The sequence below is a fragment of the Thermobia domestica genome, chromosome 12, assembly GCF_964235325.1.
Source record: "Thermobia domestica chromosome 12, izTheDome1.hap1.1, whole genome shotgun sequence".
NCBI lineage: Eukaryota > Metazoa > Arthropoda > Insecta > Zygentoma > Lepismatidae > Thermobia > Thermobia domestica.
In genome coordinates, this window is record NC_137465.1 from 54,656,913 (window position 1) to 55,233,628 (window position 576,716).

General features: G+C 35.9%; 6 protein-coding genes across 12 annotated transcripts; 3 read left to right on the plus strand and 3 right to left on the minus strand.

The window, feature by feature from the left end:
* The first annotated feature begins 11,325 nt into the window (after positions 1–11,325).
* Positions 11,326–78,141, plus strand: LOC145666455 (uncharacterized). The gene is made up of 12 exons (XM_081733687.1): positions 11,326–11,479; positions 18,320–18,428; positions 20,856–20,906; positions 28,547–29,931; positions 31,280–31,419; positions 34,403–34,661; positions 44,775–44,973; positions 47,256–47,437; positions 51,862–52,044; positions 56,584–56,716; positions 64,270–64,461; positions 75,000–78,141. The coding sequence occupies exons 2-12, from the start codon at positions 18,401–18,403 to the stop codon at positions 75,776–75,778; spliced, it is 3,531 nt and encodes a 1,176-aa protein (XP_081589813.1). The 5' UTR covers positions 11,326–11,479; positions 18,320–18,400; the 3' UTR covers positions 75,779–78,141.
* Positions 78,142–102,069: 23,928 nt separating this feature from the next.
* Positions 102,070–120,295, plus strand: LOC145666456 (uncharacterized). Of its 4 annotated transcripts, none has more exons than XM_081733690.1 (7): positions 102,090–102,290; positions 107,193–107,444; positions 109,915–110,166; positions 112,346–112,480; positions 113,973–114,166; positions 116,035–116,194; positions 117,656–120,295. In XM_081733690.1, exons 2-7 carry the CDS (start codon positions 107,234–107,236, stop codon positions 117,835–117,837), a joined length of 1,134 nt encoding a protein of 377 aa, XP_081589816.1. In that variant the 5' UTR covers positions 102,090–102,290; positions 107,193–107,233; the 3' UTR covers positions 117,838–120,295. The 4 variants fall into 4 exon arrangements, with proteins under 4 accessions (XP_081589817.1, XP_081589816.1, XP_081589814.1 ...); XM_081733688.1 differs by having other exon boundaries at positions 102,099–102,290; positions 113,973–114,190; XM_081733689.1 differs by having other exon boundaries at positions 102,100–102,290; positions 112,349–112,480; positions 113,973–114,190.
* Positions 120,296–123,966: 3,671 nt separating this feature from the next.
* On the minus strand, positions 123,967–125,160 carry LOC145665960 (uncharacterized). The gene has a single exon (XM_081733065.1). It carries the CDS (start codon positions 125,158–125,160, stop codon positions 123,967–123,969), a length of 1,194 nt encoding a protein of 397 aa, XP_081589191.1.
* A 1,546-nt stretch (positions 125,161–126,706) lies between these two features.
* On the minus strand, positions 126,707–440,874 carry LOC145666457 (uncharacterized). Of its 4 annotated transcripts, XM_081733695.1 has the most exons (8): positions 360,463–360,854; positions 345,469–345,591; positions 344,923–344,969; positions 344,231–344,291; positions 342,096–342,158; positions 341,010–341,072; positions 190,554–190,653; positions 126,707–126,878 (listed from the first exon to the last, which is right to left on the minus strand). In XM_081733695.1, exons 1-8 carry the CDS (start codon positions 360,485–360,487, stop codon positions 126,842–126,844), a joined length of 519 nt encoding a protein of 172 aa, XP_081589821.1. In that variant the 5' UTR covers positions 360,488–360,854; the 3' UTR covers positions 126,707–126,841. The 4 variants fall into 4 exon arrangements, with proteins under 4 accessions (XP_081589821.1, XP_081589820.1, XP_081589818.1 ...); XM_081733692.1 differs by lacking the exons at positions 126,707–126,878; positions 190,554–190,653 and adding an exon at positions 307,107–308,838 and having other exon boundaries at positions 360,463–360,840; XM_081733693.1 differs by lacking the exons at positions 126,707–126,878; positions 190,554–190,653; positions 360,463–360,854 and adding exons at positions 307,109–308,838; positions 440,518–440,874.
* LOC145665710 (uncharacterized) lies at positions 220,513–233,421 on the plus strand. Its single transcript, XM_081732860.1, has 2 exons — positions 220,513–220,570; positions 231,574–233,421. Exon 2 carries the CDS (start codon positions 231,606–231,608, stop codon positions 233,295–233,297), a length of 1,692 nt encoding a protein of 563 aa, XP_081588986.1. The 5' UTR covers positions 220,513–220,570; positions 231,574–231,605; the 3' UTR covers positions 233,298–233,421.
* A 10,956-nt stretch (positions 440,875–451,830) lies between the features above and the next one.
* On the minus strand, positions 451,831–452,469 carry LOC145665961 (uncharacterized). Its single transcript, XM_081733066.1, has one exon. It carries the CDS (start codon positions 452,467–452,469, stop codon positions 451,831–451,833), a length of 639 nt encoding a protein of 212 aa, XP_081589192.1.
* Positions 452,470–576,716: the final 124,247 nt, after the last annotated feature.

Here is a 576,716-nt window from a genome sequence, read left to right on the forward strand (position 1 = left end):
TATATTCGAAAACTAGATACATCCAAATCACGATGCTACGAGCTACATATTCGCAATGTTTCAAATGTGGTTTTTGAAATCAATGAACAAGATTGGTTTTGTGTCCTTTAGTCAAAGATGTGGTACAGAGTGTTTTGTGTAAAGTCTGGATACATGAGTCTTGTGCGGGCGTTTCAGGAGGTGAACGTGCATTCCAATGTGATTTTTGTGCATATAAGGTATAGCTGTCTGTTTTCCATAAATATAGATACTTTACGTTTCATAGGATGATGAACAATATTGATCATTGGATCAACAATATGGATATCTTTTTCTTTAATGTGATGTTCTTCCTCGTATTAAAAACACTGAGATAAAAGAGTATGATATATCATAAAAATATTAATTTGTTTTACTTGTACGTTGCATTTCTACTTAGCTTCTTTTATTAATAAGGTGTTATTTCTGTGCTCGCTTATTTACATGACAGTATTTTTCTCTTTAAAGATGTATTATATCTCATCTTAATATAACATAAATAAAATAATGCGATATTCCATGGAAATGATAATTTGTTTTTACCATATGCATTACTATAAAATTTGCATATATTCAAATGGCGGTGCGATTTTGGCTTTACATAGCGCGATTTGGGAAACCTGTTGCGTAAATTGCACCAATCACAAGCTTCTAAAATATCATCATTTTTATCATGATAATGATAAGATATCGTTATGAAATCATTGTAAAAGAATTGGAAAACTATAAAGTTCAATACGATCAAAAAATCATTTTAAATTTCTTCAAAAGTTTCGAATTAAAACCATTTATGTGAAAAGTGGTGAGATTTTGGCTACTCTCCCCTATCTTTACAGTTATTTTTGTAAGTGTTTATACTCTTTACCTGGCCTCCACCAATAACAACTGTATGAATTTATATAATGCAAAACTGGTATCCAGAAGAACAAATTTAAAAAAAAATATATGTATATAATGTGATAATGCACAGGGCACCTTATGTAAAGGGCGCCTTGTACCCTTCACAAGTTCTTTATTAACAGGCACTATTTTAATTTATTATACAAACCTGGTATACAGAACAACTAAAAACACTTATCTATAATGTGATGTTTTGTAGGGCGCCTTATGTAAAGGGCGCACTGTATCTTTCACGGGGTCTTTACCAATAGTAACAGTATATATATGTATTGTACAGGACTGTAATATACAGAAGAGTGAATAAAATCGTCCATTTTTGATGTGGTCTCTCAAGAGCGTCTAATGTAAAGGGCGCACTGTGCCTTTCACGGGTTCTTTACCAAAAAAACTTAAGAATTTATTACTAAAAACTTGTACTTTTATTTATACTGTGATGTTTCGGAGGGCGCACTGGGACGTCCCGGTGTCCCGGTGGGCCAGTACGGGCCTGCCCCTGCAGATCACCTAATACATTTCTGTCAAAATACAGTAGGAAAGCTGAGGGAATGTTTCATATTGTTGGTCATAATTTATTTTATGATGATGATTGTGCCTTCATGATTGTTTTTAGATAGCCAATTGAGATTTCGATCAGAGTGGAGGCCCCTGTCCACCTGGAGGCCCGGAGCTATAGCCCCACTAAGCCCTCCTTAATCCGGCCCTGACTGAGGGGTTTTCCAGACTTCCGAAAGGCAGTCCCTAATCCATATATGCTCAAAATACGACAATTATTTGCATTAAGACAAGAAGATACACACATATAAGAAAGAAACAATTGTATATCAGATCACACTAAAAAATATAAAATGCTTAATATAAAATAATAAGCAAGCAAAACAACAGATAAAATAAAACACTTCAGCAAAACAAAAGATTTTTTGGTTGCATAAATTATATTTTTTCTCGTAAATACCGGCGAACTCATAACAGTACTTTCCGATTTCAGTTTAAACGAGTCGTATCTTCAATCATGGGCGGCGATTAGGGGGGCAAAGGGGGGCAGTTCCCCTTCACTTTTTTGAAGTAACCCATTAATGGATATAATTTCATTTGAAAATGAAAAGTTTGTGTATGTATTACTGTTGCTATATAATATGGTGCTATATAATATTTGCCGTTGCGTGAGTAGGTATTGGTTGTCTTCCCGTGAAGTTAAGAAAGCTACAGAAATTGCGTTTTAATTGCCACGGAAAAAAAAACAAAAATTAACCTATTGGAGCACAACAATTCCAGTATTCTTTCAATTCAGGGTATAGAAGCAAAACCTGATAAATCCATTTTCCAATTTTGTCGGGAAACGAAGAACAATTGACGCCCTTTTGTTTCAAAACTGTTGAACAATTTTTTGCTTAGTGGCCACTACTTAATACAAATGAGTGAAATGAACCACTAAACAAAAAAAGTTGTTCAACAATTCTGAGAACATGAGGGCGTCACTTTTTCTTCGTTCCCAGACAAAATTCAAAAATAGATTTAGCAGGTTTTTTCTTCTATACCCTCCTCTTACAAGAGCGCGATATGTTAGTCAGCCGCTTTAAAACTAATTGAGAGAACATTTCGGGAAAAAAATCACAAGGTATTCTTTAATTGCACAAAAATTGACAGTTCCTAAAATATCTTTTCTTCTTTCTAAGGTAAGGAATATTGATTAAAATGAGCATAATAAGAAAAAAACTTCCGCCTTTTCCATTGTTTTGTAGTGTAATATACGGGTGAACTGGCGTGTTTAGGGATGTACGAGTGTATACAATTAAATTTAGTGAATTCAACATAATTCTAGGTTTTAGGATTATTTTGTATAACTGGAGTGATTCTAAGTATTGTGTTTTGATGTGTTGCAAGAAAGTGAAAACTGCACCTAATGGCTACAAACATGTTTCGGGAAGTTGCAAAAGCAAATATTGCTTTAAATGTCGTAGCATATGCTTGTAGTTTTTACTGTCTTTCATTTTCTAAGAGTAATAATATACATTTAATATCATGTGGGGGAATTAAAAATTAAGTTTTTCACTAATCCCCAGTTTCAATATACTTCTACAAAACAAGACTCGTTTTTCTTTACTATCTATCTTTAATATTATTCTTTCTGTTTATTTGTTTTGTAAATTTGTTATTAAATAATCTGATGACACAATTTTCCAGGCAAAATTTTAAGATATTCATGAGCAAGGAATCAAATTTCTTCTTACACTTTCGTTGTTTAAGAGTACAAAGGGCTAGTACCTACTTGCGTTGCTCTTGTCAATTTACCTAATAAAATATGAAATACGATGTACGGTATTTTAAACGAAAAAGATGTATCCTATTAGTTATACAAACCTTTCGTCAAAGTGTTAGAAAGAACCGGGGAAACTAAGATTTATATACAAATATTCAGATCATGTCTTTCCCCTCCACTTTCAACGTCCATCGCCGCCACTGTCTTTAGTACCCTGCCTTTTGTTTGGATTGGGTCCATGACTCATTCCTTGCTGTTATGTGATCATTATCTACAACAAACACGAGTTCTTGAATAGGAGCAGTTCACCTCTGATGCTTGGGGTCCCGGGTTCGATTCCAGCCCCCGCCAAGTGAACTTTGTGGTGGACAAACACCGTGTGCGTGGGTTTTCTCGGGGTTCTCCCGTTTCCTCCCACTTTCTTCATTCCACCATTTTATTCATTACTCATCATCACCGTTTCCATTAGCCTAACCGGCATAACCGTGGGACGTAAAACTCAAAGATTTCATTTCATTTGAATAGGAGCAAGTAATGAAATTTTTTAGACACCTCATTTTATAAAGAAGAGACAGAAAAAGATAAAAATGTTGGTATTGACAACAACAAATCTTTGACGTGCAAAGCATTCATCAATTACTGCGTATAAAAATGGATTTATTAAAGGCATATTTGCACCAATTTCCAGTGACGGTATATCTTGGTCACCGAAAATCCAGAGGTGGTATGTCTTCATCACAGGAAAACCAGAGGCGGTATGGCATACCGTCTCACTTCGACCACTCGCTACAGTTAGGCAAACTAAAAAATATTATACGTAAAAATTATAACTTTTAATTAAGAACAATATCAATGTACTACTATGAGCAAAATAAATGACGCGTCTCTTTATTTTGAAGTTTTCTCAAAATATCTCCGTTTTCTTTATATGTTCGAAATTTTGGAAGGTTTCCCCAGCAGGAGACGTTAATAACAAACTCGTTTTTAATATTTGTGTTAGATATTAGCTTAAAATAAATAAATTAGAAGCGAAAAACATTAAATCGACCGAAATTACGGGAATTACCAACTCTGCTAAAGTGGGAACTTTCAAGAACGCGAGGGAATTCTGCAGTTCAACACGAAGCAACGACATCTATGTCATTGAGAGAAATGTGGATTAGATTTACAAACGAAACTTTTAAAGAAACATTTCTAATATGTCTTATTACGTGCATTATCTGCAAACTCCAAATATATGAATCTATACTAAGTATTAACGTATAGATAGAGCATATAGTGGAAATTGCCTATGGAAAAGGATGAATTGGTAGCACGATCGTAATGAAAAATCATCTTTACCGTAGAACATGTTCAGTTTACGTAAGGAAACGAATAGCTCTCCCGGGTTCGATTCCCGGTGGGAGAGCCTTTGTGATTTTAACTCTCCTCGATATTTCTGTGTTCGTGTCCCTGTCGCTCTAGGTAATTGGAGAAACCAAGTTCAAAATGAGTAAAGCAAGTAAAATTAGATCTAAGTAGTTTAAGTAAGTTACTGGAACACGTTCGGTGAGTCAGTTGACTTAAAAAAAAATAGCTCAGTTAGTTAAAACAACGAGTCTGTATGTCGGGGGTAGCTGGTTCGAACCCCACGGAGGTGCAGATGTCATTTTTATCACTGTGGTTATTTTATTTATTTTTTATGTGGGAAAGAATCAAATTGTAACATAAGTGTAACACTCATGACGATACCAAAAAAAAAGAAAAAAATGTTGTCGCACTTGCATTAGTGTCACTAATTTTGTTTGCAAACAGTTTCGTAATTATTTTCCCTGTGCTCACTGCTCACAATATGCTCGCTGGTGCATAATGAATGTTTCCCAGTAAACGCTAATTCTAATTTGGAGATTTTTATAAAGTTTCACAATGTTTATCATTAAATCACAATGTTTATGGACGCTTCTATCTACTTTTTTGGACACTTTGATGCCAGGTTTTCTTTATTAAATGTTTAATTTTCTGTAGATGTTTCATTACGGAAAAGTTTTACAGTGTATTTGTCTTGAATTGAAATTGTTTTGAACCCATGAGGTAATTAGCCCGAAGGAGGAGAACTGAAGTAACTGATATTCTACGTAAAAGCAACCAATTTTAGATTGATGACGCTTCTTACCTTCAGCATATAATCTTTACGTTAGAGAGTCAGAGAGAAACATCCTTTTTTCCCCTCCCCTTTGACCACTCATCTTAATTCTCTACATGTAATGAATCGTGTCACGTAATTTTGTCTCTCCAAAGACATTCATATAATAATAATAATAATAATAATAATTATTATTATTATTATAATTATTATTATTATTATTATTATTATTATATTATTATTATTATTATTATTATTATTATTATTATTATTATTATTATTATTATTATTATTATTATTATTATTATTATTATTATTATTATTATTGAATATGCCACCCTTACATAATGTAGTAACCTTAGACATCTTAGTTTAAAGTGCTTTCTTTAGTAATAATTTGAGCAACCACGTAACAAAATTTAAACTGTAGGAGGGGCACGACGTTTTGTTTTGCCCCTCTATTTTCAGCACTCCCCCAAAAGAAAGTATTTAATTTCTGACAAGCAGGGCAGACAAAATGCATAAGAAATATATTTAGAGCATCCTTTCCTCCGTGAGTGGAATATCACGTAGCATTTTTTATTCTACCGAAGATGACTCTAGGCAGTTATGATTAGGTAACAAAAGAAATACGTAATATATTTATAGCGCCCTTTGGCTGTAATATTACCGCTTCTTTATTTGTTCGAAGACGCCCTACACAACCAAGGGTGACAAAAAGAATAGGAAAAGTGTCTAAAGATTATAAAACACTTTATATTTTGTCAGAAGCATGGCAGTGTATGCACAGCATTGCTTTCGTTAACAAGTGTTTCACCCTTGAGTCGCTTATAAAATTAGCCAGAATAAACTTTTGCCGATCGTTGCTCTAGAGGGATTTGTCCAGGATGGTTTGGTGTCGGGCTAATAACAATGAGTATGTTTATTTACAACACCGTTAAAGAAATATCAAACTTTCTGAAAGGAACTTACTTAGGAAATATCAAATCCTCCTTATACTTAGCCAGAGCCCATTCTGAAATATTGCATCTGGTGTTCTGGGTGAAAGTTCTATGGGACTATTAGAAAAATATATGTTCCCGTTTCCACGCTGACGGTACAATTTCTGAAACAGTTATTGAATTACGTTCGAAGCATTGGCGTAAATAGCGCTCCCACAACCCTGTGGCGTGGGGACCGCACAAGCTGCAAAGCCAAATAATATATAGAAAGTACGCAGGGACGGACCAGGCCAGATTTTGACCTGGGCAAAGTGACTTTATGGCGCCCTCCCCCCTAGTATCAGCCTATATTTTACATTTTATCCTAGTATTTTTAATAGTTTAAACCCATTTTTCAAAAAGACATTCATTACCTAGGAAAACTTCACAAAGAATATGGCCTGCTATAAGCAATACGAACACCGCCCCCCTTCCAGCTTGGTCTAGTGGCTAGCACGCCTGCCTTCTGTGGTCCCGGGTCCAATTCCCGGTGGGTTACTGTTGAACGATAAACGTGGTTCGGAGTTCACTATAATCAGTATCCACATCTCCTTTGGCCATTAAGGCATAATCGTGGAACGCTAAACTCAAGCAAAGAAACAAACAATACTTACTCCCCCTCCACTCTTTATTCTACATGTCATCTCTCCATTTGTCGATACAGTCCCCTTAGTGCTATGAAACTCTCTTCTTCCATGGTGAAATGGAAAAAGATTATGTAATTGCCGCTACTTTACAAGAATATAAACCAAAAAGTCAGTAGGAAACACGTTATAAAATTTACTTTTTGAGGCTCGTTTTGACGTCCCTCTGACTCTGGCGCCCCGGGCAGTCGCCCGGGTTGCCCGGCCCAAGGTCCGACCTTCAAAGTATGGACGCATAACTAAGGGCTGCGGACGTGAGGTTAACCTTCATGTTATGACACTGGTGTTTGAAATGTTCAGTAACTGATCGGTTAGTGAAATAATTTCGACGGTTACTGATATTTAAAGTTTAGCTAAGACAAAGTTACCTAACCAAATACATTTGATATCGCGATGTTACAATTTGATTTCTCCTCACATAAAAAAGAGAAAAACAATAGTAATAAAAGCTTTTACTCCTATTAGGCTCGAACTAACAACTTAATTCGTACAGACTAGTTGCTCTGACCAACTGAGTTTCGATTTCTTACGCGAAAGAAGTCTGTTATATAACGAGGCATGCTTTTCATTATGATCGTGCTGTTAATTTATTCTTTCGATAGGTAATTTCCACTCTTTGCTTTACCTACATAAATAAATGTATGGATTCATATATTAAGTGTCTTTGGGTAATGTGTGTAATAATTTCGCGACAAATATACTTGCTTAAATTCATTGTATGCTATGATTTGCCCTGATTGTCTGTTCATATGGTGGTTGGAAAACACACGTCAAAACTGTTCGAAGTAATACAAACACAGCTTAAGAACAGGGACTGAACTGAATCATCACTCGATTGATCTTGAGGGCAAAAAACACCAAAGGGTAGGTATAAACGAAAGTCAGCATGCATTTCTGTGGAGCTCTGTTCAGTATCACGGTTCTCTGGCAAACACGTTTGTTCTTAGGAGTATATATTACAAACCTAACCTTTCGATAGAGCGCATTGGCAGAGAACCAAAGTAAAGAAATTCTTGCCCTGGTTAAGTTGGGGTACCACCATGTGCACTAAAAAATATCGCGTCTCCTTGAAGTGATACTTTAACGAAAATAACTCGTTTTCCTTTATATATTCGAAGTTTCTGAGGGTTTCAAAATGAGGAAACATTACTGACAAACAAGGACGCATTTAGGGGTGGGTTCAGGGGGTCCGGACCCCTCTGAAATCCCGACTTTTCTGTAAATTTAACATAATTTTGGGGGTTATTTTTTAAAAAATATTATAATTTATCCTAATATTGAAGTCGGACCCCCCATATAACTTTGGACCCCTCTCGAAATAAATTCCTGCATACGTTTTTGCTGACAAATATATTTTCAATATATTCGTTAAATAATAAAGTAAAATAACTAAATTAGGAGCAAAAAGCTTCAACACGGTCCAACTTTTGTCCACTGCCAATATTGTTAGAAGGGATATTAATAGCAAAAACTCCTAGTCAATGCTGAACCTTGGAACTTCATCCCGAACACAAGCATATTTTCGAAACACACTAAGGCCTAGCCAGAAAGCATTGTAAGCGAGTTACGTTTGGCAACATCGCACGGATACAAATGAATACTGAATTGCATTGTAACCCGTTCCTACTACTACTATTTTTACTACTAACTTTGCTATGGATCTGTATAGTACAAGGGCAATCTTATTTTAATGAAAGAAGTTTAATGAAAATTTTAAAAAAATAATTGTTAAATCACTTTTTGAATATTATTTTAAATCTTTTTTTAACGAAAGAAGTGTTATAATTTTTTTAAAAAATAATAAAAATAATTCTCCTTAGGAAGGATTTGAACCCACGCCAAAACCAATCTTTCTTACTAGCATGCTGCGCTAGCTCACTCAGCTACGAGAGCCGACAGCATTTATCGTTTACTTTGTGCTATATTTACGTCATGACTCGTGATGTCACCAATAGGATCAAGATATAGACGTCATTATTTTTCCTACATTGCAGAGTCTTCCGAGATTTGATCATTGTCTACTCGGACTGGAATTGTCATTTGGAACAAACACTTGAATATGAAGCCAAAAATTCCTTTAAAATAGACGAAAACTTCGAAAGTTTTAAGAATTTTAATATTTTTGCCTTTTCCCATAAGGGGGTCACAGCCTCTACACCGAAAAGCCCCCCGAGATTTGATCATTGACCACTCGGACTGAAATTCCCATTTGAAACCAAAACTTTAATATGAAGTAAAAAATTAAACTTTTACATCAATTTGAACTGACTGGGTTCCGGTTAACCACACTATTATGTTTAGTTTAGTTAAGTGGTAATTTGTGACAGCTTCACATCATCAAAAGAATCCTTCACTTCACCGCTTCCCCCCCCCTCTCAGGAATCCGTGCTGGATCAGCCACTAGAATCAATAGACACTTTTCCTATTCTTTTTGTCACCCTTGGTTGTGTAGGAGCTCCCTCGAACAAATAAAGAAGCGGTAATATTACAATCAAGGGGAGCTATGTATTAGGTATCTCTTTAGTTACCTACCCCTAACCGCACAGGGTTATCTTCGGCAGAATTAAAAATGCTACGTGATATTCCAATCATGAAGGGGGAGAGGGTGATATAAATATATTTCTTATTCATTTTGTCTGCCCTGCTTATCAGAAATTACGTAACGTTGTCTCTGTTTGTCAGTAACGTTGTCCTTGTCTGTTGGGAGGGTACTGAAATGAGAGGGGCAAAAAAACATCGTTCCGCCTCCCACATGGTTGCTCAGATTATTACAAAAGAAAGCATTTTAAACTAAGATGTCTAAGGTTACTAAATTAGGTAAGTATGGCATATTCAGGATTATTATGATTATTATTATTACTATTACTATTATTATTATTATTATTATTATTATTATTATTATTATTATATGAATGTCTTTGGAGCACCGAAATTGTGTAAGACGAACCATGGTATGTAAAGGTTTAAGATGGGTGGTCATAGGGGAGGAAAAAACAGGATTTTTCTCCATCTGACTCTAACGTAAAGATTATGTGCTGAAGGTAAGAAGCATCATCATTCTACAATAGGTTGCTTTTACGTAGAATATCAGCTACTTCAGTTCTCCTCCTTCGGGCTACTTACCTCATGTGCTAAATTCAAAACAACTTCAATTTAAAACAAATACATTGTAAAACTTTTCCGTAATTAAACATCTAGGGAAAATTAAACATTTAATAGGGAAATCTGTTATCAAATTTCCAAACAAGTAGATAGAAGACTATTTAATGATAAACATTGTGAAACTTTATAAAAGTCTCCAAATTACAATTAACGTTTTCTGGAAAACATTCGTTATACACCAGCGAGCATATTGTGAGCAGTGAGCACAGGGAAAATAATTACGAAACTATTTGCAAACAAAAATGAGGAACACTAATGCAAATGCGACTTTTTTTTGGTATTGTCATGAGTTTTACACATATGTTACAATTTGATTCTTTCCCACATAAAAAATGAATAAAATAACCATAATAAAAAAAGTGACAATTGCATTTCTATGGGGTTCGAACAGCCACCTTCGGCGTACACACTCGTTGTTTTAACTAACTGAGCTATTTGTTTCCTTACAACTGAATCTGTTCTACGGTAAAAATGATTTTTCATTACGATCGTGCTACCAATTCGTCCTTTTCCATAGGTAATTTCAACTATTTGCTCTATCTATACGTTAATACTTGGCATAGATTCATATATTTGAAGTTTGCAGATAATGCACGTAATAGGACATATTAGAAATGTTTCGTTTGTAGATCTAATCCACATTTCTCTCATTGCTTCGTGTTGAACTGCAGAATTCCCTCACGTTCTTGAAAAATTCCCACTTTAGCAGAGTTGGTAATTCTCGTAATTTCGGTCGATTTAATGTTTTTTGCTTCTAATTTATTTATTTTAAGCTAATATCTAACACAAATATTTAAAACGGGCTTGTTATTAACGTTTCCTGCTTGGGAAACCTTCCGAAATTTCGAACATATAGAGAAAACGGAGACATTTTCAAAAAAACTTCAAAATAAAGAGACGCGTCATTTAGTTTGCTCATAGTAGTACAGTGTACAGCAAGCCGAAGGCTTGAGAAAAATGAATAATAGTAAAAGTAATAATAAAAGCCCTTCTGACACGGGTTAATTCCCGCGGTTAGAATCGAACAAACTTGTTGACATACTGTATATTAGCAGCCAGCTGGAATATGTACCAACAAAGTCAATTGAGTTCATTATTTGCGAGTGAACTTGCATTTAAAAATGTACATGTTCTTCAAACACCAAAAAATCGATGAAAGAAGTGTATGTTTACCTAAAACCAGTGCGTATTTATAATAGAATAAGATAACTACATTTAAAAGTAGTTTGAACGAAAAAGAGTCACAAGTACTAAACGTTGTCGGTACACATGTTTCTACCAATGACGATGAAACTTCTTCGCGCGCTGGAAATTTGCGATTGTCATATGTTTCCTGGCGCGCAAAGTGTTCTTGGGGGTAGAGGGTTGTGTACGTGTAAATAGATTTAGTTTATGGGTAAGTATGTTTTTTTACGTATTTAGTTGTCTTTAGTGATGGTGAATGAATATTGACATTAGAAATGTTTTTAAAGATTAGTTGCATCTGCAGATGCGAGTTTGTGATGAAAATTACAAGATTTCTGCTCATTTAGTGTCTTCTCGTACAAGCAAAAGTATTAAAAAGCAGGGTAATAGTATACAACAGGACCTCATTATGTCCAGTGCACGTGCATACTTCCTACTGTTGCACTACGTATGAAAATGATTTTATTACATGTAGAAGTGGTAATAGAACACGCAAGAGACCCAGATCATGTTGTATTCACACTCCAATATGAAGTGTGAATACAACATGATCTGGGTCTCTTCCGTGTTCTATTACTACTTCTACATGTAATAAAATCATTTTTATACATAGTGCAACAGTAAGAAGCATCCACGTGCACGTGACATGCGATATGTGTTTCAAATGCCCCACATATACTCATACAAAATGTACAAGGGCACATTATTATTCTTCGCATACCATATAAAAAAAACACATTCTTAGAAGAACACCTGTAAGTACAAGGGCCATTTTAAGAATGCAATAAAAATTAGGGAGGGAGTACCAAGCGAAAAAGCGCACATATAGCCCGAAGTACAAGGGCTATATTATTGTTAATCACGAAATATAAAGGTGTGGAAAAGTTAATGCCTACAATGACCTACTCAGCAACATAGAAGTACTTACCGCCAACGTGCTGAAATTTTAATACATTAAACTATCAATCAACAGAAAAAATCACTTATTATCTCCAATACAAGATCTGCAATACAAGATTTTAAAGCACAAATATAAAAAAAGATTAAGATCGCACATTTACTTCACGATCCACGCACTTTACTTACTTAAACGTACAAATATCACCATTTTCATCTTCTTCCTACCGTACTGCCACCTGCAGAACACAAAGCACAAGCTCCGTCAATATACGCAGAACCAAAACAAAAAAAAAATAAAATAAAAAAAATGGCACCCCCATGTAGGCGGAACCTCTATGTAGAACTGCAGGACGTTATACGGCCCGCAAGAAAATCCCGAAAATGCAAATTACCAATAACATAAGCGAAAGTAAAAAAAAAAAAAAAAAAAAAAAAAAAAAAAAAAAAAAAAAAAAAAAAAAAAAAAACGCGAGCTCAGAAAAACCTCTACGGAATGAGCCCAAACCTTCACGAAACAACCCTTGAAAACAACCCTTCAAAAATCGGTAATCAATCACGGTAGACCTGCTACTACTGCATACAACTCTCAAACAGTTGAAGAGAGTTCACCGAGCATCAAAATAAACAAGTTGTACGATCCCAAAAGTGAAATACATACGTTCTTCTTTATATTCGTACCACCACAAAAGTGAACGACACTCGCTTTTTTACCCCATTTTTAAGTTCCTAGATGTTCAGTGAATAATCTGTAAAAGACTGCACTTCGTGCGTCCTCGGGAAGTAACGAGGCACTGTCGTATACTATATCCAAAAGCAGTCACAGTACGAACCTCTCCTGCTTGATTCACGGCAGTAAATGACCATAAGAAAGATTCCAGTTTTGAGCTTATCTTTACCACAAAAGTTCTGTACCTGAGGTACGCAACGTTTAGTGAAATAAAAACAGAACCCAGTTAATGCTTTGATTTTAAGTATTTTTGGGTTGATTTCTGCTTTTAATTTAATATGAAAGTAAATGTTGATAATTTTTTTTCGGTGAATTGGCAACTATATACTTAAGCCAATTGAGTTACAAGAATCGATTTATCAGCAACAGTCTCACAAAGTAATTCAAATTGAAGATGATCAATAAAATGTAATGAGAGTACCTTTATTACGGAAATTTTTCGTACATCTAAGCTTCCTTAGTGGTTAAGCTGAGCGTTGTCTCGTCGAGTGCTGTAAACCAGAATACGATATCCAGATTAAGGGTCAAATGAGTAATACCATTAAAAAAAAATATGCAGATTTACGGTAGGGATCTATACATGAATTCATTGCATATTTACTTTTTTCATTAACGGGGCTTCTAACCCCCTTCGCTCTCTCACCTATATTTTGTGAAGTCACTCAGAGGGTAGAGCAGGCGCGTTAGTGACAGTGGGTGCATGCTTAAACGAGAATGGTACATAACACTTCATTTGTGATAAAAATATGTCTTAGTTGTCTTCAGTTATAGCTTCACTTAGAAATGAAAAGAAATGTACATGTAAATTTGTAACCATTTCATAATGGATTTCGTATTCCCTGTAAATTTTAAGAATTGATAGATTCCTATTTTAAATCTTTTGCTGTAATTTACTCTACACCTGTACGAATTAATACGACGGGGAACGACTGTTGCTGTGAAAGTTTAACTTGCATGATAGTGCGTACATAGCCAACTCACTGGATTGAAGAATCCAGGTTTATAGTAGGTCCCGTCTGTCATTACACCAGAGTTTCATAAGAATGTGAAGTTCAGACACGTTTCGAGCGTTCGCGTAATAAAGAAGTATTATTTCTTCCTTTAAGAAGCCTGCTGAGTAAGGTGTGGGTTGTACTGAACTGTAGGATGTGACCAACGGTGATTATAGTCAAATATTTGTAAGAGATGGAACAACGTATAATCATGTATTCGACTAAACTGCCGGATAAAACCCATATGAATCTGTGGCTGAAGTTTAGAGTTGCCCCTCCAGTCCAGATTGCCCTTGGACTTTGCAACATACAAAAAACAGTGCTTAAAGTATTAAAAATTGTTACATTTTACTTAACTTCAGTACTCCGTGGGCTTCACAAAAATTTAAAAGGTTTTCTTCATTATTTTTGAACATTTGTTACACCTGTTCGCCATATTCGCCATATTTTACAACTACCATGCTGCTGAAACCTTCCACGAATGCTTCCGCATCCGGCAAATAGTACTAACTTCCATATATCTTTTCTCGTATTAAACATAACTATCCTGCCGAATTTACATTCCTAAACATCAAATAAAAACTTCAAATTATCATTTCTTACCTCATTTCTCCTGTAAATTTTCCTGATTTTTATAAAAAGCGGAGGGGTAACACTAAACTTAACCCGGATCTGTTTTCAACGTTGTGTTACAACTTATCTGTTCTTACTTTCGTATATTTTATCGACTCCTGTTTTATTTTTGGCCTTCACTATTCACTATTAATCACAAATATTTCTTATTTTCATGCTTATTTTGCTCTTTCCTACACCAGTATAGTAATAATGCGCAAATTAGTACCTGGAACTGCCAAGTGTTGCAAACTACACAGTATTCTTTAATGACTGAAACAATGCGGCCGATTAAATATCATGTCTGCCCAATGGGTGAGGTTAAATTTACATTGAAGTTACGCCACCCGAGCGTGACCTAATTTCACGTGGTGTTGAGTCCACTTTGCACATTGTGGTGGACAAACTTCGTGCTCGGGATTTTCCCGTTTCCTCCCACTTTCTCATTCCACAATTTCATTCAATTCTCATCATCACCGTGTCCTTTAGCCTAACCAGCATATTCGTGGGACGTAAAACTTAAAGATTTCAGTTAATTTTTTTTTACAACTTTATTGATTAGAAAAAGTGATTTAGACCTACTTACGTTACGAAAGGTTAAAAGCCCCACAGGGCTCGTTTTGTTCCACCTCGACTCCCATGATAATACAGCAGCATACATATCCTAAGTTAGTTAATAACACGGTGGGTTTGAAACACTTAGATTATGCTCTACTGCCATCAATCCGCGAACACGTACAGTCCACAATTTAACATACGTTTTTCCCCTTATTAATCACCCTATAGTGATGACCTTTCTAACGTTTTGTTACTCTCATTATCACATTTAGTCTGATTCTGTCCATTTTTCCGTAAATTCTGTATTTCGAGGCCACCATCTGTGGCAGTTAACCCTTATATTTACGATGAAGAAGCTTACTTGATGTGCTCCACTTTTAAGTAATATTTGGATTACAGTACCAGAACATGGAGTAATGTTAATTTGAACAAACCTATACATAAATATCTGTGTGTAATGAACGAAAATTAAATGGGAGAACCAACGGACACGATGTCCGCAAACCCTTTGGTCTGGGCTCAGACCAGGATTCACTCGCTCAAGAGATGATTGCTCTATTGCTAAGCCACCGTACTCCATATAATTTATTTTAATTTACACGTTCCAATATATAGAATTTATAGTGATAACAGTTCTTCGGTTCAAAAAAAAAAAAATTGAGATAGGGTGGGATCTGAAGTTTACCATGGGTGGGAATAGGTCAGGATACAGAGGAGGGACGTAGAATATGCAAGCACGAAGATTCTCGATTCGAGAATGGCTACAGTTGCACTTGAAATAATAATCAAAATGTTATTCAGAAGTTTAACGCATTAGTTAAACAACTTCATTGTAATTATAATATGCGTCAGTTGCGAACTCAACTTATCACTGTGGACTAAAATTAAAATGGAAATATATATATTAACTTTATTAATCCTCATGATTTAATTCACGCGCATGGATTTGTTGATTTTTTTTTCTTTATCCGCTTGTTGAATTGTCGAGAGAAGCCGGCAGCAAAATTGCGTTATGTTTACATAGGCCTATGTAAATTATGTTGTTTGTTTTCATTGTATAACTTCGGTGTTATATATACGTGTGAATGTAAGAAATTGTAACACTTACATTGTGCTAAAAAAAAAGTTATATTTCTCGAATTGACATTTCTTTGTACACATGGAGATTTTGGATTTAAAATATCACAGGTAGTACTTTCTCACGTTTCAGTACTATCTATTCCGCGGTACATAAACTAAAGATTTCAGTTTCATTCATTTGGCCTCTTAAGAGTCTTCATCCCGGCGAAATTAAAATACCGCTAATTTTGCAGTAATTATGTGATATCTTCAAATAGATAAAAAGATAAACGAAATGTGGAACAATGTGTAAAAATCTAAATTTACCAATACGAAATCGGTAAATTACGCGTGTCTTTATAGCAGTAAGTATTGTAATATTTAAGCTCTTATCTTCATCCATATAATAGTGCCATTAAGGCATACCAGCATGTCAAAAATTGTGTAAAAATTGAAGTTGTGTAATGTTTCAGTTGCTTGATGAATACGGTGTATGTCGTATCTTTCCTTATCGGTGAACATGATGTAGAAGGGTATCTTTCATATATTTACTGATAGATCTTTTATAACCTAGACTATGACACCCAATCGTGTTAATTCAACTCTTTATCTTACTTTGTTTTCTGTAATTTAAATACAGAGGCTTCTGCGTATGTGACTGAGTTGTATTTAGCAAGTAAGGAAAATCCATGGCACCAGATACGGCAGTGCTCGATTTTCGTCCCTTGGTTTCGCACTCGGGTATCGAGCTAACCGTTGTAAATAAATTTTGTGGCGCAACTGTTAATAAGGTTGATATGATTCTCGATATACTCCCAGGCATTGGTAGCCCTCCCTACTGGTCTAGCGATTAGCACGTCCCTCTTGATGCTCAGAGTCCTATTTTCAATTCCCAGTAAGAGTATCTTGAAATTAGAACGCATTGTGGTGAGTTGGATTCCACGTCTCATATAACCTCGGTCGTGAAGAGACCCTAAATTCCAATTACCCAGGTAATAGTGTATGTATAATTTAAATTAGTTAAATAATATTTTGCATTTTCTATAATCAACAGTTTATGCTTGCCAGATAGCCTTGTTACCTAACTATTCATTACGAAGTTAAACTAGGTGGTTTAGTTAAAGCAGCGTTTCCCAACCTTTTTCAACTTGCGGCACACTACGGATGTAACTTGAAATCTCGGTGCACACTCATAGATATTATTATTATTATTATTATTATTATTATTATTATTATTATTATTATTATTATTTGCAAATATAAAATACCATGGTATTTTTTCTGTGATTACTGATCTCCTCCTCACAGAGATGAAAGCTCGATCACTGGTTTTCTCCTATGCTAATTCATTGTGCTTATTTTTTTATTCTAATTTTAAAATAGAAAACAATTGCAATGAAATATAGGACTCAGATTTTTAAAAATACGCTTTCTTTTTCGAAAACTGTATCCAACCTTTCACTAAGAACGGAGATCACTAAATAACGAACGAACAAACAAATGTCTTGTAGTTTTAACTTTGCTGTTTTAGCCAAAACCGCTGCATATTATTGCAATCACACAGCTTGCGATGCGTCGAAGTCAAAAACCGCTGTTGAACAAATTGTTGTTCTGTCATTCACGTGCGAAAGAGTGTTCTACTAACGTTCACTTGTTGCGTATCGTACAAGTGCTTCCATTTCTCGGTGTTAGTATGAGTCTCAATTGAAGCGCAACATAGCGGCTAACCGTGGAAATGTGTATGAGCTGAAATACTATCTGCTACACAGTAATAGATGTAGAATAATATATTACAATTACTGTATTTTTTCCATGGTAGAAATTCATAGTAATGTGAAATACAAAAATATACATTTTTCCTATGTCTTGCAATTTGGTTGCTATAGAATTAATAATTTTGTTTCGATTTCCTCGCGGCACACCGGTTGGGAAACGCTGAGTTAAAGCATGCTTAATAAGTACCGTAAGATGTTAAAATTACTATAAATTTTTATTAGAATATACAAATATCTTAACTGTTAAAGACAAAAGGTATAACTAAAAAAAAAGCAGTTCAGAAAAGATTAGAAAAATAAGTATATGTTAATAAAACATATTGTGCTAGCTACCTTGTTTGCATTAGTTGAAGATTCTACAGTCGAGTTTTAGTCTCCATAACTATCATTGGAAAGTGAGGTTGCTAATTTGTGTTACTACTTTACAGGCTTTTTACTGACATAAACAATAATCCACTGATTATAAGGCCACAAATCATCTGAAGCAGTGATTACATGTTAATACAATCATGAAAGGTGTAGATAACGCTGTGAAAGGTGCGTAAACTTATGACTTTATTCTTTTATTGCATAAAAAACAATATGTGCATGATATTTATCGATCGTGAAATACATGGAAAACTTTGAGTTACTTTTGTAAGTGGAAGTCTAATTAACGTAAGTTAAAGGATTTTTTTCTCCTTTAATGGTTCATAAAGAGTTTCTGACAAGGCCATTAAGAAGTGATGGCTTTAAGATCCCGAACTTATATTTACAGACAGAGGTTAAATAACTAATTTAACTTATGTAGTTCATTCGTAGAATGTATTTGTTTATTAAATTTAAATGAATATAATTTCATATCTTGATTATAAACCTCGAAGTGGAATAATACAGGGCTAGCATAAATGATTCATTTATTTTGAAAAGACTATATTTTCAAAAGTATTACACGTAGACATATGAAAGATATATGAAAAGAACCCTAAACTCACCGAGTTCATACACCCTCTACAAATGTTCAATATGCCCCGTTGGTGACACGACATATGTCCGAACGATACTCGAGCTCATTCCATACATTTTGTAGCATAGTCCTGTTAATTGTCTGCACTGCAGCACTGATGCATTGTTTGAGCTCGATTAAGGATTGCTGTAGTGGGGGTACGTAAACAAAGTCCTTAACGTACCCTCATAGGAAGAAGTCGCTTGGCGTTAAATCAAAAGTTCTGGGAGGCCAGGTGCTTTTCCCTTTACACATGCAACTAGTGTCCTTGAATTGCCGATACTACTGCAAAATGGTTTATTTATATGGCAGATCTTTTCCATGCTCTCTTCTGAAAGCGCGTTCTACAGCTATAACAGACGAACATATGGTATATTCAAGCGCACACAAAATTTTTTCTTGCTTTCTCTCCATTTTTGAGAAGTACTAACCTCGTGCTGCCACATAGTACAAATTTGGTGAGTTTGTGGTTCTTTTCATATATATCTTTCATGTGTGTACGTATAATACTTTTGAAAATATAGCATTTTCAAAACGAATGAATCATTTATGCTAACCTTGTATTTTCAACAGTCGTACTGCAGATGCTATTGTTATCGGGGGAAAAGTAAGATGAATAACATCTGATCAACATAAAAATATATCACCACATAAAACATTTGTACGCTGCAGGTATTTATATCATAAAGTCAGTTTCATACATATGTACTGTGATGTTTTTTTAATACTTTTTTTTTCATAGAAATAGTTACGTAATGCGTAGATCCGGAAGGTTTGGTGTATCCGTCAATAACTTTAATCCAGTTTCTGTCGAAATTGCTAATATATGTTTTTAATTTGTTCAAGAATTTGTCAAGTTATTAGTGCATACACTAGAAATTTCACCTTCAATGATTAAGTGATTATTTTCCCGAGAAACAAAAAAGGACGTGAAAACGATTGATTATTATAGTGCTTCTTTAAATATGGAACCGAATTCAAGATATAACTAAGGTATAAACACTTTTGCATGCCGTTTTCCTTTTGTCCTGTTACCGTTGTGTTCATCTTCCTTTCATATCTACACTTGCATAACTGATGAAAATACTAGTTATGAGAAGGATTTCCAATTAATCTATCTAGCAGATTAACTTAAATATGTATAATTTATATTGTGTTAATTCTCTGCATAGCAACTTCGTAAAAAGTAATACACTTATATTTTCAAGTACAAAATCTAATAACTGGAGAAAATACTTATGAAGTTAATTCTTTGAAATCTTAGGATGGCAGGGCAAATAGTACTTACCTAGATTCTGAAAATAATATGAACTTAATATTACGCTGCACTCTAGTTAGCTTGATTAGGAGCAGGTTATAAGGAAACTACTTAAACATAAAACTAAATATAAGTCGTTGCTAATAGTCCAAAAGTGAACATTATTTTAACTTTTAATAAATTGGTCCTTTATTTCTGATTAAGTACACCATGTTTAGTGAAATATACATATTTTGTCCATGGTGGTATGGTAAATACGCAGTCGTTTTAAGTGTGGCTTCTACAAGCCTTAAATTAAAAAAAAACTATATGTTTAAAAAAACTGTGTTTAGGAAGGGGACGAGTTACTTTATGAGAAATCAAGTATCACTGTAATTTCTTCAATTTAAAGTTATTTATGAAGAAGTAAATGTTGCTTAGATTTGATGTTTCATGTATATAATAAATATAATCGATTTGCTCTTGTGCAAGCCAGCAGGAGTAAGTTAACGATATTTTCTGCCAGGCTGTTTGAACAACATAAGATTTTTTTTTTCTTTCCGCTAGTGAGCAATTCAAATTTGCTGACTTATCAAGGAAAAAGATAATGTATAATTCCTTGCAGTGAAAAATGGCATTTTTTTTTTTTTTACACGTAGTTTCTTTAAATATGTGAAAATAGATTATAGGGAAGTATTTTATTTATTAATTACGAATTATATGATATATTTGTTTATTTCAGGAGAAAGAAGCTCAGATTTGAAGTCCCCGCCTGCGAAGAAACTGAAGCAAGGTAAGATTTTTTGTAGCTTTAAATGCTCTATGTACTATAGAAATACGTTTTTCTGACGCCCAACGTTATTTCCTCTTCACTTGACCTAGAAGCAAGGTGTTGCAGAATAGAATACTCAACTTTAATGAATGTTTATGAAATGAAATGAAATCTTTGAGTTTTACGTCCCACGGTTATGCCGGTTAGGCTAAAGGAGACGGTGATGATGAGTAATGAATGAAATGGTGGAATGAAGAAAGTGGGAGGAAACGGGAGAACCCCGAGAAAACCCACGCACACGGTGTTTGTCCACCACAAAGTTCACTTGGCGGGGGCTGGGATCGAACCCGGGACCCCAAGCACCAGAGGTGAACGCTCTACCACTGAGCCACCGCGGCCCCATGAATGTTTATGCCAGAGCATTTCAGTTTTTGCGTTATCGAAGTAATGTATGGCAGAGCCGCGAGATATTGAAGGCCAAAAGAAAACGGTAAGTGAATTCTAGAGAAAATGTAAAGATCGTAATTTTTTCACGACCTTGAAAAGATTGAAAATCTCTAATGCACAACCATACTTAAAAATTGTCTATTCAGTTCTATTTGATAAATGGGATTAAATCAAACTAATTCAAATTTTTGTTTGCGATTAAGTTTTAAAATGGGATATGAAACACAAAATATACACTGCAAAAAGAGGCTTCACTGAAATATATTTATATATTTTCGTTCTACCCATCCCCTTCAATCCGATGCTTAGACCTTCCCAAAATAGTTAACTATTTTAGAATTGAGTGAATACCTCTCGTATCGCCGTCAACTACGCACGTGGTTCTTACCTGCTACAACGGCTTCACAAATTGTAGCTTATTTCCTTCATGTACAGACTTCTGTAATAATTACTTGCGAAATAGCAGCAAGGTCGTGCAGAGCGGAGTTCCGCCATACGATTCGCTACTGTTGCAGTTGTAGAAGTTCGACTGGTAGCAGATTCGAAATTATATCAAAGTAAACATTACAAAAGCATAAAACAAGATACTAACTCTTTAATTTCAATATGAAAACCTTTGAGATATTCTGAACTGAAATTCCGCGAAATAAATTCTGAACCGAAGTAAGGAAAAGTCACTACATTCATGAATTATGTTGTATATGTTTTTATATTATTCATTGTTCTAGTTAATTAAAGGAAAAATATTCATGCATCATGTTTTCTTGGTCTTATTTTTCCATGAATATAGAAAAGTCTGTCTGGATAATTGCATATAAGAGAGAGCTAAAAAAAAAAGTTTGGGAAAGTAAATCAAACTAGGAAGTTCTTTCCCGTAATTTTTGTCGTCACCCTGAACGTGGACTCTGAACCATTACCAGGGCTTGAATTCAGTGCAGTAGGCGCGTGTGCAGATCATACAAGGTCAGTTCTTACTGTGGAAGCTACACACATTCGTTGATAATATTTAATCGCAATATATATATATATATATATAATATTAGTACTTATTAAGCATTACTGAATTGCGACCACCTACCTAATATTTTGTTGGTCCATCTTTTGCATAGAGGACGGCCTGGACATAGCATGACATGGGTTTTAGCATTTGCTTATATGTTTCCACGTAAATCTGACACATATATTCCTGATGGCTTCCCACAATGAGACCATCCTCGTTCTACAACATCCTATAAATAGAGCTCCTTCGTGGCTAAGTGGTTAGCGTACGCGCCTTTGGCGTGGGAGACCCGGGTTCGTTTCCCGGCGGGAGCTCGTGTGGTTCGGATTCCACGTTAATCAGTAGGTCCACGTCTCATATAGCCTCGTTGCTGAACGGGACGTTAAACTCAAAATCAACTCAACTCAACATCCTATAAATGTTCTATAGGTTTAAGATCCTGTGAGTTACGGGGCCAATTCATATGTTGCAACTCCGTGGAATGTTCCTTAAGCCAAGCAAGTATAGTCCTGGCTTGTGGCATCTTGCATTGTCGTACTGGAAAATGCCGTCTTCGTGTGGGTAGGGTGTACGTGATCCTGTAACATCTGCAGGTGCACAATAGATGTCTCGCTGTGGTCCGTGCACACCAAAGTCCCAGTCCATGTCAACAGAAGCGTCTCCAAACCATACCTGTACAGTACGCACCATGCACGAGTGGTCCATAGCTCCGCGCTTTTGTCGCCGCACATGCACATGCCGGTCCGAGAGGAGTAGCACAAACTGTGATTTATCGGACCAACACACCCTTTCCAATCATCCACTGTCCAATTAGCGTGTCCCTGTGCCCAAGCGTGACGAAGGCGGCAGTGACAAGTCGTAAGGAGTGAGTGACGAGTGTGTCGTCTGCTGTGGAACTTCGTGTGTGGCAGTGGGATATGGGTGTTGTGCATTCACCATTGTATTGGTCACGTAATTCCCGTTCGTTTGGCGAATTCAATTATGCCTTATGCTACACAAAATTTCAGATCACTGGTTGTTAGTGTTACATATTTTTTTCTTTTTAATTTATCTTTCCATTAAAAAAATCCAAGAATATGTACTAGAAGTTCTCTTCCCAGCCTCCGTCAAGTGAACTTTGTGGTGGACAAACACTGTGCTCGTGGGTTTTCTCGGGGTTCTCCCGTTTCCTCCCACTTTCTTCATTCCACAATTTCATTCATTAATCACCATCACCGTCTCCTTTAGCCTAACCGACATAACCGTGGGACATATAGGTAGACACGAATCAGCCGAGCACGCGCAGAAACGCTATTACTTGACAGATTGCGCAAACGAGTGAACTGTTACTTAGCGGTAGGCAGAAGAATTGCCTGGCCATATCTCTCAGCGCAAGATAGGAATTAACAATTTTTTAAACCCCATTCTTCTGTTAAATTCATTCACTTATTTTTGTGTAAGTGATTTTGTTTTTTTGTTTATACTTTTATGCAGAGCCGTAGCTAGAGATTTCGGCGCCCCCTATACTCACCTTACCGATCATTACATATAAATAAGAAAAGCAGCTTTTGGTATGCTACGCTGAATTTTTATGAATCTTGGAAAGACCATTGCAAAAACCAAAAACGATCATTATGTATCCTTTTTCAAATAAGATCTGCTTTCAAGAGTCTTATTTTGGACTTTTTGTTAAACTTGATAAAACTATCTTTGGTTGTATACAAATTCACTAGAAGAACAGTTATGGAAAATTACTACTATTTACAACGTTTCATACTATCGATAAGAAATGAAATTTCAATACATTAAAAGCTATGTGCTTTTAAATTGTTCGAAATGGGTGACAGCATTAATTTCTAGTAATAATTGTAAACTTTTGAAATGTTATTCTGTATGTGACCACATCAATAGCATTTTAATTTCGATCTTTCTACGGTATTTTGTGAAATGTAATGGCAATTCAGAAGAAGCCTTCTTTGTGAATTTCTAAATATTGATCGATGGAGTGAAAAATATGTTCAATGTTTGTACTTAAAATCCAAAATATACTTTGGCTACTACATATGCCTGAAATTATAGTAATTAATTCTTAATGAATGAAAGTTCCGAATTTAAGGTACTTATTATTATTTAACATATTAAAATACACTAACACATACATATATAAAGAATGTGTATACTTACGAGTATGTTTTGTATGTATGTAGATAGATAAAAAACATCACACAGCTAGACACGTATGCACAAAATATGCTGACGATACAAAAAGTTGATGAAAAAATGACCCCAATAAATTCCCCCAAATTGGAAGCATTTGATATGTCAATGGAATTTAAAAATAAATCATTGGTAGTGATTAGTGTCTGAAAAAGTCGAACTTTGTTGGGCTAAGTTCTGATCCCTTAAGCCCCTATTCTACAACTGCTTGAAGTTCTAAAATGTTATTGTTTCTCTCGGTTACCTTTATTTTTAATATTCCCACGCAAACAGCAGCTTGAATGTGTGTCTTTACTTTTCTCACTTTCATTCTCATCGTCGCACAGTGGGGCCAAACCAGGCAATTCTTAGCAAAAACTCGAAAAATGAAGTAAACGATTGACTCGATATAATTTGTTATAATGAAACCTTAATAGTGTGCAGGAAAAGAAGTGATAGCAGTTTACAATGAACTCATGGGACGTGTAAATTTGGTTATCCGCCGAAGCCGGAGAGGCGCTGCTTAGGGACAGAAGATAGATATTCAGTGGCTAGTAAACATGGTGACACGACCGATATGTACAATGTTAAAGTGATGTGTAGTCAATAATCATATTAGCAATGATGCTTATATCATTATCATATCCCTATGATAATCTCCTACTTAATATCATATTTGGAAAATGCTGTGGTACTGAAAGCATATAAACTATCGTCAAACGATAGAATGCCATTTTAATAGAAAATATGGCATAATATGTCGTAGCGGAAACATTGTTTTTACTGTATGCAAAGAGAAAACCTGCACATATCTGCACTTTTGGGAAATACAGCGCATGAAAATGTTAGAGGAAAACCGCATTCTAGATGCAATGCTGCTTTTGGATTGAGCTGGGATGAATGTGAGAGCAAATGTTAGGTTATTAAACGTGTGACCCACTTGCACGCAGTGCCAAAGTTGAATATAGGTCAATTCTGGGAATTTTGCCCTCAGACCTCGTTGGGGGCTTCGCTCCCAGTACCCCTATCTTGTTTCCAACATCTAGTCATACATCTCTGGCATTCACCAACAGAACTAAACTCTAGTCAAACATATTTGATTAATGGTGGCGACATTTTGAAACGCCAATGCTAAACAATCTATGGACCATAAGGTAGAACCATATTAAAAATGGTGTTGATCAATTCAGTTTTGTGTTTTTTGTGATACGTGCACAGAAGTGACATTGGAATCAACTGTAATGAGCCTCCGCTCGCTCCAGCTCAGAGTGGTCCAATAAAGCCCTGAAATGAGCTCACGTAATGCACGATGCAATATATAAAACAACCTGAACACGTTACTGATGCTTGTAGATCATAATATGTTTAATATATCTGATAATATATTCATATCGAGAACTTGTGATGAGAATTTTTATGTATTGAAGAGTCCTTGCATCTTCATTGTCATAACGAATCCAACACAACTTTGAAATAATTTTGAGAAGCAAAAACTTTCTTCAATTTTATTAGACCCTATTCTTCAGTTGTAAAATGAATAAGTACACTTTTTCCTTTCATGTGTAAGAATGTAAGCCAATCGTAAATTGCCAAATCAAAGCATATTGCCCACGCGTTTATGTCAATCATATAATCTGTTATCTAAATTTAGGCGCGAATATAAGGAATATTTCCTTTTATGATGTAAAACTCTATGCTTTTGATGAAATAATGTCGAAATAATATTATTGTAGTCACTGCACACACCGAACTAATTGGTCTTGTTTCAATTTTCTGCTTTATATTGCGAATTCTTATTTTTGCCAGGAATTCAGTGCTTTGGCCTCACTGTGCGTCGTGATTAATCTGAATGGGTAGATAAGAAAAACGTTTTGAACTAAGAAAACTCGTCACTGTTGAAACGCCGAACACGACTTTGCTCGTTTCTGATTTTGAAAATGCTCCTGCGTACACTATAAGTCATTACTCGGCACCTTGTATTCCACATGTCATTAAGAAATAATCTATAATAACTCTTTAAGTAATAAGGAAAAACTTGTGACTTATTTAAACTCTTGGATTGCGAGCGAAGCGAGCAAAAAATTTTTTTAAGAAATTGCGTATTTCATTGATAACCGACAGCAACATTAATCTTAATAGGGCGCCAATACTTTGTGAAGGCGACTCGTCTTTTACTCATGTCCAACACCATTTTTTCCTTCTCCTTGCTATCAGCGCCCGGAGCGGGCGCCCCGCTGCCCCCCTTCCTAGCTGCGGCTCTGCTTTATGTGTCGAGTTTTTCGGTGTAATCTTGTTATTTCTCACTTATCAAAATATTTTATAAACGTCTGCTACGAAATTATCATGTAATCGGTTTCGTATTTCGACTGAGAAAGAGAGCCATTTAGCTGTTGAAATTTTATCGAAAACAAGATGTTTTAAGTGTTGATTTTAATAAATGCACTCTTGCGTACTTAGCAATGATTAACATTTACGGTTTGATGTGGGAGGTCCGGGTTCGATGCCCAGTGAAAATGTTTCAGATCCCATGTTAACTTGTAGATTACGTTTATATGGACTCGATGATGAAATTGAGCGTTAAAAATCCTAATGTATGCAATTTCATTGTAGCTTTAAAATAGAATTTTGTGTATCAAGAAGGGAAGAGTTTTGCTAAGCCTATATTCATTTAGTCGAATCACATCAAAAACTTTTTCAATAAGTTTCACATTTTAGAAGGTGGAACTTCATTTCGTTCGTTTTCGACAATTTGGAGTATTTGTAGTCTGTCCTTAAAATGTATTCCGAATAAATTAAAGCTGTTTTATCGCCTTTTAAAATTTTTGGGAAGTGGCATACAAAAATAAAATTTGGAGAACGTAAGTTCTACAATTTAATTAAACTTCTTTTTCTCTCCTTTTCCCGCTTGCATGTGGTCGACATGTTTGCTGGTTCGCTTCCATCTTGCTCGGTCTCAAACATATAAATCATCATCATTTTTTTTTTTTTTAAATCAAAATTTTAATTTTAATTTGTTGCTTTGTAGTGCTGTCTAGCTCTGAAGATGCAGTGCTTTGAATTTTAATTCTGTCTTTTACTTTATCCTCTATTCACAGAAGTTGTCTTCCCCAGTATTTGTGCTATATTTGGCAATTAAGTTTAAAAGATGTGGAAATGTATTAGAATCAAATTTTTCAATTATCTCATTCACATATAATTTCAACTCTTGAAAAATCCTTGCATTTTAGTGTCCTCAGCTTTCTTCTGAGGCTGAAATCAAGGAGAGTAAGAGCTCATGTTTACTGTGACCAAACCTCGAGGGGATAGTTGAAAGTTTGAAAGTGCAAAGATGACTCAATAATCGAAGTTAGGAGCGGATAAAATGATCTATAATGTTCCTGGCATTTCTCCCATACCGACTGAAGTTTAAGATTTACATTTTAGCTCTAATACAGTTCTTATGAGAGTTGAAATATAAACACTCCTAAGATATAAACGTTCTTACCTTATATCTGAGGCTTTATTTTATTTTTCAAATCATTTCAATGCTTTCTGGAATCTTTCTCAATGTCTTGTACTCGTTGCTAAACTGGTAACATGTGGGTAGGTTCTTATTGTCTTGTGGAACCCTTAATGGGGGAGAAAAACTAAATGAAATCCTCTATTCACAAAAAGTGTGTTTTTTAAAGTACATTACAAAGTGGATAGACTTTTCACTATTTAAGGGTTGATGTGTATCTTTCCTGTTCATAAAGTAAGTCTGTAACTTCCCCAGAGAAAAGGTGAGAATGTTTATATCGTAGTTTTTCAGTATATATCCTAGCGACAATCAGCAATTACGACTGTTAGCTATTTTGTATCCAAAGGCAGTGGTTATTTCCATTGTATATTCATATTTTATTTAAATATTCTTGTGCAGAATATTAAAGAAGGGATTTCTACGGAAATAAGATTAATTTAATTTGAAAATGATAAAACATCTCAAGTTTTGTATGGAGTGACTCTAATTGTATTGACATATTTGTTTTCAGTATTATTATTTTCAATATTTTAATTACAGCTCGTTTGTCATTCCAAACCATTCCACTTGGAGGAGATAGCCCAGGAAGCACCGAATCCAAGAAACGGAAATTAAATGACAGTGACGATGATATAGTGGTTTTAAAAGTAGCTCGAACTAATGAACCGGTACAAAAGGGTGACACGAAGGAAAATCTTTGTGCGTCATTGAAGAAGGAAATCGTGAAAGAGGAAACAGAGCTAGAAGTTAAAGGATCGGAGAAGCCTGCTTCACCTCATAAGAAACCAGTGAATAAAGTCTTACGAGAACACCAAGTAGTGTCTTCCTCCAAGGATAGCCATGTTAATGCAGACTCTGCAGCACAAGAGAATAAAGTATCTCCTGAGCTTATTGTTATAGATTCCGAGGAAAGTAGTGATCAAGATGTATTTAAAAATGTTAAGAAAAGTGCATCTTCATCAGCGTATTTTAGTAAAAGTAATTTACCAGTCAAAAATAGTAAACTATTAGAAACTTTTAGAAATACGGTTAAAAAGGAAACACCTAAAGGTGAAAATAAACCACAAACTTCCGTCGCAAACAACGATGCAGCATCATCGAAAAACGCACCTAGCCTCTCTGAAAAGGAAAATAAAGTACACTGTGAACTAGTTAAAGATAAATCAACAGATAAGAAAACTGAAGACGCGAAGTTGTCAGAAGAGTCTGTTAATGACGCTGACAAATGTTCCGAAAATGTTGAACAAGTCCAAAAAGTTCTTAGTAGTCCGGAACCAAGAAAAAGTAGCCATGAGAAAAGCGAGAAGAAAGAGAGTTCTGCGAAAAAGGCGAAGAAGGAAATTAATTCTAAGCCCGAAAATCGCAAGGATTCTACAATTTCCAACAGTTCGAAAACTGAACGTGACAAGGAGGAGGACAAAGTAAAAGACACAAGTGCCAACGCATCTTCTGTACAAAATGGACGTTCACTAGATACAGATGCTTTGAAAGAGCGCGTGAAAAGTAAATTGGCCGCATTCATGCCTGTGAAGAGAACATCAGAAAGTCCGACTTCAAAAAGTAACTCCGATGAAGATAACACTCCTCAGAAAGAGAAGGTGATGAAAGACAGTTTCCGAACACCTGACAGATCTTCTCGTGAACTTCTCAATGATAGTGAGTTGAGTGAGAACAAAGGGGATAGCTCTTCACCATCCGTCTCCAATACTTCAGCGTTATCAAATGAGTCTACTTCTTCTATTCAAGACAGTGGGGCTTCAACGTCCAGTACACCTGTACAAGGTAGTTCAGCATCAGGGACACCCGATGAAGCCACACCAAAGACAAAATTATCATCACCAAAACCAAAGAAATTAACTCCGAAACAATTGCAGAGGTTCCTAGAAAAATGCAGAAAACAACAACAAAAAGAGAAGGAAAGAAAGGTAATTTACTAAGATATATATGTATATTTCTGTTAAGGATTTAAATATTAATTCATACCTATTTAATAATTTTATGTTATGCGGTCCTGTTTTCTTTTAGCTTTGTGTTCCTTCGTTACCAAGTGGCTAACATCTCCTGTTATGCTCTTAGTTCTGCTTTCGATCTTACTTGGTTCCGTCTGAATTAATTAGTTGATCTATTAAATCTGTTGAATTCATTAATTATTCCTTAAATCTAGTGTGTGTTTATAAGTTCTTGTGTGAGCACTTCGTTTCAATCACTATGTGAGGTGTGAGAACTTCGGATAAATTGTCACCAATTACAGCTTATGAACTTTGTTTCAGTAATAATATTTACGTGTTGAACTGGATTGGTTAATGATGTAACAGATGGATTTTGTATCGATCTACACGAAAAATTAGTGAAGTGATTAGTTAGGAATCCGTCAAGTTCAGGCAAAAATTAATTCTCAGTTGTATATATACTTGAAATCTCATTGTAGCCTTCTGGAAAATAAAGTATACATTGCGAGCAGGGCATTGAAGTTTTGAAACTATATTTACTAACTATTGTTGTAAATGAAAGAAGCTTTGCCAATAAAACTAGTCAGTACATACATAGATTACTCTAATGTTTGAAATGTTACACTGGGTCTTGATAGGGTTCATTCACAATCTTGTTAACAGTTAAGCTGAAAGGAAAGGTTGTTTAGAAATCAATATTCAATCTACAAATGAAGAATTAAAAAAAACACGCTAAAGTTAGACGTAAACAAGTAGCATTTTGTGGAAAACTTAGCCTGTAGAATATTATGACAGAGTTGTAACAATATTAGTAGCGTATATACTTAATTGTTTTTCAATACTGTAAACGTAATGATACTGGCCTTTTAGGTAGCATGAAACTTCCTTTCTGTTAGATTTTATGAGAAAATTACATTTGATTTTAGATATTTTATTAGTTATTAGCCAGTAAAATATTTTAGCACTTTCCTGTGGAAAAAGGAAATTTCGTGTTTTGGCTTTAAAAAAATTGAAGCACAATCAGGAAAAGAATCATGTTAAACCACAAAATGACAATTGATATTCAAGGGTCAAAATGTGATTTATAATATACTTTATAATTTTAATATTCTTAATATTAGACATCAAATTAAATCTATAGTATTGGCCGACTAGGATACGTTATTACATCAAGTATGACTTGAAGTTATTAAAAAATCAGACGAGCAATAAATCTGTGTTAGGAGAACTTGGCAAAGTGAGAGATTTTATCTTTGTCTGTATGCATGATAAAGATTTATTTATTGAGTGGTAAGTATTTTTAATTTGTTCGTATACTTTTCAGGAACGCGAGAGGAAGCGAGCAGAAGAAAAAGCAGAAAAGGAGAGACAAAGAAAAGAGAAGGAAGAGCAGAGGAAGAAGGAAAAAGAGGAAAAGGAGAAACAGAAAATGGAAAAACAGAAGAAGAAGCAAGCAGAATTAGAGTGAGTCTTTAAGCATTAGTATATTCATATACCAGTTTTTCTTTTACAATAACTTCATAAGGCCTGTGTGATGGATGTTCCGTAAAGTTTTGCTGCGAAAACAGAAGTATGCAGTTAACAAATAATATGTGGTAAATTCAATTTGTTGACTGATGTCAAATTACTATTATGTACTGATTGCAGGGATGTAGTTTAGTTGTCTGGGCTAATTTAATTCAAATAGCATACTGAGCTTTACTGTCCTTGCATGCAGTTTAAAGAACGTGATGTAGGTTTAAATGTACAATCCTTAATCACATTCAATCTAAAACATGTTCCCTAATCTCTTATTTTCCCCGACGATGATAGCTGAATTTACAAACTATCTGTTCGGAAATAGTATATTTCATTCCACACACTTTGCTGGGTTTTGAAATGTAGAAACCGTACATGTTTCATTCCAAATAGTCTCCGTTTACGGCAATATATCTCTGCCAACGATTGACAAGGCTCAAAGTGGTTCCAAAGAAATATGACTCTTGTGAAGTATTGTGGTCATTGAGAGCACTTTTGGCATTTCCCTGTTTTTGAATACCATGCCTTTCAAGAAATGATATAGATGCGTAAGCATATTGTAGTATCCTACACGTGGACTGTATTTGTAAACACCAACATGTACATTCTTGTAAACAACAACACATGTTTATCTACTAATCTACAAGTTACTAAATGAAGCAGACGACAGGAATCCTCGTCACCACTTAGTCAGGTGCTAGAAGAGGAACACCAGGGCCAGCGCTGCTCAGAAAAGGTATAAAACTCCATGTATCACCTTAATCGACATCAGTTTCGGCTGGTCAACTCGCCTCTCTTAGCTTGCCTGGAGTTTTAAGGCCTCCTGCTCACTCAGCTTGCCTGGAGTTTTGTGGGAACTCAACCCCTCTTAGCGTACGTTTAGCTCAGAGATTCCTAACCGCAACCACCTACCTTATGTGGAACTTTGTTTTTCCTTCCCGTCTAGCTTGCCTGGAGGTTTGCGAGACTCCAACTTCTCTTTGCTTGCTTGGAGCACAGAGAATCCTACCCGCCTTCACTCAGCTTGACTGGAGCTTTATCGGAATCCTTCCTTTGGCTGCCTGGGCTTTGGGTCTCCTATTTGCCATTATTACTTAGTGGATTTTATCGGCTTATAGTGCTTCTGTGTTACGTTGTTTTATAACAGAAACTTACAATAAAAAAAAGTTGTGGGAGAAAACTGAATCCCGTGTGTAATTTGCTCTAACTTCTACCCTAACAAGCTAATTTTTCAGTATGGTAGTCTGTTGGTGCTAAGTTAAGGAATACGGAAAAGACGGGAGTACTACTTGGTACTTCCAGTCGCCCAGCTTTGAAAATAAGATGAAGCTGTTTTAGTGGTTGTATCCTTTAGGTAAAGGAGACGGGTAATTAATGAAAGTGAATGACTGTGAAATTAAATTTTTGTGCTCTCCCACCGACATTCGAACCCGGGATCATATACACCAGAAGCATACGCGCTAGCCAATAGATCAGCGGGGGGGGGTTGCTCAGCTTCGGTTTGTTCTTTACGCCGTATCTGATTTAGCATTGTCTTGCAAGATCTGATGGCTGCTCCTACTGACCAAAGACGGCTACATTTTTGCACAATTGCCAGTATATTTTGTTCATTTCTGCGTATGTATAATAGTAGTAGTTGTTTTACCAGAAGAAATGAAGTTCTAATGGGTGAGATTCAATGCTAAACCCATATGTGACTGTGATTATCGCACAAAATACACGTACTGTCACATAATACGATCGAATAAGGTCTGAAGACGAACGGACAGGTTATTGTAGATATTCATTCTGTGTTTGTGATGGTGCTTAGTTAGTGCATGCTTTCTTCTCTTTTCTCTCTTTTATTTGCTGTACGTCGTTGAAATGGGGTTGTTGAACTGTCGGACAATTTCGTGAGAGTAGTAGGGTGCTATTTCCTCAATACATACTTTTATATCGTCATTAACTACCCTTGTGTATTTTCTGCCTTCATTATCTTGAAAACTTGAGTTCGACAATGTTTTTAAAAGTAGCAATGCAATACGTATATCTGAAGTTGTTTACTCCCCAAGTTCCACCATATTACGGTAGGTTTCTACCGTATTCTACCCCCAGTTTGGACTCGTACAGCAAAGCTACTTGTAAATAAATCTGGCATAACATTTGTATATATAATCCTAATACGTCGTATAACACCTGTATTTACACTTGTGGTGCAACGACTGCCCGTCGAGGTGTAACCCTCAACAGATATTAGGTTTCGTCATTCCAGTGTTTGAGTGCAGAGAAGAGAGTTGTATTAAGATATTGATCATTTCAGTCACTTATTTCTGATCAATTGATAATAGAAGAAAAAGAGTAACGTGGAAAATGCTAATCTCAAAATAGTTCATCGTTTTCCCGAGAGCCAATATATGTGCTGTCATTTAGTAATTAAGTAATTCATTATATTGTGTGAAATGCTGTTATTTGTGTAATTATTAACGTAAGCTGCGTAACATTTTATTGCCCAAGATGAGACCTATTTTGTATTTTGCATATTATGGAAAATAACAAAATACACTACAATACATATTTCAAATATAATATACAAAATAGTTTTTGAATAGTTATTTAAAATATAAAATACAAAATGTTATTTTGTATTTTAACCCCTTTCACTACGATTTATTTTCTGAATTCTGATAATTGAAGTATAAGTTATAAAAGTGTATTAAAGATCGTTTATCATTATATAACTTCCAAAACATCAATATCGTAACCCTACGTGATGTTACAATAGTTTAAATTTTATGACGAGTGTAGATTGTTGTGCGATTTGCCACCGGGAGGGCATGACGAGCTAGACTCGTCATTTCAGTGCAAGGGGTTAAATAGGTATTTGAAATACATTCATTTGAAATAGGTACCAGCACTGCTAATAGTATTCGTTTTGGTGTTTGTTTTTTAGTATGAAAATGGAAGAGAAGCGGCAGAAGGACGAAGAGAAGCGAAAGAAAGAGGAAGAAAGGAAGAAAAAGGAGGAAGAAAAGAAAAAGAAGGAAGAAGAGAGAGTCCGAAAGGAAGAGGAGAAAAAGAAAGCTGAGGAAGAAGAAAAACGGAAGAAAGAGAAGGTAGCCGCTCAGTTTGCTAGTTTCTTTCTTCAGAAAAAAGTGGACGCAAAATTCGATGAACAGAACAATGAAGAACATGCTTTTATGCCATTTGAGGTAAGTGACATCGTTTTTCTTCGTGTAATTTTCCTATTGAACAATACACTGACTTGTTATTTAACAAGAGTATAGGACAGCAGTAGCATGCTCTATTCGTAACCAAAACTTCTGATTCACAACTTTTGTTTTCAGTGAAAGTACAGAATAGCTGTAACATGTTTCTTCGTAACCAGATTTCTCTGCTTTAGTCTACGGATAACTGTCTTCATTTTCATTGATCTCCTTTAATTATCTTACAGACAAGTGCTAATATGACACATTACAAAAACTGAGATCCGACACTGTCGTTTCATTCTTTTTTCCTTTCTTTTTATGTTGGTTAATTTATTTAAAACATATTTCTTTAACATTTCTCCTCTCTTCTGAGAACCCCTGAAATGTTAAATAGTTACTGTTTTGGCTTTCAATGCGGAAGATCGGGATTTGAATCTGGTAGAGAGTATATTGTTAAAGTCCCCTATTGAACTTGAGTCGTCATCTCATACAGAAGGTTGCCTACGCCAAAAATAGTTGACTTTTACTGGACGTCCCGAAGAACGCGTTTAATCGCTATTTATGCCCTGATACATTTCTGGCTGCACTGGGGAATGTACAAGATAACAGTATCAGTCATCCGTAGAAGGGTTCTGAGAGAGGTTCAACTTTCCGCAGCCAATTATAACTACTCAGCAATAGTTAAACGGTTCAAAGAAGGTTTAATCCTCAGCAAAGTTGGTATGGATCTCATCCGACGATATTCCCAACAGGCGCATGCAGTACGTAATCGGCCAGAAATTGTAAGAATACGCCCCCAGCCCACTCGAATCTCCAATAAAGTGTGCGCCATTAGGAAAACAATGACTTGAGGACAGTTTACCCATACGACATGAAAAGGCAGTTTCGAACGTCATCCTAAGAATCTCGCATTGGAAGTACGTCAGAGCGCGGGAAAACTGGCTTATAGTGTGTTCTATCCAGTACTGGTTCACAAACACCACAAAATTGTATGAAACATATCTCACAGGGATCAGTGGAAATGGGTAGGAACCCTGGGTAGAAAGGAACCCTCTATCTAAATGAGACCAACAGAATTCGATCCATTTTTTAGTGTCAAACAAACCACAAGAGATTGGTTCTGACTGTACAGGAATACCAGGAAAAGTTTTCCAAAGTATTTCTGGTTGTGGCGGAATATTACAGTCAGGGAACGCTGCCACTCATCGAAATTCCTTTCTACACTAAATTCAATGCAACTTACTGCTAGCTTACCGTCTTCTACGACACGCACTCATCCTCCACCTTGATGGTGATGAGACCACAAACGTATGAATTCACATGGACAAGACCCCTAGGCATACTGTCCTGTCATCCCAGGCATTCTTTGCAAGGCAAGCAGAAGACATGGGAATTCGAGTGATTTTATTTTCGTACATCCCTGTGAAATCCTCGGATGCTTCACCAATGAACTGCTGTCGGTTCGGTTCTCTCTCTTCGGGCACTTGATAAATGCTCACTTGCAAGATCTTCGGAAAGTTGCCAAAGCGGTATAGCGAGGCCGGATTTGCTGCAATGGTAACTACGCTGTCGGTGGTGGAAGGATTTACCAGCCAGGTAAGTGGTTGAAAATCTACTATTTTTAACTTGGGCATCCTTCAGTAGTATAAGCATCTTCTGAGAAAGGACGTTAAAATCCAAACAAAGATGATTCATGACTAGAACTGGAATTATAATGCAAAATTTTGGAAACATTAGCTTTCAAATTTCAAACTACTAAATCTAGTTACAAATAAATATATCAAAATTAATGATATGTTAAAAAGTCTGACTAAAACAAGTTCAGAATACAATATTGTTAAAAATTTTCCAATTTCCAGTAGCTTAGAACAAAACTTAATGTTGGCGCTAGATTTACAATCCTCAGTCTTCCGCCTCTGAAAACGAACTAATATATCTCAACTCTTTCAAACTTGACATTGACTGTACGAAAGGTTTAGGCTACCGAGCTTACTAGTTGAAATGGATACAACATCGTTAGATGGCACTGCGTAACTACATTCACCGTACTTTTTGATCATACCTTGTATTTGTATGTATTAAAGCACTCAACAATACCAGTTTGTGATAGCTATGATTAGTCAGTTTGATGCTGCCTTCTACCTTTACTTTCTGTTCAGAAGCTTCCGCCTAACGGGACCTCACTGAAGGAAACTAATGTGATAACGCACACACTTGGTGTTCCTCGTTTAATTGCGTATTATAAGAATAAAATGAATAAAAGATATAAAAGATACCGCTACCACACGAAACTTTCTCGCTCTTACGTCTTATATTGAATCATATCGTGCTGTAGTTATTAAGGAAACACTTATTTACGAAATACGGACAAAATTATAATAGGTGCTTTCGGAAAACTCGAAGAAAACACCTTCAAGAGCAAACTATCCTTTGTGGATTTTTTCACGAGAAATTATTCATGCTATAGTGTAACCTTAATGCAACATTTATTTATGAAATATGTATATAATTCCTTAAGTTGTTTCTCAGAAAGTTTGTGAAAGCTTCACCCCCAAGAGAACTATCCCTTGTGAATGTTTTAATCTAAAACAGTTTATACCACGTTGTAAGTTTCTTAATGGAACATTTATTTATGAAATATATATGAACAAAATTACCTGAGTCGGTTTCAAGAAAATCATTCGGGAAAAACTCGCCCCAAGAGTAAACTATCCCTCGTGAATTTTTTAATGAAAAATGATTGATACCATTTTGTGGGTTTCTTAATAGAACATTTATCTATGATTTATGAACAAATTTCGCTGAGTTACATTTGTGCGTGAGAAACTCGCCCGAAGAGTAAACTACACCATATGAATTTTTTACTGAAAAATTATTGATATTATATTATAGATTTCTTAATGGTTATGAAATATGAACGAAGTTGTGTGAATCGTTTTTGAGAAAATCATTTTTTTTAAAAGTAAAATACCCCTTCAGGATTTTTCTCAGAAACTATTTACGCAGTAATATAGCAGAGTTTCCACAGACCTGGAAAGTCAGAGAATTTGATTTTGTCAGGGGAAATCAGGAAAATTATTAAAAAGTTCATTAATGTCAGGGAAGTTATTGTAGAGTTCTTTAATGTTAGGGAAAGGAAGTAGCCTTGATCCTGGAGACAGGTTTGAAGTAGTCAGAATATTTGGGATTTAGAGATCTTGCAACACAGCAATACAGAATAATTGGGTACAGTGCATTAAGATATCAAAGTGCCATGATTTGTGGTTAGATTCTTAACCCTGAAATCAATTGAATTACACCATCTTGAATACCTTAATGTAGATAGTGCGTGCGTCTCTAATCGCATTGAGGTGAGATACATAACGTCTTCTTTACGAGTGTAAAAGAAGTAATAGTTTCTCAATTTGACCCATTATATACCTAGGTATATATATAATATAAATAATATGTTCACGCATAAATTCGACTTAGGTTCACCGTTTTTGATTTGTTAGTTTGAAAGAGCATACCACCCCAGTGGGCCCATGTAACTTTTAAGATATAATGATAATCTTCGGAGCTGGACCATGAAACATTTCAACGGGTACGATGTGAAAATCTTAACTAACCGGCTTTAATATGCGTATGTGCATCGATTTTAAGACTTTTATGCCAGTGATTCCTCATAAATTTCACCAGGATCTAACAATAATCTTCGGAGCTAGACAATGAAAGCCCTCAACGGCATGATTTTGTGTATGATCACGCATAATCTCGATAGGTGCACCAATTTTGTAGATTACTTTTTGTTTGAAAAAGTATGTTGTCGCATTGATTTCGTGTAAATTTCATTAGGATATGATTATAAGTCACGGGCTAGACCATGAAACTCGTCAACGGCTGATAGTGTGCAACTTTACCGTGTGCATGCTCACGCAAAACTTCAACACAGATGTATCAATTTTGATTATTCTTTATTGGTTTCAAAGAGTATACTTTCTCGCAAGTTGTGCTTAAACTTTATCAAAATCATTTAATGACAGTCTTTGGGGTTAGACTATGTAACTCTTCAACAGAATAGGTCTTAATACCGTGTATATGTTCACTTATAATCCATATCACGTAGGCCGATGATATATTTGGTCATGCATGTTTCCTGGGACGACCTATTTTATAGGAAGTTAGGGTCCTTCCTTTAGTATAGGTGTCTAAGTAAACTACTGTGGTTACGAGAAAGTGGCAAGATTAAACTTTTGTCATGGAAATAGGTAAACCTTCGTCAAGGAAGATCAGGAAAAGTGGTTTACAAAAAATCTGTGGGAACGCTGTACAGGGTTGTTAATGAATTATTGATTTATGGAGAAGCAAAATCGTTAGAGCCATTTTTAAGAAAATTGCATTGTTCTCATCTTTCAGTAAACTACCCTTATTTTTGAGGGTGGAAGAAAATTCGAACCTTCTCCTGGAGAATGGCGTAGAAACCTTAAGTTCAAAATTTGATTTCGATAGGTTAATAGGTATGACCTCCAGGAGAGTGTACATTAGGACGAACAGACACCGAAAAATCACCCTTTTGGTATGTAGGTGCTATGAAGTGTGTAAATCTCGAATTTGATTTTTTTTTCATGATCATCATACTCTCTTCTGCCCTATCGTCTCTCAGAAATAAAAAGGAGCTAAAAAAAAGAAGTTTTATAAAGTGCAAAGGGGTGCAACCTAAAGACAGTTAGGAGTGTTTTGTTGTTTTTTAAATATTAGTTAATTCGGGCATTTTAATAGGGGAAAAAAAACTATGGTACGACATCTAGAATTCCTAGCTCTATTCACGACTAGTGATTTTTATGCATTTTTAGCCATTAAACTATGTATTCTAATCAAATGGGAGTATTTCAAAGTCTGGATTATTCGTTGATGATTATTGAAGTTTATCTTCCCTTTTCAGCGCCAAAGCCATATGACACATAGACCTACAGTTTAAGATGCAATTTGAACCACCATAATGTGTTCATATTTTTTTTCAAATTTAATGATTTTCCACCGAGTATCGAACCCGGGACTACGTGTACCAAAGGTTCACGCACTAGCCTCTAAAGAAGTTGGGAGGGAGCTTGATTATTCATGTTAGAACGAGCGCGGTCAGTGAAAACTTAGTGCTTTGCATTACTTTCAAATTTTCGACGTCTCAAAATGAAAATATTAGAGAAACAAGTACCTACAGAAAATGTAATTATAGTCTTGCCTGCGTAAGCGAGTGAACCAAAGACTTGTAATTCACAACTGAGTTTATGTTTAGTTGAAGTAACAGTAAGATAGGTAGAAATTTACGGAGTGTAAATCGACGGTACTTTGCAGCTACCTCGTATCTCAAAAAATCAGAACTTGACAAAAAGAAGAAATAAAACGTTTGAAAAAATTGGAGTTTAGTTAAAAGTCAGCGACCCTTTTTGATGGAGAGGTCAGTTTGTTATCGTACTTGGCTTCTGTATCAGAAGTCACTGACTTTTAATTAATTTCCAACTTTTTCAAACTTTTCTTTCTTCTATAAAGTAGTGTTTTGTTTTTGAGATATGATGTAGCTGCAAAGTACCGTCGAAATATATTTCTAGTCGATAGTGTATTTTTAAATGAGATAATGTTTAAATGATAAATTAAGATATGTTTAAATGAATCCCAAAGTAAAGTCCGGGTAGGAAAATTTTTGTCCACGAGCTTTCACGTCGAAAATGGCCTGAAACAAGGAGATGCGTTGTCACCATTATTATTTAACTTTGTTCTGAAATACGCTATAAGAAAAATCAAAGATAGCAACCAGGGCCTAGAGTTGAACGGTATTCACCAGGTTATGGCATATGCTGATGATGTAAATTTAATAGGGAATGATAGGAGAACAATAGAAAGAAATGCAGAGATTTTATTAAACGCTTGCAGGGACATGGGCTTAGAAGTAAATGCAGAGAAAACTAAATACATGAAAGTGCGTCGGGACCGTACTACGGCAAATTGTGGATGTGTTAAATTATTAAATAATACATTTGATAAAGTGGATACTTTCAAATATCTAGGATCAATATTAACAGACGAAAATCATATTCACGAAGAAATTAAATGTCGACTAAAAGCAGGGAATTCGTGTTACTATTCGGTTCAAAATCTCTTGTCGCGAATTCTGTCGAGAAATTTGAAGCTTAAAATATACAAAACGATAATCATGTTTGTTGTTCTGTATGGGTACGAAACATGGTCGCGTACTCTGAGGGAAGAACATAGACAAAGTATTTGAGAACAAGATTCTTAGACGAATATTCGGACCCAAGAGGAACGGGAATGGGAAATGGCGGAAACTTCATAACGAGGAACTACACAATTTATACGGTTTACCCAACATTGTTAGGGTCGTCAAGTCTAGGAGGCTTAGGTGGGCAGGTCATGTAGCTAGAGTGGAAGAAAGTAGAAACGCTTTCAAAGTCTTGACTGGAAGACCAATCGGAAAACGACCATTAGGAAGACCTAGGCGCAGATGGGAGGATAATATTAAGATGGATCTCGCAGAGATAGGAATACAAAGTAGAAACTGGATCCAATTGGCTAAGGATAGACATCAGTGGAGAGCTTCTGTGAACGCGGCATTGAACCTCCGGGTTCCGTAGGCCTAGTTTTATTAAATTCTAATATTTTCCCTCATTGTTTGGAGCCTACATGCGATACCGGATACCATAATTGATTTCGAAATTGACACTGGAAACGATTTTTTTTTTTAAAACATTCCAAACTATGCTATGCATAAGTGCCAGAAGTCTTACAGAACTGCTATATCCGTCGACAGGTATCTAAGGAAAAATGATAAGAGACCGAGATGCGGTTCTCTGCAATCGAATTATTGTCCCAAGAGGAGGTTCTATGTTCTTCTTTAACCTTCTATTCAGACCGAAAGTAGTTTAATTAGCCATTTCCGGTTTTAGGACTTACTGCCATAGAACAAAAATTGGTAATACACAACGACAGGCTGTTTTCTGCAATCGATTCAGGGTGTCAAAAGAGCGTACCATCATAATCCACAACACCCCAACAACCGGAAGTAGTTGAACGTTATAACTACTCGCCGGTCACAATACTGATTTCCGTAGAGCAAAAACTGAAAGAAACATCGAGATTCATTTTTTTTTTCAACGGAGTCACGTACTGCAATCAAGTTTTGTTAAATGCGATCGTACACGTACAGAATGTGCATAACGCGTATGGAAACTAATTATCGCTAGTTGTCACCAGTTTTCTTATGGCTTCTCCTCCCCCACAAAAAAAAGTTAGTTCTTGAACACGCCTGATTTGGCCTCAGCGGATTTCATACTTTTCCCTCAGCTCAAATCTGCCCTCTAGAGGGAGCGTTTTGAGAATTTTGCGTCGATTCAAGCGAATGTAACGGCAATACTGAGTAGCATTCTAGTGGATTATTTTCGTAGGGCGTCCTAGCGTCTCTATGGCCAGTCTAACGATGTGTAGCGCAGGAAGGGGCAGTAAACTATCCTTTTTCTCACATCATTACTTCGAGAAAGTCCCGCAACTTATTGAATGCACTGTGTATTGTGTTGTATTCTTGGTTCTGCGTCTAGTTCTACCCTATAGGTGAGAAAAGAGGATGAAAAGTGAAATAAAATAATGGAATGAAAAGTGAAACATTGATATCTAAAATCCATGTCCTGAGCCGGATTCGAACCCGTGAGGCAGATTTCGTGATTGCTAGACTAATGACTTAGACCACTGTTTACTATACTAGCCTACTGACCACACATTAATGTAAAACAAATATGTGTAATGTTAAATAAGTTTATTAATTTATTCATTAGGAAAACAAATTTTGAGATTAACATAGGTCTGCAATATGTGTTAAACCTTTTAATCAATTGTTTAAAAAATATATACAAACCTTACTCTGCAATATCTACAAATGTAAATGTGAATATCTGCCGAACCTCTTAACTGAATGTGTTGAAAGCTGAGCAGGATAGATGCTAATCAGGGAAGAATTTTGAAAAGTTCTGCTGTTCAAAAGAAGTTGGAGAAAACTATTCTATTTACTATTTATTTATACATAAGGTTATTAGGAAATTAACCATGAACCATTTATATAGCAACCTCTGGAGCGTTTCAAGAGATAAAGCTCTTAAAAGAAACCTCTTGTGCTATTACTGAAACGCCGCAAGATTGCGTAAGCGATTCTGTTAATGTTTTGCATGATTATAGATCTGGGTCTGCATGTTTTAATTTTATTGTAACGAGTTATGGGAAATTCTTTATAAAAGAATAGAAGCGGTTAGGAGTTAACATTTCATATTTGCACACATTTGTAGGCAGATATAAAGGCACGAAATTTAATGAAACAGAGTGAAAAAGTGCATGATTGAACTGGAATTTGAATCTTGGACTTTCATTGTACCATGCTGATGCGTTAACCACTACGCTACCCATCATCCTGAACTGCCATACATTCTCACTCTTGAAGTTGGTATTTTTTCACTGAGACCACATGGTTTGTACCACAACTTCTTGCTGTGCTTGGACAATACACATTCAGAACACTTGGCAGTTGTATTATCATTATACATGTGTTAATGAATAGAGGTAACACCCGATTTTTAACACACCAATATCTCTAGGTGCGAATTGTGAAAAAGTACATGACTGCTTGTTTCCTCCATACGTTGATATATTGATAATACAACCATGAGAGGCGTTCTGAATGTGAACAGTGTATTGTTCAACCACAACAGGAAGTTGTGTTATATGCTATGTGATCTGAGCGAAAGAACATAGTCTTCAAGAATGAGAGAGTGTATGACTGTTCCAGGGAGTGAACTGGATAGCGTAATGGTTAATGCATTGGCACGGTACTCAGAAGTCCCGAGTTCAAATCCCAATCCAGTCATGCACTTTTTCAATCATTGAATTAGCACCTAGAAAAAAATTGGTGTGTTAAAAATTGGTTGTTTCCTTCATTTGTTAATAATACGAAATTAAGCTTTTTAGTTGGAGTAAAATGAAACAGTTTGCCTCTCACACTACACATACAAGGGAAGTGTTAGCTCCTATTCGGTGAAAAACATGCTAGTTAGAAAGATTGCAATTCGATGGAATGTACTATTACGACTACAATATTTATTTAGTTCAATTTTAATGCCTTTAGTATAATTTTGATGTGAATCTACAGTTTTTCAGAAATAACTAACTGTATACAATTTAATAATATACTAAATTTACCTCTGTTATAATATAAATATTATTATCCATATATTTTGTAGACCTGTCTACTATCGTTGCGACGTGTGTTGAGAGAGAAAGCAGAGGTTTAAGTGTAGTAAAGATAGGATTGTCAGGATTTAGGAAACCTGATTTAGTTTGAGGTAGAACGGGAAATAATTCACACTTAAAAAATTTGATATTTTAAAAACAAATTCAAATTGATAACTCTATCCTTATCAAAGGGAACTTTCAAACATCTTCCTAAAAGTACAATTCTGACAGTATCTATCAAATAAAAGGGAATAAGTTTTCTCGTATCAAAACTCGATATTTTTTTAAAACTTGACGTTTGTTTTTCCTCCATACAATAGATCAGTGATACTTTGAATGAAATGAAAAAAAAAATAATAAATAAATAAATAAAAAAATAAAAAATAAAAAATCTTTGTATCCAAGGAGTTAAAAATCCTTTCAAACGGTTTTCATGTTCACTGATTTTTAATGAACAGGACGAGTATGTATCAATGTATCAGTCTTCAAACAGGAAAAGCCTATCTAGTTTTTCAACACAGTTTAAGAAGTGAGGATTTCATTTACTTTTTCTTCTCATAAAAGTTCCACAGAAAGGCAGGAACCCACCATACGTTACCATTTATCAGCTAATAGAAGTGACTGATAGATGTCAGCGAACGCTGAAACAGTTTGATGAAAGAATTTATAAGTCCCCAGATACAAGATAACTTTTTTTTTTTTTTTTTTTTAAGTATATTCAGTACATATCCCATAGCAGCTATGAGTAATTTTAATTATTTGAATGAAAAAGGTAAAATTGTGGGAAATTTTAAGCGGATTGAACGTGATAATTCCATTGCTTTTTAAACAGTGTTGCTGTTTTCATTCTAGGTGAAGGCGGATATGAGGTTAGCGCCTCCTGTTCGCGTGGAAGTGACAGAAGAGCTAAAAGAGACCTTAGATAAAGCGATTGCCAGGCAAGACACATCAGAGCATTACTTACAAGAATTGAAATCTCAAAAAATTGAACCAAGAAAATCTAATAAAACTTGGCCTCTAAGTGATCTGAAGGATGATGTCATGATTATCGGTACGTATTTAAATGTTTCTGTTGCTTGAAAACAATTATATTTCAATTCTAAGAGAAAATCAGAAAGAAAAGTGTAAAAGAATACTATCCTCGGTTACAGATAAACTAATAATACCCTTGTTAATATTATCGTAGGCAAAATAATGCAGCATATCTTTTTCGTAATAGCCATTCTGATAAAAAGAAAAAAAATCTCTTGCAGCTGAGACCTATCAGTAGCGCGTTCTTTGAACTTCATTCGAATAGTTCGAACTACCGAAATACACGAGTAGTACTTATGATACAGATGCTTCATGTTTATAATAAATTCTAAGAATAGTTATATAATCCTGCCCATAAGTGCATTGTAGTCTAGAATTCCGCCTGTACAACTGGGGCTCATCCATTGGTTAAGAAAAATTCACGAAAGTTAAGAAAATTTATTTTAACATCTAACATATGGTATAACTTAAAACTTAACGAATATTCTCAAAAGTTAATTTAATTCAGAGTACATTATGAAAATTTACGTAGATTTTTTTTTTTAATTTATTTATGAACTTGAAAGTACATTGATCCTAACCCTACTCCAAATATTGATATTAATATCCTCTGTGCTTTTACCTTCTACTTCAGTGCAAATATTATTTGCTGCTGTTCTCGTATACGATGGTCGTTAAATAATTACCAGAAGGATACGGGAGACAACCGTAACTCTTTCCACATTGTGTTCTCTTTTCTGTATACTTTCGGGTCATCGGGATGTGAAAAGTATAACATGCTGCGTGTACCTGTTGGAAAAATTTCTGGTGTTTATTTTCCGTATATGCAGTGGTAGTTCTGGAATGCCTATAGAGGTGTCCAATAATATCAGTTAGTAATACGTTTAGGAAAAAAACACGTTAAATTCCAATTGTAAAATCGTGATGTGAAATCTAAAGTAAATTGCTGAAGTTCATTAATAAGTGTTGTAGGAATTTTCATGTTCAGAACGGTGAATTTTGGTTTACCCATACGCAATAGCATTAAGAGTTAACCATCCACAACTGTTCACAATACTTAACACGTTTTATAATGGTAACTGCATTCTGTGCATTACATGAGAGTAATTCTTAGATACTTGAAAGCAATAACGTCCATTACATTGCCAGTACAGACTTGTCCTTAACGAGTAAATTAACTGGTTTTACGTGGACCAACCCTCATTTACAAAATAATACGAAGTAAGCTAACGGTTTTTGAGCTTTTTTGTTTAAAATAAGTGAAATTCTAATTGAGGAAGACAAATCTTAGACAATAAATAATATTTTAGTTCCTAATTTTGTTCATTTAGTGATGGAAAGGCTTTTCTAGTGTTATTTTGGTTACGATAAAGCCTACTCAGTTGGCCACTTCTGTCGAATGAGCATCTACTTAATTCGACAGTATAATTGTGAAACAGTGGAGATATACGTACATTTTTGTACGATATGCAGACTATTAATATTTACTGCTGCCTTGTAATCTTAATCAACGAAATGGTTTTATCAAATTTTTCAGAATATTTTCATCTGACAAACTATAGGCTGAAGTAAAACTAACACATGTCTTTAATTCGTACAGGAATACGTCGCATTGCTCCATTTTATAGGCTGAGTCACTGTACGAATTTAGTTTCGTGAAATTAGCTATACATTGGATTTATATAAGGTTCTCTTTTAATTTCAACTTCAATTTTACTTTTCTTTCCTTATTTATTCTTTCAAAAAATTGATAATTGTGTACATACGGAAAAGAAAGTATTCTTCAGTTGACAAATTTTCTTTTCCCAATAACTCGGGAACAAATGAATTAATCTGGATCTTTCTGTCGTTATCCTTAGAATAGTTATAATTTGATAACTTGCCAAAATCGGTACTCTAAAAGATTAATTTATTCTTGAGTTATTAGTAAAAGAAATTTTGTCAACTATAGAATGCTTCCTTTCGTGACTGTACTATAAGTTTGAAAATTTTGAACATTATAGGGGTTTGAACAGTACCTGTTGCTATTTGTAGAGAGGCATGAATGGTACACGCAAAGATAATTCTGCAGATAATGAAACTCTATTTTTACATAATGTAATAATCAAAACAGCCCACAGTAGTTCAATAATTAATGTCCAGGTCAGATAACTGATTGCACGCGCGGAACACAAATGTTAAACACTCCATTAGCAGTTTTAAGTCCTGTGTTGTTGTAATACTAGATATCGCTTTTAGATTACGATATGAAATATTGTCTTCGTAACGTAAATTTGTGACAAAAACTTGTGTATGTTTCAGATGACGATGATGATGATGATATACCTAGCTGCAGGGATGGTGTAATCGTGGATCGAAGCCAAGATAAGATTCCACGACCGAAACTGTTGCAGTTCCATGAAAACCGTAGGCCTCCCTATTGGGGAACTTGGCAAAAGAAAAGTTCGATTGTTCGGTCGAAACAACCTTTCGGAAAGGATGAGGTATCTTTTATATTATTTTTTATACTGAAGTTTTATTAAACCAATGTGTATTAAATAAATACCATGTGAGGATGCGCATTTGCATTGAAATAAAATTACAGAAACTCAAGTCAGATCAAGTGCCAACTATGTTCAAAGATTCATTTTAAATGGTTCAACTGTTTCGTCCTCGTCGCAATTTTATTGAATACAAATGGGCAAATTAAAATATAGAAATCTCCTGTCTTAAAAGCGAAGTTTTCAGAAGCGCAGGGTGCAACAGATAACAAAGTTGCGAGGAACTCGGTTTGGCCGAAAAGGAAACTCGTACGGCAATTGATAAGGATTTTTTTTTTTAAGTAAACTTAAAATTTGTGTTTCGTAATCGTAATTTCCACCTCAGATTACTTCGGTTTAAGAAAACGGAGGAGTAGGGGGGAGGCTCATTTTACTATTTCAGAGATCCTTTTTGATCAAAATAATAATAATAATAAAAAAAAATAGTCAGAAAAGAGCTTTTGTTCCTTATTTAATAAATGTGAACTACAAACATCATCAAATCGTTGCGCTTTTACTGTTTCCAGTGTTGCTAACTGTAACATCAAAATTAACGAAATTTCGCTAACTTCAAAAGTCTGTAATTAAATCATGAAGCATTTGTTGAGAATGGTATTTGGTGTGTTTATTATTCATGTAAAGTTGAACCATCTGACAAAATTTCTGAATTTTAAAGTATGGTGTTTTCGAGAAAATGGCGCCCAAAAATGGCGATTTTTGAAAACGACAATTTCTCGAATTTTTTTGCGACGAAATGGTTGCACACAGAAGCGATACAATTTTTTTCAGAGAGCGGGTAACTAGGTTCTACCAACCGTGAAAACAGAATTTTAAAATTCGAACCGGAAGTGCTCGAAAAAAATTCACAAACTTCGACTTTTCAGATAAACTGACGTTCATTTGTTGATTTCTGTACTAAAAGATACGCATGCGCAAACCAAACTATAATAAAATATAGTTTATTGATATCCCTATGTACATACCACAACAAGAATTATAACTCTACCTGTCTACGTGGCTGAATGGACCATTTTCCATGTTTCCTACAATTCATGAATTGTACTCCCCGTGTTTGATTACCCATTACTTTGCGGGAAAAATTTTTCGACAAAACAAAAAATATGGGTCTCTTTAGAAACATGTCTAGTTGCTATATATATATATATATATATATATAAAGTTTCAACAATATCTGAGATGGGGGCGGTACATGCTCTGCCTTAATTGAAATGGAAGTCACCTATAGCACTAGAAATATTGGCCTGAAATCAACTGCAACTAAATACATGGCACAATATAAATTTAATGAAGGATTAATTTCACTCAGCTTAATAATTACACGGCACGAACTTCTCAGAATTCATCCAATCATAGACACAATCTTCCCTTTTCAACCTATGGCTGTCCAATCTTCCGACAGAAACAAAACAGGTTTGTTTCGTTTTCTTTGTCCAAATAATTTGCCCATCTTCAGAATGAAACCAGTCATTAATTGCACATAATCCAATTAAGTTGTTAAATTTACACAGGTCAACAAGTCGAGAAGAATAAATTTTCAACCACAAAGTTCCAAATTTAATATCCAATTATGTTTCGATGATCCAACTTGTGGTCAATCCCTGTGTGAACTGGCGATATCCCCCGTTTCCTATGATCTTTACAGGAATCCCGAACGAGGACAGCACCTGCAAGATAAACCCTGGAATGAGCCGTAAGACAGCAACACAAACGACAGGCAAGGAAATTTCTAACAATATACTATCGCGAGTTGTCACAAACATGATTACATATGATCGAAAAGAAACATGCGAACTAAAACAAGAATTTAACCATGCAACAATTTAAACTTTAATAAATTAACATGTTTGTTTCAATTTTCCTTTTTTTTTTTTTTTTTTTTTTAATTCATTTTATAACGAAGCAACTTTGTATCGTCACAAGGGACACGTATCAAATTACTTTTGATAAGAATTTCATGTACTGAGTTTTATCTTCGTAACTTCAGGGGCTTCTGAGATTCTGTATGTTTGACATAAATTTTGAACCCCGTCTCCCCTTCTTAGGATACGCATTTTAATCAAAGTGATATAATAAAAAGCCCAGTTCAAGTTCGATACTAACTATATAGAAAAGATTATTTCAAACGGTTGAACTGTTTTCTCGTGGTGCAATCACAAACAAGATCACCTTCATTTTTTTTATATGATTTTGCTTAATTATTTAGTAAAGAAATGGAAGTACGTTATTTAGTATATAAAATCTTGTATTGGAGCAAAAATACATAAGCTGTTAATTATTCAGTAAAGGAATGGAAATACGTTATTTAGCATATAAAATCTTGTATTGGAACAGAAGCTGTAAAATGGCAGCAGCAAAGCATAAGTCGAAGTTTGCAGGTCAAAAACTCAACCTGGACTATCCTTATTATAATAGGAAAACGCCTCAGTATGTATGTAACACTCCTGATAGTTCAGTCGACTTAATAGATGTTGCTACATGCGCTGCCTGATATTGTTTTTGAAGAATGAAGACATCGTCATTACCTGTAGCGGTTTACTTCGACTTTCCGAACTACACTGGACCTCGACGTTATAATAACCCCATAGCGATTTCGTCAATAACTAGAACGTGGAGCAAAGACGGAGACGGATACCGATCACTCTTTGTTACGATATGACTGTTCATTCATCCCAGAGCAAGACGTTGCCGAAACTTCTCATTGATCTCAGTGACAAGAGATGCCTCATGGAATAGTAGTCCGAACATTTGAAGACCTTATTCCAATCAATGTTCTTTTACAAAAAGATCTCATTCAGATATTTCAGAATGTTTAAACGTCGCGAGAGATATTACAACACATTCACAAACACTGTTGGCGACTTGAGCGGTTCCGTCTTCTGATTCGAGGTATCAGAAAATAAATCTTCTGATTCTGAGCATAACAGTAAGCATGACTGGACTTTGACGTTAGCTGACGGAGGAGATTTGTAATTGGGACTATTCCGTCAAATCTCCACCTTTGAAAGCTGCTCATGCAACCAGTTACATTATGTCAACTTTACCGTGAGTTTTAAGTTCGTGAATGAACGAACGAAGACATTGTTGCGTGACTGAATTCTACAACAACGGTCTATTCATTTGAAAATATTACTGGGCACATTGATGTGACTTCTTTCCATTTGCACGAATCGACGACTGTTGGCACATTCACTGAGAACCCAGTTGTTGACTGTTGTGTTACAAATGACAGTTTCCGTCAACTTTTATGCTTTATAATGGTGTACATCTACTTCCCAGGGTTACTTGGTTAACAATGACTAGAGTTACCAAAACCTTGACGAAATACTGAACTGTGATGTCATACTCTATCCACACTGTAAGGGCGGGATGCAAGGTACTTTGTCACCTGGAACAAAAGAACGAATACGTACACTAAGCTGTATTGAATCAAGATAGGCAAGATCATTCTACAAAGAAAAAAATGTTGTGGTTGATTTCCGTAATTTCATGAGAAATGGCGATGGAAAGAGAACACAGCAACGTATGTCTTGTTTAATCTTATTTTCGATAACTGTAGCACACCACAGTTACAATCTTGACTGTGATGTTTTACTTTACTTACGTCGTTCTGTAAAAAAATCTCAGAACTTGCCTATTTACAGAAATGTAGTTGTGGTTGAAGACATCCCTGAATTTCGTGCTATGTTAACTTACGAAATAATATATGTAAATCATCGATCGTAAGGAATTAATTCGCACTGAATGATGTTCCTCTTATCACGCAGAAGCTCATTGTTCCCAAGTTCGTGTCCCACTCACCTATCATTATGCTCACAAACTGTGTGATTAAATGAGCGCTTTTTGAACGTACTGGCAGGGACTTGCGTCATGAAAACACAGCCCAATCTCAGCTGACGGAACACGTCCCGGTCACGTATTTCTCGATTCTAGTTTATTTATTTGTTCACCAAAGCTAATTAACTGCGAATAAAGTTGCGATGTATGTGAAAATATCCATCAGTATCATTAGCTTTGATCAAAAGTGTAATAGATGGATTGTATTCGAGGCTACTCGAACGTCAGAAAATTTCTGATGTGTTTAGAGGTAGCATAGTAGTTTTCTGTGGTGTAAGTATTTGATTCGAAATACATGAGCTCGTGATGGACCATAATGTGTATGTATTCTCAGGTTTTCATACTTTTTTTTTTCTTTCTTTACGAGTATCATTCTACCAATTTTAGCGTTACTCGCTTCCTTTTAATAACCATTTTCTTTAGTTTATAGAACGTAAATTCCGTATTATTTCATTTTGATCCTTGAACCTGAGATTAGAACTTGAATACATACTGTAGGAATTAGCTAACACTCCCTTTTCCTTTCTTTTAAGAAATTTTTTGATTACGAAGTGGACTCCGATGAAGAATGGGAAGAAGAAGAACCAGGTGAATCGTTGCATGGATCAGATGATGAGAAGGAATCGGAGGATGAGTATGAAGTGGATAACGAATTCTTTGTACCTCACGGTTATCTCAGTGACGAGGAAGCCAGGGAAGATGAAGATGAAGTTATGGTACGTAAGCACCTTCGAGTTTTGTTCATGATTTCAGTTATCTATTTTATTGATTTACTAACATAATAGCAAACACAGCTGAACGCCAGTTTGCACTGGAAAATCTATCAAACAATGGAATAGTAACATAATGCAATAATAATGTATAAGATAATAAACGTTAACAATAGCGGACTAAAATTTACCCACTAAAATGACGTCGTAGTGCAGTTATGTGCAGCTTTAGAATTAAATAAATCGTCAGGTGTAAGTGACTGCTTGGTTTACTTATTGGTTTAATGGTGTTTATTGTTTACATTTGATATTTCGATATTTCAGTAGTAATACGAGGCATATCCGGCAAGTAAGTACCGTTTTTTTTAAAAGTACTAAAACAGGTTTGTTCAAGCCAAATTTATTTTTACATGAAAGAGCACACGTTAAACTATTTTCAACATAGTGTAATAAACTTATTTGTGCATTATTTTTGGTGTACCCGGCTTAGACAAGTTAATTTCTTTTTCTTTTAAAAGGCTGCAACATTTAAACAAACACTGTATCTAAGCGTTGTGCATTCTCGCACGGAATAGCAACATCAAGCAGACGAAGCAGGCAGCGGCCTTGGCAGCCAATCACAGTCCTACCTGTGCTTACGTCATTTTGGTAGGTGGGACTCGCGTGAACCGCGAGAACAAGAGAGAAATTGCGTGACGTGGCTTTCATTCGGCGCCAAACAAATTTTCAAGAACTGACTCATCTTAACATCGCTGCAGAAATAATTATTAAAATGTAGGATATAAACGCATCCATTTATATTTTAGTCATCTAAATATATCAACATTTATATTGTTCTTAATATTACCTTGTATTTTCGAAGGAATGTAAGTATAGTGCTTATATTAAATATAACTTCCAAATTTGTGAGTGTCATTGACGTTACTGCGACCTATAGTTAGTCGTCACATGTGTTTTCATTTTGTTGTGCATGGTGCAATATATTGATATAATCGAATTCTTGGAGTGCCTAGTTGATTTTCAGGTTATTTAATTTTCGCCTATGTGTAGTTAGCGGTGAAAGAAGCTATTGCTTTGTCATAACTTGTTTCGTCGTTAACGCTCGGGTGAGAAGTTCAATTAATGACTATCTATTGCAGGGTTGGCTGGTTTAAACAAAACAAAACAAAACAAAACAAAAAAAAAAAAAAAAAAAAAAAAAAACTGGTTTAAACCAAAAAACAAGAAAGGTTTGTAAAAGTGTAACTATTCATAAAATCTTGACGAACACACATTTGTGGGTTATCACGTTTCATCCCATATATTACTCGTACTATATTCAGACCTAAATTCCACATTCATTACTCAAAGAGATCATATTACAAAAGCAATCTTTTTTTTATGTAACTTTATGGATGTTTCTTTTGTGATTTTTTTATAGTTTGTTATTATTGTTATGCAACCAAAGGAAAATTCTAAACATTGTTTCGTTTTAATAATGTTTGCTATTGATAAAATACATCGAAATGTCGTTTTTTTGGGAGGGGGGTCATACAAACCCCACGAGAGGCAATTATTGAAATCATAAGAATCTTTGGTAACTATTTATGTATAAATGGGTCAGAGCCAAAGTGGACTCAAATAATTCGTATCTTTATTCATTTTTCTTACTGATATGCAAAGGAAGTCGTTATATTTCTTTAACCTGGACTAATAAAAGTCGTAGTGAACTGACTTGGACTAAATTAGTTCTTCTGTACTCTGTAGTACTTTGAAATTGTCCATATGTAATTCTGTATAATGGTTCCACTTGTGCAATTGTTTATCTTTTTGTCCTTCTGAAATGCCTGTTGACGATTATATTAAGAAATATGTAAAGATTAGTCCAATGTATTTTTATCAGGAATCCTTCGTGAGTGAGTCAGCAGACGTATCGCATTTGTAGCCAATTAGTCCCGGTTTCGAGTTCAAATGGAGGACAATTTCTCTTGGATGTAAGTCGAGAAGCGATTTGGATTCCGCTTTAAGCTTATGTGACCCCTTCCAGCTTAACCCGGTTGTTGCATACTAACATCAAGGCGAAATAAGCTTATTTCTGTCCATATGTGATATAAATACTTAAAGCAGATTATTTAAACCAAAAAAACCGGGTTTAAACTATAAAAACCTGTTTTTTTTTTTTTTTTTTTTTTTAATAAAAACCATGGTTTTTGCCAACCCTGATCTATTGTAATGTTTGCTCTACTTGGAATACCATCCTATGGAGTAAACATTACAATAGTTTCCACCAATGTTCAAACACTTGTCAGAGCGAGTGATCAACTTGTCCAAACCTTCCTCAACGAAACATCCCGTCAGTGTCCAGCAAGTACGTACCCAGGGGTAAAACCATCAATGCGGAACGATACTGTGAGACTCTGAGAAAACTTCGGTGTGCAATCCAAATCAAAAAGAGAGTAATACTCAATAAATGAGTTGTGTTGTTCCATGACAATGCTCGTTCCATACCGCTGATGCCACCCAAACGGTAATCCGACAGTTCGATTGAGAGCAGTTTGACCACCAGTCGTACAGCCCCGACTTGTCACCGTCAGACTACCACTTGTTCCTGCCACTGAAGCGCGAGCTCGACAGTAAACGCTTTGAAAGTAATGACGACGTATAAACGGTTGTCTTCACTGGCAGGATGTTTCTTTGAAGAAGGGTTGGACAAGTTGATCACCCGCTCTGATAGGTGTTTGAATATTGATGGATACTATGTCGAAAAATAGTTTAAGATGTGTTCTTTCATCTAAAAATAAATTTGGCTTGAAGAAACCTGTTTTAGTATATATTTTTTTTCAAAACTACTTACTTTCCGGATATGCCTCGTACGTCGACCATCGTCAGGAATATTAAAGATTTGGAAAACGATAAATGTAGTAATAGAAAGTTTTTCTTTATCTTTTTTTTTTTCCCAAGATGAAAACATTAAACGAATATTGTCGGTTAAACATATATTGCTAAATTACTGTTGATAAAGTTAAAGTTTTGACGTATCGTAGATATCCTTCCTTAGGTCTTTAACATGTTTTTCTAAGAGGTTAGAATGGCTCAGCGGTAGTACGCTTATCCCTAGTGAGAAGGTTCCGTGATAAGACCCTCAGCAACGTGTATTTGTGGAAAACAGTAGTATGTCCGTGGGTTTTCTCGGTAGTCCTCCGTTTCCTCCCACATTCTTATTCCACCAATATTGTACTAATCACTCATTTTCATTAATCTCGGTCTCGTTTAACTTGAAAGTTATAACGGTCGAACATAGAACTAGAAATTTCATTCCATTGCATTTATTTCTATACATTTAATTTATCTTTATTGGTGAAAGAAGTTTCTTTTATTGAAGAGCCTTTACATACGCTTTTATATCACGTTTTTACACCGCAAACTTACTAACTTTTCTGTACCCTATACAGGGTGTTTCAAAACAACACCGACGTTTGGGAGGTGATTCCTGACACTAAGATGAGACAAAAAGTATAGACCAACCTCTGTGCACAAATGCTTCCTTTCGGAGTTATAGGCTGCCGAAAACATGATAAAATGAATTTTAAAGATCCATAGCCCTAAAACTATGGGATCTACCGTAGTCGGGTCAAGACTTCACTTAGGAACTAGTATGTGCCCTATCCAAATATCCACGTTTCAGAATCCTGGGGTACTTCCGCAACAATTTTTGTAGAGGTAGTTGGAGAGTACTTCAAATTATATGCTTGTAACGAAACTCCCTCTATAAAAATTGCTTCGTGAGGGCCTTAGGATTCTGAAACATGTATTTTTGGATAGTGCACATACTAGTTCTTAAGTGAAGTCTTGACCCGACTACGATAGGTCCCATAGTTTTTGAGCTATGGATGTTTAAAGTTAATTTTTTCATGTTTTCGGCAGCCTATAACTCCGAAAGGAAGCATTTGTGCACCCAGGTTGGTCTATAGTTTTTGTCTTACCTTGGTCAGGAATCACCTCCCAAACGTTGTCGGTGTTGTTTTGAAACACCCTGTATAAATGTTCTATATGTGCCCTTTTGGTCACAGACACACTTCCAGATGGTAGTTGACATCGTCCCTAACCTAACCTTAATACACAAAAACTCTTTCCTTCCTTCACCGCCATTTTGGACAGATACCAAACTCGTGCATGGACTACACAATACAAACTTGGTGAGTTTGCGGTTATTTTCATATATCTTTCATATTTGTACGTGTAATACTTCTATAAATACAGCATTTTGAAAACGAGTGAATCATTTATAATAGCCCAGTATTTTTGTTGTTGCTTTTTCTACTGGATGCTCTAGACGGTTTGAGTTCAAGAGCAGAAAAGAATAATTTATTACCAAAGGAAAACTAACTTCATCTTCTCGTAATATCTTACTTTTGTGTATTCATTCTGAAGGTTTTCATCTTATTTTTTTTATAGAAAAATGAATAAATATGTTAAAAGTATATGGATTAGTGGCTTAGTTGTGTCAATTTATTAAAAACACAAATATTTCCGAAAGAACAATTTATAATGTAATCTTCCTTTCAGTCTCCTGAAACCCACAAAGCAAAGCTAAAACTGCTTGAACTGGAGTTTGAAGAAGAAAGAAAAAAGAAAACTGAACAAATTAAACCTTCTCTTTTGGGCTGCTTTTGGTTGGATGATAATAATAATAATTCAGGTGAGTACATGTAAACGTTGGTATTTTCCAGGGTTCTGTGTTCGAATATCAGCTTTATTGGCATTTCTTACTATGGTAGCAACTTTATATAAATTAAATAAGTACCATAACATATTTCTCTTAGATCGTATGTAATCTTGAAAAATAAAATAAGTAAGCAAGACTTATTTTTTTCTCCAGACGAACGGCCTTATGAAAAAGAACAAGACAAATAAAGTTGGAAAGGTATTAACAATGCTAACACGGTCGCAAACAAGTACTCGACAAAGATAACATCAGTATGTGCTGTGTTCAATTCCACACACACACACACCAGGGTTCCCACATTCTGGAAAATCAGGGAAAGTCAGGGAAATGGAAACATGTCAGGGAAAGTCATGGAAATTTTGCATTTCGTGTAAAATATTATGGAAAGTCAGGGAACGTAAATGTGTAAGGATGGAGTACTGTATGTAAATGTGGACATGTGAAGAGAAAGGCAATGATACATCATTCCCAGTGATGATAGTGATAGTACAGTGTTGCTATTTCATGCTAAGGGAATGAGGTAGTGTGTGTGTGTGTGTGTGTGTATATATATGTGTGTGTATGAGACGGAGAAGGGCGAGGGGATAATAATTGATAATTTGAAAGTAGAAGTCGAAGTATGACTTGTCATTTAGAATTTTTCCTTATTGAAAGCATAAGGTTCTAAAGTCGCACAGGTTCTGAAAAATACTACCTCTATTGTTGAACGTGTACGCCTACATAAAGCTACCATGCTTACATATCTTAAAGGATGCATGTATTTAAACTTACGCCGGTGCTACACTGAGTGAAAATTCTTTTCATTCCTTTTCTCTCTTTCTACTCCACAACTCCTCCTAAAGGGTTGGAATGATTTTAAACTTGTCAGATGAATATGATTGTGAGATACTTTAATTGCAGTACAAATAGAGTGGCAAATCAGTATTACAATCAGAGTTTGCCCAAGTGGGCCCAGCCCGAAAAAACCCAGTGGTTTTTTTCGGGTTGGACTCACCTGAAAAAACCCACCTGGGTTTTTGACCTGTTTGTTAGTATATTATTGATCCAACTAAGGTGATTACATTGTAAGTGATTTTTATCAGACTAGACTTTCCTTGGGCGAATTAGAGGCTTTCATGTTAAGGTATACAACAACATTCAACATAAGACCTTTATAAAGTTCTGAATGCACTAAATGAATTAAAAAAAAAAAAAAAAAAAAAAAAAAACCTTTGCTTGAGATAGTTATAGAACAAATTAATGTATGGATTATGCTTATAGCCTATTTGAAGTAAAATAAGCTATTTTGTACTTTAGAAAATATTTTCCGTGAATAGGATGCTCGTCGATTTGGCGACACCGAGGGACATAATCACTCATACGTTTGACGGGTTTAAGGTCATAGGTGCCGGTACTAATAGTACATATGTAAATGCATTAGTAAAACTATTAGTAGTATTTCTTACCTTTGATGTAAAACACAAGGTTCTTCAACTAAAATTTGGTTTTCCAACAATAACAGTTTAATTCAGTCATTCGTTGCTACTCTTCAAATAAGCATTCTGTAGAATCAACACCAGCAATAGCGTAAAAATTCTTGTCAAATTTAAGAATCTTAATGCTCGGGGTTTTGAAGACTATGTAACGCTTACTATTTCAAGTGCTGAGTTCAAATTTCCGTACTAGTGAAAGTTTTGATGTACACGCCGTGAAAGAAATGCTCGGGAAATTCCCGAATTAAACGCAGAAGGATCGGAAATGAATACTTCAACAATAAAACTAGTTATTTTACCCTTAAGCCTGCCATACGTCCCGTAAAAAACGGGAGTGTCTTGTTTTTGGTCCCGAGTGTCCCGCGTCCCTGTAAATTTAGTCGGGACAGGGAAATGTCCCGTATTTTAACTCCGTTCCATTTCTGCTATCAATATCAGCTTATTCGAAAAGTGAAAAACAAAAAATTCTGACATTGGCTGGGAATCCTGTAATTAGTGAATGAACAGTACGCTGTTGCATGTAACAGTTTCGAGGAAGTTATAACACCACCCTGTTCGAGTTGATAGCGAGCGAAATTTGCAATGCTACTTTTCCTATTGCACTTGATGGAAACTCGGCTACTCTCCGGAACATACATATATATATATATATATATATATAAAGCTGTTTTTTTTTTCTACATTTACAAACACAGGGAAGATGACTAACCTTTTCTTCAGCAACACATTAGATAAGTTAACAAGAATTATAATATTTTTCAGAGGCACAGAATTGTGCTTTGGTCCAGGTCTTAGAAAAATGTAAATCTGGTCCTGACAATTACACACGACACAAGGAGAAAAATCAGCTTTTCATCAGATTAAACTGACGAACGTAATTTTGGCAGATACAGCCATCTAAATAAATGTTGCTAAACGCGCGAAAAATATTGAAAGTAGATTGTACCACTGATTTAAATAATTTGCATATTGTTTTCCTGTAAAGCATTTTTATAGCACATCTTAAGTTTTTAGGCATCTTCAGTCTATACAATTAATTGCAGGGTACGAACAGAGAAAAGCAGCTGCTGCTTAGTGAACTTTCGCCTATTATATTATTGGAAAAAAAATAAATAAATAAAAAATGAAATCTTTTAGTTTTAGTCTCACGGTTATGCCTGCTAAGCTCAAGGTGACGGTGATGATGAGAAATGAATGAAGAAAATGGGAGGAAACGTGACAATCTCGAGAAAACCCACGCACAAGGTGTTTGTCCACCACAAAGCTCACTTGGCGCGAGCTAGGATCGAACTAGGAACCCCATGCACTAGAGGTGAACGCTCTGCCACTGAACCACCGTGGCCTATTATACTTTTGTTCATAACCACACTACAGTTCATTATATTGTGTTGGAAAGTTCAGGAAGGGGGGATCTGAGATGTCCCATATTCTCATGGAGAAAACATGGCAGGTTTATTTACGCTGGAAGATGTTAATTTCATATAAGACATTTTAAAACATTTATTTCATACAACATAAATTGCATCTTTGTTTTAAATTAATAGACACCTTTTGGTATTCATATTTGACGAACGTCAGTCAGGCTTCTGGATGACTTGATCTACATTTGTTCGTTTGTCTGCCGAGCAACTTCATGGCTATGCGGTTAGTGTACGCGTCTTCGGCGTGGGACCCGGGTTTGCTTCCCGGATGGAGCTCATGTGGTTCGGATTCCACGTTAATCAGTAGGTCCCGTCTCATATAGCCTCGCTGCTGAAAGGGACGTTAAACACAAAATCAACTCAACTCGTTTGTCTGCCTCTACCACACACACTACTGGGTACAACTTTTGGCCTTTTAAGTTAAAGTTTTCAGAATACAAGCACGAGACACTCTAAATTTCCTGTATAGATTTTGGCGGCATACCAACGTACAATATCAAAATGGCGGCCATTTTTTTCAAAACAGTGAGTATCCACGCTACGAAGCGCAATTTTCAGTCTTAAGTTGAAATTTTGACGGTGGAAGCACGAGATATGCTAAATTTGCTGTATAGATTTTCTCGGCGATCAAATGTAAAATTTCAAAATGGCGGCCATTTTTTTCAAAACAGCAGTAAGTAGAAAATTGTTGCAAGTTGTGACAATGACAATCTTGAAGTATAAAGCACAAATATAAATCGCATTTTAACACTTTTACCCCAAAGACATTGAAATATTTCGAAAAAAAACCGATTAAACCCGAAAAAACCCAATTAAACCCAAAAATACTCGAAAAAACCCATATGGGCCCAGGTGGGTTGGGCTTTTTCAAAAAAGCCCGGGTTTTTTCAAGCCCTGATTACAATAGTGTGTTCGATCATGCAACATCAACAGTTCTACTGCAATCTTTTCTCAGCGGACTGTGTCCTCTTCCGCCAAACAACTTGTTGCAGATGTCAATGGATGGGCCCAATGTTAGTCATTGCTTCCTGAAGAACTTGAAAGAAAAACTGAATGAAGATTTCCCAAATAAATAAATAAATAAAAAAAAAAAAAAAAGAGGACATTGGTGTGTGTGGTTTACATGTTATCAATGGTTCAATTAAAAGTGGTATCCAGTCTGCTGGATGGGACTTGCACAGTTTTCTTCTTGACATATACTATTTGTTTTGTAATTCTCCAGCTCGTCGTGCAGATTACACTGCTTCCACTGGTAGCAAGATGTTTCCTTTCAAACACTGTGCAATAAGATGGGTAGAGAACGTAGCGTGTGTGGAACATGCTTTACTTATTTTTGATGACCTAGAGCAGTTTGTACGAACAAATAGAGATCAAGAGTAAACCATTTAAAATTGTTGTGGAAGGTACAGGTGATGCTTTCATGAAGTGTAAATTATGTTTCTTCAAGACTGTCTCAGCAGAGTGTGAACCAATTTTAAGAAAATTCCAGAGGCCTAAGCCATTTGTTTGTTTCCTGTACTCAGAACTTCTAAGTCTTTTAAGGAATCTAATGACTCGTTGTGTCAAACAAAGCAGTATGAAACTTGCTAACAGTGCAGTGAAGCTTCTTGCATTAGATTTGACATCCAATGAAAATTTGTTGGAAGCAAGAAAGGTAGACATTGGTTTTAAGACAGAAAAACTACTGAAAGAACTTAAAGCATCAGATAAAGAAAAACTATCTTTCAGGCTTGAGTGTCGAAACTTTTTTGCTGGGCACAATCAAGAAGATTGTGGAAAGAAGCCCTCTGAAGTACAAACTGGTGCGTGCTGTCAGTTTTGGATCCCAGTCTACAAAAGAACAATCCAGAACTTGCTCAGACTAGGATGAAATGCATACTGCAAACTCTGCATGAGCATAGCAGGATATCTGATTCTATAGCTGAGAAAGCAAGGAGTCAGTTTATGTCTTTCTATACTGAAATCCAAGGATCCCTTGCAGTTGACTTCAGAGAATATGAAGAGAAAATGTGCAGCACTAGGTTAGATGACTTCTTTGCAAAGGTATTGTCCAAGAAACAAGAGTATGTTGATTTGTAGTATATTGTGAAAATATGTTTATCTCACGGCAATGCCTCAGTGGAGGGCGGGTTCTCAGTCAATAAGACACTTATTGTAGAAAACCAAATAGAAGACTCTCTAGTTGCACAAAGGCGGGTGCATGATGCAATTATGTACTATGGAGGTGCAGAATCTCTTCCCATTGATCGAAGAATGCTTCTCAGTTCGTTCAGCTCGAAGACGCTATGATGAATACCTTCAGCAGAAACGAATCCAGAGTGCAGAAGAAAGTAAAGTCAAAGCTGAAAAAAGAAAAGTGCTGAAGTCAAGAAATTAGAAGCAAAGAAGAAACAATTGGAATTATGTTATAAACAAGAACAGGACGTTCTCGTACAACAAATTGAAGAATTGAAAGCAAAACAAAGTTCTGTTTAAAATGTTTGTAATATATCTCAGAGCTGTCACTGTTAGGATTTTCTTGATTGCATATTTTGTTGTTTTGTCAAGCCAAAAAATAACTAATTTCCAATGTCAAGGTATGTGGTATTGTATCATACATATATAATATTGTTATATACTTAAATATTAAATTTTGTCTAAATTGTTGAATATAAAAAAATACATAAATGGTAATTAAAGGAGTGTGATGGACGACTATGAGGATGGAGGAGGCGTTAAAAAAAAGTGTATGAAAGGACTTACCACATATCTTCCCATTGATATTCAAGAATTCAAGTCAGGGAAAACAAGAATTTGAGTCAGGGAATGTCAGGGAAAAGGATCTTCACTTTTCTGTGGGAACCCTGCACACACTTCTAGATATGAATTTACTCACTTACCAAACTTCGCCTTTGGGCGAAACGTAATAGCGTCCTGTATAGAAAAATTCAGTATAAGTTGCACCAATTAAACAGTTCACATTTGGCATAATCTCTTTAATAAACACTTTATAATTACTACATTTGCTTCATGAACGGAAAATACAAGGATGTAATGTATGTGTAGATGTAATCTAATGTTTTTTACATAACAATATTACGTTAACACAATTTTCTTTTTTAAAAGAAATGTACGTTTTTCGATTACTACCGCTTTTTATCACCTATGTCTTCTAACTTCATTTTACCCTGTAACTCGTCCTCTTCGCGCCTTCTTTTTCTTTGTCACGTATTAGCCTTTCGCACAGGCCCTTGATAACTCAGTCTTCAAATGTGGATAGATAAAAAGAAGTGCGCAAATAAGATGATCGGATGGAAAAATTGCATTACAAAATGCTCCAGATACGTCCCGGCAGATTAGCACGACAAAAGGACGTGGTATGACGCAGTTGAAAGTTACAAGTTAGTAACCTCCTTTACGCGGTTTACTTCTAAATTTTTCCCATAATAAAGTACTGTGAAAATTGAAATCATCATAATCTCACATTACGCTATCTAATTACCTTTTAAACCTTCAGTTTCAGTTTGAACCATGAAACTAGAAAGATTCAGATTGTAACTCGTAAAGTTTCCCGTATAAATGTTAATGATAATTGTAGACTAAAAATGAAATCCGTGCTAATTGTCAAAAATGTAAAAGTTCGGTTTAATGTCAAAATATGGGCTATGTGCCTAACACTGTTCAGTTAAAATCGGGCTATCTAATATTCACTGTGGAAGTAGTTTAAATAATCGCCAGAAGAATGCGTGTGGGCTTATGTGCCACCAGTTCCGAAGTAAAATGTTTATCCATAAGTTGGCTTTAGTCTGCCATGAGTGCTCTGAATTCTTTTTTACGAATATATTGCTTGCTAATGATTTCTTGTATACTTTAGATTGGAATTTATTGAATTTTCTGAAAAAGTAATATCTATCTATCTATCTATCTATCTATCTATCTATCTATATATATATATATATATATATATATATATATATGTACATACATACATTATTGCCAGTACTTGCTAATATAGTATTAAACTATTCTGAAACTATTATTTTAGAAACTTCTGAACTAAAATACATTAAGAATTTTCGTTTCGTAGATAATGAAGATAGCTTAGTGATCTAGGCAAATTAGAGAGTATTGACACTAGGATAAATTTTGTGATGAAAAAGGAAAGTAACAATTCTATTAATGTTTTGTTCTCGTAGTTATTAGCTCTAAAAGGTGTATGGGACTTTAACGACTTCAATAATTAATAATGTTTATAATAATCCGGAAATTCTTGTATTTTATTGAATATTCGCAGTTTTATCTGCCATCCGCTCAAAAAGTAAATATATCCGCAAAAATGTATGTGGATGCAGACACCTACTGTATATCCCCACAAACTTCTACCTATGAAAATCAAAATAAGATACTTATATGCTAACTTTGTAGCTCTTACATGTAAACACAATAAAGTAAATGCAACTTCTGTACAGACAGAAGAGTAGGGATTAAAAAGAGAAAATGCAAATAAGGTAAAGTTGAACTCTTAAGTCTATCCAGCCATACTGAATGGCGCTACGGAAGCATCAGTATACTTTTGTATGTGTATATCATATTAACTATGTGAAATGTGATGTATCTTTGACCTCATATATACGCCATTATTATTATTTTACAGTGTATCATCAAATGCTGAAGATCTTTACACCGTACAAGGCCGTTACGTGTGTAAATCCGATCCCTACATCATTTACTGTTCCAAAGCCTGCAGTGGATAGTAGTCCAAGTACAAGTGCGCAGACGGATACTCCAGCAAGCAACAAAGGAAACAGTTCAACAGGACCGAAATTATCACGATTTCCACAGGAAGGTATGAGATTTATTTTTAGAACTTAGGTTCAGTTTATAAAATAGTGAGTGCATACATGTATATACGTTTACCTAGCAATGAAAAACGCAATTTTGAAACGAACCAATCAACTTCTCCCACTTAGATGCTGCAAATTAAAAATATTTATTTTTGGCAATTTTTCTGTGGGTTAATTTCGGAAAGCTACAAACATGCCAAATTTCATCATTGTAGTCCTACCAGAATTGCCTAATAATTAGGGGGCGTAGAAGGTGTCCCATTTATATAACATGGGGAAGATTTTTCAGTTCCCCATAAAACCTCAGTGAAATTAGAAATTTTTGTTTTCCACGATTTAATTAAATAACGCTATCAAAACTCTATGAGCATACCAAATATCCAAGTTTTTATTCCAACCACGATTACTTAAAATATGAGATTTAACGTCCAAAAAATAAATGTCCATTTAAATAATGTGGGGGGATATATTTCATCCCCTTTTTATGTGCTGGAAACGTAAAAGATATACTTTCAGCAATTTTTCTCTTGATTCCTCTTCTAAAGCTATAAGCATGTCAAATTTTAACTTCCCTCAACCGACAGAACTCGCGATTTTACAATGCCATTGAGTCAGAGCATGTAGCTTTACACATTAGAGAAGATACATGTGAAAGTTTGGTCTTGTCAAGAGTTCGCATGAATTAATGTATCCTGCTCTTTTTAATTCACGTAGTCTACTCTTTTAAGATCTCAAAGAAATGAAAAAATGTTTCTTGAGCGTGAAGCATTTATTATTATTTCTTCTTTGATTTGAATTTGAGACGAGTGAACTGATTATATTGAATCCCATTAGAAGATAAACCATGCTCACTCAATACAGTTTAGTTCTTGGTGATGTGGCATGAACAGTGTGAGGTCTACTAATATATTTTCTTGTCTGTTGTATTTCCCTGCAGCAGTTGACCAGTATCAGTCCTATTTTCGTCTCAAAACAACATAATTTTGGAAGGTGACTTGGATTGTTTCGTTGGTGAGGGGATGGTTTGTGCTACGATTATGTTGTGACTTGTTAAGTATGCCTGTTGGAATATCCCATCTAAAATAATAGTGAAGTAGGGGTAGTATGGTCAGCTTATTATATCTCGTGGTTCAAAAGTGTATATGGAGAACTGAAGATTAAAGAGTTGAAATGAATTAATAGACTGAGATTAGGGATATTGTGAAGCTGAGGTGACTCGTGACTAAGTAAAGAGGTGAGGCAAAGAAAACGGGTCGTAGTACTCAGTGAAGATAAACTCTCCCCTCTCTCTCCCTTATACAGAATCCCCCTTCCGACTTTTGGGGCCTTCAGTACCCCAATGAGCATAATATGAAATCAATCACTTCCGACTTTTGGGGCCTTCAGTACCCTAATGAGCATAATATGAAATCAATCACTTCCGACTTTTGGGGCCTTCAGTACCCCAATGAGCATAGTACGAAATCAATCACTTGAAAAAGGGAACAAAGCTCTCCTCTCCTTTGTTTTTTAATTTAGTTCATGTTTTAATACAGTCGCAGCTTAGCCGTTAATTTGTTTCAAACCAATAATATTGATGTGATCTTTAGATATAGAACGTGCTTCCAAACTCTGAGCCAAGTTCTTGAAATCAAAATGGTCTTCGGAAGATCATAAATTCTTCTTCTCGGTTATGAACAATTACGGCCAACAAAACAATCTACCGAGTACAAGATTGCTAGATAGCCACTTGAGAATGTCATACTCGTATCAGTGTTCCTTGAAAGTTCTAGGTTTCTTACCGATCACCGGAATCAATGACAAATCGGAATTCACCTGAAAAATGATAATTCAATAGCGAAACACTCAGTTCACCCGTACCAGTCTTCTATGTACCCTTAAATTTAACTTTACATGAAAATCAGATAAACGGATAGTACCTCTTTGATAAAGCGTACAGAAAATCACTATGTTATAACTAGAGACCGGATGTTTAGGCATTAAGAACCTGGTAAATAGGCACTTAAAATTTAAAAAATAGGCATTAAAATGTAACTCGAAGTAATGAAGATAAATACTCAATACAGTTAAAAAATACATTCAAGTCATAGATAATGTTCAAAGAATATAGAAACATACTTGTTTGTTAAAATCTTATTTTACTGTATATATAAAAACGAAGCTTAACATGTATTCCATGTATATTTGGTAAATACATTCTATACAGCACTTTATCACTATACTTAACAGTCCAAATTTTATACGCTTTATCAGCACACACAACAGTCCAAAGTTTTACGGCATCTTATCGCTACAAACAGCACTTATATTTCTCGGGAGAGGCAGAATTCTGTCTTGAAATACTAAATTATATATTTTTCCCAATAAAGTCTTATTTTGAAGAAAATACATAGAATAGGCAACATTAGGCACTAAAGCAATTATTTAGGCAGGAAGGGGCGATATAGGCAAAATAAAATTGGCTTCAATTGAAACTGTAACCCCCCATATAAATTTCAAAACGTTATTTTTCATCATATTTTTAATATTAAAGAATAAGCATTTTGCCTAACATCCAGTCTAGTTATAACCCTTTTCGTAGGTTCCCGCTGTTGCTACTGCAAATGACGCTTCGAGTTATTTGTTGGATTTTTTTGTGATAAGTGTATATATATATATATATATATAAAATATACTTTTCTCTCATCCATGTATACAGGGTGTCTCAAAAGTCCCCTGACAGGATAATTCTGTCATTATCAGAGTTACAACAAAATGTAGGAAACTGTCTCCAAAAATGTTTTCAATCTAAAGTGAAGGATTTTTTTTTTTTAAAACCGGACGATCCGTTTGGGCTGTACACTCATTTTGTGCGGCCAGTGTTAAATAAAAATGCAACGTTGCCATTAATATCGGGTTTGGGGAGAGGGGAGGGGAGGACGAGAGGTGGCTAAATTTTGTAAGATTATCGAGAATGGAAGCATGTTTGAAATGGGAGCTTACCATCGACCCGTTAGTGTAAAGACAGTACCTTCATTCACTTATGTTGTGGATCCAGGTAAATGACAACGTTGAATTTTCCTTTAACATGGGCGCATAAAGAGTGTACAGCCCAAATGGCTTGTTTAATTTTAAAAATTCCTTCACTTTAAAATGAAAACATCATATTTGGAGACAGTTTCCCCTCTTACATTTTATTGTAACTGATAATAACAGTTACCCTATGTCAGTGAACTTTCGAGACACCCTATACAGGGTGCATTCACATAGTTTTAAGACTTAATGCTACCTGAGTAGGGGCGCACGCGCAGATCAATTTCACCGACAGAGTGCGGTAATGGGAAGTGTCAGCTAACCGACCACAGGAGCGTCAGTTGCTTCCGAAACGCGCGAGTGAGTAGATCGCTAGTGACATGAGTGCGTGTCAGTGACCCCGTCGAAACCCGAATGAGTGGAAAAGTGCAGTGGCATTTGAAACAGCATTATGCTGTAAAGTTCTGTGCGAAATTGAAGAAAACAGCTAGAGAGTCTTTTCGTATGATTCAAGAGGCCTACGAAGAAGATACGATGTCCCATTCAATGGTTTCCATGTGGCACAAGAAGTTCAAAGAGGGCCGCGAGGACGTTGAAGACGATGACCGTTCTGGGAGACCTGTAACAAGCTAAACTGAGGAAAATTTGGTGCAAGTGTGCACTCTTAAACACTAATCGTAGTCTTAGTGTTAGATTAATTGCCGTTGAACTGGGATTGAGTCCGACTACAGTGATCAAGTTAATGTCGATCACACGTCGCTCGCCGCCGCTGTGGCGCAGTTCAACATATCAACACTGCATTACCCACCCTACAGCCCCGACCTCACTCCCAGCGACTTTTTTATTTCCCCAAATACCTGAAAGGGAAGCGGTTCGACAAGATTCCAGCGGTCCAGGCGGCTTCGACGAGGTCTCTTCACAGCCTTGCGCGCGAAGACTTTTCAAGGAGCCTATGAATGATGGAAAGCATGCTGGTAGCGGCGTGTTAATGCCCAAGGGTCATATTTCGAAGACTTTTAGTTCGCTGTACAAAAATGTGTAATACATTTGTTATTCTGAGACCAGTCTTGAAACTTTGTGAACGCAATTTAACTTTGCATTTATTTTTTATAGTCAACTCTTATTAATCAAAATTGTTCTATTTTACCTCAAAATAGCTAGAGCCTGTCTATTTCACCTGTCCCCTCGGAAAATACGTGAAACATACTTCAGCCCCACCTCCGCCACCCTCTGATGAATGAAACCCTCCCTTTGCTTAGGGAAAAGAAGTGAATGACCTCAGCTGTGTTGCCAGTTTGTCATACAGTCATTTGGTCTTGACGAGTGAAGATCGTAGGCTACTTAGAGTGGCTAACAATGCAGAGCACAGCGAAGTCCGTGAAATAATTCATTGTGGCAACGCTTCCGCATCCAACAATTGAAAGATCTTGGCCGAAGCAACTTGTCCCTCCTCTTTCAAGGGAAGTACAGGAAATCACATATCGACAGGAGCGCCAGAACGGGCACAGTTGAACTAGAAAGGCTCTAGTCAGTGAGTAACATGGTTTCGAGTAAGTGTGTCCAATGCTTGATATATATAGGGCGCAAAATTTCCGGTCGCCACTGGCGACTAGAAATTTAGAGCTGTCGACCAATGTTTAGTAGGAATGGTTTCTGCCTAAACTCATAGGGCTCCGCAGTTTCTGTTTAGCATGAAACTAATTGTCACTGAGTGAAAGAAAACACGGAATGTGAAGTCTTCACAACGGACATAGAAAGTGAAATCTTCACAAGGTTGTAATTCGCCCCTATCTTGCCACCATCCATCGAAATGGTTTGCCTCCTGGCGCGTCAACGAGAAAGAGATGGAACTTCTTTCTTTGTCAAATCAAATTCTAAGGGGGAGGGGAGATTTTTCATAATCTGTACGTGAGAGATACTGGCGACCATCATTTTTTGATTGGCGAGTGCGTCTGACTGAAATTTTGCGCCCTGACCGTATATATACTCGAGTGATTTTCGCTCGTGAGGGGATATTTTGGCTCGACGCTCGAAGACTATGTTAGGTCTTGTAGGTGAAGAGAGATTGGAGAGTCTTCTTTTCATTCTGAATCGTGCAGTTAGTTAGGACTCTTACCTTTAGAATAAGGAATTGGGTAAGGACTCCCTGCTTGCTAGGTAAAATAGGGTACCGAGATGATTATCCTAAGTCGCTTTTGGTCTAGGACGGATTTTGTTATATATAAAGAGAGTATATAAACTTTCTCTGGTTCGACTAGTGAGCAATATAGTACGTTGTTTGATCACGAATCCAATGTACTGAGTTCGATCCTCCGGAAGTAGATTCATTCAAGAGACTACTGATAGCTTGTTGTATAGAATTTATCACCTATATAAAGGAGTATTAGTTCATGTTAATCTCTATAAGGATCCTTCACTATTCAAGGCGAAACCTTTTTCCTGACCTAACCTATCCTATGTTCTTAGCTAGATTTTCATTATAAGTTCTTCCAATGTAAGAGAGACATTGAATAGGATTTGACCAGGATTTTCATATAGTGAGTCAAATCCTTTAGAAATTTAAGGATGATGGAGAGCTCCCTTAATGAGAGCTAGCTCTTCTATTTTCCACAGGCCATTTTGCTTAGATAATTTTTTTTAGAAAACCTTAGAGTATCAAAAACAGTCAATCCAACGAGAATACCCAGTTGATACTTCTCAAAGACATTTTTCTAAAGGAGCATTACATTAGATTCTCAATTTATTCGAATAATTTAATTTAAGAGGTAAATAACCGTTGTTATGATTTTATATATTGATATGAACCTGAAGTTTTCACAAAACCTATAGATTTAGGCATTTGTGTTGATAAGATAATAAGAATTACCCTAGATATTACTTATTTGTAGGCGAATAATCAATACAAGCTTGAATATATAATTATTGTATATTCATATTTTATCAAATGCTAGTCAAATCATTTGTTGTTGTGTATCAGATCATTTAAACACACAGACTGAGAGTTTCTCATTTACGACAAAAAACTAGAGAAAATAATACATCCAAAAATATAATTTTTACTTTTTCATTTTGCCATAATGGTTTTATTATTTACTTTTACTCAATGTTTTTAGCGTGTTTACTATAAATAGTCTTCGATAAAGCGTTGTACGAATTTAAACGTTGATTTTTGTGATATTATACAGACAGAAAGAATTAATAATAATAAAAAAAAATCATGTTTAAATTTTAGATTTTTGCTACACTGCGTGTCGTTTTCTAGGCAACAACAGACGTAATGACAAATTTCGCTCTCTGGTGCATGCATGCGCAGTTTGTGTCAGGCACATTTTCAACTGGACTCAGTTGAGGCACAAAACATTGCAATAAATCCTAATCCAAGACTATTGTGCTGAAGCAACATCTATGTATCTGCTTTCGGGCTATAGGAGGGGTGTTTGCTCTGTCACATTTATTGCTACTGATGAGTCAGAACCCTTTTCAGGCCTCATTATAGGGTTAGAAATTTAAAAACTGAAATTATGATACTAAAGACTGTAAATTTTTCGCTTTCACTGTAACAACCTATATCATATTTTGTGATATTATACAGACGTTTTCTACACCTGAGTAAACGAATTCTGGACATCCTGTTGGTGCTTTGTATTACATAGTTTCAAATAAATGTTGTGCCTAAATGTACACAGAAATGTCCTTCGTGTGAAATGTATTGCAAAATATTTCTTCAGTTTTGCCGAAACCTGACGAACCGCTAAAGCCATTTATACCAAAACAGCTATAATTTTAATTTGTATTAATATTCTAATATAAGGCACCCTGACGATGTATAGCTATTAAGAAGCTAGGTCCTTAACAGAAGTATTGTTTCATATCAGATCGTAGAAATAGACCCATTTCACTACGTATAACCACACCAATAAAAAGTGATATGAGTACCACAGCATTATTTTAGCAGTTTCAGAAGAAACTCAATCACAGACGCTAGTTCTAAAAAACTTCTTGTTAACTGACCATGCTTGATAAACTGAATCAACTTTTTACAAAAAGTTAAATTAAATTTTAATGCTAGTTTCTAAAGAAAGGTCCCATCTACAGCATAAGTTTGATTTTAAATAATTAGCACGGGTTACACGTTCGATTTTGAAATAATCAGCACGGGTTACATATTGCCGAAACTTTCTCTTTACCACCTTAAACAATTTACATTACATAATTTTCCAGACATTTCCCTTTTTCTAGCAATGGCAATTCTCTGACGGTATCTTCTGAAGCACAACTTAAAATTAATTAATTGTGCGTACAAAGCATCATTTCGGAAGTTGCAAACCTTTCTGAAAACTTCTCGACATTTTCTCTTATATTTAAAGATTAATTTTCTTGTTTTCTGTGTCTATTAAATTTCCAGAATTTTCGATTGATGCTTTTTTTAAACCTCTTCGGATAGTTTAATTAAAAATGGATTAGGAGTTGGTGAGTTTTAGCGTTGGTATATGAGAAAGCTATAAACTCTTTTTAAGATCAATACCTGTATGTGTTGATAATTGAAGTAGTAGTTGTCTTGTGTGTATTTCAGTTCTTTATAATTGTGAATTTTTAGCCTTAAACCCCCTTCATTTTAAGTGTTACAGATATTGTTTGCTTGTATCTATTTAACAAAAACTAATTTCTTAAACTCAAAACCATTGGTTTAGTGTGTCATACTACTTTTCTCCATTTCGTCTGTGAAAATTATATGTTGCCAGGTGTTGGTAATTTTCAATTTTCTGCAACGTAACTGCTTTCACTTTTAAACTAACTTCATTTATAATTGGCCAGTGTTTAAAATCTTTAGTTTGTAGTTCAGCTCCCCTTCCGATGTGTTCAAAATTAATACAGCATACATTTTGATTTGTATTTATTTATTTATTTTGTAAATGACTTTTAAAAAGTCTTAAATAGAATACTGATACCAAACGTTCATACATTTCTACCTATGAGTAAGAGACTGAGATTTCTGGGGAAGGAAGGAAACCATTTAAACAATTCGTGTATAAACTTAAGAGTATCTGTAGTGTCTATATGTATAGAGGGGTGCAAAAGTACATATACAATTATAAGAATTCTTGTTTTCTTTATTAGAAGTTATGTATTACATAATGAGTTCTGGATAATGAAAAAACAATAACTTTGTGGTCACAATGAGAATTATATAGAAATTATAATTAAGTACTATCTCTAAGGTTCTCAAAATGGCGATCTTCAGCATTTACACATTCTAGTTTCTACACTTAAGCACAGTTTGGAACAGAGTTTTTTTTTTTTTTTTTTTTTATTGTTATTAATTTCTTGGCACGCTTCTTTTATGAAATTATGATGGCAATATTGCGTAATTTCCTCGAGATACTTTATCTTTGACAATACCCCAAAAGAAAAAATCCATTGAGGTGAGGTCTGGTGATCGTAGTGGCCATTCAACTAGCCTTCGTCTATCTGTCCAACGATTGGGTAATTCGTTGTCAAAAAACTCGCATACTGTTACAGCATAGTTGGAAGGAGCTCCATTTTCCTGTAAAAAGAAGTCATTATCATGTCGCTGTAATTGTGGAATAACAGTGTCCCGTAATATGTTTAGATACGTAATAGTTTTGTTAAAAAAAATAGCTTAGACCCCTTTACATGAAAGATTCACCCAAATCGTAACCTCTAGATTGATTCAATTGTTAATAAAGTGTTACATGGAGGTCTTCTGTTACATAATAGACAGTTACGTGTATTATCGGCGCCTGAAAGTTTAAAATTCGCTTCGTTTGACCAATACACTTTTCGAATAATGCCTAAATATTGTGTTTCTTCATTCAACATTACCTTTCAGAATTGTAATCTACGGTCTTAGAGAATCCTCTAATAATCCATGAAGTAACCTTGACTGATACATTTTCAAATCTGAAGGTTACATCACACGCCCCAAAGATCTACGGGAAATGTGTAACTCACGAGAAGTTTCTCTTCGTTTTTTTTTTTTTGGGGGGGGGGGACAAATGGCTGCGCAACTAACATTTAATTGTTCTAGGAAATAACACACTGGTCGAGCACCCTGATGCATTACAGATGGATCCAGTTTCATCAAATTTATTGCATAATCTGTAAATTTTTAGTCTGCTTGGAGGTCTATCAAATTTTGTAATCCATATCCGTCGAATCTTTTCAGCACTTTGTCTTCTAGTATTCAGGGTTCCCACTCGTCCTGGAAATCCTGGAAAACCTAGAAATGTCCTTGAATTGATTTTGTTCTGAAAACATCCTGGAAATGTTCTTGAATTGATTTTGCCCTGGAAACATCCTGGAAATGTCCTTGAAAATGCATTTCTGTCCTTGAAATTTACGGAAATACTGAAATTTCATAATTATAATAAACGGATTTTTCAGATTTTTCATAATTATAATAAACGTTGTTAATTGATTGCTATTTTTGTTTGCTATTCCGGTTTTTGTGCTAAATAATAATTTTGTCATGATCCTGCATGTGTGAGTGGTGGTTGGTGGGCTTTCTTTTTTCCAACAGGATGGTTGGCTGGGAGAACTTCTCTCTTCTTCATCCACTAGTCTGTCAACCCATTCATGGACGCTGTCTTCACTAGCACTATCCACCAGAAACTCTACTTTGTACAGACCGCAGCAAAAAACCTGCAACATGAGCATGTAAGTTTATTGTGAAACTACGCCTAACAGCGCAGGGAATCAACATAACGTCTAAGTGGCACGAATCACGCCAGGTTAAACCTCGGCGTCCTCCCCTGCACACTTATTTTGGAGCAAAAGACTTCGTCGTTTCACAATAAACTTACATGCTTATGTTGCAGGTTTTTTGCTGCGGACTTTACCAGTACCAATCCTCCATAATCAGTCTATTTTCGCAACAGTACATACTCTGCAGTAAAATTTCATATGCGATTATGTCTATAGATGAGGAAATCATACAACTCAATACTCATTTAAAAAACTTGTAATATAATTCCTTCATTTACCCTCATTATATCTGTCAGACTGTCACGCAATGAAAATGCCATGTACGAAAAATAGATTTTTGTTGTTAGTAAATTTGTTCGATGCACAATTAAAATGTCATGTAGAAAGAATGAAAATACATGTGCTGGATGTGGGTGAATCGGGTGGCTAAAGGGGAGTTGGGAGGGGGAAAAAAAAGCAAATTACGCTCCGCTTTGTGTATTTAATTATTGTGTATTAATACTATACTTGCTTTAATATTCACTGCATAAGCTACTGTACTTTTCATTTCACTGTTGTGAGTTTTGAACCTACAGTTACAATCCTCTTATACCTTCCTGTGTCGAAGTCCTGGAAAAATTGGTGATTTTTGGGGGAAAGAGTGGAAACCCTGAGTATTGTTTGATTATCCATTTCCGTTAGTCAGTTGGTTAAATTACCAGCCATGATTACCAGAAAAATTTTAAACATTAAAAATTAATAATCTGTGTACCTACTTTTGCACCTCCCTATATATATACATGTATTTTTTCTTTCTTTACAGCTGTTCCCACATTATTGAAGCTTGTGCATGGGAACCTCAACGGAAGAGAATTCCTTGTGAAGGAATTCCTGGCGTATTGGAAGAAGCAGCACAATATGGATGAAGACGACAACGTGCGATCACATGCTGATAATGATTTAACGACAGATGAAAACAGACATCCACAGAAACCAAAGTGCTCAATATCTAAGTTAAGTGTATCTCGCAAAATCAAGGAGGTAGCCAATTGGATACAATGCCCGGAGGAAGGTACCTTGCATAAGAAAATGTGTTGGTATGTTTCCAAAGAGCTTCGGGAAGAACATGGTCTTTCAGATTTACCTTTGCCTAACCAGTGGAACTACATTTTGACACCAAAAGTTGTTGCCCCATTGCCCCTTCCGACAGGATCAGTGGAAGCAAGCCCTAAGGTGTCAAAGATTTCCATCAAAAAGTTCACGAAGCACTTATCTGCTGAGGAGAGAAGACTCCAGTTAGAGAGCGTAGCTGCAAGCTCATCTACTTCTCTTCCAGTAGTAACAGGTGCTTCGTCTCCTAGTATTTTCCCTCCTAGAGGACAATTAAAGCAGTCTCCGGAGGTACGAAAAGGCCCACGAAAAAGAATCGCGCCTTTGATATCAGTTCCCCGTGGGCAAGAAATACCCAAAGGAGGCAAAATTTCTTGCTTCTTTGACAAATCTCAATCTCAATCTAAAGATGAGAGTGTTAGTGCCGATAGATCAACAAAACCGTCAGAAAAGACTGACAAAGTGGATGATAGTTGTATTGTGGTGGAATAAAAAAAAAAAGAAAAAAGAAACTATTAGTTTATTATATTCAGTGGAGAGTTGTAGTCAATTTTTATATACAATATTTTAATACAAAATTGTGTATACAGAAGATATATTTTATTATTATTGTTATTAGAACCATCTTAATTTGATTTCTGAAGATAAGTTATTTACAAATGGGTTAGGAAAAGGTCTGTTTTTGGAAAGAATTATTTATGAATGTATAAAATAAATATGAAAACACTGTACGTACTCATCATTCGTTTTTATTATTAAAAGAATCCACCTCAGTTGCAAAGAATCCATTTACTAGGACATCAGTTTGGAGAAAGAGAGAGGTAGATGGATAGATTAAATTGTTTACATTTCTGAACAAGGTTACATCCTCTGAAACAAACTAAAATGTGAAAGTTTTTGACAACAGTCTAAAAATAGTTGTTTGTTTTACTCGAATAACGAGGCCCATTTGATGTGGCATATGAGGCATTGCGTGTATATAAACATAAACGTTGAATGCAGGTTCCATAATCAAATTGACATTTATTCGAAGGTGATTTAAAAGAATTCAGTGAGATTCCATACGAGATTAATAAGGTTCAAATCCAGCTTGTACTAAAGAAGTACCTAGAATTAGTAACGCTCGCTGAATTCGTTTAGGATGAACCACGGTTCCTCCTCTAATAAACAGATTTTTCCGTCTGTTAAGGCTAATAGAAGGAAAAATTCAAACGGTGAATATTCGAAGTCGAACCACTTTTTCAGGTACCGCAGTTTCTAGTTTAAGATTACTTGAAAAGTGATGATGGTGCTGACCACTGTGTTAGATGGCTAACTTAGAGTGCAAGTGATTCACAATGAGATATGTGTAGCTCATCTTGTAAGGACAGACTCCTATTTCATTAGTAGTCCGTGCTTACTCCAGTACATTTCATACGATCTGAGACCCCACAAGCTATTGTATTTGGTGAAAAATGAATCCGTTCTCGCTTCATATGGCTGAAAATTCGTCATACTAAATATGGCGTCAATCATCATAGTTATTTTGATTTTCTTTCATTCAGGCGGATAGACATTCTGGAATATCGACAGCGATATACGTATTGACCGGCAACGATCATACCCCAGTATAGTACGTTGATGTGAAATTATAACTGGACGAAATGTTTTCATTCGTTGGATGTTAGTAATCTTCGTTAGTGACCAGAAGATATTAATAAGTTAAATTGTCAATTTGAAATGCACGTACATTACTGTAAAATTGAGTAGACTGCACGCCATTTAAAGCCGCGTCGATCTGCCAACTGGGCTGATCGGGTTCGATGCTTGGCGAGGTCAGGAAAATTTTTCCTATCTTTGTTCCAATGCACCTCTGAAGTTCATCAAGCCTCTTCAAAATGCGTGCCTGGGGCAACCTAGGGAAGAAAAGGGGCCGGAGCGTGGTGCTACTAACTACATCACTTCCATGATTGTCAAAATGAAGAAAGTGTGGAGCCTGCACTTTTACACACAGCCCTTGGGCCTTCATTACCTGCCCGCAAGAGGGATGGAGGGGTGGAAGGAACTTTTTTTACGTTTTTACCGCACATTATTATTGGAATGATATTCTGGTAACTATGGTTCTGATCGACGTAGATCTGTATGAACTACCTAAAACTCTAGACTTTTATATTTCAGTGACTGTTAAAGTAATTTTTATAGTGTAAAGAACACATACAAAAATGAAATATTTATACTAGTATTTACGGTAACAAATGTGTAAATATAAGTTACTAAACTATGGCATTACAGCCCACAAAATCCTGTGGTCGACCTTAGGTCTTTTTTGTCACTGTAATTCAAGATTATCTTTCTGAATCAGATTTTGTGATACTGCCGGAAATCGGACTCAGCCTTTATGATTTATCCATAAAATGAAATTTTCGTTCTATCTACAAGAACTTAAGTTGCCTTAAATTGTGTGAAACTATAACTCCTCTTTCTCTTCTTATGGCTACGTATTCTGTTAAGATTATGCTTATAAATTTGATCTTATTTTCAAAGATGTAGAGCATAGCAAAGGTAAATTAATTACTACTCATATATTGAAAATATTTTTATCTAAGCAGAAGAATGTTATCAATGCTTTAAAATTATTTTCTTTAGTGTCGCAAAAATATACCTTGGCATCATTCTGGAAAATGTTAAAGTCGTGCCATTATTGTAAAATATACGTACTGAATGTGTTCAGAAATAATCCCTGTATATTAAATATAATTGTACACATGGAGCAGTGTTTCAGTACATTGCAACTATTTTTCAAGAAATTTTAACATCTTCCCAGTATACTGTTGTAAATTAAAAGAAAAATAATAATTTTTAAGAAGTTGACAACATTTATGCGTTTTATTTCCTGTAGTACAAAATGTAGCAGAAAGTATACTATTGCATGCTGTTAATATCTAATGAAATTAATAAACGTCTTAATCAGAAGTAGCGTTTTAAGATTCGTGAAATTGTGTGATTGTGTGCGTGAACTGTTGTCAATGATAATAGAATCTGCGGGAATGAATGACAATTAAATACCTATTCTGAAATTCAACAATGAAGTTTATGATGCACGAGGGTATTTGCTAATCTTCCTATCTTTATTTTCGAAGTGTACTTAACATACGTATGAAATGCTGTGCCACCGTCACTGGTTATGTTTTATCAGACCACCAGCATTATGGATAAAACGAACTGCATTACAGCATAGCTATAGGAATTCCATGTAGGCTTTCCATAGGGTAAGTTATAGACGTCGTTTTAACAGTCCAAATGAGTAGAAATCAATTCGGTTGGCATCAGGACCTTTTACAGAAATGTTATGAAAAGAAATAGCACGGAGTCATTTCCTGACCCGTCATGGTAAAACCGAGGGAATAACCTGGCGGTGTGACTAGAGGCTTTGTCAATGTTGAACCGTACCTGGTTCTTGTTGATTCTGTACAAAGGAAGGATAGATTATGGTTAAGATTGATTTCTGAAAGTAGACATCATTCACATTTGTATCCACCTTACATACCTCCAATTGCCCCTCATAACCGTATCCGCCTACAATTACAATTTTCTGCGTGGAACTTTTCAGCATTGGCGTTAAAACTTGTACATCCCTTACGAGTGGTGTCACGTTATGCAATTGCCCCAGTGTTATACCAATACGCGTGAGATAAATGTAGGCCTCATCCAGCGTATCAACCGCCTTCAATTTTGACCCCTCCGATTGACTTTCGGACAGTTTGTCTTACGTTCAGCCATGTGGCGCGAGAGAAGGTTATTGGAGTCAAGTCATAGATTGGGCTCTAAGGGCGTCTAGCTGTCTGACTACTACACCCTGTGGAAAAGTGGAATGGAGCCCAGTGGAGCTATCTAAATCCTATCTTTTAAAAGAAGCATGTTCATTAAGTAAGTTTAATTAATAAACTACTACTAATCCTACCCTATAACCTCATTGTCCTATTTTATATAAATGAAATCAATAACTTTTCATTTATTTCTGCACTGTTGAACTCTAACTCCATTTTGACAACTTAGTATGATTCCTTACAGCTGAATCCTCTTTATGTTGGTTTTTACACCTATATGTTTTTTCTTCATTGTGCATATGTTTCTCTCCTGTGATATGGTTTCCTCTGTATGGTTAATAACTACTATGTTCACTACAATTAACACTAAACACTACACTTACACAAAACCACTATAATTCACCTGTGTGTCTTTCACATCACTTCATTCACTAATTGCTGTTTGCAATTATAATTGTACGTATTTATGTCGCTGTATTAATCAGTGTTCTCGGTTGGGTTTAAAGCACATCAACCGTACCGTGATGTATCGGCTTGAAGTCCATTGCCTGGTCAGTTTTGCCCTACTGCCGCGTACACCCACACCGGAAGTCGCACGCTACCGTAGTCGAATCGTGAAACGGCTTCGAGATGATTTACTTTTCCCGAATCTTTCTTGTCACAATTGGGATATTACTTTGTTTTGATTAATTTTGCTACGTAGTAGCATATGTTTTTTTAGCCCAGTAAATAAAGGACCGCGAGCTAAAATCCCGTGTGCGCTTCATCCTTAAAATGGCGGCGTCCGGAATGCGAATGTCTCCCGATTTAAGCTTGTAATTCTGAGACTATTTAAGATATTCCAATTCTGTAAAATCACTTTTGTTCTAGAAGCTCTGATCTATAACTTTTCTTAATACTTCTTTCTCGTAAAATTTGACACAAAGCCACAATTTTCCATTTTAATATAAAGTAATACATATTGAAAACACTGTTCTTGAATTGGTTGTAGAAAATCTCCAAAACCGTTAGGAATTCGTAATCAGTGCTTAAAATATTTTAGATTGAACATTTAATTAGCTTTGTTTTTAAAAAAGAAACATCCAAATCGGAATACAATTACTCGAGAAATTCGACGTTTTTGAAAAATATAGTGGGACAGAGTTGCTTTCTCGTGACCCAATTGTGCACACTGCGTTCATTTAATTTTTTTTTTCTTTTTTAGTAGCGAGAAATAAAGTGTGCATATATATCCAGTATACTCACTATTAACATCATTGGCATAACTTGCTACTAGTCTATATACAGGTAATTTTCATTCTAAACATACATAAATTTTAAGCTAGTGCGGTTCATAGTGGTATGAAAGTAAACAGAGAATACCCTTGCCTTCTTATCTCAAAGAATAAAGCGACCAGAAAAAAAAAAACAATGTCTAAAAATAGAAGCATTAAGAATGCATTCGTATCGCGTCTGCCTAGAAAGCGGCTATTCCTTCACTCGAAAAAGTCACATTTGTTTGGTTCGCGAGAGGCGGATCTAGTCTGGGGCCGGGAGGGTCTAGGGCCCCAGTTTGTTGGGTGACAAATATAATTGAAGCTATTACTTATTAGTAAACTCATGATATACCTATCATATAGGTTTCTGGTCCCCCTCCCCCCAGCTTGTACTTTCTAGACCCGCCTCTGGTTCGCGATGTTTTCCTTTTCCAGCTAATTTGAATGTATGCGCAAAATACTGTGATACACATATTAAATGGAACTGTATATGCAAGAGCACTGAGAGCCCACTTTTTGACTTACGTTACGAGCACTCTATCAACAGATTTGAGAGGACTGCAGTTTAGTTGAGGACGCTGAAGAGAGTAATATGCGTTTCAGTTTCGATAAGTTGATCACAGGTACAAAAACCGTAAACGACTTAAAAGGATAATCCAGACATTAAAATACTAATGACTTATTTAGCTAAGGTACATGTGAGAGATAATGGTCGAATAGCTGAACTGGCTTCAATATTTGGAACAAGTTACATTATTATGCTTTGTATTCGAGCGGAGCGTACTAGAGACTGGGACCTGCATATTTATGTACCTACGGTACTGCTAAACTCATGCTTCCCAGTGGCGGATCTAGAAGGTAAAAACGGAGGGGGGGCAGCCAGTACCCAGACTGATAGGTATATATAAACTTTAAAAAATGTATAAATAATAGCATAAATTTATCACTGAAAAAACTGGGGGGCCTAGGCCTCCCGGCCCTGGCCTAGATACGCCACTGATGCTTCCATACTTTCACGCAGCAGGACATTTGAATTGTGCGAAATCTGCACAGTTTTATCTGCAACAGATGGAAGAATTGGAAAATAAACTGAAGCCAGAACTTGAAAGATACTTTGTTGTGCGAAGGAAAGATTGCTTTTGGAGTGGAACTGCAACAGATATGGTAATTAACAGAGTTTGATGAGGGCAATGAAAGTTCTCGGAGGCTTGAGCCATGGCCGAGGACTCAGATTTTCCATTAGGTCGGGGGGGGGGGGGGGGGAGGGGTCTTGTCTTACAATGGAAGTGAGTGAAGCCTTAGGAAGTTTCTGCGGAAAATGGTCGTCAATGTTATAGAAATCAGACCTTCCCGTCAGGAGAGAGATGATCAAGACATCAGAAAGCTTTCTTGTTTGCTTAGTCTTCACAACCCGTTTGAACAGTCCAACCAAAAAGGAGAAAGAAAACAATTACCTATTCATTGAATTCGGTTAGGAAATCGGTATTGTTATCATAAGAGCAAGTTTATGAAAATGAAATGTATAATAATGGTTGTATATAAAATATAGTTTGCGTAATGTTGTAATGCCCAACTAGGGTTGCAATAGTGGACAGTTCAAACTGTCAATCCCATCATTCTAATTATTTCACTTCAATGTTCATGTTCCAAAGTTGTGCCCGAAATGCATTGATATACCAGCAAAAGCAAGCAAATAGTCGCTGTTCAGACGGTGAAGTCATGGTCTCGGTGTACGAATCTCGCTGCGGTCATAATTGTTTATAGTCGGGATTCAATTGCTACGAATACGAAGCATATTTTTACTTTGCTGAAGCATTTAAATCTCTTATATTTCTATCAGTATCTGCAGTTGGCTGCTCCAACAGCTCATAAAAAATGGTTTTTATTTGCTAACAGCCAGGATCTACTCCTTATTTCGATATATGTTGTTTGGCTTAAAGTGAGCACTGCACAACTGTTTAGGATTTTGTTCCACTTTCCTTCAGGCGATTTTTACACGTTAAGAGACAATATTGTACTGATCTTGTAAATGCCTCTAGGCATAAGACAAAATCAAAATGTTAACACACTGTTCTGTGAGTGTTAGCTCAGCAGAGGTTTCGATTTATGTTTACTTGCTATGTTTCTGCTCTCTTTAGAAACGACAGCTTGCTATGTTACAGCTTTGTCTTATAAAGAAATTAATTCGTTCCATTACTTTTTTAACGTTCATCCACTAAAGCTAAACAATAATCTGTTTTACAGAAAAACAATATGTAAAGCTTTACTTTCCGGTTTAAAATTTAATCCTTTTCCAGTGCTATATGCTAATCAGTGCTTTATTTGTAGAGTGGAAGAGGAATTTACGTAATTACTGCTTTCCCAAGGTGGGAAGGGTAGATCCACCCCTGTAGAAACCTAACAATTCTCATAAGTATTATCAGTTAGGCAGTATTCCTTCTACAATACTGCAACTATAGTTTGCATCTCAAGTAATACGTAAAATAATAATAATAATAATATTTTAGTATCAGACTTGAAGAGATTTCTATATGATACACGTATTCATGAAAATAGTCACTACTTGTTACGTACTCAGTTGGTCTCCCATTCCCGGCGAGAGCTCATTTGGTTCGGATTCCGCGTTAAGCAGTAGGTTTTGTCTCATATAGCCTCGCTTCTGAAAGGGACGTTAAACTTTACAATAATATGAAATCTTTGAGCTTTACGTCCCACGGATATGTTAGATAGGCTAAAAGCGATGATGATGATGAGAAATAGATGAAAGGATGGAATGAAAAAACTGAGAACCCCGAGAAAACCCACGCACACGGTGTTTGTCAACCACAAAGTTCACTTGGCGCGAGCTGAGATCGAATGCACCATAAGTAAACGCTCTACCACTGAGCCACTGCGGCCTGGTTTAAACTCTACATGTCTAACATGTAATACTTCCCAAGTGTAACACTCCGATTTTGATAAAAATTTAGCAGGTAGATACTACACATAAACGAATACGTGTTTTTTTTTTAATTATTTTCTGCGGAAAAACTGTTTTAGGGGGCAAAAGCTCCCACCGAAAATTTTGAAAGTTGACGTCCGAAACGCAAGAAGAAGTGGACCGAAGTGAATGAAATTGTGTGGAGATATTATACATGTAAAATAAGGCCTTTCGTGTTCAACATGTGTCCTCATCCGATTTCTTCAAATTTGGTACATCAACATAAGCACAAACAGTATAGCGTATTTTATAGTATTTCGGGAGGCGCCTTTAACCCTTACAATGTTTTTCCGCACAAACAGAAAGACGTGTCGGTTTATTTCCTATTTACTGTTGGTGTGCCAAATTTGAAGCAAATCGGATGCGGACACTTGGGAAATACGAGAGACCTTATTTAACATATACAATACCTACACAATTTAATTTGCTTCGGTCCACTCCTTCCTGCGCTACTACGGTAAAATTTACTTCTTTCGGATGGGGCCTTGGCCCCCAAAAGAATATTAGGGCCAAGGCCCCTCCGAATTGCACTTTTGATATTTCGTAATCACGGCTTAGAAGGTCTGTGTGCCGCCCCACTCTTTTTTAAAAGGAAAATTCGAAACAGTATTCCCGCATTTCACGTCTACAATATCTGTGCACAGTTTCATTGACTTCGGTCCACTTCTTATTGCCTTTTGGGCGTCAAATTTCAAAATTTTGGGTGAGGGCTTTTGCCCCGTAAAACCGTTGTTCCGCAGAAAATAAAAAAATCGTATTCGTTAAATTTTTTGCGTATTGTCACTACAACAAAGTTTCGTTCCAGTTCTCCATGTCCTTTAAGCATTTCTGACATACTATTATTAGCATTTCTGATATTTCATGATCAAATTTTTGGAGGGGTCCGTGCCCCACCCAACCGTTTTCTAGGTGAATACGAAACACATATTCCCTCATTTTAGGTCTACAATATCTGTGCACAATTTCACCCACTTCGGTGTACTTCTTGATTTTCGAGCGTGAACTCCCAAAATTTTGGGTAGGGGCTTTTGCCCCTAAAACCGTTTTTCTGCAAAAAATAAAAAAAAAAAAACATATATTCGTTTATTTCATGTTTAGTATCTACCTGGCAAATTTTATCAAAATCAGAGTGTTACACTTGGGAAGTGTTACTTGTTAGACAAAACTAGTCACCTGTCGTATTTTCTCCGCTCCTACTTCTATATTTGACACCGGTCACTTCGTTCCAATCAACATGCATTTTGTCTTTCTAACATTTATTTTCATCCTATATTCTTCACAAACTCTCCTCAGGTTTTCAACATCTTATTGACTTTATTTTTATATTCTGCAACAACAGCCATATCATCCCCAAACCGTATACACCTAATCATTTTACCTCCTACCGAAATAATATTTCCATTATGTAGACTCCTCTTCGCTATCTCTTCTAGATACATATTAAATAATGGCGAAAGATATCATCCCTGTCGAACTCTCCTTCCAATTGCATTCTTTGTCTACTGTGCATTCACCTGTGACATTTCCATGACAAATCATGAATAATTCTTATACTTTATACACTGAATGAGCAAAACTCATGGGATACCCACCTAATATCTGGTCGGGCCCCCTCTGGCCCTGCGGAGTGCAGCGATACGGCGTGGCAGTGAGTCAGCAAGGCCCTGGAACACGTCCGGAGGCAGTTGGCACCACACATCCTGCAGAGCGGCAGCCAATTGGGTCCTGTTCGTGGGTTGAGGATTCAATGCCCTGAGCCTGACCTCGAGGGCATCCCAGATATGTTCAATGGGGTTCATATCCGGACTGCGAGGTGGCCAATTCAGTCGTTGGATCTCACCTGCATGCTCGTCGAACCAGGCACGGACGATATTGGCGCGATGTGGGGCTGCGTTGTCATCTTGTTACACAGCAATGTCGTCAGGGTGTTGAAACATTACAAAAGGGTGGAGATGGTCTCCAAGCAGCTGACGATACCGCTGACCAGTCAATGTGGCATCCAGAACGACCAGGGGGCCCATTCCATGCCACGAAAATGCACCCCACACCATGACAGATAGGCCACCGGCCTGGACTGTGCCCACTTGGCACGCTGGATCCATCGCTTCGTGCGGTGTGCGCCACACACGGTGCCTCCCATCTGCATGGAACAGTTGAAAACGTGATTCGTCAGACCAGATCACGTTACGCCACTGATGCAGTGTCCATCCGTGGTGATTGTTGGCAAATGCACGCCGAATTGTCCGATGACGCCGGGTTAGCAGTGGCACACGTGTGGGGCGACGGCTCCCATACCCGAGAACACGCATGTTCCGACGGATTGTCCACTGGGAAACGTCTCTATCTCGGCCAGTGTTGAATTCAGCCGTGATTCGTTGCACATTTGCTCCCCTATCTCGAATTACCACTCGTCTCAGGTTTCGCCTGTCTCCGTTATTTAGGGCCTGTGGACGCCCGGTATGGTGTCCGTTGTGGACTGTGACACCCTCATTCACCCATTCTCGGTAAACTCTCGACACTGTTGACCTTGGGAAGCCGAATTCCTGAACCACTTCCGAAATGGAATGCCCAATGCGTCGGGCACCCACAACCATGCCCCATTCGAATGCCGTCAACTCGCGACGACATTGCATTTTACCAGCGCACTCACACAGCCACTTCCAGCACTGTCTATCACACAACTGAGACCGTCGCTGAGGCTACCAGGTGGCGTTGGGCACACGTGCTGTCCATCCACAAATCAGAGCCCTGCTATCCCATGTGTTTTGCTCATTCAGTGTATAAATTTATGGACGAATATGTAATAGAATCTATATCAATAACACATCATTCCTCAAAGTAACAAATACGGTGGAACATAAACATACGATCAATAGATATATTACGTCAGCGTGAAATAGGCTTACTTCAGACACTACAAAATACATTTCACTTGCTCTCCCTGCCGGTCTAATGGCTAGCACGTGTGCCTTTGGTGTACGGCGTCCCGGGTTCGATTCCCGCTCAGAATTTTAACTGTCTTTAATGTTTTTGTGTTTGTGTCCCTGTCGTTCATAGTTATTGAAAATAACTGTAAAATGTGTATACCGAGTAGAAAATAGAGACAAGTTACTGAGATACGTTCGGTGAATCAGTTAACTTAAAGAAAAGAAAAAAAATGGTCTAAAGCGCTTGCGTGTAGATCACTCTTAAAGGTTAGTTCGAGTCCCATCTAAATAAAATTTGTCTTTTACCTGTTCTCGAAGTTTCTCTTTGTGTTTCTATCGGATTCGATTAAATAGAACTTCGAATAGAGACGTCATGGAATTCATTTATTGACTAAGCCAGAAATTCTGATAAAGATAACGACTATGATTTTATTATTAATAAGACAACTATTATTATTATTATTATTATTAAAATGAAATGAAATCGTTGAGTTTTACGTCCCACGGTTATGCCGGTTAGGCTAAAGGAGACGATGATGATGAGTAATGAATGAAATGGTGGAATGAAGAAAGTGGGAGGAAACGGGAGAACCCCGAGAAAACCCATGCACACGGTGTTTGTCCACCACAAAGTTTACTTGGCGGGGGATGGGATCGAATTCGGGACCCCAAGCACCAGAGGTGAACGCTCTACCACTGAGCCACAGCGGCATGAGTGAAAACAGTTTAAAGAAACCATCTAACTACAATTGGCGAACATTTATTACATCTATTAGGAAATTAAACACAGAATTGTATGAACATGCAATAAACAGACAAATTAATATATCAATCTACATGCAAAATTAAACAATAGCGATGTAATGATATATATATATATATATATATATATATATATATATATATATATATATTGGAAGAAAAAAAGAAAATAAGAATCCTATTCTTATCTCTTAATCTTCCAAGTATGAATTTCAATTCCGTACAATTAGCGATAACAATTAACAGCTCTCTAAATATTCATAATTTCCTATCTACGTCCTTACAATAGTACTTGCTCGTAATGTCTGGGGTATTAGGCTCATATCAAAGAATATTAAATGAAATTTCGAGAAATTAAATAGGAGATTAATCGTTTATTTACAAATAGAATACTCTAATTAAAAGGTAGGGTACTAACTTTAACTCAGGACGCCACTCCGCCCTATATGGTCTCTATCTTCCTTCTTACCCTTCCCCAATAACTAATGGAGAAAGGAAGTATTTTAATCTAAACTCTAGAAATCCTAATTTCCTTAATAATCAAATTACTCTCTATTATAGTAGGGACCTGTGGAAAATACGGTTTACAGAATTCAGTTACTCCTGGACCGTACTCCTTGCTTTTAAAGACGGGACCTTGACTCAAAGGTCACTGTCTGGCCTAAACCTGTCTCTGGGACTCCAAGTTAAGTCCACAAAAGGATTCTATCTAGCTTAAGCAAATAATTATATAGGATAGGTTGGTATTAGGGTTAGGATGTCAGCCTTTATTCTTGGCTCTAAATTTCCTTACACTCAAAGAAATAAAGGAATTTGGTTAAATACTCACTCTAACACTCTCTTAAATGAAAGTTGCAGTGAGAAAATCTCTAATATCTTACAGCACCTAAAGACGCTATAATTACACAAGTAAGGGGACGAACCCAAACGCATTTGGATTTCTATTAAATGTTCCTCCACCACTAGGACGGAACCAAAACCTCGAGTCTATACGTGCGTCACTCACCTCCGCCATAGACCCTTAGGAAGCTTAAATACTCCCATTCTAAACAAGCAATAGTAATCCAATAGCCTCTGTTATAGGCGTAGGATTAAACATCTAAAATAACTTATTTCCTAACTCCCTATCATTTGTATATCCTATCTCACGGCCAAAGCTCAATTGTTTAAGCGGGCATCTGTAATGTAGTAGAATCACTATTCTGTCTAATCTGATTTTCACGAAGCTTTGCACCTCTTGTAAACAATGCAGACTGCAGTGCAGAAATGTTGCCAACTAATTAAACAAAAAATGTTATATGCAATTTTGTGCTAAGAAATGAATAAACAAACTGAATGGGGAAAAACAATGAGATTAAAAATAAAATGGCATGGGCTTGTGATAAGAGAATCAGGAACCATTTTCTCTCGTTTGCAATGGCGTAGCACTGCTCTCCTGAATCTTCTGAATCTGCTCCGCATTACTATGTAAACGCATACACGCATCAGGAGGAAGGAGGGCAAAACGTTGAATTTGTTCTACCAGTGTAAATTACAACTAAAACTTACTATCCTCACTCCTAACGTTTCCTCTAGCTGTGAATCTACCTAAAATGTTTGGATTCAGAGCCACTATTACATGATGACTTAGTGTTCCTACTAGCAGATCTATGGTTGGATGGATGGATTAAAGTTTATCATCCCCTTCAACAACAAGGTTCTATAAGATTTGGACCTACAGCCGAACGAGTGATCCGAACTACATGAACTTCCTCCGGAAATCGAACGCGGGTCTCCCGCCCGACGGCGAGTACGCGGATCATATAGCCACAAAGGAGTTAATTATCAGATCTAGAAACGACTTCTATTCAAAATTGAGCTCTTGGGGGGCCGCGGTGGCTCAGTGGTAGAGCGTTCACCTCTGGCACATGGGGTTCCTGGTTCGATCCCAGTTCGCGCCAAGTGAACCTTGTGGTAGACAAACACCGTGTGCGTGGGTTTTCTCTGGTCCTTCAGTTTCCTCCCACTTTCTTCATTCCAACATTTCATTCATGTTTTCATCATCACCGTCTTCTTTAGCCTAGCCTGCATAATCGTGGGACGTAAAACTCGAAAAATTTCATTTCCTTTCATTTCATTTCAAAATTGAGCTTCTTGTACATTTCCATTATAGGCGAGCGAGTGTTTGGAACAAGCAATTGTTCATTCTGCAAGAACTTGAAAACTACTGAGTTTACTTATTTATTGAATAGAGAATTTATTATTTTATTTTCTTTGTTATATGTAATAAAATACCTATAAAATATATTCTAAATCCTCGTGACTTATCCTTTCATTTGATATCTAACAGAAAAGTTACGCCTAATATCAGTGATGAGAGTATGAAGATTCTATCGACATATTATTCAACAAATTCCAAAAAACTTTTTAGATTCTACATAGGAATAAAGACACATTATTTAACATGCACATAGTACCTCCACTTAATTTTACTGCAGCCAGAAAAAAATAAGACTCAAAAGTTATGAACATTCCTATCCAATATTATAAAAATTCTTAAATGTTGAAGATTCCTTTGTACATTATTTCATTTCTGGCACCGAATATTCGGTTTTTGCATCTTTTAAATGGTCATTTATTCTGATCGCATTTTAAAAAAGGCGATATACAAATTATAACTGAAAAAATTAGCCTTATATTACTTCGTAATGAATCACTAAAAAGAGGTTTTATCCTCTTTAACTTCTCTATATTCCCTCACTCTCTCTCTCTCTCTCTCTCTCTCTCTTTTTATTGACTATTTCCTCATTTCCAATGAAAGGTCAAACAAAGATCTGAAATACTATAAGGAACTTATTATCTTCAATAAGAACAGCGAATTCACTTGATTTCTCTTTTCCAGTTTCTTAGCCCATTTTCATGAAATGACACAACTGTTTAACAACCATTCTTTGTGAAAAACTGAAAAATAGCTATAAGTTAGCAACACTGAAAATGAGACTAATAACAGTTTATTCTTCCATGAGCAAATAGTACGCAACAAATGCAATGTATTATGGTAATTAATGTATTGTTAAGGCACAGTAAGAACATTTAGGTTTCGACTCAAAGTATGTATCTATATGGGATCGAAATCTTGAACCAAAATCGAATTTGTAAGGGAAAACTGTTACAACAAATGACAAAACACAAGAAGTGAGCGCCACAATTTAAAGATGTCGCCCAAGGAAGCCAGCAGGTTACCTGCTGCTCCGAGTTATTCTGTTAAACATAAACAACGCAAACCCGTAAGTGCAGAAGAAAAGCAAATACTTGATCAAACGATATTAACGTTGTTCAATTCACTTGAAGAAAATTAAGACTTATAATAGCTAATTATCATGTTCTCATAGAATATTTATTTACTTTGGAGTACTGAAGTTAGTATTTGTACATTCGCATGCTATACAATGTAAGAAAGCACATCAATAAATTGAACTTTAGGTGGAAAAGTACCACCTGTTTTTCACGGATATGCATAATGATTTAGGTAATAGATGACAAAGAAATAATCTCCCATAATGATAAATATGCTTGCTGTTACATACCAGCGCCATCTCTTTATCGTTCAGTTGAAAATTTGACATAACTCATTGTAATTTCATCTATAATTACAGTTTGGAGAAAAATAACAATGTTCAGTTGCTCTTAAAGGAGGGGGGATTATATAGTATTGGGTATTTTGCCCTATATCACGGCAATGGTATGAGAGTGAGACGAGTAATGCACATCCCAGTAGCAGAAATACATACACGTGCTGCAGCGGAAATATTGCGGGAAACAGACGAAACAATTTCCTCTTCACCAATCAGCAAATAGTCGTGTACGCAGTGATACAACATCAAGTTACGCGGTTTGTTTTTGAAAGGTGCAAAGGACTGGGAAAAACGCTTTACATACAGTAACTAACTAGAGGGGACTCTCTCCAAACTGCACTATTCACTTCCAGTGCAGCGGACTGGCTGGCCAAGATCCTACATTCAGGAATCCTCAAAACGCACAGCGACGAAGATAGGGGAGGCAGCTTTTTTATACGTTTTGACCTAAAAAAATAGCAACAAAAAATTCTTTAGAAACTTTTTTTAGCGCCAAATTCTCAAATGGAAAATTCCCAGTAAGGGAGACTGAAATACAATGGATTTCGCAGCTAGCCTCCTCGACAGGATTCTAAAAGAAAAAGTTAGCACGGAAAAAACAACGATAGCACTAGCTAAACTGTAAATAATAATATGGTTAATTCTTAAATAATAGGGGATGATGCTCTAATATATATATAGCCTACATATATATACAACATAAATTGAATAAATATTTCCTTACACTAATAATAATAAATTAAATGAATAGATATATATACCAATAAATTAATATATTCCAGGCCTGGATTTCTAACTTATAAATAAACACAATTATTAAATAGAGCAATATTTAAATTATATCATTTATATTTGAATCTAACATCAGCAAGGTCGCAAGACGTACCTTGCAATATATATATATATATATATATATATATATATATATATATATATATATATAATAAACCGGTTACAACGACTCCGAAGGGACCGCAAATTTACTGTCTTTATAGCTGATAGTCACACAAACCGGGTTTTCATTTTCTTGTTCAAAATTTCGTATCTAACAATAAATTTTAGGCTATTCACTTGTTGAGCATGTTTTAAACTTACTGTATGTGTTGCATAGTATAAGTCATGAATGACATACAGTATTCTCGTTCCAGATACTGTATTACAAAAATTAATTTATTACCGTACAAAAATGAAAATACAGTACTCTCTATATAAATTACTGTATGTACTCTCGTACAATAAAAGCAATGCTGTTCTTTTTTTTAAATATTGTACAAATGTTATGTACTGTACCTTACACATTAGAAAAATCCAACACTTATAACCACAAAACATCAAAAAGAAATACACACACTATTATTCCACGTCTTTACTTTGAAAACGCTTTAATTTTAGTAAGCAACTCAGTAACGCATATACTGTACTACTTAAGGTAATCAGTTATCTTTGTTTGCTTCTTGCACTTAAGATGTGCATACGCATTTTGCATTTGACGATGCATTCGTTTCAACGTCTCACTATTGATCTTTGTATTAAATTCTTCTTTGAAGATAACAAATTTTTATAAAGTTTTCACTACACTCAGAGCTTTGTTAAGTGATGTTACAACAAATTGTTCTTCTTCTTGTTCATTTTCATTTTCGTCAATTACCTGTTGGCTTTGGATGTCAGCTACAATTTCTTCTTTACTCGCTGAGGCGCACACTGCAAGATGGTTGTCTAGCTCGGCAAAGTCTTCTATTTCACAAGTTGACAAAGATGGACCAAGCTCTTACACTACTCGGGCAACAATAATATCATCCTCCACATCTTCATCATCAGCTGTTGCTGAAAACGTGTCGTCCTCACCGTGGGATGGTAAAGACAGGTCTCTGAAATCTGCATGTTTAAAGCAATTATCAATGGTCCTTTGAGTGACATTTTCCACGCTTCAGATATCATTAAAATTGCATCAAGAAAGTTGAAAACTGGTTCTTTATCTTGTTCGATTTTTTGTAACATGTTCATCACCTGAAGCTTCCTGTACTGCATCTTAAGAGATTTTATAACTGGTCCATAGGTTGTAAAACTGAAGTGACATTTGGAGGTAAAAACACAAGCTTTATGTATTGCAGATTATCAACTACAGGATGAGCCGGGCAGTTATCGACCAGGAGAAGAATTTTTCGTTTCTTTGATTTCAGTTGAGTCCCCAACCACTTTTCAAAAATGTCCGATGTCATCCAAGACTTTGCATTGTTTTCAGAAACTACAAGTAGGGAGTGAATATTTTAAAAACATCTTGGTTTTCTGGATTTGCCAATTACCAAAAGCTTTTCTTTACAAAATCCCGTCATATTTGCAGCAACCATAACTGTGATTCTTGCTTTAGACATTTTGCCACCCGAACACTGTTCACCTTTAAATTTCAGAGTCTTATCTGGCGTCATATTGTAAAACAATCCAGTTTCATCTGCATTGAATAATCATCTGCAGTGTTGCCAGATCTACTGATTTTGCAGGAGATCTCCTGCTTTTTCTACGTTCTACTGATCTACTGCGAAAGAAAACGAAAAGTGAACAATCTCCTGCTTTTTCCTTTCTTCGAGAAGTTGAAGATTATTAATATTGAATTTTCAATGTTTCCTCACATGAAAAGATGAAATTTCTCTGTTATAATACACAAAGCTTTGTAGAGCGTATAGTTATGGAGTTTTACTATATATAATATGAATGCAAAGAATACAACTGTACGTCATCTTCTATAAGATTCGTCTATATTCTGACTTTCTGTAAGATTTACAAGTAAGTGTTGTCTAGATTGGGACTTGGGTTGGAAGAGTGGCTTAGATCATTTCTCCACGATCGTCAGCAAGAAATAGTCTTACGCCACGATCACGTGTGACTGCACCATATAGCTACGTTATCGCTACGTGCATGAAAAGACATCTTCCCACTCCACTTTGCTCTTTCCCTACGTTTTACTTCACATACGTGTGTATCAAATAATATTAATATAAATCGGAAATTTCCCTTTTATTTGCTCAACGTAGTTCATCGGAAATGAATTCTGGACTGCTTGTTTTGACGACTGCCCCCTTACTAATGGCAAATTTTATTACCTCCTCCGGATTTACACTCAAACGCCACCACTGTATGTGTCTACTGCTTTCTTCTGTTTTTTATCTTCGAATCTCCTGCTTTTCCAACTGATTGATCTGGCAACGCTGATCATCTGGCTTGTAACCTTCACACAAAACAGGCCACTTCTTAGCCACTCGTCTGTTACGCCATCAGGTACACTCGCAGCTTCGCCACCAGTTTTCCCAGCAATAATATCATGACGAGTTCGGAAACGTTGTATCCAAGAGGAAGAACAATTGAAGTTCGGATTGCCCAACCGACGAGCAAATTCATTGGCTTTCGCTTGAAGAATAGGTCCATTGATCGGCACATTCAGGAGCGGATCCAGGACCGACTTCTGGAGGGGGGCGGTGGGTTGTCATACTGCTACTTTTAAGGGCTCCAAACTTTGGGATGGGTTTTATTTATATATATAAAATAAGAAAGTTTCCTCTTCTGAAGGGGGGGGGCAATTGCCCCCATCGCCCCCTCTGGATCCGCTCCTGGGCACATTATTTGTTCTTTGCTGCTTAAACCATTTATGTAAAGCTTCTTCAATCTCTTTGAGGTTGGATGATCTGGCCCGCTTGATTTTTAAAGAATTTCTTTTTTTCGAAAAGAGACTGTATTTTCTCTCTGTCCTTACAAATTGTAGAAATCGTCGAGTGTGATAGACCCAATTCCCTCGCGATGCTGACGTTTGTTTGTCCGTTTTCTAATCGCCATATTATGTGTGACTTGCGACATCTTCAGAGCAATGCTTGCCTTGACTATTTAACAAACAGACTGATTGGATATCTATAATACTGTGTACTGAAAACAAGAGTTTGAAAATAAACCTTACATTGTTGCCAGCAAGAGTTTGAAAATACGTAAACCTTACATTGTTGTCAGCAATCTCCAAACACGTAACAAGCAAAAATCAACATTGAACGTTATAGCCGATATATTTATCTGATAATGTGATAAAAATAAGTCGTTTTATACGATATGTCGTTATAAGCAATGTCGTACTAAGCGATTTCTTAAATACAGTTTTTATATAGGGTTTAGACGGGACCGTTAGATTTCGTCGTTATGCCCAATACGTCGTTAAAAGCGATGTTGTTATAAAGGGTTTCGACTGTATATTTTCCTACAATTACAGACTTATTTTTAATAGCTTAATAGAGTAAATGTGCCAATAGTCGGCCATTTAAGGAGATTTTCAACTTTGTTAAGTATAAAAAATTCATTTTTTACTAATAACTTTTACTGCATATGTTATTACAAAGAGCAGAGTTTAAATTTTACGTTTGTGTAGCTCACATAGGAAATCTTTTATAAATAATTACACTGGTAAAAGAAAATACCAGAAACTCTAAAATAACCAGTAGTCAGCCTATGAAAACCAAAGGTCAGCCATTACTTTAACCAGTACTCAGCCACACAATAGAATCGACTTTTAAAATGGAATTTATGACTAATTCCCCTGTTATCAAATTAAGGGACAATTATATTGCACTCAGAGTTCCTACAGAGAAAAACTACGTGGAAAATGTACTGCGATATAGAAAAAAAAAAGACTTCTTGTACTTACTATTAAACTAAGAAAATGTGCCTCGGCCTAGACTGGCCTATTTAAAACTAATATATAGTTCTATTTATATTTACATTGATATTTATACTTAGCTATGACATTAATCCTAAGCACATTCAGGACACACAAACAGTTATTTAGTAGCTTCTCCGTACGATAATTCACTGAGGCACGTGCATTTCAAGTGGCAGCAGTGATCCCAAAAATCACACTCCATATATTTGTGTGTCGCCCTCAATGTACTTATGAATTCTTCTTAGGCCTTACACTTAACACGGTCTTCAACAACTTCTTGCATCTCGTTTTCCGAACTGTGCTACCTGGCTTGACAGTCTTTTCTTTCTGTTTGATTTTTTGCAGATTTTCCTTTCTTTTTTATTCTCTCCCTTTTTCGTTTTAGATGTATCTCTTCTAGTTTTATTTTCTTTTCATTCTTTATCATCTGATACTTTCTCCACTCTTGGTAGGATATCGCACTTGGAACTTTTTCTCTGGGCACATTTTTGATAGTTTTGCTTTTGATTGGAGCTGGCCAGAAAAGATACTGATCAAAGGCAGATGATATGGATGTGTTGGTTTCCTGGTTTGAGTCAGACGTAACATCTATTTCTGATATCGGAGAGGTATTTGTAGGCTCTAGAAGTCCAATTGCGGAAATCTGGTATGTTCTAGGACTAAGATTATCGAACATCTCACTAGCAAGTACTAATGTAGCAGATCGATCCTCTTTGGACAAAAGAATAGTCCTATCTGTGTTCATTAGTGTATTATACAGTATCTTTGGATACAGTATCCTCAACGTACCTGGTTGCAAAATCATCTGACACTGAGTCTATTCCAGTAGAAGATGTCTTTGGACTAATTGAAAGAAACGCTGAATCACGCGTTCTTAAACTGTTAGACATATTTTCCTCGCTTTCAGCAGTCCTCTTAATTTCTTGAAGAAGACTTTCAACATTATTTGCTTTTTCATGAAGATTCGATTTCAAGTATTCAATAACTTTCACAGCTGCCAGGTAGTACTCTTTGGTTAAAATGCTTGAAATGACTCTATGACTCTTTGATTTCCGTTGTCTCTCTTCAAGATAGGCTAACAGGCATCTGTGCTTGAATTTACTTTTAAAATGATAAACCACGTTTCAATTAGGTTTCGATAGAAAGCAAGTGTGTTACTATGAGAAAGTGTAGCTAGGCTATGAGGTACTGAATGAGAAGCATGAGTTAGAATGTAAATATTTATGATTACTGTGTATTGTTTTGGCAATGAGGTAACTCTAGGAACGGAACAGATAATAATAATAATAATAATAATAATAATAATAATAATAATAATAATAATAATAATAATAATAATAATAATAATCGTTAAAGAGCAGTTCAATGTTGCCAGATCTACTCATTTTGCAGGAGATCTCCTGCTTTTTCTACGTTCTACTGATCTACTGCGAAAGAAAATTAAAAGTGAACAATCTCCTGCTTTTTCCTTACTTCGAGAAGTTGAAGAAATATTATTATTATTAAATTTTCAATGTTTCCTCACATAAAAAGACAAAATTTCTCTGTTATAATACACAAAGCTCTGTAGAGCATATAGTTATAGAGCTTTACTGTGTATAATATGAATCCAAAGAATACAACTGTACGTCATTCTCTATATGCATTATGGTTAGCGTTTTTATGACTTTCTGTAAGATTTACAAGTAAGTGTTGTTTAAATTGGGACTTGGGCTGGAAGAGTGGCTTAGAACGTTTCTCCGCGATCGTCAGCAAGACATCGTATTACGCCACGGTCACGTCTAACTGCACAATATAGCTACGTTATCGCTACGTGCATGAAAAGACATTTTCCCACTCCACTTTGCTCTTTCACTACGTTTTACTTCACACATGTTTGTATCAAATAATATTAACATAAATCGGGACTTTTCACTTTCATTTGCTCAACCTAGTTCATCGGAAATGAATTCTGGATTGCTTGTTTTGACTACTGCCCTCTTAATAATGTCAAATTTTATCCCTCTCCCCCGGATTTACATTCAAACGCCACCACTGTATGTGTCTACTGCTTTCTCCTGTTTTTTATCTTCGAATCTCCTGCTTTTCCAACTGTCTGGTCTGGCAACACTGGAGCAGTTGAACCTTGGAATTAAAAACGTGCAGAAACGCGACATTGTGCGGGGTAATTTAAATTATCAAATCAATTAGATATTGATATCCTTGATTTCCTCATACTTGCTTTAGATTAAGACTAACCTAGGCCTATGATCAAGGTAAAAAAAATACTCATTACCTGTCTTAAATTTTAGAGAGAGAATGCAGACCAGCCTTAAATTTTTAATCTTTTTTCCCTCAGTTCCAGGAAAATATAAGAATTGAAATGGCTGGTATTATAACTGTATTATGCTTGCATGATGCAATTAGTGACTTTATAATAGCTACTTTTTTCATTAAATCGTTAGGAAAGTCTTCTACGTATTAGTTAAGTGTCTCAGTTGTAAAAATGTGCATTTAAATTGAATGAATGATAAGTAGCTGACTACTAGAGTATATGTATCCAGTAGTCATCCGTTGAAAATAATGGGGGATAACCACTAGAAAATGAAGTCAAGGGTCATTTCCAGTAGTCAGCCCCTAATGGCTGACTACCGGAAAACGTTATCAAAAATGCAACCTGTAGTCAGCCCCCCTTATTTTTACGCAATATCTTGTTTTGTATCAAAAACCACGAATTTTTTTACAAACTACATACATTCATGCATCGAAGAAAGCAATAACTCGTACTTTTTTTACAATAATAAGTTTTAATTTAACTTTAAAGTAAAGCTTCTTCCTTATTTTTTAATTAACAAAATGCTCACCATTCTCACTTGCATCAGCAGACCTCAAATAATCATTTTTCTTTTCTGCTACGAGAAGTCACACCAGGCCAGAACAAATGAGGTTGACTACTGGAGCTCTGATTTAGGTTTTAGTTGACTATTTGTTTGATAACAGGTAACCGCATGCTTATTTAATTGCTTGTTACTGAAAAAATGGCTGACTACTAGAGGAAAATATATAAATGATTAAACGTTATTTCAATGAATTAAAGAATTACAGATAAAAGTTTAGAATACATTACAAATGAATTTTAAAATTCAAACTATTTTATTAGGGTGACTACAGACACACCCCATAGCTAAACCTATGCTTCAGGCAAAGAATTCCGAAAACGCTTTTTGCTATTGCTCGTATTGTATATACAGTAGATTTAGGGGTGTCTTGTCTCGAAAAGGTATAGCGAAAGTTGTTTCTTGAGTCGGGAAGGTACTTTTGCTTCTGTCAGACTCTTGTCTCGTTTCGTATCTTATGATGAAAATTCTGTCTCGTCTCTTTCTCTCTCGGCAACATTACTGTAAAGCTTTGGAGATTTGAGCCAGAAGCTTCTAATAACTGTCAATTTTATAAAAGATTGACGTTTCATTTTAATAATACGCCAGAATTATGTCAATCACGTAATTAGATAATTCTTATACAAATATTTAACTATTTTTTTTCTTGAATCCTTCGTGGTTGAATGGGTAACGTTCACACACTTAAGGCGGATTTTCATGCCCGCGTTAGAACGGAAGCATCACATGTAGCGTATTCATCGTAAATTATTTTCGTTTTCATACATCCGTGCGTGTATTGCGCCAAATTACTACTCTCTAGCTAATGCGCATGCGTAAAATAGAAAGTTTGCGACTTTAGTTTGTGGTAATGGATTCCCGAAGGAGAGCTATCGTTTTAGCTGGAATGTATTATATTTCAAAACGCCGCCGTCAGAAGTATGTTAGGAAAATGTGGTGGGTTCACCCCATTTTCCAGCTTCGACGAGAATACGGAATATACAGGAACCTTTTCTTTGAATTAAAATCCGATCCGGATAAATTTTATAAAACAAATAAAAATATTTATAAATCATACTAAAGCATGTTTCAAATTACATTGCTTTTATTTTATATAGGGATAATTTGTACATACCAGTTATTGTATGAACTATCTATTGTTCCTGGTAATACAACTAATTAATTACACAAATATAAAAGTACTAACCATCGATACCAATATTTTCAGCAATTTGATGGCATGTTTTTGTCCTTAATACTGAATCCTTGTATTTCGGATACTTAAGGTTGTCCAAATTTTGTTTTCTCTTACTTGTTCTACGAGCAGTTCTTCAAACGTTGTTCTTACCTCCGCCATGTTAGTCAGTGAATACAATAGTGTACGCGCGCTACTTCCGTCAGAATTGAACAAATTTCTACACTGACGCGAGTGTAGCGCGCCATCTCCGATGCGTGATTTCATTGGCTGTTTAGCACAATCGCTCGCAACTCACGGAGGTAAAGGACACATGAAAATCCGCCTTTATGCTGGCAGCACGGCTCTGATTTGGTTGATTCATTGGAGTTTAATGTCCCTTGTCGCGTGGGACCTAATGCTTAAACTTGAATCCAAATTACTTTATAGATTTGTAACCGAGGCAAACACTCCTACTGAGGATTGAATCAGAGACCATGTGCATAGAAAGCTAGCACGTTAACCACTTGCGAGAAAAGTCACTGGATTCCTACTGGCAGTTGATGTAGTTCAGACCTCATGTTATTCTGTGGATGCCTAGGCTTAGTTAACGTGTATTGCGTGCTGAGTAAAGATATTAAAATACACACACACACACACACAAATGTTAATTAACTAAACTATATAAAAGTTCATTTTCGGTACGAAAGAATAGAAGCCATTCAATAAAAGCGTTTATTTTTACGTTGAAACACATGAATGAGAATCAGTGTGGCTACCCGTCCCCCATAATTAGACATGGTACTATCACATATTGTTTAAACATTTACAATATTTAATATAACATCTGAATGAAATAAAATATTGCTGCTTCTACCAAACTAAATTATTGACGAACATTTGGGTAGAGCATAAGAATACTAAAATTAGTTTTAAAAAGAAATATTTGTGTTCACCATGTCTGATTATGTATTACCTACTCGATGGTAGGGGTTTCACGCTTGCCAAAGGCGCTCTATGTAGCGGGCTTGTTTGGGAAGCGTTCAGGCAAAATGATGGTTCCAGAAATTTCATCGGAGAACTTTCAACACGCGGAGAATGAAATAAGCACTACAAATATACTAACGACCAAAGTCGAGCATTATCGGAGCGAATTTGATAACTTCCGGGATGAATTTTCCACCCTCTGAAATCGTCACTGCAATTTTGCATTTTGAAAGAATAGCGTTCAATCCTAGATACATAAAATGTATCTACTGTAGTCATTACTGTTTTCATGTGTATTTACTAGCGTTATAATAAAGTAAACTTATTACATTGATTTTCTATTACTATAGTTAGAATTCTAACTTTAGATACGTAATACAATATTTAGTTAAGATTCTAAATTTCTCACTTCTGTAAACGAAATAATCGTTGAACAGAATAGAGCCTTCCACCTTCCTGCACTTTTCTGCTACCGGCTTATAGTGAGATACATAAAGAAGTTTGCAATCTGTAGGTCTCTCTCAATTGCAACAAAGCTACTAGATGTCAGCTGAGATTTGCAAACATATTCATAACTATTTTTATTACAAGTTGCATCTAAATTAAAGTAATTTGACCTAACTATACTTTATCTAAAACTTGGTTTTAAGTTTAAGCTATAAAAACGTAGGTGATAATTTATATTACAGAATCCAGATATTGATATAAAACGAACTTATAGAAATGTTGAATCTTAATACGTTAAGCAAGAAAGTTTTACATCAATTTGTACGTACGTTTCCCATTGTAGAGCTTATTTCTTTTTGGAAGGCAGACAGGGTGATTTATGCCCTGCCCTGCCTACATAGTGGAACATAAAAGAAACTTTTTTTTTTTTTTTTTTAATGAGTTGACTCGCGTAAGTGGAAGGGATAATACTACATACATTTGTTTACTTGGCAGGTATTTGTTTACTTGACACACTCGAATAATTCCTCTCGCCTCTTTTTTTCTTCGCCTTCTGCCAATTCAATCATGGGACTTCCTTTTGCAACTCTATTTACAGTTAAACAAGAACGGGACTTTAGGGGGACAGCATAGTGGGAGATCAAACCATGATATTGGCATTCCAATTTCAAATAAACAGACCAGAGTTTGAAAAATGCTCACAATACGCCAATATCTTCTAAGTTCTTTGTTAGTTGATGTCTCTTTTCGGTAGGCCTAAACATAAATGCCAGCTCCAATAACGGATTTTAGAGAAAACTTTTTTTTTTTTTTTTTTTTTTTTTTTTTTAAGGAAAACATGTATTTTGAACTCATTAATCTTAGTTTCGGGAGGTTTATGTTCTAGTGAATATATATAGCCTAGGCCTATATTTACTTTAATGTTCCATGGTTATGCAGCGAGGCTATTGAAAACGGGAATGGTAAGGTGGATAGTAATGGTTTAATGAAGAAAGTAGGAGACGGAAGAATCCCAAGAAAACCTATGCGCACGGTGTTTCCCAAGTAACCAAAATGGCTGGGCCAACGTTAAAATATGGTTGCGTTGATTTTTGGTGACAAAAGCAACGTTGGTCCAGTGTTGTTTACGCCGTTATTTGCAACCAACCAAGTCCCACTGTTGGCCCAACATCATTTTACGTTGAAATAATAGTTGAATTCAACAAACCTTTTTGCAACAGTGGGCCATTGTTGATTTTTAGGTGTATTTTTTATATATATAAAATATGTATTAATGGAAAGTAAAACAAATATTAAAACAGAAGAAAACACAATTACGTAATTTAGATATGATATTTTTCATGTTGAAATTACCAGATTTTCACGTCTAGTTCATACTGTGGACGGTAGGAGGCAGGAGTGATTCCTACCCAGAGTGCATCAGGCGAACCGCCAGAAGTCCGCCATAGTGTGTAGTGTATGTACGAAGATTGCGCCCAGCAGGATTCCGTTTGCTGGATTTCGGTAAGTTTTCATGCAATTTTGTAATTATTTCATGTCATTGTAGATATGTTCAGTAGCATGCCTAACTTATATATAATAAGTGGTTGTAGTTCAATACGCAATCAAAACTTTCGGCGTACATAAAATCCCGTGTTGTGTTCGCTAGGATTATAAACAAAGCGGCAGGTAATTCTATTGATATATGATTGCCCATAATAGGTGTACGTAAATTTAAAAACGGGTAGAGCAATGTGGGAAGCGTTGCGTTAGCTGGTCCTCCTTCCTCATAGGTTCGTTAAATTTATGTGAGTTTGTTTCAGAAGTGGTAAAATAAACACAAATGGTGTCAGTAAAACTTTACCGTGAGCTGCACACGATATACGCCGTTAACGCGATTGTACCAAGTAATTTCGGAACAGGTTTGGTTTTTTGAGTACGGTATCTTTAAAAAAAATGCGATAATAGGTCAGATTAGCTCCTGTCGCGCATCGTCTGCTATGGTGCAAATCATCGTTATTTCATTGCTAGTGATATGCATAGTGCTAAAAAGGGTGGTATGCAGTGTGTGTATGTATGAGTACAAGGGCACACCTAATTTCGGCAATGTGTCCTTGCGCGCAAAAGACAGCGTTGGCTATTGTGCAAATTATCGTTATTTCGTTGCTAGCAACGTCTACAGTTAAAAAAGGAGATAGTGTGTGGAGTTTTTAGTGCAAGGTCACATTGCCAAAAACGTTTATGTACCCTTGTACTCAAACACACACCCTCTTCATCACCCTTTTTAGCATTGCGGACATTACTATCAACATAATAACGATGATTTGTACCATAGCAATGCTGTATGACGGAAGGAGCAATTCTGGTAATATTTTACATTAGCCACTTCTCTCATATATGTAGCTTATGATACAAATCAGTGTTATTTTGGTTGCTAATAAATGTGCAGAACAGAAAACCCAAAGAACAAACCTTAAAAAGGCTGGGGGGAGGTACCCCCGTGTTACGAGCGCGCTATACACAGTCCCGCTACTCCCAAATAGCGCTATTTCGTTATTAATTATGTCCACAACCGTGCAAGCATCAGTGACTACCAATTTGGTGTTAGTTTACATTAGCCTCTTCTCACCCTTGTACAACGCTAGTTGGCGTGAGGCTTTTCAGCGATTGGAGTTGCCAGTTAAAATGATCTACCTTTATTTGATTACCACAGCCAACTCTGTGAACGAGAGAAGATGATTAAGTGTCTTATAAGGGTAGGTCCTTAGAGGGCGGAGACGCGGCAAGGTGACGGACGTGTTTGTGCGCTTTTAACACATTCCTTTCCTTCCACAATGAAATTATGGATCTTTGTAGGATTATGGACATAAGTAATAACCAAATAACACTGTTTGGAAGTACCGGTATCGGTACCGCGTATATGTCATGCTCTTAACCCCCTCCCCCCACAGGTGCCTTTATTGAGGTTTGTTCTTCGGGTTTTCTGATCTTAACATTATTAGTAACCAAAATAACATTGATTTGTACCATAAGTAACACTGTATGAGAGAAGTGGTAGCAATTGTGCACAAGTTGTGGGCCAGTTTTTACGACGACAATTGTGTTATTTTCTTTACATATTTTGTCATTTCCTTTCAAAGTTATGTTAGGATAGGTTAGGTTAGGTTTTGGTTCTTTTACTATTTCCTACTTACCTTCATGATTTGTACAATCCGCGGCAAAAAACCTGCAACATGAGGATGTAAGTTTATTGTGAAACTACGCCTAACAGCACAGGGAATAAACATAACGTCTAAGTGGAACGAATCACGCCAGGATACACCTCGGCCTCCTCCTGTGCACACTTATTTTGGAGCATAAAACTTCGTCATTTCACAATAAACTTATATGCTCATGTTGCAGGTTTTTTGCCGCGGATTGTACAACTGCTCAGTCTCTCTTCCCACATACGTAAGCACGAAATTTAATATTGAAATATCGCACGATATGCAAGATTAGGCCATTTAGGTACTTATTCACGGCTATATCGCGATTCACTTTCATTTGTTTCTCTTATTTCTCGCTAAATTCGTTTAAATTTTTCTCACAATTCACTGACAGTTGAATTACGATTCAGTGCTATTAACACATTTCTCCTGTAAATCTTTCTATTTTTGCTAAAGTTGGCCCCCAACTTTTGCACGAACTCCGAAGCGGCTCACGTCAAATATTACCCAATCGGCTACATTCTAATAATATACCAACCCTGTGAGACAAAAAACAAAGTTTCTTGTAGGGAGTGATTGGGCATGCAATGCGCGCTCTTAACACGGGGGTGATTTTTCCTCCAAGTGCATTTATTGATTTTTTTTTTTATTCTAGTCATAATTAGTAATCAAAAGAGAGAGAGAACTAATAGCAGCATAAGCAACACTGTGTAAGTTACTAATCGTAACAATTATCGCTGATTGTTAACGGCCCATTTTCAAGTACATTGGCAGCATTGAGTAGCTACTAAGCGTGTCGTACGATAGAACTAATGAAGATTGCAATGTACACAATTGCCGTAAATTCGGCAGTTACGTTATCTGGTTCTCGATACAGACTTCATGTTAGATAAAGTTAGGTTATATTGCATAAAAATTGTATAATGATGATATGAGGAATGGTTATAGTAACGTTTTGGGCCTTGCGCTAAATGAAATACCATATTTAATGTCACACACAGGGGGGGGGGGGAGTTTTGACAGGGGTATTCCAGGTTACAAAACCTTAAATTGGTCAGGGAATTTCAGAAACATCTCCCGCTCGCCACCCTGTGCTGTATTATCACGTGAGATACATGATGTATTAAATTCACTACAGCACCAGTACTACAGTTCACTTTGATATTTGTCAACAATCCACATACCAAATGAGCTGAACATGTGCGTCGATAAGGACGAGGTTCGCGTGTTAGAAAATTGAGATACGTGAGTACGCCAGAAATGGGATGATAGGAAGTATGTAAGATTAGCAATCTCCACATTAGAGAATAATAATGTTCGTATTTCACACAGTTATAAATTAATTTAAAAAATAATTGTTTTGCAAGAACAATTTTTAATTAAATGGACATGCTGCAAAATATAGAATTATTTTCTTATCTAAATTCTCCACAAACATAACTGTGAGATACGTATGAATTAGAAATGAACTTTTACACAACAGCTCACTAAATAAAAAGGTTTAAAAATTTGTTTGGTTAATCCATCTTAAAATTTGAGAAAGCTTGGTTGGTTTGTATCAAAAACGTTTGAGCCTATTTCTATGCAAGAAATGCTTTTTTTTTTTTTTTTTTTTTTTTTTTTTAAATTTTACCTTTGTCTAGGTTTTGAAGAGGGTTTGGGCATTCTTAGAAAATCTCACTTCTTCCCGAAAAAGAAAACATTAGAAATGGGATTCAGTGTCCTCAAAATTGAATATATCTCCTATAGAATACTAGTAACCTGAAACTCACAATTTGCTCCACGACTGTAAGCTTAATGAGTAATAAGAAAAGTACTGTAGGGTTGCTGGGGAATATATATATATATATATATATATATATATATATATATATATATATATATATTAGAAAAATCCCCGTTTTTGCGTACACCTTAAGTTCATGAAAACAGAAATAAAGACCATGCTAGTTAGCTCTGTTGAATTCCTATTCGGGAGATCATGAGTTCGATTCCTACGGCCGGCGATCCTAACCGGGTTTTCCAGAGTTTCTCTGTCCTAGCAGGCAAATGGTGAGATGGTACCTGACAAATAGCACTGGTCGGCCCCTTTTTGTAGTTAATGTAGTAATGTATCTAGTGTGTAAAATGGCATTAAGACATATCTCGTGTTTGTTAAATTAATTAAATCAGGTGGTATGATTTTTCATTATATTTCTTCCTAACCACCCATAACACTAATGGACTCACATATTTAGACCCTATTATAGCCTCTATCTTGTTTAAATGTGTAAATAAAGTTCAGGTATGCATGAAAATATCCCCGCCCCTGTTTCGTCCTCCATAAAAAGTTCAATCAGCGTTCCCACTGATATGGGAAATTCGCGCAATTTGAAGTACGGATTTATATTACTCAAACCGTTTGTATAGCATTATTTTGCTACAGCAGGTTTTTTTATTATTATTATTATTATTATTATTCGTCTTGCGACGAGCCACAGGTTTCATATTTCCACTTTAAATTAGATGTAACGGCATTTTAACGCCGAGTACACATGTGCAGATACAACTGTACTTGTATAATCAACTTCTGCTCGGAAAAATAGAACTTTTTTTTTTTTTAAAGTCCTGGAATTGTGCAAATAGTGACCTGGAAAAGTCGGGGCATTCGCGGTCGACAAATCAAATAACTGGGAACGCTGACTATTATATACACTGATATTTTAATTATCGTCTGTTTTTCATTAAATATCGAAGTTTGGGATTTAAAATTGAAATATATATATATATATATATATATATATATATATATATATATATATATATATATATATATATATATATATAAACAAAGCAATAAATATATATATGAGCATGTAAAGACGTATTTTTGTACTTTTCAGTGTATACATTTCTAATTTTTGGTGCAAATCCGGGGTCTAGTTATCACAACCTTGAAGTGATTGTCTAAATATGTCATTATTAGATCAGTCCGTTTGAGCAATTGAAGTTGTAGCACCTGGCGATTAGATATATGATGTGGCTCGTGCCATATTATGATAGGTTTAATAGCACTAGTTTGGCCATCACTGGGATAGATGTATTTTTTCAGTTTGGTTAGGTTCTGAAGCTAGATCCCGGTTTGAACTCTTTCCCTTCGAACTGATGATAAATTGATCGAAGGTGATTTCAGATTTACTGGAATGATAATGACAATCATTAACGTATTTGATTGTTTCAGTGTATTAAGTAGGTTCCAGATCAACACCTTTAAAGAGGAAAATGGAATTGTCATATCATGTTGTTGAGTTTAAAGAAGACAGTGGCGGAGGTGTTGGGATCGTACATGAGTCTTGGCTGACTCCCAGGAAAAGAGAGACGTATTGGCCACCTCGCACGTTAATGTTTAAATATAATAAACTCTTAGCAGAGAATAGTACGCCTACGGAAGATTGGCCTCTACACACCATAAAGAGGTTTTTTTATCACACAGGTTTGTTTGTCAGCGATATGGAATGACAAAATGTAGATGTTATTGAAAAAAAAAATTGTTAGTTTGTTTAATAAGATAATATTAACGCGGTAATCTTAGTAGCTGATCTTGTGTCGAGTCGGCCCTATGCCCCTCTTTTGTGCCCGAAGTTTAATCTTCAGTTGATATTCAAATTTGTAGAGAATGAAACGTAATAGCCCATTACCGGGTTCTGTTCGTGCGTGTTTGCTATTTTCTTTATGATTGAAAGAGTTTTATTGTTAAATGTATAAGGAGGCATTTCATACGAATTCACCAGAGGCATGTTGCTTCATAGTCACAGATTTGGCTGATATTTATTTTACTGAAAGCTAGTGTTATATAGGTAACAGAAATGCAATATGAAATTATTCTAACAGATACTGCAGAAAACACAGGATGTTCAAAGAGTGATTTCCCAAAAAGAAACGACCAATTTGGGAAGATTCATCATTTTTTTGAACACCCTGTATTTTCTGCAGTATCTGTTAGAATAATTTCATATTGCATTTCTGTTACCTATATAACACTAGCGTTCAGTAATATAAATATCAATCAAATCTGTGACTATGAAGCAACATGCCTCTGGTGAATTCGTATGGAATGCCTCCTATACATTTAACAATAAAACTCTTTCAATACTCTGTGATTACTATAGATATTCAAGGTATAAGTGAAGTGATTTCCACGAAGCAGGAAAAAATCGTAACGGATACAATTGTTTAAAGTGTTATGGAGTTGAAATCTCTTGCTGGATGGAAAAGTGAATGTATATTGACTCAGCTAATACTTAGAGTAAAAGCATATTCCTATAAGTCACATTAAATAGGCTACTTTTCGATTTTAATTAGTTTCCAGTCGAGTGTAATAGGGAATTATACCAGTTTCAATTAATCGTTTTGCGTTCAAATTCGTTTAGTCAGGATGAGCGAACAAAATGCAGATATAACAAGTCTCATCGAGTTGTCTCCTTGTATGTCTTGGAAACTTACGTTAGTGTGTGTTTCTTCTTTATGTTATATATATGAATTGTTGCTTTCTTTGTTTTTTTTACTTTTCCTTTCTATCGAAGTTTCTGGTCTCCCGTTTCAAAACGTCCACGACTTTCTGTAGCCGTAAACTCTGTTTGAAAAGTGTCAATGTTCTTCCTCATGAACAAAGCCTTAAATTCACAATCACCGTGTATGTGTGTGTGTGTGTGGAGGGGAGTTTCGCCTAAGAATGATATCACTCGCCGTATTGACTTGTCTGTGAGATACCATCCTTCGGCGAACCTTCCCCTACACACGATGATTGTGAAAGATCATTGAAAATTTTCAAAAAGAGTCTACGGCTGCAGAAAGTCGTGGACGTGTTTTAAAACGGGACACTAGAAAGTCGATAGAAAGGAAAAGTACAAAGCAAAGAAAGCAAGATGTGTGTGAAGGAACAGCCGCAATGTTAGATGGCTGCACTAGTCTCGTATACAACTAATGTGTTTTGGGTTTTCTGGTGCTTCCACAAAAGTGCACACCCCTTATGTAGCAGTGGCTTCCGCTTAAATTGTCTGATTTTCACATACGTTGCAGCCCATGACGACTACATCAAAAGTTGTCATGGGCGCAAGCTCTGGAAAATTCATATGCGCGCGTTCCAGCGCCTCAAGTTTACATATGGCCGAAATATGGTTTAGGTCAAATCGCTTTGTTTTTATAGGCCTTCGCCGGCCAGGTTGGCTTTCTTGTTAAATGATTTTTAAACTCGACAAGCTCTACAACATATGTGAAAACAATCTTATTCCAACTGAAGTTTACATGAACTCGAGCGCGATGTAGCGCGCACATATGAGTTTTCAGAGCTTGCGCCAGTGACTTTTAATGTACTCGTCATTGTCTACAACATTTGTAAAAATGAAGCGATTTGACCGATGCCACATTTCGGCCATGTTTAAGCTTTAAGCGCACTGTAGTGCTCGCAGGTCATGTGTAAACTTGAGCGCAAATGAGAGTTTTTCAGAGCTTGCGCCCATGACAACTGTTAATGTACTCGTCATGGACACCAACATATGGGAAAAGCAGCAAATATAACCAAAAGCCAGTGCTCCACAGAGGGTGTGCGGACTACTGGCTGATTTCAAACATTCAACAAAACCATTTCAAGGTGTCAATTTGTGCCGAATGTTTACTTTATTTTTGATTCACAAGTAAAATTGCTTTATTGTTATACAGAGAAGCTCCAGCTTGTTATCAAACTTAATCTAACCTTTTAAAGACGTCGAATATCCAAATTCGGCAGCGATCGACACCTGAATTTAGTCCCCAGCTCTGAAAATATGAACACTGTAGTATCATATTTGTTCTGATAACGAAACACTTGAAAGTATTTCAAACGTTTTTCACACCTCTGAATTTCATTACCGTCTTCATACCGTTTTGGGTGTTTTTACATAAAGTGACTCAAATTTATTTTTCAGATGACCTACTCAAGGCAAGAAGAAAGCTGGTACAAGCCCAGGATGAATCTAATCTAGAAACTGATAACGAAATTACAGGGCGACCTCAGAGGAAGAAAAAGCGTCCGAGTAGATTAATTAGTGATGATGATGATGATAGTGAGGATGAATTTTATGTAAGAGGGCAATGTCGTACGAATTACAGGAATTCATCACTAAGTTTACCTTCACCGCCTCGTTCATTACCATCAGAACCAGCTTCATGTGATGCAGGTGTGTATTCTTTATATTCTCTTAATTAGTGCCGGCCATTGTGTTGTTTGTGTGTTCTGCCGAATGCATAAACTGATTCGAATGAAATTTTTACAGATTGTTTATTGTTCAAAGTACAGGTCAGGCTCGTTGGGGAGGTAAATCGGACAGCAGGGTAAAACCCTGGTCTGAAAGGACAAAAATGTATGAAAAACAATAATTTTTTTTATTAAACACAAATTTAATGCACTGTCTTCTGTTAGAACAACCTTAGAAATGTGCACACACACTTTGGAGATTCCAGGCTATCTGTGTGGACGGGAGGGAGGCTAAATCAAAGAAGGGGAGGGGGTGGGGGTGGAGGGTGCAAAGGAATACTCGAAAAATGAATCCGAATAACATTTTTACAGATTTATCGCGAGGTCTAATGTTAAAATAACCTTCATACTAGTTAAATTTGAGCACAGTTGCAGACAGGGTGCAGTTTCCTGCCGTTTGTGATCAAATATTCAATTTTGACGATAAGTCTTTCCTTTTTTACCTGTGCAGCATGACTGATTTGTGCAGTTGGAAGTGCATTGTAAGGGTATCTAAAATGTACCAGGGTTTATCCCCGGTCCTGTCACATAGTTTTCACTCTTTAAAATAAATATCTGCACCATACAGAGTATTGGCACAAAAAAAAAAAGACCAAAGCAATGCTATTTAAAAAACGCACACCCTTACGTGACAAGTCAGTGCGTCTGAGGAAGGTCTTGTTACAAATTGCATCTTGTCAAGTAAGGTATTTTTGGGAATAAATAAAATTGCTTTCGTCATATATGTTTGCTTTTAGTGAATAATATTCCAAAGTGGTATACAAGTTCACTCAGAGTCGTTCCGTGCAGAGTCCACACTTTATTACAGGGTGTCTATCGGTCACGAAAGTCACGAACTTTAGTTTTTGGGTCACGATTTTTTTAAAACTGCAAATGTAAGTACAGATTGGAAAATTTTGTTTTATAAAACGTCAAAATTCATCACCGAAAATGTCTATGGTCGGCTTTAGATGCTACCAAATTGCTAGTAAAGTACCTTTCTATCGCATGGATGAAAATTCAGCCTAATTTGTACCCAAATTTGCTCTTGAGAATGTTAGGAAATTGTGATTTGGTCTGAAAGGTCATGGAATTTCATTTTGGAATTTTAGTAGACACCCTGTATTATTGTTAAAATTGAGTTTGTTTCCCTATATGCATACATTGACGAAACGAATCTTCGTGTCATTTCAAGCTGCGTTAACGTAGATACAACTATAGAAAAGCAGAGTGGAACTGAAATTTAAAGCTGCTGAAATTGTAAACATTATTCATTGTATGCCAATAGGCAGATTTCTTCAGGAATATACCTATTGCAGATACTTTCATGTCTGAAATTCCGGAAAATTTCTAGACAGTTTCTTTGATCACATCCGGACACAAAAACTTTGCTTGTGAACGACATAGCTGCCACAATTTTGAAACGGGTTAAAACCAAACTTGGCTCAAAAGTCGGTTTGTAAAATATTTTAGATAATATAATTAGTATACTCATACTTTGTGTCCAACACTTTTAATCCGGATAAGTTCATTAGCCAGAATGATCGGATGGCAAATTTTAAAATGGCGGGCATTCAAACAAAAAAAAAAAAAAAATACTAATTTCCACGATTATTACCCAGACAGAACCAAATTTGGCTGGGGTGTTTGTAATATGTGAGTTAACCAAGATAATCACAATGATCCATCAAAAAAAGTCCAAAATAGTTGGCATTTAATTGTCTAAAAAAAACATGAGTGCCGCAATTACGAACGTTTCGGAACCAAATTTTGCCCAAAAATTGATAGTTGCAGTACAATATGTTGGTTGAGTGTGAAACTTAGAATAATTCTTTAAAAAAATGGCTGCCACGTGTACTTGTAGGAACTGATTGGGACCAGAGTTCGTACAAAAAATTAGATATTTACGATATCTGAGTTGAATGTGAAAATCGGCATAATTCAACAAACTGCTTTGAAAGTAGAGATCGTTTGAAATGTTAAAAGAATCTACCTGTTCTTTGCGGCCCTGTTCCAAAAAGCGTATTTTTTAATGTATGACGGTGAATATGATCTTAATATTTTGAATAATCTGCGAAAGTTTTCATTTGAGTTTATTTTTTTTATTTATTTTTTTTTCTCAGCAGAAGTTACAGAAGGTCGACCAAGTTCAGATGGAAATACATCACCTGACAATCAGCTGTTAGAAGGCGGAACATCAAGAATAATTTCGAACTCGACCTATCCACAGTCGTCCACAGTTTCAGAATGCTCGTGCAGTAAGTTACTTTGATTGATTTTAATATTGCATTTTTGCCAAAATTTTATTTTTTTCATGTTGTTTACATAATATTAAAATTTCGAGTTATACGTTCGTTTTAACCATCGCAGCTATGCAACGCAGGACCGAATGAATAACTTTGGATTCCAACCACCCTCAGAACTTTAATGAAGTAACAGTTCATGAAGTGACAGATTTGTTCTCACGTTTCTCCACCATTTTATTTTGCCTGAACAGAAGCTGAATTACAAAGCATTCCCATTATTCATGGCAATGAAATTGCAATTATGTGCCCACGCCTCCAAAAGAGCATATCCATCTCATTCTGCACATGATCTAACATCAGACAACCAACTATGAGTGAATGATATGAGGTTTAAGAATTACAAAGGCTTTAGAAGATATTTTGTAATTCTGAAACCCTGAAACCGCCCACTATGGTTTGTTGTCTAATATTAAAGAATGTGCAGAATAAGGATGCATTTGCTCTTCTGGAAGTCTGGGTACAAACTCAATTATATTGGCTGGCACAATGACACGCTGGTGACTCCATGTAAATAGTCCGTTTCCTTTAATCTTAATTTAGTTTTCCCTGAGTTTCTTTTGCTTCATGCCTGATGAAAGGCATAGCTCTGTTCGAAAAATCCCTTCTAAAGTTTTAATTGTTAAAAGTAGTTGTGGTACATGCCAGTTCAGGCAAATTAACACGTATCTACATTAGGTAGGCATTTTCGTGTTTTTTCAGCTTGATCTGAATATAGGCTGACCTAGTTGGTAGGTATTACAAGAATGTAATAGTGTAATTAAAACAAAGAGACACACTTGATAAGTATATAAACACTGGAGGATAATAAAAATCACTTAAATATCTGGAGAAATAAAACTTCCCGTAGCTATCTTTTTTTCTTCTACTTTCGACTTTTAGAGAATAGTCGTGTAGTACAAAGTAACGTAGTACAATTTTAACATATATGAATACTGTACTATATGTTATTTTACATTAAATATTTACAATGTTAAAATATATGTTATTAACTTCTCAGTACCTTTGTTTAAGAAAACATTTTCTGGGGTTGGACGTAGGGCCAACATATTCACATGATTTTGGACGTAACTTAATGTCAAGGGTTTCAGTAAAAATCAAGTATTTACCAAGATGTGAGTGAGAGTAAATTAAAAATTACTTATTTCTTTTGTACTCAAGGTTTATTTTATTTATTTACTATCTCTTTTTCTTTTTATTTTAAAATACAACAACCCTAGATATACTTAGGTCACTTATTCCCAATTTAAACAGCAAATGGTGTGTTTATGGTATTCTGGCGCTTCGGCCTACTGTCCCTTCCCACCGCCTATCTTTTCTAACAAGTATTTTCTTTCATCCAAAAATTCATACACGTCATGTTTGAACACAACAAGAACATAATATTTGAGAGTAATTATTACAAAAATTTGAGTATTAATTTTCTCCCATTTTGTTTTCATTCTAGGTTTTGCAGTAGTTGCAAGACACCTTGCAGAAATGAAAAATATGCTAATAGATTTAAGCAATGATGTTTGTTTACTGAAGGACCAATTAAAAACGGCAAATTCTACATCGCCTGCAAAAGTGAACTTACCGGAAAACTGCGCAATTCCATGTACATCAGTAGTTGACGTGTTAAACTTGGAAGAATGGCTTCAAGTACGTGACAATGCAACGACGCTGGTAAGCTTGTGTTCTAAATAATAGTATATTTGCATTTTTACGCTAATTTTGTTTCCGTACATCAATATTTAAAAATTGAATTAAGGAGACAAATTAAATATCATTCAAGCTGTTTACTTTAATGAACATCTTGCCAATTTTAGATACTTTATTCATTCCGGAATATCGTAAATTGTTTATGTAGGAAGATATTTCTAGTTTTCCCTTGGGAGGGGGGCTCACAGAATCCAGAGTCAAAATTTATTTTTGGATTTTAGGCAATTGTGGATGAAGGGAAGAAGTCATAATAAGACGTACTCATGTAAGGTAACAGTGCAGTAGGCAGAAACAGACCTGCAACTAAACTGCCCGTCATTTTTATCTTACACCCTTCCTTGTCCCGTGTTAACCCAAAGTTGATTAAAAAGAAAGAATGAAAATCGAATGTGGATTCTTCAAGGGATCCTACCGGCGAAAGGAGCCCCCACCCTTCAATGAAGAGAGGCCAATTCAGTACGTTTGAAATACTGAAGAGGACTTCATTTAATTAATTAGTAGAGTGAATTTAAGAATAAGTTAAAGTAAATCGGGGGCTGGGTGGAAGGATACCTAAAAGATTTGAAACCAAGGGGATAGGGCCTCAAATTTCTTTTATTAAAATAAAATCCCATTAGAATGACGGAGAATTTGGCAAATTAAAAATAATACCTAGAGATGAATTTAATGTGTAAACGTGTCTAGGACTTTAACCTTTCGTTGTGCTACGTTCATGAATTGTTGAATTAAGTTTACCGAACCCCATTATTTATTGTTTACGCGTCTTAAAAACACGTCAACTTTCAAAGTTCGTTCAAGGCAATACATTTTAATTTTTAACATTTTTCTTTGAAAACACTGAAGTACCAAATTGTGTAAACTCGTACCCACAAAGTAGATCACACTATTGTAGTTTATTTGTGGCAGCCCTGCTTCTAAACAATTATACGTTGAGATAATAAAGATGTTGCTCGGTAAGTTTGGTTAGAAACTTAAAAAAAAAAAAAAAAAAAAAAAAAAAAAAAAAAATCAATGGTCCACTTAACGAAGAACAAACCCCGGTAATATTTAACCGGATGGAATGCCTAGAGGAGGCTTTTTCCTTCATATTCGAAACTCTATCACGGACACGTATTCATGGTTCAAAATATTCAACATGAACCACACCGTCGTCTCTTACGTTACAACTTCGACCTTAAGTACAACGGCGATGTGTGTGTGAGATGTTCTTTGAGCACTCCCTGTTCATAAGTAGTTCCCACAAAGTATTAGAGCTTTAGAGCAGTTGCCAATGGGCAATCCCGTGTGTCGAACTACCCTAAACATGGGAGATCAACTGATTCGTGTGCTGTGTGCTTTCAAATTCAATGCATGAGCCGTACATCATCATGATTGTATCGGTACGCAAGAATGGGATCGAAATAATCCTTTATTCATCTGTGAACAGTTATTCTCCGTGAATAATGTTTTATCTTTTCAAAAATACGAAGTTATTTGATTACTAAACAGTTCATTCTGAAAAATTGCATCTTAGTTATCGACTAAACACCTCCAAACAGTAACTAGATTACTTGGGCTTTCAAGCGACGGCTGAACCGTCTCATTCCTTAAATGATGTCTTTGCAACAAAAATTGCACTTTTAAACAATCCTCATCCTAGTCAGTGCGTAAGTAATGTTATAGAAATCCACCCTTAGATGTTAAATAGCTATTGCAATTGACGTGAGGCCATTGGTCTGTAGACCCACTAGTGGTATATTGTAATTGCTTGACTTACAACGTGAAGGAAGTGTTTCATTTCTTTTCTTATTTTCATAATTGTGTTTCAGGAAACGTACCTTGGCACTTTTGGTGGGAGAAATCTTGGCCACGTCGTGAGAAACATATTAAGAAGAGTTTTTACTGACGAAGTAGCGGTCTTGTACAATTGGACTGGGAAATGTAAAAAGAGATCCCTGGAGAAGTTGACCATTTCAAGAATAATAATAGGTAGGATATTACCTTATCTCGATACTTCTCGTAAATTTGATGCAGTGGCACTAGTCGACTTGTGTTGACGCCTTTCATTTCACTGAAGGAAATTCAATGATACTACTATGTAAGGAGCAGAGGTTGATGAAATATATTTGAATTATTTCATGTTAAAAGGGCATATCTGCAAAATCAATGAAGCTCATTTTCGCATTTCATCACCCTCTTCTAGCCTGGGCCGCCAGAAGGAACAAGAGTAGCGAGACCGGCCTTCACTGCTGGGAGTTCTGTACATTTTCAATAATTTTCTTCAATGCGGAAGAGAGCAATGTTGTGAAATGAGAACTGACAGTTGTATTGTATTTGGAGATGGAAGATTCGGTTTGGGGATATTCACGTAGCCCTATGCGATATTCACTGTACAGAAGATTGTGTGTAAGCAAACCTGGTGTAAAAGGAAATGTGTTTTCAAGAAGAAGCGGGCAGATGATATATACGACTTAACAAATTTTAAAAAAAAGGTTAATAGCGTTTTGGACGCCGAAATTAAATTGCCGCAAATTTTAAACGTTTCCCTAAATATTTCATAAACTTATAAAGAGGAGAAAAATTGCAAGTTGTTGTTCTTTTAACAATGTGATTTTCCAAATGATAGCGTAGTTACAACTCCTCTGAATGTTTTGGTTATGTAAAAAGCGAGGAATGAGTTGTTTTTTCGCGTTAAAAAGTTTATTTCCTAACTTTCAAACAACGGAAAATATTCAGAGAAGTTTTAACTACGCTATCATTTGTAAAATCATGCGTGCAATTTAATTTCGGCGTCGAGAGCCCTCTTAAAACCCACCACTTAAAAGAAAGAAAGAAAACTCGATGACCTATCATCAATTTTTATGTTGTAAAGAATTAAAACTTGATACAGAGTTTGGGAATAAAAATTAACTGTTATCAACGTTGAACGTAGTTAACTTTTTTTTTTTTTTTTTTTGACACGAATTTCCTTCAGTTTGCCAATATCTGAGAAGAAAGCATAGCAGTGATTCTTGCAGTTGTTTACGTAGACTGTGACTTATCTCTGGTATTCGTGCATAGCTTATACAATGTTCTGACTTAAAGTGTTTGAAATTTCCTTCATGATTTTTACCCATTTTTGTTTTTGACCTCTCTTCTTTACTTAATTACAACCAAATATTATGATGTGAGGCTGTTAAAATTACTATTTCTGTGTGGTGAATGCTCAGATTTTATTTCATTGTGTAGAATCGTATTTTTTTAAAATCAACTATCATTAAGACAATGGTTTTGTTTTCAGTCACGCCAGTCTGTTACATAGAACATTGTAGTAAGTTTGCGTGCTCATATTTCAAGTGTTTTAAAACCGTTACTGAAGTACGGATAATAAAGAATTGATGTAATCTATTGGCTCTATTTGTAGTATATCTAGTATTGTTCTGTTGACTTCACAAATTATTTTCATTTCAGGGGCTGTGCGTCTTAATGGAGTAGCCAGGAAAGCAACAGACCAGGAAATAAAAGAAAGGATTCAGAACTGGTTCCGCTGGGGAAGAGATAGAAATGGAGGAAGGGAACGAAGGCGTACGTCATCTAATTTCCAAGAGACACAAGAGGAGACTAATCGAGAAGGAGGAATGGACCATTCTTGAGGCATTGCGTTCATCTGGGAAACAGGTTGCAGGATGTTCTACTAATTTTGTGAACTTTCACTCAGGTACAAGTGTTGCTAGTAATGTAAATATTTACAGTCCTTGTATAACAAGCGCTGATCTGAACTTTAGGCTTAGCACCAAAATTAATGACGTTGCAAAATGCCTCTTTCTGTATGTTAAAAAAAAAAAAAAAAAAAAAAAGCTTTTGTTTTCGTTGTGAAATTATGACTAAGGCTTTTCACTTCGATGAGACACGTTTGGTTTTGGAGCTATACAGCTGCTGTCTGTTTTTCAGAATCTGGTTTTAACGGTATTCCAAGAGACAAAAAATTGTGAGCAGAGAAGACCACTGAATTCTTTTAGAAAGGACGCTAATAATGAGTGTCCCAAACTTCACGCAAGAATTAATTTTGACATAAAATACATATTTATACTTAAAACTTGATTGTATTTATTTATTTATTCATTCATAAACTATACAGTATACGGTTATGCATGGAACAACACATCGGGTAAATAGCTTCCACATACTCACACTGTTGAAATTTTCCATGACCTTTTTAAATGAATCTGGCTGACTTTCGTTCATATAGCGTTCATTTTCCTTGTAGTTCTACGCTTGTTGGCATTCCAAGGCGTTAATTCGATTTTCTGAACTACGAATGCAACGATTTTGTTGATTAACGAAGCCCTCAAAGTGTAATCGGCGATAAGGCTCATTTTCAGTTCAAGTCAAAATGTAACAAGTACTTTTTGCGTGAATTTTGGGACACTTTCGTATCAAGCATACAGGAGACATATTTTGATCCAAGCCTGTACTACAGTATTAATTAGGGATGGGAAATTTCGGAAATTTTACTTTCTAGATTCCGGAAAATAAAATAGAAAATTTCGAATGTCGGAAAATCTTAATTTAAAAAAAAAAAAAAAAAAAAAACGGATGTTTAGAAAATAATCCAGTTTTTTTTTCTCCCAAGGTCAAGAGTCAACACGTTGAGTGAATGTGTTTAACCAACCTCCAGTTTTTTTGGTGTGTGTGTGTTAAGGCAATGGAAAACCAGCTTTTGTAAAGTATGGCAATTCCCCACGCGACCAATTGAATAAATAGACATAAGAAATTATATTAAAAAAAAAAAAAGCTTTCAGTTCGTAAATACTGCTCAAAGTTTTGGTCCAACTTGAATCCGCGTGTTGTGGGCTTGTTGCTCTTTAGCTTAAACCGCCGCAGTCGGATAGGGACAAGCCATTTTACTGAACAGGAAATATTGGGGCGCGTCACCTGGCCAATTACATCATTGTTGTCGCCTTCCGTCTTCTGCTACTCAAGGCAACCCGAATGAAACAAGTGGCTGCCCGACACTGTCAAAAGCTCTGTCGCTGATTTAAGCAAAACGCGGAAATTTTCTATTTTGTATTTCGATCGCATCTGCTTCTACTTTCCGTATGTTGGATATATCACCGATGGGATACACGGATGCGTCGGGCGGCCCGAAATACATTGTTAGGTAACTTGTTTCATGTGAATGGCCTTGCGTAGCAGAAGCCGAAGGTGCATGCAATGATGCCATTGGCTATATGGCCCGCGCCATAATATCCCTCTACAACATGGCTTCTTCCCCCCCCCCCCCCTTCCTGGCTGTGACAGTGAGCTCAAGAGCACCACGCGGCTTAAAACAAAAATCAGAATCTCGAAACGCAGACTGCTTGTTTCATCTAAGTACGGATTTTTTTGAAAGCCAGATTTCGGAAATTTTTGGCCTAGTATTAATGCCTTCAATGCGGTTTTTTTTTTTTTTTTTTTTTTTCAGTTTTGTGATGTATCATTCTTGTCTAAATCGTATCAGTATTTAATAAGAAATGAAAAGTATTTAATATTTTCTTGGTATGCCATAGCAGAGTTCTGTGCCCTCTTGCATAATTGTGGAACGTTTCATGTATCTATACAGGTAGTTTCTATGAGTGTAATATAAGATTATTTTTCAAATAAGACTCTTTTTATTCCTTGTTTGCACGAATTGTTTTCACGTTGTTTCAATACTTATCAGGAAACCTTTCTCGCATTTGAGAATTTAAAAAATAAAAATGAGACCATCCGTATAATCTTTTCAAATATTGTAAAATGACATACAAAATATCACACTGTTATTTGTAGTAAAGTTATTTCCTATACAATTATCGTAAAACATTATAGTTTTAGGACATCTGAGTAATAAGCAAAATGTATATAGTTATCACTAAAACGAAAATGTAAATGGTTATCAATGAAAGAAACAAATGTTTTCATTGGTTATCCGAATAAGCGTAATGGCCTTCAAAGCATAACTATAGCTTTTAAAGGTTTGTTTAACATGTTATAAATACTAATTGTACGATAATTTGACATCATGTATAAATTACATTGTGTGTATGTGTATGTTTTTTTTTTTCCTTCAAATTTTTGAATAAAAACTGTCCGCTCAAATATACCTCTTTGATTTTCTTCTGGTCCTTGAAGTCCTTTCACCAGTCATGTGTGAAATATGACTTTTTTTTTTTTTTTTTTTTTTTTTTTTTTTACAAACTGCCGAGGATGGTAGCTCCCTTGGTCGCAACAGGAGAATGACGGCATTGTATCTTGTGCAGGACCAGACAATAGTGACGCAGCCAGTGGTGTACGGGTAGCAAGCCTGCTTGCCAAGAGGCATTCGGCTAGGTCGAGCGTAACCACGAACCCTTCTCCGGCAGGGCTTTCTCTGGGTTTCCTCACTCCCACCTGGGGAATACCCGGATGCTGAGTTGTGCAAATCCAGAGCCGCGCTACCTTCCCACATTCTTCTCCCTCCCATATCGGCCTAAGCATTGATATCTAAAGGTTATAAATAAAGTTCAACTTTTCTTTTCTAGTGAAATTGAACTTCATTTATAACCTTTAGATATCAATGCTTAGGCCGATATAGGAGGGACAAGAATGTGGGAAGGTAGCGCGGCTCTGGATTTGCACATCTCAGCATCCGGGTATTCCCCAGGTGGGACTGAGGAAACCCAGAGAAAGCCCTGCCGGAGAAGGGTTCGTAGTTACGCTCGATCTAGCCGAATGCCACTTGGCAAGCAGGCTTGCTACCCGTACACCATTGGCTGCGTCAGTATTGTCTGGTTCTGTACAAGGTACAATACCGTTATTCTCCTGCTGCGACAAAGGAAGCTACCATCCCCGCCATCCAGTCCATGTTGGTTGAAATATCGTTGTTACCTATCGTTGGCCCAACGTGGGACCAACGTTGATAACTGGTTGGAAGTTGAATAATGGTTGTGTCATCATTTGTATTGTCGTTGGCCCAACGTCGATCTATAGTTGATAAATGGTTGACATTCATTAACGGTTGAGTTGTCATGTGTCCTGTCGTTGGCCCAATGTCGATATATGGTTGAAGTGCATTAACGGTTGTGTTATTGTTTCTATTGTCGTTGGCCCAACGTCGATATATAGTTGATATGTGTATAAAGTTGAATAATGGTTGTAATTACGGTTGACTTTTTGTTGGGCCAACGTTGTAAAATGCTAACCGTTGTCAAACGGTTGCGGTAACGGTTGATCTTTTGTTGGCCCAACGTTGACATAAACATTAACGGGTGAAACATGGTTGAACAAATGGTTGACGCGACATCAACGGTTGGGAGATTGTTGAAAAACTGTTGTTTTCTTTGTGGCACCAACGTTGAGAAATGGTGAGTTGGCCCAACAAACGCAAAGCGGACATGCCCAACCATCGTTTCAACGGTTGATAATTGGTGATGTCAACTAAAAATCAATATTGGGCCAACCATTTTTGGTAACATGGGGTCCACTAAAATGCTGAATGTCAGCTAATTAGTGTTGAGATCACTACAAGGCATACACAATGGAATTAACTTTCAATAATGAGTACATAATTAAAATTCTATAATATGTGTACAATTGTTGTGAATAATACATAGTGAGTAAGATAAAGTATATTGCCGTTACGAGTCACTCTTGAACAGGATACTTAATTAGAAAGTTGAGTCCCACTGCAGCCTTCTCACATAGAAAATTTTATGAAGCCTCGTCATAATGTTGAATTTGACAATGGACCCATAGTATATAGTAATCTAAGATGAGAGTTGTACATTCTTCGTATAGAAAATACATGTAGATTACATGAAATTCAAATAAATAACGACTGAGAAAAACGCAACGAATGAAACGGAAAAGATGGCTTATTAGTAAAATGGCAATAACTGGCTTCCATAACTTAAAAGAAATTAGCGAGAATATGTTTCTGAGACGACTAACATTTGGAATTCTTAAATCATAAGATGAGGTAAGCAAATATACAATCACTCCTTTTCTGGAGATTCCAATGATACTTGAATGATATGGAGCTAAAGCTCCAGTTGTTCTTGAATCATTCTTGCCAACCATAAGATAATTTATCGTAATATACACGATAATGTCCTTACAATAATAGTTGAATATACGATCATTTTAGAATGCATACGTTTTTGCAGTTTTTGAATGTACAAGAGAGTTGTAGTTGTATATTAAATAACTATAAAACACACACACTGAAGTTTTTAACAGTTATTCCCGCAATAATAAATCAATAACGATTTGAGAATTAGTAAATATTAACTTTGCATCCATTCTTTAAATTCAATTACGTTTACGAAAGTGGAAAAATATTGTTGTTCCATGTAGTGTTAATAGGGATTTCTTTTAAAATGGTGAGAACAGCGAGTTGGAGTTCGAAACTGAAGATTACTAGATAAATTTATTGTATATTATTGCTATTATTACCAGTATTATACTTGATTCTACAATTATCACGTGCATAACGAATATACGATAATTTTAAAGACGAATATAGATAATTTTGTTCTCTGGGGTTGGCAACTCCGTCTGCAACTGATACACACTCTAAGGCGATGTCACCAGCACGCTCTAGTGCCTTCTCCTCCCAGTTTAACTAATATTCAATTAACAGCCAATAGGTGAACCTCTGAGTGCAATGACGGTAAAGTGATAAATAAAGTTGTCCCCACAGCGAGTATTGAATCCCCGCTGTCCCATGGTAAAGTCCTCACCGACTAGGGGAATTGTGCCTAAAATGGCATACCACTTTTTGTTATTGATATTTCTGAGAGTCCGTTATTCAATGGAGCCCGAATTTAAAACAAAATTATGTGTTGGTCTTTGAACTTTTTACAGGCCATGTTTGAAGACATAAAAGTAAACATAAATAAAGATGTGGACAAATAACTGATTTTGTACGCAGTGTGCCATTTTAGGCATGTACTTGGGTAAAATGGCATACTAATAATTGTTACGGTTACAGATATAAAATGTTCTTTAATGTGAAATACAAAACTTAGTGAACAATATATGCAACATACGATACTCTACTGAACATCACTCCTGAGCAATATAAGCTCTAAATGTTGTATATTAAGAAGTACAATGTTGTATTTAACGTAGATAAAGATTTTATAATCATAAACATAATAACAATGAACCTTGTCTAATTAAATAAACTGCTTGAATGGAGTTTTACATATTGGACACATAAAAATTACACATTGGACTTAACCTAATTACATACAGAGTTCACAAACATAAATCTTTGTCTTTTTTGATATTCCTGCACATTCTGCGTGAGCCCATCTCCGGCAGGTCATACACTGCAACCACTCTTCTCCTGAACGAGACAATGAATAAAGTTCATTACAATAGAGGCAGGGACAGTCATCGTTTTCATCATCATCATCATCACTAGGTATAATTACTTCAGATTCATTTACCGTATCAAAATTTATATTCTTTTTCACTTTCCTGGCAGACGTTTTCCGGAGATTTAACTTCCTTTGGTCGACTTTCTTCTTTTTTTCATTTACATATGGGCTTGCGGTAAGAACTGAGCACTTGTCTGTTCCTCTTCTCTTCCTTTTGGTTGTGTCATGAGAAACGACTGGAAGTGGTGAGATTTGTTCTACACTGACGCACTTAGGAGGTAGCAAAGTTTGTGTTTCCGTAGAAGAAAAGTTGGTTTTTCCTGCACTTCCTTGAACTGCATTAGGTAATCCTTGAGAAGAGGTTCCCTCGTGGTTCCTGGACGTAGATTCTACAGCGGTTTAAGCTTCTCCATTTGAAGCGGGACCAGATTCCATAGTTTCAGAAGGGATAAATAGATGTTCTTGAAATACTCCAGGATTAATAGGCCACAAACCACTGTCGCGGAAACCATTTTGAGCATTTTGTGCAGTAGCTGATTTTCCATATGCCGAACAAAATATTGATGCCAACTGATAGTCTGTTAGAGGCCTTCCAGGATGAGACTTAAGCCAGTAGTTGATTTCTTGATGGTAGAAAGTTTTCAAGGGACCGAAGAAACACACATCAAGCGGCTGCATACGATGGGTACAATGAGGGGGTAGACACACCATTATAATTCCATTTTCTTTTGCGAAAGTAAGAACGTCCAGTGATTTATGACTAGAATGTCCGTCAACAACTAGAAGCACCTTTTCATCAACGCTAGGTTTCACGAACGAAGCAAAATGTTTTAGGACTTTGAGAAATCCCTTACTTGTCATCCACCCGCTTTCTTCTGCGAGTCCTAAAGTCCCCGGAGGAGCACCATCAATCAATTCATTCTTCCAGTTCTTTCGTGGGAAAATAATGACTGGAGGAACAAAACCATGTGGATTCATGATGGCTACCACAGTGACATTTTTTCCACGCTCTGCACTTGTTATAGATCCCACTTGCTTTTTTCCCTTGGTGGCTAAAACTTTCGGCGGTTTCTGTACTGTAGACAGACCAGATTCATCAATGTTCCATAATCTCGCTGGAGTTATGTTATTGTCCTCAACAATTTTCAGGTACACATCAAAAAATGATTTAACAGCCTCCTTGTTAAAACCTTCAGCTCGTGCGATGGATATCGGTTCTGGACATCTCAACGCTATATCAGGGTTTCGCTTCCTAAAACCTTTCAGCCAATCCCATTCAGCAATTCTGTCCTCCCTGTTGAATCGATGACTTATACCATTACTTTCAGCTAGTTCAAAGGCAAGCTTTCTTACCTCTGTAGTTGTCATGCCAAATAACCTTGACTCAAGGAGCTTCAAATGAGCGACTAATTCACGCTCCATTTCCCGACTGAAAGTTGTCTGATAATGTCCTAGTCCTTTCATAATACCTGTAATATTCTTGTTCTTACCTTGAGCTCTCCGTCTTAAAGTTGTAGCAGGTACATTAAAAGTCTGGGATGCTTTCAACCAACCCATTGATCCTGATATGACAGCTTTAATTGCTTCTGACATGTTTGTAGGATCCCACTTCTGTCTATCAGTTGACCTTACGTATTTTCCGACCATCTGAAAAGATACAAAACAATAAATATTGATTAGTAAATGCAAATTTAAGATTCAATCACAAAATTAGATACAGTAGGGCATTTCATGTGGGCTACCTTTAAAACTTAGGTCCAGGTATTGCATAATTAGATACAAAAAAAAAAGCCTTCTGTCGCAACAGCAAGAAAGGGCCAGGCCCTGCTTCGCAAGTAGCAAGATACCATGATTTAATTAAAATACACTACAAAGTACTTATAATATCAAAGTTATCTCAACAATAAACATATATTTAGCAATCACATTATTTAATTTGTCCTACAAATATTATAGGCTCGTATATTAAATTCGAAGCTAATTTTAATAATTTTGCAAGTATTAGGGCAAAACGGCATAGTATGCCATTTTGCCCGAAGCAGAGATATGCCGTTTTACCCTTGACGCTATATTTGCTTTCAATTGATTGACAATAGCTACCAAAAAATCCTTTGGAAGTTTGACCTTCACCAATCGTTTCTGTATATGTATCTTTATACGTAAAAAATATTGACATGTTCCTAAAACACGAGCTCTTCAATAAACAAGATACTTTATCAACAATAAAAAAAATTGCAACTACCTGCCTTTCTGAAAATATTTTTTCTCTCTTCAATGAGGACTCCGTTCGCGCCACCATTCACGCTGTTTCACTGGCGCCTTACTGGCTTCCACCACAAATGTGCTCAACGTTGCCAGATCTACAGCTCGGCAAGAAACCATGCTATGCCGTTTTATCCGAGTATGCCATTATAGGCACAATTCCCCTACGTCACAGCAACTCTTCAGGATTACTCAGTAAATGATTACAATTCTCGAAAATTAAATAAATTCTTCCTTTTCTCTATAGGCAGGTAATAAATCATTCCTTCATGCCTTCCAACATGAAAGGTTGAGAGCTAATTCAGCCATATCCTCTCTTTTATGAGAAGAGAAAACTGCAACAAGTGGAAATTCTAGTATTTAATGGTCTTTAATATATCAACAAAAAATAACCACTTTAATACAACACTTCTAGAAATGATAAAAATGTCAGAATGCACTAACGAATTAAAATTATCGTAGTTTCCGTCGCGAGTTGAGATGGTCACCTCACTCAACCCTTCATATAATATAGCACATTCTTGTGCTAATATTTTGATAAAAACTAGGTTAAATGCAGACAGGGTGTTTTTTTTATACCTATCAAAAAGTAAATCTAGATTTTTCTATTTTCATAAAAACTAGGCTAGAGGCAGACAGGGTATTTTTATATCTATCAAACAGTAACCCTAGATTATTTCTATGTATTACTAGTTATTATTGCTAATATTTTCATAAAAACTAGGCTAGAGGCAGACAGTTTTTTTAATGCCTATGAAAAAGGAATATATTGCTAGTTTCTAGATCATTGCTAGTTAAAAATATGAAGACTAAATGAAAGGGACTCAGCTTATATTTTAAAATTAAATTTCCTGGCACAGAACTACGAAGGTCTCAAGCTAACCAGTCCCCGACTTGAAGTTGTGAACACATCACTGGCAACACCATCTGTTTTTTCGCCCTATGGTCTCTCGTTAAAGCAGTAGATGCACACCATAATGTTGGACGTTCTCATTTCACTAGATCAGGTTAATCAACGGCTTGAGTGTTGGTAAGAGTACATCTTCAACCTACAAATAAAAAATGAAATCTTTCAATTTTATGTCCCATGCTTATGCTGGCTAGGCTAAAGGAGACGGTGATGATGAGAAATGAATGAAATGGTGGAATGAAGAAAGTGGGAGGAATCGGGAGAACCCCCCCCAAAAAAAACACTCATACGGTGTTTGTCCACCACAAAGTTCACTTAGCGTGAGTGAACCAGAAACTCCCGCGCACGCCAGAGGTGAACGCTCTATCACTGAGCCACCCCTTTCCCAACCTACAAATAAATACACATGAAATATTAATATATCCGAGAAGGCTCCGAGGTAAATGTTTAGCCGTAAAAATTGTTTGTACACCTTTAATTAGCGTAACATTATTTTGGAAAATGTTTAATTGTTTCAAGGCTTTTTTCAACTGTTAATTGACTAAGAATTTTCTTTTAAAAACAAACATTTGGACCTGTAATTGTTTACCGAAAGAATTACATATAAATAAGTATTTGAATAATTTAATCATTTACCAAAGTGTTTAATTTATTAACCGTTTCTAAATTGTCATTTAAAACTTAACACTAAATGAATAAAACTAAAAATGTATCTAATGTTCAGCCTTCTCATATAAGTGTTAGTAATGAATGGATTGTAAATTTGTGTACTTATTTGAAAAGTGTGCATTCATTTCTCAGTCACTATGATGTTAGTAAATACGTTTTGCTTGTTATTTCATATTGATACATTTCTCATTTTCGTAAACATGAAGCTTTAAAATCCGGTGTAATTCCAGAAAAGCCTGTATTTGGTGTCGTGCTCTCCCGTTCCATATTTGCTGTCTGTGTACATATTTGAACCCAACTCATTTCAGACTACAACGTCTGGATCAGGAACTACCGTGACGTAGTAAATAAACGCTTCCAAGGTAACACTATTTCGTGAATACACCGAATGAATGTGAACGTCGAAGGTAGTAATGTACGCGCTCCTTCTACACTAAAGGTAAGCGAGCTTTCCACTAGAAGAACGACGAGGGACTGAACGATCTACGAATCTAAAGCCTGTGACAAACATCTTGGCATTTCAGCTAAACGAATAAAACGCAAGCTCTGACGCGACGTTGCCAAGTGGTAAAGGTGTGTGGCTATGGCTAAGGAGACAAACTACAGCGCGATCAGAAGAGAGGGAATAGACGTGGATGTGTGCAAAATAAACGTGGCAATACCGCTGGCCTCTCATTTGCTAGCAGCATTTAAAGGGAACTTGAAGGGCCGCCTTCAAATGCCAAGATGTTTGTCACGTCGTTTAATGCTATCCATTGTAATCGTGTCGCTGTATGAATCTTCCTCCAATCACGTAGCACTACCATTTAAACCAGAATCTGTCTTGCCTGCTGATGAGTTCATGTCCTTGAGAACACTCAGCTGTTCCCACATTTAGTTAAGAAAGAAATACGAATAATGTTTCCCCAGCTGTTCAACTGCATACCAGTACTCTTTTTTTAAGTATTAAGTTTTGTAGAACGATGAAAGGTAGCTCGAGTATTTGAGCCTAAACAATAATAACAATACACTAAGACTAACAATGACAAAATTTCGGTTTTATTCATGCATAAACAAAAGTCGTACAGCCGATGGATTGGGGAAGTTCAGAAAAGTGCGTCAAATCACAACATTAAGTCGAAGTGCTTCTAACTCAGACCGGGTAAACAAGTGGGTCACGATCAAGGTCATATTGACAAGTTTTGCTACGGTGTTCCGAGGATAAACATTCCCCTGCCTTCTTTTTGTTTTAAAAAATAATGGAATGCGTAAATTTCAATGCATAGGGTATCGTAAGTGTCGCGGCTCTGGAATAACAGCATGGCTAGATGAACTCCTATAACAAATGAAGCAGGAACACGAACGCTGGGTTCAAATTGTCGATGGCTGGTTGGTTGACCCGTGACACATATAGTGTTATGATTAGTAGTAGGTTAAAGCCAAAGGCACCGATCCTGGGGGCTGGGGGCTCAGCATCCCCAAAGCTCTTGTAGACCCCCATGTATTTTTATGAATATGTATAATATTTTATTGTTATATGTACGTATTGTTATATGTACTTTTTATGAATACACAATATTTGGCATATAATTTGTCTTAAAAACGTCATACATGCCTTCTTAGACCTTTGTCTGCAACCAAACACACATCTGAATGAGTATCCCCAAAGTTACAGAGAAATCGGGGCCCTTGGTTGAAGCTGCTGTTGATGTTCCGAATTAGGCACTGCTTGACCTGAAGTTGTATTCAAGTTGAGGGAAAATAATCTGTCCCACCGTCGAGAATATCGACCATTATTTCAATGCAGAGCATAAGTTTGACCATGGGGTCTTGTTCCCGAAGATCTGTTGGATCTTACAGATTCGGTCAGGGAGGAGCCCATATAGGAACATGCTCCTGATTGACGTCTTTTGTGAGGTACTCAGAGGTGGTTGAGTGGAATTAGGTAACTATGTAGCAACTATATAGTTAGATGATTGACGTACAGTGAGAGCAGCGTCGTACGTTACGTTACTTATTGCATTCCAAGTGTCTTTGAAGCTTGGTGATCTGCCCACCGAAACGTCTCTACTGTCTCACTTTCTTTTTCAATCTAACAATGCACGGCCAGACACAACAGCGAAAACTTTGGAGTTTCTACAGGAGAGCGGAGTCCGTATTGTACCGCACCCGGCTTATCCTTCAGATATATTTCCATGTGACTTTGTCTTCTTCCCAAAACAAGGCTTCGAGGACGCCGCTTTCAAACAAATGATTGCAAAAGAATGAATTTTTAAAAATATTTGACTCATATTTTTAAAGAATGCAATAATGTATCGATGTTTGTGGGGATTATTTTGAGAAATTTTAAAATGTATTATGTAAACAAATTGATTTTTCGAAGAATATCCTAAAACTTTCCACATATGTACAAAAATCACATAACCCCTCGTGACGAAATTCCGCGTACGCTACCAATAAAAATCATTAGTTATCTTTAAAAGATTGGTCTCAGTTAATGCAGAAATACATTTAATGTTTCCTGAAAATCTGAAATCCTGGAATAACTACAATGAATTTATATAATTTTAAATTCGAAATGACCATATATCACAATCAGATCAATCCATAGCAAAGAGACTTGTTATTACAAAATTCTCATTAGTGCTCACTCTAGTTTCAATATTGTATCTATGTGATAAATGTATGAGAAACCAAGCAATATCATTTGATAGGACATTTCCATTAATCCATAAGAGAATTTTCTTTATACATAGGCAGTAAAACCTACAATTAAAACATATGAACATAATTTCAAAACATAATATGATGGAATTTTTTCAAAGAGAATCCTGCCCAACTATTTATTTTTTAAATTATATATCAGGGGTGCCCATAAAGGGGGGCTATGACGCAAACTGCGTCATTGAAATATTTGGGGGGTTAAAAATCTATATAAATATGTTTGAGGAGGTGTAAAAATTAATCGAAAAGATTTTTTTTATGGAACAACACCTACGGATAGACAATTAAAGGGGGGTGCGTCATGGACATAAGGGGATTGGGCACCACTGTATATATTGTATATATATATTGTTTAGTGTCCTTCGATTTACCACCAATGCCGAAGGAGACGGTGTGGATGATAATGAACGAAATAATGGGATGAAAAGAGTGTAAAGAAACGAAAAAAGATAAAACTTATAAACAGGATGTTTGTCCATAACAAAGCCTAATGACAGCCTAGAATTGGATCAGGACCCCCACGCACCAGAGGTGAGCCGCTCTACCACTGAGTCATCGCTGATTCAGTCACCTTTTCCTATGAAGCCTTCTAATTTTGTCCATGACAAATTTAAATTGAAATACGTAAATGATGATTTATTTGCCTATTTACTATATTTATTTCAAGCGTAAACATTTATTTGTCCCTCGAATATTTGTAAGAATATAATCTCTGAAAGAAAGATGGCTACCCAGATGTTTCGAATACGACTAAACACTACAGAGCCTTAGCTATTAAGTTATAATTACGCTATCAGGACCTAATATTATGGAAAAGTTAAAATGATATCAAACCAGAAAACTACATATAATAAGCTAAATTTATAAATTAGGAAAGGATAATACCTGATTATAGTTTCCTAATGTCAGCTAAAAAATTATATTCCTAAAACTTGTGTGTTGTTCAACAATATTCACATTTCTGGTTGTCTGACAACAACATTATTTTAAATCTCAAACAATATACTAAAAAAATAATGGAATATTGTTCCTATTGTTAAAGTCTAACTTCTTTCTATATTTACTTGGCAGATAGTATCTTGTAGATGTTTCAAATGTGTAAGTTTGAATCCATGATTAACTATTTTTTTTTTTTCGATCTGAGTTGCATTGAGAAGTGGAGAAGGAAAGTGAGATCAAATGTAGAAAGCTGTATCTTACATTATCTTTTATGTGTCTTTTATTTGTTTATTTGTTGTGTGTGTGTGTGTGTGATAGAAATTTATTGACTAAATAATGTGGAATTCAATTGACTTGATGAACTTTAAAAATATTAAGTTTCTACAGTTGTGTGCTTACGGGAAGAGGGAGAGAGTAGCCTTTTTAAAGCGTCTTGTAATATTTTGTTATTCCGATTATGTGCAGAGCAGAGTTAATGACATTGGTATATATGGACTATTTAAGAATATAGAAAGGATAAAATAAATTATTTAAACAATGGAGTTCCTCCGATAGAACTTTGCTCGATTTTCTGTTATTTTTTATTAATTATAATCTCTTGGTTTCCCTCTGTTTACTTCCACCCAATCTACCATTATGACTCCCAGGCATAGTTTCTATACAGCTAATGTCCCAACCAGTTTCTTTGACTCTTTCCAATTTCATCTACCATTATTCATTATTTTATATTCCTAATACTTCATCGTTACTTTCCGTAAAACCCGGCTTATTTTCCCCATTTTTCTGCCCGCTCTCTTTGACTTTGACCTATTTCTAAAGTTGAAAAAGCCCCTCCGATGTCCCGGTAAGTCTCCAGATATTTTGTCCTCGCTACGAAAATTTGGGAAGTTTATCTGAAAAATCATTAAAAACGACATTACAAACCACATACGACAGCTGCTACGGTTTTGCGAAACAGCATAGAACAAAGAAGGAGGATATATCAAAGGCCTGCAGTGTGATTCTCAATGTACACTCTTGCTTAAAAAATGGCCATCTAGGTTCAATATTCTAGGTTCAATAACAAGACTCTAGGTTCAGTAACAGGTTTCTACTACGTATCTTACTGTTTAATAGATTAGATATTTATTATTACCTTTTCACTACTTTGCTTTTATTGTCATGCTTATTATTATTATTATATATCCCTTGGTGCCGAATGTGCAAAGCTTGTAAATTCCTATACGAACTTAATTTTATTTACAAAAAAAAAAAAAAAAAAAAGTTGCTATACCCCAAACAAGATGTAGTACGTACAGGAAACTTATGAGAATCTCAAGTCTTAGAGGAAAAGCAACTTTGAGTAAATGGTATATGTCACGTGACAAAAGCTCACGTGCATCTAGTATGTTGGTATATGTGCATGAAAAGTGCAAAGTATTCTCAGCAATTCATCATGCGAGTTAATTTTAAAAGAGAAAGGCAATACAATGCATAGTTTTGTTATCTTTATACATCACAATTTCTTCCTTCTCTTTGGTAGCATTACAGGTATGGTACAAGAGTCTATCTATATCAAGTACTAGAGCTCCTTCGTGGTTAAGCGGTTAGCGTACGCATCTTTGGCGTGAGAGACCCGGGTTCGATTCCGGCGAGAGCTCATGTGGTTCGGATTCCACGTTAATCAGTAGGTTCCGTCTCATATAGCCTCGCTGTTGGAAGGGGCGTTAAACTCCAAATCACCTCACCTCACCATATCAAGGATTAAATGTAGAGTATATATATATATATATATATATATATATATATAGGGCGTTACAAAAGCTTGTCACTATGTTTTGGGAATAGATTCCTCACATCAAAAAAAAAAAAAGTATGTGGACCTGTGGTCGGAAGTGCACAGTTTCGTAGTTATAGGGTGCCGAAAACGTGAAAAAAATTAACTTTAAAAGTCCACAGTTCCACTACTATAGAACCGATCGTATTCGGGTCATGACATCACTGAGGAAATAGTATGTAAACTATTCAAACATCCATCTTTCAGAATCTCTGGTACTTGCACAATCATTTTTAGAGAGTCTATTTGGAAGTACTTGACCACTGTCTACCTATCTCTCTAAAAATTGCACTGAACGCAACTTATAATCAAGTAATGCAGCACAGATATTTGCATGTTTGTTTTTCTTATCGTTAAATTTAAGACAATAATTGACGCTTCGTTACGCATAATGGAAAATCATACAGTTGTTAGAAAAGTTTAACCTATGTTAAATGAGGTGAAACTGGCTATTAGCATTAATATAGTAACCAAAGTTTCATACAAAGCAAATCACTGTACAATTTGGGAATATGATATATAAGAACTGTAAGAATATTTTCTGCTTACTATCATGCATAACGGAGCGTCAATCTTCTTGCTCAATTTAGTTATTTTATTTGTATAAACAGCTCTGATGCGACTTCACATAGAGTTGTAAGTGAATGGTAGCAACTAGTGTTGCCCAGGAAACAAGAAGTACATTTTCACATTCGAAATGACAGGAGAAAATTGTCGAGTCTCATGAGCAGCACTAGTTCATCCAAGTGTTAGATCTCAAACACTGTTTAAGTGTTACATGATTCATAATATAGAAAGCATAAGTTGGTAATGTTGTTGTATCAACATAATGCAGAGCATTTACCAATCACTGTTTAAGTGTTACATGATTCATAATATAGAAAGCATAAGTTGGTAATGTTGTTGTATCAACATAATGAAGAGCATTTACCAATCACTGTTTAAGTGTTACATGATTCATGATATAGAAAGCATAAGTTGGTAATGTTGTTGTATCAACATAATGAAGAGCATTTACCAATCACTGTTTAAGTGTTCCATGATTCATGACATAGAAAGCATAAGTTGGTAATGTTGTATCAACATAATGAACAGCATTACCAATCACTGTTTAAGTGTTACATGATTCATAATATAGAAAGCATAAGTTGGTAATGTTGTTGTATCAACATAATGAAGAGCATTTACCAATCACTGTTTAAGTGTTACATGATTCATAATATAGAAAGCATAAGTTGGTAATGTTGTTGTATCAACATAATGCAGAGCATTTACCAATCACTGTTTAAGTGTTACATGATTCGTGATATAGAAAGCATAAGTTGGTAATGTTGTTGTATCAACATAATGCAGAGCATTTACCAATCACTGTTTAAGTGTTACATGATTCATGATATAGAAAGCATAAGTTGGTAATGTTGTTGTATCAACATAATGAAGAGCATTTACCAATCACTGTTTAAGTGTCACATGATTCATGATACAGAAAGCATAAGTTGGTAATGTTGTTGTATGAACATAATGCAGAGCATTTACCAATGTTTAAAGAGACGCAAGTCATTACACAATAATAAATATGGTTTAAGTGTTGTCATATTACAATTATCGTGGACTTCTCGTTACCTGGAAGGATTCTGGTAACTTGTAGATGAAATGAAGAGATAATCAGGGCATAAATTTTGTACATAAATTTACTAAATGAGAAAAGAAAAATTTCTGGGAGAGATGAAAAAATTAACTTTCCCAGAATAGACACAATATCAGAAAATTCTTCTAGAATCAAGACGAGTCAAGAATTCGACAAAAGAGTCGATAAGGCATGCGTTTTTGTGCCATATGAAATGTTTTGCCACTATTGTCGTTTATCCACATACCCACCGTCCCTGACGTGCCTGCCTCCTATATAAGCATCCCGTGCTACCATTGTTCCTACCAGATGCTCTCCTGCCCTGACTCGGTCAGGTAGTGTTTGTGCCTTTTAGTAGCTACTTATCACAAGTTTATTATTATTATTATTATTATTATTATTATTATTATTATTATTATTATTATTATTTTAAAGTTGAATCGTGTTTTGTGCACTGTAGTTTTTATGCCAGATATTCACCCGCTGCATTTATACTCAGCCCTTTTAAATTCAATATGGACCCACTAATGTAGCTTCTGCCTTATGAAACACTCTGTCAGGCAGTAAGAGTGCATTTCCTGTTAAGAGAAGGAAATATTTCATGAACGTAAGATGGGTCTAAAATAGGATAGTATGATATATATGTATATGTAACTTATAGATAGGTGCAGTCAGTTATGTATTAGATGTACTAAAATCAGGGGCGTCATTTCAGACTTCGCTTGAGAGGGGCAAGATCTCGACCGACATAAGATTTTCACGTTTTGTACTAATATATTAGTAGACAATCTATTAAAGTATATGTATTCCTCAAACTCTTGGGGGGGCAATTGCCCCCTCCTGCCTCCCCTAAATGACGCCCCTGACTAAAATGTTCCACTTTGTTTTACGGAGTTGAACAATACGTAGATAGTATGGTTCATACCTTAGTGCTGTAGAATTTTTGTGACATTTGCGGTTTTCGGTTTTTGAGAAAAACGGTTTTCTGAAAACTGCGGTTTTCAAAACCGAAATCGCAAAAGCGGTTTTCAAAACCGAAACCACAAAAGCTCTTTTCGAACACGAAAACCACCCGAAACCGTGCTTGCAGTTTTATAAGCGAAACAATGTTCGTCCTTTTCAAAGCGGAAAGAGTTTGCTGTTTTTAATTACACCTTTTAACAATTGTGAAAGCATCTACCAATCGGAACAATTTCGTTGATTTGTATGTGTGTTTTAACTTTTTTTTCTTTCATTTGCTCCAAGACTATTATGGTAATATGTGCAGCACTGTGCGAAAGGGATAGTTCGATGGCTGTACAAGTAACACCTAAATTAGGGTTGCCATATTTTAAAATCAGAAAGTGGGGGTGTTTCTAAACCGTAAGTACTGATGTGAACTTGTGTCTTACAAATACTGACCTGGGATCCTTTGCACTTTTTTTTTAGTTATTTCTTTGATGACAATTCCAATGTACTTTTCTTTTCGGCTGCAGGGAAGCAAACTGGACCCCACCTGATTTTTATATATTTTGTAAAGTAGAACACGAGGAACACGAATCTGAAAGAATTTTGACATTCCGAATTTCCGAACTCAAGATATTCGAACATAAAGTGACCACGGAAGCATAAACGACCCCATTTGATTTTAATATATTTTTTTAAACTAGACCAAAATGAGCAATAATCCGAAGGAATTTTGACATTCCGACTTCCCGAACTCGAGATACTAGAACTTATACAGTACTTTTATATAGTATGTATAAAAGTAACGAAGAAAGTTCTGTCGCTCTACTGATGGTGTAATGTTTCAAGAATAGAATTCGACCCGTCCAGACTATCTATGTCATTCTTTGCTAGTTTCTAATCAATTTATATCTTGTACGAACATTACTTTGTAGGATTTTGGCGTCTACCTACTGGACCTTGACTGACACCCCACTCTGCTAATCTCTTTAGACTTTTCGGTAAAAAAAAATCCCATATTATCTGGGACGTTTCCTAGTCGTAATGGTTTTCGTGTAACCACTATAGGGTTTCATCATCGCATTACCTATTTTTCGATATATTGGCTATCGAAGATGTCACGATGCCGTGAGAAATTTGACACATTTTGAAATGTGTGTGTGCGTTTTACAACGATCGCAATCACCTTTATCTTCTTCATTGTCAGGGTCATCGTCTTTTGCCTGCAACAAGAGACATGGTGTCAACATTTAGGTCTAAATAAGACATGAACGGTTAAAGTTATCAACAAACTTAATTACAGCGTTACATTTATGTAAACTCTTTAGGGTTGATCAATACTCTACAGACCTCAGGGTCATTTACAAAATGAGATGTTGATCTAATATGGCCAATTTTAAGATAGCGACGAAAACCGAGACCTAACCACCCTTAAACAAGGCTTCATATTCCGGCTGAGAAGAATAAAGTAGAATCTGCCTAAATCACATCCATTTCGGAGAGAAAAGGATGTCAAAAACTTTTGCACTACTCTGTATTTTTAAAAGAGACGGAGATTGTTTATAATAGAACTGGACCACAAAATACGACCCTAAATCAAAATTTTATTTTATGCCAATTCCGATGACTGAACGTTTTCCTATTAGCCATGAATAATTTCTAAATTCTTCAATATTGAATTGTTTTAATCTAAGTTATGTGGTATCGGGTTTCCAAAGATAACATGCTTTAGTTAATTATCTTTGTTTATTCCAATGTTCACAAAACAAACATTCTTATAACCTGATTGAGTCAATGAGAATTTTTGTCTTACTGTCGTTTATATCTCCATTTTAAGTACGACCTTTAGGTGAATTTAACATAAAAAATATGAAAAACTGAAATTACAAGAAGTTCAGGACAAGCATTTGTAATGAAACGATAACGGTTTCTTTCGCAGATGTTTTGTACCAGAACATTATGGAAGCATGGATAACGACGGATCAGACGTCCTGAAAGCAATGCAAGTGAAAGTAAGTCCATTTTAGATTTACTCACAGTTGGGTGAATAAATTTCGTTGCTTTTTTAATTTTTAATTAGTAATATTCATACTAATTAATAATAATGATTGCAATTACTAACAATCTTTAAAATTTCAATAGCAGTCATGTCCTAAACAACTGAAAAAGTGCTTTGTATAGCGTTATAGCTTGTTTGCTATCTGTGCGTCTACACGTATCTGTATATTCAAATTTAAACCTTTCTGAGATTATCAAAACATTGAGTATAAAACCCAGAACACTGTTTCTAATCTCACTTTCACTTTAGGTTCTGAGATACTGAGGTTTGCTAGAAAGAACTTCAGGCACTTTTGGATATTGATATTTTTAATAGTAATAATAGCAATAGGACTTACACTACTACTTGGCTTTCGAGACCTGTGACTTTTTAGAGCTAACTACTGGAAAAAATACATTTTTGAATCACTGTAATATATAAATTATTATATAAAAAATTGAATGTAACTATGTGTGCCTGATCATCACGGTCAAATTGTAAAGTCAAGTGAAATTACTTTTGGTATATAGTTAGGCCTTAATCCAAATTGGGATGTTATATTGCTTTTATTATAATGCATAATATCCTAAGGAGGTAGTGAGGATCCAAATTTTTGCGAAAAAAAAAATGAGTATCTCGCAAGCCGTTAAACTTACGAAGCTAAAATTCAGTGTATTAACTCTATATTGAAAATAAACAGAATGTGTCCTAGCATTTTTTAAAATTCTCCTTTATGTGGGGGGGGGGAGTGCACTTTCTATATATGGAAAATTAGTAGTGAGTTGGTTTGTAAAAATGATCGAAAACGATCGATGTTATTTAAGAAAAAAATCAGAAACAAAAAAAATACAGTGCTTGGCTTCATATATCCATTGCTTTCTGCTATAATAATTGCTGAAGCTTATGTTTATTATATGGAACGCTTACAGCACAGGGCAATCAACCCATAAAGTTGTGAGAAAAACAGGCATAAAATTTGTACTGTAAGCTTAATTGCACGGAAATTTGAAGTTTGGATTGTACGCATAATTGTATGGAAAAATTTTACACTTTTTTCCTTTAAGTTGGTCTACTTACTTTGATTTGGAACTTTGAAATGTCATCCTTTTTTCCACTGAAAAGTATTGATAATTCAACAAGGAAATAATTATACTATGATAATTTAATTGAAATTCATCGTAATTTGGCACATGACAATCAGCAGTGTGGTAATTGAAGTTGAAGAAGGAGGGAAATTCCCATTCACCTCTGAACACTTTCCAGGAACCTCGTTCCCTTTCGCTTTCTAGACGGGGGAGAGAACTTGGTAATGGTATCAAACCTTCATGTGTAATTACAAAAATTAAATTTATAAACAAATAAGAAATCATCAGTTTATCAGGCTTTAATTGATAATTTATTCACAAGATTCCCTATCAAAGGCGTGGTAGATGAAGTTTCTGTTCTACATAGGTCGACATTGCCAACTGACATGGTCGATATGGAAAAGATGTTGTATGGTGATAGAGAAATGATACTTCTTGCTGAGTATTTCAAACCTGACCAAATAAAATCGTTATCAGACTTAAGTCTAACAAGTAGATTGTCGATGAGAAGTTGCAGAAATCGGGTAGAAGTATTATCATTTTCCACGACAGACGAACGGGGATTTCCCCTTATGAATTTAGAGATTACTGATATTAGAAATAGACTAAGTGCTCAAACATTGTCTAACTTGTTGCTCATCAATGTTAATGGCCCACCGCTAGACATACTCAAAGTAGACGAGCTAGTTATTTCTTGGCTCAAGGATGGACATCATTCCACTGCGGATGATTTACCGCCCAAAAGTATACTTGTATTACTAATGGCTTATTTGTGTTATTCAACTTTGTACCTAATTTTTAGTAAGTCTCTTCTTTGCTTTAGGGAAACTACTTTGAATAAATATTCATAATAATTGCAATTATGCATATTTGTGACCTAAATTTAACGTGATGTTTTAGTGATTACACAAATTACAATTATGAGCATACTTTATGGAGATGCTCTCACATAGGGTACCCGAGCACCTTTATACCTTATGAACAACTGATTTTTCAAGTCTTTTGTGAGAAAAATACTGTGAACTGAGAAACCATAACCTTTTCCATATTGTACAGGAGTATTTTCCTTGCGAATAGAAGTTTCTTGTGGAATGCGTTCAGAAATTAACACTTGCAAGAATACTCTCTTAGTACAAGTATATTTTAAACACACACTAATTTCCCCCCACCTTGAACTGTTTCAATTTCCTCACTGACAAACACTTTACCATTTTATATCGTAAAGGTCAGATCCACCGTTATTGTAACAGAGTGGTGCTTGAGCGATTGACTAGACGGTCTTGTTTTATTACAAGTGTAAACTCTTTAGTCAGTTCAGAAGAGGCCGTGGATCGTGTTCAGAGTTGATGACGATGGATTTTCGTGAGTGAGAGTAGGTCACAGTGGATGAGAGTGGTTCATGGTGGGTCACGATGGGTGGTGGGTCAGAGTGGGTCAACGTGGGTGGTGGGTCACAGTGGGTCACCGTGGGTGGTGGGTCATGGTGGGTGGTGGGTCACGGTAGGTGGTGGGTCATGGTGGGTCGTGGGTCAGAGTGGATCATGGTGGGTGGTGGTCAGTGGGTCGTGGGTCACGGTGGGTGGTGGGTCAGTGGGCCGTGGGTCAAGTTTTCATTGACCCACGCCAACTCTGATACGGATACCTGTAACTGTTTTCACATTACTTTTCAGCATGCGCTGGTATTAATACAAACTTAACGTGATCATAAATAGCCAAGCAGAAGCTCAGGACGCATGTTAGGTGGAGGTAATATAGGGTAGATGGTTTGTAATCAGAATATTTCAGCTCCTTGTATTTGTTTATTTTAGATGTGGTGGGGTACGAATGAAAATAGGTTAACTGTTGTGGGTTTGCATAAGGCACTTAAGGGGATCTTATACCTTTTACCACTGGTTTTTCAGTCTCCATAAGATAACATGTAAATTTTACTTCATGAATATCTAACGAAATATGGTACGTAACAACTTAAAATTTTGCATATGTATACAGAAAAGCAATAGAAATTACATGGTTATTTCAATTTCACGCTTAATGACGTAGATCAAGAATAATGAACTTTTTAAAGTAACATTGTAAGGAACTATATATTGTTAGTTTGTGTGTTCCAATTTGATCTTCGCGAACAGATGTCCTGCTGACAGGGAAATAGGGTCATTTGCCCAAGTGTCTATTTCCTCAAGTCTCTAAACTAGAGTCATTTCCTAAAGTGGTTATCTTTTTTCTTAATCTGATGATCATCAACCGAAACAGAAGGGACACCTGCTGCATTCTTAGCAAATACCAGAAAGGGGATGGATGGTTTCGCTGCAGGCTATTATGAAATATCTCCGATAGACAGGGTTGCAGTGTGTCACATAAAATTGTGTTGCTTTTAAAAATATGGTAAACTAAGCATAGTTGAAACTAGTTCAACTGAAAAAGAAGCATAAACTAAGACTTTACAATATAAAATGTCTGTTTTACAATAAATTAACTGAACTTTTCTTTAAAAACATATCACAACCTAAAAGTACTGACTAAATTATCTCAATGTGAAAGCGAAGCAAAAATAAGAAGTTATGTTGATTAAGTATCGAATTTCTATTGACGCCGTTATTTTATTTTTAGCCTAACGTCTTATGATTATGCACCGAGGCTAAAGGACACAAGCATGAGACGGATCACAATGCTGGAGTAAAGGAAGTTGGAGAAAACGGTAGGATCCGAGAAAACCAACGCACACGGTGCTCACAACAAAGCCTACTTTGCTCGGGCTGGAATTGAACCAGGAACCCCACGAACCAGAGGGTTGACGCCATTAGGACCAAGTTTTCAAATATATGCTGAATAAGTCAGTTTTATTATTATTATTATTATTATTATTATTATTATTATTGTTTCGAAAGAGATGTTCAATTTTAATTTAAAGTTACGTTCTTTGGTCAAATGTTTTATTATTATCCTACGTACTAGGCATAACTCTTACTAGTAGTTCTATCAAAATTTCCTTCAATCTTAATTAAGAAGAAAAGACAATATTAAAATAGTATCTGGTACATAGTTTGTGCTGCACTTACTAATCGTAAGATTCCGAGTTCAAATCCCGAGTCCGTACATCCTGGTTAGGCCATCCAGGCAAGCGTGGATCCAAGGTGGGGGAGGGATCGGGCGACTTGGATTAAACTTTAATTACTACTTAAATAGAATGGATTTCAGATTACTTAAATTTTGGAAAAGTGACAATCTTAATGTGTGGAGGAGGGTTAATTTATAGGCATTACGTTACATCGCTTCCAAATGTTCAGAAAATTTTTAACAGGCTACAGTATATACTTATCCAAATAAAGGGATATTTTAACCAAACCGTGAAGGAAATGTAGAGACGATTACTTCAAGCACCACACCATAACTGCATTGGACAGGAGATTTGGATGAGATCCCCGATTGTATTTTATACATTCCCAATGTTTTCCAGAGTGGGGTATTGTATTGCATAGTGTACCTCAAGAACTTTTGAATGGGGGAGATAAGATAAAATTCCAAATATTTTATTATTTGTAAATAAAGAAGGAAAATCAAATTTACTTATTTTAGTTAAATAAACAAATAATGGGGAGAGAGAATATCGGGATTTGGTATTTGGAACCTGAATATCAGGGAGTGGAGAAAAAGTATGAAGAGTAGGCGAGAAGAACGATGAAAATCAATTTGCAATTTAAAACAGTTAAAAAAAAGTATCTCAGAAATGTGAAAATATGATTTTTATCGTTCGTCCCACATACTCTTCATATTTATGTGGAGAGGGGGAGTATCAGGAAGAGAAGTGAACATGCGCTCTACAAAACACAATAGGAAGATATTATTATTATCACAGTTATTACATATCCTCTCCCATCGAATATTTCTGCCAAAGCCTATGTAATATATAGACCTATAGTCAAATTTAACTTCTCTCAATTACGCTCAAAGGCTATAGGAGACATTGATGAATGAAAGAATGAAAGAAACATGCCATAATTTGAATTTATATATAAAAAATATGGTACATTTGAAAATAATAGGGTATTATGCGAAAATTTCTATAAACTTATTTAGCAAATAGTCCGAAGAGAAAACGTTATTTAAGCAAAATTCAGTTTTTTATAAACTATAAAAGTATCTATAGTACATAAAAGACACATAAATTAACCAATCTCTGGTAAGGTGCACTGCTGGGACATAAGCGATACAGTTGAGTTGGATCAGACCCACTGCTGCTTCAAATGGAAAATGTTGAAACGACGAGTTTTAAGCAGAGCGTTTCTATTTTAGTAATTTAGGTTTCATGTAATAAACTCTGCTTCTTTCAGAACAGGAAAGTTACCTATTACTCTGAAAAATTAAAAAGAAAGAAGGAACTTCGAAAGATTCATAAAAGTAACGTATAATTCGAGGGTAGTTCAACACTAATATTACGCCAACATGTCTGAATAAAACGCCGACATGTACAATCTCGAAGATTACTAACATAATAGTTGGATTAAGTACATGAGAGTGGATTAAGTACATTACACTTGCAATACACAAGCTTCAGAAAAAGAAAAAAGTTTGGTGCTGGTGTGTCCAAACAAGTAATTGAGTATATTCTTCATTTACTCCTCCGATCTACAATCAATTGCTGGAATATCTTGCTCTAGTGAAGTTTTCTCCTGATGGTACACCTTCAATACGTGTCGTCTGCTCAAACTCGCTCTTATAGGTAAAAACTGAGAAATGGGTGACTGGTGTGAAATAAATCTTCTGTATAAGAAATATAGATACAAAGCCAGTGCGTTTTCATCATACGATGCACAAAAGTGTAATTGGAAATGTTATTTCGGATTCGAAGTACATTTGTTGAATATACTCACAACTTATTGCAATTAACTATTTCCCAAGTAATTTCTAACAAGTCTTGTTCTCTTTCTGGAACAGAGACAAAGTCGTGTCACTTCCTGAAAATTAATGTGAAAACAGTATTACATCACCCATACTTCCTCCTGTAATTTCATGTATTTATACATTTTGACTGGTTGATGAAATCTGCCTTCTTTATGAAAGAGTTTTAAAAAATCAGAAAACTACTCTTGAAAGAAACAGACACAAGCCTACTCTATCATTTGTAACTTCATATCTACCTAACCTACAAAAATGTATTATATATCAAACGAAATGAAATTTTACTTCGAAAATATTTTGTTATAACTTTCATGACCGTAGAATTGAACGTAAAGTAAGAAATCAAGGAAAGCATCATTCTTCTATAGACAAAGGCGGCCAAATTAGGTATGGCAGCCATATTTGCTGAAGCTTAAAGCGCACTTCCAGGATATGCCTATACTTGATGGAAAGAAGCTGCCCTGCAAGTTTAATTAAGTTACTTTTCTTTTTTTTTAGTTCAGACTGGACTAAAAAGTTTGCACTTAATTAAACTTCTCAAATATATATCAACCCACAGACCAAACTGCTCAAACTATAAACTTGAAATTTGGACAATATGTAAGATTTATGACATAGGGTACTACTAAAAAAGAATTTTTGGAAATTCGACGGGGAAGGGGGAGAAATAGGAATGGAAATTAACTTAATAAGATGGCCATATCTCCGAATTCCTTGAAGTGACAGATTTGAAATTTGGTATTGAGATTTCTCATTTAAAATAATGTGATACTTTTTTTTTCAGCGTTTTCTGATATTTTACTAAAAGGGTAAGAAAAGAAATGGAAAGTGGAAAAGAAGTGGGGGTTTGCAATTATTATATATCGATATTTCGAATCTCTGAAGGTTAGAAACATCTGATATTTTAATAAAAAGAGGAAGAAAAATGGTGGGGAAAAGGTAGGGAATGCAATTATTATGATAAGATGTCACTATACGTATTTTTTACATCTGGCCTAGAAGAAAAGAAAAAGGTGAGGATCACAATTACAATAAGATGTTCATATTTTTGGATCCCTGAAGATTAGAGGCATGAAACTTGGTATTTGAACTGAAATTCGGTACTCTATAGGTTCATGGGATGTAAACCCGTGGGCCGGCCGAACGCAAGTTTGGGGGCAAAGTCGCCTGGTACTTGAAATTATCAGTGTATTTCGGCATTCAGGATGGTTAGAGAAATGAAAGTTAGTATTTGAACTGAAATTCGGTGTGCTTGTACGTTTATGAGCTGCGAGACAGTAGGCTGAACATATGCAAGAGTCTGAGGGCGAAACACCTAGCTAGTCGAAGTATTACTATTATTAGGATCACGTAGTGGTACTTATAAGATTACAATGTTAGTACATACGTCCGTTACTCCACAGATAACTTTTGAACGAATGCGAATTTTTAAATTCTGTTTTTTGCCATAGATAGATAGAGTGATTATCTCGAGGGAGTTCGTTGATGGAGGTGATTTGCCTACCGGAAGTAGTAGAAATGAGCCATTTCCGGTTTCCACATTTATCAGAGGAAAAACGGAAATAGACAGAGATAAACGGTTTTCGGAAATCAATTACAAATTTCAAGGACAACTTTCATCTTCATCCTTAACACCCTAGTGAAATCGCAAGTTGTAGAAATAAGACACATCTTCTTTTATCGTTGATCACTATATAGCAAAAACAGTAATATATAGCGAAAACCTGTTTTCGTAATCGATTAAACGTTTCAAGGACAACATTCATCTTCATCCTTAACATTCTAGAATAACCGGAAGTATAAGTTACTCTCTTCCGGTTATAATGCTGATCACTGTAAATTAAAAATGGTAATAGATAGCGAGAAGCAATTTTCTTTAATCAATTAAGTGTCCCAAGAATAGCCTATATTCCATTTCAACACTAATCTTTCTACTCAAACCGGAATTGAAAGAACCATACTACAACTTCCAAATTCAATATTAAATGATAAAATATTACGTAATCCTCTTTACGGATTATAATAATACATTCATATCTAGGGATCCCGAAAGTTAGAAACATGAAACTTGATGTTTGAACTGAAAATCGGTATGCTTGCAGGTGTATGAGATGTGAGGCCGTAGGCTGAGGAAACACGGCGGTTTCTGGGCGAAGTCCCCAGACAACCGAAGGCTAGTTATTAAATACATATTTTATCGTATTCTGATTATACATACAGTAGCAGAAGTTTCTGTTTTCCTTACAGGAAGATAAAGTGTAATAAATACAATACCGGAAATTTAAATTGTCACACTCGGCACTTTATGTATAAATAAAAGGAATTTTCAATATAATAAATATGACCTTCTTTTTGCTCTTGAAACATGTGTTCCCTTATTTTTAACTAAAAATCTATGTACTGAATTCCACGTCTCCAACTTAAGCGAATCTTCACATTCGACAGTCTCTGAAGAAAGGAAGAGAAGTTTGAATATTATAGAAATGTCTCCGCTAGAAACGGCATTTTTGAAAGCGCTAAAAAAAAGTATTCTCTTATTATAAAGAAGAGTTTATATGCTGAGTTTCATCTCTCTAATTTCATGAATGTGTGAGATACTGAATTCTTTTTTTAAAAAAGAAAAAAAACTTTAAAAACCTCTTTATTTCCCTTGGAATACGTGCTCCAAAAATCCTTTCTTATCTCTTGCTTCCGTAATAAAAGGGATAGGCCGTAGGCCGGGAGTGCTCAAATAAAGGCCTCTGTGCGATCATGACACAAATAAGAAACCTCGAGTGCACAAAATATGATGCAAAGATACTCCATTGTGTAAAACAGTTTTTGGCAAGTGATTTTTTTTTTTTTTCAAAATCACCATCCTCCACCCTCGAAACAAATATTGCATTATCACTGAACACAAGATTAGTTAATTTATTTCGCTCTGGAGAAGAAAACAGAATTTGGAGATAGGTCAACATATTACGTGTCACGTCTTTATACTTTCATATTGTCAGCATATTCTTTAAAAAAGTAAACTGCTGTTCTCTATTAACATATGGTATCATTTTCAAAGTAAACAGCAAGAATAATTGTGCATAAATGAAATTCAAGAATCCTATTTTAAATTGTCTAAAACTGGTACACAAACAAACTTAAATTTTCCCCTTCACGAAAGTTACACATTTAGCGGCACTTATACTGTGGTGCTAGCCGGTGATGTTCACTATTCTCTTTTTTATAGGTGCTAACTAAAAATGGGTAAACGTCAATTAAAGACATATCGTGGATATAAAATTTACTATATAATAATATTACGTATATGTTATACTTCTTGCTATTTACCTTTTCATACAAAACATCTTCCCGTATTTTTCACAAATCAAAATGTTTCAATTAATCGTGTTATAATAAACGTCTATTATATTTCTTGATATTTGCCTCTCTATGTAACAGGAACAATCTCTTATATAGCCATAATTTGTAAAACAAATCTAACCATGACAACGCAATATCGAATATTGTGTGCTCGCAATACCATAAGCACTTTATTTCATTTCTTTGTGCGCTAGTGGAGTACACCCGAGGAATATTCTGTCAAAAATTTCAGTTTATTTTTACCTAAAGAAGCATGATCTAGGCGATGATAAGAGAATCACTTCCATTCTTGTATATAATAGTACTATATAGATTATGGAATTAGTGTTACCCAACATAATGTCGAGAGAGAATTTTTGAGATGACACCGAACTCTTCCAAAAACTCATTTTTAAAGACAACACTTTCAAGCCTCCTTTTTAAGACGAAACAGCCTTAAATCTCTTCTCTTTGCTAATAGGCCTACTATTCTTAATCGTTGTTATACTCTACGCATAAAACATTTTGTTTCAAACAATGGAACATTTAATATAATCTCCTTCAATACAGCTCATTTGAATTATACTGTACATAACCTGAGAAATTAATGTTATTTATTTAAGAATTCGTACATACTGTGTATCGTTTGTAATTAATTATTCTCTTTTTCTTAAATCTTTTAAGCAATAAAAGAAATCCAGTTTGTACCTTGAATTGCTCAGATACAATGTTTTGCCTTCGTAATATGGAAAATATGATATCTAACTTGTGGCAACCCTGCACATATTTTATCATATATGAAAATCTCAACCCCCGTTCTGGCCATTAGCCAATATTTTCGCACCTGTGATGGATTTCCAGTTCATGATCAATAGCAAGATAAGACACTTGAGCAAATGTCCCACATTTTAATAGTTGAGCAAAACACACTTGAGCATCTGACCTGATACCGCTGACAGGCAGGGATTTCCCTCCCCCTCTTAAGTCCTTTTCCAATGGGTGTGGTGGAACGCCACGGGGTGCCACCCTCATCCCATTTCTTTCCTTCGTTTCTGCAGAGCGGATAGAAGGGTTTCTGTAAACGTCACAAAGGAAGAATATTTGCTTTCAACACAATTTGAAATATTTGCTTCTTGCGATTTCCTGCTGTATGATGTATACTGCGAAAGCAAAAATCTGCTAGAGAACGCCAATTTCTTCATTAATAATAACTCCAGTTGGATAATTATTGATAGCCACTAATTTCATATTAGTAAGTTCCAACTCTTTGTAATAACACTGCCTCAACAGTAGAAAATAGGGGAAGAGTATATACTTTGAAGAACAGGATCAACAATTTGATACAGACCATGGTTGAAATTTAGCTTTCCTTCGCAGCACTAAGTTTATATGAGACGTTTGCATGGATACAAACTACCATCTCTAGTAATTGGGATTTGAAATTCCTGGCTGGTAGTTACTTCTACTTTCTGACATTAGCTATTTAAATAATTTTCTGGAAGTAATAAAAAAAATCAACTTTACTTCAAGACCCATTCAACAGAAACGATGGATTGAACCCGATGAACCAACTTTCACGTGAATAAACATACGTAAATAACATCCAAAAAAATACAACAGCCCTTCCCGTTCGTCTGTCTAGTGCAGCGTTTCCCAACCTTTTTCAACTTGCGGCACACTACAGGTGTAACTTGAATTCTCGCGGTACACTCATAGATGTATTATTATTATTATTATTATTATTATTATTATTATTATTATTTTATTCGTAGTACAAGGTGACCAGAGCTTTTACTTTCAAAAACGGGACGCATACGAATCGGTGACGGGGGATGAGGGGTGACTTCTACATTGCATTTTGGGACTCAGCAGTGTTTTCAATTTACAAAATACATAAGTAAGAATGATAACACAGTGTTTCTAACTTAAGTACTACCCAACAATACTTTTAACTACTTCAACACTCAGAATTCCCACTCAATTCCCACTTGAATCACAGAACACTCAATTCTCATTTAAATATTCAGGAGTTCTAGGCACGGCTGAACCTTCCCAATGAGTGTTGCTACGGAAGAGTGTAGAATTGGCATTGACCATTTATATTTTAATAATAATTACGGGACACCTGGGTCATGTTTGCTTAAAAACGGGACATTTAGGCGTCCCGTTTGAGAATAAGAAAAAACGGGACATTTAGGCGTCCCGTTTGAGAATCAGAAAAATCGGGACAACGGTTGAAAATAAGGGACTGTCCCGGCTAAAACGGGACGTCTGGTCACCTTGTCGTAGTATAAAATACCGTGGTTCTGATCTGATTGCTGATCTTCTCACAGGGAAGAAAGCTCGATCGCTGGTTTTTCCCCCATAGTAAATTATTATGCTTATTTTTCATTCTAATTTAAAAATAGAGAACAATTGCACTGAAATATAGGACTCAGGTTTTTAAAAATGCACTTTCTTTTTCGAAAACTGTATCCAACCATTCACTAAGAAGGATGATCACTAAATAACGAACAAACTAATACCTTGTACTTTAATAACACAAATGTAGATAATTTGTATACATGTTTGGTTTACCGAAAGGAATGAATGGTATTTTAATATTTCAGGTTACAAAATATTCTGCAACAATAAAGAAGCAATAATGGTCATAACAATGATAACAAATACTTTTTTCAATGTTAAAAATGTACAGAAAAGTAACACAATATGAAGATTATAATTTATTAACATCATTGATCTACGTTACAATTTTTGAATATTTTATGAAGGTTAGAATTGTTCAATAATATTAATAATGTAACATTATTTCAATAATATCTATTGAAGGTTGCAATTGTTTGATATTAATATATGAAGCTTACAGTTTTTCAAAAATAAGTGAAACAAGTTGGTGCACGAAGTAAAATTAATGTGCCACTTGAGCTTGATGTTCTTTCATAATATTCTTCAATTGTGGACTGATAGTTGTTAAACACACCCTCATGTCGTGTTCCAGAGTTAAAAGTTGTGACCCGTTCTTACACTTGTGTTCATTGCAGAAAATCCTGCTTTACTTAAGTAGGATGAAGAAAAGGGAATATGAACTTTGTAGAAATAGCTGGATATTCTCTCCGGAGAGAAATCAGAATGATGCCTTGTCTTCTTGTGAGTGCTGGAGCTTCAAACCTTGGTCATTCCTCACATGGGCCAATTCATTTTTTCTTGTATATTTAATTCTGCTGACTGTAGGGCAGAAGGCGCAAAAGAGTCCCTCACCCAGTTAAATAAATTAAACTGAAGCCTAGGAAAATACTTCTCTGGTACACAACAAAGACAATGTGTCTGAAATGAGTAGAGGTCTGCGCGGATGCTGGTACCCGCGGATATCCGCATCAAAACGGGTATCTGCGGACATATATTTCGTTTCTGTGCGGATAGCGGATAAAGTTGCGGATATGGTTTCCTACTTCTTTTCCCACCTAAAAAAATCGCTATGAAATTTGTGATGATGGTGAAAAGAGCACTAAGAAACGCTTGTTTTGAATTAGAAGTTTTAAAACCGATTGAAAAATACCTAAAATCAAAATAAGTGTGTTTGAAGCTTGTGACTCAGTGACAGCGAAAGGAGAAGAAATGACACGAGAGAGTTGTTCTTTTATTGCTCTTTTCAATAGCTATTTAAAATGTTTTAAAAAAATTTCGAAATCATGACTATGTATAGAATATGTAAGTTGTATATATTTGCTACCTCATTATCTGCGGATGTGGGTGCGGATAGAGATGCTGCGGATGCGATATTTTATATCCGTGCAGACCTCTAGAAATGAGTGTTGAGAGGTTTGTGTCAATTTTACAGCACTTTGTAATCTCAAATGTGACATTAGTTTTGTTTTCTAATTCTGACCTCCCAAAATGAGAGTTTCTCCCTAAATGAGCAAATTTTGTCACTTAAGGTTAGGATATTTTCCTTTTTTTTTCTGCATGCATTTGTTCAGCGTATTCAATGTTTGGAATATGTCGGTAAGAAAAGTAACTCTATTGCACCAAGAATCATCACTAAGGAAATCGACATTTTCACTTTCTTCTGACAGAAAGAATAGAAGAAGTTCTTTAAGTGCATACAATCTTGACAATACACGACTACGAGTCAACTACTTCGATTTCGTCGCGGCACACCGGTTGGGAAACGCTGGTCTAGTGGCTAGCTCGCGCACGTTTAGATCACGGATCTCTGTTTCGATACCCGGTAGAAGAGCCTTAAAATTTCAACACGTCACCAAGGATTCGGATTCCACTTAAGGTCTCGTCTCTTATAACATCGGTGCAGAAAGGGACACTAAACTCTAAACCCACCAAACCAAGTAAGCTAATAAAGAATGGACGTAGTAATGTCACAATAATTTAGACTATGTGAGAGATTTTCTAAAGTTTTCAGATTATGGTAATAAATGTAAGTGGAACTAGGGCCTCGTACATTTCTAGTTCTGGTTACTCGAAAATAAGCAAGTATAATATATACACATGATATCAGGAAATAATTTCGGGAAGTGAATCTTCGGGAAAAAAACATGAAAAAAGCCTATAGACCAATCTTGGTGCACAATTGCGTTATTTCAGAGATATTGCCCACAGGAAATTGGTCGTAACGGTATAAGAAAGCAATAACTCGAGTAGGGATGGGCACGAGCAAGTTTTCTTTGAAACTCAACTCGACTCGACTCGAAACAGACATCTTTGAGTTCACTCGAGAACTCGACTCGAAGAATTTCCTCCAACTCGACTCGAATTCGGGTCGAGTTTCCAGTCGAGTCGAGCCAAAACAAGCCAATTCGAGCTAAATCCTGTGTGTAGTTCCAAGTACTCTCTTCAAGTGTCCTGCGTAGATATATAATTATCAACGATACAAATGTTAATACTACAATTTATTATTATTATTATTATTATTATTATTATTATTATTATTATTATTATTATTATTATTATTATTATTATTATTATTATTATTATTACACCGTGTATAATCATGAAAGATAGGCGATTTGTATCTGAATACTAAAAACTGGTTGACTACCCACCTCGGTCTTCGAGGAGTCTTCAGGAGGCAAGGACATCGTTCACGAGGTTTTGGGTTTGATTTCCGAAGGAACAAGTTTTCGGGCTCGAGCCAAAAATTGTTAAAAGTTATAGGGCGCCAGCCAATCATGTTCAAAACTACTCGGCCTGGGTTTGGGGTTGTCAACGGCTCGAGCGGCTCGGTTCACAGCTCATTCATCATCGAGCCAAACTGAGCAGTGAGCCGAGCCAACATCTGACCCAACTGAACCGAACCGAACCGAGCTGATTGCTCACTCCAACCGAGCTGGTTCGAACCATCTGCTTAGTTGATGGTTGGGTTGGGCTTCAGCTTGAGCTCAAAAATTCGACCGTGCAGGTTTCAGCCTTGACGGGAAGAACTACAGTATATACTTATCCTATATTGGTGCTCACGACGTTTGAGGCTGTCTAAAAGTACGAAACGAGATGCACCCCTGTCGTGAGCAACACTAAAAGTATTCCTCATTAGGGCTTACATTTCTCTTAGCTTTCGCTTTCCAGTCTAATCAGGCCACGATTTCAAAACGAGCTAAAACGAGCTGAACGAGCGATCCATTTATTAAACTCGACTCTTGAAACTCGACCTCAAAAACAGTGATTCGGCTCGGAACTCGCCTCGAGAAAATTACCTTTGACTCGACTCGTAACTTGAGCTCAATTCATGTCAAAGTTCGAATCGAGTCGAGTTGTAGCTAGACTCGTGCCCATCCCTAAACTCGAGCAATATTTTGGAGTTTCCCAAAAACGCCTTAAAGTTTTGTTGTAGCATAATATGATTTAGTTCAAGAAATTTGAGCGAAAATCTTTTAGTGCGGTGACCCGTAACTTTAATTTTATGTTCTCGTGTAAGGATTAATTTCCCTAAGTTGTTTGATGTCGTTTCCGAACACCCTGTGAACATACATAGTGAGATCTCGGGCCACGAACCTCACACCTATTCCCCTGTGTGAACCAAAATCATTTTCCCATTGAAGTTCAAATAAATACTTAGAATTTGTATGTGTGTGTTAAACAAACAATTGATTTAAACCAATATAATAATATAAATGGCTCAGAACTAGAGTGAACTCAAATGATTCATATCTTTATTCACTTCTTATATTTATATGCAAATTAAATTAGGTCCCTAAATTTTTGACTCTGTGAACTAACTTGGAGGAATGAAGTATATTTTCTGTACTTTGTACTGATTTCACTTGTGCAGGTTTTTTTTTTTTTTCTGGTAAAGTGACTTAAAATATTCACAAGTACAGTACATGCAAGATCAGTACAATATATCTTTATCAGGTGTTCTTCGTGGATGAGTCTGTAGAATCGTCACTTTTGTACTCATGGGGTCCCAGGTTTGAGCCCAGCTGGAGGACAATTTCTCTCGGATTCAAACCGAGTAGTGGTTTGTAACCCATTTTAAACTGTAGGTTCCGTCCTTCATAACCCCACTGTCACATAAGAATGGGCTAAGAAACTTATTTCTATTTATATGTAATCTAAATAAAGTTAAAGTGTTGTAGCCATGCCCCCTACTTTTTAAAATAGATAACTGCAATTTGAGGACGGTAAATCGACTGAGCTCAGTCTCAATCTGAGGAAGTGATCGCAAATCGATCTAACTCGAGATCAAAGGTCAACTAGTTCTTATCCCTCAGAATCAAGACTTTCATTACAAAGTGTAAAAGCGCTTACGAATTTTATTGGAGATTACGTAACCTAATTGGTTGTCACAAAATAGTATGATGGAAGGTTTTATGCTTCCCGCTTTATCCTAACTTAGGCGCTAACCCAATCTATCTTATTCTCTTATCTATTTCTTAACTGTAACTGTGTGAACTAAATAACCTCTTGTTATTTACTTGGAATGTATGTATGGGGGTGTTGTCGTATACTCTCGTCTTGGGCGCTGATTTTCCACGGCACGGCATCGATTTTATGCAAATAATCTTATATATTAGTTTTTCATAACTCAATCCCTTGTTCAGACGCGCTACTCGGTTTGGCTTGTTCAATCTTGAACAGTGCTGAATGGGCAGACTAGTAAATAATTTGTGCTCTACTGGTAAATCATTTGTGAAATTAGTTTACGTATGATCTCAAGTTTGACTTATTTTATTGTTTAAAAAAATAGGGGCCATGATTATCCACAAAATAAAGAAAATGGTTCAAAAAAGTAGCAGTGCCACCTGTACACCACGCAAAGAAGTTTGGTTTCTATGGTACGATAATTTAACAATTAATATTGAAACTGGATATTGTAGTAAGCTTCCGGTTTTTAGTAGAGATTAAACTAAAGACGAAATATATTCTTGGGACACCTAATTGATTGCAGAAAACAGGTTTGTTGTTATCTATTACGGTTTTTGTTCTATAGCCATCAACGTTAAAACCGGAAGTAGTTGCTTACCACCTCTTTTGGTTTCAATAGAGGCTTAAGATAGAAGATAGTAGTTATTTTTAAAACGCTGAATAGAAAGCCAAATAGTGCTTCTCGGTTTTACCATTCCTGTTCTATAGAGATCACTATTGAAACCGAAAGTTATTAATTTCTACGACTTCAGGTTTCAATTGAAGATCAAAAGAGGAGAGACGCTTGAGAGCTGCTCGATTGGAGGAAACCGCTTTCATCTATTTTTCTAACCGTTTTTGCTCTATGGGTGATCAATATTTATTGAAACCAGAAATTAGGGGTATATAGTTGATTTGAACCATTTTCGGTTTTAGTAGAGAGTTAATAATAGAGATTAAATATACTCTTACGCTTCTTTCACATTGAGGCGGCGATTTGCCGTCGCCGCTAGCCGCAGTTTGCCGCGTGAGAAGTGTACCCTTTTATATTACGCGGTTTTTTGCCGCGAATGAAAAATGTGCGAGCAGGGTTGCTATGCAACTGAAGGAACAAAACCCCTTGTGACTCTTGTCGTGTTGTGGTGGTTGCAATGGAGAGACGCAAAAAGTGTCTTCTACTCGCTTTGTTAAGACAGACAGAAAGAAAAAAAAAAAAAAAAAAAACGTTTACCCTTTTTTAGAGAAGTGATATCTTAAAGGAGATTTTTTAATACTGTTTTCACAATTGATAGACTTGAGCAAAATAGCGGCCAGGTCTGGATATTTAAAACACCATCCCGATATTCAACTATTGTGACTGGGAAAACCAGGATAAAGTGTAAGAACAGTCGGTGATTGAGATCTATCCCAGAATCCCAAGTCAACACTCAACCACTGAACCCAAGGCTGGATGTAGGTATTATTATTATTATTATTGGGGCCGCGGTGGCTCAGTGGTAGAGCGTTCACCTCTGGTGCTTGGGGTCCCGGGTTCGATCCCAGCCCCCGCTAAGTGAACTTTGTGGTGGACGAACACCGTGTGCATGGGTTTTCTCGGGGTTCTCCCGTTTCCTCCCACTTTCTTCATTCCACCATTTCATTCATTTCTCATAATCACCGTCTCCTTTAGCCTAACCGGCATAATCGTGGGACGTAAAACTCAAAGATTTCATTTTATTATTATTATTATTATTATTATTATTATTATTATTATTATTATTATTATTATTATTATTATAGCTATAGTATTTCGGATTTATTCGTTTATTTTAAGCGTTCCGACTATTGACTCGAGTATCTTTAAAGCACTGCTCTAGTCCTTGAATTCAAGGGACTATTCAAGGAATTACACCCATAGAAGTGTTAAAAGTTATAAAATATATAAAATACGGTATATTTATCAAATATCACATAATCAAAGTGCTGCTAAGGTACAGTATTATTACTAAAATCCGGATTACGAATTTTATGTAACAAAATATATATAGCAAAATAGTACATAAATATATAGCAAAAGACTATAAAATATGCAATATTGTTGAAATATTTGATAGTATATATTTCAATTTTGGAGCACAAGAAATTTATAGAACTACAAGCTCATTTGCCCAGCGCTGCCCGTATGTACGTATATCCCACTCTATTAAATTATATATATATATATATATATATATATATATATATATATACAGGGTGGGCCATTTTAATCAATCCACGGATATATCTGAAAAATTATAAAACATAGAAGAAATGTTTGAAGTACACGTGGGAAAAGCATCCTTTTTGACATCGTTAAGGGGAAAAACAATTCCGCCAAAAGTACCCCTCCCCGCCCCCCGTAAATGGGGGTAACGGGGGTAACTTTGAAATGTCAAATAGGAACATGGGTCGAGTAATACCTCGTTCGAAAGGTCTTGGAAAACTAAGTAACGCTGTACCAAAAGATGTTTCATATGGAGCACCAGTTTCAAAATGGCCGCCATGATATGGTTCCGAAACTCCAGTACCCGTAGTATGAAAACCATGAAAGGTAAATGAATGGAACAAAATTGAAATACGTAAATATCATAGGGCATACCGAATGCTGTGGTCCCTATGATCCCAGTTGCCTCCCTGAAGGGGTATTGTGGGGTAACTTCAAAATTTCAAATAGTAACATGAGTCGAGTGGTACCTCGTTGGATAAATCTTGCAAAATCAAACATCTTGCAGGAGAAAACGATTGAGGTGAAATGGCAGTGTTCTCAAAAGGCCGTCGAAACATAGTATCCGTGCCAGAGAAAAGGTTTCGTACCCGTAGTATGAAAGCGATTGGAGATAAATCAACAGAAGAAAAACTGGAGTAGTTAACTGACGTAAGACACATCGAGAGGTGTTGTCGGGGTGACTCCTAGGGCCAACTGAAAGGTATTCAGGTCCAACTTGATGATTTCAAATAGCAACTTGAAGGGAGTAACATCATGTTACATAGACAAATGAATATTAAACAGCTTCTGTAAGAATATCTTCGACATGAGACGTCGTTTTCAAAATGATCACCAAGACATGGTGACTGTGTCCAAGAAAACGTCTAGTGCCCATAGTATGAATACGGTTAGAGGTAAATGCAAATAACGGAAATTAAATAGGAAAACCATGGAGGCGTTCCATGGCTCGAGAATGATACAACAGAGATAAAAATGTTAGAGTAAATTTGCCATAATGTATAGAGAGAAATCCAAGTCTTGCAAAATAATCTCTCCCTGCGCTCTCTATGTGAGTAGGGTGGAAAGTAACTGTGAAAGTTCAAATGAGAATTCTACTTTAATTCGCAAATTAAGGCTACGCTACAAATAGGTATGGTGTGGTTGAAACATTTGTTTCTAAGGATGACGTTGTAGTGACTTAAAAAAGGTGAAATTTTATTTGAATGGTAACGCATATCTATATGGCTGAGTGTGATTTGATGCGAAAACAGAAGGAACGGTATACGAAAGAAGTTGTGTATAATGCAGTTGCTGGAACTTACAAACGTGTGAATTTGCTAATCTCCGTCGTCACAGAAACTTTTATGCAATGCGTGCTGGTTATTCGGAAAGCATTTCGGGGATATACGTACACACCGTTTCGTCCGTCAAGCTCACAATATGACATGAGTGCTAATAGTTAATCAAAATGTAAATGTGGCTATCCGCATTAAATCAGTGCACCAATTCTCTATCCATGAAGTCTGCCTTCCAATCAGCATTGGGTAGGTCAAGCGTACGCCCGAACCGTTGTCCGGTCGGACATTGAAATTTTGAAGTTAGCCCACAAGACCCCTTCAGAAAGGCCACTGGGATCACAGGGATTATATCATTCGATATGCCCTATGATATTTACGTATTTCAATTTTGTTCCATTCATTTCCCTTCCATGGTTTTCATACTACGGGTACTGGAGTTTCCGAACCAGATCATGGCGGCCATTTTGAAACTGGTGCACAATATGAAACATCTCTTGGTACAGCGTTACTTAGTTTTCAAAGACCTTTCGAACGAGGTATTACTCGACCCATGTTCCCATTTGACATTTCAAAGTTACCCCCCGTTACTCCCATTTACGGGGGGCGGGGAGAGGTACTTTTGGCTGAATTGGTTTTCCCCCTTAGCAATATATAATGTGTACTTCAAAAATTTCTTCTATGTTTTATCATTTTTCAGATATTTCCGTGGATTAATTAAAATGGCCCACCCTGTATATATATATATATATATATATATATATATATATATATATATATATATATATATATATATATATATATATATATATATATATAGTATTGATTTGGACTCTTTTTAATCAACGACCTATGGATTCGACACTTCGGTAGTATCGGTCGTTTTCGATTATTTTACATATTATCTTTTCCCATATATTGTATGTAACAAGTTTGGTTAAAAGCACTCCAGGTGTTCTAAGCTAGAACATAACCACATACACAAACACACTCCACACACACACATATATATATATACGTAAAACACACACACATCCATATGATCGCAACCACTCTCTACTCTTTCCTGGCAAGACTTGCTACCTCCCCCAACAGCCAAGTGGCAATTCGCCGCCTATATGTAAAGAGCTCCATTGCTTGCAATGTCTCGCTTGGCTGTACGCGGCAATCTGCCGCGCCGCTTTCTAGCAGGGAGAGGCGGCTGTTTTTCCTCGCCGCGAAAATTTGCGGCGACCACCGCGCATATATGAAAAGCTCCATTGCTTGCAATGTCTTTCTACCCTGCGCGGCAATTCTCCACCGCCGCGCGCGGCAGTTCGCCGCCAAATGGGAAAGGGCTGTTACGAAGTAGAAAATCGGATCTCACTACATATTACCGTTTTCGATTTATGATGATCAAAGATCAAACCAGAAATGGTTTATTTAAACCACTTCCGGTTTGAGTGGGTGGCTTTAATAACAAATTCCTAACTCTCGACTATATTTTGACCAAATTTGGTGATGATCCATCAAGCAGGTTTTTAGTTTTTTCTTTTTCTTTCTTTTTTTCCCCACACATGTACACACGGGTATGGTAAATATATAAAAAGGAATAGGTAAAACAAATTCTAGTTATTTAAAAGCCAAACAAGGAAAACTTGGTTTTTGCCACCCCTGCATACAATTAATCCGTTCTAACCACAGAAACATCGCACTATCTGTTTTCTATGAATAATAATATTAAATGAAATGAAACATATCCTTCAAGAAAAAAAAAAAAAAAAAAAAAAATGAAACATTTAGACTCTTCTTGGTTGTATAGTTGTGAGTCGCAGAGGTGAAAACTACTGCTTGGAAGAAGAATCCGTCCGTTTCAAGCAACAAAAGATGTAGAAAAGCAATCGGAAACGTATGTTTGATACTGAGGTTTCAAAGATCACTATCTTTGTTCTAACGCAACGGTCAGATATTTAATCCAGAATCTCTACATTACTTACAAAACTGAAAGAAAAATTCAAAGTTCAACGCCGCGGAAAATGAAAAGAAAGGAATTCTGTTCCTTCAGAAGAATACACCTGTCCATCAAGCCCCATGCAAACACAACTGACATTGCATAAGTTTGGATTTCAATGTCTAGATCATCATTCTTATTCCGCAGATTTCGCTCCGACTAAGTATTACGTTTACTTATTTCCCAAACGTAAATAACACTTGAAACGACGCCATTTTAGATCTGATAGGGTTAAAGCTACGAACAGTGGTGCGAGGAAATCTTCAGATTTTTTAACTTTTCTGCAAAAACTGAAGCATTGTGCAAGGTATACAAGGTATATTGACTCTCGGGGGAAGTGTAGAAGAAGTAAAACTTCACCATTCCACGTGCACCCCTTCTGGGTTGAGCTGCGAATTTTTCAACAGTTCCTAGTTAATATGGTAGACGTCACGTCAGTACTTTGAAACAACAATTACTAACTAAAGATTAGCACTCTGACAATACGTTTTATTGGGAATCAATTTAATTCCATAAATTTATTATTATCATTTGCAGGAACTCTTTTTATCCCCTTCAAAAATTTAAGCCCTGGTAGTTGCAAACTAAGCTGTTATAAGCACATCCTCTGAATATTGAATGCCGAGAATAATGTTTCACAAAAAAGAAGTATAGAACCTTTAAATAAAACAAAATATGAAACTAAATCTTCAAACCTGGATAAATACAAACAAGTTGCGTAACTGGTTTTACCTTTCTTTTGTTTCCAATCGAAGTTAATCCAATGAGAAGAAAACAAGTCGACCAAATCTACTATTGTTCGCTAGGCACAATAATTAAAAATCATAAGAAAGAAGTATAACTAAAATTTACCTCAAAAGGCGGTAAATTAGAAAACAGAAATATGCGTGCATACCCAGACGCTCAAAGAAGAAAGCTTGAGAACTAGTCTGCCGCATAGTAAATGCATGGAAAGAAGACTAGAATTTGACAATGAGATTGGTTATGATACTGATATAAAATACTACATGTAGAATGTTTAAAGATTGTAGGAGTCTGGGGGGGGGGGGCAGTTTAGGTGGCAGTCAGGGGGGCAGAAGTAGCTACTAGGGGGCGCTCGCCCCCTTGCCCCCCTCTGGCGTAGTCACTGCTGCTAAATCGACATATTTTATAATGTTTTCAGAATTTGAAACATATTTACACTCGAGTGTATAATTATAATTTCGTGTTCTGATCTCGTGAGAAGAGCCATATGAAGAACAACACTGAACACTTGATATTCTGTTGTTTCCATAGTGTTTTTTTAAAATTCATTCTGAAGTTCACAAATCACAATTTTAATATTTTCCGTGAAGAGGTCTTGATCTGAAACGAATTCGTGTTACTTTCTCCGACCGTCTCTTGCCAATGTTTGTAAGAGCAGATTTTTACGAATTTCTGTAGCACTATAGGTACGACTTGAGATGTGTGGGTTGTATCTTTTGGGCATCTGGACGCAGTTGATTGGCATAACGCTGGAGCTATATAATGACTCAAGTTTGGAAAAGGCAGTCTGACGTTTTTGCAATAGGGTAAAGCCACTTCACCAAATGAGTGGATATTTTTCACAATTCGCAGAAAGTGAGAAGTGGGATAACGAAGTCCTCCTCTATCCTGAGTGCAGTGCATTTCACATCTATTAATCGGTGTTCTAGTTGGTGGCACCGAAATATTTTCGACACATGTAGTGCAGCCTATTTTTTCCTCAGCTACGTGCACCAAATATTCTTAAACCAATGCCTGCGCTGCAGTTTCGAGACTTACCTAAAGGGGCGTTCTTGGCTCTTGAATTTCCTCTAAGATTACCAGAAACGAACCTAGTAGTTCATATATTGGCGGCATTATATTATTCGAATTCAGATTGATGGATTCTGAGGTAGAATCACAGTCTGTTTGGCATGCAATATTTGCATCTTTTGATACCAGAATAAATCCAGATCTTACAATTCTTTTTATGGCATTTTGGGCTGTTCTGGCATCAGTCATGTCATTGCTTCTACTCCCCATTCTTACAGCACTAAACAACGCTTGATATTGCTTTCAACCACTTCTGCCTCAGTTCAGTTTCTGAAGGTATATCACGAAAAGATACACCACGAAACCCCGGGTTTCATTGTTTTGATTTACAAAAAGAAACACAGCAGTATATCATTTTTCAAAATATATCTAGCAAGTAGCAACACATTGTAAAACAACGACAGAAATATATATCACTCTGTATGGTGATATATGCTGTGAAGTTTGGAGTAGGGTGTGCTTGTGCTGCGCCCTAGCGTCAAACTTCGAAAAACATTTTTCGGGGAAAACAATAGGAAAAAAGGTCTTTGAGCAGGCAGTGAATGACAGCAACGAGCGAACTTTCCGTCCAGTGGCGGTGTTTCGAATAGCGTTATTGTTGTTCACATTTCCCTTTCCTTCCAGAGGGTCTTCCACAAACTTCCGCCCCTCCCATTTTCTCTCCCTTCGGGGCACAGAGTGACCATTTTTTACAACTCACTCCTACTGTCAAACAGAGGCACCGTCTTCCTCCTTGACACATTTTTTCCTTTTGTTCATCTTCCACATGTTTGGGGTGACTTTCTAACGTAATAATTCCACGCCACCCTTTCATGGTGCATGGTGGTAACAGTTGTTCCATACAAAATTGCGTGAATTTTGGTGTCAATAAGTCCTCCTTTTAACGGTAACCCGTTTACAAGGAAAAAAAAAAAAACTTTCATTCATGGTTTTTCCAGGAACATCTTCCGGTCCTACCGATGTTGCTAGTTTCTACATTTCACGTTACTATATTTTTATCCTTTGCCCTTACAGTATTTCGTGTTGGCTTACCTATTTTTTGTCCTTCGCCATGACTATTTTGGTATTCATAACGTCCATCCATATTGCAAGGCCAATGTGTTCGCTTCCTAACAGGTTCTTAGCTTCACTCTAACCCCCTACCACGAAAGCCAAGATTTTCTGTCAGGAGTACTTTCGTTAGTCTTTGTAGAACCCTCTACTAAATGCAAGGGAGCAGTGCTGAGTTGGTCCGCCCCGGATTCTTCCAGTACCCACCATATCTGATGGGTGTTCCTCTAGCCGCTACCTGGAGAGACGCCTAGTGTGAGCCCAGCTTCTTCCCCATGTCATGAATGTAGTGTCTAGTGAATATCCTTGTATTTGTTCTTCGATTTAACTGGTGTGTTTGGTGACAATCTTGAAATGTTTACACTGACTAATTTGTCTTTCTTTTGTTTGCAGAAAAATACAGAGCTTGCCATCTACGAAGTTATTCATACAATGATCCATGAGAAGAAATTCAACATCGAATGCAGAAAGGGGTGCCTGAAGAAAGTTTTCTAGGGGCCATCTCCATGGTTGCTATATTATGTCTGGTATTTAATATATGTGGTTTGCTATATTACGTACATATTTTCGTGACCCAGGGGGGCCCGGACCCCATCCTGCCCTCCCCTTCCGGCGCCCATGAATGCAGAGCTAGATGCCGTATCGTCTTGTTTGAAAATCTTTTGTTGGAATCTTAATCTGTAATTGCAGAATGACATTTTTATCTGTATGTTTTTATAGCTTTCTTAAAAAAAAAAAAAAAAAAACTTACAAACTGCGTTATTTTATTGGTTTACACATCACAGTCAAGAACAATCTTTTAGCGATCAAGAAGTACACATATTTTATCGTGGGATTAAATAAATCAATGGCACCTCTTTAGTACAAAAACACACCTTATTTCCTAATTCTTATACCGTAAAGAATTATGTTAAATTTCAGAATGTTTGATTATGAATTTGACAGTGCTGTAAACATTGAATAATTGAATTCTGATTTATAAGATTGATGAACTTTTATATTAAGCAAAAAGTGATCATGGTAACTAGCCAACTTTTCTACTCTTGAAAAGGCTTGGTCGCGAGAAAACAGCAGTGTAAAACTTTAGTGATTAATATTCAAATAAAGTAATTCTAGTTTTTAGATGAAAAATTTGAAAACACTCATTCGGCTAGCTGTTTGCGTTGATCGCTAGCTCAAATTTTCTCTCTCCTTGATTTTATAAGGATGTTTAAAAACTTAGGGTATATAGACTCTCTACCAACTGTATTTAGCAGCATTAAACTTTTCTCATTCAATCTTAAAGAAAAAATACACCTTGTATGGAAAGATCCTGATTAGCATCAATATCACTGGAAAGGGTACATCATGGGTTTCTAATGACTTAGGCAAGATCTCTGTCCTATTGCAACAACAGCCCAATAGAGAAACGCAACAATTGTGGCCAAATTTTCATTGAATTGAACTCTAAACTATTTTGTTTAGGTTAAAAGTGATTAGAGAAGTTTAGGATTAGAGAAAATCAATAATAGAGAGATACCTATTATCTATTAAACGTCCCCAAAAATACATTACATCTCCATTGTTAACTTTCTATTAAAACCGGAAGTGGTTAGAATTTACTACAGGAAAGGTGCCGAATATCGGATACTGTTTGGAAAAAAAGGAATAGAAACTTTACCAACAGAATTTCATTGATATATCTACACTGTAAAAAGTGGTTGTGGTGTTTCAATGACATGCCTATGTGTTAACACGATTCTGTTAAAATATAACACAAACAAGAGGTTTGAACAACTCACTCTCAATTTGAAGTTGTGTGTCAAATGCCGGTAGTTGAAATGACACACAGCCTGTGTGTTAAATTAACACAAGTGTAGAATCTTCGGTGCTGTTTTCTGCGTGATTGCCAAATATGTTGGGCATCTAATTATGAAGGCTTATGAACTGAAGCTACAGACAAACACAGTAGAAAGAAATATTTAAACAAATCCAGATATACGCAACATTTCAAAATGCAAACCGCGCGATGTGTTTTCAATTGTTTTACATAATTTTTCGGAAGAAACCCAAACAGCACAAGATGTGCTAGGCGTGTGCCATTTAGGTGTTCTAAATTCATCTCCCACATTGGCTCCGTTTATTGCTTCTTCTAAGCGATTGTGTACTGGAAGCAACAAACGCATGAACTTTATTAGATGGCAAGTGTTGCCGATCATTTGAAAGTGAATATGGAAGAACCATGAAATAAAGTAAATAGACACTCGTCATTTTGTTATAAAATTAGGTCTACATGGCGAGTAAATTTTATCTTATCCCGAACGGTTATCGTCGAAAATACGCGGCTTAAAGGAGCACTCTCATTAGCCAAATTCAGAAGACCTCAACAATTTATCCCTCTACAAGCGACTTTCTCCTCATCGCCTCTGTAGCCAAGTCGGAAGAGCACGCGGGTAGTAATTGAAAAGTTGATGGTTCGTGCCCCGCCCCGCGCCACTGGAGTACGTTTTTTTTTACTTGTTGAAGTGTTTTTTTAAGACTCAGCATAATGTAAACACATTACGCATATAGGCGATTTAACATATTTTGGTTGAGTAATTTTGTGGTTCATTAACGCTTACGGCACGGCTCAACACCGGTTGTATGTTAAAGACGTAACACACCCCCTGTGTTAAACGCCAACATCGCGGGGTATGTGTTGAACCAACACCGCATAGTGGTAGTCTCGCTGGAACCACTGCCCTGTGTTAAAATTGAGTTGAATTAACACAACCATTTTTTACTGTGCAGGTAGCCTCTTGTAAATATTCTGTTATCTTTGTAGATTATAATTTGAAAGTTTCAAAGCAATAAAGAAATATTAAAGGAAAGATACATACACTTTGGTACAAAGTGGCATTTTTCTCAGTTCGAAGAAAGATTACTCAATATCGTATAGTAAGGGGTCCTAATATCGGACGGAAATTAAATGAGAAGGATTTAAGGAAAACCTCAATTGGAGAAGACTGTGCATTATATTTATTATATTACATGGTGTAAACATAGGCTATAGAAAACGTAGTTACAAAACATGTAGATTTAACTAAAACTTGTTCTACAAAATAGACTACTTTCTAAACATCTACATATGTAAATCTACTTTTACTAAACATTGTTTGACAAAGTTGTAAACGTTTTCAACATATAGATTTACTTTTAACTTAACATTGTTCAACAAAAAAGGCTACTTTCTAATAATGTAACTAAACGTTGTTCTACTCATCTGTAATAGAATCTACCATTAAGTTAAATTACTGGCAAAAATCACAAAGGATTTCCACGTTTTTGGATCAGTGCCTGTACATAGCTCGTGTGACCATTTAAGACATTGGATACATCGTATCCATCGTTCACCACCTTTGTCATGTTTATATGTCTGTGAAAAAAAACACACATTCGTCATCTGCACAATCTTCCGCATCGGTTGAGAGAAGATAACTTAATGAATCGTCTGAAGATGTTTCATCTATCATTTTTTTTCTTTTTTGGAAGAACGCTCGCTCATAGGATGTGCGTTGCAGCAACAGCCTGGAGCATAGCCTCAGGATCCCACTTCTTCCCTTGAGCGACTTTTGTTATCTGTAATAATCGAAGAATGACATTAGCAATACCGTTCTCTTGTATCTGACATCAGATATTTAGAACCTATGTACTATCCGATATTTGGCAACGTAGTTCGTGTCAACTTTCAACTATATACGTCACGTAAACAGAAATGAACCACCAAAACATCATGTAATTTAAAACTACTCTTCTTAGCCTACATTATAATTATAGTATGAGTATGATTAGGTTACCTTTGTGGACGAGATAATGCAATCAATTGCAGTATTAGAAATATTTCACAAGGTCAAAATCACAAAACATTTCACCACATAAATAAACATGTTGCGAGAGATATCGTAACTCAGGCGCCTAATAGCCCACCGATTGGTGTACAGTTATGATAACGGCCGCTAGGCTGCAGCACCTTACATGGAATATTTCTCGGTATCCGATATTGGGAAACCATCCGATATTCGGCATCTTGACCCTACAACTTACAGTTTCAATATTGATCTACATAGAACAAAAACGCTAACAGATAGCGAGAAGCGGTTCTTTGGAATTATGTAGCTTTCTAACAGTAGGTACCATGTTCCAACCGGACGTAACACAATCATTTCCGCTTTTAACATTGATCGCAATAGAACAAAAATCGTAATAGATAGCAAGAAGCTTTTTATTCTGTGGTCAGTAAATTATTATTTCTGTGCATCCCCAAAATATATTCCATCTCTACACCAATCTGCCCACTAAAATAGACAGAAATAAACCACTGAATATTGATTGCTATGGAGTGAAAACGATGACAGATAGAAACTGTTTTCTGAAATTTCTTAAATGTCTCAAGAATACATTTCATTTTCAATCTTAAATTTCTATTAAAACCAAAAGTAATACTAAATATCAGTCAAGAATTAGAGATAGAATTTAGCTCTCTCTCCAAAATGTTCGATTTATTTTAAAGCATGGTAACTTTCGCAACAATTGTTGGATTTTTATACAATGGTGTATATTGAGTCCTTATTATTCTGGATCTTATCATCAGTTTTCATACTTTTCATTAAAGATTATACGTAAAACTTGATAAACATCTTATAAATACGTACATTATCTGTTCGTAAGACAAATTCAACGGCAGTCAAATCATTTTATATCTTTATCTATTTCTAGGATATGTGCAATCATGCTGAAATTACGGCACTTTAAAAGTTTACCATAATTTCTGCCTGATACATAAAGCTTACTGTCAAATATTATAATCACCTATGAAAATTTTACGGTTTTGAAAATAATTCTCCTTCTTTCCCTAATGTCATGTTGTTTATTACTAAAAACGGTTTAGAATGGTTTATGTTAAATCATGTGCATAACAATTTTTCGGAAAATTTTAAAATGAAACCGAGATAATTATAGATAAGAGAAAATTTCAAATTCTTTGAAATCTTCGGTCATGTTCATCATATAATTCTTTGAATGAGAAACTTTATGTAAAACATTCTATGCAAAATTCATCTTTCTGAAAATTTTAATTCAAAAAAGTCAAATTTTTACGTTTTTTTTTTTCGAAAAACGGTTATACTTATCAAGGAAAAGTTTAATAGCCAGTTTCACATATCAATTTCGTAATATTTTTTCTTGTCTTATAAGAGATTTGATAAGAATTTTCCAATTTCTGCTATAAAAATATCATAGAAAATACCCTTCTTGCTTGTAAAGATATTTTCTGTAAACAAATTCAATAAACAAAATTCTTTTCAATAGGTGCATTTTAACTCTTTGCGGCACGGAGAAATATTTTCTTCATACCCCCCATGTTGCACGCGAAAAATAATTCTTTAGTAAATATAAACCACATGTATTTTTGAATATATTAAATCCTATAAAATTGAGCGATAATACATTTTATCGTAGTTTATAATTATTGGCGCCAAAATGGGGTGATGTATTTATTGCATCACTGTGCAATAACACTAATGCCTTTCTATAAATATGATGCACTTTATCTAAAACTAAATTATGTATTGTGTATTATGAAATTATGTATTATGTAATATTATGTATTATGAAATAAATAGAACGCATATGACGTCACGCCGTTCCCCATGGGCTATCTTTGTTCATTATAATTTCTTTTTGGTAGTGGAAGAACGCCAAAATTAATTTTTCGAAGTGTGAGGACGGCATTTCTCCGCAATCACCCTCATTTTACCGCTGTACGTATGTATGAAATACATGTAAAAATATTTTCTCTGAAAACTTAAGACTTTTGTTAGAAACGAAATTTTCTGAGGTAGGACTGCGCCCTCAGAGCTTACATTATTGGTGTTATTGTATTCTATCATTTTCTTAATACCATCAATGAAATTATTACACGTAACTTGCGACGTATGAGAAACACACGTTCAAATAAAAAATATAGTTTTTATCGGTTTGTTGCACAGTGATGCAACTTTTGCATCACAACAAATAACATAAAAAATCCCTAATTTAACTCGGGTGACCTCTACATCACCTGCACTACATTCCAAGAATCTAAAATATAATAACTCATAGACAAAATACATAAATTTGCATGATTACCAATAACATTATCTATTTAACTACCACCGCATTCACTACGTTCAAACATAACATTAACAGAACCACAAAACGCTAGAACTAGAATATGACAATTGACTGAAAATAATACTACGGGCCACCTAGTAACACTAGAACAAGTGATTCAAAATCTGCAGCACTGTGCAAGTGTTAGCTGAGCGTTCACTAAAGTGATGCAATAAGTGCATCACTATGCAACATCGTTTAATAAATCGGTGATGCAAAAAATGCATCACTATGCCGCAAAGAGTTAAGCATGCAATTAACTAACTTACCTATACCATACACCAATCTAATTAAATATTGAATTAGAAGTTTTTCTTTAGAATTGGACGAATTAAATAGAAGCGGGGACTTAGCCTCCACGGACATTGAAAAATAGTAATTCTTATTCAAACATTTTTCCATTAACAGTAGGATATTTCCGGAAAATATACTGAATTACTTTCTGGTTTACAAAAAGTAAAAGTTACTTTCTGTTTTAAAGAATTTCTATAGGTAAAAGATGAATTATGCTTATGCCTTAAAAAATATGCACTTTTAAAAACAAAATTCTAATGGAATCTGAACAATTACAATTAAAAGTAACATGCATTAATTATCTCAGCTCAATAGTTTTATACCTGTTTATTTATATTTATTAATATTAATTATCTATGTTCGGTATGCCTAACTTTATACACTGGACTGATATCATACTGGCATTACATACACATATCACTGTTACTATCTTTTAATACGTTTTATAAGTATCTGTTGTTGAAGTTTGGCATTGATGTTTCTCAGCTTTGTCAGATATGGATCTACAGTTGGAGATTAAATTCGAACCAACGCAATTCATTCAAATTTTAATTCTTTCCAATCGGGGATCGTAATCGGGACCCCGAGCATCAAAGGCATGCGCACTGGCCAGTGGACCAGCAGGAAGAGCTATTTCTATCAGTAGCAATTGATAAAATTGTTTCATAATTTTTTGAACTTTCATTTTATTTTTGTTACCAGTTTTGTTTGAAAGTCCCAACTCTTCATAACAATCGATTAATTTTCCCCTGTATATAATATTATGCACTAAATTCTACATTAAATTTAACATTTCGACATTAATTTTTAATTTAATTCATTATTTTTACAGTGTTTGAACTTGTAATTTTAAGCCGCTAAAATTTGCATTAATTTTTCTAACAATGGATGGTTATTTGTTATTTAAGACACAAAAATAATAGTCTTTTTTCTTCTCTTTGAAGAGGTACGACTGTGAATATAGGTAGTAGCGCTGATGGAAACTGTATGTTTATTATTATTATTATTATTATTATTATTATTATTATTATTATTATTATTATTATTATTATTAAGAAATTAATTCGTAAATGAGCGTTATTGTTAAAACTTATGTAAATGTGCGATCACAATTAAATACTATACTTCCTTCCGTGTAAAACCCATTGAATAGGAAGTTGTTAACCACAGTAAGCACTTTCGTCATCCTTATTCTTTAGCCTTTTGATTTACTGGATTCTTATTCGGGGAATTATTTTTTAATTTTATTTCAGAAGTTTTAGTGGATGTGATTTTACGATTTCTTCTTCAAGTCTAGTGAAAGATCCATATGCTCTTTCAAATTGAATTTGCATTCAAATATTACTCAAATTAAATTTGATAATTAACTATTTAAATCTTAAATCTTAAATTGCAAAATGTAATGTTCAAAAAGCAACATTCAAGTAAATTTCAAGAAGCAATAAAGTCAAACTACTAAAATTCCTGTTCATTTCAAGGAAAACAAATACAAAATCCCCCCCAAAATCAATAGACTGAAAAGAGATCAATAGACTGGTATTCAATATTTATTTATTTCTATTTGTACCCTCAACAGAGTATAAAACTCCAGTTACAGTAGGGTATAACATTAGTGTTTAGGTCCAGTTAACCAGTAAGAGTAATGATGATAAGTTTAAATACATCACTGAATAAGAAACATATTGACGAAATTAAAAGAAACCCATTGAATTAAAAGCAAAGACATTTATTTGTAAAATATAAGTAGGTATATATATTTCAGCATAGGTGATGTTTGTAAGATCCAAAGTTTGACTTTGTTCATTCTATTGACGAAACAGCTTTCCATTCACCAGCAACTGATATTCTTCCCTCTCTTTGGATACCATTTAACTTTGACATTAAATTATGAATCTCTTCCAGCATGACATCTTCATAGATGGGTATTTTCTGTCTTCGGCATTGATTCTTTTCTTCCTTCCATTGCTTTTGTCAGTATTCCTCCATTTTCTTCTTCTTATTATTATTATTTCCAGTATTCCTTTTTATTAGGCCAACTTTAGAACAGCTTTCCTCCTTCAGCTTCAATGGGATGGCTGAAAGAATGGCTAGATAGGGGGAAGACAGACAGGGGAGCACGAAAACTTCAGGAGAGACATCTGGGCCATAGGACATCGGGTCAGATGAAAATGTAGGCATCAGACCAAGTGTTAGGGCGCTGATAAAAATGCCATAAGCTATGTAGAAATATACATAACATATGGAGAGCCAGGTAAGGTATGGTGTCGTGTAAGTGTAATTATTCATATAACTATCACTGATAGGAGAGGGTACACAAAACCGGAATTACAACACAGTATGGATACGTTTTGTAACTACAGAATGTGCCACTGGACATTGTAGCTTGTAGTTCCCTAGCCAATGTCAGGAGTGGCGTCAGCCTGCAAGTGGTTCCTGCTTAGTGCTGCATTGTGTGTCTTCCTACTCGTGGTGTCCTGTGATTATTGTGATGTATGACCACAAGGAATAAGGGGATGTCTGAAATAGTTTTTGTTGGTAATAATTTACGGCCGAGACTACAGTTATCCGTCAGTAAGGACTTAAGAATAATTCTTTGTGTAAATCACACTTTTAGGATGCTTTTCCCCTTTCGAAAATGGCAATATATCAATTGAATACATGTTTCCTTCGAAAAGTATCTGATTTCTTTTTTCGTTAAGAAATATATAAGGAGCAGTCAATAAATAATGAGGCAGAAGATATTGTATAAAAAGTATGATATTTAGAAATATGGGGACAAGCCAGAAAAGTGGTTACGGTGTTAGGAAACTATTCTCCCGTTTCACTCATTGAAAGGCGTTACGTGTCCAGCAAGGACTAAGAAACGATGATAACCGAGCAGGAGCCGTGTCGTCATTTCTTGTTTAAAGCTAGGTGTAATGGAGGCATCGAAAGAAGAGCAGCAGGATGTTGTGTGCTTTTAGATAGCGGAATGTGTCTTATGTGAAATCCATCGTCGAATGGAAAGAATGATCAAGTCAACAATTAGAGGTGCAAGCCAGCACACTTTAGTGCCCGTCCAAAGTCCGGATAAATGGCGAGGGTTAGTGTCAGGAAGGGCTTCCGCTAAAATAATAATAATAATAATAATTATAGCATACTTTAATCTTGCTTCGGAAAATGCTAGGGCATTTCCCGTAAAGGACACGTAATGGCCCGTTGTGAGAAATGAGCGAAAGATACCGAGTAATCGGCGATCTCTATTAAAGAAGATAGTTCAGATATCATTCGGAATCTTAAATGTGGGGACAATTACTGGAAAAGAAAACAAATAGTATACATCTAATGCCAAGAAAAATGGCTAAATAGAACCATTATGTTCGAAAATAAAGTGGAGAGAAAATAAAGCGAAGAACTTAGGAAATGGTATAGTGAAATAAATCAACAAGGTAGAAATGGGATACGAATCGTCCTGAGTAGTGAATTAAGTCGATATGTAGTTAGTGTAAATAGGAGGAGTGATAGAACAATAGATGTCAAATTGTATCTTGAAGAAATGTTTAACTCCCGCAAGTTGGATGCGAAGAGAAAGAAAAGGACGCTCTCTCGGATGATTTGGAAAGAAAATTAATTAGTATATCAACAGAAGAAAGAGAATTCTGGGTGGATGCCTGAACGTGCATATTCATAATAGAGTAGGAGTTATATATTCAAGGTTCCAGAAAGGTTGGACTGTCGGAGAAAATAATAGAAAATTGAGGGAATATTAAATTCTGTAGTGGCATCTGATTATGCTATATGTAACTCGTTTCTCTAAACGAATACAAAGCAGTTAGTTACATATAAATTGGAACAAGGAAGAACTAAATAGATTTTCTCCCCTGCAGAAGGCAACACTCGAAAGATATTTTAAAAATGCAAAAATGAGAAAAAACTTTTACGGATAATCAGGGCATGGCACAAACAATAAAATATTTCTCTCAACACTATGCCAACAAGATACGAAAAAGGAGAAGTACTACATAAATAACATAAAACAAAAAGATGTTTGGAAAACTACTATAGAAAGCTGTTAAATGAAAAAAAAAAGTTTTAGAGAAATCATGGAGAACGGTGTATCAAAGCAAGGTGTTACAAGTAACATAAAGAAAGAAGTAATATTAAGGGTAGCATAATGAAAAATAGGCAAACAACTGGGCTGGATGAAACACATGTGGAGTATGGAAATGCTTCAGCGAAGAAGGAATAGATCTATTGTTAAATCTGATGCAAGTTATTTGCCGAAGAAAGAATATCCAGAAAATGGAGAAATAATATAATAATACTAATTTTAAGAAAGATGATATCCAAGATAGCAATAATTATAGAGCTAATGTCCCATACAATGAAGATTTGGGAAAAAATCATTGAGAGACGGTTTCGCAAGGAGTCATCAATAGGGGAGGAACAATTCGAATTTCGGATTCTTGCCAGGTCAGGAAACAACAGATGCCATTTTCGCAATTAGATAAGCGATGGAAAAATATGATTAAAAAGTAGTAAATATATATGTAGTGCTTATCTACCTAGAGAAAATTTATGACAAAGTACCATGTTAAAAGATTTGAAGATGCATGAGATGTAGCGTACTAGGAAAATGTGTTCGTCTCGCCCTTGATAGATATAAAGAAGCTAGGAAAAGGATCAAGAGTAGCATAATCTACACGGACTATTTACCGTACCTGTCAGTCGAATTATATCAAGAATCTTCCTTTACCCCATACATATTCAATCTGGTTACTGATGTCCTATGTGAAAAGTATTAAGGACACACCACATTAGTGTATGCTGTTTCTAGTAGACGATATTGTTTTGTATAATACCAAGAGAAAAGAATTAGAAGAGAAACTAGAAAAGTGGAGAAGACTTTGAGGAACAGGATTAGAAATTAGTAGGAAGAAAACTCAATATATGAACTTTGGAGGAGATAGAGAAGATACCGTACTGATGGAAGGACAGAGCATAAAGGAAGTAAAACATTTAAATACTTAGGTTCCATGGTGAATAAGCACGGGAATTTAGATGCGGAAATAGAGCACAGAATTAAGGTGGGATGCTTAAAATGGCAGATCTTTGGTTTCTTTGTGGTCACAGAGTAACTGCCAAAGGAAAAGGAAGAGCCTACAAGACCGTAATGAAATCTGCATGCTGTACGGAGTACAAACTTGGGAAATCAAGAACACATAAGAGAAGAAACTAGACGTGGACAAAATTAAAATGCTCAGATGGATGTATGATGTTACCAGATTGGATCAGAGACGAAAGAATATAAGAGAACGTTAAATTGAACGATGTGTCGAAGGAAGCGTGAGAGAAGATTAAAGTAGAATGGTCATACTATGAGAAAAAATGGTAATTATTTCGCAAGAGTGTGGGTAATATGGAAGTTGAAGGCAAAAGAGGAAGAGGAAGACGAAAAATGAAGAAACTATGTGACTATATATTTGGAAGAAAAGAAGTTAATAGTGCATATGTTTGGGACCGATCAAGATGGTTGCGAATCATAAAAAATGTCAACCCCGTATAAGTGGGAAAATAGATTAAAAGAAGAAAGAAGGCTATATGTATGTCACTGTTAAGAGAAGATGCGACGGACAACCTTCCCGTAATCCCGGAAAAGGCGTTACAACGCTGCTCCCAATAATTTAAGATCCGTTGGGAGAAATATTTGGCAGCCCAAGGAGAACTACGCTGAATACACAATGAATAAGAGTCGGATATTTTTCAACAAACCTCGTACCTGCCACTACTTAGTAATCTTGAAATAAAAAGGCATTGAAAACAATTCAACAGGCTATTAATGACGATAGTCAAAAGCTGCTGAGTGCCTGCCAGCAAACTTTATAAGATGTTGGAATAGGACGGGAGTCAGTCACAGTTGGGTCCTGATGCTCATACAGGCACAGAAAGAGCTCAATTTGTGGGAAATTTTCAGTTGAACCGGGAAATACTTGCAAACTTGTGATTTATTCAAAGAATTCTGCTTACTGGATAACAAAGCTCAGCTGCAGTTTTCTCCAACAAAAAGCAAAATTTTAGTCACTCGCTTCTCTCCTCGCAATTATACATCATAATAATTACTGGACGCTATAAGCAGGAACACATACAAAGCAGCACCAAAAATAAACAATTCCAGCCCCACACAGAGATGACGCGACTCGGCTAGTGACGTGCGTTCCATAACTATAAAACGCGTACATGTTATGTTGCAATTCTGGATAGTTTGGGTATTCCCTCTTACTTGCGATCTAAAGAGTTAGAGTGCACGTAGTTGGAAATATCAGTGTAATGTACTTGTGTAAATGTATGTTAAAAAAGACCGCTGTGGCTCAGTGGTAGGGAGCCTCACCTCAGGCGCAGGGGTACCTAGTTCAATTCCAAATCACGCCATATAAGCGTTGTGGTAGACAAACAAAGTGCGCATGGATTTCTCGAGTTGTTCCCGTTTTCTATCATTTTCGTGATTCCACCATTATCTTCCTTCTCATTATCACCTTCTCCCTTAACCTCGGTGCATAGTTTTGAGACGTTAAACTAAAAAAATAATTATAATAAATTAAATAAATAAATAAATTGTAGAAAACGTGTCTCTGTATGAATAATATTTTCGCGTGTTTGGTGCGAGAGACTCCGGTTCTGTTATCGGAGGGAGATCATGTGGTTTTGGATTGTTTGTTAAGCTATAGATCCACATTTCTTATAGTGTCAGTCATTTAAAGAAAGAAAAGAAAAAATGAGAACAACAAAATGCTTCTATATGCATATAACACAAACGTTTGTTCATGGAAGATGTGTCAACATGCGTAGTACACAAGTAGATGTGTAGAAACATATGAAGTCAAAATTATGATATATGAGATGCTTGAGGCATTGATCGACTTGGGGCGGTGTGAATCAGTACAGCATATTGGTAAAAGAATAATAAAAATAAAAATAAAAATAAATAAAAGAAAAAGAAAAAGAAATCATAGTAGCTATAAAAATTTAAAAATAAGCTCCACAATGTTGAAGCATATTAAAGATATATTTATGCATTTTATCTAATCGGCAGTACTTTATTTCCAATACGACTACTGAATTATGGTGAATGTTGGAATAAAGGAAACGAATAAAACATTCGGAGTGAATGAAGATCGGGAAAGAAAAGTATAGTGGAAATTTGAGGATAAAAAGAACTGGGAAATAAATTATAGAAGAGCAATTATAGAGGAAGTGAAACAATAGGAGACAACACCAAGCAGCGAATTCTTTAGGAGTGAAAGTTGTAGAGAAAGGAGAGTGAAGAAAATAATTATAGGTATAATAGAGTATATGATTAAAATAGGGGGAGAAATGAACATTAAAAATATAAGAATAACACAGCAAGTTTGGTGACGAGTGGAATTACGGTTGTCACTATGTTTCCGAAGTTCAAATTAGGGTCAAAATGGGTTACGAATGAAATCATGGTTTGTGGGATTTGGTGGGTGGAAATGAACAATAATTTATAATTTACACCATTTCTGTCTGTTATGTAAATTGATTGATGTCGTTGTACGCTTTTAGGAATGTTAGAAGTCGAGTGGAAAAAGAAATGCGGAGATAATAAAGTAGATTTTCTTAATAATAATATTAACTATTTGTAGATACGATTGAAATGATATTTATGTTCGACAATTGTTGTCAAAAAATGTAAGGTACACTCTTGGAAAAAATCAAGATATTTTATTTGCAAGTTCTTAGAAATCAGTTAACAAGTATCTTCTAACAATTTTGATTTTTATCAGTGAATGTAGTTATCTACGTGTGACATAATGGACGTTTCTATCGCAGTGTCAAATGTGTGTGAGTGTGTTGGATTCCTTTTTTTATTTTTTGAGTTAAGCGTCCCTTTCAGCAACGAGGCTATATGAGGTGTGGATCTACAGCTTAACAAGGGAGTCGAACCACATATGCTCTAGCCGAGTATTGGACTCAGTTTTCCCGCTCCAAAATGTGTATTTGTCAATATACATACATACATACATACATATATATATATATATATATATATATATATATATATACATATATATATATATATATATATATATATATATATATATATATGAGTGTGTGTGTGAGAGAGTTTGTATGGGTGTCTGGAGTCCTAGCAGTGTAGATGGGGTGCGTGTAGTTTAATATATTTATACGTATGTACTTGTGTATACGTGAATGGAAGTGTTGTCGTACGTGTATATGTCTACGTATAGATGTGTGTGTGTTCAGAGTAAAACCTTTCTGCCTCTTAATTGGGATATCTCTAGACTTGACTGGCATTGCCTCTGTAAGACATCCCACGCACCCAATCCAATGCCACCCAAGAAAAAAAAAGATCAATATGTAAAGCGCAGATTTAAAAAAAAAAAGTCGTAACTACATCCGACCGTCTGCCCAGCGGCCCAAACGCCTTCCTTCCACTGCCTGTTTCCCTGTCTGTCAATCCAGAAACCATCAATCTTCACCTTTGACCCTTTGAAGTGTCTGAAGATTGATGGTTCACTATCCCCACCCACCCATTGATCCAACCACCCCATTTAATTGAAGCTACGTACCATAAAATCTATCCTGCATACCCTTTGTTATCTGAAAATTGAAAACAAGGAGATTTAGTGCAAATAGATTAACTGCTTACAAACTACCATCAGAAGGGTCAAAAAATGAACGCAGATGTAGTAGTTGAAACGTACTGGAGAAAACTAAAACTTGTTGAAAGAAAAGTGAGGGTGAAATATAAGTTTATTTTTTATTTTTTTTTAACAAACAAATCTTTTCATATTAGAATAGTAAATGACTAGATGTTTTAAATCATTTGTAGTTTCAATGTACTGACAATCTACTAGAGTCACTAGACTTTTCTTCCTATGATTATTGCCTACTTAGTAACATAAATGATGAAATACTGATATTTTTAAAGAACCCAAACATTGTAATTACAAAGAGCAGTTTTAAGTAGGCCAGATCAATTCTGGAAGAATTGTTAAGTAACCATATCCAAAACATGTTTAACTTTGGAATGAATATGTAGAATAAATAAATTAATAAAAATTCGAGTTTGAAGATTATTCTCTTTACCACTCCTCGACCTCTTTCGTACTCTCTAATAGGTCTAACTCTTTTGCTTTGACATTTGTTTTAAAGTTTGAAGAATATATAATTTTTTGAAGCATTTAGTTTAGTTAAAAACTAAAAATTCAGAAAATTAATTACATATTGAGGTGTTGAATCCAGACTTTTCACGGGAAGGCTTCCTAAATGTAGGAGCAACGGGACCTATTTCAAAAGTCAGAGGCAGTAGCAATTCAATATTATGAATCTATTTATCTTTTTGAATTCTTCATTTGACGTTTATAACCTTAAAAGCAAAGATGATAGGAAGATGATAGCAGAGAATAAGATGAGAAATTATGATTATGATGATAAAATTGAACTCATGACTTCTACCACAGTACACAAAAGTATGCTAGGAAGTATTCAGTAATATTAGCTAACACTTGAACTTACATGCAATGTACACTCTTGTCCAAAATTGTCGCATGTCTATAAATATGTTGTTGTAGGAATATAATTTGATAGAGAATTCGCCCGGTATTTCTTATAATGTTAGAATGTGTATAATCGGCGAAGACATGTATGTGGCAAATTTCATGTCAAAAGTGCAGTAAATAAGAACAATAAAATGAAAATAAATCTTTCTTGTCCATTTATCAACATTTTGTTTTACTCATTCTAATTTTCGTATTTATAATTCTTTTCCTATGAAATTTACCACAAATATACATTTCCCAATTATACACATAATATCAGTATTAAAAGTACTCTGCAAAATCGTTATCAAATTATATTCTTACAAGAAGACAATTATAGATATGCGACAATCATTTTGGACATGAGTGTACATTGACAAAAGTATATTAAACTAAAGGAAAAAAAGAAAATCGGAAAGAGCGTCAGCTCAGAAATAATTTTCAGCACTGAATAAATGTTTTATACAAAGAAAACTTTGTTTCCGACTTGAGTGACTCTGTTCTAAACTGTTTATTCAAAGGAAACAGTAGTCAAAAAACAATTTCTGCTCCTAATGTTGGTAACGTTCCGCAGAATTTATCAATTCCTCACATTCTCAAATATGTAAATAGCTGTTTCGCCTGGTGAAAGGGGTGTATGAGATAGCACAAATTCTGGATGACTTTAAAAAGTATGTTACGCAAAAGAAAAAAAATCAGCCATCTAATTTGAACATATAGAACTCCGATCTCAGTAAGTCAGGCAATCGTTCTACGGAAAATCGAAGAAAAAGTAGAATCTATCCTTTCATATGATCAATTCGGATTCAGAAGAGGAAGAGTTAGCTAAAGCTGAGCAAGAGATGGAAGCTGCGCTATGTATCTACTTTCACGTACCTTGGTTGTAAGATAACACTGCATGGAAGATTTAAGGAGAGATTGCTATCGAATAAACCAAGCTAATGCCACCTTCAACAGAAAATTGAACATACTTATTCCTATAATATTGATACGAAGATTTGCAAGCGCTTGCTAACTACCTTTGTCTAGAAGCGAGAACTGGATGTCTGGCGAAACAAATAAGAAACGCATAACTGCCTTTGAAATCTGATGGTAGAAACGTGTTTTGAAAATTTCAAAGATGGACATACTAACAAACCAAGAAATACTAAGAAGAATGGGGGGAAAAGACCTTTCCTGTTAAAAGTGTTGTGAAAAAAATAGAGTTCTGGAGTGATAATATCTTACGCCATGATGGACTAATTGAAAAGTTGATAGACCAACTTAAACAAGGAAAGAATGCTAGAAGAAGACCTAGGTTACAGTATATACACTAGATAATGGAGGATGCCAGTTGCGATATTACTTGACACCAATCATTTGATTGGATACCGAAATGTAATGATTCATTTAATATATTACCCAAGATGTTTTCCATGAAATGAGCTGTATTTCAGAAAGAAAATGGAATAAAAATTTTTTGTTGATAGATGCTAGTGAGTAAGTTCGGAAAGAGATGGTGAGAAAGTAGAAGAAAATGTGAGAATTCACTCTCATAATGTCATCAACGTGCACACACATGAAGTGCGACGCTTCCAATCAGGAAAGAGCACTATACGACCAAGATACTACCCTTACAATTATATAAAAGAAACTAGAACTTAAAATATAAAGCAAAATTAATTACTGACTAAAACGAGAAAATGCATAATATTTCTTTTGTTTCTCCACAGCTAAATCTGTTAAGACATGAAACCTATTTTACGATTAACCAATAAATTTCAAACAAGGTTAGTTCTTTGCAATGTTATAAATCATATGTAACCACTTAAATATGGAAACAACACTAATATACTGTTTTGAAGATGATACAAATAAAATTTTACAATTTAAATACTTCATTCTTGCTAGATATCATAAGAGACATATACATACTTACATACATATACATATTTGTAGTGGGTTGGTGCGAAAGAAACATCCGAATAACGTGTAACTTTCAAAGATGAAGAAATGATACCTTGTTAGAGCTGTTTTCAGCTACAGCAACACATTCATGATGAAACAAGTCTGGAGTGTGCAATGCACGTTGCACTGCCGGTGATCAGGAAATGTTCCCTGCCAAGAAGTGATCGAGATGCCGGAAGAGGTGGTAGTCGATAGGAGAAATGTCAGTAGAATATGGTTGGTGAGGAATGGTTTCACACTGCAACTTATGGAGAGTCTGCACCGTCCTTCGAGTGGCATATGGAAGTTCATTTTTGTGAAACAAGAGGATATGTCTCTCAGCTATTGCTGGATGCTTGCGGATAAGTTTTCGATGCATTTCATGGAGTTCGCTGTAACATTCTGAAATGATGCTCTTCTCGATAAAGAAAAACAATATATATCACTCTTACCATAGACCGCCATTCCAGCACATTCCAGCAACAAAATCTGCGTTTGAAGAAGTCAGTTTGGGCGTTGATCATGATTCAACCAGTTCTTACCCTGTATGATTATCGTAGCAGATTCATTTTTCATCCAATCAACAATCCGATGCAGGAAGCCTTCCCAGTTATTCAGTACACTCAGAGTATTGCACATCTCTAGATGAGGATCCTCATATGGCACCCATGAGTCCAACTTTTTCACCTTACCGATTGCTGGAAGCTGACGAATGACAGTGGTAGGGAGTATGTCGAATTCGTCTGCAATGGCACTAATACTTTTCCGAGAGCCCACTTTCACGATATTGCTGAGGAACTCATCAGAACATCTCGTTGGTGGGTTGCGTAGGGCTCATTTTTCACTGCTGAGTCACCGGCACGAAAATTCACTGTTGATGTTTCTCCACGGCTAGATGGATAGAATGTTTAAACTCTGAATGGATAAGCACTCGCAATTGTGTTTTATCTATGATTTACTTCACGCGACCCTGTTCAACACATTTCCATATGATTGATTGCGTATTTCAGTCTGGATAATTCATTGGTTAGATTACAGAAAGTCTGTAATCTAACATAAAAACCGACATTCCGATCGTATCAATAAAATATTTAACACTTTTTCTATTTTATGCACTCTTTTTCTTAAGTGTTTTCTGTCTTTCTTGATAACTGTCTAAATTATTTGCAAACTCTTATAGGCCTACTATGCATAATCAGTAATGTTAATAATGGGACTGAGATCCATCATGGCTATATGATTAGTATAGCCGCGTCTTCGGCGCGAAAGGCCTGGGGATTCCCGGCGGGAGATCATAGAGATCGGATTCCAAGTGAAGTTGTAGACCCACGTCTCATATAGCCTCGATGCTGGTAGAAACGCCGAACTCCAATACAATGGACGGATTTTAGTTGGTGTATGGTTAGCTCTTCGCATCCCTTGGTCATTGTGTAATTCTGTATGGGATGGAGTTCGTTACCTCTTAATCGAATGAGCTCAACTGCTTCACAATGGTGGGCCAACATCAGAATTCTATGCATTCCAGAAGTTGAAACCGAGACCACATTTTATGAAAGACATGCGAGATGGCCCTTTGGTTAGAAGTGAACATGACAAATTATCAAATTGCTAATAGAAATATATTTATATAGCACTGAGATCCTTGAGAATATAATTTCGAAAACATACGCAAAATCGTACCTCTTATAACTCAAATCGAAACTTGATATTTAACGGAACTAGAAGGAATCTCTACAATTAAGCAAAGATAAAGAAAAAAAAACTTACTTTCTTGAGAGGGAAGAGATACTTCTTACTCTTCTTTATGTTGAATTTCAAAGTAATTGTCAAGATTAAGATGATTTAACCGTAGTTAGTGACATCGAAGATTCTAAAACCTGAAAAGAATGAAGGATAATAACTAATAGATGTAAACCGTAAAAATAATTAATAGGCAAACTCCAAATAACAAAATATGTGTAGTTAGCTTAGACACAGGTGTACACTATAAGTTGAAAAGAATTTTGGAAAATCTGTTGCATTCACTTGTAAAATTGAGAATTTAAGTACTGTAGATTTCAAATAACAGTGCGATATTATCTACAGTAATGACTTCCACTCTTATTTAATATATGCCTATAATATTATATACGCGTAAATGACAATATATGTATATATACAGGGTGGCCCTCAATAATGTAAGTGACATTTGACTACCTGCAGTATTTGTAATTCTGGACTAAAAGTTTTGATATGGCAACACTGTGTAGTCTGAGAGTTGGTATAACGGTCACTGGACATAGAACCGTCTCTATGTCGTACGAGAGAACTGCGTGCGAGAGTAGCTGAACGAAACATTCCTGAACCGCTGCATCGATCGATGTGGCGAGCTTGATCTCCCATTTTGACACTACCTGACTCTTTCTTATGAGGTGTTTTAAAGGACAAAGTGTATCAACATCAAATAAGCAATTTGGCCGAGCTGCGGGGCGCTATCACAGAAGAGTTTCACAGGATACTAATACGGATCTGTCAAGCTGCTTATGACCATGTTGCTATTTGTCTCTAGGCATGTATCGATTTGGATGGTGCATTGGTGGACCATACTATGGAGAACTAATGTTAAATTTTTTGTAAGAAAAGGTATGGGAGTAATGTGTGTATGTGCAAATTCATGTTCAAGTTTTGTTGCTAGTTTCTTTACCGCAGTTTTTGAAATATCATATACATAATTATGGGCTACTTTGTACATTTATGTCTTTAACTTTAAACTTAACTTTTGGCACGAAGTCCCGAAGAGTTTCAGCTGGCTAAGCGTCGTCGGATAAGGGAATGTGTTATCAACATATGCGAATTCCATAGTTGTTGTTGCCTCTTTCTTTGACCTGAGTTCGCATCTTCCACTCTAGTAGAGAAAGCTGATCCTTTTTTCTATTCGAACAACTTGAAGACAGTAATACCTGTCAAACTGGGTTTACAGACCAACGAAACTGTACGGACACGAGTAACAGTCTCTCACTTGTGCAGCAAAATGAAGGTATTGCAATGGGCAAAATGCTGATGAGAAAAATCGCTTTTGAGGAGAGTACGTCATGACTCCTTCCCATGGAAACTTTAGCTTTTCCCTCATAATAGTACAGTATAATAATAGAACAATGGCTTTGTAATGGGGCAAGCCACTGTCAGTGGTTTAATTAAACGTTATATAGAGCATACTTTCTAGCAACTCATAATCAACGAAATTGCATCCAAAGAGGACATCAGTGGAACTCACAAAATCTGTGCTAAAGAAGACCAAGAACATGACTGCCTGTAAGAGTTCATTACCTTAGCATGTTACGGTCAAACGATGATTACATGTGGCTCAATCATACTGAGTCGTATGATCCACATTAAATTGAAACTGCAAACTATCCGCAAGGCCAGTATGAATGCAATCTACATTACTGAGCGAAAAAATAAGCGCCACCTATCTGGTACTGCTGGAAGTTTGTGGTGACATGCAGGAAGCATAGATTTACCTAAAGGACTGTAAAAGGGGTTGACCATCATCTACCGAGGCGTTCGTTAGAAAGACCAATGTAACTTTGTGCGTCAATGCGAATAAAGTTTCTCGAAAGGTTTTTTTGATTGTTACTTTCATTACTATAGGGTGAAGGTCGAAACAAAACTCAAAATCAATGCCCTCATTTACACTGAGAAGTACTAGCATTGTGTGGCGACGACGTCCATCGTGAGAAACTGTACCACTATGGTCCCCCTCAGTGGAAGGTAACTGTTAAGTAAAAGCAACATTGCGAACACTATTTGCTTACCCATCCATCTCATTTAAATACTGGCTAAGTCTAGGGATGACCACACAGAAATCAGTGAAGGAGAAAAGTTGGTCTGTGCTATTGTGTACACATTTTACGGAAACTTTTACTGATGAATACAAGATATGTACGGAGTAATAACTTTTAATTCGTTTCTTCTAAATTCTTTCTTTTGGTTGCCTGACAGTTTCCACCAAATAGGATGAATTCATAAAGACAAACAGATTTACCAAAATCTTAACTTCTGGAAAAGTCACTTTGGATGAATTTGGTAAGAGTTGGGAACTGAAGTTTCCTGAGCCACAAGTCAAATAGTTATATAAAGGTAACCAAGAAAGTTCTGTCGCTTTTTCACCCACCTCCTTCGAACATTGATATGTCACCTAAGACGTACCTGGAATTCAAAAATAGTCCCCATCAGCTTCGACGACCTTCTGCCAACGTTCTGGAAGGCCATGGTTTCCATCGCTGTAGAACTTGGTGGGTCGTGAAACGAAGAAAATATCAAGTGCATTTTGCACCTCTACTAGAGATTTGAACTGTCATGCTCTAAGGTGATTGTGCAAGGAATGAACCAATTGATAATCGGACGATGCAATGTCCGGGGAGTATGGCGTATGCAATAGTTTCCCATCCAAGGCGTAGAATGGTATCCAAGGTCATCCTAGCCACGTGGGGCTTAGCGTTGTCCTGTAACAGGAGGAACCCTTTAAAATTCAGAAGTGTTGGCTCCAGAGTTTTGAGTTTATCTTGAACGCGACTCAACTGCTAACAGTACATGGTTGCATTGACCAGTTGGAAGCAGTTCCCGATGCACGATGTCACGAACAGTTCACCAAACACATAGGATGACCTTCTTCCGGTGTAGTGCTGGTTTCAGCTGTTTTGGAACTGGTTCATTGGATGCTAACCAATGATTATGGCGCCGTGGAATTTCGTACAGGAATCACTTCTCATCATATGTCAACACCCTGTACAGAAATCACTCCTTCCTCAGACGAGACAGCAAAGAAACACAGATGTCTTCTCGTGTTGTCTTCTGGCCTGGAGTCAAATCATATGGGATCCATCGACCCAACTTGTAGCTTCCCAATTTGATGGAGGTGCTGCCGAATGGTTTCTCCATTCACACTGAATTGTAGTCCCAGTTCCTCATATGTCTGGCCACTGTTCGCCTCAATTGTTGCTTGATTGAAGATCTTCATTTTGTACATGTATTTGTCTTCCAGCATATGGTGCTTCTTCGAGTGTTTCGTCACCGTCCTTAAGCATGATAAACCACCGCTGCACTGTCCGCGTAGTCACGACACCCTCACGAAAGGCCTGGTATAACACCATCCCGCTACAGTGGCGTTTGACCCCAGTTTGAACTCGTGCAGCATATAGGCCTTTATGACGTTCTGTTGAGGTCCCATGTCCACTTTGTCCTCAAGCGAGTTCACGATGTAACTGAACTGCCACAACCAGGTAGTATGTTGGACAACTGACCTTAGCTCTATCTCCATTCGCATTCAGCTTACTGTGTGAGGGCCAATCGAACAAAGACCTCCACAAAAGCGACAGAAATTTCTTGGTTACCTTTATATATAATGTTCAACTCTTGAAAGCGCTTGTTTGTTGTTCTGAAAGAAAGCGAAATATACTACAGCATATTAATGTTTAGATCTGACATTAAACATACTAACCTCCATTGGATTTTAAACAGACATGAGCAACATTTCCAACGTAGAAGGTGGGTACAAAATCGACAATCAGTAACTCCAAGACTGCAGTCATAGACAGCGGTTCCGACGTAGAAGCTAGGTGCAAAGTCGACAACTAATACGTAACGTCAAGAATTGGATGTTTCAGCTCGTTGAAGATTTAGTATATGTTTCTTAATTCACAGTAATATTGAATGTAATAATTTCAGAAGCACTATAAAGAGTAACAAAATCTTGAAGAAGTTAAACAGCGTTGAACAATCTATCATAAACCCTGAAACCTTACAGCTTCTTACTTCAAATAATTGGAGTTGTTCGATCTCCCTAGGCATTGAGTAAGAAACGTACTGTAAACTCTTCTTTGGAAGAACATTGATTGTTAGGTAAAAGTTGAATCTTGTTGTTTCTTCTCAATTTAAAACTCAATAACTTTTGAGTCTTCGTGTACAGATCACATTTGACTAGTCATAAAATATTTTGCACAAAATGTTGTGACTTGGCGTGAGTGCGTTCTGAACTTTTCCAAGTATTGTGAACATATCTCGAAATTTGTTCCACGCTGTCCATGGGCTTTATAATTTGTCATCATCAACAACGCATGACCCTAGAAGAACCAAGAAAAATATTTGGTTTGACGAAGAATGTATCAATCGTGTATTTTTTTCAATTTCATATTTTGTGTATTCTTCTGGTCGTTTACACAAATTATTTTTTTTCCCATTTTACACAGACATTTATTGACAAACTTGTTTTCGCCAAAATTTGTCTTAGGTATGATAGAATCAATTTACAAAGTTTTAATGTCTTTGATGCTGAAAACCTGATAAATTTCTTTGAAAATAGAAGTACAACTGTTTTTGCGAATAATACTTTTATAATAAATGTTTCTTCTGCAAAATTTAGTTCCATTGTAATCTTCTGATGAACAAAACACATGTTATAAACTTCGTCTTAAAGTGAACCAAGATTTAAAAGAAATATTAGAAGTACGTAAGATCCCAAGGATAAGATCATAAGATCATAAGATATATTCTAGAAGCAAGGAATTATTGCATCTATTTCACAGATATGTCTATTGTATTATTCATGATCATGTCGAAGCTATCTGCTTTATCAAACTATATTTTTCAATGTATCTTAATAAATTCTTCCAATAACTTGAAGTTAGGCTGTATATTAATCCCTTAATCATCCAACCGAAGAATTTCTTGAAGACATGATTAAGGACTATACGTACACAGTTTCCCTTTGCATCACAAGTCACTTCCTATGGTTTGGTACTCATGGCACAAAGAATATTTTTCTTTCATTCCATAATATCAAGAATGTAACCAAGGTAAGTTTAGATCCACTACTCCATAAAAACACATGCTTCTTCTTCTTCCATCCGTCTTGATTCCTTAAGGATTTTAAATCTGTTTCTGGATCCAAACAAAGACCTTTGACTGGTAGATCTGACGAATGAGAATCTGCCTGGAAAAACAGAACGCTTTAAAGAACCTACACGTCTTAAAATAGATATTTCAGTTTTATTGTCTATCAATTAATGGTACCATCACTGCTATGGTATCATTAATGGTATCATTTAATGGTAATGTAACTGACTTACTAGCTGGGGATTGTTTTTTTTCATCAATAAATAAAATATATCAACGCGGTTTTATCGATGACTGTGCAACTTTGCTAGTCAAGAAAATCTCTTGACAAAACAACATACTTGCTGCTAATATTTAAGCAAGTCTTTATAAATTACAGTTCTTAAAATTTATTAACATTTGGATTAATTATTTTGTATATTCATAATTTCAACCTAAGAATCTAATGAAAACGAACAACACCAATAATTTACATTTAACAGTTAATATTGTGCGAAATCTCTGATAGCAAGAGAGAAAGCACGAATCGCCCATAATAAACGCACTAATCACCCATAATCTCAAATCAAATAATATCAAAGTTTTACCAATTCTTAAATACTGTCTTTTGCATAGTTGGTTGGAAGTATATTGAAAATAACCCAAGTACATTAACTAATTGTAAACAAATATTAGTGACATAATTTTAGAGACTAAAACCTTTGTTTGTCGGAAAAAGATTCTTTTAGTTACGACACCCAATGTTGTAGTTGGGCTAGTACGCAGTACGGAAAAAATAGAAAACAAGCGTATTCCTTCTGTCGGCTTTGGCGTTCCCTCTGGATTTTACAAAAGGGTTCGGTTCTTCGTGATACATGTAAAAAGTACATTTAGTTCAGTTCAGTATTTAATATATTTACTCCAGTTAATAAAGCTATGTAATGCGTCAATAATAATTGTTTTACATAAAGTAACATATGCATCAAAGTGTTTATATTGGAGACTTCGCTTGTGTCAGTCTCCTGCCTCCCCCTTGGAAAGAATCCTGCAGATACTCTTGTCTTCTATATACATCTCCGTTCCCTAGCAATTTTGTACTACATACTAAAGATAAATATGTTGATTCCCAAGTCGGAACGAAATCTAAGCAGAGAATTCGATTATGGAAGGTTGTCATTAGTGAACAAATCTTGAACGTCAAGTTGCAACATATCTCTTTGCTTATGATTTGCCATTTTGTTTTAGTTTTCCAAAAGGAGTTTGACGATGTAATTGGAACATAAGGCACCGAGAGAAGGAAATAATAAAATAATACAATGAAAACGTTATTGATATTCCCAGATTAGGCTCAGATGAAACAATGTTTCGGCGAAGTTGCTCATTCCAGGGACAATATGTATCAAGGAGATGCTGCATCTCCAGTTCTACTGAAATACCTAGACAATTCTTTCTTCTTCCAGTGAAGTCATTTTCCCAAAAGTGGTTTGCATGAAATAATTGTGTACAGCAACAAAATAAGTTAACGGGAAGGTCATTTAAATTTTTCGTACCTAAGAGTAATTTCTGTATTCGACATTTGGAACTTTTTTCTTGCTGCACAAAAATGAAAGTAATAAGCAAATATCTAGATATTTAAGACTATCTAGAGCCAGTCCGATTTTGTTCGAGGTGGCAGAAGTGAACACTGAAGGGCCAATGGCAAAGATATCAAGGAACCACTGTTGCCAACCTCGGAAAACAACATTATCGATTTTTGCGTTTAAAATTATCATATATTACAAAATATTATCGTATATTCGTTATGCACGTGATACTTGTAGAAACAAGCATAATACTGCTAATAATAGCAATAAAATATAATAAACTTACCAAGTAATCTCCAGTTTCGAACTCCAAATCGGTGTTTGCAAGCCTTTGCTTGCAAACAGATGCAATGTATGACATATACACTTTTGTACAAAGTTAAGTCCTTGCGTAGCCTACTTGTAACAGAATTATCTTTTCCTATCATTATGTTGCACTCATCGGATGTGAAGCCTATTACATTTTCGAATGGGATATTACTATTTGTAAAAGCATTTTATAGGAAGTCATAGAGACGATTTGCAGTGGCACCTTCATGTGCAGCTTTCACATTTTTATCACAATAAGTTTGCAATAGCTGCCGAAATTTTTTGTTTGTATTTATTTCCCTACTATTTTGATCAAAACATCACGTATAAATATACATTTTTGGAGTCGAAATATCTGTAAATTCATCGATTATTAAACTGAATTCTGTTTCTGTAACATATCATTCAATTCCTTCAAATGCATTGACTAATGACATGTTTTATCACACCTGTTGTCTTAGTTCTACATAATCGAATCTTTTTTAGAAATTTTAGAATCAAGGAACGCACTTTTAATTACATCTGTTAAATGAACTGCCATGTTCATAGAAAAAGTATGTTTGGTTAAAAAAGAAAAAACAGCATTATTTCAGCTCGCTTACCTTGTGTCTTCCAGGTGTAAGAAGTAGACGTGGATGATGAAAAATCGAGTGGTCTTTAGGCAAATCTTACTCGTTTCACTAACAAGGGAATGGAGGGAGAATTGATATCAAGTTGGAACGTTGTGCATACATCAATCGAAAGCACTAATGATGCTGATTAAGAATCTGTAATAAAAAGTTTCCACATAAATGTATTGAAGGAGTTATGTCGATTTCTCACTTTCACAGTTTTCGCGTTTTTTCACGTTATTTCAATTCCAATCGCTACCAAACTCATACAAACGACTAATTCACGCACTAGAAATTGTTTGGAAATGTTTTCGTTACTTTTATTTGAGGAAACATAACGTTTGGAGCATAACAGAATCAAATGTATTAGTTGACATAAGATGTGCAGTAATGATATTTCAGCACATACTCAGGGTTATCTCAGTGGTAGAGCGTTCACCTCTGGTGCTTGGGGTTACGGGTTCGATCCCAGCCCCCGCCAAGTGGACTTTGTGGTGGACAAACACCGTGTGCGTGTGTTTCCTCGGGGTTCTCCCGTTTCCTCCCCCTTTCTTCATTTCACCATTTCATTCATTACTCATCATCACCGTCTCCTTTAGCCTAACCGGCATAATCAAGGGACGTAAAACTCAAAGATTTCATTCCATTTTTTTGGGATGACATTAGCTTGGTTTTCCGTACCGTAAACCCATGATTCATCCTTATGTTGATACTGGCCAGACTTGTTGAATTATTGGCGATTGTTTTCTTGGGTGGCGATTGCTAATGTTGACACGAATGTCCTGGTTCTATGTGACAATTTGGCACGAATTTTGCCAATACACGTCTAGGTCTTGTAAGATTTGGTAAAATTTGAGTGGATGTAAATATTGAATTCCCTCGCAGTTTCACGGATAGTCAGTCTATGATCAAATCTTCTGCACCGAAAGCGCGTACACTAACCGTATAACCACGGACCTCTGCACTGATTCGAGCCCCATCGAACTCTTTACATGATTTATAGACTCAATGCTGGAAAGAGACATTAAACTAAAATGTAAATTCTTCTGTGGATAATCAATTGGAATTTTGTATTTATGTTTTCGATATGCTAATGCGGACAAGATGTTTTCAACATATTTTCTCTAATGACATCGTCACTGTCATACGAACCTGCAAATAAAGACCCTTTAATCAAGAGGTCAATAGAAGAAATACATTTGTTTATTCTACTTGATAAGGAGCTTACCAAAGCTGCCTAAGTAGCACACGTAACCCACTCGGGTCAAGACAGAGTCGTTCGCCAGTTGAAGGAATTACATTCCTTAAATGTTTCAACGAAGTATAATCTGAAAATAAAATAAATTAATATTAACTGACATGCAATTCAAAGCAATTTAATTACTATTATAAAAGTTCAGAATAACACATGTTCGAATTTTGACAGTTTTTAAGTAGTCATTACACATTTCCACAAACAAATTTTTTGGTTAGCAAAGTATTGCAAAAGCCGTAGTGAATTTGGTGCTGGCGGTACTAGTGTAGCTTTAAAAAATGCTTTAATTCAGGAAAGCGTACAATGTGTGTGGTAGTACATGGCTGTGAAAATCCAGTGAAATTTTCACCATGTATTTCACAAGGAATTTTCGTCAAGTAGTACTATCAAGACACGGACGGGAATATTTTTATCGACAGGAAGTGAGGTAAAACGTTTCGTATAATGGTAAACCCCGAGTATGAGATGAACCTGTAGAGTGTATAAGGGTCTGTTTCACACGTAATCAATGGAAATCAATATCCACATTACCTCTTTGGACTTTTTCCTTTTGGAGTACATCAAAGACACACTGTTTTTAGCGAAGTGCTAGATCTACAAGAACTGAAGGACCGTATTGAGAATACTATTATTTCTGTAGCTCCTCAGATACCCCAGAAGACGTGGGGTGAGCCTGAATACAAGATGAACACTCTCCATATAACACAGGGAACTCAGTGGAGCTATACTGAGCTATGGTATAACTGCTTCCAATAAAACTTGGTGACTTTGTATCACAAATGTATGTTTTTCTTTCTGGCTACTCTTCACTATATTAAAATAAGTTTCCAATCTCAAACTGTGTACAAGAGTCGCGGATTCGCTTTCAGGTATAAGCTCACGGAGTTCGAATCCCCATTAAACTAAATTCCCGAGTTATATAGTTTCGGTGCTCTAACTGGACGTTAAATTACCGATTAGCACATATGACACAAATTCATGCGCACGCTGGTGAAAGGAAACCAATTTGAATCAATTTTTAATAAATTGCAAGAATGATCATTTCTATATGTAAATACAATTGTACTACATTCTGTCGGATGTTGATAAAAGAATAGTGAAGGGTAATTTGCTAGCAACAGTATTTCCGCAATAAGTTATGTCCCTTCACCAGCAAAAGAATTTTTTAAAAAATTAAAAAATCAGTATATTGTCCACTGGCAGGTTAAGTCCACTTTTTTAATATCTACAAAAGTTAAATGTTATCATGATTCTGTAATATACGTAGAGTTTGGTGCAAGAAACAGACATTTCTTTTCTAAAATAAACGTTTTAACAGCAACATAAACTTCTTTGAGTCCTTTCTTACCAAAATGCTCTAACATTAATGAAAAAATTCGGTTTCATTTTACATTCTGAAACTACACTATAGTCCCGTTTAAGCGAATTTGATGGGGCTGATGGTGCTACGGTTGAACGAGAATTTACTTAAGGGGGAGACTACTAAGTATTTTTCAAAAGCTAACAATTTTTCTTTTGCTCCTTTTTCGTAAGTGAAAAGAGATAATGAAATGTAGCTTACCACAATAATAGATAATGTTATTCTACACCTGCAAACAAATCGGAAGAATTTTTACTGTTGGTATCCGTAGAAATTACAGTGTGACCAGTGTGACATAAATTATTATAAAATAAATAAGTTATTACAAAATAAATACAAATATTATATAAAAAGTAGTTAACAAGGAACAAAGACAGCATAATAAGTCATCGATTACCGCTGAGTTCATTTTTCTAGTCGCTGCATTAACCTAGATTTTTGGGTAATTCAAATTCTGGTCACACTGTAATTTCTACGGATGGCAACACTGAAAATTCTTCCGATTCATATTTTCGGGTGTAGAATAACATTATCTGTTATTGTGGTAAGCTACATTTCATTATCTCTTTTCACTTACCAAAAACGGGCAAAAGAAAAATTGTTAGTTTTTCAAAAATATTTAGTACTCTGACCCCTTAAACCAGAAAATATTTTTTTTGATATACAGTACTTTATACTGTAGGCTATACAAATCTCAATCAACCGAGGTATCTTCTCCTTTACAGCACAGCACAGTGCATGTGCTAAGAATAGATGGTGACTTTGGTAAATAACTGTTGGACCAAAACAAATACTGTACTCATTGTTGGTGTTTCTAGATAAAAGTCGGGCACAGATAAGGTCTTTTCTTAAGAAATTTGCTTCAACGGAACTGTAATATATTATTAGTTTCCAAGCTATGCTGGATCCAATATTGAAATCGGAAGAACTACCATTTCTGCTTCCAGCATAGGATAAGAGCGTTGTTTGTATCAATAGAGGGATAAGGCTAGAGATGAAGCCTATTCTTGTGAAATCCATCTCAAAATCACTTTTCGCTGGTTATTGTTTCTGTTCCGACACCTCTAACAGAGAGAACACAGTGTCCTTATATATGACTAATGTAACCACCGCTAGTATTTTCGTACTAGATCTAGTACCTTTTATAATATTTTAATGTTCTAGTACGTTAACCAACAAATCTAGTACTTTTGCCTCCTCTTCTTTTCTCATAAATACATTTTGGGTTGGGAGACGAGAAAAAAAAGGGAATTTCATGAAAATTTTACAATGTATACGAAAATTTTACTACTTCTTGTAACGGATGACATCTAGTATCTCCCCGAACTCGTTTCATGGCTCCAGAACCGAGTACCTTATTTTAGTTTAAATTGTGATAAAGGTAGAAAAAAACGGGCCCTACAGGACTTCTAACCCCGTTCGCTCGCTGTCACTCGCTCAGCTATATTTTGTGAACTAAGTAACACTGGAGACCTATGTGCAAGAATGGGGGATATACTAAATATCAGCCCTGATAACTTTCTTCTGTCTGTTTTTTTTAATTATTATTATTTTAATAGTGTTATTTACAAGAGCAGAAGTGGGACATACTTGCCGTCCGGTCGCCTACTCCAACGAGAAGGAATTCTGGCAGTGGTTAGTTGTCCCTCGCTTGACAATTCATAGAGCTCGGGAAACTGGATGATAAATCCAGTGCTTCTTTTTGAATCGCTAAAAATATTATACAACGATACATATGCACCAAAAAAAAAAAAAAAATCCTGGTGATACAAGTAGTTGATGGAGAAATGATCCCAACAAATTCCTTCAAATGGGAAGTATTTCATATGTCAATGAAGTTCTAAAATATCCTGGTAGTAACCAGTCTTTGAAAATGACGAAATTCGTTATGTTAACTTCTGAGTGTGACCCCTTTAAGCTAATATTCTACAACTGCTTCAAGTTTGAAAATGTTATTATTTCTCTTGTTTACCTTTATTTTTAACATTCCCGCGCAAACAGCAGCTTGTAAGTGACTCTTCACTCCTCTAATTTTCATACTTTCTTCATTCTCACCGTTGTGATTTCTCCGATTGGGTAGAAAAGCGTAATTAACTAAGCAAACTCATCACCATTAAAACGCCGAACACGTATTTCAGATTTTCACCGTTTCTGATTTTTACTCAGCGCATTGTATACCACATCGTAATTAAAAATAACATATAATAACTTTCTTTAAATAATAAGTAAAAAGTTATTATGATTCGTAATGAGACGTTTGGGTTGCGAGCGAAGCGAGAACAAAATTTTTAACAAATCCATTTCTTTGCAAACCGAAATATTATTGATTCAATAGGGCGCCAATACTTTTTCTGAGCGATGCATCGTTTACTCATTTCCAACACTTTTCCTTTCTTATTCGGCGTCCTCTTGCTACCAGCGCCCGGGACAACCGCCCCTCGAGCAACTGCTCTGATAGGGATTGTGGAATTATCTCAAAATAAGATGCCTTATTTGTGTTTTTCCCTCGCAGAATTTCTCTGTCATCAAATATGTGCCAACAACTTTGAAATCAAAAACAATTAGTCGTACAAAGACTTGTTCGTGAACTCTGAATGCCATGTTGTATAATTTGTGAAATGATACGATATTTGTAGATTATTGGTTATCATACAATAACTATTTCAAACAAAATTAATCAACACATTTATCGTTTGTTTCAGATTAACTTCGCCCCCGTTCTCACTTAATGCAATGATTTCGGAGAAAGAGGAAATTTATTTTCCTGACGTGGAAGAATTACCAGCATTTAAAATTTTGAAAATATTGTGATCTTTTTAAACATAAATTATCTATCAATATTTTATAATTCAGATAGCAAGAAATTTTCTAATAATATATTAATACCGTAAAATGCCATAAATAGGATGAAAAGGGAGCAGATAAAATTTTATTACCGGTACATTTCCCCAGATCTAATACTTGTTTTCTGCATAGGTTAGTACGAAATATTTTTGTTGGCTGGTCACACTGTACCTAGGTATATGACTCTTCGTAGTTTACATAGCATAGTTCCGAACTTGAAAGACATTCATCTGCAAAAAAGAATTAACCGAATGTTTCTACCGGATGCAGGCTTTTAACTTAAGATCTGAGTCATTCTGTATTACTACTAGACAAAAATTAAATGAAACGCCAATTTTAACATTCGGTGAACCTTGTAGGAAATTAATAAGTGGTGCATGGCCGTCCGCAGAAAATTTTTCAGGGGAGGACAACGGTTTGTATTATGTTTCACAGTACTTTCATATTTGCAAGGGTTATATTTAGTGGATGCCTTGCACGGAACTAAACCCCAACAATTCCTGTAATCTTTACTGCAAACATAGTGTTTGTCTGTATTAGTTTGAGCTCTGTTAGTGGTGTATTGTATGGGAACTCACAGGGGCCTATTAGGTGAACGTGCGTGGTCTCCAAAGAACAATAGTCAGGAAATCGGGAAGGAAATGTATTTTACATAATGAGATAAGAATGCAAACAAATTCATTTGAGAATGTCTCCATGTTACAATATCTTTATATATTCTTCCATATACCTTTAGAGCAACAAACGAAACAAAGTTTGAAGAAAATAACCTTAGGTACTGCGGCTGACACACCCTGTGTGCAAGTTTATATGCGAAACGCAAAGAAGTTGATTAATAATTTCGATATATTTAAAAAGCCCTTAAATGTGTCGAAGAAAGTTGACTCGACTAATATATGATGGGATCGGTGGAAAAACACGATAACTGACATTTTCGGTATTTTGAAATTGTTAGATCTCTGTGTTCTTCATCATACGAACAGTCGATTGATGGCGAAAATTCGTCAATCCTCCAATAGCTGGCAGAGTAATACGCGTTAAAAGTGTTTACTCTTACTATTTCCTGCAAGTAAATTACGGTAAATAGCAAAGATAGCAGCAAGAAGGTGGCAAACATGATTTTGTCAGTTATCGTCTTTTCCCCCCGAGCCTTTCATATTAATGCCGTTCCTTATTGACAGATATTGTTTGTCAGATATGTCAAAAATCACATTTAGGTTCCGAAAGTCAGAGGGGGCCAAATACCATCCCTTGCACACCTCTGAGGGCACCCAGGGAATGGTGAAATAAAATAGTAGAAGACGGGAAAAACCCTGACAAAACTCATACAAACCATGTTTTTAACCACAGATCAGTTACTCTCCTTTTGTAAATCATACGGTATTTTATAACTCAATTGGCCTGTGATCAACCAAGATACACTTGACAACAGAACTGAGCAAAACCACTGATCAACCATTCACTCTCAATAAAAAAAATGGTTGCATGTCAAGAAGGCAGGGGCGTCGTTAAGGGGGTAAGGGAGGAGCTTCTCCCCAAAGTGACCGATTTCTTAACAAGTTGACAATTAAAATACCTAGTTGGCAATTTGCAGAACACCGTTTTGTTCAATTGACTTAAACCTTTATTTGGCAGTGTTGCTCTCAAGCAACATCACATTCTATTGCGTTATCCGCACGAATTATAACTTCAGTGATCATTTAATTGGCATTATTGCTTTCATACAATATTCATATACATAATTTGCGGGTCTCTTGTTTAGATATTTCTATTCTTCATCAAGAAACTTTATTTCCTACGTTCCGCGAAAGTTCTTTTTTATTATTTTTTTTTTAAATTTGTGGTTACTTGCTCTGTAGAAAGATATTTCAATGAAACTGCTGCCAATTACTGAAAATATTCTTGATATTTTACCATAATAGGACAATGCTGCTCAGTAGCAACACATAAGACTTATTTTGTGGCAATATTGGTTTGAAATAAACATCCTGTATTTTGTAACCAAAGTATAAAAATACTTTTAAATTTACGAAATTATGATCAGGAAGACACGGTTCAACCATAAAAGCAAACTAAATATTTTAATGGTAATGCTATCAATGCTTGCCAATTAAAGGGTTAATTGGTGTAATATTTTCTTAGGTACCCAGTTGCTGTAAATTATTATCAGTTCTTTTATAGACTTGGCATAAATTTTATGTAGTTTCCTGTCTTGAAATAAATTGATATATTCCTTTAAAGCTTATTTACTTGTTGGAAGTGATCATACTTCACTTGTTATCTCACACAGATTGTGGAGATTAATGAGAGTACAATAAGAATTAATACGAGTGACTGGTCAGTATAAACTTTTTACTGTACTGTACATACTGTATAGTATGTAATGTAAATTTCAGAGAGTTAAGAGTTTTTTCTAATAGTAAAATGTCATAGGGAAGTAGGTTTTGATACCAGAGTGAACATATTGTGTAATCATGTCTGCTTTGTGTGTGAATAGACCTTTCGCTTTAAAACAAAAGGTGATCATATTAATACAGAAGATAACAATAGCTGATTTCAGTTCTGTTTTGCAGTAAGACTTCCAATTTACAGGGCTTTTCGAATAGGAAGAACTGAACAAAATGTGTTTTGGGAATGGTATCACAGTAGGTTTCTGAGAATGTTCGTTGGGGGCAAAGTTACAATGGATGAGTCAAGCAGTGCCCTGCCGTGAGGGGAGAGCGGGGCAACGGCCCCGGGCGCCGATGTAAGGGGGCGCAAAATTCGGGAGGAAAATGCATGTGCACACGTATAAAATTAAAGGAAAAAAAGTAATTAAATGGGCTCAAAATCAAGGAAAACCAGAGTTTAATTTTGAAAATGTTCTTACTTTCGCGCCAACAATGGTGGCGCTTCGTGGCTGGTTTGTCGACCTCACTCATATGTACAGGGTCGCCGTCCTATACTCTCGCCCCGGGCGCTGAGTTACTACGGCACGGCATTGGAGTCAAGTCATTTCTGCTATGAACGTAAGTACAAGATTCCAAAAGTCACAATTTTTGGGGGGCAAACAATACGTCTGCTAGGTGAAAGCATAGACCGGTGTGTATTTCGCTTCATTTTCATCCAAATGTATTGCCTTTCCTACTTTTTTTTTTAACTCCTAGTTGCTTCTTTCGGAAAGTTAAACAAAAATTACAATTCTTCCTTTCTTTATAGTATTTGTAAGTCAAAGCATTGCGTAACCATTGTATTTTACTTATGTAGCTCACAGGGCCGCAACTAGGGGGAAGAAAACGAAGCAGTGCCTCGGGCGCATGGTTGGAGGGGTGCATAAAAGGGAAGTTAGATATTAGTATTTTTCCTGCCGGTATTTAATACATTTAATCAGAGTGCGAAATCATGAAATCGAAGTAGGAGGAATTATTTTGCAAGCTTCTGACATTATTTCACCGTATTATCCACCAGCAAGGATTTAGTGGGGGAATTTTGTCAAAAAATATTTAATGGAGGATTTCCCCGTTCCCCAAGGATTTCGCACCCTGCTTTTCATCATAAATTTCACTATTTCAATTCGATAATAAATAATGAATTTAATGTAAAATAAACTCTCATACATTAAAATATGTATTATAGTGTATTTTTTCTCTTCTCTAACCACGTACATTATTAATTTTGGTAGAAAATCATTCTACAAAAACATTCTCTCAGGCTTTCTCCCACTTCTCTGCCAGAGCCTTTTTTCGCACCCTACCCAACAAGATACGGCGTTTTACCAAACGTCCTTAAAATATGAAGTAGATGAGCTAAGGAGGTATTTGTGTGCAGGTTAGCCTGATCTCTCACTGAACCACTCAATTGAATGTTTATGTAAATTAGATCCCTACATCACAAGCAGTAAATACAGCCTATCTTATTCTACGTTTTTTTAAATGCATTTCTACAACAGATTGTAGCTTTAGAGGTTCTCGTGAGAATTGGCTGGCGGGGATTACCTAACTCAGCCATAAGTTGTCATATTATCAGTTGTGCATCGTGGGTGATGATAATGATCCTGAGTTGAGGTGTAAAATTGGACACGATAGCGGAACAATGGCTGTTCGTATTCGTATCTCGGACGGGGCATAGAATGGGACGGATATAAAAATAAGGTTGCTGTAATTTTTCACAGGGTTGGTAAAAGTGAGATTAAGATTTTCGAAACACTTGGCAATTTTTTTTTTTTATCAAGACTTGGCAGTTTCAAGTTTCATCCACCCTCCACCCTCCAATCTTGTAATGCTCGCTACGCCGCTGCAAGAAGGTATGTTAACAATGTTAAATACAAGTAGCTACTACCTAGCATGTTATCGTATCAAATAAATGAACTGCCCTCGTGATATTCTTAGTAACTAAAAACTTTTTCCATATCATCCGTATCCGTATCAACCGTAATCCGAAATATATATGACAGATAATATTCACAAGATTCGCCCTTTATCATTGGTCAACATTGCACAAGACATTACATATTAATACTTTGAAACAAAAGCGATCAGTACATTCAATGTGCACCTTTTATTCCAAAATATACATTATATTCCTACAAGAATCTGAACACTATGGTAAATTTTACAAATGAATTAACCAAAACATTAAAATAAGAAATTATGAACTCACCTTACGTCCATCTTCTATTTCTTCTAGAATTAATTTAATCATGTGTGTAGGCATAGTAACAATTATTAAATTATTACAACAAATAAGTTCAAAATTTTATAATTTAAACGAACTTCTATTTTGCTTTCTATTGTTCACACAATACTCTGACACCAACCAGTACAAATTATTTAAATTTTCTTTTCTTTTTCTTTCTTTCTTTCTTTTTTCTAGATTAACGTCCAACGTTATGCATCGAGACTCAGAGAGAACGTTATAATGAGGTAGATAATAATGATGGTGGTGGAATGAAGGAAGTGGGAAGAAAATGGGAAAACCCCAAGAAAACCCACGTACACGGTCGAACCAGGGACAACACCCACCAGAAGTGAGCCACCGCAGTTCAGTATTTTCTATACTAAGAATATTATCCCAAAATGCTAAACAGAGTGGAGAAGGACTTTCGCAAATCTTTGTTAAATGTATATTAGTACAGCATAGGTCTCTGTGGCCTATTAAAATTGACAGTGGCGCACCCTGTGGAACGTAGGCAGAATTTTATCACGGAGGTTCAAGCACTCAGTCTTGAATCTTTTCAGGATACGCGTATATATAGGGTGTACTTGATAACAAAAGCCGGGAGGTGATTCCTAACACTGAGATAAGGGGAAAAGTATATAGACCACCCAGGGTGTAGAAATGCTTCCTTTTGGTGCTATGCCACATGTAATTGTTTTCGTAAAATGCAAAAACAGCCGCAACTCCAGATGTCGGATCGAAGTCTGTAAAAGGGAATGTCCATTATTTTTAGTCGTAGATTCCATTAATATACAATTGGATGTACGTGCAGGGGCAGCGCAAAGGTGATCCCCAAGAGGACTGGAATATTCATTCAAGTATTTTATCATAAGTAGAATGAGAAAAGTGAACAATAATCAAGTACAAGATTACAACAATCAAAACTAATAGTACATCATTCAAATACACCAAAAGAAGACGACTTAAAAAAAAAGCAAGTTGAAATCTTTTCTAAAATGATTATGATACTCTATTCAGCAACTCAAAGAAAATTCAAAAAATCCCGTGTCGGGTTTAGTCACTATGACCACCATGTTGATAGCCTATTTCCAACGCCAAAAAGTTTCATGGAAACCATGTCATTTACTTTAACCGACTATAATAAAGGGGACAGCTTAACAAGATCAGTGACTGTCCGTTAGGGTGGAGCGTTTTGCACTTTTGTTGGAAATTCGATGTCGGCTAGTGTGGAAAAGGTGCCATTAGTGGCACCGACCTTACTGAATTTTTAAATTTTTTTTGGACAACCCCTTACCCTGCCCCAACGGACTTGAAGTTTTTAAGTGTTTGGTTAGGCAACACGCACAGCACAAATGACAGAGAAATTACTTGTGGTCGTTTTTAGAGTTACCTGATGGCTATAATACAACTATTTTATTAAAAGAAACTTGTAGCAATGCCAGTAAATAATTTTAAAATGTTTAAGAGTCAAAGTACAGCCATATTAGCTCAGTTGTTGGGATTAATGTCCAGATTTTGTTTGGAGTGCCACGTTAACGATGATTATAGGCATAGCTCTTGATATAACACGATTTGTTTTTGGCAACTCTTCGCTTGTTATGTACACCGACAGCAAATGCCATCTAGCGGCAGGCTACACAGCTTCGTGGTTGCTTACTTTGGCGACGCTCGTCGAGCGTCGTCGCAACGTCTGGCTGCGTCCAGAAGATTCGCGCACCTCCCGCTCGCTTCGTTGGCTCCAGAATCTACTCCGACGTTTCTAGAATATTCTCGCTCGAAGTTCGGCGGTGCTATAAATATTGCGTACTTCGGCCAACCAATCCAACAGACCAATTTATTGCAGCTTAAGCTTTAACGGTTTTAGTTCGCTACTGTTTCTGTTAAGACAGAGAGTTTGTGCATTGTACCTAAGTCTCTTTTTGATATTGAATCTTGCAAATGTAAAACCGCCGAAGGTTGCAACTGTGAGAGGACACGCAAGATTCCAAAACGAGAATTCAAGTTTCTTTTGGACCAGAGAACATCACAGAAAATGAGCATTGGTAACATTGACGTCCAAACAAGCAAATCTCTGCCAAAGATGTTTTCCCGTAGTGAGCAGATTTAAGGGGCAGACAACCAAGAAAGACGCTGGAAATGTTGAAATAAGTCCATCAACTAGTGGGATTAGGCATAGGCACAGGTCAAAGATACTGGCGTCGTCAGGGAAATGCAGCGAAGCTGTTGAATTGGGAAGCACGTCGGGATCTGACTTCGAGGCGCGACCACGAAAGAAACATAGCCTAAAACGCATTTGTCTTCAGAATACAGTGGAGGCAGCGTTTAGAACTGGAGCTTCAGACAGACGGGTTGCTTTGATTGCTTCTGGCGTACTTTAGGACGCGAGACTCATAACGCCAGAGGACAAAAATCATGTTCTTGACAGATCTAAGGTACGAAGAGGAAAACATAAACTGGGCGAGAAGATCCAGAAAGAAAAGGCTCAACTAGGCCGGCCGATTACAAGTATCTATTTCGACGTAAAAATGATGCAACTCTTGTGCAAGAAAAAATTAAGGGCAAACTACGAAGACGAGAGGTTACAGAAAAGCATATCACAGTTCTGAACGGAGCCCGGTTCAGAATACTTGGGTCATGCCACACCTAAGTCAGGCACTGGCAAATATATTGCCGACTCTATATTGGAGCTTTTAGAGAAGAACCAGTACGACGTGTCAAGTTTTGAGGCAGTCGGCAGCGTTGGTGAAGCCACAAACACGGGATGGGATAACGGCGTGACAAGTCAGATACAAAGATTCTAGGAAAGGAACTGCAGCATCTCATTTCCCTTCTTCATATCAACAAGTTGCCATTTCGACATCTGGTTACCGAATTGGATGGTGGGACGACCGGACCCAACGCTCTTTCCGGCCCCATCGGAAAGATATTAAAGGATTGTGAACGTTCACCGATCGTCTCCTTTACACCTATTCCCGTTGAATGGATGTTTGAAATGAAAAAAAACAGATGGTTTAAGCAGCGACCATAATTATCTCTTTGAAATTTGTAAGGCTGTTACTACAAGAACGTGTACTACCGATCTAGCAAACAGAAAACCCGGATCATTATCACATTCACGATGGCTTACATTGGCCTGTAGGATGCTTCGCCACTACATCAGTACTGATAAACTTAGTTCAAGTTTGTGTCTACTTTGCCAGTAGATTGTTAAAGTATACGCTCCCGTCTGGTACTCAATACGGCGAAATCTTTCGTGCGAAATGGGCGCCATGCATCTGTTTATCATAGTTAACCTATCACGTTTTCTGCCAGAAAATCTACAACACATAGTTCATTCTGTTCTACAAACAAACGGATACTATGCTCATCATGAAAACCCGCTTATAGCGATGACAGCAGATGAAAATTCGCATATTCGAACGTTAGGCTGGAGAAGAATAAAAAAAGTGCCGCAGCCAGAAGACTCCGAGATCAAGCCGCCCACGTGATTTCATTGTTCCGAAATTAAACTTTACAGCTGAAAATTACTACGACATGATTAATTGGCCTAAATGTCAAACAGAGCCACCAATCACACGAAACGTAACGGATCAGCAGCTTGAAGAAAACATCCGAACTTCAGCTACTCTAACAACAACATTCTCTTGCCATAGTCAAGCTGTGGAACGCACAGTGAAGCAGATGTCCGAGGCAGCATCGAAAAAGTGCGGCCAGACGCAAGAGATATCTACGTTAGAGCCAAGCTGATGTCTAGAACAAGAATTTCCTGCTTCGAGACCAAGAAGAACTACGTGACCTAAGGTCAAATGTCAACGTATATCTACTGGATGCATGGGTGGACGAAACTCGATGTGCAACCACCTCCCCGTGATGAGTTCTGGGTTATTTTGCGTATAGAGCAAAATAAGCGAAGAGTTGCACAAAGAAAATCGTGTTATATCAAGGGCTATGCCTATAATCATCGTTAACGTGGCATTCCAAACAAAATATGGACATTAATTCCAACAACTGAGCTAATATGGCTGTACTTTGACTCATAAACATTTTAAAATTTTTTACTGGCATTGCTACAAGTTTCTTTTAATAAAATAGTTGTATTATAGCCATCAGGTAACTCTAAAAACGACCACAAGTAGCTTCTCTGTCATTGGTGTTGTGCGTGTTGCCTAATCAAACACTTAAAAACTTTAAGTCCGTTGGGGCAGGGTAAGGGGTTGTCCAAAAAATAAAAAAAATCAGTAAGGTCGGTGCCACTAATGGCACCTTTTCCACACTAGCCGTCATCGAATTTCCAACAAAAGTGCAAAAACGCTCCACCCTACTGTCCGTAATGGATCAGCCTATGTAAACCCAAACCATGCACCGCATGACATGCACAGTTAAGTCAGAATAGAAGTTATCTTAGATCTTCAAATATGAACTATCTGCGTATCCTTCCTTCTTGTTTGCTGAAGGAGGTTTAATTAGGAAAGGTACCAAATCATAAATAATATCCGTTTCGTCCTCAATTTGAACCCAGAAAACAAGTAGTGCCTCAAAATAGGGTGTATCCTGTATAGTTGATTCAGATATCCTGCATCTTGTATGGCAGTATCCAGCTACGTTCAAAGAAATATGTCAGTAATCTACTACATACTTTGGTACACATTACGAGAAAGCTCTTGCCGTTTTGATGGGTATGGTGAAGGTCCTAGCACAAAAGATGTGGAACATCCGGGACGTGCAGGAAAGACTTGTCACGTAGACATACAAGTAGATTATAATATTATTGATACTGTAGGACAGACTGAATTTCTCCTAAATGACAGTAACAAAATTAGATTCATCCATCTTTTAAGTAAGCATCTCCAGAAATCAGGGTGCAAGTTACTCCAGGCCAAGGCAAATGCTGATGTGCTGATTGCAACCATGGCTATTACAGGGGTCAACAGAGGCCTTCTAGTTATTTTGAGTGGTGAAGACACAGATTTGTTGGTTCTTTTAGTTGCTCTTGCTCGATCAGACACATCCTTGAAAATGATGAAGCTAGGGACGAAGACTCGCCCAGCCCAGATTAACCACATTAGTGCTATTCAAGATGATACAGGTGTTATGAAGGACTTTCTTATAATTGTATACGACTTCACATGATGCGATTCAGTTTCGTCAATTTACCGAAAAATCAAAATCTCTGCTTGCAAAAAGTTGCGGAGAATAAGGAACTGAAAAAGAAACTAAGTACTTTCAATAATACTCGAGCATCACCTGATGCTGTGGCTAAAGCTGGTGAATCTTTCTTTCTGTAACTGCATGGGTCAAAAGAGATTATACATATGTTTCGTCACCAACTATAAACAGCCTGTATATTTGCAGTTTAACTTAGCTGTACTTCGGATTACAACAGCAGCAGCTCGTGTGCATTAACTCCTGTTCCTCCTGTTCCTGCACGGATGACTGTGAAGGAAGTTATGATTGCCGGGGAGGTATGTTAAAATGCTCAATCATGTACTATGTAGGGCATGGATGTTCCAAAAGGGACATAGAAGATGAAGTAGAAGTGAATGGAGATTTGGTAGTTCCCGAGAAGGAAGATATCAGTGATATCGAAGGAAGAGACATTTCAAGATGTCAAACATCCTTGTCTGGAACAGACCAAAATTCAAACAAAAGTAAGCTAATTTTAAATTAGGCTAGGCCTCAAAACATCCCTCAAAGGCGTACCAACATCTTATTAAATACAAATTATGGTTTTCTACCAGGTGTTTCAGTTTAAATGTCCACAACCTGTACTTCTACTATTACTATTTCCTATGGTGTTATACCTAGGTATTTTACGTTCCCCGAACAATAACAATGGAATCGAAATTATTATTTTGGATATAAGAAGAGCGATAAGCGAATAAGATATTCTCATTTTCCGTACACATTCTTCGCTCTAGACTCGAAGCTACCCAACCACTTAAAATCATAAATACAAGGAAACCTAAGTAAGTTCTTCCGTTTTTGATGTCCCATTTATCATGCGCTCACAGAGAGGAAACGAAATGATGCACGTGCCTGCCAAGCGATCGGGAGTTGGTATGGCAATGGACCTTCAGCAATACAGGCACGTTGTGCATCCACAGTAGTTATAGCTTGTCTCTCGAAGAGAAATGGAGGTATCGAAGCTGTTTGTTCGCTTGTTGTGTAACTGTCAGTGGGCCTGTCAGCTGCCGCATCAAGTCGCCTCATACTATGTCTGGCATTTGGGAAGACTGTTATGAACAAACGCACCACCAGACATTGGTTGCAGAAATTCCATTCGGGAGATGTAAGTATTTCGGATGAACCTTGCAGTGGACGATCATGTGTTGGATGACAAGGCACTGAAAGCATAGTGGTCAAACGTGTGATGAACTTACAGAAAGATTCCATGTTTCCAGTGAACTGAACCAGAATAATGGAGCAGTACTTACACGGGAAGGTTACGAACCGGCTCCGCTGAGATCCGAACGAGGCAATTGATTTTGCATTTGATATGGTATAACTAGACAATCCCAAAGTTATACGTGCCACCGGTCAGTATATTGTGAGTTAGAACATATTTTGTAATGTAACAGCTACTAGCTGGCAGAATAGTTTGAATCGAGTCATTTGTTCGGAAACGGTTGGGTAGATGGAAATTTCGGCAAACACGTATCCCATTATTTTGAAAGGCACACATTTTGGGGTAAAAAAAAGTTTGTTCCAGGGTCCCCCGCAGGGTTCCAGACGGGGTTCAACTCAGGAGTTTTAAATGGCAAGCGGGTTAAGTAGCACATCGTTTGAAAGTTGTTGTGAAATGAAAGAAGATGGAGCAAGTCTCCAATCTCTACGCTAACCCTATTCAAAATGGCGGCTGGTCAAAATGTAAACAAAAGCTTACTTGAAAACTTCATGGCCAAACCTATAAATCGGAAATGGTGAGACAAATGTGAAACAGAAAAGCACGTGTAGTATTATTTTCAATGTGCAACGATTTAAAGTAAATACGTCTCGTTCCAGGACCCCCGCAGGTCCCAGGTGAGGTCCAACTCAAAAGTTCCTAAGACAAGGGGTTAAGTAGTACATCGTTTGAAAGATGTGAAATGAAAGAAGATGGGTTCACAATGACGGGCTAATTTATGTATGATACAAACAGGATAGAAAATGAAAGTGAGAATAACATAAAATAAGAAATAATCGAAATGGCAAATAAATAAAAACAGAAAAGAAGGTAATCTCCGTTCTATGATGCTTCCAATCGTCTGCTGCGGCGGTTATAGCTACCGCCTGGTCGCAACAACTTCTGTACTTCGGTCGGGTCACTCGTAAATCTCTTTATTTCAACAAGTCGAATGAATGAAGATGTAACATAATTATCTGTTGTGATTGTCAGATGCAACATAATTGTCAGCATTTATATACAAACTCATTTTTCACTAGGGCAGCCATACGTAAATACCGCATTTCTGTTCTCCAGCTCCAGTGGTTACAGCTGGACATGCGTGGGATACATAGTGCGGCATTTTGAATTCAAACGCAGTTTTGAACTTTTCATATGTTTTCATCACGTACGCTTACTAACCAACATTGATGCCAACTTTGGTTTTCCTAGCTTGAAGAGTTTAGAGTGCCTAATCTTTCGACACAGGTTTTAAGCGGCTATCTTGGATTCAAGGTGGGCATAGACTTAAGTTTTTGTTTACATTTTGACCTTCTGTCATTTTGCACAGGGTTATCGTAGAAAGTAGAGACTTGTTCTACGTTCTTTCATTTAACAACAATTCTCAACTGATGTGCCACTTAACTCCCCTTGCCATTTAAAAACTTTCAGTTGCGAACCTGCGGGGGCCCAGGGACAATACTATTTTACTTTAAGTCTTTGTGCTTTGAAAATAATATCACAAGTGCTTTCTTGTTTTCACATTTGTCTCACCATTTCCGATTTGTAGAGTTGGCCTTGGACTTTTCAATTAAGATTTTGTTTACATTTTGACCCGCCACCATTTCGCATAGGGTTGGCGTAGAGAGTCGAGACTTGCTCCACCTTCTTTCATTTCGCAAGAGCTTTCAAACGATGTGCTACTTAACCCCCTTGCCGTTTGAAACTTTTCAGTTGGACTCTGTCTGGGACCCTGCCTTTAATTCTGGTGCACACTTTTATATCTCAAATTGTGTGCCCTTGAAAATGATGGGATACGTGTTCGTCGAGTTTTCCATCTACCCAACCGTTTCCAAACAAATGACCCGATTCAAACTATTCTGTCAGCTAGTAGCTTTCACATTACAAAATATGTTCTAACTCACGATATCTCGATCGGTGGCAAGTATGACTTTCGGATTCGTCTAGTTATAACATATCAAATGCAAACACAATTGTTTCATTCGGATCTCAGCGGAGCCAGTTCATGACCTTTCCTTGTTAGTTTTTGCTAACTTTCTCAAACTCAATTGTATGAAGCTAGAAACTGAACAAAAGGTTATAAATACCCTCTCTAAAATATATACTATTTCCAGCGCTGTTGTTTCGCTCGAATATTTATATGGGCTATACATTCGATAGTAATGACACGTTTCAGTCTCTTTTTTTAAGATCAAACCAACACACTGTATGGCGCTTGTTGACTAGCGTTGTACCATTGGTCCTGGATTCGATTCCCTGTGAGAGAGCATTAAATTTTAACGTACCACGATTGTCCGGATTCTACCTTACACTGTAGGTCCATTCTCGCATAACGTTTGTGCTGAAAAGGGACGTTAAACTAAAAGAAACAAACAAGAAACAACAATCTAACAAAATCATTACCGTTTGCAGCCCTATGAAGTATGGCGATATTTACATTGGGAATCACTAGCAAATACAGGAAAATAATCACATGGATCAAAAAGATGAGGACAGTGGCGGATATTGTAATGAAAATAAGGAGACATTGCAGTGACAGTTGGATGACCATATCTCAAGAAGAAATAATAATAGGTGGACAAAAGCATCCTTGATTAGATATCAAGGCACTATGGGAGAACGTGAGAAACATCCTTATACGAGGTGGTGTGTTGAAATAAAGAAGCGCTGGAGTAGCCAAAGAGTTGCCAAAGTTAGATGATTGTGGAGAAGAGTTCAATATACATCCATCTAGTAATGCATTAATAGTGATTCACATAGTAGATATAATTTGTTTTCAGAATATAATGATATGGTTTAATTCGCTGTATAAATTGCAATATTTGTCAATTGCAATCAGTCTATTCGGGATTATTACCATTTTGATTAGCTAACTCTTTGCTGTACTTAACGTATCATGTTTAGAGAATAAATACATTGTTCAGTTGGTTTGAAATTTTACATACCTTCGAGCAGTGACGCTATATGAGACGTGGACCTACAGTTTAATGTCAGATCCGAACCACATGAGTTCCCAGGAAATCGAACCGTCCCCCGTGCTAATCATATAGCCATCTGTAAGATTATTATACAAATATCTCTTCCTTAGTAAGTTAAGCTTTTCGTGCGTGCCTTCGGCGAGGGAGAACCGGGTTAGATTTCCGGTGGGGTTTGGATTCCCGTTAATCTGTAGGTCCTCATCTCATATAATCTCGCTGCTGAAAAGGACACTACACTTAAATCAATCAACCAAATAAACAACAAAAATAAAACCTAGCACTCAGAAGTCTCACTCAAGATTTTGTCTTGCGTTCGCTGTTCATCGTTTGATAAACTTAAGTAAGTAGGTTGCAGGTTGTGAAAGTAGAGAAAATAATGCATCAAAATAATGACTCAAGAAAATAGAAATGAAATGAAATCTTTAAGTTCAACGTACCACAAATATGCGCTTAAGGCTAAGGAAGGCAGATGATTAAGGCAAGTGAATAATGACAAAAGAGCCGGTGGAATGATAATGAGGGAGGAAACAGGAGTATCCCGAGAAAACCCACGGACATGATGTTGTCTACCACAATCTTACTTAGCCAGAAATCAAACCAGAACCCCATGCAAAGGATATAAGCGCTCTACCGCTGCACCACAGTATTCCCCTATGTGACTTAAGAAACACCAGAAAGTATTCATTGAGCAGTCTTTGCTTAATACATAAAGTTTGAGATTATTTTGACACAATTCCCCCATTTGTTGGTAACACTTTTTGTTTAATCTCATACCAGATTCTCCTGACAGCTGAATGCTCTGACTAAACTGCAAAGCTTCCTCGGAGTTAAAAGTGTGTATTGATTATGTCACAAGTCACTTCCCTGAGGTTCTCACCTACAGGAATACTATAGGATGAATTGAAGGCCGACAGAAATAACTAACACTAGACATTTAGATGGAGGGAATAATTGGAATACTTTTATTCATGGTGCATATGTTCTCCAGATGGGCTACTTACAGAACTGTAATCGGTTTGACTATTCGGGATTTTTTACGCTTCAGAATTTTGTTAAATGACGTGATCCGTTGTCCATAAATGTTATGAAAAATCGGACTTATTACTCAGAAGTCTGGTGCCCTTCCATATGCAGACCCTGGGCACTTCTCCCATGTAAAGGCAGCCACTACCTCTCGAGTAAAGCTTCCAAGCATGTAGGTGCTATTTTTAATGATTTGTTATGCTATATAACGTATGTTTTCATACAGCGCATTCGGAAATTACTTGGAACGGTTTAAATTTGGTTTTCGTGTTAAGCGAAAACAGTACGTGCTGTTACGTCGTGGATTAAGGCCCTTCGCAGACTACGACACTTCATGTGTCGAAAACGTGCGACAGGCTGTATTGTCGCGTCGCTGATATTCGACACACACCCGCGACGCGACAGACGCTAGATCTTACTTCACGTGTCGCGCGAATGTGACACTTTATTTTAGCCAGAACAAGGGGACAATCCAATTTACATAGTTTGTATGCAATTTTTAAATTGTAATACTAAATAATCTGTTATATTCTTTAACAACAAAGTGCAAACACATCCATAAGGAATACGTATGTAGCCTGGAGTCGGCGGTCCTCCTTGAGCCACGGAATAAATTCAGGGCCTAGTCAGTGTATTGCTAAATCCGCCACTGACTACATGAGGTATTCCCTTCATGCTTTGCGGCCTCTGCTTATAAATTTCATTATGGAGCACCACGAGGTATCAGTGTTATGCCTAAGTGCTTATAAAACACTATTTTTTATATTTTCGTACAGTATACGTATTAAATGCACATAACATATAAAAATAACGAAATGTTATAAAATTACATATTGGCCTGGGGGATCGAAGTTTGTAAATGTGTACAATATATTTGGGAATATCTGGTCATTTGTGCTATTTTTAAAAGTCTAATTTGAAATAGTAATGTGAAGCGATAAACAATGTAGTTTTATGTTACAATTTCCACCAAATAGTTCATTGGTTTGGTACCGAATTTTGGAAAATGTAAGAAAACAACAAAATGACAACGTCAGTGTACTTTCCGATACGATTATTCTCTTTCGATGGCATATCATTGAATCCACTATAGAATGCACAACACACTTTTCCCCGTGCTTTCGTCTTTTCAATTATGTTGCTATAGGAATCACTGTCGGAGTTCCGTATACTAGGCTGTGCCTGAATTTCTACAATGAAAGCGTCTGTACCGAAAGCTTTTATTGAGCTCATCTTTCAGAATGAGTATGTGGTTGCTAAAAAGATAAATTGTAGCGCTGTCGCGATCTTTGACGCACGAAGTCGTGCAGTGTGCAAAGGTCTTAGCTTGTGTCACGTAGCACGTTCCGGCGACAAGCCTGCTACAGTGTCACGCTTGGCGTGTATTGTGCGAAGGGCCTGCGCCACATCCATTTTAACAAATGGGAATTCATTACCCCGCGACAAGCCTGCGACAGAAAAAAAATGTAGCGCGTTTTCAACACACGAAGTGTCGTAGTGTGCGAAGGGCTTAAAAATTAAGGACGACATAAAAAATACTGTTTCAAAACCGATTATTGTACAAAGTACTTTTTAACACATAAATAAATATATTTTTAACAACCTTAGGCTGAATTCGGAATTAAGTCAAAATTTTTATTCTTCCACCAGTTCGGGCTGAGAGTTGGTTATTCAGAACTAGAAACGATTGGACATTCTTTACCTCAGCTATCAGGTGGCTTGAATACCACAATTTGAGATAAATTGGGTTTTGGACTAGATGTGTTCTCCACAATACGCGTTCAGTATAGTTGATATGCATTATAGCTGACTCTCCTTAGCTGGAAGCATAAGTTACAGTTTGGAATAGCAGTAAAAAATATTCAAGCAGATGTATAGTCCATCTCATTATTTTTTCGTTGGATGGAATTTAATTATTAGTGCATTTCATTTACTTCTGTATAGTGTGAATTACAACTACAATACTGATTATTGCGAAGTGGAGTATAATAGTTTTTTAGAGGCCACACCAAAGAATAGTTTTATTATTTTTTAAAGAGATTTCAAAGCCACAAATATGACTCTGATGCTATAAAAGTAACCAACAAAGTTCTATTGCTTTTCCAGCCATCATCTTCGAACATCAATATGTCAGCCAAGACGTACCTGACAGATCACAAATAGTCCCCATCAGCATCAACGGACTTCTGCCAACGTTCTGGATGACCATGGATTCCATCACGGTAGAACTTGGTGGGTCGTGAAGCGAAGAAAGTATCAAGTGCATTTTGCACCTCTACTAGGGATGTGAACTGGCGTCCTTTCAGGTGATTGTCCAAGAAATGAAACAGGTGATAATCTGACAGCGCAATGTCCGGGGAGTATGAAGGATACAATAGTGTTTCCCATCCAAGGCGTAGAATGGTGTCCCGGGTCATCCTAGCGACATGGGACTTTGCGTTGTCCTGTAAGAAGAGGACCCCTTTGCGATTCACAAGTTCTCCAGAGCTTTGAATTTTTCTCGAACACGGCTCAACTGCTGACAGTACACAGTTGCATTCATGCTCTGACCAGTTGGTAGCAGTTCCCGATTCATGATGTTGCGAGCAGTCCTCCAAACACACAGGAGGACCTTCTTCTGGTGCAGTGCTGGTTTCGGCTGTTTTGGGACCGGTTCATGGTACGCTAGCCAATGACGACGGCGTCGTAGAGCTTAGTACAGGACCCATTTCTCATCACGTGTCAACACCGTGTACAGAAATGGTTCCTTCCTCAGCCGAGACAGCAAAGAAAGACAGGTCTCTGCTCGCGTTGTCTTCTGGCTCGTAGTCAAACCATCTGTGACCCATCGACCCAACTTGTAGTGCTTCCCAAGTTGATGGAGGTGCTGCCGAATGGTTTCTTCACTCTCACTGAATTGTAGTCCCACTTCCTCACAGGTCTAGCCACTGTTCGCCTCAATTGCTGCCTGAAGACTTCAGTTTGTACATGTGTTGTTCTTCAGACACGTGGTGCGTCTTCGAGTTTTTGGTTATCGTCTTTAAACTTGTTAAACCACCGCTGTACTGTCCGCGTAGTCATGACACTCTCGCCAAAGGCCTGGCGTATCTTCCGCCCCGCTGCAGCTTCGTTTGACCCGAGTTTCAGCTCGTACAGTATAGACGCCCTTGTGACGCTTTGTGGAGATCCCATGTTCACTCTGTCCGTACGCAAGTTCACGGTGTATCTGAACTGCCACAACCAGGTTGTATGCTGGATATACCCACACCAACAATTGACCTTTGCCTTATTTCCATTCGCATTCAACTCACGGTGAGGGCTAATGGAAGACCTTCATAAAACCTCCATAAAAATCGATAGAACTTTCTTGGTTACCTTTATATGTCCTTTATCCGGCACGTAACGTGTTTACAAGTATATATCTGTAAAGTATCGTCTATGCTTTCAGACTGACTTCATGACTGTGATGAAGTAATTCTATGCCGTTTGCTCACTCTTCTATATGTGCCTACTATAGAGGTCTGCACGGGCCGGAATTTTTAGCCCGGGCCCGGCCTGGCCCGTGAATTTGTAATATGAGGCCCGACCCGAGTCCGAAATATGTTTTATCCTTTAGGCCCGAGCCCGGTCCGAGCTCGTGTAATAATCAAATGAGCCCGAAATAAGCCCGAATTTCAGAAACTTAATAATTAACGCAAAATTATATTTTTATTTACAGCAATTAGAGGTTTAATTTTGCAGTTGTGCTTTAAATGTCCTCCAGAAAGAACGGTGCATTATATATTGTTGTACAGTATATTTACAAATTTAAGCCCGAAAAGGCCCGAGAAATACGGTTATTTATCTAAAAATTTACGGCCCGTGCCCGGCCCAGACCCGAAGTTATATATGCTTTGTAGGCCCAAGCCCGAGTCCTTGTAGACCTCTAACCTACTATATCATTACGATATAAAATTATTACATACGTTACTTCTGCACTTGCGTGCTATAACATGTACCATATGCATATTTCATCCATATGTAATGGGTATGCAAGGGATTCCCTACAGGGTATAACACCCAGACATGCTTTTAACAGAAATTTCAGATATGCTCTTGATTACAATTCCATCGTGTTTTCCACTTTTATCTCAATCCAATTTTAAACACTTCTATCAAAACTATTTTGCACCAGCGATGTAACTAGGCGTGGAAGTACTATACCGTTGTTATGTATTCTTGAAATACACTGTAGATTCTAAATTTGCACTGTTTTCAGACATATTACTCACGTAATGAATTTATAAAAATTCATGCAAATGGTGAGTATTTTATTTGCAAGGGTTGCGGTGCATAGAATGGAATGGAAATGTCTCGCTTTACCGCTTTGGTAACTTTTTGAAGACCCCGCAAATGCCTGTTTGAAGAGTCCAAACCCACAGTAACCAATTAATGTGGCATCCCAGGATTTCATTGAGATGTATTAAAACAAGATCACTGATATTCTTGTTTCTTCTACCTTCCTTAAGTAAAACACCTGGGATGATAGAGTGGCATGGCTGGAAGTCTTGTCCATGTAAATCCATACATCTGTGATTTTGTCATCGTACAGGTGGAGAAGTGTCTGTTATACAGGGGGTCCATGACGTTCTTGTGGAACTAAGCTGCGCTTACTTTGCTGTTGGAAGGCATTTCAACGAATGGTACCTTTTCCCGACTGTAATATCAATTGTACAGGTGGAGATGTGTCTGTTATACAGAGGTCTTTGACGTTTTCATGGAACTAAGTTGCGTTTACTTTGGTATTGGGAGGCACTTCGACGAGTGACAGCTTTTTGTGATTGCAATGTCCTACCACCAACAGAAATCCATTCAAAAACTTTTCCTAGCACTGCACACACGATCGGAACGGCAATTTTGGTCTTGTTTGACTGTAGATAATGGATCGATCTCTGTTGGTATCATTGTGTGTGTGTGGCGGTCTGCGAGATGGTACCCGCGCGGTTTTTTTCAGTGTTCGAAACTGTGTCTTTTGATATACAGTGTCGTATACTTTGATGGAATAATTTAATGTTAAAAAAAAAAATGTTTGAAATTTCAAATTGTCAAGCAGGAAGCTAAAACATTAAGTTTTTATTACCGTTGTTAGATAGTAGCACCTTCTGTAGTGAGGTTTACTGCAGAGCGAAACAACAAATGGCGCTAGCTATGTTATCAGCTAATTGCATAGCCTGTGTTGATCTTCTTTGGAATTGACTGATCATTCTATAGGATAGTGTACGTGAGTTAAGGTGGGAGAATAAGTAACATTGTGGTTTGTGGGAAAATGGCATCTACGAAATTAAGTTTTGGAAAGTGAAATTTTATTCAACTTCAATATTTATTGTGACTTCAGAAAACTGGAACAAGTAGCAGTGTTACGTGTACATTACGTGAAGGAGTTTGGTTTATATGGAATGGTTGAAATGCACCTACTCACACACTGGTACATGTTCCTTTATAAAAGATTGGAGGTTCGGTGCGCTGATGAGAAACTCCCACAGTGAAATAGAGGGTTATACCACTGCAACTAAACGGCGTGACAAACATCTTGGCATTTGAAGGCGGCGCTCCAAATTCTCTTTAAATGCTGCTAGCAAATGAGAGGCCAGCGGTATTGCCACGTTTATTTTGCACACATTCACGTCTATTCCCTGTCACCTGATCGCGCAGTAGTTTGTCTGCTTACTCATAGCCACACCCCTTTTCCACTTGGCAACGTCACGCCAGAGATTGCGTTTTATTCGTTTAGCTAAAATGCCAAGATGTTTGTCACAGGCCTTACATACGGATAACTTTCAAATAGATTAGAAAGCTGTGCTTGAAAATTACATGAATTTTCAATGCGATTCTGCAGTAAAGATGCATACAAAACAACATATGAATGATTATTTTACGTTAATCGAGTTTCTTCTAACCTTTTGAACAGCTTTTTCTAAATTGTATTTTACATTAAAATATTCATTAAGTATTACTATTTATTATTATTATTATTATTATTATTATTATTATTATTATTATTATTATTATTATTATTCATTATACACTCATAATTGTCGAATACTTTTCATTACATTAAAATAATTTATATTCCATTAACATTAGATTCCATAGACTAGCTGTTTTAAAGCTAGTATTACACGTTTCGATACAGCCATAATTAAAATCATAAACTATTCTTTCTCACCTATCTTCTTGAACTGTGAGACAAGGAATATTAATACTGTTTCCTCAGCTCAATATATATATATATATATATATATATATATATATATATATATATATATATATATATATATATATATATATATATATATATATATATATATATATATATATATATCGATTTCCAAATCCACATGCACATTACGTATCAATTATTTCAAATGCAGTTAACCATAAAATACTGTTACAGTTGGATTTTTATTTCATAAATGTCATTCCAAGGCTTTGATTAATTTATATCCTCATATTTCATAACTAAATCACCGATCACATACAAACTTATGTTGTCCCTATATAATAATTTGTAAACCATTTTTGAAATCTATCCGGTTGTTTTTTAATAAAATTTCGAAAAAAGCTTTCTTAAATTTTATTTATTTATTTATTTATGACTTCTTTTACGTGGCGAAGTTAAGGCTCTGCAGCCTTCTCCGAGCACTTAACCACGTGCATACATTTTTTTTTTAAAAAAAAAAAGCACCAATATATAGAAAATATTAACAATTACAAAAGAAAAGTATTGAACCACATAAAAAAAATATACCACTGAAGTAAAGAAATAGTTAAACACTTCAAAAGCAAAAATTGAAAATAATATACAATATAGGAAACAAAATAACATGGAGAAACTTAAAATGCATATATCATGTAGCGGTACCAGAACTATGAATATATAAGCTGTACAAATTAGCATAGGTTACCTATTGGTTGTGTGTTCATATGTGGGTTATTTATAATCTCGTAAAACGAAGATGACTCATGAGCTACCAGTATCCTTATCTTTACTTAAGAGAAGGGAATTTACAGATTTTTAAAATTTGGCAACTGTGGAAACGTTGTGTATTAATTGAGGTAAACTGTTCCAGAGGCGTGTAGTACTTACTGTGAAGGATTTTGAGCATGAATCAGAATTGTGACTGGGTATGGAGAGTAAGAAATTATCTTGTGATCTTGTGCTTCTAGTATGAAAGTCTGATAAATATAAAAATCTACGGGCAAGATACGATGGTTCTGACGTAGTAAGTATTTTGTACAATAGGGTAAGATTATGTAAATTTCTTCTTCCAACTAACGTCAGCCATGACAGTTTTTTATAAAAGGATGTGAGATGTTCCCTGTAAGTTATATTGAAAATAAATCTAACGCATGCATTTTGCACTCTTTGCAAACGCTTTGATTGATTTTCTGTTAGATCAGAATAGACCGAGTCGCAATAGTCAAGATGTGGAAACACCAGTACCTTGACAAGTTTGATCTTCAGAGATATTGGTAAGAAATTTCTTAGTCGATTTAACGTATGCAGGGCACCAAATGCTCTCTTACAAACTCCATTTATTTGATCTGACCAGGAGAGATTATGATTTAGTATGACTCCCAAATTTTTGACAGTTGTGGAGAATGGAATAACAGTATTGGACAATTTTATATTCGGGAGCTGATAGATATTAATACAAGAGAGAATTCTTGGAGAGCCAATTAAGATGCACTGCGATTTTGTTGCATTTAATTTTAACCCATGAGCCGTAGACCAGTCGCTGATTTTGTTTAACTCAGTATTTATTTTTTCAATCGCATTATTAATATCTTGTGGGGGAAAAGAAGCATATAACTGAAAATCATCAGCGTAAATATGGTATTTACAATAGGTGAGAATTTTAGGGAGATCATTAATGTAAAGGGCAAAGAGAAGGGGACCTAGTACGCTACCCTGCGGCACTCCACTGTTGATACAATGCCATGTCGATATGTGATCCTGATTGATCACTACTCTTTGTTTACGTTCATGAAGGTAAGAATGAAACCATTTAACCACTGGTTCAGAAAAATTAAACAATAATGATAATTTCTGAAGTAATATGTCAAAATCAATCGTTTGAAATGCTTTACTATAGTCAAGTAGAGTCAGAAGCGTTAGTTTTCTATTATCAATAGCCCATCTTATATCCTCAGTTATGTTTACTAGTGCAGTGCATGTGTTGTGATTACTTCGAAAACCAGATTGAAATGTATCCAATAAATTATTTGTTGTTAAGTATTCCCGAATTTGATCATTTACAATATATTCAAAAACTTTTGAAAGCACGGGAAGGACACTCGGGTACAAACCGAAATTCAAATTGTCACTTGTTCAAATTCCATGTAATGCGCAAAAGTTCAGGTCTATTTTAGCGGCACATTACATGGCCTTCTCAATTGTTATTGAAATCGGAAGTGGAAGTAGAATATATTTATACCCAGTGCCGGATTTACGTATAAGCTAAACAAGCTATAACTTAGAGCCCCACTGTCTTGGGGGCCCCGAAAACCTGAAGAAAACTGGATATCCATTTCTATTGTATAAGAAAATCAATCAATAAAATAAAATTTACATATACGTAGGACGTAGCAACAGTGCTTCCTGTTGTGTAGGCTACTATAATGTAAATAATGGTTACCCTTCCGCTAGCCTGCTTCCTAAAATATCATTAGTTTTACAATTTCTGTATATAGTGTGCCTACGTTCCACTGGACACGTAAAGGGCCCAATTGCCTTTAACAGCTTAGGGCCCCATTGAACCTAAATCCGACTTTGTTTATACCACTTCTGGTTTGAATAGGGGATTAAGTAAGAGAGAAGGTGATACATATTGTTAGAACACTAAATCAATTCCACAAGGGGCCGCGGTCGCTCAGTGGTAGAGTGTTCATTTCTGGTCCATGGGGTCCTTGGTTCGATCCAGCCCTCGCCAAGTGAGCTTTTTGGTGGACAAACACCGCGTGTACGGGTTTTCTCCGGGTTCTCCCGTTTCCTCCCACTTTCTTCATTCCACCATTACATTCACTGCTCATCATCACCGTCTCCTTTAGCACAGCCGGCATATACCTACGGGGGACGTAAAACTTACAGATTTCATTTCATTTTTCGAATCAACAAAACCGCTTCTCGCTATCTCTTTCGGCTTTTACTCTATGTAGATCCATACTGAAACCGGAAGTCGTAGTAGATTTCCGCATTTCTCAATCTATTACTATTATTACTCTGTAACACTCAACGATAAAACTGGAAGTGGTTATTTTCTATCACTTCCGGATTTGATAGAGAGATTAGAGTAGGTAAGTAAGTATGGAATATGTTCTTGAGATGCTTAATTGATTGCAGAAAAATCACTTGTCGCTATCTGTTACCGTTTTCACTCTATAACGACCAACATTAAAACCAGAAGTTGTGATTTCTGTTACTTCCGGCTTCACTAGAAAGATTATAGTGGAAATGGAATATATTTTTGAGACACTTAACTGAATACAGGAAACAGTTTCTCGGTATCTATTATAGATTTTATTCTATGGCGATGCACATTAAAACTACAGGTAGTTAAATTCGGACATTCCTGGTTTCAATAGAGGGTGATACCTATTCTTAGAACACTAGATCGGTTCCAAAAGAACACTTCTTGCTATCCGTTATCATTTTTTTATCTCTGTAGACCAATATTGGCAAATTCCTCAGCCAAAATGCATCTTGATCAGCACACTGGTTATAACTATGAATTAGCGAGATCAAAAACTTGTCTTGAGAAATATTATAAATATGGCCAAAATATAAATTTCATCAAGTCTTTCTTACACAAATCTATATCGTAAAATCTTTCTTAAACGAGACTATAAACAGTAATTCTGCTCTCAAGATTTTGTCTTGAGATACATTTTCATTAAGACGCATCTATGAATATGACCCTATATAATCTATTAGAAAATAGGAACTTATTGAACAAAATCATTTCTTTATCATGGCAGCAATGCTGCCGTAAATGTGAGTGCGGCTCCAACACCGGATTCAACCACCAGTTCCAAACTGAACTGGCACCTTTGAACGACTCTCGTATCGGTGCAGGAGTGAAGGAACTAGCTCCAGCAAAGAGACTGATTTATCAGATCACTATTATTCACACTAGGCAAATGGTGGGATGGTACCTAATATACAGGTTCCAGGCCGCTTCCTTCCTTTACCATTCATTCCTTAATTCCCCGGATAATGGGACCGCAAAGGGACGCATCCATCATAAGTGACGAGCTTAAGGCCATAGGTGCCGGTAATGGCCAGAAATACATAGGTATAAATAAATACATCTAGGTTACTCCAAAGGCGTTTAAAAAAGGTTTTATGAAATTTATATTCTTCACTACATACATAAACTTTAGTCTTACATATAATGTATAATTGAAAATTCTCAAAAGTGTTGTTTATTGAAGTTTTGCGTGCCTTTCCAGCATTGAGGCTACATGAGACGTGGACCTACAGTTTAATGTGGAATACAAACCACAGTAATGCATTCAATATTTCTCTTATACCGGGAATCGAATCTAGGACTATATGCACCGAAGGCTGAGAAAACAGTATTGAATTTTTAAATTAATAAACAGTTAATAATAAAAACAAATCAATAAACAATTAATTCTTGTATTTATAACAATTAACTTCCTTAGTTACGATAATATTTGTAAAATATGTAGAAGAACAAGAACAACTTTAACGGCAAAGTTCCATGTAAGAAAATCTAAGTTTATACGAGTTACTACCATACGTAGACGAAGTAGTTTAGTGATTACATACATATAGATAGATCACTTACTACCTTCCATATTACCTGGTATAAGCTATATATAGACTAAGTACTTTCGATGGTTACATGCAGTGGTGCCCACCCCCCCTCATGTCCATGACGCACCCCCCTCAATTTTCTATCCGTAGGTGTTCCATGAAAAAAAAATCTTTTTGATTAATTTTTACACCCCCTCAAACATATTTATATAGATTTTTAACCCCCCAAATATTTCAATGACGCAGTTTGCGTCATAGCCCCCCTTGTGGGCCCCTGATTTAAGTATCCCTAATTTCGCATCACCCTTAACTTTGTAGTGTCTCATAAAATGAAGTAATAATACAAACTTGTGGAAGGTTGTGGGAGTAGTTATTGTCACTGATAAATGACACATTTCCTTACATGAAGCAATATTTTTCTTCTTTATCATCTAAGAAACCATATTAAATGTAACAAGGGGCGTGATTTTTCTGCAGTGTGAAGATCCAAAGTGCTTCCCCCATTTCACGAGGTACTTATAGCATAGATTTTTTAGTATTGCAGTTATGCTATGAGTTATCTATGATTAACATGGTTTAGGGACGTATGCAAGAGATGTAGTTTTAGCAGTACCCAACTTTTCTTAGAAATCTTTCTTTCCTCAGCCACAGGTTGGTGAACAACATCGAAAATTTTAAAACTTTTCTCTCCCTTGGGAGAGCTGTTTTATACTTTGATAAAGCCTTTCTCGTAACTGCATCTAAATATTGTATCCTTGCTCTTCCTCTTCCTGGTTTTCCTTCTGGTTTTCCCTTTATCAGCACGATGATCCAATCGGAGTGCCGAATAAGATGATCAAGCATGCTGTTTCTTCTTTTTCCTATTATTTTCATGATCTGTCGTCCTTCATTAGCTTCTTTTACTATGTATTCATTCCTTTTCCTTTCGGTCCATGATATGCGCAGCATTCTGCGCCAACACTACATTTCAAATCCTTCCAGTTTGGATATTTCATCTTCTCTCAATGTCTACGTCTCTGATCCGTAAAGCGCCATGGCTCCATACCAGGGTCTTAATAAATGAAAGATGTGAGGCAAGAACATGGTAACCCACAATGTTACTATTTTAAGAAATTAGGGGTTTTCTGCTGCACAATTCATCTTCAAAGTCGGAAAGCTGATTTTTCACATAAGACTATGCATGAAGGATTAAAATAATTGTATCAAATGAAAATAACGAATTTCTAATTTTGAATGCTGCTGTGTCGGTTACCATGTTTGATCATTTAACCCCTTTGGGATCCTATGGTACAATTTGTACCATACGCGTTTTTCATGGTACATTGCGTTATTTCTCTTCTATTTGAGCTTTTTCGTCCGGGTTTTTCTTGTTTTCCAAGTCCAGAGGCATTGTAGAAGACATTACGTATGGTTTCAGACCGTCCTGCGTCCAGACATAGGAGGTGATGACGTCATAAGTCAAAAATTTATTTTCTCATTTTCTAAGCCTATGTTCAATATTTTTTGGCGAGCTTATTTTTCTACGTAGAAGATTGAAATTTTGCACAAACATTCAGTCTACCGAGTAGTATTTACCAGATTTTTTTCCGATGTCAGTGCTAAAACAGGGGGGAACCAGAGGGGCAAAGGGCTAAAAAAGGGATTTTTTAACCCCCAAAATCCCGTTTTTAGTCCTTTTCCCGCCTCACATACATGATAGGACCACGTGAGTCATACCGTCTGAAAAGCAGTTCCATTCTGAAGAGAACGACGGTCGAATTATTATTCTAGGGTAATTAGGGCCGTCTCAGTGAATTTTTATCCAAATATACTTCTGTATAGGGTAAAAGTGGGGCATGGTAGGGAAATTTTTTCTGGCGGGCCTATTTTTTCACGTAGAAAATTGAAATTTTGCACAAACATTCAGTCCGCCAAGTAGTATTTACCAGAAGTTTTTTCTGATTTCTGCGTAAAAACAGGGGGGTCCAGAGGGGCAAAAGTTGAAAAAAGGGAAATTTTGCCCCAAAAATCTCCTTTTTTCAGGACTTTCCCGCCTTAGATACATGATGGAGACATGTGAATGGCACCGCCTGAAAGACAGTTCTATTCTGAAGAGAATGATTGGCGGATTATAGTCCTAGGGTAATTAGGGATGTCTCAGGAATTTTTTTCCCTGAGATCATAGTGTTTTATGGTAATTTGGGGCATTGTGGGAATTTTTGGTACAAATTCTCCCGCCCTTACTATTCAAGATAGAAACTTGAAATTTGGCACACACATTCAGTATACCAAGTACTATTTATCAGATTTTTTAGATGGCTACGATCACACAGGGGGAGTCCAGGGGGGGCCAAAGTTCGAGAAAAAATTTTTCCCTCCGAAATTTTCACTTTTACATTTTTTCCCGCTTCTGGTATATGGTATGGGCATGCAAGTGATACCATTTGAAAGCCAGCTCTATTCTGAAGAGAACGAGGTATGAACCATGATCTTAGGATAAATAGTGACGATGCAGTAGGTGCTTGACTGAAAGTCTAAAAAAATAGCCCAAAATGCCAGGACCCTAAAAGGGTTAAGCTATAATTGATACAAACATTGTTTTCTGAAGCATGTGTATTTACTTTGCGTCATAGCTTACTTTTGTGTTGGTTTCTCATATCAGGAAACAATATTGGTTGACTCATTAACACAAAACATGTGTATTGCAGAAATGTATCTAAAGACATAAAGACTACTCGCACGAATGAAGTTTTAATTCGGACAATGCAAATATTACAAGCTTTGTGAGAAACCTTATTATTTAAAGAAATCGATTCTAAATTAAGAAGAAAATCTAACATAAAAACAAATTGTTTTCACAATATCCAAACAGAAGTATAGACAAATTGAATCTTGTAGTATATTGCTTTTACTCCATGACGTGTTGGCCTTCCTCTGTATCATCAAGTTCTACAATGTCAATTTGATACACACGTTAGAATATTAATATGGGCGCTATTTCCGTTTTTCACTCCAGAGAGCCATTTCTAACCTAATCCAACCCTCACAGTAATCCAGTTCCACTCTGCCAGCCTTGAGTATGCCATAATTAGGTTTGTTTCCTACATAAAACGAAAACTATAGTTACTTACAAGTAAGGGACCATATGGTTGTCGCGCAAATCAGATGCAGACATACGCCATCTGATTGAGCATGAAAAGATATGGAGAATACAGAAATTTAAGGTGCTAAGGGCCATAGGGAGCGGAGCAAGGAAAGAGGAAACATTGAATGTCGGCAAAATTGGAGAAAGTCAGGAATGTCGGGAAAAGTTAATTTCTTGCAAACAGGAAAAGAAACTCAACCAAAAGAAAGAAACTAAACATAACAAGGGCATCAAGGACGAAGAAAGATAATAATCAGGGTTGCCATCCGGACCGCAGTGTTGCCAGCCCTGCATAACATTGATATGGAAGATATAGCACAGTATAGCAATTCATGCACAAGGAAAAATATTAGTAACACAAAAGACAATTGAAAAGACTCTGTACACGTGCGTAAAAAGGTTCAACGATAGTCGTGAGTGAATAATGTACATGAGGGAGGACAAATATAGACATGAAAGTGAAGGGGGTACACATGATAACACAGAAACGAAAGTGTTTGGGAGCATCGTTCCATGATGATGATGATGATCGTTCATCACAGATACATTAGTGTTCCCCAGTATTAATGTGTGGCAACGTGAGAACTTTCTCCGCGTTCAGTCATTTGTTCATTACCAGTTTTCCTCTAGGCGATTCCAAAAGATGATACGCTTTGCGTTTTTCAAATTTGGCTACTCCAATGAACATCCTGGATAGTTAGAAACACCTTCCGTATATTGCTTTGAAAAAGGACTCACAGAGGAATGCTGCAGAGACGCGTATGACCAGCTCGCTTTTATCCGCTGTGCTCACTGCGAGAAATGTTTGTGTGTTGACCACGCATTCATTCGTGAAATTCACGTCAACTGCAATTAAACTACAAATGGTGCGTACTGTTCTCTATTTTCCTCCATTTGTATTCACGCGGGTGTAATATTCACTCACGACTACGTTAAACCTTTTTACGCACGTGTACAGAGTCTTTTCATTTGTCTTTTGTGTTACTAATATTTTTCCTTGTGCATGAATTGCTATACTGTGCTATATCTTCCATATCAATGTTATGCAGGGCTGGCAACACTGCGGTCCGGATGGCAACCCTGATTATTATCTTTCTTCGTCCTTGATGCCCTTGTTATGTTTAGTTTCTTTCTTTTGGTTGAGTTTCTTTTCCTGTTTGCAAGAAATTAACTTTTCCCGACATTCCTGACTTTCTCCAATTTTGCCGACATTCAATGTTTCCTCTTTCCTTGCTCCGCTCCCTATGGCCCTTAGCACCTTAAATTTCTGTGTTCTCCATATCTTTTCATGCTCAATCAGATGGCGTATGTTTGCATCTGATTTGCGCGACAACCATATGGTCCCTTACTTGTTAGAATTCGAAAAATGGGATGTAGACCCTTGTACTTCACAAAAGGAAAGTACAATTAATAAAAGAATAACAAGTCAGGCGACATAACAATAATAGTTCTTCCGGTTACTGAAGTACAAGGGACACGTGTTCACTTGTTTGCCCAAGTTACAAAATCTTGCTGGACCAGGCACAATCCGGCATGAATTTCCAGCAACGCAGTGCGCATTCCGGAAGAATATTTGTGAATACATACTGTGCTAATGGAAGCTTGCTGGTGCGAAAAATTGCTTTCCTGTATTTTTATTGGACCAGCAACGTATATTAAAAAGACACACAATGTTGCTGGGAATACATACTGGATTCTTTGTGGTCCAGCAGAAAATGTCTGGGTAAGATGTACTGAAATTGCTAAAATGCAATAATTGATATCCGATAGCAACTAGTACAATGCAAAACTTGATATCAAACATTAACCACTTGTTGTTGAAAATACAGCATGATTTACTCAACACAATTGCACCAGTTGGTAATCTTCATCCGAAAACAATAATGGATTAATCAAAAGCGAACGGAAAATACCCAGATGAAAATCTGCAAAATCATGAAAACAGAACATGGTAAGCAAAATACAGGTCGTGACAGAAAACAGTGTAACTTACCTCATTATTTCCCTACGACGACACAGTTGTGTCATCTTCGAGACAATATTCACTTCCTGAGCCGCTATACAATAAATCATCTTCATTGAATTGGCTGTAACTAATATCTAATGTGCAAATTCTTTTCTGTTTACATGGAAAGGTGGTACACGGCTCCTCATTGCCCGCCATCTTAACTTGGCTTACTATCTTCTGCTTTCCAAAAAGTTACAAAGAGGCTTATCAAAAGGGAATATTACTTCAATCCATAGAGCACAATTTTTGAACTCGGACAAGATTAAAAGAAGCGGTATGCTTTGCCCTCTATCGGGTGCTGCATGACTCAGAAATTGAAAATCTGTTGGTTACCATGTACTTGCCTCATACCTTTCAAGTCGTTTTCGAACGTCCAACGACACATTTCTTGTTGTTAGCTTTCCCCTTTTCCTTTTGAATGCTTGTTTAGCCTGCGCTATTCTGAGACTTATGTAAGTCTTTTTCCTTCTTCCATCCGAGGATATTAGACTTCCTAAATAGGAGAACGTCTTAACGTCTTGGATTTTCTCTCCCTTTAGCCATACTTTTACCTTTTCCTGTCCAGCTCTTGTGTACTTTATTACTTTGGTTTTCTTCTTATTTATCTTCATTTTGCATGTTTTTGTTTTCAGTTGGTCGTTCAAGTTTAGAAATACTTCCTACAAGTCCTTTTCGTTCTCCGCTATCAGTGCTTTGTTATCAGCAAATTTGATTGTGCTGAAAACCTGTTCATTTACTTTTACGCCTTTCTCGTTTTTATCCAAGAATTCTTTCATAGCCTCTTCTATATAGACGTTGAGCAGGAGAGGTAAAAGATAGATTGAAAAGCTCTTACACAAGTACCATTGTAGGGTCTTGTACAAATACAAAATCTATAAAAGCTTCTGAATATATGTTCAGAATTAGTGTTATTAGAGCATTTTTACAATTTTGCTGTGTGGAGAAGAATATCAGTGATTGCTCACTTTGTCACACTTATTTTTTATTTTTAATTATTTAAAAGAAAAATAATTCACGAATTTTACAGGTTATTTACAGTAGCCCTTTATCACTTTGATATATATATATATATATATATATATATATATATATATATATATATATATATAAGATTATAATTGAGACATTGTGAATGCTTTTCTCACACCATTGACGCACTTGGGAGATTAGAACTGGGGGAATTGTCGCCGGGATAATCCCTCGTAGTAATCTAGTTGCTACTCCAAACAGTTTTGAAGAGTCAACACGAGTCTTCAGCAAAATTAGATAGTCTCCAAAGTGGAATGCTAATGTTGGAGGGCGCGTTTATAATTTTATCGCACTATGTCTATGAACCTGGGACTTACTGATTGGGGCTAGCCGTAAGAAAATGTCCTTCACCAATAGCTTATGCCCCTTAGTACAATATTATACTTAATGCTCGACGTGACGTGCGTGGTTGCTGCCTCGAAACATGGAGTCACACTTCCCGAACCAAGAGGTTCGAGATACGAACTGCATTGGTGCATTAATTAATGTTGGCAGTTAAATCTTAAAAGCACTCAGGTTAAATCATCTGTATGTACATGCAAATAGATCATAAAAAAAGAGTTGACGACAATTTTAGTCCACTGGCCACGACGCACGAGACATAGCGATAACTCGGGGTGTAAAAGAACAGATAACGAACTGGAAAAGCGATGTGGGTGGCCTCGCTCTGGTGTACAAACATCTGGTCTACTCTGATCTGCTCTAATCTACTGTAATATTTCCATAAACGATTAAAGAAAGCACTTAATTCAGTTCCAAATAACTGTAGAATATATACTGTGCATATTAATAAGTCAGGGAGAAACACTGAGAAGCTTCGTCGCTTACTGAAATACTCTCACCACAAAGCAATGTTTTAAATATATATATGAAAAAAAACAATGAAAGAATTCTTTGTTCAATTGCATGGGAAAAGCAATTCCCACCGAAGAAAGAACTTATTTGCGTCGCAGAATAAAGTATAAATCGAAAAAATAATTACTGTCTTTACGAAATAAACAGAGCGTCCACAAAAAATACTTCTATAACCTGGTGACGGTTATAAGGCCTACTAAAGAATTTGAGCTATTACATTCGAGAAGAGGCTAATTTAAAAAATGATAAAAATTACGTAAAAATGTGATTTTTTCCAAATTTTGGCAATCTTTAGAGCATATACTCGAGCGGAAATTGTATTCTGATTGTGTTTCGTTTTTTACTTCTTTCTAGCTATCCCAATTCGCAACTCTTTCCCGGTAATACGACTTGAAAAAAAAATACGACTTTTTAGAGCTACTTTGTTTTGCATGTCTCTTTTCATGTTGATTGCACAAAATTTTCAAGCAGCTTTCATATTAATACACTGCGTACTGTTTCCACCACTTAATCGAACTTTCCTTTTTAATTAAACTTTCTCCAATAACTTTTCTCTGCTTGAATTATAAATAATATGATTAAATTATTTTGAGGAAAGTACCTAAGGTGTTTACAAAACTGCAATGAGGGCCATCAAGTTTTTCTATCACACCTTTTATTTATAAAACAGTGTAATTTGAAATGAATAATACACAAAGCAAATTAACATGTGAATTGCGATAAAAGGAATACCTGACAATTGCGTCTTATGAGAAAATTTCGATTATGCGAAAACCCGAGACAATTGCGATTACTTTCTTTGTTTAAGGTTATTCAAAAATATGAGTTAAGACCATTGCAACAATATTGTTAATCATCTTATAAATCTGCATCAAATTTAGCATTAATACTTGATATTGAGGCTAAGTAGTAGCCGAAAAATATTGAGTTAGAAAATTACTCCCGTAAAAGTATATGAAAAGCTGATACTTAGCTAAGATTATGACAACATAATATTTTTGCCTTTTACTTACAATACTAAATGAGTACATCTTGGAAAAGATGCCAATCGGTAGTCAATGGGATCGTCAAACGGTTTGCAATGCATTTAAGAGCTCAAGTAAGCAATTTATACTGATTTCAAGAGCTCCAAAGATAAAACGATTGTGTCTGCAAGATCAAGCCAGGCTTTTCATTCATAGTGAAGCTCCTGATAATGGAAACTTAGAATTCTTGTATTACCTTCTACACGAGTAGCTGGAAATGAAGATATTACTGTGAAGAAGTGGACTTGGTACCAGCAAAGGCACAGGAATAATAAAATGAAATCTTTGAGTTTTAAGTCCCACAGTTATGACGGATAGGCTAAAGGAGATGGTGATGAAGAGAAATGAAGGACATAGTAGAATGAACCCCGAGAGAACCCATGCACGCGCTGTTTGTCCACCATAAACTTCACTTGGCGCGAGCTGAAATCGAACCCAGGAACCCCAAAAACCACCACTGAGCCACCAAGGCCTTCCACAGGACTAATAGTCCGGTAGAAGGATGAAATAATAAGATAGATGCATTGTTCGGTAGATCCCGTCTGATGGTCCAATATTTTATTTCCTGCCTCAACTTGAGAGAAGAACGCACGAATTTATGAAAATAGGATGTAATCTAAATGGCATCAAAAGAAAGAAACGATACACGCAGATAGTTGAGAGAATTCAGAAGACACACAAGTACAAATTATTATTAATTTTACAAAATGTCTTTGAGCTTTGGATCACGTTAATAAGTTGGATTAATCCATAATATCCTATGAAACTGACGACATATGATGAAGTTGATGCCTCATTGTTCATACTTTCTATATGATAATACAAGGTGTCCCACATAAACCCGGTGCACCTCACGTTCCAGTTAATCATCTCTAGTTAAATTGCTTGTGGGGTGTGTAACGTTATATATATATATATATATATATATATATATATATATATTCACTTTCAACATATATAATGTTTGTCACATTAAAAATATTATACATTCAGTCTTTTCAAGATGGCTCTTCGTTCTATCTATCTTTTTTAGTCACCATAACAACGACATGAAACAGATAAACAAGTTGTCTTAGCAACGAAATTAAGAAATATATTAATTTGATACAAACATTTAAATTATTTCTTTATATTTTTATTCTTCTTCTTTTTCTTCTTAATTGCTTGTGCCTTTAAAATAACACTTTTGCCCGTAAATATTTTATAAACAATACTTAGAAAGTACATACAAAATATACATTATCGTTGTAGGTGACAACACTGTCTCGAAAGTTGGCTACACTGCATTTTATCGGAAAGTATTCCAACAAGATTAAGCAAGCGCCTACATATCCAACCAAAATATGGCCCACATCAGCAACGTGTTCCCTGAAGACAGACTTGTCAGTAGAGTACCTTGGTCCCCATGGTTCCCGGACTTAACATTGTGTGATTTTTATTTACACACTGAAAAGAAAAATGTATACTGACAACACACAAAACAGACTTTTTTTTTTATTGCTCAGACGCGCCTCTTCGGTTTCGGCACCTGAAGATTTGAACCGAAACGGGCTATCATCATTGCAATATCATTCTTCAACCTTTATTTCATTATTCATATTTATTTCAGGAACGGGGATAAGGACAAGGACGAGGCAAGGTTGGATTTGACAAATCACAACGTTGAACAAGAAAACAAGAAAACAAACAAAAGAAAACAAACAATAAAACTTGAAAAAGAAAACAAGATTCTAACTACTATTTATTATCTAATAATGATTAGTCTTCCTTTATATAATCTAGCTAATCTAGTTTGATTCTGACTCGAGTTGAACTTGGCGTCAGTCCTATCATTTTCATCATTCATTGCTTCTGATCTACACAGCCTTTCCTGCACTATTTCCTCTTCTTCTTTTTTTCCGTTTTGTTCAAGTTTTTCCCTGTATGATTTGTTTTGGTTTCACCTGTATGTGTAATTTGACTCTCTCCTGTGCGAGAATTTACCACATTCTCCAATTATAACACTAATCACACACATCGCTTAACACTATTTAGCACTATCCACACTGAATTTTTGTAGTTTGAACACTAGCACACTATCTCACTCCTGTGTGAGAAACACAACTTGACATTATTTCACTACACTCATTACACTCACTACATTCCCCTGTCGTGTATTCCCTTCTAATCCCTTGTTTATCTCCTGTTTGATGATTTTGTTTCTAATTTATGTTCCTCGGTTGTTTTGTACGTCCTCGATCCCTGGCGCAACGGCTTGGGGCCCAGAACCCACTCAGAGCACTTAGTGTGGGCCCTGGTCAGACAATCTTAAACGGAACATTACTAAAGAAATTAACATCACGCCTGTAGAATTACAGCTGTTGCTGGTAACATCATCAAACGAGGTCAGCGATGCCTGGATGTCCATGGTCACCACATCCAGCATCTCTTAGGGAATAAACACCTAACTGTTTAACGTTACTATTACCTATTCATTGTTGCTGTTAAAGTGTTACTTGAGTCTCATGCGTGAGGCATACCGGTTTTATGTGGGACACCACTAGCACAATATAAACAACTGTTTAAAAACGTGGTGGCGTGGTGAAGATCAACAACGCTAATTTTAAACACACCATAATAGTTGTACATTAGAACAGAATTCTCGTTATTTTGGCAGTCTCAGGCTTGGAAAAGTGTGAGAAATCGATATTTAATTATTAATGCTGGCATCATAAATAATAATAATAATAATAATAATAATAATAATAATAATAATAATAATAATAATAATAATAATAATAATAATAATTTTAATAATAATAATATCTGAATAAATACAAGGATTTTGACACTTTCCATTCATCGCAATTGTCGGGACAACGTGGTTAGTTAATTATAAATGTGCGTTACTTCATTTTTTGATTTCCAGGTTCCTCAAAAGCACAGCTGATTGGAATAAAAATGGCATGGATCAGAAACCCTCTACCTCTGCAGAAAATTCTTTACGGCGTTATACGACAGACAATCCTGTCCAATTGTCCGAAGACATCAAACCAAGTGTCTAATTTTTACAAAGGAAGACAGGCTATTCGAGATTATTATGCTTTGCTGCCTGAAACTGTATTTTTGGAACTAGTGGAGGTTGTCTTGGAGAAAGATAAATTTTATAGTGTCAGAGAATATTCTGAGGTTTACCCAAGACATTTGTATTTACTGGAAATATTTCTTCAAAAGCCTGTTCGTAGCGTTTACCAGCATTTTCAAATTTTCGGAAAATTTTGTTTCTGTACAAGAACACTGGAATTATTGAGCGAAAACTGCAGTAGCTTAGCTGGTATACATATGACAAGTAGTTCTGAACGACAAGATCATTTTATAGACGAAATTGAAAGGTATATGAAGAAAGTGCTATCATCAGCTGTAAATCTGGTTCGATTAAGTTTAGGCAGCTGTTGCACAGATAACATTCTCGCTATTATTGGAAGAGAGTGTTGCCATCTCAAGGAGCTGGATGTTTCATACAAAAATATTACAGATGTAGGTCTTAATTATTTAACACAAAACATCACGGAAATGGAAGATACGAATGAAATATGTGGTGATAATTATAGCGAATGGGAGAGTACTTTCTGGAAACTTCCAAATTTGTTTCCACCAGTCTCCGAACTTATTTTTCTACGAGATCCGATGATTCAAGAATTTACATTTAAGCGATATTCAAGAACTAAGAATCGTATATGTTCTACGTTACGTTCTTTAACAATAGGCGTATATATGGAGTGTCTTTCCGTTAAAATTATGCTACTATTACTGGAATTGTTGGAGAACCTAGAGGAATTAAATACTGATTTGAAACCTCTATTTTCATATTTATTGAAAAAAGAGTGGCACCCTCAGGATGCCCAAAGTCAAGTATTAAAGTTAAATAAATTAAGACTAAGTTCCGTGACCACCAACATGTTTAATTTGATTAAGAAACTTTGTCCAAGATTGGTGGACGTACAAATACAGAGTGGGTTTGTGAGTCTGGATGTTAACAGTATACCACCTTTGGAGTCATTGAGTATCGGTCATTCTAGATGGATTGATGGTGATTTTGTCGAGATTAATGGTAATTTTGGCGATAAAGTATTCAAATATCTCACTAACAATGGAGAAAATCTCAAGAACTTAAGTCTAGACGTGAAGGATGACAATGCCATACTTCAAGAAATGTCAGATATAACTCCTATGCTAAATTCTTGCTCAAATTTACATTTGTTCATCATTTGGTACTTTTGGAGCATTATTCAAATAAACTATTCATCTAAACAAAACACCTTTCTAACAATTGTAAAATTAAATACAGACATTTCTGAAGATAGTCTGATTAATCTTCTACACAGAGTGCCCAATATTGAGGAACTTAAGATTGGCACTTTGTTGGATAAATCTGGAAACTTTATTCAGAAGATTTGTAACGTACCTCCACGACCACATTGGAAGGTATTTTATCTAAGTTCTTGTAATATTGTAGAAACGGAAGAGGAGTTACTTCTTTTTGTTGCATATTTCCAACAAATCAAAATTTTGAACCGTCTTCCAGAAAAATTGTGGAAATTTAATTTAGAAAATTTCGAAGACGAAACACAATATCGCCGTTTTCTCGCTTAATGTTTCGCGAAACACTAATTACTATTAATGTTTCATTTCGATTCGCGAAAACAAAATTCTAAGATGTGATGAATAACGTATATATTTTTTATTATATGAATGTAAGAAAATAAAAGTTTATGAATTTTAATAACAGCATTATTATATGTAGATATATTATTGGCACACACAGTAGAAGTTAGCAAAATAAGATTTTAGATTCTAAGTAGGAATGCGCCCGAGACGAGATAAATCTGAAATTTAGTCTCGTCTCGTTTCGTAAACGAGACGAAATTGGAGTTAATTCATGCTTTCTGGAATTCGAGTCAAGACATGCTTTGTATAATAATGGCGACAACGCATCTCTTTGTTATAGGCCATTCTCTACGTAAAAGCTCGTGGACAGGTGCTCGGATTTTATGACTTAATGTAACTAACATTTCCGAATTTCTAATTCTGTAAGAATGTCAAGCAGCGTTTCCCTCCTTATCGAGTCGTAGGGCTTCCTAGCGAATCAATAAATAATTGATAAAGTGGGATATTATATTAACATTTCCTTTCGCGTATTTGTCAAATGGTAAATATATGATCGATACTTGATCGATTTCGCCTAAATCCGAACTCGCAATCTCCAATAATTTCATCTCTGTTAATTAGATACTATTGTGGAGTATGTCAAACGATATCCCCTACCGATATTTCCATATTTCAGAATTTCATCGAATTTTGTCTATTAGCTCAAAAGTTATAAATGGTACACTCTGTATAACTGAAACAAGTTCCAAAGAGAGATATTAAATTTTATCTTATTATATCATTTGTAATATAATGATCAGTTAATACAAATCACATAGCAGTACAAGTTAGACAATATCGTACGTTATAAATATCGTACGTTATCGTACCGGTAAGCTATTAAGTGTTAACAACAGTTCCTCGTATCTAGGTAAGTATAAGGGACTCTGCACACATATCGACGAAACTATCGGTTGCTAAATATCAAATTTCACCAGACCCCTATAAACTAATACCCATTCTCATGGGTTACATCAGGGTTGCCAGGCAATCTTTTCTTAAATTATTACAGATATTTTCTCTTGTACGAGAGTAGTGCCCACAGTTAATCGGTTGAATGTCATTTCAAGCAGGGAAGAGGTTGAGAAACATATATTTTTTAAAAAATGTATATTAAAATGACTACTAATAAAAACGTGAAACTCTAATGCCGGTGGGCAATATTGCCCCCACCCCCTAAAACCTCAAATGACGCCACTTTCAATATAGCACGACAATCGGAAATAAAAATTTACACCATAAACAAGGTGACATGTTTGTTATGATTAACATTATGATAAGATCAAATACAAATTATTAGGTAAAAATAGAATTTTCAAATATTAAATGCACACCTCATAACTACACAGAAGTTATGAGAGCACAGAAGCTGTGGGCAGGTAATATTTTTAGAATAACATGTATTAGTACCTGCTATATTATTTTCATTATTATCATTACTAAGCATCTAAACATTGTAGTTTGAAGTAGGGAGACCGTAATTTTATTACAATCATAACTTTGAACCGCTCAACATTATTTCTGCCACTCTAGATCAGATACTCCTACATTTCAATTCAAATAGTTAGTGTATTTGTGGTGTAGTTAAAACCAGAAAGAGAAGCAGATCTTTCTGCCCCGAAACCCTGAAGGGCTTAATCCATCAGAGGAAGATTTTAAATTCTTTTGCGTTATTGCTGTTTTTCTCATTTTTTCTTTGTTTTCATCCAAGAAGAATCAATTCTTCGCATGCGAGGAAAGAGTATTTAAGTTAGTATATGCTAAATCATAAAATGCACTAAAAAAAAATTGTTCAAATACTTTCCAAAAATCTATTCTTTCCGTGCGAGGAAAGACTATTTCACCTAGTATATGATAAACCATAAAATGCACTAAAAACTGGAAATTTATTTTATTCAAATATTTTCCACAAAAAATCTATTCTTCCCGTGCGACGAAAGAGTATTTCAGCTAGTATATGGTAAATCATAAAATGCACTAAAAACTGGAAATTTCTTTTATTCAAATATTTTCCACAAAAAATGTATTCTTTCCGTGCGAGGAAAGACTATTTCACCTAGTACATGATAAATCATAAAAAGCACTAAAAACTGGAAATTTATTTTATTCAAATATTTTCCACAAAAAATCTATTCTTCCCGTGCGACGAAAGAGTATTTCGCCTAGTATATCATAAATCATAAAATGCACTAAAAACTGAAAATTTCTTTTATTCAAATATTTTCCACAAAAAATCTATTCTTCCCGTGCGACGAAAGAATATTTCACCTAGTATATGATAAATCATAAAATGCACTAAAAACTGGAAATTTCTTTTATTCAAATATTTTCCACAAAAAAATCTATTCTTTCCGTGCGAGGAAAGACTATTTCACCTAGTATATGATAAACCATAAAATGCACTAAAAACTGGAAATTTATTTTATTCAAATATTTTTCACAAAAAAATTTATTCTTCCCGTGCGACGAAAGAGTATTTCAGCTAGTATATGGTAAAACATAAAATGCACTAAAAACTGGAAATTTCTTTTATTCAAATATTTTCCACAAAAAATGTATTCTTCCCGTGCGAGGAAAGACTATTTCACCTAGTATATGATAAACCATAAAATGCACTAAAAACTGGAAATTTATTTTATTCAAATATTTTCCACAAAAAATCTATTCTTCCCGTGCGAGGAAAGAGTATTTCGCCTTGTAGATGATAAATCATAAAATGCACTAAAAACTGGAAATTTCATTTATTCAAATATATTCCACAAAAAATCTATTCTTCTCTTGCGACGAAAGAGTATTTCGCCTAGTATATGATAAATCATAAAATGCACTAAAAACTGGAAATTTCTTTTATTCAAAATATTTTCCACAAAAAATCTATTCTTCCCATGCGACGAAAGAGTATTTCGCCTAGTATATGATAAATCATAAAATACACTAAAAACTGGAAATTTCTTTTGTTCAAATATTTTCCACAAAAAATCTATTCTTCCCGTGCGAGGAAAGAGTATTTCGCCTAGTATATGATAAATCATAAAATGCACTAAAAACTGGAAATTTCATTTATTCAAATATTTTCCACAAAAAATCTATTCTTCCCCTGCGACGAAAGAGTATTTCGCCTAGTATATGATAAATCATAAAATGCACTAAAAACTGGAAATTTCATTTATTCAAATATTTTCCACAAAAAATCTATTCTTCCCGTGCGAGGAAAGAGTATTTCGTTTAGTATATGATAAATCATAAAATGCACAAAAAACTAAAAATTTCATTTATTCAAATATTTTCCACAAAAAATCTATTCTTCCCGTGCGAGGAAAGAGTATTTCGCCTAGAATATGATAAATCATAAAATACACTAAAAACTGGAAATTTCTTTTATTCAAGTATTTTCCATAAAAAGCTATTCTTCCTGTGCAAGGAAAGAGTATTTCAGCCAGTGTATGATAAATGATAAAATGCACTAAAAACGGGAAATTTCATTTATTCAAATATTTTCCAAAAAAAAATCTATTCTTCCCGTGCGAGGAAAGAATATTGCACCTAGTATATGATAAATCATAAAAAGCACTAAAAACTGGAAATTTCTTTTATTCAAATATTTTCCACAAAAAATCTATTCTTCCCGTGCGACGAAAGAGTATTCCGCGTAGTATATGATAAATCATAAAATGCATTAAAAACTGGAAATTTCTTTTATTCAAATATTTTCCACAATAAATCTATTCTTCCCGTGCGACGAAAGAATATTTCACCTAGTATATGATAAATCATAAAATGCACTAAAAACTGGAAATTTCTTTTATTCAAATATTTTCCACAAAAAATCTATTCTTTCCGTGCGAGGAAAGACTATTTCACCTAGTATATGATAAACCATAAAATGCACTAAAAACTGGAAATTTATATTTATTCAAATATTTTCCACAAAAAAATCTATTCTTCCCGTGCGACGAAAGAGTATTTCAGCTAGTATATGGTAAATCATAAAATGCACTAAAAACTGGAAATTTCTTTTATTCAAATATTTTCCACAAAAAATTATTCTTCCCGTGCGAGGAAAGAGTATTTCAGCTAGTATATGATAAACCATAAAATGTACTAAAAACTGGAAACTTATTTTATTCAAATATTTTCCACAGAAAATCTATTCTTCCCGTGCGACGAAAGAGTATTCCGCGTAGTATATGATAAATGATAAAATGTACTAAAAACTGGAAATTTCTTTTATTCAAATCTTTTCCAAAAAAAAATTATTCTTCCCGTGCGAGGAAAGAGTATTTCAGCAAGTATATGAAAAATCATAAAATGCACTAAAAACTGGAAATTTCATTTATTCAAATATTTTCCCCCAAAAATTATTGTTTCCGTGCGAGAAAACAGCATTTCAGCTAGTATATGATAAATCATAAAATGCAACAAAAACTGGAAATTTCATTTATTCAAATATTTTCCACAAAAAATCTATTCTTCCCCTGCGAGGAAAGAGTATTCCGCGTAGTATATGATAAATGATAAAATGTACTAAAAACTGGAAATTTCTTTTATTCAAATCTTTTCCAAAAAAAAAAAATATTCTTCCCGTGCGAGGAAAGAGTATTTCAGCTAGTATATGATAAATCATAAAATGCACTAAAAACTGGAAATTTCATTTATTCAAATATTTTCCCCCAAAAATTATTGTTTCCGTGCGAGAAAACAGCATTTCAGCTAGTATATGCTAAATCATAAAATGCACTAAAAAAAATTGTTCAAATACTTTCCAAAAATCTATTCTTTCCGTGCGAGGAAAGACTATTTCACCTAGTATATGATAAACCATAAAATGCACTAAAAACTGGAAATTTATTTTATTCAAATATTTTCCACAAAAAAATCTATTCTTCCCGTGCGACGAAAGAGTATTTCAGCTAGTATATGGTAAATCATAAAATGCACTAAAAACTGGAAATTTCTTTTATTCAAATATTTTCCACAAAAAATGTATTCTTTCCGTGCGAGGAAAGACTATTTCACCTAGTACATGATAAATCATAAAAAGCACTAAAAACTGGAAATTTATTTTATTCAAATATTTTCCACAAAAAATCTATTCTTCCCGTGCGACGAAAGAGTATTTCGCCTAGTATATCATAAATCATAAAATGCACTAAAAACTGAAAATTTCTTTTATTCGAATATTTTCCACAAAAAATCTATTCTTCCCGTGCGACGAAAGAATATTTCACCTAGTATATGATAAATCATAAAATGCACTAAAAACTGGAAATTTCTTCTATTCAAATATTTTCCACAAAAAAATCTATTCTTTCCGTGCGAGGAAAGACTATTTCACCTAGTATATGATAAACCATAAAATGCACTAAAAACTGGAAATTTATTTTATTCAAATATTTTCCACAAAAAAAATCTATTCTTCCCGTGCGACGAAAGAGTATTTCGCCTAGTATATGGTAAATCATAAAATGCACTAAAAACTGGAAATTTCTTTTATTCAAAATATTTTCCACAAAAAATCTATTCTTCCCATGCGACGAAAGACTATTTCGCCTAGTATATGATAAATCATAAAATACACTAAAAACTGGAAATTTCTTTTGTTCAAATATTTTCCACAAAAAATCTATTCTTCCCGTGCGAGGAAAGAGTATTTCGCCTAGTATATGATAAATCATAAAATGCACTAAAAACTGGAAATTTCATTTATTCAAATATTTTCCACAAAAAATCTATTCTTCCCCTGCGACGAAAGAGTATTTCGCCTAGTATATGATAAATCATAAAATGCACTAAAAACTGGAAATTTCATTTATTCAAATATTTTCCAAAAAGAAATCTATTCTTCCCCTGCGAGGAAAGAATATTGCACCTAGTATATGATAAATCATAAAAAGCACTAAAAACTGGAAATTTCTTTTATTCAAATATTTTCCACAAAAAATCTATTCTTCCCGTGCGACGAAAGAGTATTCCGCGTAGTATATGATAAATCATAAAATGCACTAAAAACTGGAAATTTCTTTTATTCAAATATTTTCCACAAAAAATCTATTCTTCCCGTGCGACGAAAGAATATTTCACCTAGTATATGATAAATCATAAAATGCACTAAAAACTGGAAATTTCTTTTATTCAAATATTTTCCACAAAAAAATATATTCTTTCCGTGCGAGGAAAGACTATTTCACCTAGTATATGATAAACCATAAAATGCACTAAAAACTGGAAATTTATATTTATTCAAATATTTTCCACAAAAAATCTATTCTTCCCGTGCGACGAAAGAGTATTTCAGCTAGTATATGGTAAATCATAAAATGCACTAAAAACTGGAAATTTCTTTTATTCAAATATTTTCCACAAAAAATTATTCTTCCCGTGCGAGGAAACAGTATTTCAGCTAGTATATGATAAATCATAAAATGTACTAAAAACTGGAAATTTATTTTATTCAAATATTTTCCACAGAAAATCTATTCTTCCCGTGCGACGAAAGAGTATTCCGCGTAGTATATGATAAATGATAAAATGTACTAAAAACTGGAAATTTCTTTTATTCAAATCTTTTCCAAAAAAAAAAAAAAAAAAAATATTCTTCCCGTGCGAGGAAAGAGTATTTCAGCAAGTATATGATAAATCATAAAATGCACTAAAAACTGGAAATTTCATTTATTCAAATATTTTCCCCCAAAAATTATTGTTTCCGTGCGAGAAAACAGCATTTCAGCTAGTATATGATAAATCATAAAATGCAATAAAAACTGGAAATTTCATTTATTCAAATATTTTCCACAAAAAATCTATTCTTCCCCTGCGAGGAAAGAGTATTCCGCGTAGTATATGATAAATGATAAAATGTACTAAAAACTATAAATTTCTTTTATTCAAATCTTTTCCAAAAAAAAAAAAAATTATTCTTCCCGTGCGAGAAAAGATTATTTCAGCAAGTATATGATAAATCATAAAATGCACTAAAAACTGGAAATTTCATTTATTCAAATATTTTCCCCCAAAAATTATTGTTTCCGTGCGAGAAAACAGCATTTCAGCTAGTATATGATAAATCATAAAATGCAATAAAAACTGGAAATTTCATTTATTCAAATATTTTCCACAAAAAATCTATTCTTCCCCTGCGAGGAAAGAGTATTTCGCCTAGTATATGATAAATCATACAATGCACTAAAAACGGGAAATTTCTTTTATTCAAATATTTTCCACAAAAAATCTATTCTTCCCGTGCGAGGAAAGACTATTCCACCTAGTACATGATAAATCATAAAATGCACTAAAAACTGGAAATTTCATTTATTCAAATATTTTCCACAAAAAATCTATTCTTCCCGTGCGACGAAAGAGTATTTCGCCTAGTATATGATAAATCATAAAATGCACTAAAAACTGGAAATTTCCTTTATTCAAATCTTTTCCACAAAAAAATATTCTTCCCGTGCGAAGAAAGAGTATTTCAGCTAGTATATGATAAATCATAAAATGCACTAAAAACTGGAAATTTCATTTATTCAAATATTTTCCCCCAAAAATTATTGTTTCCGTGCGAGAAAACAGCATTTCAGCTAGTATATGATAAATCATAAAATGCAATAAAAACTGGAAATTTCATTTATTCAAATATTTTCCACAAAAAATCTATTCTTCTCCTGCGAGGAAAGAGTATTTCGCCGAGTATATGAGAAATCATACAATGCACTAAAAACGGGAAATTTCTTTTATTCAAATATTTTCCACAAAAAATCTATTCTTCCCGTGCGAGGAAAGACTATTCCACCTAGTACATGATAAATCATAAAATGCACTAAAAACTGGAAATTTCATTTATTCAAATATTTTCCACAAAAAATTATTGTGTCCGTGCGACGAAAGAGTATTTCGCCTAGTATATGATAAATCATAAAATGCACTAAAAACTGGAAATTTCCTTTATTCAAATCTTTTCCACAAAAAAATATTCTTCCCGTGCGAAGAAAGAGTATTTCAGCTGGTATATGATAAATCATAAAATGCACTAAAAACTGGAAATTTATTTTATTCAAATATTTTCCACAAAAAATCTATTCTTCCTATGCAAGGAAAGAGTATTTCACCTAGTGTATAATAAATCATAAAATGCACTAAAAGCTGGAAATTTCATTTATTCAAATATTTTCCACAAAAATCTATTCTTCCCGTGCGAGGAAAGAGTATTTCGCCTAGTATATGATAAATCATAAAATGCACTAAAAACTGGAAATTTCATTTATTCAAATATCTTCCACAAAAAATCTATTCTTCCCGTGCGAGGAAGGAGTATTTCGCCTAGAATATGGTAAATCATAAAATACACTAAAAACTGGAAATTTCTTTTATTCAAGTATTTTCCACAAAAAACTATTCTTCCTGTGCAAGGAAAGAGTATTTCAGCTAGTGTATGATAAATGATAAAATGCACTAAAAACTGGAAATTTCATTTATTCAAATATTTTCAAAAAAAATCTATTTTTCCCATGCGAGGAAAGAATATTGCACCTAGTATATGATAAATCATAAAATGCACTAAAAACTGGAAATTTCATTTATTCAAATATCTTCCACAAAAAATCTATTCTTCCCGTGCGAGGAAAGAGTATTTCGCCTAGAATATGGTAAATCATAAAATACACTAAAAACTGGAAATTTCTTTTATTCAAATGTTTTCCACAAAAAACTATTCTTCCTGTGCAAGGAAAGAGTATTTCAGCTAGTGTATGATAAATGATAAAATGCACTAAAAACTGGAAATTTCATTTATTCAAATATTTTCCAAAAAAATCTATTTTTCCTGTGCGAGGAAAAAATATTGCACCTAGTATATGATAAATCATAAAATGCACTAAAAACTGGAAATTTCTTTTATTCAAATATTTTCCACAAAAAATCTATTCTTCCCGTGCGAGGAAAGAGTATTTCAGCTAGTATATGATAAATCATAAAATGCACTAAAAACTGGAAATTTCTTCTACAACAAATACCAATTCTACTACAAATAATAAAATAATGTATATAATAAGAATGTTTAGTCACATTTTCAGTGATTAAATGTTTCCGGAAGTATATCTGGTTTCTGATTATTATAGTTTAATTTATTTTATGTTACAAAACCAGGATTCTTAATTCTGGATTACTAGTATTCGTTTTCTATTGTATTTCTATAAACTCAAGTGACTTCAATCATTTCCAGCACTGTGATTGCTCCGATTTTCGCTCTCTATCATCAGCAAAAAGACAGCAACTCAGAGTTCCATTCCTGGATACATCTCCAAAATATTTCTGAACTTAGGGTTCCATTCCGAACGGATTTGTCCTAAAGTAGTCAAGGTAATCATTACTGTAGAGGAGTTCATGACATGAACATAATAGAAGAAGCTGTACAAGGAATCCACTTTCAACGGATTTTAGTGAAATTTGAAAATGAGAAGTACCAGCTACTCATTGATCAATTCAAAATTCTGGAAACTTTTTGAAAGAACTAGGATCGTATTAATGCGGTGAAAGAAAACTGAAGATGGTCTTCTACAGGACTTCCATGCTGATTTTCTTACCTTTATCAAACTAGGTGAAGAAAAGTCCAAACCTTTTCGTTATTGGAACGTTTTTCTAATCATGTTATTCTCACTATTGAGAGACATCATTAGAGCTAATAGAGAGGGAAACTGAGATATCCATTTCTCTGCATTCGGCAGAGCCTTACCTTTGGTAAATTCAATTGCGCATTACTCAGTTTACTATGAAGACTATTTGAAATTTCCTGATATAGTTAACAGAGTCCTTAAAAAGAGACAAAGTTGTTGTTCAGCATGAAGAAAGGAAGTTCAGCAATCTAGGTATGGATCAGGGCTTGGATATGTTCTAAAAAAAAAGCAGCTATAGGGCAGGGTGGTATTATAGGAATTTCCCGGAGGAAAGAGGCTGTAGTATTACAAGACACAATAAGCAAACTGTACTACCATGAGCAAAATAAATGACGCGTCTCTTTATTTTGAAGTTTTTTGAAAATATCTCCGTTTTCTTTATATGTTCGAAATTTCGGAAGGTTTCCCCAGCAGGACAGGTTAATAACAAACCCGTTTTTAATATTTGTGTTAGATATTAGCTTAAAATAAAGAAATTAGAAGCAAAAAACATTAAATCGACCGAAATCTCGAGAATTACCAACTCTGCTAAAGTGGGAAATTTTCAAGAACGCGAGGGAATTCTGCAGTTCAACACGAAGCAGCGACATCTATGTCATTGAGAGAAGCGTGGATTAGATCTACAAACGAAAATTTTAACGAAATATTTCTAGTATGTCTTATTATATGCATTATCAGCGAACTCCAAATATATGAATCTATGCTAAGTATTAACGTATAGATAGTGCAAATAGTGGAAATTACCTATGGAAAAAGACGAATTATTAGCCCAATCGTAATGAAAAATCGTCTTTACTGTAGAACAGGTTCAGCTTACGTAAGAGAGTAAATAGCTCAGTTAGGTAAAGCAACGAGTTTATATACCGAAGGTAGACGGTTCAAATCCCGTGGAAGTACTGTTGTCATTTTTATCACTAAGGTTATTTTATTTATTTTTTATTTGGGAAAGAATCAAATTGTAACATATGTGTAAAACTCATGACGATACCAAAAAAAAAAAAAAAAAAAAAAAAAAAAAAGAGAGAGAGAGAGAGAAAATATCGTTGCATTTGCATTAGTGTGTCTAATTTTTGTTTGCAAACAGATTCGTAATTATTTCCCCTGTCCTCACTGATGCATAACGAATGTTTTCCAGTAAATGTTAATTCTAATTTGGAGAATTTTATAGTTTCACAATGTTTCTCACTACATAGTCTTCTATCTACGTGTTTGGATATTTTGATAACAGATTTCCCTATTAAATGTTTAATTTTCTCTATAAATATTTGTCTTAAATTGAAATTGTTTTGAATTTACTACATAAGCAAAGTTGCCCGAAGGAGGGGAGCTCAAGTAATAGATATTCTACGTAAAAGCAACCTATTGTAGAATGATGATGCTTCTTACCTTCAGCACATAATCTTAACGTTAGAGAGTCAGAGAGGGAAAAATCCTGGTTTTTTCTCCTCTATGACCACCCATCTTAAACCTCTACATATCATTGTTCGTCTCACATAATTTCGGCTCTCCAAAGATATTCATATTTATTATTATTATTATTATTATTATTATTATTATTATTATTATTATTATTATTATTATTATTATTATTAATGAATATGCCACCCTTACATAATGTTGTAACTTTACACATCTTAGTTTAAAGTGCTTTCTTTAGTAATAATTTGAGCAACCACGTCACAAAATTTAAAATGTATGAGGGGGCACGACATTTTATTTCCCCTCCTCTCTTTTCAGCACCCTCCAACAGAAGGTATATAATTTCTGAGAAGCAGGGCAGACAAAATGAATAAGAAATATATTTAGAGCATCCTTTCCTCCTTCGTGAATGTAATATCACGTAGCATTTTTTATTCTACTGAAGACGACCCTAAGCCGTTATGGTTAGGTAACAAAAGAAATACCTAATATATTTATAGCGCCCCTTATCTGTAATATTACCTCTTCTTTATTTGTTCGAGGCTTCCTTACACAACCAAGGGTGACAAAAAGAATAGGAAAAGTGTCTAAAGATTACAAAAGACTTTATATTTTGTCAGAAACAAGGCAGTATATACACAACATTGCTTTCGTTAACAAGTGTTTCACCCTTGAGTCGCTTATAAAATTATGCAGAATAACTTTTGCCGATCATTGTTCTAAAGGAATTTGTCCAGGATGGTTTGGTGTCGAGCTAATAACGATAAGTATATTTATTTACATCACTGTTAAAGAAATAGCAAACTTTCTGAAAGGAACTTACTTAGGAAACAGATCTTCCTTCTACTTAGCCAGAGCCCACTCTGAAAAATTGCATCTGGCATTCTGACTGAAAGTTCTATGGGACTATTAGAAAAATATATTCCTGTTTTCACGCTGATGGTAGAATTTCTTAAACAGTTATTGAATTACGTTCGAAGGGTAGGCGTAAATAGCGCCCCCGCAACAATGTGGCGTGGGGACCGCACAAGCTGCAAGGCCAAAAAATATACAGAAAGTAAGCAGGGGCGGAGCAGGCCAAATTTTCACACGGGCAAAGTGACTTTTTGGCGCCCTTCCCCTAGTAGTAGCCTATATTTTACATTTTATCATAGTGTTTTTAATAGTTTAAACCAGGAGCGTCATTTCAGATTTTGCTTTGTGGGGGGGGGCAAGACCTCTTGATATAAGTAAAATTTCGCGTTTTTCACTGATTTACTACTATTCTAATGACAAAATCTATATACATCTCAAACTCACGGGGGGCAAATGCCCCTCCCTGCCCTCCCTAAATGACGCCCCTGTTTTAAACCCATTTTCAAAAAGAAATCCATTACCTAGGAAAAGTTCACAAAGAATATGGCCCGCTATAAACAATACCAACTCCACCCCCTGGTCTAGTGGCTAGCACGCCTGCCTTCTGTGGTACCGGGTCCAATTCCCGGTGGATTACTGTTGAACGATAAAAGTGGTTCGGATTCCACTATAATTAGTATCCACATCTCCCTTGCCCATTAAGGCATAACCGTGAAACGCTAAACTCAAGCAAACAAACAAACAATACTTAATTCCCGGCACTCTTTATTCTACATGCCATCTCTCAATTTTTCGATACAGCCCCCTTAGTACTATGAAACTCTCTTCTTCCATAGTGAAATGGAAAAAGATCATATAATTGTCACTACTTTACAAGAATATAAACCAAAAACGTCAGTAGAAAGCACATTATAAAATTTACTTTTTGAGGCTCGTTTTGGTGCCCCTCTTTCTCTGGCGCCCCGGGCAGTCGCCCGGCCCTTAGTCCGCCCTTGAAAGTACGGACGCATAACTAAGGACTGCGGAGGAGAGGTTAACCTTCATGTTATGTCACTGGTTTGACGTGTTTGAAATGTTCAGTAAGTGATCAGTTGGTGAAATAATTTCGACGGTTACTAATGTTTAAAGTTTAGCTAAGACAAAGCTACCTAATCAAATACATTTGATATCGCGATGTCACAATTTGATTTTTCCTCACATAAAAAAGATAAAAACAATAGTAATAAAAACCCTTACTCGTACTGGGCTCCTAACTAACTAACAACCTAATTCTTACAGACTAGTTGCTCTGACCAACTGAGTTTCGATTTCTTACGCGAAAGAAGTCTGTTATATTAAGAGGCATGCTTTTCATTATCAAAACTGTTAGAAGTAATACGAACATGACTTAAGAACAGAGACGAAACTGAATGACCACTCGATTGACCTTGAGGGCAAATCACCAAAGCGTAGCTATAAACGTAGTTCAGCATGCATTTCTCTGGAGTTGTGTTCAGTATTCCTATCTGCCAGTCATGCTTGTTCGTAGGAGTAATATGTTACAAACCTAACCTTTCGATAGAGCACAATGACAGAGAATCAAAATTAATGAATTCTTGCCCTTGTGAACTTGGGATACCACCATGTGCAATAAAACTGTCGCGTCTTCTGAAGTGATATTTTATCGAAAATAACTCGTTTTCCTTTATATATCCGAAGCTTTTGAGGGTTTCAAAATGAGGAAACGTTACTGACAAACAAGGACGCATTTAGGGGTGGGTCCAGGTGGTCCGGACTCCCCTCTGAAATCCCAACTTCTCTGTAAATTTAGCCTAAATTTAAGGATTATCTTTTAAATTTTATTATAATTTATCCTAATATTGAAGTCGGACTTCTCCCGAAATAAATTACTGCATACGTGCCTGCTGACAATTTTCAATATATTCCTTAAGTAAAATAACTAAATTAGGAGCAAAAAGCTTCAACACGGGCTAACTTTTGTCCACTGCCAATATTGTTAGAAGGGATATTAATAGCAAAAACTGCTAGGCAATGCTGAACCTTGGAACTTCACTCCGAACAGCAAGCTTATTATTGAGAACTACATATGAAACATTTTATCAAAACTTATCTAGCTTTTACCTGGCATGAAATTATTATATACACCAAAATTCACTCTCCTAAAATGTGTATCTAAACATTGCTCTACGTATCTACGAACCAATGAAAATTATTTATCGAAATATGTGAGCAGGGAATTCTAACAGCCAGCCATTTTATTTAAATCGTAGTAAACCCTGTAACCGGGCGTTAACGTGAAGACAAAGCTTGGTCCATTGGTAAAGTGTTGGAAGAATATAAACTCAATGTTCGTAGGTTCGAATCTATCCACTCACCATAACATTTTGTTCTTATGTGTAACGATGAAATAAGAAAGAAAAAATGTATAACCGTTAAGACAAAACTTCAACCAAGTCTGAAGAGAACAATACTAAAATAGTAATACAATGACGTCAACCAAAAATTATTTCATGTAGCGTTTGGACGAAATTACAGCTGTCAACAATTGCAGAAATAAAAACAGGCTGTAATGCAGTCTAGACTTCTGAATGCATTTACTTCCTGAAAACTTCCGTCTCGTCATTGGTATGCCGTTAATCATTGTAAAACCTTTCAATTGGAAGTGAAATGACACAAACTAAAACAGTTTTAAATCAATAAATGTCTATGTGTAAAAGTAGGTGTCTTTTATCTGTAGTTCTGAGTTCCTTTTACTTTGAAGTGACAAATGAGAGAAGAAAGTATGGTGTTCGAAAAAAAAATCAAATTTGAGATTTCAACGAATTTACACGTATTATAGCCCCTAACACCGAAAAAGTTATTTTTCGATACATGTCCATCAGTTCGTCCGTCCGTTCGCTACACTTTTCTGTGCACTCGCCTAGAAGCCATACCTGAAGCCATGCCTCGCCTAGAAGCCATACTTGAACATACCGTAAATTAGTTGAAAAATTTACGGTATGTTCAACTTATCTGCACCAAATTTTAGTTTAAGATTTTCATAGTATTCCCTATAGTTTTTTTTATTTCCCTCCTACTCCCAAAACAAGGGTAGTTTCCTGTACGATGAAAATAAAAAAAAGATATTTTCTCATAACTGGCTCTAACGATCTTGTTTTCTTTCTTTTTTTTATAAATCAATATTTAATTAGCAACTCTATTTTGTGGTATAAGGCATTTATCTGAGAAAAAATCTACAAGGGGTAGTTTATACTAAAGGGGTGAGTTTTTTCTCAGTGATTTTCTCAAAATGGACTCAAATGTTTTCGTTCATATTTCATAAATAAAGATTTCATTAATAACTTATCAATATGGCATAACTCGTTTGTCCTAAAAAAAAATGCGAGGGGTAGTTTATTCTTGGTGGAGTGTTGTCTGGGCGATTTTTTCAAAAACGACTCAAAAGAGTTTATTCATATTTCAAAAATAAATATTTCGTTAATAACCGAACAATATGGCAAAACTCGTTTGTCCTGAAAAAATATGCGAGGGGTAGTTTACTCTTGGGGGTGTTTTTCCTCCACGGTTTTCTCAAAAATGAGTCAAGCAATTTTGTTCGTACTCAGAAATAAATATTTCATTAAAAACCTAGTAATATGGAATAACTCGCTTACCCTGAAAGAATCCTCAAGAGATAGTTTATTCGGGGAGGTATTTTTCCCTCACGATTTTCTCAAAAATTACTCGGACAATTTTATTGATAATTCATAAATAAGTATTTCATTAATAACCCTATATTTTAGTATAAGTCATTTCTATGAAAAACAATTACAACGGATAGTTTATTTTTGGGGTCAAGGTTTTTTCCCCGACAATTTTCTCGAACGACAGGCGATTTTGTTCAAATTTAGCAAATAAATATTTCATTAATAACCAAAAGTATATCTTAACTCATTGTTCGAAACAATTCACAAGAGGTAGGTTACTCCTGACGTGTTCTTTTTGAACGACTTTCCCAAAGTGACTCATTTGATTTTTTTCATATTTCATAAACAATGATTGCATTAATTGCTCTATTATATGTCTAATAAAAATGTGCTCAAAGTGTGAGTTAGTTTTGTAGTATGGATTTTCTTCAATCGAAGTTTTTTATTCGATAATCTGACATTCGATGTATTTGAATAATACGATAATTTTATTCGTATTATCCAAATACACACTTCAGTAACAACTGCGGCCTAACACAGTTAAGAAATTGAATTGAAAAGGTTTAGTGCGGTGGCCCTGTAATTGAATATTTTTTGAGAAACTCCCTAGCTTTTTGTGGTAAACTCAGGCTTTTCTTTTTCGAGCGACAAAAGAGAGAAGAAAATATACTGATTGTGAAAATAATATCAAATTCAGATTTCAACGGATTTACATGTTTCATGGCGTCTACATACCGAAAATGTGACTTTTCGACACCCGTCCTTCCGGTCCGTCCGTTCGGCACACTTTTATATGCACTCGCCTAGAGACCATACCGTTCAACTTATCTACACCAAATTTTAAACTTAGGGTTTACTTAGTATTCTTACAGGAGCTTTTCCATTTTTTCCTACCACCTAAAATAAGTGTGGTTTACAAACAGCCGAAAATCGAAAAACGCTATTTTCTCAAAAATAGTTTTAACAATTTTGTTTATTTTTCATTAATCAATATTTAATTAACAACCCTATATTGCAGTATCAGATATTTCTCTTAGAAAAATTTACGAGGGGTAGTTTATTCTTGGAGGTGACTTTTTCTCGACGATTTTCTCAGAAAAGACCCTGGCGAATTTTGTACACACTTCATAAATAAATATTTGACCTTACAACATGGTATAAGTCAATTGACCTGAAAAATATATGAGTAGTAATTTATTCTTGGACTTGAATTTATTCCCAGTGAGTTTCACAAACACGACCAGTTGGCAACCCTGTATCTCGACAACGAAGCTGAATTCGAAAACTGCAAGAGGACCATTTGTCTCCTTTTGATGTCACGAATCACCTCCCGAAGTTTGTGGACATCTTTCAGGTTCACCCTTAATGAAGCTTCTTTTCGAAAAGTTAACTATTAACTTTAGGCATTGTTTATCTTTTTTTAAATCACAAATGTCGTTATTAATTTTAAGGCAGAGAACTACTTCTGAGAGAATAGATCTTGAAAAATAATTTTAAAACTTAGACTTTTGTTTTCGAGACATTCCAGACAAGACGAGACATTTTACAAGCTATCTCGTGTCCAAAACATTTGCCTCGTATTATCTTGGATGTCACAAAGCGCGTCTTGTCTCTTTCTCGAGACATGTCTTATCTCGTGCGCATTCGTTAACACTTGGAAAGGATTATCTTTCTACTCAAAGCATTATTTTTATAATGGTTGCATATTTATGATAATTGCTGTCCACATAAATTACAGTCCTTTCAGTTGAATTAATTTTTATTATTATTATTATTATTATTGAAATTGCAATATCTAGTTTAACGTTGGACGATTATGCACCTACGCTAAGGGAGAATGATGATGAATGAAATGGTGAAATGAAGAAAGAGGGAGGAAAATGGAAAATCTCAAGAAAACACATACCCATGCACACGGTATTTGTTCACCTCAAATTTCACTTGGCACGAAGTGGAATCGAGCCACGGACCCCCTGCACCAAAGGTCCCTGCAATGCTTTATTATTATTATTATTATTATTATTATTATTATTATTATTATTATTATTAATAATAATAATAATAATAATAATAATAATAATAATAATAATAATTGAAGCGAGCTTAACGAGTTTCAACCGTACGACTCAACCGACGTTTGGGTGCCTGTTCGTTCGTCTGCTCCTCTCATAAAAGACATTTCATTTTAATGAAACTAGTAAGTGCCTTCTTTTAGCTCTGCGAAGTAACTATTGCTTGGAATATGAATCTGCAAAACACAAGAGTTAAAATTAACCAAATGGTGCAAGTTTCCACTTATATATACAAAACAATTTTGCAATATCAACTACGTGAATCTTGTCCCATAAAGAAGCCGAAACCCCTACACCGAAGAGCCCTCCGAGATTTGATCATTGTCCACACGGACTGAAATTGTCATTTGAAGCCAAGACTTTAATATGAAGCCAATAATTTCTTTAAAATAGACGGAAAATTCGGAAGTTATAAGCATTTTCATATTTTTGCCTTTTCCCATAAGGGAGCCCTATACTGAAGACCCCCCCCGGAGATTTGATCATTGTCCACTCGGACTGAGTTTGTCATTTGGAACCAACACTTTAATACGAAGCAAAATATTTCTTTAAAATAGACGAAAAATTCGAAAGTTATAAATATGTTAATAATTTTGCCTTTTCTCATAAGGGGGCCGTATTAGCCTACACTGAAGAACCCCACGAGATTTGATCATTGACCACTTGGACTGAAATTCTCATTTGAAACCAAAACTTTAATATGAATCCAAAAATTAAACTTTTACATCAATTTAAACTGACTGGGTTCCAGTTCCCCCCACTATTGTTTAGTTTAGTTAACTGGTAATTTGTGACAGCTTCACATCATCAAAAGAATGTTTCACTTCCCCTCCCCTCCCCCAAGAGTTCGTGCTGGATCCACCACTGGAATCAATAGACACTCTTCCTATTCTTTTTGTCACCCTTGATTGTGTAGGGGCTCCCTCGTACAAATAAAGAAGCGGTAATATTACAATCAAGGGGCGCTATATATTAGGTATTTTTTTAGTTACCTACCCCTAACCGCACAGGGCCATCTTTCGTAGAATAAAAAATATTACGTGATATTCCAATCATGAAAGGGGAGAGGATGCTGTAAATATATTTCTTATTCATTTTGTCTGTCCTGCTTATCAAAAATTACTTTCTGTTGAAAGGCTACTGAAATGAGAGGGGCAAAATAAAAAGTCGTACCCCCTCCTACATGGTTGCTCAAATAAGTACTAAAGAAAGCATTTTAAACTAAGATATTTAAGATTTAAACTAGGAAACTAAGATATCCTACATTATGTAAGGATGGCATATTCAGGATTATTATTATTATTATTATTATTATTTGAATGTTTTTGGAGCACCGAAATTTTGTGAGACGAACAATGATATGTAGGGGTTTAAGATGGGTGGTCATAGAGAAGGAAAAACCAGGATTTTTCTCTCTCTGACTCTCTAACGTAAAGATTATGTGCTGAAGGTTAGAAGCATCATCATTCTACAATAGGTTGCTTTTACGTAGAATATCAATTACTTGAGTTCTCCTCCTTCGGTCTACTTACCTTATGTAGTAAATTCAAAACAATTTCAATTCAATACAAATACATTGTAAAACTTTTCCGTAATTAAACATCTAGGGAAAATTAAACATTTAATAGGGAAATCTGTTATCAAAATATCCAAACACGTAGATAGAAGACTATCTAGTGAGAAATATTGTGAAACTTTATAAAATTCTCCAAATTAGAATTAACATTTACTGGGAAACATTCGTTATGCGCCAGCGAGCATATGGTGAGCAGTGAGCACAGGGGAAATAATTACGAAACTGTTTGCAAACAAAATTAGGGACGCTAATGCAAGTGCGACAACATAAAACTGGCTTATGGGGCCGTTGCCACAGCAACCACTGTTGCCATAACAACGAATCCTGTCACCGCTCGTCCATCTAAAACTGATTGAGGAAAAAGGAAGCGGCAACAAATGTGATGCACAGAATAAGTCGTGAGTGGGAACCCCTCACCCCTGGTGGGGATGTTCATGAAGCTATCAGCTTATGCCTAATTACATTAGAATATAATTTCCACTTCTTAATTTCGAACATACTAGGTTCGATCGAAACGAGAAAACTTTTTTTTTTCGGACTTCTAAAGAAAATAAAGTAAAATAAATAAATACATGACCGTGTTTATTACATATAGAATTCCCAGTCACGACCCCCCTTCCAGTTTTATTAAAAAATAGAAGAAGAAGATGAAGAAAAGAAAAGAAGATAGAAGAGGAAAGATGTAAAGTAAGAAGGTGATAAAGGGGAAACTGTTACTAGATATTTTAAGGAATATGGTAAAGGAAAGCGAATAATTATCTAATTGTGATCATTTCCAATAGCTATTAGTTGAATATCTGGTATTAACGTGATCAACGGTAGACACATGTTAACTCATACATCCCCGACCTAGATCCATTTGACCCCAACTACCAAATTATCCCAATCTAGCTCGGAGATAGGTGAGAAAGTTTAATTTTACCGTTTTTTCAATATTTCCAGAAGTTCTAGACTAATATTCAATATTTGAAAAATGAACGACGAAGTTGATGGCATGTTAGAAACGACCACAGAAAGAAAAAAAAAAATCAGAGTATCACATATGTGACGAAGATTTTGACTTTCACAGTTCTCTCATGATGATCATTCGTTCAGGCTACTTCAGTCCTTTTTACCTCCTTCATAGAGCCAACTTAAGTTAGTATTAACATTCAATGAGTTCAATTGATAACTACCAATAATTATAATAAGTCACATATGTATGACAAGATAATTGGTGCACTTAATACTAAACCTACATTTCACTCACACACACATTCATACAGGACAATGTATACTTCGGGTTGTATTTGGTTGAATTAAACTAACCTAACTACAATGCTATAGACATTTATTACATTTCAATAGAAGGAGATGTAGTTTGACATAACAGAGAAAAAAAAAAATTTAATACATGAAAAGAATGTTTCATAAACATGCACAGAAATTCGCTACTTTCAACAAGATCAAATAACACATTTCTCTTTATATATATATTTTAAAAGTTGGATTACATGAAAAAGAATTAAACCAAAGACGAGACAAGAAAAAAAATTCAAGGGTCAATATATATTTAAAACTCAGTGCAATGAATACATATCATTGCAGGAAAAGAAAAAAAATAATTGGTTAATCATTAAAAAAAAAACTTTAGTAATATTTTATTGAGTCTTTGTCTCAATAGGAGACGTATCGACTGTTTTATGAGTCTTTGTTCTCACGTCGATAATAGCTCCTTTTTTTTTTCTTTCTTTTCAACTCTCTTTATGCACTGTGGTTTGTGTCCGTGAGAGTATTCAATTGTTTTTGTCTTAACTATAGACAACTAATTGCTTCATATCACATATATGTATATCTATATTTCTCATTTCGTCACTCGACGCACTTTATCTAAAATTTCAAAGTTTGTCAATATTAAGGAAAACTTATCAAATCCAGTCACAGATATTGGGAACATATTTCCATATTCCGGTATTCGCATTAACTTATTAAACAGATTTCAGTTCGTTGAATTTAAGATCACTAAATTTTTCCCTAGTATAGATCTTGTAGTCAAAAATTCTAGATACTGAATAGTTTGGTGTCCGATCGTAGGGGAAGGATTTGTTTCATGTTTTACTGATGGAAAAAGTCGTTGGAGGGGCGCACTGTTTCGTAGGTTGCTAATTTCACTCGCAAAGTAAATTTGGGTAAGGATTAGGGTTATTCTTATTTATCTTACGACCCGCTACTTGTTTTATTCACATGCAGTAGTTAACATTATATTCCACTTTAATAGTTACAAAAATTAATAACAACTCAACAAAAAGTAATTTATGACAATTTACGCGGGAATACTATATATCACAAATAGTTAATTAATACCGAGTGTCAAAAATCTATGGCAACCTAACAAGACCAGGGTAAATATCGAGCCCATTACATACATACTCGCATATATATATATGTATTCATATTAATCAATACAATAAATTTCACTTTAATATCTATCTTAATATTTCGTCGACGTTTAACTTCTACATAACCATTCATATTCGACAAGTATTCATATTTTATAAATATTTATATTTATTTGGCTCAAAGACAAAACAAAAACCCTGACTATCAAAATTCACCTTTTTCCTTCATAAGGTTGCAACATTATATTTTATATGTATAAACCCGATAATCAATAATCATTTTCAATTTACTAAAGATCCGCGTATATGAGAAAAAAAAAATGTTGGTGTTATTTAATAAGTTGACATAAGAAGTGGAAAATGCAACAAATAGAGCAGGCACGTAACTTTTAAAACTATGTAAGTACATATATATAGATGTATATACAACAAAAAAAAATCAATGTTATTCGAAACTAGTGGGCCCAAACTATTAATACATACACACTATATGACCAATCAATAGAAATAAAAACCAGAAATCAGTAATCCATTTGATATAAGTTGTATGATCAATGAATAACAAAGGTCTCTAGGAATCTAAAAGCATAGTGTACCTTCCCATCAATTTCTCCAGTGGTGGATTGAATATCGCGAAAATGGTCCCGAGATGTGCTGCAATACCTCCACGAATTGCATCCCTCGATGTCTCAGTTAGTACATACGATCGAAATAAGTGATATGGAATATTGTACATTTTTATGAGTTTCAGAAATCGGGGGGGGGGGGGCAAGGTTGAAAAATTAAAAAAAAAAAATCTCGAAGTAATGAAGACAGAGAGAGATAGAGAAGAAGGAAGACGAAGAATAGGGGCGCCAAAGACTTAAGTGAGAAATAACTAACGCTACAAAGACAAAAGTCGAATTTCTATCTCAACAAATCCATAGCCAAAATATTCTTAACATGCCAAAAGGGTGGTCTACTCAAATACGTAGACTCAAGGAACGCCCTGCTGCCAAGGATGCAAGTTCTGTGTCCATCAGATCCCAATCCCACAAGAATTTGGTTGTAAGATTGAAATCCGATCCCCGTATCCGGCCCAAACCAGCAGGTTCCCGGAAATCGTCCGGAAGGTTAGAGAAGGCGCTAATTTAGAATTTCAAGAAAAAAAAAATCATCCGACCTCTTGGAAACTAGAAGATTCCAGAATAGGGATGAAATTAGAGTAATAGCTAAGGTATCCCTAATTAGTGATTTGCCAAAATTAAAAAAAAATTAAATAAACAAACTGAATTTTGGATCGGTGATTTCAATTACCGAAACATCACCGATGGCTACCCAGCGCAGACATGCCACCGTCTGGGACGTCATTAATTTCCCTCATCTAATTAAACTAAGAAAAGACATGAAAATACTTAAGGGGACTAGGGGTCGACGTCCGGGTACGCTAAATTTAGTAGCAGTTAATTTAATCGGATAGTCCGAACTGAGTTATATGAACACTGCACCATAAATAAATAAGGTAAGCAACGAAAAAAAAAAATCTCGGAGAGGCTATGAATGTTAAAGGTACAACTGACCGAAACCTGTACTTTTCGATGATCACAGGAAATAGCAGTTGGTTTTCTTAATTATCATTTCTGTCAACCTTTAGAAGTAATTCCCATATGATACTACTCTATCTATTGAAAGGCTTAAGATCTGGGGCTGTTATTATGAGGTACATAAATGCAAAGTAACACACAATTCCCAACTATAATTTACTATCCAAGTAGCAAACTCGGTTGGATGAATGCACCGGTGTAGAAGTCTAAACGCGAGAGATATTTTCTTTTCTTCGTAAACATATTCCTATTTTCACTATATAAAATTTACTAGGCCTATCCATTTAACTATAGGGGTCATCATCTTATTCATATTATATATCATATTATTAACATTTCATTACATTCATTCATTATCTACTAATTTCCGCACGAAATAATATTTTATAAACACCCTATTTCGTACATTTTCACGCAGGCCATACACATATTTACATTACGCAGTAATAAATATATATATATATAACTATCACAATCTATCACGCTCAAACCACCACACGATCACATTCATCGAACCACGTACTCTTTATTTCGAAGCACCCAAATTGTATTTACCTTGCAGGTTTAAAAAAAAAAAATCATACATGTATTTACGGAAAGTTAAATTGACAATGATTAATCTATTTCTGATTTGTTGATAAAACTGAAGCAACAATGGAATTTTCTCCAGCCACGGGAAAAGAGAATTTAATACTACATTTTGAAACAAACAGTAACAGCATATGGGCTTTACTTCTATTAAGAAAATAGGCATTCTTTATTTTAATGGATATTTCGGGTTCTAAACGACATAGCAAGCTGTAATTTTCCAAATAGTAAGATCTCATGCTATCTTATAGGAAGGTATACTCATCCGAACCGAAAACCATGTCCACGGGAAGTAATTTTTGAATAAATGACTAAAATCCAACAACCTAGATCACTAAGTTATGCGATGTCGTATTGTCAACAAACAATTGAGTACCGAAACCGGACGCTGTGGCGCTGTAGTGGAGGCATAATTTACCGTGTACTGAAATGTATACTTGTACTCATTAATCAGAAATTTAATATTTACTCTGGTTTATTTCTGTTAGGAAAATGGTACTAAATTAACACATATTTATACACTGTCCTAACCAAAAATTCACACACTCACACAAGACTACTAACTACATACACCACTGCTAATACTATACATAAAAACAACTAACTAAACCAAACATGCACCATTTAGTTACATGCATGTTGACAAAATAAATACTCCCTTCTGATATATACCGTCGGCTCTATTTAATTTAGAGGGGGCAAAATGAGAAAGATAACCACTAGGTCCAATTGACCTGACCAATTGTTTACATAATGACTACCAAAAGTTGATGCCCGGGGGGCACCTTAAGGAAGTTTATGGAGGGACCCTTCCCCTGAAAGGGGAAAAGGCCCTAAAACGAACAATAACTAACCCATTCCCCCGCTAGAAACTGGTTCAATTTGGAAAAGGGGATAGGAGCCCTTTTAAGCTAACTTAAGCTGCCATTATTATTATTCACTTTACAACCATCAAACCTACGTACATGCGATTACTGAATAAATAATAGAAAGTCACATTTAATTAATACACGAACAACATGCACCAAACAGGTCGTAATTTCCCTAATCCCTACTTGAGTTTGAAATAAAAAAAAAAGTAAAGTCACTCTTTCACTGTTGTCTATTCTCGATAGGCAGCAAACATGGCTTCCTAGTAAACAGAACTGGAATTTGTTATTTCACTGAATTGCAGCTTCTTTACCAAAATTTGCGGATTTTTCGGGCTCCTATTCTGTTGTAAATCTTTAACTATTGGATTACATTATATGTTACCTTAGTTGTCCTTGTAAATTGGAATTCTTCCCGAAAAATATGTAGCACAAAATTCACAAGCTGCTTCTTGTAGGGTGTCGTCGATTGTTCTGATAACATTGCGCCGAAAAAGCCAGAGGTAAGAGAATTCCTCCAATCAGAAAGAAAACTTTAGCCGCGGAAATTACAAAGCGAATGGAAATTTGGCAAATCCAGATATAACCGGATCTGAAAGTGACTATGGACTAGTGAGAGGGGGTGAGGGAAAGATTAGGTACCTGGCCAAAATCTACATTGGTCTGAAATTAAGGAAATTTATATCCAATAACGGAACTATGTTCCGGTATGACGTCAGAATGGTAAACCTTGTAACTATTCAAGTTATATATCCGTAAATGGGATTTACACTCAATCAAAATATAAATAAATATATTATACAGTGGGAATATGGTTACTAACAAAACCTTTGGGTTTATTATATTTAATTCGAAGTAAAGAGAGTAAGTAAATTGTGTAACTAAACCGAAATTGAATTAAAAAAAAAATTGCTAGGTACAGGGTGCGTAAAAAAAAATTGCCATTACTTTCAACTGTAATGGTATATTACAGTTTTCCCCGGCCCATTAACAAAATTTTGTTAGAATAACAAAATTTTGCTAATTGGGAATACCAACTAATGATGCTTGTTAAGTTAACACACTCATTCATCCCATTCAAACGTTACCAGTCACTCTAGGACAGTATATTATATCTACTTGGGGTATTGCGCAAGTAATTCACTACGTTTATATTCTGTACAATTGAAAATCTTTAAATTTCGGAAATTGTGAGTTCCGATACTTTCACCTTTGAGATTATACAAAACAGCGCAGTTTTTTAATAATTTTTTCACGATAAACGGGCCAGTGAAAATTTTCATCCATTTGGCGGATTCCTGCTTTATTATTGACGATAAGTTGTGTAATTTCAGCATTACTAATTGACCTTCTTCCAGAGTAACAGAATGTGTTGACCGTTTACTAGAATTTCGTGAATTTATATCTATCTCCGTAAATTTAAACCTATTTTCAACGGAATCTAATTGTTTTGGCCATGGGAACACCTTCCGGTAGTTGTCAACAGCAGAGTAACTCAGAAAGCGTTCCGCCGGCGTGCAACCAATACTTGAGCAATAAGAATTATTAAGAAGGTCCTGTATTTTTACAAGATATCTATACCAGGTGGTTTGATCTTCATTACACCATAACCGAACTAACCTATTGAGCTCTTTATGGCTGCGCTCTGTTATGCTGTTACCCTGAGGAGAATAGCTAGCTGTTTTCTTGTGTTTAATTTTATACTTAGCACAGAAATCCTGCCACAGTTTGGACTGGAACTGTGGGCCCCTGTCGCTTAAGAATTCTTGAGGATATGGTAAAAGGTGAAAATATCTTCTCTCTAGTACCGTTATTATTTCTTTAGTATGTGCTTTTCTGAGCGGAAGAAAAGTAACAAAACGAGAGTAAATATCTATTAGTGACAAAATATAATAGTATCCCTGGCTAGGTGGTAATTTCCCAATAAGGTCCACCCCCAGAGTCTCATGGGGTACATTTGCTCTTATGTGATATTCTTGCTGAGCTATGGTTCGGTTTGCGAACTTTGTTTCCGCACATTGGATACAGTTTCGGATGAAATTTTTTATGGTAGCCTTTTGATTTTTCCAATAAAAGATTGCGCGACAAAAGCGATAACATTTTTGAACTCCAAAATGACCTGTGGAGTGAACAATACTGATAATTTGGTGAATACAAGCCTGAGGTATTACTAAAAGCCATTTTTGAACTCGCAACGGTTTTATGTACATTAACCCACAATGCATTGCGATTCTATTCTGATTACCACTATTTTCAAATTGCCTTAAGAACGTTTGACATAATTCATCCGTTTCTTGATTTTTCTTGATATGATTTAAATCAATGTCAGCATATTGTGTTTTCGTTAGGAAATGCACATAATGGGTTTCGGGTTCAAGCAATACCTCGGGCGGATACCTACTAAGTGTATCGGCGATATTGTTCTCGCGGCCTGGACAGTGCTGAAATGTTAAGTCAAATTTTTGTAATTTAAGTAGGATCCTGGTGGTTCTTGGTTCAAGGTTCTTCTGAGTGAAAGCATGAGTAACTGCTGCATTGTCGGTATGAACATACGTGATACGACCCATAATATATTGTTCAAAGTGCTCACATAGGAACAGAACGGACAGTAGTTCCAACTGAGAGATCGACAGAGACAATTCGTAAGGCTTTACCCGTCGACTAGCATATCCGATGACATTAGGATCTTCTTGACCTGGGGGATATTGTGCAAGATAGCCAGCCAGATTTTCCATACACGCATCACTGTGTATGTGAAATGGCAAGGAGAAATCTGGCTGACTTAGAGCAGGCGGATTGCTAATAAGCTCTTTTAACTTATGGAAAGTTTCCAATGTTTCATCGTTCCATGTGAATTTTTGATCCTTTTTTAGTAGTTGATATAATTTAGCGGTAAGTCCAGAAAAGTTTGGTACGAACTTTCTCCTCCACCCTATGAGGCCTAGGAACTTTTGTAATGCCTTCTTTGATTTCGGAACCGGGAAACAACGAATGGGTTCGTTTAATTTAGGGTCGACCCTTATCGTTTTGCCACTAATAATATGACCTAAAAATTTTATCTCCCGTGCGAAGAACTTACATTTTTGAAAATTTAAGGAAAAATTTGCCCTCTTGAAAATTTCAAAGGTTCTTTCTAAATGAGATAAGTGTTCTTCTTCCGTGACCGATTTTACCATAACATCATCAAGGTATAAAACTACAAAAGAACGAGTTGAGTCGTTGAAAAAATTAGTCATAACGGATTGAAAAACAGCAGGACTACTCTTCAATCCCTGTGGCAAAACGGTAAGGCAATATTGCCTTCCTTTATACACGAAGCTAGTACATTGATATGATTCTTTGTGTAAACTGATCCCATAATAGGCACTAGACGCATCAAAAGATGAGAACCAAGTGGCTTGTGAAACACGATGTAATAAATCGTCTATCGGTTCAACCTGTGCTTGTGGAGAAATAATTTTTGAGTTGGTAGCCCTGAGGTCCAAAACGGGACGTACGCCCCCAGAGGCCTTTCTGACAACATGAATAGGATTTCTGTATGGGGACATCTGTTCTATAGCAATTCCTAACCGTAACCATTTATTTAATTCGGCCTCAAACTCGGGTTGCATTGCTTGTGGGACAGAATAGCAAGGTCCGACAACTGGTTCGTTATCTTTTAGTTGAATTTTGTATGGAGGCGCATTAACACGACGTGGGTACTCGGAGAAGAGAGATCTGTACTGTAATAATAGTTTACGGAGACCTGATCTAATTGGTGGTGGTAAGTCATCCCGAGTAGTAATGTAAGTGTCGATGTCTTGTGGAGAGACATTGCATTCGGCATTCAGGAATGGATCCAGCTGATCGTCCCTGTTAACCTCTCCCCCATTGAGAGGTGTCGCTACACAGGCAGCTTGACAGATAAACCTAGGGTCAAGCATGGGCTGATCCATCACTGGCCGCCCTGACTCACCGATTGCAATCTCTCTTTCCTGTATTCCCACTAACATTACATTTGGTTTATTAGTTGAAACAGTAACTGCATTCCCGAGACTATCTTTCATACGAATTTCTTTCTTTTCACGGTCGATGATACAATGGAACTTATCTAAGAATGGGCAACCCAAGATTAAATCCGTTCGCAAGTACTTAATAACAAAAATAGCTATTTCAAAAATATGGTCTTGAATATTAAGATTGAAATTTTGAACCCCTTGAACTGAAAAACTTTCCTTCCCAGCAAATGCACCCAGTGTAAGACCCGTGTACGGCCTTAATTTTGCAGAAGGGAAGCGCTGTTTCAATCTTCTCCACACCTCCCAGTCCATTAGGCAGAGCTCTGAACCACTATCAATGGTAGCAACAAGTTCAACGCCACCGATACTTCCTTTTAGGCTGGGAGATGCCGAGAAATAACGTTCTTCCCCCACCGCAAATGGCTCTTCATCGATTACGAATTTTATTATAAATTCTAAGGAATTCGATGAGGGGTATTCTTGTATCTGAAACTCGGATTTATTATTATTAGGATATTGCGTTTTGTAGTTAATGGGGTGTATGTACCCGCAGTTATCCTCCCCCATTTCATCAGGTAACTGCGGCGTTAGTTTGTCGACTTTACCGCCGTTTCGCGACTATCACTCCCATTTAATATTGTTCTAGGCTCACCGTTACCACGCACTTGCGAAGGGACTGAATTCTGGGGTCGATTTACATTATTGTTACTATTATTCTGACTATTACCGTTCTCCCTTCTTCCGTACGCCCTGTTAAAATTCCTCCTGGTGTTATCGCCCCTACCCGGGTTCGATTCCATGTTGGTACGGTCATAGGGACGATAACTCCGGCGATTGTTGAACATGGGCCGATTCCTAAATAGTCGCCGGCCATTATTGTTGTTTTCTGAGCCATACCCACTAGGATAACGAGATCCAGCTTGGGTATAACTCAGGAAATCTGTCTGGCAACTTGCCGTTACCTTCGTCTTCATCGGTTTTAGAATTTTTGCCTGTCGGGCGAAGTATCGTTTTGGTGGACCACCAACTTCCTTGCCGCACAAGGCAGCTAAACGTGAGGTGACTTCTCGCACCGTTTGGCACAAGTGGGACGCTATGGCCCGGGACTCATCGGGTGGAAGAGCGTTAACTATAATATCTACAAGTTCAGCCTGAGAGGGATGTTCAGCTATCTGATAATATAGTTCGATAATTTTCCAAGCATAGTCCAAGAGGGACCCATACTTGGAGCGATCATACCGGAGTGATTGTAAGTTTCTCTTTTGGAGCCGTTCGATGTGCTCATTACAATATTCTTCTTTAAAAAGAATCAAAAAATCACTAAACGTTCGGATTTGGTATTTAACCGAAGCAAACCATGCGCCCGAAGCGGCGATCAAACATTTTTCAACTATCTGCAGGCGTTCCCCATCAGTAAGTTTATACATGTCTAAATATTGCTGCAGTCTCCGCAGGAAAACTCGAGGTAACCCGTTAGTAATGTTCCCATCGAAAGTGGGAAAACGTTCAATATCCCGGAGGGAAACTTTAGAGCTCATACTATACGGGGCAGGAAAATAATCCAGTGGAATCAACGCGTTATCCTGAGCAGTTGGGGTTGTCACCGGATTTGCCACCGACGGAGTGGTTACTGAACTGAACGCTCCCATATGACCAAGAGAGGTTTTGTAATTTGTGTTGACCATGTAAGGTTCAAACTTAGGACCCACCACGGTAGTAACCGACGGTCCGGCACATCTCCTTTCCCCTCCTGGCAGCACGCTGTACGATTGTACCATTCCAAAGGTAGAGTGAGCATTTACGCTAGTGACTGTTGTAGTCACAACACTCGACTGCATCGGTACATCAAAATTACTCAACCATGATTTCGAGGTTGGCTGATGCGGGGGGCAATACATTGCTGTGTCCCGTGCATCAGGCAACACTTGACTCTTACCCGGGAGGACGTTACTTGTTTCTGGGAAAATTTTCCCTGGAGAATCGCCATCAGGAAAAGGATAGGAGATATCAGACTTGGCGATTTGCAATTTAGTAATATTCCCCTTAATACTGTCTACTTCGGTTTGAATTCGACTAATTCTTTGGTCAACCGACTCTAGTTTAGATTCTATTGATAGGTCGGATATTACAACATTCAATTTACTTATTTCAGCCTGCTGCTGTTCAACCTTTCGTTCGATGTCACCAAATCTTTTGTTTGTACCCTCAAACCTTACATCTATTTCGTTTAGTTTCTCATTTGTTTCGTCTCTGAGCTGCTCGGTAGACTGTTGGGCCTGGTATCTAACCTGCTCCAGTTCAGTAGACGTTTGTTCTTTCAATTTACTAATCGAAGAAGCAAAGTCTAAACAAATCTGGTCAAATTTGTTGTTTAATACCTCGAATCGAGCGTCGGTCTCTCGTTTCGAGGTATCAAACTTCTCATTTATCTCACGCCTTAAGTTTTCACTATTCTGATTTATCTCACGCCTCATTTCTGTATTATTTTGTTCCATGTTAGAAAATTTTTCATGCATCATTTCCATCATCTGGCGAATTAATGCAGACGTGTCAGACCCTCCAGATGACATTCCTTCCTTCGGGTTTGCCGTCTGATCCCGAGAATCACTGTGATTTTCATTTTTTTCCTCATCGTCGAGGTCAGATATCTCCGCTGGAGATATTTGGCCTCGGTCCTTTTCACAGTCCTCACAATATTTTTCTATTTCGCCGGTTTGCACCTTTTCTGCATTTTCAGCAGTGTCATCTAAATTGGAACAAGCAAAGTGGATCCATTTTAGTCCACAACCGGTGCATCTAATTAATCTTCGCGGGGCGCGAGATCTTTTCTCTCTTTCATCTAATGTGCATTGAGTGCACGTGACTTCACACTCGCCCTGTGACACCACAACCTTTTTTGTTGCCATAGTTTTGAGACACTTTACACTTTACAAAAGACAAGATATATATAGCAAAAATACACATATACTATAAAATACTTATTTGCTATCCAGACAAGTATTATTCATGACTTAAAGGACTCCCATTCTCTTTCCTTCCTTGAAACCCTTCTAGCGTTTAATTCTAATTTTAGAAAAAATTTTGACACTCCTTCTCTTTTTCCCCCTTAGAAAAGGAAACAAAAATGACAAAGTAGCCAACGACTCTACTTATTTCATTTGACTATAAAATTTCTCTTATTAATTTCAATGTTGTAATCAATTCAACATGCCTTCAACCTCACTCTTTGACATTCTTAAAAAATTTCAAATCTATCGGTTGCCATTCAAACTGAGATCCGTTGCCATGGAAACAAACGTTGCCATAACAACCATTCTTATCGCGGTTCACCAACTCAAACTGATTGGCATGATAACTGGTATTATTCAATAAGCATTTTCAGATCCGTTACCGTTAATGAAGACAGAGAATTTGGTTGTAAGATTGAAATCCGATCCCCGTATCCGGCCCAAACCAGCAGGTTCCCGGAAATCGTCCGGAAGGTTAGAGAAGGCGCTAATTTAGAATTTCAAGAAAAAAAAATCATCCGACCTCTTGGAAACTAGAAGATTCCAGAATAGGGATGAAATTAGAGTAATAGCTAAGGTATCCCTAATTAGTGATTTGCCAAAATTAAAAAAAATTAAATAAACAAACTGAATTTTGGATCGGTGATTTCAATTACCGAAACATCACCGATGGCTACCCAGCGCAGACATGCCACCGTCTGGGACGTCATTAATTTCCCTCATCTAATTAAACTAAGAAAAGACATGAAAATACTTAAGGGGACTAGGGGTCGACGTCCGGGTACGCTAAATTTAGTAGCAGTTAATTTAATCGGATAGTCCGAACTGAGTTATATGAACACTGCACCATAAATAAATAAGGTAAGCAACGAAAAAAAAAAAAATCTCGGAGAGGCTATGAATGTTAAAGGTACAACTGACCGAAACCTGTACTTTTCGATGATCACAGGAAATAGCAGTTGGTTTTCTTAATTATCATTTCTGTCAACCTTTAGAAGTAATTCCCATATGATACTACTCTATCTATTGAAAGGCTTAAGATCTGGGGCTGTTATTATGAGGTACATAAATGCAAAGTAACACACAATTCCCAACTATAATTTACTATCCAAGTAGCAAACTCGGTTGGATGAATGCACCGGTGTAGAAGTCTAAACGCGAGAGATATTTTCTTTTCTTCGTAAACATATTCCTATTTTCACTATATAAAATTTACTAGGCCTATCCATTTAACTATAGGGGTCATCATCTTATTCATATTATATATCATATTATTAACATTTCATTACATTCATTCATTATCTACTAATTTCCGCACGAAATAATATTTTATAAACACCCTATTTCGTACATTTTCACGCAGGCCATACACATATTTACATTACGCAGTAATAAATATATATATATATAACTATCACAATCTATCACGCTCAAACCACCACACGATCACATTCATCGAACCACGTACTCTTTATTTCGAAGCACCCAAATTGTATTTACCTTGCAGGTTTAAAAAAAAAAAATCATACATGTATTTACGGAAAGTTAAATTGACAATGATTAATCTATTTCTGATTTGTTGATAAAACTGAAGCAACAATGGAATTTTCTCCAGCCACGGGAAAAGAGAATTTAATACTACATTTTGAAACAAACAGTAACAGCATATGGGCTTTACTTCTATTAAGAAAATAGGCATTCTTTATTTTAATGGATATTTCGGGTTCTAAACGACATAGCAAGCTGTAATTTTCCAAATAGTAAGATCTCATGCTATCTTATAGGAAGGTATACTCATCCGAACCGAAAACCATGTCCACGGGAAGTAATTTTTGAATAAATGACTAAAATCCAACAACCTAGATCACTAAGTTATGCGATGTCGTATTGTCAACAAACAATTGAGTACCGAAACCGGACGCTGTGGCGCTGTAGTGGAGGCATAATTTACCGTGTACTGAAATGTATACTTGTACTCATTAATCAGAAATTTAATATTTACTCTGGTTTATTTCTGTTAGGAAAATGGTACTAAATTAACACATATTTATACACTGTCCTAACCAAAAATTCACACACTCACACAAGACTACTAACTACATACACCACTGCTAATACTATACATAAAAACAACTAACTAAACCAAACATGCACCATTTAGTTACATGCATGTTGACAAAATAAATACTCCCTTCTGATATATACCGTCGGCTCTATTTAATTTAGAGGGGGCAAAATGAGAAAGATAACCACTAGGTCCAATTGACCTGACCAATTGTTTACATAATGACTACCAAAAGTTGATGCCCGGGGGGCACCTTAAGGAAGTTTATGGAGGGACCCTTCCCCTGAAAGGGGAAAAGGCCCTAAAACGAACAATAACTAACCCATTCCCCCGCTAGAAACTGGTTCAATTTGGAAAAGGGGATAGGAGCCCTTTTAAGCTAACTTAAGCTGCCATTATTATTATTCACTTTACAACCATCAAACCTACGTACATGCGATTACTGAATAAATAATAGAAAGTCACATTTAATTAATACACGAACAACATGCACCAAACAGGTCGTAATTTCCCTAATCCCTACTTGAGTTTGAAATAAAAAAAAAAGTAAAGTCACTCTTTCACTGTTGTCTATTCTCGATAGGCAGCAAACATGGCTTCCTAGTAAACAGAACTGGAATTTGTTATTTCACTGAATTGCAGCTTCTTTACCAAAATTTGCGGATTTTTCGGGCTCCTATTCTGTTGTAAATCTTTAACTATTGGATTACATTATATGTTACCTTAGTTGTCCTTGTAAATTGGAATTCTTCCCGAAAAATATGTAGCACAAAATTCACAAGCTGCTTCTTGTAGGGTGTCGTCGATTGTTCTGATAACATTGCGCCGAAAAAGCCAGAGGTAAGAGAATTCCTCCAATCAGAAAGAAAACTTTAGCCGCGGAAATTACAAAGCGAATGGAAATTTGGCAAATCCAGATATAACCGGATCTGAAAGTGACTATGGACTAGTGAGAGGGGGTGAGGGAAAGATTAGGTACCTGGCCAAAATCTACATTGGTCTGAAATTAAGGAAATTTATATCCAATAACGGAACTATGTTCCGGTATGACGTCAGAATGGTAAACCTTGTAACTATTCAAGTTATATATCCGTAAATGGGATTTACACTCAATCAAAATATAAATAAATATATTATACAGTGGGAATATGGTTACTAACAAAACCTTTGGGTTTATTATATTTAATTCGAAGTAAAGAGAGTAAGTAAATTGTGTAACTAAACCGAAATTGAATTAAAAAAAAAAATTGCTAGGTACAGGGTGCGTAAAAAAAATTGCCATTACTTTCAACTGTAATGGTATATTACAAACAGCATTTTTTCTTTTTTTTTGGTATCGTCATGAGTTTTACACATACGTTACAATTTGATTGTTTCCCAAATAAAAAAATAAAAAAATAACCGTAGTGTAGTGATAAAAATGATAACGGCACTTCCACGGGATCGAACCCGCTACCTTCAGCATACAGACTCGTTGCTTTAACTAACTGAGCTATTTGTTTTTTTACGTAAACTGAGCCTGTTCCGGTAAAGACGATATTTCATTACGATCGTCCTACCAATTCGTCCTTTTCCATAGATAATTTCCATTATTTGCTCTATCTTTATGTTAATACTTAGCATATATTTATATATTTGGAGTTTGCAGGTAATGCATATAATAAGATATACTAGAAATATTCGTTAAAAGTTTAGTTTGTAGATTTAATCCACATTTCTCTCAATGACATAGATGTCGCTGCTTCGTGTTGAACTGCAGAATTCCCTCGTGTTCTTGAAAATTTCCCACTTTAGCAGAGTTGGTAATTCTCGAGATTTCTGTCGATTTAATGTTTTTTGCTTCTAATTTCTTTATTTTAAGCTAATATCTAACGCAAATATTAAAAACGGGTTTGTTATTAATCTGTCCTGCTGCGGAAACCTTCCGAAATTTCGAACATATAAAGAAAACGGAGATATTTTCAAAAAACTTCAAAATAAAGAGACGCGTCATTTAATTTGCTCATGGTAGTACAATCGAATAAAAGTAGTGATGGGCACGAGACAAGGTTTGAGGCTGTCTCGTCTCGAAAATGTTCATTAAAAATGATGTCTCGACTCGAAAAGTGTATATCTCTCTATTGGAAGAGCTGTGTCTCGACTCGAATTTTGTCCGGAAAATTCTGTCTCGACTCGACTCGTGCGCATCCCTAAATAAAAGCTTTAAACCTCACAAAGCTTCCACCAATCACCTGGCACGATACTACGTATCAAGAGGCATATTTACAAGCTAACCGATCTTAGTGAATATGGATTAGTAGAACTTGTAATAGGGTGGATTCCTCTAATGCTCGCAGAACAACTTTCTCCTGACTTCCCTCAAATTTGTACTTTTCAGACTTGTGCACGGCCAAACACTTGTATATGTAGAAAGAACGTAATAGTCTGTTCCAGAGTCTGTATTTGAAAACTTTCAAAGTGCCACAACTTTTGGAATCAGCCTGTATTATATAGAGGTTAGTCCTCACAAATAACCATTTATTGCTTTAATACAACGTTTAATATTGTGTAAGTTATCAAAACGTATATATTTTCTTAGTAATGTTGTAAGGGATAAAGTGTTTTCGTTAATAAAGCTTTAATAAACTTTAAAACTAGTATTTTTTAAAACTGCTTGTACATTACCCAAAAATATATACTGATCAATTTTGGACCTTTGAAATTTTGAGCTAAAAGCGATAGTTTCGGAGATAGATTTTCCACCAACGTTGCACTTTGGGTGATCGGCTATATTGGAAAAAACCTCCCCATACCAGAAACGCATACCCAAGCTAAAAACTATTGTTAGACATGTAGCAAACAAGTTTTGAAGAGAAATTCTCTATACACCTCCGTGCAACAGTCGTCAATAGTATGGCTCCTAGACTATATCTAGTTTCCGCGATTGCGGACAGAGGGCTTTGAACAGAAAATTCACCGTTACGCAATAGTTGGCACCTCCAGTCTAATCTAATGTCACATGTTAGTCAACGGTAATGGTGCTTCGGGACTGCAGACCTGGACGTCGAAGCCAGTGCGTACATGACTGGCATTACGGGTAGTGGGATAGGACAAACGAACAATAACTCCACTCAGTCAATTAGGAATTATAAATTATACACCTTACAGAGTTAGGAAATTTTAGTGGAACTAATTTGTTGTTAGCAATGTACATGCACGTGGAGACGCGTTATAATACTAGTACAGTGACTACTTGTTCTATTTATACAAGTTTAATTAAAATCATGTTATGCCTTAAACAAATAACTGTTCATGATTTGATTGAACTTACCTTAATTGTGCTTACTATTTCGTATTATCATTTCTTTCACCTAAACCATAAAATCTTTGTAGGCCTGAAGTAACTGTTTAATATCAACTTAAGCTGTTGAGTTCTATATTTTAATTCCACTTTGACAAGGCGTTAAATGAAGAGCCTGATTCATTTCTCTCATTTTCAAGGATGTAAAATATCATTTAGCTTTGGTACTGCTAAAATGCTTGTTAATTTTGGGGGGTATTTACTTTAGTAGGTTAACCAACTACAAAATTGCATCGATTTAATAATCTATAATAATTTACTGTTTACTATTTTTGATAATAGAAGGAAGTTTTGTTTCTTAGGTACACTCCGCATCAAAAAAATTGCGACACCTAACGCCCTGCAGTTAGGCCACCCAATATACACCTTCTTATCCCATAATCGTGTCAGGTAAAGAGACCCCCTCTCTCTCCTCCTTTCTTCTCTCCTATACTAAAATTAGCTAACAACATGAGCGCAATTCTTATTTCAAACTACACATGTATTAGTTTCGGTAAAAGAAATAACAAAACCGAGACGAAACAAGATTCATAGGTTGATGTAGGGGGAAACTGAAACACACACAATGAAAAATTGAAACCAATGCATGTCTATTACACAGAGATTCATAAATGAGGCAGAGAGAGAAAAGAGGAGAGAAGAAGAAAAAGAAAAGGGAGAACAGATAAAACTGTGGAATTCAAACGAAGTAAGAAAAGAACCTAACATTATAAAGTTCCGTTTCCAGAAATCCAACAGTAATATAAAAATAACGTTTGTTTTTACATATTTGTTCAGATCTATTCGAATATATAGAGGATGCTTTAAACATTCATTATGCCACTTTAGTAGATGTCCCGGCGTATAGACGGCCGAGTCAGCAAAAAATTATCTTGTTTTCCTAGAAATCGATATCATTTCCTGGAATTGGGAGGCAAGTTTCGACTAGTCTTTAGTTGTTATGTTCATAGCCTTTTACGGCTACCACAGGAGCGCGTGGGAAAATGTTGATTTGTGAGAACAGCCTGTTGCTATGCTCATAGTCTTGGACGCCTACCAGATGTAAAAAACAAGATAAAACATGCCTTTTCGTGTTCTTGTCGTTTATTGGCTAATAATTTGAATCCCAAACCCCCCACCCCTCCTGCGAAGAGCGTAAGCGGAACGTATGTGCTAGTGTAGATCATTCTGTTAGCAGCTGTTGCAAAAGAAGAAAGTCAAAATTTAAAGATGTCATCGTCAATGAGTTTATTAGCTAAGCTTAATAAGCCATCAATGGTACCCTTTACAAAAATGTGAGATTTGGAGCTTGGAGTACCATTTTGTATTGTAAACTGTGAGATAATTACAACGGTATATGGTAGGAAGGCATGTGTGACATTTGAAGGAGGCGAAAAAGTGATTTTACCAGGACGTTGTACTGAAAAATTGGAAGCAGATAATGGTGCATTATTAACGTATTTACAAAGTGGGAATGTCTCTTTAATACATAAAGGAATGAAGATTAATGTATCTGGACGTAACATGCACGATCTTGAATTTACTGAACTGGTTTACTCATCGTAAGTGTATGGTGGCATGTTCAAACAAGATGAAACATGAATTTTCCTCTTCGACTCTCCTCTTCATGCATACACAGCCATCTGTATGCATAGTGTCGTTATTCTGTGCTGGGCAGCGACTGAAGTAACATGTCTTTGAGTGCTTCTGCATCAACTATGGATACCAAGAAAGAGTAATTGTTAAATTTTGAATATGGACTTAATTCAATGAAAACGAAATTAATTTGTATTGGACTGGATAGTGATACATTTGAGCCAGTGATTCGTGTTGCCAAAGGACTTGTGTTTGAAGTGGAGTTAAATGTGGCAGAGTGGGAGAAACTTGTACATTTGACCCCATTTGTTACGGACTATTTAAATTCTCAAGTGGAAATTACATTTATAAAATCTCTTGGTCGAAAAAACGAACTGGTGGTGCGAAAACTAATGGGTGAAAAATTAGTGATGTTAGAGAAGAAAGGAACACTTCATGCTCCTCGAAACACTGTGTACTTAACTTCAAGTGATTGGCTTTATTTCTTGGAAATATTACCATGTATTGAACATGCTGTGAGAAACAGTAAAGTTTGTAGTGTTGTGCTACGTGAATATTTTGACTTGTGTACAGATACTATTCGTAATCATGTACAATTGCAGTGTCTTACATGCAGAGGACTTGCCGGAATACATACCTGTGTGGATGAACAGAGTATTATTAATGGTATGAACATCAGTTTTCCAAGTGTCTCTCTTGATAAGAACAGTGATGTGAACATTGATGGTGAACGATTAAAATTGGAAATGAAAGTATTTTGCGAAAAAAAACTCATAAATTCAATTATGGCTGATTTATTTGATAGTGTATCGACACAGCCATGGTGGGGAGAAACCGATACTCAGCCTTCGGAGGGTATCAATGAAGTGAACGTCTCTTCATAAAGAAGAAGAAAAAAATTGATTTGTTTTTTCATGTATACTAAACAACGTAATATCAAATGTAATATATATATATATATATATATAGTGAAAGTGAAATGTTTTATTTGTGTGTTTTGTGTTCGTTTCATACACCTCAATATGATAGGATTTTTAATTTTTTATAAGAAAGACATATCTTTTTCCTCGTATATTACAAGTGATACGTATAATAATAATAATAATAATAATAATAATAATAATAATAATAATAATAATAATAATAATAGTGAATTCAAGTTCTTGAAATGAATGTTAAAATAAAAATTAGTATTTGAAATTATTATTATTATTATTATACAACTTTGTCTTAAGTATGATAGGACTTTTTTATTTTTTTTTAAAAAAAGGAACTAAAATAACTAATATTAAATTTTTAAAAACAAAAGTCCTATCATAATAATAATATTGAATTCACATACTTGGTTTAATTTACGAAAGAATAACTGGTTAAGTATTTGAATTCATTATTATTACGTAGTTATGTGATTACATCATTGAATTAAAAAAATCAGTTTTAGAATCTTTTTAAAAAACCACTAAGAAATTCTTTAATTCAATGACTTAAAAATATGTTTTATGATATGTGTATTTAATTACATAATTCATCATAAAACATATTTATTTATTAGGAAACGGAGAAAATAAGAAATAAAACATTTGTTTGCAAAGAGAAAAAAGAATACAAAGTATTTATTGCTGATGAAACTATTTACACAATTAAAACGACGGTGAGTATAGAACATTTAAAAAAAACGTTAGATTTTTTTCATTGTTCAGATGATGATAACTTCACAGCTGCCATATACTGTTCACTGATGCTATCTATATACAGTTCAATTAATGATACTACTGCTGTTGATGATGGTGATGAAACGTAGATAGAAGTCATACTGTACAATCATGATGTCCATACACACGATGACGATCTTTTACTCTCTGAAATGAAAAAATTGAAAAACATAACTTAAAATTTATTTTATCTATAATCATGAACAAATAAAACAACAAATGATAATATATACAAACACATTATAATAAAGAAGAAGAAGAAATGACTTTCTGCAATAATATGAAAAAAGTAATCAAAACAAACGAAGAAGAAGAATGAAGACATGATTACCTGTAAAAGTAAATACAGCAAGCGACGATCATTTTTTTCTGGAGTTGATGAGAAAGTGTAATGAAATTCATTTAAGGACTTTCCTTTAGCTTTAAAGAATAGGAAAAGATATGAATAATGCCCACATAGGGACGATTTCACACTTTGAATTTGTTTATTATTAAATGTATAAGAAATGGAATTTCTACGTAGAAATTGAATATGTTGTATTACATATGGAGGAAATCCAAATGTATCGAAGTAGTGGGCACGTCCATCAGTATGAATATATACGGAAATCCAGTGTGTACCAAGTTTGTTCGAGGGATCTGTATTTATGATGATAGCTGCAGGTAGTGGAACATGTGTTGGTAATTCATTGGCTGCATATACGCCAACGAAATTATTGTGAAATAAAGAATTTGTTTGCAAAGCATTCAATAAATCTAGTGTAGAGGACATCATGTATAAAAATGCAGACATGTACATATATGGTATGATATTTAAATAACGTACCTTTAAAAATCCATGATGATGTTCCTCTGATGATCCACTTCTAAGAGAGATTGGAATTCTCCATACGTTATGCAGGAGATAGGTGCTGGTAAAGGTTTCGTAAAATGAACTTCCAGACGAGCACAGCCGTGACGTATAAGGTTCCAATGCTGCACAGCGCTGGCTTCTCCATCTTGAGTAATGTCGAAAACAAAGATAGTGTATCCTTGAGGAAAGTCAAGGCGAGGAATATTGTTGCCATGATTGGAAAAGTGAATACCTGATCCACAGAATAAGGTATGATATGAGGAAACATAGAGGTTGTTTTCGAAATTTGGTTGTAATGGTTTTGAAGGTACAGGTTTTCCATCAATGTATAGAGAGAAGAAATTGATGTCAAAATGTTTGAAATGAAATGGATTTGAAGTTATTGTTCCCGTATAGGCATCATTTTGTGTAAACGCTACAATCACTCGAGGTGGTAATACTCCCATAAATAAATTATCAATTGTTTTTGATTGAAGATCCTTTGGAATGACGAATGACTTCATTTGCACTCTTGTGAGAGGATATTTGGCTGTTGTTGATTGTAGAAGCTTGTTATGTGCTAGTTTTATTGTAGGACTAACATTAATCTTTTTAATATGTAAAGCAGCGTCTAAAATATTCACTTTAGCCTCAACAGACGAATCACTAGCGATGAGACAAAAGTTTGGCTTTGCAGGAATTAACTTGAGATGTAATTCTACTCCTTGGATTAAAAATTTATCTTGATTAAAAATATCACAATGAAGATGTCCAAGCATGTCGAATTTTGCGCTTTTTTTGTTAATTCATAACGTTGTTGAAATCCTTTATTACCACTAGATGTTGCATCCATATGTCCAGCAGTATCTTGAAACCAGAATGCACATTGAAGATGAGTATTTTTAGCAGAATCATCATAATTTAACAGTTTTTTAATGTATGATCGATATGGATGATTATGAGATGGAAATGAAATCAGTTTGTTATTTAAATACACTTCCACTTCACTGAACATAGAATTTAAAAAGTCATTAATAGGAGCCAAAGCTTTATCACTTTCAACAAATGCTGATCCATCAGGCTTAACGATTTGAGCTTCGATGTAAAGAAGAGTATGTGGTAGATCTATGTATTCATCACTTGTTCCTGGGATGACAAACTCTATAGGAGCATTATCAGCTAGTGAACTGATTGGTTTGTATGTAACAACATGATTATCCAATGTACTGGTTTGCGTTGGTTTTGTAGAAAAAATATCTAGTTCACTTTTTACACACTCGCAGGATTGATGATGTAAGAAAGCCATGATGGTGATGATTTAATCAAAGATATCGTGTGATAACTTCCTATTCTTATAAGACTGATTTTTCTTAGTTTTCTGTGTACTTTTCCTCTTGCCCTTCTTCTTCTTGCGCTTGATGATGTGTAATGATGAAGGGTTAAAGATGGAATGATGTGTAATTCTTCTTTTCCTTCCTTGATATCCAGATCCTAGTATAGATTTCAGTTTATTTTTTGCTTTGTCTTGCAAGACGGATCTCGCTTCACCCATTCGTTGATGAAAGGATTCGTTAATAGGTTGATTATCGATGATGACATCAGTAATAACGTTTTCTCCAGATTTTAATAATTCCGTTCCTACTGTTTTAGCTCCTTGTTTTACTAGTGGCATGACAGAACGAAATAATCCTCCAAGGAAACTTCCAATACCATGTCCAACTTGATAAGGGGATCCAACATAAACGTTTCCAGTTCCAGAAAGAGTTTGTTTTTGATAATATTGTAAATATGGATTGTTCATATTTGTCGATGTTGACGCACTGGTCGAAAATGTAGTTTAACGTATACAGTTCCGAAAGTGAATGCAAGTGGAGAGCCTGTACTATCTCTTATATCTATTTTGATGTGTTCAAAATGCATCTTCTCTATAGGCACATAATGTGGAGGATTAAAAATTTCTATAACACTACTTCCAAATGTATGATTCACAGGATTCATATTTATGATACGTAATAATGGTGCTACTGTATCTCCAACAAATACAGATTGAATTATATCACAATACACATATATTGTAGATGGAAGTCCTAAACGTAAATTTGGAATGCTTTGGCCTTGTTGCATATCCTTTAAATCAACGCTTGGATCAAACCCCAACATCACACTAACACTTGGTGATAATGCAACGTCTACATCTATGTCTTTATGAAGACGTCGTATAAAACAGGTATTACTCTCACGAATATAAGAAATATGTAAATTTGTGAATCTGTTGTACGTATTTATTATCTTTATCAATTCTGATATATCAGTGTAATAACGTACAGGAATAGTTATAAATTTCCATTCATCACTTTTTGCAATTTTGTAAAAAAATTTATTATTTTCTTCATTAATATTTAATATTGAATGAGGATAATGAATTTCAACAATAGCCACTTCCCACTTTTCATGGAATTCCATTCTTTGATGAAGTTTCGTAGTGTATGATATTAAGGTGTTGTCAGGAAAATATTCCATAGAACTATTACTGGGAAGCGTAACGTGAAAATCTCCATCAGGTTCCATTGTATTTCTCGATCTTCTTTACGGATGATGCAGGTATCCAGGAATCGAAAGAAGAAGGATATCCTTTCCAATGAACAAGATATTCTTTTCTGCTCATAGCATGACTGGCCATAAAATTCTCGATTACAATCATTGCATGTAATATGGGTTTCTTTAAAGTCACATGGTGGCTTCTGATGACAACGAAAACATACAGCTGTACAATGTTTCAAATGTTCATGCTTTTTTTCATAATTCTTATGACAGCTTTCGCAATAAAAATTACAGCTAAAACATGCTGTCAAGCTTTCAATGACGTTGTAATGGTTATCTACAAAGAGTAAGTTTAAAGGTGTTCTTTCATTATCACTTGGTGGTGCTTCAAACATGACATCACTTCCTGAAAAGCCCCTATATACTGTAATTTTATAATCCTTTAAATAATCCTGAAATTTACGTATTTCAGGAATTCCACCACCATGACTAAGATCTACATCGGCAGCTTCACACAGTTCTTCTGCCTTTTTTCTATGATATATTTACTTTGATGTTTTACATATCTAATGTATTCAGTTTGATTTCTTCCCTTGTATTCTTTCAGTCCTATGGCAACGACGATTGCATGTGCTAAACATCTTGTGCCTTTATTCTTAATTGTGATAATACCACGTTTTGCCTTCACATATTCCTAAGTATTCATAACATATTGTTTCAAAGGACCTTGTCCTCTTGGCACACGTACGTTATGAAAATTTACGATGCAATCTTCATTTATAAGAAAAGCCGCGTTACTTTGCAGTACTTTTTCATAACTTGTCCATAGAACTTCTGATGAGAGATTTCTTGCTTCTCTGAACGATAACCAAAAGGAGCGATGCCCTTCTCTTTCATTTGTGATTGTTATTCCTACGTAATCATGCTGGTCCACATTACGTAGCAAATAATCTATTAAAGCCTGTAGACTTGTTTCAATTGCAGTAAAAGGATTTTCACCTGCACGCACGGGCGCTATACGGAATCTTAACATTGTACCCTCCATATTGTATCTTCTGTATTGTCTTCTGCGTTCTTCTATTATATGAAATCTATTGTTTTCATCATTACGGCTGTTATTTCCAAATCCTACTTGTACATTTAAGTTTCGTTCTGCTTCAAATACGGATAACAACTCGTCTATTCTTTTTTCTATTTCGTCTAAATCGATCTGTCTTTCTGTATGTTCTGTATTAGCCTCAGCTAATATTTCCATAATTGATGGATATATTACTTCTTGTTGTTCTTCTTCTTTTTCAGGATTAGGAAATAAATTGGTAATCTATTTTTCTAGTTCAGTTTCGTAGAACTCATCTCTTCTGTCTTCTCTTCCTCATTGTAAGTCTCTCCTATTATTTGGGAGAACGTTAGATTTAGCAATTCTTCTTCTTTTGTTCTTTCTTCGACGTTTTCTTCTTCTTTTGCTTCTTCTTGTAACCATTTTTTAATTTGGGCAATACGGTCGGATGCTTCCTCTTCTTCTTATTCTGTTATCATTCTATTACCTGCACTTTCCAATATTTCTAATAGTTCTTCTTCTTCTTCTTCTTCTTCATATTCTTCTTTTTCTTCTGCAATTTGAATTTCACTAGCTGCATCTCTTTCTTCTTCTTTTTCTTCGGTATTGATGATCATCTCTTCTTTTTTCTTCTTTTTCTTCTATGAGTTCTTCCTCCTTTTGTGTACCTTTCTTCATTTCATGATCATCTTCTTCCTTCCTTTCATGATGATCTTCTTCTATTCCGATTACGGCATCTATTTCTCTTAGAAGAACTTGCGTCTCTAAATTTACTTCGATCACCTCTTCTTCTTCTTCTTCTATGTCTTTAATAAATGCGGTGATCTCTTTTAATAATTCTTGCGTACACTTGTTTTCCATTTTTACTCCTCGGATGTATATACGTAATGCAAAACAAAAATTTTCCAATATGTATATGTAAATAGTGGATATATAAGTATTATTTCCAATCTATTATATAAAAGAGAACGCACAAATCCTTTGTTAGCTCATCACGCTAATACGGCTGAACCAATTTCTTTCATTTTTGGGGGGTTATTAGGATTTGGACCCTAGATGGTTTTTATCATATCACTTTAATTTTTAATTACCAGTGTCTTGAGATAATTGACCATTCAAGTGTCCATAACGTACAAATCCTTTGTTAGTTCATCATAGGTATAAAAATAAACGTATTTATATGCAACCCGCATGACCGTGTCACTCGGCGGGTTAACATAAATGACAGGCGCTATAATGTTAACATTTACTGCAATTTGAAAGCGAAAAAGTAAAAATTATCTAAGTAACAAAGTTTATTGCGTTCCGGGGTGACCGCAGCGAAGCGGGGCGGGTTAACATAAATGACAGGCGATATAATGTTAACATTTACTGCAATCTTCTATGGTTTTTATCATATCACTTGAAAGCGAAAAAGTAAAAATTATCTAAGTAACAAAGTTTATTGCGTTCCGGGGTGACCGCAGCGAAGCGGGGTGAACGCTGCTAGTAGAATATAAATAAAAGCGCTTTAAAAGAATATATGAATAAATAAAAAAGGGCTATATATATACGTTATTAACAATGGAATAATAATATCGGTAAGGATAAGGAAAGTCTGATACACTTATCTTTATTTGTATTCAACCTAAAATAAAAAGAGAAATGAACTGGTTACTTATAACCATATTCCAAATAAATATAAACTGTATATATACACATAAATTTCAATTCATTATACGAAAAAAGCAGAAATTTCAAGGGAAAAAATAGCATACCTTTTAAGTAGTTAAAATGAATTGAAAGTTTTTTCGTATTCCATGGGGAGTGAAACAAATGTATGTTAACAGTTTGCTTCAAGTGTATTATCTAATGTATAAACAGTCTGTAGGTGAATTTTATACTTATTCCCCTGGAGACCCCCCAACTTTAACCCCCTTAGATGATGTGTTATTGAGTTCAGAGTATCATCATTGAACACAGCGACCCCGAAAACTATGTATTTGACACTAATATTGTTCATTTTAAATTATTTTTACGTGTCTCGATATCAACCCTGGAGACTCCCTCAACTTTAACCCCTTAGATGATGTGATATTCAGTTCAGAGTATCATCATTGAACACAGCGACCCCGAAAACTATGTATTTGACACTAGTATCGTTCATTTTAAATTATTTTTACGTGTCTCGATATCAACCCTGGAGACCCCCCAACTTTAACCCCCTTAGATGATGTGTTATTGAGTTCGGAGTATCATCATTGAACACAGCGACCCCGAAAACTATGTATTTGACACTAATATTGTTCATTTTAAATTATTTTTACATGTCTCGATATCAACCCTGGAGACTCCCTCAACTTTAACCCCTTAGATGATGTGATATTCAGTTCAGAGTATCATCATTGAACACAGCGACCCCGAAAACTATGTATTTGACACTAGTATCGTTCATTTTAAATTATTTTTACGTGTCTCGATATCAACCCTGGAGACTCCCCCAACAACTTTAACCCTCTTAGATGATGTGTTATTGAGTTCAGAGTATCATCATTGAACACAGCGACCCCGAAAACTATGTATTTGACACTAATATTGTTCATTTTAAATTATTTTTACGTGTCTCGATATCAACCCTGGAGACTCCCCCAAAATTAACCCCTTAGATGATGTGTTATTCAGTTCAGAGTATCATCATTGAACACAGCAACCCCGAAAACTATGTATTTGACACTAGTATCGTTCATTTTAAATTATTTTTACATGTCTTGATATCAACCCTGGAGACTCCCCCCACAACTTTAACCCTCTTAGATGATGTGTTATTGAGTTCAGAGTATCATCATTGAACACAGCGACCCCGAAAACTATGTATTTGACACTAATATTGTTCATTTTAAATTATTTTTACGTGTCTCGATATCAACCCTGGAGACTCCCCCAACTTTAACCCCTTAGATGATGTGTTATTGAGTTCAGAGTATCATCATTGAACACAGCGACCCCGAAAACTATGTATTTGACACTAGTATCGTTCATTTTAAATTATTTTTACGTGTCTCGATATCAACCCTGGAGACTCCCCCAACAACTTTAACCCTCTTAGATGATGTGTTATTGAGTTCAGAGTATCATCATTGAACACAGCGACCCCGAAAACTATGTATTTGACACTAATATTGTTCATTTTAAATTATTTTTACGTGTCTCGATATCAACCCTGGAGACTCCTCCAAAATTAACCCCTTAGATGATGTGTTATTAAGTTCAGAGTATTATTATTCAACACAGCGACCGCGAAAACTATGGGGACAAACATCGTGTACGTGAAATTCCTCCCACTATCTCCTTTCCAACATTTCATTCATTTCTCATTATCACCGTCTCCATGAGCATAGCCGACATAACTGTGAGACGTAAAACTTAAAGATTTCCCATTACCCTAATCGTCATAAGAGTGGGACGTAAAACTCAGATTTCATTGTTTCTCTCGTTAGATCTTAGCTCGGGGGGTTTGGGGGTGACGGTGGTTCACTGGTAGAGCGTTCACCTCTGGTGTATGGGGTCACAGGTTCAATATCCTGTTCCCATCAAGTGAACTTTGTGGTGCACAAACACCGTATACATGAAAGATCGCAGGTTCAAAATCCTGTTCCAATCAAATGAATTTTCTGGTGGACAAACACCGTGTACATGAATTTCCTTCCATTTTCTCCGTTCCAACATTTCATTCATTCATTTCTCATCATCACCGTCTCCATTAGCATAACTGACATAATTGTGGGACGTAAAACTCAAAGATTTCCAACCGTGGAACGTAAAACTCAAAGATTTTCAAAGATTTCATTTACAGACAGAAAGACAGACAGGTATGCATCATATTATCAAAATTAAAACACCAAGTCTACAGACATATCTTGCGTCAGCTGATATCTAATTGCAATGCGAATCAGAAAACATTCAAGAATTCCATCTTATCATTTTCTTAGAAATCAACGTACAGCGAACAGAAGCATCATACAAACTCGCTTAAATGTATGTGTTTTTAACGTTAGAATTTCATCTCTATGAAACACGGAAACGCAGAGTAAATACACTGTCTGGAGTGCATCTTAGCTCGGTGGACGTGTTTCTTACCATATTTTTATACTTTTTTTTTCATCAGGGTCCTCCGTGGCTCACTGATAAAGCGTTCACTTCTGGTGCATGGGGGGTCCCAGGTTCAATATCCTGTTCCCAACAGATGAACTTTATGATGGACAAACACAGTGTACGTGGATTTCCTCTGGGTTCTCCCGGAGCGTTCACCTGTGATGCGTGAGGCACCGTGTTCAAAATCTGCTCCAGACAAATGAACTTTATGGTGGACAAACACCGTATGAATGAATTTCCTTGGGAGTTCTCCCGTTTCCTCCCACTTTCTTCACTTCATCATTTCTCATCATCACTTTCCCTCTCCACTAGTCTAGTAGTCAACTATAGGACTAAAACTCATAGATTTCATTTCTTGTTTTCTCTCGTTCCACATTTTTTATTCTATTATCATTACTTGAAGGTGAAGTGATTTGATGTTCCAGGAGGCTCCACCAAGCACATACTACAGACACATATAATATTTTAAGACATAATATGATTTAACATACAATTAAATGTACTGTACCTTTTATCATTCGTTTAGCAGGGCTGTAGGTCAGTCTGTTAACTACTTGCAATACGAATCATCAAAACATTTGACAATGTTATCTTATCTGTTGCTCTTGAAACTAAACCATTTTAAGATGGAGTTCAATGTGCTAGCAAACAGAGAGAGAAAGAGACTAGCAAAACAGACATTCAGATATATGTATGTATGTGTCTGTGTTTTTTTTCTTAATGTTAGAACCTGAACGGAACTATGAATAAATACACTTGTTCTTTCAACTGCCTTTATAACTAAATGAAGAAAGAACATATATATATTTTTACTTACCTATTTTAATAAGAACGACCGGTATCACAAAACACACACTACAGTTTTAGGCTGAAAACACAATCAATTGGTAGGCTTCAATCATGATAACTGAAAGCACAAAACACACACTACAGTTTTAGGCTGAAAACAATCAATTGGTAGGCTTCAATCGTGATAACTGAAAGGACTCTGATGAAGATCCGGTAGCCGTCCAAGAGTCTTTGTGGGAGGGGGCGGGGCTTGGGAATCCAAATTAGCTAACCAATACAAGACGAATAGAAAAGGCATGTTTTTTCATGAACCTATAGCTGATGGTAACCCTAAAAGGCCGAAAAAGGCATGTTTCATCTTGTTTCTAGCAACAGGCTGTTCTCACAAATCAACATTTTCCCACGCGCTCCTGTGGTATAACCGTAAAAGGCTATGAACATAACAACTAAAGGCTTGTCGAAACTTGCCTCCCAATTCCAGGAAATGATATCGATTTACTTGTCATAACAGACATCATGTGAATATCCATATAACACATTTCACATCCTACGCTTTTAAACAATATGATATGCTATGAGAAGCTTCCGCTATTAGAATATGCTCAATCATTGGAATCCATTCGCAGGAGGTCTGGGGGAGGAGTATATAGGTATGTGTTTCGTTATGAGACTCATATATTGTTTCTTGTCCCACGTCTTAAAAAAATCGTGAAATACAATATTTACCTTAGCAACTAAGTCAACTTCGTGAGAAGCTTTGTTTGATCATTTGAATATCACGTCTTCGGTTCATAATCTACAGACACTTTGTGGGAATAGGACCAAGGGGCTAAGCAACACGATTTTGCATGGGTATGTGTTTCGTTGTGAGACTCATATATTGTTTCTAATCACACGTTTTAAAAAAAATCATGAAATATAATATTTACCTTAGCAACTAAGATCCATTTCATACAATCTGCTGAGAAGCTTCGATCATTTGAATATCATGCTTTCAGTTCATAACCTACAGACATTTCGTGGGAATAGGTCCAAGGGGCTAAATCGCTTATGCTCTTTGGCTTTCCAGGAGGAGTAGGGGTGACGGGGCTTCAAATAACTAGACAATATAAAATGAGAACACTTATATTAGGCGTCCAAGACTATGAGCATATCAACAGCGGGTTCCCATCACCAAAATTTTCGTAGCCGTAAAAGGCCATGAACATAACAACTAAAGGCTTGTCGAAACTTGCCTCCCAATTCCAGGAAATGATATCGATTTCTAGGAAAACAAGATAATTTTTTGCTGACTCGGCCGTCTATACGCCGGGACATCTACTACTTTCATAATGGATAGCATACTCAATTTCAAGTAGAACTGTATATCTCCGAGATAGATCTGGGATAATGTCAAAAGTATAACACACATACTTTGTTTACGCGTGGTTCGATTGCAATTTCGGTGTGTTCATTAGACGTACTGTTCCAAAATACATTCTAATATACCCTGTATATAGCATTGATCATATCCTCCATTTCAGACTACTAATCCAAACAGAACAAAACAGCAAAAAAAGAAAAAAACGAAACGAAAAGAAAAGAAGAGAAAGAAAGAAAGAATGAAAGAGAAAATATAAGACAGTTCTTTTTTACTATTAAATTTTTATCAGAAATACCCTATATTAAAAGTACAAACTGTATCGTAACGAAAAGTTACAAATGTTGGAAAGGAAAAGTTTATATTCCTCATAGATGTAGCATGTTTCAAATTTTAACGTGAAAAAAACACATTGAATTATAGGATAAAAACAAATTTTGTGTCGAATTAGTATAAATAAAATTTGTTTTCCAGTCTTTTCCGAAGATTTATCTATTCGGAACATCCAGCTTTGATTTCATCTCTTCCGGATATAACGAAATTTCCACAAATAGAATGAACATCCTAATGCTCAAACGGATGATCGTGTCAGTCGAATGATGTTGGTTAGGTTATAGGCCACCACTGGGTCGAGGATTCTAATCCGTAGTGACCCGGTAATTCGACTGAGACTCAGTAACCTAGGGGATAGAAAGAGATTTAACTTATTCCCTTGAGTCTAAACAGTATTTCTGTCAGAGATGACCAGGACTGGAGAAGTTATCCCCAGAGCACGAAAAACACGACGCCGAAGTTAACAGGTAATTAGATTATCCAGAACAGGAATATAGGGCTCTTGCTCCGTTTTAACTTTGAAACATGCACACGCACAAGATGTGCGTGAGAGAATGAGAGAGGTGGAGAAGTGAAAGATGCAAAGACAGGATAGGGAAACGTCAAGACAGAGAGGGGGACGAATATAAATATGAAACATGCTTATCATTACAGTGTATCATATATAATACACACATTGTTTATTTGAATTATCACCAGTGATGCCTTGTAATTTCTCTATCAGAAGATAAATCTCTGCAGCCATTATTTTATGCGAAAAAATCATACTACCTGATGGGGAATCGAACCTAGACTTTCCATTTGGAAATCTGGCACGTTACCACTACACTACCGATAGCTGAAGCCAAACTTTGTTTAACAAATGGTGTAGTGTTTCTTTCTGAGAACGATAACACGAAGAGTGTATACTGCAGATCAATGATGTCTTTGGAATGTCCTGGTAATTCCCTTGAGCTTTCCCAACCAGCATTCGTAAATCGTCTCAATCATAATATAGGTTTTTGCTTCCACATTCTTATGTATTGCTTGTCCAGTATGATAAGTCGATTCTTCACAATCACTTTGTAAAAATTTTAACTTTGGCGTGAACAGGATTTGAACTTACGTTCGATAGCTCTAATATTCATAAGGCCATTACGTTACCTCTACACTATAATTATTTGTAAAAGTAATCCAATGTATGGTACAACAGGAAGTTTGGAAGTGCGATATTTTCATTATTGATTGATATATTAATTTTTTTTGGTTTCTTCGTTTCAAATTGTTTATATTAAAAGTTGAATTGTTAAAATGTTCAATCTGGCTCCGAAGTGTTGAATTATTGTTATTAGTTTGTGAGTTATTGGAAATATTGACAATAGTTTTGAATTTGCGTGAGGTTCTCTGAAAGATCAGTACTTTCTCCAAAAGTTATCTGAAGTCCTTTCGTACATTGGTATAGACATTTATTGAAATGACGTGAACTTTTAAAGCAAATATTTCTATATTCATCTATTTGTTAAGGAGAATACCAAGGATAGCAGATGAATAGCAAAGCAACTCATATTACTGTTTAGTGAACTATTCTAAAGTAAGATTGGTTATTATTTACATTTTACTAGTGATAGTGAACATTAATTAATCTTATCAGGATCAAGTCACCAGTCTATTTTCCAAAACAGGAAATATATTATTGAATACTAGATTTCTGATTTTTATAAAATCAAGTATTTCTCTACGTTCTTTTGCAATGAATTATTTTTTCAGTAATTGAAGGAAAGTTTATCTTCTTCGTTAGTTTGTCATATATTTATTCGAGAAATTTTCTTAGAAGTTCAGTTAAATGCATTTTTTTCTAATGGATGGTTGCAACGCCACTAAAATTCTCCCTCTCAATTGCATCACTTCTCAACTCTGAACTAGAAGACCTGATCTGAAGTGAGTGGATTCTATTGGCTTCAGTTTCAAAATTCTTCGATAGTCGTTGCCAATTGACACGCCTACTGTAACGCATCAAGATACTAGGTTTCGATTTCGTCATGGTTATACGTTGACAACTACAATTACTTCAAGTGCGAAACCTCAGATGATACAGATCTCTGTTGAAAGGTTGGATTGACATGACGTTAAAACGCGTAGGCTTAATAAGGAGTTTTAGAGTATAACAATTGCATCACACTATCATCACAATTGTAACATCGTGATAGGTGCCACAATCCAGCTCGTGGTCGCCCATAGAGTCAAACCGTAAAAAGTATAAACACAACGCTGATAGAAAGCAATCCAGATGAGTGAGAAAAGGAAACTTTGCCGCCGAGTAGAACTCCCCCCCCCCAAAAAAAAAACCATTTAAATATAGCCGTATAATGAATGGGGCAGTTTTTCAACATACATAAAATATTAAGAAACATCAACGTAAAAGAGACTTTAGAACACGATATACAATATGAACATATCTTATTCCTACAAAGGATTATATAACACAGGATAACAAGTAATATATATACAATAATGCTATAGTTATCAACATACCTGTATTCATAGTATTACATTACGAATAGTTTTGGTTATTTTCAGGCTACTTCAGGAGTTTCAGAAGATTGCAGAAGAAGAAATCCCAGAAAAGTTTCACAAAACCACAGAATAAAACGTCCCAGAGAAGTTACAGATTATAGAGAAAATAAGGTGAGTATTGAGTTATTTCGTTTCGTATTGCATGCATAATTTTGTTTGTTAGGTTAAAAAAATGAAATAAAATCTTCTATGTCCCACAGTTATGTCAGCTAGGCTAAAGGAGACAGTGATGATGAGAAATGAATGAAATAGCGGAATGAAGAAAGTGGAAGGAAACTGGGGAACCCCGAAAAATCCCATGTACACGGTGTTTGTCCACCATAAAGATCATTTAGCGCGATCTGGAATCGAACCAAGGACCCCATACACCACAGGTGAGCTCTCGCCCACTGAGCTTAGGTTAGTATCGGTAAATAGTCAGATAAACAAGAAGGATTAAGTCAAGAGCGAGTTGTGTTCATGTTAGTAGCTTTTAGTTTTAGAATCTCAACTTCTAATAAAACTTCTTAACGTTGATACATAATACATTTACTTTATGGTCAAATTCAAAATTGCGCAAGTATTTCATATCAAGTGGAAATAGGTTCCTCCTAATTATGCACTATGAACTCACGTTAATTCATTTCGCGTTATATTATGTATTTACTTCACTATTCACATATTACTTCGATACAGAGTCGTAGCTAGGGAAGGGTGAGCGGTGCGGTTGCCCCGGGCGCTGATACCAATGGGGCGCCGAACGAGCAAGAAGAAAGAAAAGGTTTATTTATTTATTTATTTGTAAAAGGCATACAGGATTACAACACTACAATAGCCTTATTAACATAATATTTTAATACGATACCATTATTCTAAAATAAAATAGACAAGAAAGTAAAATAAAATAAGCAAGCTACAGACAAAACGAGACAAGATAAAAAATACAAAATACAAATAAAGTAAAGATACAACAAACAAAAAATAAATGTAAGTATAAGCTCTTTCCTGCAACTTGTACATATATTAGAAATGCACTACAAATATTAATTTGAATTTATTATTTCAATTTCAATTCACAAATATTAATTTCAATTCAATACTATCGCTTATAACAGGACATGCCAATATTGTTTTAGTTAATGTTATCTTTTGAGTGTATACATTACGAGCAAAATCCATTTCAAAACATTAAGCCAGAGAGCTCCAAATCCATGTGATTCAGTATCAAAATATATATCACAATATTTCGACACAAAATTATACAGTTTTAAAGTTCTAGCAATCGATGAATTTTTGTGTTGAGTAGTTCTTGAAACACAAAAGAAGAGATCGTATCTAGGCCTAAGGCCTGGTACGTATAAAGAAACCTGAGAGAGTAAAGAAGGACAATCTATTCTATTGTTGAATAGTTTTTTTCAGAAAAACCAAGGACAGTACTGATCGGCGAACTCTGAGTGAAGTTAGTCTAAAGTATTCTCTTAGTATAGTATTGGATAAATAATATGGGCAATATCTATTATTAACCGTGTAGTACAGAAACCTTAAAAATGTATTTTGTATATGTTCTATATCATGTATATGTTCTTTATAATATGGATTCCAAATAACAGCTGCATAATTCAATTTACTCCTAATTAAACTATTATAGAGAATTATAGGAATTTCTGGTTTCTTAAAATACTTAGTATTTCTAATTATAAATCCTAGCAACTTGTTTGCATTACTTACTAACTTCTTATAGTGAGTTGTAGAAGATAATTTTGTATCAAAATAAATTCCAAGATCTTTAATTAAATTAACTTCCTCGAGTTGATAATTATCAATTGAGTAATTTACTGTCGATTTTTTCTTTCTTGTGTAAGACATAACTTTACATTTGTTTATATTTACAGTAAATGAATTCCTAGCACACCAGGCAAATATGTTATTAATGTCTGACTGTAATATTATTTGGTCATTTTCATTGTTAATTGCTCTATACAATTTTAAATCATCGGCAAAAAGAAGACACTCAGAATGCTTGACTACGTCTGGCAAATCGTTAATCATAATTAAAAATAACAACGGACCAAGATTAAATCCCTGTGGGATTCCTGAGGTAGCAACGAATTCTTGAGAAACTCTATTACTGACAGATACAAATGTATTTTGTTTAAGTAGGAGCAGAAGAGCTTCAGTAATTTTTTTTTTTGAGAAACCAAAATTGTACATCTTTTTATTAGAATCTCGTGATCTACTCTATCAAATGCTTTTGCAATATCCATATATATCACATCCACACGTCTATTTACATCTAACTGATCATAAATACATTTTACAAAACTTAATAAATTTGTTACTGTTGATCTTCCAGATACAAAACCATGTTGTAGCTGCGATATTCCCAATTTAATGTGTTCATAAATTCTGCCATACAGAATATACTCAAATACTTTAGCTAATGAATTAATAATAGAAACCGATCTGTAATTCGAAATTACGGATGAATTTCCTGATTTTAAAATAGGAGTAACGGTAGATATCTTCCATCTACTTGGGAACTCATATGTTTTCAAAGCCAGATTAGAAATAAAATAAACGTTAACGCAAAACCATTAGTAGCTTCCGCATTGGAATATGACAGATCTTCTAAAGTATAAAATGTATGTAAGTTACGAGAAGTTTCCAAACTTTTAACATAATTCCAAAATTGCTTGATATCTTGTTTTATCCCATTTTCTAAATTATTATGATAGGCGCGAAACGCTTTTGGAGTACGTATCTTAATGTCTGACCGCAACTCTCTAAACCTCTTATCATGATATTTAGAATATTTGCGCTTTCTCGCACATTTATCCTTTATTCTTGTGTCTTTAATTAAATCTTTGGTAAACCATGCCGGATATTTTGATTGATACATATTTGCATTTTGGAGTACATTGGTCGAAACAATTATACAGAGATCTATATAAATAATCCACAGCTTTATCTACATTATTGAACTTATATAGATGTCCCCAATCGCAGTCTCGTATCAGTCTATAAAGTGAAAGGAAATCGGCTCTTTTATAATTGTACTATTCTTTTTTGAATTCATCTTCGACTCTACGTTCAGTGTTTAAGGAAAACACAAGATTCAGACAAGGGTGGTGAATATCCTCAATAACCAAAGGAAAGCTATCTCCTTCAATTACCATCCTAATATTACTAAGTACTAAGTCTAATGAGCTCCATTAACTTGGAACGCCACCATCCTAAAATTAATTGTTTTATATCTCATCGTTTTGCACCCATTTTGCACCGTTTTGCACCTTGCTTTAAAAATTTTGTATCCTCACCATTACTGAGAAATTCAAAATTCAAAATGGTGTTCCAAGTTAATGGTATTTCAGCCACTAACTCATTTCCAAGATTAAACAATACCATCATCATCTAGTAGTTTTGCACCGTTTTGCACCCTCTTTCAAAAATTTTGTACCATCACCCTAACCGAGAAAATAATATTTCAAAATTCAAAATTCAAAATTCGAAATTTGCCACAAAAGCAAAATTTAAGTTTCAACCTACCATAAGATAGAGTACGTTTTGCACCTTCCGAAAATATCAATATTTCATTTTGTACCCCCACAGTTACCGAGAAATTTAAAATTCAAAATGCCGAATTACCATTAACTTGGAACGCCACTATTTTATACTGAAGAATTAAGAACACCAGCGTCTTCTACGAGTTTTGCACCCTCAGAAAATGTCAATATTTCATTTTGTACCTTCACCGTTAATGAGAAATTCTGAATTCAAAATGCCGAATTACCATTAACTTGGAACACCACTGTTTTGTACTGAAGAATTACGAACACCAGCGTCTTCTATGAGTTTTGCACCCTTAGAAAATGTCGATATTTCATTTTGTACCCTCACCGTTAATGAGAAATTCCGAATTCAAAATGCCGAATTTCCATTAACTTGGAACGCCACTATTTTCTACTGAAGAATTAAGAACACCAGCGTCTTCTACGAGTTTTGCACCCTCAGAAAATGTCAGTATTTCATTTTGTACCCTCACCGTTAATGAGAAATTCTGAATTCAAAATGCCGAATTACCATTAACTTGGAACACCACTGTTTTGTACTGAAGAATTAAGAACACCAGCGTTCTCTACGAGTTTTGCACCCTCAGAAAATGTCAGTATTTCATTTTGTACCCTCACCGTTAATGAGAAATTCCGAATTCAAAATGCCGAATTTCCATTAACTTGGAACGCCACTATTTTGTACTGAAGCATTAAGAACACCAGTGTCTTCTACGAGTTTTGCACCCTCAGAAAATGTCAATATTTTGTTTTGTACCCTCCCAGTTCATGAGAAATTCGAAATTCAAAATGCGGAATTACCATTAACTTAGAACTGTCCCAACTCATATTGAAGAATTAACATCAGCGTGTTATATGATTTTTACACCCTTAGAAGATGTCGATATTTCACTTTATACCCTCACAGAAAGTCAAAATTGAAAAAATGTCGAATTATCATTAACTTGGAATGTCACGAACACATTTTGAAGAAATAATAACAGCGGCGTTTCCAATGATTTCTGCTCCGTCAGAATATGCTGACATTTTGTTTGGTACCCTCACAGTTAACAACTAATCATAATTCAACATGCCAAAAGTAATGGTGATTCTACAGTAAAATCTCATATTACAAAAATGGGATAGTTTAGTAGTGAATAATAAATTAAAGTGTGCTAATAGGTAGTGCTTGGAGTCCCTGATTCGACCCCACCTCGCTCCAAGTGAACTTTGTGGTGGACAAACACCGTGTGCGTGGATTTCCTTGGGGTTCTCCCGTTTCTTCCCACTTTCTTCATTTCACCATTTCATTCATTATTTCATCATCATTGTCTCCTTTAACCTAACCGACATAGCGTGGGACGCAAAGCTCAAATATTTCATTTCTTTTTTTTTTTGCTAATAGATAATCGTAGACACCTCCGAAAATATTTAATAATATGATACTTGAATATAATCTGTTAAAATGTGACTAAGTATACTGATGATGTACATTATTTCTATATTAGGAGTAAATAGTTGACATTAATGTGGAAATTTTGTAGTCAGAAATGGGAGGGGTAAAGTAATGAAACGATATAGGAAACACAATCAAAATGCTGATAATATATTATTATTTGTGTGCAAATACATTACATTAACAATCTATACTCAGCAATAGTAAATAAAATAATGCACAACAACTTTGTTTTGGGTAACATTTGAACAAATTGCGAACAACATTCAATAGTTGTTGCAGATAGTAAAACAAGGAATTTTAGCCTCTATTCAAGAATGAAAACAGTTTTATCGAGTTCCTACTTCCTTTGTAAAATAAGATAAAAAGGGTGAGGAGAAAATTGCTGGAGAATTAAAAAATGGAAATGATGCTAAAAAAATAAAAATTATTGAAAAGGGAGCTAATGTGTTAACCTGACTAAAAAGTATGCAAAAGTGCAATACTATGTATTCATTTTGCTTCACTTTCAGACACAAAACGCATACCTTGAAATCTTGCTATGGAAATATGCATACCCTTTGGGAAGGTTTGCATCTTAAAATAACTCTTATCACTTTGTGTTAATATTTTTATTGAGACAATAACCCCTGTTTATTGCATGGGTATATGGAAACCATAGCCCATAACATCACTGACAAAATCAAAATTACACTCAAAGCTCTTAGCGCCCTTAATACACATCGAATAGAGGTTAGGGTGAGTAGTATGTAATAAATTTGCTTCTAAAAGCTATTTTTTATAACCGAAAAAATAAAGAAAAGTAAACTTTTTGTTCACAGCCATGCACTGTTGCATTTACTGTAATTATTTGCTTCTCCTTACCAGCCTAATAGTTAGTTCTAATAACTGTGAGGGTACAAAATTGAATATATAAATTAATTGAGGGTGCAAAACTCGTAGAAGACGCTGGTGTTCTTAATCCTTCAGTACGAAATAGTGGAGTTCCAAGTTAATGGGAATTCGGCATTTTGAATTAAAAATTTATCATTAACATCGAGGGTATAAAATAAAATAACGACATTTTCTGAGGTTGCAAAACTCGTATTAGATGCTGGTGTTCTTAATCCTTCAGTACAAAACACTGACGTTCCAAGTTAATGGAAATTCCACATTTTGAATTAGGAATTTCTCATTAATGGCGGGAGCACAAAATAAAATATCAATATTATCTGCGGGTACAAAACTCGTAGAAGACGCTGGTGTTATTAATTCTTCAGTACAAAATAGTGGCGTTCCAAGTTAATGGTAATTCGGCATTTTGAGTTCGGAATTTCTCATTAACGGTGAGGGTACAAAATGAAATATTGACATTTTCTGAGGGTGCAAAATTCGTAGAAGACGCTGGTGTTCTTAATTCTTCACTACAAAATAGTGGCGTTCCAAGTTAACGGTAATTCGGCATTTTGAATTCGGAATTTCTCATTAACGGTGAGGGTACAAAATGAAATATTGACATTTTCTGAGGGTGCAAAACTCGTAGAAGACGCTGGTGTTCTTAATTCTTCAGTACAAAATAGTGGCGTTCCAAGTTAATGGTAATTAGGCATTTTGAGTTCGGAATTTCTTATTAACGGTGAGGTTACAAAATAAAATATCGACTTTTTCTGAGGGTGCAAAACTCGTAGAAGACCCTGGTGTTCCTAATTCTTCACTACAAAATAGTGGCGTTCCAAGTTAATGGTAATTCGGCATTTTGAATTCGAAATTTCTCATTAACGGTGAGGGTACAAAATGAAATATTGACATTTTCTGAGGTCGCAAAACTCGTAGAAGACGCTGGTGTTATTAATTCTTCAGTACAAAACAATGGCGTTCCAAGTTAATGGTAAACCGGCATTTTGAATTCGGAATTTCTCATTAACGGTGAGGGTACAAAATGAAATATTGACATTTTCTGAGGGTGCAAAACTCGTAGAAGACGCTGGTGTTCTTAATTCTTCAGTACAAAATAGTGGCGTTCCAAGTTAATGGAAATTCGGCATTTTGAATTCGGAATTTCTCATTAACGGTGAGGGTACAAAATGAAATATTGACATTTTCTGAGGGTGCAAAACTCGTAGAAGACGCTGGTGTTCTTAATTCTTCAGTACAAAATAGTGGCGTTCCAAGTTAATGGTAATTCGGCATTTTGAATTTGGAATTTCTCATTAACGGTGAGGGTACAAAATGAAATATTGACATTTTCTGAGGGTGCAAAACTCGTAGAAGACGCTGATGTTCTTAAATCTTCAGTACAAAACAGTGGCGTTCCAAGTTAATGGTAATTCGGCATTTTGAATTTTAAATTTCTCGGTAACTGTGGGAGTACAAAATGAAATATTGGTATTTTCGGAAGGTGCAAAACGTACTCTATCTTATAGCAGGTTGAAACTTAAATTTTGCTTTTGTGGCAAATTTCGAATTTTGAATTTTGAATTTTGAAATGATATTTTCTCGGTTAGGGTGATGGTACAAAATTTTTGAAAGAGGGTGCAAAACGGTGCAAAACTACTAGATGATGATGGTATTGTTTAATCTTGGAAATGAGTTAGTGGCTGAAATACCATTAACTTGGAACACCATTTTGAATTTTGAATTTCTCAGTAATGGTGAGGATACAAAATTTTTAAAGCAAGGTGCAAAACGGTGCAAAATGGGTGCAAAACGATGAGATATAAAACAATTAATTTTAGGATGGTGGCGTTCCAAGTTAATGGAGCTAGTCTAATGTTCTATTGCTATCATTCGTCACATTATTGTATGATGTTAAATTTAGCAAACTTGCAAGATTAGCTATTGAGCGACATGAAGTAGAGCCATTCATGAAATTATAATTTGTTCCATTTATTTCACTTAAATTAAAGTCCCTAAGATAATACAGTCTGATGATACGATATCTATATCACTTTCTAAATTATTAATATAATCCGTATAAATGGTTAACGGACTGGAAGGAGTAATATAAACAACATTTATAAATATAGCTCCTGTTTGAGTGAACAATTTAATAGTCAAAGTTTCACAATTTGATGAATTATAAATAGAGTGAAGTTGAACTCTATAACAAGTTTTTACAGCTATCAATGTACCACCTCCTCTAACCTTATTTGTTAAAGTAAGAATTCTATCGTTTCGGAATACTTTATATCGCTCATCAAATAATTCACCATCTTTAATGTCTTGCGACATAGTTAGTACTATGAGATCATGTGAACAACCCAGCAAATTCTGAAGAAAATCTGAGGTATTGGTTCTAAGTCCATTTACATTTTGATAATACAACTTAATTCATTATTACCTATGTTTGTCATTAACATTCTTACAATTTGTCAATATCTTGTTCACAGCTTAAAACAATTACAGGTGAATTTTCATTCTTTCTAATTTTTATGCGGCTCATTTTGTCAACCCATAGAAATTTATTATTCTTATCACGTTGAATAACTTAAGCTTTGTCGAATATAATCCGTCTTGCTGCGGTCAGTGATTGGTTTATGTATATTGGGTTATTCTCAGTCAAACCTAAATGAATGGTAGAAAGATTTCTTTTAACACGCCTTCTTTGTAATAAGGACTCTTTATCAGGTCTGCGCACAAATTTGATTATTATACCCTGAGTTGCTCTATTATTTACTTTCGGTAATCTATGACATGCGTCAATCATACTCTCATTAATTTCAAAATCCAAAGCTTTGCCTACATCAATTACTTTTTGTACCACATTCTCGTTTGGTGTTACTGGAACACCGTAAATTTCTAACGTATTAGACCTAGAATACTGTTAATTTCGTCATTTTTCAAAGTACACTAATTTCTTTCTTAAGTCGAGCATTTTCACTTATTAGGTTATCAATTTGAATTTGTTGGTTTTGAATGATCAGTTGTTGATTCAAAATTAATTTATTATTGTCTGCGAGCTTTTCATGACAGTTTTCAAGAGATTTACCCAAATCATCATTTATTTTCTTTAAACTTTATAGTATATCTTCCTTAAAATGATTGAACAAGATTGTTAAGTCTTCTTTTGATAATACATCCATCTTAGTCTTTTCAGTATTCACCTCGCTATCAGACATTTCACGACTTGGTCTTTGTTTTGACATACAAACATTACACAACCACGGTTTTCCACTTTTATGCAAATTCACACAACCAGTATGAAAGGAGGTATGACACTCTGTACAATTTTATTTTTAGCAGTTCTTGAGATGTGGGAGGAACACTTTTCACAAACACTCATAATGAATTTAGAGATATTTAAGTCCTTATTTCCGTTCGATTTGCGTCAACGCAAAACAAAATTCACAAATTATATCGCAGTAGACCGCATAATAGCTATAAGTTGATCTTATATTTTGCGTCGCATTACCATATATAAAATCTATGGAAACTGCTATATAAGTAGTTTTGAATAGGTCTTTTAGTTCAGTTAGTACTGGTATCACTGTTTTTAACCGATAATGTTTTGTTTCCTTTGATAAGTTTCATTGAAACAGATTCCAACTCTGTCACATTTTTCCTTGTAAAAGAACATAGATGAAGCAAAATATAGTAGTTTTGAACCAGCGTTGCCAGATCTAGCATAATGATGCTAGATCTAGCATAATTTGCATGGGCGGTATTCAGAGAGAATTCGTTAATAGAAGGTTAGTCTCAGACTAGTTAGTAAGCATACTAAGTCTTTACTAAGGAAGGGGCACTTTTTGGCATTCAGAGTCTAATTTTAGTGCAACTAAAATGATGATTTGGGTATGATTAACTTATAGAACCCCAATGCATCCGTGAGTAAAATAAATGTGGCAACTACGGTAAAGTAGATGATGCGTAGTCTGTAAAAATGAAATTACATGAATTACGAAATATGAAATGTTGTGTCGCACGCTAAATCGTGGGTAAAATATTAGACTCTGCACTAGATTAATTAGTCACATGTGATTAACTTCGTCAAATATTACGTTCTAATTAGTCCAGTAAAGATAGCCTATTTTTCTGCCAAGAAAGGAACAAATTAGTAACAAGCTGAAAATTGGTATAGAAGTAGGGGGATGTGTCAGGAATAACATACTAAAAGTCCCCTAAAATCCCACTGTAGCTTTTCCCGCAATTTTGAAAAATGTCCGCCATCTTTAGACGACGACAAGGAATTTATGGAAATCGTCACCCTTTATGTTTATTCCTCTAGCCACCGTTCTAATTATCACAAAGTTATGAATCATATATGGTTGGAAAGCTTGAAAAACAGAAAATCTAAGTAAATAACATATACGGCCATCGTGCTAAATTTCCAGAAGAAGAGGAAGAAGAAAACAGCTTTTTTTATTTGAAAAAGATATATTTTCAGAAATCATGAGAAGTTTGCAACACTGACAGTTATTGAACACCAACGAAACACCACCAACAGATGTCCTTGATATTTATCTTAATCATAGCCAACAATGACACAAATCGGTGCAATACAATCCGAGAAAAAAATATAACTTATGTTACTTTCTGACCTCTTTTTACAAAAGTGCATAAGGTGACATACACTTTCACGGTTCTAATCACCTTCTTTTATCACATAAGACCAAGAGTTATATCTCATTGGAAATCTTAAGAAACGTAAATTCGAACGAGGTAACACTTATACTAATCAAGCCCAATTTGTGGAAGAAGCGCAAAACTCAAAATTTCGGGACAAAACGTGATTTTCGCAATAAATTCTTTAAAACTTGCAACACTGACAATTATAGTATGTTAACAAAATTCAGTTACCGTTTTCACTATCATCATTATTAATTTACTCTTAAAATGGCCAACGTTTTTCCCAATGGAGTAAGCTTTTATGATACATAGTTTTACATCACTTAAATATAGCACAAAAATCATTTATTGGCAGCATTAGAAAGTAGCAGAAATTGGTAGTCTGCTATTCATAGGAAAATCGTAATTCACAAACTAAAAATAATTCTCAACTACAATAGTCATTTGAATGTAATTTTTTTAAAAACTGTCTTGTTTATAACTAGAATGCAATTTTCCTCCTAGTATTCTTCAAATCAACTTAATATTTACATTACACGTTAGTATGCACTTTAAGAACATTCGAACTTATTTTATTAGAAGTCGATGAGGTTATCATTATCTCATTCATCTCTATGGTCTTCATCATTTGGTTTTGCATTCATGCATCAAATTCCTCGACACTGACATAAATTAGAGCACACAATTTCCTGCTTTTCGACAACCGTACATGCTTTCACAGCCCTATTTACAGTTACAGGATATTACACGGAGCGGGTTCCTTGGTCATTCTTGCTGGTACGAGGATACCTCCTAATGCTGTCTATCCATATTCAGTCGCTCGCAAATCATTTCCACGGTACAATTGAACCTGATGATATGGTGTTTCGCAGCATCACTGGTGGGTGGCAATTTTGCCAATTGTATTTCGTTCTGAATGGGGAGCGACTTACTGGAAGGATGTATGAATGATACTGGAATTCATCCAGTAAGGTTACTATTGCTGGTGAATCGTAGTGTGTTAGTAGAAATAATGTGCCAGCTTCATAGATTGTACACTAGCATTATCATGGTTCAAAACTTCAAGCTCTCGTTCAGCGGCTTTTGTACAGTTTTCAGTCCAATACCCATAAAAAAAATAATAATAATTGTTGCTTTCGTTCCTGAGTTTGTGAGTATATAGGACACATACGAGTTGTGCACGTCAAGGTATGTTCCATATTGTGACCAAATAACATGATGTAGAAGCCAGCCTCCATCTATAACGTACACACTGTTTTCAAATTGAGATTTAAAATTTGTCCGATATTCAAACATGTCGTACAAAGCGGACTTTTTCGTTTTTCTCATGGACATTTCTGTGAAAAAAGAAAGTGAATAGGGTGCAAGTTCTTTTTCGGACTTCTACTCATATGATTCAGTTGAAGTATGGTGTTTACAGCCAGTGGCTCACCACGGATACGCATCTTTTTTGTTTAAGTTTCACATTTCCAAAAGTCCGTCCAAACATTCCTTCCATAGCAGCCAATCCGATTTCCTTAGATTTATCAATTGACCATTTCATTACCTACCATGCCAGTGCTTAGGGACGCGAGCTCCGGATATCAAGGGAATGGAGAATGCTGGCAAAACCAACGCAAGAATTTCTTTAGATGAAATATATAACGCGATTGACTGCTTTAGTACAGGTCCACATACCGACCAGTGTGAAGTTCTTGCCTATCTTTGTTTCATAATTTTTCAAGACATTCTCGTAAGTGGCACGCTGCTGGCATACTTGACACACACAGGTGAGTCCACCGCTGCTCTTCATTGCTCTCGCTAAAACCTGCTCAATCGTCATATCAGACCATGTGCCACACCAAAATATATCTTTTCTACGAATAGTGAAGTAACCGTCTCCTGTAAATAGCTGGAACTCATGAAGATCCATTTCATCCTCCAACCGCAACATTTTTTGTAAGTACAGATGTGCGTACTTGGCATACAAAAGATGCTCAGCTGGATAGAAGTATGGTAACATTTCTCACATGCAGTGAAGATGAAGATTCAAGTCTCCAGTTCTTTCGAACTAAAAGACGCATAATTTCTACAAGCTGCAAGTACAGAGCGAATAACTTAGAGATACGGCTTGTTTCTGCAGCAGCGTCAATGAATAACTTCAGGTCATTTGCAATCTTGATTGACTATGTTTGAATGTTGAACCACTACATCAGTATCGATATCTTCATCAGTCATCAGTGGAATACAAACATCTCGCAATTGACGCTCAAACTCCTCAGTGGCGTCTGATTCATTAAATAAACAGTATATATTGCAATTGCTAACTGTGTTTAAAAAAATTAGCTGGCAAAGCACGAGCAATAAGAATGGCCTGGCTTTATCTGTGGCATGGAGTTACTAGCATACACACAAGACCAAAGTTCTTCAATGCCACTACCTTTCATTATATATGCAACTGTTTCCATAAATGACATTATAGTGTGGAAAACCCTCAAGTCTAACAATCACTGACGGTAATTCACCAAAATTTCTACATGTTGCTACAATGTCACATGCTTTAGACTACAAAGGTTGATCCAACGTAACTAAGCACGCTTTTTTTGCTTCTTTTCTGCACATTCTTTGCTGGTAAACATAAGTGCCGAGTATACAGCATCCATGCTTATTGGCTGAAGATTGATGAGAGGTTGAATATGCTTGGTACATATGGTTGTTGCTTGTCACCAGCTGCATAAATCCATTCAAATTCGGGCAAGTTGGTGTCTTCAACCAATTGAGAATCATTCATGTTACATCGTACAGAAGGTGGATTTCAGTTTGGATATTCGGAACACGAAGGGATCTTATATCTTCAATGATTAAAACCGAAAGACCATTACCTTTGCGTGTGTACGTTAAAAGTGGTTTATTTCATTCATTCTTGGACAGTGTACAGTTTTTGAGCCCAGGCATTGCTCAATGATATGCGAGCGACTGAATATGAATGAACAACATTAGGAGGTATCTTCGTACCAGCAAGAATGTCCAAGGAACCCGCTCCGTGTAATATCCTGTAACTGTAAAAAGGGCTGTGAAAGCATGTACGGTTGTCGAAAAGCAGGAAATTGTGTGCTCTAATTTATGTCAGTGTCGAGGAATTTGATGCATGAATGCAAAACCAAATGATGAAGACCATAGAGATGAATGAGATAATGATAACCTCATCGACTTCTAATAAAATAAGTTCGAATGTTCTTAAAGTGCATACTAACGTGTAATGTAAATATTAAGTTGATTTGAAGAATACTACGAGGAAAATTGCATTCTAGTTATAAACAAGACATTTTTTAAAAATTACATTCAAATGACTAATGTAGTTGAGAGTTATTTTTAGTGTGTGAATTACGATTTTCCTATGAATAGGAGACTACCAATTTCTGCTACTTTCTAATGCTGCCAATAAATGATTTTTGTGCTATATTTAAGTGATGTAAAACTATGTATCATAAAAGCTTACTCCATTGGGAAAAACGTTGGCCATTTTAAGAGTAAATTAATAATGATGATAGTGAAAACGGTAACTGAGTTTTGTTAACATACTATAATTGTCAGTGTTGCAAGTTTTAAAGAATTTATTGCGAAAATCACGTTTTGTCCCGAAATTTTGAGTTTTGCGCTTCTTCCACAAATTGGGCTTGATTAGTATAAGTGTTACCTCGTTCGAATTTACGTTTCTTAAGATTTCCAATGAGATATAACTCTTGGTCCTATGTGATAAAAGAAGGTGACTAGAACGGCGAAAGTGTGTGTCACCTTATGTACTTTTGTAAAAAGAGGTCAGAAAGTAACATAAGTTATATTTTTTTCTCGGATTGTATTGCACCGATTTGTGTCATTGTTGGCTATGATTAAGATAAATATCAAGGACATCTGTTGGTGGTGTTTCGTTGGTGTTCAATAACTGTCAGTTTTGCAAACTTCTCATGATTTCTGAAAACATATCTTTTTTAAATAAAAAAGCTGTTTTCTTCTTCCTCTTCTTCTAGAAATTTAGCACGATGGCCGTATATGTTATTTACTTAGATTTTCTGTTTTTCAAGCTTTCCAACCATATATGACTCATGGCTTTGTGATAATTAGAACGGTGGCTAGAGGAATAAACATAAAGGGTGACGATTTCCATAAATTCCTTGTCGTCGTCTAAAGATGGCGGACATTTTTCAAAATTGCGGGAAAAGCTACAGTGGGATTTTAGGGGACTTTTAGTATGTTATTCCTGACACATCCCCCTACTCCCATACCAGTTTTCAGCTTGTTACTAATTTGTTCCTTTCTCAATCCTATCTTTACTGGACTAAATCAGAGACTCTGAATACAATTTTGATAACCATCCGTTAGTCAATCCCGTAGTAAGGTGTTAATCAGACGTCAAAACGACTCTGCATAATGCCCCATGTCTTTGGCATCTAGCATCTTGCTTTTAGCATCCTGCCCAAATCTAGCATAATTTCAGTAAGTTTATCAAAAAGCCGTAAAACCTAGAGATGAGAAAGAAGTTGGTCGCGGGAAGGAAAAGAACGGCAGAAATGTGTCCTCTCCCATTGATTCATACAGTCGGTAAACCATACATGCAGTCTTATTTTCCGAAGTAGGTTAGAAACGGCTTTCCGCTTTTTTTTTTTTTTTTTGTGGTTCCACCCAGGGTTTTCTAATCCTTTAACTGCGAGGCGAGCTATGGGGGTCATTCTCCCCCCAACTTTTTGACAACTTCACTATCTTTATTTCTGACTTAATGACCATCTTTATTCCTGAAATGAAAGGTCCGAGACCGATCAAAAATTTGCCCCCCAGCAGACAATTCCCATCTCCGCTTATGCTGCGAGGTAACTTTCTTTCAAAATATGTAAACAAACATTTTGCATTCATTTATACGATATATACGCCATTGAGTCTGGCAACGACTGCACTAGTTTAGTTGAGTTAAAGCTTTGGTGAGTGAAGTATTGAGTTCTATCCACGCATTCTTGCGCTCTGCGTATTTTAAGTTACGTTATCGTATCTCAGCTTCGTTTTTTCTTTTAAAACTCCTGAATTAGTAATTATGAGGATCTAGCATAATTGGACCGAATCTAGCATAATTTCCATCAGGTTTAGGATTAATTCCGAGCTGTGAGTCTGGGAACGCTGGCTGAACATTGTAACACTGTATTCGTTGAGATATTAACTCAGATGCATTACACATGCATTTAAATTGTCTGATATATGCGACTTGAGTATATGCATGCCTTAAATTCTTGTGACTTACATGAAATAGCAGGAAAGTATTCCTAGGTTGTTAACACTCAATCCAGGGTTGGAAGAGAAACGAACCGGTGTCGGAAAAGAATAAATGACGCGGCGCCCCGTAAAAGAATTGGCGCCCTATTAAATCACTATTGTTGTCGGTTTACAAAGAAATACAGTTGTTAAAATTTTCTTGCTCGCTCCGCTCCCAACCCAGATTTTCAACAAATTTTTACTTATTACTTAAAGAAAGTTATTATATACGGTTTGTTAATGACGATGTAATATACAACGTGTCGAGTAATGACTGATAGTGTACGCAGGAGCACTTTCAAAAGTCGGAAACTGTCCAAGTCTGAAATACATGTTCGGCGTTGTGATGGTGATGAGTTTGTTAAGTAAATCACGCTTTTCTACCCAATCGGATGAATCACGATGGTGAGAATGAAAATATGAAAATGAGAAGAGTATAGAGACACGCGCAAGCTGCTGTTTGCGTGGGAATATTAAAAATGAAGGTAAACAAGGTGAATAATAACATATTAGGAATCATAGAGTACGGGATAAGAGGTCAGAATTTAACCCAACGAATTTCGTCTTTTTCAAAGACTAATCACCACCAGTGTTTTTTTCCCTATTAGATTGACATATGATGTGTTTCCAATTTGAAGGAATTCATTAGGATCATTCTCCATCAACTAGTTGGATCTCCAGGATATATTTTCTGTGCATACGTATCAGTTGTGCTCTGTTTTATCTATCTAGATACAGACAAAACATAACCTTTTGAATTTCCGTTATATTTCACCTCTACAATGACCTCTGTTCTTACCCAACTGAATCCAGTTTCTACTTTGTATTCCTATTTCTGGGAGATCCATCTTCATTTTGTCCTCCCATCTGCGCCTAGGTCTTCCTTTTAGACGTTTTCCGATTGGATTTCCATTCAAAACTTTGAAAGTGTTCCTACTTTCTTCCATTTTGGCTACATGACCTTCCCACCTGAGCCTCCTAGGCTTGATGAACCTAACAAGGTTTGGTAAACTGTATAAACTATGCAGTTCCTCGTTATGAAGTTTCCGCCATTCCCGATTGCCGTCCCTCTTAGGTCCGAATATTCGTTTCAGGATTTTATTCTCAAATACTTTCAGTTTGTGTTCTTTCCTTGAAGTAAGCGACTACGTTTCGCAACAATACAGAACAGGCACGATTATCATTCTATATATTTTGAGCTTAAAACTCCTCGATAGAATTCGCGACTACAAAAGATTTTGAACTGAATAATACGTAACATAAAATCCCTGCTTTCAGTCGACATTTTATTTCTTCGTGGATATGAGTTTGGTTTGTTAATATTGATCCCGGATACTTGAAAATATCCAGTTTATCGAAAATATTATTTGATATTTTGACGCATCCTTAATTTGCAGTTTTACGATCCCAGCGAACTTCCATATATTTAATTCTTTCTACGTTTACTTCTAAACCTGCAGCCCTTTAATATTGTCTCTGTATTTCTTTCTATTGTTCTATAATCTCCTACCAGATTCACACCATCAGCATACGACACAACCCGATGAATAAAATTCAGCTCTAGGCCCTGATTACTATCTTTGATTTTCCTTATAGCGTATTCCGGAATAAAGTTGAATAATAATGTTGACAACGCATCTCCTTATTTTAGGTCATTCTCGACGAGAAAGCTCGTGGACAAGACTTTTCCTACTCGAACTTTACTCTGGGATTCATTTAAACCCATCTTAATTAATCTAACTAGCTTTTTTGGTATTCCAAATTTGCAAAAATGTTGTATAATATTTAACTCAGAATCGTAAGCCTTTCTAAAATCAATAAATAATTCATGTATCGGGGTACTGTATTAACAATTCTTTTCGAGTATTTGTCGAATGGTAAATATCTGCTCCATAGTTGATTGATTTCATCTCAATCCATGCTGATAATCTCCAATAATTTTATCGGGGTATGGGATCAATCTTGCTAATAAAATGTTTTAGAGGATTTTATAAATACTGGTAATTATTATTGTAATAATTCCCAGTAACTATTACAATCCGCTTTGTTGCCTTTCTTCTGAATTGGGAATTCATTCTTTCCACTCTTTGTGATAATTCCTCCTTATTTCAGATAAGGAGAATGAGTTTGTGTACTTTGCTCCACAATTTTCCCCTCTAGCTAAAATTAACTTTCGGAATTTCGTATACACCGTAAGATTTGTGTTTCTTTAATTTCTTTATGGCAATTTCTACTTCTGTTTGGCTAGGCTCTGAAATTTCTGGTTCTGCTGTGCATTTTCCTTTCCCCCACGAACATTAGTTTTTAGCTGCGTGTTAAGCAAATCGTCAAAGAAATCTTTCCATCTATTCAATATGCTATTTGTATCAGTAAGATTTGCTTCGTCGTCTCTCTTTAATATAGAAGCGCGAGGTTGATACCCTTTCGTTGATGCCCCTGAACATGTCTTGATTTTTTTTATTTTACTATTATCTTCAAGTTCATTAATTTAAGCTTAAAAATCGAATTTCTTTCTTCTAAACATTTTGGAAGTTTCCCGTCTGATGTAAACGAAATTTAGTGTAGTTATATCGTTCAGATTTTGTAGCCAACGCAGTTTGGCCTATTTTCCCTTCTTTAGTTCGGTGCATTCCTGGTCGAACCATGATTTGTTCCTTCGTATTTCCGCGTGACCCAATTTTTCTCGTGCTGAAATTTTAATAGTATCCCTAATTGAATCCAAGTATCCTCAACATTAGCGCTCTCAAAACCTTCTAAAACGAGAATGTATTACACTTCAGTCTGGTGTTCCCCTCTCGCTTGGTTCATCTCTAATTTCTTTAAACTAAACCTACCCATTTTCAGATGTAGAATATTCTCTTTATTCAACGATTATCTCTTTCTCCCCCTTGTCATCGCTGCTACCAGATAGTGATCAGTGTCACAGTCGGGTCCTCTGAACGAGCGAACATCAACTTTGCTAGACTGTCTTCTATCTACTAAAACGTGATCAATTTCCTTGTGCTTTCTTCCATCTGGCGAGGTCCATGTGTATTTATGAACGTTGCGATGTGGGAATTTTGCACTCTTCACTATAAGGTTTTTAGATGTTCCAAAGTTCATGAAACTAACGCCGTTGTCATTACTTTCCTTATACACTTTCTATTCCTATAACCGGTTTGAAAATATATTGTCGCCTTACCTTCACATTGAAAACCTCTAATAGAATTTTCATATGGTATCGCGGGACTTGGTGGAATATCCGTGATACTTCTTAAAAAGTGTCTTTTATATCGTCATCCTTATTTTCTGTTGCGGCATGTAACTACATTTAAAACAATAATATCACACCACCGACCTTTAAGAGTAGTAAAAGAAAGTCTATCATTAACAAATTCAACCAGTTTAATTGCTGATATTAAAAGAATCGAAATTAAAATGCTATTTGTGTGATCACACGCAGAATATAATTACAGAAGTTTACCATTATTACTGAAAATTAATGTTGTCACCCATTTCGAACAATTTAAAACCACATTGTTTCTAATGTATTGAAATTTCATTTCTTACCGATAGTATGAAACGTTACAAATAGTTGTACTATAAATTTCCCTAACTGATCTCCAAGTGGATCTGTATACCAACCAAAGATAGTTTTGTCAAGTTTAACAAAAAGTCCAAAATATGGCTCTTGAAAACCGCTCTTATTTGTACAGTCACGAACAGTGATAAATGGAGGTTGGAGCCATAAAAAATAATGGCTTCAGCCTCCATTTATTAATGTTCATGACTGTACATGAATACATAATGATTGCTTTGGGCTGTTGCAATGGTCTGTACAAGTAACTTGATAAAAAAAAAAAATAATCAACATAGCATAACAACAAAAGCTGCTTCTCTTATATGCAAAAAAAAAAAAAAAAAAAAAAAAGGAAGGAAGGAAGGAAAAGCTTGGTGTGGTAAATGTAGGGGGCGCCGAATTCTACTTCGCCCCGGGCGCCGAAATCTCTAGCTACGGCTCTGCTTATATACATTTAATTATTTTCTTAATTACTTTTACTTTTTCATTACCAATTACTTCATAGTTCATTAAAAAGTATAAATAGTTTGCCCATAGTGAACGAGCCTGAAGCGCAAGAAAATAGACACAAAATCTAGAAGTAATGTTTAGGGTACGGACATGAAGATCGCGGTCGCTACCTCGATGTCTAGGTCGCGATGGATGAAGGGCGCACACAGCGAGGAGGTCGCACCCTCGCTGTTAAGTTCTCAGTTTGAGGAGAAACATCGCTGTAACGCGTGTGAAATTATTCCGTGCGTGTTTTGTTGTTCAGTTGATTTTGTAAATTGAAGCGTTGCTAAACCATGTACTCCAGTGACAGTGAAGATTATGATTCTATGTCTACAATTACAAAATGGTGGTTACTTTCAAATATTCAGAGTAGACGTTACAGTGCTCATCCTATTAATAAGAGGAGACTAGATTTGGGCGAATATCATCATTTATTTCCGGAACTGAAACAGCATGCAGATAAGTTTCATGAATATATGAGAATGTCTATTGAAACTTCCGACTACATTTTAAGTAAAATTAAGCAAAACATAGAAAAAGAGAACTACAATAATTACCACACGGATCCAATCCTGGCCGAAGAAAGACTTGTTTTAACAATCAGGTAAGTAGATTTCTTATAAATAAATTTAACATAAAATTCGTATCTCTTTCTAAGGAAAAGAAAAAAAGACTGCAGCCTGGAAATGGTTGACAGAACGTTTCTATAGCTAGAAGAAAATACATAAAATAATCTGCACGTGGGCGGTAATGACAACAATAAAATTTTTAAAAAAGATTCCCTCATCGTAAAGTAAAACACACTGCAAAAGTAGTTCGGGGAAATCTTTATCCTTAGTTGCTCGCGGTAAGTAACCTTTTTCTTTATTTGATTATACTGCAAAAATTGTTGTTGGTGGGTCTCCATATTGATAGGAGATCCACCAGTAAACGCATTCCTGTCGTAAATAGTACATATTGAATGTTGATTACCAGATGAGCCAGAAGAGGGGACAATTTCTGTATTAATTGGTTGTTGATTGGCTCTAACCGTAACCGTAGTTCCTTGATTAGTATCTCATGGAAATGAAAGTTCATACAATGTTTGCTGAACCTTCATTCGAAACAACATGTTGTCTCTTGGAGATAACTTTTTAACTTGAGGAAGAAGAGACTTTAAAAAGTTCAGATCGTCATCTTCGTGTTCACTGGTCGACAACTTTTGCCGCCTAAATTCATAATTTTCCCTCTCCAACTGAAGAAGCTGTCTACCTATCTCCGCCTGAGGTGTCAAGCGTCTCTTGTATCCAGTTTTTGTAATTTGTATGTTTGATGATGTGATAGGGGAGTGGGGATCACTATCTTGTGAGGATACATCGCTGTCCGAAAAGCTAGTTACACTGACAGGACGCTGAGTAGAGTTGTCTTTTTCGCCTTGCGTAGATCGATTGTCCTCTGATTCAGTACCAGGAATACGAGATGCAACATCAGCAGGAGACAAATTGTCAGTAGTTTCACGTGGTGTAAACTGATCGATCTTTTGAAAGGAAGGCCTTTGGAAATCAGTTTCCTGTGGTGCAGGATCTCCAGATTGACCACGAAGCTTCTTTATTTGTTTGCCGAACTCCTGCCTAAGATTCTTACAACTATTTCGCACCTCAGACTCTGAAGGAAAATATGGTAAATAAATGCAGAAATAAATAAAAGTAAACACAGAATATTAATTATTATTGATAGACTGAATATAAAATCAGCGCTAAGTGCCAAAACGAATATAATTAAGTAAACAGTCTAGATGTTACTTCAGAACTGATGGGACACATAGGCAAGCGCTTTCTTCTGGGCATTATTTGAACTACTTCCACACTGAATACTAGATAGCCAGTTTTTCACTGAGTACTGTTAGGCACAAGGTTACATTTTAAACTTAAACCGAACTTTTCCATTTTTGGCACCTAGCACGGATTTTATATTCAGTCTACATTTAATTAATTATTAATTGGCGGGTGGGTATGTAAAGTGCGTTAAGTCAAAAATGAGTGTTTTAGAGAAATCGCATTTGAAAATTCAGGCATAAATCCAAAGTCCGGTTTTGGGAAAATGATTAGCTGTTGTAGCTCTTTATGTTAATAGGACTGTTTTTTGGATTTATGCCTGAAACCCAAAACCGGATTTTTGGGTTTATATTTGAACTTTCAAAAGCGACTTGTCTAAAACACTAACTTTTGACTTACTGCACTTTACCCACCCACCCGCCAATTAGTACAGGAAATGCGTAAATGTTACTCATGACAATAATGGTTCACCTGTGGTAGCACTAGCAAATTATTGTTATTATTATTATTATTATTATTATTATTATTATTATTATTATTATTATTATTATTATTATTATTATTATTATTATTATTATTAAAGGAGTAACTATACCAGAATTAATTTTAAATAAAATAAATTTTAAAAATACTATATTAAGCAAAGAAAAATCAGCTTATAAGTGTGGATGTTATTGCTAACCTTATCATAATATCTAAACTACCTATATTAATATTTAAACTGATCCTGTTCTACTTTATTTACAATAGTTTGTAAGTACACGTTTGTTTATATTTTCAGATACTTGGCCACAGGACCCAGTTTCAACACTCTGGCATTTTCTTTTCGAATGGGAGCATAGACAGTTGGAAAAATTGTCAAGGGTGTGTGTGAAGTTCTTTGGGTAACTTTTCAACCAATCCATATGAAAAAACCCACGACTTCCGACTTTATAAGAAGTGCCGAACAATATAACAAAATATGGATCTTTCCGAACTCGATTGTGCGCACGTGAGAATTAAGTGTCCAACACACTCAGGATCCATGTATTACAATTACAAGAAGTATTTCTCCATAATTTTACAAGGACTGGTTGATGATCACTACAGATTCATTTCTGTTAATATTGGAGAATATGGAAAACAAAGTGACGGAGGCACTTTTCAGGCTTCCAAGCTTTGCAAACTACTGGAAGAAAATGTAAATTAGGTATTCCAGAGGAGAAAAAATTGCCTAACACTGACTGTAAAATACCATATGTATTTACTGCTGATGAAGCTTACCCATTGTAGAAAAATCTAATGAAGCCATATTCGGAAAAATCATTGAGTGAATCAAAGGAAACCTTCAATAAAAGATTGCCCCGGGCCAGAAAAACAGTGGAGTGCGCATTTGGTATATTATTTGCTAAATGGAGAATTTTGTCTGGTACAATCGAAATTAATGAAAGAGCTGTTGATAGTGTTATAAAACCAATTTGCATTCTGCATAGTTTGATAATAGACAAAGAAAAATACATGCCGGATCCCAATGATGTTCCCCCTACTCCAGAGAATTGCTATTTACAAAGCAGAAGGTCTAGTAACCCCTCAACAAATTGAGCATAAGAAATTCGAGATAAATTGAAGGACTTCTTTGTTGCTAATCCATTAAACAGCCATTGAATTTTCCGAGTTTTTTTTTTTTGACACACTGAAGTGTGTTCAAGTGATGTATGTAATAATATGAGAATTATGCCATTGTAAATAATGATGATATTTTTCTCTCTCTTTACAAATATATTCTCATAATAATCAATTCACTTAACAATTTGCATGAATTATTACATTATTCCTTATTTCTTAGCATAATTCATATAAGTGATATAGTTTAGTCTTCAGACGACCGAAGACGCCGATCGACGTTGAAATTGTATATACCAAGGTAGCGAGGATGTGGATTGACGTCTTAGCACATGGTTACTGAATAATCCTCGATTCTTCGTTTCAGAACCGCTAATTTCGGTTAGTTTCACAGAGAAACTGTTCTTCATGCATTAAAGCATCTCCACTACAAAATAAGTGTAATATTCGTATTTCCATCTGCAGAAAATCAACAAAACTGTGAAAATGAAAGGGTAAATTGTTTCGCATGTAATCTTATCACACGAAGCTTGAGTTATTTTTTTCTTTCATTTCCTTTGAGGATCTAGACAACACACACACACAATACACAACCAGTTACCCTCCTTCCTCCCCACACTCTCACAAACACATATAAATATAAATCAGAAGGAGCAAATGCGTGTTCAATGTTTCCTATTTTTACACGCAGAAACCACATGACTTTTTGTTTTGTCCTATAGATATGTGCCTGTACAGCTATATATTTACCTTATACCAGTAATGAATTTGAAAAAAAAAAAAAAATTTTTTATTAATTTCGGAATTTTAGGGGGAGGTTCTTGAAGTTTCTAACAAGCAACGTACAGAACAAGGCAGGATCAGATCCGACTCAAACTTCACCCAGAGGACACATAATAGAAAAGAAGAAAAAATGCCAAATTTTAGCTGCCCATATCCAGAAACACCGGAGATATGTTCCGCAACATAATGCACCACGCGACAATATGATATAAGGTAAATGTCGCAAGATACCCATTTATGTCGCAAAAGAAAAGGATGGGCAGCACAAAAATGATAATAAGATATTTGATATGCTATAACACTGACTTGGCAGCCATCTTAAATACCGCGATCTTGGATATAGCATAAGGTATTGAAATGAAAAGCTGGATGTGTGATATATCAATGTAAGGTAAAATGCAAAAAGAAAACCAATGATGTAACCGCGAAAAACATATGTATAATGGTGTGGACGGGACGAAGTGTGGAAGACTCGAGCAAAACAAACGTGTATTCGAAGGACAGAATAATAGGGAAAGACCCCACGACAATGGTACGCGACAAGTAACTGCAAGTGTCTGTGCATGAAAGTGCATCCGCCTTGACAGATTATGCCTTTCGAGGATATTGGGATTCGCTTTGGAACAGTGGAAACCACTGTTATAACCCGCGATACGAGCGCTCGTTTGGCGACTACTTAAACTACAAAGGATTCTCTCTTATGAAACAGCAATTCGGTAGTTCGCTCCGGAGTGTAGGAAATATCATCTTGGATGGGTGATCGAAAGCACGACTTACCTGGGATTGAAGCCCACTCCTGGACAACGTTTTGTATGTTTTTTGTTCAAGTTTCTTGCTGTTTCGTGTAAACAAAGGACATTTCGGCCCACGTTTGTTTAAACAACACTATCTGAAGAAAGTGTACGGATAAGAAAGCCCAGCCATGTTCTAGCTTACATTTCTTTACGAATATTTTTTTTCCTTTGCGCGGTTTGCTACACTATTTTGCGACGGTTCCAAACTGTTACAATATCAGGGAAAGGCAGCGTTCTGCATTGACTCGATGAGTTCTATGATTTGTTGCAGTCTCCCACTAGAAGGTTAGTTTACCACAAAATGAAACGACTCGAATTGTGTCAGCTGGTTTCGAGAGTCTCATTTACATTCACATTTGTTACATCGTGGTTGTTCAAAATCTCCAGCATGTGTTCAGTTGTTTGTCGTCCGTCCACTGTCGGTTCTGTCGACTGGACGTACGCTTGTTTTGGAAGTACACTTTGCATCAGTAACACCAGATTGAGAGGGTTCACCATTGCAGCTCTACATTGGTGTTTGTAGATGAACGATGCTGCGGACATTCAGTACAAAAAATATTGCGCGTTTTGGTTTGCGTATGCCACAAACACACTATCACTTTTCACTGACCGGCCCTGCTATCACGTTCACTTCGTTGCAGATGTGCAAGTGAAACCAGTAGACACAATTCGAGTCGTCTTATTGTGTGGTAAACTAGCCTTCTAGTGGGAGACTGCAGCAACTCACGGAACCGCGAACAGCAAACCGCGCAAAGAAAAAAGAAATATTCATAAAGAAATGTAAGGTAGAACATAGCTGGGCTTTCTCATTCGTACGCACTTTGCTTCAGATAGTATTGTTTAAACATATGTGGGCCGAAATGTCCTTTGTTTACACGAAACAGCAAGAAAATTGAACAAGAAAAGTACAAAACGTTGTCTAGGAGTGGGCTTCAATCCCAGGTAGGTCGTGCTTTTGATCACCAATCCAAGATAATATATTCTACACTCTGGAGCGAGCTGCCGAATTACTGTTCCATAAGAGATAGTGCTTTGTAGTTTATGTTGTCTCCAAACGAGCGCTCGTATCGCGGGTTGTAACTGTGGTTTTCAATGTCCCAAACCGAATCCCAATATCCTCGAAAGGCATAATCTGTCAAGGCGGATGCACTTTCATGCACAGACACTTGCAGTTACTTGTCGCGTACCATTGTCGTGGGGTCTTTCCCTATTATTCTGTCCTTCGAATACACGTTTGTTTTGCCCGAGTCTTCCACTTCGTCCCGTCCACACAATTACACATATGTTTTTCGCGGTTACATCATTGGTTTTCCTTTTGCATTTACCTTACATTGACATATCACACATTCCGCTTCTCATTTCAATACCTTATGCTATATCCAAGATCGCGGTATTCAAGATGGCTGCCAAGTCAGTGTTATAGCATATCAAATATCTTAATATCATTTTTGTGCTGCCCATCCTTTTCTTTTGCGACATAAATGGGTATCTTGCGACGTTTACCTTATATCATATTGTCGCGTGGTGCGTTATGTTGCGGAGCATATCTCCAGTGTTTCTGGATATGGGCAGCTAAAATTTGGCATTTTTTCTTTTTTATTATGTGTCCTCTGGGCGAAGTTTGAGTCGGATCTGATCCTGCCTTGTTCTGTACGTTGCTTGTAAGCATAGATATGATTAACACTACCTACTTGTTCTTTACAAATTCCGGAATTTGGGGTATTCAGCCCGAAATCATCCCTTCAGTTCCCGCCACCGCCTTATATAATAATAAGCTACAGTATAATTATCACATAAATATGAATAGCTTACTTGACATTCCCATTTGAGTTGCTATTTTCTTCCATTCTCTGTTTAAAACGTGGCTATTATGATGTTTTTTTATGGTTTTTATCCCATATTGCTGAAACATTCCTCACTAGTTCTATTAAAGTATCTTTCATGATGAAATTTAACAGTGCATCAAAACCTCTCAGGCATAGACACACACAATCCTCTGCAGACGAAATTCTAAACAAATGAAGACTTTATTCCGTGCAGCACTTCAGGAAGAGCCAATGAGAACACGAGCCACAGCGATGCTTCCGCTGAACATCGATGTAAAAACAAACTCAGTTGTTCATCATCGCGACAACTAATTCACCCTCGCGGTCGACCTCTAGGTCGCGATGTAGCATGCATCTTCGGCATGCGCTTACCCATTTGAAACCGTGTGTTTGTGCCAGTACCAAGCATGCAATCGCGACAAACCTCGACCTCGATCGCGACGTATCTTCGGCATGTCCCTACCCTAACTTGCACTTATCGTTGGCTGGATGTATTTGTATGCACATTTTTGTTTTAGAAAAGTGAAGATAAAAGTAAAAATAATAACAGCAGAAACTAAATGAATAAAACAAATGTAGTTCTCACTTCGTTTAATATAGCTCAGGGTCGTCGCGTGAGCGGGGCGACCGGGGCGATTGCCCCGGGCGCCGCGACTAGTGAAGCGCCGGGACGACAAATCAACAAAAGGACCCCGCACTTTTCTTATGGAAAGTGGCTTTCGGCTAATGTTGTTGAAACTTCGCTGGTTGATAGTTCTTAACATGTGGATCAAAAGTCTCAATGGGCACAAAGACCGAAATCCACTCCTTCCCCCCAAAAAACCGCCTCCAATTAGCTGGGGGGGGGGATTGAACTGATTTCAGCATGTAAAACAATTTGTTGTTTTAATCAACTCAACAAGGAGCCCAAACAACCACATGTTAGACTATCAAGCTACCCCACTTGACACCGCCCTTTGCCCCCCACATATCCCCCGCCGCGAATTACCTTACGGATGTTCCATATTACTGTAGTTTATAGTTGCGCGTATGTGTTGAAATACCTACAGTTTTGGTCTCACCGACGATATAATGGGTTTCACGTATCGCTGATTACGAATCTGAGGTGAGAATTCTAGAATTCAAGATGGAGGATCAATATGGCGGATCAAAAACACGAAACTCCTGAATGTAGCCACAAATAGCTGTTTACTAGGGTATTTTGGGTCGTTGGTTACGAATCTGAGGTCAAAATTCTTGAATTTAAGATTGCAGATCCAATATGGTGAATAAAAACGTCGAAGCCACAAACCGTAGTAGACTAGAGTGGTTTTAGATCGCTGTTTAGGTAGGCAACATTCCTTGATACTTCAGCCACCATGTAGAATTATTCTGCACCCTTGCCCTTTACCAAAACCCACCACAGATATCTTAATGCTGAACGGTGTTAAAATAATTCATCAATTATCTGTTCATTATTTTCATCATTTCGGTTTGCATGTAATGTAGTACTTAGCAATGAGTCATCGGGATATCTAATATTCTGTAAATGTCGTGCATGGCCTAAATACCACAAGACACTTGCAACGTGCGCACATGTACCTAATGTACGAGCATCGCTTTGACATGTACAGTAGTAACCTTGAATAACATTTTGATCATAATCCTGGTCATCTTCATCATTGGCTACATATGCTATAAAAACTTGATGCTTAGTTGCATTGCGGAACCTTGAGCAGAGACGTATGCGCAGGAATTCCGGTTCAGTTACGTTTTCGTCAAGCTGGAATTGCTCATCCTTATCTCGTATTAGTTTATCTTGGACGTAAGAGGATGAGAGATCTACTTGATATGTGCCTACAGTGAAATCTCGTAAGTAGTTTAAGTTAAGTACAGAGAAATCAATTAGGCCTTGATCATTCAGCGGTACCCATTGACCGTTCCTTCTAATAAGATTATCTACCTCCACTCTTGCTTTAACAACGTTCGGCATGATTGACCTATTTCTCATTTCTCTAGCTAATTCAATGGTTGCATCTTGCATGAAAATAACGGGATGGTATCTGTTCAAAATAGCTCCAGCTATGCGATAGAAACTATTCAGTTTCTTTGCATGTTGCAGATTCAACGTTTGTACTAGAAACTTAAAAACAGATCTTAGATGCCCGTTTCTTGCCTCGACTATCCATCGACTTTTAGTAACTAGTCGAGAAGTATTCGCATCTTCTGTTGATAGTTGTCTTTCACGTGGTAGTAGGAGTGCGGGCATTCTATGATCAATTCCTAAATATTCCAGTAAAGGAATTGCATCGCGGTATCCTCTGTCTACCAACACAATGACCAGGATTATGATCAAAATGTTATTCAAGGTTACTACTGTATATGTCAAAGCGGTGCTCGTACATTAGGTACATATGCGCATGTTGCAAGTGTCTTGTGGTATTTAGGCCATGCACGACATTTACAGAATATTAGATATCCCGATGACTCATTGCTAAGTACCACATTACATGCTGCAAACCGAAATGATGAAAATAATGAACAGATAATTGATGAATTATTTTAACACCGTTCAGCATTAAGATATCTGTGGTGGGTTTTGGTAAAGGGCAAGGGTGCAGAATAATTCTACATGGTGCCTGAAGTATCAAGGAATTTTGCGTACTTAAACAGCGATCTAAAAACACTCTAGTCTACTACGATTTGTGGCTTCGACGTTTTTATCCACCATATTGGATCTGAAATCTTGAATTCAAGAATTTTGACCTCAGATTCGTAACCAACGACCCAAAATACCCTAGTAAACAGCTATTTGTGGCTACATTCAGGAGTTTCGTGTTTTTGATCCGCCATATTGATCCTCCATCTTGAATTCTAGAATTCTCACCTCAGATTCGTAATCAGCGATACGTGAATCTCATTATATCGTCGGTGAGACCAAAACTGTAGGTATTTCAACACATACGCGCAACTATAAACTACAGTAATATGGAACATCCGTAAGGTAATTCGCGGCGGGGGGTATGTGGGGGGCAAAGGGCGGTGTCAAGTGGGGTAGTTTGATAGTCTAACATGTGGTTGTTTGGGCTCCTTGTTGAGTTGATTAAAACAACAAATTGTTTTACATGCTGAAATCAGTTCTTCCCCCCAGCTACTTGGAGGCGGTTTTTGGGGGGAAGGAGTGGATTTCGGTCTTTGTGCCCATTGAGACTTTTGATCCACATGTTAAGAACTATCAACCAGCGAAGTTTCAACAACATTAGCCGAAAGCCACTTTCCATAAGAAAAGTGCGGGGTCCTTTAAGGAATTCAGATTATGTTGGTATATAAATATTAACCCTTAACTGGAAGCATGTCTGACAGACACAAATGATTTTTTCTTTTGCTGTGCTGGCAACCCTGTTTGTTTCAGTGAAGCGAGTTCTTCAATACCTTCACAAAATATATTTCTTAGTTTGGTGGTGTGATTCACTGTTGGTCGCGCTTGTATGTTAGCTGATAACAGCTCTTTTTGTAACCTACCGTGTCTGATAGGCACATACATCCAATAACGTCACTTTTTTTGCGTGTCCCGTGGACACATACTTCCAGTAGTGTAGTTTTCTTGCACACAAGTGTTACTGATGTTGATGATTTGAATTTAGTATCAATGGTGGAAGGACCTTCTACATCTAGGAAAAGGAAACCAGGCGATGTAACGAAAGTGTGTGAATTCCTTGTTCATACATGAGACATTTGGTTCTTCCACTGATGATGAAGATTGTCGTAATATCGAAGAAGGTATTTCGTATGTAAGTTGCACGACAAATAATGAAAAAGACGTTCCGGCTTTCTTTCAACGTAAGAAAGGATATCCTTGGGAATCTAAAGAACCAATAAGGACTAGACGTGTTCCTCGTCAAAATATAATACGAGGAATGCCAGGCTTGCCAAATATTGGTAGAAATTTAGGTGAGAATCCTAAAATGGATGATATTTGGTCTCTAATTTTTGATAACGACATTAATTTCACGTTAGTAAATATAAGTACGGTAAATAGCTGCATTCTGTACTTATATTTTAAAAACAGCCCAAGTATTTCCAGATACACATTTGTGAAGGAACTAGCCATGAATCTCATGAGACCTCATTTTCAAAGGAGATTGAAGATTCATAATTTGAGGAGAGACCTGACAACAACAATCGAGAATGTTCTCGGGAAGACAACACCGAACAAGGAAGACGAGCAACAGATGGCGAAAAGTGACAAAACGGAAAGCAAAAGAAAATGTAGCCTTTGTCCTTATCAGAAGAATAGGAACACAACACATACGTGCGTCAACTGTGAAAAGCCAGTGCGACTCGAATGTTCCAGGAAAGAGTGCGTGATGTGTTTGGTTGAGAGAAGCACCTAATTTTGAAACTTACTGTCCTTTCAAGAAAACTTTTGTTTACAGAAAAAAAAGTGTATTACAAAATGTCATTTTAATGAAAAACGAGAAGTTTTTCTCAATAATAGTTCATTTTTTCTTACGTAGCACTTGTATTATGTATGTATTTTGAAACAAATTTTATATTATTAGGTGATAAGAATAAATTTATGAAATACTTTGCCAAGGGAACCAAGGTTTCGGCGTTCTATGTCTATCAGACACACACTTCCAATTATGTAATAAAAATCTTCCTTCCAGTTAAGGGTTAAAATATGTTAAATCAGATATTTTAATAATGATCAGGACACGGCTAAGTAAAATTTATTTATTTATTTCATAAGGACAACACAACAGGCTTAACGTCCAGTTAAAAATAGCGTCGTGTAGATAATTATCATACACTATTATACATACACAAATATACGTCGTTTAAATATGCAGAAGTCAATTGTCAGAAGTCAGAAGGCAATTATATTTTTACCTGACAATCGTTTTGAACTTGTTTTCGGACATACTAAATACATCTACTACATGGAATCTATTTCGTTATATGAAGCACACATTCTCCACAGAGGAGACATGTAATATGTTAGTTCTTCCTTTTCTACAATAGAATGTCGCAGTGTTTGCTGTTCTGGCCTTATCTGTTGGTACAGTTTATAACACTTCTGAAACTAATTCTGGACAGTCAAGTTTGCTGTTTAATACGGTAATTTATGTAAGAACAACAGATCAAACACCCATCTTTTTTTTCTAATGTTCGAAAACTAAAATTCGTTACTAAGTCTTCTGAGGGGACATAGTTTGGGTAGAAACCGGTTTTCTTGTAAGCAAGCATTTAAAAAAAAAAATTAAACTGTATATTTTCTATTGCATCAGAGTATTTAGTGACATTTGATGTCCAAATAGTACAACAGTATCCTAATTTTGACCTCACATACGAAAAATATAACCTTATAAATGTTGATTCTTTGTAGAAATCCTGCCCTATTCTATAAATTAAACGTAGGTTTCTATATGCACTATTCGTTATTTCGTCAACGTGTTGAGCGAAGGTTAATTTGCTATAAAATTTAACTCCTAGATCGTTGATAGCACTTGGGGTAGACAAGGAAGTACCAGTTATTGAATAGGTAAAGTTAATTGGATTTTCTTTCCTCGTGAAAGATACAGATTTACATTTGGACACATTAGAGACTGGTTTGTTCTTATTACACCATATTTGAACTCTTTGTAGATCCTATTGAACTTTCCCGCAGTCATCTATTGAACTTACTTTGGAGTTTAATTTGAGACTGTCGGCAAAAAAGAACATGAGAAGTTTTAATACACAGAGGATCATCATTAATAACAAGAAGAAACAAAAGGGAACCTAGATTAGATCCTTGAGGTACTCCCGATAAAGTATTGAACTTGAAAATTAACAGTAATGTAAAACATCGTCTAGGATTATAAAACTGGAACTTTCTCCAGCCCTCTATGAAAGGAGTTTTCTTTTTTTAAATCAATCTTGGAATTTAATATTTGTATCGTCATTTATATATTCTATGCAATTACTATGGTGATGTCAGTTCAAAATAAACAAGAATAACAATCGATTTGGATAATTCAAAACCATGTTTTCATTAACTCTTATGTTTTAACTACAATCAAAATAGCAGGACATAGGCAAACTGGGATGAGATAAGATCTGTGCCTTAAATCTAAACTCCTCGAAAGAGGATAAGACAAGACACAAAAGCCATTCACTTTAAAAAATCGACATAATACTAACTTCTTTTATCTTACATTATGATTTTATGTTTCATATTTAAATCTAGAAGTACAGAATAAATTCTGATCGTTTCTTATAACACACTGGGCCAAGGGGCGCCTTGAATTCTCGCCCTGGGCGCTTACAGCCCACGCGACGACCCTGATATAGCTAAGTTTAGTCTTATCACACATTATTACTATCTTATCTCTTAGATTTGTTAGATATTCTAGATGTAAATTGATGTTCAGCTATATCTGGAATTATGTATGAGAGTCAAACTGGCCCGCACAAATTGCAAATTAGAATGAAAACGGTATCAAATATTTGTACCCAATATGTACCAACTTGTACCACCAAAATTAGAATTTGTACCCCTACCAATTTCGACAAATTTGAATTTTTGATGGCGGGCCAGCTTGACATCAAGCTTTCCCGCACAACTTATTTTTTTTCCAATTCGAATCAAAATGGTACCAAAAATTTGTACCCAATATGTACCAATTTGTACCACCAAAACTAGAATTTGTACTCCTATCAATTTCGAAAAATATGGTTTTTTGATGGCGGGCCAGTTTGACGTTTTTTTGGCGAGCCGGCTTTATTATTTATCTTTCTAATTCGAACCAAACTTAGAATTTTCACCCCTACCACTTTCGGAAAATTAATAATTTTGATGGTGGGCCTGGTTGATGTTAAGCTGACCTTCACAACTTATTGTCTTTCATTCGAATAAAATTCGTACCAAAAATTTGCACTCAATATGTACCAATTTTTACCACCAAAATTAAAATGTGTACCAATACTAATTTCGAAAAATTTGAATGTTTATTAGCTGGTAAAGCTGGCCCGCACAACTTACTTTTTATTCCAATTCGAATTAAAATATTGCCAAAAGTTTGTACCCAATATGCACCAATTTGTACAACGAAAATTAGAATTTGTACCTCCACCAATTTCCAGAAATTTGAATTTTTGTTGGCGGGTCAAGCTTGCACGTCCAACTTATTTTTTTCTAATTCGAATCAAAACGGTTACTAAAATTTGTACTCAATATGTACTAACATGAACAACCAGAATTAGAATTTGTATCCCCACCAATTTCGACAAATTTGAATTTTTCGTGGCGGGTCAAGATATCCCGCAAACTTATTTTTCATTCCAATTAGAATCAAAACATTACCAAAAATTTATACCCAATATGCACCAATTTTTACAGTCAAAATTAGAATTTGTACCTCCACTAATTTCGAGAACTTTTAATGTTTGATGGCGGGTCAAGCTTGCCTGTCCGACTTATTTTTCTTTCCAATTCGAATCGAAACGGTACAAAAAATTTGGAACCAATATGTACCAATTTGTACCACCAAAATAAGAATGTGTAACCCCACCAATTCCCACCAATTTCGAGAAATTTGATTATTTTATGGAGGATCAAGTTGGCTGACGTTTGTAATCTTTCGAGAGTGCTAGAAAGAATAAAGGAAACCATTATCACTAAACAATTCGTAGATTAAATGGATAGCATTGGGTTTTGTACAACATGGTTGGGGGAGAGAGGGTCAAATATCTACACATATTTAGGAATCCAAAATATTTTATGGGTGGGTGATTCCTTTCCCCAACCGTCTGTGATCATGGAGAATACTAAGTTTCATTATAGAACTCGTTCAAGATAGATTTCAGAGGATCAGTTTGCTGTGAAGTTGTCACCATCCACTCATACCTCCGTTTCGATAACAGTCTAAATTCAAATTTTGCTGATAGAAATTGGTACAAGTTCAGTCGTCATCAATAATAAGCACCAGAGTAAAAATCTGAATGGAACCAGTCAAACATTCGTTTGCACAGGGCCGGCGCGAGGGGGTTCGAGCCTTGCCACCGTCCAGGGCGGCAAAAATTGGAAGAGAAAAGACTTTATTCACATTCAGGAAAATACTCACTGAGGAAATTCAGAACATTTTCCCTCATTTTCAATTATCAAACTACTTGCCACAAGCATCTCCTTCATTTCCCTTGCAGCGGCGTAGATAAGATTTTCAGCTAGGGTGGGTAAGATTATCAAGATGTCTTTATATATATATATTTTTATTCAGCAATGTTCTAACGCTCCACTCAAAGTATGCAAAAGGTACATTCCCAATTGAGAGCCATGGGAGGACAAAATAAACACCACCATTACTTAGGAAAAGATGTCCAAAATTAAATTATTCAGATTCTTAGTGAACAAATAAAAAGTAACATATTGTCTATTTTTAGAGCTGCAAAATATTGTAGTATAATACTAGATTGCACACCAGATGTTTCTGGTACAGACAAATGACAATAATCGTTCGTTTTGTACAAATTACATACAGTAATAGCGAATGCCTTGTAAAAAAATTGCAAACACTTTCTTGGTTTTGTAACGGTATCAGACAACCCTAGTCTAGGACTGACAGAAGTAATAAATAAACAGGTAAAGGAAATGAACATAAGGGGTCAAGGATATGACAATGGTTCCAATATGAAAGGCAAACAGTCAGGTATTCAGAAGAGAATTTTAGAAATAAATTCCCGAGCCTTCTATGTTCCTTGCAGTAGCCATTCACTAAACCTTATCGTTAACGATGCAGCTAGAGCATTGCAGTACGCCGTTTCATTTCTTTCTTTCTTTTCTTATTCTTTTTTCTTTTTTGTATAGTTAAAAAAGTTTGACTTCTTTCTGCATCGGTTCAACATTAGGCCATACTAAAGAAACATATTAGCAGTCTCACTTGAAGACCATTAAGCACCACAAAGTGGGAAAGCGGAATTAATGCTCTGACTCCATTTAGATATCAGTAGGGGAGGTTTATGATGCCTTGCTTCAAATAAGTAATGACGATAGAACAGATAGGATGGTCACCCACGATACTCTGTGTATAGCAAACCAGCTGCATAACTTTACTTCACTCACTCGTTATCTGGTATGATTTTTTACTACACATAAACATAGTAAGCAAAAGTCTCCAAATTATTAATTCTGATGTGTTGGATGTGGTCAGGATTGTTGGCATATCTGAATACTCCGAGAGGAGCAGAAATGATGCAAAGTTTCAATCTTACTTAGTTGATATGATGGAGTTGGCAATCAGCATTAGATATGAATGACCCACAGATTATTAATACAGTAAAAGCTCGTAGTCGAAAGAAGAGATAGTTTCAGTACGAGGCAGAGGATGAAGCTATTGAAGATCCACAAACGAGATGGAAGTTCGATTTTTATTATAAAGTTCTAGACATGATTATGTTAGCTTTAAGAGAAAGGTTTGAATAACAAACATCACAGCGAGTATTTCGATTTTCTTTACGATATAAGTAATCATAAAGATATGCCACCTGAATTTTATTTGAAAAGGCACTAAACTTTCCGGCATTTAGCACACGAAGAATCGAAAGATATTAACCCCAGTGATTTGAAAGATGAAGTGAAAATGTTATCCGCTATAATTAAGCCTAAAAGTTCACCAAAGAAACTTTAAGATTAATTAAAGAACATTACTTTGCTCCCAATGTCAGTGTTGCATTTAGGATTTTGTTAACCCTACCAGTAACAGTGGCAAGTGGATAATGAAGTTTTTAGAAACCTACATCTGAAACACCCTTGAACGGTATAGCGATAATATCAATAGAACTCGAATTGGCTGAAACATTGGACTACACGAATGTTATAAAGAAATTTGCTCATACCAAAGCAAGAAAAGTTTCTTTCAATTAAGGTATATTTATGTATCTCTATTGTGTTTTAGTACATCATAAGGCTTAGGCTACTCACTTAGTTTTGCCGTAATATCTGATTCACTATATTATCTTCATGCTCGATACTCTATTGGAAACACCTTTTGATATAAAATAAGCTTAAAAATTAAAATTCTTAGTAGTGATTAAAGCACATTTTTTAAAAATTTTATTTTCTGTGTGCGCTGCTGTATATTACAGATATAACTCCATCCATCACTACAGACATACAGCGAAATCGAGCATACTGAATATTGTCATCTATGGAGTCGTTGAGATGTACGTAAGTATTCAAGAGAGACAGTTCAATTTTTTGTTTACTTTTCCGTTTCATACATGTTTTTAAATGGGGCATCCTACTTTCTCGTGACACCTGAACGTCTTCTGTCAAAATAAGGTTTGCGGATTAAAGGATTAAAGAGGCGGCATGTGAAAGTACTGCCCAGGGCAGCAAAACTGCTAACGCCGGCCTTGCGTTTGCATAGCGCTGACGTCGAAATTAAAAAAAAATACGATTGTGCTGACTACCTTGACATCAAATATATTCACATATTTAAGTAAACAAGTAAAATTTATTGAATTGGTGCAGGTACAATTTCCCGTTTCTTGTTACAAGTTGTCTATAAATTTTTTAGACAATGTTCATTTGAATTCTAAACACGACCTTGCGATGGAGATTTTGACTGGGTGACAAGTTTCCTGCTAGTTGAATAAGAATCTCTAATCTTTATTCGTACATGATTTTGCTGAAGCAAGTTATATGCAAATTTTTCGTGCCGTTTTTACGAATTCAAGGGAAATCTGGTTATGCATGCTCGTTCGATTCGAATGCGAAAGAAAAAGATTTCGTCTGCCCGCCCACACCTCAATGAAAATTTAATTTTTAGAAACTGGTAGGGATACAAATTCTAATTTTGATGGTACAAATTGGTACATATTTGGTACAAATTCTTGGTAACATTTAAATTCCAGTTTGTAAAAGAAATGTGTCGCGAAAGCCAAATTTGGACATCAAATTGGGCCGAGCAATAAAAACTCAAATTTCGCTAAATTGTTGCGGAGTATAAATTTCATTTTGGTGCTACAAATTGCTAAATATTGAGCACAAAGTTTCGGTACCTTTTTGATTCGAATTTAAAAGAAAAAAAAACTTGTGCGAGCCAATTGACGTCAAGCTAGCCCGCCATTAAAAATTCAGATTTCTCGAAATTGGGGAGGAGTACAAATTCAAATTGCGTGGTATAAATTGGTACATAATGTTTACAAATTAGTGGTAGCGCATTGCTTCGAATTGGAAAGAATAATAAATTGTGGGGGCCAGCTTAACACCAATCTGGCAGCATTCAAAAATTCAAATTTCGCGAAATTGGAGTGACTCCAAATTCTAATTTTGCTGGTACAAATTGGTACATATTGTGTTAACATTTTTGGTACCGATTTTGTTAGACTTGGAAAAAAATAAATTGTGTGGGCCAGCTAGACGTCAAACTGCCCCGCCATCAAAAATTCAATTTTTTCGAAATTGGTCTAATTTTCATGGTACAAGTTAATACATATTAGGTAAAAATTTTTGGTACCGTTTTTGTAAGAATTAGAAAGAAAAATAAATTGTGGGGTTAGCTTGATGTCATGCTGGCCCGCTATCAAAAATTCACTTTTTTCGAAATTGGTAGGAGTAGAAATTCTAATTCTGATGGTACAAATTGGTATTATCTGTCAGGAAAGCAAATGTACACCTGTTTTTTGAGTCTGGCATTCCTGCGTTCCATCCATGGAGAGTATGAGAATTAAGTCAATCAAATGTTTACTGAGGGACAAGAAGAAAAGTCTAATCTCAATCAGACATTGCAGAGGGGCACAAGCCATCACCGGGCTGTGAATACGAATAGTGCATAGTGTAAATAAAAGACGACACCGAAAGAGAAAGCCAGAAACAGCTGCTAAACGGAGAAACAAGAGTAAAAATTGTCGAAATTGGGACCATAAAATACAAATATAACAAATATGTCAACAACTAAGCGTTTACCAAGCAACGATCTTCGTGTAGTGGTTAAGGCGCTAGATTTCATCTCAAAAGGACGGCGGTTCGAATCTGCTCCAAGTAGTATATTTTTTACTTTTTTTAAAATAATGAATAAAGCACCTGAAAGGTGGTAAAAGAGAGCGTATTACCCGTTTAATATGTTAAGGGTCTTCACTACAGCGAAATTAAAGTACCGCTAATTTTAGCGTTTTTCTGTAAAATCTTCAAAACAAATAAAAATATTCAAAAAGTAGAAACGTAGTGAACTAGACAATACGATTTTGCATGTGATAGCTTTACCACAATTCACCTATCCGCTTTTGGTATCCCGCTATTTACAGAAACCGCAAAAAATGCTAAATCTTTCTACAGTTGCAAATTGAAAGCAGATACATGAGTTGTGATAACGGTATCACATGCAAAATCGTATTATCTAGTTCATTACGTTTCTCCTTTTCGAGAATTTTTATTTGTTTTGAAGATATTGCAGAAAAACTCTAAAATTAGCGGTAGTTTAATTTCGCTGTAGTGAAGACCCTTAAGTGAAAACTAGTTAAAAATTTCGGTGAAATTTATTAGAGAAGTGAGACAATGAAAATGAGGAAGCAAGTGTATTTAATCAGGGGTTGTATCAGAGGGTGGGGACCGGAAACACTGAAAATTTTCCCGAATTTCGCCCATGTGAGTCTCTACGATAGGCAAATTTCTTCAGAAATGTGCGTATTGCAGAGAGAGAGAGAGAGAGAGAGAGGGGGAGGGAGAGAAAGAAAGAGAGAGATGCTCCCGGAACTGAGAGTGTGGTGCTTCCTTTCAAATCAACGAGATGACAAATAGACGCTTACATACTAAGAATGCCGAATACAAACAGCCATAAAACAGTAAAGTAATAATTGCAAGCGTTATCACCTAAGGTTCCAAGATCCGAACAACATATCACTAATATCCCGAATGGCAAAATATTGTGACTCACACAACTCCCCCTCTCCCCAAATGTGTCCTGTGAAAACAATCACAAGTTTTGGGATAAGGGACCATATTGAGACTACAATATTAAACTATATAAGTAGACTTTTAGCAGATTCGTATTCAGTTATTTTTTTTTTCCACAACCAGTTTTATTGATATTCAAGACAGCAAAAGCACTATATTTGTTAACGACAAAGCGAAGTTATTGCAACACTGCGTTACACAGTGAATCATGCATATTAGACTCGTGAGTTTTGCTATGCAGACGCTAGCCACCGAGGCACGCTGAATAACGCCTGAAGGAAGCAGAGAGGACAGATAGCGATACAGTGAACGACAGAAGCAATGCATTACAGACATTTGAAGAGAGAAAAAAGAAAGATCTCTCTTTCCACACTTCATACTGTAGTTCTAACTTCCATTTCCCCATCAAAGTTACATGCCTTGACTATTATACAATTCCATTACACTTAATCCAGAGCCTTCAAACAACTTTGTTCTACGAAGGGAAACGTAGAACACTACACTTATAGATATACCATACATAGAGAATCAAGTAGTAATATATGAATGCAATTAACCCCACATAATATCGATTTTCTAAATGTACACTGGCTTCAAACAATTAGACACATAAAAAACATCCACAACACCATTATAACCCATCATATGTTAATTCCACTTCACAAGTGGTAGAACGAAAACCGTAGACTGACTGTAGAATAAAAACCGTAGAAAATAGAATGATTTTTTTAAAATTACAATTATGAACACAAGTTAGTGAATGAAACAATGACGGTCAATGAAAAGATGATCCGAGGTCGGATTTCGAGAAATAATTTGATAATGAGATGAAAACAGATTTTTATAAAAGAAATTGTTATGATGCGCTAGACACAACATAGTTGCCTGTTTCGTCTCGTCATGTGAAAATGTCTCGTTTTAGAGAGGCGAGAAAAAGCCTGTGTTTCGTCTTGTGAAGTGGCGGATCTAGCTCGGGGGCGGGGGCCTAGGCCCCCCACTTTCACATTGACGAAAATAATTTAAGCTATTATTTATATAGTTTTGAAAATTTATAGTAAGGTTATGATATATTTTACCTTCAGTTTTCACCTTCTAGATCCGCCACTGGTTTCGTGGCTATCCCGGTGTCATCTCGTGTTTCCGAAACGAGACAAATTGTTATCTAGTCTCCTTTCGTCTAATTTTCTTTCGTAAACCTCATAATTATAGAAGTAAAATTGGAAGCCATGCGGCTTCGAAATGTAACGAAGTTTACAAGTTAGAATTGATAATCGGTCAAGAGAGGGCTATGGAATGCTTTGAAGACATTTAAATCGCGACGAGTCCAGACAAGGATCTGTCACGTCTCGTCTGGGAAAACAAGACGAGATAGACGCTTTGACTCGTCTCGTCAAGGATTTCACAAAGCATATATTGTCTCGCTCATGCTGAATTGGAAGCCTCTCACCAGAGATAAAGTAGATCATGAGCCGTGGGTCAAAAGGACGTGACCCACTGCAACCCACCATCCGCCGTGACTCACATAAACCAGCGACCCACCATAACCTACATACCCACTACGACCCACCAACACACTCTGCTTAGTGCATTGTATATAGCACCCTATGAAGAGTGGTGAATTTGTCTACATTTTACTTTTAGGATCTCCATTTTCTTCTTCTTCTTCTTTTGTATTTGATTCTATTTACTTACCTGAGATGAGTATATCTAACAAGGACTAGGCAGACTTTGTTAAATGAACTTAGGGGCCATCTTTCGCGAGGTAGTAGTGACATTTAAACTGGGAGAGCGCAATAGCCAGAAATAGCCTACAAAAATAGTCTTAAAGTTTCGACTCGCCGTATATATGGTACGACGCCTAAAATTATCAAGTGGCGGTGTGGCAGTGTGGAGCGTTCACGACTCCCATGTAAAGAGTCCAGCGTTCGATTCCCGCTCGAGTCAACTTGTTTTTGCTTTTTACCAATAAAGTAGTCATTTATAACTACAAGTAAAATATTAATTCACTATATGTTCATATATTCTAAACGATAGGAATTTTCAAATCAGTTGTAAAAGTTTTCAATGTGTTATGTGAACTAAATACAAAATATAACCTATTTCATAAATATATTGATATCACTAGCTGTATTACGGTTACCACAGTCGTTGTGTCCGAAGTTTCGTGTCTACATCTGTGGACAGTGTGCGAATTGCAAGGGGGATGAGGGGGAAATCTGCTAGGGAATAGTGGATGAATGCTATAGACAAAGGGGATTTCCGAATTATCACCCTTGCAATTCGCACTGTCCACAGATATAGACACGAATCGTCAAGAACATTTTTCATTCAACAACTTTACGAAAGAGGTTATATTTGTATCTAGTTCACATGAAACATTGAAAAGTTTTACACCTGATTTGAAAATTCCTATTGTTTCATGCATTATAAACATATGGTGAATTAATATTTTACTTGTAGTTATAAATGACTACTTTATTGCTAAAAGGAAACACAAGTTGACTTGAGCGGGAATCGAACTCGCGATCCGAAATTTTTAACTCTTTTCCACTTAACGTATTAAACGGATAATACGCTCTCTTTCACCACCTCTCATGTGCTATGCATTATTTTTAAAAAACTATAAAAAAATATATACTCCTTGGAGCAATTCGAACAGCCGTCCTTTGGATTTGTAATCTAGTGCCTTAACCACTACACGTAGATCGTTACTTGGTAAACGTTTAGTTGTTGTAATATATGTTCGCATTTGTATTTTATGTTCCCACTTCGGCAATTTCTACTTTCTTTTTCTCCGCTTTCTCTGTATTGGTTTAATTCTCTTATTCTAGATGGTTAGAGCTCAGAAATGTAGTGGCTAAGACGCTAGATTGAAATAGAAAGGACGTAAGTTCGAATCCACAACAAGTAGAATTATTTTTTAATAATTCTTACAGCACGTGAGAGGTGGTAAAAGAGAACGTATTACCCGTTTGAGATGTTATGTGAAAACTTGGTAAAAATTCCACTGACATTTATTAGAGAAGTGACACAATGAAAATGAGGAAGCAAGTGTATCTAATCAGGGGTATGAATCAGAGGGCGGTGATCGATAAAACGAAATTTTTCCGAATTTCACACATGTGAGTCTCTACAATAGGCAAACTTCTCCAGAAATGTGCCTATTACAAAGACCATCATATTCCACCGATTGCGATAGCCAAATTTAATTTTACAATAACAAATTGTGTAGTGTTTTTTCCTTAGAACGACAAATTAAAAAGTGCACACTTCAGATGAACGAAGTGTTTCGAATGTCCTAGTAATTTCCTTGCCATTTCCCAATTAACATGCGTAAATCGTCTCTATCATGATACAAGTGTTTGTGTCCACTTTCTTAAGGATTGCTCATTTAGTATGAGAAGTCACTCTGATTCTTCACGATTGCTTTGACAATAAAATAAAATGAGAAAGAATTTGAAGCTATATTGATTAGCTGTATTACTCACAAGTCCAACACTTCACCCCTACAATACTTTCTCATGCAACATCATAAACTAAATATTGCTAAGTTCAGTCCTGATGTTGGGAACGAACCGGTAATGTTCCTGTAATGATATGTCCACCAAAGTGCATGCCGAAGTTAATTTATTCGATGATATGGAGACAATTTAGTGCCCATTAATAAACTAAACAACATACAATGGAGTAAAATTACAGAAATGATATCGTATTATACAGTAATTTCGCCGTGCAAGTTCAATAGTATAATAATAATAATAATAATAATATTTATAATAATAGTAATAGTAATAATAATAATAATAATAACTTTTCATCAATCCTGCAGGGAAAGTGAGAATGAAATCAATCACATGTGTAGTCAAGGTAAGGAGAAAAGCCTAAACTGAATAAGACATTGAAGCGGGTCACAAGCTGGGAATAAGAATAGTGCATGGTGTAAATAAAGGACGACACCGAAAGAAAAATCCAGAAACAGCAGGTAAACGGAGAAAAAAAGAGTAGAAATTGTTGAAGTGGAAATATAAAATACAAATACAAATAGGGATGAGCACGAGTCGAGTCAAACGTAATTTTCTTGAGTTGAATTCCGAGCCAAATCACTGTTTTCGAGGTCGAGTTTCGAGTTGAGTAGAGTTTGATAATGGCTCGCTCGCTCGTTCAGCTCATTTTAACTCGTTTTGAAATAATGGCCATGAAGCGAAAGCCATCAGAAATGTAAGCAGTAATGAGGAATACTTTTAGTGTTGCTCGCGACAGGGGTGCATCTTGTCTCGTAATTTTAGTGCATCTCGTGGGGCAATTTTAGTGTATCTCGTCTCGTCTAGATAACGAGAGGACAAGAGTTATTTTTATTATTACGAGACAGCCTCAAATGTAGTAATCACCAATATAAGTATATACTGTAGTTCTTAAAATCAAGGCAGAGACCTGCACGGTCGAATTCTTTAGCCCAAGCAGAAGACCAACCCAGGTAGTGATATCAACCGGCTCGGCTCGTATCAACTGAGCGAACAGCTCGAGTCGGCACGGTTGGGATGAGCCGTCGGCTCGGCCCAATTGAGCCCATGACCTGAGCCGGCTCAGTTGGAACGAGCCATCGACTCTGCTCAATTGAGCCAATGGCTCGAGCTTTGTCGGTTGGGATGGGTCACCTACTCGGCTCATGTGAACCGGTTCGAGCCAGCTAAGTTGAAACTATTCCATCGGCACAGTTCGACTCAGCTCAACTAAGCCGATGGATCAAATCGTCTCGGTTGGGTGAGCTGTTGGCTCGGCTTACTTCTCGGTTTTGGTTCGGTAGTAAGCCGAGCCGCTCGAGCCGTTGAGAAGCCTAAACCCGGTCCCAACTGTTTTGAACATGTTTGGCTGAAGCCTATAACTTTTAACAATTTTTGGCTCGATCCCGAATACTTGCCCCTTCGGAACTCAAACCCAGAACGTGACCGATGTCCTTGCCTCCTGAAGACTTCTCGACAACCGAGATCGACAATCAATTAGCTTTTACTATTCAGATACAAACCACATATCTTTAAAGGATTATACACGGTGTTGATATAATAATATTAATATTAATATTAATAATAATAATAATAATAATAATAATAATAATAATAATAATAATGGTATTAAAAGTTTTAAACTAGCCCTAAACTTTGGCAAAACTTACTTAAAAATAGAGATTTCGGGGAAAGGGTTCCGTACCTTGAACACATACCTCCGCAACTACCAAAATTTTAAACTAGAACGTTCCACTGAAGTTTCATGTAGAAAGTATTCTACTGTATGTTTTAAGGAAAATAACTGTAATAAAAATAACTGAATATCACGCAACAGTAAGGCATATAATAAACTAATTTTTAGAGTATGCAGAAGTAAATATAAAAGCTTTGCTACAAAATTACCTACACAGACCTAATTCAATGAGCTCTGAAATACCATGTAACGAAATAGCCTATGAGATTCAGTCTAGAGAGCAATTGTTACTTAAAGAATGGACATACACTATTTCGAGAATCGAGACGAGACGGGAAATCTTTACGATACTTTTCGTCTCGTCTCTATTCTCATCTCCAAAGCGAGACAAAAATTTTGAGTTAGCCTTGTTCCGTCTCGAATGTAAAATGTTAATTCTCTTGTTATTTTGCTTATTTTAGAAACGAGATGAGAAATTCCTCTTCTCGTGGGCAACATTAAACAAAATCGAAATATTCTTTCCAAATGTCACGTTTCTGCTTGTAGTTGTATGACCTGAGCGATAATTAGCTCCTAGGTTTTAATCTTCTACGAGATAATAATAATTATTATTAGTTTATTATTATTACTATTATTATACCTGAAGATTTGATAGTTCAAGTATTAAAACATCCAAGTATTCAAATATCTGAATATAATAAAACGTATGTCATCGCCGATCAATCGCCATCAAAAATGCTAAAGTAAATAATAATAATAATAATAATAATAATAATAATAATAATAATAATAATAATTGCGACGTGCATTCGGACAAGCACATTGACCACTGAACCGCGATCGCTACGCGGTAAACGATTCGTCTTTAGTCTGGTTACGTTTGTTTTCTTTGTCTTCGGTTGCAAACTTGTATGTTATATTTCTTCGATTCAAAATGTCTTTCGTATTTCTTTTATGATGTCGGCAAAGTTTACATTAATAGCTTGAGTTGTTCTTAAACCGTTGGTTCATAAGTTGGTTTTTTCTCCACACGAAACTACAGATATGACAGATTGAATTCTCATACTCTCCATTTCTTTCAAATTAGTCGCTATTACCTGGTCAAAGACTTATTTCCCCCACGATTCACATTAACTAAAACAAATTCATTTTTCGGAAGCGGAACTTTCACTTTTCGAATTTCGGAAAATTATGGAATTCAGTTAAATTCTGGAATTCAGAAGTATTCCGGAACTCGGAAAGAATCCGGAATTTAGAAAATTCCGGAATTGAGAAAAAATTCCAGATTTCGAAAAAACCGGATTTTTTCGAATTCCGGAATGTTAACGAAATCAGAAATTTCTAAATTCCGGATTTTTCCGAATTCCGGAATTATTCCAAAATCGGAATTTTCCGAATTCCGGAATGTGTCCGGTTTTACTTTCGGGAATCCGGAAAGTAAAAATTACGGAATTGGCCATCCCTAGTTTATACACAACCTTTCAGAACACTAAGCTCGTAGCTGTCTACAAACAAACAAGTAATACAAAGCATTTTGTATTTTGCAATACGTCATGTATTAAAATCCGATAGGAGTTTCAGTATCTAACTAGAAATTGCATGTATCTGGCTACTGGAAGCTGAGGTATGAAGAATTGTATTGTGGCTTATCTTTTTGTGTCATACAACCCTGCAAACCACTGAGTATCTAAACGGCTTTCGTTAAATCCAAGTTGTAGTACTCACAGTTACAACCATTTGTGTCTATATGATCGTGTTACTAAAGTTTAATATATGATAGCGTTAGTAAGTCTTTCTCTGCACTCCCGTAAAGTTGTGATACGATCTACTACTGGATACAGAACGAATTATCAATTTAATAAAGTTGTTGTATTACTACACATCTGCTTCCGCCTCTGTCAACTCTGGTCGATCTCCTTGAAGCGACATATTTGCCTTTTTATACACCTTTCTTCGTTTACTGAACCAAACAGTAACTATTCTGAATTATACTACTGCGCATGCCTCATACATAAATATTTCTGATGCCAATAGTTTCCGTTTTGTCCAAGGAATTTTCTTTTTCTTATTCCCAGCATGACCCTTTTATTACATTGTATGAAGAGCATGTAGGTCTAAATACCTCACGTATTACATAGAATGTAGGTTTAACTCTTCCAGCAAAGAAGGAACATGTGATTATAGTATACAACCCACAGAAGTCACAGATGACAATAGTGGTCGTAATCCCTAACGACACAGGGGGTGAGCGGTGCCCTCCCCGCTGGTCTAGTGGCTAGCACGTGCGCCTTTGGTGTATGGTGTCCGGGGTTCGATTCCCGGCGGGAGAGCATTTGATTTTTAACTGTCCTCGATGTTTCTGTGTTCGTGTCCCTGTCGTTATAAGTTATTAGAAAAAGCAAGTTAAATGAGTGAAGCAAGTAAAATTAGCAATAAGTAAGTTACTGAAACACGTTCGGTGAGTCAGTTAAAAAAAGTGGATAAAGCACTGGCTTTTCGCGCTGTCCATGCGAGTTCGAATCTATCGCGGCTTGATTTTTTTATCCATTTGAGAGAAAGTATTGTTTCTTTTCGCTACAGATAGTCACTCTTTTCGTATTTTTCGCCGTCCTTCACAGTTAAAGTAACTGGCTATTCTTATTCTTTCTACGAATGATGGATTTTCTCTTTGGTTTCATGTCAAACATGCACACGTAATGAAAAGACGCTGTTGATAATAATATCAAATATTACTAGCTAACTCGTATGTGTATTTCGACAATATAATTTTATATTATTATGTGGAAATAAGTAAGGCTGGCTAGCGCCCCCCCCCTTAATTTTTTCGATGCGCCTTATAGGTCCACGGTGTCCAACGTTGGTCCCATCCCACTATCACCTCCTGTTCTCTCGATATAAGTTATCGACATTTTGCCTAAAGAGGGTTCTGACGTGGCCCCATGACTCCCCATGACAATGACTCTTCGTTCATTTTGCATTGAAATCGCTTATTTTTCTGAGTACTATGAGTGCATACTGTCCAACGTAGCTGCCAGCACTCTATAATTTCCCATTCTCTCGATATAAATTGCTAATATTGTCTTTGTAATGGAGATATGGCGTTACAATCATTACGTTTGAAGAAGAATTGAGGAAGATATTGCCTTGCCACAAACAACACCTATTATTATTATTATTATTATTATTATTATTATTATTATTATTATTATTATTATTATTATTATTGTTGTTGTTGTTGTTTTACTTACCACTAATTTTGCTTACTTTTATTTGCAATGCAAAGTGTTACTAAAAAGCAAATCAAATAACACTCCTCGTCATTCACGTTCCCGAACTCGAAATACATGATTTATAGTTCTCTGTGTTTGGGGAAAGCACATTTATTATATTATTCTTTCAAATAACACGTTTCACAAGTTACTTCACTTTCAATGTGTAATTTCATATCATCACTAACAATCATCTTGTTCCGATAGGAAAATATCCCCCTTCTGCAAAATAAAGCCCGACCGTAGCGAAAGGGCGTGAACGTTCTTTACGCGAGTAATCGGCTCCTGCACACAAATATTTCAGTAGAAGAGGAAACATCGTGAATACACATTTATGGGCGATATTTATTTCGCTTGGAACTTTTTAAGAGTTTGAAGGGCAGCCATTTTGAACATTTTCGTCTGATTATTCTGGTTAACGAACTCATCAAGATATTTCAACAATTAATGTTTGTGCCAAGTTTCGTCTCAATCCGCTGAAAATTAGGGTGGTTATGGCATTCACAAATAGCGTTGCATATATACACATAGATAGATAAATAGATACACAGAGGGAGAGAGAAAAAGTGTTTTGCTCCCTTCTCTCTTCTCGCATCTGTGCTGGGTCAGAGCTAAACCGGGCCTCTTTGCAAAACGTATTGACCAGCCTAACCTAAACACAAGCCTCTTACTTGCTAACGTAGAAACGTAGTCGACAGGTGAAAGGCATGTAGAGTTGTATTTTTAAAAACCATGGGTATGGGTTCAAACCCCTCCACTTCCATATTTTTTACTTTTTGCAGCTACGTCGGAAAGTTCAATTTTTATTCTTACCTAATTGCAAATCGCGTTTACATTCAAAATATGAGGAATTTTGGTGGCATTTGTTCGGATACTCTTCTCTTTCGAAATGAACACAAGAATAAAAGCAATACACAAAGACAAAAGTATTATCAATACTAAAGATTACCAATAATAATCGCTACGAAAGACTAAATACGACCTCTTTTACCATCTCTCATGAGCTGTATGTATTATTAACAAAAATTTTTCAAAATGTCCTTGCCGGGGATTCGAACTGGCGTCTTTTGCATTTGTAAGCCAGCACCTTAACCACTACACCAAGATCATGGCGTGGTGAACGTTTAAATGTCGGCGTATTTGTTGTATTTGTGTTTTATGTTCCCACTTCGACAATTTTTATTCTTTTTCTCCGTTTAGCAGCTGTTTCTGGCTTTCTCTTTCGGTGTCGTCCTTTATTTACACTATGCACTATTCGTATTCACAGCTTGTGCCCCTCTGCAATGTCTTATTCAGATTAGGCTTTTCTTTTTGCCCCTCAGTAAACATTTGATTGATTTAATACTCATACTCTCCACGGATGGAGCGCAGGAATGCCAGACTCGAAAAATAGGTGTACATTTACTTTCCTGACCGATAATACATATTGGGTACAAATTTGTGGTACCATTTTGATTCGAATTGGAATGAAAAAAGTTGTGCGGGCCAGCTTGACGTGAAGCTGGCCTGCCATCAAAAAATTGAAATTTGTCAAAAGGGGTCGGGGTACAAATTCTAATTTTGATGGTAAAATTGGTACATATTGGGTACAAATTTTTGATACGTTTTCATTCAAATTTGCGATTTGTGCGGGCCAGCTTGACTCACATAATTATGTTTCTAAATAAAATAAATAGCTTCTGTCATAGGAATTGGACAGTCAATAAACTAGGGAAAATTTGATAAGAAAAGGGAAATTTTTGAGTCAGTTGAGTAAAAGTTTCTTCAGGAACGTACGGATACTTGTACCCAGTACGTTATAAAATATATTTTAAATGAAATCGCGAGTCTATAAATCTAAAGCAGGAGTGGAATAATTAATTAATAGTTATAATTTACTATGTAACAAAGAAATCAGAATGAAGTCGTATCATTCATCTTTCATTACTGTTACCATTGGTTGTCCTTTTCTTTTGAAATACCATGGTGGAGTTTAAGTGTGCTCCAATTTAATTTGTGAATAAAGACCATTAAAAAGGCGGTCTGATTCATAAATTTAATCGTTACCTCCCACGGTCCCCATTTAGAGATTTCCCTTCTAACGTACAGTAGTTGGTAATATACTTGTCTACAGCGACGTCCGCAGGATATTTTCCAAAGAGAGAGTCTTGAGGAAATGATCGATACACAGGATGCGTTTCGAATACACATAGACTTTGATGAACGTGTGCACGTAACGTATCATATAAAAAGTTATTTACGAACATATTAACTACAGTAAATAAACTATAGTACGTCTACTATAAGATTTAAAATAAAATATTAAGCATTGTAGTTCTGTTTGAAATTGAGGGCAAATTTATCGAACCTATTATCTTCCAAAGGAATGCTTACCAATATGTTGTTTCTATATAATCACAAAAGTTGAGGGTTTGTCGAATTCAGAGCTTTGCGAGACACTGCACACAACAAAATCTGCAGTAGACATTAACTTCCGTTCTAGAAATTTCAATCACCTCTTGATTCACAGGTGAACTCATGTTAAAGACCAAAAATATTGCACGAACATCAGTTTTCACTAATCAGGATGAGAAGGTGCATTATCAGTTGCTAGAATATCTTTGAGAGGTAGATAAATTTCTTTTTAATTTGCTTGTATCTCTGGTACTAAGGAATTAAAGAATAAATCTTCAAAATGTTCGTAATCCATCATTGTTATTTTCTTGCCTGTTGCAGATAGATTGAACCGATATGGACATGATTTCTAGAGCCGTAGGCGTAACAGATTTTCCTGTAACAATGGACATCACATTGTGATTTCCTGGTGCATGAACACAAGCTATTCTTTTGAAAGTTTTAGTATCCGGCTATTTGAGTCGATCGCAAAGCGTATTTATTGCTCATGCGTACGCTTGGAATACGTTGACCATGTATTTAAATGTAGGTGGCTAATCTCAAACGCAAAAGCAATAAAAACGCCGAGAAAACGTCAGCTCGAGCGTATTTGGTGCGTTTCGGAACAATAGACCGCCTGCTTTTTAAAAGACTTCAAAAGGAAGGACAAAAAAGAAAGATGTGTTGCCATGCAAGGGGATTGTAGCAAGAAACAGCTGCTTGGAAGATGGTTTGTGCAGAGTATTGGAATTCTGCTAGTATAGACCTGGACCTGGCAAAAAAAAAAAAAAAAAAAAAAAAAACGGAAACCCTAATTGGCTCACACTATGATTTACAACTCTGGCAAAAGTAAAATTACTGAATAGCCACCCTGGCCGCGTTCGCTACAGGGGGTAACGCATCAAAAACTCTTTCTCAAATTGCCATTCTGTTAGTGTTACTTTTACTTTTCTTTATTTTACATTTATTAATTTATTTTTTATTTAGAATGCTTGGATTATACATAATACTATTCCTTGTTGATTCATCGTATCAAAAACAGATTTTGCTTACAACTTCCACTTTCAACACTAAATAGTTTTTCACTGGGCACTCCCGGTTTCAGATGTTATCAACTGAGGGATAACTTGGAAAGCTACGGTAGTTTTGCACTGTAAAACAAAAATCTTAACCGACTTCAACCAGCATACCTTGAGGTGTTCCATGACCTAACTCCATAAGTAAACATCAAATCCTAAAGCAATTAACATGGAAAGGTATACTCTTCCAAAGACTTAAGAATGATCAAATTCATTGTACCTGTGTCGAAGTAACGTGTGAACATAGTGTCTACTTACAATATCGATATAAATTGATTGACTTGGAAAAACTACCTCTCTTTTTACCAAAACCAGATATACTAAAAGCAAGATGTAGTAATATTTTCCCCTAACTTACATCATTATTCTCTGCTAAAATGATAGTAAATTCTGAAAACATCTGTAGGTGGTAAGATTGAGGATCCGGTGCACCGTCTGGAAATTGTTACTAGGATGCTAGATGATTGTCTATAGAACGTCAGGCGGGAGAGAACTAACTTTTTGTTGAAGGAGGTAGCTAATGGTTACACCAAATGGGAGATCACTGGCGCAAACGTATATAAATGTCCAATGTAGTAGTGCCAGTACCAGTACTCAAGGTGATTACCGCCTACAAAACTCATGACAACAGAACTTCGGTGTAGGGCAATTGTAGACAGAGACGTTACGTCTCTCTGTGACGGTGAATATTGGGTACTGAAGAAGATTGCTATTAAATACTGTAAGAGCGAATACTCAAAATAAGCTGAGGAATGTATTCAACACATCGCTCATTATCACTAACAACGTTTCAGAGTTAGGAAAAATAGTACTGAGACTCCCACTTCATCCACATTCTTAAATTTTAAACACATCTCTGTAAATATACATTTCAATAGTAATCATAGCAATTTCAAGTGGGGAGAGACTCCTGGAGCCAACACAGTAGTTTCTTTAAAAAAATCCAACAAAATGTTATTTTCCATCCGTTCTCTTTCTAGTTTTTCATTAGTTGCTTAGAAAATTTACCATAATGATGCGAAAAAGTAGTTTATAAGTATCCTAGGAAGTAGATTAGAGGGTCTGAAGAGCCCCTTCGGTACGGATTACCTGCAGCCATTTCATTTGAACATGATCGTTAATTTAGTCTAAGAACCAGACTATTATCTACAAAGAATTTCAAAGGTAGTGTTATCTCCTACGTCTCCGAATTAAATAAAGTATGTATCTGAGCACACTTTTCAACCAGGCAACAATTTTTTTTTTTTTTTTAAGTATTCGAGTCAGATGAGTGTTTTTATACATTTTCTTGTCAACTCAACATCAACAAAGAATACTGCAGCTTCCTGTTGAGAAAACAATATGTGTTATGTGTTTTATGTACGAGAGTACATGGATACTTATGGGCTAACACAAATCAAATTAACTCTTTTTAGCTTTAATTATATAACAAATACTGAACGGCTTGAATGATATAATAATTAGATTCGATTAGATAATAACCTAAAATAATTTTGGATTCCTAAGATTGATTTACTTATGATATTTCATCAATTTGTAAAACTGTTCGAAGCAAATATGAAATTATGAAAATAATTTATTTGAAATATCATAAAGTACAATAATGATTTACATTTAAAATATAAGCTAAAAATAACATTGAACATTACCGTCATACCTGAAACTCATACAGAGAACTTGAGGAAAAAGTTTTTTTTTCAAGGGCCGAACTATAAAACTATCAATCAATCTTATATAAAAGCCACCTGTCAATTCATGCAATATATGTTGAGTAGTAAATTCGATTCGTGCACGTACATAAAAAGTGTAAAGGTTGTAGCTTTGCGAACACGTAGTTTTTGTATTTATATGTATTTCTCTTTCATTTAGTTTTTAATTAAAATTATACAAAATATTTTATGTTTTGTTTGTGTTATGTAAAAATTAATATTAACCTACGGCGCTTATCCCTAAAATATATCGCTTCCCAGCTGCGGTGGAGGCTAGGCTAAGCGTGTTGATGGATGGGTTTTGTGACTAGCTTGGATATGACGAAGAGCAAAAAGAGAGAGACAAACAACGTTCCAATATTTTAATATAGGAAGTCACAACTAACCGTGGCCACAAACTATAATAATTACCTCATCAAAATTTAAGTTACGTTATTATTAACAAATTCCTCACCTGCTTCAAGGCCGAGTTCCTCTTGTAGGGCGGGCTCATGGCTGCGCTGCACTTGAGCCAGCTCTATGGAGGCAGAAAAAATAAAGGTTAACCTTTGACGTTAAGTAAAATATAAAGGATAACCTATGACATCCAAATCTTTTCAAATCCAAAAATATTCATTATTTAAAGTACAATGATTTACATTTAAAATATAAGCGAAAAATAACATTGAACATTACCGTGATACCTGAAACTCATACAGAGAACTTGAGGAAATTTAAAAAAAAAAAAAAAAGCTACATTTAAATAGGAAGCTAGATACGCAAGTCCGCGGTGTTCATCAGCATCACAACCTTTATGACAGAATATGCGCGATAAATTACACAATTTCAATCGTTGACAGATTAAAGCAAATTCAAAATCTTACGTACACCTTTGAACATTAAAGCAAAAAAAAAAAATAAAAAAAAATGCGTAAAATAGTGTTAAAACAACAACCGATGACAATTTAAAGCAAGGCTTAAATTTTATCTCTCTCTTATCTTCGGTAAGGGGAGGGGGTAGGGGTTAAAATTTTTTTGAGGTAGTTTTAGGTCAAGGGTAAACTTTCCGGTCAGTCCCGACCCAATTTGGTTCAAGGGCCGAAATATAAAACTATCAATCAATCTTATATAAAAGCCACCTGTCAATTCATGTAATATATGTTTAGTAGTAAATTTGATTCGTGCATGCACATAAAAAGTGTAAAGGTTGTAGCTTGACGAACACGTAGTATTTGTATTTATATGTAATTCTCTCTCATTTAGTTTTTAATTAAAATTACACAAAACATTTTATATTTTATTTGTGTTATGTAAAAATTAATATTAACCTACGGCGCTTATCCCTAAAATCTATCGCTTCCCAGCTGCGGTGGAGGCTAGGTTAAACGTGTTGATGGACGGGTTTTGTGACTAGCTGGGATACGACGAAGAGCAAAAAGAGAGAGAGACAAACAACGTTCCAATATTTTATTATAGGAAGTCACAACTAACCGCGGCCACAAACTATAATAATTACCTCATCATAAAATTTAAGTTACGTTATTATTAACAAATTCCTCACCTGCTTCAAGGCCGAGTTCCTCTTGTAGGGTGGGCTCATGGCTGAGCTGCACTTGAGCCAGCTCTATGGAGGCAGAAAAAATAAAGGTTAACCTTTGACGTTAAGTAAAATATAAAGGATAACCTATGACGTCCAAATCTTTTCAAATCCAAAAATTTTCTTTAAAGTACAATGATTTACATTTAAAATATAAGCGAAAAATAACTTTGAACATTACCGTGATACCCGAAACTCATACAGAGAACTTGAGGAAAAATTAAAAAAAAAAAAAAAAAAACTACATTTAAATAGGAAGCTAGATACGCAAGTCCGAGGTGCTCATCAACCTCAAAACCTTTATGACAGACTGTAGGCGCGATAAAATTACACAATTTCAATCGGTGACAGATTAAATCAAATTTAAAATCTTACGTACATCTTGGAACATTAAAGCAAAAAAAAAAAAAAAAAAAAAAAAAAGCGTAAAATAACCTCTGTGCCGTTCCATTTCAACTCAGGCAGAGCATGTACCATCACAATCTCAGACTGCACTGGATAGTAGATTACACTCTAGCGCGGGGCCCGACTGGGAGCAATCGGTCCAATTCGCTGAAGTCCGGCCCTGATTGTTGTATACGACAGTTAGTATAGTAGGAAAGTTTTGTTCTTTTAGTTTGAAGCAACAACAAGTTTTATAATCAGTGTTACTTCTCTTACAAGGCCCCTCCGATTAAAATGCAAAATTAGAAAATTCAGAAAGTGTGTTTGTTCATAAATATATAAAAATGTGATAGGCAGGAACTGTTGAAAGTATTACTGGACCCTATGAGACCATTGATATTGCAATACGGTTTGAATGTAACACAACGAAATAATAGTACTTCAAAGGGTATTGTTATATCAATGGTAATTATGCAAAATAATATATATTTATGGTCATAAAAACATTAATAAAGCAAAATAATTTTCAAAACAAGCATTTCAGGAAACAATTGTGGAATTAACCATATATCAAACTCAAAATTTACTAAATATCACAAAAAAATACTAAAAAAATATCAATGACCATATTGCTCAAGCGACAGAATGGAACTTACATTGAAACATTTCAAACAAATTTGGACTCACATGTCAACTCTTTTTTTTCTTTTACTGTTACTGAAAATTAATATACCAGAAGTATTTCTTTTTCTTTTAAATTATTAATTGCAACAAACATGGATTTACGTTTTTACCAAATTATAAATGTCATTAAAAATGAACATGGACATCAATACGAATGCACGGATTCATACATTGGCGAACATGTGCTCGTTAGCTGATAGTCATTTCTTTACTTTATGTTCAACAGACAAGACACCTTATTGGCAACGGCAAAGTAAAACTCTACTAACACATTAACGGGCACCCGGTCCACCTCTAAAAATATTAAACACGCACAACAAACACTTCCTATTCATGTAGCATTCGCAAGCTAGGCATTCAAAAAGTCTGTATAGGTACGCTATAATCGCCCTGTATGCGAATATTATCGCTAATATCCTGAAACTCATCATCGGTACCGCTCTTCACTTAGCCGTTTGACACCGGCATTACCCAGTAACACGGGAGCTGGTTGCTAGTCCCTTTTAATCACTTTTAATGTTTTATTAAGAGCCTAAACAAGAGCAACAAAAGAAGTCAATTTCAAAACCTAAACGAAGTATAATTTTATTTATTTGCTCTAGAACCAAATCAGAACTGAATTAAATATTTCATTAAAACTTAAAAACCAAACATTTATTTTGTTATTACATTTCCTTTGGAATATGCCAAGTATCACAGATTGAAATAGAAATTTGAAATGAGTAGTTTGCCGAATCTACACATTGGCTGGGACCCAACCAGTAATCTTTTGTATTTTAATTTTCAACTCTCCCATCACCTCATGCTCTGCCGACTGAGCTAAATTTGGATTTAAACGCCATTGGGAGCGTCATTATTTATTTTAAGGACCCAGAAAACTATGGATAACACACTAAGATCAGTCGTTTTACATTAAGTTTAGATGTCACTGCTCCCAACTTCTATTCCTTGGAGTGTCTTGCTACCACAATATTTGTTAATAATTACCTTCTTGTGAAATTTCTATAAATATAACTAGTGTAATACCTTACCTCTTCCTCTCCGGCGTCGGCCTAAATCCGCAATGTGGTTTCCCTTACCCATACCCCAGGACTGTAATTGGAAACGAAATGTTTTTATTATTATTATTATTGTTGTTGTTGAACCGAATTTTCATAGTTACGAACCATAGTTTATAACTTTGTCTCTATAACTAAAAATTACTTATATAAATAACGACTGTATTTCCAAATGCACACGTAAATTTAGCTGAGGTAATTTTAAAAAATTAAAATTATTTGGAATTTTTTCACTATTGGTTTTACAGTGTCGAACTGGAAGTTGAGCTTTGGAAGACAAGGATTCATACCGTGGGCACAGTAAAATTTAACCCAGTACCTATTAATAACATGCCGTGTATTTAGATAAATGTGGAAGGTGTATGAATCAGAAATGCCAGGTGCGACATTTATCTTTGGTTTATCTTAAACAGAAATTGTTTTACATTTTTTTACAATTAAAATTGCAAAGGTACGGTATTTTCTTCAATAGAACAGTACTAGATACCTAAAAGTACTGGTAAATTGAAATATGATCCTATTTTAAAAAAATATTAAACAAAAATTTAAAAGGATAAGAATTGTCTTTTATGGACGACTTCCAATACTAATAAACAGCCTTTAAATTTTTATTGTTGATATATTGTGTTGTGTGCTATAGAGGGTGAAGAAATTACTTTACTTACGGACGAGATCTCCTCCGGGGCCAGGGGCTCTTTCCTCGGTTCGCAGCCTGAAAAATTGGTTAGTCATTTAGTAATTACCTCTGTGCCTTCCATTTCAACTAAGGATGAGCATGTGCCATTAGAATCTCAGATATTGTTCAAACTTTTTTTTTTTTTTTTTATAAAACTATCCTATTTTTAAGGGAACCGTATCTTTTTGTTAGGGTTGGTTTCGGGAGTTAGGGTGCGGACAATTATGGCCAAGACCCTTCTGAATTTATTAAACAAAAACTGTTTAATCAGAGTGCTTTCACTTGTAACTTTAACTTAGCAACGAAATATTACGGAAGGTCCAGCATTTATATTGTCCTGGTTTAATTCTAAAAGTCTGAAAATAATGTCTAAATTCATACCTCTTCTGTCATGGTATCATCATAGACAAGAATCATAGGTAAGAATCATCAAAGGCGAAAATAATATTAACTTTCATTTCAGCATAGGAATCTGGAAAATAAGAACTCTACGCAGTTCATGAAAAGACAAAGTAAATAATGTTTAAATTCATACCTCTTTTCTCGCGGTTATACCACGCATGATACTTGGCTCTCTTCTTTCTTATGTCATTTTTGTTCTTTTCATAAAATGATTTATTATATTCCTTTTTCTTCAAGGGATCTTTATACGGCATTACTGAAAAAAAAAAAATAATTTGGTGAAAAAATCAAACCGCTCAATTCAAGTGCTCGGGAAATTCCCGCAATTGAATGCATAAAGCATCGAAACTGAATACTTAAACAATAAAATTATTTATTTTAGCTGGAAAATATTTAATTTCATTTAAGACATTTTGAAACATTATTTTATAACATGAGTTGTATATTTGTTTTAAATTAATATACAGGGTGGCCCAAAAGAAAGTATACAGACCGTTCTGATCAGCTTATTGCATTTTATACGGTACCATTTCTTATTGTTATCCATGTTCCTTTATTATTTACTCTTAATGTGTTTTTACCTACACCTTTAGCTAGGAAGAGCCGAAACAAACCTATAAACTAAAATGTTATCAAATGCAGGGGTGTATACCTACGTTTGGACCACCATTGATGTTCATGTTTGACGAACGTCACTGAGGTTCCTGGAATGATTCGATCTACATTTTTTTTGTTCGTCTGCCTGTACCACATATACTACAGGGTACAACTTACAGACTCTTAAGTTTAAATTTTTAGGGTACAAGCACAAGACACTAAATTTCCTGTACAGATTTTGGCGGCATACCAACGTAAAATGGCATTGTTTTCAAAATAGCGGGTATTCACACTACAAAGCGCACTTTTCTGTCTTTTAAGTTGAAATTTTTAGAGTAGAAGCACGAGACACACTAAATTAGCTGTATATATTTTGGCGGCGATCGAACGTAAAATTTCAAGATGGCGGCCATTTTTTCAAAACAGTAGAGAACAGAAATTTTTTGCTAGCTGTGACAACGATAGTCTTGAAATATAAATCACATTTTAACACTTTTACCCCAAAGACATTGAAATATTTCGAAGAAAAAAACAATTAAACCCGAAAATACCCGATAAAACCCACATGGGCCAAGGTGGGTTGAGTTTTTTTTAACGGGTTTTTTTCAAACCCTGTTTATGAGAGAGTGTAGCCGCGATAAAATTACAAAATTACAATCCGCCAACATTATGAGTACTGCAAGTGATCCGCTATTTTACGTTTCGGGTAGTGATACGATTACATTTTCGCTTTTTACAACTTCGCGATAATGGAGCACAAGCTCTGAAGGTTACACGTCTCGACAATAGAGACTAACGTATTTTATCAATAGTAAATATTATTAAAACGAAACAATATTTAGAATTTTCCTTTGACTGCAATTGCATAACAATAATAACAAACTATAAAAAAAATCACAAAACAAACATTCGTAAACTTATTTAAAAAGAAAGTTGCTTTGGTAGTATAGTCTCTGAGTTATGAATGGGGAATTTAGATCTGAATATAATACGAATAATATACGGGAGTGAAACGTGATGACCCACAAACGTGTGTTTATCAATATTTTAAGAACATTTACAGTTTTATGAACATTTTTCGTTTTTTGGTTTAAACCACTTTAATTTTTATTTAAAAAAAGCAGCTGTTTAAACCAGCCAACCCTGCTTGTGATTAAATAAATTATTTTGCTATGATCGCGAATTTTGTACACCAATTATTTGTTATCGCTGGTGTGGAAGGTCGCTTCTATTTGTCCTTGTACTCAACAACTGCCCTCCATTAAAGTGTAAATCTCCCAATCATCTTCTCCCATCAGGATACATAACATGCTTTGCCAACTGTCACTTAAACTTTGGAGAATTTAAGTGGGAGTCAGAAGTATTTAACTTCAAGTTTCTCAAAGTCCGCCCACGTTTAGTAAATTAAACCATGCAACCTATAAATATAATTAGTTACCATTATTATATTTTTATTGCATTAATTATGTTATAATACAATTATATTATTAGTGGTGAGCTTAGGTCCGCTTTTGCATTAACATAATCATTGCACAACACCTTACAAGCCCTTTCACTATCAAAGTTGCGCGTGCTAGGCGTTACACTTTAACAACAACTTATTCATTAAACACAGGGGCGTCATTTGAGACTTTGCTTGGGGGAGGGGGGTTTGCAAGAGCACCACCGACATAAGAATTTCACGTTTTGTACTAGTTTATTAGTAGGCAATCGATTAAAGTATATGCATTCCTCAAACTCTTGGGGGGGCAATTGCCCCCTCCTGCCCTCCCTAAATGACGCCCCTGATTAAACAAAACTACATATACGGGGTCTACCATAGATCTCAAAATTATTTACAAGGAAAATTACTTTACTTGAAATTACTTTACGGCGTTTTTGAAAAAGAAAAAAATTATAATAAATATGCAAACAAACCAATAAAAAGCAGTACAATATAGAATGTTTATACTACTATAGATACTGAAAAAATAGATTCTATCGCTGAGCGCAGAGAAATTCAATCAGGTTTTTTTTTTTTAAGAAATAGCATTGTTTAATACACTCGGCAATACTTTAAAACAGTTGTACAGACCAATCAGTCAAAGTACGCATATACTAACCATCGCCTAATCCCTTCGAACGCAATACCGTGCGGGACCACCAGCTTCGCCCTACTATGACCCGATTAGATAACATTCGATGCCGAAATTGGGGCCGCGGTGGCTCAGTGGAAGAGCGATCACCTCTGTTGCTGGGGGTCCCGGGTTCAAACCCTGCTCCCGCCAAGTGAACTTTGTGGTGGACAAACACCATGCGCGTGGGTTTTCTCGGGGTTCTCCCGTTTGCATCATCCATTTCGGCTTGTGTATAGCCCGTTGTCCCCCAGTTCTTTGTCAGCGAAACTGGAAGAGTCACTACTACTACTACTACTACTGGTACTACTACTACTACTACTACTACTGGTACTACTACTACTAATATCGAGAACAGAACCCAATCAACCCCTGCGGGGATTCTAACCCGTTCCCTCTACTACTACTACTACTACCACTGGCGGATCCAAAGGGGGGCGAAAGGGGCAACCGCCCCCCCAAAAGGTCTGGTTTTTATTCCAGCATTTATCGTTGTAAAATACAAATATCGTCCCTTTCCGGCATTAACGCAGTAAGCGACATTTTTTTCGAAATTGACTTTTTTATAGTTTTTGGCTCAGAATTTTAAGGCGCATCGAATGGTCTAATCGCCATGTTTCTATCTTTAACCGTTACCGAGATAGCTATGTCGCTTACACGGGTGTAATTAGACTTACTGAAGGCAAAAATGTCGTATGTAACACTCAGTCGTATGTATTTACTGTATAAATGTTTCTGATGAAACAAAGAAACTGAATTCTAATCTAGATTGTTTCAAACACCAAATTATTTTCGTACTTGGAACAAATAAATGTGGTATGAACATGATTATTACAATATTTCACGGCAAAAGTGTAGTAAGCGCCAGCTTGTAGCAGGGGCGGATCCAGGACCAACTTCTGGGGGGGGCGGTGGGTTGTCATACTGCTACTTTTAAGGGGTCCAAACTCTGGGATGGGTTTTATTTATATATATAAAATAAGAAAGTTTCCTCTTCTGGGGGGGGGCGATCGCCCCGATCGCCCCCCCCCTGGATCCGCCCCTGGCTTGTAGTTGATTCTGAGTCGCTTGAAACAATTTTGATGTAATGATATCAATGATTTCCAGTATTTGTTGCAGTTCTATTTACCTGCTAAGAACAAATACTTATCCTTGCAGCAATTTTGCTATCTTAAAAATATACGTAAGAGGCTCTCAGCCTCACTTCTGAAGTAAACGGTAATATTGTTATAGCTACTTACTGCTGTTTTACTTGCAATAACAGTGTGTAACGTCGTATAATCCATTTTAAGGTTTCATATTTCGGTGCAGAAGTATGGGTTAAGTAGAATATGGCGCTGTTCTCTTGGAATTGGCAATATGGGTTGCAATATTTTGCTCCATGAAAAGTGCAATCGAGTAAGAAATACCTGTCCGTCGCTTCCCAGACCGAGACAATAAACAGCACCGTCACCGTCGTATTGAATTACCATGCTGCAACCCAGAGACATATACTCATGCTGTTTGCAGCAATCTCATCGACATGGTTCAGTGAAAAGCGGGACTTACCACTGCAGATAACCTTCTTTCATTGATCCATAGTCCAATGATCCCTTTGCTTTTGTCCGTGTCAGCCTTATGTTATTTCTGTGTTGTTGTAATAGTGTTGGTCTACGGCTATGATACCCTAACGGATGTAAAGTATGTCACATGGTCATGATTGAAATTTGTTGTAGGATTTATTGGCCCACACTGTACTGGTGCGTCAATTCCTCCATTGTCATACGCCTGTGGTGAGATACGATAGTGCTATTCGTTGTTCATTTTCTGCCCACCGCACGTACCTTATCCAATTGTGATCGCTTGGCGGATGACTGACGGTCATGAGCACTGTTGGTAAAACCTTGACACTGTAGCGCTTGAACATCCCACAAATGCGACTGTCTCAGGTGTACTGGCAGCAGTTATTTGTGCCCCAACAGTTTGCGCTAGTCAAAATTTACTCACATATATTTTTTTTTTTTTTGCCCATAACTGGCATCAGCTGCGTACGATTATGTTCGGTAGCCGTGCGCGTCTTCTCTGTTACCTGCTCATGACGTGGAAGTTATGTGTTATCGATATTTGATGGCGGTTATTCCTATTGTAATGATCGTTCTGGACATATAAAATCTAGATGTTAAGAAATATTTCTTTTAGTAACTAATTAGCAATGTGAATTAGTTGTGACCTTTAGGAAACTAAGGGTCAGACCGGAGAAGAATGGAGGGCAAGGATGTGGAAAGCCAGCGGCTCTGGCCTTACAGAAGGTGCCGTCCCGACATTCGCCTGTTAAGACCGAGGAATATCACGGAAATCCTCAGTTTGGAAGACCGGCTAGAACAAGGTTCGTGCTCACGTTCGACCTATCCAATGCTATTTGGCAGACAGGCAGTCAAGCTGCCCCTATCCCACCGGCCAGGTAACAAATTGTCAATGTTAATTACATAAAAATGAAACCGATTTCAAAGAGCGTGATAAAAAAAATAGCAGAGTAATAATCTCCTAAAGCTTCGACTTACACTACCATGTGTCTACTACTTATAGCTGAAATTTCAAGTCAATGGAAATCAAAACTACCTAATTTATTTAATGGATGTAAGATTTCTGCCAACTTCAAAAGTCAGCTTTATTTAATAGGCAGGAGGTACTATTAGTCAAAGCTTTTAAAACTATTACTTTGCACTCACTTACGAAAAATATTACTTTTATCACATTTTAAGGTCGGGTTATTTTTTTTCTGCTTTCAGTTTTCCCGTGGGAGGAATATTTTAAATTTAACCAAACAGCAAGTTGAAGAACAAGTCATGAAGCCGAGGGTACCAAACGAGATATATTCCAATATAGTTAACTGTTCGAAGAGTGAGATCATGAAAATTGGGGCCTTGCTCACAGCAGTACTCGTAGAAGAGGTCCTAGATAAGGATGAGAAGAAGGCTAAAGAAAGGAAGGAAAACACAAACTAGCATTAGAAGAGAGTACAGTGGAAGATACCCAAAAATCGGATGAGAAGAAGGCTGAAGAAGGGAAGGAAAACCCAAACAAGCATCAGGAGAAAGTAGCAGTGGGAAATACTAAAGTTGGATGAGAAGAAGGCTGAAGAAGGGAAGAAAAACCCAAACCAGCTTCAGAAGAGAGTAGCAGTGGAAAATATCCTAAACCCGGATGAGAAGAAGAATGAAGAAGGGAAGAAAAAGCCAAACAAGCATCAGAATTGAGTAGCAGTAGAAGATATCCTAAACCCGGATGAGAAGAAGGCTGAAGAAGGGAAGAAAAACCCAAACAAGCATCAGGCGACAGTAGCAGTGGAAGAGACTTTAAACCACAATCAGGAAAAGACTGAAGAAGGGAAGGAAAACCCAAACAAGCTTCAGGGGACAATAGCAGTGGAAGAGACTCTAAACCACGATGAGAAGACTGAAGAAGGGAAGAAAAACCCAAACAAGCTTCAGTAGACTGTAGCAGTAGAAAACACTTTAAACCACAATGATAAAAAGACTAAAGAAGGGAAGGAGAAACAAAAGAAGCATCAGGAGACAGTAGCAGTGGAAGGGATCCTAAACGAAGATGAGAAGAAGACCGAAGAAAGGAGGAAAAACCCAAACAAGCACCAGGAGACAGTAGTAGAGGAAGAGACCTTAAACCCGAATGAAGAGGGGACTCTAGAAATGAATCGAGAAAGACATTAACATTATTTCGCTGAGAAACGGAAACAATCCACTGAAGGCACAGCAAAACCTGATGGTCGAGGACGCCACTCAGTTCGTCCCAAAGCGACATCCAAGCGAGATGTGAAGCTCGTTGTTGAATTCATTCAAAGACTTCCTGCAGTGCCTTACCACTACTGTGGAAATAAGACAACACGACTATATCTTCCCCAGGATCTCAAAAACGTCACTTATTTCTATACGATTTACTCACGTGCAATGAACGAAGAAGGAAATATACCTGTGAGTGAAAGAGTTTTTCGGGGTATATTTAACTCAAAATTCAACCTTGGGTTTCATAGACCCAAAAAGGACAAGTGCCAGAAATGTATCGCATTTACCAACAAGACAGACATAACCCAAGAAGAGAAGGCTGATTACACCCGACATATTGAAGGTAAAGAAGCAACTAAGGCTCGTTTCAAAAAAACAGCAGAGTTTGAGGGGTAACCAGGAAGGAACACTTGTCGCAAGTTTCGGTTTGCAGAAAGTTTTGAGCGTACCTCATGGCGATTCCATGCTTTTATACTACACATGAAAGTATTCCGTATACAATCTCTCGATATATGAATAAAAAAGCAGAAATGCATACAATCATGTGTAGAGTGAGAGCGAAGGTAAACCAGGATCGAATGAAATCGCTTCCATTCTTTCGAGATATATAGATGTAGTGGACGAACTAAGTAATGTTTCAACTTTAATCCTGTATTGCGATAACTGTGCCGGCCAAAACAAAAATAGAAATATTAAGGCCATGTTGAAATATGAACTTGAAAATTCCAAATACTTGCAACGAATCCAGATCAATTATTTGGTACCGGGTCACACATATATGACTATGGACAGTGTGCATAGTCAAATTGAGAAAGCATCTCATAATCAAAAAATTGAAAGCCCTTCCGAGTGGATTACCGTCATGAGAATGGCGAGAACAAAGCCACATTCATATAATGTTGAATTATTGAACCATGATTCTTTTAGAAATTGGTCAACTTTGGCAGAGCAAATCTTCAGTGCTAAGAAACATGAGTCAGGGGAACCTTTCTTGCTGTCAAAAATGAGAGTTGTCGCTTTTTCAAAAAATAGTGAATTTGCCAAAGTGAAGTAGTCAGTGACTAAGGACGCAGTGTATCTTTCACTGAAACTTCGTCCACCAAGACAAAAGCAGCCAAACAGACTTTATGCGGCAGCCATCCCTATCAGTAAGGCCAGGATCTTGTCTCATTGTGTAATCAGCATATTCTACCAAAGCATCTACACGGGTTCTACCAGCAGTTGCCACACACGGAAGAAGCACAAGATACCCTCCCTGAGACAGATGAAGAGGACACCGAAGAAGAAATTCAAGATTGAAACATGTTGTCTGATAAAGTTACAGTTTTCTGAAGTTTCGACAATTTGCATTTATTTAGTAAATGTATGATGCAAATTTTCATTGATCAGTAAGCTTAACAAATCAGTAATAATTTGCAATATTCTAAGCTTTAAGAAATTAGAAAAATAACGCTAAAAATAAATGAGAAAACTAAGTAATGGTGTCACTTATTATTAACTTAAACATTCAGAATATTAGATTAATTTTTACATATAAAGGAGAGGTAGTCCAAAGCATTTTTCTTGGCTAATTGATTTTAAGCAGCATTATTTCAAGAAGCGTTCAGTATTTTATCGATCAGTATACATTCTTCCATTAACGAATCAGCAATTTATTACTATTTATTTTTTTCCCTAAATGTCGCTTAACGCAATCTCACCATGACACCGTGTGCCTTAATGCATTAATACATTTGAATGAATGTCGTTTGAAGCATTGATTTGTTAAAAAGTTTGTAAGCAAAAATGAATTAAGCGCCAAAATAAGTGAATATATTGAAGCTATTATATACGTCACTGTTCTATTTGACGGAGCTTGTTTAATTATATTAGCTGTATTTTTCTTACGAAAATAGTTCAGAAAACAAAAAAGTTATACAAGAAAAACCATCAAAATTTTAGTTTTTCGGCTCTCCTGTAAAATTTTCAAATTGTCGCTTACTGCATTAATGCCGGAAAGGGACGATATGGTCTTTTCCCGACAGATTCAATCTGTGTGACAAGCCTAGCAGAGTCTAATCAAAATGTGTGGTATTTGAAGTGTGAATAATTCTGTCCCTAGTTCCTTGAGGTGGTCAATATAAGCCCCAAAGGAGCGAGAATATCATTCATTCATTGGACGAACAGCTTTAGGAAAGACGGTGATGGCTCACTCTTTGAACTATAAAGCTATATTTTAAAATTGTGTCCTAGAAAAAGGATGTGTAAATGGAATTCGGGCCCTGGAATTTCAAGTATCTTTACCTTGAATAAAGAGAAATATAGAATCTTCAGCGCTCCTTACCGAAAAGCTCTCTGAATCTGAGACTTTTCGGTTGGTTGATTTATTGATATGTATTTACGTTGTTTGTCAAATGCGATGCTTTACAGAACGAGAACTACAGTTAAAGTTAGATCTTCACTACTGTAATACGTTCGATGCTTACTCACCGGGAATCAAACCACACAACCTCATGCATCAAAGATCAAAGATACGTTCACTAGCTACTAGATCAACAAAGAGAGCCGTGACTTTTGAGGTTCAACACGAAAACATTCGGAAGGAACCTGGGATTCATTGTGACTTTTAATGGCATTTCTTCTTTCCTTGGGAAATAACACCACTCAAGCTAGAAACTTGAAATTCGGACAGTAGATAAGATTTGTGATGTAGAGTATTACTAAGGAAGGATCTCTTGGAAATTCGAAGAAAGGAAGGAAGTGGCCATCTCCGAATCCCTTAAGGATGGAGACTTGAAATTTGGTATTTGGATTTCACAATTTAAATAATTTGACACCCGTTTCAACGTTTTTTAATACTTTAGTAAAATTGGAGAAAAAGAGGGGAAAACAAAAGGTTACGGGGATTGTAATTATTATAATAATATATCAATATCTAAGAATCTTTAAAAGTTAGAAACATGAAATTAGGTGTATGGACTTCTCACTCAAAATAATCCAATAAGTATTTCAGCGTTTTTGATATTTTACCTAGAAGGAAAGAAAAGGGATGAAAATTATTATTATTATTATTATTATTATTATTATTATTATTATTATTATTATTAATATTATTATTATTAAATGCCTATATCTCGTGATCCCTTACAGTTAGAGACATGAAAGTAGGTAGTTTAATTTTTCATTTAAAATAATTAACATGTATTTGAGCGTTTTTGCCACTTAACGTAGAAGGGAAGAAAAAGAGGTGCGGGTAATTCACTAAAATGCCTTTCGAGGTGCTATAATTATACTATGATTCTAAGAACTGCATTTAAGAAATTACCTAATAGAGCAAATTTCCTAGTCCTAGCTTGGTCTAATGCTTTTTTCCTTTACATACTCAATTATACTACTGTAATAGTGGTGTATTCGGACGAAATACCGTATACAGAGCATCATCCGAAAGAACATTTTCAACACTAAAAAGGCTAAAGACATGGCTACGATCCCGGATGGATGCAGATCGACTTAGCGGCCTGGCACTACTATATACGCACCGAGACAAACGTAGATTACGTTCGGCCAGATTTGCCAGGAACAAGAAAGGACGTAGATTTGAGTTTGTGTTGTAACTTTCACAGAGATGGACTGCAAGGTGACTAAGGCCGTGGTTTTGGCCCGTAATTATTTTCAATTCGTGGGTATCCCCCAAAAATCATGAGTATGAATCTATAACGTTGAACTCCTTCTATGTATCTGGATCGCAAACAAAAGCAAGAAAGATGAACGAACTCGAATTTTTTTTTTTTGAAATTGTATTTTTTTTTTAAATATTTAACTGAAACAAAAGGGCACAACAACAATCGTAAAAAATGTGTACCGGTATATAGACTATATTATATTTTTAATAAACAATACATATGATATTTGTTTGTTTAACGTCCCATGATTGTGCCACGACGGCTAAAGGAGACGTGGGCCTACTGATTATAGTGGAATCCGAACCACTTTTTTCGTTTAACTGTAAACTCACCGGGAATCGAACCCGGGATCACTCGCACCAAAGGCAAGCAAGTTAGCCATTAGATCAAACCTTATTATATCTGAGATTAAAGAAAAACAACAAGTTTGTTTTTGTACTTTATTCTCCATTAATGATTTCGTTTAAAGGTGAGAATTTTTCAAAATTAAATTTGAATTTGATTTTTTTCAAATATCTGATATTGTCAAATAATATCGCCAATCGGAATGTTAAAGGAAATATAGTTTGTGTGCAGTAATGAACGAAAACATCACTTTGGTTTTACATTTCAGATCTCGTTTCGTTCATTTGGTTTTTTACTATTTATCATTATAATGGCTTATATTGTGATTCTATATAATTGTAATTCATATTTTAATTCATGTAAAATTTATACACATTTCGTGCTAGATGATCTGACAAAATTTCTGTTGAGTTTCTGTAAGAGAAAGTTTAGCATTGATATTTTTGTTATTACATTATTTGCAATATTTTATTGAATAAATTGTACATTTACCTTCGTAGTGATTTATATGGTTAAGGAGTACCTGCAATATATTATATTTAAATAGGATTATATCCAAAATTCATTTCTTTATATGTTACTGCTGTAGTTTAACTTCAAACCGTCGCTCTGGGTTACTGTTGGGCCATTCCACGCGAAAGTGAGCCTGAACCCAAATTTTGGAAAACTGTCAAAACCAATGCATTTTTACATATATATGAAGTAAATAGAACGAAATTTACTTTTTCACAAAGAAAAACTTATTTATACTTAGAATTCACGTAAAATTTTAAATCTAAATTGTGAATTTGTAACATGACAGCTGCGAGGAATTTTTTTATTCTTGTTATCGGCAACATTTTACGGAAATTTGTGCGTTTGGCTGAAGTAACTTCGAGCTATTCAAGATGCTTCTTTTTGCTACAAGATGCAGTTGAAAAAGTGTTTACAGGATAAAAATTGTTTATAATATCATTAAAGATATAAACGTCAACTTGAGTGTCCTGCCCGTGACAGAAAACTACCAAAAGTTATTGTACTGAATTACTAAATTTGAGAATGTGATTCGTACTTCGTAGAAGTAACAATTTCCATGTGTACTTCACATTTGCCAAATTTTGGACTAATGCTAATAATATATTTCGATTTATTTCAATTTGAAAACTTGTCCTGCCCGTGACAGTGGGCATGCCATTGGTGGGAAAGTTTGTGTACATTGATTATTCATGATAGAAATTGATTCCATGTGTACTAAAATAAAGTTTTCTAAGCATGAACATTATTTACTTAAATAGAGGATTATCTATTACTATCAGTATGATGTTTTAACTTAAAATAAGTGCCATATAAATATTATCATTAGCGTCACCTTTCTGTTCGTTTCAAGGGAGCAGTAGATGGGATTGGAGTACGTACAAAACGGCCAGTATGGAACTTTGTGAAACAAAAGAAAGTAATTGTAGAATGTGCTGCTGATTTCGTAGCAGCTTTAAGCTCTTCGTTTCAAAATATATCTGTTTTACTACTATCATAAGCAGAAATTGAAAAAAACAAGACACTTTGAATAAAAGACGGGAAAATGCTCTTGTCAATTGAATGTCCCCAATCAAAAAAGTTTTTCCTGCAATATGACAGCGAAAATTTGGTAGTTCGTCGAACTTTTAAATCAGAGCTTCATTCCGTTTAAAATCTTTAAACTCCTAACAGACTTTTATTCAGATTCTGAAAATGATGATTCCGAAAGCCATGAAGCTATCCTGAGCGAAGACTTAGGTTTGCATCTTAACAAGGCTTGTGTTAGGCCAGCTGTTGAAGATATAACACAAGGAACATTTTTGTTGATGGATTTTTTCTCTAGTGGACAGAAAAAGAAAGCGTAGACGTGCAACCAAGGATCTTATAAAATATTAGATATATAGATCACATAGCCCAGTGGAAGAGGACGAAGAAGTCAAGGAAATTCGTATGAAGACCGTAAGCGATTGCGGTAAAATTTTCAAGACTGTTGAAGTGTCTTACATGCATTTCAATCAAATAATACCTGTGATACCAGCAGTGCCATGGCGTTGGGGGATAGGGGCGAGCGGGGCGACGGCCCCGGGCGTCAAAGTATGGGGGCGCAAAATTCAGGAGGAAAAAATAAAAGATATATAAAAAAATGGAAGGAAAAAGTATTAAATAGTGCTCAAAATCAAGGAAAAGCAGGGTTTATTTTTGATAATTTTCTTACGCATGGCGCCAACCATGGTGACGCTTTGCGGCTGGTCTGTCGACCTCACTCATATTTACGGGGGCGCGTCGTATACTCTCGCCCCGGGCGCTGATTTTCCACGGCACGGGCACTGGATACCAGCACCTATTTTATATACTGTTAGACGGTGTTTTGTACGAAGTTCCCTACAAGGTGCGTGTAAATGGGCAAATAAAACCATTTCCTAAAGTGTAGGTGGTGAGAAATAAGTGTGCTACATATTTTTATATTATGTGATAAAAGCGAGTTCCAACTAAAGTAAATAGAACTATTTGTGTACAGTGATATAACAGAACAGCAGAAATTGACTTATTTTTTATTTTATTTCAGTTTTCAAATCATTCTTATTGAAATTTTGTGTGTTGATTCACACGGTGTCCTGCCTGTGACAACCATGTGTCCCGCCCGTGACACAGTAAAGTTGAGTTTTTTTATTGATATAAATATTTGGCAAATTTTTCTTAAGTGAAGTTTGGTAAAAAAAAATTATCATTTATACATTTCCGTTTAAATAAAAACATTTTGAGCCAAGAATTCACAGAGTTTTGTAACATTCACTTGGTGTGTCGAAAGTCACTTCTCTTTTTTGTCCCCGCCCGTGACAGACGATTAGGAATTAATATTTTCTACTCTAAACAGAAAAAAGTACTCAAACATCAGCTACATATACTCCTAAGTCTGTACTGCTCATGTATCATATAATTAGCAGGATTTATGTTGTATTTTTAGAAATATAAAACTTTAAAGCATCAAAAATGTAGTGTAAATGTCCTGCCCGTGACGATGGAATGGCCCTGTTAGTAGTACAGTACAAGGTTTAAATGCATTGACGATTAGTATTATGTATTAGGAAGTGTATCCATTTCATTCTCCTGTACTCAATTTGTGCCCGTAAGTATGCAGGCTAGTTCTTTTAAGGCAAAACCCATAACATTCTTATTTCCGGAGAAAGCCACGAAATTCATGTTTTGGCAATCACTACTATGGGTAATAATCACGGAACCACTAAGCATCCTTGGAGTTCAGTTTGATTTTTTTTTTCAATTTTTAATTTGCTGAATTATATCTGACATAAACATAAATGAAAGCAATATGTAAAGATTACTCCCCTATATTTTGGCCCAGTTGGAACAATGTGTGCCATATACTTTTAAACATCACTTTATAATTAATTATTGTATTTATAGTATTTTATTATACCAAGAAATTTACACAGAAATATCATCATGTCTTTTGTTATTTGTTGACATTTTGTATTATTCTTTATTCATGTATACTTTTGTTATCTATATTTGCGCAGACCGTGTCTGTTTTTTTTTTCATCTGTTGTCCCACAATTGTTATTCAAAATATAAATGATTAGAGCAAATTGTACACTCTTTCGTTAAAATGAATGCCATCGTCAATACCGTATTTTCTTTTGTGCAAGTACTGTGCAAGACAGCGCATTGATACAGTTCGGTGACTAGTGAATCATGACACCGCCATGCCTCCGAAACGAAAGTGCGTATTTAATTTAAATCTAGAGACAGAATATACTTTCATTTAAGAAAACTTACAAATTCGGGTACCAAAATGGAAACTGGGAATCAGGTTTTCACCCCCCCCCATCCAGTCCCGCATTCATAAGCGTCAGATTCTTGCAAAAGAAAAATTCTGATCACCATGAGGGTACGATCATCTTTCAGGAAGCAAACCGCCCCCCCCCCAAACGATCCTTTTGGATCCGCTAGTGACTACTACTACTACCACTACTACTACTATTGCTACTAACTACTACTACTACTACCGCTACTACTACCACTACTACTTATACTAAAGCTTCCTTACCGCAAGATATACATCTTAAATCTTTATAACACGCGATTCCGATTCATTATGAACTACTATGAATCGTTAGAAGCACTATGATTCGCTAAAAATCACTGGGCGGAGCGGGGTATACTCAATCCTCCATTTCTCCTGTAAACTTTGTGCTTTTTACGTGCTTGCAGGCGGAAGGTATGTTTAGCAAAATAGGGGTTAACTTCACAATGCCCGCTCCACCAGGCATCACTCATAAACGAGAAATTACATTCTAATAATTTTATGAAAATGAATCAAAACTTACCTAACCTTCATCTAACCCGTTCCTAACCCCTACCCTACTTATTTGTATCTTACACTACTCTACCCTACCCTACTATATTATACTTTTTCAAAGGGCTCTACTTATCGATGCGCAGCTGGAGCGTGTTTTGTAAAGTTAACCCCTATTTTGCTAAACATACTTTCCGCCAGCAATTTTTGAGTTCTCCTAAAGACTAATCAATGGATGGGTGAACTTCACAGAGCCCTTTTCAGTTTACTTATATATATATTTTTATTAAATATGAAATTATTATTTATAAATTTACTTACAATTATAAATAGCGAAGGACTTCATTTCACTTCACTTCATGTGGAGTATAAAATCCCCCGTTTATATGTTCCCGGCGCTAACGCCTTTGAACAAGGTTTGTAATAAATTTATTCAGGTAAAGAGATAAATTAGTACAAAAGTAAAAGGTAGAAAAAATAAAGGTAAGAGTAATGACAAAGTAAGAAAGGGATTATAGTAAAACGGTAATAAGTAAATGTCACAATCGGGAAGAGAAGGTCAAAATCGGGAAAGCTAAAAGGTTGAAGTCGGGAAAAGGTTGAAACCGGGAAAGAAGTTCAGACAGTAAAAGAGGGCTGAAAAGCCAAGTTGAACAGAGCAAAAAGTTAGAGGAAAGTGTAAAATGAAAAAAGAAAGAGTATAAAAGAGAAGGGAATGTACCTGTAAATATAACAGAAAGTGTGAGTGTAGCGCAGGTATAAGAAGTCCCACGTAACTCCCTTCCTCACAAAGCACCACGACACGAGGCACCCGCTGTAACGGTCACTGCCGAACTCTTGTTTATCATTAACGAAGGACTTTGATTCTTCTCACTGCTTCACTGCTGTTGCGTCAAATATGACGCAGATAAGTTGCCACCGTCTTGAATAAGACCTATCGGCAATTTACAGAAGTAACAACAAAAAAGTCAGATAGGTCAAATAGGGTAGAGAATAAACTCTTTAAAATTTAAGAGATAAGCAACTGATAAAAGAGAGCACTATGAACTACAGTGAAACATGAGATTTTTAGAGATAAAAGAGAAAAAAATTGAGAGGAGAAATCGGCGCCGTGAATAGAATAGAATGCAAGTCGAAAGGTCCCGAACCATAAGTTGCATACAAGAGAGAGTAGAAATGGGAACGATAGAGAGAGTAGAGAGGACATGAAAAAACTAAATGGTTACCTGTACCAAGGTCGACTCCACAGTCACAGCGGGGAGAGGGACGTTGACGGAGGCGATAGAGGTGAACGGGAGTAGGTTCGACATAAAGACGGAGTTGGAGTAAGATACGAATTTGAAAGGTGGAGAGGGAGGTGGAAAGAAACAAAGGAGAGGAGGGGAGAGGGGAAGGGTGATGCCAGTACCAATTAGCTGTAAGACTTTGGGAGTTATAATGTTTCCAACGCTGTAGATGACGAGAGAGGGAATGGGAGCGGTAAGAGGAGGGGGTGAGTTTGAGAGAGATCGGGCAGGGGTGTAGCCAGCAGGTTTGTGTAAGGGGGGATGTCGTTTTTGAGGGGGGCAGCTACAATGTACAAAGCCAAAAAAAAATATAAAAGTGTTGCTGCTAGTGTTTTTGAGGCCTGAAAGAAAGGAAAATTTTGGTTTCCTTCTGGAAGACTAAAAACACTATTTTAGCTTCTTCTTCTTCTTCTTCTTATTATTATTATTATTATTATTATCATTATTATTATTATTATTATTATTATTATTATTATTATTATTATTATTATTATTATTATTATTATTATTATTATTATTATTATTATTATACATTAATTATATTCAAGATAGATTTTATTATCCTTAATCAAGAACTACTGCCCGGGACCAAACGCTATACTTTTATGCATAACTATAAAGGTAACCAAGAAAGTTCTGTCCCTTTTCGTGGAGGTCTGTGTTCAACTGGATCTCACGCTGTGAGTTGAATGCGAGTGGAGATAAGGCGAACGTCAGTTGTTGGTGTGGGTATATCCAACATACTACCTGGTTGTGGCAATTCAGACACACCGTGAACTTGCGTAAAGACAGGGGAAACATGGGACATCCACAGAGCGTCATAAGAGCATGTATGCTGAACGAGTTCAAATGAAGGTCAAACGCCGCTGTAGCGGGACAGAAGATATGCCAGGCCTTTGGTGTGGGTGTCGTGACGACGCGGACATTGCAGCGATGGTTTAACAAGTTTAAGGACGATGACGAAACACCCGAAAACACCACGTGCCAGAAGACCAACACATGTACAAAGAGAAACTGGACTACAATTCAGTATGTGGTGAAACCATTCGGCAGCACATCCATCAACTTGTGAAGCACTACAAGTTGGGCCGATGGGTCTCTCATATTTTGACTCCGGGCCAGAAGGCAACGCGGCAGTCGCCTGTGTTTATTTACTTTTTCGGAGCCATTTCTAGACAGGGCGTTGACATGTGATAAAAAGTGTGTCCTATACGAAGCTCCACGGCGCCGTCATCATTGGTTAGCATCCCATGAACCATTTTCAAAACAGTCGAAACCAGCACTGTACCAGAAGAAGGTCCTTCTGTGTGTTTGGTACATCGTGCATCGGGAACTGCTACCAGCTGGTCAGAGTATCAATGCAACTGTGTAGTGTCAGCAGTTGAGCTGTGCTCAAGAAAAACTCAAATCTCTCGAGCCATCACTTCTGAATTGCAAATGGGTCCTCGTTTACGGGACAACGCTAAGTCCCACGTGGCTAGGATGACTCAGGAAACCATTTTCCGCCTTCGATGGGAAACAATATTGCAACCACTATATTCCCCGGGTATTGCACCGTCCGATTATCACCTGTTCCATTCTTTGGACAATCACCTTAGAGGACGCCAGTTCAAATCCCTAGTAAAAGTCCAAAATGCACCTCATACTTTCTTCGTTTCACGTCCCACCAAGTTCTACCGCGATGGATTGCATGGCCTTCCAGAACGTTTTCAGAAGGTCGTCGATGCTGATGGGGACTATTTTTGATCTTCCAGGTTAGCTGACATATCGATGTTCGAAGGTGGTGGGTGAAAAAGGAACAAAACTTTGCTTGGTTACCTTTATTTTTAAATTTAAGACCTTGTATACTGAACCTATCTACACAAGATTGATTTTCTTTGAAATTTCACTTGATTTCTTTATGGTTTCCTGACAAAAATATTTATTTATTATTCGTGACTAAAACAAAACATAATTATTTTATTACACTGAGTAGAAATAAAAGAGAGCGAATGAAATCCAAATTGAATAAAAACATTGTTTCTCACCAAATTTTCCATCCTCTAGGTCTTTTAAAACACTTGTTAAAGCATATAAAATATACTGTACTTACAAATCAGTTGAGTACCTTTGTTTTATGGCTGTATTTGTAGCACCTTGTTAAAACGTTTGTCTTCAAACTGTCAAATATAAATCGCAGTAAATTGTGCAATCTGCTGTCACAAAAAAGTATTCTATTTTTCGATCGGTATAAGGAATAGATACTATACTATTTTTCGATCGGTATGGACAAACAATATTTCTCCATACTATTTTACCATGAAATATTGTCAATAAACTTTGTTACTTTTAAATGAATGAAGCGAGATAATTTTACTATGATGTTTTAAAAGCTGGTCATTTGGGGGGGCAGGAAACCATTTGGGGGGCCTGGCCCCGATGGTCCCCCCCTTGGCTACACCCCTGAAATCGGGTGACCAAACAAACTGCCAAAACGTGCAGCGCGGTCTGCTGATTCATTGCCCATGACACCCACGTGACTTTTCACTGATAGAAAGAAAGTAGAAAATCCCGAAGTATTACGTAGAGCTACCAGAAATTTGTTCTCTAAAATAATACGGTCAGTTTTAGAAGTCCAAGGGTATGATTGTAATGTGAAAAGAAGGGATTTGGAATCAGTAACAAGACATACTATAGCATAGGATTGGTTAAGAGACTGACGGAGGGCAGCAGCTACAGAGTAAGTTTCTGCTTGAAAGATAGTAGTAGAAGAGGGCAATTTCTAACTAAAAGTTGATTGAGAAAAGAATCGTAGAAACCCGAACTGACACAGTCACGTGATTTAGAGTCATCCGTATATAAATAAATAGCGGGTGTTGGAGGGGAAGTGGGAAAGCCAGGAATGATTCTTCTCAAATGAAGGACTTTTTTGTATGCTGCGGTACGTATTCAATGTTGCCAAAACGTTGCCAGTGTTTGCGTTGCGTTGAGATACACAAGTTTTGCGGAAACTAAAATCAAAACTACTGTTCAATGACGCTAAATTCGTTTAATAGTTTTTATTTCCTTACAAACCTTTCTTATTTCAATTTCTTATTGATTTGCAATCACTTCTTGTAAATAGTATTCATTCGCAGGATGTGATTCACCATCTCAAACTTAGGTATGATATTGCAATGTGGGCCTCACTCCGTAGCTTTTGCGTCCGCGCGGGATGTTATCCGTTTTTTTTATTTGTGTGTGTGTGTGTGTTGACCTAATTTCTTTAGAATTGCAGGGCGCCAGAGATATTTTCTGGAAGTGGGGTGACGGAGTCCCCCGCTTTCCCCCTCACTTTTACCACTCAGTCTAGCCAACTGTTCTACACGCTATCCTAGCCAGCTGTTTTAAGTTGTTCACAAAATTTATATCATTATTAGCAAATAGCGCTAGCCCACTCCGCCACGAAGACGGACAGCAACACTCGTTTGATTTCTGCTATTTGAAGGCAACGCAAAAAGAAATGGATAACGCCAACCAATCAGAACTGTGTTTTTCGCTCCGGGAGCATTACTCTCCTGAGCTACTCCTACTCGTAACAGGCCTTGTGCAACGACTGCTCGGGAGAGTAATGCTCTCGGAAGTACGTTTCTTCGCGCGCTACTGTAGCCAGCTGTTTTACGCGCTATCCTAGCCAGCTGTTTTAACATGGGGCAGGGTTTCTAATCCGTTCCTACTACTACTACTACTTATCTGCACAAAAGTAAGTACATCACTTCTTTGAGTATTATTTTCATCTTATTTTAATTTAAAAAAGGGTTATAAAAATGTTTTTAAAAAATCCTCGGGTCGCATTTGAACTTACGCCAAATGACATTTTCGTCACGATTTAAATTCACTTCAAGATTGTTTCAAAGTGATGTTAACCGTTTGCAGGGGGCGGTAGAAAATAGAGTGGGCCCGATCCAACCATACTGTGCTTTATCACTATATTATAGTCCATTTCCAACAAACTGTTATTATTGGCCTGTGCCCCCTACAGCTTCTCAGTCCAACCCTGACCAGTTTTGGTCATATCAATGGATAGGGAAGTAAATGGCACTGCTGCCAGGACCACACCTCGAATAGTCGCTACTGTAGCGTCAAAATTCACGTTTCGCTACCCTTACTGAAATTCCGCTATTTTCCGCTTCATTATAAAATTAAACTTAAATGATATAAAAGAGAACGCTCTTAACAAAACTGCAAAAAATTCACACATTAATAATAGGCCTGTAGTCCTTGGTCAATAATAATCCTCATGAAACACTGAATATTAAGCAATTAATAATTTTACATCTACTCGTCCTAAACAAACTAATCTGACAACTCCAATGGTCTCTTAAGCCCTTTCAGTCTTATTTCAATAAATCACTCACGGTCAATACTTATCATTCTTTTAATATCATGTTATTTATTAACATATTAACATTGTGTAACACAGGCCGGTAGCTAACCCACAACTGCATGGGGCGGTAGAAAATAGAATGGGCCGATCCAATCATATTAAGCTTTATCACAATATTATAGTCCATTTCCAAGCCTACAGTGAAAATTTTTGGGGACAGTAAAAATTTAGGGAGACCGGCTACCTGATTACGGTCTTGGTAAAACATGACTTGTAAATATTTTTATTTTAAAAATAGAAGAAATGAAGGAAAATGGATACATCCTGTTATTATTGGTCTGTGCCCCCTACAGCTTGTCGGACTGCCAATAATAATCCCTCATGAAACACTGAATATTAAGCAATTAATGATTTTACATCTACTCGTCGTCAACGAATATGCATTGTTACTAATCCCTCATGAAACACTGAATATTAAGATATTAATGATTTTACATCTACTCATCGTCAACAAATTAACCTCACATACCAAAAACCAATAGATTTGGCAGCAGACCAAACCACATTTTCTACCATACTAAAACTCTCCATATAGCAGAACACGCAGTGACTTATAATCCTTTAAAACTTCTGATTAAATTACAAATACTATCACAAAACACACTCTCTCCACAATACCATTGGACTGTTACCCTCTTCCAGGACGTGGCCTTGGTCAATTCCAATGGTCTGTTAGGCTTTTCAAGAGTGGTCGAAAAAAAAAACACAATAAGAATCAAAATTATTAAAAATACTCCTAAAAATTCACACAAGTCACTCTATCCATAATACCATTGGACGGTTGCCCTCTTTCAGGACGAATCCTTGGTCAACTCCAGTGGTCTGTTTTGACATATACACAGCACCAAAGCTGCAAAAATGCACATATTAATAATAGGCCTAAATTCTAAACGGAAATGCCCTGATGTAGTGCTTCACTAAATTTTAAGAATTAAAAAGAAACAATTTCCGCCTTATACAGAGTCGTTTTACGACAACCGTCCATCAAATTCCGAAAGCCTTGCAATCAGAAGTACGTGAATACATGAATACTTTAATTCAGCAACGTGTTGTGGAAAGGTCTAATTCTCCTTTTAATTCGCCAGTTATTTTTGAGAAAACCATCGGGAAAGCTGAGAAAAATAGCTGATATGCGACTGTTGAATTCAAAAGTGGTTCATCATTCCTTGGCTTTACCACCTATACATGATATAATTTCTTCCATGGCTGGACATGTTTGGTATGTAAATTTGGACGTATCTTCGGCATACTTTAATATAGAATTAACACCAGATTCTCGTCCATATTTTGCCTTTTCTCTACCGTCACTTGGGACATTTCAGTATTGTGTTACTCCCCAAGGATTTGTAAATAGTGGTGCTGTGTACAATAGATTCATGTCTATGGTGTTGGCTAACCTCCATCCAGAAAACATAGCCTGTTATGTAGACGATTTGTACATTTTTTCCAACTCACAGGAACAAATTATTGAGATTTTAAGAGATCTATTTAAACGTCTTAGAAAATCAGGACTGAGAATTTCAGTAGAAAAATCTCAATTTTTATTTCAAGAAATTTTAGCGCTCGGACACAAAGTGTCGCGTTATGGCTACCAAATCTCAGATCGGCTGTTAAAAGCAATTGAAACTTATCCTGTCCCAAAATCGACGAAGAACGTTAGATCGTTTCTCGGTTTGTGCAATTTTGTAAGGAAATTTTTATCTAATTACGCGGAAGTAGTACAAAATTTACAAAAGTTATTAAAAAAGGGCGTGAAATTTAGTTGGGACTCTACTCACCAACAGGCATTTGAGACGTTAAAGAAGAAACTTTTGGAAGCACCAATACTAGCTCCTTACCGGCCAGACAAACCTTTGTGTTTATGGACAGATGCATCCAAAATCGGAATTTCTGCAATGTGTACGCAGTGTACGGACGAAAATTTACAAGATTGGACTCCCATTGGTTATTACTCGAGGCTTTTGACACCAGCAGAACAGAAACTTTCAACAATAGAACAGGAATTGCTAGCCGTATTAGCCGCAGTAAAGGCATTTAAATATTATTTAATAGGAAGGCATTTTTATTTGAAAATAAATAACCGAGCATTAGTCTACCTCAAGACAGCAGCTAATCTACCGCCCAAACTACTTCGTTGGAGTTTAATTTTGTCGGAGTATGATTTTACCCCTGTTCATGTTCGCAGTGAGAATAACCCTGTAGACTCGATGAGTCGCATTTCGGTGGTTCCCCCACAACCGGGAGACCTGTTATTAGAAGATTTGGACGAAGAGAGATGTTTAGTAAATTTCCAAGCACCCGAAAACATTGGAAAACATTGGAAGACGGACCCTTATTTTGGACCCATATACAGATGCTTACAGGAAAATAAGCAAGGAGAAGACTACAGGCTCGAACGGCAAGCTAGAGCATTTCAATTAATTGATGGAAAGTTATACCGTGCACATAGATTTGGAAATATCACGAAGCATTTATTGTGTATTCCATTCAAAATGAGAGATGAAATTTTTAACTTATTGTACTCTCATCCGTCAGCCACAGCGCATGCAGGCCAGAATCGTACATATCAATTAGCGCTACAAAAGGTGTATTTTCCACACATGCGCAATTACTTTCGTCAGAAAATTAGACAATGTGTTTCTTGTCAAGTGAATAAAACAGGAAGCCAAGTAGCTACTATTAAACCTCAAATATTTCCAAAAGCGGCCCCATTTTCAGTAGTCACAATTGATCAATGCGGCCCCTTTCCAACATCTTCTACATATCGTCACAAGTATATTTTAATTATGTGTGATGCGTGTACAAGATATGTCATAGCTGAAAGCATACCGGATTTAACGGGAGACACTATTGCAACTGCTATTTATAATAAACTCATCTTAAAGTACGGGGCACTATCATCTTTAATACTAGACCGTCTTCCATCTCATAAATCTAAGATCATGTCAGAATTAGCGAAATTATTAGGAATAGAATTGAAATTCATTCCAGTTAATTCACATTATTCTCTCAATTTGGCTGAGAAAACAAGTGACACAATTCAAAGAGCTTTACGTCACTACATCAAATCAACTGGAAATAATTGGGACATCATGTTACCGCAAATTGTGTTTGGATTAAATAATTTGAAGAATCAAACTACTAAATATTCGAGTTTCTACTTGCTCCATGGATTTGAAGCAAAGATTGTTTTTGATCTCCAATTTAATACTCCAATTCAAGAGGAAGAAAATATCGAACGGATGGAAACGATGCGTCTCGCGAGAGATGATGCCTATCAGAATATGTATAAAAGTTATCTCAAGCAATTGGAGAAGTACGAAGACCATCATGCGCAAACACAATTTCACCCTGGACAAAAGGTTCTCATTCAAAATGTGACAAGACATAAAGGAATACCAGCAGCATTTGATTTCCGTTATGACAAGCAAGGTGTGATACTATCACGTTTGCCCAGCTCAAACAAATATCTTGTTTCTTTTAAAAATGCAAAAGGAGCTGATATCCAAGATGAGATAGAAGTACGTCGATTAAAGCCGCTGCAATCCGCAACAGCAAATGAAAATGCTAACAAAGGGCAAGAAGAGACAAACGCCATCCTTGGAAATATGCAACCAGTGAAACACAGCATAATTATGCAAGAAGAAGTCTATATCTAAATTATCAAAATAACTTAAATAACATAATTAGTGAAATTCATGAAAGAAAAGAGTAAGTTAGAATATTTTTATTTCATCCCCTTTTTCCCCTCTGTAAATACGGTTTAAGTTAGGTTATATGTTGGTGTGGTCTATTTGTACTAAATAGTATTCTTTGTGGGTGAGCGAGTATAAGGCGCTCTCCTAAAACTCAACCAAACCTTAAGCTAAAAGCTGCAAAATCGAACTGCAGAAATGTAGTTCAAACCTTCATTTTTCGAACATTGAATACGATTTAGTACTCTTGTAACATTGTGTTGTCTCTTTCATCTATCTTTGGGGTAGAATAGGACGTAATTTCGATTCGGAATCCCCTCCCATTCCCCCCCAGAATAAAATTTTCGTTAGAGACATTAGCTAAAACTGATATATATATATATATATATATATATATATATATATATATATATATATATATATATATATATATATATATATACATATACATATTGCATTTTAGATTAATTAATGTTATATTTTTCTGTATTAGTAAAGTACATAACCTATTATTTCGTTTTTTCCTCATATGGATACTTTTTCGAATAAGTTGGAATCTTTAGCGTAGCAAATAGAAAATATAACTGTAAATGCCTACATTCCATCTTTACAAATTTCTAATGACCCAATGTCATTGCTATTAATAATATCTATTACAAGTGCTGTACTGTCACCTCTCATTATCATATTTTTATCTATAAAATTATTTAAAATTAATAGGGAGTTATCGAATATAAATACGAAATTACATTTACATAATGAAGAAACTTTAAATGATTTTAAGCACGTGCAAACGAATAGTGTATGAAAGGTTTCCTTATACGAAAAATATTATTGCAACATGATGATAGAAACCTAGATTATATATTACTGAAGTAATCAAATAATAGTCATAACATGATTTGCAAAGCAAATCCAAAGACAGACTATTATTTTCTTTGAAAGAAAAATTCCAGTTTTGAATATCAATTTCTTGCAAAGCGAGACGAAGACATCAAACTGGACAAAAAAAAAAAAAAAAAAAAAAAAAGTGGTACACAAAAACGTATTCGCAAAGCGAATTTTTGGAAGTGTGTATGCGCATATGAAACAAATATATATTGTGTCTTATGTATTTATAAATCTATTCATTATACTCCCATACTAAAATTATATAGTATTTTCTTCTGTTTTCCTTTATAGGCAAATAATCAACATGAACTTCGCCATATTCTATATAATTATATTCACTGTCATTTCTATCTTAATTTTCCTTATGTTAGCCATTTTTATTTACTTTCAATGCAGAAAATCTTCAGAAAATGTAATTCAACAGCCACAGCAGAAAATTTGTTCTATTCAAATCCCATCTTTACCTCAACTAGACCCTATATATGATGATATCTACTACGAAAATGAACAAAATCAAAACATTCCTAATTTCTCTTCAGATAATATCTCTCTGCGCGTTCATGGTTTAAATTGCATAGTTACTTATTCCAACTATACTTCAAATATTTCTTCTTAAGTCGAATTTGTGTCGTGTCAATCAAACCAGCATGCATGTACTCTAAGACATCCCCACAGTTCTGAAATTACAAATCGCCAACCATTGACTTTAAAGAATATATTTCAAGACGGCTATGTCGACATACCATATGCTAATAAATAATCATTCTTTACATCAAGACGATATTAACTACTAAATTCCATCAATATATTTTCTATGGACATTAAAAATTTCAACAAGTATAACGGAAGAGGACACATTTGGATTCCTGCCATATCCACTGGAAACAGGATGAACCAGGAAATACTCGTCTGAACCCCCCCTAGTGTGATTTTCCCTTCCCCCAAGTCTATATGTGTAAGTGAACTGTGATAAGTGATTGTGTGAAATAATGTCGTATCAATAGTGAAAATGTTATATATATATAATTATGTAAAATAGTGTGGTGATTTTAGTGCATATTTAATTTTTAGTAAAAAGAAAAGTGAGAGTGAATTCACGAATAATTTTGGTGATGGATATAATTATGATTATCTTTATGTTACTTATATACACATATATACATATATTCATAATTATTTAGTGTAGTGCAGTTGCGAACATCAGTGAAAATTCACATAACATACAATCAGTGTTTATAAAAAAAACGAGTGAATTTTGTTTTTATATAATGATATAAATAATTACTTACCAATATATCAGCGAACAAATCTTAAAAACAAATACAATTCACTCCATCACAGAACACAAACAATGTAAAACTGACCTATATTCTGTTTTGCTGTATGGAGATTTTTTTTTTTTACATGTGACATTGCAAGGACGCATGTATATAATTGAGACTGTATTACTGACCTTGCAATATGCAAACGTAATCATAACGACTTCTTTTCTATGCTTGATATGATTATCATGGACTAAACAGTGTTTTATAACTCTTTCATTTTAACTTGAGTAGTAATGGCCCCACTTGGCCTCACTTTGGACTTTGACCCCGACCTTTGTGACGTCATAGGTCAAAGGTCAATGACCTTGGCCCAGGGTCAATGACCTAGGGGTTCATGGGACCACCCCCTCTAAATTTTGGCAGGGGTACCATGGCCCACCCCCTAAATTTTGGCAGGGGTACATAGGACCACCCCCCTTAAATTTTGGAAATTGCCAAATGCCGATACAATGTATTTTGAACTTCTTGCACTAGTTTGTCTTTAGCATATAATTTTAATTCCAATTGAAGTCTTTTAAGGTCTAATGCAATATCAATTGGTGGAAACTCAATGTCCATTTGATCACAAATAAACTGTTTATCAATACCCCATGGTCCCTGGCCGGGGTCAATGACCTAGGGGTACATAGGACCACCCCCTCTAAATTTTGGCAGGGGTACCTTGGCCCACCCCCTAAATTTTGGCAGGGGTACATAGGACCACCCCCCTTAAATTTTGGAAATTGCCAAATCTAAAAATTTGGTATGGTAGCCTAGGACTATAGTATGTACCTCTATCAGTATTGGGTGTCTATGTCGTTCCCTTTCATGGGTAAAAAATTGCCAAAAATTCAAATTTCGGAGGTTTTTGACCTAATTTATCCCCTTGGATGAGGTGTTATTACCCTATATGGTTATATGGGCGTATACAGGGGTCCATTACCTTTCATAAGACATGGGTATATTAATGCACCCCTTGAAAAATTTGGGAGGGGTACCTTGGCCCACCCCTTAAATTTTGGAAATTGCCAAATTTTAACATTGGGTATTATAGTACAGGACCCTAATATGTATTATGATAAATTTGGGTGGTCCACCTCATTCCCTTTTAGGGGTACATAGGACCACCCCCCCTTAAATTTTGGAAATTGCCAAATCTAAAAATTTGGTGTGGTAGCCTAGGACCATAGTATGTACCTCTATCAGTATTGGGTGTCTATGTCGTTCCCTTTCATGGATAAAAAATTGCCAAAAATTTAAATTTCGGGGTTTTTTGACCTAATTTATCCCCTTGGATGAGGTATTATTACCTTATATGATTATATGGTCATGTATAGGGGTCCATTACCTATCATAAGACATAGGTATATTTGTGCACCCCTTGAAAAATTTGGGAGGGGTACTTTGGCCCACCCCTTAAATTTTGGAAATTGACCAATTTAAACATTGGATATTATAGTACAGGACCCTAATATGTATCATGATAAATTTGGGCGGTCCACCTCGTTTCCTTCCAGGGGCACAAAATTGCCAAAATATAAACGTAAGCAATACGTTATACCACGTGTTTGGTGTTTGGTCGATTTTATCCCCTTTGATGAGGTGTTATTATCCTATATAGTTATATGGTCATGTATAGGGGTCCATTACCTTTCATAAGATATCGGTATATTTGTACACTCCTTTAAAAATTTGGGAGAGGTACTTTGGCCCACCCCTTAAATTTTGGAAATTGCTCATTTTATATATTTGGTATTATAGTACTGGACCCTAACATGTATTATGATAAATTTGGGTGGTCCACCTCGTTCCCTTTTAGGGGTACAAAATTGTCAAAATATAAACGTAAGCAATACGTTGTACCACGTGTTTGGTTTGACCTAAGTTATCCCCTTGGATGAGGTTCTATTACCTTATATGGTTATATGGTTATGTATAGGGGTCTATTTCCTATCATAAGACATAGGTACATTTGTGCACTCTTTTTAAAAATTTGGGAGGGGTACTTTGGCCCACCCCTTAAATTTTAGAAATTGCTCATTTTATATATTTGGCATTATAGTACTGGACCCTAACATGTATTATGATAAATTTGGGTGGTTCACCTCGTTCCCTTTTAGGGGTACGAAATTGCCAAATTTTAGTACAACCACGTGTTTGTTTTGGCTCAATTTATCCCCTTGGATGAAGTCCTATTACCTTATATGATTATATGGTTATGTATATTGGTCCATCCCCTATTATAAGACATGGGTATATTGATGCACCCAGGGAGGGGTACCTTGGCCCACCACCTAAATTTTGGAAATTGCCCAATTTAAACATTAGGTATTATAGTACAGGAACCTAATATGTATCATGATAAATTTTGATGGTCCACCTCGTCCCCTTTTAGGGGTACAAAATTGTCAAAATATAAACGTAAGCAATACGTTATACCACGTGTTTGGTTTTTGACCTAATTTATCCTCTTGGATGAGGTCCTATTACCTAATATGATTATATGGTCATGTATAGGGGTCCATTTTCTATCATAAGACATAGGTACATTGATGCACCCAGGGATGGGTACCATAGCCAATCTCTTAAATTTTGGAAATTTTTCAATTTAAGCATTCGCTATCATAGTACATGACCTCAATATGTATCATGATAAATTTGGGTGGTCCACCTTGTTCCCTTTCATGAGTAAAAAAAATGCCAAAATATAAACATAAGCAATATGTTGTATCACGTGTTTGGTTTTTGGCCCAATTTATCCCGCTTGATGCGGTCTTATACCGTATATGGTCATATGGTCATGTATATAGGTTCATTTCCTATCATAAGACATGAGTACATTGATGCACCCTTTAAAAAATTTGGGAGGGGTATCTTGACTCATCCACTCAGTTTTAGAAATTGTTTAATATAAGCATTTGGTATCTTCGTACAGGTCTTCAATATGTACCACTATAAAATTGGATGGTCCAAATCGTTCCCTTTCATGGGTAAAGAACTACCAAAAATCAAATTTCGGAGGTTATTGACCCTTTGATAAGTATTTAGCACGTTATATGGTTTATTACCCTTATGTGTTTATGTTCTCTTTTAAATTTGGGAATTATCAAATAACATAATTTGGTAAACGTTTTCTAGGACCCGTTGGTGTTTCTCTTATGACCAAATATTCAAAATTTAAAGGTTATTAACCGGCTTTATTATTAAATGAGTACAGGATTTATTACTTTTCCATAAGACACAGGTGTATTTGTGTATCAATCTTAAATTTTGGGAGGGGTACATTTCTTATTGTCATATCAATAATTGGTAAATGTTCTTTGGGTAAATCATTGTGATCACGTGATCAGTTATTGACCTATGATGGATTAGGAGTCCAAGACATTGGTACATTTAAACTTTGTAGGATAATTTGAGAATGCGTCATTGGAATTGATTATTGCAGCCAAATATAAACGTAAGCAATACGATGTACCACGTGATTGACCTTGATGAGGTAGTGTACAGGGATACATAGCTGACCTTATTGAATCTTATGACTCATAGTCTTAAGGGAATACATGCTACAACACTGGCAAAGTTATTGTTGATGCAATTTGATTGGTTGATTACTATCTTTCGTGCAATCTGATTGGCTGATCACTATCTTTCGTGCAATCTGATTGGTTGCTGATTTTCAAATCTTTGCTGCATTCAGTTTTAAGTTTTGTTTAACATTTAAAAATCTTGGTTTCGTTCAACATTTTGCACTCACTGATAAATATGATCAAAACCGTTTATTTGTTAATCGAATAGTTAAAAACCGGATAAAGTTTGACGGTTAACCGTGAAACGTAAAATTTTTTTAGTTTGAATTTTTTTTGCTTGAAATTTTTTGTTTGAAAATTTTTCGTTTCCAAATTTTTTTGTTTCAAAATTTTGTTTGAGATTTTTTCGTTTGAAATTTTTGTTTGAAAATTTTTTCGTTTGAAATTTTTTGTTTGAAAATTTTTGTTCGAAAATTTTGTTTAAAATTTTTGTTTGAAATTTTTCGTTTGAATTTTTCGTTTCCAAATTTTTTCGTTTTAAAAAATTTTTGTTTGAACAGTTTTGTTTGGAAAATTTTTGTTTGAACAGTTTTGTTTGGAAAATTTTTGTTCTAAATTTTTGTTTCAAAGTTTGGTTTGACATTTTTAAAAGTTTGTGCACTCATTAGTAAAGAACCGGAACTGTTTAGAACTAAAACCTCTGGCAACATTATGGTGCAATAGTACACGTCAGAACATGATAATGCAACGTCATCAGTTTTGCATCATCGTTCGCGTTAGTATTCATGATAACATCATCATGGCTACTTGTCTGCAGTTTCTAAACACACGTGATGTGATGAAATCATTTACCAAGATTACTGATTTACAACAGAATGTACCTTATAGAATCTTAGCTAGCCAAATGATCCCTACAAAGTTTGGATTAAGAATCGTAGTGAAGCTTGAAAATGATAAGAATATAATTTTTACCAGCAAGATATTTACCCATGGAAGCATCAAAACAAGAAGAACTGCTGCGTTTCTTAAATACTGGATCTGTATCTTTATGCTATAAAAGACTCTTGGGTCGAAGTCATCAATTTGAATTTAGTACACAGCCGGATTCGTCAGCAATTGTGATGAAATCATGAATTCAAACATCAACACATCAGACATAGTTGTATGAATGTGGTTGCTCGGCATGACGTCAGTAACTGTGATGAAATCATGAATTCAAATGTCAGCACATTCCTTTCCAATGACGTCAGTCGTAGTTCTATAAATCAACCAATACCGTGAAATCATTTGAGCAAGTGCTTTTCAGGAGGAAAGATGTGTACTTCTAACGATAAAGAGTTCATCTTCGCAAGCTATTATCCAATAAATATATTTCAAACAAAACATGTGATGATTGGTATCAGTGCTAGAACATTTGAACCTGTGATTCGATTGGGCAAAGCAGAACAATTTGGTGTACAACTGACCTGTGAAGAATGGCACGAATCGACCAAATGAACGATTATTTTCATGATGAGCTAAATGTGACCATAGTCAAATCATTAGGCTCAAATCATGAAGTGGTGATGCGTACAGTCCTCGAAGAGAAGATGGTGCTGTTACGTAAAAAGAGTACATTTCATGTCCCTCGCAACATGGTGTATCTAACGGAAACTGAATGGAACAAATTCATCAGCGTATTTCAGTGTGTTAAACATGCAGTGGAAGTGTGCAACAAAACTAGTATATTCCTGAAAAAGTACTATTTTGAAAAATGTGTTACGCATATTGTACAACATGTATCTAGATATTGTGATGGTTGTCAACATCGTTCGTGGGTGCATACCTGTATTGATAAACAGTTTATTTGTGATCAAATGGACATTGAGTTTCCACCAATTGATATTGCATTAGACCTTAAAAGACTTCAATTGGAATTAAAATTATATGCTAAAGACAAACTAGTGCAAGAAGTTCAAAATACATTGTATCGACAATATCCAGAACCACTATCTGGTATGGATGTATGTGGAGTGTAATAAAATGATCCATTTCAATGAATTGTGTTTTTTCATTTCAAGTACAGCCCCATGTTCTGACGTGTACTATTGCACCACAATGTTGTCAAAAGTTTTTGTTCTAAACAATTCCGGTTCTTTACTAATGAGTGCACAATCTATAAAAAAAATGTCAACCCAAACTTTGAAACAAAAATTTCAAAAAAAATTTCGAACAAAAAATTTTAAACAAAAAAAAATTTGGAAACGAAAAATTTTCAAACAAAAACTTTTAAACAAAAAATTTTCCAACTAAATTTTGCAACAAAAAAATTTCAAACAAAAAAATTTCAAACAAAAAATTTTGAAACAAAAATTTCAAACAAAATTTTGAAACAAAAAATTTCAAACAAAAAATTTGGAAACGAAAAATTTCAAACAAAAAATTTTGAAACGAAAAAATTTAAAAAAATTTCAAACGAAAAAATTTTTAAACAAAAAATTTTAAACAAAAAAAATTCAAACAAAAAGTTTCAAGCAAAAAAAATTTCAAACTAAAAATTTTACGTTTCACGGTTAACCGTCAAACTTTATCCGGTTTTTAACTATTCGGTTAACAAATAAACGGTTTTGATCATATTTATCAGTGAGTGCAAAATGTTGAACGAAACTTAGATTTTTAAATGTTAAACAAAACTTAAAACTGAATACAGCAAAGATTTGAAATTCATCAACCAATCAGATTGCACGAAAGATAGTGATCAGCCAATCAGATTGCACGAAAGATAGTGATCAACCAATCAAATTGCATCAACAATAACTTTGCCAGTGTTGTAGCATGTATTCCCTTAAGACTATGAGTCATAAGATTCAATAAGGTTAGCTATGTATCCCTGTACACTACCTCATCAAGGTCAATCACGTGGTACATCGTATTGCTTACGTTTATATTTGGCTGTAATAATCAATTCCAATGACGCATTCTCAAATTATCCTACAAAGTTTCAATGTACCAATGTCCTGGACTCCTAATCCCATCATAGGTCAATAACTGATCACGTGATCATAATGATTTACCCAAAGAACAATTACCAATTATTGATACGACAATAAGAAATGTACCCCCTCCCAAAATTTAAGATTGGTACACAAATACACCTGTGTCTTATGAAAAAAAAGTAATAAATCCTGTACTTATTCAATAATAAAACCGGTCAATAACATTTAAATTTTGAATATTTGGCCATAAGAGGAACACCAATGGGTCCTAGAAAACGTTTACCGAATTTTGTTATTTGATAATTCCCAAATTTAAAAGGGAACATAAACATATAAAGGTAACAAACCATATAACGTGCTAAATAGGTGTCAATAACCTCCGAAATTCGATTTTTGGTAGTTCTTTACCCATGAAAGGGAACGATGTGGACCATCCAAATTTATAGTGGTACATATTGAAGTCCTGTACTATGATACCAAATGCTTATATTAAAACAATTTCTAAAACCGAGTGGATGAGCCAAGATACCCCTCCCAAATTTTTCAAGGGGTGCGTCAATGTACCCATGTCTTATGATAGGAAATGAACCCATATACATGACCATATAACCATATAAGGTAATAGAACCCCATCAAAGGGAAGAAATTGGGCCAAAAACCAAACGCATGGTACAACATATTGCTTATGTTTATATTTTAGTAATTTTTACCCATGAAAGGGAACAAGATGGACCACCCAAATTTATCATGATACATGTTGAGGTCATGTACTATGATACCGAATGCTTAAATTGGAAAATTTCCAAAATTTAAGGGGATATGGAATGGACCCCTATACATGATCATATAACCATATAAGGTAATAGGACCTCATCCAAGGGGATAAATTGAGCCAAAACCAAACACGTGGTTGTACTAAAATTTGGCAATTTCGTACCCATCAAAGGAAACGTGGTAAACCACCCAAATTTATAGTAATATATATTAGGGTTCTATACTATAATACCAAACATGTAAAAAGGGGCAATTTCCAAAATTAAAGGGGTGGGCCAAAGTACCCCTCCCAAATTTTTAAAGGGTGCATCAATATACCCATGTCTTATGATAGGGAATAGACCCCTATACATAACCATGTAATCATATAAGGTAATAGGACCTCATCCAAGGGGATAAATTGAGCCAAAACAAACACGTGGTTGTACTAAAATTTGGCAATTTCGTACCCCTAAAAGGAACGAGGTGAACTACCCAAATTTATCATAATACATGTTAGGGTCCAGTACTATATTACCAAATGTTTAAATTGAGCAATTTCCAAAATTAAAGGGGTGGGCCAAGGTACCCCTCCCGGGTGCACAAATGTACCTATGTCTTATGATAGGAAATAGACACCTATACATAACCATATAAGGTAATAGGACCTCATCCAAAGAAATAAAATGGACCAAAAAACCAAACACGTGGTACAACGTATTGCTTACGTTTATATTTTGGCAATTTGTACCCCTAAAAGGGAACGAGGTGGACCACCCAAATTTATTATAATACATGTTAGGGTCCAGTACTATAACGCCAAATATATAAAATGAGCAATTTCTAAAATTTAAGGGGTGGGCCAAAGTACCCCTCCCAAATTTTTAAAAGAGTGCACAAATGTACCTATGTCTTATGATAGGAAATAGACACCTATACATAACCATATAAGGTAATAGGACCTCATCCAAAGAAATAAAATTGACCAAAAAACCAAACACGTGGTACAACGTATTGCTTACGTTTATATTTTGGCAATTTGTACCCCTAAAAGGGAACGAGGTGGACCACCCAAATTTATTATAATACATGTTAGGGTCCAGTACTATAATACCAAATATATAAAATAAGCAATTTCCAAAATTAAGGGGTGGGCCAAAGTACCCCTCCCAAATTTTTAAAGGAGTGCACAAATATACCCATATCTTATGAAAGGTAATGGACCCCTATACATGACCATATAACTATATAGGATAATAACACCTCATCAAAGGGGATAAAATCGACCAAAAACCAAACACGTGGTACTACGTATTGCTTACGTTTATATTTTGGCAATTTTGTAACCCTAAAAGGGAACAAGGTGGACCATCCAAATTTATCATAATACATATTAGGGTCCTATACTATAATACAAAATGTTTAAATTGGTCAATTTCCAAAATTTAAGGGGTGGGCCAAGGTACCCCTCCCAAATTTTTCAAGGGGTGCATTAATATACCCATGTCTTATGAAAGGAAATGGACCCCTGTATACGCCCATATAACCATATAGGGTAATAACACCTCATCCAAGGGGATAAATTAGGTCAAAAAACCCCGAAATTTGACTTTTTGGCAATTTTTTACCCATGAAAGGGAACGACATTGACCCCCAATACTGATAGAGGTACATACTGTGGTCCTAGGCTACCATACCAAATTTTTTAGATTTGGCAATTTCCAAAATTTAAGGGGTGGGCCAAGGTACCTCTCCCAAATTTTTCAAGGGGTGCATTAATATACCCATGTCTTATGAAAGGGAATGGACCCCTGTATACGCCCATATAACCATATAGGGTAATAACACCTCATCCAAGGGGATAAATTAGGTCAAAAACCCCCGAAATTTAACTTTTTGGCAATTTTTTACCCATGAAAGGGAACGACATAGACCCCCAATACTGATAGAGGTACATACTATGGTCCTAGGCTACTATACCAAATTTTTAGATTTGGCAATTTCCAAAATTTAAGGGGGGTGGTCCTATGTACCCCTGCCAAAATTTAGGGGGTGGGCCAAGGTACCCCTGCCAAAATTTAGAGGGGGTGGTCCTAGGTACCCCTAGGTCATTGACCCTGGGCCAAGGTCATTGACCTTTGACCAGGTGGAAAATATATCCAAGATTTGGTTTACATGATTTTGTTCGAAAAATTAATTAAAGAATTTTTAGTGTCCAAAATTTGGTTTTAATTTAGTTGAAAAAAAATTGATTTGAAAATTTTTAAATGTGGTTTACATCTTTAGTTCAAAACTTGTTTTAAAAATTGATTCGAAACTTTTTTTAAAAAAATTTTAGTTCGAAAAATTTTGAATTGAAAATTTAGTTCGAAAGTTTTTAGTTTAAAATATTTTTTTCGTTCGAAAATTTTTAAATTTTTTTTAGTTCGATTTTTTTGGGGGTTCGAAAATTTAATTTTTTTTAGTTCGAAAATTTTTTGATTTGAAAATTTGGTTCGAAAGTTTTTAGTTTAAATTTTTTAGTTCGAAATTTTTTTGAAATTTTTGTTTCAAAATTTTTAGTTCGAAAAATTTTTGTTTGAAAATTTTTGTTTGAAAATTTTTTAGTTCGAAAAAATTTTAGTTTAAAATTTCTTGTACTCTGCGGAACCGTTTCGAAAAGAATCGGAGCAGTTTAGGTAAGAAAAATCTGGCAACACTGTTTCCATTAATGAAGCGCTTACTGAGCAAAAATCGCTTAAACTCACAACAATGTGTTATAAGAAATCTACAAGCGACACCCCTCTTTCACCATTGTTACTTCCAGAGACATAGGCTACTAATTCAAGGACAAGATCTCCATCAAGGTAAGAAAGCTGGTAAGCATCTTATCTGTCAAAGAGAACGATAATATTTAATGTAAACTTCAGTACAATATCATGATACCAAAAAAGGGTTATTTAAGGAGGAGGTTGAACCCTCCATGGGAACTTTAAGGATAACCATAAAAGGGAACAAAATTCTAAAATACAGGTCTAGGGTGATCACCGACATATCGCTCTATATTTCACTCATGGGGTGTGTGGCGGGTCTAAGATCATGTGACCTCTGTCGGCCAATCAGAATCGAGGTACCAAAACACTCATCTTACTCGTAAAAAGGGAACGAATTTTTTTTAAATCCCAGAGCCTAAGATCACGTGACCTCTGTCAGCCAATCATCAGCGTGGTACCAAAGCATTCATGTTACCCATAAAAGGGAACGAATTTCAAATATCCCAGGGTCTAAGATCACGTGACCTCTGTCAACCAATCATAAACACTCATCTTACCCGTAAAAGAGAACAATTTTCAAAAATCTTGGTGAGGGATTTCCCCGCAGGGCACCATTCCCAAATTTACAGAATACTTCTCTTGATATATCTAAGTCTCAGAGTTAATCATATCATTATATGTTCAATAAGGTCAATAATGTCCGTCATTTGTTTACCTGAGTAGAACCAACTGTTTTCTAGAAGTGTGTGTGTACTCAAACTTAAGAAGTACCACAACAAAGGAAATGAATCCCTGTACACTACCTCATCAAGGACAATCACATGGTACAACGTCTTGCTTACGTTTATATTTGGCAGGAATAATCAAAACCAATGACGCATTATCAAATTATCCTACAAAGTTTCAATGTACCGATGTCCTGGACTCCTAATCCCATCATAGGTCAATAACCGATCACGTGATCATAATGATTTACCCAATGAATGAGATACTATCCAATTACCAATTATTGATATGACAATAAGAAATGTACCCCTCCCAAAATTTAAGATTGGTACACAGATACACCTGTGTCTTATGAAAAAGTAATAAATCCTGTACTTATTCAATAATAAAGCCGGTCAATAACATTTAAATTTTGAATATTTGGCCATAAGAGGAACACCAATGGGTCCTAGAAAACGTTTACCGAATTTTGTTATTTGATAATTCCCAAATTTAAAAGGAAACATAAACATATAAAGGTAATAAACCATATAACATGCTAAATAGGGGTCAATAACCTCCGAAATTTGATTTTGGTAGTTCTTTACCTATGAAAAGGGAACGATGTGGACCATCCAAATTTATAGTGGTACATATTGGAGACCTGTACTATGATACCAAATGCTTATATTAAACAATTTCTAAAACCGAGTGGATGAGCCAAGATACCCCTCCCAAATTTTTAAAGGATGCATCAATGTACCCATATCTTATGATAGGAAATGAACCTATATACATGACCATATAAGGTAATAAAACCTCATCAAAGGGGAGAGATTGGGCCAAAAACCAAACACATGGTACAACATATTGCTTATGTTTATATTTTAGCAATTTTGTACCCCTAAAAGAGAACGATGTGGACCACCCAAATTTAAAATGATACATGTTGAGTCATGTACTATGATACCGAATCCCCTCCCGGGGTGCATCAATGTACCTATGTCTTATGATAGGGAATGAACACCTATACATTACCATATAAGGTAATAGGACCTCATCCAAAGGAATAAATTAGGTCAAAAACCAAACATGTGGTACAACGTAATGCTTACGTTTATATTTTGTCAATTTTGTACCCTAAAAGGGAATGAGGTGAACCACCCAAATTTATCATAATACATATTAGGGTCCTGTACTATAATACCCAATGTTGAAATTTGGCAATTTCCAAAATTTAAGGAGTGGGCCAAAGTACCCTTCCCAAATTTTTCAAGGGGTGCATTAATATACCCATGTCTTATGAAAGGTAATGAACCCCTGTATACGCCCATACAACCATATAGGGTAATAATACCTCATCCAAGGGGATAAATTAGGTCAAAAAACCCCGAAATTTGAATTTTTGGCAATTTTTTACCCATGAAAGGGAACGACATAGACACCCAATACTGATAGAGGTACATACTATGGTCCTAGGCTACCATACCAAATTTTTAGATTTGGCAATTTCCAAAATTTAAGGGGGGTGGTCCTATGTACCCCTGCCCAAATTTAGGGGGTGGGCCAAGGTACCCCTGCCAAAATTTAGAGGGGGTGGTCCTAGGTACCCCTAGGTCATTGACCCCGGCCAGGGACCATGGGTCCTGAGGCAGGGACCCAGGGGCCAAAAAGTGAGGCAAAGTAACGCCATTACTACTACTTGTCACAAACTGATTTTTATTTTAACAAAACGTCATATACATATATTCAATTTATTTATGGTTTGGTGTTACTTTGATTTTTAAATATTTATATCGACATCGGAGATGCCGAATATCTAAGGGGGGAGGAATGTAATGTGACTAAAGCATTTTGGTGAAGGGCGATCAATATTTTATTGGTTTTGGCTCAATATTTTGTAAACCTTGTTATATTAAATGCAAATAAAATTCAATCCCCAGTCTGGTACTGTAGGTCATTCACACATGCAAAGAAATCAAGGAAGTCTCATAATAAATTAAAACTATGTCTAGTTAAAACATTCTTCTAAATAGGAAATATAAAAATATGTTACGTAGCAATGTATCAAGGAAATAATAACACTTCCCACTTCACGTTATGAAGTAAGTCTAAAAATGTAATGGTAAGCGGAAGAAATGACGCTACCAAAACTAGGAAGAAAAGAGGTGGATGAAAAAGAGTTGAGAACTAAAGAGAGTTCTGAAGTGACCGTCTGACTAGAAGGATCGACATCTCTAAAATCTTCATTCGTCAAAGTCTGGGTGAGTACAATGCTGGTTGCTAATTGATATCACACTTTATTATTCGACCTTGTCTCAAAATTCGTTTAATTCTTATCCTATCTTCAAAATTCATTATGACAGCTATTATAAATTTTAACGTAAGGCCTCAGCACCAGATTTGGGTAATATTCTGATCTGATATCTCTACTTTTATTTCTACAATCTAATTCATCCATCTTAACTAATTATTTGCTCTACCTAAAATTTAATGGTTAAGTTTATTATGAGAAAACTCTTCAAATTGCCCCCATGCTATTATGGTTATTAATACATTGAGTTGTGTGTGGATAAAATTGTATATGTCAACGTCCGTATTCTCGGTCCAATATGTTGGCATATGTTAATATTATGATTTATCACTATATTATAGACCATTTCCAAGCCTACAGTGAAAATTTTAGGGGCAGCAAAAATTTAGGAGGACCGGCCCCTGATTACGAAGTTTTCACGAGTATAGAAGATGAAGCTTAGCATATGATTCACCAAAGATTAAACAATTAATAATTTTATATCTACTCGTCCTAATTGCATGAGTCTGCACATATGCACATACTGCACATTATGCACATACTCGTCCTACTATGTGTATAATCGGGACCTGCATATTTGTGATAAATTTCATACGAAATAAATTATAAATACGAAAATTAGAACGAGTAAAACAAAATGTTGCTAAATGGACAAAAAATATTTTTGTTTTATTGTCCTTATTTACTGCTCTTCTGAAATCAAATTTGCCACATACATGTCTTTGCCGATTATGCATATACTAACCTTATAAGAAATACCGGGCGAATTCGTCGTCAAATTACATTCGTAGAACAACATATATATATAGACATGGGCCCATAATTTTGGACATGAGTGTACACATTATATTACTGTAGCTGCACGTGGATGTTTAGATTTCGGAACCACAAGATGATAACATCAGTTGGTTAAGTCTAGAAAAATGAATTATTTTTAGAAAAGAAAAAAATCAAGAGAAAGAAAGGTAAATGCACAAAGTTTCCTGTTTAAAGGTCTAACTTTTGTCCGAAAATGGTACAAATCTGCGAAGTGCAGTGGTCGCCAAACTCGTGAAGCTTCTGAGCTTTCATACCGTTTTTTTTCTAATCCTACTGTGAGCCACCAAACAAAGGAAGTACCAATTTTAAACAAACAAAGAAAATCTAACTTTTGTTTATTGGCATAAATTTACATTGTACAAAATTGTATACACGACACCAAAAGTGCGTTACCACCTGCTATTCTCCTTTTCCTGCAATAGCAGGCAACCCAGAAAGCTCGGCGGTTCGGTTGGTTGCGAATTGAAAAGGCGTTGGACCAAACCTTACTTTTATAACAAATATATCAGTGTGGCAAAGTCCAAATAAGAGAATAAAACAAATTTTTAAGAATGAGAATGTTATTATTGTGACGGAGTTGGATGACATCAAAAGTTACAAAATGATCTTACTTAAGCAGTTCAAATAAAATGAATAGCAACAAACAGATACCAGAGGAAAGCATTTCTCTTTCCCCCAAAAATAATCTCATAAAAAAGAAAAAAGTTACATAATGTAAAGTTTTAATATAAAACTCACACAAAAATTTAGAAAGTTGACACGCGAAAGGCAACAACAACTGAAACGAAGTGAATGAAAGAGTGGGCAGATATTGGAAATATAAAATGAGCGAACACTGGTTTCGTATTTTCTTGAAAAAAAAAACGGTTGGGTAGGGCACGGACCTCTCCAAATATTTGATCACGAAGTATCGAAAGTGTTAGTAACAGTATGTCAGATGTGTGTAAAGGACAAAAAGAATTGACACGAACCTTTACGTATGGACAATACGCAAAAAATAAACAAATACGGGTTTTTTATTTTTCGCGAAAATACGGTTTTACGGGGCAAAAGCCCCACCTACAGTTTTGAAAGTTGACGCCCGAAAGGCAAAAAGAAGTCAACCGAAGTGAATGAAATTCTGCACAGAGATTGTAGACGTAAAATTGCGGAAATACGGGTTTCGTATTTTCCTAAAAAAGGGGGGGTTGGGTGGGGCACGGACCAATCCAAACATTTGATCATGAAATATCAAAAGTGCTAGTAACAGTATGTCACATGTGTGATAATTACAGGAGGAATTGCAACATAACTTGGTGTATGGACAATACGCAAAAAATAAACGAATAAGGGTTTTTATTTTCTGCGGAAAAACGGCTTTAGGGGTCAAAAACACCCACCCAAAGTTTTGAATTTTGACGCCTGAAAGGAATAAAGAGGAGAACTGAAGCCAATGAAATTGTGCACGGATATTGCAGATGTAAAAAAGGATACAAATTTCGTATTTTCCTGGATAAAACGGTTGGGTGGGGCACCGACCACTCCAAACCTTTAGTCACGAAAAATAAAAAGTGCTAGTAACACTATGTCAGATGTGTGTATAGGACATGAAGAATTGCAAGAAACTTTGTGTATAGATAATACGGAACAAAGGGAATACGGTTTGTTTTGTATTCTGCGGAATATGGATTTCGGTGGCAAAAGAGCGCTCTCCAAAATTTTGAAATTTGACGCCCGTAAAGTAAGAAGAAGTGAACCAAAATGAATGAAACTTTGTACAGATATTGTAGTCACAAAATGAGGGAATATGGGTTTCGTATTTTTCTGAAAAAGACAGTTAGGTGGGGCACGGAGCCCTGCAAACCTTTGATCACGAAATATCAAAAGTGCTAGTAACTGTATGTCAGATGTGTGTAAAGGACTTGACGAATTGCAACGAAACTATGCTCATGGACAATGTAGAAAAAACGAAGGTATACATTTTATTTTTTTGGAAAAACGGTTTAAGGGGGCAAAAGAACAGACCCCAAAATTTTGAAAGTTGACGTCCGCAAGGTAAGAAGAAGTGAACCGAAAAGAATCAAATTTGGCACAGATATTCTAGACATAAAATCAGGGTATACTAGTTTTGTATTGTCTAGAAAAAGCGGTTAGATGGAGCACGGACCCCTCCAAACCTTTGATCACGGAATATGAAAAGTGCCAGTAACAATATGTGAGATGTGTTTAAGGAACAGGAAGAATTGCAACGAAACTTTGTGTATGGACAATACGCAAAAAATAAACGAATATGGTGTTTTTATTTTCTGCGGGAAAACGGTTTTAGGGGGTAAAGGCCTCCATCCAAAATTTCGGAAATTGACTCCCGGAAAGCAAAAAGGAGTGTACCGAAGTGGATGAAATTTTGAACAGATATTGTAGACATGAAATGAGGGTATACGGGATTCATCTTCCTGGAAAAAATGGTTGAGTGGAGCACGGACAACTACAAACCTTTATTCACGGAATATCAAAAGCGCTAGTAACAATATGACAGATGTGTATAAAGGATATGAAGAATTGCAACTAAGCTTTGTGTATGGACAATACGCAAAAAAAATAAACAAATACTGTTTTTTATTTTCTACGAAGAAACGGTTTTACGGGGCAAAAGCCCTCACCTAAAGTTTTGAAAATTGACGCCCGAAAGGAGAAAAGAAGTGAACCGAAGTGAATGGAATTGTACGCGGATATTGTAGACAAAATGAGGGAATATGGTTTCGTATTTTCCTTGAAAAAACGATTGGGTGGGGCACGGAACCCTCTTGAAATTTGATCACGAAATATCGAAAGTGCTAGTAACAGTATGTCAGTAGTGTGTAAAGCACATGAAGAATTGCAACATAACTTGGTGTATGGACATTACGCAAAATATAAACGAATACGGGTTTTTATGCTCTGCGGAAAAACGGTTTTAGTGGGCAAAAGCACCCACCCATAATTTTGAAAGTTGACGCCCAGGAGGCAGGAAGAGGGGAACCGAAGTGAATGAAATTGTGCACAGATATTGCAGACGTAAAATGAAGATACGGGTTGTGTTGGGCACCGGCCCCTCCATACCTTTGATCACGAAAACTTCAAAGGGCTAGTAACTTTGTCAGATGTGTGTAAAAGATATGAAGAATTGCAAGGAAACTTTGTGTATGGATAATACGCAAAAAATAAAGATAAACGATTTGTTTTATTTTCTGCGAAAAATGGGTTTCAGGGGCAAAAAACGCCAACCAAAAATTTTGAAAGTTGACGCCCGAAAGGTAAGAAGTGAACCAAAATGAATGAAATTTTGTACAGATATTGTAGACACAAAATGAGGGAATATGGGTTTTAAATTTTCCTGGAAAAGAGGGTTAGGTGGGGCACCGACCTCTCCAAATCTTTTATCCCGAAATATCAAAAGTGCTAGTAACTGTATGTCAGATGTGTTTAAAGGACAGGAAGAATTGCCACGAAACTTTGTGTATGGACAATACGCAAAACATAAACGAATAAGGTCTTTTTTATTTTCTGCGGAAAAATGGTTTTAGGGGGCAAAAGCCCCCATCCTAAATTTCGGAAAATTGATGCCCGAAAAGCAAAACGAAGTTTACCGAAGTGTATGAAATTGTGCACAGATATTGTAGGCCTGAAATGAGGGAATACGGGTTTCATATTTGCCCGGGAAAAATGGTTGAATGGAGCACGGACACCTACAAACCTTTTTTCACGGAATATCAAAAGAGCTAGTAACAGTATGTCAGATGAGTGTAAAGGAATCGAAGAATTGCAACTAAGCTTTGTGTATGGACAATACGCAAAAAATAAACGAATACTATTTTTTATTTTCTGCGAAGAAAGGTTTTAGGGTGAAAAAGTCCCGACCTAAAATTTTGAAAATTGACGCCCAAAAAGCAAAAAGAAGTGAACCGAAATGAATGAAATTGTACACAAATATTGTAGACTTAAAATGAATGAATACGGGTTTAATATTTTTCTAAAAAAGAGGGTTGGGTGGGGCACAGAACCCTCCAAACATTTGATCACGAAATATCAAAAGTGGTAGTAACAGTATGTCAGATGTGTGTAAAGGGCATGAAGAATTGCAACGAAATATTGTGTATGAACAATAGGCAAAAAGTAAACGAATACGTTTCTTTTATTTTAAGAAAAAAATGGGTTTTGGGGGCAAGAGCCACCGTCAAACGTTTTGGAATTTGACCCAAAAAGGCAAGAAGAAGTGGACCGAAGTGAATGAATTGTGCACAAATATTGCAGAGGTAAGATGATGGAATACGTGTTTCGTATTTTTCTGAATGAAAAAAAAATGTTGAGTGGACCGATTCGTTGAGTGGCGGGAGGAGTGAACCGAAGCGAATGAAATTGCATATAGATATTGGATATGTGAAATAAAGCCTTTCGTGTTTCACAAGTGTTGCGTCTTTATCAGATTTTTTCAAATTTGACATACCAACTACAAGCACAAACAACATAGCGTATTTTATATTTCAGGATTAATCTTTAACCCTTACAATGTTTTTGCGCATAAAAAACGTGTCATTTTATTTCCAGTTTGCTGTCGATCTGCCAAATGTGAAGCAAAACGGATAGCGACACTTGAGAAAGACAAATGGCCTTATTTTACATTGGGTCTATATAATATCTACACACAATTTCATTTGCTTCGGTCCACTATTACCGTAATTTTTACTTTTTTTTGGATGGAGCCTAGGCCCCAGCACTGTTTTTCCGCAAATATTAAAACACGTTTCATTTATTGTTTTGCAAATTGTCCCAATACGAAGTTTCATTGCAATTGTCCAGTCTTTACGAGCTTCTGACGTATGCTTATTTGCACTTTCGATATTTCGTAATCAACGGTTTACAAGGTCCGTACCTCACTCAACCTTTTTTTTTTCAGGAAAATACGAAACCCAATTATATCATTTTACGTCTACAATATCTGTGCACAATGTCATTCAATCAATTCTTCTTTGCCTTTTGGGCCTCAAATTTCAAAATTTTGAGTGGGGGCTTTTGCCCAATAAAAGCGTTTCTCCACAGAAAATAAAAAAACGTATTCGTTTATTTTTGCCTATTGTCCCTACATAATGTGTCGTTTCAATTCTTCATGTCCTTCAAGCTCTTCTGACATACTATTATTAGCACTTTTGACATTTCTCGATCAGTTTTGGAGGGGTCTGGGTCCTACCTAAACGGTATTTTTTGTCAGGAAGAAAGGAAACATGTTTTCCCTCAGTTCATGTCAACAATATCTGTGCACAATTTCATTCACTTCGGTTCACTTAGTCTGGCCTTTAAGGCCTCAACTTTAAAAATTTTGGGTGGGGCTTTTGCCCCCTAACACCGTTTTTCCGCAGAAAATAAAGAAAACGTATTTGTTTATTTTAGCGTATTGTCACTACACAATGTGTCGTTTCAGTTTTTCATGTCCTTCAAGCACTTCTGACATACTGTTATTAGCACTTTTGACACTTCATCAGTTTTGTAGGGTTCTGTGTCCCACCTAAACTTTTTTCAGGATAATAAGAAACCCGTATTCCCACCGGTGGCAACGAAGAAAAATTCGCGTGTAGAGGGATAAATGGCTGAGGTCTTTCTAATTTGGCCAATCAGAGTTCCTTTAATCGTGTATATTCGACGATAACAGCTTTGGTTAAGAAAAATGCACTCGCCATGTAATTTTGTTACAAAATGACGCATGTCTGTTTATTTTAATTCATAATTCTCCCATATTAACTTTCTAATGATCGGCGACAGTTTTGACACGAGGACTGAATACCGCCGGAATTTTTAAAATGATCCACATTGATTTATATGGGAAACTATTCCACTTTTGAGCCGAAACGAGACGGAATTTCAAGATCATGGTTGTATCGATTCCTTCTGTGTAATTATTAGGTTGTCTGTATCTTAGTGAAAATTAATTTATTTGGTACACAAATTTAATATTATTTAAAATAGAAAGAAAAATGCGCTAGTGAAGACCAAAATTATCTGGTCTATTCCTGCATGGAAATTGAGAGAAACCAAAAAGCTAAGGACAAATTACATTATCTTAGGAAAACATATGATGCAGTACTTACGCAAAATCTTAACATTTGTAAGTGAAATTAGTGGAATTCAAATCGTTAATTGCTCGTTTTTCGTAACTGAATCTTATATTGCCATCTAGTGGCGAGCAACAGAACTCAGTGATGAGTAGATGTTGGTCTCGCGGAGGAATATCAAGCTCGTATGTTTCTGCTACTCTCAAGCGCTAAATTCAAAGTTCAGTACCTGTGTGGGAAAAAAATCATGCCACGAATAAGTAAAAAAGATCGTTAATTTTTATCAACGAAGAGAAAGAAGGGGATTAAACTTAAAATCTTGGAGAGAAGAAGAAAATATTGTAAGCGAAGTTCATCGTAAAATATACGATATAATTTTTGTTATTATAAAGAAACATTGAATGTAGGTTGGAAGAATCACTCAGAAGTTTCAGCTCGTATTTGTTTCAGGCGGGCTCGCGTGTGGCGTTGCCAATTCTCCTGTAGGTGTTCTGAGTGCCATTAGATCAGCTGAGGGGGGAAAGGGTAAAACAGCTCGCACAATCAGCGAGTTGTTATTTTCTCACTATATTTACGTTTTAGTTTCTTACTATATTATTGTTTATAATTAAGCCATGATCTTCTGTGCAGATTACAGTCATCTCCAATAATCAGTGCCAGGTCTTTAGGGGACGACAAGCTGCAAAAGTAAAAGGTAAAGTTCCTAAAAAGGAAATAGAATCACCTATTGAATTCAATTTGGCCTAAACGTGTTTCAAATTTCAATACCAGTATGGTCATACATTTGTAATATTAATGCATACAGACTACCTTCCTCTGCAATTCAAAATACGTAGGCAGGTCTCCATTGAAAATTTAAAAAAAATGGACCAGATGATGCGAGACCATGGTGGCCGTTACGTCGGCTAGTCGTGTTGTGTAGCTAAAAAAGATGACTCTTCTCTTCATTGCCCTTATCCGGCCCTTCAAACTTTTTTCTTTCTATCGAAGACAGGACTGAATATTTGGGAAAAGTTTCAATGTTGAGGATTGCTAGTGGTAAAAGCGATGCATCCGCCATTCTGTTGGAAAGGATAGCGGGGCTGGTGGAAAGTGACGTAAAATTTTACGTTGCCCCAATGGGAAAATATCTAGATTCGACACTACCAATCTATTCGACACTACCAAATAACAACAAAATCTTTGAACTATGACAAACTCATATTAACAAAATGATTAACCAAGCTAAAGAAGAAAAATAACACTTATTTAACTAAATGCAAAGGGAAGCAAAACAGTAATGGATGAAATCAAAGATTTGGCAGAAAAAGTGGAAGCACATTTGATTAATCTTCAAGAACCATATACAAGAAACAAAAAGTTAACGAACATGGGAACATGGGAAAGAATTGCATCTAAAAGTCACACAGGAGGAGACCTTGATTTATACAATACAGGTGAAAAACTACAGGCAGCAGTTATAAATAGGATCAAAAATATAAAGATATTAACTATTACGCAATTCGGAGATAATTGGACTCTGCGTTTATAGTTAAGGCCTTCTTTAGGAAATTTCAAACTAGTAAACTGTTACTGCCAATATAGCATGGATATAGAGCCCTTTTTAAACAATATTGATGACTTCTGTCAGATTTACCAGGGAGACAGTATTTTAATATGCATGGACTCGAATGCAAAATCAAATTTATGGCATAGTAAAAAAACAGATAAAAGAGGAGAAAGAGTGGAGGATCTAATAATGAACAATAATTTAATAATAATCACCGTAGAAGGAAACCCTCCCACTTATAGAAGCAGTCAAGGAGAGTCAAATATTGATCTAACTATAGCATCAACGAAGATGTATAGCCTAATAAAAAATTGGAAAGTTTTAGATGCAGCCACTTAAAGTGACCACAATATAATAATCTTCGACATAAAAACAAAAACTCAAGAAATAGCCACAAACGAGGGAGAGGAAAGGTTTCTATATAACCCAAATAAAATAAATTGGGAAAAATTTTGGAACGAAATAAAATTACCAAAAATAGAAGATGGGAGTAACCTAGATAAACTAGCCCAACAGATAGAGGAAGGAACAAAAAGTACAATAAAAAATCAAATAAAACTAAAACAACAACCAAATTAGAAATAAATAATAATACATTGTGGACAAACGAACTACAAAATTTAAAGAGGAAGACAAGAAAAGCGAGGAAATTATACCAAAATACTATAGATAATAATCTAAGAGAAAGAAGGTTAAACAAGTACAGAAATTTAAAACAAAACTATCAAAATAAAATAACAGAAAGTAAGAAAAGAAGCTGGCAATCTTATATTGAAAAAAATGAATATAGATCAGTGGGGAGAGCCATATAAAATAATAAGCAAAAAAATAAAAACACCTACCACTCTTTCAACCTTCAGAAAACAGGACGGGACGTAAACAGAAAACTGGAAAGAAACAGTGGAATATCTTATGAACATCTTGCTGCCAAAAGACGATCAGCGGGAAGACAATGAAACACAGACACAACTACGAAATTTAATGACGGTGACTCCAATAAAAGATAAAAATGAAGAAGTTAAGAATTAAGAAATAATAAATCACATTAAAAGATTAAAAAATAAAAAGGCACCAGGACCAGACTGTATAAAACCTTGTCAAAGCTGTAAACACTTGTCAAAGCTGTTTAATCTATGCTTTAAAAAAGGGTAAATACCGAGAAGATAGAAACAGGCTAACTTAGTAGTTTTTAAGAAATCTGACGATAAAAAAGATGACGATCCGAAATCCTATAGACCTATATGTTTACTAAATATTATAAGCAAACTGTTTGAAAGAACAAAAACGGAAAGGATTAATCGAACGAGAGTTTTAGAAAATGACTTATTACAATATGGTTTTAGGAAAGGAAAAAAAAAACAGAAACAGCTATTAAAAGAATGATAGACCTAATAGAATGTTACGATACAAGTTTTGGGCCTTATACTGTCAGGATACGGCCCTGTCTAGATTCGTAAACGGGCACCAAACACACGTACCACGGATAAGTGAAGTTGAGGGAACTACAAACGATAAACATTAACATAGAATGTTGACGGAAATTGTAGTCGAGTTTAGCACCGGAAGCGCGGACAGATAAGAAATTCACTTCTTTTTTAAGTTTAAGCAGTGCTTATATGCAAAGGAAAGAATAATTAAGAATTAAAATTTTAAACATGATAATGAGTCGATAATGTGGATAGACTGTATGTTCACCTTAAAATCTCAGTGACACCAGGATAGAAAAACAGCGTTTTTCTGCTGGGTTGGAACATGAATGAGAGGTGTCCTGGGTCGACTCCCAGTCGAGCTCGGTACACATTAAAATGTTATGTAATAAAACAATAGGAGGACGAAGTATGACACTGAGTTGTACTTGGTTGGCTGAACGCAACAGGAGTCTTGGCCGACTGTACGCATGATCATACCTAATGTGTGAAAGTTCTATCCTAGATTCGAAGTAAGTCACTGGCGAAGCCGTAAAGGGCCGTAAACTTGCTTTGAATCGGTCGGAACCTGGATTCCTGGATTTTGCGTTAGGAGTGTAATGAATGTAATACAGGAGATAAATAGAGGATGAGTCAGGTAAAGAGAGATTTGTATGTGAGTGATGGCAAGCAGAATTAACGGCGATCTCTGATGTTTAACTGAGATAGGGAGGAAAAATGCTGTTGTGAACGATAATTGCACGACATGGAGGATATTCCCTCTCATTAAATTTACTTTAATACATTCATTTACTTTAATAATTGTTGTTCTCTTCAACAAATTACTTCTGTTTTCTCATATAAAACTTTGTGTTGATGAAAAATTTGGATTTTGCAGAAATTCATAAACAGATGCGATTTCCGGTATTCAGACAAATACGGAAATAATATCTTCTCTCTCTATTGTTGTGTCTTCTTCCATCTCACTCTAAAGAGGCGGGTCCAAAGTTACAGAAATCCCATCCCTCCTTTTGTGGGCCGACCCAAGGTTATATTTACCTTACTTCCCGAGTATATAAACGCGAGTTTGGAGCCCCGCGGGGGCCGACAGGAGTTTTTTTCCGCAGTGTTTATCTGGAATCGCTACGCGTGTAGACTCCACGCGGTGAGTATGTAATCAAAAAACATGTGAAAATAACAAAAACTCGCGTGCGGTGGTTAAAGCCAGTAAGGTAGTCGACATACACTCATGTTTGCCAACTTAGGAACAAGACCGAGAGTAAGCAACCTCCTCCTCCGTCACAAAAACGGGAGTTCTAAGGTGAATTTTGTCCAAGTTAGGAATTTTTAACAGTTAAGTGATTTTAAAAGCGAACTTAGTCTCTGTTTGCCCGTGGCAGACCAAAGAAATCTAAAGTTTTTTCCCCTATTATTTTGGCCGCGTTGGTCGGCTGTGTCAGCAAGCATAAATTGAACTTAGCCGAGTTGTGTCTCGTAGAAAGTCTATGCACTGTAGACTCAAACTGTATTAGGCAGAAATAGTCTGAATTAATGCTGTAATGTGTTTTAATTAGATTTCTCGAAACTTAAGAATTTAAGAATAATTTTAACAACTTTATAAATTTTCATTCTGTTGTAATGAGATAGTCTCGGAACGAGCTGAAACGTACTCGTCCCTTGTTGACAGCTTGAATTAGAACTATTAGCACCAATATTATTAATAACGCCCGATGAGCGTGTAATTTTCCCGTTGTTCCGAGCAAATTTGGTTCATTTGTAGGTTTACTTCAATTTTTCCAACTTTCTTACAAACTCAAGTTGTGCGCGACTAGCAGACATCAATGGAAAAGCTAACAGCTGGTTCTGTGATTATTTCTAGTGTTTCAGGGAAACTCATGACCACTCACATACTCATGAAATTAGCCAGCAGGAGTCTAGAAATTTAAAATCGAGGTATCACTCTCGGCTCTAGCCGAGTGGTATGTTGTTAATACATTTTTGTATTCTTTTTTCTTTTTCAATTTCTTTAATAAAGCTATTTAATTGAGGGAATGAATTTAATTTCCAGAGAATTTCTTAGGAAATTACGTGTAGTAAGGAGGTCAATTTCTTTCCTATGTTGGAAGATATGCTGTATGAAGGTGCAATCCTCAAATACCAGTGTTTCGATCGCCCACCTCTCGTAGGTGCCAAGTTTAGTGATTAACTTTAATGCTCTACCATTTCTGGGTCTCGATGGTACATGATGGACGCCGGGCCCAGTAAAGAATCCCATATACTTCGGGTTCTCTCGAAGTGCGATTCGACCGCTTGAGTTCAACCAAGATTTCGGCTGAAATCGAGATGTACCTGGAGTGTCTTGACCCAGGTCTTATTGAAGCTACGCCATGTGTCACCTCATCACATTATTATTTTTTTCTTATTGTTACGGGCCTCCATAACAAGAAGAGGGAAAAGTAGAAAAATATCAAGTAGTGATTTACGCTGACATAAGTGGAGCATTTGATAATTTATGGTGGACAGCTTTCTTCAACGAATAAAAAAAAATGAAAATCAGTAAAACACTATAATATAATGTTAGATTATTGTAGCGGTAGACAAATACAAATACAAGCACCGGGAGAAACCATTAAAACAATAAGCACAAAAGGCTGCCCACAAGGCTCAATACTCGGGCCCTTAATGTGGGATATTACACTACGGCCATGTTTAAATCACTTAAATAACATGCAAGAAACAATCGGTGTTGTGGGTTATGCTGATGATCTGGCAGTTGTATTTTCAGCATCATCAAGAAATGAAACAGAAAGAAAAGGGAAAATAGTATTAACAGAATTAGATAATTGGTGCAAAGAAAATAAGTTAAATTTATCAGGAAGTAAAACTAAATATACGGTCTTTGGTAAAATTTTAAAGAGGGATCCAATAATAAAAATTAATGATACAAAAATTGAACACGTAAATGAATTCAAATATCTTGGAGTATGGATCGATAAAAAATTAAACTTTTATAAACATATAACAGAAATAACAGAAAAAGCAAAAAAAGGTAGCCAACAAATTACTAACAGTTGCAACAAAGGACTTTAGATTGGACAAGAAGATTTTCAAGTTATATAACGAGACAATTTTAATGGCAATCTTACAGTACTGCGTGGGCATATGGTGAATTTTTATGAATATTAAACTAAAAGAAACATTGACAAGAGTACAGAGACTTATTTTAATAAGGATAAATAACATAATGAAGACAATCCCAGCCAATGTACTGTAATTACTTACATAACGTTATGAAGAACCGATACATCTCCAAATATTAAGAAAATGTATCGAGACCTGGATCCAAAATAAAGAAATGTCGAAGATACTAGAAATCACAGGAAAAATACCAAGCTTCGATGAAGATATTGAAAGAATCATCCGAACAAAATGGGAAGAAGATTGGAAAAATTCCAGGAAAGGTGCCAGGACTAGAAATATCATACCAGATTTAAAAACAAGAGAAAGGATGGGAAATATAAGTAAAGATGTGATAGAAGATATATATCAGGACATGGACCATTTAAAACACATTTTAAAAGACTAAATTTACGAAACGACGATAAATGCTTTGGTGGCAATTTTCTTACTCCGGAGCATGTTTTCTGGTCTTGCGACAGATGTATAACAAACGATACAATAAAAGAAATAAGGAATGAACTGAAACAAGATAGCATAAAAACGATCATAGAAGAACAAAAACTAGAAAAGTTTTGTACTCTGGGCAGGCACGTTGTAGAAAACCTTTGGAAAGAAAGACGAGAAGAAAGAAGAAGATAAATTTTCTGTGATACACCAAAAATTAAAACAAAATTTTAAAAATTTGATATCAAATTTTTAAAAAATCAGCTCTGAGGAAGCCAAGAGCTAAAAACTTTATCTGTTTAGTGTTTTAGTGTTAGTGTAGTGTTGTAGTAGAGAATGTGTAGTGTTTGTTTTCTGTGAAGAGGCAAAATTCGTCTAGATAAAAAAGTAAATAAACAATAAAGATAAGTTAATATGAGAAAATTTTTGGGAAATCTGGAGTACCGATTTCCTAACAAACAAGAAGAAAAACTTTAAGGAAGTCTGGAGTACCGATTTCCTAATAAACGAGAAGAATTTTTTTGTGATTTTACTATCATAACTATCATTTTTAATATAACTTTTATATATTATATTAATCATTTTTTATTTTTAGTCTCTTTTCAGCTCTGTCTCTTTTTAGGTTTTATTTCTGTGATCGTCTGTGTATGTACTTTTGTAATAATAATAATAATAATAATAATAATAATAATAATAATAATAATAATAATAATAATAATAATAATAATAATAATAATAATAATAATAATTGTAATAAATATAAATAGTAAATTTTTAAAAAAAGAAGAAAATAAGGCATGGTTTATATAATTAGACACCATGCCATAAAACAGAGCCTCACCTCAAATCTGTCGAGGACGAAAGCCGAATAGCAGAGAGAGAAAAAATGAAATAAAAGAGTATATGAGAGAGAAAAAAGGCAGAGGCAAGTTGCGACTGCCCTATAATAAGAACGTAAGAAATCGGACAAGGCAGGGTAAAGTGGAGGCTTAACAACAACAACAACAACAACAAAAAAAACTAACAATCTATATATATAAAATTGAAAAAATAATTATGTTTGTGAGTAAATCTCCTGAACCGCCCAACCGATCTCGATCAAATTTTTAACATGGATGAGTTTCAAGGCTGGGCTGGTTTTAGGATATTCACTTTGTTGGTAGAAATGAGGGGAGGGGGTGAAAAAAATAAATAAAACTTAATAACTCCTGAACCACTCAACCGATCTTGATCAAATTTTAACATAGATGAGGTTCAAGCCTGGGACCGTTTTTATGATATAATTTTACGGAGCACAGTGAGGGAGAAGAAGGACGGAGAGATATATAAAAATCAATTTATATAAGACTGAAAGTGACTATTTTTGTAACTTAATAACTCTTGAACTATCTGACGATCTCAATCAAATTTTCAAGATATATGAGGATCTGGAAACAGTTTTGTAATTTCACTTTTACGGTACATCCTAGGAAAGGGGGACGTATAAATAAAAACTGATAAAACGTAATAACTTTTGAACCACCCAACCAATCTCGATCAAATTTTCAACATGTATGAGGGTCGGGCTTTGGGTGTTTTTTATCGTTTAACTTTGACGAGCCAATGTAGGAGAGGTGGAGGGGGTAATATATGTAAAAAAATAAAAATAAAAATGACTACCTTTGTGACTTCATCACTCTTGAACTACCCTACCGATCTCAATCAAATTTCCAACATACATGAGTTTAGGGACAGGGATTGCTTTAGGCTATTCACTTTGACTATGCAAAGTAGGGGAGGGGGAGAAAAATTTTAAAATCATCAAAAATGACTGATATTAGCGTTGAATCCATGGTTTTCGAGGTCGATGAGAGAAACAGTGACACTTCTGATGCTGTTTCAATCCAAGTTCAGCCCTGATGGTTGAGGAGCGGGAGGGTACAAAGTAGGGGAAGGGGATACACTTTTAAAAATGATCGAAAATGACTAATATTAGTGTCGAATCCATAGTTTTAGGAGTAGCTGAGATTAACAGTGACAATTCTGATGCCGTGTGCCGCAGCACGGTGGAAGGGGAGGGGAGCTATATATAATAATAATAATAATAATAATAATCGAAAATGAGCAATATTGGTGTCTAATCCATAATTTTCGGGATCGTTCTGATGAACTGTAACATTTTCGATCCGGTTTAAATGCAAAATCAGCTTCGCCACTTGCGGGAAGGGGAGAAAGAGATATATAAAAATGATCGATAATGGCCACTATCAGTGTCAAATTTATAGTTTTCTGGGTCGCTTATATGAACAGTGGTACTTTCGATCCCGTTTAAATTCAAATTCAATCACACAACTTGGGGGAGGTGAAGAAAGAGATATTGAAAAATGATCGAAAATGACCGATATTAGTGCTGAATCCACATTTTTGGGGGGTTTCTGAGATGAACAGTGACACTTTTGATGCCATGACCCGCATCATGGTGGAGGGGGAAATATACATATAAACGACCGAAAATAACTAATATTAATGTCGAATCCATGATTTTTGGGATCTTCGAAATGATCAATGATCTTTCCGACGCTGTTTCAATCGATGCCAATGAAAACAAAAACAGCGTATTTCACGGATACTAAACACAGGGAATACGGAGTAGTGCATTTTAATTTTAATTTCAATCCATCGAAGCGGGTAATATATGCTAGTAATACTAATAAAGCTCGCGTGCTGTCCTTTCTCTATTTCAAAACCAGTTACAAATCTCTTTCCTATAATATCTGTTACTGCAGCTGTCAGTATATTTTTGTTTTTCGTTTTTATACAACACCACGGTTATAAAGGATGGTCTATTTAATGTGGGTTCGGAGCTTGAATCTGATAGGCCGTTTGCAACCATACTATCAAGCCTCTAGGAAAGCTGGATTACAGGGTAGAGTCTCAAGCAAGAAATTTATATTTCTTTTGCTAAAAAATCTTTAGTTTGCATACTAGTTATACCACATGTCTAGAGTTTTTTCAACGAATCGTAATGGCTGACTATTTTAATGCTCACATTTCATTCCCATGTAAAAAGTTAGAGTGAGCCCGGCCCTCTAGACTCCCGTGGATACTGGCCTGTGTGACCCACCACCCTCGAACGCAATTTTCTGGGACAAAGCCTCTATTCATCCTTTTGTCTTTCTAGGTGAGTTTTGTCTGTCTAGGTGGGTACCGTTGATGATTTTGTGAGGTTTTCCAGGGAGAAAATTCCCCTTGGAGGTATATCTCCTATAGTGCTCAATATGAGTTGAGTTGATTTTATTGTCCCTTTCAGCAGCGAGGCTATATGAGACGGGACCTACTGAATAATTGTGAAATCCGAACCACATGAGCTCTCGCCTTGAATCGAACCCGGGTCTCTCACGTCAAAGGCGCGTACGCTAGTCACTTAGACACGGAGAAGCTCGTTGCTCATATTAGTAAAGAAGAAAGCACATTATGGGAATTTCACTGCAGACAACTAAGTACGACGACTGTTAAATGAATATTTTTCATCTTGAATATGTTGCGATAATTTTCAATCTTATTTGGTAATGTCATTTTTAAGAAAATAGCATTCTCTTTTCTGTAACTCACTACAGTATATAAGTGACAGTGTGCAAAAGAGGGGAAGTGACTACAACGTACGATGGACTTTCTTGTAAACCATTCCTGTAAACCGATGAACAAAACCTTTCTTGTAAAATTCAGCGTTGCAAAGAACCTGTGTGATTGACTGATAGCTACACATAAATTGAGAGAATGAAAGTCTTAATTTTAGTACTGAAACTGCCTCAGGCTAAAAGTAAGCTGCCCACAGGCGTTGTTTTGTGCCTTGTAAAATTGTTAAAAAAAACACACACACAGACACAAGGTCAGTTGTCAGTTGCTTAGTTCTTTGCAAAACAACTGATAAGGCTAGTTTTCTGTTATACAAATTATATTTTCCAATTTGTTGTTTGAAGCTTCTTTATTCCTTAAAAATAAAAAAAACAATATATCCAGATTCACACAGGAATTGTAATACAAAGTTGAAAAATATATTTATCATTCAAATCCTTTATTATTATTATTATTATTATTATTATTATTATTATTATTATTATTACCACCTAATATTTTGTCGTTAGTCTCACAGCAATTAATACTTACTAGCAGAGGTAAAAGTGCGTGGGAACGCGGGGAACCTGGCCCCCATCTCCAAAAAATGTGTACGGCATCCCCCCAGTTCCAAAGAAATGACCATGGGCAAAGATAGGCATGGGAGACGGCGTGACGTCATGCTACTACCTACAGTCCTCCTACCTTTTCAGATGATTCCATCCCATCTCGCCTAATCCTACCTCGCCTAACGATCTATCAGCCACTTATATCTCTAAGATAAAAATGTCCGCAATTTTAGGCGAGATGGGAATTGCCATCTTGCCTAATATGGCGGTAGGATACAAGGAGGGGATTTCTGTACTAAAGAGGGAATTCCTGTACTAGCATTTTAGCCAGATATTTCAATCAATATTGGCAATCTCTGTCAACTACAATATATAAATATATAATAATTACTATACAAGAAGAAAGCATAGGGGAAGGCGATTTAGTCAATTTAGTTCATTTTGGTTTGTTTTGGGAATACTGGAAATTGATTGGCAAACAGGAGCTAATCAGAAACAGGATAGAAATATACAGGGTGTTTCAAAACAACATCGACAACGTTTTGGAGCTGATTCCTGACACCAAGATAAGACAACCTGGGTGCACAAATGCTTGCTTTTGGCGTTATGCCCAGCCAGAAACCTGTCGGAAAATGCCCAAAACAGCCGTAACTCGGGAACAAAATGTCGGATCGAAGTCGAGGGAAAGAAAATGTATATTATTTTTAACCATATCTTCCATTAATGCACAACAATATGGTACACACTTGTTCACAAAAAGCTGGAAACTCGTTCAGAAACTAAGTCCGAAAAAGTGAGCCTAGATCCGTCACAATTCCCGCAGATCTATATATAGGGAATTGCATTTTCCCTCCGTTCTTTATATAGACACTAGCTGCAAACCGTACTGTCATCCGAGGGATGTGAAAATGTAAAAAGAAAATCAAACTACTTATTTCTGAGATTAATATTGATTGCACACTTCATGCACAGTTCCAATATGCAAAAACAATCAATATCTTAAGTAGAAATTACTGAAAAAGACTGAAAATGACTATTTAAAACTTCAAATGTCAACCTGCGCTTGGAGCGATATAATTATCAATATTGTAACGCATTTCCTACTAAGTGCTTCCGTAACCAAGCGGGTTTAGTAATGATGATTGAAATTTCTGAAGCGAAGGGCGACGGTTCGAGCCACCGTGCGGGAAGTTCGTTTTTATTTCTTCCTTTTTTAAATCTATGGGAACATTGTTATAAATATAAATGTGTCACACAACTCTGTAACACTTTTTATCGTGAAAAGATATCCTCTTCAGCAAATGATGGGGTCCTCGACTTGTGTATAGACCCACAGGAAAACGTTACGATCCACAGTACATGCACAGAACGCATCGAATGGGGCATGCTACTATTCACTGCTGGGGATGGCTGTGTAAGGATACAGTTGGTGAATTACACCTATGGAAGGCCGATTGAACAGCCAGAAGTATATGGATATTGTGCAATATGGCTTCCTCCGTGCTGCGAGAAATTTATTTGAAGACGGCATTGTAGAAGTTCAACAAGATCATAGCTCAATACATGATTCCCAATAAGTTCAAGACTGGTTTCAAGAGGAACCCAATGTCGAACTAGTCGACTGGGTTCCAAGAGGATCTGACTTGAACCCATTGGAAAATCTATGGGCGGAATTTACAAGAACTCTACACGAAAATTGGCCTGATCCCCCATCAAGGACAGCAGACGCACTTTGGGAGCTAGTTTCTGACGTGTGTGAAGAAATAGCACAGGGACATCAATATGTCGCTAGCTTGGTTAACTCATTACCAAGAAGATTAAGATGCGTCATCGAAGCTAACGGCGATTATACGAGATATTAATACCTGAATAAAGATTTGTCTTCATACCCCAGTGACCTTCGAGCTCTTTCAAGAGCTCACTAAGTTTTTCCATTTTTCCTTTAATATTGCTTTCATTGGGACGTTTGCGTTTCGACAGAATGTGCAATATATATTTATTTCTGTTCCTTTGTTTACCCTACACAGATAGTCCAGTGATTAGCACGCGTGCCTTTGGTGTACGGGGTACCGGGTTCTATTCCACTGGGAGAAGCTTATGTTTTTACCTATCTGTGATAATTCTGTGTTCGTGCCTCTGTTGTTAAAGAGGTACTGCTAAAACTATAAAACCGAGTAAAACAATTAAAAATAAAAAACAGTTACTGAGAAACGTTCGGTAAGTCAGTTTTGTGTTAATATCTAATGCCTAGCGCGTTCGTTGTTGGGTCTTATAGTCGCGGGTTCAATTCCCGTTAAGGGTCCATTAAAGTTTTACTTGAACTAGAACTAATTTGCATGAATCACCCGTCTTCTTTAGCCTAAGGACTTAAACGTTGAGAAAAGTATATGGTAAAAATGAAATAAATAATAAGACAGTAATAATGTATCTATCTACATAGGATATAAATGAAAAAGATGTCTTCTATCAGAACAAAGAATGGCTTAACCGTTTGAAATGGTTTTTATTAGTTAACACTTTCAACTACCTCTGACTCATGGGCACCCGAAGGGGGCAAAGTGGGCCGCCCTTTGACTCACGAAATGTATAAAAATAGAAATACCAAACATAATGTATAGCAACCATGAAGATAGCCCCTCCTAGAACATTTTAAGGTGCCATGCGCGGACTGGCTTGTTGTCACGCCATTTTTTATTAAAATGCGTATCCTAGCAGAGGAGAGGAGTTAAAATTTATGCCAAAAATAGAATATCTCACATTTGTGAGAGGAAACTTGACCCCATGCCGTTAACGTCTCCAATATCTAGTGGCCCACTTGTCGGTAAATGTCGATCGTCGATATAGCGACACATCAAAAGACTGTCTTTAGTGTGTCCCTGGCGGCAGGGTTTCGTCGAGTCGAAACAGACACCTAGAGTAGTAACCCATGCTTCTACATCACAAGGTTGCTGTTTCGCGCCATTCCGGGAGAACTTTATATATATTTTGTAAGTGCCTTTTAGACTCATCTCAATGTAAATGAATCATGCATGTAGGCTATTTAACATATTTTGGTGGAGTAATTTTGTAATTCATTGGCATTTCATCGCGTTACTGCCACCGGTGGCTCACTGGTGGTATAATTTTCAAAACGCAAGTGGGGCCGCCGCGGATCGTTGCAGTGGGGCCATCAATTTTTGGTGAGAGGTCGCTAGTTACCCATCGATGGTCCACCGACGCTTACGGCACGGGATAACTCTAAATTTAATTTAATTCGGAAATCAGTATAGTTGCTATAAGAACTAGTTTTTTGAACTTGGACTGTGTAATATTGGTCTTTTGAGGCAAACATTTCCTAAGTTCAATTCCGAGTATCTTCGGAAAACAGTAAACCAAAGATGAGAGGTTCGAAACCACAATCCAACGTTCACAATCGAAAACATTCTGTATGTTTCTCTTTTAAGAGTAATAAGATATGTCGATCCGTTATTAACTGTACTGTAGAAACGATTCATCATTGTAATACTTAAGTATAAAGTATTTCGGAATTATGTATATATGGGAGCACATGGTAGTTGCCTCAATCCAGCTATAATCAATGTCCTCAATTTCCTTCGTGCAGTTCAAACCGATTTTTCTGCAAGCTGTTACACAACGACATTTAGTATTGTTGTCTACATATGGAACTGCTGCTCCAAAGGACGAAAGATCGAATCCCGGAGATGGACATGAAAATTTTTATTACTTGCAGAATTATACATTTCACCAATAATAAAATGAGCATTAAACAGTTTGTGTTTCCGTGGAAAAGTAAGAATTTATTTCAAGTTAAACTTGTGAGCAGTGAAGCAAAACGAATTGGGCTCATGGTTGTCCGAATACCTGATGATTTGAATAAATCATACGACACGCCTTTAGTTTGGAGCTAAAGAGCTTTCTGATACGTATAAAGAAATCTCACTGACCTAAAATCCATTACGAAATAGGACCTACCAGAAGCTTCAACACCACGTCTGCGTCACTTCGGTGAACGCTGTATCGAAACTTCCTATATCAATTTCACTCACTTGACGTCTAACCAGTCGACCGTACTTGGTTTGTTAGCTAACTATATTAAGGGATATAGACAAAAAATATGCAAAATCCATTTTTCAATTTTGTCAGGAAACGAAGAAAATGTGACGCCCTTATGTTTCAGAATTGTTGAACTTTCCACTCATCTGCTGTTAATCTTTGCTATGATTCATTTTTCATTTACACATCCTATCCTCTTTCAAGTTCGTTTCCACATTCCATTCCATTTGGTTTCATATATTCTGTTCCATAAAATACACATTCCTCAATCTCTTATAATATGTCCAAATTAACAAAACGGTTCTCTTGCTTTCTTTCTACTAATGATGATTTAGATTTCAAGAGAGTTAATTTTCAATAAACTTGCAACCAATTTGTTAATTACTACGAGCATTGAAGTAGTACTGGGGAAACCTGATCTAACTTTGGACTTTGACCCCGACTTTTATGACGTCATAGGTCAAAGGTCAATGACCTTGGCCCGGGAACAATGAACTAGGTGTACATAGGACCACCCCCTCTAAATTTTTGCAGAGGGTACCATGGCACACCCCTAAATTTTGGCAGGGGTACATAGGACCACCACCCTTAAATTTTGGAAATTGCCAAATCTAAAAATTTGGTATGGTAGCCTAGAACCACAGTATGTATCTCTATCAGTATTGGGGGTCTATGTCGTTCCCTTTTATGGGTAAAAAATTGCCAAAAATTCAAATTTCGGAGGTTTTTGACCTAATTTCTCCCCTTTTATGAGGTGTTTTTATCCCATATGGTTATATGGGCGTATACAGGAATTTAATATCTTTCATAAGACATGGGTATATTAATGCACCCCTTGAAAATTTTGGGAGGGGTACCTTGGCCCACCCCTTAAATTTTAGAAATTGCCCAATTTAAACATTTGGTATTATAGTATAGGACCCTAATATGTATTATGATAAATTTGGATGGTCCACCTCGTTCCCTTTTAGGGGTACCAAATTGCCAAAATATAAACGTAAGCAATACGTAGTACCACGTGTTTGGTTTTGACCTAAGTTATCCCCTTGGATGAGGTCCTATTACCTTATATGTTTATATGAAAGTATACAGGAGTCTATTACCTTTCATAAGACATGGGTATATTGGTGCACCCCTTTAAAAATTTGGGACGGGTACCTTGGCCCACCTCTTCAATTTTAGAAATTGCCCAATTTAAACATTTGGTATAATAGTAAAGAACCCTAGTATGTATCACTATAAATTTGGGTGATCCACCTCGTTCCCTTTTAGGGGTACAAAATTGCCAAATTTTAGTACAACTACGTGTTTGGTCCTTTGACCTAATTTATCGCCTTTGATGAGGTGTTATTATCCTATATGGTTATATGGGCGTATAGAGGGGTTCATTACCTTTCATAAAACATGGGTATATTAATGCTCCCCTTGAAAAATTTGGTAGGGTTACCGTGGCTCACCCCTTTAATTTTGGAAATTGCCCAATTTAAACATTTGGTATAATAGTATAGGACCCTAATATATATTACTATAACCACGTTCCCTTTTAGGGGTACAAAATTGCCAAAATATAAACGTAAGCAATACGTTGTACCACGTGTTTCGTTTTTACCTAATTTATTCCATTGGATGAGGTTCTATTACCTTATATGGTTATATGGTCACGTATGGGGATTCATTTCCTATCATAAGACATAGGTACATTTGTGCACCCGTTTAAATTTTTGGGAGGGGTACTTTGACCCACCCCTTTAATTTTGGAAATTGCCCTTTTATATGTTTGGTATTATACTATAGGACCCTAATATAAATTACTATAAATTTTGGTGGTTCACCTCGTTTCCTTTTATGGGTACGAAATTGCCAAATTTTAGTACAACCACGTGTTTGGTTTTGGCTCAATTTATCCCCTTGGATGAGGTCCTATTACCTTATATGGTTATATGGTCATGTATATATTGGTCCATTTCCTATTATAAGACTTGGGTACATTGATGCACCCCTTTAAATTTTTTAAGGGGTACCATGGCCAACTCCTTAAAATTTGGAAATTTTCCAATTTAAGCATTCAGTATCATAGTACATGCCTCAACATGTATCATGATAAATTTGGGTGGTCCACCTTGTTCCCTTTCATGGGTAAAAATTGTTAAAATATAAACATAAGCAATATGTTGTACCATGTGTTTGGTTTTTGGCCCAATTTCTCCCCTTTGATGACGTTCTATTACCTTATATGGTTACATGGTCATGTATATGGGTTCATTTCCTATCATAAGACATGGGTACATTGATGCATCCTTTAAAAATTTGGGAGGGGTATCTTGGATCATCCACTCTGTTTTAGAAATTGTTTAATATAAGCATTTGGTATCAAAGTACAGGACTTCAATATGTATCACTATAAATTTGGATGGTCCACCTCGTTCCCTTTCATGGGTAAAGAACTACCAAAAATCAAATTTCGGATGTTATTGACCCCTATTTAGCACGTTATATGGGTATGTACAGAGTTTTATTACCTTCATATGTTTATGTTCCCTTTTAAATTTGGGAATTATGAAATAACAAAATTCGGTAAACGTTTTCTAAGACCCATTGTAGATGTTGGTGTTCTTCTTATGGCCAAATATTCAAAATTTAAAGGTTATTGACCTATTTTTTGATACGGCTTTATTATTGAATAAGTACAGGATTTATTACTTTTTCATAAGACACAGGTGTATTTGTGTACCAATCTTAAATTTTGGGAGGGGTACATTTCTTATTGTCATATCAATAATTGGTAATATAAGCAGTATAATTGGTTTCAAAATTGGTAATTGTTCTTAAAATTGGATAGTATCTCATTCATTGGGTAAATCATTGTGAAATATTAGTATGATCACGTGATCAGTTATTGACCTATGATGGAATTAGGAGTCCAGGACATTGGTACATTGAAACTTTGTAGGATAATTTGAGAATTGTCAAATGAAATTGCGTCATTGGTTTTAATTATTCCAGCCTATGGACCAAATATAAACGTAAGCAAAACGATGTACCACGTGATTGACCTTGATGAGGTAGTGTACAGGGATTCATTTCCTTTGTTGTGGTACTTCTTAAGTTTGAGTACACACTTGCAGAAAACAGTTGGTTCTACTCAGGTAAACAATTGACGGACATTATTGACCTTATTGAACATATAATGATATGATTAATTCTAAGACTTAGGTATATCGAGAGAAGTATTCTTTAAATTTGGGAATTATGATAGACAAAATTTTAGTATGAGGCGTGAAAATTTGAAACCATACTTTGAACTTTAGTCATAGCTCATAGTTTAAGATCATTTGTGGTGACTGATTTGACCTTGAGGCTTAGAAATCTGATAGCAAACCTTATTGAATCTTATGACTCATAGTCTTAAGGGAATACATGCTACAACACTGAAATTTAGTCACAAGGTGATGTAATATGAAACTGGCAAAGTTATTGTTGATGCAATTTGATTGGTTGATCACTATCTTTCGTGCAATCTGATTGGTTGATGAGTTTCAAATGTTTGATGCATTCAGTTTTAAGTTTTGTTTAACATTTAAAAAGCTTTTGAAATTTTTGTTTGAAAACTTTGGTTTGACATTTTTTCGTTTGATATTTTTAGCTTAAAAATTTTTGTTTCGAATTTTTTGTTTGAATTTTTTTTTGAAATTTTTGTTTCAAATTTTTTTGTTTGAAATTTTTTCGTTAAAAATTTTGTTTGAAAATTTTTGTTTCGAAATTTTTGTTTGAAATTTTTGTTTCAAAATTTTTTGTTTGAAACTTCTTGTTTGTAATTTTTTTTTCAAAATTTTGAAATTTTTTCGTTTGAAATTTTAAAAAATTTTTCGTTTCAAAACTGAATTTTTTTTGAAAATTCTAGTTTTAAAAAATGTTCGACTTTTTTCTGTTTAAAATTTTTGTTTGAACATTTTTGTTTCAAAATTTTTGTTTGGAAAAAATTTGGTTTCAAAATTTTGCTTGCGCACTCATTAGTGAAGAACCGGAACTGCTTAGAAGAAAATTTGGTTTGAATTTTTTTCGTTTGAATTTTTTTGTTTGAAAATTTTTGTTTCGAAATTTTTGTTTCAAAGTTTGGTTTGACATTTTTTAAGTTTGTGCACTCATTATTAAAGAACCGGAACTGTTTAGAACAAAAGCCTCTGGCAACATTGTTTATCATGGTGCAATAGAACACGTCAGAACATGGGGTTGTACTTGAAATGGAAAAACACAAATCATTGAAATGGATCATTTTATTACCCTGCACTGGTTAATTACATACATCCATACCAGATAGAGGATCTGGATATTGTCGATACAATGTATTTTGAACTTCTTGCACTAGTTTATCTTTAGCGTATAATTTTAATTCCAGTTGAAGTCTTTTAAGGTCTATTGGAATATTAATTGGTGGAAACTCAATGTCCATTTGATCACAAATAAACTGTTTATCAATACAGGTGTGCACCCACGAACGTTGTTGACAACCGTCACAACATCTAGATACATGTTGTACAATATGCATGACACATTTTTCAAAATAGTACTTTTTCAGGAATATACTTGTTTTGTTGCACACTTCCACTACATGTTTAACACACTGGAATACGTTGATGAATTTGTTCCATTCCGTTTGCGTGAGACACCATATTGCGAGGGACATGGAATGTAATCTTTTTACGTAACAGCACCATCTTGTCTTCGAGGACTGTACGCAGCACCACTTCATGATTTGAGCCTAATGATTTGACTATGGTCACATTTAGGTCATAATGAAAATAATCATTCATTTGGTCGATTCGTGAACATAATATTTTCCATTCTTCACAGGTCAGTTGTACACCAAATTGTTCTGCTTTGCCCAATCGAATCACAGGTTCAAACGTTGTAGCACTAATACCAATCATCACATGTTTTGTTTGAAATATATTTATTGGATAATAGCTTGCGAAAAGGAATTCTTTATCGTTAGAAGTACACATCTTTCCTGTTGAAAGGCACTTGCTCAAATGATTTCATGGGACCTTAAAAGACATCAACTGGAATTGAAATTATACGCTAAAGATAAACTAGTGCAAGAAGTTCAAAATACATTGTATCGACAATATCCAGATCCTCTATCTGGTATGGATGTATGTAATTAACCAGTGCAGGGTAATAAAATGATCCATTTCAATGATTTGTGTTTTTTCATTTCAAGTACAACCCCATGTTCTGACGTGTTCTATTGCACCATGATAAACAATGTTGCCAGAGGCTTTTGTTCTAAACAGTTCCGGTTCTTTAATAATGAGTGCACAAACTTAAAAAATGTCAAACCAAACTTTGAAACAAAAATTTCAAACAAAAATTTCGAAACAAAAATTTTCAAACAAAAAAATTCAAACGAAACAAATTCAAACCAAATTTTCTTCTAAGCAGTTCCGGTTCTTCACTAATGAGTGCGCAAACAAAATTTTGAAACCAAATTTTTTTCCAAACAAAAATTTTGAAACAAAAATGTTCAAACAAAAATTTTAAACAGAAAAAAGTCGAACATTTTTTAAAACTAGAATTTTCAAACAAAAAATTGTTTTGAAACGAAAAATTTTTTAAAAATTTCAAAATTTTGAAAAAAAATTTACAAACAAGAAGTTTCAAACAAAAAATTTTGAAACAAAAATTTCAAACAAAAATTTCGAAACAAAAATTTTCAAACTAAAATTTTAAACGAAAAATTTCAAAAAAAAATTGAAACAAAAATTTCAAAAAAATTTCAAACAAAAAATTCGAAACAAAAATTTTTAAACTAAAAATATCAAACGAAAAATGTCAAACCAAAGTTTTCAAAAAAAATTTCAAAAACTTTTTAAATGTTAAACAAAACTTAAAACTGAATGCATCAAACATTTGAAACTCATCAACCAATCAGATTGCACGAAAGATAGTGATCAACCAATCAAATTGCATCAACAATAACTTTGCCAGTTTCATATTACATCACCTTGTGACTAAATTTCAGTGTTGTAGCATGTATTCCCTTAAGACTATGAGTCATAAGATTCAATAAGGTTTGCTATCAGATTTCTAAGCCTCAAGGTCAAATCAATCACCACAAATGATCTTAGACTATGAGCTATGACTAAAGTTCAAAGTATTGTTTCAAATTTTCACGCCTCATACTAAAATTTTGTTTATCACAATTCCCAAATTTAAAGAATACTTCTCTCGATATACCTAAGTCTTAGAATTAATCATATCATTATATGTTCAATAAGGTCAATAATGTCCGTCAATTGTTTACCTGAGTAGAACCAACTGTTTTCTGCAAGTGTGTACTCAAACTTAAGAAGTACCACAACAAAGGAAATGAATCCCTGTACACTACCTCATCAAGGTCAATCACGTGGTACATCGTATTGCTTACGTTTATATTTGGTCCATAGGCTGGAATAATTAAAACCAATGACGCAATTTCATTTGACAATTCTCAAATTATCCTACAAAGTTTCAACGTACCAATGTCCTGGACTCCTAATTCCATCATAGGTCAATAACTGATCACGTGATCATACTAATATTTCACAATGATTTACCCAATGAATGAGATACTATCCAATTTTAAGAACAATTACCAATTATTGATATGACAATAAGAAATGTACCCCTCCCAAAATTTAAGATTGGTACACAAATACACCTGTGTCTTATGAAAAAGTAATAAATCCTGTACTTATTCAATAATAAAGCCGTATCAAAAAATAGGTCAATAACCTTTAAATTTTGAATATTTGGCCATAAGAGGAACACCAACATCTACAATGGGTCTTAGAAAACGTTTACCGAATTTTGTTATTTCATAATTCCCAAATTTAAAAGGGAACATAAACATATGAAGGTAATAAAACTCTGTACATACCCATATAACGTGCTAAATAGGGGTCAATAACATCCGAAATTTGATTCTTGGTAGTTCTTTACCCATGAAAGGGAACGAGGTGGACCATCCAAATTTATAGTGATACATATTGAAGTCCTGTACTTTGATACCAAATGCTTACATTAAACAATTTCTAAAACAGAGTGGATGATCCAAGATACCCCTCCCAAATTTTTAAAGGATGCATCAATGTACCCATATCTTATGATAGGAAATGAACCCATGTACATAACCATATAACCATATAAGGTAATAGAACGTCATCAAAGGGGAGAAATTGGGCCAAAAACCAAACACATGGTACAACATATTGCTTATGTTTATATTTTAACAATTTTTACCCATGAAAGGGAACAAGGTGGACCACCCAAATTTATCATGATACATGTTGAGGCATGTACTATGATACCGAATGCTTAAATTGGAAAATTTCCAAATTTTAAGGGGTTGGCCATGGTACCCCTTAAAAAATTTAAAGGGGTGCATCAATGTACCCAAGTCTTATAATAGGAAATGGACCAATATATACATGACCATATAACCATATAAGGTAATAGGACCTCATCCAAGGGGATAAATTGAGCCAAAACCAAACACGTGGTTGTACTAAAATTTGGCAATTTCGTACCCATAAAAGGAAACGAGGTGAACCACCAAAATTTATAGTAATTTATATTAGGGTCCCATAGTATAATACCAAACATATAAAAGGGCAATTTCCAAAATTAAAGGGGTGGGTCAAAGTACCCCTCCCAAAAATTTAAACGGGTGCACAAATGTACCTATGTCTTATGATAGGAAATGAATCCCCATACGTGACCATATAACCATATAAGGTAATAGAACCTCATCCAATGGAATAAATTAGGTAAAAACGAAACACGTGGTATAACGTATTGCTTACGTTTATATTTTGGCAATTTTGTACCCCTAAAAGGGAACGTGGTTATAGTAATATATATTAGGGTCCTATACTATTATACCAAATGTTTAAATTGGGCAATTTCCAAAATTAAAGGGGTGAGCCAAGGTAACCCTACCAAATTTTTCAAGGGGTGCATTAATATACCCATGTTTTATGAAAGGTAATGAACCCCGCTATACGCCCATATAACCATATAGGATAATAACACCTCATCAAAGGCGATAAATTAGGTCAAAGGACCAAACACGTAGTTGTACTAAAATTTGGCAATTTTGTACCCCTAAAAGGGAACGAGGTGGATCACCCAAATTTATAGTGATACATACTAGGGTTCTTTACTATTATACCAAATGTTTAAATTGGGCAATTTCTAAAATTGAAGGGGTGGGCCAAGGTACCCGTCCCAAATTTTTAAAGGGGTGCACCAATATACCCATGTCTTATGAAAGGTAATAGACTCCTGTATACTTTCATATAAACATATAAGGTAATAGGACCTCATCCAAGGGGATAACTTAGGTCAAAACCAAACACGTGGTACTACGTATTGCTTACGTTTATATTTTGGCAATTTGGTACCCCTAAAAGGGAACGAGGTGGACCATCCAAATTTATCATAATACATATTAGGGTCCTATACTATAATACCAAATGTTTAAATTGGGCAATTTCTAAAATTTAAGGGGTGGGCCAAGGTACCCCTCCCAAAATTTTCAAGGGATGCATTGATATACCCATGTCTTATGAAAGGTATTAAACCCCTGTATACGCCCATATAACCATATGGGATAATAACACCTCATAAAAGGGGAGAAATTAGGTCAAAAACCTCCGAAATTTGAATTTTTGGCAATTTTTTACCCATAAAAGGGAACGACATAGACCCCCAATACTGATAGAGGTACATACTGGGTCCTAGGCTACCATACCAAATTTTTAGATTTGGCAATTTCCAAAATTTAAGGGTGGTGGTCCTATGTACCCCTGCCAAAATTTAGGGGTGTGCCATGGTACCCTCTGCAAAAATTTAGAGGGGGTGGTCCTATGTACACCTAATTCATTGAGCCCGGGCCAAGGTCATTGACCTTTGACCTATGACGTCATAAAAGTCGGGGTCAAATCCAAAGTTAGATTAGGTCTCCCCAGTACTACTATTGAGTTCTTCCTCATTGTGTGTTAATATATATTGTAATATCCCATGTGAAGTTGTTTACAAACAAATCCACGCATCAAATGTTTATAAACACCACCACATGCTTCATCAAGAGGAACTTCCACCAGGGGGACCTGCAATCACCTGCAGACGACGTTTAGCCCCTCCCACGGAACAGAAGACGAAATTAAAGCAGCAGCGCCACTGCCACCCAAGGGACGCTATAAATTGGACAGAAGAATCCAGGTCAGTACCAGTTTTCTGGTGACCCTCCTTTAGTCTGCTACGGGACTCTTGGAGTAACCTAACCCCAGGCCTCTAGTCTGCTAGGGGACTACGCCTATCCTATCTGCTGGCTTAGCCTGCTACGGGGCTCTGTTGGCAACTTAACCTGCCTCTGCTTGCTACGGAGCATTGGTTCCTTAACTTCACTCCTCTTAGCCTGCTACGGGGCTCTGTTAAAGATCCTGTCTGCGACCACTCGGTCAAAAACTACCTTTTACTTACCTTTTGAAATAGAGATCAGATTGTATAGTATTTTTGTACAAATACTTTATAGTGGATTTTTAAATAAAACTGGTAGTGGGAGTTCGATTCCGGACGCTCTTTTTATTAACAGCTCTATCTCTTCCTTATATATAAGACAAAAATACACAAAGTTTTACAATATTCTTCAGTGTTTACATTCCAATAATAATAAATATTTATGCCACAATTAGATATAATTGCAGTATACGAATGTTAAGTTGGAAATAAAGCAGTTCAAGCCAATATCTTACTTCAATCTGTATCGTAGATAACAATTACCGTTAAACGAAATTGAATATTCGCATCCAAAATTGATTTTATCTAGGTAGGATGGATAGGGATGCGCACGAGACAAGATTTGAGGACGTCTCCTCTCGACAATATGCTGTAAAATTTATGTCTCGACTCGAAAAATGTATATTTTTCTATTGGAAGAGCTGTGTCTCGACTCGAATTGTGTCAGGAAAATTCTGTCTCGAGTCGGCTCTGCGCATCCCTAAGGATGGACAGTTTGAAGAGCCCAGTAGTCCAAAGCTGGCGGAGTAACTAATTACACCATTACGCAACATCCATTTCAGATACAACCATTATTATGCACCTCATTTTCACAAGGTTCTTCTTATAATAACTATATCGATTTCTTACTTAAATTCAATTATAGGTAATTGTTTCTTATGTAGCACTAATATCCAGGCTATACAGTATAAAACAAGTACACATTCAATGTAAACAAATAAAAATGTAAGATATTGCAGATTACTGGCACTGCGATTTAATCCGACTTTAAGTAGTACATATTTTCTAAATAATTGTTCAAATTTCTTTATAAGAATCCAGATTATGAGATACCTTGAGTTTTTGTAATGCAAAATAATACAAGCATATATATATAAAAGTGTATTTTAGGGGACTTCCGGGCTTGATCCCCCCTTGAAATTTTATGTTTATTCAAATAAAATATTGTAAAGTGAATGAAATATCTTGTGGAATGTTCACATTTCCAAGAATGAAGTTAGCAAAGCCCCCCGAAATATATATACTGTATGAATAATTTTCATGTTGGACGTGTGGTTTTAGGTATTCAACTGTGTTCACATTTCTCATTTTGAGCGTTTTCGTATATGAATTATAGACATGGCGGGCTAGTAAATGTGACAAGGATTTGAAAAGTGACAGTTCGTCGGATAATGTGTTTCCAGTCACTTCACATAGAAATTTATATTTATAAAATTTCTCATGTATTTAGAAAAAAAAAGAAGAAAAACTTTAATTTTCCACATGGAGGGTCGAACCGTCGCCCTTCGTTTCAGAAATGTCAGTAGCAGTACTAAATCCACTTGACCATAGACGCAACTTACAAGAGATTGTGTTATAATATTGATAATTATATCGCTCCAAGCACAGGTTCCTACTTGGAGGTTTAAATATCCATTTTCTGTCATTTTCAGCAACTTTTACTTAAGATAATGGATTATTTTGCATATTGGAACTGTGCATGAGGTGTGCAATCAATATTAATGTCAGAAATAAGTAGTTTGATTTTGTTTTTACATTTTCACATCGCTCGGATGACAGTCCGGTTTGCAGCTAGTGTCTATATAAAGAACGGAGGAAACATGCAATTCCCTGTGTATAGATCTGCGGGAATTGTGACGGATCTAGGCTCACTTTTTCGGACTTAGTTTCTGAACGAGTTTCCAGTTTTTTTGTGAACAGGTGTGTACAGGGGCAGCACAAAGGTTACCCCAAAGAAATTGAAGAATTGTTGGGATATTTTATGAAATGTTGACTGAGGCAAGTTAACTACAATTCAATACGATATTTCAACTAACAGGAATCTTAGAACACGGTCGAAGTTATAAGAACGTCGTTAAAATTATAAAAAGGGAAGTTGCACATATTTGATTGATCTACTTTGTCTCAGTATAGTATCGAGGAAGAACTGAAATTATTTGAAGTCCATAAAGCTTAAAAGTTATGCCTTCTAGGATAATGAAGACAGAAAGATCACTCATGGTTATGGAGTAGCGTGTGACACTTTCGCACAAGAGACCCGACTCCGACTAGCGGCGGGAGCACAAGCAATTCGGATCTCACGTTAATCCGTAGCTCCATGTCTCATGTAATTTTGCTACCGAAGGGATGCTAAACGGAAATCCGATCCAATAATAGAGAGAGATAATAGATGGAACCTATTTTTTGGGAAATAATTCGTGAAAGGAGAATGTAGGACAAAACAGGATAAGCCCGAGAAATCTCACGGGTACGATGGTATCCACTACAAACTTTTATAGTCTGGGATCGAACGAGGTCCATCCTGCACCAGAAGTAAGCGCTCTATCACTAAGTCACCCTGCCCCTACTTTTGAGGAAAAACTATGATTCTGACAGATGTATCGATATACTAAGTAATGTTTGTGATAAACCAACATACAAGAAGGACAAACGGTCAGAATGTGGGATTCGTGGAGTTTCCTTCGTGCGAAAATGGTAAGTTCGTTTTTCTGTCAGTTATTCTTAACTGGATGCCCGCATCTCTTAGGAATTGGGGGAGGACACGGTGACTCAGTGGTAAACATTTGCCTCTGGTACGTGGGGCCTCTGGTTCGATCCTCAGCCAAGAAACTTTGTGGTGAACACCATCATATCATATGTGGGTTTTCTCGGGGTACTCCAATTTCCTTCCACATTCTCATTCCATCATATCTTCCATCAACTTTCACTTGCCTTAATCATTGTCTCCCTTAGCCTAAAGAGCATAATCGTGGCTTGTTAAAATGAAATATTTCATTTCATTTTACAGGGGTTGCTTGGACATTTCTCCATTTTACATGGACATTTCTCCATCTAGGCATGCATGGCATATACAGTCAAATAGTACCAAGAGTTACCAACAGATAGGACAAAGCACCCGATAAAGCACATTCCTTGTTTTTCCCCTTCCCCTTCACTTTTATATACCAACTTATAACTAAATGTTCCAAGTATGTTCAGAAAAAAATCATTCTCCTGCAACAAATAAAAAAATCAGAGACCACTGTGCAAAACTTTTTGAACACCCTTTGAAACAGTGAAATTTGATATTCGACAGTGAAATGTAATAATATACAACATGGATATCAAATTTCGCGGTTAGTTTTCTTGGCTTTGGATATGTTCAACTTACATGTGCTTTCTTGATAATTCAAACTTTCAACATACGAGTATCAGTCTCCTAGATTTTCGTAAATAACTTTGAAGATTATCCTAAATCTTCCAAATAAGTACAAATAAGACCACTAAAGTTCATAATTGACTTTTGAGAACATGCTGGCCCTAACTGATATATCAAATCACTACCTTTCCATTTCCAAAATTATCACAGATTTCAAAATGGCGGATATCAAGATGGCGCTGGAGGTTTGTGATCTACTCTGCCTATTCTTCGTTTGTCAATATGTGAAACTACCACCATTTTCATTGTCTATCTTTCACTATTTTCACGATTCAATAATTTATTTGATATATTTCAATAACATAGCATAGCCCTTCTCCCATGAATTTTGACCCCCTCCGTTTCTTATGACGTTCAGCACTTGTAACTTTGCACATATACATATTTCCACATTCTCTATCAGTCGCTCTACGTCTCATCCCGCAACTCAATTAATCCATTTGGACCCCTTACTTGTCAAACAGTTTCTTATTGATGGAGGAACAGGGAAAATAATTCTACAATGACTGACAAGTAACACTTCCCAAGTGTAACACTCCAATTTTGATAAAATTTTCCAGGTTGATACTACACATAAAATAAACGAATACGTGTTTTTTTATTTTCTGTGGAAAAACTGTCTTAGAGGACAAAAGCCACCACCCCAAATTTTGAAAGTTGACGCCCGAAAGGCAAAAACAAGTGGACCGAAGTGAACGAAATTGTGCACAGATATTGCAGACATAAAATGAGGGAATACGGGTTTCTTATTTTCCTGAAAAAAAAAAAAGAAAAAGAAAACCGTTTAGGTGTGACACAGAGCCCTCCAAGACTTTGATCGTGAAATATCAAAAGTGTTAGTAACAGTATGTCAGAAGTGCTCGAAGGCTATGAAGAATTGGAACGATACATTGTGTAGGAACAATACGCAAAAAATAAACATATACATTTTCTTTTCTTTCTGCGGGGAAACGGTTTTGGGGGGCAAAAGCCCCATCAAAAATTTTTAAATTTGAGGCCCAAATGGCAAGAAGAAGTGCACTGAATTGAGCGACATTGTGCACAGACATTGTAGACGTAAATGAGATAATTGGGTTTCGTATATTTCTGAAAAAGCTGTTGAGTGAGGCACGGACCTTCTAAACGGTTGATTACAAAATATAAAAAGTGCAATTGAGCATACGTCAGAAGTTCGTAAAGAATATGGAGAATTGCAACAAAACTTCGTATAGGGACAATTTGCAAAACAATAAATGAAACGTGTTTTAACATTTGCGGAAAAATAGTGTTGGGGCCTAGACCCCATCCGGAAAGAAGTAAATAATACAGTAATAGCGCAGGAAGGAGTGGACCGAAGCAAAGCAAATTGTGTACTTGTAGTTGATATGCCAATTTTGAAGAAATCGGATGGAGACACGACACTTGTGAAACACGAAAGGCCTTATTTTAGATATCCAATATCTATATACAATTTCATTCGCTTCGGTCCACTCCTCCTGCCACTCAAGTCCTCGGTCCACTCCACAGAGTTTTTTTTTTCCTTCAGGAAAACAAGAAACACGTATTCCCTCATCTTACCTCTACAATATTTGTGCACATTTAATTCACTTCAGTCCACTTCGTTTAGCGTCTCGGGCGTCAACTTTCAAAATTTTGGATGGGAGCTTTTGCCCCATAAAATCGTTTCTCCACAGAAAATAAAAAACCGGTATTCGTTTATTTTTTGCTCATTGTCCATACAAGAAGATTAGTTGCAATTCTTTATATCGTTAACACATATCTGACATACTGTTACTACAACTTTTGATATTTCGTGATCAAAGGTTTGGAGGGGTGCCGGTCCCACCCAAACGTTTTTTTCAATCAATACGAAATCCGTATTCCCTTATTTTACGTCTACAATATCTGTGTCAAATTTCACTCACGTCGGTTCAATTCTTCGTACCTTTCGAGCGTCAAGTTTCAAAATTTTTGGGTTGGATTCTTTTGCCCCTTAAACCGTTTGTCCACAGAAAATAAAAAGAAGCATTCCTTCATTTTTTGCGTATTGTCCATACACAAGGTTTCGTTGCAATTCTTCATGTCCTCTACACACATCTGACATACTCTTACTAGCACTTTTGGTATTTCGTGATCAAATGTTTGGAGGGGTACGTACCCCACCCAACCACTTTTTCCAGGGAAATTTGAACACCGTATTCTCCCATTTTATGTGTACAATTTCATTCACTTCGGTTAATTTATTATTGCCTTTCTGGCGTCAACTTTCAAAATTTTGGGTGGGATCTTTTTCCCCCTAAAACCGTTTCTCTGCAGAAAATTAGAACCGTTATTCATTTAGTTTTTGCGGTTCGTCCATGCGCAAAGTTTTGTTGCAATTCATCATGTCCTTTACACACGTCTGACATACTGTTAGTGGCACTTTTGATATTCCGTGATCAAAGATTTGGAGGGGTCCGTGCTCCAGCTAAACCGCATTTTCCAGCCAATATGAAACCCGTATTCCCTCATTTTATGTCTACAATATCTGTGTACAATTTCATTCATTTCGGTTCACTTCTTTTTGCCTTTCGGGCGTCAACTTTTAAAACATTAGGTGGGGGCTTTTGCACCCTAAAACCGTTTCTTCGCAGAAAATAAAAGAAGAGAATTCGTTTATTTTTTGCGTATTGTCCATACACAAAGCTTAGTTGCAATTCTTCATATCCTTTATGCACATCTGACATACTGTTACTAGCTCTTTTGATATTCCGTGATCAAAGGTTTGTAGGTGTCCGTGCTCCATTCAACCATTTTCCCCCGAAAAATATGGAACCCGTATTCCCTCATTTCAGGCCTACAATATCTGTGCACAATTTCATTCACTTCGGTACACTCCTTTTTGCTTTTCGGGCGTCAATTTCCGAAATTTTGGATGGAGGCCTTTCCCCCCTAAAACCGTTTTTCCGCAGAAAATGAAAAACAGTATTCCTTTATTTTTGCGTATTGTCCATACACAAAGTTTCGTGGCAATTCTTCCTGACCTTTAAACACATCTGACATATTGTAACTGCACTTTTGATATTTCGTGATCAATGGTTTGGAGGGGTCCGTACCCCACCAAACCGTATTTTTCAGGAAAATATGAAACCCGTATTCCCTAATTTTGTTTCTACAATAGCTGTACAAAATTTCATTCATTTTGGTTCACTTCTTACCTTTCGGGCGTCAACTTTCAAAATTTTGGGTGACGTTCTTCTGCCCCTGAAACCCATTTTCCGCAGAAAATAAAACAAACCGTTTTCCATTATTTTTTGCGTATTGTTTTCTTACACGAAGTTTCTTGCAATTCTTCATGTCCTTTATACACATCTGACATACCGTTACTAGAACTTTGGTTTTTCGTGTTAAATGGTTTGGAGGGGTCGGTACCCCACCCAACCGTTTTATCCAGAAAAATACGAAACCCGCATCCTCATTTTACGTCTGCAATATCTGTGCACAATTTCATTCACTTCGGTTCCCCTGTTGTTCCCTCTCGGGCGTCAACTTTCAAAATTTTGGGTGGGTCCTTTGCCCCCTGAAACCGTTTTTTTTCAGAGAAGATAAGAAAACCGTATTCGTTTATATTTTGCGTATTGTCCATACATAAAACTTAGTTGCAATTTTTCATATCCTTTATACATATCTGACATACTGTTACTAGCTCGTTTGATACTCCGTGATCAAAGGTTTGCAGGTGTCCGTACCTCACTCAACCATTTTTTCCAGGTAAATATGAAACCCGAATTTTCCTCATTTCATGTCTATAATATTTGTGCACAATTTCATTCACTTCGGCACACTCCTTTTAGCTTTTCGGCCGTCAATTTCCGAAATTTTGGGGTGAATTCTTTTGTCCCCATAAACCGTTTTTCCTCAGAAAATACATAAAACGTGTACCTTCATTTTTGCACATTGTTCATGCGCATAGTTTTGTTGCAATTCGTCATGTCTTTTACACACATCTGACATACTGTTGCTAGCACTTTTGATATTTCGTGATCAAATGTTTGGAGAGGTCCGTGCCCCACACAACCGTTTTTGTTTTTTTAAAGAAAATACGAAACCCGTTTTCCCTCATTTTGTTTCCAATATCTGTGCACAATTTCGTTCACTTCGGTTCAGTTGTTCTTGCCTTTCGGGGTCAACTTTCTAAATTTTTGTGTGGGTTTTATATTAAAACTTTACATTATGTAACTTTTTCTTTTTTTATGAGATTATTTTTTGTGGGGTGAAAGAGAAATACTTTCCTCTGGTATCTGTTTGTTGCCATTCATTTTGTTTGAACAGCTTAAGTAAGATCATTTTGTAACTTTTGATGTCATCCAACTCCGTCACGATAATAAAATTGTCATTTTTAACAATTTGTTTTATTCTCTTATTTGCAGTTTGCCACATTGACATATTTGTTAAAAAATTGAAGTTTGATCCAACGTCTTTCGAATTCGCAATCAACCGAACCGCCGAGCTTTCTGGGTTGCCTGCTATTGCAAGTAAAGGAGAATAGCAGGTGGTAATGCACTTTTATATTCGTGTATACATAAGAAAGAAATTGAATTGTACTGTAGTTAGTAATGGTATCTCACGTACGACAGTTTGGCGACCACTGGCCTAGTGTTTTTTACTGCTGCCACTATAATTATTGCTGTGCCCACCGGAATTAAGGTATTTAGACAAATTGCCGCACTTCACGGTGCACAAATAACATATTCCCCCTCAAATCTGTGAACTCTAGGATTCGTTTTCCTATTCACTGTATGAGGTCTTACTGGAGTAAATAAATTATTTTTCCCATTTTAATTATGCACTTCCACATGACTGTGATTAATAATAATAATTAATAACTAATTAAATTAAATTAAATATTAAATGTATAAATATAAATCAAATTACTATTAATTAAATTTTAATAATTAAAATATTATTATTAATTTACTATTATTATTGCTAATTAATATTATAATTATTATTATTATTAAGAAAATTATTATTAAAAATAATAAAAATACTTCTTCCATTCATAATATAACATCTGGTGTACCTCAATATTCCAAGGTTCAAAGAGAACTTGAGGAAAACGTTTTTAAAAAAATAAAGAAAGAAGCTCCATTTAAATAGGAAACCAGATACGCAAGTCCGCTTTCAAAAACAAGCATTTATGCAGGTTTGACTAAGCAGCTTTTTTCCACAACCAAGTGTTCCGCACGATTATTATTCAATACCATTTTTACGAACTGGATTAATATGTTAGCAAACTTTACTAACAATCCACGACACTTTAAAGCAAAGTTAAAATTTTATGTGTATTTTTTTAATATTAAAGACGTGTTAAATTACAACAGACTTATTAGATCGAGAACGTTTAATTTTCTGTTCTGTTTTGAAATTTTAAATGAATTTTATTCTTGAAAGAAAGAAGTAAAAAATTTTTGACCATTCTCAATTTGACTTGCACTTATGCAATCCCTGATCGAAAAGCATGGGAGGTTGCATAATATCCAAGGCATTCTACCTATCTCAATGGTTGGCGTACGAGGGTCGATTAAATCAATTTTGTGTAGTATTATTTTAGGGCCGTAACTTGTGGGGGGCCGGGGAGAAACTGCCCCCCACAGAAGCTCCTCGCCGTTCGAGGAGGCCATTTTAAGACAAAATTTTGTTACTCCATATACGATTCGAACATGAAATTATAAATGAAGCATCAAACAGTTTCACTACATTACATATGGGTAAGTCACGAATCCTGAAGAAAAGAAGTCCAGTTTCAATTATTAAAAAAACGGCGATTAATACCCAATACATACGAGACATTTCCCTATGGGTATAAAAAGCCAAAATTGAATAGTATCCATATTTTCTCCTCAAACCCACCAACATCACCCCCCAAAGACGGGCAAAGCGTGAACAGTAACACGACGGGAAATGCTTCAACAATGCAGGAGTTCCTTTTAATGCTACAGCGGAGACAAACTTAGTGTTTGTGTGTGTTACCACTAAATGTGGTAACAAGAAAAGCAATTTAAGCTTTAGTTATATGATACAATTTTCACAGCCCCCAAAATTATGGGACACAGACGAGCTCAAAATCTGCTCAAAATTCTCCCATAACTGCCCAGCGTGTTCATATGGACACGGCTCATTATGGTCATTAGGGTTGTCATGTACTATTATATAATATTAAATAATTAATTTAATCTAATGATATAAAGTGGATTGTAATCGATGATAGTATAAGTTTTATAAGAGTGAATAAAAAAATAAAAAAGTAGAAATATGTTACTTTTATTTCCATACATAGTTGTTGGCTATGGTTTGGGTTGAAATTTCAGTAATCTTCCGTCTACTCTTTGATATCTGGCAAAATATATCTAACACAGAATGCAAGATAGGTTAAAATAGGAACCAGCGTTAAAGACGTATTGGGTCATACAACGGCATTTTGCAACAAACACGAAAAAAATGTTTTAAACATTTTGAACAGTTTAAAACATGATTTTAAACATATATTTCAAAATCGGGTAAAAACTTACTTGTTAAGATTTCTTGCTTTTTACTAGCAACCAGTCATGTTATTCTAGTTCTTTAACAAACGGTTCTGTGTATATACAATCTCTCTCTCTCTCTCTCTCTCTCTCTCTCTCTCTCTATATATATATATATATATATATATATATATATATATATGGCGTAAAGTGGTCATTTCCTACCGAGGCAGTATATATTATTCTTTATTTTAGGATGTGATTTTTAACAATTTCTAACTGTTTATTAATACACTGTTATCAAATAAATTAAAGGAATTTATCTGCAATGTCTTTCAAAACTCGATTTCTTGCAAATACGATTTTAAAAAATCATTATTATTTAATGTTTACTCTTTCTGCGCTCTGGTATATTGCTTTCGCATTGCAATGGTGCTATTAAGGATTGCCTACTATCATATAAAATTCTGAGTAATAAGTTTGAATTTTGTAGCGTTGAAAGTCTATGTTGTTTGTTATAACTCATTGTGACATTTTCTCCAAAATCAGGAAATGAAAACATAGTTTAAAAGTTTTTTTGAGAAGAGAGTATTCAATATTTTGTAATGAAATTTCTTGAAAGTGATAGCATTATTTGCAAAGATTTTTAGAAAAAATAGTGTTCTGTTTCATGGGAATATATATAAATAAAAATAGTCATTACACCCCATCTTTTTTTGTTACATGTTAAATATCCACACCTTCTTATCTTGCCTGTGAGGAAATTAATTGGTGATTGGACTCGTTCGATAAAAATGTACCATCTGTGCATTAAAAAATCATTAGAGTTTGAAATAGCTTTTAAAGGCATATGGTAAATATATTACAATTATATTACAAGCTACCAGTCCCCCATAATCATACATATTAAATTTAATAATAAACACTTCTGACCAGAGTATATACACTTGTTTATTAAAAACTAAATTCCAGTGTAACAGTTTCGACAACGTAACGTTATTTCTTTAGTGAGCTCCAGAGTCGTGATGGATAGAGTTTCATATTAAATGTATGTTAAAATGTATGATTATGTATTAACCACTCTTAGGGTGGGGGTGTCACGCCAGCCAAGGCGCTCATTATAGCTGGATTAGTAATATTTGGTTATACTAATTGCTATACATTATAAAATACTTTGAGCAGAGGAACTGTCCTATACGAACATGAAATTATAAATGAAGCATCAAACAGTTTCACTACATTACATATGGGTAAGTCACGAAACCTGAGAAAAGAAGTAGAGATTCAATTATTAAAAAAACGGCGATTAATACCCAATACATACGAGACATTGCCCTATGGGTATAAAAAAGCAAAAATGGAATAGTAGCCATATTTTTCCCTTGAGTATTCTTTGAGTACACTTTTTTGAGTATTATTTTCATCTTATTTTAAATTAAAAAGTGTTATAAAAATGTAAAAATAATCCTCGGGCCGCATATGAACTTACGCCAAAAGAGATTTTCGTCACGATTTGAGAGTCACGTCAAAATTGTTCCAAAGTGATGTTAACCGTTTGTAGGGGGCGGTAGAAAATCGGGCGGTGGGCCCGATCCAACCATACTATGCTTTATCACTATATTATAGTCCATTTCCAACATACTGTTATTATTGGTCTGTGGCCCCTACAGCTTCTCAGTCCGACCCTGACCAGTTTTGGTCATATCAATGAATAGGGAAGCTGGGGAACAGCTGTCCAGCATAGGTTGAAATCCTGGTCACGCCAAAGCTGCCTTTTTTACAAAGTAATAGTGAAGAATCGATTTCTCATACTAGACGTGCAGTGCTTAAGAATGTGAAAGCAAACACCTTTATCATGATAGAGACGATTTACGAATTTTGGTTGGGAAAGGGCATGGGAGTTACCAGGACATTCTAAACACATCATTGATCTGCAGTAAACACTTTTCGTGTTATCGTTCTCAGAAAGAAATATTACAGCATTTGTTGAACAAAGATTTGGTAAATCAATCGGTGGTGTAGTGGTAAAGTGCCAGACTTCCAAGTTGAAAACCTCGGTTCGATTCCCCGTCAGGTAACAAAACTTTTTTGCATAAACTAATGGCTGCAAACAGATATTCATCTTTGTTGGAGAACTTACAAAGCATCACTGGCGAGAGTTGGAATAAACATTGTGTGCGTTCTTCATCATACCTGTAATGATAACTAAGTTTCATATTTATATTCGTCCCTCTCCCCCCCTCTCTCTTACTTGACGTTTCCCTATCCTGTCTTTGCATCTTTCACTTCTGCCCCCTCTCTCCTGTTCACACGCACTTCACGTGCGTATGCGTGTTAAAAAGTTAAAACGGAGCAAGAGACCGATAGACCTGGTCTGGAAAATGTAATTAACTGGCGACTTCAGGGTCAGTTTTTCCTGCTCTGGGGATAACATCTCCAGTCCTGGTTATGTCTGAAAGAAATACTGTTTAAACGCAAAGGAATAAGCAAAATATCTTTTTTATCATTTGGGTTACCGAGTCTCGGTCGAATTCCCGGTTCACTACGCGTTTGAATTCTCAACCCAGTAGTGGTCCATAGCTAACCATCATCCGACTGACACTATGATCCGTTTGAGCTACAGCGTGTTCATTCTATCTGTGCAAATTACAACGTTATATCCGCAAGAGATAAAAGTGATGTTGGATGTTCGAAACAGATAAATCTTCGGAAAAGACTAGAAAATGGCAACCTCTTTGGTTATTTGAAAACAAAATTTTATTTATCTAGTTCGACACAAAATTTGTTTCCATCCTATAATTCAACGTATTTTATTCACGTTGAAATTTGAAACATGCAAGGTATGCTGCATCTATAAGGAAAATCCAATTTTCTATTTGAACATTTGTAACTTTTCATTATGATACGGTTTGGACTTTTAATATAGAACATTTCTGACAATAATTTAGCAGTAAAATAGCACTCATTCAACATTATCTTTCTTTCTTCCTTTCTTTCTTTTTCTTTTCGTTTCTTTTCTCTTTTTTGTTCACTTTGCATTAGTAGTAAAGATATGACGTACGCTATCTGCTGGGTTTATTAGAATGTATTTTGAATCAGTACGTCCAATGAACACTACTGAATTCACAACCGAACTACACGGAAACAAAGCATGTGTTAAACTTTTGCCTTTATCTTAGATGTGTCTCTGAGATCTACAGTTCTACTGGAAAATGAGTATGCAATCGTTTTTGAAAGTGACTTAATGAATGTTTCAAGCATCCTCTATATATTCGAATAGTCCTGAAAAAATATATAAAATCAAACGTTATTTCTATATTAGTGTTGGATTTCTGGCAACAGAACTCTATAATGTTAGTTTTTTTTACTACGTTTAAAATTTCACATTTTAATCTGTTCTTCCTTTTCTTTTTCCTCTTCTCTCGTCTTCTCTCTCTCTCTCTCTCTCTCTGCTTCATGTCTGAACGTCTGTGTAATAAACATCGATTGGTTTTAAGTTTTCATTGTATGTGTTTCAGTTTCTTCCTAAATCAATTTATGTATCTTGTTTCGTCTCGGTTTTGTTATTTCATTTTATCGATACTAATAAATGTGTAGTTTGAAATTAGAATTGCGCTCATATTGTTAGCTAATTTTGGTTTGGGAGAGAAGAAAGGAGGAGAGAGAGGGAGTCTCTTTACCAGACACGATTATGGGATAAGAAGGTGTATATTGGGTGGCCTAGCTGCACGGCGTTAGCTGTCACATTTTTTATGCGGAGTGTACCATATACTAGTTTTCGGGGTCACTGAAACGAATATTGATGCTTCTGGTACCGTTTAAGTAAAATTCATTCCCCGTCGGGATGGAGGTGAGCTACATTGTTGTATCCTCTTTCACCCCAGGTAATTAAAATTTCCCTATCCGTCCCTGGTAAACAGCACAAGAAGCATTTATTTTTTTTAAATACTGGTCAGTAAAGAGATTGTTTGGAGGTCAAACGTCTACCTCAAATCTAAGGAAGTCATCGTTCAATGAGCGATTCAAATTCCAATTGTTAAAACCACAACCCCAGGACAGTTTTTCGGCATATTTTATGTAGAGTGGTAGGAGTAAAAAAGCTTTCGGACACAAATCATCACAGTACTAAAAGAAAAAATCCGCAATTCTTGCTTTTTAAAGACTTGGTTTATACTTGCTAGAAGTTTTGTCTCATCCAACAAGTACCATGTGTTGTAGCATCAACGTGGTGACTTCAAATTTAGAAACGTACAGTAGCGATGTGCAACAAACATCTTCGGTACTTGATCACATTATGTTTTGCTTTTGCGTGTGCAGTGGAATACCATATTAGTTTATCATTAACAAAATGCAGTTGGATCAACGATCCAATGAAAAATTCATTTCCGATTCTCACATAATTCCAACTTGTGTTTCCGTTCCCACTAGTTAAGATTTCATCAGTTTCCTGTCCTGAATTAAATCAGGATGGTTTATCACACGAATGAAATGATTCTTGGAATACTATTATTTGTTAGAAATATAAGCAAAAGGCTAGTATACACCGCAGAAAACTGGAGTGTTATTCCAGGAAGCGCTTTCGGAAAACTCTATTCTATGTTCAGCCTAAACACAGTTCGAGGAGGATTTTAAAATATGGAGTACAGATGTGGGTAGTTTAATTAAAAGGTTTTAAAGTACGTAAAGCACAAATCATCTTGTCGGAAATGAACTAATATTAATGACCACTCACTTGCTAGCAGTTTTCTCTCATCCAACAAGTACCATATGCCGTACATACATAATGTAGGATTTAGACTTTCGAGTTTTCCCCTGCTGATAATCGCAAATGCACTTGCTAAAAGATTCCAGTTTCTTGCCACTTATTATTTTTTCTACAAAGCTTCGCAAAACTGTCCATAAGTATAAAAGTAAAGAGTGTTACCAGTCTTTGATATTAGTTGTTTTGTTTTTACCAGTTGAACTCGTTTCACTTGCAAACATTACCTTTAAATCATCTTTTTCTTTAATCAGGTCCTCCATCTTTTGTAACTCATCTATTGTCCTTAATCGATAGAATCGTACATAGGTTTAAGATACATTCGCGATACATAAGATACATTCACTGGTCCGCATTGCCATACTTTTTTTATTTGGCCATGGAGATAATCCAACTGTTAAACTTTTAGGGCCTTATGCAGAGTCGTTTGGAAGCGCGATTAGTGCCATACTAAAGAGTTTGACTAACATAAGTCTCCTGCAGTAGTCAGTAGTTTAGTATGACGCTAATCATTCGTCGAAACGACTCTGCATAAGGCGGTTAATCTTTAATTTAAATATAAAAGTAAAGAACGTTAATCTGTTACCGGTCTTTGATATATGAAGGGCTCGGTGCAATAAGGAGCTAACCCTCAAAAAGTTGTTTCCGAGATAATAGCTTTTGAAAGTTTGAAAAAATCCATAAATCGGAATTATTATTTTTATGTTGTGCAGTTCATTCGAAAAGCTTCACTAAAGTTTCTAGTTTATATAAAGACATACAATTATGTACAATTAAAATGAAAAGAGGTTGAATTTGTTCTTTTTGTAATTCAATATTACTCATTGTTGGTTAGCTCCTTATTGCATCAGAATTTTAGGAGTCAGTTCTGTGGGATAACAACTAACATAAATGCACAAGAATTATATTGTGAACAAAAAATATACATAATAATGAAAAATCAAACTGAAGTATGTAAGGAAAACTAAATACTTTACAAGTTTAATGAATATGTAAGTCAGTCACAATGCTCTTAGCGCTGACATGAAATAGTGGCATATTATTGCAGGTCACAAATTACATTGAATTCAACCAAGGTTGACCCTTCTTATGCATCAATCATCAAGTCCATCCAACATTTCTACACACTCTTCTCCAGCTACTTCCGTCGGAACAAGGCTACGATAAAAATTATGGTATATTGGGGGGATCCATTCCAACAGAGACATTAGATCAGAGTATTTCCGGATATCTATAGGAATTCCTTCCTGGTACTTGCATGGCAAATCGTTGAGGTTCACTTCTGGCTGTGGGCGGCCTCGTTTCTTTAGGTTGCACGTAGTCCATACAGGTGCTTCCTTCTGGTACGAATAGCTTACATGCAAAACATAGGGAGTAGCTGATTCCATCTTAAACACGGCTGCATCTGAAAACTTGAGAGGCTGTTTGGTGTCTGTGGTTATTTTCTTGGAAATTGATGACACAAGTGGTGTGAAATCCTTGAAGTCGGTTTGCTGCATGCGAGTTACATGAAATTTCTTCTTTCTGTTGGCACTGCTGATTACATGTGCCCACTCATCTGTTGTATACACAATGGGGTGATGCCTACGTGCGTACAGTTCTATGCGGCCAAAATCACGATCGCATGGCAGTTGTGTGTGGCCTACGACTGGAAAATGATGAAAAATTTTCTTAAATCGTCCACACCGAAGCAGTGCTTCATATAAGGCAATCAAGGTCCAATTCTTATTTTGCCCTTTGCAATTGTCACTAATAATATGAAGTTCTTCACTTTGCACGTTATTTCCCATAATGTATTTAAGTATGCAACTAGAAATTTCAGAGGAACCGCGTTTAGCTATATTTTCACTCCAGAGAAACATAAAGCCAATGTCCGAGCCACAATCATGAACTGCGAAATTATAACTCCAGAGTTTTCTTTTGTAGAAAGCAGGACCAACCGTTAATTTTGGAGTTGGGAGGGTCTTTTGTAAATCAACGCAGATTACATGATATTTCGTAGGATCTGAAGAAGCAAGCTGTGAGAGATAGGTGAGTTTCTCCTTAGCGGCTTCTGCCCTAGCTAGGTGTAGCGCTCTACTGGCTTCTAACTGTTTGGCTTCGTTTTCGTCATGTACAGATTTAGCATGATCCAAATTTATTTTATTCGAGTCGCAAAAGGAACAAGTGTCTGACTTAGGTAATTTAAACCTTATACAAAATTCCTCACAAAAAAGCCTTCGGAATCTGTCAGAACTAATGGACGTTGTCTGCTGAGATGCACACCACGGAATATACTTTGTCTCATATAGAGAATTTATCGTGAGATCGCAGTCCAGGTACTGCTTGTTCGCGTTTTGGCTCCGGCTGTAGTGACTGGCATATTTCGGTATGGATGTTATAAACTTCCTTGCAGATTCCAAACTGGCTTCTGTAAGAGCATTTGGCCGGTTGTGATGCCTACCCCTTCCATCACTTTTGGCTGTGATGTTTCCACCCTTGATTTGTTCCTGAAGTAGCTGTATTCGTTTTCTGCTGCGGTGAAGTCCATGAACTGCAAGAAAGGCCTTCTTGCACACACTAACATCTACACCATTAATTTTCAAATTATAAGAAAACGTGAATGATCTCCTCGAAGATTGTCCTTTTGTGTAGGAACGTTTCGTATTCTGAATTCTCATATTTTGCATGAGGTAGGTGTTTTGTGTTGCATAATCAGCCAAGTCCCAGAATGAATGAAAAATAAACTCTATGTCCCCTTTAATTTTTTTCCAGCAATTTTTTGGACATTTACATGGTTCACCCACTTTCCTGGCTGAAACAACATCCTTCGAATGACTGGAGGTATATTGCTCCCCTTTATTTCTTCTTCTCTTACGCTTCACTCTCTCCCAGTTATCCCTCTCACATCGTCTCTTTCTGGCTGGAGGACGTTTGATTGGAGATCCCTCTGTCGTCCTTGTGATGTGAAGGTCATTCTGAAAAGGATAAGAGTACGATTTTAATAAATACACACTAGGTTCTTTACAACAGGAAATTAGAAATACCTAATGAAAATATTCTGGCCATAGTGCTATTGAATCTACTGTATTTCTAAACCGATATGACGTCTCAACCCCACTGCTATTCTGCGTGCGCGAAATTTAGCAAAAATCCTAGTCAGTAACAAAAATTATTTCCATTTGATGAAAATTGTTTCGTAAATAACTTCAGAATGTAAGGGAAATTTGAATACATTTTTAGCAAATTGAAAAGACTGTAATTTTCTGTATATTCCAGCCACACTAGCATTATTCCCAAAATAATTTTACGAAATGGAAAGAACTTTTGTCACTGACTGTACAATCCACTCGAAAATCATAAATATTCGAAACAAATTCATTATTGAAAATGACAAAACAATTCTGATCATTTATCGTGACACAGTGTTGTCACACTTGGTGCAATTGTACCAAATTCAGCACTTTGTCATTCAACGGCCCATTTTCATCCCCTTTTGTGAAAAAGTTGGTACAATTGTACCCAATTGTACCCAATGTAACAAATACTTCTCACATTTTCAAAAATGTCAATAAGACTTTTCCTACATTTTACAGTACTCATACTGTGTGTTGGACTCTTAAAAAATGCTGTTGGACATTCATTCTTTGACGTTGCATCGCTTAACTCTAGAAACTATACCAGGAAATAAATGACGATACATTGGCGCATCCGAGCCCCGTATGAACTAGACGAGAAAGTAACAGTGTTGTGGAAATATATTCTTAAAATAATAATAATAATAATAATAATAATAATAATAATAATAATAATAATAATAATAATAATAACACACAAATACGTTGAACCAAGTGTAGAATATTCTGAAGAAAACCAGCCTATGCTCAAATAAGTCTATAATTTATGCGTCGTTGCAAAGATTTTACACCAAACGAAAATAGCACGAAAAATATATTGACATAATTCCTGCCTTACCGCGGTAAGTTGTTTCTAATTACGCCATATTGACGTATATAAAGATACCCGAACATTTCTCCGTTTTATAGATCTGTATCGACGCGTTGATTTGGACCCTTGAAAGAGGGGGGGGGAGGTCTAGAAATTTACTTATTTTAGTTTCGTGTTACAGAGTCATGTATTACACTGGAATAAATTCAACCCTTTTTGTTTCAATTTGGTACTATTTTTCAGCTCCCTTCAGACCTAGGACTGTGGCAACACTGTCCTGACATGATTGCTTTATTACCTTTCTCATTTCATAGCATTTACAGCACCGTTCTTGACGCTACATTGTCAGAATTTGTCATAATCAGAGAAAAATGTACATGTGTAATGTCGCTTTCTTTGTGGTTAATTATTTCAGCAATATGGCGCTAACCAACATTCATTATATTAGCAGCTGTTGTCATCAGAAAAAGTTCAAGATTTTTCTGTACCAACTCGCTAGAGTCCTGACGAATGCATAGGGAATTGATTTGCGTATTAAGATGCACGTAAAAACTCACACTTAAAGACCGTTTTTTACAAGCCTATATCTGAGGCAATAAGGTGTTAACCAACATTTTAACAAAATAACAAAAAATAAACTCGTTTCTTACCTCAGAGTCGGTGCTGTTGTTGCTTGACACTCCAAACACATACTCTGGGTCATCAAAGCTGTTTTCACCGAGTAGGGAGCCATCTTCTTCATCAGAAACACTAATATGTGCGGAGGTGCTCTGCATAACATTCTCGATAACTGACATTTTCCTGTGGCTTAACACCTTGTTGCACACATCTTTCCGCTTGTACGTTTCTTCTCAAGAAGGATATCACGTGATTGCGCGCGATGACGACACAGCACAAGCACCATCTTTTGATGAATGAAGCAGACCTTCATGCCTAATGTAGTACACTGTTTATCTCAATTTTGACAAAAGTGAGGGTTAGCTCCTTATTGCACCGAGCCCTTCATATATATATATATATATATATATATATATATATATATATATATATATATATATAATTATATAATTTTCAGATGGTTAAGTCTCTGTGGTGCTCGATGGTAGTTCCGCTTAGCTGCTTCGCCTCTGCTAAAAATTTTGTGCTTCTGGATATACTAAAAAATTCGTTTTCTGGATGGTCACGATGTTCGTATGAATCTCAGGTTGTTTCTTTTTCACAACTGTTCGAAGTTTTCCATTAATAGGCTTTTATGTAACTCATCGTTTGCCCTTAAAGAGGAATATACATATATATGATGAATATGTTCTAAGATATGATGTGAGGTTTCCCTCCTTAATTGTTGGGTGATATTATTTAATGCTCTGCGTAAGCTATTTTTGTAATGTCCCCTCTTTATTTTTTTGCAATAACTTACAATCTGTCCTTTCACCTCACTTTCCCGGGTGGTCATGAATAATAAAATAAATATTGTGGCACTACTCGTTTTTCAAGTTAATAATTAAGTATAATTTCAATTTTATTTTTAATCAATGTTCATGTTGTAAGGATCGCATATTATAAAACATTAAGGTTAAGGTAATTAAGTGTTACGAATCTGATATAATGCAAGCTGCAGAATGTTATTATTCAAGAGTCAGCATAATGTTGTAAATAGAATGTTAATAAAATGTCTTCGTTGAGAGTCTGGCAATGCAGGAAGGTAATGCAGACAATGCGTCAATCCGTGCATTAGCCAAATTCTGTACATTGTAAAAAGAGAAACTGTAAGCTTTCACACATTTCACAAAATCACGGATATGAGGAAATTGCTTAGAATCGAGAAATCAGAGTGTGTCGAGAGTTGCAGTTTTTGAGTCTTGACGCATGGAAGGAATTTGTTTTTCCACGTGAAAAGGGGTCACACGTGCCGTCCAGCAGACGACAGGAGTTGGACCAGGTTGAACAAAACTGGAGGACAAGAGAGCTTCAGGATAGAGTCCCGGAGAGTGTCTGGTAGATCAGCAGTCCCGGAGAGAGTTTTGAAACAGCTTTTAGAATCGGCTACAAGTAATTGTTAGTAGTCTTCATAATTAAGTCTTTGAGAGTTTAGTCAAAGATAGCCGGACAGTCAAATGACGGTCAACGGACAGTCATCATAGAATACGTTATTCGATCCACGTAGAACGTCGAGTCAACATAAGCATTTGGGAGAATTCCATAACTCAATGCTCGTCCACACCAACCAGTAATTGGGAGCGTCAACTTGGAGGATCTACATCCAACACCGAGGTCATCATTGGAGCATCATTAGAACCATCAGGTATGTGTTACTTCTACTCAGGGCTCAAAGGCTCAATACTCGATCATAGCAATACTCGTCTGGCAAATATTCCAATTATCCGTTATTAACACATCACAAACGCTTGCAGTCATAAACTCTTATTTATGGGAAATATAGTTGTTATTAATCAGATGAAGTTAAGGTTTTCTTATTTGGAGTAATCCCCATTTGGTAAACCTCTTGCATATGAATATTAAATCATTCCCACTCATTCTAGATGGTGAGTGGAAGGCACTCAGTTTCACTCTAAAAAGCATCTCCAAATCAGGCACAGAGTGACTGGGTTGTCATGTTGGAGACGCTGGTGGCTTACGCCTTTGTAAAGGTCTCAGTGGATTTAGAAAATTTAATTCCCTCCCATCCCACCCCTTCATGTTGAAGATGATAGTGGATTACGCATTTGTAGAGATTTCAGTAAAACTCAGTAAAATTCTTGTAGATTAATAAGTTAAGTAAAATTAAATCCCACCCTCCCACCCTCGCTAATGTCAAATTTGAAGATTACTTCTTTGAGTTTAATAGTTGAAGTAATTATAAATAATTCCCACCGAGCCACACTTAGGAATGTTATGAGAAGTACAATAGTTATTATTTTTTAAGCCCACGTGACTACGTAAATTTATAGTACAGTGATGAGTGAGTACCAGTCACGAGTTCGATTCTCGGCTGAGTTATAGTGATGTGTTCTACTGATATTTTTATTAGTATAACGAATAACGTTCAAAGAACACAGTAATTTTATGGTGGTGTGGTCTACAATATTTAAGTATTTTATGACATATTTAATGATAATTTATTACATCATTATAGTAAGTAAAATAATAATAAACGTAGTGAAATGTTTTGTAAGAAATTCATGAATGCGTAGAGCGAGAGAGCGGAGTGAATCCTGCATAGCGAACGCAAGATTATCGCGCAAGCCACTAGAGACGAAGGTTGCCGATTGGAGACGACGGTACACGAACGCTCAGTGTATGAGAGTAACTGTTTTAATTCTTCGCTCTGATTCAAGGTTGGACGGAGAGCAGAAAATAATAATAAAATCACACCAGTTATTTTGCGCTAGAGTAATAACAACTTATAGTAGACTTAAAATTAGTCAATCCATTCCTGAGTTAATAGTTAATTGCGAGTAGTAGTATTAAGAACATAAAATGTTATCTTTGAAGAACAACCATAGGGTTCATTATCCCGTGCTAAAGGATAATGGTAAGCCCGCTACAATGTTTAGTAAATCCAGATATTACTATCTAGATTTGGGAGTTCTCAAACATTTTGTAGAATATAGTCCTACCTATGATGAAAATAAAGAACAAACGTTCAGGAGTAACGTACTTGGGTTAAGGTATAAGAACTATTATTTAATACAATTTCACGAGAAGAATTTTAGTTTAGATGACTTAGTGGAATTAGGATTTAAAAGGCATTTTATGTCTGTATTAACTGGAATAGCAGAAACTAATACTTTAGTACGTAGTTCCGTATTCTTTGCGATCAAAGATGAACAATTGAAGTATAAGATATGTGCTTTGTTCAGTTCTGGAGCTAGCCAGGAGTTAGTTAACGATTGGCTAAACCGTTTCAGAAACAGGTTTGAATGTACTCAAGCAGTAAAGATTTCGGACTTCATAACTACGTTGTCGCAGTTCGAAAAACAAGCTAAGATTGTGATAGCTAGCGATAAATCAGTGTTAGATTTAGCGGCTTTTGCCTCATTGTTCAAACAAAGAACGCCATGGTTATCTGGTTAAAGATGATGACGTAAAATAAGAAAGTTGTACAGAGTATATTATTATTATTAGTTATATATATATATAGGGTAAGAATAGGAATATTAGTAATTATCAATATTTTCTTTTAAGTGATTATTTAGGTTAATGATTTAGTTGTAGAAAGTGAGTAATTTGTTTTGGTAATAGGAAATACGCGTATATGTTAATTTGTAGTAGTGTTATTATTAGCGATAAAGAAGTAGAAATCTGACTATCTTTTTATTTTTTAGTGAATTATGTCTTTAAGATATATAGTGTTTAATTTAGTGACGTAATGAATAGATTAAAATTAGGAAAGACTATGGAAAAAAAAAGAAAATGAATATATGAATGATTTTGTAATTAGTTTTGTTTTAGGAAAAGTAGATTTAAGAAGGCAAGAATGAAAAAAAACAAGAAAAATGAATCATGCGATTGAAATAGATGTAAGCTAGACGTATAAGTTAAAATTAGAACCCTGAAAATTAGGCGAACCTTTCATTAGGGGAAACTCTAATCAGGAAGGAAATCCCATTCTCTTCGAGTTGAATTGGGCGATTACTAAACTTCGATGAGAATATTTTATTTATCAAGCCACATAAGTCTTCCGTGATTGTTGAAAGAGACACAGGTGTTGACTCGTACATCACGCGCAAAGCAGTGAAAAATTTTTTTGGTGGAGATATCCTTCATTTTTAGCAAATCCCTTAGTGTTAATTAAAATTAAGTAGTGTTAAATTAGTAAGTAGATAATTCTGTATCCTTGCGTGTAGAAATAGGATAGTCAGAATAATTATAGATGTTAGGAGAGCATCTGGAATAGGTAAGAGTAGAATATGTTGATATTCTAGCGGTTATAATATAAGAAGTAAGTCTAGTTTAAACATTTCATTTGTATTGGTTTGAAAGAAAGAGGAAAAGAGTTTGCTAGTTGGAATGTGAGTAGCGAGAAGAAGGAAATTTTAGTAGTAAAAAATAGATTTTAGAGAAGTAGAAAAGTGAACATACGATAGACGTAAAAATAAGTAAACAAAGATAGATAACATAGACATAAATAAATAATAAATGTGAAGATGGAGAAGACGAGTGTTTTAATAAATAGTAAATAAAGAATTATTAATAAATAAGAATAGAAGAATATTAATAAATAGTGAATATTGAATATATATATAGAAGATAAATTGCATGCATCGTCGAAGGACATTTATAGAAATAAATGCATATTAAGCGCTAGAGTACTCAGATAAGAAGTATAAGAATAGGATATAGTAGAATTAAGCGCTAGAAAATAGAAATAAGAAAATGTTTTCGGGGACAAGCAGATGTTGTTTTCTTGCAAAGAGTTGCCCTGAACAGTTATAGTACGTTTCGAGTTGGACAAGTGAAGCAGTTATAATACTCACTTCGAGGTATTCCTTCTCACAGTTATAGGCCCTGTCGGCATTATTTAATAATATAATAAGTTAATAATTTAATATAGTAATAAGAATAATAATAAGTATAGAGAATATTAATTTAATAAATGAATAGATGAGTAATAATGTAATAATTAATAATGAAATAATAATAAATATTTTTGACCTAATGACATTGTTGTGGGAATGGCCACCCAGGACGAAATAGTTAGGCAATAACTAAATAAATAATAATAAAATAAATACGAAGTCTATGATTATAAATCTATCAAAATAGATCAATAGTTACGTCTACAATTTTGAAAAAAAACAACGTCACGAAGCTTTTATTAAATTAATTTGAGTATAGAGAAGAATCGAAATTTTTGAAAAAAAAAGAGTCAGATTTAAAAAAAACATGTAGATAGTTAATAGTAAATGTGGTAGCTGTAGCCAAATTTTGATTGGGATATACGGCTAGGCAGGCAGCCGTATTTAACAACCAAGGCCTCATCAGATTTCAAGGAAATGTGAAATCTATCAATTTCCCCGAATCTCAATCAATTTTTGTATATAGTTATCGAGCGTTAGGAATAATAATAATAATAATAGTTATAGGTTAGATATAGGTAAATAAACATAGTGTTTAAATATATATATATATCCGTGTTTAAATATGGAAAATTTTGTGCTCACCCACATATAATAATCCATTGTGTAGTCCATTATATAATCCATTGTTTATGTCCTTGAAGTAATTTATATTCACTTAGTAATATTTTCACTTGATAATATTTTACACTACAATATAATAAAAAGAAAGCCAGATCGAGTATAGCAAGATTAAGTAGTAGCATGAATTCTGAATTTGAGTAGCACTAGTGGAGTGTGTAATATCACGCATGTACATCTCATAAGATGGAATAATTTTGGTATAACCGATAGACATTCGACAAGGGAAGAAAAATTCCGACACAACTTGTGATGTCATAGTGCTGTAAAAACACAATAATTTTGGCGAAATAACTAAAATTTCGTAGTGCGTATTAACAGCCAGTGTTCACCAAACCGAACCGACGCGCAAACAGATTTCTTCGAGAGGAAATAATCTTAACCTTGATTGAATAGTGCTGAAACAGCGGTTGCCAAGCTGGAGCTAGTGCAGTGTAGCAAACGCCCTTCAACAAAATTTTATTTCCTCAACATTAAAATTTCAGTATTCAGTTTTATGATAAAAATAAAATCAATTATATTTTCATTTTATTTTAAAGTGCTACGATAATAATATCAGTGTAATATGTTTTAATAATGTGTTAAAAGTTTTGTCTTCTAGATTTTCATGTATATGACAATGGAAATGAACGATCGTCACCCATTACTAATACGGCCAATAAATGCGTCAGTTGGCACGTATGGACAGCAAAAGTGATGGAAAATTTTTGTAATAAGAAACCTAAAAGCGTTGTTGCGAGGATATATAGCAATGCAGAGTATCTGTAAATGTACATATATGTAATTTTTGCACAGAGTACTTGTGTTAATGTGATGACCAAATAATTCTCTGACAGCTCACTAGATGTCGTGAGCGTATACTTTTGTGAATACAGTTTTTGAAGTTTTTGCTTCGTATAATGTTATTAATTAGGAAAATGATTAAAGATTAAAAATATATTTATAACATTAATGTTTTAGGTGAAGGAAAATTAATTATTGTTTACATTACTATTTTATATGTACACATGTCCTACTCAATTTCAAATTCATATTTATGTTTCATTACTCATTTTATATTGTATATTGTACAGGGAGTTCATAAAATATCGCCCTCTTACGAGGTCTACCTTGGTTTGCGGAGCAACCAAGATTTTAAGGGGGGACATGTGGCACTACTCGTTTTTCAAGTTAATAATTAAGTATAATTTCAATTTTATTTTTAATAAATGTTCATGTAGCAAGGATCGCATATTATAAAACATTAAGGTTAAGGTAATTAAGTGTTACGAATCTGATATAATGCAAGCTGCAGAATGTTATTATTCAAGAGTCAGCATAATGTTGTAAATAGAATGTTAATAAAATGTCTTCGTTGAGAGTCTGGCAATGCAGGAAGGTAATGCAGACAATGCGTCAATCCGTGCATTAGCCAAATTCTGTACATTGTAAAAAGAGAAACTGTAAGCTTTCACACATTTCACAAAATCACGGATATGAGGAAATTGCTTAGAATCGAGAAATCAGAGTGTGTCGAGAGTTGCAGTTTTTGAGTCTTGACACATGGAAGGAATTTGTTTTTCCACGTGAAAAGGGGTCACACGTGCCGTCCAGCAGACGACAGGAGTTGGACCAGGTTGAACAAAACTGGAGGACAAGAGAGCTTCAGGATAGAGTCCCGGAGAGTGTCTGGTAGATCAGCAGTCCCGGAGAGAGTTTGAAACAGCTTTTAGAATCGGCTACAAGTAATTGTTAGTAGTCTTCATAATTAAGTCTTTGAGAGTTTAGTCAAAGATAGCCGGACAGTCAAATGACGGTCAACGGACAGTCATCATAGAATACGTTATTCGATCCACGTAGAACGTCGAGTCAACATAAGCATTTGGGAGAATTCCATAACTCAATGCTCGTCCACACCAACCAGTAATTGGGAGCGTCAACTTGGAGGATCTACATCCAACACCGAGATCATCATTGGAGCATCATTAGAACCATCAGGTATGTGTTACTTCTACTCAGGGCTCAAAGGCTCAATACTCGATCATAGCAATACTCGTCTGGCAAATATTCCAATTATCCGTTATTAACACATCACAAACGCTTGCAGTCATAAACTCTTATTTATGGGAAATATAGTTGATATTAATCAGATGAAGTTAAGGTTTTCTTATTTGGAGTAATCCCCATTTGGTAAACCTCTTGCATATGAATATTAAATCATTCCCACTCATTCTAGATGGTGAGTGGAAGGCAGTCAGTTTCACTCTAAAAAGCATCCCCAAATCAGGCACAGAGTGACTGGGTTGTCAATATTTAAGGTTGGTTTCCTTCTAACTTAGTCAGGCAGGTCAAGTCGAGTGACAAGAGAGTGTTACAAATGAACTATTACAATGTAAAAGTTTAGTTGTAACACTCAAAGACGCCGTTTATTTTATTCTACAAATCTCGACAATTTAAAATGTACTCGTCGTAAGTAGTTTATATTTCATTAAGTTTACATGTATTGTGTCATTTATTTCTTTGTCTATGATACATCAAAGACATCAAGACTTTCTAATATATCAAATCTCGACCATTTAAAATGTATTAGATTCTTAAATCTAGTAATGTAATACATCTAATAATCTCTTCTTTCATTGTGCGAAGTAACGAATTATTTTCGCGTTGTTCTTGCATAGTATATTTGTATTTTCCTCTGAGAAGACAACTGAGCAACATGTATATTTGTAAAAAAAAGTAAGGAAAGAAAGAGAGACGAACTAGAGTCATAGGGTTTTTTCAAAAAAAATTAAGAGCCTCAAAAAATAACAGAAATACAAATATACAATAATAATAATAACAATAATATATGTTTAATTATGTTGGAAAACAAAAAGAAGGAGTCCCAGGCCTGGGTATAATTTTATTTATGTGTGTGTTAAGATTTTATACCTCTTCTTATTTCGGTGTACCATCTATAGTAATGTTAAAAGCACAGTTACGTTATTTGATGTGTAAATATTTTGCGAGTTTGTGATATTTTTGTTCGTTGTTTTTAGTTTATAATTTTTAGACTAGTTTTATGACTTGAAAATCTTGTAGTTATAATTTTCTGCCTAACTTGTTAGAATTCTTCTTTTTTCATAACTGATGATACTCCAGGAACATTATTTCTTTCAAGCCACCTAAACTTCGTCTTGTGTGGCACTCGGGAGCAATGTTCGATGTAGCAGATCAGTGTTCCAGAAACTACAGATTTGCCTTTTCCTTTTTCATTTTACGTTTTGAAATCCGTCGCGTGCAATTTTTATTACTCTCCTATGCAAGCTGGCCACTAAAAAGAACGAATTGGTAAATTTTGTGTAGCTGTCTACCTACCGGAGTGAATGTGATAAAAAAAATATTTTAATATATGAAGTTCAGTTTTGTAGTTCACCATCAAAGAAGGTAGAACACCCTCCCCTCCTTTCTTCCCTTCGTGTAGAGTGGTGTTTACATGTTAGAGCCTAATTACATAATGCCACTGGTTGCAGCTTCTCCATTTCTACTTTCAAATTTTCCAGTTTGCCCGCACGTCGTAGAGTTCTTACATTCCAGGTTCCTATGCTGTAATGAAAGTTATTATTATTTTCGTCTTTGATGATTCTTCAGTGTGTAGTCCCCACCCGGAGAGCCGAACGGCGGACTATTTTATCTCCGAAATGTTTTACCTCAGGAAGTATATCCCATCTTAAAAACATTGATAATTAGTTGAGTGTTGGTGATTGTTCGAACTTTTCTTTGTCTTTTCATGAACTGCGTTTTAGACCGCCTCACAAACTCTGCACGTGTGTGTCATTGTTTGAAATGAAGTGCTCACTAATCTTTAATTGGGCACTTTCTGCATCTGCGCTTTCATTGAGCGAGGCGAAGCTAATAAACTGTATATAGAAACGATGTCTCTTTTTCAGAACTGCTCCAAGTTTTCCATTAATAGGTTTTTATGTAACTCCTCGTTTGATCTTAAAGAGAAATATATATATGATGAATATGTTCTAAGATATGAAGTGAGGTCTCCCTCCTTAATTGTTGGGTGATATTATTTAATGCTCTGCGTAAGCTATTTTCGTAATGTTCCCTCTTTATTCTTTTGCAATAACTTACAATTTGTCCTTTCACCTCACTTCCCCGGGTGGTCATAAATAATTAAATAAATATTTACGGTTGGGTTCCTGTACACTGTATATGCAGACATCGGGAGCGTACATGAGACTACGTCAGTTGTACCTGTTCTGTATGCTTTACTGCCAGATAAAATGGAGATCACCTCCAATCAACTGTTCTCTTTTCTTAAAGTTTGGGTTGGAGACCCAAAAGTGTGCAAATTAGATTTTGAAACTGCAACAATGAATGCACTTCACGCTTCATTCCCACACGCTGAAATATCAGGTTGTAACTTCTACTTCGCCCAGAGCATATGGAGAAAAGTGCAAAGTCTTGGCCTTGTAGAAGACTACACTAACAACGAGGAGGTGTATCGACATATCCGGATGTGTGCTGCATTTTCCCTAATACCCCTAGAATATACTGATGATAGCTGCCTACTTATTATGGAGGACTGCCCACCTGGGACCAAGCTTGAACCGTTTAATGATTATTTTGTCGGACAGTGGCTAGAAAATCCTGCCATTAAAAGAAGTACTTGGAACTGCAGTGCTGAGAGACACAGGACCAACAATGTACTGGAAGGATGGAATCGCAAATTGAACGCTACAATATCTAAACGTTCGCCGCACATACTTACTTTGGTAAAGGTGCTGAAGGAAGACGCTAAATTTAGTTTCCATGCCTTTACGAGACACCAAGTGCAAGGTATACCGCAAAAGAGAAGGAAAGTATCTTCCATAAAGCTTGACGAAAGAATACAACGAATTCTCGAGAATCTGAGAAGAGACTGTGATTTAAAAAAATGTATCAGAAGTTTGAGTTTATGTACAAAAGTTGGAATAGTTGATAAAGAAGAAAAGGGACATGCTGTTGGATTTTGTAAATAATTAATGTTTATAATCATAATCATTATGACGTGCGACGGGCAAGTGACAAGGTTCCTATTGGAACCACCTAGAAGTATGGATCGAATATGATGTAAAGATAAATCATTGCGTTTCTTCCATGTTTTCAGACGGCAAAATGAGCGTTCGAATTACTGAAGAATTTCAATTGTTTGTGTAGATTTGCAAGAATACTCCTTTCATCAGAATCTTGTTTTGTTTCTTGTATTTCGTCCCAGTTTTGTGAGTTTTGTGACACGCATAAATGTAACAAGGTTCTATTTCTTAAATCATAAATTTGCTTTGTTTCTTGTGTTTCAGATGATTGCCTTGCTTTAAAAATTGCTTGGAAAATTACTCCCACCCCTTCAAGGTCAAATCTAGATGCAGGTGCGTGGCAACGGACACGCTGTCATAGACAGATAAATATGCGATACGGTAACCGTGGCAAGTAACACGAAATTCCAATAGTGGCAAGTAACACCGTGGCAAGTAACACGCAGACGTTCACAGGCACATACCACAGCTACGCACATGATACTGTAACTTGGATTTTATCCGCTTGGATTTTGTCCGTCTTACCAGAATTTAGCTTGGATTTTGTCCTCTTGGATTTTGTCCGCTTGGATTTTGTCCTCTTGGATTTTGTCCGGTTGGATTTTGTCCTACACTCAGAACACTGTGTACTAATACCACACTTTTATGAGGTTGAAAATTAATATGCCACTAAACGTTTATCTTGCCGAATGCAGAACGTTAAAAAATGCTTAATGACGAACGCAAAGATATACGGTTACTACAAACAAGTTTAATTTATGACCAAACATGTCTTGAGAATGTAAACCGTGTCATCTTTCAGGTACTGTGAGCTGAAGCATCCTGGAAATAAACTACTGGAAATCCGAATGAAATTTTGTTGTGACTTGACTTGATATGAGGCCGAAGTAAGTTTGTTTTCTGCTAGTTTCAATTCTAATGTCCCGATCTGAGGTCATGTGGTTGGGAACCCACTTTAAACTGTAGGTCCACGTCTCATACAGCCTCGCTGCTGAAAATCAAATCAAATGCAAATTGTAATGTCAAACAGCTTTCTTGCAACTGAGTCAATCAATTTTTCATTTCTCTGGGGGTACTTTTAAAAAATTATCTTTCGAAATACACATGTGCATGATACTGCTAATAACAGCACTGTATCATGGTCTTTTTACTGGGAAGAACAAATAATATCCAAAATTTTTTATGACACATGACGAAATAGTTATTCTTCTTACAGCTTATTTTCAACGAACTGAAAAAGTTCGTTACTGATTTCTCTCTCTCTCTCTCTCTCTCTCTCTCTCTCTATGTGTGTGTGTGTGTGTGTGTTTCTGTTATTTGCGAATTTTCCAATTTAAAGACCTAGATTCGATAGAGCATCAAAAATTATCTGAGAAAATGATGGAAGTATTCATGTCACTCTTACCGTTCCCGAGATGTTGGCCAAAAAATTGCCTATTTCAGGAGATTTAAGGACCATATTTCTATAACCGTAAATCATAGAGAAATGATATTTTTTTGATTTTTTTTTAATTTTAAGCCCTCCATTTTTAGTATGTCTTCGTAAAACAATATATCATAGAACGTTTCAACAGAACTCTTCAACAAAAGATGTAAAAAAATTTAGTACTCAAGGAAATTATAAATGGATAGATATATTACAATAATTGTTTAATAAGTATAATAATAAAATATATAGAACAATGGGTATAAAGCCTGTAGAAGTTAATAAGAAAAATATTTTTTTCAAATTCGTTCTGGCAATGCTCTTGTAGCATTCTCAACAGGTTTTTAATGTGCAATTTCATTCCCATTCCAAGATGGGAGCAAGCCGTAGAAGGTAACGCCTTCTCTTGGGTCAAAAAGCTTATTATTGCCATATAATATACGTATATAAGTTCCGATGTGCACAAAAACACCCTCGCAAACGGCATTTTGTAGCTATATTTTCCTTCTTAACAATCCCTCCCTGCATAAAACTTCCTATCTCAAAAGATTTGGCAGAGCGGAAATTTTCGTTCTGCCTAAAAATAGATTATTTTCTACAAAGTGCTGGAGGAATTTAGACGAAACTAAAAGACACTAGTTAATAGTATTTCACAATTTTTTCTTTTAGTAACTTCGGCATAACAAAATTTGATTTAAGGAATGACGAAGAGAAAGTTTAGTGTGGTGGCCCGTACTATTTATTATTTTATGTTAGCCAAAATAATTTGAAACTAGTATTCTTGAAAATATTCAATATCATTATGATGTGATTTCTATCTTCTAAGCACTGTAAAACATAGCTGAATAATTACTGACAGATTCGTGTTGTGGTAGGTTATGTTCTCAATGAATATGTGAATGGTTGAAAGAACACACAGATTTACTGATTAAGAATTCATTACCATAACCTCATTACGTGTTTGTCCAATAATGAAAAAAGCATATTTTAAAGGAAACTTTTAATATTTAATGTTAAGCGGATAATTAAACAATTATGTAAGAGAAAAGAGTTTTTGTTGTGTCTTATATAAGGGACGATTCTGAGAGGAGGTACATAAATTGTTCCCAGTTACTTCTTACAGCTGCTAGTTCCCTACTATCAAAACACATGATGCAGTTGGTAAGAGATACTTCATGCTAAATTATTATCTACTTAAAAATTTTACAAAACAATGATATAAGAGTGATAAGATCATTTTCACAAGTTGGTCCGAGATAATTTGTTCATTGCTTATATTAAGCAGCCTATAGGAAACAATCTACATTATAAAATTGAAAGTGACGATGTTTATGACTTAATCTCTTCAACCACTCGACTGATCTCGATCACATTTCCAACATAGAACTTAGCGCTGAAGGAGGGAAGGGGAGATATATAAGAATAAATAAAACTTCATATCTCTTGAGCCAACCGACCGATCTCGATCAAATTTCAACATATATAGATGAGGTTTGGGCCTGGGGCCGGGGCGGCTTTTGTCATGTCACTTTGATGGTGCTACTTAGGGGAAGAGGAAGGGGAGATATTTAAAAATGATCTAAAATGACCGATATTAGTGTTGAATCCATAGTTTTGGGGGTCTCTGAGATGAACAGTGGTTCCGATGCCGTTTAAATCCAAACTCAAACTGGTATTCTGCTAGTACGGTATCCTATAAATACAACGTAGTAATAAGACAATTACTAGTAATACATTTTAGAGAATTTACTAAATCCATAAGCAATTTTATGATTTATTTATTAACGATGGAATTAACGTCTCAATGAGTTCACATTTAGTTAATAAGACATTGTCGTAAACGTAGCGGACAATGACATATTACGAAAGACCATGGAAAGCCTGAGTGAATAAGATATTATGATTACAAGAAAACTTATTTTATAGTACATATAAGTTCCTTTTACGGTATATCCAGGAAATGACAAAATCATTTAAGAATGATGAGATTTAATTTAGAGTGGTTTTGAAAGAGTACACAGGCACGTAGCCAGGATTTCCTAATAGGGAAGGGGGGGTCCGTGCCATGAAATACTATGGTTATCACACCAGGGATTCGATAATTCTAAACTATTTTACTTCCAACATATATTGGTTCGTTTAGCCAGATTTCGTAATGATGGGAGGGGGTCGTGACTTGAAATACTGTGAGAGGCTCAATTAATCTAAACTATTTTACTGGCAACACACCCATATTAGTTTGTTAGGACAATAAAATGAGGATATGTTAATCGTTTAATAACAAACTATAAAGAAATCTCAAGTAAAGTAAAATATTTAAAAAAATATTGAAAATTATACAGTCTTCCTAGGTCATTCGAACTCGGTTTTCGTCTTCTTCCTTCATCTTTTTCTTATCTTCGATTATTGCCATCAAAGATAGCAACGAGATCTCTTTCGGCGGTAAACACATCCTATAAAATGGATTAGTGTTGCTGCGAAATTGAAAATTACTTTAACAAGTGTAACTGGAATCTATGCTGCCAAGCTCTGGTGATTGTTGGCATTTCTTAAGTTCTACCTGAGAATCTACCTGATAGAACAGGTATATCAATTGTCATTTGTAGTCCATAGAATTAGCATGGAGCTAAATTGAATTCGGAATGGTCCGTTCAAATAACATCAATTTTTAGATTGAACCCCTTCCGTTTCCTCCACACAAAGTTCCTCATAAGAAAGAGTAACCAAACGTTTGCTGTAGTTTTATACTTTTAACGCTGATTCTTCTTTTTCTCGTCTCTTTTTGTTTCATCCTTCCTTAATTTTTTTTTCATATATGGTCTCGAAGGGTGCGGGGTCCGGACCCCCCGGACCCACCCCTTGGCTACGTGCCTGGAGTACATATGCTACAATCATGGTCAATACGAAATGTAATTCCATAAAAGAAATTTATTTTTAATCAATAATTTAAAATATTGATTACAAAGATGAAGAAGCTAATAGATTTATTGCATATTGCTTTGGTAAAAAGATACTGAAGAACATACATTATAGCTGATGTTTCTGGATATGAAAGTAATTTGACTTTTTTGGAAGAGCCTATTTGCAGACTTTATTGATAAGAGTCATTAACATACCATTTTATTTGTCTATATACGCATTAGCACAAGTTTACTCATGTTATTTAAACATTAATCCAACAAATGGACAATCCTTCTCTTCATTTATTAGGCCGTATATACCTCAAGTCTTGTTTTACTTATTTGAAGTTAATAATGATAATAAACAGATGATCAAGTTACATATATTATTGTGAATGACTTGCATTTGAAATTGTTTCGTTTTCAGGTGATCTTCGCTGCTCTTTTATCTGTTGTCTGTGCTGTTTCTCCTGCAAGAATTCCAGCTGGAGTCTCTCCTCAACAGTGCCCTAACTATCCTTATTGTCTCATTGGTCAACCAGCAGTTCAGGCTTTCGGAAACACTGCAGGTGCTTTAGAAAGTTTGGGACTCGGAGGAGGCTATGGTAACTACTACGGTGGACAATTAACCAGTGGTTATGGTGCATCTGTTGGTTCACCTGCACGCGTTCCAGCTGGTGTCTCTGTTCAGCAGTGTCCCAATTATCCTTACTGTGGAATCTCACAACCAGCATTTCAAGCGTTTGGGAACGCAGCTTCCATAGGAGGATTTGGAGGATATTAATTGTTATAGTCCATTCTAAACTAGAAGCAAATTGACGTTTGGAGAAGCACGTGGTACGCTGTTGCCACTTCGTGCGCATCCCGGTTAGTTCTCGGGCTAGAACTGTCTTGTGAGTCAACGAAAAAGGAAATCTCTAAATATTGATTTGTTTGGATGGATGAAAAGATATGTTTGTCGTCCCAGTTTCTGCATGTTGGGAAGGGGGAGGGCTGTGTGTGTGTGTGTTTATGTGACAGAGAGAAAGACAGAGAGAGAGAGAGAGAGAAATGAAATCTTGCTTGTGATTGTAGGATAAAAAGAACTTACAAAACACTTCTGAATGTCCGGATTCATCTGAAATTTGCGGCTGGTAGAAATATGCATTTGTTAGAAATTTGTCAACAAATATTTACAAATAAATGATCTTTAGTTTTTTAGTTTTCTATGTTGTTTCTCTAGCAGATGCTAAAAGCTATAACTGCGTAGTGTAGTCACACCAATATAACGGAAACAGGGTTCTGCAATAATTACGTTTTTACCATTAAGCAAATTTGCACTATGCACACAATCTGCATGCATCATACTCTAACTTTCTATGCTCACAGATCTCGTGTCTAATCACCCTTCTTTTCATGATATATTTCCTACACTCAATTTGAAACGATAGGTGACAGCACTCTTTCAATGTAGGTGGGTGCTAGTGATCTGTTTCACCCCGTTCTACGGTACTATACTGACTAAACGTAAGAAACAAGTATTTCTGCAATGAGATCAGTAAACAATTTTTGGTTCCCGCGACGATTTTGCTTTTTCAATTTTTTGTCACTGGAACATATTATATATATTGTGCTGTCAAAAAAAAAAGAAAAGTTTGCATTTGTCATTCAGGGTTTCTTCCAGACATGTTTTTGGGGTGGCACTGCCCCCCCGGGGCTCTGAGAGTGCCCCCGGACGAGATCAAAATAATACGTCTTATCATATAATAATAAATAAAATAGTACCAGCAGTGCTCCCCAGAATACTACATGTGTCCTCCCCCGGAACACATTTTCTGAAAGAACTACTATTTTCATTTTATTTCAGTATAGGCCTAGAAAGGTAAATGCAAGCATAATTTAGAATCAGACATACCTGAAATGTAATTTATTCCAGTGGATAGACTCCACTCAAGTCATCATCATCATTACTACTGATGTCACTGCTACTAAGCTCCTCTTCACCAGATGAATCACTGGAACCACCAACACTTATTATTAATTGTTCTACACTTTCTTCAAGCACACCTTCATTTTTCCATGCATCTTGAATAACTTTATACGTATGGTTAACTGCATCTCTCCAGTTTTCTGGCGTAATTGAGGCTATGGCTTCTTCTGTTAATTTTACAACAGACGACATGGTGAAACTTTTATTTTTACGGCCAACGTACCCTTTAATTTGTGCCCAAATAAGTTCTATGGCATTGAAGTGACAATGGTAAGGGGGAAGTCTCACTACTTTATGTCCATGTTGAGTAGCGATTTTGTCAATGACGTATGTGGAGAATTGGGGTTTGTATCTTTGCACGAGTTGCATTAATTCTGCTTTCCTCAAATCATCTCGAACCTCCACGTTGCGTTGAATTAACCACCGAACAATGTCCTCTTTTCTAGTGGCCATAGTAGGAGCTTTGTCAGCAATAACTGAATGGTATTTTGCGTTATCCATAACAATAATGGATGGCGTGTGCAGTTCGGGGAGAAGAGATTCCTGAAACCACTGAAGAAATTTCGTTTGGTTCATTTCCTCATGCTAATCTCCTGTTTTCTTCGATGTGAAGAGAAGGGAACAGTTTGGGAGGAACCCAGAAGACGTACCGGCATGAAGAAGTATAATCCTTCCCTCTCTACCTAACGGCAATCCCATTGTGCCCTGAAGCGTGTCGTCGGTCCATCCTTTACTAACGCTGTGGTTCACGTTCACCCAGGTTTCATCAAGCCACACTATATTATTAAAATTATGTTTTAATATTTCCCGAAGAAATCTACATCGCCACGCAGAAACGTCCGGCTTCTCCATTAAAAGTCTCCTTCCATTTATTTTCTTATACGAAAACCCCAACTTCTTAATAATACTATACAAGGATGTTTTGCTTCCTTGAAAAAGTTCGGCTTCTTGGAGTGACGCGTGTAATTTCAGGAGAGTGGGGTGCTCCTTCTTTTGATAATAAGAATAAATATGTCGCCGTATAGCGTCTTTTTGGAAAGTATCCAAATTCGTCACACGTTTACTTACTTTTCTCTTCTTGCCTGGAGTTTCTAATTTTGATTTTCTTCATTTTCGAACTTCTCCTTGCCAATTTTCACGATGGTACATTTATTTACTTTTACAGCAGCGGCAGTCCTGTCTAGCACCTTATTTACAGGGATAATCGGTCCTCCATTGTCCCTTTCCTGTTCGAAATAGTCCCGAACCGAGCAAATAATTTCCCTTGATTGTCCTTTAATAGGAATACCTTTCCCTAAATCGTTCTTTCTTTCAGAAGAATGTGTTCTCGGCCGTTTTGCAGGGAGAATGTCCTCCATTTCACTGGACATTATTTAAAATAGCCTATATATTCGTTATATACACAAATATAAATATATATACACAAACACACAACACCACACGATATATACAACAAAATATTTCACATATACAAATATATTTACAGAATTGTACACAAAGATAAAACTCGAATGCACAAGAATAATCTAGAAATCACTCCCACACACAAGGAAACGAAACACTAAAAATATCTTCTTTCTTTCTGAAAACACGTGTTTACTAGCGGCAACATTGGAATGTTAAGGTCTGTTGCCAAGGAAACCCTCCACCCACTGTTGGTAAAAGGGCGTTTATGATTCGACCCTCGCTGAGTGACCGCAATAACTGTGTGACGTAGACTCCTTTCTTCAAAACAAACTTGCACGTGTTTTTGAGCTGTCAATTTGCTTCTTGTTTAGAATGGACTTTAGTATTATGTTCACTTTTGAAGAAATATACAATTGACAAATTTGAAGTTGTGGTTGAATGAATATATTTTATAACGGACACCTCTATAAAGCGAACACCTCCCATAACGGACATATTTTGTAATCCCCAGACACTGTAATAGGAAAAAACATATTGGCAAACCTCTCTAAAGCGGACACTCTCTAGTACGGACATGGACAGTCTTTTATAGGTATTATTTACCTCCGTATTACGGACACTTTCTCTAGAAACAAGCTTGGAAAGTGCAGTAAAAATACACTGTTAGTAATACATACGTATGTCACCAAGGAAGAACATGTGGGTGTAACATTTTGCCTCCTCAACTGTCTATTCAGCAACCCAGAGGAAGGGTCTCTGTTTCACAACACCCTTATATCCTTTGCTTGCATTCCACTCCCACCCAACCCGCTTGTGATTGACAGTTGCCCACTGTTTGGAATGACACATAATTCTACCGTTTCGCTAGAATCTAACCAAACAGAAGACAAGTGTGGTATTTTTGACCACGAGTACGCATATTGTCTTTTTAAAAAAATCATTGTTGGACTGCAATTAACTCACAAATTAAAGCAACATACCGGAAACATAGTAAGTAGCGATAAGTGTAAATTGCAGAGAACTATAACATCTTATTCCCTCGAATTGGATGTGCCTCGAATTGGATGGCGCAAGATAATGCAAGTACAGTAACATTTTGGTAATATTCATAAATACGTGATTCATGCAAAAATATTTTTTTCTAATTGCATATTACCTTGTTTATTAATTTACATAAGAAAATATTGGAAGCTCTCTAAGGCGGACTCTTCTCTATAACGGACAATTTTTATTCCTCACCGCTGTCCGCTGTAGGGAGACTTCCCTTACATATATTAGGGTGGTCCAGCATAGAATTGTAAAGGAAAAAAGATCTCTGATCTAAACGCATAGTTGCCAATTTTGATCCATGTGGTCTAAATATACTAAATGAAAAAAAATCATCGCAATAAAAAAAATATTTAGAGGTCGCTTAAAGCCTTCAATTATGCTCCATTATTTGAAATATTGAACGTATTCGCATTTAAGCGCTGATGGACCTTTCCGTTGTTTTGTGCAATGCTTGTAAATTTCATCCAAAAACAACATTTAAAGTGGCCAGGATTTCGTAATAGAGGGAGAACGGGTCCGTGACATGAAATAATGCCGTTACAACAATAACCATTTGTAACTTACACCCCCCGTTTCCTCCACACAGCTGCTCATAAGAAAAAGTAACCAAACGCTTGCTGTAGCTTTTTCATTTTTAACGCTGATTCTTCTTTTTCTCGTTTCTTTTTTCTTTAATCCTTCTTTAATTTTTCCATTTTTTGGTTTCGAAGGGGGGTCCATATCCCCTCTTGGTTACGTGCCTGAAATGGCGTTTCTAGTGTAGCATAAATATAAGACATATAAGGCCACGACTGGAAGAGAAACGGAGTTATATTTAGATTGGTATCGTCTAAAATACGGATAAATTTTACCTATTTAATTATGCACCTCCCACAATTTTGGAGAACATACTAGAGGTCCAAATATTCCACTGTTTCAACGTTTCCAAGAGAGTTTTGATCAAACCTTAAGCATTATAATTTTAAGGCGCTGGAAGACGAACGCCTTTCCATGCCATATGTATGAACACTGAAAAATGAAGTTGTTATGTTTCTATAAAATTGTCTTGTATATACATAAGAAAGATAATAACTATGTTCCCCATGATGACCATAAAGAAATGAGCTTTGCCTGTTGATACTTGGAGAATTTCCAAAGAAGTACCGTTTCAGGTCACCAGGTGCTTACCATATGGCTTGTTGGATGGGAAAGGTAATATGCTGCTTCAAGATTTAAATTTTCCGCGAAATGTTTAAGGTAATCTGGTACCCCTAGCAACCTTGAAAGATAGCCCATTTAAAAAGCATAGCAAAGTTTTTCACTATTTTCTTCTTTATTATTAAAGTTACAAACGTCAAAATTTGAACAAACCTAGAGGAGACACATATCTATTCGCTGCCTGTTTTAGGTTTATTTTAAAACACAGTAAAAAGCTTCTATGTTTGACTTTATAAACTTGGCAACGCAGATGTAACCCTCCCACTCAAATTTAGAGTTGGTGTCTCCCTTTGTTGTAATGTCTATTGACTTCTGTGTGAACTTCTCTGTCCGCGTTTAGCGGTCTTCTTTCTGCCTGTCCTTCGAGTCGTGGTTGCTTGAAATGTGAATATCGAAGGATAATCACTTTATGAGTGACAGCAGGAGGGATACTAGTAAAAAGATCTGTCGTGAAAAGACAAGGGAAAGCGAGATATTCCTGTCGACTGAGGAAAAATATCGCACGACTTTCGGCTTCAGAAACATAAGAAAAGAGAAGAAAGAAGTGCTATTGTGTTTCATATTTCTGTGGTTATTTCTTCCGTTTCTACGTAGCTTTATTTCTATACAGTATTTGAATGTTGAATCAAAGATGATAAATTCGAACGGTTGATAGACAGGTAAACAGATAGAAGTAATATATATATATATATATATATATATATATATATATATATATATATATATATATATATATATATACAGAGAGAGAGAGAGAGAGAGAGAGCATATAAATGCAGAAAAAATATTTTCCAAAAATGATTAACAGCTAGAAACGATATATAGGACCTAATACATCAAACTGAAGTTATTGAAAATGTATACACGACCCCAAAAGTGAAATTACCACCTGCAATTCTCCTTTTCCTGCAATAGCAGGAAACCCAAAAAGCTCGGCGTTTGGGTTGGTTGCAAATTCGAAAGGCGTTGGACTAAACCTCAATTTTGTCCGAAATATATCAGTGTGGCAAACTGCAAATAAGAGAATAAAACAAATTGTTAAGGATGACAATTTTATTATTGTGACGGATTTGGATGACATCAAAAGTTACAAAATGTCTTACTTAAGCAGTTCAAACAACATGAATGGTAAGAAACAGACATAAGAAGAAAGCATTTCTCTCTTTCCCCCACCCCCAAGAAAAAGAAACTCAGAAAGAAAAACTTATATAATAAAAAGGTTTCATATAAAAGCCTAACAGCACGAAAACAAATAGATTAACGAAACGAAAAAGAGACAAACACAGAATAGGGGACACCAGTGGCGTAGCAGACTTGCGGCCCTCCCATGCAAGATAAAGAAATGCGACCCTAGTTCTAAACCCCATTTTTATAATAATAATAATAACAATAATGATAACAATAATAATAATAATAATAATAATAATAATTATTATTATTATTATTATTAAAAAGTTACCTTTTCAAAATCTCTGACTCTGTCTAAGAGCATGAATGCATATAGCGATCATGTGTGCACGTTTTGTCAATGAGCGGTCCCAAAGGCCAAAAGGGGTGGAAATCTCCAAGAGAGAGAAATAAAAAAATCTTATGGTAAATTCTAGTTCAAAGTTCGAAGCACTTGCTTTTGCACGTGATTTCTTGTTTCTTTCTCCAGGGAACAGAAAAGTTCTGGCGCCTAAGAAATTATAGCATATAATATTGCAAATTTGCAAGTGGATCTGTTTACATTGCAATTTGTGGTAATAAAGATATTATGATTAGAAAACAATATTGTAGAAAGTAAGTTTAATTTCTTCATCCATCGCAAGTCTTAGTCTTATACCTCGCCGGCCCCGGAATATCGATATCGAAAATTTAGAATGATATATTCATGTCCATATATTCGTGATATCGAATGTTGGTATATGATAATATAGTTATCAACGATAGCCATGTATCGACATATCACAGGCCCAGGTCCGAGAAGTGATGCTTGAAATATACTGGAATCAACAATCAAATTCTAAATAAGTTTTCCATTTCCATATTCAATGTTGAGGGGGAAGAGTGTGAACCCGAATAGAAATTTTAAGAAAAACAAATGTTAATATAAAAGTAGGTTTTCCGCCTCCCCTTGAATACAAAAATTAACAGAAAACTATTACTGTAATTTACCTTTTACTTCTGTTTCTGATTGTTATTACAAATCAGCGACAGTACACATACTTTACATTGTATACCAATACACTGTATAACTTTTCACAACCAAGCAAGCCGGAAGGTGAATTTCCTGTGATATTAAAGTGGAATATTCTACAAAATAGTCATAATTCATTGGCCATATTTCTATCAGTACTTTGGTACGGATTAAGAGCTACAAGATTAATAGAACTAGAAATTAGAGATTTCATTCCTTTTTTCTCTCAGACTAAAAGACTTTTGCATTTTCCTGAGATTTTCATTTTCTTAATATAAGTCTCCTATCCTGGGCTAATTCTGGCTACCGTGGTTTCGAGGTAATCGGTAAACGAAAGAGCAAAGTTTGCCGACTCTCAACTCTCGACAGTTTGTGAGAAGATATTTCACAGTTCATGTTGTTATTTCTTCGTTGCAAAAACACTTCTAGTTGACTCTATTCATGTTGAATTACTGAACTTATAAACATTTATAATTATTGAAAAATGAATAATTATTTCTAAACATAAAAAGTCGTTATAGTTCAGTAGAATGCAGAAGTGAAAGAAAATATTGTTGAGATGTGCAAACTGAATGTGAATAATAAGTGTTTCTCATTCTCTTGTCCAGAGGCGGATATACGATGGACTTCTGGGGGCTCGGTGGTTGGTAATACTCCTATTTAGAGCTACTTTTAAGAGCTCCAAACCATGGAATGTGTTTTATTTATATATAAAATAAGAAAAATTTCATTTCTGGGGGGCAATCGCCATGATCGCCCACTGGATCCGCCCCCGCTCTTGTGTAGCAGACTTTGAAGATATTTAGCTCGTGTATGCTCCTGACGATGCTGATTAGGGATTCCCACATCTGGATAATTTTTTATACTGAAATCGGATAGAAGCTTATCCGGATTTGTAATATCCGCTTGACGGATAACAAAACGGATGATGGAAAACGGATAATATCAGGATAACGATGACGGATAATATCCGGATATCGAATGATGGATAATATCCAGATAACGGATAGTATCCGCATGATGGATAACGGATAATATCCGGATAACGGATAAGATCCGGACAACGGATGATATTCGGATGACGGATAATATCCGGATATCGGATAATATCCGGATAATGGATTTATCCGGATAATTTATAAAATTAAGATAACGGATAATATCTGGATAATAGAACATTCGGATAACTGATTACGTCCGGATGACGAATAAAGGATAATATTCCCGATAACGTATATGGTTTGAAAAATACCATATAGGAGAGGGACATGTCAGTCCTTTCTGCTCATGGAGTTATTAAAACACTATCATCGGTCAGTGGTCTTTACCATTGAAAGATATTGTTTCTTAAAATATTTCCAAGTAATTTCGAAGATTCTTGTTCTTGTTGTGGGGCTCAATGGTAAACCGCTTATTCTGGTGCGTGTGGTCTTTATTGTTTCGATCCCCGGCCAAATAAGTTTGCGGTGGACAAGATCGTATTCGTAGGTTTTCTCAGGGTACTCCCGCTTTTTGCCACTTTTCATTCCATCAATTCTTCTATTATCATTGACTTGCTGCAATCATTGGGCGCGGTGGTTCATTGGCAGAGCGCTTCCGGTCGTGCGTGGGGTCTTTATTTTATCGTACCCCAGCCAAGTAAGTAGTGTAGTGGACAGGATCGTATCCGTTGGTTTCCGCGGGGTACTCCCGCTTCTTCCCACTTTTCATTCCACCAGACCCTCTATTAATCACTGAGTTACTTTATTCATTGAGCATGGTGGCACAGTGGTAAAGCGCTTCCTCTTGTGCGTGGAGTCCTTATTGTTTCGATACTTGGCCAAGTAAGTTTGTGGTGGACAAGATCGTATTAGTGGGTTTTCTCAGGGTACTCCCGGTTCTTCCCACTTCTCATTCCACCAATTCCTCTATTCTCATTCACTTGCTTTAATCATTGGACGCGGTTACTCAGTGGTAGAGCGCTTCCTCTTGTGGGCGAATTAAGGTTTTTGTGAAAAAGATTGCATACGTGGGTTTCCTCAGTGTACTCCCGCTTCTTCCCACTTTTCATTCCACGAATTCATCTATAATTAATGAATTACTTTAATGATTGCACGCGGTGGCTCAGTGGTAGAGAGCTTCATCTGGTGTGCCAAGTAATTTTGTAATGGACAAGATCGTATTCGTGGGTTTTCTCAGGGTACTCCAGCTTCCTCCCACATTTCATTCCACCAATTCTTCAATTCTCATTGACTTGCTTTAATCATTGGGCACAGTAGCTCAGTGATAGACTGCTTGCTCTGGTGGGCCCAGTAAGTTTTTGGTGGACAAGATTGTATCTGTGGGTTTTGCCAAGGTACTCCTGCTTCTTCCCACTTTTCATTCCACCAATTCCTCTATTAGCATTGACTTACTTTAATCATTGGGCACGGCAGCTTAGTGGTAGAGCGCTTCCTCTGGTGCGTGGGGTCCTTAATGTTTCGGTCCCCGTCCTGATAAGTTTGTTGTGGACAAGATCGTATCCGAGGGTTTATTCAGGGTATTCCCTCTTCCTCCTACATTTCTTTTCACCAATTCTTCTATTATCGTTGATTTGCTTCAATCATTGGGCGCAGTCGCTCAGTGACAGGTCGCTTCCTCTGGTGGGCTCAGTAAGTTTGTGGTGGACAAGATTGTATCTGTAGGTTTTCCCAAGGTACTCCTGCTTCTTCCCACATTTCATTGCACCATTTCTTATAATATCATTCACTTACCTTAATCATTGTTCACAGTGTCTCAATGGAAGAGCGCTTTCTCTGGTGGGCCAACTACATTGTGGTGGACAAGATCGTATCCATGGTTTTTGACAGGTTACTCCCGCTTCCTCCCCCTTTTATGCCACCAATTCTTCTATTATCATTGATCGCTTCAATCATTGGGCGAAGTAGCTCAATGGGAAAGCGTTTCCTCTGGTGAGCCAAGTTTGTGGGGGACAAGATCGTATCCGTGGGTTTTGTCAGGGTACTCTCGCTTCCTTCCACATTTCATTACACCAATTCTTTTATTCTCATTGACTTGCTTCAATCATTGGGCGCAGTGGTTCAGTGGAAGAGCGTTTCTTCTGGTGGGGCAACTACGTATGTAGTAGACAAAATCGTATCCGTGGATTTTCTCAGGGTACTCCCGCTTCCTCCCGCATTTTATTCCACCAATTATTCTATTATCATTGACTTACCTTAATCATTGTGCGCGATGTCTCAATGGTAGAGCGTTTCCTATGGTGGGACAACTACGTTTGTGGTGGACAAGAACGTATCCGTGGGTTTTCTCAGGGTACTCCTGCTTCTTCCTACTTATCATTCCAGCAACTCCTCTATTATCATTGACTTGCTTCACTCATTGGGCACGGTGCCTCAGTAGTAGAACGTTTCATCTCGTGCGTGGGGTCCTAACTTTTTCGAACCCCGGTCTAGTAAGTTTATGTTGGACAAGATCGTATACGTGGGTTTTGTCAGGGTACACCCGCTTCCTCCCACATTTCATTACACCAAGTCTTCTATTATCATTGACTTCGTTCAATCATTTGGCCCAGTGACTCAGTGGTAGAGCGCTTCCTCTGGTGGGCCAACTACGTTTGAGGTGGACAAGATCGTATCCGTGGGTTTTTTCAGGGTACTCCCGCTTTTTCCCACTTTTCATTCCACCAATTCTGTTATTATTATTGATTTTCTTCAATCATTGGGCGCAGTAGCTCAATGGGAAAGCGTTTCCTCTGGTGAGCCAAGTAAGTTTTTGGGGGACAAGATCGTATCCATGGGTTTCGTCAGGGTACTCGCGCTTCTTCCCACATTTCATTCCACCAATTTTATTATCATTGACTTGCTTCAATCATTGACTTGCTTCAATCATTGGGCGCAGTGGCTCAGTAGTAGAGCGTTTCCTCTAGTGGGCACACTACATTTGTAGTGGATAAGATCGTATCCGTGGGTTTTCTCAGGGTACTCCCGCTTCCTCCCACTTTTCATTCCACCAATTTCTCCATTATCAGTGACTTGGTTGGGTGACATCCAGAAGTCCTAAAGTGCAGAAGTCCTAAAATGCAGAAGTCCTAAAAATATGGGCACTAGACCTAAATTTTAGGACTTCTGCACTTTAGGACTTCTGCACTTTAGGACTTCTGCATTTTAGGACTTCTGCACTTTAGGACTTCTGCATTTTAGGACTTCTGCACTTTAGGACTTCTGCGTTTTAGGACTTCTGCATTTTAGGACTTCTGCACTTTAGGACTTCTGCCGTTTAGGACTTCTGCCATTTAGGACTTGCGCCTTTATCATTCACTTGCTTTAGTTCTGAAATTCGCCACCACCACACGAAATTGGGACGATGCAGCAACTAGTTAGCAATAATGTTACGAACGTATCTAATTCCAACAGTAACAGCTATATTTGTACTACTAAGATCGTTATTATCACTATCTGTTCTGCACTTATACACGAATTACATAATACAACCTATTTCATTCTAAGAATTAATTACATAATTTGTTAAGAAATTCGTTTCTTTCGAATGGAGATACGAGAATCCCAAGACAAATTCCTAAAACAAGAATAAATAAATAAATAAATAATAAAAAAATGTTTAAAAAGAATATTTTACCAGACTTCTGAAACCAAGCAAACATTCAGAATTGCAATATATACTGTGCGGAGCGTATTTTATTAAGAGTAGGACAAAAATCCACCAAAGTTTACTTAATTAGGACAAAAGCACACTAGACATTTCACGAGTGAACATTAAATACCAACTGTATACATAAAGAACGCAGTAAATTTAAAATTGAGCAAAGAACATTTATTATGCAATACAGTGGGTGACATTAATAAGTCTTAAATGGCACAAGTCCTAAAAATATAGGCATTAGACCTAAATTTTAGGTCCTGTGCCATTTTTGCAGAAATTACTACATAGTCATTTAGGGGTGTAGCCTGCAAATTTTTCTAGGGGAGCATGATTTTTATATATTAAAAGCAAATCAAAAGTTTATTTCCAGATTACGAAAGGTTCAATAAGACAATAAATTTATACATATTACACATGTACACAAATACATAATATTATTATATTTCCAGTTAGTTCCTTTTTGAAACCTGGACCTTGACAGAGCGTAAATTTAAAATCACAGCTTGTGGGAAATGTACGAATCAGGTAGTTATAAGAAATCGGAAACTGTTCATGGAAATCCATTTGTTTGACTGTATTTATCTTCTGTACTCTTATATAAAAGAGTAAAGATGAGTGATTTTTTGGGCATACTACACAGAGAAAAATCAGTTCTCCGGACAGCGGTATATTGTACAAATATACGGTATCCTCTTGCTTACTTTAGAAATCAGTACGGAGCATACTTTATCCGTATGCCACGTAGGCACTGCCCTTAGATGTTACATCGTGCCGTTGCAGGATGTCTGACATCTTACAGTTTCCCGTATATCACATGCATATACTTATGTTACCTTCGTCAGCTATGTGTTATATACGTCCATTTGTATGTGAGATCCTGACCGCCTACATTGTTTCATACAGAAAGTATGTACAGATGGAACACTTATACAGAAAGTATTATAAAACATGCGTTTTCAGTTATACGTCTGTTGTACGTTAAGTCCAAAAACTACAGGAATTACGCATGTAACCTATCTTTTTAAGTACGCCACCTACATTTTTTTCTCAGTGTACTACAAGTAGAGTCGTTAAATTTTAATTATAAAATATAATTTTCTTATGAAAGCAGGACATAAGAAAGAATTTTTGGAAATAAGTATCGTAAAACGGGTGGGGCAAGATTTTTTTAAAGGGTAGTGTATCTCGCAAGTTTCTGAAGCTAGTAAAATGAAACTTGGCATATAATCTTTCCTGTTAAAAAAAACTGAAAATTGAACACATAAAAAGGAAAGAGCAAAGGGAGCACTTTTTTAATGTTCGAATTCCCCATTACTTACTCAGAAAATATGTAAATAAATTAAGGAAGGATTTGTTTAAGCTAGATGCGTGAAACTCGGTATTTGAACTTTTAACTAAAAGTAATAAAATACTATATGTTTCAGTTTCTTGAAAATTACACTTCTAAGGGGAAGGAGGGTCAATTTCTATAATATTAAAATATCCCACTGCTTATAAGATTTGGGCAGAAAACTCTTTTCCTTTAGGCCTCGGTTATTCCAGTTAAGCAAATGAGAGTACTAAGTGGCTAATTAATTAGGTTCTTTTAATTATTTTAACATGTTGACGTTGTTTAATTCTTTTAAAACTGTATTCTTTCACATTATATTATAAACATCCTTCATTTGCTGTAATTATTAAACACGTTTAAGAACAAAAGAGTAACTCATAATAGAAACAATTTCTGCAGGAACAACTGGTAGGATTCAGCCTCTTGTTGTGTTCTTTAGGCCGTTAAAAATTTTCTTGAGACATTTTTCTGACACTGTCCTTCTCTACAACTATAACATGAATTTACATCTCCGTAATAATATAATTAAGATCTCATCACTGATTCATAATCAGTTTTCTTTTCCTAGATTTGCTAATCTTATTGGGTATGCATGATATAAAAGCGGTTATTGGAAGAAAAACCATCTGTGTTTGAAAATTTTCTTTCAAAGATTGTGCAGCATTTTGCGATTTGTGCACAGTTATTGCCGTAATAAGGTGTGTGTGGTGTACACAATGTTTATGCATCACACACTTTTTTACTATATATCATTACCGTAAAACGTTTTCCCAATCAATTAATAATTATAACATTTGAGGATATAAGAAGTTCTGACATAGAGTGAAGCGAGGGGACTCACTATAAATAAGTAACCCTTGCCAATTACAGAAACGTTTAATTTTTATTTTATTTATTAATTTATATATTCTACTTCGTGAATTTATTTCTCCCTAACGAATAATTTTCATTTTGAAGAGTGGACGTTTCGGTGTAAACATTAGAACTTTTACACCGAACCAGCCTGACCTTAACCGGCGAACGTCCTTACACCGAGCAATCCGTACACCGAAACGCCCTGCACCAAAACGTCCTACACCGAAACAACCGTATCCCAGGAGTAGTTAATTACGAATATGACAATTATTTGCTACAGAAAGACTTCTGTACAAGAAATATATGTGTAAAAATAATTTACTTAGCAAAATTTATGACGTACATAACTAAAACACAATATTATGTTACTAATATGAAGTCAATGGTGTGGAAATAGAGAAAAACAGATATTATGAAAGATCTGGGAATCACACTTGGTAGAAACTTAAAATTTTGTCAACATAGAAATATATCATGGAAAGAGTAAGAAAGGACAATAGGCTTCATTTATTTATTTATTTATTTATTTATTTATTTATTTATTATTTCAGAACGATAGAATATGTATTTATACAAATAACTTGTAAGAACTAAGGCTCTGTAATATGAAACAGTATATCTAAAACTTGACTAACAGATTGACAGTATTCTTCTTACGGACGCGATGGTAGCGCCACAAGAGATAGGCGCTTCTGCACTTTAGGACTTCTGCACTTTAGGACTTCTGCACTTTAGGACTTCTGCCTCGGTATGATTTTTAGGACTTCTGCCTTTTAGGACTTCTGCATTTTAGGACTTCTGCACTTTAGGACTTCTGCATTTTAGGACCTCTGCACTTTAGGACTTCTGCACTTTAGGACTTCTGCCATTTAGGACTTGTGCCGCGAAATAATTTTTAGGACTTGTGCATTTTAGGTCTAATGCCGTTTAGGACTTCTGCATTTTAGGACTTCTGCCATTTAGGACTTCTGCCGAGTCCCCACTTGGTTCAATGATTGGGCACGGTGGCTCAGTAATAGAACGCTTCATCTGGTGCGTGTGGTCCTTACTTTTTCGATCCCCGGCCTAGTAAGTTTATGTTGGACAATATCGTATCCGTGGGTTTTGTCAGGGTACACTCGCTTCCTCCCACATTTCATTCCACCAATTCCTTTATTATCATTGGGGACGCGGCAGAAGTCCTAAACGGCAGAAGTCCTAAAAGGCAGAAGTCCTAAATGGCATTAGACCTAAAATGCACAAGTCCTAAAAATTATTTCGCGGCACAAGTTCTAAATGGCAGAAGTCCTAAAAGGCACAAGTCCTAAAAGGCACAAGTCCTAAAAATCACATCGCGGCAGAAGTCCTAAACGGCAGAAGTCCTAAAAGGCAGAAGTCCTAAACGGCAGAAGTCCTAAAAATCATACCGAGGCAGAAGTCCTAAAAGGCAGAAGTCCTAAACGGCAGAAGTCCTAAACTGCAGAAGTCTTAAACTGCAGAAGTCCTAAAAATCTCTTGTGGCGCTACCATCGCGTCCGTAAGAAGAATACTGTCAATCTGTTAGTCACAGTTTTAGATATACTGTTTCATATTACAGAGCCTTAGTTCTTACAAGTTATTTGTATAAATACATATTGTATCGTTCTGAAATAATAAATAAATAAATAAATGAAGCCTATTGTCCTTTCTTACTCTTTCCATGATATATTTCTATGTTGACAAAATTTTAACTTTCTACCAAATGTGATTCCTAGATCTTTCATAATGTCTGTTTTTCTCTATTTCCACTCCATTGACTTCATATTAGTAACATAATATTGTGTTTTAGTTATGTACGTCATAAACTTTGCTTTCCTTGTGTTGTTTTGAAGTAAATTATTTTTTCACATATATTTCTTGTACAGAAGTCTTTCTGTAGCAAATAATTGTCATAATCGTAATTAACTACTCCTGGGATACGTCTGTTTCGGTGTAGGACGTTTCGGTGCAGGGCTTTTCGGTGTACTGATTGCTCGGTGTAAGGACGTTTAGGTGTGAGGCTGATTCGGTGTAAAAGTTCTAATGTTTACACCGAAACGTCCACTCTTCAAACTGAAAATTATTCGTTAGGGAGAAATAAATTCACGAAGTAGAATATATAAATTATACCTTGAAATTATATAAAGAATATATAAATATACCTTGTCTTCACATCATGTGAGACAGACCAGTGATGTTACAGCATTCTTGCTGTCGAAAGTGCGTTTACCGGATGCTCGCTTATATAGTTGGATAACTATTATGATCCACGTCACCAAACACGGACTACATTTTTTAAAACTTGACCCATTTTGATTTTTGGTATAACTATGTTTTTTTTCATATGTTGCGTATATTTCGTGTTTAAAATGTCGGAACGAGACTGAACATATACATAAGAGTAAAATGATACAGAGAGTGACTGTGAAAGCATTGTTGGTATAGAAGACTCAGGAGAAGTAGAGGAAGACTTCTTCATTGATAATAAAGTTTCTTATGAATTCGACAGAAATGGAGATCAACGAAACGAACGAGCAGAGGTTGCAGCAGAACTCCCACTACTTCAGAAAGTAGCAGAGGAAAATATTCCAGTAGAAGCAAGGCCTACACGAGAACTTTAATTACTTAATCTTGATTTACGTGAGTTTTACAAAGGTAGGAAGAAAGGTAAAAAAGAGAGCCAACCCGCTAGTATTTGAAGCCTCAATTGCCACTTACTTCTAGAACTCCATGTATCAATATAATACCTCCTTTTCACGCACCTGACCCTGAGGATGATGCCAAAGTGCTCGTACAACTGTTGAGGCGTTTATTTCGTGATTTACACTAAAATGAATAAGTTTTGTTAAAATTACAAAACGTCCTATAAATATGTGTGTTTTTCTTTAAATAATAATTTTTGTTATTGAAATGTGCGTTATACTTTGATTTATACTCCCCACCCACCATATGATAACAGTACTATAAATATAACCGTTTGGAAAAAAAGAAGCTGTGGATCAAAATAGTGATCCGCGCAACCAAACACGTAATCTGAAAAGCACGACCACTGCATTGATAATAATGACAGTGATGTGAACACTGATGGTGAATGATTAAAATTGGAAATGAGAGTATTTTGCAAACAAAGACTCATAGATTCAATTAGGAATGAATTACTTGAGAGTGTACAAACACAGTCATGGTGTGGGGAAACTGATACTCAACCTTTGAATGGTATCGATGAAGTGGACATCTGTTCATAAAGAAAAAGAAGAAACTGATATTTTTTCGTTTATACTAAACAGTGTAGTAATAAATTTAGTGCATTTAATAATAAAAATTAGAGTGAAATTGAAATGCTTTATTTACAAAAAATGTTTTGTATTCGTTTACACTTAAATATGATAGGATTTTTTATTAGTAACTAATGTTTTTTATGAAAAGAAAATCGTATACTATATAATACTTGTATACTATTATTTATAATAATGAATTCACATTCTTGAATTACTTTTAAATAAAAGATAAAAGTTCGTATTTGAATTCATTATTATAGAACTCTGTCTTAAATATGAAAGACCATTTTTTATTTTGAAAAAAACTTTAAAATAATTAATGTTAAATTTTAGAACAGAGTCCTATCATATTACTACAACTATAATAATATTGAATTCACATACTTGTTTTAATTTACGAAAGAAAAACTTATTAAGATTTGAATTCATTATTATTTTTGTTATATGATTACATCATTGAATTAAAAAAACAGTTCTAGCAATCTATCAAATAATTTTATCAATTCTTTCCAGATGGGCAGCTAAAGTAGATATTAATTGACACTAGCATAACTTATTAGCGTAGCAATCGATTCAGCTGCTTGTTATACCCATAGAGCAATGCTAATGGCTCAAAGTAATCTGCGACGTTGCCACATTGTGAAATTTTAGTGCCCCGTAACGGCTGAAGGAGGCCCCGGAGGGCATTCCATCATATAACACTTTCGCTTTATTTTAGCCTGTTGATTAGTGCTCTGTGATCCGTGGACGCCATTTTTAGAACACCCATATATATAACATATTTATTAGGAAATGGAAGAAAACAATAACCAGAATCGTTTTCTTCTCTATTGCCTGTCTTTGTGCCAGCAACTTCTGTATTTTGTTTCAAATCAATGGTCTTTGAAACCGATTCGAAGCAAACGGTTGCACGATAAATGCGTAATGAAGTCTACATGCTGTTCAATGTTGATACTGACAGTCCCAACGAGCATATTGCATGCTTTACTTCATGTGACTTGAATCTCTTCGGGATACGTGCTATGATTACGTGTTGTTTGCCAGAACTCGATTTTGGTGTTGTTTGCCACGGTATTATTCTCTCTGGCTTATATTATATCACAAATGTGAAGATTTAAACAAAATCGACTCATAAGCTAAGGGTTGCCAGATAACTATATTATAACAAAAATTCTATTATATTTATAAACAATATATATATAATACAAATTGTCGCAAGCACGTTATCGGGTTACTGCGCTATCGGCTGTTAACACCACAGTTAAATTTATTCAAGGCAAGTTTAGGCACTCAATATAATAATTTCGTTGCTTAGGAACTCTTCAAATGCATTTTCAAAATTGATATAGCGTACATTTTTTTTGTGTGTGTGTTCGACTGTGTAGCCAATATTAAAATTAGGCATATCATCAGGAATATCCATAAAGGGGGTAGCAATCTCGACAAATGGGGACCCGAATCTTCTGGAGGAAGCGCGACATACATATATTCTTTAATGTGTCATAACCTTTCTAGAGATGAAGTTACAGAAAATTAGATTTAAAAATATGGCTTTAGCGATTTTTTACACACCATTGGTGAGAGGAGGGAAATTTAGTCTTTGGTAATACAAAAAATTAATGACTTTTGTATTGTTAGCCTACTAGGCTATTTTTAAGTCCACACAAAGAGCTCAATAGTGGCTAAGCGGATAGCGTACGCGCCTTTGGCGTATAAGACCGGGTGCGATTCTCTGCCGATCAGATATGGTTCGGAATCCACGTTAAACTGTAGATCCACGTCTCATATAGCCTCGATGGTGAACGGGACGCTAAAACTGAAAATCAAATAAATCCCACAGAGGTTATTAAAATACAAGGGTCAGCAATCCCTCGATAGCCTTTCTGAAATAAGATGGAATGTGCATGAATTGGAGTGTATTTGACTTAAGCATCCTATTCAGCAGCAGAATATGAAGCCTGGGCGTAATATGGTTTCCGATCCACATGAGTTTCCGCCGGTAATCGAACCCGGGTCTCCCACTCCAAAGGCGCGTACGCTATAGACATAGCCACAAGGAAGCCCTGTGTACTATTTGAGACAATAAAATCTATGGCAGAAGTAAACGAGCAGATTACATTTCTCTAAGTTAGAACCATTAATTCTCTCGGATGTTTGAAGGTAAAATTTAGGCATATAAATGTAAGAAGTTGAATCTCGCAATCGAAAAATAACCCATTTGATACTGAACCACTCCCAGAAAAAATCAAAGAAGAACAATTTAAAATGTTTGCCTTTTGACGTAGTCGTACACAAGATCGTATCTCAGGCGGATTCTCGGTGTGCAGAAATCAGAATTATATGATTAACTTTTCAAGCAATTCTCAGAGTAAACACTTTGGATGCCAGTGACACAATCAAGAAATTAATTACAATCTATTCTGATGACTTAATTTGTCAATTTTGTCAAAGAGAAACAAGGGTATAAGTAAGTCTGTGTGCAGCTACTTTTTCGGATCTTCACAATGAAATTTATAAATTGAAGTTATATTTTTGTTTCCTGAACTTTTCAAGTCACTCAGAATTTCCTCGCACGAATTGGGTTTTGTGGTGAACAAACACCGTGTGCTTGAGTTTTCCCGGGATTCTGTTTCCTCCCACTTTCTGCATTACACTGTTTTTCATTCTCATCATTAGCATACCCTTTAGCTTACATGGCATAATCGCGAGACGTAAAATTGAAATATTTCAGTTTTCTTACATATATAAAAGCCAGTTACTTATTAAGGGCCGTGGTGGCTCAGTAGTAGAGCGTTCACCTCTGGTGCTTGGGGTCTCAGGTTCAAACCCTGCTCCCACCAAGTGAACTTTATGGTGGACAAACACCCTGTGCGTGGGTTTCCTCGGGTTGTCTCGTTTTCTCCTACTTTCTTCATTCCACCATTTGATTCATTTCTCATCATCACCGTCTTCTTTAGCCTAGCCGGCATAATCCTTGGACGTAAAATTTTAAAAAAATTCATTTCATTTTCACTTCCAGTTCCTTAGTCGCGTAGCATAACGGAAAGCAGAACATTATATAATAGGAGATTATAATAAAACTCCGTTAAAAGAGAAAATGCAATTATATCAATTTATTGATGATGTTTTGTGTTAATTTGTTTGGAGCTTAATGTTCTCTTTCAGCAGCGAGTCTAATGAAACCTCTCGTTCCAAATTCGAGAACATTTGTTACCAGTTGTTCCAGAGGGTCAAAAAGAGATGTGTCTGGCAACCCTTACTTTTACTCCACGTGTTTACGAATTTTCACGATAATGAGATCAGATTGGAATGGAAATACTGTGGCAAAATCGCGGCAAACAACACGCCACCCATCCATCAGAAATTCCAAACGTTAGTCATACTCGATTTTCGTTAATATAGTTTCGTTGATTTCCACATCAGAAATGGATAGCCTCATAGAAGGAAAAAGGTTGTATTAGATATTTCAGAAACAGGTTTTAGTGAATATGGTAACTGACACACAATCATAGTCAACGTCTTGCGAATAAAATCAGAAAAATAAACACACTGCTGAACAAGACTGCACTTATTTAATAGAAAAACACATTTACACGTGACGTTTCGATCTTCTAGCCGATCCGATCTTCTGATGAGGATCTTGGCTAGAAGATCGAAACGTCACATGTAAATGTGTTTTTATATTAAATAAGTGCAGTCTTGTTCAGCAGTGTGTTTATTTTTCTGAATATGGTACTAAAAGTATTTCATTATCGCTTGAAAAAAGAAAAGAAAAAACAGTGAACAGAATGAACAGACAAGAAGTATTTGAGGCGAAAGAGTTAAACGTATAAAGGCGACAGCTTCTACTAGAGTACTTTCTGTGCAAGAACTTTAAACTGAAAAAAAAAAGTCTTTCTGTACTTCCATTTCGTCAAAGTTCAAAGTGTTAGTATTGTTTTATACCTGCTTTAAAGTTAGAAAGCTTTGCTAAAATCTTTCTCGCAATATTAACTTGCAATTGTATGTTTTATGTTCTTTCTAGTCTTGTGTGATGTTCTCAGGGGCGGATCCAGGACCAACTTCTGGGGGGGTCGGTGGGTTGTCATACTGCTACTTTTAAGGGCTCCAAACTCTGGGATGGGTTTTATTATATATATATATATATATATATATATATATATATATATATATATATATATATATATATATATATATATAATAAGAAAGTTTCGTCTTCTAGGGCGATCGCCCCCCTGGATCCGCCCCTGGATGTTCTTACTCCTACATATGATTTCACTGTAATTGCTTTGTTAAAATTTCCCGTGTTAACGTAAAATCTCAGATTCCGGAAGCTAGTGACCTCTACCAGAACGATGACGATTTATTCCATTTGTCTGATCTTCAAGCAGTACCCATATACTAAATACGGGGCAAAACTTTATAGAGCTTACGCAAAAGCAAGTTTGATAAAAAAAAATTAAAAAATCACCATCATACCATTACCCTCAGATTTGGATTCTATAATGGTATGCATGGTACGAATGCTTGAGACCAGAATCCGATACGGAGACCGCTGCTTTAGCAACGTAACTGATTTTAAACAATTTTCTGTAAGATGAAAGAATACGAGGTTCTAGTTACATAACCTTGTATAATCTGAGAGGTTCATATACCATATCCTGGAATACTTCATTTATACCCGAACGTGGTACAAGTTTAGCTACGTCGTTAAAGCAGCGGTCTCCTTATCGATATTATCCGAACTGCAGAGAGTGAGTTTGTATTTTCAATATTCTCAATAGACAAAATGATTAATTAAGTTAATTAACATATGCATGTAATTTTATTAATAATAAGTATATCTATTCATAACAAATATTTCGTTTAATTAATATGTAAACTAAATTTTTCTGCTCTTCTGAGCAACAAACCTGTCTATAAGTTTCTTGAAGTCTAGTACTTAGGTATGTTGTTTACCGTTTTTTCTCTGTTGATCTTATAGCCAATGCGCGCAATTACTACTCATAAACCCTAATACATTTCTATGGATTTGCTATCAATTTCACAATGATACACTAATGGCATCTGCATTACACTCGAAACGTCTATTTTCTCGTATATTGAATAGCCAGATACATTGCTCTTTAAATTTTCTCTGCGACATGTTAAAGCTGTGCGCTACGCTCTTTCCTAGTTATTTGAATTTTAGTTTGATTTGACTTAGTTTAACGTCCCACGATTATGTCTGCTAAGCTAAAGGAGATGTAGACCTACTGATTATAGTGGAATCCGAAAAACTTTAGTCGTTCAACTGTACCCCCACGGAGAAATAAACCCGAGAACACGCAAATCTGAATGTTAGTGAATAACTTAGACAATGAAGTATGTAAAAATGTTGAAAGCGAGCCAGATAGCATTTACAAAGCAATGAAAAATATCAACGACATAAGAAGTGAGCCAGATAATACCCATAAAATTTTATTAAATAAACTAATAACAGTTTCAAAATATTTTCTTATAAACCAGAAATCTGCGTGCAAAGTTAATGCCGTCACAAATGTTGGGCAAACAAATTTATTCACTATATAAAAGACCTTGTAACTTCTTAATTAATATTATAATTAATTAATAAATACCCTCTGGCATACTTTCTACTTTTTTCATACTCTTCAGTGACCTTAAGTTGTTTATTAAAATAAAAAGTCTTTTATAGATACTATCTGGCTCAAAAAATTCAGCCAATATATAAAATTTAACGTCTTTTGAACTAAAATTCCACGTATTTTACAAGATTTCAACGCTTTCGCAACGAGATAAACAAAATTACAAGGTCGAATAAACCGTTGAAAAACTGGACATTTTTCGGCTTTCTAACATTAATATGAAACGCTTCGTAAAAAAAATTTCAACATAAGTGTGCTACATGGATTGATAGCTGACAAGGGGAAAGCAGACTTTGGTAAATGAATTTCTTGGCCATCTTTCGCGAGATAGTAGTGAACATTTAAAGTGTTAATATTACAAACTTGGGGAACACAAAAGCCAGAAATAGCCTAGAAAAAGCGTATTACAGTTTCCAACTTGCCGCATATATGATACGACGCAAAATGCTATTAAGTTTCTGCGTGGCGGAGTGAGAAGTATCTATGACTCGAATGCAAAGGGTCCCGAGTTCGAACCTCGCTTCAGTCAACTGTTTTTTGTTTGTGGCAACCGCAGTACAGCAACCACAGGCAGTGTCCGAATTAACCGGACTCTTGCAAGGGGAGGGATGGATTTGTGCTTCAGACGACAATAGCATGGGAAACTATGACATTTGTAGCCATGGCATGATTTAGGGGGAGCAGAAGGGGCAATTGCCATTCCAAGAATTTGAGGAATACATATACTTTAATCTATTGTCTACTAATATACTAGTACAGAACGTGATAGTCTTATGTCGCTCGTGCTCTTATCTCCCTTCCCAAGCGAAGTCTGAAATGACACCAGTCGTTATAGAATACATCCATATTACCAAAGGGGATTTCCCGATCATCCCCATTGTAATTCACATACTGTCCACAGATATTGACATGAAATGACAATTTTTTATACAACGACCATGGTAACCAAAATATAATTCGTGATATCAATATATTTACGGAATGGGTTACATTATGTTACTAGTTAACACGAAAATATTTTACATTTGATTTGAACATTTCTATTGTTTTATGCATTATAAACATGTGGTAAATTATTATATTTACTTGTAGCGGCAAATGGCTGCTTTATTGGTTAAAGCAGGAAACAAAAATATTGACTCAAGCGGGAATCGAACCCGAGACCCTTAGAACGTGAGTCGTAGACGCTCCTCGCCATTACGTAGTAACTTTACGCATTGTATCATATATGAGGCAAGTCGCAAACTTTGAGACGCCTTTTCTCCACTATTGCTGGCTATTGCGCTCTACCCCTTTGAAATATTAACACTTTAAATGTGCACTACTACCTCGCGAAAGATGGTCCCGAAGTTCATTTCCCAAAGTCTGTTTTTTCCTTGTGAGTCTTTCAATATACACACATTACATGAGCGACGCTGAGAGCAGTGAACACCTCTACGTTTTATAGCTGTGTCTGTTTCAGTATTCGCACACATTGCACTTCATATCTGTATCTGTTTCTCTATACACACGCACTGCATAAACGACACGGCAGTGACGTGACGTGGAAAATCAGCACCCAGGGTGAGAGTATACGACGGCGCCCCTATACATGCGAGTGAGGTTAACAGACCAGCTGCGAAGAGCCACCATTGTTGGCGCGAAATGTAAAAATAAAATTCCAAAAATAAACTCAACTTTTTTTAATTTTGAGAACATTTTCTTTCTTCCTGCCATTTTATGTATATGCACATGTATTTTTCTAACCTAAGTAACATTCTAAGACCACTTCCTAAAGTATGAAGAGAATTTAAGTACATGCTAGTTTGTACTGATATGTTGACATAACTACTTTAAAGATACTGGTGCCGATCTAAAATATTTCAAGTAATTTTTCCTCTCTGTTTTCTTTCCTTCTTTTCTTTTCTTTTTTCCTCCCGAACTTTGGGCCCTCTTACTTAACCCTAACAGCACAAGATGTGCTAGGCATGTGCCATTTAGGTGTCCCAGCTACTCTTTAGGATCCGACACTTGGCACATATGATATTAATGTGCTAAGTATGTACACCTAATTGATATTTGCAACTATGTACGACAAATATAGCATTTATATACCTGGCTCAGTTTCGCACTCTAACAATCATTTGTCTTTATGTCGTTACTTGGAATATTTATCTGTTATGTTCTAGGTACAGTACATCCTTTTGGTGCATACTGTTTTAGATACCTAACAGCACAAGATGTGCTAGGCATGCGCCATTTAGGTGTTCTAAATTCATCTCCCACATTTGGTGCATGTGTCGCTTCTTCTTCTAAGCGATTATGTACTAGAAGCAACAAACGCATCAACTTTATTAGATAGCGACTGTCGCAGATCATTTGAAAATGAATATTGGAAGAACCATGAAATAAAGTAAATAGACACTCGTCATTTTGTTATAAAATTGCATGGAGAGGAGATTTTATCTGATCCCAAACGGTTATTGTCTAATATACGTGGTTAAAGGAGCACTCTGATTAGCCAAATTCAAAAGATCTCAACTATTTATCCCTCTACAAGCGACTTTCTCTTCATTGCCTACGTGACCAAATCGGAAGAGCACGCGGCTAGTGATGCAAAGGTTGGTGGTTGGGGCCCACCCAGGTGTACAGTTTTTTTTACTTGTTTAAAGTGTTTTTTAATCTCACCTTTTGTAAACACATTACGCATCTAGGCGATTTAACATATTTTGGGGAAGTGCCCACCCAACCAGGTACATTCTAGGAACGTGCCATTTAAGTTCCAAATGTACCGTTTACGTACCTGGTACTTGAAAAATGTACATTTCATATGCATAGCACGTGTCGCTAGGTACGTGCCTTTCGAGGAATTTCTGACACTTGAAAGGTACTTTTACATGCTTCACTGGAATGTGAGGAATGTGAATGGCACATACCCCATGTACCATGGCATGGTTGTGCGTAAGTTGCTTCGTATTGCGACTAGGGTTGCCAATTTAGCCACTTTGTGACGAGATCTGGCCATTTTGAGAACGTCGTTAGTCACATAATTTCCAAAGAGCCAATAGTGGCTTTTTAGCCATATGCTTTTCACTTCTATAGCCACTTTCTGAGTTTAGCCACATTGTAATATATTGTGTGTGTCATTTTGCAATTTTCTGACGTTTGATGCGTTCTCTAGGTTGTAACATTCTAAACCCCACTGTCAGAATTGTCCTCATAAAATTAGCATTGATGGTTATATTGTGACGTTACACAGCAGAGAATTAGTTCAAAACCTGTACGTTAAAACTAGACGTTAAATAAAATTTTCGGGAAGACGTAAGTTTAAGTATAAACTAACTCCTTAAAGAAATTCAGCCTGATAATATAGACATCCTTCAGGAAATGTCGCTTTTCAGTGGCAATAAGCTTGAAACCGGTGAAACATCTTTTACTGATTTAGCTTCTTCTTTCACCTTCTGTGGAATTTGAAGATAATATCGACAAAATTGAAAATCAGTGGCGATTATAAATCTTCGATTGAAGAATTTTTGCAAGAAACTAGCTGAACCTGCGCTCTCTACACAGCGCATTATTCGCATATGAGCATATATCGCCTTATCATTCCTTACAACATCTGTACATGTCTCTTTACAGACACAAGTTAAAGACGTATTGATTTAAAAATAGCCAAGGGGTATCATAAAGGGGAATTTTTCGATTATTTTTCTGAATATCTCGCACCGTTTGCAAGATTTGAGCCTACTTCCGGTTGGAGTTTCTAATTCATGTACGACCAGTGTTTTCTTTCTTCTTGCATGCAGTATGTAATAAGCAAATACATTACATACAAAATTAATATATTGTCAGTTATATATGGTGCTTATTGGGAAAAACACTCCCCAAAAAAGTTCATCTTAGACTGGAGAAATGGTTATCCTTCCTTTTCCATTATTATTTGGCTATGAAACAAATGCCGGAGACATATACAACCGCTATATACAACAGTGTGGTGTTGGAATGTGTAATGATTAGGATGTGATGTTTTATTTTATTTTTTTGAAAGTTCAACACTTCCAATGTACCCGTAAAAATGTACTAAAGAAATAGTGCCCATGTTTTTTCAATATTCAATTAGAACTGGACAATCTACATGAAATTTGCAATCGATCAGTGAAAACGTCATCTTTCTAGAGCCTGTAGTTTCTGAGATCTCATTGTCGAGAAACATATATGTGTATTTTAAAAGAGCTCCAAAGATGGCAGCACAATTCATTTGCATGTATTTCGGAGAAGGCTTACTAAAGGCAAAGGCCTTTGAACAATAATTTAAAAGGATAAACTTTGTGAAAAATATTTATTTCAGTAATTTATTTAAACTACACTCTTTTAAAAATATTTGTCTTTGTTATAAACGTGAAATCACAAATAACCGTAAATCAAAGGTTTGAATGCTAAGATTATAGGTTAGAGCTCGGTCGCTCGTAAATCATACTGAATCAAGACGCCTAACCTCTCTTATGTGAGTTAATGTGCGAGCGAGGATTAAGTGTTGCAATACGCATTTGTGAGCAAAGCACACGTACTGCATTTAGAGGGTTGACGAAAGTCTTCACTTTCGGAGGGCAGCTTGCTTTTTGAACCTCATCTTATCATTCTTTCTTTCATCTTCATTTGGGCTTCGGCCCTAGACTACGTATCTACGATGGCGGACTCAGGCAATATCACTGGACAGACGAATCTAGGCAGACATTCTGGCTTACCATCTTTATCTCCAATACCCAGCACTTCAATAGCACAACCATCCACACGCACTCGGCATTTTTCTTGGGGCCATGAACCGATCAGTGCATCTAGAGATAGACATCCATCAAGCGAATCTACGCAATCCGCGAAACGAATCCGGTCTCGCTCACCAATGACATCCATGGATATCGAGGTTGAACGACAAAATTCTGGTGTATCTTCTGCAGTTTCATCAAATCACGCTTCTCTTTTCCATTTCATACTTACTGATTATGACACTAAGTACACAAACCCTAAAATGATATTTCTACAAATTGCTAAGTATGTTCCTCGGGTTCGAGATACCCTAGTACAAATCATTAAAACCAAAAATGGCTACATCTTAAAATCTAATGATCCAAATTTTGGAATTACAATCCGTAATAAAGCTTCTTATGAAATTTTTGGTAAGAACGCGAAACTCACTAAACTCACGGACAAGCGACCCAAACAACAGCCACCCCCTAGAAAACCTCCGTTTCTGTCGGTAGTCATAAGGGGTGTCTCTCCTGATCTAACTGACGCCGAAATTCAAGAGGAATTAGCACAAGAAGGCATTTCAGTGGACAAATGTATTCGCATTCGAAATAACACTGGTCCTACATATATGGTAAGAGTTCTATCGCAGCGGCAAGATACTATCGACTATCTTCTCAGATTTGGAGCACCTATCTATAAGAAAATTCATCGCGTCGAACCATCTAAAACTCAGGGTCCGCTACCAATCCGGTGCGAAAAGTGTCAGCTGTACAACGACCACACTACGGGCAATTGTCGTAATCAACCTAAATGTGGTTACTGCTCCGGCCTTCATGAAACCAAAACTTGCCCCAACTTAAAAGGACCACCTAAATGCAATACATGTGGCAGTGGGCTTCACCCCACATATAGCTATCGGTGTAAGGCTAAACCAGCACCTACGCCTGAGCATCCAGAACTTACTGTTCCATTGAAAACAGCAGACAAAACTACACCACCTACACAATCAGTATTACCCTCGCTCACAGTTGAAGATCTCATACGCTATGTTAGTCTAGTATTGCAAAACATATTTCCGTTTCAGCGAGCTCATGTCATACAACATATCATTTCTGCAGCCAAATCACTTTTTAACATTAATCTTCATGCCACTTATTCTAATAATTATGTTCATTTTCATATTGGATCGCTGGAAACCACGGTTTAAAACCATATACACCGTCTTCTTCATAATGGGGATTAGTTTTTTATTTGTCAATATTCGATCATTTAAGCAACATAAACTATTACTTGAAACTCTGTTATTAGAAGAGCATATTAGTGCTTTTGCTCTAAATGAAACCGCTTTGAAGCCGAATGTATGTGCTCGTATTCCAGGATATCAATTACAACGCTGCGACTTTCAAGATCAAGCTGCTCGTGCCCAAGGGGGAGTTGCAATCGGATATTTTCCAAAATATCCAGTTCGTACATATACTCCGCAAGCTTTAGGGCATCTCCCGGAATACCTGTTAGTCACTTTATACTTTCCATCGATCATAATCAATTTCAGTACGATATACATTCGACCACGACAACCTATACCATTAGAATATTTCCGTTACATAGCCACTAACCATCGGAATATTCTCATCATGGCGGATATTAATATTCATAGTCGTACTGATCGCGAAAAAACAGAGTTTCACGAGTACATAACTAATAATCTTCAGCTTTATCTTCATGTTCTTCCTGCACATACCAGACCTATCAGCCAGACTACACCAGATGTCATCACCTCTATCAATCTTCTTAATGACTGTCAGCTTGCAGTTCTAGATTCCATCGGAAGTGATCACCACCCAGTTAAATTAACATTAACTCGAGGAAAACCCCCACGTCCTATACTTACACCTCGTCGGGTTCCGAGGTATGATAAGGCGAACTGGGCTCATTTTCGGGACGACTTGGAACATTCAGTTTCTACCATTACGCCTCCAAAAACTGAAACCGAACTTACTACCTGTCTTACAGCTATTACTACGGCAATCCAAACCAGTGCCCATCAGAATATCCCGATGCAACAAGTGCATTCCCACAAACCGGCTTTACCACCGACATATCTTACGCTCATCCAGAAAGCCCGACAGCATCTTCGAGAATATTATCGAACCGGGAATGAAGCATGTCTTCAACAACATCGCCAATGGCAAAGAGCTGTTCATAACTATCTTGTCGCTTATAAACGCCGTAATTGGATCAAGACCTGTAACACTTTATCCGAGGAAGCACACCCTTCTCGCTATTGGAAGCGATTTCATCAACTTACTGGCAAAACCACCACGATAACCTACCCGTTAGTTGCAGATGACATTCCTCTGTTTTCTGACGAAGAAAAAGCCAACGCCTTTGCTACACAACTACAGACCGTTTTTACGCCAACAGCTGCCTCTAAACGCTCTGAACGGACAGATCTGTCTTGTATTCCTGCACTGCAACCTTCCACAGAACATATGATTGACCCGGAACACCCACTCACTACACCTATTACTTCCAACGAAATCCAATTGGCTCTAAAACGGAAAAGGAACACAGCACCTGGGATTGACAACATCTCTTATAGACACATCAAAGAAGCGCCATACTCATTTCTCCTGATACTGACTACAATATATAATTTCATACTCCAAACTGGATTCTATCCTTCAGAGTGGAAAATCTCTAAAATTTGTATGTTTCCAAAACCAAATAAGCCTGCCCATTCTGTTTGCTCTTACAGACCAATCCAACTCACATCAGTATTTAGCAAGATTCTGGAAAAAATTCTTGTCTCTCGACTTCATAAGTATCTTGAAACTACTATTCTACTGCCTATCCACCAAGCAGGTTTTCGGCCCCGTTTTTCCATAAATGACCAGCTTCTTCGTCTCAGCACCATAATTACAAATCAGTTTAACAAAGGGTTTCCATCATGCCTCATTCTTATGGATTTGGAAAAGGCTTTCGATAAGGTATGGCACTATGGTCTTATTACAAAACTACAGTCATTCAAACTTCCCACATGCTATCTCAGGTTTATTTACTCGTTCATTACAAATCGCATTGCATATGTCACAGTTGGTAAAGCACTCTCCTGGCCAATATTTCCGCTTACTGGAGTTCCACAGGGGTCGGCTCTAAGTCCATTATTGTATATTCTTTATGCTTCTGACATTCCAACAGTACCACCTAATGTATTTACTTTCCAATATGCAGACGACACAGCTTTTCTTGCACTTGGTAACACTATCCATCAAATCAGCGCTGTACTCCAGGCAACTCTGGATAATTTCATCACTTGGTGCAAGAAATGGCATTTAACCATTAACAACGACAAAACGCAAGCACTGGTTTTCATACCACCTCATAGACGTTCCAGAGTCTACCGTAACCCGAAACTGCTACGAATAACAGTTGATGGATACCAAATCCGCACTACCAGCACTGCTACGTACTTGGGCGTTGTTTTTGATTCCAAACTAACTTGGAGTGCACACCTGCAAAAACTCAAAACTAAGGCGACTACTCGTTTAAATCTTCTACGTCGTCTCACGGGCACTACGTGGGGCCTCAAACCCGATGTTCTACTCCATACTTACAAGATGTTTCTCCGTCCTATTCTCACCTTTGGACATACTGCCTGGTGCAATGCCTCTGTTTCCTTCTACGAAAAACTTTGCATATTGGAGCGTCACGCTATTCGTCTAGCCCACCGACTTAAACTTCCGTATCCTACGTGGCTCACGTATGAATACATCAACTTTCCGAAGATCACAGAGCATATTGCACAACTACGTAATCGGTACATTACATCTCGCATAGAAACGGGTCATCCACTTTTCTTGGATATTCTTCGAACGGATGCTCTCACTGATGCCGCATATCGTTACAAGCATACCCCTTTGAATATACTCATTTCATTATATGTCCGCCATGCAAACCTCACAGTAGCAGAACGCGACATCTATGCCATTTATATCATCCATGCTCATATTCCTCATGTTTTTCCATCTTAGCACAGACATCCTCACAACTATCTAGGGCTTCCCCTTGTGATCATTAGTCCCGAGTCGCCCCGGGACAGAAGATTTAACCTACATCTGTCTTACTAACTTCTTTGTGTTTGTGATGTGATGGCACTTCATCTCATATTACATCATCATTATCTTTTGTTTTGCTCACCGCCACAATTATCGCACAGTTTTGTCTTATCGCACATTTGCACTTATTTTTCAATTTATATTTCACTCTTTATCTTATAACACAGTATTTATCCTTTTCTTATATTATATTTAAAATTCATTATATTTCACTTTTCGCACCTCCATTTCACAGCCTGTTCTTGTGTACTTTATAATAAAGATGTTTAATTAACATAAATTATGGAAAATAAATGATGTTATACCCTTTCTCAATTGATGACATTACCCAAACTTCCCTTAGCCCAACAAATTATTTTCCAAATTGTATTTTTGTTTAGAGAACCACATGCCAAAGAGAGGACGTAACCCTCTGAGAGGCTGGAGAAGTAATAAAGTTTTTGAAAACCATCATCCTTATAAGAAGCCATTTCTCTCTTCTCCTTTCAAAGAAAAAAAAACGCTCGTAAATGTTACTGTAGTATTTTAATAGATAGTTAAATTGCCACACAGATGCCGGAGGAGGGCATATATTTTCAGAGTTAGTTGCTTGGCTTTTTTTAAAAGTACAAGCTTCTAAATTCGAACGTAAAAATGAAGCGTTAAGGTTTTAGTATTTAAGTACTCGCACCCCCAGTTGCATAGCACTGCCCTAAGGAACATTACTGACATGCCTAGTACATTCCTGGCACATGCCAATGCCAAGTAAATGTGTCAAGTACATACACGGTACGTGATATACACATAATAGATACATTCCTCGGTATGTGTCATGCACGTACTTTTGGGCGGAAGTAACCTTATTCCTTACATGTGTATTTCACATGATTGCTCTATTCACGTACCTATCATGTACATTCCAATGTACCTCGAGGAACATTCTTTACACATGATCAGTATGTACTTGTGTTGGGTGGGTGATTTTGTGGTTTATTGATGCTTTCGGCATGGGGAACATACCTAGAATATACTAGGCATATTGCCATGTACATGTCAGGCATGTGGCTAGGGGCGGACATAGACTGTGACTATCACTTGCCATCCATGTGATTTCTCTCGCAGAGGTATATAAAGCACATACTGGGCACATTACCATCTACCTGAGGGAACATGATAGGCATATGCCTACTATGTAATTGTGCTATTAGGGAAGCGGCCTGGATCGTGGCCCCACTCGTCTCCCCATAGCACGGCACTGCAGCACGGATGCATTTGACGCCTCTATACTTCATAATAGTGTCTTTTTCTGTTTACGTACACTGTATAAGCGACGTAGAGTGCAGTGAATATCTATACACTTTATAGCTGTGTCTGTTTCTTTATACACACACTGTATAACCCTAACGGCACAAGATGTGCTAGGCATGTGCTATTTAGGTGTCCCAAATACTTTTAGGTACCCGACACTTGGCATATATGGTATATATGTGCTAAGTATGTACTTCAGCTAGCTAAAGTTTTAGGTACTTCTTACACCTAATTGATATTTGCAACTATGTACCACAAATGTAGCATATATATATATATATATATATATATATATATATATATATATATATATATATATATATATACCTCGCTCACTTTCGCATATGACAGACATTTGTTTCTTATGTCCTCACTTGAGACATGTATCTTTAGTGTTCTTGGTACGTTTTTTAGGTGCATACTTTTTAAGATACTTATAACACATAATTGATATATGCAGCAACACACGAATGACAATCAGCTGTTTGCATTTGCTCATGCGCAGTACTATGCAACATCCTCGTGCTTTCTGTTCCACTTCCTGAATGGAGTAGTTATGTACCCCTATGCTCAAAAAAAAAAAAAAAAAAAAAAAGAGCGTATACTGTAACTCACGATTTTCGCAATTATTTCATTTTTCTTAAGTTTATGGGTAAAATTCAGTTATTAGTAACTGGAAATAATAGAAATCAATCCATCTAAAGAGATATTTCAAAAAAATATAATAAAATAAAAATATAAGCAAAAAGCAAAATTGTTCTCGGTTTTGTGTATACTGGTAATAATGTTTTCGAAGGATCTTTGCAGTAGCAGAGCACGGTTGCAGAGGGAATAATACGATTGGTACGAGGAGAGTTGAATCAAGGAACTGGAAAATGGAGTAAAATATTGCATTTATTGGCTTAAATTTAGGGTGTAAATTGTCTGCCAAATGTAAATTAGCTTCTGTAAGCAAGATGTTGTACGGAAATATAGAAACAAAGAGAAAAAGTGTTGTCTTAACTTTGAAAGTGACATACTTTATAGCATGAGCATTTATTTGTTAAAAAAAGACAGGAAACAAAAGGTAGTCTCTGTGGTCAAGTCGGTAGAGTGGTGGCGGACTGGTAATTCTTATACTGTTTTGACACCAGATCGAATCCCATCCCATCCATTTTTTTACAAAACATTATAGAAAGTATATAATTTTTATGTTAATAAAAAACGAAACAATACAATAAGGAAATAACTTTTCGTTTCCTCTAATGACGTATTTATTCAGAATTAGTGTACTTTTAGTAATAGCGATTGTTTTTAGTTTATGCTGTTGTATAGCTTCTTCTCTCATCCTTTTTTTTTTTTTTTTTTTTTTTTTTTTGGAAAGAGAACAATTTTATCTCCAATAAACTGTGAAAAATATATATAGACAAAAACAGACATCTTAGTACCAAACGTGATTTATCGTGATGAAATGAACAAGTTTCCCGTTATTAAAAAAGAAAGTTATAGAAAATTATTGAAGTTGGTCTTTCTTTAATTTTTCAGCATGCTAAATATATATATTTGTGAATGTTTTCTGCACAAATATTTTACAGTTTTTGGTGCATGAAACACCAATACGCCATGCTTTCGTTTATCTGACCTTCGTTCATTCCATTTACCGTATTATCAAACATATCATTGCAGGTAGAAAGTAAAATTTATCGGCAAGAAGAACTGCAAGTTTTGGTTTTATAATCATTTTTGATGCTCTGGACTCTATCGCCTAACACGCCCGTCTACACCATGACTCATACGTCTATCATTCAGTGCAGGCATGTATCCAGGTTTTTTTCGGAGGGGACCCAACACGAATCCTCGTAAGCACGTAATTCTAATGCTTTAAAAATATCAATAATAATAATAATAATAATAATAATAATAATAATAATAATAATAATAATAATAATAATAATAATAATGCACAGACCTGTATTTCTCTTAAACTTTTTCTTACTTTCCATTTATGTACCGGTTTAATTTAAACGAACTGCATTGTAGCATAAACGAAATCAAAAAATATTTTCGAAAGACATGTAAGGAAAACTGTCTGCTACGTATATCACATACCAAATATAGCAAATGGCAATTGGTGCATCGTTCTAATACATTAACTTTATAAACAGAACGGAAATGGAATTGTAATCCCATTTAAAACTGTTATTTAATTCCACCTAGTATCAATAGCATTACTGCATGTTCTTAGAATTATAATAACAACGCATTGTCCATAGTTTGGACACTGACTCAAAGTAATCTGATATAAAAGAACTTCAAAAGGAAAAAGGCAGGTTTATTAAAAAATGCTTGAGTTTTGGAATGTAACAGCTTCCAGGACCTCACGCTGAACACGTCCCTGATTCAATGCATTATATTTATTTCTTACTAAACATGATTGTTAGATTAATAATAATTAGCTCTGAGAGTGCCCCCGTTGGAGGAGACCAAAAATACTTATTTAATATAATAATAAATAGAATTGTATCAACAGTGCCCGCCGGAATACTAAGTGTGCTTCCCGGAACATTGTTTCTGAAAGAAATACTGAGCTACAGGTCTGCACGGGCCGGAATTTTTAGCCCGAACCCGGCCAGGACCGTTGAATTTATAATCTATAAGCGGGGGCGAATTAATTAAGTAGGAGCTCCGGGACCCCAAGCTCAGACGGGGAACCTTAAAATTCTTCTGTTTAATACTAAAATATAGCAATCAACTTATTATATTATAGGCTTCAGACCTATTTTTTTTCCGCTCGTTACGCTCGCGGTATCGCTAGATTTAAGTCTTTCCATCAATAGCTTTTAACTGTTAATAATGAATATAATTACTTAACTGTTAATAATGAATGTAACTAAACTAATTATTGTAAACTTGGAGCACATTAAAATATTACAGCATAGTCCTCGGTGGTTCGATAAGCCTATGAGAGCTCGTTGGTGGCTAAGCAGTTAGCGTACGCGCCTGTGGTGTGGGAGACCCACGTTCGATTCCCGGCGGAGCTCATGTGGTTCGAATTCCACATTAATCAGTAGATCCACGTCTCATATAGCCTCGCTGCTAAAGGAGACGTTAAACTCAAAATCAACTCAACGATAAGTCTATGAGGCTGTGGAAGGCAGCAAAGAAAATTTATGTGCTGAAACTATTCGTAACATAGGGTTCCCTTAAAATAGTCGGTTCCAGGGCTCCAAAAGCCTTAATCCGCCCCTGTCTATAAGTAATATTTCACGAAAAGGTGGTATTGTTTAAAAGAAATGTTTTCATCATTAAGTTTTCATGAAGTAGTCCCTTTCTCCTTTAAATAATTTGAGAGACCATGGTATTTCAGTAGTAGAGCGTTCACCTCTTGTGCATGGGGTCCTTGGTTCGATCCCAGCTCGCGCCAAGTGAACCTTGTGCTGGACAAACACCGTGTGCGTGGGATTTTTCGGAGTTCTCCCGTTTTCTCCCACTTTCTTCATTCGACCATTTCATTCATTTCTCATCGTCACTGTCTGCTTTAGCCTAGCCGGCATAATGGGACGTAAGACTTAAAGATTTCGTTTCAAATAATTTCAATCAGAAATCAGTTGTAGGAAGTATGTAATTTCGAATAAAACAAACTACTATATAAAATTTTGAGTATATTACTTTTTATGAAATTCTCGCGAACCTTATTTCTAAATCGAAGGGTAAGAAGACTAAATTCAGTCTCTTATTATTATAGGGGCCACGGTGGCTCAGTGGTAGAACGTTCACCTCTGGTGCTTGGGGTACCGGGTTCGATCCCAGCCCCCGCCAAGTGAACTTTGTGGTGGACAAACAGCGTGTGCGTGGGTTTTCTCGGGGTTCTCCCGTTTCCTCCCACTTTCTTCATTCCGCCATTTTATTCATCACTCATCATCACCGTCTCCTTTAGCCTAACCGGCATAACCGTGGGACGTAAAACTCAAAGATTTCATTTTTCATTTCTTATTATTATAGATCCATTTGAATTGAAGCAGTTGAAATAGTTGGAAAAATTACAAAGCCATACCCTATATTCCAGTGTGCCACAATCGGTGTAACGTAGCACACTGATGTGTCCAGTAAAAAGGGTGACGCAAACTTTTTCCTATTTATTTGCAAGAGTATTTGTCTAGTTTCTGTTATTTATGATAATAATAATAATAATAATAATAATAATAATAATAATAATAATAATAATAATAATAATAATTATTATTATTATTATTATTATTATTATTATTATTATTATTATTATTATTATTATTATTATTATTATTATTATTAACAATTCTTCCATGGATCAGCTGTGTGTATATGGTTTAGCAACTACAAGTATCACATTGAAGGAATGAGTATAATTATTTACTTTAATAGTAATAGAGAAATCTATTTGCTTGTATATTCTACCGGGAATAACTGCGTCCGGTCTAGAAAGCCAGGACTAACAACAAAGCGATCCGATGTTCTGACCACACACCGTCCCAAAGTCGTGAGTGCCACGCGTTCTCTTCTACGCCTTGGCACATAAAGGGCTGTTGCATTATGGGAGAGAGAGGAACAACTTAATTCCATTGGAGTTATATATCTTAATAAATGTTAACTTAGGTTTATAAATTATGTAAGTGATCGTATCGTTTTCTGTTTTTAATATCATTACAGAAAAAAACGTACCCAAAATTATCAATTTCACCAAGTACTGCTTATTTAAGGAAGTACGATATACAGGGGTACATTTGACAAGTACCAGGCATATTCCTTTGAGGTAATTGAGATACATAAGGTACATGTCAGGCGCATACATAGCATGTACTAAACACCCCCAAACCCATGCTCTGTATATGACTGGACTGTGGACGATATTCACTTCTGCCAAGAACACACCTAGAACATACTAAGCAGGTACATGTCAGGCATGTGCCTAGAGGCGGACATTGACCGTAACAATCACTTGCTATCCATGTGATTTCTCTCTCATAGGTACATAAGGCACATACTGATCACATTCCCATGTACTTGAGGGAACATAATAGGAGTATGCCTGCTATGTAATTGTGCTGTTAGGGAAACGACATTTAGTGCATTGAACAACCAGAACACCTTACACTTCATGATTTTCTTATCTATATATACACAACATAAACAACATTAAGTGGAGTGAATTCTTTTAGCTTCATAGCTGTTTATGTTTCTGTATACATACATTGCGTAAACAACATTGAGTGCATTGAACACCTCATGTGTATTATTCTAATATTTAAAGCATGCTTACATTGATACATGAATCACTGTTAAATAACCCAAAGAAGCAATATCTTACAATGGTTATTAAGAACGATAGCCACATCTTGCCAATACATCAACATCACTAAGAAATAACTCTAACTTAACCTAAACTCCTAATCTAGCATCTAACCTACGTTAATACTAAAATACCTGTTCGTGGTGACGTAAAATGAATCTGGTTCCTAATCCAGTATACCTGAAATATCTACTTTTCTATATCCTACGAACTAAATTCTAATTATACCCAAGGAGTATATTCACGTGATATGATCTTCGGCGATACATGGAAGAGAAACTATTACATTGTAGTTACCCTTTGATGATTCTGTCTACTTGATGTTTCCCTGCTTTCAATTTAACAACTCGAGAATTAGTCCAGTCAAATTAGACAAGAAAAGAGCTAAATCCAGAAAAAAACAACACGCTGAAATTTTGCACATACCTTTCGGAACGTATATATAACAACATACTAGAAGTCCAGATATATAGAGTGACGGGTTTGGCAGCCATATTGGAAAATGGCCGCGTAAGTGTGGTTTTTCAAGATAACTGGTTCTCACTTTAGTAGCAATAACTCACGCTGTATTTGCGCTATTGATGTTACTTTTGCTGCATTCGAATAACAAAGGACTACACTTACACACCAGGTATCACACTTTCCAGTTTACTTTACATGCGGGAAGTAATAGGAGGGATTTTCTTTTCAAAATCTCCAAACTTTCCTTTCTTCCAATTAGTTTTCTTATATATTAGCCAATAAAAAATCATAACAAGCTGAAATTTTGCATATACCTTTGAAAACGTGTATATAACAACATACTAGAGGTCTTGAAATATCTGTTGACAGGTTTGGGCACCATATTGGAAAATGGCCGCGAAATAGTGGTTTTGAAAGGTAATCACTGGTTCTCACTTTTGTTGCTATAATTCATATAGTATTTGCACTACGAATGCTATTTTTACTTCATTGAATAACACAGAACTATGCTTACAGCCCACATATCACAGTTACCAGTTTCGTTCACATGCGAGAAGTAACGGAGTGATTTCCTTTTAAAAATCTCCAAAATTTCCCTTCTTTCAATTAGTTTCCTTATATATTAGCCCAGAAGAAATCATAACAAGCTGAAATTTTGCACATACCTTTGAGAACATGTATATAACAACATACTAAAACTCTTGAAATATGTAGTGACAGGTTTGGACGCCATATTGGAAAATGACCGCCAAATAGTAGTTTTTAACAGTAATAACCTGTTCTCACTTTTGTAGCTAAAATTCATGTAGTATTTGCACTATTAATGTTATTTTTACTTCATTAAATAACAAAAGACTATGCTTACAGTGTATGTATCACACTTACTAGTTTCTTTCACATGCGAGAAGTAACGGAGGGATTTCCTTTTAAAAATCCCCAAAACTTCCCTTCTTCCAATTATTTTCTTATATATGAACCCAGAAAAAAATCATAAGCTGAAATTTTGCACATACCTTTGAGAAGGTGTATATAAGAGCGTACTAAAAGTCCTGAATTATCCAGTGACAGGTTTGGACACCTCATTGGTAAATGGCAGTTAAACCGTGCTTTCTAAAGGTAATAATTGGTTCTCACTTTCTTAGCTATAACTCATGTAGTATTGATGTTATTTTTACTTCATTAAATAACAAAAGACTATGCTTACAGTCCATGTATCACACTTACTAGTTTCTTTCACATGCAAGAAGTAACGGAGGGATTTCCAGTTAAAAATCCCCAAAAATTCCCTTTTTCCAATTACTTTTCTTATATATGAACCCAGAAAAAATCATAAGCTGAAATTTTGTACATACCTTTGAGAAGGTGTATATAAGAGCGTACTAAAGGTCCTGAATTATCCAGTGACAGGTTTGGGCACCATATTGGTAAATGGCAGTTAAACCGTGCTTTCTGAAAGTAATAATTGGTTCTCACTTTGTTAGCTATAACTCATGTAGTATTGGCACTATTGATGTTATTTTTACTTCATTTGAATGACAAAGGACTATGCTTACAAACATTTATCAGTCTGCTACACACATGAGGAAGTAACGGAGGTATTCTTTTTTTTAAAAAAATCCCCAAACTTTCCCATCCTTCGATTACTTTTTCTTAATGAGTTGATAATCTCGTCCTCTGAGAGTAGCAATTAAACTTAAATTAAATATACCATAATGCACACAATATAACATCCAAGTTTCATTGAAATCATAGTGATAGAGTCAGAATAACAAATAAGTACTATTCCATAACTACGCATAGAGTGAATAAGGCGTTCTCTCACGCTACATTCCCCAACAGTTATGTTTACTTCTTCAAGGCCAGTTGTCACATCTCATGAGAAGGTCCTTGCAAATATTAAGAGCAAATATAGATTTATAGAAATACTTTGTAAGCATCTCACCGTTGCTGGCAGCAGTGTTCTTCAAGCCTCTGGAGATGCAGATACCCAGATAATGAACACAGCAATAGAAATTTCTCGTAAATACAACGTGAGTTATAGCTATTAAACTGAGAACCAGTTATCACCTTTAAAAAAAATCATGGTTTCCCGGCTACTTTGCAATATGGCGTCCAAACCTGCCACTGGATAAATTTAGGACTTCTATTATATTGTTAAATATACTTTTCCCAAGGTATGAACAAAATTTTAGCTTATGATTTCTTTCTGGGTTAATATATACGAAAACTAATCGGAAGAAGAGGAATTTTAGTTATTTTTGAAAAGAAATCCCTCCGTTACTTCCCATATGTGTGCAGTAAATTGGTAAGTGTAATGCATGGTCTCTAAGCCTAATCCTTTTTATTCCAATGAAGTAAAAATATCAACAACGTGAGTTACAGCTATTAAAGTGAGAAGTTATTACCTTTTAAAAAAAAACACGGTTTAGCGGTCATTTTCCAATATGGCGGCCAATCCCGTCATCGGATTTTTCAGGACTTTTAGTATTGTGTTATATGTACCTTCCCAGAGAAATGTGCAAAATTTCAATTTGTTATGATTTTTTCCGGGTTAGCGTACAAATTGACTGGACTAAATATTGTCTGAAAGCAAATAATAATGTAATCAGATTTAAAGAATTGATTTCAGATATTCTGAATAATGCTCTAAACCTAATGTTTGTAAATTACTGTGTTATACTTACCTTAACACATCGGCGCAAATCTGTCTTCAACATTGGGGGGGACGGGTAAGACCGTTCCCATATATATATAATATATATATATATATATATATATATATATATATATATATATATATATATATATATATATATATATATATATATATATATATAAGAACCATGTTCAAAATATTTGTGAAGTTGAAAAAAATGCTATGGAGGATCAGGGAGCAGAATTGTCTTCAGTGGCGTATTTAGGGGGCTATCGGGCTCAAGTTCCCCCGAAATAAATTTGTTAGTTTTTGCATTTCACGTACAACAATAATCCTTACCATTTCTAAGAATGTCATTGACTTTCCATTTTCTTATGCTCTTTGTTCAGAAATAATACTGTTTTGTCAAATTTCATTCCATATAAGAACTGTGTCCTTCTGGTCTTTCTTTCATCCTTTCTACTTCTCTGTTTCTTTTTCTTGATGTTACCTTCCTCATTTTGCCTATCATACTTTATCGACGGTTGCCAGTTGTGATTCAAGTCGACCGTCATCAGTAACACCAAAACTAAGAGGAGTTGATAAGCGAAACTGGTGTTCCACACCAACTTGCGAGGATATCAATATGACATTACTTTAGTTATTATAACAAAGGAAAAATTATATCGTTTAGTTATCTTTAAAAGAAGGAAATGTTTCAATTAAAGAAAATCAAAACAGAGGAATAATTAGCCCGGGAAATTAGGAAGGGCAAGAGGATGCTTCCTTTTTCTTGTATGAATAGAATAAAGGGTTAGATTCACTCCTAAATATAGGATTTATCATATAGGATATATTTTGTATATCATATAGGATTTATCGGTCTGCAATTCTTGCCATTATAACTTCAATTTATGCATAAATTAAAATATATTTAATTGTCAAAGTCAGGTGGGCAATTGCCAACTTCCTTCCTTGTGTTGGGCATAGCCCCTCGAAACAAAATCCTAAATACGCCATTGGTTGTCTTCAACACTGGGAGGTGGGCAGATTTGAGGCAAATTCTAGAGAAGGGAGATGAAACTCATATTACGCTAGTAGATGAATCTAATTTCTGAGGTGAACCTGTTGTAGAGTATATTATATATTAGGCAATGTAGATGAAGTAGTAGTACATATCAGTATTACATGTCACTGCCGTGAACACATTCTGAAATCTGAATATATGCATATTTATAATTGGTATGTTTCTAATTAGGCATCCACAAAGATTCACGTTAAAATTGTTTTAAAATAATATAATAATATAAATAATGACTTCCCCAAAACTATGACGAAAGAATATCAATTATGTATGACGCAACAATACTCTTATTTGAGCAAAATGATGATAATCTCAATAACATTACAGGAATCGTTACAGAAATCTGACGCATGTCATATACTATTTAATTAACAGATGTAACCCTAAGATTATGGAGAAAAATATTCCAGCAACTGAATTCTTTTCTTTGCTTACGAAGCATTCTTTCCCTCTCTCTCTCTCTCAAAAAAAAAAAAAAAAGGTTGGGGGGACACGCAGAAATACGTAGGAACAAACCATGGTTCGAACTAGCAGAGAAGAAAAAACAGGCAAAATTACGTTAGCTACAAAATCCGAATGAAATAACTTCACAAAATTTCGTAGACATCAGGCGGGAAACTTCCAAAACTTTTAGAACAAAGAAACGCGATTTTTTTTAAAGCTAAAATTAAGGAACTTGAAGATAACAGTAAAAATAAAAACATTCGGGACATGTATAAAGGAATCAACGAATTTAAGAAAGGTTATCAACCTCGTGCTTATATTAAAGAAAGTTCATAGAACAGTTCTCACTGATACAGATAGCATTTTAAATAGATGGAAAGATTTCTTTGACGATTTGCTTAACACGCAGCCAAAAACTAATGTGCGTGGAGAAAGGGAGATACACACTCCAGAACCGTATATTCCAGAACCCAACCGAATAGAAGTAGAAATCGCTATAAAGAAATTAAAGAAACACAAATCTCCGCGTCTAAACGAAATTCCGGCTGAGTTAATTTTACCTGGAGCCGAAACATTGTGCAACAAGATACACAAACTCATCCTCCTTATCTGGAACAAGGAAGAATTCCCACACGAGTGGAAAGAATCAATCATTGTTCCAATTCACGAGAAAGGCGACAAAACTGATTGTAATAATTATCGAGGCATCTCTCTTCTGTCAACATCCTATAAAATCCTTTCAAAGATTCTATTAGCGTGACCACATACGCAGATGAAATTATTGGAGATTATCAGTGTGGATTTAGACGAAATCGATCAACTATCGACCAAATATTTAACATTCGCCAAATACTTGAAAAGAAGTGGGAATACAGTAGCCCCGTATATAAACTATTTATTGATTTTAGAAAGGCTTACAACTCGGTTAGGAGAGAAATATTGTACAACGTTCTTACAGAATTTGGAATACCGAAAAAACTAATTAGATTAATTAAGGCATGTTTAAATGAATCCCAAAGTAAAGTCCGGGCAGGAAAATTTTTGGCCACAAGCTTTCACGTCGATAATGGCCTGAAACAAGGAGATGCGTTGTCGCCATTATTATTTAACTTTGTGCTGGAATACGCTATAAGGAAAATCAAAGATAGCAACCAGAGCCTAGAGTTGAACGGTGTTCACCAGGTTATGGCGTACGCCGATGATGTAAAGTTAATAGGGGATAATAGGAGAACAATAGAAAGAAATGCAGAGGTCTTATTAAAAGCTTGCAAGGACATGGGTTTAGAAGTAAATAGAAAGAGAAAACTAAATACATGGAAGTGCGTCGGGACCATAATACGGCAAATTATGAATGTGTTAAAATATTAAATAATACTTTTGATAAAGTGGATACTTTCAAATATCTAGGATCAATATTAACAGTCGCAAATCATATTCACGAAGAAATTAAAGGTCGACTAAAAACAGGGAATTCGTGTTATTATTCAGTTCAAAATCTCTGAACACGTCGACGCGAATTCTGTCGAGGAATTTGAAGCTTAAAATATATAAAACTATAATCATGTCTGTTGTTCTGTATGGTTTCGAAACATGGTCCCTTACTCTGAGGGAAGAACATAGACTGAAAGTATTTGAGAACAAGATCCTCAGACGAATATTCGGACCCAAGAGGAACGGGAATGGAGAATGGCGGAAACTTCATAACGAAGAACTACATAACTAATACGGCTTACAAACATTGTTAGGGTCATCAAGTCTAGGAGGCTTAGATGGTAGGACATATAGCGAGGATGAAAGAAAGTAGGAACGCTTTCAAAGTGTTAGCGGTAAGACCAGTCGGAAAACGACCATTAGGCAGACCTAGGCGCAGATAGGAAAACAATATTAAGATGGATTTCGCAAAAATAGGAATACAAAGCAGAAACTGGATCCAGTAGGCTAAGGATAGAAATCAGTGGAGAGCTTTCGTGAATGCGGTATTGAACCTCCGGGCTCCATAGGCTATAGAGTTAGTTAGTTTACGAAGCATGAGTAGATGCCTAGGCTGATACTACAAAACAGATGAAGTGCGCATTTAATGAAAAAATGGGTTCTACTGACATTGGGTAGTCTATACACTCTTCGTGTGCTAGGACCTAGGGGAAAGGAGGAGAAAAGATTTCATATCAGGTTACCTCACGTACAGTCGCACGCCTTCATTTTCATTAAAAATGTAAAAGCCAAGAAAAAACAATTTTATCTCACTTTCCTTTGTGGCAGTCGGACACAAATCATGACACTTATCTGCAAAAAACACTTTTCAAATCGGATTATTGGGAGAGCCTCCGTTCCAATGTTGAGGGGGGGGGGCATGTCTCCCCATTTCCCCGGAATTTATGCCCGTACCTACAGCTGAGACAACTTTGCAGCATGAGGAGAGGGGCATATCCTTTTTTGGTATTTATTGCAATTTGTGCCCAAGTAGCGGAAGTGGAATTAATAGGTCTACATATTGATGAGACTACTAAACGCACTACAGCACGAAGTTCAGTTTGAAATACTACATAATACGATTCTTTTTTTAAAAAAATGGAAAAGCCAAGAGAAATCAATTGCATCTTACATTCCTTTGTGGCTGTCGGACACAAATCATCACGCTTATCACAAAAAGCACTTTTTAAAGAGTCCAACACTGGGGGGGACATGTCCCCCTCGTCCCCCCGGGATTTGCGCCAGTGCCTTAACATATGTGTCAATCGTATGTTTTGTTTACAGATCATTTGTTATTGTATAATATATACGTAGTTTATAGTGTTTATAAACTGATCATTCAACAAAGTTATGCAAGGTTCTAGTTAACCATACATGTGTTGTAAGTCAATTAACCTTGCGACAAAAAAGTCTTGGTAATCACTGAACCAGACAAGTTAATCTCGAGGTACACTCTGGTGACTCCTCTCGAACTCCTTAGAAAAACTCACTCTCCATTTGGAGTTGTGTGTTAGATACCGGTACTTGAAATGACAAACAGCCTGTGTGTTAAATTAACACAAGTGTAGAATCTTCGATGTTGTTTTCTGCGTGATTGCCAAATAAGTTGACTATCTAATTATAAAGGCTTATGAATTGAAGCTACGGACAAAACAGAAAAGTGCAATTCTTTGCAACAGTGTTTTATACTTACAGTTAAAGTACATTATTTAACAAATGGATGACAGGGTAACCTTACATGTAGCACACTCACAACTGTGGGGGAATATATAAAAGTAAACCACGCAACATGTCGAAGTTACCCACAATGTGTGGGTAACTTCGACAGCTTCTCAGGCGAACACCAACAGCTTAGAAAGTTTTAGTGTAATACAGGCAGCATATGAAATAATCTTAATGTATACGAAGAAGCAACAATTTAAAGTAAAATAATACAAGTAGGCTATAATACCATTTTTATTTTTTATTTGTTTTTAATCAGAAGGATACAAATGTAAGTCAAACAACAGTCTTTTCTGGATCTGTTTTAATCACTTGGCAGACAATCGTTACATGGAAAATAAGGGTATTCTGAATTAGAAACACATAGTTCGTGATACCAGTTACTGCAAACCATACACTGTACCCAGTCCCCACTGTTAGGGCTCTATTGTATTGAACCTTACATTTGGGACAAACTTAGTTGTCATTGCGATTGCGCAAGGATTGGGGTGCTTCGAAGGTTCGCTGGCTCGGTCTAGAAAATAAAACCTTTCGAGTGCTCCTCTGATTACCCTTACGGTGCGATTGTATTTTTCGAGGACTATCCATATACTCTGGAGATGTGACTATTGTTCCACCTGCATTTAAACCTGTTTTTGCTGCCTTTTTCCTTTGAGGCGAATCACTGTTTTTGTAGGTGTACGGGTCAAGTCATGGAAAGTAATAGACGGAGTTGCATGTGAAGTTAAAGGAAGCTTCCTTGTCCTTCAATGGTGTCTCTTTGAAGATTGTCATTTAATAAGTGAGGTACCGATGGTATAAGATCACTATCTGCAATTTTGAATGGATCTAGTGGGTAAATTCCTGTTGATTCGAATCCACTCACACCAGTATCAACACACACAGCTTTAGATTAAGCTTTGTTGAGAAGATGTTCAAAGTGTGTTTTTGAAATTGGTTTTCCTGGATGAGTATATACGAACAGCTTACATGCATCATTGTAATACTGCTTAAGGGGTTTTAAAAATGCAACGTCTAAGGGCTGCATTTTGTGCATAGCATGTAGAGGAAGGCAAATCATATGAATACCATTCTCCAATGCATGTTCAAGAACATGCACATCCTTGCAGTGGGCCCCATGACCGCCTAACACAAGCAAAAATTGGTCCTTCTGGTTTGTGAGAGGCTAGGTGATCCAGAAATTTGGGGAAGATGTCGGATGTCGTGTAACATGTCTCTGACATTCCTACTTTTGTTCCTGGTTGCATTCCTAGTAGAAATTATTCTTTCTTTCCGAATATCCAGAGTGTATTTTGTCTCTCAGTGTGTTCCTGGGAACATCGTATGCACGAGCAGCAGTAGCCAAAGCCATACCATTTTTCACTGCGTCGTCGATAGCAGCACTTATTGTCTCAACAGTCCACTGGCATTTCGATTATTTTCTTTTATAGTTCCCTACCATATTCGCACCGTGAAAAACACAACATACACGATTTTAAGTGTGTTGCTTAATTATATCCATCTAAGGCACAAAACCATTGCCATTCACGAAGTTTCGAGGTTCCCCAATTTTCCTATGTCGGAGTTCCCCGTAGTACAGTACAACCCCTCAAATCCGAACCCCGGAAATCCGAAAACCCGGCAAATCCGAACACGTTCTCAGGTGAAAACACTACAGCTGGAAAATGAAAAAAATAGATTTAATCACACAAATTTAGTTTTTTTTTAGGGTTTTAACATTTTTAGACTTAATGCTTATTCTAAATCATTATCTAATTATATTCTTACAAGAAGACAGTTATAGATATGCGACAATCATTTTGGACATGAGTGTACACCCGCCAGTCAAGGTCACTGACCTTTCGAGCACTGGGCCACCCTATCTAACCTCAGTAGTTGTTTTATCGCCAATTCAGTGACGAAATAAGTACGTAATATTATTTCCCGGGTAATCCGAACCCCCCGAAATCCGAACAGGCTTCAGCCCCAATTAGTTCGGATTTGAGGGGTTGTACTGTAGCACGTCTGCAATTTAGTACATTATAGGTACAGTTAGCAACACTGTACGGGCAAATGATTTGTACACCATTACTCAGTATGGAGTTTGTGCCACCACACAATGCTCAATAAACAACTCGCAATGATCTTGATATCACTACTTACCTTTCAGTATCACAATTTTATAATACACACATATTTTCGGATGCATGAACTCATCTCTGCTCTTTTTGTTCCCTCTTCTATCCCAGTAAATTCAACTGTAATGGCGAAACTTTCCACAACTTGTCTTAAAGCTTTCCTGCATCAACCTCGATAATCGGTTATCTTTTATTGTCCTCCAACTACAAGTTACAGTGTTGCTAACTATCAAGTATCGGAGTTCCTCACAATTACCTTAATGAATTAAAACAATAAAAATATTCAAATCAGTTGTAAAATCTTTCAATATTTCGTGGTAACTGGCAAGGGCGCTGATCCTGGGCCCCCAAAGCTCATGTGGGCCCATGTATTTTTATGAATATGTATTTTTTTTATTATTATATGTATTGTTATATGTATTTTTTAATGAATGGGCCCCCAAATTTACAGAGAAATCGGCGCCGTTGGTAACTGGCAAAAAATATAATCTATTTCGTAAATATATTGATATGAACAAAAACACCAGAGGTGCAAAAAGTGCAGCCAAGTTGGTCAGCCTCAAAAGGTGTTGAAATGAGGATGGATGAGCCAAGTTTTTTGGCCTTTGCATCTGAAACGAACACTGGAACATGGCACGAGGTGTCTAACATATTCGAATAAATTAAGATGTCTGTTCCTATTTTCAATGCCGGGACATTTCAGCCCTAAGGCTAGTGGTGACCCCCAAATCCACCACGCTCACAAACACCATCCCTACACTGAGAAAAATCCATTATCCGGACAGCGGTATATTGTACAAATACAAGGATTCGTTATGTTTACTAAGGAAATCTGTACGGAGCGTACTTTATCCATATACTACATAGGTACTGCCTTTTACCCGCTTAGATATTACATCATGTCGCTGCAGGATGTCTGACATCTAATAATCTTCCGTATTTTACATACGTATACGTATGTTAAATACTTCAGCTATATGTTAAATACGTCCATCTGTGTGTGAGATCCAGGCCGCCTATAGACACCTCTTTCTTTCGCCATGGCTGACGTCATTGAACTACCGTCTTTTGCTTGCGAAACGAGGTTGTTTACAAACGGAAAAGAAGATAGGAAGGAAACAAATGCTTGGGTAAGTACACTAGTTAACTATTACTTTAGTTAAATATTCCATTAATTATATATTCTTTTAGTGTAACTTGCTTTAATATAGTACTAAGTAAGTAATGTAGTTTATGAATACAATTCTTACTATTGTAAAACTCGTTAATGATTGAGGACAATGGAATGGGTGAATCTGAATTTTGAGAAATCTTTGAATATTAATGTTTTGAAACATTTTACATTTCAAGGTAGCAAAATGAATGTTATGTGTTTATTCATTCCGTTTTATATGTGACGATTTATTACTTGGTGCAGATTTACTACAGGGCTGCTTAACATAATTGCTAATAAACCGTTTTCAGCGCGAAAATTCCCTTGTGTAGTGAAGATTTAGATTTCTGGGCTTTCGGCATCAATGGCCTTGTTAGCCCGTCGCATATGAGGGATGACTTCCCTCGGTGATCACACTATCCGGGGAAAGGAAGGGAAGAATGGATTGGGGAAAAATGGGGCCGCGGTGGCTCAGTGGTAGAGCGTTCACCTCTGGTGCTTGGGGTCCCGGGTTCGATCCCAGCTCCCGCCAAGTGAACTTTGTGGTGGACAAACACCCTGTGCGTGGGTTTTCTCGGGGTTCTCCCGTTTCCTCCCACTTTCTTCATTCCACCATTTCATACATTACTCATCATCACCGTCTCCTTTAGCCTAACCGGCATAACCGTGGGACGTAAAACTCAAAGGTTTCATTTTCATTTTTGGATTTGGGAAGGAAGAAAACGGCCAGGGACCTATATGTTAGGTACCACTCCGGCATTTGCCTGCTGTGAATGAGGAAAAGCCAAGGAAACCTCATTCAGGATGGCTGGACTTAAAATCTTTTGATACTTTTTCGACCGAGTTCCCCACCGGGATCGAACCCGGGACCGTTCGCACCGAAGGCGAGAGCGTTAGCGAATACGCTACGCGGGGCCACTAGTGTAGTTTAGAAAACTCAGTTTTACTAGGATATTTGCAAGATTTTTTTTTCTTTTAGTTTAACGCCCCATGATTGTACATCAATGTAAGAGAGAAGGTGACGATGAGATACATGATAATGGTGGAATCAAGAAAATGTAAGGAAAGTGGAAAGTCTTAAGAATAACCACACCTACAGTGTTCACCAAAAGCCTATTTGTCGGGAGCAGGAATCGAACCAGGGACCTACCGCGTCAGAGGTAAGCGCTCTCAGAGCTTTCTTTTGTTTAAAGAACTTGTTTACAATGAAATATATATTAATATATATATATATATATATATATATATATATATATATATATATATATATATATATATATATATATATATATATATATATATATATATATATATATATTACGAAGATATTGACATATTTTACAGCCTTACTGAAATTTAAAAAAAAAAGTAGTCAGGGAGAGCTTACTTATCAGGTTTTTATTTTTTAATTTAATTTATTTTTATTTATTTATTTTTGCTTTGTTATGTTCCCTAGTTAATTAATGTTTGGGTTACTGAAAATTAAAACCTTTTTAGTATTATTGTTATGTCATCACTTTGGAACCAAAACGTTAGATTTTTTTCTTGTGTTTTCATATAGGAAGTTGGTGAGTTTGTGCCTTAGCACTGGTTTGGTTTCTAGAACGTAATTGAAGGTCATGTTGAGTTGAGTCTTGGTGGGTTTGAGTTCGTGAAGTGTCAGGCACTGCTTGTGCCCCTGTCTTCTGTTTGTGATGTTTCCTGGCTTTGGGCTGTGACGTATTTATGTTGAGGAGTACCAACGCAGGCCGCGTGATATACAGGTAGCTACAACACAGCTTCAACAGTTACGAATGCCAGGCCTTTGAATTTCAGCTTTCGTTACGGCGTGACTAATGCAGTATAGTGCTTGGTTGAAATTCTATGGGTGGTAAAAACGGTATGGTAAGAAATACAACGTAATTGTTATTAGTTTAATTAGTGTTTCTTCATAGTATTGTTTCACTATTTCTAGAAGGAATTAAGTATTAACGAAGTAATGAATAAGCAAAAGCACACATTGATTGACGTTTACTATTTCTCATACTCCATTGAGAATGTTTTGATCCTCAGTTGCGCAAACATCCAGTGTGCGTTTATTTTCTTTCTTTTTTGGGGGGTTTACACTGCCTCACAGATGAGCTCCCTCGTGGGCGTGGGACACCCGGGTTCGATTCCCGGCCGGGGGCCGCGGTGGCTCAGTGGTAGAGCGTTCACCTCTGGTGCTTGGGGTCCCGGATTCGATCCTAGCCCCGCCAAGTGAACCTTGTGGTGGACAAACACCGTGTGCGTGGGTTTTCTCGGGGTTCTCCCATTTCCTCCCACTTACTTCATTCCACCATTTAATTCATTGCTCATCATCAGCGTCTCCCTTAGCCTAACCGGCATAACTGTGGGACGTAAAACTCAAAGGTTTCATTTCATTTTTTCTTAATCTCTTGCACCGACCGACCGATCTCGATCAAATTTCCAACGTAGATGCGGTTCTGGCCTGGGAGTGTTTTTAGCTATTTACTTTGACAGTAGAACTTAGGGGAGGGGGAGGAGGGGGACAGAAAAAATAAATGACTTAATTTACTTTGAAGTGTAAAAGTGCGAGCGTTTTCTTCTCTCTCTCTCTCTCTCTCTGTCTCTCTCTCTCTCTCTCTTCACTTCTCCAGTCTCCTCTCACTTTTAGGGCCGCGGTGGCTCAGTGGTAGAGCGTTCACCTCTGGTGCTTGGGGTCACGGATTCGATCCTAGCCCCGCCAAGTGAACCTTGTGGTGGACAAACACCGTGTGCGTGGGTTTTCTCGGGGTTCTCCCATTTCCTCCCACTTACTTCATTCCACCATTTCATTAATTTCTCATAATCACCGTCTCCTTTAGCCTAACCGGCATAACCGTGGGACGTAAAACTCAAAGATTTCATTTCATTTTTTCCTCTCACTTTGATTTCATGATTTCGCACTCTGATGAAAAGTATTAAATACCGCCAAGAAAAGTACTAATATATAACCTCTCTTTTAGGCGCCCCTCCAACCACGCGCCCGGGACACGTGCTTTGCTTGCTCGCCCATAGCTGCGGCTCTGTGAGCTACATAAGTAACATACAATGCTTACGTAATACTTTGGGTCATAAGTACTATTAAGAAAGGAAGAATTGCATTTTTTTAACTTTGGGAAAGGAGCTACTATGGGATTAAAGATAAGGTAGGAAAGGCAACACATTCCAGTCTATGCTTTCACCCAGCAGACATATTGTTTGGAATCAAAAAAATGTGACTTTTGGAATCTTGTACTTAGGTTCACAGCGGAAGCGACGAAATAACTTGAATCATCCATTGTAGCTCTCCCCGCAGCCAGTTTCTAAAATGTTGGCAATAAGTTTGCGAAACGAGAGGTGACGACTCCAATTTTGGGTGATAAGTCGCTATAAGAAATAATCGAGAAATTCATTGTCTATAAGCATTGTAAAAGTTGTAGATGTAAACTAAACAATATGTTCTACTCAATGGCGCAAATCCCGGGGGGGGGGGGGATGACGGATACATGTCCCCTCCAATCTTGGAACTGAGGGGGACTTCTCCCAAATAATCCGATTTGAAATGTGTTTTTTGGGAGAAATTTGATGATTTTTGTCCGATTGCTACAAAGGAACGTGAGATGTCCCCCAGAATAAGCCTCAAATCTGCAGCCTCCTAACGCTAAAGACAACTCTGATCCTCCACAACATTGTTTTTCAACTTCATAAGTATTTTGGACATCGCCAAAAAAAAGTATGGTAACGATCTTACCCTCCCCTCCCCCCCCTTACTGTTGAAGACAGATTTGCGCCGCTGGTTCTATTCACATCTTTGTAAACAGTGCGCAACCAATCCTTTAATTCAGGGATCATTTCAGGTTGTTTCGGGTACTTTTGTTCATGTTGTGGTCAAAATAGTTCCGAAATAATTAACACTACAGTACTTACGTTAAGCAATTTTTTGTAAAAGAAAAAGTGCAGAATAATTAAAAGACCCCAGAGGACAAATATAACAAACACCTTCTTCGCCTTTTTTCACGCATCTATAGCTAATCTTGTTGCTATCGGTAATGATGTATTACGTGTGTCTCTCAACGGAAACTCTGCGAACTAAAGGACATCAAGTTTGTAGTTATTCTTCGTTAGAGGGCAAGGGTAACATAACAATGCAGGATTGTGGAGTAGTGAGTACGCTGTATTTCCAAACTCTTCATCACTTGCGCTGATTAAAACAAACAAACAGAAAAAAATAACGTAAAAACTTTTTTGAACTAATAATGCTTCTCTACAGATGAACATTTTGTTTGCAGCAAAAAGTCGCTAAATGTGTAAGTAGGTAAATCGTCATTTAAAAATCACCCAAAAAAGTCTCCAATCGGAATTTTTTTTTTGTCGTTATCGTAGGGCGACCATACGTCCCGTTTTGACCGGGACAGTCCCGTTTTAGGGGCGTGTCGCGGCCGTCCCGTCAGTAGATGGAAAAAAGTAGTATTCGTCCCGTTTTATGTAAATGAAAGAAGTAAATAACAAACCCAGTACCTTTACTCCTTTTAAAAGTATTAATAATAACAAAGCGGCAAAAATTGAACTGAAAATCCCTATATTAAACATACTCTATAGTTCGCAGTACTGCTCGAAAGGCAGCAGAGGTTTTAGCAGTTGGTTGTGTGTTAAACAAACTTCGACGTGTCTTTCCTTTTTCATAAGTACCCGCTCTGTAACGAAGAGAGAGAGGGGGAACTCTGATATCAAGGCACTGATAAGAACAAAGGTAGATCTAAAAGTCTAGTGTTGCAAGAACCTGTCCCGTTTTTAACTGAAAATTTTATGGTCACCCTACGCTATCGTTGAGGTCGAATTCCCCTTATTTAGCGACTTTACCCAAAATTGGCAACATTGACCCCCACCGAACAACACCCCGTCATCTTGAGCCTAGCCAGCATAATAGTGGGACGTAAAACTTAAAGATTTCATTTCGAACAACACTCCCAGAAACCTACTGTTATACTATTCTCAAACCACCCTTTCGTACAGTTCTCCCTATTCGAAAAAAAAAAAAAATTGTAAATAGCAATGTTCATACATAAATATGGAACTCAATTTCCCTGAATTTTGCAGGTTTTCCAGGTATTAATTTTGCAATTTCCAGGTCTAGTGGAAGAAACTAATAGTACGAGAACACATAAATTTTAAGAATACTATATTTATATATTTGAGAATGGCCACCCTTCTCCCCAATGAACGATTGCAATTAAATATTGAGTCACAAGAAAATAAATAATTAAAATAAATAAAATTTAAGTTGAAAAATATTAAGTTGAGAAGCCTACCAAGGGAATTATATAATACTTTTGTTCCATACTTGAATACATTCAAAATATACAAAAAAAATATTGGCTTGGGGAAGAAAAAAGGGCCCGCGAGATTTTAACTGATTCTTGTAGTACTCGACGACAGAAATAGATTACTGAAAGAATTTTCAAAATCGGCACAGGCAAACATGAAGAAAATCGCATTTTCAGGTACCGGTTCAAAATGGGAAGAAAAAAGGACCGCGAGATTTTAACTGATTCTTGTAGTACTCGACGAGAGAAATCGATTAGTGAAGGAATGTTCAAACTCGGCGCAGGCAAGCATGAAGAAAATCGCATTTTCATGTACCGGTTCAAAATGGGGAAGAAAAAAGGGCCCGCGAGATTTTAACTGATTCTTGTAGTACTCGACGACAGAAATAGATTACTGAAAGAATTTTCAAAATCGGCACAGGCAAACATGAAGAAAATCGCATTTTCAGGTACCGGTTCAAAATGAGAAGAAAAAAGGACCGCGAGATTTTAACTGATTCTTGTAGTACTCGACGAGAGAAATCGATTAGTGAAGGAATGTTCAAAATCGGCACAGGCAAGCATGAAAAAAAATCCCACTTTCATGTACCGGTTCAAAATGGGGAAGAAAAAAGGGCCCGCGAGATTTTAACTGATTCTTGTAGTACTCGACGACAGAAATAGATTACTGAAAGAATTTTCAAAATCGGCACAGGCAAACATGAAGAAAATCGCATTTTCAGGTACCGGTTCAAAATGGGAAGAAAAAAGGGCCCGCGAGATTTTAACTGATTCTTGTAGTACTCGTCGAGAGAAATCGACTAGTGAAGGAATTTTCAAAATCGGCGCAGGCAAGCATGAAGAAAATTGCATTTTCATGTACCGGTTCAAAATGGGAAGAAAAAAGGACCGCGAGATTTTAACTGATTCTTGTAGTACTCGACGAGAGAAATCGATTAGTGAAGGAATGTTCAAAATCGGCGCAGGCAAGCATGAAGAAAATCGCATTTTCATGTACCGGTTCAAAATGGGGAAGAAAAAAGGGCCCGCGAGATTTTAACTGATTCTTGTAGTACTCGACGACAGAAATAGATTACTGAAAGAATTTTCAAAATCGGCACAGGCAAACATGAAGAAAATCGCATTTTCAGGTACCGGTTCAAAATGGGAAGAAAAAAGGACCGCGAGATTTTAACTGATTCTTGTAGTACTCGTCGAGAGAAATCGACTAGTGAAGGAATTTTCAAAATCGGCGCAGGCAAGCATGAAAAAAAAATCGCACTTTCATGTACCGGTTCAAAATGGGAAGAAAAAAGGACCGCGAGATTTTAACTGATTCTTGTAGTACTCGTCGAGAGAAATCGACTAGTGAAGGAATTTTCAAAATCGGCGCAGGCAAGCATGAAAAAAAAATCGCACTTTCATGTACCGGTTCAAAATGGGGAAGAATAAAGGGCCCGCGAGATTTTAACTGGTTCTTGTAGTACTCAACGGGAGAAATCGATTAGTGAAGGAATTTTCAAAATCGGCGCAGGCAAACATGGAGTAAATGGCATTTTCATGTACCGGTTCAAAATGGGGAAGGAACAAGGTCCCGCGAGTTTGAACCGCTACGATGTATGTTCACGAATGTGCCCGTCTTCTCAAATTTAGTTAATTACTGTGACACTGAAACATGTGACACAGAGTCACATTGTGGATGACTCTGCAATCGGCAACCACTGCACATATACTCCTCCCGCCCCACAGTTTGATTATTTCGATCCATTCCTCACGTGCTAACGGCATGGTTCAACATCTGCAAGAAAGAGGTAAATGTAACGTTCAATTGGCAATAGCTTTCCACCAAATTAAGCTGCATGAAATCTGATTGCATATTTGACATACTGAGAAAATTCTAGCCCGTGGCCATATGTATCACATATCCCACCAGTTCATAAAAATTTTGAACACAAAATTACGGTCGTCCGTGTGACGTACTCCCAAAAGGCCTAATGTGTATCACCCACCTCACATTCAATTTAACCACATCCGTGTAGAATTTAGAAAGGAACTTCTTATGATGTATACAGGATGTCTCAAAAGTTCCCTAACATAGGGTAACTCTGTTATCAGAGTTACAACAAAATGTAAGAGGAAAAAAAATCTCGAAATATGACGTTTTCAATCTAAAGTGAACACTTTAAAAAAATCGGACGAGATGTTTGTGCTGTATACTCTTTATGCACCCAATTTTAAATGAAAATGCAACGTTGCCATTTACCTGAACCCACAACATAAGTGAATGAAGTTACTGTTTGAAACGGAGGCTGGCCATCAACATGTTAGCGTAAAAGACAGTAACTTCACTCACTTATGTTGTGGGTCCAGGTAAATGGCAACGTTGCATTTTCATTTCACATTGGGCGCATAAAGAGTGTACAGCGCAAACGGGTCATCCGATTTTAAAAATTCCTTCACTTTAGATTGGACACATCATATTTGGAGATGCTTTCCCCTCCGACATTTTGTTATAACTCGGATAATAACAGAGTTACCCTATGTCAGGGGACTTTTGAGACACCCTGTATATCTTATTTAATATATGTTTGATGTCACTATATCTGTAGTATAATTTAGTTTGTTTAAATTTACAATTTAATAAGTAGATTCGGATTTACATGCGTAGGATTTTGTATGCATCTAACTAATGAATTCTTTTATATTCATACTTAACTTAGTGACTTGGCTTTGGACTGCAACTGATTATTGTAACCCATTATTGCTTGAGAAGAAACAAGATATCCGAATCTTCATTTGGAGAAATCAAAGGTCTATTGGAAAGCTGGGAATTACAACCATTAATTTCTACATTTCAAGGTGCGTAAATTATATATTCTGTGTTTATTATTACTATTATTGGGTTTAGAATCAATCAAGCATTTCATGATATTTTAGAGGGATCAAGATGGGTGCCGGATAGATAAGTATTTGAGCGTCAGGCTCTTATTTCTTTTCAATTTAATATTTAATCAATGATTATTTTTCTCCCTCATTATTCCACCAAATCGTATTCCAAGATCATAAATTTTCATTACTCATTTGTGACCGTCAGCCTACATAACATATTCGTAGGACGTAAAACAAAGATTTCGTTATTATTGTTTCTATCTCTTTTCTCCATAGCTGTGAAAAATAATGCCTTCAACATCATAAATTTGTATGCCACTTGCCTGCTTTCGCCTTCAGTCGTCTTACTCTTCTGACATCACGAAGCAAAGCAGGTACTTTGCAGTTTTTATAGTTTTGAAAGGATGTGACATAACATAATGATGTTGGTGTTGCGATGTTCAGTACCGTAGATAATTAAACAATGCTAGTAAACAAATCGAGTAGCAATTGTAATTTTTTAGCTTACATGCCTTTCAGACCGGCCATTTTTTTTTTTACAACATATTGTTAAAACATATACAACATATTGTTTTTTTACAACATATGAAATATATTCTGAGGTTGTGTTTTGGGGGACGTGGTAGCTCAGTTGTGGAGCGTTCACCTCTCCTGCGTGAAGTTCCTGGATCGATCCCAGCACGTGCTAAATGGGCTTTGTGTTGGAGAAACACTGTGTGTGATTTTTCTCGGGGTTTTCCCGTTTTCTCACACATTTTCATTCTACTATTCCATTCATTCTCATCATCATCGTCTCCTTGAGCATATCCGGCATAATCGTGGAACGTAAAACTCAAAAATTTCATTTCATTTCATTTCATATAAACTTTGTTGCAAAGTAACCTGATAGCTGAAGATACTTTGCAACACATACAAAAAAGTATTTTCAGCATACGAACATAATGTTTCTGTGCAGTGTTTTCTCTCTTCTATTGATACATTTCACTTCCTACACAAAACTGCATGCAGTCTACAAATATTGAGGTTGGACTTACGGTACCGGTGTCAGTACTTAGTACGAATTATTGATATTTGTAAAGAAAATTATGTATTTTCTGGTACCGACATAGGAACCACGTTCTGATAGTTTAGTATGTCCCACAAAAATGGCAACTCAAGAACAGCAAAAATCTTCGAGATCTGATTTGCCTTGGTTGCTCTTTATATCCAAGAATATCATCCCAACCGTAATCAGTGGAAGATTTACGGGATTTGAGGCTTTCAGGCTGAAGCTCACCCAAATTACAGGATTTCTTTTTTTACAAAATTCTGATGTTAGTCATTCCTATGCGTCTACGCTTCAAGCCCTTCAAAAAGTCTAGTCGTTTCTAAATAAAGGAAGTCTTTCTGTGTGAAGTCACTCTCAAACTATTTTTCTGAATCCGCCGCTTTTCGTAATTTATTTTCCAACAAGAAATCCATCCCGACATTTACCTGAATAGGAAATTTTCCTAAAGTTAGATGGCAGGAGGTACCCGTAGTAATAATTTCCTATCTGAGGGGTTACGTTTGATCGGTGCAAAGTAGCCCCGATTAGAGGCTGAAACAACCTTCTCCCAGTTTTATTTTTCTATGACTTTAAAACGTTTCACACTTCAATTTCAACTATTGTCTCGAGTCCCATTATACACAGAGTATTCTACGAAACTGACTTGACTTTGACGAAAATTCTTGTAGGTGATATCTTTCAAATTTTGTCGGCCTTTACAGTGACTGCTTTCCATACCTCTACAACAACAAACCCTTCAGGTAATTAGAACTGATGTTAACCGCCAACCAAATAGTCAATGTTCTATCTTACGGTGACAGTTGAAACTTTCTCTTTACAGTCCATCATTTTACCGACAGAGGACTGTGAAACTTTTGCCGTATTTTGTGCAAAGTTAATCCTGAAGTGCAAAATAATCCCGTCTTATGGTACTTACAGAATATTAGTCAGTAATTTTCACATTAATTTTAAAGGTGACAACAGTTGGAGCCTAGGGCTGTGTGATATTTAAATCGAACGGTTGATATTTTCAAATATCAAAACATCGATATCGAAATTTTTGATCGATATATCCATACTCTTTTCTCTCTTTCGTATTTCTATATTTTCGATTTTTGATATTGTTTATATTTCGATATTGCTGTATTTTTCAATATTTCGAACAAGTTTCGATAGTTTGTCGATATCGATTATCTATATTTAAATTCGGATATCGCAAAGCCCTATCGAACCCTTCGGAAATGAAGTTTTTGGCTATGGACCTGATTAGGGATGCACACGAGACAAGACGAGACATAATTTTTGTTACGAAATTCGAGACGAGACAGAGCTCTTCCAATAGAAACGGATCCAGTTTTCGAGACGATACATAACTTTCGCGGCACCTTTTCGAGAGGAGACAATCTCAAATCTTTTCTCTTGCGCATCCCTAGACTTGATCACGAGTTCTCAAAAAAAAAAAAAAAAAAAAAAATTGTTAATGAGAAATAACATCTAAATACAATATCGGTAGCTAAAACATTTTTGTTTTCATTCTTCAGTAATGCATTGTTATTAATCTCAGTATTTTATAGTGTATTCTTAAGCTTAAGGTGATGTATAATTAAATTTTGAATTCAGTTAACTTATTTTGTTTCTTAGATTGTTTTCAAAATGTATGTACAAACGTTTATTTTCATTTTTGAGTGTTTAAAGTGACGTATAGTTATTAAACATAGTATTTAATATTGTACTCTTAACGTGAAAGTGATATACAGTTAACTTTAGAATTCAGTTAACATTTTTCTTTCTGAAATTGCTTTAAAAAGTATGTAAAAACGTTTTTTTCTTTTCTTTCTTGAGTGCTAAAAGTGATGAAAAGTTATTAAGCTTACTACTTTATATTGTATTCTTAACCCTAAACTGATACACAGTGCGTTTTTGAATAAATTATGTCAAGTTATTTGAGTGACGAACACTGATAGAAAATCCTGACTATTACTGGAACATTTTGATTTTAAGGTGAGGCCTACTGGTGCAAGGATTTTAAAATATTGTTTTTCCTTCTACTCCTTTTTGAATTCTGACTACATGGTCATTATAGGAAGGATCAGTGAGTCTTTCCAACTGCGGTATAGCTCCGACAGATTCACAATGCTCAGAGAAAAGACAAAATAGTATGTTTTCAACCTTAAAGTGAGAACCACTGGCGTTTTTACCCTGCTATGCAAAAGTAAGTGAGTACTCCAATGGGGTTCCAATGCGGTCCCTAATTTCTGCATTTTAGATATATGGAAATACATGTCTCTAAAATGTAAAGAACTGATTTTTTTTTAACTGAAAACTGCAATTCGGTAAGCCTTATGGATACCGAGATATGGGAAAATAAAGAGAGATACTATAGGTATGTGGGTCTTGCATACTTGACGCTACAATTCGGAAAATGAATTAAAATATGACTAACGGCCATCAAGATGATGTCAAATAAAGGGGGACCAACACAGTTAAGGGGTTTTCGTGTTAGATGCTAAAATTTCCGAAATCGTTCATGGACAGTTAATAAACACCAGTAGCAATTTCATCTTAAAGTAATTAGATATATTCATGGGGTGTTAGAACATCATGGAGTCTACCAATATTAAATTTTAAAAACTTTTGAAAATATAATGTGACATTTGTAAACAGTATTTGAAATATGTGTTTACCCAAAACTTCCAGCTAGTACATCTAACATCTGGAGAAACACTGTGAAATAAAAGTGTATGAGATCTTGAAATTTCGGAAACAATTATTGGTCGCAACAAAATTAAATAAGATGGTACTTCTATGGGTTAAATGAGTACCTCAGTACAATTTCGATCGAAAGATTAGTTCAGTCCTAGGTTTTCTTCAGGCAATTCCAAGGGTTCATCGAGCTGTACAAAAGAATGAAAATTCGCTGTCAATATCTAAGATAGTAACCAAGATAAAAGGAATTATATATTTTATGGCGTAAAAATAGAGATCTTTATATATTTGTACTTTTGGGTCTTTCCTATAAGAAAAAAAAATCAGAAAACTACTGTATATACCTTAATAGACAATTCAATGGGCGGGGACACAGTAGCTTAGTGGTAGGGTGTTTAACTAATCTTTTTTTGCAGAAACTATTGGAGTATTCACTTAACCCATAGAGATACGATCATACTTAACTCCCTATTTAATTTTAAATTAAATAAAAGGAAATATTTCAGTGTAGCGACCCACGATTATGCATTTCAGTCTCAGGGAGATTTTGATTAAAGCAAGTGAATGTTGTTGGCAGAATTGATGGAATGCAAAGGTGGGAGGAAAGAGAGAACTCCGAGAAAACCCACGAATACGATGTCCACTACAAACTGACTTGGCCGCGGATAGAACCAAGAACCCAATACACCAGAGGTAAGCACTCTACCACTAAGCCACTGTGCCCCCGCCAATTTAATTGTCTATTAAGGTATATACGGTTGTTTTCTAAAATTTCTTCTTCTTACAGCAAAGACTCAAAAGTACAAATCCATGTGGGTCTCTATTTTTACGACGTCATAAAATACACAATTCCTTATATCTCGTCTGCTATATTAGATAGACAAAAAATGTTCACTTTATTTCAGAGCCCGATGAACGCTTGGAATTGTCCAAAGAAAATTTAGAGCTGAATTAATCTTTCGATCGAAATTGTACTGAGGTGTGTCACTTTTTATTTCATCATATTTCGGTAACTGTTAGGCGTACCGACTTGCGGTTTCGGTAAACACACACCTCTAAGGTTCTTTAAAACGTTATTAAAACATATTTTAGAATGTTTAGAAATGAGAGTTCTGCGAATATTATGGTACCCGAAAACCCCCATCAGGGCGTGTGTGTAGTGTATTTAATTGAAACTACTTTTGAGGTGGTTGTAAGCTCTCGTAATTACGTTTCCGAAACTGCCCATCTAGTACGCAAACCCCACATTTCTATGGTGTCGTTCTTTATTTTCCCATATCTCGATATCCATAAGGCTTACCGAGTTGAGGTTTTCGGTAAACAGATATCAGTTCCTTACATTTTAGAGACATACATTTCCATATATCTAAAAAATACAGACATTAGGTACCCCATGGTACCCCGAACACCATTGGGGTACCCACTTACTTTTGAATGGTAATACATTTTGAGTTGTTGTTCAGCATCAATAAACACCTCATATTTTTTCTACGTGCAACCCAAAAGTCCATACCTGACCGAACAGATTTTTTCCATTTAATCTCAAAAAGGTTAAGATATTTTGTATTGTTAAGTACAACCAAATTAAACACACTGAATATAACATTTTAAATATTTTCTGATTTTTGTTGCAGGTATTTCGTGCTTCAAACCAGGATTCTGCTTGAAAGACAGTCAAAAGAAGCAGTGTAGGTTGTGGCTAAAAGTACGTCCTTTCTGAAGACAGACCCAGTTGTACTTACATTATTTTGTACGAATATATAACCCTAATAAAGATACTGTACTACAAATTATTTCTTTCTTCCATAAATTATAATAAAATATTATCTTTTTTAAAGAAAATGATTGTTAATGTTAAGTCATTTTAATTCTTTTTCTCTGTAATAAGAACATTATCCCTCGCAATATTTTTTATCTTTGTGCTATTGCGATTGGATGAAGTAAAATTCTATACGAAGCACTATTATTTCAGACATGCATTAATAACTAATGTATTGTTCTGTATGTAAGACAATGTGTATACTGAACATGTCTAGCGAAGGTGTTGTTTTAATACAGAATCTATAACTCAGCTTTTCAGTAGTCAACTTTATTGGGAATCCGAAGAAAGAAGTTAAAAAAAAAAAAAAAAAAAAAGTTGGACTTGTGTGTGTTCGTGTTGTGTGTGTGTTCGAATTCTGGACTAATCCAAATTATCCAGAGAAATCATTATATATTTCTTTGTTGCTATTTCAGATGTATCCTTTATCCAAGTCGTATGAAACGGAGACTTCATACATCGCTATACTTTCTATGAACTATGTTCCGTATTTACTTAATCACTTTGTAACTTTCTCTAGTGTTGACAAGACCGCAGGTGTCAATCGAATAGTTTAGTGTTTCACTCATGTCACCTTGTGACTAAGGTACGTCCTGTCGGTATATATATGGTACTGGGTTCAATTAGCGATAAAATACATTTTTAGCGTTAAACAAATGCAAAAATCTACACGAAATGAGATACCGTGATCTCTGACTTACGGATAACACCAAGCAACTAATGGTACTGAGTGTGATTGAGTTTACTAATTACTATTTGGCTAAAATCAGTGTTCCTTTATCTATAGTTCTTTTCGTGCTTTGAATTGCAAAGTTTGAAATAACCGTTTTAAATTGTGTATATATATCTTCCGAGTAATTCTGAGAATCATTGCTCTTTCTTTAAGCAATGTATGAGACTGTTAAATTGCTCGTTGCTTAAAATGTTGCACTAAGAAGGATGCATCCAGGAAAGTCCAAATTTGCAGAACGTCTATAGCAGGGAAGAATAAATATGTTTAGTCGATGGCTGCACAACGCCTCCGCTGTCACCACGTTGTCACACAGCGAATACAGCGAACGTTTAAGAGTATTCTGCACTTACTATTAGGTATCGGCCTGGGAACTTTGGCGCATTTACCCAGTCTCCTTCTTGGTGTTGCATTTTTAATAGCGAGTACTGAGTAGGAATCATCTTGTAAGCGAATACGTTTTCGGCTGACACTACACTTTTAATTATTGCGACATTAAAAAAAAAAAAAAGAAAAAAAGAAAAGACATAACTTACCTGTTAATTAAAATGTACAGAGAAGTTATTTCTGGAAAATTCTATTCAGGCCTCTTGTGGTAACAACTGCACTTTAGAAGAAGATACTATTAAGGAAAGGAATGAGGTAAACTAATCTTTATATCGTACAAGCAATGGATGATAACAGCTTAATAAATGATTGTACGTAAATCTTGTTTGAGTTTGAATATAGGATTGTATAAGGCTGTGCATTTTGCATTATTATTGAAGTGCTGCAACTAACTAACTGCAAACCATATGATAAATTCTTACAGTAATATTGATTTACTCTGTATGGAAACGAAAATAGTTTAATATATGGTTAACCTCCTTTGTGCCCATAATTTTAAAATTAACGCTTGTGTCACTTTTCAACACTTGGCTTTGCAGTAGCTTTCCAACGAATTAGCAGGAAGCCCAAACTTATAGGACACCCTGCAGGTAAATACATTTCTTTGGACAGTTTCACTGCTCCAAACTAAGATTTGAAAAGTGTAGTATTGTTAATTTTATTATTATTGGCACAAAGGAGATCAACCATATTTTAAGCTATTTTTGTTTTCATACAGAGTAAAACCATATTTGACAACATTACAGTAAGAATGTATCATGCACTTTGCAGTATGTTGCAGCACTTTAATAATGGTGCACTATACGTACACTCTAGATCCTGCATATGTCCGATCCATACATTACAAGAAGGCAATACGTATTCGATACAGGTAAAATCTGTATATTTCATATGGACAACCTATTAGCTATATACATCCGATCTATACATTACATATGGCCAACCTGTACGCGACATACGTATAATCTATATGCTGCATGCAGACAGTCTGTAAGCTACATATATGCACTCTGTATGGTGCATACGGATATTCTGTATGCTGTATCTGGACAAGCTGTGTGCGACATAAGGAAAATCTGTATAATACATACGTACAATACGTATACTGTATCTAGTCGTACGTATGGGGCACAAGTACAATATAGATGCTGTCTCGGGGTTGAACGCAAGAAACATACGTACAGAACGTATATTGCATACTTCTTGAAATCATGCTCCGTCCTGATAGTCAGTGTATGTCGTCATTATTAACCCACATGCTACATACGACCCTGACGTCACAAAGCTAGATATTACCTCCGTATATACTTGTTACTGCAGATGACGTCACACGAATGACGTCATTGCACTTATGCAGACAGTACGTATAATACATACTTTTTCAGCTATACGTTTGCTGCAGGATGTTATATACGGTTGTACGTTAAGTCCAGAAACTACAGGAATTACGAATGTAACCTACGTTTTTAAGTATGCCACCTACATTTTTTTTTCTCAGTGTAGGGCTCGTTAACATCATTTACCTTGACACTTCGTGGAGGAATATAGGGTTTACTTGTCTGGGTTTCGAACCACCAACCTTACTGCAGTATACTGCATATGTGCCTTAGCGCCTTAGCAAAGTTGATATTCCTAAGGTTATGGTGGTCCCAAACCCACCACGCTCACCACCACTATCCCTAAGGTTCCTTAACGTCATTTTCCTTGACACCTCACGCCAGGTCCCAGTGTTCGTTTCAGATGCAGTGGCCAAGGAACTTGGCTTATCCCTTCTCATCTCAACACTTTTTGAGGCTGACGAACTTGGCTGCACTTTTTGCACCTCTGGTGTTTTTGTTCATATTTCATTTTTTTGTAGTTCGCCATGTCAATGTCATATATTGGGATTCTCAATTGTGGCATATTGCTGGATTTAAATTTAAAATTGTAAATTTTTAAAGGAGTCATAATGTGTCACATGTAACATTAGTTCCCAAGGGCTCTCCCACCGGGAATCGAACCCAAGACCCTGTACAAGAAAGGCGCACATGCTAGCCACTAGAGCAGCGTGGAGGATTTATTCTATTTAATATATGTCAGAGAGTTATGTCCAAACGAGATTCTAATTCATTTACCCCAACTACAAAATCACGATCGCTAATATCTCATTTTCATTACCTAAATACGAAGAGTATCAACAGGGCCCAAAGCCCTGGATGCTGAATCCTCGCTGCTACATCACTAGACATAGCTGGTGTTACAATATACTTAGTTGTTCTCTACTTTTCCACATTGCGAAATTACGGAGTTCATTACATAACGCGCATGTTGCGCAGTTTCATACTGTCTCGGGTTTTCTTTCCAATGATATACACCTTTAAAATAGCTTGTAATCTTAATTATATTTGCCACCAACATATCCTAATTGTATATAAAACTACATGAACTGACATAAATTAAAGAGGTGCTTCCGGTTGACGTGAAAAGTTGAAATGATGAAGGAGGATGAAGAATTTCCCCATGTTATTTAAATGGATCTTTTTTGGACTTACAATCTCATGTTTTAGGAACTTGGAATAGGAATAAAAAGTTGAAATTCGGTATGCTTGTACGTTTTCATTAGTATTACGTAAGTAAATCAGTAAAAATAAACAATTCTAACTTTAAAGTGGTTTCATGGGCAACTGAAAAATCTTTCCCATGGTATTTATATCGGACACCTTTTACACCCCAAAATTATAGGGCACTTCCTGTAGGGCTACAATGATTAAATTTGACATGATTGTAGCTTTTCGGAACTAACTGACCGAAAAATTGTCAAAAGTTAATAATTTTAATTTTTAAGGAGTCTAAAGGGGAGATGAAGAAATTCCCCATGCTATTTAAATATGCCTTTTTTGGACTTATAATCTCATATTTTAGATACTTGAAATTGGAATACAAACGTGAAATTCGGTATGCTTGAACGTTTTTGTTATTATTACCTAAGTAAGTCAGTAAAAATAAAAAATCCAACTGTAGAGTGGTTTTAAGGGGAACAGAAAAACCTTTTCCATGTTATTTATATTAGGTGTCTTCTACACCCCAAAATGTTTAGGCACTTCCGGCAGGATAAGGATGATGAAATTTGGCACGATTGTAGCCTCCCGAGACTAACCTACGGGAAAATTTACTAAAAGTGAATATTTTTAATTTTTAAGGAGCCTAAAGGGAGATGAAGAAATCCCCATGTTATTTAAATAAGCATTCTCCTGGAATACAAAATCTTATCTTTTAGATAGTTGAAATAGGAAAAGAAACTTGAAATTCGGGAATTGTGAGCTTAAGAGGTATGAGTAAGTAGGCCGAGCAAAGGCAGGGGTGTCGGGGCGAACCCCCAGGAGGGCAAATTCAGAAAATATGAAGAGCAAAGGCACGAAATTCACTGTTGATGAAAAGGCTGATACGAAAGAGATTCACACACTGTTCACAGATAGAAACACGAAGCATCAAGTACATTTTTACATAACGACTGTGGTAACCTTAATATAACTCGTGTTACCAATATATTTACGAAATCGGCTACATTTTGTTGCTAGTCTCACATAAATTCAAACAATTGGATTTCTCATTTCTTCGAAAACTTCATTAATTTCAAATATTCTCCCCTCAACATTATCTTACTTATCAAATTAATTTCAATATCTATTTAATACCAATGACTGTAATAAAGGAAAAATCTTCACCGAGAAAAGAAAAAAAAAAATATTGGTTTTCCTTGTCAGGGCTTCCAACCACGATATTTACGGCAGTATGTACGTGTCTTAGCCCGCGTTTTTAAAAGTTAACTGATTGACAGAACATGCCTTATTAACCTGTTTAACTACTTATTACTAGCTTTCACTTATTTTACTCGCACACTGAGAAAAAATGTGGTGTACGTAAAAACGTTGGTTACATGTGTAAATCCTGTAGTTTTTGGACTTAACGTACACTAAGCGTATAACTGAAAAAATATATTTTATACATACTTTCCGTATAAGTGTTCCGAATAAACATACTTTCCACACGAACGAAAAGACTGTATGTAGGCGGTCAGGATCTCACATACAGAAGGCCGTATGTAACTTATAGCTCACGTACGTAATGTACGGAAGACTGTTAGATGTCAGATATCCTGCAACGACATTGTGTAACATCTAAGCGGGAAAGAGGGCAGTACGTATGTAGCATATGGATAACGTACGTTAAGTATTGTTTTCTGTAGTAAACATGAGGATCTCGTATATTTGTACACTATACCGCTGTAGGGACACGAACACAGACACATCGACGAGAGTTAAGATTCCAAAGGCTCTTACCGGGAATCGAACCCAGGACCCCATTCACCAAAGACGCACGTGGTAGCCCATAGACCAGCGAGGAGGACACCAACTCGACCACTCGGACGATTGACAACATTATCACTATACACATGATGTGTTCAATAACGGAATCGTTCCCGATTTCTGATTGTAAGGACATTTCTTTTTTGCCAATGAAACATTTTCCATAGCAAATTACTCAAATTTCATTCTCAAGCCGTTATAGGGTACCTTCATGGAGAGTTTCGCATGTTCATCTCATTAAGAAGTACCTAATGGCTATGAACAGTTCTTCGCCCATAAAAATTCCTTAAATTTGGAACCTTTTACTTACCCAAGTCATTACGTAAGGTAGGTACCATTATGCAGAGTTTCAATTCTCTATCTCATTTGGAAGCTCCTAATCAATGATGAATGAGTAAATGAACCGATCTCCGTTTTGAGTAAGGACAGTTTTTCGCCCATAGAAAATTCCATAGCACATTCCTTAAATATCCCATGAAAAATGATCCATGAAAAATTTCCCGTAGCATATTCCTCACATTACCGTCCTTTTTCACATTCAGGTCATTATAAGGTACCTTTATGCTCAGTTTCACGTCATTATCTCATTGGGAACTAGCAAATCAGTGTGATGAGCGAGTAAATGAAAAGTTTTCTGCTTTGCTATGGATAGTTTTTCGCCCATGAAAAATTCCCCATAGCACATTCCTCACATTTCGGAATTTGTTCACACTTAAGCCATTATAAGATACATTTACGAAGAGTTTCACGTCTCTGTCTCATTGGGAAGTACCTAATCAATTTGATGAGTGAGTGAGTGATTAAAGCAATTTTTTTCCTGGCTAAGGACAATTTCTCGTCCATAAAAATTCCCATAGCACATTAATTATATTTCGGACTTTTTCTGTACGCGAGTCATTATAGGGTGCTTCTATGCGAAGTTTCACATCTATATCTCATTGGGAAGTACCTAATCAATTTGATGCGTGATAGAATGAACCGATTTCTGCTTGGCTAAGAAAATTTTTTCTCCACTAAATAAATTTCTCCAAACACATGCCACACATTTCGGAACTTTTCTATGCTCAAGTCATTATAGGGTACCTTTAACCAAAGTTTCAAGTTTCTATCTCATTGGGAAATACCTAAACAATTTGATGAGTGAGTGAGTGAAACGATTTCTTGCTTGGTTAAGTACAGTTTTTTTCCTATAAAAAATTTCCACAGCACATTCCTCAGATTTTGGACTTTTTCCATACTCAAGTTATTATAGGGTACCTTTATGCAAAGTTTCACGTGTCTACCTTATTGGGAAGTACCTAATCAATTTGTTGAGTGAGTGAAACGATTTCTTGTTTGGCTAAGGACAGTTTTTTTGCCTATAAAAACTTTCCCATAACACATTCCTCACATTTCGGACTTTTTCCATACTCACGTCATTATGGGGTACCTTTGTGCAAAGTTTTACGTTTCTATCCGTAACGGGATAGAAATTATAATATTTATTAATTCCGACTCTGAACCTGAAAAACCTAGGACATTCATCGCGACAATAACTGATCTCACATAATCATTTATTTGTTCGGATAGTTTTTGTCTTCTATAAATAAAATCTGAAACAAATCCATGGCGACTAACAGGAGTAACAAAATTATGTAATAATCTCTCTCTTAAATTCTGCCAACCTATGTTGTTATTAATAGCAAAAAGTATTTCCCTTAACAAGGCCCCAGTACATTTGGCAACTATCACTGTTAATATCATACTAAGGGAATAACTAGTCTCCAAGAGAGTATCTTCGATTTTAAGCAACAATTGAAAAACCAAATTACTATTGCTCCCATCAGTCACTACTAAATTCTTGAATCTTAATTCAAGAGCTTCACTATTTCGTTTAAATGCATATTTAATCATCAGATTATGTTCGACATCATTCATATCAGGTCTGTTATTACCACTAGAAGCACCTGGTTCTAGGTTATGTGTCTCTATAGACTTACCAATAGGCTGAAAAATAGGAGAACTCACAGGAGCTATAGGAGTCGAATTCCGAATTTGAGATACTCTACGATAATAATTCCTAAGATTGAGATATCTATTTGAACCAGTACCTAGATTATTACCAACAGCATGCTCATTCGAAAAATTCCTATTTCCAAAACCCATTTGCATGGGTTGATTCATCGAAGCTTCAAAGGTAACCTGTCTCGTATCCCTTTGTGGTTCTCTAGAACTACTAGCATTTGCCAACCTACTGAAACCATAACTTATAGAGTTTGAGTCTTCATTCACTCTCCCCAAATTACTATTGTTTCCTAAAGAAACACGCCTGGTATATAGGCTTCCTTGCATAGTCGGAGTAAGAGACATACTTAAATTACCAAATTCCGAATGCGTATCTCCTTCACAATAACCCGTTCTGTCACGTGTGACTAATTCCGAGTATCCTTCGGGCATATCAATGCTAACATATTCAGACCGATCATTCATAGTAACTAGGTATTCAAGAATTCAACAAACAGCAATTAAATAATATAAGATTCAACACAAGATATTATAAATAAACTTAATATTAAACTAACTACGGACACTACTGACAAACCAGATGAAACAGAATGGATCTATCGAACAACCAACCTTTATCATTAATTCAATTGAATTAAAAATTTCTCTAGATTTTGATTTATTATTTTTTTTTCCAATCGATGGCAGCCTCACAAAAATACTAAACAATTTGTAATAATTGTCTAACATCAACCAGCACGACCATTCAAATAATAGTAATTTGAAATTTCCAATATCCTTATAACAATCCTTTTTTTTTGAGTAATTTATCCAATTCTGAATTATTTAAATACTTGGTACAACAATTCGGAAGCAATAACCTTTCACAAATTTCGGTAAAGAGAGGAATCCCATTAGAATTTAGTTCAAAAATTAGTAACTCTTCTCATAAAGTGAAACTGACTTTAAAAAAAAAACCTTTTACCATACAGCGGAACCAATACTTTAATCTTACTCAAAAAGAAAGGAATAGAATCTTTAACCATACAAAAAAAATGAAATGGAATGGAATCAACAATTTAACCAAAAAAATAATGGTATGTTATGGTATGGTATGGTACTAACAGTTTAACCATAAAAAAAATGGTATAGTACTAACAATTTAACCATAAAAAAAATGGTAAAGTACTAGCTATGTTGCAAATTTTGTAGCGCTCCCATCCGCCGTCGAAGTCAGGAAATCCGCCGAGTGTCCAACGCACGTGGATTAATAAAAGGTCGCACGATATGTTGACCAATCAGCAGCTCCCCCAACCAACTACAGAGGGAACTACACGAGCCGATGTCTTTCATTGGTATCCAAAGCAAAAACAGGCATTAAGTGATAATTCAGCATTCTATATTACACCAGAAATACCACAAAATATAAAGTACTTATATCTAATAAATAACCAAAGACTCAGATCAACTTAACAAAGGTTTATTAACAAAAAATATTACAGGGTGATATCTGATCGCTCAGATAACTAAAAAAAACAACAATAAATTTATCGTCAAAGTTCTGTATCATAGATTCTATTCATCAGCTTCAATTTAACCGCGTTCAATGTCAATTCAAGTCAAATGTAAGTCAAAAATTTAACTTTCGATATTATAAATATATCCAAATATCAATGTATTTACTAAATTTAATATCAATTAAGGAGAGAGATCGAGAATCAATATGCCTCATTAGTTTCAATATATATCTTTAAATTACTATGTACTTCGTGAAAAGTCAAAGCTCTGGGGAGGATGAATACTAATGCAATCTCAACTATAATACCTTTTATATATTTAAATTTTAAAGCAAGGGTCGTCATTAGTAAATTCCAACATCGAAACCCGAAATGTCTTATCTCGTTCAAAATTTTTCCAATTATATTTCTGACTAATCAATAAATTAATCAAAATTAATCATACAACAAAAGTAATCCAGTAATCGAAATATAATGGCGTAATAATAACACTACCACAAATACAAAAAAATAATATCAGCTTATAGCCAAAAATGATAAATGCTGAATTATCCAATTTTCGGAAAATGAGAGTGTATGGGCGACGAATTGAACCCGACAAACCACAATAACCACAATGGATGCAAATTAACAACCCACACAACATAGAACACAAACAACGGACTAACCAAAGAATATAATAAATGGTTTAGCACTCACCTTCACAATTCCTTTGGATTCATATTTACCTCCTTATGCAATTAAACCTCGGTCTGCATTTCGTCTCTCAAGTGATAACAAGGAATAAAGAATAATTTTAATTGTTGTTGCATATACAAAACAGGAAATATTAAGATTCCGACTATTCTTAGTCAATTTCTGCGAAAACACAGGTTTTCAATCGACATTCAAACTGTCGCACTCGCAACCCTCCCTTATAATAATTACAACAAAGCGGCAAATACTTAATATTCCAAAGAATATCTTATTAAGCCCAATGAAGATGTTTCCGCAACTAATATTCCTCTTACTAATCGACTGGCCAAGATTCAGGCTAGTGTCTTCCCACATTCGCATTCCACTACTACTAAAACGTTAATGAACGTCCAATAAATATCAAAATTACAGCAATGATACTTCCAGGGATGATGGCAATTAACCTTATTAAGGCAAAATAAAGTTTAACTACCGACCGTACTTTCTCCTCCCACATCCCCTTTTCACCAACCAAAAATGAAGCCTCAGTATCTCATTGAGAACTAGCATAAAGCGAATTGGTCTCAATAAATATCTCTTAAGAATGCTTAGTGAAACTAAAACTGAATCTTTCAGCTTATTCACACTCACATCTCCCACGTTCTCATTCCATAAAAATTGAGAACAGGACAAAGATATGCGTGGGAAATTACCTCGGACAAGGCAACTCTCCGTTTGACAAGACTTAGTCAAATACACTTCTCTTTTTCTATTTTCTTTACACTCACGCTGAACACGGCAAAAGCGAGGAACAAAAATGACGAGCGGTAAGAAATAAAACTTCACTCGACTTGAAAAACAATTGGGCACAAGCAGCTTTAAACTACGTTCACAAATAATCCACTTCATTCACTTCTTTTGCTGCACTTCTTTTTTGAAAAATTGGTAAATTCAATATGCGGCAACAATTCACTATTCTCATTCCTTTTTATTACACACACAAGGGTGAAATCCAATAAGGACTTTTGGTAGAATAAATCGATGTAATAAGAGTCCTTTTAACAGAAGTTTTCTTCTACCATAATGAACATTACTCGAATAGACGTACTCTCCCCTCTGAACAACGAAAACCAAAGGCACCTGCATGCCCCGGAAATCAACACCAAGACACCTACACGTCTTCAACACAACATAGCTAGTACGCCGTCCCTACGGACGATCGTACCGACCATGGTTCCTGGCGCCACAATCGCGTCACGGGATACACGCGCAACGATTCGACCTCGAGGCAGTAAGAAAGATTACCTCCCCTCTCTCCCTCTCTCCTTAAATACACTCAACTGATAACAGCTCGCAACTTTCAAATTCTTTCATTCTTTTTCCTCTCTTACCTTTCAATCTTTTTAAAAAGAAACAAAAATGAAAATACAAATTAATTTTAACATTCTCTTTCAAGAGAAATGCAAGGTTGACATTGACCAGATGTTTTACAATTCCTATCTTCTTATTTTCTCCTCTCGTCATAGCTCTTCGTAACGGGATCGTTACAGGCTGGCCGCCGATGGAAAAAGAAAAATTCTTTTTCCTGGAATTTTTCGTCATGATAGAACAGCGAGGCTATGAAATATACAAACATCATAAATATAATATAATAAATTACACAAAATACTATATAAAACCATAAATTATATACTATATAATATACACAATAAACTAATAATAAATTACTACTATATACAACAAGTTTAATAATCCATAAGTATCATAACATAATAAATCTAAAATTCTACACATACAATATTTGTTTATCATGATGACTCCGAAAATTTAGTTTTTTTCTTTTTTAAGGTAAATCACAGAAAATTTGTTCATCATGAACATTTACTATAATAGACAAGAATTCCCAATAATCTATATATATACAGAATTTTTTGTTCATCATGAAAATTTACTGTAAAATAAGTAATCCAATAACACATATATACATATTTTTTGTTCATCATGGAATTTACTGTAAAATAAGTAATCCAATAACCCATATATACATATTTTTTGTTCATCATGGAATTTACTGTAAAATAAGTAATCCAATAATCCATATATACATATTTTTTGTTCATCATGGCCATGATGAAATAATAATGAAACAAGATTCCAAGACACACTAACAAATAACAATTACAGCCTCATATTCTTATACATTCTTACAAATTCCAATATATCCGATAAACACTCTTAATTACCATTATTCATTACGTCTGGTTCGATAGACCTTGATCTCAGAAACATGCGAACGTCTATAGGAATCTTCATTATTGTTTTCATCCGACACTAAAACTGTATTAGGAGTGAGAAACTTCCTGATGACAAATGGTCCATACCATTTGTCACTCAGTGACTTAGCTATCTTGTCTTTAATCGACGATTTTACATGCGCCTTCAAAAGCACCTTTTGCCCAATGTCTAGATTAACGGGATTTCTCCTCTGCAGCATTAATTTTCATCTAGATGCCCAGCTTTTCTCCATGTTACTTATCGCCTTCTTCCACAGCTCTGCTGAAGATTTACCTCCGAAATCGGTATCGTTGATGCACCATCGATTCTCGAGCGGTGTGTTATAAGGACGTCCATAAAAGACCTCGATTGGCGACATCTTCAATCCCGAATGTTCGCTGATGTTTAAGGTAAATTGCAGCTCTGGGATAAGGGATGACCACAGATGTTGCTTGGTAGAAATATAAGCCCTGAGAGAAGCTTTCATCGTTTTGATAAATCTTTCCGCTGCATTACCACCAGGATGGTACGGACTTAGTCTAATGTGTTTAATGCCCAGGCCAAATAAGAACTTCTTAAAATAGTCCGATACAAATATAGAGGCATTATCAGTAGACAGGGCCTCCGGAATACCTAGTCTACTAAAAATTTCCATCAGTTTATTGGCCACCACACCAGAACTCAAACTTCGAAGACGTTCAAGCACCACAAATCTGCTTGCACTGTCCACCCCGATGAGAATAAACTTATAACCGCTGGAATTAGGTAATGCTCCAACGATGTCATACATCCAGTGTGCGTTAATCCTCCGGCTAAAGTTTGAAGCTAAATGTCCCATCTTCTTTTGATTGGATTCCTTCACTTTCTGACATGTATCGCAGCTTCTGACGAAATTTTTAACATCTTCCTTTATACCGTCCCACGTGAATTTCTTCATCATCTTTCCCAGTGTTCGAAAAACACCAGCATGGCCGCCAACTAGTGAATCTTCGTGATGATATTCCATAAGCAATCGTCTTAAATCCTTAGGGATTACTATCTTATATGGATTGATGGCTGAATTAGTTCTTTTTAACAACACATTCTTGTTTAGGATATATCCATTAACTTCCTGGCCATTTTCCAATTTCTTAATGATGTCTTCCACTTCTAGATCTTCTCGCTGTAATATATCAATGGGCTCCTTCACCAATGGAAGATCCCACAGATGCGCTAATTTCATGTTTTTCTTAAAAGCCGCCAATCCAACTGGGCCGTCCAAAACACTAAACTCAAAGGGATCGTACATCCGCGTTAGGAAATCAGCTATGATGTTCTCCCCTGATTTTATGTGCCGGATCTTAAAGTTGAATTGACAAAGAGTCTCCACAAAGGGACCATATTTCAGAAGTCTTTTACTGTTGTTGAGGATCCAAGACAGAGCTTTGTTGTCGGTCAAAACATCGAATTCATTTATAAGATAGTGTCTATAGCGAGAAATGGTTTTAACTAAACTAATAAATTCAATCTCATAGATGCTTCGATGTTTGTCAGCCTCTGACAATTTTTTACTATAGTAACACACGGGTTGAAGATCCCCGTTCGCATTTCTCTGTGACACGCAGCCCGCTATACTTTTACCACTCCCGTCGACATGTACAACAAAGCGTTTATTGAGATCTGGAGTTTTCAATACAATATTTTCAATCAAAATACATTTCAACTTATCCAAGATCTCTTGATGTTCGGGTGTCCAGACAAATTTTACCTTCGGAGATTTAAGAGCACTGAGAGGAGCCATAAGCTCTTGTAACTCTGAGGCAAATTTGGAATAATAACTGAAAACACCCAAAATCTTTAACAAACCACGCCTGTTACGAGGAGGTGGGATATTCCTAATTGCGGACACTCTACTCGGGTCGATCTCCATCTTGTCTCCCTCAATTATATATCCTAGATAGTTTATTCTCTTATAGAACATAAAACACTTATCTGGTGACACTGTAATATTATACTCCTTGAACCTTTGTAGAACTTTTTCAACCATTTCTTTATGTTCTTCTACTGAATTACTGGCTACTAATACGTCATCAAAATACACCTTGACGCCTTTATCAGTAAGATCTCCAAGTACTTTCTCCATAGCCCTCGATAAAATATTGCTTCCCGTCTTTATACCAACGGGTACTCTTGTATATTGATAACACCCTTTAGGTGTGACAAGAGTAGTGATGTCACGAGACGCTTTATCGAGGTATATCTGATTATATGCCCGCTTGAGATCAAATTTGCTGTAGAATTTCTTATCAGCTAATCCAGTTAGACATGCCTCCAAGTTTGGGGAAGGATACACATCATTCACTATCAAATTATTCGCCTTGATGTAATTACCAACAATTCGAAACGTATTATTCTTGTTCTTGACAAGAAAACAACTACTACCATAATTAGAATGGTCCACCTCTTCCAATATCCCTTCTCGAACAAGATCATTAATTTGCTCATAAAAATATTTTTCTTTATTTTTGGGAATTGGGAAGGGTGTATCCTTAAATGGTCTATTCTCTTTTAGATAGAGTCTACCTACAAACCCTTTAATGCATCCAACCCTTTCCGAAATAACATCAGCATACTTAAGTTTCATCGAGCTAATAAATTCAGAAATCTCAGGGGTTTCGTATTTCCAAGAGTCCTGACCCAAGCCGTGGTCTTTCACCTGTGCATTTAAATGATTAGACACCTGTGTGTTATTCTGAGCACCATTTGATGAACCCAAGCAATGGTCAATAGGCTGGAACTTTTTATTACGTTGTATGAGCTTATGAAAGTTCTCAGATTGTTCAAAATCCGCGACTGACGCTTCTGATCCACTGCCACACTGACCTGGTGAAACACTCTTTCGATTTGAATCATCCACCTTATTACCCTTATTTGGATCACTATCACCACAAGGTCCTGCAACCCCATCAGCTAATTTAGAAGATTCAGTAACTTCTTTCTTCTTCCTATCATTCCTTCTTCTACGACGTTCACGTCTTTTCTTGCTGTAATTCTCGGACTGTCCATCCTTCGACACGTTTCCTATCGTTGAACCAGAATTATGAACAATTTTCACATTATCCATAGGTTGAGCACCATCTGATATAGGATTACCACCAGACTCAGATTCTAAAGTTCTTCGATCATTATCCTGAGTTTCAGTATTCAAAACCCAATTCGATGGTTCACTATCAGAAAAACTTCGATGATCATCGGACATTCCACTCGCACCAACTCCATTATTGGAATGCGAAACTTCGATATAACTATGCCTCCCAGCAGAATTCACTGGCGAAACTATTTCTGCAGATGCAGATCCTTGGAAGGACATTTCACTTGCACCACCAAGTCCATCTGAAAATCCGGAGACCCAATAATTCGGATGTCCCATGTTGGAATCCTCTTGCGAACCAATTTGCATCCTATTCGAAGGAGAACTATTTTCCAAGTTCCATTGAGAATCAACTGAAGCCAAACTTTCAGCACCACGATGATGAGATCTGGAAGCAACCACAACATCAGCTGAACTTCCAACTCTACCAGCTGGAAATGTAGCACGACTAACCGCTGGACTGTAGTTCTGTACATTAATACTCAATGGTCTCCTCCTACATGTCATTCCACTAACACCAATCCGCTCCAACGAACTCCTTGATGTAGTATTAGAAATTCCTGAAGTTCTTGTTGTTGAATTTTCCAATGATGAAAACCGGGATTCGGACACATCATTCGCCCCACTTGAACCACTGGTCGACGATTCCTGGCGACAAGCATCTGCCATACTAGCCAACGCATTTTCTATAGGACTCCCTAAGTCCACCTCGGAGTCAATCATGGCTCTAATCTGTCCTAACTGGATGTCATCTGGCATTCGAATCTCCAACAGTCTCGATTCAGTCTCTGAAGAATCCAGATTACATTGGATGCCCTCATCATGTAATCCATAGTTGAACCTATCTTCGTAAACAAAAATCGAAACCATACTATCATTGGTTTCAATTTGTTTTCTTCTATGATGCTCCTTAGTATCGCCCGATTTCGACTGGCCATCACGAGATACTGATTTAAATCCTTTGGGATGAAATTCAGGTCGACGAACCGTCTTCTTAAAGTTCAATGATATACGCCGTTTCCCATTTCGGAGCACTAAAATATTCTTCGAATAATCTATGACGGAGCATGTAGTACGCAAAAACGGAGTTCCGAGTAAACATTTACATGGTAATTGGTTAACAAACTTAAACCCCACTCTTTCGAAGTGACCCGAAAGATTCAAAGTCAAATTAATTTCTTGGTTCATAGTAAAATGCAAACCCGAAGGAGCATTTACATGCTTGTCTTGCGTAATCACTATCTTGTTCTCCAAACCGCAGGCGCGAACCAAGTCCATCCGAACTAGGTTGAAACTCGAACCGCCATCTATGCATATGTCCGTCACTTGATTATGAACTTTCCCCACAATGAATGAAGCAACTGTATTGTTCATCTCTGAAGGAACTTGCGCTTGACCCAGTCTCCCATCTCGTCTAGGCTCAGATTTATAATAATTTCTATTGGAATTCCGAAAATTCCCTGAGTTTCCATTTATTCTACTCGATCTATTTTCATTAAGGGTGGATCTACTATTATTTTCTAACAAAGATTCATTTTCCTCTAATTTATTCTGATATACACCTTTAGTTTGAAAACTGGATACAAATGTATTAACCTTTCTTTTATTAGTACCCATCTCCATATTATAATCAGATTGTTCTCGGAAATTCAACACGTGTCTATCAGCTATATCTAATAACTCCAAACGAGTTGCTGGAATATAGTTATTAAGCATTCGATACCTTTGATTGGGATTTATACCACAAATTATAATATTTATTAATTCCGACTCTGAACCTGAAAAACCTAGGACATTCATCGCGACAATAACTGATCTCACATAATCATTTATTTGTTCGGATAGTTTTTGTCTTCTATAAATAAAATCTGAAACAAATCCATGGCGACTAACAGGAGTAACAAAATTATGTAATAATCTCTCTCTTAAATTCTGCCAACCTATGTTGTTATTAATAGTAAAAAGTATTTCCCTTAACAAGGCCCCAGTACATTTGGCAACTATCACTGTTAATATCATACTAAGGGAATAACTAGTCTCCAAGAGAGTATCTTCGATTTTAAGCAACAATTGAAAAACCAAATTACTATTGCTCCCATCAGTCACTACTAAATTCTTGAATCTTAATTCAAGAGCTTCACTATTTCGTTTAAATGCATATTTAATCATCAGATTATGCTCGACATCATTCATATCAGGTCTGTTATTACCACTAGAAGCACCTGGTTCTAGGTTATGTGTCTCTATAGACTTACCAATAGGCTGAAAAATAGGAGAACTCACAGGAGCTATAGGAGTCGAATTCCGAATTTGAGATACTCTACGATAATAATTCCTAAGATTGAGATATCTATTTGAACCAGTACCTAGATTATTACCAACAGCATGCTCATTCGAAAAATTCCTATTTCCAAAACCCATTTGCATGGGTTGATTCATCGAAGCTTCAAAGGTAACCTGTCTCGTATCCCTTTGTGGTTCTCTAGAACTACTAGCATTTGCCAACCTACTGAAACCATAACTTATAGAGTTTGAGTCTTCATTCACTCTCCCCAAATTACTATTGTTTCCTAAAGAAACACGCCTGGTATATAGGCTTCCTTGCATAGTCGGAGTAAGAGACATACTTAAATTACCAAATTCCGAATGCGTATCTCCTTCACAATAACCCGTTCTGTCACGTGTGACTAATTCCGAGTATCCTTCGGGCATATCAATGCTAACATATTCAGACCGATCATTCATAGTAACTAGGTATTCAAGAATTCAACAAACAGCAATTAAATAATATAAGATTCAACACAAGATATTATAAATAAACTTAATATTAAACTAACTACGGACACTACTGACAAACCAGATGAAACAGAATGGATCTATCGAACAACCAACCTTTATCATTAATTCAATTGAATTAAAAATTTCTCTAGATTTTGATTTATTATTTTTTTTTCCAATCGATGGCAGCCTCACAAAAATACTAAACAATTTGTAATAATTGTCTAACATCAACCAGCACGACCATTCAAATAATAGTAATTTGAAATTTCTAATATCCTTATAACAACCCTTTTTTTTTGAGTAATTTATCCAATTCTGAATTATTTAAATACTTGGTACAACAATTCGGAAGCAATAACCTTTCACAAATTTCGGTAAAGAGAGGAATCCCATCAGAATTTAGTTCAAAAATTAGTAACTCTTCTCATAAAGTGAAACTGACTTTAAAAAAAAAACCTTTTACCATACAGCGGAACCAATACTTTAATCTTACTCAAAAAGAAAGGAATAGAATCTTTAACCATACAAAAAAAATGAAATGGAATGGAATCAACAATTTAACCAAAAAAATAATGGTATGTTATGGTATGGTATGGTACTAACAGTTTAACCATAAAAAAAATGGTATAGTACTAACAATTTAACCATAAAAAAAATGGTAAAGTACTAGCTATGTTGCAAATTTTGTAGCGCTCCCATCCGCCGTCGAAGTCAGGAAATCCGCCGAGTGTCCAACGCACGTGGATTAATAAAAGGTCGCACGATATGTTGACCAATCAGCAGCTCCCCCAACCAACTACAGAGGGAACTACACGAGCCGATGTCTTTCATTGGTATCCAAAGCAAAAACAGGCATTAAGTGATAATTCAGCATTCTATATTACACCAGAAATACCACAAAATATAAAGTACTTATATCTAATAAATAACCAAAGACTCAGATCAACTTAACAAAGGTTTATTAACAAAAAATATTACAGGGTGATATCTGATCGCTCAGATAACTAAAAAAAACAACAATAAATTTATCGTCAAAGTTCTGTATCATAGATTCTATTCATCAGCTTCAATTTAACCGCGTTCAATGTCAATTCAAGTCAAATGTAAGTCAAAAATTTAACTTTCGATATTATAAATATATCCAAATATCAATGTATTTACTAAATTTAATATCAATTAAGGAGAGAGATCGAGAATCAATATGCCTCATTAGTTTCAATATATATCTTTAAATTACTATGTACTTCGTGAAAAGTCAAAGCTCTGGGGAGGATGAATACTAATGCAATCTCAACTATAATACCTTTTATATATTTAAATTTTAAAGCAAGGGTCGTCATTAGTAAATTCCAACATCGAAACCCGAAATGTCTTATCTCGTTCAAAATTTTTCCAATTATATTTCTGACTAATCAATAAATTAATCAAAATTAATCATACAACAAAAGTAATCCAGTAATCGAAATATAATGGCGTAATAATAGCACAACCACAAATACAAAAAAATAATATCAGCTTATAGCCAAAAATGATAAATGCTGAATTATCCAATTTTCGGAAAATGAGAGTGTATGGGCGACGAATTGAACCCGACAAACCACAATAACCACAATGGATGCAAATTAACAACCCACACAACATAGAACACAAACAACGGACTAACCAAAGAATATAATAAATGGTTTAGCACTCACCTTCACAATTCCTTTGGATTCATATTTACCTCCTTATGCAATTAAACCTCGGTCTGCATTTCGTCTCTCAAGTGATAACAAGGAATAAAGAATAATTTTAATTGTTGTTGCATATACAAAACAGGAAATATTAAGATTCCGACTATTCTTAGTCAATTTCTGCGAAAACACAGGTTTTCAATCGACATTCAAACTGTCGCACTCGCAACCCTCCCTTATAATAATTACAACAAAGCGGCAAATACTTAATATTCCAAAGAATATCTTATTAAGCCCAATGAAGATGTTTCCGCAACTAATATTCCTCTTACTAATCGACTGGCCAAGATTCAGGCTAGTGTCTTCCCACATTCGCATTCCACTACTACTAAAACGTTAATGAACGTCCAATAAATATCAAAATTACAGCAATGATACTTCCAGGGATGATGGCAATTAACCTTATTAAGGCAAAATAAAGTTTAACTACCGACCGTACTTTCTCCTCCCACATCCCCTTTTCACCAACCAAAAATGAAGCCTCAGTATCTCATTGAGAACTAGCATAAAGCGAATTGGTCTCAATAAATATCTCTTAAGAATGCTTAGTGAAACTAAAACTGAATCTTTCAGCTTATTCACACTCACATCTCCCACGTTCTCATTCCATAAAAATTGAGAACAGAACAAAGATATGCGTGGGAAATTACTTCGGACAAGGCAACTCTCCGTTTGACAAGACTTAGTCAAATACACTTCTCTTTTTCTATTTTCTTTACACTCACGCTGAACACGGCAAAAGCGAGGAACAAAAATGACGAGCGGTAAGAAATAAAACTTCACTCGACTTGAAAAACAATTGGGCACAAGCAGCTTTAAACTACGTTCACAAATAATCCACTTCATTCACTTCTTTTGCTGCACTTCTTTTTTGAAAAATTGGTAAATTCAATATGCGGCAACAATTCACTATTCTCATTCCTTTTTATTACACACACAAGGGTGAAATCCAATAAGGACTTTTGGTAGAATAAATCGATGTAATAAGAGTCCTTTTAACAGAAGTTTTCTTCTACCATAATGAACATTACTCGAATAGACGTACTCTCCCCTCTGAACAACGAAAACCAAAGGCACCTGCATGCCCCGGAAATCAACACCAAGACACCTACACGTCTTCAACACAACATAGCTAGTACGCCGTCCCTACGGACGATCGTACCGACCATGGTTCCTGGCGCCACAATCGCGTCACGGGATACACGCGCAACGATTCGACCTCGAGGCAGTAAGAAAGATTACCTCCCCTCTCTCTCTCTCCTTAAATACACTCAACTGATAACAGCTCGCAACTTACAAATTCTTTCATTCTTTTTCCTCTCTTACCTTTCAATCTTTTTAAAAAGAAACAAAAATGAAAATACAAATTAATTTTAACATTCTCTTTCAAGAGAAATGCAAGGTTGACATTGACCAGATGTTTTACAATTCCTATCTTCTTATTTTCTCCTCTCGTCATAGCTCTTCGTAACGGGATCGTTACATATCTCATTGGCAAGTACCTGATCAATTTGATGAGTGAGTGAATGAAATGATTTTTTTGCTTGGTTAAGTACAGATTTTTGCCTATAAAAAATCCATAGCACATTTATCATATTTCGGACTTTTTCCATACTGACGTCATTATAGATTTCCTTTGTGCACAGTTTCACGTTTCCATCTCATTGGGAAGTACCTGACCAATTTGATGAGTGAGTGAATGGAACGATTTTTTGCTTGGCTAAGGACAGTTTTTTGCCCATAAAAAACTTTCCCATAGCACAATCCTCAAATTTCGGACCTTTCTCATACTCAAGTCATTATAAAGTACCTTTATGCAGAGTTTCACGTCTCTGTCTCATTGGGAAGTACCTGACCAATTTGATGAGTGAGTGAATGGAACGATTTTTTGCTTGGCTAAGGACAGTTTTTTGCCCATAAAAAACTTTCCCATAGCACAATCCTCAAATTTCGGACCTTTCTCATACTCAAGTCATTATAAAGTACCTTCATGCAGAGTTTCACGTCTCTGTCTCATTGGGAAGTACCTGACCAATTTGATGAGTGAGTGAATGGAACGATTTTTTGCTTGGCTAAGGACAGTTTTTTGCCCATAAAAAACTTTCCCATAGCACAATCCTCAAATTTCGGACCTTTCTCATACTCAAGTCATTATAAAGTACCTTCGTGCAGAGTTTCACGTCTCTGTCTCATTGGGAAGTACCTAATCAATTTGATGAGACTGAGTGAAACGATTTTTTTCCTGACTAAGGACAGTTTCCCATCGCACATTTCTCAAATTTTGGACCTTTCCCAAACTCAAATTATTATAGTGTACTTATATGCAGTTTCACGTTTCTACCTTATTGGGAAGTATCTAATCAATTTGATGAATGTGTGAGTGAAACGATTTTTTGCTAGGCTAAGAACAGTTTTTTGCCTATAAAAACTTTCCCATAACTTATTCCTCAAATTTCGGCCTTTTGCATACTCAAGTTATTACATGGTACCTTTATGCAAAGTTTCACGTTTCTATCTCATTTGGAAGTACGTAATCAATTTGATGTGGGAGTGAGTGAAACAATTTTCTTCCTGGTTAAGGACAATTTTTTGCCCATAAAAATTCCCATTGGACATTCCTCAAATTTCGGACCTTTTTCATACTCAAGTCATTATAAAGTACCAAGGTGCAGAGTTTCACCTCTCTGTCCCATTGGGAAGTACCTAATCAATTTGATGAGGGAGTGAGTGAAACGATTTTTTTCCTGGCTAAGGACAGTTTTTTGCCCATAAAAATTTCCCATAGCACATTCCTCAAATTTCGGACTTTTTCCAAACTCAAGTTATTATACGGTAACTTTATGCAAAGATTCACGTTTCTATCTCATTTGGAAGTACCTAATCAATTTGATGAGGGAGTGTGTGAAACGATTTTCTTCCTGGCTAAGGACAGTTTTTTGCCCATAAAAAAAAATCCCATAGCACATTCCTCAAATTTCGGAATGGTTTCGATACTCACGTCATTATAGGGTACCTTTATGCAAAGTTTCACGTTTCTATCTCATTGGGAAGTACCTAATCAATTTGATGAATGAGTCAGTGAGCCTGAAAACTGCATATTTTAGGGGTTCAGTACTCGAATATGGTTGAAGGTGGGAGTGTGAAATTTGGCATGTGAGTACATCTCTCTTATATCTCCATAAAATCTAAATTTCATGTTTCTATCCTTAATAGAATCGCTTGTACAAGCCTCAAGCCTCGAAACCGGCGATTTTACTCAAAACTGTTGTTCGTGTATAATATACTTACGGCAGTGCAGGCCAGTTTTCATTTTCTTCGCGAAACTTGGCTGCCATGCACTGCCGTGCATTTTGATATCACGAGTTATATTGTGGTCTTTGTGTAAAAAATGTTCTTATGCTTCGTGTCTACATCTGTTGACAGATTGCGTATTACAAGCACTGGCACAAATGGCACGGGATCGAGGGGGACATGCAGTGTTGAATTCAAACATTTTCACCCGGGGGGAATGTGAACTTCTCGGGGGAGGGGAAGGGTTGTTTTTCTGTATTTTTGCAAGAAAGCAGCATATTTAACAATTCCATTCACATGCACATCTTACCTAATATTGAGACTAATTGCTGATAAATACACTGAGAAAAAAAGGACTAGGATTTCCGTGTGGAAACATCGTATTTACGCACAGCAGGTGGGAACACCATGGCAAGTCTGGAGTTCGGCGTCGAACTAGACTCGCTGTGATTGGATAATTTCATTCACATGATTGATTTCGTGTTAAAAACTATTACTCTCATAAGGTAGGGAGTCACAGATTTAGAAAGAACCAAGAGGGGACACTCGTAGGAAGGTAGTAACAACATTATATACGTAAGTTACCACCGTCGGAATGGGTATGGCGTTAATTCTAGATTTGAAATGGTGGTCCCACAATACAAAATTTTCGCTGGACGGTGGTGTAGATCGTACTACTGATGAAACAACATTACTTAATGTGGTGACGCACGTACCCTGGTAAAAACAGCATTTACATGCCGACTGGATTATGCATTTTTCTCCGTGTATTCAATGTGAGATTATAATTAAAAAAAAACAATCGTTTAATTTTATCGAAAACATTAAATAAAGACTGGCAAAAATATTTTAGACTAAACTTTAACTGCTATTTACAGTAGCTATTTTTGTTATTATTTCCTATGTTCAGTAGTTACTGTTTGTTACTAATGTAGAAGTTTTCAAAAAGATTTAAATTAACGCAAATATTTTTTTGTCCTAAAACAAAAATACATAGGAATATCTTAACAAAAAGTTATCATTCTTTCTCACACTTCTGATTCTAAATCAAGCATATTAGCCTTGGTTTCTTCATTGCATACACATAAATAGTTTAGTTTACGAAATCTTCAGTGGGATTTTCCACGACTTTGTGCCGTGTCGTGGAAAATCAGCGCTTGGGGCGAGAGTATACGACGGTAGCCCAGTACGTGTGAGTGAGGTCGACAGACCAGCCGCGAAAGTTGAGAAAATTTTAAAAAGTAAACCCTGCTTTTCCTTGATTTTGAGCACTCTTTATTACTTTTTTCCTTTCATTTTATATATGTTCACATGCCCACATGTGCATATGTGTTTCATTCCTTTCTTTTTTTCTTTCCTTCTTTTCTTTTCTTTTTCCCTCCCGAATTTTTCGCCTCTTACTTCAGCGCCCAGGGCCGTTGCCCCTCCCCCATTGCACGGCACTGAGCAGGATCTTCGTCACCTTCAATAGCAATCTTTCACTTATATACTACTATTATGTTGATAAATTCTATATAAATCTCTAACCCAGGAGGGATAACTGTTCCTCCCTGGTCCCTTTGAATCTCACCCTTTAACTCACTTATTTTTAGTTAAAGAAAGGTGTGTTTACTTTAACAATCGTAAAACACATTTACGTCTGTTACTTCCGATGCGACAAATGGAATTTAGGCGCTGTATTTCAAATAATGCAAGAACTGTACATTTTCAAGAACTGAATGAAGTCTGCTGACATCAGAGATCATACGGAATGATCGAAAGATCTTCTCTATCTTTCCTTTCCTATCTCAATCTGTGCTAGTGCTACCTACAGTACTAATATATAATATAGGGCGAGAGTATAGTACCTATTAAAATACAAACCTTTCTTCAACAGTTGACAATTTCATGTTCTGCCAAACTCGGTCATAGCGTTAAGAAATACAGGTTTTATTGACTATTTTGGTATTCTATCTTAGATGTTAATTGTTTAATATTTATATAGAATGGGTCTGCGTCATTTATATGTATATTGAGAGATCGGATTTCGTCTGCACGTGCACGGAAAGAAAAGCAAATAATTGGGTGAAGTAATTTCTACATTTTGTGACTGAAATTTTGGAAGTTTCTCCCGGTGGGAATGAATTTTCTTCGGGGGAGATTCCCCCCGGGCTAACCCCTGAATTCATCCCTGGGGACATGTCCGCTCCAATCTTGGAACTGAGGGGTTGTGCCCCCAATAATCCGATTTGAAATGTGTTTTTTGGGGGAGAAATGTGATGAATTGTGTCCGATTGTCACAAAGAAAAATGAGATGAAATTGATATTTTCCCAGAATAAGCATCACATCTGCCCGCCTCACAATGTTGAAGACAACTCTGCTCCCCTGATCCTCCACAGTATTGTTTTTCAACATCATAAATATTTTCAACATCGCTTTAAGGGAACAGTCTTACTCCCATAAGCAAACATGTGTTTTTAGCTTGTGCGGAGAAACAGTGTTGGGGCTAAGGCCTCTTCCTCAAAAAGTAAATATTATCGTACAAGTACGGGAAGGGGTGGATCGAAGGGATTGAAATTGTGTATAGATATTGTATATGTAAAATAAGGCAATTCGTGTTTCCATGTAATTTGTCCCCATGTAATCTATTTCGTAAATATATTGATATCACGAGTTATATTATAGTTACCACAGTCGTTGTGAAAAAATATTCTTGACGCTTCGTGCCTACATCTGTTGACAGTGTGAAAATTCCAAGCGTGATGAGAAGGAAATCCTATTTGATAATACTGGATGTTACTATAACCAAAGGAGATTACCACTTATTCCCTTTCTATTAAGCGACGAAAATCTGTCTCCAATATTAATGGGGGGGGGCGGACAAGTAAGACCGTTCCCATAAAGCGATGTTGCAAATATTTATGCTGTTGAAAAACAATACTGTGGAGGATCAGGGGAGCAGAGTTGTCTTCAACATTGTGAGGCTGGCAGATTTGATGCATATTTTGGGGTAATATCAATTTCATCTCATTTTTCTTTGTGGCAATCGGACACAATTCATCACATTTCTCCCCAGAAAACACATTTCAAATTGAATTATTGTGGCACAATTCCTCAGTTTCAAGATTGGAGGGGACATGTCACCCTCATCCCCCTGTGCTTTTTGTGCCAGTGCTAGTGATACACACACTGTCAACAGATGATAGACACGAAGCATAAGAACATTTTTTATACAACGACTGTGGTAACCATAATATAACTCGTGATAGCAATATATTTACGAAATAGATTTTTTTTTGGCAGTTACCAACCGCGCCGATTTCTCTGTCAATTTGGGAGCCCATTCATAAAAAAAATACAACAATACATATAATAATAAAAATACATAGGGCCCACATGAGCTTTGAGGGGGGCAGGATCAGCGCCCTTGCCAGTTACCATGAAATATTGAATGACTTTAAACCTGACTTGAATACTTTTATTGTGTTAATTCATTATAAACATATGGAGAATTAACATTTTACTTGTGGCTACAAGTGACTGCTTTATTGGTTGAAGCAAAAAAAAGTTGACGCCCGCGGGAATCGAACCCGTATTCCTTAGAACGTAAGTCACAAACGCTTCTGACTTTCAAAGACGTCACTTAAAAAAAATGCGCAACGCACGACATATGCGTGGAATCGAAAACTTTAAGACGCTTTTTCTATGCTATATTAGGCCATTGCGCTCTCCCAGTTTGTAATATGAACACTTTAAATTTCACAATCGCCTTGCAAAAAAAGGCCCCGATGTTAGTTTACCAAAGTCTGCTTTCTCCTTGTAATTGAAAAAAAAGAACTTCAGGCATTTTTGGATATTGATATTTGTAATTGTAATAATAGCAAGATATGGAGATACTTTCGGTGAATCAGACAAAAAATTGGTCTGGTGCACTATAAGTCTATTTTTGTTTTTTAATTTAAATTTGAAGTCTCTCGACTATAGTATTTTTATCATGACAGAAATCACTGTGTTTCGTCGTTATCGTCAACGTGTGCAATTTGATTCATAAACGAGTGTTTTTCACTCTTACTTAACAGAGAAGTCTTAGCGTGGTGGCGTGAGCAGTCGTTTCGTAATTCGTGCGAGACCCGGGTTCGATTCCCGGCGGGAGCTCATGTGGTTCGGATTCCACGTTAATCAGTAGGTCCACGTCTCATATAGCCTCGCTGCTGAAAGGGACGTTAAACTTAAAATCAACTCAACTCAACTCGTTTCGTAATTCAAGGGTCCCGGGTTCGATTCTCGGTGAGGTAAGTTGTTTTTATGAACTACAATATGCATACTTCTGATGTGTAATAAAATGAAAAATGCTCAATTTCTTTCGATCTTACATGTTAGAGTCGAGACAGCTTTCTTCACAGGCGAAATACTAGCAAAATGACGTCACATGTGTGTCTACAACCTTGATTCGTACTGTGGTGGAAAACGTAACGTGTCTAGCAAACAATTCATGAATACGACCCCTAAGGGTTATGCTTAAGGCCTAGTATCAGTCGTAAATGTGTCTGAAACGATATTGTATCCGAGCAATTATTCCGAACGTCTTTCATAATTACTCCTACTGCTAGAAATAACAATATTTTCGTTCGCCATTTCCAACACGTTGCATATATCCGTTCAACCAAAATTTGTAAATAGGAACTATCCTTTTTTATATTGGTATTACATTTTGTTAAAATACCAATATAACGCATACATAATCCAAAGTCTTTTAGCCAAAGAAAGCGTGCTACTATGTATCGTGGTGAAGACAAATCCTACTTAATTTCTGTTTAGGCATCCGAAGTTTCGATATTAACATTGCTCAGGAGCTGACATCTTCTTTCTCACCTTTCGTTTCCTTTCGGATAGTAATAGCTCTTATGTTTTCCTTATCACTATCTCTTATCCTTTCCTTTTCTTTTCCTATCAACTTCAGTACGCTTATTAACATTGCATTAGGACCTAATTTTGAGTTCTTAAATTTTCAGTAATAATAATAATAATAATAATAATAATAATAATAATAATAATAATAATAATAATAATAATAATATTAATAATGGCATTAAAATTTTTAAAGTTGCCTAAAATTAGACAAAATTTACAGATAAGTCGAGATTTCGGGAGGGCGTCTGGACCTCAAGGATATCTACCTCTGCAACTACCAAAATTTTAAACCAATGAGTTGTTTTGTTTTGTTTCAGAAACGAGATGAGAATTCCTCTTAACGTGAGCAACACTAAACAAAACCGAAATATTCTTGCCAAATGTTACATTTCTGATTGTAATGTTATGCCCTGAGCGATTATAAGCTACTAACTTTTAATCTTCTATGAGATTATTATTATTATTATTATTATTATTATTATTATTATTATTATTATTATTATTATTATTATTATTATTATTATTATTATTATTATTATTATTACTCGTGAAGATTTGATAGTTCAAGTATTGAAACATCCGAGTATTCAAATATCAGAAGAAAATAAAACGTGTGTCGTCGCCGATCAAACGCCACCAAAAATTCTAAAGTAAAAAATATGTACTGGTCGTTCATGGATCCGATTCGATTCGACTACAATCAGATTACGGGCGTCGTTAGCGGGAGTGTCGGGGGTTCGTGTTCCCCCCCAGACTTTAGTCAAGTATATTTGAAGAAACTATACTACTATGTATATGTAACTTTCGTCGGAAAGAGGATTTTGATTTTGATTCATCCGACCCCCTCCCCCAGATTTAAAAAGCTTATGATTCCAGTGTTCAGATTACTGGTCTAGCGCCTTGACCATTTAACCACGATTACTAGGCAGTAATTGATTTGTCTTTAGTTTGTTTACGAGTATAATACACGCGCCGTATTTGATTCAAAATAAAGGAGTTTTGTATTTTGTTTTTTTAAAAAATCTGTAATGTTGATAATTTAGTGAGTACAGTGATATAATGCCCTCCGATCCTGTGTTTTGCCAATCAATCTGACTATTAAGAAGCTACTGTTTTGAGCGAATAGTAAACGCTCTTTATTTAGACGAGCCGGGAGAGTTAACGCTTTAGATGAGTGATTAGAGTTGTAGCCTTTCTAATCAGGTGGCCCGGTTTCTATTCCCGTTTTCGCCGTTTAACCTTTTCAAAGTGTTTCATTTACAAGGCTGAGCTCCAGTTGGATGCTGCAAAATGAAAGATAATCTCCAGTGGAGAAATTCAGTGATGATGTAATCATGAAAATAAAGGAAAGAAAATGAATGGAGAAAACGAGTTTCAGAGTTAATTCTGTGTATGGTTCTATATTTCATATTATACGTTAATTTCATTCTTTTTTAAGTTGTTTATTGACACTATATTATCCCCGTTTCTCTTTGTGTCTCAATGTGTAAAATTCCACAAATATTATACAAATCATGAACCCTCAGTTATATTTGTAACCTAACGGAAATACGTTAATAAGGAATAAGTTCTCCAACTCGTTTGGGTGTTATCGATTTTTTTTTAAATATTTACAAATAAATTGCCAATAGTTAGTATTTTCAAAAATTATTTGACGAATAATGAAATCAACAATTTCTTCTTTCGAAGTAGGATTGCGTGTGAATCAGCACCCCCGGAACCTAGGAGTTCACGCACTGTTAGATCCCCCAAATTTTCATTGGGAGTTGAATTCTTCCCCCAAAACGATCCATCCATACTTTTTATTTGATTTGCAGGTAGGACTAGCGAGAAACTCGGTGGAAAGCTTTGGGATAGTTAAAAGAAAATAACCTACCATATAATATACCCCATAATCTATCCGTATATTATTTGATACGCGGATATGTATAGTTATATGACCTAAGTAAACTTGTTTGTATAATCCTCATTTGATTAATTATAAAATTAACTAAGTCCCCCGGCTGTTATCTTCTCTTCGGCATCTCTGGTATCCGTATATTTTTTCAAGTGGTCGTGTATAATTTTATGTGTGTATCATACAAACAAGAAGTACTGTGAGTTCAAGTATCCAAAGACTCTCTTTTGTCATTTCGGCAGTCAGCGTTTCGCTCCACTTCTGCACTAAAATACTCTTTACGATTTGTGCTTTTAATAGGTGGGGGCAACTTCACACAGCTGTGCTAGCTACTACCAGCCGTAATTAATCTTGGAGCAGGCGTTAGTTGGGGTGCCTATCTCGCGGAGTTTGTAAATCAGAAATTTGTGTGGCCTACTGTACACCTCCACACTTCACTAGGAAAGCGATGCCCTCGGGTGTTGACATACATTGAATTAACAGTATGTGTCAGTATTTTTTCCCCAACACTCGTGTAAATTTTGAAATTATCAACATACACAATAAAAATGTTGAAAAAAATTGATTTAAATTTAATTTTGATTAACAGTAATTTTCATTTGTCAAATCATTCTTATTTTGCTGCTTTCACCTATTTTTATGTTAACTGGAATAAGAAATGAAAGTTGAAATACAATTATATTAATTATCAAATATTTATTTACAGCTCTCCCATTTTTAGTTTTTATATATTTTTGAACTTTTGTTGCTATTATTATTCTCTCTATTATTTTATATATTTAAACAATGTATGCACGTTTCCATTGATTTATAAGTACTTCTAAAATTAGGCTAACATACATTGGATCATTGATAAAAACAAAAAAGATTATGGAGGTTGATCCAAGAGTCCAACTAAAATCGAAGAATCGATCTGATAAGTCCACGATTACTGATAAGGCAAGACAAAGTGGATCTCCCGTTGATAAACTTGAGGCACCTAGTGCTTTTGACGGCCCGAGCGAGTTTAATAGTGTGTTCGGTGCACTTCAGTCATCTGTTCCAGAATCGATCAATCCAAGCGCCAAACTTAAATGTCTGAACCAATATGATGATTCTACACTTACAAATAAGTTGAAACAAAGCACATGTTCAGAGACTGTGTTCATTTCACCTAGTACTCCTGGCCATTCGAGAGAATTCAACAACGCATTCGCTGAGTATGAAAGTAAGACTAACCCATCTATTGCAATCACGAAAGTATTACCAGGAGGGTGCCACTACTGTTACTTGAAAGCCATAAAGGAAGCAAGCAAGGGACTACTTGAATTAGTTAAGTTTCCTGAAGAACCGGATAATGACTTTTTTCTGCACCTGGTTAGAGACGGGTTTCTTCCAGAAGATGACTTAAAAGTTAATTGCTCACACAGAATGTATTTGCTCAGTCCCCTTACGTCAGAAATACCAATTGCAAATCAGCACATACTACTCAAGGCGGTGAAGATAAAAGATTCTCGATGTATAATTGGCGAAGAAAGACAAAAGTCTCAAACTAAAAATAAGAAACTACAAACATCGGTGGTTTCCACAAAAAACATGAAAATTCAAAAAGGCCGCAGCTACATAACTGAGCAACCTCCCCTCCTCAATACCAGGGACAAAGCAGTCCAAATGCGTCCAAAAACTCATAATAAAAAAACGCAAAAAGGCCACCGTAGAATGGTTGACCAAGCCACACAGGTAGACCCTTTACTAATTTGTGTAGAATCAAATGATTATCTTGAAAATTTATCCTACGTCGAAGGAGAAGATGAAAGAGACTACGAGGAAGAAGCATTTGGCTTCATAGATACAGACGTCCGGGAGAAGCTGGAAGAAAGAGAGAAACAACTGAAAGACTTCGTCCGGAAGAAAGTCAACAAGCAAGCTAGGAAACATGATAGAAAGATGCAGTTTTGTCAAAAACAAATGTGTGACGATTTAGAGAAAGAGATTATACAAGTAATTGAAAGCAGTTTCAAGCAAACAAAAGCATCCGTTATTCATTATCAACCCGAAAAGTTAAGTCCAGAAGTGTTAAGACAAAGAATAAAAGAAAATATTCAAGAGATTGAGATAAACGTCCAAAATATGGTGGAAGATAATCTTTCGGAAATCAGACGATACTCTCCAAATAACCAGAATATAAGTTGGCAACGAATAAGAAAGTACTTAAAAAAGCGTATGATCCGGTTTTTACAATCTTCTTTATGTCATGCTATCACTTTCATGGGTACCATTGTGACCCTGGGAGTGATTTTTGCTTAATTTTTACTCCATTTTGGCCCATAGCTCCCTGTTTTTCAGGTGAGCGGAAAAAACGTATTTTTTCGGCAAAAACAGCTCTCTGATATTCAGATGAAGCGGACAACTTACAAGTATTTCTATTTCAGTTTATATAAGTAACATTCAATTACTACGCTATTATATAGCTCAGAAATTCTCAGTGCCATCAATTGTAATTATTTTAAGTTGTATTCAAGAACTGCAATCACTGACAATGGGTATTGGTTTAGAAGAAATATGTCAACACTTCCACTGCATAAGTATCGTACAGAGTATGAAATCATCCCTTCTGCTGTTACTTCTCTTTGTCTAAGCATCATTTCGTTGTGTTTCTTCTCTTATGAGGGTATAAACAATGAGCAAAATGTATATTGGTCAAATGAAATGAAGAAACAGTGATCATACAATTTTATATTCTGCGAACAGAAGTCTACGAAACTGTGTTTTGAAGCTCGGTTTAAATGAAATAACACAGTGCTTGTGATAAGAAAGCATTTGATGATTTTTTTTTTTTTTCAGAAAACGACCAGAATGAAATGGCTGCGTAGTGTGCAAAAACTTTTCTTCTTTTCTTGTATTACAAGGTTTTTAATTTTTCAGATAGCCTACGGAATGTATTGTTATGAAAATGTATTCGATTAACATGAAAGTACGGTGTAACTCTTTGAACGGAAAACTTATTACGAGAGAGGGTTTTGGTTTAGGTTGCGGGCAGTTACTCAATGCAACAAATTTCCCCTGGCTAGTATTGATGGAAGAAACTTCATCTACGTATTTTATGAAATTTTACACAATTCTGAGAAATATGCTTATTTAGCCAATTGCAAAACCTCCACAAGATAATTTCATCGAATAGTTCTTCATTTCATTGTATACTGTCAGATGGTATTTGTGTAACTATTAGTGGATAATTGTGAATGAATTGTTCTTCTTATCATATATAGCAACTCATTAGATTTCGACATAATGAAATAAGATGTTCAATTATTTATAGATTGTACCAATTTTGGATATGGCACTTCTAGAATGATCCGATAACATATACCGTTCCTTCTACTTTTTGGAATTACAATTATTTATTCAACGTACTTCTTTTGGAAAGTCTTATATTCGGCTGATGGAATCGTCACAAAACTACAAAAATAGGATATGTTTTGAACGTCGATCATATGAAATGTATAGTGGTTATGAAATGAAGTGTTTGATACGAACAGCGAACTGAATGAAATCACACAGCTTCAGGAAAATGATTAGAAACTTCGGTGGACCTTCTAATGTTATCATCCACGCCAGCAACGTTAAGAAGAAGAAGAATTCATATTTTTACATACAAAGTTAGGCATAAATAAATATGTACACTAAATCTGCATTATTTTATTTCATATGAATATTGACTTTACTTACGTTACGAGAAGTGATCAGAAAGTAAGGTTACACAGCCTGCAGTGAAACATGTATATATTTTTTCATACAAGCAATACAGCTAACAGATAATACATACATTAGTTTTTTTCGACCTAGTCTTCATATCGCTTGAAGCACTTGTTGCGTCGAGGTGTGAGTTTGAAGATTCCCTCCTGGTAAAAATCCTGCCCTTGCGTGTTCAGCCACGTTGTCACGAAGTGTTTCACCTTTTTGTCTGAGGCGTAGCGACGGCCTCCTATGTGGTCCTTCAAGTGAGGGAAGAAGTGAAAATCAGGTCGAGTGAGGTCCGAGCCGTAGGGAGGGTGTTCGATGATACCCCAGCGAAAGTGATTCGACAACGTGGTGGTCTTCTGGGTTGTATGCGAGTGCGCGTCGTCGTGAAGGAAGATGTTGTCCTTAGTGACGAGTCCTGGCAGTTTCCTCCTGATTACTTCGTGCAATCGTGTCAAAGTCTCACAGTATCGGTCAGCGGTCACTGTGAACCCTCTTTTGAAAGACTCCACGAGTACGACAGCGTTGATGTTCTGAAAGACTATGGCCATCAACTCCCCAGCAGATGGAGTGACCTTAAAATTCTTTGATGACTGCAGGGGGTGTAACAGTGGATCCATATTACGTCACCTTGCAACGAATTTCTTGTTATGTAATGGTTTACTTTTGTTTACGTACTTCTTTCGTTATATTTATAGCCCACAGTTCGAATACTAAATATCAGTCACCACTAAGAACTAGTGAGTGCACAAACATGAAATTAAAATCATCACATACACATCACAATTACCTTTTTACTTTTCAAAATCTCTACTAATTTAATTTTTGGTTGTCACATCAACTCGAAACAAACAGTTATTCGTAATTACTGCTCCTACGATTACGCATTTATTCCTATATCAAATCAACAACATATTATCTGTATCCTTCTTAACAACAGATTGTGCACTATTAAACACCTTTGCCCACAATAGCTACAAGAAAAATGGAAGTAATTCATATGAAAATAACAGATATATAATATCGCTGTAACCTGTGAAAGAGAAGAGTTCCCTTCCGTGGGGAACCGTTCCATATGTTGCAGACTTGTCCCCATGATCTTATCATGTTCCTTGAACAGATAGCGTGGAATCCATAGGGAACAAACTTCCCGGTGCTACAGAATATTGTCACACGGTGTGACTAACACTTTCGAACGACATTCCCATTTCCGCTATCAGATGCCGTAATATTATCCTTTGTTACCTTGAATCAACTCCTTTACACGAGCTGTCAGTGGTGTATTTACGTTTGTTTCGGGGAGGGATTTGTTAACTTTCAGAGGGGGCTTTGCCTGAAAATGTGAAAATTCTGCAAGATATTTCATATATTTTACTATAGTAAGATTTCGGGGGGTGGCTTAATTTAAAATGCTAACGGTTTTCAAGTCACATTTCTGATTCTTTTTGTATATATACTTTGTTACTGGGCATACAATAGATTTTTATTATTTCTTCCCAACGTACAGGAAGACTGCGAAAAAAAAATTAAAATATTTTTAGTTGTTTCGAGACGCTGTCCAAATTTCTTTCATGCTGTGCCTTGTTATTAAATTGGGTTACAAGGGATATGCCTAAGATGTATTCTATTGTCCTAACTTTTTACATGATTTTATTCTGGTTACTTTTCTGTCAATTGCCACGTAAAAATTAAGGTTAGTGAAAGTCGTACTTGAAAGCTGAATACTTTTAATTACAAACTATACCAATTACAGATGTTCATAATTCGTATAGTTTCCCACTCATTCTGAACATTTTGGAATGACAAAAATACACATTATAGAATATAAACCTTTTTGTATTTAAAAATATAAGGCCTACAACGTAAAACAACTCTTTATGCTACAGTGACTTTTTACACAGTAGATTATACAAAATTAAATTTACTGTACCAAAATGAAAAATAGCCTACGTGAATACTTTTAACAATAATGGAATGAAACTTTAAACCCGAAAACACAAAATAGGCCTAAACCAAATCTTTTTAAACCAACCATAATCTCTTTTTAACAGAATACAAGCCTCTAAATTCTGTTCTTTCAACAATAAACTGATCGTTTCCTTATAAAATTGCAGCACCATAAAAGATAAACACTTTATTCGCTTCGTGAATATCATTATGAGGAGACAAGACAAAAAAAGGGGGTAGTAAGAGACACACATTTTCTGCCAAGCTCATTGATCAGAGAAAAACTGAAACAATTCCAGTTTAAAGTATCAGTAATGCTGTACAGTCCGCAGCAAAAACGGGAACAGGTCAAAACTCCCACAGCCAAAACCCCCACACTCAAGAAATATCAAAACGCCCACACAAACGGTCATAACTCCCACACAAATGGACAAATCTCCCAAATACACGAACGGTCATAACCCCCACAGCCAAACCTCCCACACTGGTAATCGGTCATAACCTCCAACCGTCATAACTGCCACACAAATGGACAAAACTCCCATACATAGCAACGGTCACAATCCCCACATAAATGGACAAAACCCCACACAAATGGACAAAACTCCCACATGCAGAAATTGTCACAACAGCCACACAAATGGACAAAACCCCCACACAATCGGACAAATCTCCCACACTCTGAAATGATCCTGCTTGCATTTCTTGCCCTTGTACTTTTTATGTTGCCACTATTCTTCTTGCACTGTTTTCTAATAACAGAAACACTAAAGTGGGCGTCATAAAGAGCCGCAACAAAGACGTGCAATCACGATCATTTCAGAGTGTGGGGGATTTGTCCGATTGTGTGGGGGTTTTGTCCATTTGTGTGGGAGTGTGGGAGTTTTGGCTGTGGGGGTTTTGACCGTTCGTGTGTTTGGGAGATTTGTCCATTTGTGTGGGAGTTCTGACCGATCGTGTGGGCGTTTTGACATTTCTTGAGTGTGGGAATTTTGGCTGTGGGGCTTTTGACCGTTCGTGCGTTTGGGAAATTTGTCCATTTGTGTGGGAGTTATGACCGATCGTGACATTTCTTGAATGTGGGGGTTTTGGCTGTGTGGATTTTCACCTAGACCCGCAAAAACATGCAACATGAGCATGTAAGTTTATTGTGAAACAACGAAGCCTTTTGCTCCAAAATAAGTGTGTAGGGAAGGATACCGAGGTTTCTCCTGACGTGATTCGTGCCACTTAGATGTTATGTTGATTCTCTGCGCTGTTAGGCGTAGTTTCACAAAAACTTACATGTTCATGTTGCGAGTATTTTGCTGTGGACTGTACATTTTTTTTCAAAACATTTTCAGAAACATTTATAACTAACAAGTAACACTCCCCAAGCGTGACACTCCGATTTTAATAAAATTTCGCAGGAAGATACTACACATGAAATAAACGAACACGTGTTTTTTTCTTTTCTACGGAAAAACGGTTTTAGGAAGCAAAGCCCCCAAAAGAATTGAAGGTTGACGCCCGAAAGGCAAGAAAAAGTGGAGCGAACTGAATGAAATTGTGCGCAGATATTGTAGACATAAAATGAGAGATTACGGGTTTCATATTTTCCTTAAAAAAAAAAAAAAAAAGGTTGGGTGGAGCACTGACCCCTCGAAACCTTTGATCACGAAATATCAGAAGTGCTAATAACAGTATGTCAGAAGTGCCTAAACGACGTACAGAATTGGAACAAAAATTTGTGTAGGGACAATAATCAAAAAATAAACCAATACGGGTTTCTAATTTTCTGCGTAATAACAATTTTAGGGGAGAAAACCCCCAAACAAAGTTTTGAAAGTTGACGCCCGAAGGCAAGAAGAAGTGAACCGAAGTGAATGAAATTGTGCACAAATATTGTAGAAATAAGATGAGGGAATACGTGTTTCGTATTTCCCTGAAAAAAACAACGGTTGGGTGGGCCACGGCCCCCATCAAACCTTTGATCATGAAATATCAGAAGTGCTAATAACAGTATGTCAGAAGTGCCTAAAGGACATGAAGAATTGGAACAAAACTTTGTGTAGGGACAATAAGCAAAAAATAAACAAATATATTTTTTATTTTCTACGGAAAGACAGTTTAAGGGGGCAAAGCCCCCACCCAAAATTTTGAAATTTGACGCCCAAAATGCAAAAAAAAGTGAACCGAGGTGAATGAAATTGTGCACAAATATTGTAGACATAAAACGAAGAAATAAAAGTTTCATATTTTTCTGGAAAAAAAAAATGATGGGTGGACCGAGGCGTTGGGTGGCGGAAGGAGTAGACCGAAGCGAGTAAAATTGTGTGTAAATATTGGATATGTAAAATAAGGCTTTTCGTGTTTCACAAGTGTCTCCATCCGATTCCTTTAAATTTGGCAGATCAACAGTAAGGTCAAACAGTATAGCGTATTTTATAGATTTCAGGAGGCGCCTTTAACCATTACAATGTTTTTTCCATATAAACAAAGGCACGTGTCGATTTATTTCCTGTGTACAGTTGATATGTCAAATTTGAAGCAAATCGGAAAAGGAGACTTGAGTAAGGCTTTATTTTGCATATACAATATCTACACACAATTTCATTAGCTTCGACCCTCTTCCTGCGCTATTATGGTAATATTTACTTCTTTTTCGGAGGGGGTCTAGGCTCCAACACGGTTTTTCCGCACAAATTAAAACACGTTTCATTTATTGTTTTGCAAATTGTCCCTATACGAAGTTTCGTTGCAATTCTCCATATTCTTTAGAAACTTCTGACGTACACTTATTTGCACTTTTGATATTTCGTAATCAACTGTTGGAAGGTTCGTGCCCTACCCAATCGCTTCTTTACAGGAAAATACGGAACATGTATTACCTCATTTTACGTCTACAATAATGTGCACGATTTCATCCACTTCGCTTCACTTCTTCCTTTCGGGCGTCAAATTTCAAACTTTTGGGTGGGACTTTTGCCCCTTAAAACGATTTTTCCACAGAAAAAAGAAAACCCGTATTGGTTTATTTTTTTCGAATTGTCCCTACACAAAGTTTCGTTGCAATTCTTTATGTCCTTTACACATATCTAACATGCTGATATTAGTACTTTTGATATTTCGTGATCAAAGGTTTGGAGGGGACCGTGTCTCACACAACCATTTTTACCAGGAAAATACGAAACGCCTATTCCCTCGTTTTATGTCTACAATATCTGTGCACAATTTCATTCACTTTGGTTCACTTCTTGTCTTTCGGGAATCAACTTTCAAAATTTTGGTTGGGGCTTTTGGCCCTAAAACCGTTTTTCCGCTGAAAATTAAAAAAAAAAAAAACGTATTCGTTTGTTTTTGCGTGTTGTCCCTGCGCAAAGTTTCGTTGCAATTCTTCATGTCCTTTACACACATCTGACATCCTCTTATTAGCCACTTTTGATATTTCGTGACCAAAGATTTGGAAGGTTCCGTGCCCCACCTAACCGATTTTTCGAGGAAAGTACGAAACACGTATTCTCTCATTTTGCATCTACAATATCTGTGCACAATTTCGTTCACTTTGGACCAATTGTTCTTGCCTTCCGGGCATCAACTTTCAAAATTTTTGGTGGGTTCGTTTGCCCCTGAAACCGTTTTTCCGCAGAAAAGAAAAAAAAGACGTATTCGTTTATTTCATGTGTAGTATCTACCTGCCAAATTCTATCAAAATCGGAGTGTTACACTTGGGAAGTGTTACTGTAAGTTGTAAAAAAAAAAATGTTCACGAAAAAGACTGACTTTAGATGTCTATTGTTTTTGGTAGACAATTTTTGAAAGGCAGAAAAGAAGGTAAAGAAGTTGCCTAAAAGCAATGAATTTTTTAATGGCTTGTACACAGAAGGATACAGTAAGCTGCAGATTTTTTTCGTTTTTTCTGATGATAAAGAAACTTACACAGATATTTTGTCTCCTATTACCTTGAACTGCACCCCTTCTGCTGTGTGGAGCTGAAAGACAGCAGACAATGGTGGTTCCTTATTAATCCTCATATGGTTTCCAGAAGTATCGAAAGTCTGCAGCCCATCGAACCACTGAAATTCCATAGAAAATGAAGTTGGAATAGACACATCCAAAAATATTATAAAGATGAGATCTGGTAGTCTTCATGAAGAAAATAGCTATCACCACGAGATGACACCAGCCCATAATCTGGTCGCCAGCAAGAGATCTTGCAAAGTATTATATAACGCATCTGAGTCTTCTGTATCAGAATCCAAGTCCGTTGGAACAAAAGCTTCCACCCACGAATCAGATGAAACTATATAACCAATAACAACAGAAAACAAAGAATATTGAATTTTAGAGGCCCACATGTTGTATAGCACTATGTACCCATGTATCCAATATACATTTGAAAAGAACAATCATCACTGACAGGTATTTTAATTCTTCTGTGCTTTAGATTAAGTTGATAGGTTAGATTAGGTTAGGATTTCCAGATAAGTATATTAGTTAACTAGGTAGCTTAGGTTAAGTAACATTATGAGGTAGCTTGATACCATGTGTGACAATTCAGTTTTGAACGAATCTCTAGTAATAATATATACGCCATTTCATTAATATTCTTTAATTACTTATTTACTTGCCTCTTTGGCTTATATAAATATCTTTAATAACACAATCCATTCAAACAGTATAATTATATTTATCGTAATCATCAACAAGTTTTTTTATACGTATTAACATAATTAATAGACATCCTCACCTATCACTTACAGGTCATAAATGAGCTACTCAGAACGACATTGAAGATGAAATCCAAAAACCATACATGAATCATTCCTACCAAACTTCATTACAGAAACTAAAATTTGGAGGGTACATGAATGCGAAGCTATACAATAGACATCAGGAACATCGGGTTGGAAGGAAACATTATGAGGACCCTGTGGGCCCAAGAACTTCTAAAATTGCATTCCGATTAATTTCATATGCATAGTTCGAGGATCTTAATCTCTTGTCTTTATATCCCGTAAAATTTTTCTTCTTTTCCTTTTAGATAACATCGTAGATATATGGTACAGACTAAAATCCAAGTTGTCTACTGCCTGTATAAAATTTGTATGATACATACATTGTAAAAATATAGAATAACTTATTAAATAAATAAACGACTGAACATCACAAGTAAGAATTTTCAGAACAGCAAAACTATAAAAACTGTAAATAAAATAACTATAAACACAATTTTGTAATCGATCACGAAGTGGAGCATTACAACCTCTGTCTCTTATTACCCCATCTTCCCCTACATCAAATTAGTGTATCTATTATAAAGATGCACAAGCAGGAGATACAGATACTAGTTCCAAGCAACCATTCGAATTCTTTTCTAGCAGGAAGAGAGATAATCTTGAACACATCCTGTATTCGAACCTGATAGTTCTAGATTGTCGGTTATCTTGCTTAAACCAATTTCTTAGATCTTGATCCATAGGGCTTGGTGGAAATGAAAGTTACAACCATACAATCGCGACTCAGAAAATACTACCCTCAACGAATTTATAACTGCTTTCTGGGTGGATGATTTTTAGCAATGAAAATAGTCTTTTATAGGTTCTCTCACTCTTGTTAGACAGCGAAGCGAATATCACAGGGCATGCATTTGTATCACCGCCAGAACTACCAATATCAACATGAACACTTACTATTGGTTGAAACGGCCTCGAACATGTGTAAAATGTTACATCCACAAAGAATTCCTTGTAGCCCTCAAGAACAAACTACAAATTATCGACTCCGAACACAATTGTTCGTCCATATGATACAGCAGTATCGTTTGCCTTCAAAAAATTACCGCCTCCCGGTAACGTAATATTTTCTTCACTATTACCACTTACTGCTGAGTATTGCTGGGTACTTAGCGATATTCGTCGTGTACTACATAGCATTGTTTTAAAATTACCATGTTTCGGAAAATTAGTTACAAAATCGTATCCGCTTTCCTTCAGATCTTGCAATTATTCTGAGAAAAATGTAATGTGTAATCACAGACAAATAATTTCTTGCACGATTTCTACATCTATCTAACCTTTTCATCATTGCGATCCCTGCAATATACAGAGTACAGTTTTAATTCTCACTTGAAACTATTTTTCCATCTTCTGACGTTCTCTGCTTCCCATGACACATTTCTGCTTTTTTTATTCACATAGATCCAAAACCAGAGCCCTGCACGGGCCGGGCGCCCGTTTAACCCGGCGGATTACTCGGCCTGGTTCTGCCTGTTTCAAGTATATCAAACTGGACCAGGCCCTAACCGGGCCGGGCACATTCCGGATCGGATATAAATATATATATATCGGACTCTGTGAAAGACGGATCAGAAACTAATGTTGACATCCTATCTCAATCGTAATGTGTTTGGGAAACTAACTCCTTATTCAAGACTGTAAAGTACTGTATTACTACTACTATTACTACTTCTACTACTACTACTACTTCGTCTACTATTACTACTACGACCACTGCTAATGCTACTACAACTGCTACGACTTCGCATTAGGGTTGACATGTCTGGTGACACAGAATTTACCTTCTAAGTACAGAAAAAAAGCAGAGAAATGCTAGTTATTATGGCCGGTCTGCGTAGAATGTGAACTGATGCTTGATCTAATAGGGACAACGGTGGCTCAGTAGGTAAAGCACTCACATCTGGTGCTAGAGGTCATCGGATTGATGCCTGCTCGCGCTATGTGAGCTTTGTGGTGGACAAATACCGTGTGAGGGGGAGTTTTCGGCGTGGTCCCGTTTCCTTCTACTGTTTTCATTCCACCAATTCATCCCACCATCATCAATATGGCCTGAGCCGTAGTTATCTAAAGAACGTATGATAAAGTCAACTTATTGACCTACTAACAGTAAGTAGAATTTGGAACAGTAAATACAGAGGGCTGATCTCAAAAAGATTTGAAGTCCTCTCACCAATTATCGTCAAGCAACAGAACTTAGAAGATTATTTCTTCTGTAAGAAGATCAGAAATTAATTTTCGAGATGAGATGAGAAAATCTTTTTAGAGAATCAAGACGAGACGAGAATCCTACAAAAAATTAAGAAAGGTTTTCTCTTGTTGTGGTCCACGAAGAGTCTAATATATAACATTTAAATCATATTGGTTATTGAAATACATTATGTAATCACTTGTATATCTTCAAATGTTGATGATATGCAAATGATCTTCTTGATATGCAAGTGTCTTCATTATGTTCGTACAATCACTTTAATAATTTATGAATTTTTACGATGAATCGTGTAATACTAGAACACTGAGATCTAAGACTTCGGCGACTCAGTGTTGCCCAATCTAAGACTTCGGCGACTCAGTGTTGCCCACGAGACTTGACCAAATATCTTTGTGTCGAAGAAGAGACGAGAATTGTCATGTTTGTAGGCTCGTCTCTAATTTGAACACCCTGTACACTTCTCGTCTCGTTTTCCAGAAACTTCTGTATCGTGGATAGCATTACTTTGGAGCTTCTCCAAGTACTGAATTTCTCAGTTACATTTCATGTCACTTGTTAAATTGAGCTTATCTTTTTAAATATAATTTCTTCCCAATCAGATTCTTTTTAGTTTCGTCTAGCAAACGCAAAGACTGTATCTTGCAATACGGCGAAAATATTTTCTTAAATTCAAATAGCTAATAATAATAATAATAATAAGCTGCTTTGGTAAACGCGTTCGATCACCGAACCTCCTGGGTGAGGTGAAAAACGGTGAATAATAATAATAATAATAATAATAATAATAATAATAATAATAATAATAATAATAATAATAATAATAATGAAAGAAGAAGAATTAGTCGAAGCACTCGTGATTAACTATTTATTAATCGACTTTTATTTCCTTGGTATAACAATATTAATTTCCAGCAGGTTCATGGTGCCTCAGTGGTAAGCACTAAAGTCTGGTTCGATTCCAACTCTCTTGAAGCGAGCTTTGTAGTGGACAAATATTGCATGGATGAGTTTCTCGGAATTCTCCCATTTTCTTTACTCCATCATTTCGTTCATTATCATCATCACCGCATGTATTAGCCTAGGATCAAAATTGTTAGTTAAAAAAATGAAACTAATCTCTAGGAAGCGCAAACCACACCTGAAAAGTAAAAGAAAGCAACATATATGTGTACGCTGGTGATACATTTAAATATATTTCTAATTGTCAAATATGCTCTTGAAAGATTTTCACGAACATTTTTTCTATGCGCTCTAACATGATACAAAGATTTTGGAAGAACCTGTAGTTTTAAATGTTTCTAACCAATTATTCTGTTGAAATTCCTATATCAGAAATAGCTATACTATTTAAGAACGATTTTCTTGATAATACGTTTCTTATTACCATTATCCTCCCCATAATAACATTCTTAATTTGATGTGATCAAAGTTCTACGTCTCTCTGTCTTCGTAGCATTTCTTAGCACTGAATGAAATCGTTTGAAATTACTATATATATATATATATATATATATATATATATACAAAAACATCATTTTTGTAAAACAACTTACTATTGGCTCTCGTGCGCCTGCCTGTCCCTACTTTGTGTGACGTCACTCGGTACGACGAAGGCCTTCTTCTCTCTTTCGAGGGTCATGGCTGGGCCTGCATTTGCAAGGCTCTGTCCAAAACTTGTGGGTTACATTCTTTCGTTCAAGGTGGTAACTATAGCCTTACTGCGGTAGAATTGGGCAAGGCGTTTCTATTTTACTGCTTGCAATATCGTACTTATCACTCATTATCAAGAAGAAGACTGTACTTCCAAAACTTAAAAAAATAGATAAGAAAAGCCTATTAACTCTTGTCCTTGTTTTGATTTTAATTATTCGTTTAGCCTTGTCTATTCAAGGATGAATTTCCGATGCGTTGCACCCGTCAGTGAACGTGACCTAGGTGGCTACTTGGTAATTCTACTTTCGCAAGGGCTATGAATCATATTGTGAGCCAGTCAGGGTTTCCAGGTCTTACTGCCATATCCTTACTCTCATTCATGCGAATCACGAGAAGTAACCCTTTTGTGTTACATAGATATTTCTGTGATTAGCTAATATTTCGGAATTTCCTTGTATTTTTGTAAATTTTCTTTTTCTTTTTTTTTTTTTTATACACGCACATACTTTATAATAGCAGAGTTTCATACTCTGCACAAAGCATCTTCCAACCAGATGTTTCTTTCTAAAATTTCCTTGCCTGGCAACACGTCTTTCCTTTCCCCCCTTCCTTTAGACATCTTTTACTTATTCCGAAACAGCATGCAGTCTATTGTTCTGAAACGCACCAAATACGCTCAAGCCGACGTATTCTGTGCGTTTTTATTGCTTTCACGTTTGCAGCGCAGACTACCAGATTCTCCAGAACCAAATGCCGACGTTAATTTATAAATAATCCGTTATAATTAGATATATTGAAACGGGACAAAATTAGAATAGGGTGTAGTAGAAATCTTTCCCTGATAACAATCATTCATAAAGAATAAAATATGACAGACAAATATTTTTTATATTGAATTGCATGTAACATATTCGAGTTTGTCTGTACACTATTAATAATTTTGTACGTGTGATCCTTTCGTTGCCTGAAAAATATCCGAGTGATATTCCAATTCTGCAACTGTGTTGGTCAACATTATTTGAGGGTTGGATGTTATGACTTCAGTATTTCTGCGTCATAATGCTGCGATGTCGTTCCCTGGTGTTTGGTAACTCTAATCCTTAACATAACCCCAAAGGAAGAAGTCCACTGGTGTTATGTTCAGTGATCGGGGAGGCCAGTTTATGGGACCATCAGGCCCAATGCATCTCCCAGGAAATATTGTATCCAGATAGACACGGACATCTAACCTCAATGAGGTAGTGCATCATCTCGTTGGAAAATTAAGTCCGGAATGTCCTGAATCTATGGCACAACAAATAATTGCAACACATCAAAATAGGTATTGACTGTGATTGTGATCGTCTTTTCACTGAAGAAAAAAATGTCCTGTGATTTGATTGTGCATAAGACCGCACCACACACGTTCAGCTTATTGATGTCTCTGACGGTCTGAAAAGCAGCATGGGGATCCTCAGACCCCCAGATAAGAGCATTATTTCGGATGACAATCTCATTCAAATGAAATATGGCCTCATCTGAGAAAAGGACACGTTTCAGATAGTCAACATCTTCCTCAATTCAGCCATCGTGGCAACAGTAAAGTCATAACGAACACTGTACTCAATTAGTTGTAGGGACTTCTCGATCTGGATTGTGTACAAACGGAAAAGAAGGGCTTATGTAAGATGCGGTGCACTGATGTCTTACGAATCTGGCTCTGCTGTTTGACTTCTTATGAAGATGTCTCTTACCGTCTGAATTGTCTGCGCACTAAGTCCAGGACTGCCTGTTCTAGGGAGATAACTGATGCTGCGTGTTTCCTTAACAACGCGTGCTTCAAACACGCATTGTTACGTGTATGTACAAGAGATGGTGCGTTGTGAGCAAGCCCGTATCCACGAGGGGTCTAGAGGTGCGTCCCCCCTAAATTGTGCTGCTCCCCTAAAATTTTCACGGTAGGCTTGCAAATGAACTATAATATGGTGATGAACAATAATGTGGTTGGGTCCGGCTGCTCTAACTTCTACCGGGCCACCCCTACATTTTGGGCTGGATACCGGCCTGGTTGTGAGATATATGTATTCCTTATCAGTTGTTTCTATAAGCCACGCAAAAATTTTATTTATTTATTTATTTGGAAATATGAAAGTATTGTCTGAATCTGGTCTGCAATTTTCGTGAAATATGTAAGTGTTGTCTTTGTCTAAACAAAATGTTTTGTGTAAATTTACAAAGGTCGTTGAAAAGAAACTTCAACTTTCTTGTACTAAATGATTCTCTAAGCTATTCTGCACTGTTATTTTCATGGCACATGTTCAATTAATTACGTCCAGATACATAGTATGCAGGTAATGTGATGTGCCATAAAACTATTATTTAGGCAAATAACACCCTCCGACGTGTGATAGCATAGAGTAGAGTGGATTAAGTTAGGATAGGTTAGGTTAGGTTACGAGAATAGAGTAGGTAAATTAAGCTATCATATCGTAGGTTAGTAGTTTTTATGCTGATGGAAGCCATTGGAAAAGTCTGACCGGGTGGCAGTCCTGGAAATTTATTACAAAATTTTCCGGATACATCGTACAGTGCATCTAGTATTTTATTCGCGCATACTTTTGTTAAGGAAGTCGGTAAAAATTAGCATTTTTTTTCGCCTGTGATACTTATAAAATGTAAGTGTCCGTAAAAGCTAGTATATCCTATAAATATTAAGTTAAAGCTTTAAAAGTTACATATTTGGGGCTAAGTTCCAAAGTTGGTCGTCCGTTTCTAACAAAATTTTGAAAATTTACCGGGAGGAAATTATTAATTTGTTCGTGTGCTTGATAATGTATAAGGAGAGGGAAAATTGTGTTTATTTTCTTATATAAACGGTACTAAACATGGAACTGTTTGGCAAGCGGAAGGAACTACTTCGCGCAAGGTTACTTCATGGTAGGATTGTGGGATTGTAATGAGCATTTGTTTTGTAAACATGGCTGGTGATAATCAGGAAAATCTATTAAAAGTAAGTAAAAGTCATGGCTTAATAAATCTATAAATAGATTGTAGAAAATGTGGTAAGCAAATAACTGAAAAGAAAAATAGAGAAAGTTATACTTGTCAACGTAACGGTAACCTATCCAACAAGACGGTAAGGTTCTAGAACACAGGTCTCCCTTTCCATTTAATTGTAATAAAGACAGAAAATATCGTGCCCTGAGAGGCTCTAACCCACCTTCACTCACTAACGCTCGCTCGGCAATACTATTTGAATTAAATATTAAACTTTGGTACACAAAGGAACCAATTATTACGTTTTTAGCCAAAAACTAGGCGGACGACCAACGTCGGAATAAATGCCCATATCTGTAAGACACATATGAAAAATATTGTAGAAAATCATATAAAGAATCTCACAAACGAAACATGGTTGTTAATACTCAACCAGTTTAAATGTTCTTTGAGCTTCAAACAATAAGTTTAGTCCAAGATGCTTCATGCACACTACACGAATGCTTGTTGATAAGTTTTTTTAAGTCCAGTCCTCACTAGTACAAGAAGTATAATGGTTCATGAAGCACTTTATAGTAAAATTGTTGATGCAAGTTCGAAATAAACGTCTAAACTGGTAAAATATCAACATGCACATTAGTTTGGCGGGTTCTTTTTCTGAATGCATTTTATATAGTTGTAACGTTAATACTTGTATTTCATATCAATACGACAGTAGGTGGAAAAAATGCTGTTTCTTACCCACTTCCTTTACGAAAAAAGGATATAGTATACGTAAGACCGTCTGAGTTCCAGAAGAAGCTGGACGCTCATACTTTTAGGGATTATTCATTGAGTATCTACGAACTTAGAAAGGGGGTAACAAACCCACTTTCATTTACTTATCCACTGATACCAAAATAAAAAAGAACGTACCTATTTGCCCTTGTACTTTATATGCTATAGCGCATTACATTATATGCAACAAGGATTTTGGTCTGCATCATGATATAAATTTAAAAATATTTAACATTTTTCGAATCGAAATCAACAAAATTTATTCTAGAAAGTAAAAATAGAATGTTAAGCACATATAATGAAGACAACGCAGTGATTTAATTTGGTAACGTATAAATATATAATATGAAGTATCCTCGCGCACGGAAGACAGGGGGTTCTCATGTATACTATTACCCGAAAAAATATATATTATAAATTCAATCTACACGTAAGCAATAAAAATATATGTGCAGATCTTACCACTGACATGAATAATAGGGTTAAAACACGTAACGCAAGTGTATACTTAACTACGCATTAGCTTATAATCAAGCTCAATATATAACACTTTACGTATTCTTATTACTCTTTGTGTAATGTCTCACAATTCTTTCTAATCGAAAGCAAACCTCTCCTAAAAAGGAAAACCATTTATTCTGGCGCAGATGTTAGTCTATGACAAGTAATATTTCTTTACATCAAATATAAAATTATAACTAACGAGAATTACATTAGTCATTTGTTACTGACATAATCTATGTTACTTACATAGTAACACTTTTTGCCTATATCCCGTTCAACTTTCAGAAATATTTCGTTCACTTCTGGAAGTATACGGACGAACAGTTTATTCCAGTTATGAGATCTGGCAACCCTCTTCATGAGAAAACTCGAAGGAAAACTAGCACAGTCTTACTATCAGCTAGGATGATGTTTTGGATAGTCGGAAGGGGCAGTATCCTCAGGCTACAGATGGAGGGAGGGAGAGGGAAAAGAGGAGGAATTTTGGGTGATGGATGATAGGGTCAGGAGAACGTCTTAACTCGAGGTAATTAGTCTGTAATTATCTTGCGGCAGAATCCCTACATGTCAGCAGTTGTCGTTCCTTCTCCATGTTTCCTCCAGAAGCTTGTTCTCAAATTTTGTTTTCTTGCTAGCAAGCATCGACCACTATCATATCCTGGAGGTATACAGACACGCAAAACAATCAATTATCACCTAAAGTTTCTAGTCTGCGTCGTTACTAACCAGTTTCTGGTTCAAAGACTTGATTCCAAAAAGAGAAAATAAAACCTTTTGCTTTTATGATATTGTTATATTTTGTTCTTGTATCACCCTAAATGTTATTCATATAAGTGCATAGCTTTATTGTCAGCTTATTAGGCTTTGGCGAAGAAGACCCGGGTTCGATACCAAGTAGAAGCTCACGTGGTTCGGATCCCTCAATAAGCTATAGGTGTATGTCTTATATAGCCTTGGTGCTGCAAAGGATGATAAACTCCAATCAAACCAATAAATTTGTACAAGTAGTCCAGAGTTCAACCATTGATAAAGACTCCAGATCTTTGCATTTCTGCAGCATTGTAAAGCAATTGAAGACAACTTGAATTAATGACTTAGCAACGTCATGTCTTTTCGTAAAGTCTTCCAGTAGGAAAGGTGCATGCTTTTAGTATGAATTCTTCTAATGGTTGATTGTAATGTTTGTCTAAAACTCTTAATACAGGGAGTTACAAAAATCTGGTGCAATAGTTTGGAAATACATTCCTTACATCAAAATAAGAAAAAAAGTTCATATGGATCTCTGGTCGGAAGTGCATAGCTTCTTAGTTATAGGGTGCCGGAAACGTGAAACCTCAAAGGTCCACAGTTCCAATACTATAGGACCGATCGTAGTGGGATCAAGACATCACTGAGGAACCAATATGTGAACTATCCAAATATCCATCTTTCAGTACCTCCGGTATTTGTACAATCATTTTTAGAGAAGCTGTTTGGGAGTACTTGATCACTTTCTCCCTACCTCTCTTGAAAAATTGGTGTTCAAGTACTGGACCATTCTTAAACATGGATATTTCGATAGTACACATACCAGTTCCTCAGTGATGTCTTGACCTGACTACGATAGGTCCCAAAATAGTGGAGCTATGAACTTTTAAACTTCACTTGTTTTACGGTTTCGTCACCCTATAACTCCAAAACTATCCACTTTTAAGCACAGATCCATATTATTTTTTTTTCTTATTTTCATGCGAAAAATCTGTTCCCAAAATATTGTGACATATTTTTGCAGCAACTTGTATAGCTAACATACTAGCATATATCTTCATGAAATAGTATTTTTTTTCCTAAAATTAAATTTCATGATATAATAACATTACACATAATAGATTGAGAAGAGTATATTGACTCAGTAGTAAAAGGCTTACCTCTGTCTGAGAAGTCCCCGGTTCGATCCCATGTGAGTTTGATCTGGACAGCGTCATGTCTGAGAATTCTATTAAAATTTCTTCAATTTCTTTCTACATTATGATTTCACCAATAATTTCGTAATAATTCATAAAATATCAGTGTCCCTTAGCTTGTAAATCATACTTGTGAGAAATTAAAGTAGATATTTCATTTCATTTCACGATAGATTGAGTAATAAGTGACAATACCTCTATCAACTCTTAGTCAGTCAGAATATTGAGGTAACAAAATGTACGTGCGTTCCCTCTATGGCACAGGTCGCAGTGGCTAACTGGGGATGTATGGCGTTTCCTCTCCACTCCATATTTCCTTGAATTTGTCACTTACAAGAATGATGTATCATGTTGGCGTGGATCAATGAAAACGTGACTCATTGAACCACCACCACCAGTGACCCACGACTCACTATGACTCACCACCCACCGTGAATTATTCTGACCCCATGACTCACTCTGACCCACCACCCTCCAAAACCCATCGTCATCAATTCTGACCCATGACCCACGCCCTCCTCTAAACTGACTGAAGACTTTACACTTGTAATCAAAGAAGGCTGTGAAGTTATTACTAATCGGAGTTTGAATTTCTACAGTCAACCGCTCAAGCACTGCTCTGTTACAATACCAGTGGATCAGATCCTTGCTATTGCTATTATCACAATTACAGAGCTCTTGTATCGTCACCACCCTTGGAGTTCCTGTAACTCCCAGATTCCTTAAAATAACAATTTTGCATAGGCATAAAACGAAAAATAAATCCCTCTTTAACGGAGAATTTTACCTGGGCCATCTGATTGGTAGATACAAATAACGCGCAGGGGCGTCATTTGTAGAAGGCAGAAGGAACAATTGCCCCCTCAATTTGAAAAGTGCACACTTTTAAACCAATTATATGCTAATATAGAAATAAAAATATGAAACTATTACGTCATTGGGGCATCTTGTCCCACCGCCCTTTGCAAAATATGAAATGCCGATACTGAAATAATAACCCTGTAACTTCATCTTTGGATGGTACATAAACTTCTCTTTTATATCTTTCAGTTTCCTTCTTTTCAATAAGGTATTGTTTATTTTAATAGTGTAGTTTAATGTATTTTGGTTAATATATGAGGTTTTTATGTTAACACTTCGGAAAATTAAATGTTAAATATATTAGCATACTATTATGTCCTTTGAACTCAAGGAGATGAATGGTCAATGAAGGTATAAATAAATAATTATGGAATAATTGATGGAATGAGATTCTAGCACGGTACGTGAGGACCTCGAGAAGACCCACGGACACGATGTTGTGCACCACAAATTCGCGTTGCCTTGGATCTATCCAGTGACACCTAGCACCAGAGGTAAGCGCTCTACCACTGAGGCACAGATTCCACAGAATCTCTCCCTTAACGAAACGATTTTTGGTTTTACTTCTTAAGACCATTAGCAGCGAAGTAATTTGTTATATGAATCGTCCATTTCCAAACAGCATCTTGTCCAAGAAAATTCGATTTTGAGATATTGGCACCATTGTATCAATGGTATTGATAGCTTCCATTTGATATATAGTTCCAAAAAAATCGATAAGCGGTGCAAATTACGTTCAAATGTGGGAAATGTCATACGGTTACAAACTGGCTTTTGTCCTCTCCAACAAACCTAAATGGCGGAGAAAGTTTTTTTATATTTACAGACACGAACTGCTTCTTGTTGTTTAGACATCTGTAGTGTGTAAATAGAAATAATTTCAAAGCGAATCTTGTCCGCAAGTCAGCTAAATTCAGATAAATTTAAAATGTATTCTTTTCTCATAACACAGTAGATTCTAAGGACAGTATCTTACGTCAAACCGGGTAAGTACAGGTGATATCAGACGATTGCTTCAACTACACTTTGGAACGGACTGACAGGATATTCATTCCTTGAAATTCCTATCCATATGAATATCAAATGTGATGATACCCTTAGAGAGGAAGAAGGAGCAGAAAATGATTACGCCAGAAGAAGAATAGAGAAATTTTGATCCCTCTACAGCAGGGTTTCTCAACCTGGGATCGCGAAGAAAAGCGGAAGAAATAAATATAATTAGAATCTAATACCAGAAAATATTTTTAAATATCAGTTTGAATTTTGTTCTGACAAGCATATTTTTTATTTTTATACGTATTGTTAAGAACATCAAAAATTAGGTCTACTAAACATTTTCAACAGGTAAATGTTTAAAAATAAATTTAAATGAAAGAGATACGATATGAAACTAATGAGAACTGAATATTGAAATACCAGAAAAATACAAATGCAACAAAACTTGCATATTGAAATACAATTAAAATTGAAAGCTAATGGGATACCTGAGCATAGTTTCATTTCACTAGTGCGGTAATGTCCGGTTCAATCTTGGTGACGCAAATTATCAAGTCATTTAAAATACTCAATAGTGGGGTAGCATAATGATAGAATCATGCATATTGGGATAAGCACATAGAATTTTGCACAGAGCTTACTAACATAGTAACCAATAAATTTTGACGTAGACCCCAAAAATCTGACGACAATTTCCTGTAATTCCAGGCGCTGGAACATCTGGAGCACTGGAGAACGGTATGTTATAGCTGGAATAGCCATTACATGAAAACGGCTTGACCTCAGAGCCAAAGTAAGACTCAAATGCAAAAGAAATAACAAGCCTTTAATTTAAATTCTACATTGTCTTAATTGAACATAATCCAGGGCCGCACGAGGGGCCCAAAATTCATTAAAAAACAAAAAAAACCTATGACATACGTTTTCTTTGTGCTTTTTATTTGGTCACTTCATGAAGAAAATGTTACATAAAATAGTAATAAAGTCAAAATTTAAATTAAGTAAACCACAGTTTCTTGCTCTAGTAATTGCCTCAGTTTATAGTCATTTACACATACCATCACAGGCACACAAGGCTGTGCATGGAAGGAATAGGCCAGCACATTTACACATATTAGTGCACAGAGATTTGCATCCGCAACGAACAAGTTCTTGGCAGTGCTTAGAAAGTTCTGGTAGCACAGATCATAAAGCTGTACCCTGAATCACTTCTTTTCCAGCCCCACTGTTCAGGATCTGGCAAATTAGGTTGTGGCGCAGACCACTGTGACCAAATATATCCTCCTTGCAAAATGGCTCTTTTCACATGTTGAAGAAGTGCAGCCTCAGTGGGAGGTACGCTTTCCAACTGACGACATTTTTTAGTTACAAGCATTCGACGACAGTCGTTTACATTTTGCAGGTTGCTGGTTCGATCATATAGGTACACGGTGAAACCTTGCAATTTCATGAATGTAGTATCGTCTAACTTTAAAGGTGCATGTGAAAGTTCTACAAATGCAGCAGTAGTTTCTAGATTTGTAGATTTTCTAGCCACGCTTCCCAAGCTGTTTTCTTTCCCCAACCTGCAAAGGCAGATACAGCATCGCATGCGGTGAATGCGTGCCAAAACAGGATTCCGTCACAGATTTCTGTCCCTAGTTTCTCCGCGTACTGGTGAATAGGAAGAAAACGTTTATGCTTACCAACACCATACACAACCATTATAAGGATAGGACAGTAGTAGTTTGGGGAAAGCATACAAAGCCAGGACAACTACATCTGAATCTACCGTTTTGATGATAATGGATTTATGGCCTGCTTTACTAGCATGTTTAAGTTTTTCATTGTCTTTCGACAAAGAGCAAGGTTATTTCGTTTAATTGGTTCAAACAGTAATTTACTGCACAGTTGCAACCGTTCCTGTTTAAAACTGTTATACTGATCTCTTATAAGAGTTTCAGCAATGTATACCGACTTAACTGAATCATCGGGTATTATGGAATTAGTCGCAACACTAAAAATTGCATTACCTTCTTCAATAAAAGGATGGTTGCCATTCTCTGAGAACACACTTACCAGTTCTGTGACATCATTAGTAAATCGCATATTAGCACCAATGAATCTTCGTGGCGTATTCTGAGATCATCATTATCAGAGATCAATCCATACTCTTACTCAAATCCCGATACAAGTTGGCAATTACAGGTCCAGACACCATCCATTTTAGCAACACACTTGAGTTGTCGAGAATTCCAATTGCACTACCTTCAGACTTCATCGTCTTGTTGCACTGTTCGTGCATTTGATACAAGAATATGGTCGACTTGTTTTGGAACCAACAAAAGCTCCACGGACAAATTCCTCATAAATGGCAGGATGTCTAACCCTAAGTTCCTGTAAAGATTTAACAAACACTGACATCCATCTCGCGTAGTGAGTATGGTCAAGAGCGAACACCCAAGGGCACATTTGAGATAGTGAGCTTACATACTGTTCAAAATCTGCTATTCGCACACTGTGTAGGAAGTTTAAGAGCAGCAATTCCAACTGCAATAATGTGTACCAGTATTTAAACTGAACCGATTCACTTTGTCGAATATCTTCAAATGATAGATGTTTGTCAGAACCAGAAGCCACATACTCTATACGAACGCTTTCCTTAGTATAATGTACCTCGTGCTGATGTTACCTCGTGAGCATATCTAGCTCGCTTAACGTGAGAACCTGGAGACATTGATCGGCCTTTCCAGAAGTTGTTACGCCTGCCTCAACCAAACGATCCGTCCATCCACTTAAAGTTAACCACGTGCCAACATTTCCAGAGACGCCATATCGACATGCAAAGGGCCCATCATAACTATAATTAAGTCTTCTCCATACAAATTGGGCAGCATCCCTTGTACTTACTTTGCCATCGCATAAACAGGCTGATCACACGTAATGACAGGTACTTGATATGGATTCAATGAAGATAAAGTTCTCTTGATTATATCGAAGCAATGCCGAATCATTGCAGGCGAATTTATGGAATCTGGAAGTAACGAACGTAAAACACACCGACTTTTAGATGGAACCTTACCACGATACTCACAAGTATAAAAAGCTGTCCATGTCATGTTTGGCGTATTTCGAGGACTTTCTGTTGCAACTGCTTGGATGTGTTCCAGACACTTGCTTGACAACAGCTTACTTTGCTGAGGCAGTTCATCGGGATTTATGGTCGAAACGGGCACATTGGATTTCAGTGGAGTCATCCAGGGGACATTTGTATACCACGCTGGTAACGCACTTACGCACTTTTTCGAAAATGTCTTAATGCTAACGGGAGTCACTCTTTGGATATGATGATTGAATTATTGATATTGCTGTTCCATAAAAAGACTGACGCGATGTTGTTGATGGTGGATGTGATCGATGTTATCAATGGCTGAACATGTGAAAGTGTTAGGTTTGAGGAAAGAATGGTATATTCTTTTTTCTTCTTCGTACTGCTTGCATAACGCATTCGTCATAGAAGCCGAAATTTCTCGAACTCGATCATACGAAACACTTATTCACAGTTTGTGGAGTCTATCTATGATACCTTTGTTTCTTGTCTTGGCATGGATCATTAATCCAATGTATATACAATGTCCTTTAAATACACCTGAGGAGCAATGTTCTTCAGCTTAGTTTGTGAAGAATAATCTTTCCATTCATAAAAGTCGTTTGCACCCATGCTAATAACTTGCACATGACCTTTATTGGCCTCTGGAACTGTAGTAACGAAGTCTTCGAAATCGTATGTTCTTCCTTGCTTTTTAAGAGATAGCTCATCTTGGTGGTGAAAACTGTCTTCTGGTATGAACGCGAGTGTCCTGGTTCGAAATAAATTATGTGTACTTTCCTGGTTTGAATATCACTAGAATTGACCATCCTTACGAAGAAACTAGAAACACCAGTTATTGTTCTGACTTGCACAGTTATCGAGTCACAAAACAACCGAAGAAGAATCTCTTGCTTGGTGAGAAACGCGTAAAATATGCTAATATCATCTTCCTTACATCGTCCCGTAATTGCCTCATGCCAGAGAAGAGCATAAGGCTTTAGTGAAGATTTCTATCCTACTGGAGCAAACGTCTGATTGTAGGCTATGAGCGAATTGTAAGTAACACTTTTTTGAATGTCAATTCGTGGTAACATTATTATTTTCTGTAAATCACCAGAAAAGCAAACAACACAATCACTAAATTTCCCTTCAGTGTGCTCGCGATAAGACGTACGTGAATCTCCTGCTAAAATGTAGTTAAACTTCCATGATTTAAAAACATTACACTGGTTACATAAGTTACATTCATCATGCTCATGTAACCTGAACTCTTCACATTTTTCACATTCCTCACCGCCCAATTTTGCAAAACAATTCTTTGGTTTTTACGCAACGTACGTCGGTAGAATTCATAGGAAATCTTCAGTTTGGAGTGTGTTGTAATACAATTTTGGTGCATCAGGTTAATAGTTGCATCACTAGGTAGATATCGGCCTAAATTGCCATGTTCACGGCTATAGTGTGAAATCGAAGGATTAAAAGATTCAATGTGCTCGATGGTCAAGTCTTCTGGACCATTAACTGATGGCTGCTTCCCTCTGTTATCCTGCGTAGTTTCAATTGTACCTTTTGGAGTTTTCGACAAGTTATCGTGCAGAACTCGGTCATTAATAGGTTTATACCCCAAAGTTTTGAGGAAATATTTTGCATACCTCACGACTCATATTTTCCGTATCTTTGAGGAAGTAGAGAAAATATTTTTTCTTCTAGTACTTGTAGATGTTCGTCTTTTCACTTCAAACCTTTCATATAAATTCAAAATAAATGTCACCTTTCAGACTAGAAGAAGCCTCAGAATTGTGAGTTAATGTCTTTCCGTCGGTTGTCATCAATTTTAGAAGCACATTTATTTTCGCACTATTATTACATCCAGGTCGAACCGTATGTGCATTTTTCAAGGCTTGCTTTTTCAAATTAATCCTCCCTGCTACATTGCAGCTAGTCTTTTTCTTTTCCGGCATGTGTTCCAGGAAAGTTTGATGAATACCTGATTGTCCTGCATCATCAATCCTTTCCGCATCTTGTTGCTGCAGTATTGGTACCGTGTCCATTTCTTGTGGGGATGTCTAGGCAATAACAGCAGGTGGAATGTAATCAACGGCTGAATTTGTGCCAATTGCATCATTACATTTTTTGCTATTCAGACGAAAAGAATCAGTACTCTGAAATGTAACGAGTGGTGAAACTGAGTCTGCAGGAGCTTCAACTTGTGTTAAACTTTCACAAAATATATTGTCAAAACGAAGGTTTTGCAATTCTGAATTAATTGTTACCCACCCAAAAATCTTCAGAAACCAAGTTATTTGACATCGTAATGTTTTCAATCTATTCCTTTCCCACATTCTCTGTTTGCAATAAAGAACTATTTAAACTGACTAAAGTCAAGTCCACAATACGTCTGGACCGACATAATTCATCAACAGCAGTATGGAACATTTTTCCTTAACTTAAACACTAAGTCGACTACACACAATTTACTTTCTAATATCTTATTTCAAACTCTTTGTACGTAGAACTACAATTCACGAAGTCAACTACCGAAAACAACTTACTGTATTGTGCAGGCTACGCCAGTTGCGTCATTAGAGTGAACTAAGTGATTATAATGTCGTATCTGTAGCAACAATTAAAGCACTGCACATCAAAGACGCCATAATTACAATATGTACAAAATAAACGCCGTATATCTGCGTATGAGATACTGCTTTCTTACGTAGTAGGATGTAGATACTGTATTCTTCCTGTGCAAACGATGCCTTTTCTAAGAAGATACGACAATCCCCATGGCTATAAAAAAAGCATTACCGTTCAACTTATGGTTTGTGCCACATCAATGGAAAGAGCGCATTCGAATTAATAATTACTATCCAGCTCACTTTCAGAAATTTTGTCAGATACGGTACTCTAGCTTAGTACGGCAGAATAGATGGAATAAAATATAATTACTTTAAAACCTTCCAAATGCAGAGCTACATCTACAATATTATAATTAAGTTTGGTCAACTAGTAAAATTTAGTCACATTCCTATACCGAAAGGAAAAATAAAACAGTTCGTGCAGCTGTGAATTTGTAATCGTGTTTCCCTGCCGGCGTTGAAATTCTATAAGCCTAAGCATTCATTTGCTTTTACCCAGCTTTGCCACGGCAGGTCACGATCACTTCCGCACTTATATCTTATTGAAACCGAAGCTGGGCACACAGGTCAATAAAACATAAGTAACCTAACGTAAAATATGTATGAATGGTGAATTTTGGCGAGTGTATTAACGGACGAGAATTCACTAAACAATATAAATCACAAGACCTAGTTAAACTATGTAAAAGTATAATGTTACTAGATACGAAATATACAACTAAAAATAATACAGAAAATTACAAACAAACGAATAACTATTATTAACGTTCTCTGATTATTTTAATCTTTGCTTTTTAATTCTGTTCGAGTACGTGTAACGAAGTGGTGGCTTTTTAAAATATATGAACGAATCAATGTTTTAACTACTCACGGTTAATTTTCGACCGGTCAGTTGATATCACTCGGGCCCTGGGGTAGAATCCACTAGATGACAGGTTCAGAGGAAGTTTTAGGCGGAGACCAGGATGAGCTTGGGGCGGCGTGTGTTGACTTCGGGATCCCAATTCGGCTTCCCGCTAATAAAAGTGAGTGATCGTCTTAAACTATGCTCTTAGTTCCTTGTTATTCGCTGGTTCGAACTCAAACGTTCGTTGCGGAAATACTGATACTATCGACACACTTGAAAATGTTAATATGTATCTCTATATGCGACTCATAAAATCGAACTTTTACTTTAGCTCAACCCTTCCAAGGGGAGCGCTTCTTTCTTAATCTTGGGATATAACGCACCCTACTCGCCTTTGTGGGTGCTCTTCAAAAAAAATGCCCAACAGGCACGCGTACCAAAAACACACTGAAGCTCCTTTCAGTTGGCTATTGCGTATGAATGCTTGGGGCTGGAGTTCCCCGTTTATGACGTATAGTGCTGAGTTCGAGCTCTTGGCTTAAAAGATGCGGATGCTTCGAATTAACCAACCAGAGATGAACGATGACAACACGTAAGTGTGATTGCAAGTGTCCCGTTTTCTGGACTCAAAAAAGCGTTCACAAAGGGAATCGTTGTGTCCACATCATATGTCTATATATCGCCATGAAATCGGACTAAGGCTCACCAACACAAACGAAGAAACATACCAAAGCGATGAGAGAAGAGTTTCTAGAATGTTTGGAAATATACGAGGCTTGGTAAAGTTCGAAATCTATGGAAGTTTTTCCTGATTCTCCTCAAATGCAATAAAACAGATTGGGGGTCGGTGATAAATTTCAAACCAATTTCACTCTATTTCTCGTGTCTAATATTTACGAAAATTTAGCATGAACTGTGGTATTTAAAAAATTGACAAACCTATTCTCTGCAAATTATGATTTTAGAAAAGAGCATTTAACACATGATACTTAAGGACTAATTATTTTACATATCCAAAAAGCATTTTATACAAGAGGATACCGATATATGTAAAGCATTTGATTCAGTGATATTTGATTTACTTATCCAAAAATGTGCCAAAATAAGATTCCAAGTAAAATTTATTTTACTCATAACTTTCTTATTAATAGCAAACTATGTATTAAGATAAAGCGTTGTTACAATGAATTATGTAACACCTCATCAGGTCTTCTACAAAGCAGCAAAATTAGCCCTATTTTACTTATATATATACACAGCGTCGTCCGGAAGTGGGCGTACCCCTAATTGCATCTTTACCAGTTTCCTTTGTCTGGCCTCCATGAAGTCCCTATCTAACGATCTGACGACACCAGACAATGCTCTCTGGGGTTTCATAAAGCAACAACAAGTAAGACTACAAGTACAACTACAAGTAAAAAACACTCGATATCACACAACGCAGAAATTACGAGCAGCTGTGGAATATGTCTTCACCCTCATGACTACGAAGTATCTCCGCAAAACATCTGCGAGAACTTGGGGCAGAATTCAGCTGTGTTACAACATGAATGATGATCATACCGATGTTAATGACTCTTAAGACTCTATAAGACTTCACTGTGTACAGGTAACTGTGTACAGACATTCTACCATAACTAACACTATACTGTAGAAACCAAAGGGAGGTACGCCCACTTCCGAACCACCCTACGATAGGAAGTTCGTAAAATAGGTTCCGTTTCGATTTTTCTCCGCGGCAGCGCTACGATCGCAGTTTCGCTCACGCGGACTAAACATTGTTCAGCGTAAGCTCTAAACTCCGATAAACAAAATATTTTTATCCTTCCGCTTGTGGCAAATACGATTGGCTAGTGATGTATCACTCCCACTCCCCACGGGGAGGAACAAATTATACACGTGCATTTTGACAATATTGTCTCGTGTTGTCCAGACACAGCAGCAGCAGAAAAAAAGAAAAGAAACTCGAAAGATTAAAAAAAAAGTATTTGAATTTCGCTCGTAAACAATTGTTGCTTAGTGAGTAAAGGTTTGCCTTGTTGGTGTTTCACAACAACACTCGCGGAACCGGGATTCATGCCAGTCATCTTTCAGACTTTGAAAGCAGAACACATGTCCACAGTTGAGTTGGCGCCATGCTTAGTGTTTCTTTCTATTGTTTCATTAGCCACACTCGATTGCAGTATTATTATATAATCCGTATTATATTTTTGTCATTTATAATAACATAGCAGTTTTATATGAAGCTTCATAGTAAAAATAATAATGCAAACACATGAACTATTTTGCGGAGGAGTACAAGCGTCGGTAGGACAACAGCAAATCAGTGAGATTTAGTTTCACGTGGCTTTGTTTATCGCAGTTTAGAGCTTACGCCGAATAATGTATAGTTACTTTGACCAAGCAGAACGAAATGACACCATTTTGAGATAACTCTGTGTTGTGTGTCGTTCGTAGTGATTGTTTATAATGTCAGCGTTGATAAAAGAAAATCCCGCCGCTTGTGAAATTAGATTTGCGATTCGTTTTCTGAATGCGAAGAACGTAAAACCAAGTGACAATCATTGACAAATATGCGTGGTTTGCGGAGAAAATGCAATGAGTGATTCAATGCTGAGATGAGTCCAACAATTTAAAGAAAGGCGTGATCAAGTGCATGACGAAGAACCATGTGGGCGACCATCCGTGGTTTCTGATGAATTGGTGAGTGCAGTCAAAGAGAGGATTAAGAACAACCGTAGGTTTACAATTAATGCTCTTAGTCTTGAATTTCCACAAATTTCACAAACAGTACTTTACAAGATGGTTACTGAAAAACTGGGTTTCCGTAAATTTTGCGCAGGTTGGGTACTTAAACTTCTTATTGAAGAACACAAAAAAAAAAAAAAAAAAAACAACGGATGGGCAGCGCACTTGATTTTTTGACACGTTATCATGATGATGGCGAGAACTTTTTATCGTAGATAGTCACGGGGGATGAAACTTGGGTTGCTTATGATCCCTCTAAAACGAAACTGCAATCTATGGAATGGAGACACACTTCGTCCCCAACAAACATTAAACCAAAGCAATTCTTAACACCCCAAAAAGTCATGTGTACAGTGTTTTGGGACAGACAAGGCACTTTGCTGATTGAATTTTTACAACGACGTGCAAAAATAAATAAATATTGCTAGACGCTTAAGAAACTGCGCCGTGCAATACAAAATAAGTGAAGATGAATGCTCTCTGAAGGTGTGGTTTTCATTCACGATAACGCCCGACAACACACTGTGAATATGACCTCGCTCCTAGAGACTTGTATCTCTTTCTGCATCGTAAGTCTTTCCTTAGTGGTAAGCGCTTCAACAGCAATGAAGAGTTAAAAGAAATGTTACCATATGGTTGGCAAGACAGGCGGCAACATTCTACGACGCAGGAAAACATAAACTTATACCACGCTATGGAACATGCCCAGGCCCGTGCTGGCCCACCAGAACACCGGGACGTGTCCCAGTGCGCCCTCCGAAATATCACAGTATAAATAAAGTTAGAAGTTTTTAGTAATAAATTCTTACAGTTTTATTGGTAAAGAACCCGTGAAAGGTGCAGTGCGCCCTTTACATTAGGCGCCCTTCCGAGACCACATCAAAGATGAACGATTTTATTTACTCTTCTGTATAGCACAGTTCTGTACAATAAATACACACAGTTACTGTTTGCGAAGAACCCGTGAAAGGTACAGTGCGCCCTTTACATAAGGCGCCCTACGAAACATCACATTATAGATGAGTGGTTTTAGTTATCCTGTATACGAGCTTTGTATAATAAATTCAAATACTGACTGGTAGTACAGAACCTGTGAAGAATACAAGCGCCCTTTACATAAGATGCCTTGCGAAATATCACATTATTGTTTTTTATTTTATTCTTCTGTATTTCAGTTTTGTATTATGAATTCATTCAGTTGCTATTGGCAGAGAACGGGTAAAGAGTATAATCACTTACAAAAATATTATAAGTTATATATCTATGAAACAAAACAATGTGAAACATCAAGAATAGTTCGGATAGTCAAATGTACGATGTATTTATGTAATACTACACTGACACTAGTCTCTAATTTACGATTTTCACGGCATCGAAGCTTTCACAGTCTTAATATGCATCCATATATCCGAGCATATTGATTGTTCCTGTGTGTTTTGAAGCAGTGTTCGGATAATCAGTACCTTCTGTATTTCTGAAATATAGCTGTATTAATTTCCATAAAATGTGGTCTTCCTGTCACCACGGCACGGCGCGTCCTCAGGTTGTGAATCGAGGAGAAGGCCTCTGGGATATAGAGGTTAGCTGCGAATATACTGAGTAAGCAGTCACGGACAGACAAGGGGTGATAATCCAGCTTGAGAATTTGGTATGAGGCTAACAACCTCACCCTGTAAAA

Excerpts from the sequence above, each read along its gene's own strand:
- LOC145666456 (XM_081733688.1), top strand. The coding sequence starts at position 107,234 with ATGGAATTGTCATATCATGTTGTTGAGTTTAAAGAAGACAGTGGCGGA. Across the intron at positions 107,445-109,914 it reads GAGGTTTTTTTATCACACAG|ATGACCTACTCAAGGCAAGA; the intron begins GTTTGTTTGTCA and ends TTTATTTTTCAG. Across the intron at positions 116,195-117,655 it reads CATTTCAAGAATAATAATAG|GGGCTGTGCGTCTTAATGGA; the intron begins GTAGGATATTAC and ends TTTTCATTTCAG.
- LOC145666457 (XM_081733692.1), bottom strand. The coding sequence starts at position 360,487 with ATGAAGTCCTTCGCTATTTATAATT. Across the intron at positions 344,970-345,468 it reads GTATAACCGCGAGAAAAGAG|GCTGCGAACCGAGGAAAGAG; the intron begins GTATGAATTTAA and ends CCAATTTTTCAG. Across the intron at positions 341,073-342,095 it reads GGAACTCGGCCTTGAAGCAG|AGCTGGCTCAAGTGCAGCGC; the intron begins GTGAGGAATTTG and ends CTGCCTCCATAG.
- LOC145665961 (XM_081733066.1), bottom strand. The coding sequence starts at position 452,469 with ATGAACCAAACGAAATTTCTTCAGTGGTTTCAGGAATCTCTTCTCCCC.
- LOC145665960 (XM_081733065.1), bottom strand. The coding sequence starts at position 125,160 with ATGTCAGAAGCAATTAAAGCTGTCATATCAGGATCAATGGGTTGGTTG.
- LOC145665710 (XM_081732860.1), top strand. The coding sequence starts at position 231,606 with ATGGCATGGATCAGAAACCCTCTACCTCTGCAGAAAATTCTTTACGGC.
- LOC145666455 (XM_081733687.1), top strand. The coding sequence starts at position 18,401 with ATGAAAGGTGTAGATAACGCTGTGAAAG. Across the intron at positions 18,429-20,855 it reads TGTAGATAACGCTGTGAAAG|GAGAAAGAAGCTCAGATTTG; the intron begins GTGCGTAAACTT and ends TGTTTATTTCAG. Across the intron at positions 29,932-31,279 it reads AAAAAGAGAAGGAAAGAAAG|GAACGCGAGAGGAAGCGAGC; the intron begins GTAATTTACTAA and ends TATACTTTTCAG.